The sequence below is a fragment of the Pleurodeles waltl genome, chromosome 5 (assembly GCF_031143425.1).
Source record: "Pleurodeles waltl isolate 20211129_DDA chromosome 5, aPleWal1.hap1.20221129, whole genome shotgun sequence".
Classification (NCBI taxonomy): domain Eukaryota; kingdom Metazoa; phylum Chordata; class Amphibia; order Caudata; family Salamandridae; genus Pleurodeles; species Pleurodeles waltl.
In genome coordinates this window covers 975852757-976429472 of record NC_090444.1, presented here as the reverse complement: position 1 = coordinate 976429472, position 576716 = coordinate 975852757, and the positions used below count along the sequence as shown (strand labels likewise).

At 45.0% G+C, this 576716-nt stretch overlaps 1 protein-coding gene across 1 annotated transcript; it reads right to left on the bottom strand.

Moving 5' to 3' along the window:
- Positions 1-338142: 338142 nt before the first annotated feature.
- LTV1 (LTV1 ribosome biogenesis factor) lies at positions 338143-576278 on the bottom strand. Its single transcript, XM_069235129.1, has 11 exons — positions 576121-576278; positions 556260-556391; positions 530971-531159; positions 529578-529665; positions 526476-526620; positions 525958-526204; positions 484333-484460; positions 426722-426864; positions 411283-411335; positions 371204-371398; positions 338143-339410 (listed from the first exon to the last, which is right to left on the bottom strand). Exons 1-11 carry the CDS (start codon positions 576121-576123, stop codon positions 339297-339299), a joined length of 1437 nt encoding a protein of 478 aa, XP_069091230.1. The 5' UTR covers positions 576124-576278; the 3' UTR covers positions 338143-339296.
- Positions 576279-576716: the final 438 nt, after the last annotated feature.

Below are 576716 nucleotides of genomic sequence, written 5' to 3'. Positions count from 1 at the left end.
TAGTTTAAAATACATCTCTTCTTTAATCCTATTCCATACCCCAGTGTGACTAAAAGGTAAACCCCAGAACAGCCACAGGCCAGGTCAGTAAACATCTCGCTCAGAGATGCCACTACTTTAATACCTCCAAATCCTGCCATGATATGGTGGATTATCATTTCCTAGAGCTAATACTGACCTTGAGTGTGCTGCCTGGGCCTGTAAGATACCAATTACAAACACCTGTCAACTGTTAAGCTGAATCTATATTTATAATTGTCCTTAAAACACATCCATGTTATGGGCCTGATTATGAGTTTGGCGGTCCTGTGACCGCCATGTTGTCAGTGGAGTCCGACCGCCAACAGTCTGAAGGAGCTGACCATTGTATTAGGAGTTTGGCAGTAGCACAAACAGATGACCGCCAGCGGTCTGCTAGCACCGCTAGGCTGCACAGACCGCCACAGTAACAAGAAAGCATAAACAGGCCGTTGGAGACAGTGTTTCCGCCAGACCAATTGTGAGGTTGCACACCACCAGTGTGACCGTGGCGGTCCAACCACCATATACAAGCTGGCAGAAACAGACAGTATAAAGAGGACACTCACCTGCGGGAAGCTTTACACATCCGGGGCCGCCATGGAGCCATTCACAAACATGCCACTGATGCTGCTCGTCGAACGACCATGAAATCAACATCAACGTGGACTCCCTCAACTGTAAGTACACACACTTACCTGTATAAAACCTTTAAAAACAGCTTGTAGTGCTGGAACATACGTCATGAGGGGGTACGCCATGGGTAGCAGGCAAATGTCTCATACAACACAACACTCACTGACATACATCAACACGGACACGTACACACACACAATACGCACACTTTGGCCAGCACACTCGCACTGCTCTGCAACACTACACAAAAACACATGGCCACACAGCCCAGAAACAGGGACACTGAAGGGGTCACAACATTGTCACACACAGCAACAACAACACACCTATAGCATAAATACAATTACAGCTCACACAACCACATTCCACACTGGCCAGGGACTGCTCACACATACAACACACATACCTATTGATGTGGCATGCAACACAAACAACACCACCAGTAAACATCCCTGTAATAGATACACACTTCACAGCCCAATCGCAGCACAAAGGCATGCTTAAAACAGAAAGACAGAAATACACCAAGAACAATATAACAACTAAACCCACACAATTGGGACGGGGCTATCTGGGACACACAGGAAAGGAAACTGCACTGGGACATATACCACTTTGACCATGACCCTCAAATAACATGTCCACAGGAAATGGCTCTACATGAGTCTCAGGAACAAACAATACCAAAACCAATTGTCATGCACATCTAAACAATGGGGAAGGGAAAGTCAACAAAGCACATACAACTCCCACTGCATGGGTCATACCTCTACAGGAACCATTTGCAAGGGACACACACCTAAATGGACACATGCAAAGGCATATGCAAACACAGCTAGCACAATTCAACACACTCCATGTCTGCACACACACAACTGAATATGACACACATCTCATGAATACATAAGCCAGATCAGAGGGACAAGTCTCACACCATACATGCTCACGTTGGACATCACAATATGAAATACTTTCCATACCAAACAGTGTCATTACACCACCATTGCGTTCACACAAACATACATATTCACACAACATATACCTTTCTCCTGGGGGACAACAGCACTGCACACAAACTCACATACTGCTAACAAGAGCAACTGGAGCAGCAAGCAGGCTCTAACACACAACCAAAGTCACTCAGGGACAACAGAAAGCTAGAAAAGGAATTGCAGGACAAAAGTGTACCCAAACCAAAACAACTTTGGGATTTATTAATAAGAAATAGTAATATTGTCTAAAGGCTATTGGCCAGTCCATGAATCTTTTGCCAATAATGGCACATTGATGTGCCACAACATGACTCCTGACTACCATGTAACCTACACAGGAAGGAGCATCATGAGGGCAGGGAGGTACCTCAGGGATTATCGAGGGGGGATTAGATTTGGGGGGGTTTGAGCTGTGGAGGGTAGTCTTCTTCTTGGGAGGGGTGGGCTTATTTGGGGGGGAGGAATGGCTACTTGCGGGGGGCAGGGGAGGCCGTGGAGGTGGAAGGGATGGACTGGGAGCTGGATAGGATCCTTTTGGGTGTAGTTTGGGGGAGGGAGAACGCGGGTAAGGCCAAGTTCACACAGGAAAAAATGTTTGGAAACACAGTGACGTTATCAGAATGGGAGCAGGATTTGGAGGGGAGGGAGTGGTTAGTGGCTGTGAAGTTGTGGATGTCTTGAGTGTGTGCTTATGCAAGTTATGCATGTGTGTGGTGGGTATCTGTTGGGTGGGTGGGTGAGTGAGGGTGTTTATGTGTCCTAGGCTTAGGGGGGTGGAGGTGCTGGGGGATGCCGTGGTGGGTGGGTGTCTGTTGGGATGGTGACTGCAGGTATGGTGGATGTAGGTGTGTCAGTTGTTGTGATGTTTGAGGATGTGGTGCTTGTGGTAGATGTCTAAGGGTCTGCTGGGATGGTGTCTACAGGTAGGATGGGTGTGATAGCTGTGTAAGTGACTGTTGGAGTGGTGTCTGTAGGTAGGGTTGATGTCATGTGTGTGATGCTTGGGGTGGTGGGGGTGTCAGGGCCAGTTGTGAGTGTTACTATGTCTCTGGGTGGCTGTTGTTTGTTTGCATGCTGGTGTGTCTTGTGGTGTTTGTGTGCACTATGTTTGTCTGTGAGGTGGATGCATGAGGATCTATTTGTGTGCTTTGGGTAGGTAGGGGAAGGGGGATTTGGATTGGGAAGAGGAAGGTGGAGGGGGGACGGAAGCTGGGGGGTGACTGGCTGCTGTCAGTGTGGAGGCCAGAGCCTGAAAGCATCTTTGTAGGCCAGACATTGCACCATGAATGCCTTCCAGGAATGCATTAGTCTGTTGTAGCTGACTTGCCAATCCCTGGATGTCATTCACAATGGCAGTCTAACCCACAGAGATAATTCTCAGGAGGTCAATAGCCTCCTCTCTGAGGGCAGCAGGGGTAACAGGGGCTAGGGCAGAGGTGCCTGCGGCAAAGGAGATACTCCCCCTCTTGGGTGAGCAGGCATGGCCAACTGGGTGGTGAGCAACAGGGAGGCGGTGAGAGAAAGGGGGGTAGCGGACAAGGATGGTACTGGGGGTGGTCTCCGATGGGTCTGCCACCACTAGGGAGTGGCCACTGGAGGAGGAATCCGATGAGGAGGATGTCTATCCTGTCTGCTCCCATGGCACTCCCCTCACCCTCCAGGCCTTTGGGTCCCTCTGTGTTGGTGGTTTCTTGACCCGAGGTCCCATGGCCAGATGCTTCCCCACTCGGCTGTGCCCCAACTCCTTCGCCTGCCTGTTCTGATACTGCAAAAAGAATGAGAAATGGGGTCATAATATATAAATGATAACACCTCAATCACACTCTGGTTGACAAATAATACCATCATGTCAAGTAGGCTCCATAAAATTATGTCACCAAAGTGGCACTTTCATGTGCCATACCATATGCATGCATGCCATCTAGACTTACCAAAGCTTACCACAGGCTAATCAGGATATCAGACAACTACAAGTGCATGCCTGAAGTCTTGCAACCACAATGACCTTACAACTAGGTGACCTCTCCATCCTCACAGCTGTACCACATTCAGCAGACCTCAGTTCACTTGTAGCCAACAATGCAATCCCTTGGTAAAGTAGCTTCCCATAATTCACATACAAGATTATGCACATTCATGATGCACCAGCAATTTGAGTTGATGCCAATGAAATCCAGCTATCACAGATAAAAAAGTGAAACATCCTAGAGTAGTTGACATGGGAATACCCATGTCACAGTGGACACATTTCAACAATGTACAGCTCAAAAAGTAACACCTGTCACAATAGAGTCAAGAAGGTAGTATCAATGTCACTCTGAAAGGCCTCATATGTGTCATTGAAAGGAACAACATTGACGTCAGGTCCAATATGTAAGGGAGAGATGTCTCCAGAATACATGCAACAATGAATCAGTCAGCCCCAGCATAGTCACCACTAATGTCTGGCACCCATTACAATGACTTTATCTGAGTGTGTCTGTTGGAGTGGTGTCTGTAGGTAGGCTTGATGTCATGTGTGTGATGCTTGGGGTGGTGGGATGTGTCAGGGCCAGTTGTGAGTGTTACTATGTCTCTGGGTGGATGTTGTTTGTTTGCATGCTGGTGTGTCTTGTGGTGTTTGTGTGCACTATGTTTGTCTGTGAGGTGGATGCATGAGGATCTGTTTGTGTGCTTTGGGTAGGTAGGGGAAGGGGGATTTGGATTGGGAAGAGGAAGGTGGAGGGGGGACGGAAGTTGGGGGGTGACTGGCTGCTGTCAGTGTGGAGGCCAGAGCCTGAAAACATCTTTGTAGGCCAGACATTGCACCATGAATGCCTTCCAGGAATGCATTAGTCTGTTGTAGCTGACTTGCCAATCCCTGGATGTCATTCACAATGGCAGTCTAACCCACAGAGATAATTCTCAGGAGGTCAATAGCCTCCTCTCTGAGGGCAGCAGGGGTAACAGGGGCTAGGGCGGAGGTGCCTGCGGCAAAGGAGATACCCCCCCTCTTGGGTGAGCAGGCATGGCCAAATGGGTGGTGAGCAACAGGGAGGCGGTGAGAGAAAGGGGGGTAGCGGACAAGGATGGTACTGGGGATGGTTTCCAATGGGTCTGTCACCACTAGGGAGTGGCCACTGGACGAGGAATCCGATGAGGAGGATGTCTATCCTGTCTGCTCCCATGGCACTCCCCTCGCCCTCCAGGCCTTTGGGTCCCTCTTTGTTGGTGGTTTCTTGACCCGAGGTCCTATGGCCAGATGCTTCCCCACTCGGCTGTGCCCCAACTCCTTCGCCTGCCTGTTCTGATACTGCAAAAACAATGAGAAATTAGGTCATAATATATAAATGATAACACCTCAATCACACTCTGGTTGACAAACAATACCATCATGTCAAGTAGGCTCCATAAAATTATGTCACCAAAGTGGCACTTTCATGTGCCATACCATATGCATGCATGCCATCTAGACTTACCAAAGCTTACCACAGGCTAATCAGGATATCAGACAACTACAAGTGCATGCCTGAAGTCTTACAAGCACAATGACCTTACAACTAGGTGACCTCTCCATCCTCACAGCTGTACCACATTCAGCAGACCTCAGTTCACTTGTAGCCAACAATGCAATCCCTTGGTAAAGTAACTTCCCATAATTCACATACAAGATTATGCACACTTATGATGCACCAGCAATTTGAGTTGATGCCAATGGAATCCAGCTATCACAGATAAAAAAGTGAAACATCCTGGAGTAGTTGACATGGGAATACCCATGTCACAGTGGACACATTTCAACAATGTACAGCTCAAAAAGTAACACCTGTCACAATAGAGTCAAGAAGGTAGTATTAATGTCACTCTGAAAGGCCTCATATGTGTCATTGAAAGGAACAACATTGACGTCAGGTCCAATATGTAAGGGAGAGATGTCTCCAGAATACATGCAACAATGAATCAGTCAGCCCCAGGATAGTCACCACTAATGTCTGGCACCCATTACAATGACTTCATCTGAGTGTGTCTGTTGGAGTGGTGTCTGTAGGTAGGCTTGATGTCATGTGTGTGATGCTTGGGGTGGTGGGGGTGTCAGGGCCAGTTGTGAGTGTTACTATGCCTCTGGGTGGATGTTGTTTGTTTGCATGCTGGTGTGTCTTGTGGTGTTTGTGTGCACTATGTTTGTCTGTGAGGTGGATGCATGAGGATCTGTTTGTGTGCTTTGGGTAGGCAGGGGAAGGGGGATTTGGATTGGGAAGAGGAAGGTGGAGGGGGGACGGAAGCTAGGGGGTGACTGGCTGCTGTCAGTGTGGAGGCCACAGCCTGAAAACATCTTTGTAGGCCAGACATTACACCATGAATGCCTTCCAGGAATGCATTAGTCTGTTGTAGCTGACTTGCCAATCCCTGGATGTCATTCACAATGGCAGTCTAACCCATGAGTGAGTGAGTGTGTCTGTGGTACACATCTGTACCTTGCATGTTGGAGACACACAGAATGTGCAAGAAAAATAGAAGGACCCCAACCTGTTGTCCAATGAGAAGCAACGTCACTGTCCACATGTAAGACATGCCAACCCAGGTATCTGTCTGTGGATGAAGGCCTGAACCCAAAAACATGTGATGTCAACATTACTGCAAGTCACTCCATGATGCAAGATAACAGTCAGGGAACAATCCTCAATCAGTCAACATGTGCAGTGCATTTTTCCACAAGATGCCACATCAAGGGCAAAGATGAACACAGAGTATTTCCACAATCTGGGCCCAAATGTCACGTCCCACATTGCTATTGCAGTCCTACATGACAAATGGCATACTATCAACACATGAAGATATCTGTCAGACAATGCTGACACATTATGCTATGCCACTAACAATTTTCCAATGCACATGTATGTGAGGGAATACAAACATCATCCCATCAACATGGGTAGAACATGCATGAAATTGCAGATTAGGAATGTTTCCTAAAGAGAAAAGGACACATGCTGACATGTAGACACAAGGAATGCTGGCTACAGTCATGAGACATAATTCTTCTCAATGGACATTCCCCTCTTACCAAGGGGAAGTAGTTTACTATATCTGCAAACTATTAACCATGTAAGCCATGTCACATGTATGCTGGGCACAAAAACATCAAAGACTGCAGTGAGGTACCAGCACACATCATACACGCTAGAAAACTTGTTTCTGGGTGACAGATGTCTACAGACACATGACAGAAGACAGTGATCTATAACCCACTTACCTTTTGTCTGAGACTTTCAAGGGAAGTGATCTGTCGGTTAGAAACTACACCCACTACAAAATCAAAAAATACGTGAAAGATCACTGTACCCAGCCATTTGTGGTCCCTTCAGAGAAAGTTATTTGAGGATTCCCCCTAGGTCTGTACCAGATCCCAGGTTTAGATGGCAAGGTAGACCAGTTTGATACACATGATTGAACACAAACACTCTCCTATCTACTGTATGACACATGACTCATCGCTAATTGCCAGGAGGAGCAGTCAGTACCCCACTCAATCACCTCACAAGGGGACAGGCAGAAATTTGCTGTCTACTCACCCCTTTGTGGATGCTCTCCTGCCCTCAAAAACCGACCTACCTCTCGGTAGGCCACCGCCAGAATGCAGGCCACTGGTAGGTCATTGTCTGGCGGGGACCCCGTCCACATTGAAAGGACAGCCCAAGCTGTGCCTCCACGAACTTCTAGACTCAGCGTCTCAGGTCCTCCCAACTCTTTCCACAGTGGGCGCTCTGCTGGCTGTGGACCCCCAGGGTCCGCACCTTCTTGGCAATGGCTATCCAAATCCCTTTCTTCTGATGGGCGTTGACCTACATGGATGCAAAAGAAAAGACAAGAAATTATGTCTATAAGTCCCATCCAAAATGGCTGAGACATATACATGTCAGAACACAAAGCTCTGAACATTCTTTTTTTGCCCAAACTGCCCAAGTGTACCACATACCAGCCACTTAGTACAGGGACATGATTACAAACACTTCCCAATCTACAGACAAATCCACCACCCTGCTCAGGAACCCCCACTGACTAGGCAGCCAGCTGACATCTGGTGGTACATGCTCTAGCAATCTGACTGAGAGCTGACGAACCATGGGACACATCACACCTCTGTGGCTTCTGAATGGTACACTCCCTAGGCATGAATGCATTAATACACTCTCCCTCTATGAGAATAATTCCCTGCATACAGTTCCTACAGGCTACTGCCAGAGTACAAACTCAAACATTACGCGTGGGTAATGATGAAGGGACTGACATGGTGAGAATAGAAGGTGTCCAACCTCTCCGTGTGTGGGCTTGTGAACTGACAAATGCATTCTCATGACACTTCAGGGGGTGGGGTTCTGTATCATGTACATGTGCCACGGAACATGCTTCTGGACATATATATCCATCCTACAGAGAAGTAATCCAACAAATAAAGGCGTGCATTGTCCAATATCGGCTTTGTTACCAAACCAATGAGTCACATATCAGGATTCATCAGACTGTCTGCACTATGGGATATCATTTATGCAATAAGCCTGCACAGGACAAATATGACCTGTGTGATGCTGATCACATGAGACACACCTGACACATACAACATGCATACACAGCTCATGCTGGCATAAAAATAAATGTGGTCTCACATCGACAACATCCATGTGTCAAGTGATGGATGGGGATGGCTGTAATGTCACCAGACCTAGTTTTGTGCATCCAACATAAGGTACAACAGAGTACACTCAAAACAGACACACACATTAAAGTCTAAGAACCCAACATCTGGTACTGAACATAGTTACATGAACATTGACTCTCCCATTGATGCCACGCCGACTCCACCTCTTGGCCTTGACTTTTCATTCTGGCACTCATGGGCACATCCTAGCCAGGGGGAAAAATATGGTGAAGTACAGTGAAAAAAGTGGACACGAGGTACTTACCTGCTCTTCTGGTGCACCATAGAGCTGTTCCTCCAGGGGACTTTCTCCACTAGCTTCTCCAGGTCCTCTACCACCTCTTGGAAGTGGGAAGATTGCTCCCAGAGGCGGTATACAGCAGCTCAGGTCTTGGAGATCTTGCTGGCAGCAGTGTCAGGAGCCAAGTGAGAAATTTTTCAGAACATGGCAGTCATGTCCACCACGTACGAGGCTGTCACCGCCTGCAGACACAGCCATTGACCTGCAACCGCCACTGGCAACAATGTTAGACCATGGCTGTGTCCGTTACAGTTGCAACTGCCTACCGCCATTAGGACTTCCGCCGAAGGCCACGGGTGGTTCATAATGTCCAGTGGAGTAGGTCAGATACCCGCCATTTTAGAGCCATGAAATGTGTTATATGGCTAAGAAAAATGTGTCACGATTTCCGAAAATGTCGTTAATACAAATGATAAGTTCTTGTACTGTCCTGTAATGTGGGTCCCTGAGTTGGACACCATTTTTGTACATTGCTTGGCACATGTAGCAACTTGGTTTGTGGCACAGCCCCAATCCGCGACCCCCCGATAATTTAAGTCTTGGGACTTCAAGTCACAGTTCAAGTGACAAGTATCATGCAGAAATACTTGCTGTCCAGATAGATGATGAGTACACATTTGTGGCAAAGCAAGGGTGAAACATGTTGACTCTGTGTCATTTGCAGTAGTGATGTGCACTGTGTATCATGTACTGAACTGATGACATCCCTTGTCACAGTTTGTCATTGACATGCCTAATGTATGTCGCAAATGATACATTGAGTGATGGCTAAACGTATTAATTGTCCTACATGGGTACCCAGAAAGGAAAAAATCAGACATCCTCCTGTCTACCATCCACTGCCAGACCTTCAGACCATTGAAGAAAGACACATTATCCAGATCTACTGTTTGAATTGGCAGACAATTGTAGATCTCTGTCGTCAGATGGAATCAGATCTGATGCCTGCCATTTATCACCCAAATAGCATACCACCCATTACACAAGTAAGTCATGGCAGTGTTGCACTTCCTGGCCAAAGGTTCCTTCCAAAATACAGTGGCCCTATATACTGGGACACCCCAGACTATGTTCAGTCTTTTATTGATGGATGTACTTTCAGTAATGTTAAAACACCTGGACAACTACATCTGGTTTCCTCAATGTGTGGATTTCGCACACGTGAAGGCTGAGTTCTATGGTTTGGCACACATTCCACATGTTGTGGGAGCCATTGATATTACACATGTTGCCTTGGTTCCACTGCATGGCAATGCACAAGTCTATCGTAACATGAAGAACTTCCATTTTATCAATGTCCAAGTTGTTTGTCCGGCAGACCTCTACATTTCACAGGCCTGTGCCGTTATCTGGGTTCAGTCCGTGATGCTTTCATCATGCGGAACAGCGCAATTTCACAGCTAATGTCAGAACTGTACCCAGAGAAGGACTGGCTGGTTGGTGAGTTACATATGTCCTGTTTGTTTGTATGCAATGTCTACAGCAATAATTCAGATGAGAGGGACTCATAGTTGCACATATGTCCCATTCCATTGCAGGGGACTCCGCATACTCAAAACGCCCATGGTTGATGACGCCAGTGAGGAACCCAGCTACGCCAGAGGAAGTTCGCTTCTTCTATGCCCATGGAAGAACAGGGTTTGTCGTGGAGCGGGCTTTTGGGCTCCTGAAAGCCAGATTTAGGTGGCTGGAAAAGACAGATGGACTCCTCTTCTACTCATCCGAAAAAGTATGTAAGATCATGGTGGCCTGCAGTATGTTCCACAACATTGCCCTAAGGAGAGATGTCCCATATATTCCAGATGAGGGGGAGCTGGCAGTACCACCGGGTGAGAATCCAGAAATGCCAAGGGAGGGTGACAGTAACGAAGAGGCAGTTGGAGATTTACGGGCAGAACTCATCACTCACTACTTCACTTGAGTATAAGTATGTAATGTTATGTGATCATTGTGACTGTATGGGGAACTGTAGGGGTCAGGATATGTTGAGAAGGGTATTTGTTTCCAATTGACAGGGGATATAAAGCTCTACAGTATACAGCCAAGGTTTGCTTGCTAAGTCAGACTTTGAAATGTTGCTACCTTGATGGTCTGCTTTTTTGTGCCAGTCTCAATGAAATGTGAGTGGATCTAGTGAAGTTTGAAATGAGGTTTGGGTCATATGTATGATTTTTCATGCCTATAGTCCTTGTTTTGTGTTAAATCCAGGTGTCTTCACCATGCCATCATCATGTGGGCATTTGAGAATTGTGACATTGGGAGGTAGCCAGGTAGGTAGTTCGACATATGAAGTGGACATGGATTGATCTAGGTAATGTTCATCACAGATATGGAGTGTATGAGTCCTGTACCAAAGCAGCTTGGATAGTGGGTGGATGGAATTCTGAAGTGCATAATACATTAGTTTGATGTGTTGAGTTGGTCCAATTGTCTCATGTGTGTGATCATATGGGGTTGAGATATGTTGTCATCCAGTGCAATCCATACGTTCTCCCTTCACATTATGTTGATAATGATTCTTTATGAACTTTGTGTAGCTCTCAATGTGTTTCCTTATTGCAGGCAACAGTGCCTTTGCCACATCACTGACATAGGCTTGTGTCATGCCAACAGATGCTTGTGCATTGTTATAGTATGGACCTATGATCAGGAACTGTTGTACTACCCTCTGTCTGTGCCATGGCGTATGTTAAGTTGACTGACATGGTTTTGGTATGTGATGAGGCTCTAACTAGTGACAAGATGCACTCATTTATTAGCCTATTGAATGGGACAAGGTCTGACAAAGCCCTTTCTTCTCTGGTCTGCGGGACAGTACCTTTGTGATATCTAGCCTGACTCAAGGTGGTTGTGCCATTCCTGGCTATGGCAGTCCAGACATTTTAACAGCATATATGCTAGGCTGTGCAATAAAATGTTTGGTGTGACCAGATACTTGTGTCACTGTGTTGCTAATTCTCCTCAGCATGACAGTACCTGAGACATTTCCCTTCTTTCATTACCATCTTATTTCTTCCTCAAGTGCATCACATGGGTTTACAATTCAACTTTTTGAAATGTTGAAAAAATGGTAGTGAAGGGATCAGTCATGGTGGATGAAATCAATTAGTCAGTAGTTATTAAATTAGTAGATGCAACAACATTTGAAGTCCACTGTCCCACTACCATGGAAAATGGAAAGTGGTTAAAGAACAGTCAACAGAGAGAATCTGTGGAACACAAAGGAGTTCCTTCAGGAAGGGGTCACTTGCTGGCAGTGGTTGATGTCTTGCCATCTGCCGCTCCTGGAGTCTTGGGTGGACATCCCCATTTGCGGGGGGATCTGCAGCTACAGAGGCAGGGGTGTCTGAGGCAGGTGGTTGCCCAGACAGGGCCTCCCTTCCAGGGGCTGGTACAGATGTTGAAGGGGCTGGTGTTGCTTGGCCAAAGGAAAGAGTGTGGTGTTGCTCACGGTCCCTGATCAGGATACTACTGATCTCCCTGAACAGCCCTTTTAGGGAGGCCAGGACGGTGTTGGTGGTATTCCACTTTTCCAGAGACTCACAATGGAAGTCCCTCGGCAGCTGCTTCATCTCCCGGAGTTCCACAAGCACCTGTTCCATCATACCTTGGGACTGGTAGTAGGCTCCCAAGACTTGGCTGATGGTGTCCTGGCCAGGACTATCCCCAGGAGCCTCATGCTTCTGGTCTACACCATACTTCCCATGCACCCTACAACCACAGGCTTGTGTCCTTGGCACAGCTTGCCCCCTTCCATCGTTCCAGGACCATCATTTTTGGAGGTGTTTTGCTGTGACTGAGGATCCCGGACTGGGGGGTACAAGATGGTTGTCACAGTCCTCGGGACACAGGTTTGGGGGTGACTAGCTGACTCAGATGTTAAAGCAATGGGGCTAGGAGGAGTTGACATGGTCATGGTGAGGCTCACTGGTGTCGTCTGACCAGGTTGCCCTGATGGGCCAGAATCGTCCTCAACGTCCAGATGTGTCACAGTGCCCTTTCCTCAGGATCTGCACGATGCTGAACAAAAGGCCCACCTCCCGGCGTCACCAACTCAGAAAGCTATTATAGCACAGAGTTATGATGAAGCCAGGCGGAGGGAAGGGAATTAGAGTAGGGAACTGTAGGGAGAGAGATCTGAAAAGAAAAGGTTATAACAAATAAGCATATACTCATTCATAACAGTATAACTCACCAATAGACTCTTGAATACAGGCATCTCTGTGATATCAGATTGAGACCCTTTATGAATTGGGCGTAGCCCCTTCTTTGAATCATGGAACAAGAACAAACTGCAACCTCTGAACCTAGAGATGGCAAGAGCCTTGGACTATGGACATACTCTGAATATCAATCATGTAACTACTATGCATTCATAAACATAAACGTTTGATCTCTGCCTAGAAATTCTCAAAGACTTAAATATGTATCTCACATATTCTCAAAGACTTAAATATGTATCTCACATATTATGCTTCCAAAATAAAAACAATGAAACTATAGTTTGCTTATCTCCGAAACGTTTTCACATTTACTACCTAGGCCTGAAAGTTTTACTCATTGAACTTGTAGTGCTTTGTTTGTTGTGCAGAAGCACCTTGCTTGTTATACATGAAGCGCTTTGTTCAATATGCCAGAGAGTGCTTTTAATTGCTTTGTCTGAAGCGCTACGCTCGTTATGCTAAGGGGCGCTTTACTCATGTGACCTGAAGAGTTTTGATTGCCATGCCAACGGTGCTTTACTCATGTGGACTGAAGCTCTTTGATTGTCGTACCAAGGGCGCTTTACTCATGTGGACTGAAGTGCTTTGATTGCCGTGCCAAGGTTGCTTTACTCATGTGGACTGAAGCTCTTTGATTGCCGTGCCAAGGTCGCTTAACTCATGTGGACTGAAGTGCTTTGATTGTGTGCCCCGGGCACTTTACTCATGTGAACTGAAGCACTTTGATTGCCGTTCCATGGGCGCTTTACTCATGTGAACTGAAGCGCTTTGATTGCCGTGCCTAGGGCGTTTTACTCATGTGGACTGAAGCGCTTTGATTGCAGTGCCAAGGGCGCTTTACAAGTGTGGCCTGAAACGCTTTGCTCGTTGTGCTAAGGGGCGCTTTACTCATGTGATCCAAAGCGCTTTGATCGTCGCGCCAAGGCCACTTTACTCTTTGAACTGAGAATGCTTTGCTCGTTGTGCTAAGGGACGCTTTACTTTTGGAAGTAACAACTCCCTTCAAGATTGGGCTCATCAAGACCTTACCGCAACGAGTACGACCTACTCGTATCTGAATTTACCATGAAAACAAGGATACTCCGAGTTACTGGCGATCTGCCATGCAGGAAATCTGCTCTTCTTCAGACAAACCCCCACGAGGTCTGACTGCATCAAAGTCTTCAAAATAGTGAGCAATGTGCTTGGGTGTGGCTGGGCTCTATAGGCCTGCCACACCCCAAGATGGTCGCTGCCTCTAGAAACCTGGAAATTTGAGTCCCTTCATAGAATAGCACTGATAAGTGCATCTTGTCCACCAATGTCCTGACCCTGCAGCTACATGAGCTTTACCACAGGACAGGCGAAGCTGATGACCACTTCTAGAACAAGAGGGGATGACAAGTGGTGCGCATGAAGCGCCGCAAATACGCACAGCAGAGTTTCGGGCCGGACTTGGCCACGCACAGCCTTATTCCTGACATTACATCCCTCTCCCAAGCGCGGTCCAGGACCTGGCTTATCAGGATGGAGAAGATTGAAGCGTTGCACCGAACGTGGTGCATGGACATGTCTTGCAGGTTCTCATGAGTCGTTTTCCAGTCCATATCCCTTCCAGGATACTAAGTACCAAAGGGGAGATCCACGATATCTGGAGTCTAAGATAGATCGCACCTCATACTCCCAATGACCTTGGACTAATACAGGAGCAGGTTGTGTGACAATTCAGGGCGAAGCAGGTTTAAGAAGTGAAGTGTGAAACACCAGATGAATTTTCAAGGATGGTGGCAATTTTAGTTTATATTTTACAGGGTTCACTTGTCGTAGAACTTCAAAGGGCCCTATGAATTTTGGATGAAACATATTTTTATTTTTGAATTCAAAGTTTTTCGTGGATAACCAAACTCTATCTTTGTCTGTATACTGAGGACCAGGCTGGTGTTTCTTGTCATACTACATTTTATATTTTGTCTTTGCTTGGTGCAGATTTGTTTGCAATTGTGAATGTACTTTTTTCATGTGTGTTAACATGGCCATGACTGCTGGAGTGGTTTGAGTAGAAGCAGGTAGCGTAACTGGCAAAATATGCAGATGACGCCCATATAAACCATAGAAAGGAGTTGAGTTTATTGAAGAGTGATGAGAGTTGTTATAGGCCAGTTCTGCAAGCCACAAGAGATACAGCCAGGTTTTAGGAGACTTTGTTTCATAACATCGTAAGTATTGCTTTAGAGTTTGGTTTAGTCACTCTGTTTGACCATCCGTTTGTGGATGATAACTAGTGGATAAAGTCGAATCAATTCGTAAAGCCTTGCACCATTGCTGCCAAAAACGTGCAGAAAATTGTGTTTGTCTATTAGAGAGGATGATCCTTGGAAGTCCATGAAGGCGAACAATCTTTTCTAAGATGATAGTTGCTAAGGTGTCAGAGGTTGGGAGACCTTTACATGCAATAAAATGAGCATATTTGGTGAGACTATCCACCACCACTAAAATAGTTGTAAATTGCTTTACTTGAGGAAGACCAGTAATAAAATCAATAGAGATATGTTCCCATGGATGATTGGGAATTGGTAGAGGTATCAATAGTCCTTTAGACTTGCTATGTTCGCTTTTGCATCTTGCACATACTTCACATGATTGTAGCATTTGCTTTAAGTCATGAACAAATGTAGGCCACCAAAAATACCTTTTCATGAGTTCTAGTGTTTTTTGAGGACCTGGATGACCTGCCAGAGGATGACTATGCAACCAATGAAAAGCTGTCTCTCTTAACTCCTCAGTAGGCAGGAATACTCGGGATTCATGTAGAGGTAGGCCTTGTTGAATGGACCTTTTGGTGTCTTGTTTTAACCACTCTTGCCACTTTGTGATGTGAAAATTATTACGAATGAGATCAAAGAACTTCTCAGCTGCTATTAAACACAACACTTTTGAAGGCGTTATAATAGGCATGGGTTTTTGTTCAGTATGTGTGATCGAAGAATCTTGTCTAGATAATGCGTCGGCCTTACGATTATCTACTCTTGGTCTAAAAGTCACTATAAAATCAAATTCTGCAAAGAAAAGCATCCATCTCAGTTGCCTGGGAGTTAGTAGTCTGGCAGACCTCATAAATTGTAAGTTTCTATGGTCAGAGTATACAGTTATGGTGTGTTTTGCTCCCAATTGATAATGTCTCCATTCTTTGAAAGCATTGCAAATTGCTAATAATTCTTTTTCTGCTATGGTGTAATTCTGTTCTGCTTCATTCAGTTTTCTTGACACATATGCTATGGGGTGCAACTGTCCAGTTTCTCGGTGACATTGGGATAGGATGGCCCCAACAGTGACATTGGATGCATCGGCTTCCACAATGAATGGTTCCTCCACATTGGGATGAGCTAGAATGGGTGCTGAAGTAAAGGCCTTTTTTAAGTCATGAAATGCTTCCTCTGTCTCTTGGGACCAGTTGAATACAGCCTTTTTCCTTAGCAATTTGGAAATTGGTGCTACCTTTTGGGAGAAGTGATGGATGAAGCGTTGATAAAAATTAGCAAAACCCAAAAAACATTGGATATCACGTACTGATTTTGGTGTGGGCCATCAAGATACAGCTTGAATTTTTCTTTCAGTCATTTGCATGCTGTCAGGTGTTAAAATGACTCCCACAAATTCAACTTCTTTGGTATGGAATTCGCATTAACTTAATTTGCAAAACAAATGATGGTCTTGAAGAGTTTGTAATACATCTTTTACATGTTCTTCATGTATTTCTTCAGAGTTTGAATAAATCAATGTATCGTCAATATAAACGATGACAAAGATGTCTAGGTATTCTCTCAGAACATTGTTTAGAAAGTATTGGTACGCTGCTGGGGCATTACAGAGACCGAACACCATCACTAGATACTCAAAGAGACCATAACGAGTCTTAAAAGCCGGTTTCCACTCATCTCCTTTTCGAAATCGAACTAGGTGATAAGCACCTCGTAAGTCAAGTTTGGTGTAAATAACAGCGGATTTTACCTGGTCTATCAAGACTGGTATGAGAGGTTGTGGATATTTATTTTTAACAGTGATCTTGTTTATCGCTCTAAAGTCAATACAAGGTCTCAATTCGCCAGTAGCTTTGGGGACGAAAAACAGCGGAGAAGCCACTGGAGATCGTGATGGCCGAAGTAGCTCATTGGCTAAGCATTGATCACGGTATTCTCGTAGGACTTGATTTTGTTTCTCTGATAATGCAGAGATTCTACAATTTGGTACATTGGCGCTGGGTACAAGGTCGGTCTAACAGTTGTATGGAATGTGAGGTGGTAAGGAGCTTGCTTTCTTTTCACAGAAAACATCAGTATATTCTGAATACTGTGGTGGAAGATCAATTTCTTTCTCGACTGTGGTAGCAATAGAGTGCTGAAGATTTCCTTCTTTGTCTCGTCTTGGTTGAAGACTTTTTTTACACAAGAGGAAGAAGAAAAACACACAACCTGGTTGCGCCAGTCTATGCATGGATTGTGTAACATTAACCACGGCATTCCTAAGATAAAACCATATTGGGATGCTTAGATTATATCGAAGTAAATTATCTCACAGTGGTTCTGATTTTCATCATCTTTGCAAATCATTAGTATTCGTGAGGTTTGTTTAGTAACATCCTAAATCCTGCCAATTCACTACCATTAACTGCATAAACAACTTCAGGAACCTTTTTCTTGACACTGGGTATATGCAAGTCTAGTGCAGTTTGTTGGTCCACAAAATTTCCTGTTGCCCCTGAATCTATTAGGACTTGTACATTATGTATTTTTCCCTGTACAGTCAGTTGTACTAAAATTCAAAAATGTTTGACATAATGATTTGTGCAAGAACACACTGAAGGGATTGTCAATTTGCCTAAGAGGTCCCATTAGTTTTTTCTTGGGCACTTTAGTTTTCCTGTGAATTTTCCAAAGCAATCGCTATCTTTTTCTTTGTCACAAATGTTGGATAAATTTTACCTTTGGGTTTCTTTTTACATTCTTTTACGAAACTGCCCTTTTTCCACAATACAGACACTGTCCATTTCTTCGTCGCATGCCGTTCTCCTCTTTGGTCAATGATGGGCGAACAGTTGCGATATCCATTGGTTCTATAATAGGATCTGAGGACAACTGAAGGTGTCTGGACCTTTCCATTCGCCAGTTGGGTTTTTTCCCATTTTTTCCTTACTCCTTTTCTCTCTGAGAGTCTATGATCTATCCTCAGGGTTAGATTCATTATATCAGTACAAGTTGCTGGTTGCGGTTCAACTTGGAGGCCAATTCGTCTTTCAGTTCGTCTTTTAGACCTTGATAAAATACTGCTGAACTTTTTTCCTCTGGCCAAGCGGTTTCCACTTCTAACCGGTTGAAGTGTGACAAATACGTTATCAAGTCTTTCTTTCCTTGGCGTAATTCTAGTAACTCTTTATCTGCAGACATAGTTATAGCGTGCCTGTCAAATACCTTTACAAATTCTTCTATAAAATGACACCAATTTTACAAAAGGGGACCATCTAATAGGACTAATGGCACTGCCAAGTAGCTGCATCACCATTCAGATATGATATAAGGAATGCAATTCTAGATTGTGCGTTCGAAAAGGCACTGGGACGACACGTAAAATGTAAATCCACCTGTGTGAGAAAATTTTTAACCTTATTGGGGTCCCCTGAAAACCTTTCTGGTGCAGCTAGAATAATCTGTGTCGGCACGTTCACAGCTATGTTATTAGGTGTGGAAAGCGTAGGAAAAGACTCAGATTCAGAACCATCCACCTTACTCTGTAACTGGGTAACTTTATTAACTAAATCAGCCGAAACATTTTTTGAGTCTGTCAAATCCCTTTGCATTTGAGTGACTGCTTGCATAAGGGTGTCTAAGGTGGCCATTTTGCACAGCTCATGTACAGACCAAGAGGAAAGTATAAACTTGTGGACCCACTATTCTGTCACAGTGCCCTTTCCTCGGGATCTGCACGTTGCTGAGTAAAAGGCCCACCTCCCGGCATCACCAACTCAGAAAGCTATTATAGCACACAGTTATAATGAAGCCAGGCGGGGGGAAGGGAATTAGGGTAGGGAACTGCGGGGAGAGAGATCTGAAAAGAAAAGGTTAGAACAAATATGCATATAATCATTCATAACAGTATAACTCACCAATAGGCTCTTGAATAAAAGCGTCTCCGTGATATCAGATTGAGACCCTTTATGAATTGGGGGTAGCCCCTTCTTTGAATCATGGAACAAGAACAAACTGCAACCTCTGAACCTAGAGATGGCAAGAGCCTTGGACTATGGACGTACTCTGATTATCAATCATGTAACTACTATGCATTCATAAACATAAACGTTTGATCTCAGCCTAGAAATTCTCAAAGACTTAAATATGTATCTCACATATTCTCAAAGACTTAAATATGTATCTCACATATTATGCTTCCAAAAAAAAATCAATGAAACTATAGTTTGCTTATCTCCGAAGCGTTTTCACATTTACTACCTAGGCCTGAAAGTTTTACTCATTGAACTTGAAGCGCTCTGTTCACTGTGCAGAAGCGCCTTGCTTGTTATACATGAAGCGCTTTGTTCAATATAGCGCTTTTACTTGCTTTGTCTGAAGCGCTACGCTCGTTATGCTAAGTGGCGCTTTACTCATTTGGCCTGAAGAGCTTTGATTGCCATGCCAAGGGCGCTTTACTCATGTGGACTGAAGTGCTTTGATTGCCGTGCCAAGGTAGCTTTACTCATATGGACTGAAGTGCTTTGTTTGCCGTGCCAAGGACGCTTTACTCATGTGGACTAAAGCGCTTTGATTGCCATGCCAAAGGCGCTTTACTCATGTGGACTGAAGTGCTTAAATTGCCATGCCAAGGGCGCTTTACTTATGTGGACTGAAGCGCTTTGATTGCCGTGCCCCGGGCACTTTACTCATGTGAACTAAAGCGCTTTGATTGCTGTGCCAAGTGCGCTTTACTCATGTGAAATGAAGCGCTTTGATTGCCGTGCCCAAGGGCGCTTTACAAGTGTGGCCTGAAACGCTTTGCTCGTTGTGCTAAGGGGCGCTTTACTCATGTGATCCGAAGCGCCAAGGCCGCTTTACTCTTTGAGCTGAGAACGCTTTGCTTGTTGTGCTAAGAGGCGCTTTACTTTTGGAAGTAACAACTCCCTTCAAGATTGGGCTCATCAAGACCTTACCACTACGAGTATGACCTACTCATATCTGAATTCACCATGGAAACAAGGATACTCCGAGTTACTGTCAATCTGCCATGCAGGAAATCTGCTCTTCTTCAGAGGAACCCCCACGAGGTCTGACTGCATCGAAGTCTTCAAAATGGTGAGCAATGTGCTTGGGTGTGGCTGGGCTTTATAGGCCTGCCACACCCCAAAATGGCCGCTGCCTCTAGAAACCTGGGAACTGTAGTCCCTTCATAGAATAGCACTGATAAGTGCATCTTGTCCACCAATGTCCTGACCCTGCAGCTACATGATCTTTACCAAAGGGCAGGCGACGCTGATGACCAGTTCTAGAACAAGAGGGGATGACAAGTGGTGCGCATGAAGCGCCGCAAATACGCGCAGCGGAGTTTCGGGCGGGACCTGGACCGCGCACAGCCTTATTCCTGAGATTATGTCCAGGAGTAGTGTCCTCACAGAGAGCTTCATCAATGGGGGTAGTGGCAGTCTCTTCAGTGAGTTCATTATTCGCAGTGGCAGCTAGACCTGTTGATGTGAGAGATACAATGTTAAAGGTTGTATTGTGGCATCTACCTCCAATAGTTAACAGTGACGTTTGGCTAAGGCCATGTACATACTGAATTTGCAGATTTCCGTTATGTGACAGGTACACATGCTATCAGTTGTATTGGCATGACATCTGCGTAACACACCAATTCCATTTCAGTCAATTAGATTCAGAATACCTGAGTTTACTAGCACTTGGAAAGATGGCCATAGACTCATTTATTGCCAGCAGTGCAGGCTAAACAGTGGCTGGGCAGGATGTGGTTTAGTTCATTATAAGGTCTAATTGACTGGTATGCAGGCAGACCCAGAACCTTGATGTATATGTGATAGTTGTCATCATGTGTTCGTTGCATTGTGAATGTGTCTGCTGCCAATACCATTCATATGATGCATCTTGGGGCCTTTGAGCTGTCTCAATTGTTTTTGCACACAGGTTGAGCTGTCCTTCCTGTCCACAATATTTTCATCTTGGCATATCTGCTCAACATGGATCTAGATGTCAACCACATCACAGAGCGTACCATGATCTGTATCTTGGTCCCTCTCAGGTGGGTAAGCTTCATTTGTGAGTTCCCAGACAGATGCACAATTTCATACGAACAGTGGCCTGGTTATTGGAGTTACAGGGACTGGCCCACCTGGGAGCTACAGTCATGTTACTCCAAGTACTACACACAGTATAAAGATGTCATCCTCTCAGCTGAGTACATTTAAAAGACTGAGTAGAGGGAGAAGGGTTATTGGAGCAGAGGACACTGTGCTGAGTGAGTGGAGTGAGAGCAGCAGTGCCTCCTGGCCTTAGCATTCCTGTCAGAGACTGTCCTACCCACCCGGTATACAGCTGCCATCCTCTCAGGTGAGTACAGTTCAAAGGCTGAGTAGAGGGAGAAGGTTCATTGGAGCGCGCAGAGGACACTGTGGTGGCTGAGTGGAGTGAGAGTAGCAGTGATTCCTGGCCTTAGGCTTCTTGTCAGTGTATCCACACAGTATACAGATGGCATCCTCTCAGGTGAGTACATTCCAATGTGGAGGTAACAATCAAGGTAATTTCGAGTAAGATACATTGTTCATGTTTTTGTAACGGTAGAACAGTGTTTGCTGGGAATTGTAGTGCTGTCATTCCTTGTACTACACACTGTTGTTGTTGCCCAAGGTGAGTCTAGTTCACATGTTGGAGGCCAGACAGGTGTCTCTGGGCTGGTGGACACTGGGCTGTTGAGTGGTTTGAAAGTGAGGTTGACAAAAGGCTGAACAGTGAGTATGCATGACAATACAATTTGCTGAGATTTTATTGTTGTAACTTACCCGAATCCACTCTGCCAGGTATTCCTGTCAAGCCCTCAGGATGCAGGATAGCCAAGACCTTCTCCTCCCAGGATGTGAGTTGTATGGGAGGAGGTGGAGGCCCACTGCCAGTGTTCTGGACATTCCGCTGGTGCCTGGATGCCATGGCATGGACCTTCTCCCTGAGGCCGGCCCACCTCTTCCTGATGTCATCCCTTGTTCATGGGGTGGGGCCTACAGCATTCACTCTCGACTGTCCTTTGCCACATTTCCATTTTCCTGGTGATAGTAGTGTGCTGGACCGGGGCACCAAAGAGATGTGTCTCTACTCTAATGATTTCATTCATCATGACTCTTAACTCATCTTCAGTGAAACAGAGATTTTTCTGGGGAAACATGGTGGTGATAATACAAATTTGGTAGGTGGTGGGAACTAAACAGGTGATTGGGAGTAAATGGAGTGGTGTGGTGCAAATGGATGTGATAGGGGTGTGTTGAGGGTGTGGGATATGTGCTTAGTTTAGGTTTGTGGGGTGCCTATTCTATGGTTTTATCTTTTTTGATCAAGCACTCTGGCTACAATGTTTGGCGTTGTGGAAGCAAAGGATTGTGGTGTGTTTTATAGTGTGTTTTACAGGTGTGTCGGGTGTGGCAATGAGTCAGCGGTGTTGTTTTCAAATCCATCCAATGTGCTGTTGTGTTTTACTTTGTTGACTGCCAATCACGGTGGTTCGGTCCGCCATGAATGACTGCCACTGGGACTTTGTACTTGTAATAAGTTCAGTGGTTGGTTGACGGGCTGTCGGTGCTGGTGCTTGGACTACCTATTTCCTGACCTCCAAAGTACAGGCAGTGTTGGATTTTTTGCTGGCTTATGTCGGTCCTGCCTGTGTAACTCGTAATACGAAGGTCTGTATGACCCCCAACATCGCAGTCTTTTGGCGGCTGCCACTACGGCAGTCTGGCGGTCCGACCACCAAACTCGTAATGAGCCCCTTGGTATGTGTTGTCAAATGTGCTTAAATATATTAACCATTTGACCAAACCCTCCTGGATGGTGTTTTTTAGATACTATCAAGGTCTGACCAATGTAACAACCTCAATGGGCTAGGCAAAACTTACTTCTCTACCTTATTATTTTTTCTTTACATTTTATCAGGTTTATCAACCATTATTGACCAATGTGCAGAATTAAAACATACCATTGCCCAAATCTTTTCTCATATAGGGGCATATTTATACTCTGTTTGCACCGAATTAGTGTCATTTATTTTTACTCTAATTCGGTGCAAAACTAACTCCATATTTATACTTTGGTGCTAGACCCCTCTAGCACCAAATTTATGGAGTTAAAGTCATTTTTTGAAAGTGGAGACCTACTTTGCCTTAATGAGATGCAAGGTAGGCGTTCCCGTGCAAAAAATGACTCTATGGCCTTAACGCCATATTTAGGGGCATATTTATACTCTGCGGCATATTTATACTCTGTTTGCACCGAATTAGTGTCATTTTTTTTAACTCTAATTCGGTGCAAAACTAACTCCATATTTATACTTTGGTGCTAGACCCATCTAGCACCAAGGCCCTGATTTAAACTTTTTTTGCACTGCATTAACGTCATTTTATGACACAAAAGTGGCGCAAACGTACAAAATATTGGCCCTGATTTATACTTTTTGCTGCAAAACTGCACTAACTCAGTTTTGCACCAAAAAGTTTAGCACCGGCTTGCACCATTTCTGTGCACCAGCCGGGCACCATATTTATGGAATGGTGCAAGCCGGTGCAAAGGGTAGGCTAGAGTTTAAAAAAATGACTTTAGTCGGGTGGGGCTGGCAGTATAGAAGAAGAGGGTTTAGTACCAAAAAATGGCTTTAGGCAGGTTAGAGTAAAAAAAAATGACTCTAACCAGATTAGCGTCATTTTATGGTGCTAAACCTACCATGCCACATGACTCCTGCCTTAGAAAAGGCAGGAGTCATGCCCACCACCCCAGTAGCCAGCACAGAGGACACGGGTCCCCTGGGCATGACCGTTGCACCCGGTGCCATGTATGGGGGCCCATTTCAGGGCCCCCTATGGCACTTTCAAAAATAAAATGCACTTACCTGTACTTACCTGGGATGCGGTCCCCCATCATCGCAGTCCCTCTAGTGTGGGTGGGGGTGCCCCTAGGGCCTAGGGAGGGCACCTCTGGGCTTATTCCATGGTGTTCCACCATGGAAATAGGGCCACAGGTCCCCTAACACCTGCCCTGACCCAGGTCTTAAAAAATGGGGCAAAGCAAGCTTTGCCCCATTTTTTGACCCCTCCTCCCTCCCTTGCACCATTTTTACATGGGGGTATAAATATGGTGTTTAGGCCATAGAGTCATTTTTTTGCACGGGAACGCCTACCTTGCATCTCATTAAGGCAAGGTAGGTTTCCACTTCCAAAAAATGACTTTAACTCCATAAATGTGGTGCTAGACGGGTCTAGCACCAAAGTATAAATATGGAGTTAGTTTTGCACTGAATTAGAGAAAACAAAAATGACGCTAATTCAGTGCAAACAGAGTATAAATATGCCCCTTAGAGTAAAAAAATGATGATAATCTGGTCAGAATCATTTATTTTGACTCAAAACTGCCTAAAGTCATTTTTTTTTAAGCTAGCCTACCCTTTGAACCGGCTTGCACCATTCCATAAATATGGTGCCCAGCTGGTGCTAAAAAATGGTGCAAGCCGGTGCAAAACTTTTTGGGGCAAAACTGCCTTAGTGCAGTTTTGCACCAAAAAGTATAAATAAGGCCCATAACGTCCTTGAAGAAGAACCCTAAAACAACTATAAAAAATATTTACATTCTAAAGTTCTGACCAATATTACTCAGACATTGCATGTAAATAAACTTGATTTTCAACTAACTGTCCTAAAAATTCCATCAGTGTTCAGAGTGTGGCAGCACAAGGCACCACACTAAATGCCTCCTTCAGTCACGTCTTGAATAAAGTGCCATTTACATCAGGCCAAAGGGGTACTTCAGATATTCCAGGAAGTAACCTTGCACAAGGTAAGACCTTGCACAAAGGTGTTTTGCATTTGCAAAGCCTGTGATTCACAAAGTCACAGGGTTTGCAACTGCAAATTACTATTTTACTCTTTACAAAAGCCATTTTATGAGTCAAGAAAGTCTTTCTTACTTATGAAAGGGGTTTCAAAATCATATCCAAATCACAAAAATAAGAAAGTATTAAAGAGGCACCCCGCTGCCTATCTGCAATTCGTAGGGTGATATATCAATGGATTATCACCACAACTGCATTTGCAAACCATTAATCAAATGCAGACTCCTCAGAGAGAGTTGTACTCATTTGTAAGCTGTCCCCATGGGCAGCTTCCCCTCTGGGAATCATGCCAGCTATCTTGAAGGAAGAAGAAGTGATCTTCCCAAAAAAGAAATGTTATTTTAAAAGCAAAATTGCTTCCTTTAATAGGCATCAACTGCTTTTTAAAAAAATGTTTCATGTTTCAGAATGCAAATGCAGAGATGCAGGTTTGCTATCCCTTGTTGACTTCTATCCTGCATATAGAACCCATCACAAGGGGTCGCAAACTGCAACATGTCTAATTAATATTAGGGTGTTATGTGACACCCTGCAAATGTTCAACTTGCAATGTGCCATATTCATGTATAGGTCACATTGCAAATTGCATTCTCATTTACAACCTAGTCAGTGTGCAAATTGCACATCCCTGGCTTACAAACGAAAATGCTACCCAAGACCCATAGTAACTTCAGCATTGACAATAATGTGTTGTATGAGGTCATTTGTAGAGTTAAGTGTCTCAATTCACACAGGGAACATTATTCCTTCTTAAGTAATCTTGCAATGTGTAATATTTGGCATAAAGCCATTTCCCAGCCTAAGAACACTATTCATGATAAGCTGTACGCCGCTCTATGGAACAACGATGTGGGTCTAGATTTTGTTACTTGGATATTAGAAACTACTGTCAACCCCATAATGGATAAAATGGTGGATAAATCATTTACTGTCAATTGATGTATGGTTTGTTACAGTTTTCGAGCTCCATGGCCCCTAGGACCTATAAAAATATGTATAGGTGTGCCGGAGTAAGGATTCTTGTGTCTCAGTCATCGAGTATAGTCATTAAATAATCCCACCATTGGTCATAATGACCTTTTTTAGTTGACAAGGAGAGAGGATAAGGACCATTCATTTACATCAGATACCATAAACAGTGAAGTACAATTGGAGCTACATGAGAATCGATAAAGAGATTTGGTGACAATGTAAAGGGTTTGTTATCAAATTAATGTATTAATTTAGTAAGCAATAAATGTAGTCATCATTGTTGCAAATTCAAATAATCCATTAGTCAATATTTCAAGATAAGATAATACCACATTAGTAAGAATTATTCAAAAGAATAGAGAAAATGCAGCAAGTGTGTTCAATAAAGGAAAATCCCTACTTTTAAATATTTATTTTTGCATAAAAGGCAATTATCTTCAATAAGCAAAGGAAGGTGTCAGTCACAGAATCCCAAATGAAGGACTCTGATGAGTGACTAAAAAATACATAGGCATGAAGCCTCAGCACTTAAGCAATGGAAATTAGCAAAAGCAGGAAAGTGTTCTCAGCTCTAAGTCAGCAGTCAGCTCTAAGGACTGCTTTCTAAGTTCTGAAGCAAGCTCTCTGTACCTAGTCTCTGGGTTAAAAAGGGAAGCTCTCTGAAAGAAGCAGGGCTCTCTAATCTACAGAACACACACTAATATAATCCTACCAAAATATCAATAGCAACAAATCCTAAATTCCCTTTCCCACCAACCAATTAGTTTCGAGCAAACTCTGGAAGCAGGTAAACTCATCAGTTTCTCACGTCTTTTTTTTTAGCTATAGAACCGTGACCTTGGTTTGTTACTTTAATCAAATCTTGTGGTTCAGACAGTTCTTCCCATGAGTCGCATTTCCTGCCATCTCCTCTCCTCCTGGTGAGGACCTGACTCCCAGTTGTCTAATGCATAACAATTGCTTATTCACTAGCTATCAGAAAGCTTCTGGAAAATTACAGCATCTGCAGTGGAAAGAGAAAAACATCTCATGCAAACAACAGTTTGAACGTGAAAACAGGCCTCTTGTCCCTAACGTGTAAAGTCGACATTTAATATGGTACTGGTATTTAAGCTAACTGAAGTCAATACATTATGTTAATTAATGTGTGCTTTTAATGTCTAAATATGACTACCCACCACACATTTGGCATTATTTATGTTTTGTTTTTTATTCAACATTGAAGTTTTGCACTTTTCGGTCAAATGCTTTTAATTTGCAAAATGCGGAAATTCCCTCTACCTGGCGTTTGGCCCAGTAGCTTCCCATGCCTGGTTCACAAATCATCAAGCACTGAGCAGTGTAAAAAATGATGAAACAATGATTTTGGATAGCTGAAGCCTTCATGTAAAAGTACAAGTATCCGTGTGCCAAGTTGATCAGAAAAGATATGTCTACAAAATCCATTCCTGTCCCTTCCTGGGCAAAAAATGCATGTGTTGACTATTTTCATATGTTGTCTATGTTCAGATCTTTTATAGGCACCATGGGGTTGCACAGGATTCACAGTAGAAATCTCAAACAGAAAGAAGACATGCAGGACTTTTTTACACCCCATAACCATTATCCTCTCATCAGTATTTAAGTATTATGTTTTTTACTTCAAGTCATTTCGATGACCTGAGAATTGCCTACCAAGAGGGCTATTAGGTTCACCAGGTAAGCTTTTTGCTAAAAATCTTTGTGTAAGTAATCCCTTTATAGCATTTGTGCATTTAAAAAAAGGTTTGGAACTGAGCAAAAGACTATTTCAGTGTGTAATCCAAAATGACCCATGCAAATGGCTTAGGGGATGAGGTCCATAGACTCTATACTAACAATCATACCACATACACCAAAACTCTTGAAAGCTGTAAATCTGGGTCAAAGATTTCGTTTCTAGTATACTTCAGTTAAGATGACATATTCAGTTTGAGCAATTGCCTAAACTGGAACCATCATGAAAATACAATATATTTCCCATTTAATAACAAAAGCCAAAGAACTGTCTGATAAAATAACATTATACCTTAAAATAAGTTGGGAATGAGGGTTTCACTGGTGATGAAATAGGGTGCATCAGACTAAAACGTGAGTAATCGTGATTAGTTATGCATTTTACAAAAATTAAAGAAACACATTGACCAGAGGCTTTAGACAGCAAAAAAGAACTTCAAAGATGCCCCGTTCAAGACACTAAGCAAACATACCTCAAAAAACGAATAAAGCTAAATATGAATTGAATTCTTTTTGCTCCGAAAACACTGTGTTTGCACATAAAGAACAAATCAGGAACGTCACACCTCTGAACATGAACGAGAACTGGGCCCGATGTATAAACCCAGTTAACTGTGATTCAGAAATTGCGCAAATGAGTATATCACAATTTCTGGATCAAAGATGAATATTTACTAGTCACCCTCTTTATCAAAGAGCTATTCCTAAGTGGTCCCAATCTTTAAATATTAATTTCAAATTTGCAATTTGATATTCCTTGCTAATTGCAAATTAGGAGTTGCAACTTGTGAACATTTCAGCGACCGATAACAAACACTGTATTTGAGCCATAAAAATCAAAATAACATCTAGTCAGGAGCCACAGAAGGAATTTGGAAGAAAATGAAAATGTCAAATCAGAGACCAAGAATGGGAAATCCTTGTGGATGAGTGAATGGTAGAATTGAAAATGTTTTTGGAAAGGCCTTACCCACCAATCCAGAGGCTACATAGTAACATATTTGTAGGCTTATTCAAGGATGTATAAATACTGTAGGAGTTACCAGTAGGAGCGTAGAGGAAATCAAGAAGTATTTGATTGATGTTAGGTCCAAGGACAAGGAGAGAATTGTGACCTGGAGGCAGAAGGCATGAGCAACAAGTAGTGGTCCCGGAGGTGGTAACAGAAGTATTAACAATAAATATGTCATCTACAATACCAAGTACGCCAGGTGCGTTTACAGTAAATGTATTTATTTTAAATGTGAAATGTACAAAAGTCAGTAAAGTTTCATGATAACATATTTCAAAAAGTAACCAAAAATATATGAAGCTACACACAAACTCCCAGGGTTAATGTAGTCCTCATAGAATGAGGGTTTTCTTCTTAATCAAATATAACAAATAACGTATCTAAAAGGGAAAATTAAATGCCATCATTGCTACAATCAATGCATACTACATTTAAGATTTTTTTTTTTAGGATGTTTTTTATTGAGTCACATACAAGAACATTAACTTAACATTGCCAAAGCAGAGCTATGCAGTTGTGGGTATATATGAATAAAGAATATTTTTTTTACTTATAAATGCATATTAAACATGTAAATGAACTAGGCATATATGGCAATATAGTATCAAAGACTCCAAATTTGAATGAAGAAAGAAGAAAGAGGAAGGGAGAGGGAGAAGAGCTATGGGTATAGAGAAGGGAATCAAGTGTTAGACATGTGGAGAAAAAGATAATAGACAATAGTTACAGGAATATACGATAAAATAAGTATATATAAGAAGAAAAAAAGGAAATATTTTGACATTTTAGTAAGGAGGAGAAAAATCTATTTCCTTCACAGTGCATGAGAAATAGTTGCTTAATGGCAACCATAGCTGATGATGTTTATAGAAAGTTTCTGTTTAATCAAGCTTGTAGCTGTCAAGTCAATGATGATAACATACAGAATTCCAAACCTTAGTGAAAGTAATGTTCTATGAAGATTTCCAGTTAGAAGTAATCATAGAAATTGCAACAGAAAGCAAGAGGTCCACCAGTTTTCCAAGATGCTTGAATGAACCCCAAATTCGTATATGTCACCCAAAAGCAGTAATTCATATGACATTAGTAAGGAGATCTGAGGTAATTTAAAATGCGAGACCATATTGAGGACCAAAAAGTAGATAGGGATGGACAAGAAAAAAACATGTGAAAGTCAGAACCCTGCTGAGTATGGCAGTGCCAACAGTTGCCATTTTGTGTAAGTTTGAGTTTGTAAAGGCGTACAGGAATGTAGAAAAGTCTATTATAAAAAAATATATGGTCTGCATGAGGCTTGCAGTGCGTGTAGTGGAATGTATCTTATACCATATTCTATCCCATCAAAAAGTTGGCCAAACAAAACCAAGATCTGATTCCCACAATGTCTCAATAGGTCTTTTGAATCTAGGTGGAACAGACATTCTTAAAAGTTTATAGGTACCAGCTGCCTAGGGATAATTAGATGTTACGATCGGCTGTGGAGATGATGCAAGAGAAGAATGAGTATGAGATATAAGTTTATTGAGGGGCTCTTGGACCAGAGTAGAGAGATTGAAATATTGGGATTTCCGACAAATAGGGAGATTATAAATTGCTGAGAGAGTAGTAAAAGGGATGAGACAGTCTTTATGATATAATTGGGAAATGAGAAGACTACCTTCAGTCATTCAAGCCTTCCAACACAAGGTTTTACCTTGTTTCCAAAGAACTGATTGATAGGGGTACGATGTGAAATAAAAAAAGGTTTCAGTAAGTTGACTGAATGGGAGATAGTGCTGGGCAACCAGAATTTGGGGGGTAAGACATAAATATAATGTGTTTATGGGAAAAGGGAGAAATAAAAGTTTCTTCCAAAGAGAATCATAGCTTTTGAGGTGCATCATTGAGATTAGATAAATAGGATTGCATGTGCTTAATGCCAAAAGCTTTGTGATAAGTTAAAAAGTGAAGAAAATTAACTCCACCTTGTACTTTAGAAAGTTTTAATTTCGAGAGAGAGATTCGGGGTTTACCTGCTACAGGAACTTGGATAGAATTTTATCAGTTGAACTAAAAAAAATGTTTAGGTATCTTAATAGGAAGCATCATAAGGAAGAAGTTAACGATAGGGAGAAATATCATCTTAATTGTGTCCAAGCAGCCCTACCACAAGAGATATAACGGAGACCATTTGTGTGTGAGGTCTACAAGCATTGCAGATAAGATTTCTTAATTAGGTCAACCTGCATCAAGGAATACAGAGCTAGTTTAATGAGCATTAAGTGTGTAAGACCACTGTTTTGTTTCTATTACGTTTATAGCCAGATACATCAGAATCTACGTTAAGCTCATGCAGGAATGCAGGAAAAGAAGTGCCAGTGTGAGACATAAACAAAAGAAGATCATCAGCATGTGCCATAAATTTGATGTGTGTATTATTAATTTTAAAACCTGTAAATTGTTCAGACGTTTTTAATTGGTATAGAAAAGGTTCGAGAACCAAAATAAATAGTAAAGGAGATAATGGGAATCCCTAACGAGTACCCCTTTTAAGAGGGAAAAAAGGAAATCAGATACCATTTGTTATAACCGAAGAACATGGTGAGGAATAAAGAATGGATTTAAAATGTCAGAATTTATTACCTAATCCATGCCATTCCACTGCCTTTGACAAGAAACCCCAGTAAACCGTATTGAAGGCCTTTTTCCGCATCCAATGATAAAGCTGCCAGGAAAATCTCAAGTCTAGAAGCCTTGTTAATAATATTTGAAAAAGTACAAGAATTATCTGCTACATTTCTATTAGGGATGAATCCAGATTGATGATAATCAATAAGATCAGGCATATATGGGAGTAAACGGGGAGCTAAATCTTTGGCATGGAGTTTACAATCTGTATTAATTAAAGATATGGCTTGATAATTTTTACACTCAGTCACATCCCAATCTTTTTTGGGAATAAGACAAATCATGGCCTCCAAAAATGAGCAAGATGGAGAAACTGACTTTATAAATTGATTAAGTAATTGAAAGAGTCTGGGGAAGAGAGACTTAGCAAACTGAATAAAGAATTTGGGCCTGGAGCCTTACCCTTGGAGAGAGATTGTAAAACTGTACATAGTTCTGTAAGTTGTAGGGGTTGGTCTAAAGGTGAGAGGTCAATCTGCAATGGGTCACTTGGTTTGAGATTAGAGAAATATTGGCTGATAGATTCAACTGATGGTGTGTGTTCTGGAATGTATAGGTGCTTATAGTAAGAAGCGAAACACAATGCTATATCTGTACCTCTAAGGTGTTTAACACTATTGTTATCTGTGATAGATTTAACAGTTGTTTTTTCTTTTCTTTGTTTCAAATATTGAGTTAGAAGAGAACCAGTTTTATTATTACCATTATAATATCTGCCATTTATTTTCAGGAGGGTGCCGCATGCTTGTTCAGTGGTATAATGGTTAAACTCCGTTTTAGCTGAGACTAGTGCTTCAAGATGTGATTTTTTACTAGTTTTTGAGTATAGTAATCATGTTCAAGGGACTTTATATTTTTAATGATAGAAGCCAAGTTTTGTTGTGCAGACTTTTTTTTGAGTGAACGTAACTTATGATGAAACCCCTCAAAGCTGCTTTGAATGCATCCCACACAAAGTGAAATGATAGTTGATCACTATCGTTGATGTGGAAGTATTCTTCTATAAACTTATTGTAGGAAGCGGTAAAAGTAGCATCTGAAAGTAGAGAGTTATTAAACCTCCATGAAGATGTTTTAGAATTATTAAGAAAAAGATCAGGGTCAGTGATCACAGGTGCGTGATCTGAAATCAAAATGGCACTGATTTTAGAACTGACCATATGTTGCAATAAGCCTCTACTCAGAAAGATATAACCAAGCCTAGAATGGGAATGTCGGGTAGGAGAATAAAAAGAGTATTCCAAGAGGACGGGATTGTATATTCTCCAGGAATCAGAGAGAGAATGCTGTAAAATAAAGTTTTTGAAAGCTTTGTGGGAGGCATGTGGAATGAAAAGTGACGTTGAATGTCTGTCCAAAAATGGATCAAGAATTTGGTTGCAATCACCACCTATTAGTACATTGTTTAAAGAATGTTCAGAGACAATATGTGAAAGATTCTTCTAAAAATTCGGATCTGGATGTGTGGGGATATATAAATTAAGGATAGTAAGAGAAATGTTGTCAATTGTAAGTGTAACGAGTACACAGCAGCCTTCTGTATCTTGATGTTGGATAGTATACTTACACTGTTTTTGTTTGTGGTGGAAGGGGAGTAGAAAATGTCACTCACCCATTGTGTTTTTTAGCTTAATTGCCCTCAGAGTCGTTGAGGTGAGTGGTGAGATAAGACATGCTGACGTTTAATGGGTTGTTTAAGCCCCTTAACATTCCAAGTAACAGTTCTTAGTTGCATAACAAGAAATAATAATAAACAACTGCTGTTACACAGAAATAACTAGGCATATCAATTTTGCAAAAGCAAAGACATGGGTAAGAAACAGGATAGTAAAGACAAAGAAACGGAGGAATATGAATGGATGTGGCAATACAGGGACCAAAGTCCACGAAAGCTAAAGAAGACAAGAGGTTAAGTGAATACCCCAAAAGGCAAGAGTGGCTTTAGCACAAGGAAAGTGGTATTAGGTATTAAAACATATGAAGGCGAGATTAATTGAGGAAAAAACACATTGTATAAACAAAAAACATACCATTTAGGGGTCCAAATAACGTAATGACTACAGTAAAGGAGTGTGACATGAAGAACAATAAAGAACAAAACGTACCAGTGGAGCGTGTAGGGGAACAATTTCGATTGTGAGAAAGGGATACGGTTGGGAAAGGTACATGAGGATTGCACGACGAACAGTATCTTTAAAAAAAGAATAAGAATACGCAGAGTAGGGAAACCATGGATACACATACTAGACATAACCATTATTATTAAACTGTCAAAAAAAAGAAAGGGCATTAAAGACAAATTAAATTATATCTTCAAGTATTGCAGATGCTCCTAGTTCAATTGCTTCTGTTTTGTGTTGGTTAATAAAAGTTTGTAGTGCCGAAAGTTCCTCGAACAAGTAAGATTTGTCCTTAAGTGTAATTTTGAAAAGGCATGGCTGAAGAAGACCGTATCAAATATTCAAGGATTTGAGTTGAGGACATAAGTCCAGAAACTGTTTACACGATGCAGCTGTAGCAGGAAAGAAGTCTTGTGTGAAGAACACCTTATTACCTGACCATTGCAAAGGGCCCATCTTTTTGGCATCCGAGAGTATTTGCATCAAGTCGGTAAATTGAAGAAAGAGAATAATAATGCTTCTAGGACGTGCACGAGGGCCAGTTGAAGTCTGTGAGCCTAAATGATGTGCCCATTGGATAGAGAGGGGAGAGGTAGAAGGCAAGCAAATAATTGAAGGTATTCCTGTTTGAAGGAATGCAATCATGTTAGAGCCTTCTAAACTTTCTGGAGTCCCAAAAAGGTGAAGATTATTTCTCCTAGTTCTCTTTTCTTCATTTTCGGTAAGCCTTTTAAGTTGAGCTATGTCCTTAGAGATATGAGGATTGTCAGTGTTGCTATCTTCAAGGTTACTGACTCTCTGTTCCAGAGTACAAATTTGTTGTTTGTGTTGGGATCATTGCTCCTCAATGCATTGCAAAGAAGCATTAGTGTCTATCATAAATGGTTTTAATGGATGTAATTCTTCCATGGCATCATCTAGAGTAAGATGTGTAGGTGATTTCGAGGGAGAATCAAGGTATTTTTTTGGGGACTTGACCGAGGAGGTGTTAGATGATTTTTTTGCAATTATGCCAGCAGCATGAGAGGAAGAGGAGATATCTTTTAAAAAGCCTTTAGCGCTATCCATTATTAAAGCTGATAGTAGAGAAGATTTAATTATATGCATGCGAACCACTCAAAGAGGATAATTAGACTTGGAGGAAGAGGACAACTGGCAGCTAGTCTCAAACTTGTGTGTTGTCTCCATAAAAGCCAGCAGCAATTTGGCAATAGGAAGCCAGCAACGTGAGGCGTGATGAAATCATATTACAATGAGAAGCTGCTGTATCCAACAACAGAGAAGAAATAATAATAATAAATAAATAAATAAAAAATCCTAAATTATTCTCTCAGAACAGGCATAGCAGAATACCACCGGAGCAAAGCACTTTACTGCACATAGTCAAACAATTGGTGACTAGTTTTAAGGGAACGTTCTGAAGAGAAAAAATCCCTTCAGTTAAAGGAAACCATTTACCGTGTTATGAAAAGCAATTTGAAATATCTTCTTGATAACAAGAGCTGCCAGTGAATACTGAAAGTTGAAGACCTCAGCTAAATGTGTTTGAAGAGAAGGTAAGAAGTTAAGCTGGCTGTATGAAGGTAATAAATATTTAATTGCAGCGGAAATTAGATTTGTAGAATGACATCCAAGCAAGCAATTAAAAGTCAAATATAAAACATCTCTGTGAAAGTTTAGGTTTGTACAGAGGCTTATGAAGTGGAATGCAAATGACGCAGATACAAAATTACCTCAGGCCCTCATAGTGACAGGAGTGTGTGTCACACTGAGGTCTCTGAAATGACTTCAAAAATCCATGTGTCTGTAAGGTACAGGCATATTTATGCAGCGGCAAAGCTTCAGTGCTCAAATTAATAATTTAGATGTGAAAACACCTCGTTCCTTCTAGGAAGTGCTGAAGCCTCACGGAGCTCTGAAGAGCAGCAGCCATCTTGCGTGACGTTCAGCCACGCCCCAACATCTAAGCTTTAACTCTTACCTGTCTGACAACTGAACATGTTGTTTTTCATGAGGATATTGATACAATATCACATCATAATTGGTCCGCCATAATGAACTGACGGTACACATGCAATCAGCCCTAATAGAGGCATCTACCCAGACAACCAGGCCCAGACTGAAGGAGAACCATCAGAGCAGGATGACATCACTAAATATGGTAGGTGATTCCAAAGCAATCCAGCAGTAGGAGAAGAAGCCATTTTTCAAACTATTAAACCAGGGCAGAAATCCACTGCACAATAAAATGTCAACTACCTCTCACTCAACACAACAAAAGTATGGAGAAAGGCCTAGACATCAGCATTAGGCAAACAGGACACACTATCTAGGCATGATGTTACCGAGTTACCCTTAGGCACTCCTACTGCTTCATAGTTCCATAGTCTTGAGAAATCTATGTGCATGATTCCAATGCAACAGAATAGGAAGCCGTTTAAGCTCAGTAAAAGGTCAGGGAATTAAACGAAAGCCTTGTATAAGGGACATGAAATCATCAGATCAGGAATGTTCAAACTAACTACAGAAGTGACAGACCTGTGCCGAGTCATTGCTGCCTACTCAGGAAAGGCTGGTATCTGCAACAACTGTGCTAATGCACAGCAAATATGCAAGTTGAAATCATTTTTCACAATGGCAATGTAGTCAGATGCCTATGCTAAGGACAAAAACAGAAAGAAATGCAGACACCAAATGCAGCTAATAGGTCAAACACAGTCCCGGCAGAGAGTGAAAGGTCTCAAATGCTACTGTGTCTGTGATAGCTTAACCAGGCACTACAAGTGCTAGCAGAACCCTAAACGAAGAATGGCCGGCTAGTGAAACTCAACACTCCACAGAAAGAACAACTCTTACTAGAGTAAGAAGCAAGTAATCAAAAACATGGTTTACAATGATATTACTAAGTCATGTTTTAAAATACACATCTATTTTTGAGTTGGTGATAGTGAATCAATCTAGTGGGCTTCATGCTGCATTTAAATTTGTGTTAGTCTTAACAAATAATGAATCAATATATTGAAATACACTTTAATGCACTAACAAATTGTGATTTTACATTTATGTTTCTGTTGCATGTAAGTCAAAAAAACCTATTTCTTATGTCAGCCCTCCAAGCACTCCATTATGAAGCTCTTGATGCATCTTGTCTTTGGCATTGGACATATTCAATGTAACCATCATCCTCATCTGATCCATCATTTTTTATTTCACTTGACAATGCTTTCCTCATTGCTATGTTGTACACGGTGGCACACATGGCTATGATTTTACATCGTCTCTGGCTTCAAGGGCACCCTAACATTTGTAGAAACAATGACATCTGCATTTCATTAATCAGAATGCCATTTCAATGCTGCTCCAGTTAAATAATGATACATCTAACCCTCTGGGCTGCATTATTGTTTCCGACTGTGGCTCGGTCTTGGAACAACGGGACAAATGAATAGACTTGGTGATCAAGGATTTTGTTCTTTAACCAAAACTTACATTAGAGGCAGTATGGCTCTAATTGGTCAAGTAGAGGACATGAACGTTGATTTTGACACAGATGTCCTGGTGGGACTAGATATCGACTCACACAAACATTCTACAGTGTGAGGGTATTGAAATTATCCAAATAATATTGGAATCAAGACCATGACCTACAAACATCCCCACCAATTTCATTTTTGAACTCTTGGATATTGCTCTTATGCAGAATTATTTTCTGTATTTGGACACATTTTAACTCCAAAGGAAGGGAAAAGCTATGGGTGCTTGTTTTGCACCTAACTTTGCCATTCTTTATGTTGAAGATTTTGAGACCACCCAAAGGTTGACACCCAATAATTCTTTCCATAGCAACATTTGGTTATGGAAAATATGTATTGATTATATTTTACTGATTATAAGGGGAGATGTTGAAACTCTAGCCGACTTTGTAAACTGACTGAATACTACCCATCCACATTTGACCTTTACATTTGAAGCAAGATCCAACAACTTGCCATTCCTTGACCTGATGGAAAAATTGGCATATCTTTAAATCACAAACTGCCTGAGAGAAATACCTTAATACTAAATACTTGTAGCCATCCATGAGGCTTGTGAGATGGCCTATCCTATGGCCAATTGCTACATATTCATAGAAATTGCAAATGGTGTAAAGACTTTTTCCATGAAACTACCATTTTGGCTGAGAAACTATTGGCTAGGGGCTACCGGAGACGCCTAATTTCAAAATCTTTGAAGCATGCACGGTATTGCCCTCAGGACTCATCCCCAAAGAACAAACACCAAATAAACATATTCCTTTTGTGACTACCTATTGTTCATCTAGTAATAAAGTGAGCAAAATAATCAAGAAAAATTGTAATATTCTCCGACTTAATAATGTATTCTCTGATCTTCTGCTCTTTTCATACAACAGAGGACATATGGGGTCATTATGACCCCGGCGGTCGGCGGTAATATGGAGGAAAGTACTGCCAACAGGCTGGCGGTACTTTCCTCCATATTATGACATTGGCTGTTTGGCTAAAGCCAAAACGTCAATGTACCACACCGACCGCCGCGGCGGTAACAGCCACCGGGCTCGAGACTTCAATCTCCAGCCCCGGCAGTCGTCACTTGCCAGCCTCCGGGAATATGACCCTGTCTACCGCCATGGTTTTCGTGGCACCCGTACCGCCACGAAAACCAGGGTGGTAGGCAATATCAGTGACAGGGAATCCCTTCCCTGTCACTGATAGGGGTCTTCCCCACCATCCTCCCCCTCCACAGGTTTCCCCCACACACCCCTCTCCTCTCCAGAACCCCCTTCATACACGCCCCTCCCTTCATACACGCATACACACACCCATTCCCACATTCATCCATGCATGCATACATGCATTCACACACACATTCACACACCATTACATACATACATGCAGACACGCATTCACACAACTCAACATACACGCACTCACACACCCAAACATGCATACACATACAACATGCAACACACACCTGCATACACACACGCACAGACATACACACACACCCCTCACACACACACACAACACCCCCCCCAGCCCTCTCCCCTGTCGGAGCACCCACTTACCTGTGTCAAGGGGGTCCTCTGGCAGGAGACGGAACGGGGCGCTGCTGCCCGCAGCAGCGTCCGCCAGCAGAACACCGTCATGCTGTATTAATTCTCATAAAACGGCCGGTGGCGGTCTATTGGCGTGGCGCTGCTACTGGCAGCAACGCCACCTTACTGCCATCCGCTGCCATGGCCACAGCCGGATTTCCGAAATCCTTCTGGCGGAAATCCGGCTATGGTTATATTATGGCAGACGGTTGGAAGCCACAGCGACTGACTTTTGGCGGCTGTCGCCGCAGCGGTAGGCGGTTTTTACCGCCAATGTTATAATGAGGGGCATAATCCAGGTGACCATTTGGTGCATGCTATGACCTGGATCCCTTAAGGCATGTCTAATCAGCAATTGATCACCACTAGTTGACAGTTGCCCCTGTTATTGGGCCAATACAAATGCCAAAATTGTTCAGTTTGTGCACAAACAGCGATCATAGTACAATACATTTTTCTCTCAGACAATTCTGAGCAGGTCCATCAACCAAAATATATACCACTGTAAGCTGAGGGCCAGATCATTGTCGGAGGGATCACAGATCCAGCCAGACCTGAAATTGAATGACTAATAAGTTTGCCAAAGTTTGAACAATATCAAGTGTCACTACACATGAAGTTTACGATTCAATTGAGGGTCAACATACAAAATATCTATTATTATAGCATGCATATTTATAAGGAACAAATATTACATCAGCAAAACATTGCCTAGAATGTAAATGAAATCAACAAACCTGGATTGATGCTTGGCGGAGGAGGTGGAGGGAGAGGACGGCCCTCACGCATGGCTTTAGTTGCTTCTTTGGCTGCTCTGAGGGCTGTGATCAGATCTATATGCAGTTGCTTCCAATTTGATTTCCTTTCAACATACTGCATATGAAAGCCACATACACATTAAATTATTCAAAATTATACTCTTTTTACAAAAGGTATCCCTACATGTTTTACCACAACTCAAATTCTAGAGACTCTGATGAAGATATTATAAACTCTATACAAATGTTTAAGCAACGTTGTGTAACATGATGCGGCTATATAATTAATCTGCTAATTTAGTCATTGAAAATTAATATTAGAAAACTGATAAAAAGTACCAAGATCAAAAAATATTCCATGAGAGTGCTTCTCTGTTCTTACGGGTCTGGGGATGACAGAAGAACAATAAGAGAAGACAGCTACAGGGTAGAGGGACTGGATGTTGGCAGGATAGGCCATCCAAGAAGGTCGGGGGCTGTGCATCGCCCCACTTGCACTTTGAAGACACTACCACTACACATGCACAAAGATCTCCACACCAGTGTATTGTGCCCCTGTTGTGCCCCCACACACCCTGGGATGAGGGCAGGGAGGTAGGAAATTCCAAACAGTTCTGTAGGGGACAACTCCAGGCGTTTCTTCCACTTCAAAGCTAACACCTGGTATAAAACCAGGACTCTCAGACCCACTCTTTAGTTCACTTCTGGATCTGCGGAAGGAATCTCAGAGTCTGCCTCGCTGCCTGTGTCCTGCTGTGTACTTCAGAGGACTACTCTGCTGCTCACTGAAGAGTGCCTTGTGCCTTATGAGGACTGCCCTGCTGCTTGAGAAACTACTTTCCCGCTTGAACCCAAGACTTCCAGAGTGACTCCAAGGGCAAGTTGTCTGGCTTCCTGATCAGTGACTGAACTGACTGAAATGCTCCAACCATCCTGACCCCACAACTGGACCCAGACTGAGTGCTTCCTGACCCTCCAAGTGGTGCCCCTCCAGTCCTGGGCCCTTGAAAGTAGTGCTAAAGGTGCCCATATAGCCCAAATCTAAAACTTGGAACATCTAAAATGTTCTGCTAAAATGTGCTCAAAGAACTGAGAGGAGACTAGGACCTACCTGCTCACCAATCCGCTCAGGTGCATTACCAGTCGGCCTGACTTTTCAGACACTCTCATTACATTCTTGTCCTCAGCAGCAAATCCTCTTCAGCGGCTCCTCACAGAAGGCATGTGAGGCCTTGTGAAGCCCTCACCAGCTACAGACTGCAGCTTTTCCCTATTGAGATTATTAACTTCCATAAAAGAGACTAAGGGGCATATTTTGTAAGCCCCTAGAACCATCTTGCACCACATTAGCATCCTTTTTTTTTTTACGCTAATGTGGCCCAACGAGGCCAAAATCCTGGTGCCACGTTTACAAAGTGGCCCAATGCATGCATTGCGCCACTTTGTAACCCTTTGCGCTCTATTATGCCTGCGCCAGGCATAATGTATGCAAAGGCGGCATTCCTCCGTTAAAGGGGGGCGAAAAAATGGCACATTTTTTTACTGCACTTGTAACGCCTGCTAAGAGCATTATTTATAATGGGCCCCTATGTACTCTGCTGGAGTAGTGCCAATATTTTGGTGCTACTCCTGCAGAGTACATCAATAGTGCCATGAAAAATGACGCAATTGCCCCCTTCCCTGTGCCATGGTGTGCCGAATTTTGAATACGGCGCAGACATGGTGGCGGCAGGAGTGGTAAAGAGTGCAAAAAAAGTGGCGCTGCAACAGTGCAGCGTCACTTTTCTTAAATGTGCCCCGAATGTCTGAATGTAGAAATATTCACCCTCACTTCGTCCAGTGGATTCACAATGACAACGCCTCCTCCTCGGGCTTCGCTGGCTGCCTTCTCCACCGACTTTACCTTCTCAGACATTTTTCTTCAAAATGAGAAAGTAAAAAGAGACCGGGCCCAAATCTACTTTGTGTATCCTCCATCACAGAAGGCCATAACTTTCGACTTTGCCCCAGTCTCGCAGAACTAGATGTCCTGCGGTTGGCACTTTGATCTTTTAGGTGCTATTTTTCACTTCACACTTTTAAAAATTCATAACTCCAGTTCTACTGATTGGATTTTTGTTCTTTAGGTGTCAAGTAATGTAATCTATTACTCTAAATTGGTGCAACATTTTTCTTGTTGTGTTCTCACTTCACTACTATTTAAGTAGTGCATGAATTCTTCACTCTTTGCCTCCAAGTTAAGCCTGACTGCTTTTAGTGCCAAGCTACCAGAGGTTAATTACAGGTTAAGTTACTGACTTTTTGTGGCTCGCCCATATAGGGATTTTGGCTGTTGCTTGAGAAGGTGTCACCCACCTCCCCACCCAATAAACCAGTTTCTCACACTTGCACTTTAAAATACCCATATGTCCAAAAGGTAACTGCAGACAAGCTCCTTTGCTCTTTTTACAAAAGGAAAAGGAGTACAATAGCCACCAATAGAGCAAAGGGCATAACTCAAGAACAAGAAGGGATAGGAACATTGCACTCCTACTGGTTCACGATACTGAAAAAGAACATAAACTGAAAGAATTATAATTCTGTGAAAATTCATTATTCATTGTTTAATTGAGCCATTGCCCGGATGCTGGTTCAGACAAGCTGACCATTGTGTGATCATGCTGTTGACAAGCTACATTTAAAAGTGCATGTGAATCTGAATTTGCAAATTAACTGCTTTTAAATCGAACGATTTCAGCACCTGCGTTTATAGTACCCGGCATTTTAAAAGGCCCTTCTTTTTCATTTTAATGCCAACGCCAATTCTGTTCGTTTTAAACTTAATATTTGGTTGGTGTGGCTTTGCTATAATTGTGGACGGCCGCAGTCCATTTTCAACTTGTCCTTTAGTGAGGGTGGGAGGAGCGGATTTGAGACTTTCCGGTTGCTGCTCTAGCCGCCATCTTTAGCCTAGTCTAGTTGTTTGGAGCCAGGGGAAGTCCCCACATTATTCCCATCAACTAAGTGCATGGACGCAGTTTCAGACAACCTGCCCGTTGTCTGATCAAACTGTTGACAAACTACATTAAAAAGTGTATGTGAATCTGAATTTGCAAATCAACTGCTTTTTATTGACACGTTTAAAGAGCCTGTTTTTAAGGGACTCGTCATTTTAAAACAACTGTCTTTTTAATTTTTATGCCAAAGGCATTTCTGTTGTTTTAAACTTGATATTTGGCCTGTGGGGCTTTGCTATAACTCTGTGTGTGTGTTGGGCGGGCGGGCAGTCCATTTTGCACTGGCACTTTAATTTAGGGCGGAAGGAACAGGTTTGATACTTTCCTGTTGCCGCTCTGACCCCCATCGTGAGCCAGGCAGTGGTCTAGTTCTTTGGGGCCAGTGGACATACCCACATTATTTAAAATGAGCCGGTGCGCGGGTGCACAGCAGGTGTGGCAAATGCATGGTTAAGTCACACCCGTATGCACCAGTCTGCTCTCGGCCCGCACTCAGCATGCTGTCCAATTTCATACAACTGTGGGCCGGCATATAGTCTATTCCTTTCCGAAACTCCGTACTTTAAGGTCTGGGATGTTATGTAATGTTATGTGTTCTAAGTCTGGAATTATTTTAGCACCTGTTCGTAGTTTGAGTTCTTGCTCCATGCTAGGACCTGATAGGCTGCACACTTGTAGTCACATGCCTTATCGACTCTCAAGGAAACATGGGAATATGTTAGGGATTGGGTAGTGCTTGGTAATGTGCGCTCCCTTCATAAAAATGCCTTGCATATCTATGATTTACTCGGTGGTAATCAACTATATATTCTTTTTCTGTTTAAACATGGGGATCTGACAGTTCTGCTCCTGACATCACATTAGCTATCCCGGAGGGATACTCTATAGTATATTGTGACAGAATAGGAAAAAGAGGTGGCGCCATAGCGGTTTTATTAATTTTGAATGTAGGGTTGAACATGGCCCCAAGGTTGAAGGATCAGTCCCACTCCACCCATAAAAATTGGGCCAAAGTCTGTAGTGCAGAGTTTAGTTCCTCTACCGAGGAGTGTATCCCGCCCATGAGTGGTGACATCAAGTCTGATTCTCTGGTGGCTAATGCTTGGCTGTTAAGGACGGCTAATATTGTTGCTCCCATCAAGAAGAAATCTGTTTTTTCCAAGAGCAGGCTATATCCTGCACCTTCAATTAACAATGAGCTTAAGGAACTGCATAAGCCGTGTAAAAAATTGGAAAAAGGCTGGAGGAATAATTACCTGCCTCAAAAAAAGGAACTATACAAAGAGTGCAAATTAATTATCATCGATCAATCAAGAGGGCACAAACAGACTTCTTTGCCATCCAAATTGCTACATTTGGCAATAGATTGAGTGACATCTTGAAGATTGTCAAGAAATATACCCACCCTGATGCTCTGCCACAGCCGCTATATGCAGCCCCTAAGTTGTGTGCAAAGATATCTGACTTTTTTGACAGCAAAATTAAAGACATTGTAGATGCGCGCAACACAGGCACCCTTGGCGCTAGTGGGTCAGCTGATTTGAAGGAGACCCCTTTAAAGACGTCCTGCTCTTCGCAGCAGTTTGCTCCCATTTTACTGGACAAAGCCCATATTAAATTCTATAGTAAATAGCTCCACCCAGTCTGCAATAGTACCTAGCTGCTGGAAACAGACCAAGCTGATTTCGCTATTGAAAAATCCATCTGCTGACAAATCAATTTTGGCAAACTTCAGACCTATTTCCTAGCTACCGGCTTCAGTAAGATACTGGAGAAGCTGATCAATCACTAATTATCTGGCTATTTAGAACATTTCCAGTTGCTGCATCCTTCTCAATTGGGCTTTTGCCTTGGCTTTAACACTGAATCCAACTTGGGGAGGTCACAGACACCATTGAGCTGGCAGTGAATCAGGGGAAACAGGTGGCACTGCTACTTTTAGATCTATCTGTAGCTTTCGACTCAGTATCTCACCCTGTTCCCTTGCAGTGTCTAGAAAATATTGGCATTAGCGAAGCCCTGTTAACTAGGTCGCAATTATTTCTGCAAGGGTGGCTCCTCTGCTATGGTGGAGAAGCGTCACCCTCCCACTCCCCGCCAGCAACAGCAGCTGCAAAACTTTTACTATAAATTGACAATAAACTACATTTATGATTGTTTCATAGTAAAATGGGCAGGCCATGGGCTTTGACGAGGTGAAGGGGGAGTGCACAGCACTCCCCCTCTGGGCATGTATGTTTGGCCGGCTGTCTAGGGCCAGCCAAACACACGTGCACTGGGCTCTCCCCATCCCAGCAGCGCAGGCATTGTGTTGCAGGGTTGGAGAGAGCATGCAGAGACTTCCACTCTGCCTCAGAGAGCCCTGGCTGGGTGCTCCGTCCACTCCTAATGCTGCTTTCATTCTGCCAGCAGCATGAAAGCAGCATTAGGATTGGAGGCAAGGCAGGCTGGGAGCCTGTGCCTGCAGTCGACGAGTGGATTAGAGCGGTGAGGCGAAGCGTGGCGCAAAAAGTAAGTTTTATTTTTTATAATTCATTTTTTTCTCGTCGTGACCCCCCCCACCTATCCGCCATGCGCCACTCTAACCCTTTTCCCTCCTGCGAGCCGCCACTGCCCTTATGTCTTGGATCCTAAACCCCTAGGATTTGATGTCCCACAGGGTTCTGCCCTGAGTCCAATGTTGTTTAATATATATGGCACTTTTGGCTGTACTAGTAGAATCCTTCAGTGTGCACATTGTCTCCTACGTCAATGACACTAAGATTCTTCTCACTTAGATAGAAACATAATAAATGCTTTTAGCATGCTCAAGGCTTGCCTACTGGCGGTATTCCAGTGGGTGCGCTTCAGCAATTTATAATACAATGCAAACAAAATGAAAATATTGTTATTCGGCCTACCCCCACCCATCTGGGATGTTGAATGCTGACCTGGTTTTGTTACGCCCCTGCCTGCTCCAGCCACCATTGCACATAATTAGGGGTGAAGTTAGACAATCTAGCCTCTTTTAATCCACAGGTTGCTAGAGTTTGTGAGATAATGTTTTGGATTTATGAAATTTCAAAAGAAAATTCTCTATTTACTTCTGCTGAAACATCAGAAAATGGTAATATATGCCTTCATCACCTCTCGGCTTGACTACGTCAACTCGCTGTATTGGGTTTTACCAGCTTATCAACTCAGGAGACTGGCTGGTACAGAATACTGCTGTCCTGCTTCTGTTGAAACTCCAGAGAGGTGACCACATTCATCCTCATTTGCAGGTGCTGCACTAGCTACCTATCAAGGAACGAATGCAGTTCAAGGGGCTCATGTTGGCTCACAGGGCCTATTATCGAATGGGTATGCGGTACCTGGCCAACAGGATTAGCCCATATCAGCTGTCAAGAACCCTTCGATCAACTGACGCTATGATGGCGGTGGTCCCGCAAATAAAAAGGAAGACTTGGGGAGGCACTTCCTTCTCCTTTCTTGCCACCAGGGACTGAAATATTCTTCCTTTTCATCTTCAGGCTACATCATTCAAACAGAATCTAAGACCTGGCTTTTAAAATTAGCATATCAATAACTGGATCAGCATGATAATCAGTGAATCTGTCAGCACGGGACAGTTATTAAGTAACTGAGCGCTATATTAATCCTGTGACTAATTGATTGATTGAAAACAGAAGTTGAAAATGCTTTGTGATTCAGGTCAGAAAATGCAGGCGAAATGCCCATGTAAGCATGAATTAAGAAACATCCACTGACCTTGTGACCAGCAAGGTATGGTCTGGCACTCTGTAGGCTCTGTGTAGGACGGTGGAGGGCCCAGATCGTCGGCAACAGAATACAAAGGCACACATGCTGAGGCTAGGCTGACAGCCGCACTGACCATAGCAGGCATCTATGAGGCCGCTCTTCAGCACGATCTCACAAGTGACATTGTTGGTTGCGTAGCGGTTACCGTGCGTGGCACAAGCACCGCGCTCCTGATGCAGAGAATGTGCCCGCCACCAGCATGAGTACAAGGATGAGATCCTCTTTGTCCAGAGTGCATACGAACACTCCTCATTGCCAGTGCTATGCTGGCGGCTCCAGGGTGTGGTGGAGCACCAATCAACTGAGGAGGAGTCATGATCGGCAGGGGACAAAGGCCTAGAAAAAAGGCACACTAGAGACAGGGGAGGGCTGGGCCATGGAGCATGTAGTCTTCCCTGACCCCGCCTGGCTGCCCTGATATTTATTGACATGGGCCCACGTGGTACAAGGGTCTGCTCCACCAGACCCACAGAGCAGGTAATACATTTGAGACACCCCTCTACATCATGGGTGTGTTGCACTAACATGTCCTACCAGTTACATCACTGGTAGGACATTACATTCCTGCTGTCACAGCCCTCCTCTGCTGTGGCCGTGAGCACACTGTTCCCCAGACGAGCACCTACTCTGGGTCTTCAAAGGGCCACACAAGCTTCCAGGCTTCCACTGGCACCTTGATCTTCTGGCTTGCAGTTCTCACAGGCTCTCTGCTTCTCAGACCCCAGCAAGAACCACAATCTGCAACCAAGGTGAGTCCTGGTCCACAACCCTGGGCCTGGCTCACGCAATCAGGCCTCAGTACAGAGAGTCAGAGGGCAGCACAGAAGGCAACGGGTGATGCAATGCAACCACCGGAAGATGAAGGAGCAAAATGAACAGGATGGTGTTTTGCCAAGATGGTATTTACCACTATGGAGGCAAAAGTATTCAGTACAGGAGAGCAAGCCACATCAGCCTCCAGGACAACTGCCTCCACTCTCAACCAAATGACATTGGATACCAGAGGTGAATGGTAAACAAGGGAGAGAGGAGTGCTGTGGTGTCATGGTATAAGGTAGCTGAACACCTATTTTGACTACTCTGCATGTTTTCCACCAGATCAATACTAGATCAAAAGTATTAGTCTCACGTCTCTGTGAGTTCAGAGACGGTGTTTGAATTCAGTCTTGCAATTCTCTTTCATACCTGGTCTTTTTCTATACTTATATAGAAAGCACCTATAAATGTCTTTACATCAAGCAAAAAAGTTCCTTCGTCATTTCCTCTCCCAAAACAAATGAATAGGTTCCACCGCCCAGGTCACTGTCTCTATATTAGTGTTCTTGACTCTTGGAAAGTTAGAGCATGGCAAAGTTAATTTCTGAAATCAATTAAGGAAACTGAAGCCACCAGGAAGAATAGTAAGGAGTCTAGGAAGAGAAAGTACATCTAGAAGAGAAAATGCCCTTTAAATTGTTTGATAGAACAGAATCAGAACAAATGATTTGAGAGGGAAGAAACTGAAACATTTCACGATTCGGTGAACGCATTTTTGAATAACAGTTTAAAGGTATTTAAGTTGTCTCTCACTTCCATTATTCAACACAACGTTTTCTTTAATGTATGTTATACTTTTGCCTGAGACCTTATGGTTTTTCAAGTTCACTGCTGGGTCACTTAAGGGAAAGATACATTTTCCTTTCGGCTGTTTTCTACTTCGCGTGCTGGGGCCCTCTAATCCTTCAGTTTGAAGGTGGTACTTACTTTTTTGGGGTGTTGCATTGTTTCTGTGCTAAACGGTAATTTATTTTTGGAACTTGGCTTTAATGCGACTACATTCACCCGGGGGCTGCAGAGGAGGAGAGGAGGAGGCAGTGATGTGGCACCAAGGGCAGGAGCCCTTTAAATTTTGACCAGCGCTCCCGCCTCGCGGGATGCGCCTTCTTTCACCCGGGGGCTGCAGAGGAGGAGAGGAGGAGGCAGTGACGTGGCACCAAGGGCAGGAGCCCTTTAAATTTTTAACAGCGCTCGCGGGACGCGCCTTCTTTCACCCGGGGGCTGCAGAGGAGGAGAGGAGGAGGCAGTGACGTGGCACCAAGGGCAGGAGCCCTTTAAATTTTGACCAGCGCTCCCGCCTCGCGGGACACGCCTTCTTTCACCCGGGGGCTGGAGAGGAGGAGGCAGTAACGTGGCACCAAGGGCAGGAGCCCTTTAAATTTTGACCAGCGCTCCTGCCTCGCGGGACGCGCGCGGGCCCGTCCTGTGCCCGTCGGAGACTGGAGGAGGCTGGGCTGGGACCCCCCCTTTCATCTGTACTGCGGTAGCAGTAGGTTTGCTAGTGTCTGGTTAGTGCTTGGTGGGATCGCAGTCCCAGGTTTCCTTGTTCTCCTCCTACACCTGGGAGAACCTTGCGGGCGGGGCCATTATTGCCCAACTTCTTTTTGTTTTCGTGCTTGGGGTCCCCAGGCCTTGGCCCGGACACGCTGTAGTGAAACTATGGGGAAGCGCAAGGCAGACGATGTCCCTGCGCCACCCTCTGGTGCCAAAAAACACAAGAAATGAGCTGGTCGGAAAATTGACGTCCCTCCTAAGCCCATTAGGAATCAGTTTCAAGCTATTGACTCCTTGTTCGAAGAAGTAGAGGCAATATTGAGGAGTCCATCCATTACTGCTCCTTCTATCCCGGGTAATTCGACTATTAGGAAGATTCCGGATCTATTCATCAAGAAACTCCGGTCACCTCCTTTGTCTGTGGAAGTAGACATCCATCCCCCTCCTAGACTTGAGGCTGTCATTTCCTCACCGTCAATGAGGCCTACTTCAAGTGTTGATGTTGCAGAATGTAACCAACTTAGGGACTCTTTGCATTAGGGCTCCAAGTCTGTAGTTTCTAGTGATATTCTCTGTTCCAATAGATTTCAACTCCTATCCACTTCTAGTAAGAGCCCAGGTAGTTCTCCGCCCTTAATTTCTGTGGAACCTGATACAGAGGAATTGGTCTGGCAGGCTAAATGCAAGATGTCACTGGAACTGGAAATTGTTTCCCAGAAGCTGGACAACCTAAAATCTTTGGTAACGGTTATCCTGGACAAAATTTCTGGACTATCTGAGACGAATGTATTGTGTAATTGTAAATTGCCTAGCATGAATGACCACCCTCCTGAGCTGATTGGAGGGCCTAACGTGCTAGCCACTTTAGATACTGGGGACAATTAAGTTTCTTACCCCAAACGTTTAAACCAGGGGGCTAAGTCCATGAGTATGGCTATAAATAAAAAGGGGAGCTGCCTCTCCCTATCCGATGGCAACCCCATCGACCCCGGTCGCATGTTTATTCCCGCTCCAACAAATAACGATCTACGTCCTTCCTGTATAAATCCCCTGTCTATGGGAGTCATGGTTGGGAAGGGTGCACGGGTGCTCGCAAGTCCACCCAGAGTTTTATGCCCAGGTCAATTCAAAGTCACTCAGGCGACAGTTCCAAAGGGGAGACACGATCAGAGTAGGAAGGATGCATACATCTATATGACAGGGGTCCCCAGGCTATCTGCTGGGCAGAGAGAGTCTCATGATTCTCTCATTAATAAAGTTGTCTACTGGTTTCACACCCAGAGGAAATGCCTGTCTGTTATCCATTCTGACATTTGGGAGGCACGTAGATATGCTCAACCAGACTCAGATTTAGATTACATTTCAATCCTCTTTTTTGATACCTCCATGGTTGATAACCTTTTGGCCTTCAACCTACGGACTTGTTGTCTGATATCTGTTAGAAATATTGGAATTGGCCTCTGTATGCATTCTCCAGGGGGGAGTTACGAAGGACTAATAGATCTTCCAATACTCATGAGGGAAAGGCCTTGGGTCCACTTAATAGCAATCGATCAGTCTTGACCTAGATCCGCTCCCCCCCGGTTATCTGACTTAGATTGACTAAACAATGTCTCTCCCTTAGCGTCTCCCACTTTGGTTGTTATGCCTCATAGAGGCACACGATCTAGGGCTCTGAACTCTACCATATCCTTGAGAGCTAGACCCACACCTGTGCCCTTTGTACTTAATATTTTATCTTGGAATGTGGCTGGAATAAGGAAAAAGTTGGGAGATCCTGGTTGGGTTAACTTCATCTCCAAGCAAGACTTATGCATTTTTCAGGAAACCTGGGCGGAAGAGTTAATATATGTTGAGGGGTTTACAACTTATTTTGTCGCAGCCCAGCCTGCCTCTGGAGGCTTTGGTAGGCCTATGGGTGGGCTCATGATTTTAGTAAACAAGAAATTGCAATGCGGCCATTCCGTATTTCCCCTCAACTCATCAGATCTCATGGGTGTCAGAGTTATATTCCACCCTGGTTTCACAGTGATCTTGGTCAACGTGTAGGCGAGGTTTGTCCCTTCCAACATGAAATCAAGGGTACTTGCCCAGCTAGTAGAGCATATGGAATCCTTGCATCCTTCTAACCATTTGGTGATAGGGGGTGATATTAACTGCTCTTTTGTTTCCCAGAACCTCGTAGGAGATTTAACAACTGAAGAAGACGACTCCTGGGGTATCCCCCAAGCGAAGGATGATTCTCCTAGCACTGGTTCTTGTGCCGCTATACAGATGGCTTCCCTCTCCCTACGCCATGGACTCAGGGAATGTAATGGTCGGACCAGATCTGATTTAAATCGTGCCCCCACTTTTAAGCGGGGGTGCTCTTTTAGTACTATTGATTTTTTTTTTTTGACATTAGGCTTTGGTCTCATATTCTGGATATGAAGGTTGAATTTCGTTACGACAGTGATCATTACCCTCTATGCCTTACTCTATTCAATAAAGCCTTCGGGAGAACTCAACACCTAGGGATCACTGACGTCCCGATCCCTTCCCTAAATTCCAGGCTAACCCGTGTTAGTTGGCCAAAAGTTATATCTAACCCATTTTTGGTCAAACAAATTTATTCTTTTTTCTTACAGTCGTTCTCTGGTCTTGAAAATCAAGAGGTCGATAGTCTTCCAATCACGAAAATTCATGTTGAATTGATAAATTTTCTACAGAACTTTTTTTACAAAGAAACCCCTGTGAGACATGCTCCAGATGTTATCCGATCTAGGGAACAACAATGATTGCGACCTTGCTAGGCTCAATCTCAAATTGGCCCTCCGCAAGCACTCACAGGAGGAGATCAGGACCGCTAGAGTCAGCTATACTAAGGCCCTGAACCTAGCGAAGAAAAACTGGGAATTTGAGATCTGGCAGAAGCTGCTGGAGGCAGTCGAAAATCGAGACGAGGGCTCTTTTTGGAGGCTGTTGACTCACAGGCAAAGAGAGGGTTGTACTACTCTTAATTTTCATATCCAACCTGAAAGATGGGTGGCTCATTTTTCCGAGATTTATGCGTCATCTGCGCAACAGCATCCTGAGGCCTATACGGGTGACAAATGCAGACCTCTTATTGAGGGTCCCATGGAGGGCATTGTTTTTACAATGGCTGAAACCACAGTAGCTATTAATTCCTTGAAACCAGCTAAGGACCCTGGTCCCGACAAGATACCGGGGGACCTGTTCAAGTCTGAACCCGTTATCTGGGCGTGGTACATTAATACCTTATCCAATGCTATTGCAGCAGGTAGCCCCATTCCGAACTCGTGGCTCGGAGCCGAAATGATCCCTATCCATAAAAAAGGAGATGTGGGACTGCCTGCCAATTATCGCCCAATTAGCCCCATTGATAATCTTCAAAAGATTTTTTCTAAGCAAGTCCTAGATAGGCTAACTGACTGGGTCCAAGCTAACCAAGTCCTATCACCCCTCCAGGCTGGGTTTCGATCAAAAATCAGCACTATGGACCAAGTTTTTAGATTCTTTTTGTTACTCTGGAAATATGTTACCCTGGCCAAACAAAGTTCGTATGTTGTTTTTGTTGACCTTAAGTCTGCGTTCGATCTTGTTCCCAGGCAGAAATTGTGGGAAGTTCTAAAGAAAATTGGCGTCCCAATGAACCTGGTGCATCTAATTCAAAGATTACACAAGAATACCTATGCTCAAGTAAGGTGGGGCAGCCAGGGGGAACTTACTGATCGTATTAATATCAGGCGGGGAGTACGCCTGGGCTGCGTCCTGACACCTACTCTCTTCTCGTTGTTTATCAATGAAGTAGTGAAAGTTGTAACTGACTGCCAAAACGATGCCCCTTCCTTGAATAACTCAAAAGTTCCAATTCTCTTATTTGCTGATGACTCTCTCTTGATCTCTAAAACACCTATGGGTCTTCAGGTTCTCCTGGATAGGTTTAGTGTGTTTTGTGCAGACCATGGATTGGAACTTAACTCTAGTAAAACAAAACTCATGATCTTTGGTCCTGGCAGCTCTAAACAATGTAACATCTTGCATAATGGGGTTCCCTTGAGCAATGTATGCTCTATTGATTATCTAGGGGTGATAATCAGCAATGATATGAACTGGCAGGCCCAGCTAGGGAAGAGTTTAGCCCTCCTAGCACATAGGTCAGGGGCAGTTCTGCGCTTTCAAATGTCTAATATTGAGAAAGTTGTTTCTCCAGCTATTAAAATTTATCTAGCTAAGGCTCAGAGTGCCGCGGTTTACGGTGCTGAGGTCTGGGGTTGCTCTAAATCGAGCAAGCTATCTGTGGGGGAAAATAGCTTTGCAAGATCACTCGTGGCATGTCCTCGTAGCACGCCCCTGGTCCCAATGTTTTTGGACCGAGGGTTCCCTCGCATCTCTGATGTAATAGCTTTAAGGCCTTTAATTTTTTGGGTTCGTATCTGGACTACCCCTGAATTAGTCACCTACAAGGAATCCTTGCAAGATTTACTGGACAGACCAAACGTATTTTCTACCACTTGGTTTAAGCATATCTCAGAATGGTTCCACACCTTGGGACTTAGTCATTTTTGGAGCCAGCCCAGTAGTTTAAGGAGGGCCCATAAGGACCATCTGAAATCTGTTTACTGGTCCCATGTTAGGGAGAAACATCTGTCTTGCACCTCACATGGCAGGTTGACGTCTCTTTTTCTCGATTACAAGTGGTTTCCCCACTTCGAACCCTTCCTGGACTTAATTACCGATCAACTAAGCAAAAGTTTGTATGTTTGTTTTAGGTATGGAAGTCTCCCTTTGAAGTCCTTTTCTAGCTCATGGAGCTCCACCCTGCCATCTGACAAATGCCCTTGCTGTAATGTTTCTGTGGAAACTGTAGTGCACTTTATGTTCATTTGTCCTGCCTATGGGATGGCTCGGCGGAAATGGCTTCGTCCCGCCTGTAGGAACATGGGGCTAAGAACGTGTAGAGATGCTCTTAGGTTGATGTTGAGAGATTGTTCCATTCCCCTAACTTGTGCGGTCAGCAAGTTCCTTGCGTCCGCTTGGTACACACGCACATTTTTTTTTAAAAGAAAAAGGTTTATAGTGATTTGATTTTAACTGATCCTTGATTTTACCTTACTTAACTCAAATTGTTTTATTCACTGATTTTTTTTTATAAATCATTGATGAGGAAGTTTAAAGCAGTCAATAAATGGAACTTTGACTCTTGCTCCTCACTTATAGGACGGGACGCATATGTGAGGTTTTATTGTAATCTTTCTTGCAGACTCCTCATCTTATAGCATTTTTATCTTATTTTTATTATCTACCTTTTAGTCTTGTTGTTACATATTTATTATGCAAAGATCATGATTTCACTGTTGTAAGTTATTGCTTTGATGGTTATTTAGACCGAATAAAGCTTGTGTGACAGACTACATGTTTTTGTTTAATGGTAATTCAAAAAGCTGAAAAGCTGAAGAGAAGCAAAATATGTTGACTGTATAGCATACTTACATTATCCAGGGAATCTTATATAGTGCTAACTAAAGAAATGGAAGCCCCTCAGATCCTCTACCTGCCTAGCATACTCGCCTAGTTCGAGAGCTATATGTAGTTGTGCTAAATATAGTGGCAAGATGTTTTTTCTTACGGGAAAGCATGTGAAGAATTCAACGACAGTAGCACAAACTGACACATTACAAATTATCTAGTACTCTTACATTCTGGTTCTTTACCTTTAATATTATAGATACCCTTCTACCTAGTGGTGGGACCAAAAAGTGTTTGTAGTACAGCGTGTATTGCACATTCATGCATGTGTGATATTTCTACTTCCAAACTCCTCACCAGTAACCTATTAATGCCAAACCGTGGGTCAGAACCTAATACCTAAACCAAACCTATTATCAAAGGTACAAATATTACATTATAGGGGCTTATTTGTAGCAAACACAGTTGCGCCACAAGAGGCCTCTTGGCACTACTGGCGGATCATGGATATTCATTGTTACCCAGCTCCCTGGTAGGAGGGTTATGGATTGGACTAGCTGTCTGTATGCCAGCGAGGCGACTTTTTCCCTACTTCTCTCTGGTGGACCTGGCTGCCATCTGGTCATGTACCCAAAGGTGTTTATAGTTCTTTTTTGCATCCTCTCGAGCAGTGGCATAAGGTCAGGGCCAGTTACTGGTATGGATGAGCTGGGCCCAGGCCCGAGGCATTTGCAGTTTTAGGGTCATACATGTAGCTCATCCCTTGTGCTGGAAAACACTTGTATTCCAGGGCACGAGTCCAGGTCATTATCTCTGGAGTGCAGGCTGTATATAAAATCTTTTTTTGTCAGCCTTCCTCTGATTACCCCTTCCTTCTCCCCTCGCCCCCTCCCATGGACTCTCACCTCCAGTGTAACAGCTGAATAGGTGAGTAAGACGAGGGGAAAGGGGCAAACGTGTGTTAACAGGCTTGTCACTGGTCTGAGGTATTTACCCAGGGCATTATCTGTTGTAAATCTTGTGGGCTTTTAATCACGCTCACCTCACGCCCATCACTTTCGCTCTTTCATGGTCTTGCCTTTCACAAATCCTTTGTTATCATTGGTAAATGCTTTACGTTGGTCCATCCTTGGAGAGGTTTTGTTACCGCCTTGGCCATCGACCCTGTTACATGGATAATTGTAGATTGACGATATGTTTGACTGATCAATCTTCTATTTCCTTTTGTGTGTCTTCTTCGCACGCATGCTCATGGCGGTCATGGCACTTTGAATTGGCTTGCTTATGTCAACTGTTTTACTTTTCATTTTCAATTTATGTAGCAAGAAAAGTCCAGTTAGGAATTTACACCACCAATAGCTCTAACTCGAGCAAATGTGAGACCCATTGCATTGCAAATGCTTGTTTTTGTAACTCCATAATTTTAGTCAGAGCATAAGTGATTTATTGTTTGTCTCCTCTTCATCACATGCACTGTTTTTGTTAATAAATAAAGAGTGTTACAGTGTTTATGGGGATTATGAGTGGAATGCTGCTGCCCTTAATATCGTCCGTGTTTGACTTTGGTCACTTTTTCCATTTCAATTAGCCGGAAGCAGTGGTGGTTCGCCATAAGGGGCGGAGGAGCATTACCTGCCTTGCTGCTGGCACACAAAGCATGAAAAATAAAATTATTTTATTACCAACTTATTTTCTACTCTGTCAGATCGAGACAAGTGTCAGGGCGGGTGTGGCCAATGGACTATTGGTGTTCATTGGCAGCAGGGAGAAGTGACCACTTCAGTTTGAAGTGCGCATGTTTGTTTGGCTGGCTGTTTTGTGACAGCCAGCTGGACATGTGCACTTCAAACCTCTCCAACACGAGCTGTCTTAAACAGCTGGGTGGAGAGCAGGCACAGTCCTCTACTGCCTGTAGGAGCACTGAGACAACTCACTACAGCCAATCCTGGTGCTTCTTTCATGCTGCTTAACATTAACAGCATGAGAGGAGCATCTGGACTGGTTAAAGCAGGGAGTTGTCTGTGGGACCTCACGCTGGGAGCCACGGACCGGAGACCATCGAAGATGTGCTGCAGGCTGCTAATGGGTAAGTATTTTTTTTTTTTATACAAAGTTGTTAGGTATGTAATGTAATGAACTGATGCTCACGTTAAGCTCTCATGTACCTTTGGGTCGAGTTTGCATAGCGTGCTATAAAAATAAAATCTGCTTCTATAGTGCATACTTTGAATGCTCAGTGCCCCACCATTTTCATGTGTCATTAACCACTACTACCGGGAAGCTAGTAACTGCACTGATGACAATATTACATTTTGATGGTACAGAATAATAATACTTTTCAGTGCTGAACTTAGACTCAGATCACACCAGAGTCCAGGCACCCTTTCATGGGATAAAATCAGATGTAGCCCCTCCCACTTGCTACCTGTCAGTCATACTGCTGTATGGTCTGATGCGGAGATTGTGTTAGAGTGTTTGTGGGCTCATGATTGCAGTGCTGCTGCCGTAGATTGATGCTGTGTTTAACTTTGAGCATTTTTTAACTTTAATTGTACTTGGTAGCCAGTGACTCTTGTGATGACAAAATTGCACACTGAGGGGTTCATAATAATAAACCTACTCAGTGGTGAAGTATGACCCGGATTGCACCAAAGTCCAGGTTGCATGTCATTGGACCATTCAAGACATAGCCCTGCACACAGCCTACCCATAGTCCTCATTGCTGTGTGGGAGGACCCGTAGAATCCAACTTGCGAGTACGCAAGGTAATCACATGGTAAATGAACTGCGTGTGTTTTCCGCCAGTGTCTGTCTTTTAAGATAATGCTGCTGCAACACAGCTAGGGTAAGAGGCACTTGTCTGGTTACACGTGAACACATGTTCACACACATATGCAGACCGCACATGTGAGACTACTAATGTGCACAGCCCAGTGACTGTACAATGGTAGCCTGGAGCAGAGGGAGACTCTGTAAAGTTGGATGTTGACCTGGCATAGGCGTTAAGGGCATTGGGGTTTACTGGTTTATCTACAGTGTCACTGTATTGTACACAGTGGGAGAAATCTACCTTAAAATTCAGCTTCCCATAGGCCTATAAAGTCAAGTACGGTATCAAACTAGGCTGAAATATGTGTGCCAAATTTCAATACACAAGTCCCAAGAATCTACATGTACAGCTTATTGGTTGTACAAAATTGTTATACTTCTCTGGCTCAGCTCAGGATCAGATTCCAGGACTCGGTCACCCTCCTGGGCCAAGTTAATTACTGTATTCCCCAGCAGAGGGAACCAAGCCTCCACACACAAAAGGAGTAATTAGCAGTGCTTCACTCAGTTCCTGAGGAGGAAGGAGTGGGGAAAAAATCTGCATCCATTAATTACCTGTCACACTGTACCAGGGCTGGGATAGCCCAGGCCCACCCAACAGAAGAGGAAGCCCAGACATCTTGAGCCAAGACAGAGGAGGGAGTGGGGCTACCCTTTGGCATTTTGATGGGAAAGTCCCTGGCAGTGATGTCATATAGGGGCGTAGCTGAATTCCCCAGAGGAGATATGCACAGAGAGCACTTAACAGCACCATCTTGCATTGTCCCCTCATGCTGTGCAGAATGGTTGGGACAGGGGAGGGGTTGTGATATAGAACCCTAAGATTGGCCAGGAGTCTAGAACTTTTCACACCCATTCACGGCAACACCATTGAAAGCTGAAATGATAAGCCCCTGGTGCCCTAATGAACTTTCCTTACAGCTGACCCCAGGACCCGAGGGCCTCACCAGGACTAGTGAGGCTGGTTCCCTCTCAAACCCTAAGGTCCATTTGGGGGAAGAACTGGACTTCAGTTCCCCAGCTGGAAGAGAGGAGCACCAGAGTAAAAAAAAAGAATGAAAACCTGGCAAAGGGAGCCCGGTGCAACCAGCTCCCTGCAAAGTGTGCCACTTCAGAGGCCAGAAGGCCTGCTGCAAAGGTTCCCAGTGGCTTGGCTGCTCCATCAGAAGTGAAATAAGCCCAGGATTGTGTAACCCAGCCCAGAAGGGCTGGAGATTTCCTTTGTACAAAGATTTGACTTTTGACCCCTCTGCCGGAAAGTGTGGGGCTCCACAGCACGTTCAGAAACTACCCCTGGAGTCGACCAGGGCCCTGGGATTTGTGCAAGATTGATTAATTATTTATGCTATGAGATAGATGTGCAAGGGCCACCCTCCCCAGAGTTCTGCAAAGCACTGGCACTGCATGCTCTGTGCCCACACATGCACAGAAGTGGCTTGGCACCCCATCCCTCGGCCCTTACAAGGTACCAAAAGTAGAGCACCATCGCAACCCCCCCCCACACACACAAACACACACAATAGTGGAAAAAGGTCTGGTACATCATCCCCGGGCTCCTGACAAGTGAACAGGAAGTGGGTGTGAATTTGCACTCCCCACCATGGCAGTGGCCTCGTCCCCCACTCCCTAGTGGGCCGTGTCTGAAGGAGAAGGGGGGCAGTGCCCAGTAGTCAAAAGAGCCAGCTGGGCACTGCATGACTGCACCCAAGAAGTAAGTATCGGGTCTGCCAGGTAGGTACTGTGCAGCGTAGCTCTCATGAACCAAGCGGGAGGGCCGCTAATCAAATATTCATAGCTCCAGGACTGGGAGCACCCCAAAATCCCCTGCATGGGCACATTTTCCTAAGATTTTCCTTCTTGTAGTGACCCCACGGTGGCAGGGATTTGATGACCCCTTGGCAAAGCTAATAAACTTGCCTTATATGTTCTTGTGATGACCCTTTGACAGAAGCAATAGACCTGGTTCATTTAATGTGATTCCCTTTGCATTGTGTTGTTCTAGATGGTATAGGTGAGGGGTACTGTGATTTTAAGAGTCATAACCTAGTAGCAGTCAAATGTGATTTCAGAATGTCATCACAGGCATTTCCATCTGCCTGATGTATATATCTGTACATTAGTGCATAGTATTTAGTAGTGTGTGTATACAAAATGCACTTTCCTTTGTCAAAGAAAAAGCACTGACTGCCGAACCATTTATTGAATGTAAATATATTCTGTGCCAGCAAATGATGATTAGTAGCCCACACCACCTCCGCTGAGCAAACCTTGACTGCTGTGCTTTGCCATCATGAGAGAGTCAAGCGCTAAAATGGGGTACTTGGTTCCCATTAAGAAGAAATTGTGGACCTATTACTTGTGCAGTCCTCACATACTGCACAACAAATAATCCAATGTCTTAGAGTCACAATCCACAGTTTGGGAAACACTGCTGTAGCCAATATGGTTGAAATGTGTGTTAAAGTGTCTGCCAAATTGATTGTAATGTAATTACATTTCATTCATACGACGAGCAGCCACTGTATAGTTATCATTTAGAGGTAGGTGAAGCACCAGGCCCAGCTGCAGCAGTAACCTTTGACCGGCAGACCTTCAGACATCCTGTTTGGTGACTGGCAACAAAAGTCTGCTGGTCCCAAAACTGAAACTTATGGAAATGATCCCCCTGTGCTGGGAGAAAATTTGTGTCAGGTCATGTTTTTCAGAAACAAGTCCTTGCTTCTGTTTTTTCCCCCTCAAAAACAAGATGATTTCTGATCTGGTTTCAAAACAGCATGGCATCCACCAGGCAACCTTCTCTGCCTTCAGAACAACAGTCCCATCTGCAGTTACTAAAAACTCTGTGAACTACACGTAAAGCAAACAAGGATCTAAAAATATTGCAGAAAGATCACCACCATGAGAGCAGAGACCATAGTCTCCACCAAACTGGTGAACAGGCAGGCCACCTGCCAAACGCTAAATAACCTCCAAAGTTGTTTTGAGAATTAATATACTCAAGTACCTTAACCTGAGTTATAGACCTGAGCCGCAGGCAAGAGCCAGGGGTGTAACTTGGTTGTGAATATTAAGAAGATGTGAGTTTTAACTTTTCCAACACCCATGCTGGCAAATTGCATTAAAATACGTTTTAAGAGAAGCAGGGCAAAAGCAGAGTTTAAGCAGCAGTGGAAAAGTACTGGAGCACAGATTTTAAATGGTACTTAAAACATAATGGGGGTCATTCCGACCCTGGTGGTCTTTCGCGAATGACGGAAGCACCGCCAACAGGCTGGCGGTGCTTCCTTGCCCATTCTGTACCGCCGCGGTCAGAAAACCGGGGCCGGCGGTTTCCCGCCGGTTTACCCCCGGCTGGGCGCCGCCCGCCGGGGTCAGAATGACCCCCAATATCTTTTAAATTAACCAAAATGTTTTTACGACCTTCATAACAGAGATGACAGAGTGTGTGTATGTTTGTGTGTGTGTGAAATCCGACAGACTTCTCACCGTATTTGACTGAAAACACCTGTACCCAAATAGTTCTTATAGAATAGATTAATTAGGGGGGTGCAACACCCTACACACCCCCTCTGAAGCTACATCCCTGTGAGATCCTATAACAAGGGAGAGGGCCTTTAACAACCACCATAGCTCTAGACAGAAGGGCTATAAGGCTATTGGAACATTCCACCTACTAAGGTTAGAATGTTCTAAATGAAAAAGGGAGAACCATGAAGACAAACATTGGAATGTTGGAGCTCCTGGGTTATATCAGCCAATATAAGCCCTGAGCTACCCCATTGTCTCCAAAGAGTTCCCAACATTCCAGTGTTCTACTCCACATTTAATATCAACAACTGTTTCATGTTGTCACATTTGTTATTCCGTTTTCATCAATGCTACAAGGGTTCTTAGATGAGCCATGGAGATAAAGATTTGTGAGATGGATGTACCCTTACCTCTGGAGATAGGAAAACTAACCAATCATACAAACCAACTTCTTGAGGCTTTGGGTAGCAGACCGGGGGAAATAGCAAACACAGATTCCATTTTATGTGGTGCAAACAGGCAGGGCGATTGCACCAGAAAATTTCAGGTTACACTCAGCAAGATGGAAAGCAGCTATCCTAAACAAAATTTGTGTGCTGGACATAAGGGGAGCAGCTTCGTGTCCTTCTTTGCACCCATTCACCCCATGACATTACCAAGCACCTGATATGTAAGCTTATGGCAGAAACGGAAAGACAATCTTGCACCATTTTCTTGTGTAATACCCTTTCTCAGCTACTCATTCATAATACTGAAATGCAACAGGTTATTAGTTTTTACTGAGACCATTAGATATTTTGAACATTGGCACAGCACAAAAAATAAATCAATCCAAAACTAAAACGCTCTAGCTCCCAAAGCAGATCTGGTATTGAGGTGTGCTGTGGGAATACAATTGAAATCTTTAGTTATGTGATCAGTGTTAACATTGAGTAATCTCTTTTATTTCATGAATGAACGCAATCAATATATAAAAGGAATTCGCCTTGTGTGGACTTCTTGTTACGGTTCCAAGGTTAAACACACCGTTAAAAAGTAAGATTATGGTCGAGCCTTAGACTAGAAAAAATAATTATACAAATATATGTCACACGGATCCCTCGTGGTTTATTGGTGTGTTTGTGAGAAAAGCACATTTGGGTTAATAATATGACAACATGAATTGATTTGCAGGGTAGAATGGTGGTAGTTATTATTACCTTTGTCGTTGTCTTTATTGGCAAGTCCCGTGTTCGTTGTTTCTTTGAATTGAATACAGGGCGCCTTTTGCTGAAGAGTTTTTTGCATATAGGTTCATGTCTTAACTGGAAAGCAACGAGAAAATGTTTCTATTGCAAGGAAAGCAAAAGTATTTCTAGATCATAACCTCGTCAAAGCAATTAAAATGTGATCAATAGGTTCTAGATTGTAATTGGTGCAAAGGGCATTTTCCAGAAAAAAAGGTGCTGGACAGCAGACTGAAGTAAAATTCAGGTGTAAAGCAAAGGTAAAGAAGAACGATGAAAAAGGGATCTGTAAAGCTCAAGGAGTGCAAGAACTACTGCAGAAATTATCTCGACAAAAAGTACAGGAAACATGCTGAAACGAAAGGACATCGGAACCGTGACATGAAACCGATATAGGAGCAGATCACCTCAACCAGCTACCGCACAGGGCCTAATTTAGAGCCACGTGCTAAATCTGTGGTAATACCTATGAGGAGGTAATTACACTACCATAGTATTGTCACTTTCATGTTTTCCACCCATGAGTAGGTATTATCTTGCTCAAATACTATTTCCTCAAGTTTATCACATTTATTTTTGTAGTTGCAACAATTTTGTTTATGCTGTGATGAAGTATTACCTATTGTAAAGCATTAATACTTCATTTTAGCTGCAGAAATAATACACTCCTATACGAATCCTTTAAATACAATACATTTGCCGCAATCCAGTTACTTCACATTCTCTGCACTTTTCAGGTACTTTAAGTGGGTGCTAAAATGGTGGAGCTCTCACAAATAACAGCACAACATATGTAGCAGCTTTCCATGGCAAACACAATATTCTGTCTTAATATATCTTCTTCCCCTGTCTCTCACCCACCTTCAGCTGCACACACACACAAACGCACACACACACAGACACACACATTTCATACCATTGACCGTAATGAAGAGTGTATTTACTACTGTAACTGCATATGCGCTTTGATAGTAGGGCAAGCTATTAAGCAGACCTAGGCAAATATACCTGCACCTCTGGTTTTTTGATGCACTCACTCAAAAGCACCTCAACACACTATGGGGATCTGTCCTCAAAACGCACCGGTCATCACACAAAAAGTGTTTGCCTGGTTTAGTCAGTGTTTATCCATGCTATGAGGACCGATCTGCTCACAGAGTGGGATTATGCATGACTCTACACACAAACATGCAACCACACACACACACACACACACACAGATACACACATTTACACCCTCAAACACACATGATCAAAGGGTAAATATTAACCCTAGTAAATAATCTTTAAGAACAGATTTGAATATGTACCTCATGTCTTACCTCATATACTCACCCAAGATCACATACTTCTTCCCAGCCTTGACTGCCAGGCCTGGTACCATTTACAAGGATAAAAAAAAGATTCTTCATACAAACAATATCCACTAGACTCAATAGTACTCCGCCCTAGGGTGCTGTACAAATTCGATTGCACCTAAAGCCGATAGCAACATGGAGCTTGTATTAGGCCAAAGCGAAGAACAGAGTCCATGACCTTTTTTGATAGCCTCAGAATTCATGTGATTTTTTATTTATTTCAAAGGTAAGGTTGTTTTACTACTGTGCCCAATGGTTGAATTTTAGAGATGCTTCTAAAATATACATTAACTTATAGTATAGAAAGCAACCATACAATGATAACTAATTATCAGAGAAACAAAACAGTTAATTTAGTCCATAAATGTTAAACATACATAACTAAGTACACAGGTAGGGGAGATATAAAAACAATCCTTTATTTTCAGAAAATAATGGAAAGAATTGACATATACAAATAACGGAGGTTATCAAATTCATTTGCTATTTCACCTCCCGAATGTAAAGTCTCCAGAATTTTCAGTCATACAAAAGACCTTATCATTCAGATATGTTGAATGCACCTCCACTAACTTACCAAGTGGGAACACTTCCAACATTAGGGGATACAACTTTGCTTATTATAGGAGCCCCTAGATGTCTGGAGATGCCGCCTGATGTCTAAACAGTCACACACCATTGTCAACACATTGCCCCATCTGCTGTACAAAAAGGAAGAATATGCAATACTATTTTCCAAACTTCAGAGTAGAATTTGCTAAACTTGGGGCACCTCTTTTGCCACCCTAGTTTTTGGGTGGAATTTGGTAAAGAGGGGTCGACTCTTGTTACTTACTAAACCAATTTAAGTCAGGTTCACCAGTTCAGGCGCCCGCAAGCAGAAGAAACTGTCTCAGTAGAATGCTGATTACATAGTTACCTGAACCATCACCAGCATTCCTCTTAAAGTGCGAGTAGAACCCTATGTGCACCAGCTGACATATCACTCTATAAACAGGAATGTTCAAGATTCAACAATGATGTCTAGATGTAGGTTAATCGTGGTAAGTGTCTTGCTCTATGTATGTGGAGTTTGTAAAATACGATCCTAGCCAAAAGGCAGCATAGCACTGTACAGGGGTTCTTCCAGTGTATGTCTAGGACCTTTCAGAATATGCCACACGTCTTTTAGATGCCCATATCTTGACCCAGAGGATCAGTGGTTTCGATCCAATTTATTGGGCTATTAACTAATTCCTAAGTTCTAAACATACTGAAAAATAGTGAACTTTATGAAGTTTACATAGTTATTGAAGGAAAAATAAATTGTCAACAGCAAGCTTGACTCAGGCCACCTGCCCCAAAAAGGACTTCTGCTGAATTATATGTGAAGCCCAACTTCACATATAATTCATTCTGAACACTTTCCTTTGATTGGGAAAATGTAGATAACAGGGATGTTGCACAACTGAAGGACGACTTGGAAACTTTGGAACTATGCCAACATGTTTAAGGCCCTACCCATGTAGAGGCCCACATGATGGATTTAATGTTATATAATTCTAGCAACTTAAAGGTCAACACCCTGGTCCCTTTCACATGGACCAATCGTCATCTTATATATTTTGAGGTCTGGCTAGAGTCCTGTGCTCAAGCTCTCCCTCCAAATGCTCTTCAAACATTTTGCCCATGAAATGAGTAACAGAGGATAAGCTTCAGGAAGTTCTATGGCTAATTAAGGAGGTAGACATAGCTATTTTGGTATTACATATAAATTATAACAACTATTTAACTGAGGCCAACTAAGCCTAGTTCCTCACAAATCTCTGATAACTGTGCAAACAACTCCCCAGGTGAAATGGTACTCAGATAATTTAAGAAGGGTCAAGAAGGGCTATAAAAGACTGGATCGTGACTGGATGCAGCCTAATACATTGCAGTATAAAATGGCATTCCCCTCATTCAGGTGTCACATCGGCATACTTTCACAATAAAATCATAAGAACTTATCAGAACTTTGATATCCAGTTTCACCCCCTGAGTCCATCTCTCATTCTTAAGTCTATATTTCCTCCAGTGTCAGGAGGCTTTAGGGGGGGTTGGAGAAATCCAGATACTAGAGGTTATAATTCTGATCTCCTCCATTCATTCAGGCTTCCCGGACAATCCTTGCCAGCTCATGAGGTTTCTTCATTTCCTTCTCTGTTTCCTCCTGTTTTGAAGGACAGGCTTAATGTCTTACTAAATATGGCCAAGGACATGTGTACCTGGAAATGGGCCAATGTACTCCCCATACTTAACAAGCCCTCTGCAGATATCATGTATCCCACTAATTATTGCCCTATCTCCCATTTGACCTATCCTGACAAATTACAGGAAAAAAACTGTTAATAAACTGCTGTCTCATTTCCTGCATTTCAACAATGTTTTGGACTTCTCTCAATCAGGATTTAGGGCAGGACACAAGAAGGAGACAACCCTGTTTACCATATGAAACAGGATTAGGACCAGTGTGGATAAGGGCCACCCAGTTGCCCCCATCTTGCTGGATCAATCTGTGGCCTTTGACGTGGTTTAGCATGCAGGCTTGGGCAATAGTCTCCACGATATCAGCATTGATTATCCCATTCTCTGGCTCTGACCTGGTTCTCTGATTTACTGGCAGAACGAACTCAAGCTATCTACCTACCTCCTTTCAAATATATCAGACACCTGTGGAGTGCCACAATGGTCTTGTTTGAACAACACTCTTTTTAATATCTATGTGGCACCTCTGGCCAAGAGTGTAAGGTAATTTGGATTTCATATGCTATTCTGAATCAAGCTGAGGGGTTACATTCAGCTTGTAATACCGATTGAGGACAATCATGAAGTCACTAGACAAAGATTCATTGATTGCATACACAAGTGGTTTCAGTGGATGCACCAGAACTGTCTCCAACTTAACAGTGAAAAACCTGATATAGTGCTTTTTGGCAGGGCAAAGGAGGACAGCAGACTGGTGGTCTGACGAACTAGGTTCTTCTCCCACACTGAAAAAGGTAGCTATGAATCTCGACATTCAGATTGATGATACCATCAGCATGAAAAATCAGGTAGATGTGCTCTATGGTTCCTGCTATTGAATTCTTTGTGAGCTGAAAAAAAATATTTAAATGGTTTCCCCTGCAATCTCGCAAAACGATAACGAAGGGTCTTGTAACCAGACAACTAGGACAATGCACTTTATGTAGCCATAAATGAGGCTCTGCTATCCCGCTTGCATATTGTGTAGAATACAGCAGCCAGACTAGTTTGTCATTATTTACCATGTACCACCCCAGGGCTGCTCTTTGAAACTCTCCATTGGCTTCACATGAGGAAGCACAGTGTGTTGAAACTGTTCAGCCACCCTCGCCACGCTCTAGATGGTTTGGTTGTCATTATCTTCAAACACAGATGAGCTTCTATCACCCTGCCATAAAGCTGCATTCTTCGGACTTGGCCTTAGACACCCACGAAGGTATATATCATGCAAGAAGTGGGGCTGTTCTTTTTCATATCTTGTCCAGTATCATTGGAACAAGTTACTGTTAAATATGTGTTCTTGTAAGAGCATGTCCATTTTCAAGAAAAAAGCTTAAACCCTGGCTTTTCTGAAGTGTGTGTCATTCTTCCTTGCTTACTAAGAGTATTGCTTCCACCTAGCACCAGGATGCTCTTTTGGGAGTGAATAGTCGTGCAATTCTGTTTACGGATCATGCCGAAATGCCATTGAACGCAAGAATGGAAGCCTGCGAGGGACAGCAGTCTTCCACTCCTGCATTCAGAATCTCAAAATGCCACTTTGTGCCGTCTTTGCCTGTTAAAATCTGAGATGATGTGAAGGACAAAGAGGTAGCATGCAGCAGTCCTCGGACCACTGCATGATGTCTCAAAATCTGCAGCCCCAATCACAAAGTGGAAGATTTTTCTCATAGGTAGCGTCTCGAGTGCCAATATCCAATCAGTAGTTTGCAGTCACAACCTCAACAGTAAACCTTTGTTACATTTCATTGTGAATCATTAGTAAGGGGGGTGCCTACCTCAGGACAGCTTTTTCCAATTATTAGTGAAAGGTCACAAAGTGTACATTACAACATTTGCAAATCCCAGTGTGCCCTAAATATATTGCAGCACTGGATTATAAAGGCATAATTACAACAAGCTGTTAGTGTCATCTATCAGTTAGATACTCAAATGAAAAAAATGAGGATATTCTTTGAAGAGTAACTTGTTCAAGAGTCATAGTAGATCTGAATAATATATGAAGTGCTATATACTTTATTTTAAATTTATTATCAGGACCCTTGTACATTGAATTCTGCAAACAACTAAAATATATAGGTGTCATTGACAAAACGGAGGGTAGTCATAAATTCACCTCCTAAGATTAACATAGTGGACATTCAGAAAGGAAGCCCACTAATAAAATGAAAAGTAGGGGCCAAGACTACAACCTTTGTTAACTATCCTAAGATGGTTTAAATTGCATATTTTCTGTCCACCTGCGTCCCACCTAATAATAGAGAGATTATTTGTACAGATTAATTTAATAACTAAGAAGATTCAGAAGCACTACTAACGCCCTGAGAACATCCTATAGTTTTATCCCAAGGATGCTGTTGAATATGCATTCCAAGTTGACAACAGCAATGTGCACGGGAATAAGTATGTTGTTGCAAAAGGCCTAATTGACTGTACAATGGTTTTGGTGGAAACCAGCCTGGGTCTATGATATAGCCTAAGAGGGGTTGACTGAGACTTCTAAACTTTGTAGAAGTAACTTGTAATAAATCAGCACTGAGTCAATCAGGCTTATTGGCTTTTCTCAGTCCCTTCTCATGTAGATAGCAAAATATATCCTGGGACCACAGCATTTTCATCTGGTAATCTAAGGCATGGATTTTTTAGACAGAGTTTGTATAAATCAATGGGGATTCTGTCTAGGCCAGGGCCCTTGCCCCCTTTCTAGGAGTCAATTGTGAGGATAACTTCTTCCCCTGAAAAAAGTAGGTGGACCAGGTTGTTCTGATTATTAATTACTGGGCAGCAAGCCTCTTCCATTTTTGGTTCAGGAGAATTGGCAACTAAAGGGTATTTGTAAAACAAAGTAAAATGTTGGTACCTTAAACTTCTGGAATGAGATTCTCAAAGCTATTTTAGACATCTTTATTTCCTAAGGAGACAATACACCAAAATGAATAACCATCCTGACTGCTAAGTATAGGTTCAAGAAATTCCAAGTGTTTTGCTTCTACAGACTTGGTGAGGTCAATGAATTCTTTGTATGACTTTCACTCACATTTGATTTTGTTATCTTTTGCCTCTTTTGATCTGAGACACAAGCTCTGACTTTCTTTATCGTACCAGATTTGCCTTGTCAGTAATGAGCATGGGTTTCCCTCGTGATACAATGAAAGAAGGTGAAAGAATGAACTTTGACTGGTATCCACAGGAGTGAAAGCAAATCCCGGCTATATTTGGCTATTTCTTGTGGTGAAATCTGGTGTTACCTGTCTTTGACTTTCTTCCCCGAATACACTTCAAAGATATGCTAAGAATACTCAACCTGCGACCTCTAGGGCCAAGGCATAAAAACAACATTATTGCCATTCTGTGGGCACGAGATAATACCTTGGTTCTGAGGTTCCAGGGACAGCAGGCAATTATTTGTTAGAAGGATTATTCAAAAGCATATAGAGACTTCATTACAAGTCTGGCAGTCACTACCGCTACATTACAACTCTAGTGATCGGGCCACCAGGGAATCGCCAGCTTCTCCAGGATCAGAGATCCTGGCAGGCAAGCAGAGCTGCCCTGGGGATTACAACCTCATTCTCTGCTAGCCTTTTAAGGGCAGTAGCACCTCCATGAAAAGGCTGATGCCTGGCAGAGAACGGGTGCAGGGGGCCCAAGGGAGGCCCCTGCACTGCCCATGCACTTGGCATTACGAGTCTAAGACAATGCTGTAGCCTGTTTCCCGCTAGGCTGGCAGGCGGGCGGAAACTGAGGTTTCTGCCCGCCAGCCTAGAAGGAAACTTTTAATGGAGCCGGCAGGGAGGTAGTTTGTGTGCGGTAACCTCCCTGTCGGAAGTTCGGCGAACGGTAAAAACTGTGCGCCAAGCTCGTAATGACCGCCATAGTCTGACACTGGGTGTGGAAAAGCACTTGTGCTTCAGACCATTCACTACTGGGTTAGTTTGTTTGCTCCGCCTGATTGGCTAGACGTTTAAAATCCAGATCCCTTTCAATTGCACACCCTTTTAATTAAAAAAACAATATCTCTAAGAATCTCTGTATTGAGTGCTGGTAAAGAAAAGAAACTTTAGCCAGTTGTATTTGGTTTGGTTTAATTGATTGACAAGAGAGAATCAATAGCTGTTGAACAAGTACTTGGTATTTTCACTAACCTCTTGGATGTGTGGTGGGAGAAACAGATACATATTTGACCTGTGCTGTATTGTAAATAGAGTTTTTTTCCAAGTGAGGAAGTCAAGAAAGTGTTATACGGGCAAAATACATTAATCAATATTCAATTTTAAATATTAAGAGAAAAGGTGATTACAGTCCAACAAGTCGTATGCCTTTAGAAAATAAATAGAACACAAAATATTGATCCTTTAAGAGTGCAACCACTCTATCAGAGGGTGAAAATGTAGTGCAATCTGTAAGATTACAAACAGATTTAGTAACACCAACTCTAAAATTGGAATCAAATTATCATGGTCTGGCCTACTTTAAGGGTAAACAGAGGAGTGTTTCACAAATCCAAGATTTACAGAGATGTCCTATACACACAAAAAGATAATGCAACAGATGCTCCCAAGAAGCTGATTTTGCTATCAAGACAGTATTATGGAAGCAATTAAGCTCTGTTGTTTTAAGATTTTTCAATTTTCTATTAGCCTATTAAATTGGGCATTGTATTACCTAATACAAAACTGACCCTATAAGTAGGTTTAAAGGCCAATGAGACTGAATAACTGAATAGCCCCACAATGTGGGTATTTCAATAATTTTCAGTGACTATTATTAGGGGTGCCTTGCTTATAGTCCATTGCTATTGGCACATGAAACATAAACATTGGCTTTCTAGGGAGATATTTGATGAAATTATTACAATGTTGCTTCAATTTACATTTCATTGTACCCTCTATTTTCGTCTAGAGGGAGGAATATTCTGAAGATTAATTATGGCACACAGCATTTTTATCTCCCTGACCTCTTTATTAAACCAAAGTAATGAACACAAAATCTTGTTTTGCCCAGCAATTTAATAGAAGAAAGTGATGTCACAATACAAGATCATGGATTTTGAAATTGTTTCGGTAGTTTTACCCAAACTAAAGTTATTTATATTAGCAGTATGTGGGGTTAAAGTCAGACAATATTCCGCAGGTAGTGGCGGTTTAGTTAACTCGTTTACTTTGGGGTTACTTTACTGTACTAATCAAGGTTCATGCTAGATAGTAAATAGTTTATTGACATTCCAGTCTAACACAGTCTGGTCTTTGAGTAGAGCCTTCTATTGAGGTAGTGTAGCTGAACAAATATTGACTTAACCATGGCTGACACAGTTAGAGTTAGTACAGCGTCCATTGCTATGCCTAGATTCTGTACAAATGGAAACAGCATTGCAGTGGAACTTAGGCTGCAAAGTTGAAAGCTAGGCAGCAAAGATGCCACAGGTTTTGAGGGGCCAAGAGTCTTTTTTGTTAGCTATTAAGCTACAGATGATTGGAATTCTTGGTATTCAACTAATGGAATGGGGTGTCTAAGCAGTTGTGCAAATTTAAAGAAGCTTTGGTATCTCCCTCTTTAAATCTAGCAATTATTTGGGTGTTGCCTCTTAAAGATAGAATTGTTTACCAAAAGACTTGAATCAAATGAGCCAAATGAGCTAAATATAAGAATATATAATGCAATAGCTCACATGTTCACCCCCCAAAAAGGAATGGGTGGCTTGTAAGCACATCTTAGTTCAGTCTTACCTATTCAGAAGGCATGTGTACATTGCAACTGACGGACACGTGTTGATAGCTCAGAGTCTGAGAACCAGATGGAGAAAACACTATGGCCAAGTAGGCTATTCCTGGGGTGGTGAAATTGTTAGCAAGAGCCTTCTGTCCTAGGTGGGATTAACAAGTACCAGCCAAAAGGCCACAGGGACAAACATGCATTTGCAATACAATGGGTCTTGCATTTACTTGAGTTAGAGCTATTGGTGTTGTAAATTCATAACTGGACTTTTCTTGCCACATAAATTGGTCAGCCCTGCCTCATAATCTGGTCTTTTCCTGCCGCATAATTCTAGTGGCCCTGCATATAATTACATCACTTCCATTTACCTGCTTCCTCTATCTGCAGCCAAAAATAAAAACGTTGCCATTTAGCATCCTAATTGAAATCAGCCATGCCAATTCCAATAGAATACCGCTTTCACCACCGCACCATCAGAGTTGCTGGCTGGCTAACACAATCCCCCCAAAAAAGTCACAAGACAGACACAAAGGAGTAACAAGAGAAATAAACTAGAAGGGTCAGCCAAACATTTCAAGAGTGTTCAAATAGTCATAGTGTAATAAGGATGTTAATTTGGCCTGAATCATGGTCATAGTTACAAAAAGGAGCGATTAATAAAACAAATACAATTATCTTATAAACACAATAAAAAGCTTTATCAGAAATACACTTTTGGTATTAGACTGTGATGCTCAGAACAGCCCCTAAAGGACACCACAGAAAAATAGTATTTGTAAGAAACATGGTCATGTAACCATATAGTTAGGCCAGAGGGGGCATAACCACATGAAAACAGAATGGCAGAAAGTAATGCAATGCAGTCATAGATTTAGCCCCTAGAGGGTGTAATGCGTTACACATTTTCAGAGCTTGAAGGCCTACTAGAATATTATTACAAACTACTTTCAGCTATAAAACTAAAGTTTCAGCCATTAGAGAGCTTAAAAAGACACAGAATGGCAGGACTGACCTAATGTAGTGACCCACAGATGACCTAAACAGAAAGAGTGTGAATGTTTTGGTGATGGCCCCATTGTCCTTGGACCACCACAGGCTGAGTAATGGGTACAAATGTTTTGAAAAAGGAATGCCCTGCAAAGCATTATGGGACGAGTTTCCAAGTGCAGCGAATATGGCAGTATCTTAACTGTAATGTGCAGAACAGCCCCTAGAGGACACCATAATAAAAATAGCATTTGTAAGAAACATGGTCATGTAACCATTTTGTCAGCCCCTAGAGGGCATAACTACATGAAAACAGAATGGCAGAAAATAAAGCAGGGTAATCAAAGATTTAGGGGCATATTTATACTCATCTGCGCCAAATATGGGTCAAAAATTTTGACGCACATTCGGCGCAAACCTTGCCCCATATTTAAACTTTGACGCCCGCGGATGTCAAAATCCCGCCGTGTGCGTCATTTTCTGGATGCGGGAAACCGCCTTGCGTTAATGATATGCAAGGTAGGCGTTCCTGTCCAAAAAATGACACAAACAACTGTGCGGTGTATTTATGTTACCGCGCAAAAATCCTGCACGGCCGGGAGGCGGAGTCGGAAAATGACGCACAGGCCGGTTTGCGTCAAAAATTAACGCCTAGGTCAGGGCAGGCGTTAAAATGGGGCAAACACACCTGTATTTAATTAAACCACACAGAAGCAACAGCAGAGCCGCAAAAGGAAGACATGGAGGTGCTTCTCATCCAGCGTGCACGCAGACGCAGAGCACAAGAACAGCAACAGCAGCTTCCACAACACCAGCAGGGACCCCAAAGGCAACGAAGAAGGCAGGAGAGGATATTCTGCACCAGGACAACCCTTCATGGCCTCAGGGAACATGACATCATTCAGTGGTACAGGTTGAACTGGCAAGCCATTCAGCAGCTGCTGCGCAACATTGAGCTACCGTTGGCACCCAGCTTGCAGACACCCCGCACCATCCCACCAGAAACCAAGCTGCTAGCAGACCTACACATGTCGGCAAGTGGCTCCTTTCAAACCACTGGCGCCCTGGTTGCTGGGATCTCACAGCGATCATTCTCTGCCTTCCTGCCCAAGGTACTGGATGCCATCAACACACTCACAACCCGCCACATCTGCTTCCCAAACACAAAGCAGAAGCAGCAGGAGACCAAACAGGGGTTTTACCTCATTAATGGATTTCCACACGTCCTTGGTGCCATTGACTGCACACATGTACGCCTTGTGCAACCTGCTGCAACTGAACATCTATACTGCAACAGGAAGCACACACACTCTATCAATGTGCAAGCCATTGTGGATCACCAGGGACTGATCACCAACATCGTGGCAAAGTATCCTGGGAGTGTACATGATTCATTCATCTTCCGTCACTGTACCATCAATCAACACTTCCAGGATGGATGATATGGCAATGGACTACTTGTTGGTAAGTACAGAAACCTACTTATATACACACTGCACAGCAACCCTCTAGGACAAACAACACATACACCACAACAGTGACGTGAACAGGAACACACTGAGGTTGTGACACCGCTAGGCATGTTTGATATCCTCACCCAATGGGAGACACACCTAGGGACAAAGTACTGTTCCAAATAAAAACTGCTGCCACTCCACAGACACAAGGGGAAAATGTAAGACAACACAATGACAAACACATGGTGCCAACTGGCATGACATCTGTGAAGATAAAACTCCAATAACACATCAATAACACCCAAACAAACACCCTTCCAGCGAATACGTACTGTGTAAAGGGTGTAAGGGGTGTGGAATGTAATTTGTTGCAGGTCAAACACCGTGACTCACATAACATTATGATGACTACAATAAAGGTCACATGCAATCATTGAGGCCATTCCAATATCTCACACCACTCCTGCTCTCACATTGCCCACTACCAAGAGGCAAGTGGACTGTGCCAAGAACACATCTTGATGCTACTATATGGAAGGTGCACATTCTAACACTTACGCATTGTGACAAATTAACACACACACAACAGATGTACTGCCATACGGGCCTTCTGAAACTCAAACCGACAACCTCACAACCAAGTTAGCCAGCTGAACTAGACCATGTGCAGTAGTCTAGGTAGACGTTACAACCTGAGTGAACTTGCCAATGGCAGAGAAATAGGTCTGCAGTGACCTTGTCACACATGAGAAATTAGTGTACAGTCAAATGTTAAGATGTCAATGATCACAACGTATGGAGAAGTTTGGCTACTTGTCACCTTGCAAAATGTAAGTATCTCACTGATGTTTAAATTAATCCATTGCATAAGTCTAAAGGTATGGGATGTCCAGGGTATATAGATGCAAACGCGTTACCACCACTGTCAAATAGAATCTGTGTATGGAACTATCAACTCACCCCCAGTTAAGACATAGGGACACCTGTATCACAAGTCACAATGCTAGGGAGCACACACTGTACTGCAACTCCCAAAATATAATGCTGACAACCGGTCAGCAGCCAAACACTCGTTCAGCCAAGGAAACAACCCAATGCTGATGGTACATCCTAGAAGCCTAGGAATCAACACAATAGCACAAAAGAGTCACAGACAACACAAGACAACTACTGCCATGCAAGGTGATATTAATGGGGCAAGCTACATCAACATGATCTCAATCGTTTTCTCTTTCAGCTGATCAGGGGTCTGGGATCGAGCCATGGATTATGACACCATTTGGCAACCCAAGCACTGCAGCAGAGCGTGCCTACAATGAGGCACATAGGAGGACACGCACCATAGTCAAGAGGACCTTTGGCATCCTGAAGTCGAGATTCAGGTGCCTTGACATCACTGGTGGCAGCCTCCTACCCTCACCAGAAATGGTCTGCAAGATCATTTTAACGTGTGCCATCCTGCACAACATTTGTGTACGAAGAAACATTCCCCTATTAGAACCCGAGCCACAAATGCCTGAAGAGGAGGAAGAGGAGAATGCTGGCCATCAACATGAGGGGGACAAACCAAACACAGCTGGAGGATTGCGAAGGCACCAACATATTGTCAACAGTTTCTTTTGAATCAACTCACCATCAACACTGTATCAACATATGTAAATAAACACCTATAATAATTACTATATCATGGTCTGGGTAATCATTTTTGCTCACCTTTATCTCTAACTATCAGAATAAGAGTGTAGCCTCATGGAGCATTGCTGATATACCGATCAGGACACAGAAATTTCCAAAGCAATTGTGATGCGTATTATTCAACAGTCACATTCACACACACTGTAAATGACATATATCCTGTACATTTCACCTTTGAAGGGCAATAGCAGAGGACCACACCTATTTCACACATACATGTTTGCAACATGATTCATTGCAGCATATGGCACACAACTAAGACACCATCAGTCAATGATGGAACAAAATGCATCATACATGAGGCAGGGGATGTGCAATTGCAACAGTAACATTAATGTATGGCCACACCCTTGACAGCAGTAAATGTTACATCACCTATCTTTGCAAGGGCCATGTGTGACTAGAATTCCATATAAGCAGAACATAGAGAGCACAAGTGCCACACCTATGACAAGCATTGCGCACATGACATTCCATGTACATGTCAGCCCATGTCCTAAGTCCTGACACACCCATGTTCCCGGTCTCACCCCACCCGTCTTAAGAGGTCCCTGGAATGGTAATATGTGTACCCAGATATTCCCTTCTCTACACACACGGACCTAGACGTAACTGTGACAACATAGACCCCTAAAAATATACAAGATTAACATTGTCCCACACACATGAACCAGACACCTCTGTGCAATTGATCACTTGAAATATGTGGCCACGTGCTGCTTGGTCTTCTGGTCCGCCACTGCCACAGGAGAGTTGCGGCTCTGTCATATGACCACAACTGTGGCGTTATATTACAAATGTGGTTCACCTTTGGCTCTCCGTGTCAGTAACACGGTATCCACTTAGTCTGTACATGTGCCTGACTCATGGTGGGTTCACCCACAAGTGCCTAGGAAGCAGTATCCAAAATTCCAGGACATGTGATGGCCAAGTTTTGGACCATTGACATGAACAAGCGTCTGCTCTCTATCCGGTGCATGCTTTGTCATTTGTGGTGTTTACGTTACCCAAAAACTAGAAAATGCACACAGCAGATGTTGCTACATGTATGACTTACACATGTCCTCTCTCATTTCCACACTGACTTGCATCTGAGGGTTGGACACATTGACTCCACATTCATACAAGCATATTTGCAATAATGCATCTTGTGATGCTCACACAGTGGGTCAACAACAATATTAGTAGCCAATGCACACACACTGAGCCATAGGCATTGAGGTATTGTACTTATGTGCCTCACCTTGCTATCCTCTCCTGACACCAAACATGCCCAATTTGTGCAATACATATATGTAGGCCACACGTTTGGCCAACTATTGCGTCAGTCAAGAGTGAAAATCCTGTACATGAAGTAGCGGATCATGGTCCGCAGTAGTATGATGTGTCACATGTGCCCATGCACCGTCATGACCAAAGTGGGTGCAATCAGCCTATCTCAGTATTGTCACAACTGTAGTATTATATTAAAATAGTAAAATTACCCCAACCCAGTTAATGCCCCAACCCAGTTACCTGTGGTGTGTGTGCTGAGCCAAACACATGTCTAGCTTTCCTAAGCTTCCTGGGTGTCCTTGTTGTTAGAAATTATTAGTTGTTAGTCCACCCCCCCCCTCAGACACAGGCATAGGTTTGTGAATAGTGTACCTAGGACTGATGATACAAGTTTGGTACACAGACATGTAAATCAGTGAATCACTTGTCTGAACCTAGTATACACACTCATGTTTAGCACATGCTTACTATACTGGCAAGTCCATTTACAACTCGCAGATTATGTGGCCCTAGATTTCCATCCCGTACAATGACATTTGTGGCCCTGGCAGTGGTGGAGGATGATTGTTAGCTGACAACTGGCAGAACAATGATGCCAAATCATGGCTGTTGTTACCCATCTTGTAGGGTTTGGATGTGGCCTGTTTGATAGGACCTTTGTAGGCTGGCTTGCCATGTACTTCCTCAGGGACAATCAAGGATCTGTATGATGATATGAGCTTTTACAAGTACAATAGATGTATTGTCTGATTTACTTCTTGTGCCATTTCACACAATGCAGTATCTAATGATAGATTTTCTATTTGTCTTAACAGCTGCAAATATGACTCCCATCCAGGTCAGGGAGTTTCAACGGCGGGCAATGAGGTACCAACACATACTTCAAGTCGAGTCCAGGTACCGCAACATGGCCCGCAGATATCGCTATGAACGAGCCTCTGTAGCCTGGAGGGCATTTGCACAAGGCGGGCCTTCTTTGCCTACCACAACCACCACCAGCACCACCACCACTACCACCCAGGTGGCACCACCAGCAGCTGGGACTGTTGCGGGACCATCCACAGCAACTGCTCCTGGCCCAAGCACAGCACCACCTGCAGGGCAGCCCACAGCCATGGACACAACACGGGCCCATACTTCCTTGGCTGGCACCCAGACCACCCCTGCTGCAGCCATTGACCCTGCTGCTTTTGGACAAATGGAACGGAAATTGGACCGTGTCCTTAGGAATTTGAGCAGACTGCGGCAGGAGGTGCGACAGGTCAACCGGCGGGTGCTTTCCATCAAGAGAACCCTCCGGAGGGCCAACCTGCAGACTATGAGACGGACATGATTCCCTCCCCTCACTCATCTTTCCTGGTTCCTATACTTTGTGGGTTTAGGGGGCTTAGTGTTAGGTTAGTATAGGCTTTTAGTTTAGTTAGTGTTAGTGGGTGGGGGGTAGGGGGTCCTGAATATTTCTACTGTTTATTTTTAAGTGTGTTGGGAGGCAATGATGGGTTTCTTGTGTTTAAAAAAAAATATATATATATATATATTTATATATAAAAAAAAAAATATATATATATATTTGTTTAGTATAAGATAGTATGTGTTTAGGTTAGTATCTGTCGTCCTCCATGTGCCCCATCTCATAAGGGGGGTTGGTGGCTGATGTGTAGAACGTTTTGTTAAATGTGATAAGTAAGTTTAGCTTAGGTTAGTTAGGGACAGTTGTGGAGAATGAGTAGTTAGAGTAGATTAGGGTAGGTAAGGCTTTTCCCTGAGTTTTCAATTCTGTTTTTACTGTTTACTAAATACGTAGGTAACCATTTACAGTATGTGTCACATGCTTGTAGATCAGGGCCTTGGCATGAGTGTACAGTGTTTCTTTTGTATTACATTTTGTGTCCTATGCTGCAAAGAAATCACAACTGAGATGCCCAAAGCTACTTAGCTAGGATTCGGCCATTCATTGCAACCACCAATCACAGTTACTATGGATCCCAAAGTGTTTTTTTTCTTAATGTAAGTTTTCAATGTCACATACTGTGCTTCCAGATTTAGGATTGGGGACACTGTGTTATGTCTGACTGTAGTCTCATGTCCAAGGAAACCATTATAACGTGAGTGGTAGTATGCTCTCTTGTAGTATAGTGTACATAACTCACAGAGATCATTTGTTACACTGTTCAACATGATTACTTATTTGGATGTAAACTCATACACCTCCATTCATGCAGTTTGGTGAGTGTTCGCTTATATTTGTGGGCAATGTTACATATGTTAATTTTGCATTGAAGCAACATTTTGAAGGCACTATTTTCTGGTTTTGACATCTCTTGAGGAAGCGTTAATCTAGCCAACACAGCATTATGGTGTATAGTTTCTCTTTTCCTCAGAAATTACCCTCAGGAAGGGCAGAGTATGGTAGAATCCAGGCCACTGTGGATAGTTATCAGCCCACATTATTTCAGGACAGTTGTAATGACAATCTATGCTATTTGACAGGAGGCAAAATTCAGTGATCTACTGCATGGTTGATGTGTTACATTACACAGAGACAAAGTGGCTGTAGTGCTATATGTACATTGTCCATGATTGTGAGTCCATTATAGTGACATCTTCCATTGTGATCCTACACAAGTGCAAAAGGACATGTCATTGGACATGCTGGGGTGAAGTGTCAGACAGTGCAGAGGGACAGGACTAGCCAATGAGTTAGTGAGAGACAATCACTGGGCAGGCTGACAAGATAGACAGTGGTTTGCAGAACAGTGCTTGAGTACAGTTGTTGCAAGACTGGCATGTTACAAAGCACAGTACCTTGGTAATAGGTGGCCATGTGGCTGGGACTAGTGCTTCCGGGTACTTTTACGTGTGAAGGTGATCTGTTCATGGTCTTCATATTCTGATGTGTGTGTTGCCTCCTCTGCCCTTGGTGGTGGTGGTTGTGAAGGAGCAACACACACCTCAGTGGGTGTAGACGTGGAGTCAGACATCCCGGTAGCTGCTACCTGTGTGGGTCTTAAGGGCAGTACAGCTGCAAGGTAGATCTCCTGGTTCTTAAGAATAGCAGCCACACCACGATGGTAGGCAGCCAGGTCAGCCCTGAGGGGTTCAATGTTGCATTTGTGCATGCGTTGACAGGATTGCTGTTGTAGGTGTTGGGTCAACTGTATTACAGCTGTGCTGATTTCCTTCAGCCTATTTTCTATTTCCTACAAGATAGTTGTTCGCCCTTGCATAGCTGCTGCCTGTTCTTCAGTTTACATCATGCACGAACGCACCCCTTCTAGGCTGGCTGCCATAGTTTGCATCCCCACCCGCACCTCCTTGGCCAGCTCCCGCTGTACTCCGACTACAGTTCTCTCAAAGCTGGTGCCGGTGTCGTCAAAGTCCTCAGCTGTATTGGAGCTGGCAGGTCGTACAATTGGGGTGGTGGGTGGATCCTCTGCGATGGCTGCTGTATCTGTGCTCCTCCTTGTGTCTGAAGGTGGGGTCTGGAGGGTTCCAAGGACCTCTTGGAGGGTCTGGTGGCTGATGTTTTTCAGCTTGTCATCCATGTCATCAGGGTAGTCCTGGACAGGCATATCCGCAGGAGATCCATCGTCCTCTGCAATGAAATACGGTACAATTAGTGTGTCTGTGTTGTGGCATTTGTCATGTGACATGCCTGCCTTGTGATGCTTTTCACATTGTGATCTTGGTTCCTGTTCATTGCTCCAGTCTTTCAGATGGGCATTCTCCCAGGCCTATGCCCCACCTGCATGTCACATGTATTGTGGTCAGTTTGTGGACTTGTCAGCATCATCTCCTCAGGTTGTTGGTTCTGGCCAAATAGTGAATAGCCACCTTCTTGTCCTACTCAACCCTCCCTCTACTTCCATTCTCATGGTGAGGCTTTTCAGTGGCTAGGGGTGCTCTGATGGCACTAGCAGCAGACTTAACAATCTGGACCTTCCCCAGTCTCTGATCTTTCACATCCCCCTATATGTAGTTGAAATGTAGCGTATACTATGTATAGCATTGTTATGGCACGATACGGATGTCAGCATTGGTAATATGTACTGCTGATGTTGGGGAATGTGTGGCACATTGGATTGCCCTGATAGTCGTAGCAGTGTCCTATTTCCTCCTCTGACTGTGCAGGTATAGTTCAGTGACCAGTTACATGTGTCCTCCCACTCAATGCTGTTGTCTGAGCAGTATGACATTTGGGATGTTGCATTTTGACCCAGGCACAGGATGGACCCTGACATATGCAGCTTGGGTGTGACATTAGTGCTATGTACCTCCTAATGTGGATGACATTGGCTGATGTTTGCGGCAACTATGGGCATTCACATTTGCCAGGACTGGACATTTGTCTTGTTTCAGGGCATTGTTAACGTTGTCATCCTAAACTCTCTAATTTGGGTGTGTATGATCCATGGGGACGTTACTGCCATTGGCTACTTGACCAGCACACACAGCAGAGGTGGTAGTGGCAACTGTTGTCAATGTTACATTCCAGTTGTCGGTATGGCTAGAGGTTGTTAATTGGGCCCTAGTTAATGTAGGGAGTATCGTGGCTGACGTGTGACGGGATGTCAGTTTGACGTTGTGCGCTTCCCTCCTGGCGTGGCTTTACCTTTGCAACATCATTGGCATGGCAGCATACCCCCATGGAAAGGTTGTTGGTGTTGTGTAATGGTGTGCCCCAGGGTTTCTCAGAACGGGCCATGCCCCCGTGCCGTGCCCCTTTACCCATGCCACTCCATGTATATGATGACTTACATGCATTGTGTTGTAGGTATTCCCCCCCGGTTGCAGATAACATTAGTGCATTTTAATTCCCCATGCAAATTACCCCGCATGTGCTTTGTCTCCTGGTAGTCTGCGCTGTCCTATCCTTGAATCCCTGTGACGATCTCCTCAGGGATGACGGCTGCCACCATCTCCTCCATGTGGTCCAGGGCCTCCTGTGGTGCTGGACTCCCACCTCCAGTCTGCAGTGCTGCCTTCCTGTTCCTGGCCATCTTTTTCTTGGTCCTGCGCTTGAAGTTATGCCAGAGTTTCTTGCACTCGATGACTGTTCTGCGTACTTCTAACCACACTGTTAATCTTGTCAACAATTTGTTGCCATATTGCCTCTCTCCTACTGATTGGCAACTTTGAGGTGACAAACAGTTGGTGCTGGTGTTCTGTCACCTCTTTAACCAGAATTTCCTGCTCCTCTGCACTGAAGCAACACTTTCTTTTCTTCTTCTCTCTGTCGTGGGTCTTGTGTGGGTCCTCCTGGCTGGTTCCTGGTCTGTTGTCATCTTCCTGGGGTCTGTACAGGTATCTGGGATCCATTTTGGCTCTCCTCTGCACAAATGGCTGTGTTTGCGGCGAGTTTTGATGCTATTGCGTCAAAAAACGCTGCATATCTGGTTTGCGGTGTCGTAAATCGGCTCTCAGTCATTTCCGCCGCGTTAACGTCATTTTCCTTTACGACATGACGCTGTGGTGTGCGTCAAAGAAAAGGACTCACACCTGTGGTTTGCACTGCTGTGCGTCAAAGTATAAATTTGACGCCCGCTCGGCGCACAGAAATGGCATTAGCCGGCGGTAATATTTTTGACGCAAAACTGCGTTGGCGCAGTTTTGCGTCAAAAAGTATAAATATGGGCCTTAGATCCTAAAGAGCAGAGTGCCTTACACATTTTCAGGCCTAGCAGGCCTACTGCAATACTATTACAAACAAGGTCGTTAGGACACAAACTACTCTCAGCAATAAAACAAAAGTTCCAGCCATGAGAACACTTAAAAGGACACAGAATGGTAGGAGGGGTTATTACTTTGGGGTCACCACTAACATAAAGAGTGTTGTGCTGAACATTTTGGTGGCGGTCCTATTGCTCTGAGTTATGGGCAAAACTGTTTTGAAAAAGAATGCTTGCAAAAGCATTATGGGTCGAGTTTCCAGTGTGGAGTGAACATTGTAGTATCAGCTCCTCTGCTGTGATGGGAGAGCCGATTTGAGCATTTCTGTGTTATTTACCTAAAGCATTTATCAAGTACAACTGTTTTTGTGAAGGCTATGGAGAGTGAAGGGGAGAGCCAAAAGAAATGACTCTGATTAGGTAACAGTGTGAACAATGTGATTAACGCTTCAATATTGCTGATGGAGTTAGCGATGTTCTGCTGTTCGAGCTGTGAGTGCCATGGCCACCATGGTGCATGAAGGGGTGAGACAAAAGAAAAAAGTAGTTCGCCCACACTGAAGTATGTCAGCAATTGTGCAATAATCCATGTAACAGGGTCAGTCTGCAAGGCGGTAACAAAACCGCCTCAAGGTGGGACAAAAGTAAAGCGTTTACCAATGACATGAAGGGATTTTTGAAAAGCAAGCCCACAAACGAGTGGAAGTGATGGGCATGGTTAAAAGCCCACAGGTAGATAACAGGTTGAAAAGCGCTTGCGCACTCGACCTAAAAGGTGTTAGGTTGCAAAGATCAAATAGCACTTGTTCCGTTACAGTCACATCTGGTACATTTCCTAAGACCCAAAAGAAAACTGACTTTTCTGGATTAAAAGGAAAACTGTCAGTTGCAGCTCACTCCTTTCTTACTGAGTTATGCTTGTTTATACAACAAAATTAGAAGTCAAACAAGAACCTATCAGAGTTTCTCTTATCTGCAGGTTGTACAGAGAGCTTCACTTCGAACCTCGAAATCAGTGGAATTTTACCTTATTTGATTATTTATTATTCACTATTCATCTACAAATCATGAGTATCAGACTGATTGTAATTATGGTAAACACTAAGCTATTATTATATACATTAGAGTGAATATAACATAAATAATCAGGTATTCTAAAGTCCAACCATAGCTATCTAACAGCATTGTTGTATTAGTCTGTTCATAAGTATACACCAAGTCATATAGGCTCCCCATGTACTTTATTGTGCCGCTAGGCCTGAGGTCAAATCTCTGTGCTTCAGAATCCCTCCAGCAATCAATCTGTGCGACCCCAGCCCTACATGGATATTGTACACTCCTTTCTTAAGCATGCTGCTCTTTGGAGCAATTGGAAATATGCTCATGCTAGGCTCCTGTTTTGCTACACTGTTTTGCTACACAGGACAGAATACTTCTTGCTCAAGATATAGGAAGCACACTGAAGCTTAACACTACTTTTTCCCTTCTTTCTAAAAGACGGTACTTGCTAGGACATCTCTCCTTGAAGCCATATTTCAGCTGTTATGTTCATGAAAGAACATAGGAAAACAGAATTCTTCCTTTTCTGGCCTATTAACTCAAATCTCAGAAAATATTACAATTGAGCATACATGTTATTAGCTACACAATTTTAACAGCTCTTAGTAGAAAACAACAAGTAGGCCCGCCTTCTGGTCCCTGGGCTTTCACCACGCACCCAAGTGCATTTAATGCACAGTGTCCATGCTAGCATACAGCCAGGCCTGCATTGTGCGCAGCATTAAAACTACTTATCAGAGCCATGCCATGCCCATCAACGGTAGACACCACATCAAAAGGGAGTGAGTCATCTATGAATTTCTTGAAGTCTTCCATTAATCTGCATCCTTGGCACAATGAATAGGAGGTTATACCTCCTTTTCAGCAAGTCTGAAAATTAATGTATGTGTTGATGTCATGTGACATAGGTGTGCTAACAATGGCAGCAGCATTCCAGTCTAGGGAAGGGTCATTTCACAACAGTAGGTCCCAATGGCAGGGCCCCATGCTAACGGCCCTTTGTGGTTCTTGATATGGGGTTGAGCAGATTGGAAGGAATCAGGGTAGTTTACTTCCTTCCTTTCAGGTCATACTGAATCATGGTGTCATTCCAATCCATTCTGACAGACCTTTACTGAAGTCAAAAGGCAAACTGACATTTTGGTCTCTAGGGTCACGTTCTTAGCCACTCTTGCAAAATTTGAGGGACTCAGACATTTTCAAGTACATCTTCTTTGAACAGTCCATTACCATGATGAAAAATGAATATGGAGCACTGGGAAGGAGCACATCTCTCTGTCTCAGGTGAGAGGAAGTTTTCATGCCTTTGGTCTCTTTTCCTATCAAAGTCTTGTATCTTGCTGGCCGCTGGATAGTTTAACAGATTTCACTCAATCAATGTGATAAACTTAACGGTCTCTTCTCTGGTTGATTGCAAGGTATGCAGATCAAAAAGAGAATGACTGGCACAGTTAGAGGTAAGGTCAAAGGAAACCTCCACTTCCAGCAAGTGCGTGAGGTTTAACAGCTCTCACTCGCTGGAACTGGAGTGGTTGCACTGACTTAGTGGGAGATGTCAAAGCTCCAACCAAGTCACAGCAAACAGCTATGTCCCAGAGGTGGCCACACCAGGACATATTAGGAGTCGCCCCTGGGGGGCAGTCCCCTGGGTCATTACTGGTTCCTCGAGCGGGCCATGCTCCAACATTTGTAATTTACCCCAGGGAGGTGGTGGACCCCAGGGCTGGGGGTCCACAACGGACCCCCTTTCTTATCTTTTTATCAGCCCCGGGGAGGTGACAGTCCCCGGGGCTGTGGGGGGCCGTGCAGGACCCCTGTGTTAATTTAATCTTTTGCCCCAGGGGGTAGTGGTCTCCTGGACTGTGGGGGGGGGGCACACAGGCCCCGTCTCAATTTAATCTTTTTCCCAGGGAGGTGGCAGTTCCCAGGGCTCTGAGGGAGGCCATACAGGCCTTCCCAATATGAAATTATTGTTTCGCGCAGAGGAGGTGGTGATCCTTGGAGCACAGGGGGCACGTGTCCCCACATATTTGTCTGTGATTGCCCAAGGTAGGTGGCGGTCCCCAGTGCTCATACAAGCCCTAGGAGGAGGGACCCCTGCACCATCTTCCTTTTCAAACACCTATTGCCTCCGGGACCTGGCCTACCCAGGGTCAAAATGAAAGAAAAGGGCAGGAGACCACCCTTTAAAAAAAAAAAACTGAGGATCCATCTGCAAATTGTTCCGAGATGTTTTTAAGAAAATGCTTTTTAGCCCTAGAGGGGTCCGTGGGGAGCACTAGACCAAGGCTAGGGGCTCAGGGTGACCCTACTCTGGCCCCTTTTCCCTTTTTTTATCTATTTTGCTTGACTCGGATGAAGCTGAGTCCCAAGATGCCTGCCAACACTTCTTTGTTGAAGCGTTGGCAGCCAATCAGATATCAGCAAAGGGACAGTTGAATCCACAAATTTGCCACATGCAGAGATATCTATACGTTTTAATCTCTAATTACTCCAATACTACAGAACGGAGTTACACCAAATCACAATAAGCACTCTGGACCAAGAGCTGTGTTAAAAAAAAAATGAAAAATCCCATTGACGGAGAATGGGTAAAAAAGTGTTTTGGGATACCCTTTTTTCTCAGCCAAAGCTTAAGGGATCAGCCAAAACGTTTAACCCAGTAGCACACCCAACTGAAGTATAACTTTTGAAAATTTCTTACAGATTCGTCAAACGGCACCAAAGATATTGGCAAAAAAAAATGCTCTGTCTATAGAAAAATGGTGACCACCAGTAGGTAACATGTACATATATTATATATAACTATATGTATAGGGATTTACAACGCTCCCGGTTCAACGCAGGTACCATTACAATGCATAACCTTTACCATGCATGCTTTTACAATGACTATACCATTACCACACATGCTTTTACATCAAATTTAATTGTACAGGCATGAATGGTAAAGGCATATGCATGGTGAATGTTTTGCTTGTCAAGGTACGTTTTTTGCAGGTAAATATTAAGGGCCAAATTTACAAGGCCCTAGCGCCTCCTGGAGGCACACTAGAGTCATTTTTTTAGTGCTAAAGTGTCTCAAGGAGGCACTTTTTGCCGCACCATATTTACAAAGAGGTCGAAATGCATGCATTGCGCCAGCTTGCGACCCCTTGCGCCACTTTATGCCTGCGTCAGGCATAATGTATGCAAGGGGGGCTGTTCGGCGTTAGGAGGCCCGCAAAAATGGTGCAGTGAAATCTACAAGATTTCACTGCGCCATTTTTGGTGTAATTTTTAATGCCTGCTCAAAGCAAGCGCTAAAGTGCCACACCCATTTTAATCATTATGCTGCACTAGTGTCAAAATTTATGACGTTAGTGCAGTAAAGAACCACAATAGCGTCAACAATTTTGATGCTGTTGGCCTCACGTGCGCCATGGTGTGCCGTATTGCAAATACGGCACACCCATGGTGTTGTTAGGTGTGGCAGGGGTGATGCAAGAAAACTGGTGCACCAGCGCTGATGGGCCAGTTTCTTGTAAATATGCCCCAAACTTTTTTATGTGTATATATAAAAAATGTATACTTTTTTTTAAAGGTTTTGGGTTGCTATCGGTTTTTGGGTGGCAAGGGATTTTATTAGGGTTTAGGGTGGATATGGCTTTTTGAGTGGCAAGGATAATTTTAGGGTTTAGGGTGGGTATGGGTTTTTATGTGGCAGGGGTAATTTTAGAGTTTAGGGTGAGTATGGGTGGAGAGGTTGTGGGGATTTAAGGTAATATATATATATATATGTATAATAATACACACACATACACACGCACATTCTTCTGTATTAATGCATGTGTAAATATATAAAAAATACACACATGTATGTGTGTGTGTGAATATATATATATATATATATATATATATATATATATATATATATACAAAAAAAGTGTTTGTACCTACCTGTACATTTTTTGAAAGCATTTCCCTTTACCATGTATGTCTTTACCATATAACTGTAAGGATGTTACAGGAAAATATAAACCTTTTGAATATATATGGAAAGTGTTTATGTTTACCTGTAAAATACTTATATTTACTGGTGAAACCTTTACCACGCACATGCCTTTACCATTCATGCTTTTACAACAAACGTTTCCTAAGCAGAAGCCCATACAGAGTGTGCCAGAAATCAAAAAACTAGGAACAGTGCATCAGAGGGTTGTGCCGGGGATTTGCGATTGTACGTTGCCTTAATAGTTAGATTGGCTTTCTGATAAGCTGCCAACCTCTTCCAGTTTTTCTTCTAGCTGTTACTAAACACAACTATGATGTCTAAGTAGAAGGTGCAAAATGTTCCTTTGCCTACTAGCACCTGTTTCAAAAGCCTCCTGAAGGTGGCTTGGACGTTATTTATCACAAACTGTATAGCATTGGAAAATAGAGTCTTTGGGGCATACAGGACACCTTCTCTTCTTCTCCATGACTTCAGGGATGACAGTAATTTGCCAAATTGAAAGTGCTCAGGAAATGTGCAAAATCCTAGATGTCCACAAGCTTTTAAACTTGAGAAAAGGAATCTGCAATGATTGTTTTGTTGTGTTGATACCCCAAATATCAAGTCAGCTAACTGACTCATCGACTTTAGAAGTGTACAGCCACCCTCATGTCTAAAGTCCCACACACTTCTGCATTTTTAGCAGTCTTTTATTGTTAGAAATGGCGTCTTTGGTTGGCAGTTAGGTTACTCCCTGTCCAAGCAAGGACCCTCACTCTAGTCAGGGTAAGTCTCACACAATCCAAATTATCCTGTGCCCACCCTCTGGTAGCTTGGCACTGAGCAATCAGGCTTAACTTAGAAGGCAATGTGTAAAGTATTTGTGCAATAAATCATACAATACCACAATATAACACCACAAAAATACACCACACAGGGTTTAGAAAAATATATAAAATATTTCTGGATAAATGCAGGTCAAAACGATTAAAGATGAAATAAGCAAATGTAGAGATATCAATGAAAGTGATATCAAGTGTCTTAGAGTTGAAATATTAGTGTAAAAGCAATAAAATGTGGCTTAAGTTCTCCTAGAAACAACAAGTGTCTCTTGCAGGGCAAAGTACCTGGTTTGCGCTGAAAAATCCTCGCAAGGGGCCGCAAAGGAGGAGATGCGTGGAAAACGGTGAGTGTGCATCGGTTTCGCCCCTTCGCACACGGACTTGTGTAGTTATTTTCCACACGGGGAAGACCTTGTGTCGATTTCCTGCACGCGGAGTTGGATCCTCTTCGGGTTGCGGGGTTTTCAGACACCCTGGGGATGGTGCGTGGAATGCTGGGCTTGCGGAGCGAAGACACAGGGGCTGCGTCGAATCTGGTAGGTGATGTGTGGAATTTTCTTCTGCATGGCAGGCGCTGCGGCGATTCCTCTCAGGAAGTCGGGTGGCGTCGTTCTGAGTCAGCTTGCGTCTATCCAGTAGGTCTGGGCGTCAAAGTTCCGGTCGCATCGCTGGCGCTGCATCGATCTTCTGTCGCAAAGTCGGGCTGCATCGTTCCTGACTCGGCGTGCAGTGAATTTTTCACCGCGAGCAGGCTGTGCGTCATTCTTGGCAGGCAGTGCGTCGAATTTTCCCTGCACTGGGATTTCAGCTGCAGGAGAGAAGTCTTTTTTGGTCCTGAGACTTCGGGGAACAGGAGGCAAGCTCTATCCAAGCCCTTGGAGAGCACTTCTGCAGCAAAACAAGAGTGCAGCAAGACAGCAGGATAACAGCAAGGCAGCAGTCCACTTCATAAAGCAGTCAGGTGAGTCCTTTAGGCAGCCAGGCAGTTCTTCTTGTCAGGGTGCAGGTTCTGGTGCAGGTTTCTTCTCCAGGAAGTGTCTGAGGTGGTAGGGCAGAGGCCCTGTTTTTATACCCAAATGTGCCTTTGAAGTGGGGGAGACTTCAAAGAGTGGCTTAGAAGTGCACCAGGTCCCCTTTCAGTTCAATCCTGTCTGCCAGGGTCCTAGCAGGGGGTGTGACAGTCCTTTGTGTGAGAGCAGGCCCTCCACCCTTCCAGCCCAGGAAGACCCATTCAAAATGCAGATGTATGCAAGTGAGGCTGAGTATCCTGTGTTTGGGATGTGTCTGAGTGAATGCACAAGGAACTAAACCCAGCCAGACGTGAATTGTAAGGCACAGAAAGATTTAAGTGCAGAGAAATGTTCACTTTCTAAAAGTGGCATTTCTAAAATAGTAATATTAAATCCAACTTCACCAGTCAGCAGGATTTTGTATTACCATTCTGGCCATACTAAATATGACCTTACTACTCCTTTCAGATCATCAGCTACCACTCAAACAATGTATGAGGGCAGCCCCAATGTTAGCCTATGAAGGGAGCAGGCCTCACAGTAGTGTAAAAATGAATTTAGGAGTTTTACAGTACCAGGACATGTAAACTACATAGGTACATGTCCTGCCTTTTACCTACACTGCACCCTCCCCCAGGGGTTATCTAGGACACACCTTAGGGATGGCTTATATGTAGAAAAAGGGGTGTTTTAGGCTTGGCAAGTACTTTTAAATGCCAAGTCGGATTGGCAGTGAAACTGCACACACAGGCCTTGCAATGGCAGGCCTGAGACAAGGTTAAGGGGCTACTGAAGTGGGTGGCACAATCAGTGCTGCAGGCCCACTAGTAGCTTTTAATCTATAGGCCCTAGGCACATATAGTGCACTCTACTAGGGACATATAAGTAAATTAAATAGCCAAATTGGGTGTGATCCAATGTTACCATGTTTAAAGGGAGAGTGCATATGCACTTTAGCACTGTAAAGTGCACAGAGTCTCAAAACCAGCAAAAACAGTATCTCAAAAGTGGAGGGAGGCAGGCAAAAAGTTAGGGGTGACCACCCCAAGGCTGTCAGGTCTAACATCCATCATCACTGACACCCAGTAAATTATGCTCTTTACAGGTTGACTCTCTCTTGTGTCTAAATCATGGGCATAGACCAGAGTCAACAAGGTGGACAGGTTGAACAAGCAGACAATGTGCCCAGTACTCCTTTACATTCTGCTTTCTATGCAGGTGTCAGTGTTGAGTTGAATCATACTCTCTTTACTAAATTGTCTTTCTATGGTTCACGCAGTAGGTTAAGACGGGGCTCACTCTCTTCTTCAACCTTGTCAGTAATTCGGAATAGTGCTGCTGCTTCTTCCCTCCAGACAGGACTTCAGCTGATTTCTGTGACATATACAGCGGTGCTCCTTGTGCCACCAATCACAACCAAATAGTTTATATAACTTATTTCCTTCATCACTGCAATGTGGACTACATTCTTTGTTCTCTAGAATCCAATGACTACATGATTAACGAATCAGCACCTCCTCATCCTCTTGGTGCCCTTACTCAGTAACACCTGCTTCTGGTCCTGACACTCTGGAGCTCTGCTCAAAAAAGGTTGTTTTCCACTTTGAACATGATCTGGCCCTTCTTTCTGAAGCATAGTACAGAGCAAACTATGGGCCTTATTTAGAGTTTGATGGGTGAGATACTCCGTCGAACTTTTGTGGATAGCCTGTGCGCTGTATTACAAGTATAATAGGCTATAATAGACTTCTAGTAGGGTAAATTGGATATTCACCACATTGGTGATGGAGTATTGCACCCGCAAAACTCCAAATAAGGCTCTATATCATGAGTTTGGAGCCCACCTTTTCTCCATCAAAATGAGTGAACTACTAATGGAATGGCCATGCAAGAGTTTGAATTGGCTGAAATTCTCTTTCCTCTGTGGATCGTCGCAATATGTGAACAACAAACATGGGCTTACGTCGTCCGACTTTCTCCTCATTAGTTCTTCTAAAGCAGCCAACATGCTTTTCCACATCATATAGGACCATTTAAAAGAAACAGTGACCTATGTTTGGTACAAAGTGAAGAAACTATGATGTAGCAAACAAAGCTCCCACATGGCCCTTACATAGAAGGGACTGTTTTAAGTTTTATTGAATGTTTAACCTGTCCTCCTCCTTGACCCCAGAGCAACTGAGGGACTGTCGCCAGGTGTTGGGACACTTTGCCTCTTTATTTTCCTTGATCCCAGCGGTCACTCATTTGTGTACACATGACATGGACACTGGGGGCATTTCTCCTGTAAAACATCAAGTTTACAGAGTGACTGACAAGGTCAGGTCTAACATCAAGGATGAGGTGTCCAAGATGTTAGCATTAGGTTTTTTTGAGTATTCCAGTAGCCCTTGGGCCAGTCCTGTGGTTCTGGTCTTAAACGCTGCTGCTCCTGGTGCCGCTCCAGAACTCAGGTTCTATTTGGATTACCGTGGACTCAATGCGGTCACTAAGACTGACGCACACCCCATCCCCCGAGCTGATGATCTCATTGACCAGTTAGGGGCTGCCAAATATCTAAGTATTTTTGATCTGACCTCTGGATATTGTCAGATTGCTCTGACTGAGGGGGCTAAGGAAAGGTCTGCATTTTCAACCCCAGATGGGCACTACCAGTTTAGGGTGATGCCCTTTAGGATGAAGAATGCCTCTGCCACCTTTCAGAGGCTGGTTAACCAGGTGTTGGCTGGACTGGATGATTTCAGTGCAGCCTACCTGGATGACATTGCTGTGTTCAGGTCCACTTGGGAGAAAGACTTGCAGCACCTCTGCAAAGTGTTGGAGGCCCTGCAGAAGGCAGGCCTCACTATTAAGGCAAGCAAGTTCCAAATAGGTCAATGTTCTGTGGTGTACTTGTGACATCAGGTGGGCAGTGGCCAGGTTACATCCCGACAACCAAAGATTGACACCATTCTGGCTTTGGAATCCCCCAAGACCCAGACTGAGGTGAGAGCCTTTTTAGGTCCCACAGGCTATTATAGGAGGTTTGTCAAGGGGTACAGCACTATTGTTGCTCCCTTGACTGAGTTACCTTCTAAGAAACAGACAAAGAAGGTGATCTGGACTGAGTCTTGCCAGACAGCTTTTGACGCCCTGAAGGCAGCCATGTGTATGGCACCCGTGCTGAAGGCACCTGACTTCTCTAAAGAGTTTGTCATGCAGACTGATGATTCAGAGCATGGAGTAGGAGCAGTGTTATCACAGCTAAAGGAAGAGGGCCTAGATCAACCTGTAGCCTTCATTAGTAGGCGGTTACTTTCCAGGACACGTAGGTGGAGTGCAATTGAGCGTGAAGCTTTTACTTTGGCCTGGGTGCTAAGACCCTACTTGTTTGGGACTCACTTACAGCTGCAGACCGACCACAGGCCCCTCAGATGGCTAACGGAGATGAGGGGTGAGAATCCCAAACTGTTGAGGTGGTCCATTTCCCTACAGGGGATGGACTTCACGGTGGAACACCGCCCTGGAACAGAACATGCCAATGCTGATGGTCTGTCCATATTCCTCCCCCTTAGTGAAGAGAACTCAGATGAGGTTGGGTATTTCTCCCCACTTTCAGCTGGGGGGGACACATGTTAGACCTGGCATCCTTGGCCTGGTCTTCCCTAACCCTTTGCCTTTGCTTCCCAGGTTGTTGACTGTATGCCAGACTCTGTTTTTGTTACTTTAGGCACCTTACCACTGCTGACCAGTGCTAAAGTGCAAGTGCTCCCTATGTGAAATTGTAAGTGTAATTGGCTTTTCCCTGATTGGCATATTTGATTTACTAGTAAGTCCCAAGTAAAGCACACTAGAGGTGCCCAGGGCCTGTAAATTGAATGCTACTATTCGGCCTGCAGCACTGGTTGTGCCACACACATAAGTAGCCCTGTAAACATGGCTCCGACCTGCCACTGCAGTGTTTACGTGTGCAGTTTTAAACTGCCAATTCGGCCTGGCAAGTGTGTCCACTTGCTAGGCCCAAACCTTCCCTTTTCATACATGTAAGGCACCCCTAAGGTAGGCCTGAGGTAGCCCCAAGGGCAGGGTGCAGTGTATGTTAAAGGTGGGACATGTACTGATGTGTTTTACATGTCCTAACAGTGAAATACTGCCAAATTCGGTTTTCTCTGTTTCAAGGCGTACCTCTTCCATAGGTTAACACAGGGGCTACCTTTAAATAATTGTTAAGTATAGTTTCGCATGGGCTCTCACTATCCTAAATGAGACTACTAGATTTCTAGGCAGCAGGATCGATAAAGGTGTGGGGGACTGAGTCTGACCCACGTGTAAGGAACTCTGTCACCCTAAATCCGGTTTTTGCTCCGGCTAACTAGCAGTGCCTCATTTCTCCCACGGGGAAGAAATGATTGGGCAGCCGAGCGCATGACATCTTTGGAACTTCTCAGGGAAGTCGTGCTCACTCAGATCCAAACCAACTCTCTCATTTAAAATATGATCTCATATACAAATGACAAGGACAGTATAAGTTTTATATAATGTTTTAATAAAAACAACTGTATTTTAGATAATAAGGCGTGAGCCGCAATAACCAGAACAATACAACATAGTAGGATTGAAATAGTCACCAGGAGAGTAAAACATAAGAACAAAGCTATCATGGTGCCTAACAGTTTCTACTCTCCCTCTGCTTGTTCTATTTAGAGCACAGCATGTTAAGCTTCTAGCTTGCCTTTCCGAATCACTGGGGACACATCAGCCCTCATACCTGAGCAAAGGCCTGTGATCTGGTTCAGCATCTGCAACGAGGCAGTCAGCGTCTAGTTGTGGTTCCCTGGTCGGAATCTCCCTCTTGCGTGTATTGGGACAAGGAAGTGATTTTATAACTAACATGTCATCGTGATCACAAAATGTCCCTACGCAGGAATGCCAAATCTAAACTCCTACCACGTCTATCGGCAATGTACCAGACTGTATCCTTGACTGAAGCACAGAGTGAATATGTTATGGAGAACTCCAGTGCTGAAGTAGGCAAAACAGTGTGATATGAATAAAAAACAACACCGTAGAACTGGCTATTTGAAAAATAACAGTACGAAGCCTAATAAAAAGCATTTAGAGCAAAGTGCACAGAGTCTCTAAGCTGTCAGCAAATTAATAAAATACATTCAGGGCAAAGTGCACAAAGGCCTAAAGCCTGAAGCTAATGCGCAAAGGATACGTAAAACTAACCACACTACAATAGTTTCCCTTTAGGAGCAGATGAAAATTTGGAGTTTGGTGTCTCTGAACTCACACTTTAAAAATACATCTTTTGGTAAAGTTGTTTTTTATAATTTCAGTTTGAAAATGCCACTTTTAAAAAGTGGGTGTTTTCTTGCTTATACCATTCTGTGACTGTTTGTGGATTCCCTCTAGGTCAGACTGACATTTGTACTGTTTGTGAATCCCCTCTAGACAGTGAGATAAATGGAGCTGGGGTGTAGCCTGCTGGAGTGGACGGAGGAGTGGTCACTTACACCTGAATGGGCTGTGCCTGCTCTCACAGAATGCAGACTTCAACCCCCTGGTGTGTGTATCTGGACCCTGGCCTGGGCAAGGCAGGATCCTGTAAACAACAGAGACTTTTCTTAGAAATTTGCCTACTTCAAAGGCAGAAAGGGGTATAAGTAGTGGACCCAAAACCCCAGCCTTTAGATTACTTCTGGAATCAAGAAGAACCTCTGCCAAGGAGAAGAGCTGAAGCGCTGGAGGAGGAGTACTGTCCCTTTGCCGGTGACTGTCCTTTGCTGGGTTGGCCTGCAGTTGATGCTTCTGCTTGAAAGAGGACAGAGACTGGACTTTGTGGTATATTCCTGCTTGTGAAGAATCTCCAAGGGCTTGGATTGAGCTTGCCTCCTGTTTTGAAGTCTGAGGGCCATCAAAGGCTTCCTCTGCCAGCACCTGGACTCTCTGCTGAGACTCCTGCCCTGCCAAATGGTGCCCCATCCTGTTCCTGGGCCCTTGAAAGGTGAAGTTGGCAGAACAAGGACGGAAATCCATACACAGAACACCATGCAGGGAAATTTTCACCGCACCACCTGCAACGCTTCTGAAAAACAACGAGCCACCTGCTTCGTGGCTAAAATCAATGCTCCACCTGCATCGCGGCTGGGAGACCGATGCATTGCGTCTGGAGAAAGACACAACACCCGCTTGCGGCTGCTGATAACAACATAAACCACACGCAGCGCGGTTTTCTAACATCGTGTGACTGGCTTTCTCACACATTGCTGCTGGGCGTCATAGTCATCGTGAACCTGCGTGGATCCGAGGTGCACCGTCCAGAAATCGTTGCATCGCTCTCTTGCGAGGGAGAAAAATGACACATCTCCGACTCGACCAGAAAAGAAAAACGTGCACGGCCTCACTTGCGAGTAAGGAATCGATGCATCACTGACTTTTCCGATGCATGTTTGCCCGTGCGGCTTTATTTTTTAAGCAAACCAGGTACTCTGTGTAAAATCAATGTTTCCATTGTTTTCTATGGAGTAAGACTCTTATTCTTTTGAAAGTTCATATCTTGACTTGTGTATGTTGGATTTTTGTAGTTTTGGTCTTGTTTGATTTAGATAAATATTGCCTACTTTTCTATACTGATGTGGTGTCCATTTTGTAGTGTTTTCACTGTATTACTGTGTGTGTTGGTACAAATACTTTGTAGATTGCTTCTGGGTTAAGCCTTTCTGCACGTGTCATGCTGCCAAAGGGGTGAGTTGGGGTTAACCTGGTGTGTTTCTCCTTTGCCCTGACTAGAATGTGGGTCCTTGCTTGGACAGGGGGTATTCTGACTGCCAACCAAAGACCCAATTTCCAACAATGATCTTCCCAGACTTCACATGGGAGATCCAGCGGCAGAGGGCCTCGTTTATGGACACTAAAAAGCACCTCAGGGTGCTGGGAATATCATATGCTATGCTCTTTCCTGCCAGACTTCGGGTGACATGTGAAAGTACAGCTCACTTCTTTACCTCCCCCGCCTACTTCTATTCTGGGACTGGATTGACAGCCGTCTGAAAACAAAGGGAGAATCATCAACTGCTGTCAAGGGAGAATCCCAAAGATCACCAAAGAAGAGACCGAGGAACAGCACCAGAATTGCACCGTTGTACTCTCAGGCACTAAATGAACAGCAGAGGGCGGTGGAGGTAGTGGGAGCCATTAGCCACACCAGCTCTGCTCCCTACTCTGAGATGGGTGAGGAAGACGTAGGAGACACTGACTTCGACCATGCATCAATCTCCTCACGCAGCTCAGGGGACTCGATACTGCTGGTTACCCCCGGCACTTCTGATGAGATCATTTAAATGATGGGTTGTTGCAGTGATTGCATGTGGTCCAGAACAGATACAAGAATGCCTGATGAATGCGTGGGTCTTGATAACGTAGGATAGAAGGGCTAGTTGTGAGCTCTGTTATCCTGTCTGGACTGTGTGAGAGTGTGAGTGATGCTTGCATGCAAGTTGGATGTTAGAATGGATGTCTCTTCTTGTCTTGGGGCTCAAGAGTTGGGCTGTAATGTTTTGTATGTTGGGGGTTTCTAGTTGGTATACCTTTGTCTGACTACCCGGTTACCCTCTTGGGTTGTCCTGGACCCCTGTCTACTTAGCATAGCACTGTCACTGCATGGGTTGTGGCTTAGACTTGGGGGGTTATTCTAACTTTGGAGGAGTGTTAATCCGTCCCAAAAGTGACGGTAAAGTGACGGATATACCACCAGCCGTATTACGAGTTCCATAGGATATAATGGACTCGTAATACGGCTGGTGGTTAATCTGTCACTTTTCCGTCACTTTTGGGACGGATTAACACCTCCTCCAAAGTTAGAATAACCCCCATAGTTACTCCCTATGGCATCCTCCCTAACCCACAACCTCATTAGTTGAAAAGTCAGGAGTCTAAACAGCATGACCAAACAGTATAAGTTCTACACATACTTACAAATAAGGGGAGCACATATAGACTCACTGCAGCAGAAAGAAAGGCCATATGGAAGAGATGGTTGGGCCAGGTATATGGAAACTCATACTCAGCTTTTGTCAGAGGCATCCTTATTTGGATCCGCCCTGCTGTGCCATTTCAAATGCTGACGGCATTGAACGATCCCGGGAGGAGATACGTGATAGTGTCAGGCCACCTAGTGGGCGGGATTTGACATTAGCAGGAGGTGAGAAGAGGGCAAGAGTCGATTAATACGGCCAAAGCATGGGACCACCTAATAGATTGCCTGGAAGGACTTAATTCAGACACCTCCAAACATTCCTCAATCCCAATGGAAGGCCTTAAAGAGGTGCAGCTAAACCGTTGTCCTCGCTATACAATACAGGCGGCGTATGGCACTATGTGGACAGGGATCACAGTTAAGGTTGGGGCTTAGAGAGAAAGAATGTGCTGATTAATGAATGTTGGCATGGGGCATGCACAGGGTGAGCACAGTGGGGGGGTTCTTGGGTTAGAATGGAGCAGTCTACAATAACTATTTCATGACGTGCCTTGGGCTTATGCTCTTCACCATTTTCATTGTCATTCTAGGATTACTGCTGCAGAATGTAAGCATGATACTATAATGTCGTCCTGCATAGAACCAAGTAAGCCGTTTGTGTCGTTGAAAGACTCAATAAAATTTGTTAGCAAAAGTAAACGGAACCGCCCAAGTTGCCACCTGACAAATTTCCTGCACAGATGCCTTCTGAAGTTCTGCCATGGAGCCTGACATGCCCCCTGTAGATTTCTCCTGGATCCCCAGAGGAGAAGACATACCAAACTGTTTGTATACCAAAAGAATCACAGATCTGATCGACCTGCTTGTGGTCTGAGTACAAAGTTTACCACCTTTACAAACAGACCAAAATTCACAAACGAGGAGGACACTGTGAGCGCCTTTCATAGTAGTGTCTATGTCTGTGTCAGTTTTTCTCACTGTTTTCATTTCATTAAGAGGTTGTAACTTGTTCATTTTTTGGATTGGGATCTTAACTATAGTGTCTTTACCCATAGAAGTACTTTTTGAATGGGTGCAAATTAACTTTTTTGGAATTCACAAACATTGGCAGTAGTAGACTTGGAAATTTCAGCCAGTCTCAAATTTGCAGGCAACTACTAGCAATGAAACACCCAAAAGATGATGAGATGAATGCTTGCGTAATTCTTACCAGTGGCAATCACTCAGGGTAGCATTCCAACCCAATGTTTTTCACCACCTGTTCCACTCTAGACAGAGGCCCATCTAATGCAAATCAGTACTGACCCGGTGAATCATGGAAACAGTTATCCCGAATCTTGGTCATTTCACCCCTCCACCCTGCAGCCCATTGTCTTTTTTGTTGGGAAATTTGAGATTCACACACACCGAATCTCACTGACTAATCTACGCCCCTATTGCAGGGTACATGTTTGTTGCCGCACTGGCACAGTTTCTATGAGAAAAGATTGTTTTTGAATATGGAACTCAGAAAGGTGGCAAAGGCTAGACATTCCGTCTTTGACACTGAGAGTCTGTTGCTGCCTCTCATTTTCTGTCACCGCCTGTCAATCAAAGTTGTTCCAATTCATTCTTTGTCATTCTCATTCTGCTTTGCTGCCCTTCTCCTTGGTTGTTGCTATTCTCGTATCCTGCTGCTGGCCATCTGCTTCCCCAGATCCTGACTCATTCTTTTAACCTGCCCAGTCTCTTTTGCACACTCTGCTATAAAGTGCTTGGTAGTTGCATAGGAAGAACCTAGACAAAGGCACCAGAGTAACATAGGACAAAGCAAAACTGAAAGTACCAGAAAGTAAAGAATAAAACCAGGACTGAAAGAACTACTGGCACTAGGAGCAAATGTTGGCTTTTAAGACCCCATAGCTTTTCATGCTGGCCGTTTCAAGCCCATGCTTATGTAGTATCAGCAAAAATATGGTAATCAGTGGTTGACTGTGTCATATATGCCACTACTGTGGCATTTTAAAGGCATTTGTCAGTTGATGACATAGTAGTGTTCATAATTTTCAAAACCTTACATATTTGAAGTGACTGTTGTTTTTTAGGTCTGGCTTGAAAGCTCCACTAAACATTGCCCTATTGTTCCAAATTCTTTAAAATCTACTTAAAGTCAGTTTTGGATTTTCCCAGACTAATATTTTTTTCTCATCTCTAGCCTTTGGCTGTTTACTGTATCATTGCACCCTGTAGTGTGCTTGTATTTCAAGGCTCTGCAGACTATTTTACATGCCAGAATTACTTTGAATCATAGCATGCTGAATTATTTATTTAATGGATGTACAGTAATCTTCAGCTACTATAGAGGCTCTTCCTCTTCCACTGATCTCATGAGTCCTGAAGAAATTGAGGCGAGATCTAGGACAGCTGATTTTGGTAGACCCAGGATGCACTGAAAAAGTCTGGTACTTCAAACTCCTGAGCCTGAGCGTCTGCCCTCAACTTCCAGTTCCTCTGTGGAAGGATCTGCTGTGCTAGCTGCAAAGCAGAGAACTAGACTAACCTCTTCGATCTATACCTTCAAACTTGAAGATTAAGCAGAACCAGCTGAGAAGTTTCAACATTTAATGGTAAGGAATAAATGTAACTGTAGCTGCTGCCGTCTTTCCACCACATTGGTATATTCAGGCTGTCGGACTTGATAATGAAAAGAAGCATGTTGACCTCATACAGGTAAAGTTATCTGATGATCTTTTATTTGTGTCACTTTTAACCTGCAAGTCTTTGCAGTTATCACAGTTGAAAATTACCTATTGACCCTATCTGGCTTTTGTTTGCCTGATCAGCCCTCATTATTTAACTTGCCTGTAGTGGTGCATTGCCTAATAGGATGTTCAGATATGTTTTCACATGCTCCCTATATTACGCCACAGGAGGATCGTAATCAGGGCCTACCCTTAAAGATGTGGGTTCCCTTTGGTTCTTTTCAAAGCTCTAGCAACTATTGACTTTGTTCTCATTAAAATCACTTTCCTCACATTGTATCCGTGAGCTTCTGGCTTTATCAGTTCATCCTCTCTGTACTGCATTTTCCACTGACAAGATGGTACTTTGTACTTGTTCATCTTTTCACCTGATAATCATGCCAGCTTTTCATATTGGGCAGTACATCACGGACTCTGTGATCTATTGCCCCCTCATCCATTTAAAGAGGAGAAAATTAAACCCCCATCATTACCTTGGCTTCAATATCAATAGGACTAAGGAGTTCCATTTTGCAGATTAGCTATTTAGATGTTTCACTTGTGTGAATGGATTTTCTTATGGATCAAAATGTGCTATGCCTTGGCCAAAAGGAACATTCATCGGCCATTAGGGCTCATTCCACCAAGGTGAACGTTGCAACTACAGCCCTAGCTCAGAATGTCCGTGTTCTGGACATTTACCAGGAAGCTATGTGGGGATCTATTCATACTTTCAACAAATACTACTTTATTGATCTGTAAATCCACAGCAAGCACCATTTTGCACCTCTGTTCCTGCAGGTTTTAAGTCCACTCCGCAGACCACCTCTTTGAAGGGGCAATGCTTTCGTACTGATTCATAAGTTGAGGAATCTCCAGTTAGAGGAATCCATTAGAAGAACAATTTTCTAGTCTTCGGTAATGCAGTTTGAGGTGCATAATCTAATTAACTGCAAATACCTCACACCCATCCACCTCTAAATTCTGTGAGAGAGGAGTTAGCAAGATTCCAAAATAGTTTTTGAACACTAGCAATACAAATTCAATCCTGTCAGCAATGCTCAGTGGGAAATACTGGGAAATAAACAGATGTCCGTGCACAGTGGTGGCACCTTAATACGACTCTGTGTCATCATGTCAGGAGCCAGGATGACATCGTGACAGAGCTCAATAGTGCCACCAGCTAGTGCACAGGAGTTGTTACACGAGATTTTGGATCCTTTCTGACAAACTGGGTGATTCACAAGGTGAGAAATCTGCAGTTACAGTTTCCACCAGAAAGAGTGTTACCAAAGGTAAGTATTGTATTCTTTTATAAACTAGATATTCCTGATTGACGTATTAGAGTTATTCATTTTGTGAAGGATATGTTTTAGCCCACACCCCAAATAATGTGCAATGAAAATAAGGTACAGAGAAAAAAACTGGAGTCTCAGCTAAAAATGTTTTAAGAGCTTTGTTCCGAAATGAAAGGATGACAGACTAGAACGATCACGTTTTTGAATAAATGTTTAATTCTCGCGACATATATTTGCTATATATCCCTGCTCTTAATAAGACGAGAGCCGACAAATCTTTTAACCTTGAAAACATTATTCAAAAATCGGCGATTGTTTCCCCAAACATTGGCTATTAAATGACTTAATTTATTGTAATGGAAGCCAGTGCTTTCAGAAATAGGAGTCATAGAAATGGAAGAGTAAACAAAATTGCTATTAGAGAATGTTCAGTCCTGTGTGCAAACCATTATGTTAGTTAGAAACAAAATATATATATATATATATATATATATATATATATATATATATATATATATATAGCGGTTGTTCTTAGGTTTCATAATGGGAAACATATGTATTGCGCTTGTTCTTAGATTTCATATAACTAAAACACACCCGTATGTTCCATTTTTTACCATGATAAATAGATTTGAAAAAAAGTATTTCATATTACCAGAGCATCTAGCGTAAACTTCCTACCACAGATCCCACATGGCTGCAAAGTCTGATTCACACCTATAATAAATGTGAAATAAAATCACAATTACACCAAATACTTGAAAAAAACAATCACAGGGGAAGGGAGAAGGGGGCACGTAACTGTGAATAACAGAATAGTCACTAATTCAGGGCCTTTCACTCTCATAATGTACTACGAGCATTTCTGATGTTGGCATACTACTAAAAACACAGCTATTAATAGTGATATGACAAGCCACTTACCAAAGATTTCAGCACATATTTTAGAAGTGAATAAAGTTATGTGCTCTTCCACTTAGTTAGTCGTACCGGATATTAAATAATTTAGATGTGTCTTCGACATATAAAATCCCTTTGGAGATATTCGAAAAATAAACCATGGGGGGCAGGATATACTATTCCTATCCACAAACCAGCGATGTGCAATTTGCAAACCAATCGGTTTCCGAATAAAAATGCAGTTTTCAATGCAATGTATTAGCAGATCACCTGACAAATTCCCCCTTCACATGGGGTCTCATAACGACTTGCCTAATACATTTAGCCAGAATGCAATTGGCAACAGCCAATGATTGACTGAAAATGAAGGGATGCAGGGACAGCAGACCTCTGTCCCAATAAAGGACAGAGGTCTGCTGTCCCTGCATCTCTTCAAGTGCTTTCCCGAATTGGAAATATATATATTTTTAAAAAAGCAGCCCATGTTCATTAAATGGATAAGTGCAACTTTAAAATTAAAATAAAGTCTCCCGGGGCGTGGCTTCGGGCGTCAAGATGGCGGTCGCACTCTGAGAGTGCCCCGGACCCCTCCGTCATCCGCCCGAATATGCCGTGATCTGAAGGGTTAATGGTTCCATCTCGAGTGACCCAGTGGATTCCCTTCCCCTTGGGCTGCAAACTGAGGTGAAAAATCAGATCAGAACGGCCCCCATAGTCGCCTCGTATCCTGTCGAATTTAAAACAAAATGGCGGCCGGACTCGAGTTGACTCAGCGAGGCTGGGACCCGGAGCCCCGGGCGGGTCCATCCGGACCGGGGCCCCGCTGGGGCTGGCAGAGAGAGGAGAAGTGAGTTGGTGCTCCTGAAGCGGGTGCTGAAAGGGACCGGTATTATCGCCGGCTGGGGCGCGTGCTACCGCGCCCCCGCCGAAAAAGAAAAAGCGGTGTGACTGCGGCCGCCAGCAGAGGAGAAGCGGCATCCACGGAGAGGGGAACACGTCCCGCTGAGCGAGGGCCGCGCCGCACTGGTCTGGGGACATAGCACTCGATGACCCCGAAGGAGTCCGGGGCGTATGCGGAGCCGAGGGGGCGCCCGGATACGGCAGGATTGCGCTGCGGAACTGGCGGAGGCCCAGCGGCACACAGAAACGGGCCCATTCTTCATGTGCGGACGGGAGACGTGCCAATTCCAGTAAGATGAGGGGAGGGGAGAAATGAGGAGCCGGACGACCCAGGAAATTCCCCCGATACATTGTCCCTGTGGGCCATCTCCTCAACTCCCTTGAAGATTAAAAACAGGATAGAAATCAGGCGAAGGAAGGAGTGACTCCCTGATCCCTAGCACGTGCACAAGGCTGCATTGTAAACAGCGACTACTCACCGGCCCCGGGGAGAGGCACCAACAACTGCAAAAGGAGTAGGCCCTTCGCGGAGACACTGAAGATAGGTGGCTCCGAGGGCTGGCCCCCGCGTGCTGGGGTCCCCCTGGATCCCGGGGGACCGCGACGGTGCGGAAGAGAGGGGCCCTGATTGGATGGCCCCGCGGCGCTTGGGCGTCCCCCTCTCATCTTGAGTTGGCCCGGCTAATGGGGGAGACTGACTCTGATCTGCCAAACCCTATTTTAAAACAACACCCGCCTGGCCCATCCTGCGCCGTTTGGGGCCCGCTGGTCCGAGGGGGTTCCTCTTGGACCCTGGGCACGAGGAGCTTCATGAATGTTTGAAACTCAAAAGGGAACTTCGTACTAGATAAAACAATCTGTCCCCTCCTCGAGTAATAAGATGGGACGGGACAAGCCGAACAAACAACCCCCTGCCTCCCAGCAAAAGATTGACCAGTTCACAGCGCCTGCGGGACCGCGGAGAGACGGAGACACACCTAGTGAAGGTCCTGCTCCTGACGGAGTGAGCGCCATCCTCCAGGCGATTCAATCATCGCAGACCGCCGTGGAGACCAAGATCGGAGAGGTCCGGGAGGACATGGGATTAATCAGGCAGGATCTCAGAAATGCCGTGGGCCGTATTACTGAGGTAGAAAATCGAGTCTCTCAAACAGAAGACGAGCCAATCTCAGAGCCAAAGTGACCCAACTCCAAACCCGAACTAACGATTTGCACCGCCGTGCAGAAGATGCAGAAAATCGGTCGAGACGCAACAACCTGCGCTTTGTTGGATTCCCAGAGGGCGTGGAGGAGGATAAACCTTCCGACTTCCTGAAACAGTGGATCAAAACCTGGATCCCAGATCAAACCCTCTCACCTTGGTTTGCGATTGAACGTGCCCACAGGGCCCTTGCACCACGCCCGCCACCGGGCGGCCCCAGGCGCCCCATGATTGCACGCTTCCTTAATTTCAAGGACCAAGACAATATCCTTAAGCAAGCCAGGTGTGCCGAGAACCTTCAGTGGGAGAATCATAAGATCTTAATATTCCCTGACTACACCCGTGAAGTACAGAACCGCCGCCGTTCCTATGAGCATGTCAAACAAAAACTTAGGGCAATGCAACTCTCTTACATGCTACTATTCCCCGCCAGACTCAAGGTCATAATGGCCAGAAAGACCTACTTCTTCGAGTCCCCGGAGGAAGCATGGGGCTGGCTGACTGAAGAGGGCATCGGGGCTCGACGGGGCCCCCGGGGCCCGGTGGACGGCCCCTCCCAAAGGGAGCCCCCTCCGCTGGGGGGGCCCCTGAGAAGCAGGCGACAAACTCGATCCAGAAGGGGCAGACGTAAGGACTCGGACGCCACCGCGATCGGTGGGACGCCCTCGGGCTCTGGTGTGCGGGAGGGGGGGCCATTGGCGGGTCGCCGGGACCTCGGGACACGGCTCGAGCTGCGGACGACACCGATCTGAGCCAGTCTCCGGTGCTCGGCTGAGGCAGGACCAGCGAACTTTGAAGGAACATGAGCATGCGACAGAGGCGCCGCCCTGGACATGCGCCCAGGGGAGGTGACACCACAGACGGCTCTACATCTCCTTAACACACTACTGTGTGAATTACTTAAATGCCATTAACTGCATTTGATCCTACTAAAGGGAGGGGTCCACCACTCCACTCCAATAGCAGTCCATCTGGCTGCTTGGTTCCAGTTGGGTAATGGGGCGACAGATGCTTCCGGGGTGGGAGTATGGGGTGGGGGGTGGTTTGGGGGTAAAGAGTTTGACCCGGGATTAGATAGTAATGTGTTGATAAGTTCACCTTGTTATTTTAATATTTCACTGTTGCAACTGAAACGGTCATCCCAAGAATCACAGACAGGCACCCAGCAAAAGATAGTACTCACGCAGCCCACGATTGGCCCTTACTGACTCAGGTCATCTCATGGAACGTAAATGGCCTGTTAGATAAAATCAAGAGATCCGCTGTATTCAGCACCCTCCGCAGATACTCCCCCACTGTGGTCCTACTGCAAGAGACCCACCTTCTAGGAACTAGATGCCCCATGCTTACACGTCTACCATGCTGGCTTCTCCAGAGGTTCAAGAGGGGTAGCCATCCTGCTCCACCGTTCCCTATCAATGGTAATTACGGCCACGCAATTGGACCCACAGGGCAGATTTGTAGTGGTCACAGGAATACTCCACGGATCACCACTAAACCTGGTGTGCATATACGCCCCTCCAGCTGGGCTTGACGCCTTCTTAACTTCTCTCCGTCAGGTAATTGCTGGGCTCCCCCAGGGATCCACATTAATAGGAGGGGATTTCAACGCCGTTCTCGAGCTTAGCCTTGACGTATCAGGCGAGATTACTACTAGTAGATCCAACCGAGCGTCGAGCCTCACGGGCTGGGCCGAAAGTTTGGGTCTTTGCGACATATGGAGAACCTGGCACCCTAGGGAACACCAATACACACACACATCGGCCGCCCACCCGACACAATCCAGAATTGACCTTGTATTTATGCCCGCCCTTGACGTCTCCAGAGTCACAGGAGCGGAAATACTACCGTGTGGAGTCTCCGACCACGCCCCAGTGAGGGTTCGACTGGGAGGGGTCTTAATGCATGGTGCCTGCAAGATAATGACTACACCCTTGAGGTCAGGAATCACCTGACTCTCTACTTTGAAAAGAACCTGGGTTCAGTCCGATCCCCTGGCACACTTTGGGCTGCGTGTAAGGCCACACTGAGAGGGCACGCTAAACACCTTCTTTGTGTCCGCGAACGCGCCCGCAACTCGCAACTTTCTGCTCTAGAGGCTAAGGCGCTAAACCTGGAGCGACAGTATGGATACTCTAAATCAGCCTTCACTCTGAGGCACCTTACCATCGTGAGAGATGAAATCAAACACTTAGTGTTAGAATCAGCTAAACATATGTGGAGGGCCTCAGCTGCCCGAGTATATGGATGGGGAGACAAGAATGGGAAACTCTTACATTGGCTGGCTACTTGCCCTCTAGCCAATAGAGTCATTCCCGAAATCATGGATGACTCAGGCTCCCTTGCTAAGACTCCTACTGAAATCGCACAAAGCTTTGCCTTGTACTACGCTCGCCTATATGCAGAACACCCTTGGCCCAGTCCGGAGAAAGAGTCTCCTCTCCTAAACAAAATAACCCTTCCCAGAGTCTCCCCAGAGACAAGGAATAGATTAGATGAAGCCCTCACTCTCCCTGAGATCACTAACGCAATCGCATGCCTGGCATCGGGCAAAACCCCAGGACCGGATGGGTTCCCGGCAGAGTTGTACACCAAATGTGGCGACATCCTAACCCCCCACCTGTTTGAAATGTACATAGAAGCTGAAAAACAAGGTCGCTTCCCTGATGGGATTGACCAGGCCACTATTGTGGTAATCCCTAAGACGCAACCCCCGTCAAAATACTGCTCGGCGTACCGGCCCATTTCTCTCCTGAATATGGAGATCAAAGTACTGTCTTCGATCCTGGCAGCTAGACTGAAAGAAGTCATGCCCTCACTGGTACACCCTGACCAGTGTGGCTTTATGCCCACCCGTTGCAAAAGGCACTGTATTAGACGGCTGCACTTGGCCCTAGCACATCGCGGGACCCTATCACATAATCCCTTAGCATTACTCCTACTCGATTTTGAGAAAGCCTTTGATACAGTGGATTGGTCTTACCTGGACCAGGTTCTGCAAAGAAATGGGCTTGGGACTAAATTCCGTGGACTGGTGAAACTGCTTTATGCCAATCCGACGGCCCGAGTACAGGTGAGCGGTGTGGTCTCTGATCTGTTCCCCATCAGCCGTGGCACCCGACAGGGATGCCCTCTATCCCCCCTGCTCTTTGCCTTAATGATTGAACCACTGGCGATATTGTTACGCGGGGATCCCCTGATTGAGGGTTGGTCCTGGCCCACATGCACAGAGGATCGAGTGGCACTTTACGCGGACGACGTCTTGTTATACATCTCCAACCCAGCCACAAGTGGCCCCTGCGTTCTATACATACTGAACCTCTTCGCGGAGGCCTCCGGACTGATCCTAAATCATAGTAAATCATTGCTGGTTCCTCTTCACCGCTCTCGAGACTGTGTGGATTGGCAACATACTATCCCAGTGAAAAGAAATAGCTTTAAATACCTAGGAATATATATCTCGCTACTCCCTGAATTAACCTGGGAGGGGAACACCACTTTCATACCACTTCATATTTGTGATTCGAAAAGGGTTGCACAGCCCTTTCTGACTCATAACATTTTTTTTACATTGAACAAAGTCCATTTGTGGTGGCAAACCTGTGATTTTGCAAACTGTAGGAAAGACTTTCTACTTTCCCTAGGTGTGCTATGTAGCTAACATAGCAATTGCTTGAGCGAGAGAGAGAATGAAGTTTAGACTTTGTGCCATATAATTTATACTGGTATTCTCTGTATTCCTTGGTCTGGCACCTATGTCCCAATGCATACCAGTGCACTTGCCTGACAATAGTATCAAACTAAATGTTTCAAAACCCCTCTATGCTTTTGCAAAATCTTAAAGGTATTTAGGCCCATATTTATACTTTTTGACGCAAAACTGCGCTAACGCAGTTTTGCGTCACAAAAATTAGCGCCGGCTAACGCCATTCTGAAGCACCATGCGGGCACCGTATTTATCGAATGACGTTAGCCGGCGTTAGCCGGCGGCGCCGTCTGGTGTGCGTTAAAAAAAACGACGTACACCAGGCAGCGCCGGCGTAGGGGGATATGGGGCTTGGGCGTCAAGAAATGGGGCAAGTCAGGTTGAGGCAATTTTTTCGCCTCAACCCGATTTGCGCCATTTTGTATCACTCCCAACCCCCATAGAAATGACTCCTGTCTTAGCAAAGACAGGAGTCATGCCCCCTTGCCCAATGGCCATGCCCAGGGGACTTCTGTCCCCTGGGCATGGTCATTGGGCATAGTGGCATGTAGGGGGGCACAAATCAGGCCCCCCTATGCCACAAAAAAAAACACTTACCTGAACTTACCTTAATGTCCTTGGGATGGGTCCCTCCAGCCTTGGGTGTCCTCCTGGGGTGGGCAAGGGTGACAGGGGGGGTCCCTGGGGGCATGGGAGGGCACCTCTGGGCTCCTTCCGAGCCCACAGGTCCCTTAACGCCTGCCTTTTGCAGGCGCTAAAAAACGGCGCAAAAGCGGCCGTACGTCATTTTTTTTGACCTGCCCACTCCCGGGCGTGAATTTTGCCCGGGAGTATAAATCCGACGTACATGCCTCGGAGTCGATTTTTTAGACGGGAACGCCTACCTTGCATATAATTAACGCAAAGTAGGTGTCCACGCAAAAAAATGACGCTAACTCCATGGACTTTGGCGCTAGACGCGTCTGACGCCAAAGTATAAATATGGAGTTAGTTTTGCGTCGGAATTGCGTAAAAAAAACGACGCAATTCCGGCGCAAACGGAGTATAAATATGCCCCTTAACTTCTTTGAAAGCAGCAGCATGCAAATTATATGTCTTTCTTTGGGAACTGTTAAATTAGTGCACGCTCTTTAGAAACTAAGGCTTATTTTACGTTTTGGCGAGGAAACAATACTTTATAGTTGTTTATTTATTAAATCCCTACAAGATGCATAGACATATAAAGATGATAAAGGCCATAAAGTAATAAAGCAGATAAAGACCAAGAGTCCCGACTAGAGAGCCCATTCCCTGAATGACTACATCTTGTCCATACATGGCTCAAGCTTTCAGTAATGTTGTTCCAATGTTTATTTGCATAGATATTTAGCAACGTGTTCAGTTCAAATACTCATAGTTTCATCTGGTCCATTCCTGCCTCCTTATGTCACATGGCCTCAAGTCATAACTTTTCCATGTCACTATTTTCGTTCCAAAAAACAGTTATAAAAGTGTTACGCTCTTTAACTTCAGCTTCTTCAGGGAGGCTCTATTGTAATTTATTTACTGCCCCTTGCATTAAAACAAGTTGTACTGTTACTCTCGAGCCTCCAGTTTACTGCTCCCTTCATGTAGTCTGTGTTCTAGGGGTACATTTCGAGTAAAATTACAACCTCCCACACTTTTACAGTATAAATATTTGTTAGTAAAAAGCCAGATGTAAACCACAACACACAGCAAACCTCATTACTTGCTCAGATCTGCCATCCATCTTATTTACTAATCATCAGGATCTGCTAAGTTTTGCTATCCATCACTGAGCAATCGTCAAGTTTTCCACCCATCACTTGGTCTTTTTCAAGGCATGATCAGATTTGTAATTGCTCTGGGTTGACTATAGAGACTTAAGTAAGTGAGAAACAACCGGAGGTGAGAACTGACAAAGCTCACTCCTCCATCTCTACTCATGGGTTTGTCTGCCCTCAGCCTCAATGCTGTTTTTTAACATATGAAACACTATATGGGCATCGTCCCTAAAGCATTCCTTCACTCAGAAGAAGTGATTTATCAAAAGAAAGGCCAATGAATCAATAGGACTAAAGCACTCCATTCTCCAACTCTTTTTGAATTTTCTTGGCAAATGGACTAAGGGTTAAGTGGACTTAGTGTGTGGTACCCTATGTGTCTACGTATGTGTTTGCAAGTTGTGTATGTGAGCTTTTTCATGCAAGGGTACAGAAAGAGATCTTGATATGGCCTGATGGTTAGTGCATTCACTCTGGACACTGCATCAAAGAACTACAGAATGGCTGCTTGTTTTCAAGCTTTGCTGTCTGCAGCACATACACATGTCTATGTGCACTAAAAATCTTCCTAAAGTCACAAGATGTAGCTGAAGTGTTACTGCTACCTTTGAGGTCACTGTGGCCATCAACATGTGACCACATATGCATTACATTTTGTGAAGTTCTAACAAGTAAATTGTAAAGTGGTGCACTGACAATCTATATTAGAGTGCATTCACTGTAGAATAGTGATATAATGTGATGTGGTATATCCTTCAAACTTTATGTATGATAATTTAATTCCATTGATGTGTTTCCTAATAATGTCAATTAATAGTTTTCACTGAAACGATAATGAATTTTTAAAAAGAAAATGTTTTAAATGTCACATGTTAATGTTGAAGTGTACTTTTCCGTTCTAGTTACTGAAATGTATTATAAAGTCATTTCACTTTGCAATTTAATGTGACATAAATTTTGACAAAGCTTGTTAATGATGAATTTATAAGGGGAGTGGCCTAGCAACATGGCCTATGGCTCCCGGTCATCCAGTCTCCAAAATCCCCCTAATCCTACATTGATCCTGAAGGGAGGTAATTTTTCTGTACTTACAGACAAGGCACATTTAATATCCCATAAATGTAGCTGCCTTTCATGTTCAGAGTCAGGAGTGGGAAAGAAAGTGGGAAGAATCACCTCCTGAGACAAGTGAAATTTAGAATGAATTTTAGAAAGAAAGGGGGGGATCAGGCTTTAGAACTACTGCATCCTCCAGAAACCTTAAAAATGGAGGGCTACACAATAGAGCCAAAAACACCCCTAAAATAACTGCATATGTGATTGCCACAAGAAAATAAATCTTGAAAGAAAGAAACTTCAGAATAAGTCTTTTTCCAAGAAGTCTTTGATCTCACCCTTTGTTTCCTTTAAAGAAGGTAAGTTTCTTTATCCTGTCATCTTCCAAATCCATTTCCTACACTTCTTTGGGGATGGAGAACAAAATCTTCCAGAAGAATCAGAAGCCAAAGAGGAGGAGGAAGAAACAGGAGGAGGAAGAAACATGTCTCCTCTTCTGAGCATGCTTTCCCATCTTAATAAGCAGCATATACTTGCTACCACAACAATAACTGTTGTCCGTGACAACAACAGCTTAAATACTGATTTCCTGCATAAGGAGCCTACATGCAAGCATTGAGCCTTGCTCGCGCATGTAGAAACACTGCAGAAGGACCGCGATAAACAGCAGTTCCACTCTACATAAATCATTTTCATGCTGAGCCCATCATGTGCAGAAAAATGACACTGCTGTCATAGAGCCCAACAATGGCTTTTAATCCTTACAAGGTGTTTATGTGATTAATAAAAATATTTGCTGGTTATTTTTGTTCTTCTCTGTTTTGTTGTTTACTTATGATTTAGTTGTGTGAGGTTTATTATTGTTTTATATTAAAGTATCCCCCCAAGGGGTAACTTTGTTGATTATTTGTCAAGGCTATGGCAGCACTAGAAGACTGAAACCTTGAGGATTGTTAGAAGTGGCCTCCTGCCCCGTCTTACCTGCTTGTTCAAATCAAAAGGGGTTTACCTACTACTACTCCCTGAATTGCATTGGATGCCCTTCACATATAACTGCTACCCATTATGTTTGGTGTACTAACTAGCTATCTCCTAAATCAATATGGGCAGACTGAGATCAGTGAAACTGGAGCCAGCAACTCCGGCAGCAGTAACTTATCCGTAGCAGTGTAAGACAATAAATCAATTGATCTGGTATCTGACCCACAACTGGCTGAGGATGAAGATAAGCTCAACTCTGACCTTCAAGTTCTGCAGAAGTCTAGAATGGCTGTGGAGTGTAAGCTCAACACTATGGCCATAGAGGATGATCTTTTAAGAGTTGAGCTGCGAAAACTGGGCAACCAAGTTGGTGATTCAGAGAATAATCTTGCTGCAGTTGAACCTGGAGACACAGATATTCAGAAACAGATGCAATACCTAAAGGGACATGTTAAATTCATGGAATACAGAGCGAAACCTGTAGAGGGGCTCTCTAGTTGAAACAACATTCATATTGTAGGCCTCCCAGAAATACCTGAGGGCTTCCGCGTAGAAGTATTTTTGGACCATTGTCTTTACAAGACAGTGAACAATACGGATGTAGGAGGCTGGCCTGGCTTGTAGTGGGTACCAAGGGGTACTTACACTCTGTACCAGGTCCAGTTATCCCTTATTAGTGTAGAAGAGGTGTTTCTAGCAGCTTAGGCTGATAGAAGGTAGCTATAGCAGAGCAGCTTAGGCTGAACTAGGAGACATGCAAAGCCCCTGCTATACCACTGGTGTCATGTGCACAATATCATAAGAAAACACAATACAAAGATATACTAAAAATAAAGGTACTTTATTTTTATGACAATATGCCAAAAGTATCTCAGTGAGTACCCTCAGTATGAGGATGAGAAATATACACAAGATATAGGTATACAACCCAAAATTATGCAGATAATAGCAAAAGGAAGTAATGCAAGCAATGTATAGTCACAGTAGATTGCAATAGGAGCACATAGGTATAGGGCCAACACAGACCATATACTCCAAAAGTGGAATGCGAACCACAAATGGACCCCAAACCTATGTGAGCTTGTAGAGGGTTGCTGGGACTGTAAGAAAACAGTGAGGGTTAGAAAAATAGCCCACCCCAAGACCCTGAAAAGTAGGTGTAAAGTGCACCTATATTCCCCAGAGAGCACAGAAGTCCTGATAGGGGAATTCTGCAAGGAAGACCAACACCAGCAATGCAACCAAAGTGGATTTCCAGACGAGAGTACCTGTGGAACAAGGGGACCAAGTCCAAGAGTCGTGACAAAGTCGAGATTGGGCAGATGCCCAGGAAATGCCAGCTGAGGGTGCAAAGAAGCTGCCACTGGATTGTAGAAGCTGTGGATTCTGCAAGAACGAAGAGGGCTAGAAAGTTCCCCTTTGGAGGATGGATGTCCCACGTCGTGAAGAAGCTTGCAGAGGTATTCCCACGCAGAAAGACCGCAAACAAGCCTTGCTAACTGCCAGGGTCGCGGTTAGGGTTTTTGGATGCTGCTGTGGCCCAGGAGGGACCAGGATGTCGCCACTTGGATGAGGAGACAGAGGGGGCGCTCAGCAAGTCAGAGAGCCCTCACAGAAGCAGGCAGCACCAGCAGAAGTACCGGAACAGGCACTTAAAAGAGGAGTGAACCGGAGCTCACCCGAAGACACAAAAGGGAGTCCCACGACGCCGGAGGACAACTCAGGAGGTTGTGCACTGCAGGTTAGAGTGTCGGGGACCCAGGCTTTGCTGTGCACGAAGGAAATCCTGGAAGAGTGCACAGGAGCCGGAGCAGCTGCAAATCACGCGGTACCCAGCAATGCAGTCTAGCGTGGGGAGGCAAGGACTTACCTCCACCAAACTTGGACTGAAGAGTCACTGGACTGTGGGAGTCACTTGGACAGAGTTGCTGAGTTCCAGGGACCACGCTCGTTGTGCTGAGAGGGGACCCAGAGGACAGGTGATGCAGTCTTTTGTTGCCTGCGGTTGCAGGGGGAAGATTCCGTCGACCCACAGGAGATTTCTTCAGAGCTCCTGGTGCAAGAAGGAGGCAGGCTACCCCCAGAGCATGCACTACCAGGAAACAGTCCAGAAGGCGGCAGGAGAAGCGATAAAAAGTTGCAGTAGTCATCTTTGCTACTTTGTTGCGGTTTTGCAGGCGTCCTGAGCAGTCAGCGGTCGATCCTTTGGCAGAAGGTGAAGAGAGAGATGCAGAGGAACTCGGATGAGCACTTGCATTCGTTATCTAAAGAATTCCCCAAAGCAGAGACCCTAAATAGCCAGAAAAGGAGGTTTGGCTACCTAGGAAGGAGGATAGGCTAGCAACACAGGTAAGAGCCTATCAGAAGGAGTCTCTGACGTCACCTGCTGGCACTGGCCACTCAGAGCAGTCCAGTGTGCCAGCAGCACCTCTGTTTCCAAGATGGCAGAGGTCTGGAGCACACTAGAGGAGCTCGGGGCACCTCCCCTGGGAGGTGCAGGTCAGGGGAGTGTTCACTCCCCTTTCCTTTGTCCAGTTTCGCGCCAGAGCAGGGCTGGGGGATCCCTGAACCGGTGTAGACTGGCTTATGCAGAGATGGGCACCATCTGTGCCCATCAAAGCATTTCCAGAGGCTGGGGGAGGCTACTCCTCCCCAGCCCTGACACCTTTTTCCAAAGGGAGAGGGTGTAACACCCTCTCTCTGAGGACGTCCTTTGTTCTGCCTTCCTGGGCCAGGCCTGGCTGGACCCCAGGAGGGCAGAAACCTGTCTGAGGGGTTGGCAGCAGAAGCAGCTGCAGTGAAACCCCGGGAAAGGTAGTTTGGCAGTACCCGGGTCTGTGCTAGAGACTCGGGGGATCATGGAATTGTCTCGACAATGCCAGAATGGCACTGGGGTGACAATTCCATGATCTTAGACATGTTACATGGCCATGTTCGGAGTTACCATTGTGAAGCTGTACATAGGTAGTGACCTATGTACAGTGCACGCGTGTAATGGTGTCCCCGCACTCACAAAGTCTGGGGAATTTGCCCTGAACGATGTGGGGGCACCTTGGCTAGTGCCAGGGTGCCCACACACTAAGGGGGTCATTCTGACTCCGGCCGGCGGCGGAAGCCGCCGGCCTGGCTGGGACCGCCAGAATACCGCTGCGCGGTCAAAAGACCGCCGCGGGTATTCTGAGTTTCCCGCTGGGCTGGCGGGCGACCGCCAGAAGGCCGCCCGCCAGCCCAGCGGGAAACACCCTTCCATGAGGATGCCGGCTCCGAATGGAGCCGGCGAAGTGGAAGGGGTGCGACGGGTGCAGTTGCACCCGTCGCGATTTTCAGTGTCTGCATGGCAGACACTGAAAATCTTGGTGGGGCCCTGTTACGGGGGCCCCTGCAGTGTCCATGCCATTGGCATGGGCACTGCAGGGGCCCCCAGGGGCCGCACAACACCCCCTACCGCCATCCTCTGCCTGGTGGCCAAAACCGCCAGGAACAGGATGGCGGTATGGGGGTCGGAATCCCCATGGCGGCGCAGCAAGCTGCGCCGCCATGGAGGATTCCCCAGGGCAGCGGAAAACCGGCGGTACACCGCCGGTTTTCCGTTTCTGACCGCGGCTGTACCGCCGCGGTCAGAATGCCCAAGGGAGCACCGCCAGCCTGTTGGCGGTGCTCCTGCGGTCGTTGGCCCTGGCGGATTTTACCACCAGGGTCAGAATGACCCCCTAAGTAACTTAACACCCAACCTTCACCAGGTGGAGGTTAGACATATAGGTGACTTATAAGTTACTTAAGTGCAGTGGTAAATGGCTGTGAAATAACGTGGATGTTATTTCACTCAGGCTGCAGTGGCAGGCCTGTGTAAGAATTGTCAGAGCTCCCTATGGGTGGCAGAAGAAATGCTGCAGCCCATAGGGATCTCCTGGAACCCCAATACCCTGGGTACCTCAGTACCATATATTAGGGAATTATAAGGGTGTTCCAGTATGCCAATATGAATTGGTGAAATTGGTCACTAGCCTGTTAGTGACAATTTGTAAAGAAGAGAGAGCATAACCACTGAGGTTCTGGTTAGCAGAGCCTCAGTGAGACAGTTAGGCATCACACAGGGAACACATACATATAGGCCACAAACTTATGAGCACTGGGGTCCTGGCTAGCAGGGTCCCAGTGGCACATAACAACTATACTGAAAACATAGGGGTTTCACTATGAGCACTGGGCCCTGGCTAGCAGGATCCCAGTGAGACAGTGAAAACACCCTGACATACACTCACAAACAGGCCAAAAGTGGGGGTAACAGGGCTAGAAAGAGGCTACTTTCTCACAACGGATGTGTCTAACTTTTATTTTTTTAGTGACCCAATAGGGCCCCACTACTCCCCCACCTCTGGGGCACAGTCCAAGACTAATCGTAGCTAGACTTCTTAAGTATATAGACTGTCACCTCACCTTGCAACTCTGCAGACAAATGAGCCTTATACAATTTAAGTACACAACAGTGCTCCTTTTCCCAGACTACCTAGCTGCAAAAAAAGCAAAAAGATTCCTAAAACAACACGGTATCAAATATATGCTGCTCTATACCTCAAAACCTAAGATGCTAGGAGATCGCACAGTGCACTTCTTCACAGATTTTAAGGCAGCATGTCGACAAAAGATCAACCAATAGACCAGGATCTGTCTTAATGCAAAAGGGAATGCTGTCAACTGGGGAGTAAGAAATTCTGTAAACTATTTGGTCGACCATCAGAGGCACCGATTGCAGGAGGCAAACGTGACTTTATCCCAGCTAGAACACATCTGTGATGCTCAGATCACCAGAAGAATTGGAGATCAAATCTATAGGTCCTAAGTCTGAGAGTAATAAAGCAACAATAAGCACAGCAGATGATCCCTAAGTCTTCCTGATGTCTGCAGAAGAAAATCTGTAAAGTTGCAGGGTTTGACCTCCTCCGTTTCCCTTTAATTTTTGTTAATATCAGAATAGAAGTGAACACTTGCCAGCCATCCCTGACTATCTGTGCTGGTAATAGCATCCAATAGTGCCCATTGATCTAAGGGTAAAGTAAAATCCGATGGGAGACGTTGGACCTGGCCCTTTTTGCAGGGTCATCCCTAAACGTTTTGCCTCCTTCCTCCTATTTTGTTCAGTACAGTTTTTGTTGGCTTTAGGACTCCGGGCACTTTACCACTGCTAACCAGTGCTAAGGTGCATATGCTCTCTGTGTAAATTGTACTGTTGATTGGTTTATCCATGATAGGTGTATTTCATTTACTAGTAAAGTGCACTAGAGGTGCCCAGGGCCTGTAATCAAATGCTACTAGTGGGTCTGCAGCACTGGTTGTGCCATCCACATGAGTAGCCCTGTAAACATGCCTCAGACCTGCCACTGCAGTGTGTGTGTGTGCAGTATTGTACTGCCAATTCGACCTGGAAAGTGTACCCACTTGCCAGGCCCAAACCTTCCCTTTTTATACATGTAAGGCACCCCTAAGGTAGGCCCTAGGTAGTCCCATGGGCAGGGTGCAGTGTATGTTAAAGCTGGTTCAAGTACTGATGTGTTTTACATGTCCTAACAGTTAAATGCTGCCAAATTCAGTTTTCACTGTTGCAAGGCCTATCTCTCTCATAGGTTAACATAGGTTAACAATTTAAAAATACACCTGTTAGTGAAGTTGTTTTTTAGATTTTTAGTTGGAAAATGCCACTTTTAGAAAGTAGGCATTTTCTTGCTTAAACCATTCTGTGACTCTGCCTATTTGTGGATTCCATGTCTGGGTGGACTGACAGTTGGGCTGTTTGTGAATCTCCTCTAGACAGTGATACACAGGGAGCTGGGGTGTAGCAGGCACATCCTGATGAGCCATCTGGGCTAGAGTGAAGGGAGGAGTGGTCACTTACACCTGAATGGGCTGTGCCTGCCCTCACACAATGCAGTCTCCAACCCCCTGGTGTGTGTCTGGGGCCTGGACTTTACTTTCCTTTGAGGTTTGTCTACTTCAAAGGCAGAAAGGAGTATAAGTAGTGGACCCAAAACCCCAGACTTTGGATTTCTTCAAGATTACTTCTGGAATCAAGAGGAACCTCTGCCAAGGAGAAGAGCTGGAGGAGGAGTACTGCCACTTTGCTTGTGACTGTGCTTTTCTGGGTTGGCCTGCAGTTGCTGCTTCTGCCTGAAAGAGGACAAAGACTGGACTTTGTTGAGCATTCCTGCTCGAGAAGAATCTACAAGGGCTTGAACGGAGCTTGCTTCCTGTTTTGAAGTCTCAGGGCCATCAAAGACTTCTTCTGCCAGCACCTGGACTCTCTGCTGAGTCTCCTGCCCTGCCAAGTGGTGCCCAATCCAGTCCCTGGGCCATTGAAAGGTGAAGTTGGCAGAACAAGGACTTAAATCCACACACAGAACACCATGCAGGGAAATTTTCGACGCACAACCATCGCTCTCATGTGGGGGAGAAAAACAACACATCACCTACCCGACTGGAGAAGAAATGATGCACGGCCTCACTTGCAAGTAAGGAATCAACTCATTACTGACTTTTCTGACGCATGCTTGCCCGTGCAGCTTTATTTTTGACACAAACCAGGTACTTTGTGTGAAATCAACATTTCCATTGTTCTCTATAGAGTGAGACTTTTTTTACTTAAAAAATTCATATCTTGACTTGTGTATGTTGGATTTTGTTTGTTTTGGTCTTGTTTGATTTAAATAAATATTATCTATTTTCTAAACTGGTGTGGTGTCAATTTTGTAGTGGTATCACTGCATCACTATGTGTGTTGGTACAAATACTTTACACATTGCTTCTGAGTTAAGCCTTTCTGCTCGTGCCAAGCTACCAAGGGGGAGAGTGGGGGTTAACCATGTGTGATTCACCATTGTCTTGACTAGAGTGAGGGTCCTTGCTTGGACAGGGGATAACTTGACTGCCAACCAAAGACTCTATTTCTAACAGGAGAAGTGAATGCTGCTGAAGTCTATGAAAACCGAGAACCTCCATGTTCTTCCCCTTTCATTCAGTTGCTTATAGGAGCAATAGGTTTAATCAGGTAAGGTTGATAACTATGTTCGGTGGAGATATATTGGTCTCTGTTCTGAGTGAGAATATTTCTCTTTGACCTGGACCCTCATCTGCAATACAGCATTGCCCCTTACAAAAGACAGGGCAGCAAAGGCATGGCATTATTCATAATTGAATATCCAGACATCAGCAACATGCCAGGGGAAAACGTGCATATTCTGAGACTTGGGGCAGTGGTTGGTGCAGACTTATATAAGTATATAACATAGAGAATAGCATATGGCCTCACTCCAGAACAGGCACATACATACTCTTTATGTAGAATGTAATAGGGTTGGCTAGTCATTTAATGTGTTATAAAATGTAGGCGTATATCAGACGCAGAGGAGTGCAGTTAGAATTCTGGCAGGAAATGAAATAGTAGGGGTAGAAGTAGAGAAACTGTGGAAAAGCTGGAGAGGCCAAACTAATGTAGAAAATATTTTGACATGCTAAAGGGTTTCTTATTTGGGTAAAACCATAATGGCTTTCGATGACTCTTAGTGAATGAATAGTCAACCTGCAAGCTATGTAAATACTTAAAAATGGAAGGGTAAATTGAGAATTAGTTTTATTAGCCTCCATATATGCACCAAATGTTACGCATGTAAATTTGTTTTATGATTTATTGACAAAATTCCCATATGACCTAAAGGTGCCAGCAATCTGTGGGAGCAAATCCATCCGTATTGTGGACATGCCAATGGATAAATCATTCCAACCCTTCCCAGGACAGGTACTTCAAAGACAGCTGAAGAATTCACACAGTGGACAATAATCTGCAATCATAGAGATGTCTGAAGGCACGTCCATCCTTTTCATAGAAAATATCCCTTTCATTTCCTAAGAAACCACCTCTTCACTAGACTGGACATGTTTTTTGCATCAGCCCATTTAACAGGTTGATTAGTAATTTTGAATACCTTGGGATGTTAATATCAGATCACTCCACATTTTGCTTTCCATCTCTAGGTGAAGGAATCTAACCTGTATCCCAACCTGGCGACTACAACCTTCCACTTTGCAGGACTAGACCAACAAATATGATGTTCGAGGCACATCATTTCTAAGGAACTCCTTAATGTGTGGGTTAGGCATCTGGGTAGCTTTCAATGTTTTTTTAATGGATGTGCATTACAACAGTTGTGACTATGGGATGTACTTCAAGAATACCTACTGGCTAAGGTAGTTACCTGATTTAGAGATAAGAGTGGCTTTACACATTAGAAAGTAATACACTGTCAGTGGCACTGGAGAGGTAGAGGTGCTTAGATAAACTTGGTGACTATTTGGCCTATCTAACCAAAAGCAACTGGTAGATAGGGAGTGACTGATGCAAGATGAAAATGGTAAAATATGCTATGTGCAGATGAATTTTATTGCACTTTTCTATGATCACTGCTCTTATTTCGACTATGCACTTCCAACAGCGAACACTACACAAATCAACTCTTGTATGAAAGCTATCCTGCTCAAGGTACTTATTCCAGCTGAAGGACCACTTAGAGGCACCTGTCACCCAGTTCAAGATTGTGAGTGTGATCAAGCTCATGTCCAGTAACAAAAAAACAGAAGCAGATGGTTTACTGTCCCAATTCTAAATAACATTGCAAGATATAGTAGTGCCCCAGGTGTTTGATATGTACAACTCCACACTTGAAAGGTGCTCCCTTCCCCCATTGAATAGGGAAGCATTCATTGTGGCTTCCTCTAAACATGACCATGATTTCCAGGACACATCGCCTTCATTACAAAATACTGGGTAAAATGCTGGCTAGTAGACTGAGATGAGGATACTGCATCTTCAGAGTAGAGGGGCTTCCTCACTCACAGTAGGACCTCCTGTATCTTACATCAACCTTTCCACATCATAGATGAATTGCCTGATTCAGAATGGTAAGCTGCAGTGACTTTGATATTCAAAGGGTTTTGATACAATGGCCTGGGATTTGTGGTCCTTTTTGGGGCACGGAATTGTTTCTGTGCCCTAGAAAGGAGTCAGACAAAGAAGGCATATATCCAAATAGTGTCTGGCACTAGGCTGAGGCACAGGGCTCCCTCTTTTACAATGTTCCAAATGGAGAGAGAAACATTGTGAGAAGAAGGAGCTATGTGTCCAGGCCCTAAAGAAACTCCAAACAGCATCTGGGTCTTGCACTGGCACAAAATGGTGTTCCTCTTTGCCGAAAGGAGTCAGATACTGTTTGGATTTTAATAAACCTAAGAAAAAAAAATCACACAACATCCGGCTCCTTGCTGGGGTGCATTATTGTTGTCTGTGCTGCAGAGAGGAGTAAAAGACGATTTTTTCTCAGGTTAAGAAAAAATCAAAACAGCATTTTACCTCTTTATGGGACACAGACACACAGCATCTTTTGGAAGGGGAAGGACTAGGTGTAGTCCGTGCCCCTCCCATTTAATCCTCCTCCACGTTTTCCTTTCTTCTTTTGCTGGAATGGGAGGGGCAGTGGGAGCAGTTTGGCTGCTCCACCCAACCTCTATCCACCTCCTTTCCTTCTCAACTCCAGAAAAACTGGATCATGCATGTGGGCAAAGCTAGGAAGGAGCAGGTGGCAGTGAAGCCTACCTTAGCACCCACCATAGCACCGCCCACTGGCTCAGTCACGAAGAGGACTAGGAGGGCCAAGGAAATCCCTCCCTGTTCTTCCATTTGTGTGTGGCGTCACAAGCGAGATCCCACGCATATTAATGAGGCATGCAGGCGGTGAACACCAGCCTGCTTCACTCAGGCGTTTGCCAGTGCCCATAAGGGACTGGGCACTGGCATACTACCTCTCAGCAACACTAAAAGGTTATCCTCCTCGGGAGGACAAAAATAAAAAACAGGCTCCACCCCTTTAAAAAAAAATATATACATTAAAAGGGGGTTCATGGTACTTGTGTGTGTACGTATTTATATAACTCACAATGGCTGTAAAACTGTTAATACATCACGACTGGCAGTTGAGAAGGCCTAACCTGTTCTGGAAATACCCTGAATGGGAACGACCGTTTTAGAATACCCACCTCGGCATGCATAATAAATCATGTTTGCTTTTATGTCTATTTTGATTACCATATATTAGGTGGGTACAAACAAGATATTTGACTGTTCATTTCCTCCAGACGGTTAAATATGTACTCTACGAAACACAAATTTCATTAAGGCACACATTGCAGCCACAGAAAAGGGGCTCGGAAGGGTCAATTGTTTTAGATGATTTTTCAGCCCTCGCTTCCCAGTAGTGCCATGTTGCTCAGCTAAATATGAACATGGAGGCCATCTTGCAGTGGCATTCTACAGACTCTACAACTTTTTTTTTGTTTTTTACCCAAATGACCCTTATTTGTATAATCAGTTCGTGACAGAGTTGCCACCTGGCCAGTATTTTACCACTGTAACCAGTATTTCCATGTCAAGGACTATAAAAAGATTCGAAAAATTAGTCAAAGCAAGTGTTTTTGCTCCTTTTAAATATATATGTAAAACAGCAAATTTAAGGTAAAATCACTTAAAATTATTTTAGATCTCTCTAAATGATTTGTCTGTGCTACTAAAAGTCAACAGATGCAGAATTATCAGGTTAAAAATGAATGCAGAGGATTTTACATAAGTTCTGTTGGAGCATATATTTTAGTAATGCTTTTAGTGACCCAGACATCAGCAGAAGGTTTCATGATTAACAGCTTAAGTTAGAAAAGCTGCACTGACACCTATTTTAAAGGTGCTCATGTTTTCATTTGTTGTGGTCACTATTGTGCTTACTGGATTTAACAATGTGCTAATGAGATTTAAATAATGTCAGAGTATATTTTAGACTCTAGATTAATTGCTAGTATGAAAACCAATTTGATTTTTTAATGTTTAATATGTGATTTCTGAGTTTAAATACACGTACGCATAAAAATAAATGCACTTCTCTGTCATATTTAACATGATTCCTTAACAAGGTTTCAATTCTTAATGAAATGTTTTACATAGTCTGATGATATATCATTAATGCTCAGTGTTCAAGTTTGCATAGTATGGTCCTCATTACAACTTTGGCTGTCACGGTACTGCCATGCCGGCGGTGGCAGTCATACCATTGCCAGGCTGGGGGACAGACTGCCAAATAACGACCCTGGCGGTGATACTACCGCAACACAGCCAGTAGCCGACCAGCATCGCCAGTGCGGTATGACCGCCAATGACGGCGATAGCCATCTCTAGGACGGCGGAAAGCACAGTAGCACCCACCCACTAATGAGTCAGCAGACTGCCACTATTTCCAGGGCAGTACAACACCACAAAAAGCTGGCAGAAGCGAACTGAAAGATGGAGACACTTCCAGGGATACAGACGAGTCAGCGGACGTCATGGAACATGCACTACAAGTCTTCCCAGCACTATTCTACGGCATCCTCCTACAGGACCAGCAATACCGACGATGACACCATCGGTAAGTACAGCCGCCTAGCACACAATGTAGGAAACCCTTCCCAAAACATCGACCAAGGACCCCCTTCCAAACCAAAGCCAAAGGAGCTCCCATCTCAAACCGCACATGCCACACAAACACCGGGCATGGACTGCAACGCTGACACACGCGATACAACACTCGACCCAAAAACACACACACATTCACAGAGACACACACACACCAGAGACACGCACAGCCAACACACACACCACGCCCAACACACACGTCACACACACACCTAGGCGAAAAACATCACAACAGAACCTCACATACACCCACCCACAGCATTCCCTCTCAATAGGCAACAAACCGTAACGCTGGCACCCTAATCCTGTAACAGACAGGGCCAGCAAGCCAAACAAAATCTCAACACAACCTGCATAGAATAGAAAACATTCAACACACAATTCTGAACGTACAGATATCCATGCAAAGGGAACATATGCACATCACGGACGCACAACACACTCATACCTCCAAACATACTTTATAATACTCAACCACACAAATGCCACAACCAAGCATACACAAACATATCAATCCATATCCATACCAATATTTACACTGCCCAAGTCATGCTAAGTAAACAGCTTCCAGATACATTTGTACATCAACCACGTACTGCGAAAGGCACAACAAATGTTTCAAATTGACACTAACATGATCTGTTGGGTAGTTGTAATTGGAAAGGACACAGGTTGAACTATATACAAAAGGGGCCCATAGGCCCGTCCAAATTGTCCACAGGCACACGCACACAGTGCCAGGCAATTGCCCCAACTTGACTCCTGACAGCCTCATGGCCTCCACAGGCTAGGGACATCAATGGGCCAGGCAAGCATCTCAGGGGTCAGTGGGTGGGGGTGGTGGCAGAGCTTTAGGTTTGGGAGGGGGATTTTTTGGCCTTGGTTTGGGAGGGGGGTCCTTGGTTGATGTTTTCGGGGGGGTTCCTTGGCCTCTTTTTTGGTAGGGGGTCTTTGGCCTTTGTTTTGGTTGGGGGTGGGTGGACAAATGTTGTTTTGGACTGAGGAGGGGGCTGTTTGGAATCAGCCACAGGTCCAGGGGGAGGTTTTTTGGGTTGGGGGAGAGGCATGGGAAACAGAAGAGAAGTCATGGGAGGACTTGGAGATGGAGGGACTGGATGTGGGGAGGTAACCATGATGGCGAGGGGCAACACAGGGTGGGACAGGATCAGGGAACAGATCAAGGTGGGCAAGAAAAAGCTTTTTGGGAAATCGAGGTATGGGCTGGAACACAGGTCTGGGAGTGGTGGTAGAGGGAGTGCTTGTAGGACGTGTAGGTGTGCTGGATATGGATGCAGGTGTATGCATAGTGTGCATTTGTGAGGTGGAAGAATGTTGGGTGTCTGAGTGTGAGCATTTATGTGTTTTGGGAGGAGCGGGAAGAGAGGATGGGAGAGGACAAACAGGTTGTGTGAATGTATATTGGGGTAATGTCTGCAAGGAAGGTGGGTGTGCTGCATGTGGTCGTGATGGTGGTTGTGGTGAGTGCGGATGTGGTGTATGGGGTGCATGTCTGAGTGTCTGCTGTTGTGGTGACTGGGCAAAATAGAAGTTGTGGCAGGATCTGGGAGTGAGGATGCAGTGCTGGCAGGTGTGAGTGATGATGTGATTGTAAGGCAGGAGGTTGTGGGGGAGACAGGGGAGGCAGTGGCTTTTGTTGTGTCTGTTGTAAATGGCTGTGGTGCATCTTGTGGCACCTGTGTGTGTCTTTGCATCGATTGTCTGTTGCTTTGGGTGATAAGCTATTTGAATGTGTGGGTTGGATGGGTGAGGGATCTGGGATTGGGCACAGGTAGCTGGAGGGTGGACTGAAGTAGTAGGGACACTAGCTGCCGTCAATGAAGAGGCCAGAGCCTGAAACTATCTCTGTAGGCCAGCCAAGGCACAGTGAATGCCTTCCAGATAGGCATTGGTCTGTTGCATCTCAGATGCCAGGCCCTGGATGGCATTCAGGATGGTGAACTGCCCCACAGAGATGGATCTCAGGAGGTCAATAGCCTCCGCATTGAGCGCACCATGGATGACAGGGGCAGGGGCAGAGGTGCATGCCTCTATGAATCTAAATTAGAGCTATGCTTAGGGAATCCCTGAGGAAAAGCCTTGCAATGTGATGCCCACCTGTGTATGTCCTCACAGAACCAACGTTTCATGTTCTGAACTTTCCCCTAGTCCAAACCCAGATAGTACAACTTTACACATGCCTGGCATCCTTAGGTACATACACTACAAATCTAACATACCTACACACCTTTTACACAAATATCCTAGCTATATTCACTATCATATGTACACTAGACACCTACCTTTGCCCATCACACTTATCCTTTGCATTCAGAGAGAAATAACACATGAACTACACTCTGTTACTCACCGCTTTGTGGCTGCTGTGTTGCCCCCAAGCGCCTACCCAACTCCGGGTACGCCACCACCAGTATATGGCCTATTAGGGGAGTCAGGGTCCGACGGGGACCCCTTCCTCGCTGGGAGGCCGTCCCCAACTGGGCCTCTGCAATCTTCTAGGCCCACCGTCTCAGGTCCTTTCACCGCTTCCTGCAGTAGTTGCTTTGCCTGCTATGGACCCCCAGGGTCCGCACTTCCTTGGCAATGGCTTTCCACATGGATTTTTTCTGATGGGCACTGACCTGGATGGGAGACACAGTAAGAAGGGAACAGTCATGTAGACACATTATGCAGAAATATGATGGGACCACAAACAGTATACGCACACTTCCATCCACGACAAGACACATACACTTCCAATTCCAGCATGCATGTCCAATGCATCACCCTCCACAGGGTGTGCTGCATACACATATTATCATCCACACACAACCATGTTGCTACAAATACACCAATATGCAACATACCTGCTGTTCTGGAGCCCCATACAGCTTTGTGTACAGGGGTAGGACCCCATCCACAAGGTTCTGGAGCTCTTTCTGTGTGAAGGCCGGGGCCCTCTCCCCTGTTAAATGCACCATTGTGGCTTTCAGGAGCAGGACACAGCAGCACACACAGTGGAGGTCTGGTTGGCTGGAGAGTCAGGAGTCAAGTGAGAAAGGCTGTAGAAAATGGCGGTCACATCCGCGGCGGTCTGCACAGTCACCGCCGGCGGCCATCATCATTGGACCCCCTTCCCCATAGACAACAATTTTAATCAATGAGGAGTTGCACAGCGGTTTCGACCACCTACCTCCATGACGACATACGCCGGCGGAATGAGCTCACTGTAATATTCCTCTGCATGCAGGACAGGCGGCAGCCATTTTACACATCTATTGTACAGTTCACAGTAACACATATCGGTCACAGCTCGTAGAGCCAATGTACATGCCAAGCAGAAATGGTGGTGAACAATGTCTCATATCTAGTCAGTTGTACCTTCAGAGTAATGAGGAATATGTTGCTGACTCATGAACAGCCTGATTGTGTAGTAGGTAATAGGGTGACTGTACATTAATAATGCCTGACACCAGACCACACTAATATATGGTGTATGCACGCCAGATGACTTCAGTGGTTTGTCATATTGTTGGAGCAGTCTGTCATCAAATATCCAGGTCTGATTCAGGAACCTGTTTTCAGGTGTGATGCATATTGGCGATATATTGTCACAATATGGGACTAGTGAAGTGTAATCGTGCTCACACATGTGTTGTTTTCTAAACCTAGATACCGACCACTGTGGAGGCTGAGACATGCATCTGTGTACTGGCCCCTGGTTGACCTTGCCACCATGGAAGACAGACTCATCATACTCACCTATTGTCTCAACCGTGCAACTATCATGGAACTGTGTAGCCAGTTGGAGTCAGAACTGCTGCCAGCTATACGACAACCTACAGCCATTCCTCACACTGTGCAGGTGCTAACCATCCTCCACTTTTTGGCAACTGGCTCTTTCCAAGGGACTGTGGGATTGGCAGCGGGTATGTCTCAACCTATAGTCCGTAATGTGTTGAGGAAAGTCTTGTCTGCCTTGCTGAAACATGTTGACAGACAAATAAAATGTCCCCTTCCTGAAGCTATCCCCCATGTGAAGGCTGACTTCTATGTAATGGGGCATATCCCTTGTATAATAGGGACCATAGATGGTACCCATATTGCATTGGTACCACCCATGGACGACGAGCAAGTGTATAGGAATAGGAAGAGATATCATTCTATTAATGTGCAGATGGTCTGTCTAGCACACCTATATATCTCATAGGTGACAGCTAAGTTTCCTGGCTCTATACATGATTCCCACATCCTCAGGAACAGCAGTGTCTGACATATGATGACGCACCTACAGAGGGAGAGAGGCTTCCTCGTTATGAGTATGATGAGTGTGTGTACAATCACTGTCACCACAGCAAGCCTACACTTTCCACTCTGTACATAGCAGAATTGTGATAGAGGTTTCCACTATCCACAGGCAATTCAGGGTACCCTAATCTGTCCTGGCTACTAACACCGGTGAGGAATCTAAGGACCGGGGAGGAGAATCTGTACAATGAGGCTCATGGGAGGACGAGAAGGGTAACTGAGCGGACATTCGGTCTTCTGAAGGCGAGGTTCCGGTGTTTGCACATGTCTGGAGGTTCCATGCTCTACTCACCTCAGAAGGTGTGCCAGATTGTCATGGCATGCTGCACAATTTGGCACTAAGGAGACATGTGCCATGGCTGGAAGTGTAGGGTGTAGAGGACGTACTGGTAGCAGTAGAGGGAGATGGGGACAAGAATGAAGTTGTCACAAGAACTCAGATCAACCAGGAATACTTCCAGTGACATTCTGGTAGGTTTCTATCTCATTATACCACTTATCATGCTGAACTACAGTATGGGTGTTATTTGAAATCTATCAGTGATGTGAGGAGTGTCATGTCTGAGTTAGGTAGAGCAGTACAGTGTACCTGATAGGTAGGTATTAATGGGCTGACGTACTACTGCCATTGCTATTGTCAGTCTGTATGAATTAATTTCACTGACTATCCAAATCCCTTATGTGCTAGATTTTATATGAATAATTTGGAAGAGACAATGGAATGTACCTTCTTCACTGCTGTCCTCATACATCACTTCATGATACAGTTTATCCCAATTTAATTTCTCTTTTTTGTCATACTATCATTGGAGAATAGCACACTGATAATTGTGATATATAGCATTTCACTTATGTGTCATGTCTCCAAGACAGGAATCGTGTGTTGTGTTCAGTATTGATCATTAAAAATCCTCTTTGTGTTGTTGTTACTAGGGATGCTAGATGACACTATTTCAGGTGCATGTGGCATTGCTTTGATATGGTGATCTATCATAATAGATTGTTTGTTGACACCTTTACACAGGAGAACTGTCGCTAGATGCTGAGTTCCCTTTCCTCTCCTCTACCTGTGGACCCAGAGATGTGTTGATATTGACACTGTGCATCTGACACCGAGCTTCATGGTCAAGGGCTTCACAGATTTAACCTTTTGTACAACACTTGAACACTTCACAACATCATTGTTTGTTCATTGTCACATATTGAACACACATAACCAACTGTTGTGTTAAAGTATATTTATTGTGATTCCAATAGGATGGGTTGGTGCTAAAGAGTGGGACAATGTTGCAGGAAATCATGAGGTTATTAGTCTAAGCATTCGTTAGCACAGCTCCAGTTTCCAGGAGTGATAGGTAGTGGAGATATGGCAGTAGTCAGTCTCCAAGGTGTCTCTGTGTCACACAAGGGAGATAGTTCCAGAGTGCCTCATTTTCTGGCAGTAGGGTTGGTCTTGGCTTCAGTCCCTGCATGATGTCTGGGTCTGCGTCCACGTTTGCGTGGGGATTCCTCATCTACCGGGGGAGGGTCACCTGTGGTTTGTGAGACTTCAGTCAGGGCCACCATCTCAGTAGCTGCAGCAGATGTAGATGGCTGCTCAGGACTGTGGCTACTGGTAGGGGCCTGGTGGTGGGTGGAGGGCTCACGCAGTACAGATATTAATTCTGGCATGAACCCTTTGATGAAGGCCATGGTGGCATTGTGCTCCTGCTGCACGGCATCCTTGTGGTACTGGGTTTGCAGCCTCTGGTGTTCCCAAAACATGGTGACTATCTGGCCCATCTTGTCCTGGGATTGGTGGAATGCTCCCAGGACTTGTCCAATGGCCTCTTGAGCAAGTGGCTCCCTGGGTTGCCCCACCCTTTGCCCCACAGATGCCCTCCCACTGGCCCTAGCCCCCTGTGCCTGTGTCTCCCGCACAGTGTGCCCACTTCCACTAACACAAGGACCTTTATCGTCTTGAGTGGTGGGTGCTGACTCAGGCCCCTGTACAGGTGGGCACACCATTAATTGATGTGGTCTGGGGTCACTGGTTTGGGGGTATGGGGCGACTGCTGTTGTGGCTGCTACAGGAGTGGGGGGCTCTATCATGGCCTGGGTGAGGATAGTGGAGGGAGACTGCCCAGAGGTGCTGGATGAGCCAGAGAGGTCATCCAGACCCAGACATCCTGTGTCGCTGTCATCACTGAGGTCTTCCTCTGGTGGAGGACTGGGTGTTCGTGACACCTGATGATGGGTGACATTATCGGTGATACATGTGGATGACAGGGATTGTTATTGACATCTACCTCATCCGTTTGACATTGGGTACTAAGTGAGTGCTATTTTACATGCTGCAGTCTGAAGGGCCACCTAGTTGAGGGGGGTGTGCATTGTTAGGTTGATAAAGAGTGATACATTGTGGGATTCGTAGTGCTTCATACTGAACAAGCATTAGGTGAATTTGTGAGTGCAGACGTTTGGATTGTTGTTAGTGGGGTTGGATGGGAATGCAGGGGATGGGGACGCAGGCAATACAGGTATCCTGACTACAAGATGATTGTAAGTGACTTACCAGTCTTCAATCCTCCAGGGGTTCCACTGAGACCCTCAGGATGCAGTATTGCCAAGACCTTCTCCCATGATGTCAGCTTGAGGGGAGGAGGGGGGCCCACCGCCAGTCTTCATAATCGCAATTTGGTGCCTGGATGCCATGGATCTGACCTTCCCCCTCTGGTTGTTCCACATCTTCCGTATGTCGTACCTTGTGCGCGGATGCCTTCCCACTGAGTTCACATTGTCGATGACCCACTGCCACATCTCCATCTTCCTGGCTATGGATGTCTGCTGGATCTGTGCACCGAATAGCTGTGGCTCTACCCTGATGATTCGCCCACCACTGTCCGCAACTCATCTTCTGTGAAACGGGGGTGCCTTTGTGGGGACATGGTGATGGTGAGGTGTGTGGTTGTGTGTAAATGTGTAATATGCAGAGTGATACGTGAGGGGTGTGTAGGTGGTTGTGTTGTGTGTGTGCAGTGCGTACAATTGAGTTGCTGTCAAATGTCTCCTAATTATTTGTAGTACCAAAGGGTTGTGGGTTGTGTGGGTGTGTGTTTTATGGTGGTGTTTTGGGGGGGTGATGTGTGTATGTGTGTCAGGTGTGGGGTTATTCGAATGTGCCAATGTGGTGTGGTGTTGTTGTGGAGGTTCCTTTTTGACCGCAGCCACCATTGGCTAACCGCTGCACTCCGACCCCTGTGCTGATTTGTGGGTCATGTTCTGGTGGGCAGTCTGTTTTTTGCATGGCAGTGTGGCCGGTGCTACTGCCTCTCTCCTGCCGACGTTCAGCCTGGCGGTGTGGGATTTTTGTGAGTCATATTAGGGCGGGCGGATTACCGCGGCAGCAGTGGTATTGTGGCAGCTGCTGGCACAGCGGTATTCGAAAAATACCGCCAAAGTCGTGATGAGGGGCTGTGTGTGTTTTATTAACAAATATATTAATGCATTATATTTCTTGTGTTAGCATATCTAGGCCTGCAGAACTCGTATTTGCAGTCATGTAAAAGTTATGAATAATTGTTTTTTCTAGTGTGAAATGTTTCTCTAGGTTCTGTTCTCATGAGATGCTTTGCAAGTAGTAATAGGTTCTTTGTTCAATTATACAGAGACTTGTAGTTAAATAACATTGGTTCCAGAACATTTAGGCCTGTGGACATAACATGGAATCAATTGTTTCAACTAACACATATTCACATGGGACTGAGACAAAGTCCATTGTACACCCTGAGAAGAAACTGGATTGATCAAGTGAAGTAAATTGTAATTGACTGTTTAGATTCACACAGAAAGAGGATATGATCCCAACCCAAACCTGAGAAAATCACGAACTATTTCAACCTGACATTTTATTGAATTTTGAATGAATGATGCCTGTTTTTGTGTGATGTGAGGCCACTGAACTGACAAATCGGAGCCTTTTGTGTTGTTTACTATAAGGATGAGGCTTGTAAGTTTCAGTCAGTCTTTCCTTGGCTCTTGACCCTGCTCTTCTCTGTGCAGCTCGTGTTCTGTACTCTCCTGATGGTACTTGTAACAGACTTTGTTGCTGATCTGATGCTTTGCAGATGAAGAATCCTTGAATGCTGACCCTAGAAGAGGTGTATCCCCCTGCTGATTGTCATTTCCCTTGGCATGTTTTCCTTTTTTAGAATAGAAGCTAGCATGTTGACACTCACTCTTTTTATTTTCCTAGTTAGTGATCTATAGCTCTAGATGTATTCTTTCCAATTTAGTTTTGTCTTCTTTTATTTTGCCTGCATGTGTTAGCCTGTCCCCACACATGCATGTCTTAATTTGGTTAGCCATTGGGATAACCTATGACCAACCCGAATTTTATTAATTTGATTTGACAAATACTAAAACAGTCTGATCTGAGATATTTTTCTGTGGCTCAAGTAATTTCCTTAATAATATGTATTATTCTTCTTGAATGCTTAATTGTGTGATGTTAATTAGATAAAATTTGTTTTGTCATTTTGGACAGCCAATGGTGTTAATTGATCTTTATAATTTGATGTTGCGCACATTCTTCAATACATTAGCTTTGTGATTATAAAATAAAGCTTTGAAACTTTTCATTGATTGGAGTCTCCTTCCATAGCTACATTGGTCACGGTGTCTAAATTGTTAAGTGGTGTTAATGTAAATTTGTGTATGGTTCACCACACTCTTTTGGGGTCAAAAGGTCTGTCGACCTCAGTGATGTGATTGATTCCTATGAAGGATGTAAAACACTTTAACAGTTTGGTAATAGAGGATGATTTTGTCTCATAAGAGGGGTAACCATATTTTTTGTTCAGTGCCGGGGGGAGAGTTTTGAGAACAGATTGACGGTTACGTCCCATAATAGGGGTAACCATATTTTTGAAAAAATAAGTACACTGTTCCAAAAAGAGGAAAACACAGGTCTCTCAGGCATCCCTAAAAATACGAGCAAAAGCCCTCAGACATCTGTGCGATGTCATGCTTCATCATTGGGCTTGCTCCACGTCAGACCGGCGCTGCAATGTCTGACGGGCCCCTCGGAGGGGCTCTTTGCCAGAGATCTTTTAGTCTGTGCCAAAGTATGGAAAATAGAAGTAAATTTAAACCTATGTGTCATGGAAGAGAAAAAAAAGAAAAAAGCTGGAGTGCAACAATGAAAGATACATTTGACTCTGTCTCCAACTCAAAAAACTGATTTTATTTAAGCAAGAGAGGAGTTGGTCAAGGTTAAAAAAACAGTCTAGAGTAAATAGGAAATAATGAACCCACAGTCCACATAAAAAAGGGGAAAAAAGAAATTTTCTTTGTCCGCTACAGCAAGTCAACATGTTTCGCGCCTTATCAAGTCCTCACGGATCACTTGCCGCTTCATCAGGACTACGTATAATACCCTTCTTCAAAGCTTAAAGTTTAAATTGCACTTAGTGTGTGTCTGATAAACAAACAACAATGAGTGAAAGTTACTCACATCAGTCGTTTATCTAATAGATAAAAACTGAGAGAAACCTGTGAACACAAAATAAACATGCCAAATAATTAAAAATTCATTCATACAGTTGATGTAGACATCTGAAGGTGACGTGGCATTCAGGGTTAGTGTGTTGCCATGCTGAGTGGTAAAGTAGAAGACAGGTAAGTAATGCTTACCCTCCTTAACTAGGGACAGGGCTTCATGGGAAAGTGCGATTCTATGGATTGTCATTGTTTTTCTAAAAATAGAAAATACTATAAAGTAAAAAACTCAAAGTAAAAGGTCTTTTCATATCCCTAATGGGTGTTATTCCCACCATGCAATACGCAATATGAAGTGTTGACAATTCAATCAATATTAGGTAATCATCATATCTTTAGGGACCACCACTTGGAAAGAATATGAGTTGGTCAAAAGTAGTAATAGCTGTAGTAAAATCAAAGTATCTCATTTTACCAAACAGGAAGATTACTTCAATGAAAATAAAGACGTCTGGTATCTACAACTTCATAATCGAGACGGTGCCCCCATATGTTGACCGCACAGTCATTTTATGGTGTAGTCAGATTAATGTGGCTAGAATCATAAATGTATATTCAAACAAGACTAAACCGAAGCAATAGGGTGAGTACTCAACTTGCTCACTTGAAGCCATCTGTACTCACACTGAAACGGCAGTCCATCACCGGGGACCTACCCTGGAGTCGCATTCCTGAAAAGTAGAAGGTAAACGCGGCTCCCAGGTCAAATACCGAGGTCAGGGTGCGGGCCTCTAATCGGAATCAAGGATCACTCATGTATGTACCCGCCCTTCTTTGAAAAGTACTTCAAAACGAAGAAGGACACTGTTCTTTGCTCGTAAGCTAAGGTGAAATCAAAAGTGAAAAAGGACAAATTATGTATAATCCATAACCGGTAACGAAGGCTGACTAGTGTCAGTGTCCGCCCTTTAATGGGAATACTAGAAAAAGAAAAAGGGCACTATTCTTCACTAGTACACTCAATCGAAGTGAAAAGAAGGAATAGACAAATTTTTACATAAACCACAGAGGGTAACTGACTTCTGAAAAGACAGATAGATAGAAAAATATATATATACACCATTGCGATCAGAATAATGTAGGGAAACAATACAGGTATCATAACAAAGTAATTATCTGTGAATGACAAAGTGTGTAATTAACATGAGTCTCATATGCTCATATAGAAATTCAACTCATTATCAAAGGTCATCTAGAGATAGTATAAAGGAAAAAAGTGTAAAAATTGCCTAGGTCAAAACTGTCTCAAACAGGCTCTCTAACCTTGCCGAACATAATCACATGAAAGAATATTTGACCCAGCAGAAAAATTTCTAACTTACAAAAGAATATTACTAAGTTCAGTAAAGAAAAGGTTTACTCATACATAAAAGGTGATTATGAGGCCGGCACTGGATCACAGTCCTCAGATGAATCAGGCTCCTCTTATACAAAAACTCGCAAATTCAGCAGTAGTTCCTCTTCAGGAGCAAAAGTCACAGTCGGAAGTGTAGCTGTACAGCTTTCAAAGCCTTTGATCCCTACCCATAGTGCAAAAATGAAGGCCCAGATGTATGTGGGCCTAGTGTCACTCCAATGCCACATTAGCATGATCTTTTACGCTAATGTGGTGTTGGAAGCCCAAAAACGCTGCACCACTTTGTAACCTCTTCTGCCACATTATGCCTGCACCAGGCATAATTATTTCAAGAGGGCTTTCAGGCGCTGGGGGGCTGAATAAATGGCACAAAGAAATCAATGAGATTTCTTTGTGTCATTTTCATCTGCATTTTTTAAAAAGAGGCCCCGTTGTGTTCAATGGGCCTCTGGGTACTTTGCAGCATCATAATTTTTGACACTAATCCTGCAAAGCACCGAACTAGCGTAAACAATTATGACGCTAGTCCACCTGACTACCGCGAAAAAGTGCAAACATGGTGGCATTGGGGGGGCGGTAAGGGGTGCAAGAAAAGTGGCTAGGGGCAGCGCCACTTTTCATAAACTTGCACAGACTTTTTTCAAAGCTCTAAGAAGTGCACTGAGAGGAGATGTGTTTATTCCAGGTAGAAAGGGTGAACAGGTAGCACCCGAAAGAACACCAGCATACAACGTGTCAGAGGCAAAAAAAGTTTCAGCATTTTTTTGGGTTAAACAATGGTGCAAGATCACTGAAAAGGAAGGTTCATTAGTTTTTCCTCGTTACGGAACTTTTAACTTGAGAATTTTAGAAAATTTGAGGAGCGTTTTGTGCAAACTAAAGCCTCCTCCAAGACCCACACAATTTGAAGGTCTTGCTATTTGGGAACTTTTTGCAAGGCATAAAGAAATGGCATAATTTGAGAGTAGAATGAAGAAAGCAGATAACTCATTAGCGGAAGCTAGATGGGATGCAGAACAGAAAATGTGGAGAGCTGAGATATTAGACGGAGTCGGAATGTCTCCAGCTATCACAGTGGATGATGATGGGAATACAAAATCTAAGACAAGAAAGAAGCAGACAGCCAATGTAGAACAGACAGAAAATAAGGGTAAAAAGATAGCCACATATGAAAGTGATTCAGAGGATGAGTTCATAAAACAGCTTTTAATGAATCGGCCCCCACCGTGTCATTCAGTTGAGGGAGCAGTGCAGAATACTACCCCAAATGTGGCAACTGCTCCAGCTACACAGAGCTCGATTTAGATAGTTCCAATTACACCTGCAAATTCAGTGACACAAGTACCGTAGTTTTTCCGCCAGTTCCAACTGTTAATACAGCACAATATATTAAAAGCCCATTTATGAATCAGGTAGTGTCAAGCCATCATGTGACTACAACTGTGCAGAATTTAAATCAGAATCAGACTATGGCTTTGTATACACCAGTACAGAAAGTGTTAAATCCTACCTGAGTCCAACAGGGTAAATGTTTAACAGGTCAAAGTGCTCAAATGCAAATTCTATGGAATCAGAAAAATATGACAGGACCCAATGCATTAACAGTTCCCGTGACTATATGTCCAGTAGTCCCTTTGTATGCTTTAGGCAACCCTGGAAATAATACCCAGTCCATGAATGTTTCAGCAGTTTGTGAAACCTCAGTATCTGCATGGATGTCACCAATTGGTATGCAGATATCAGCATATTCAAACAATTAGGAAATGAAGAGAATAGTTTCTTGTGTCCCAACTTTGACTGCTACACAAATTGCAGATCCAAACCAGATGTTAAATAAATCAGGACTAGTTTTTGATGCACTATGTCCTCAGAGAACTTCCTTGCATGCCCACACCAGATCAGATTACGAATGTACATTGCAGTTCCTCAAAAACTATGCCACAGAGAGATAGTATTAGTTAGTGAGATTTTCTAGCCCAGTAGTTGACTGGGTGGTTAAGCAATCTGAGCCTAAAGGGAGCATCAGGTATAACAAATGGTAACATTAAAACAGAAGAGAAACCAGAAAAAGACAGAACAGTGAATGTGTCCAGATTAAAATTAGAATTAAATGAATTGATTATGGGAATGCTTGAGATGGAGCGATTGGAAACATAAACAGAGGACGAATTGTGCTTCATGTGCAAAGATGTTACACAACGTGCAAGACTGACTTATGAGAAGTTAGCAGAATTAGCTGGGAAAAATGAAGTAGATTTAGGAAAATCCAAACCCTTAAGAAGAAGTTACAGATTAGAATTCAGTACCAAAGACATAGCAAACATGAGTTCGCCCAGAATGAGAATGCACATAAAGGAATTAATTACATACATACACACACATGGGGTGCATTAGACAAATGTGAAGGCAGATGGGCAAATAAAAGAGATCAAAAGAAAGGAAAGCAGAATTTGTCTCCAGCTGGATCAAATCAAGCTGATGATAATGTAAGAATGTTGCTAATGAGGGAAATTCCAGGTGGAGGATATGTACACGTCCCATTGAGCAGAAGTGATATATTGTCACTCACCAATTATTTCCTGAGATTGAGAGAGAAGCCAGTAGATTGGTACAAGCAGACAGAGAGGTTAATGAAGCTTTCATAATGCCTGTGGGAAGATTTGAACACATTGTTTGACATTGTGGTTCCAGTTGATTTGTGGGTTGAGTGCAAGTGAAATGTTGATTAGCCAAATCATAAACCGCAGAGAGATCCAGTAACAGGTGCACTGTCTGAAGAGGTGATGATAGGGTATTATGAAGTGATTTAATTTCTGAGGAACAAAGTTTTCCCGGAAGATGTTGATTGGCAATGATTGACAGGACAGCAAGGAAACAATAGAGTCGATTCATGCCTATAATGAAAGATTGTGGCAAGCGTTCAAACAGCACAGTGGTTCTGAAACCTTTGAGCTGAAAGACATGAGTCATTTTTTATTTTGATTTGTGAAAGGATTGAAGCCCATGGTTAGTACAATGATTAAGCAGCATTTGTTTTGTAGGCGGAACAAGCCCATAGATGAGGAACTGTAGTGACAAAACTGAGTTGAAGCAGAAAAAGCTGAAGGAGAAATTGATGGTGATGAAAATAAAATCTGCTCAGACAGGAAATCAGAGCCCGCAGATGATGATGAACCCTAGTGGAATGCAAGGTGTGAAACAGCAGGTTAACAACGTGCTGCAGTTTAGAGATAGAGGATGTTGTGTTTGGATAGGTCTGAGTGGTAATGTGATTAATGTGCAGTCAATGAAAAAAATGCAGCCATGTCATGCATGCAGCAACTTTGGACACTGGAGACAAAGGGGGTCATTCCGACCCTGGCGGTCCATGACCGCCAGGGCCGGGGACCGCGGAAGCACCGCCAACAGGCTGGCGGTGCTTCCAGGGCCATTCTGACCGCGGCGGTAAAGCCGCGGTCAGAAAAGGGCAACCGGCGGTTTCCCGCCGGTTTACCGCTGGCCCAAGGAATCTGCCATGGCGGCGCTGCTTGCAGCACCACCATGGGGATTCCGACCCCCTTCCCGCCATCCTGGTCCTGGCGGTAAATACCTGGGGGCCCCTGCACTGCCCATGCCAGTGGCATGGGCAGTGCAGGGGCCCCCCTCACAGGGCCCCATAATGATTTTCAGTGTCTGCAAAGCAGACACCGAAAATCGCGACGGGTGCCACTGCACCCGTTGCACACCAGCAACTCCGCCGGCTCCATTCGGAGCCGGCTTCATCGTTGCTGGGGCTTTCCCGCTGGGCCGGCGGGCGGCCTTTTGGCAGTCGCCCGCCGGCCCAGCGAGAAAGCCAGAATGGTCATTCGGCGGTAACCGCATGGCGGGCGGCTACCGCCGCCCCTGCCGCAGTTGGAATGACCGCCAAAGTGTCCCTATAATAATGTAAATAATTTAGTGCCAAATGGCAGTTTTGCTCAGACTGTTGGCAGTGATCAAGTTCAAATTCAAGGAATTCAAAGGCGCTGAGTCTAAAATGTAGCTATTCCTACAGGATTACAGCAGACGCAGGTCCCACAGCAGACGCAGGTCCCTCAGCAAATGCAAGTTCCACAAGCCCAGATGACACAGCAGCAAGTGATGGTTCCTCAGGTTCCGCAGAAATACCAAATGTGCCTTTGTCAGGAAAAATACTTGAGGTGGTAAGAATAGCAAATCAATAGTTAACTAGCCCAATTACAGAACAAAGCCCTGTCAAAATAGGGTTATTTGGGGACCAGCACCAATTTGTGGTTTGAGATTCAAGTCCTGTGAGTTTGTTAGGTCGTGATCTATTGTCTAAGCCAAATTGTTCTATTAGCTGCACTCCCAATGGGATAGCCGTTCAGATAAATAGAGACAAAGGAATGCCCTGCATAATTGAAGAAATGTACCCTTTCATTTCATTGTTCCCAATGATGATAGTTAATGATTCACACAAGGAGTTCCAAGGGACAGTTAGGGCGAACTTTGGGATTTTTCAGGAAAAGAGATACGGCTCATAAGAGTAGTTGAGCCAGTTACAATCACAGTGAAGCCAAATGCAGTGTTTCCAAGGATACCGCCTTATAACATGACTCCAGAAGTGATTGCAGGAATAACTCCTGTAATTGAAAATTTCATTGAACAAGGTGTTCCAAAGGAGATCATGGGAAGCGTATGTAATTCCCCAATTTTAGGATTGTGGAAGCCCAGTGGAAAATATTCCATAGTTCAGGATTTGAGAAAAGTGAACAAGATTTTTGTTTCACTTTGTCCTGTGGTACAGACTCCAGCAGTGATTTTATTCCAGATTCCTTGTGAAGCATAATGGTTTATGGTCTTTGATTTGTGCCAAGCATTTTTCTCCATTGCACTCCATGAGGGCAGCCAATTTTTATTTGCTTTTAAATTCGGAAATCGTGTTTTTTTATGGTGTCATATGCCTCAAGGGTATACGAAGGCACCTTCAATTTTTAATCAGATTTAAAAAAAGAATTTGGAGTCCCTCAAAATGCCTTTTCATTCAGTTTTGGTGCAGTACATTGATGATTTGATGGTTGCATCAAACACACGTGAAGCCTGTAGGAGAGATATGATTGCCCTGTTAAACCACTTAGGAGAAAATGGGCATAAAGTTTCCCCAGCAATGTTGCGGTATTGTCAACAAGAATGAAAATACGTAGGTTGTCGCATTGAGACGGCTGCAAGGAAGGTGTCCCAAGAGAGCATTTCAGTAATCATGCAGATGAACTTACCAGTAACGCAGAGATGTCAGAATGTTTTTCGGAATGGTTGGCTACTGCCCCCAGTGGATTCCAAATGTTTCTCTTTTGTCCAAATCTTTACTGAAATTGACACACAAGGATGTGTCTAATCTGGTACCATTTGAGCCCCAGCTGTGGGAATGCCTGATTAGAACAAATGTTTTTCTTTGTTTTGAGCGATGATTGTGGTCTTTCTGCTTTGACGCAGTTACATGGAGGTGCCAATAGGCCTGTGGCATATTTTTCAGCCACACTTGATCCTGTAGCTGTAGCTGCTGCATTGCCTGGCTGTTTAAACGTTGTGTGAGCCGTGTCGCTATCATTCAGTGTAAAACCATTGTTGTGGGTCTTCCCCTGAACACTTTTGTGCCCCATTCTGTTGAAGTCCTTTTAACCCGAACAAAGACCCAGTACTTAACAAATTCTCGTTTGACCCATTATGAACAAGTTATTTTGGGATCCACAAATGTTAATATTATAAGGTGTAATACTTTAAATCCACTTTAAATCCAGCAACACTTTTACCAATTACTGATGAAAAGGTAAATGATCGCAAAGATGAAGTGGAGCATGACTGTGTCAATGAGACTGAATTGTGCACCAAACCAAGACCTGATATTCAAGATACCCACTAGATGTAAATGACTATGTCATGTTCGTTGATGGCTCCTGTGTAAGAGACAATGATGGAACTCTGAGATCTGGTTATGCAGCTTGCACAGTCTCAGGGCGATAGAAGCTTCATGGCTTCAAGTAGTCTCTTCTGCCCAAGTAGCTGAATTGGTTGCTGTTACTAGTGCATGGGGTGCTTCTGAACAGCTTAAAGGCACCATTTGTACTGATAACTAGCATGTTTTTGGTGTAGTTTATGACTTTGGACAGTTATGGTCCCAGAGAGGTGTTATGACCTCTTCTGGATCACCTATCTGAAACAGTGACAGGGTTTACCAACTACTGAAAGCATTAGAGTTACCTGTGAAAATTGTAGTTGTTAAATGTGCAGGATTTCAAAAGTCAAATGAGTACATCTCGTTAGGCAATGCCTATGCTGTCCAAGTGGCACTCTATTGTGCTCTCCATGGCACATCTTTTAATGAGGAATGGAGCAATGGAAGATGGCACCAGTGAGAAAAATCAAAACTTATTTATGACAGCAATTGATAGTCCAAGTCAAAGTGCCAGAAGTAGAACAAAGGGGTTGGAGCAGAGCAGGTTGTGTTCAAATAGATGAGAATGATGTTTGGGGTTCCAGTGAGGGAAAAGCAGTTTTGCCCAATAGTTTGTTGACTCAGATGGCAAAATATTACCATGGACAGGCTCATATAAGCAGAGACGCAAGGATCAGAACTTTCAAACAAACATGGTACAATTCCTGATTCAGATTGGTTGCAGAAGCAGTGTGTGTAAAATATGCAACACGTCAACAAATGAATGTAGGGAAATGTACTGTGGTTAACTTGAGCCACATAGATAGATCAGGGGGTCCTTCAACAGAATGCAACTTGATTTCATTGAAATGCCTGTGTGCAATGGTTGAGATATGTTTTGGTGGTGGTGTGTATATTTTCATATTGGGTCGAGGCTTACCCAACTCGCAGGAATGATAGCCTCACAGTTACAAAGCTGTTTTTGAAGGAATTTATACCTTGATTCGGCTTTCTGACTTCTCTGGAATCAGATTGAGGAACTCATTTCAATAATGAGATTATAAAATTGTTGTTTGTGGTGAAGAAGAGGTTGAGAGCACATTACACCGATGCTAGGAGATTCACATACATAACAAGTTCCCCTGTATGTGGATGAGAGATTATTACACACTGACAGTTTTAAGAGAGACTTGTCTTCTAATGTATATTACAGGCTATTGTATGAATACATTGAGACTATGAAGGTGTGTGATTGTTAGGTTTGTATGCAAATCCCTTCATCAGTTCAGGAAGGAATCACGTATCACAGCTTGCCACTTACATATGGAATTTCTTGCAGTCTGCTACTAAAACGGCTGTATAACCAGGAGCATACATAGTACATCTATTCTTACTATGATCTTGAGTTTTCTTTCGTGCCTATAAATCGAACTTGAGTAGTCTTGCTAAAGTGAAAAACATTGACATCATGGAAGGTTTCTTTGAAACAACCCTTATTTTTGGAACTGCACATGCACACATAAACAATTTAACTTTCTTTCTTACACCAGAAGAAAAGGAGTTCATTGGACAAGTAGATGACGAAAGAAAAGCAATGAAAACCAAAATAGTAAAAGGAGTAAATTTACACATTACAGGCATTGATACACAATGACACTTAGCTTCAGATTGATAACAAGTAGGGAAATTATGTACATGAAGACCAAAATCAAAAACAGACACACATTTTGTAGGTATTAGTGAATATAGACATGTATTTTTGGTTAAGAGTATTTGGACTTTTATGCTGAATGGACAAGATCCCGCCATATCAGGTGTTTATTTCATTTGTGGAAAAATGCTTCTACAAACTGATGAAAGGATGGTATGGTACATGTTACCTGGGAGTGGTATTTCTGAAAATGTATTATGTGGACAATTTTGACAATCCAGTCCGGAAAGAGAAACCAAATTCCAGAGTTAAGAGAGGAACTGGTGCAGCAGATATTACAGGTGATATATTTGGTGCTATCATTCCATCTGTTGGTGTGATCTTGAATGATAGCAAGATTAGAAAGTTGTCAACCATAGTAGATAAAATGTCTACTGATTATGTTGGAGCTATGCTTTTAATTGATACAGAGATAGTTTCTGTGAGATCAATCTTTTGCAAACTCTTCTTGCGTTAGCGGAAGTGCCATAGGCCCTAATGCAAGTGGGAACAAATTTCCCTCAGCCTCCACACACTCCACTGTTTGCTAATAGAACATGGATTGGCAAAGCCAAAAGGCCTTGCCTTTGAAACTATTGCCTCTGGCATTTACTTTTGTTCCTGCTGTACAGCATGGCCATGGTCGACTTTGGCAATGATTTCTAGCCCTACTGTTTAGCAGCACGACAAGAAATAATTGTAGAAACAAACATTGGAATCATTGGGCAGTAATGCACATTCAATTTTAAAAAGTGTAGAGTTGATTTATGAATTGTGGAGTGGAATTATGTGGTGTAGAATTTTATGATGTGGAGTCGATTTATGTGGCATAGAGTGAAATTATGTGATGTGGAACTGTTTTGCATGATATGCAATTGTGTGATGTGGAGTGGAATTGAGACGCACAGCATTGTGGGGCATGGAGTGCAATTGTGTGGCACGGAATGCAGTTGTGTGGAATTGAATTATGTGCCGATGAGTGGAATTATGTGGCATGGTGTGGAATTAGTTGGCATTGTGTGGAGTGGAATTATGTGGTGTGACGTGGAATTGTGTGGTGTGACATGGAATTGTGTGGCGTGGCATGTAATTGTGTAACAAGAAACTGTGTTGCTATGAGTGGGGTGGGATTATGTGGCGTTGAGTGGAATTAGGTGGCATGAAGTGGAGTGGAAATATGTGTTGTGAAATTATGTTGCATAGAGTGGAATTATGTGGAATTGTGTTGTGTGTTGTAGAATTGTGCGGCATGGTATTGTGTGGCATGGAATTGTGCGGCATGGCATGGAATTGTGTGGTATTGAGTAGAGTCAAATTATGTGGCGTGAATTGAAGTAGAATTCTGTTGAATGGAGTGGAATTATATGGCATGGAGTGTAGTGGCTTTATGTGGGGAGGAGTGGAATTATGTAGCAAGGAGTGAAATTATGTGGCATGGAGTGGAATTATGTGACATTAAGTGGAATTATGTGGCATGTGTAACATGGAATTGTTTGGCGAGTAGTGTAATTGTGTGCTGTAGTAGGAAATTGTGAGACATGGCATTGTGTGACATGGAGTGGAATTATGTGGCATATAGTGCAACTGTGTGGCATGCAGTGCAATTGTGTGGAGTTGTATTATGTGCCGTAGAGTGGAATTATGTGGCGTGGAGTGGAATTAGGTGGCATTGTGTGGAATTAGGTGGTGTGGATCAGAATTACGTGGTGTGGAGAGGATTAATGTGGTGTGGCATGAAATTGTGTGGTGTGGCCTGGAGTTGTGGTGTATGGGATTGTGTTGCGATGAGTGGAGTGGAATTATATGATATGAAATCAAATTATGTGGCGTGTGGTGGAATTAAGGGGCATTAAAAGAAGTGGAAATATATGGAGTGGAATTATGTGGTATGGACTGGAATTATGTGTCATGCAATGGAGTGAAATTGTGTTGAGTGATATTGTGTGGCATGGACTTATGTAGTGTGGAATTGGGTGGCATGGAATGCCGTGGAGTGGAATGGTGTGGAATGGAGTTGTGTGCAGGTTGAAAAACAGGAAACAAAGAACAAAGGGATGGCTTTGAAAACACTGGGGAATTAAGAAAAGGATGAAGACAATAAAAGTAAGTAGTTAAACATCACATGGTGAAAAGAAGAGTCTTTCTGTGTAAAGAAACCATATTTGTGACAGTGACTAGAGGAATGATCTGAAGTTAAAGAGTCCGCAATGGAATGTGGCTTCAACATCTTGGAAGCACAGACAGTAGCACGTGCTGTGTGAAATATGCTTGTGTGTCCTAAGTAAATGAAAAAAGGCATGGGTTATAATAAAAATATACTAGATGCTACAAATGAGAGGATAGGAAAACAAAAATGTTTATGCTTTCAAAATATGTGCATTGTAAATAAAGCTGTGGAAGTAAATTGTTTTTAAAATAGAGTAACATGTTGCATTTTACGTCAAAGTGTTAGCGCAAGTACCTTTCTTACAATTGGGTATCAGTTGGAGAAATGAGAAATGAGTCACACAATCAGTTGAAAGTGTGGGTGCTAATGTTTAAAGTAAGGATGGGGAGGGGTGGTCACCCAGGGCAGGAACATGGAAAAGTGGTGGTCGGGAGGCGGAGAAGAAATAGTGCCTGAATACCAGCATGAGTAGCAGACGCACTCTAATTAAAATGAATCAATCTGTGCTTGGTCCATGCACCACACAGAGAAAAGGAAATGACAACTGCCGTGTGCTGGCCACCTTCAAAGCAGCAAAGAAGAGTGGCAATGAAGTCAAGGAATGGTATGCAATGAGCAAGTTGCAAGCCTGTTGTATAGATTAGCACGAAGAAACCTAAAAACAACAATATTTGAGGTGCACCTCCTGCACTATTGATAAATACACCCGTGTACAGGAATCCCTTAAAGCAAATCTGCTTAAAGGAACATTTTAATCTCAACTGTGAATAAATCCGTATTGTAAGGTGGCCCTGAAATCAATAATGACATATAACAATTGATCGTTTTCTAGTTTTAATAGCATATTGTTCCCGGTTGTTTTTGATATTTTATCAATTTGGATGTCAAGTCAGAGGCTTAGTTAGTCACTTTACTTTTTTTTTTAAATAACAAAAATATATTCACTAATGATAATTATTTCTTCACTTACTGAGTGGCTGTAGCAAGTCTCCATGCAAGTTTCTGAGTTTAAGTTCCTACTGAAGTACATTGGAGATTGGATTCTGAAACACAACTAAGCAGGTGAAAGGACACCCTGGACTAAGGAGGTAGGTAATTAAAGTCTTTAGAATTTGAAGAAACTCATCACAAACGAAAGATAAAAACAGACCTCATTTTACATAGGTGACTTGAGCAAAGTCTAACAAGTTGCTGTTGTTTGTGTGCATGTTACATCAGTTGATGAGGATGGGTTTGCAAAGATTTTGAGCCAGATATACTAACATTTGACGCAACACTTAGAAAGAAGAAATAACAGAGAAATCAACATATTTCTCCTTGTTAAGCCTCTGTTGAGATGGCGTAGCATTTGGATGTATTCCTAGGTTTACTAGTACCCTTAGTAAGACTGTGAATATGCCAAAATCCATGGGTGGATGCGTGGGAACTACCCATGGGACGACTTCCCAAAGCAGAGTAATACAAAGCAGTGATGTGCACTGCCTTGCGTTACTCTGAATTTGCTAAGCCATGCAGAGCCACGCAGGGTGGCTTTGCATGGCTGTCGTGGGTCCATTTTAGTCTCTTAGGCACAGTGATAGCTTAGTTTAGACTTGAGGCAGGTGCCCTTTAACACAGTTCTTATCCTCGGTATTTCTGTATTCAATTATATTCATTTTGTTATTGCTTCTTTTAGTGGCAAACTTTTAATTTCATTATCAGCTGCTATTCTGCAAAAGCAACATTATCAGTGCTATGAACAACTTACTTTGCATCATATTGTTTCCTCTGAATTACAAGAACAGAATGCGAGAATAATATTTTGTATTGCCAGCCCCAAGACTGCGTAAACAGAGCAACACTTAGGTACATACCCACATCAGGCTTCTGTGCCTGAACATAAACATGTCCCCAATAAAAAAATCTTGGAGGACAAAGGGCATTTGAAGGGGGTTCCAGTCAGAATTCATCCATGCTGCATGACGGTTTTAGGTACGCCTAAGCCTTTGTGTGTCCACGAATCCTGTTCTGGAGACTGGCAGCCTGACCTTGTACCACCATAACGGGGGTGGGGTTTGCTTCTCATGGGCACTGTATTTAGGGGCTAGAGATTAGGTTTTTAGATAGGTATTGTATACTCATGTTATGACAATATGTTGGGGTTGTTTATATTCATATATCTAATTGTCACAATCCTGATTTTGTTATTTATCATTATTCTGAAAATTGAGGCTCATGTATGTTATCATAGATTGCAGTATTTTCAATAAATGTATTTAAAACTCTCCTGCATCTCTTTACTTGCCTATGTGTGTGTAAGAGACTTGTATTTGAAGAAAAAAAGGGTAAGGCTTGTTTCACCATGATTTTCACTGAAGGTTTTTTTCAGAGTTCCATGCAAGGCTGCCACAAATAACCTCTACTGTTTGGGTTTGTATGAGATGTTGATAGAGAGCCGGGAGGGTTAGGCCGACAGCTGCCAACTGGTGTGGGAGTGGCTCAGTCGCCTACAGTGCAGAGGTGCTGCTGCCCCAAATCTAGCAGTCTCACTGGAGTATGAGAGTTCTTATGACACCGCTTAGTAAATATCACTTAAGCCCTGGCGTTGCCTTGCATCGCCTTGCGTGACGCAATGGCAATGCAAGGGGTTGGTAAATCTGGACCTTTGTCTATGGTGATTCACATTATACTTGTTACGCAAAGTGCCAGAGACTACGCTAGAACACCACATCCAGTAGTTTAAATTTCATTCTGGCAACAATCCTATCACTGGAGCATGAGAACAACATGAACAAACAGCACAGAAGCGGTGGTTGTTCACATCACATGCAAGATTGTGCACTAGAAAGTGCAGCCTTGTGTCCAAAATGAATACTAGAATTCATTTTGCAAAAAGAAATAACACAAAATGCTGAATAGAATTTCACATAACACAGTGTAAATTTGTTATGGGGGCATTCTGCACAATTTCCACAAAGGAAATTTTGCAAATTTCACAATCCTAGGGATTTTTATTTTGGTAGTGAAAAAAGAAAGACATTTGTTACTTTTAGAAACTGATACCGGTGGTGAGGAGTTATCTGGTGAGCAAGGACTTGTGTGAGTATATTTGTGAGGGGAACCAGTAGGGTTAGGTGGGATGTAGATTTGCTGCTGACTTAGATTAGATTTAGGGCCTCATTTACAAGAAACTGATACATCAGCCCGATGCATCAGATTTCTTGCGCTGCCCAACGATTCCATAACGACGCCATGGATGCACTGCATTTACTATACAGAGCTTCATGGCGCACGTTTTCACAGATGCATTAGAAATTGTGATACATCTGTGGTGCTAAACTGATGAGTTGCTGGACTAGCGTAAATAAAATACACTACTCCAGCAATGTGAGGAGGCCCCCATTGTAAAAAGCCCTGCGTCATTTTTACACCTGCTCTGGGAAGGCTGTAACATTTTGATGCAGTGAAGTCGCAGAATGATGCAGTGAAATGTTGTAATTTTCAGTGCATCAGTTCTGCGGGCTTTTTGCCTGGGACCGCCTACCTTGCATACATTTTACCTGCCACAGGTATAATGTGGCACAAGGGTTTACAAACTAATGCATTGGGCCCAATGCACCAGTTTGTAAATTTGGAGCAGTGAAAGCACTGCTTAGCACCACCGCTGCATCAATAAAAAAATGGTGCAACAATGGCGCAAGGGCCTTGTAAATGAGGTTTGAAGGAGAATGAGTGATTTAGAATTGTGGCAGGTCTTTTCAGAATAATGAAGATGTCTTGTAAGTGTGAAGACGAATTATTAACCAAGGTGGCTTCATTTGGACCAGAGGTATTTTAGCTTCAGAAATTAGTTATTGACATCAAGGACAGCTATATTGTAATCATTCAGAGTCATTTCAATATCAGGGAAGGCATGAAGGTTATTGAATTTAGATGATGGAATGCCTTGGATGGTGGATTCTTCAACTCTCTTCCTGAAGTATATTCATGTTTTGACAATCCTTACTTTGAGGACAGAAGCCTGATTATCAGTCACCATAAGATAGGTTACAGGGAAGTGGCTTAACCAGTCAACTTCAAAAGGAGGGAGAGTTGGTGTAGCTTGTGAAATGGAAGATGGTTCCCATTCTTACGCTGTGACGCGGCTGCAGGTTGTTGGCAGTTAACTAAGTTCTGGGGTATGGTAATTTCAGCTTTGAATTTTTTTTTTTCAAGAAGACACAGCAAAATGAAAATGCTCCAAATTATATAATGAATGGTGAATCACAAACCAAGGTTATACCTTCAACCAAAGACTAAACCATTTCTACTTATGCGTTTTCCAAAAGGTAGGTCCGCCTAAAGTCATAAAACACAGCATTCCATGCATGGATTTAGACAGGAAGGAGGTTAGTTCGTGAACAGAAGTCCATATTGAGTCCCAAAATGTTCACTTGTTCATAAAGTATCACCATCCCCACTCCTTGAACAGAAGCACCAACACACCCTGCTTCAAATGTGTCAACCCAATGTGAATGTTTTTGCTTCAATTTTAATTCCTTCCAAACGTCTTAGTGCCTCTTCCAAAGTGAAAATATACCTTTTTCCATTGTAATCCACATTGAGTTTCACAGTGCAGAAAATCATGATTTAGCCTCCAGCATGTTAAGATCTTTTTTTGACGGCCAATGTTTCTCTCTTTCAAGCCAGCGTGTCCAGGTATGACACAGGGAACATCAAGATGCAGCGATTCCTGCCGCAAATTGCCTTCAGTTGTACTGCCACTGCTGGGAATGCTTCTCACTGATTTGTTAATTTCAATACAACCATTACTGCACCACCTGCTTGTTCTCTAAGTCTCCGCCTGCTGGTTCTCTAAGTCTCCGCCTGCTGGTTCTCTAACTCTCCGCCTGCTGGTTCTCTAAGTCTCCGCCTGCTGGTTCTCTAAGTCTGACTTGTCTCGAGGGGACCGTGCAACAGGAGGATCACGCTGTGGCCGGACTCTTCATCTGTTGACAGCTTGATGAAAATGATCACAAACGTTTACCTTTGCATCCAATTGCAGTATGCACTACTGCACAATTCTTATGATTCTCAGTATGGTCTCAATATGTGACTTCAGACTAAGATGGCCACCCCATTTCCAAACAGGTTTAGGACCAGTCTTCGAATTTCATGGCAAGACCAGAGGCTACCATTATGCATTAATCTTTTAATGCTACTCCATACAGCTGCACTTGAAAGTACATTAAATCATAAAAAATATCAAGAATGAAGCCACAGCATCACATAAAAGGTCCATGCACAGAATAATTGACCTCTTTTGAATGCTGCTCCTTCATAAGATACGTAATACTTTACTCAACTCCTTGTATTATACTGTCTTAACCTATATTTGCTTATCTTTAGTAATTACCTATTTTTTCTCGTTTCCAATTTATGCAATTCCTTTTCCCATTATATAACCATCCTTGTATGACATGTTTCATTATATTTGCCTCTTAATTACATTATAATTTCAATAGCCTTTGATTTCCCATAACCCCCTCACTTGCGGCCTCCACCCCCTACAGCGAACTTGATTTCTGACCTCCACAGTGCGTTTGGCCTGACATGCTCGGCCTCCCACGTCGATTTCAGACTCGGAAGCATGTCTGAAGCAGCGCTGAAGCGGACTCTCTGAAGCAGCTCCCTTCGGCATTCCAGATGTTCTCAGACTACTGGCACAGAATAGCAGCTGTACTGTCGCTTAAGCGCAGCTCTCTCTCTCCAATTGTGTGAAACTCACTCCGCTAACACGGACGCGCCATCTACATTTCAGTATGTGCGTGCGTGCAACTTTTGTGTTCCAGCAAGACTGCGGCCCTTTTACTTTGGGCCCAAGCCCTCTTTCAAATACAGTTCATATGCTGGTGCATTCCGAGATGCTGTATCGTCACGACTGACAGTTGACTGTTACAGTATCTCTTCGGTCAGCTGTTGCATCTATCGCCTTATCAATAAGAATTATATTTCTAAGGAGTATTTTGAGCAATTGTAAAGCTATTTTATGCACTTTCACGTAAATTAATTTTCTTCACTATCCAAGTGCTGATTAATGAACGATTTTAACCAATAAGCTATTGGTCACATTCAAATCTTTCTGGGGATATTATATTATAATATTATAATACTTGTGACACTATAAAACAAATGAATAAATACAAATGTCTTTGGAACTCGCTTGTGAAATTCTGGCCCATATTTATACTTTTTGACGCTAAACTGCGCTAACGCAGTTTTGCGTCAAAAAATTTACCGCCGTCTAACGCCATTCTGAAGCGCCATGCGGGCGCCGTATTTATGGAATGGCGTTAGCCGGCGCTAGCAGACCGGCGCTGCCTGGTGTGCGTGGAAAAAAACCACGTAGACCAGGCAGCGCCGGCGTAAGGTGAAAATGGCGTTAGGGCGTCTTAAAATGGGGCAAGTCAGGTTGAGGCAAAAAAATCGCCTCAACCCGATTTGCACCATTTTTTTCGATGCCCAGACGCCATTTAAATGACTCCTGTCTTAGTAAAGACAGGAGTCATGCCCCCTTGCCCAATGGCCATGCCCAGGGGACTTATGTCCCCTGGGCATGGCCATTGGGCATAGTGGCATGTAGGGGGGCACAAATAAGGCCCCCCTATGCCACCAAAAAAAATTACAAAATATAAAAAATTATACTTACCTGAACTTACCTGAATGTCCCTGGGGTGGGTCCCTCCATCCTTGGGTGTCCTCCTGGGGTAGGCAGGGGTGGCAGGGGGGGTCCCTGGGGGCAGGGGAGGGCACCTGTGGGCTCATTTTGAGGCCACAGGCCCCTTAACGCCTACCCTGACCCAGGCGTTAAAAAGTGGTGCAAATGCGGGGTTTTTTGACCCGCCAACTCCCGGGCGTGATTTTTGCCCGGGAGTATAAATACGACGCATTTGCGTCGCCGTCATTTTTTTAGACGGGAACGCCTTCCTTGCATCTCATTAACGCAAGGAAGGCGTTCACGCAAATAAATTACGCTATTTGCCCATACTTTGGCGCTAGACGCGTCTAACGCCAAAGTATAAATATGGCGTTAGTTTTGCGCCGAATTTGCGTCGAAAAAAACGACGCTAATTCGGCGCAAACGGAGTATAAATACGGGCCTCTATGTTTTCTTCCTGCCACAGAGGGTCTCTTGTAAGACATAGATGGAAGGGAATACCGACTAGTACAGACAGGGACTTTGAACCTTCTTGCATGGAAGGTATCAGGCAATCTTCTGAATTGTCAGGCCTTCGGATCTCCTCGAAGAGTCTTGGGCCCCAGGAATTCGATACAAATATAAAGCGATCTGGAAGATCTGGATACATTGGTGCTTGGAAAGGGACTAGGATCCCGTGGAGGCTCCTATAGTTGAGGTGTTTAACTTCCTGGAAATTCAGGGCCATATTTATACTCTGGTTGCGCCGAATTTGCGTCGTTTTTTTCGACGCAAATTCGACGCAGAACTAACGCCAACTAACGCCATATTTATACTCTGGCGTTAGACGCTTCGGGCGCCAAAGTGCCCGGAGTGTGCGTCATTTTTTAGCGTGAACCCCTTCCTTGCGTTAATGATATGCAAGGGAGGCGTTCCCGTCTTAAAAAATGACTCCCAGGCCTTTACGTGGTATTTATACTCCCGGGCAAAAGAGACGCCCGGGAGTGGGCGTGGCCAAAAACGGCGCATTTGCGCCGCTTTTTAACGCCTGGGTCAGGGATGGCGTTAAGGGACAAGTGGGCTCAAAATGAGCCCAGAGTGCCCTCCCCTGCCCCCAGGGACCCCCCCTGCCACCCTTGCCCACCCCAGGAGGACACCCAAGGACGGAGGGACCCATCCCATGGACATTAAGGTAAGTTCAGGTAAGTATTTTTTTTTTTTTTTTTTGTGGCATAGGGGGGCCTGATTTGTGCCCCCCTACATGCCACTATGCCCAATGACCATGCCCAGGGGACAGAAGTCCCCTGGGCATGGCCATTGGGCAAGGGGGCATGACTCCTATCTTTACAATGATAGGAGTCATGTTGATGGGGGATGGGCGTCGAAAAAAAATGGCGCAAGTCGGGTTACGACGATTTTTTCGACGTAACCTGACTTGCCCCATTTTAAGACGCCCATACGCCATTTTCCCCCTACGCCGGCGCTGTCTGGTGTACGTGGTTTTTTTCCACGCAAACCAAGCAGCGCCGGTCTGCTTGCGCCGGCTAACGCCATTCCATAAATACGGCGCCCGCATGGCGCTTCAGAATGGCGTTAGACGGCGCAAATTTTTTTTACGCTAAACTGCGTTAGCGCAGTTTAGCGTCAAAAAGTATAAATATGGGCCTCAGTTTGATAAGGGTCTAAGCTATAGGACTATTAATTGTTAAAGATCTTCTATTTCTACTGGTTATAGTATGGTAACAGTAGGAGTGTAGGGAAGAATGTTTTGGTTTGTCGTGTTCTTAAGAGCATTAGACTAAGAAGACCCCCCAGACCGAGATACCAGACCTTATGGGATGTGAACCTGATTCTTACCTTATTTTCTGGCAGCTAGGTAATAGACATTTAGGGCCGTATTTATACTTTTTGACGCAAAACTGCGCTAACGCAGTTTTGCGTCAAAAAAATTAGCGCCGGCTAACGCCATTCTGAAGCGCCATGCGGGCGCCGTATTTATTGAATGGCGTTAGCCGGCGCAAGCAGACCGGCGCTGCCTGGTGTGCGCGAGAAAAACCACGTACACCAGGCAGCGCCGGCGTAGGGGGAAAATGGCGCATGGGCGTCTTAAAATGGGGCAAGTCAGGTTACGTCGAAAAAATCATCGTAACCCGACTTGCGCCATTTATTTTCGACGCCCATCCCCCATCAACATGACTCCTATCATTGTAAAGATAGGAGTCATGCCCCCTTGCCCAATGGCCATGCCCAGGGGACTTCTGTCCCCTGGGCATGGTCATTGGGCATAGTGGCATGTAGGGGGGCACAAATCAGGCCCCCCTATGCCACAAAAAAAAAAAAAAAAAATACTTACCTGAACTTACCTTAATGTCCATGGGATGGGTCCCTCCGTCCTTGGGTGTCCTCCTGGGGTGGGCAAGGGTGGCAGGGGGGGTCCCTGGGGGCAGGGGAGGGCACTCTGGGCTCATTTTGAGCCCACTTGTCCCTTAACGCCATCCCTGACCCAGGCGTTAAAAAGCGGCGCAAATGCGCCGTTTTTGGCCACGCCCACTCCCGGGCGTCATTTTTGCCCGGGAGTATAAATACCACGTAAAGGCCTGGGAGTCATTTTTTAAGACGGGAACGCCTCCCTTGCATATCATTAACGCAAGGAAGGGGTTCACGCTAAAAAATGACGCACATTCCGGGAACTTTGGCGCTAGACGCGTCTAGCGCCAAAGTATAAATATGGCGTTAGTTTTGCGTCGAATTTGCGTCGAAAAAAACGACGCAAATTCGGCGCAACCAGAGTATAAATATGCCCCTTAGAAACAAAGAAACTCACCACAAAACCTGCACATTTACTATGTTTAATTTCTTGCATAGAGTTTCAGATTTCAATGCTTTGGAGGTGAGTAACAGACTTTATGACCCCTTCGGGGTCACCTTTGATATTACCAGAAGAACAAAGACAATGCCTGATACTATTTTTTATCCAAGTTTTGATACTTGCAAAAAATTGCGTTTTGTTGATTGCATGAGGGAATATGATTCCCATATGATTTAATTTTGGCCTGATGGTTTTAATCAATTTCTAATCTCCTCTATTAAACCCTTTCATGCAGTTTCCACAGCAACAATTGTTAGGAGGGTGAAATGTATTATGCATCAAGCTGATGTTGACTTACAAAAATTCTGTGCACATTCGTTGGGATGTGCTATGGCCAGCCAAACATTATGGGAGGCTGGAAGATTTGAGGACATTATGAAAGCAGCCGATTGGTCTAATGCTTCTACTTTTGCTAAACACTATTGTAAACCTATTGAACACATGTCGAATGTTGTTTTATAAGGCTACCAACATTCATACAGGTAGGCTCCGGTCTTGTAATGAAATAGCGATTCTCAAAAGTTTTAATGTCAAGTGAATCTGAATTTCATTAAAAACACTGAAGCTAACATTATGCCTCCCTCTCCTCCCAGTTGATATGTTTTAAAATTTAAAAGAGATAAGAAAGTAAAAGAAATATGGTTAAAATGAAAGGAAATTAAAAAAAGAATAAATAATTATTCATAACTGCTTTGAGTTTCAATAAGTAATACAAATGCTTCTAAGGGTATTATTTGTTTATGATACACCTTTTTGTTTGTATTGGTCTAACAATTTTTTCTTTCAGACAATTCGCAGTAATGTGATTCTTCTGATTGACTACGTTTCCGGTATTGGTGGTTTCCTGTGTTCCTTCTTATCCAAAGAGGAGTTCAAGTTTTGTTTATCAAGTCGCGCATTTCAAAGAGGACAATTGTTCTATGCATGGACATTTTATGTGTTGCTATGGCTTCATTCTAGATTGTATTTTTTATGATGTAAGGTACTTTCAAGTGCTGCTGTGTGGAGTACATTGAAAGATTAATCCGTAATGTTAGCCTCCCGGTCTTTAATGAAATTCAGATTCTCTTGACATCAAAACTTTGAGAATTGCTATTCTAGTGTCCAGTCTGTAGATCATTCACAATTTCACACATATGCTAGTGTGCAATAGAAATACAGCCCTACATGAACCCCCTACTTTTCCATAGAATCTGTGTAGTCTGTCATGAATGGACCACCTGAATTCCCACCATGGCATGCAGAGTATGTTAGTGGTGCATGGGAAATGGTGCACCCTTAGTCTGAGCCTCATGTGTGTAATATGTGTATAGCTCTAAGGTAATATGGTGCTCCATAATGGTTAGTGGTAGCCAAAGTTAGTGTCTCCCCTTCCTGCCTATAACCTGCCCTGCTTCCCTTTTTCCTCCCACACTGCAGAAATGATTGAATAGCCAAGTGTATGTGTAGGATCATAATACCCTGCCTTAAAATCCATGTCGTCTTTCATCTGAACAGTGCTTTATACGTGGTCTGTTGCTTATCAATGGCAGTACTATTTTTACCATGTGGTTACCATCCCTATGAGTAGCACACACTACTAATCATTGAAGACCACTGATTGGAAGATGTAGGGTACAGGCATTCTTATCTGCACCACATCGGGAAGACTGCCTGCTGGCTCTGCCTGTATAAATCCATGTAGTGTGTCCTAACTAGGCCTCTGATTTCCCCAACTGGACATGATGTGTGCAAGTGGTGCTTGCTTATATACAGGTGACCAACCCATGTGGATGCAGCCCTAACTTTACAGGTTTCTCCACCGGGTTTAGTGGTATTCAGAGCTGCTTTTCTCTATCTTTTTGTTTTCCCCACTGCTCCTTTTGCCCTTTACTGTAGGGACTACTTTGAGGGACAATGCATGAGTCTAGGTGGAAATAACATCAAATTAAATGGAGAGGTTTAGTGGTATTCAGAGCTGCTTTTCTCTATCTTTTTGTTTTCCCCACTGCTCCTTTTGCCCTTTACTGTAGGGACTACTTTGAGGGACAATGCATGAGTCTAGGTGGAAATAACATCAAATTAAATGGAACAGTAAGATTATTTTATGATTACATCCTCTTGGCCAGCAGGACAACCTGTGGACTGAAAGAAGCAATACCAGAACCCATATTATTGACAACGGGATGGATAAAACTGTATCATTCGTCACATGTGAAGGAAATCAGCCTCTTCTGAGTGGTCACCCCAGATTTTATGCTTTTTTATGCATCCTGTTTTTGCTGCATTTAGAACAGTTTGCACAGTTATCCCTGTTAAACAGGGATAAAGTGCCTGTGCTCCCCCTTTAAACTTGGTTAAATTGGCTTATTCCTGATTGGCACATTTATCTTGCCAATATGTTCCTTGTATATGGGCAGAAAATGCACCCAGGGCCTGGAATTTGAATGTCAGCTGTAGACTGCAGTTCCTAATGTGCCATCCAAAGAGTGAGCCTACAAAACACTGCTTCAGGTCTACCATTGTGGCCAGTGTAAAACCTTCCCTGCAACCTGTCAAATAACCCTTTTTAGGACAGGCATGGACCTCCTTTTAAATATTAATAAGCCACCCCTTAGTAGGCCTTTAGCCAGAAAGGTGGAGTGCATGGCATTTAAAAGTTGGGTATGTAGAAAATCAATGTCACCAAACCCCTACAGTGACAAGGCCCCAAAACCTATTTCAATGTGGTGGGCCTGGCTGTTTTATGTAGAATACCAGACTTTAACCAGAGATTAAAATATTTATATTGCTGTCTCAGGTTTGGTGTGAGCTACGAAAATAGCAAAACCACTATGTTTAGTAGCTATTAAAGATACAATTCAACTGTGAGGTCAAATGTAAATAAGTATTAATAAAAAGTCACTTTTAAAGAGTTACCTTTAGTCTACCCGATACTCCTGGAGTCTAGTTTGGATTCTCTCCAGCAGTTGCCCAGCCTATACTTGGCCTTTATTAAGGTGTGGAATTCCTTCTAGGTGCCAGACAATAGACAACTTTGCTTGACAGGTCCACCTGAATGGATAGGGATGACTCCTCTGATCTCAGGTGAACATTCAGGGTGGAGACCTCTGTATCTCATTTAGCACAACAATGTCAAATCCTCTGTATCTCCTGTCTGGTTGCTGTTTTATCTAACCAGACGTCTGTGTCATTTTCTTTGCTGTTATGTCCAGGGCCTGCTTCAAACTGGATTTTTGTGTTATTTTATGTTAATTTCAAAGCAAAGGACTCACCCAGGAGGGTTAGATGTGTGGGTACACTAGTAATTCCCATAATACACTTCACTACACACTCCCTGCTCTCAGAGCCCACGTTTAGTATGGCAAATACTTTGGTCATCTTCGAACTGCCCTGACACATTGCAGTTCGGGCCTGTTTGCAGTAAGGCAAACAGGAACTACTGAGTAAGTAATTAGGCCAGGGCCTAGAACCTTTCACCATATTGGTTAGGGAGTGCTCAGGAGACAACCCCACCTACTGGCTAGTGCCAACCATAAATGTGGCACTCCCAGAGACCCTTTGTCAGGCGTGCAAACCTGAATATGCTCCAGAACTCACATCTGGCATTTAGTAAAGTGTGCCCCTGAAGCAAATCACCTGCCCTTGCATGGGACAATGATTTTTGTTGCCTTTGAGAAATGTTTACTTGAGCCACTGATTGTTTTAGAACTTGTGTAGGAATCTGGGGTGCGTGTCAACTTGTTGTCCGAGCTTGTGGCATCCTCATGACTCAGGCTGGGTTTGGTTAGGTACAGCAGCCTCATGACTCAGACTGGGTGTGGCCATGTGACTCAGACTGGGTGTGGCCAGGTGCTGCAGGTATTTCAAGTCACACCAGTCTTGGTGTGATTGCTTGTTGTTAGAGGTCTTCAGATGCAGAGTGGGATTCTCTGCTCCTCTACGCTTGTTCCTGGATCATCTATTCCATAGCCCAGCATCGCAGAAGCTGATCCTAGAAAAGAAGAGATCAAGAATATTAGCGTCATAAAAGGTGGTAATACGCTGCATGTGCTTGAAAGGCTTCTTACTGGTTACCTTTGACAGTTGATTGCCGGATGCTCAGATGGGCAGCGCACACTAGAGGGCATCTTGTCAGTGTCCTTGGTTACTTGAATACTTGCTGCATGCCTAATATTAACACTCATTGTTGTTAGCGTGCAATGACAGTACAGATTGGAGGGCATGTTGGACAATTGTTATTTTAACTATGTACTAAGAATATGTTTGTTATAGTTGAGTTTTATATAGCATTTTTGTGATACTAACCATTGCTTATGATAAGAAACACTCAGTGCTTGGCACACGCTAGTTTCAAAACGTGAATCAAAGGTCTGTTTTTTCCATGTTCAATTGTCACTGTGATGTACGAGTGATGACACCAATTACATTCAATGAGTGAGCTTTGGTATATTAACCATATGCTATCAGTGTGGTTAAAACACTGAACTGTGTTCTTTCCGATACTAACACTCTGCGCTGATCAATACCTGAATATTTGAGAAATGTAAATACTTAAGAATTGATTTTCATTCTTTAGCGCCTGTTATATGTCTATGACTGTGAGTGTGACTGTGTTTTAGAAAGTCTCATCAAGGCCCAATGAGCAAGACATACACTGAATTTCTGGAACACTCTAGGTAGGTCTTCTAGTGGGACCACGTGGGACATGGGAACAAGGTGGGAATACATGTTGATAACATAGATAATATAGAAGATAAACATTATATCTGATTGCAGGTTCCATACTGTTTCTTGAAGCTCCCTAGAGAGAGGGGAGAGCCATCAAAAGCAGGAAAGGGGACACTGACAGGTACACCTAGTTTGTGGGAATTGACGAAGATTAGTTTTAGAATATTGGTTACATGAAGAGTGTTTTTTGAGTAATGTTAAATTCATCATAGGAGATATCTGTGCTTCGTAGACCACCTCTAGCCATCCTGATTCTGCCAGGCGACGTCCGTGTTTCTCTCTCTCTCTCATCCATCCTCTTTTCACTGGAATGTTCCTGTGCCATACAGGTACAAGTAAATGAGAGGCATGGAACGTCTAGGTGGAGTTGGGAACAAGCAACTTGGATCAGCATTGTGTCTCCGTGGGACGAATAGGTTAGTGCTTGACACCCTTCGCAGAACACTTTCTGGTCCTGCAGAAAGTCAGGAGAGGACTGGGCTTTTTGTATGGGAACAGAGTGGAGCCCTGAAGTCCCGTTCTGCACTGGGACTTGGAATCTTTTTAGCAAGAAATCTCCAGAGCTCCAGAACGCCATTGGGGCCAAATCTCTTCAGATAACCAGCTACTGATTCCAAGGCAGCAGCCATAATTTCAATGGAGTCTCACTCTGGGAGGATTTTTCTTCTGAAGAAGTGACAATGTCTCATTCTGCGTTGGGGCTTAAAAGAAATGTTAACATTTTTCTTCAAGAAAGTAACAAAGGCCCTTTCTGGAAGTGGAAATTAGAAACTTTTTTCAAACTTTCCCAAATCCAGGATTTCACCAGGACTAATCCACTTGATGTATTCGACCCACACTGCATTGCGTTTGGCCTTAAATCATGCCTAGGTCCAAGTCCACCGCTTTTTCCTGTTCCATAAAAATGTATATCTCCTGTTCCCCTTATTGGACTTTGGTCCTTTTCTGTGATTTTGTTTATTTAATTTTACTCTATTTTTATAATTGGTTTAGAATGTTTAGTGCATGGTGTTTTTACTTTATTTCTGTTTTTGTACTGCAGAAATATTTTACACATTGGCATAACTTAAACATGTTTGCTCTGTGCCATAGCTTACAGTGGGTTGAGCTCAGGTTAATTTAGTGACTTTGAGGGTTCATCTTTATAATAAGTGCTATTATTCCCTAAGGTAGTCTGTCACCCACCACAAATAATTATCCACTTCCTTACACTGTCCTTCTAAAGAAGCCAATGCACATCAACATCATTTGATTTGTGCAATTGTTGCCTGGTTCCTAAATCACACCCAGGCAGCTGGTGGACATGGAGCTGTGGCACATCTGAAGGAAATTAACCTCCAACTGATTTGCTCCCTCTAAAAAGTGTGGGGCAATCTTAGATTTAAGAAGGTAGATCGTAGAAGGGCACCTTTGTCTTAGCCAGTGTTCATCTTTGTAAGAAATTGGGTTATTGGTTGAAGGGGTGGAAGCCCCACTCAAGCAACAACCACAGTACTGTATATGCCAGGGTGAACCACAAGATACACTAAATTAACCTGTGCTTAACCCTCTGGTAGCTTGGCACAAAAGCAGTCAAGCTTAACTTAGAAACAATGTGTAAAGTATTAATGCAGCATACAAACAGTAACCAGAGAGATTGAATTTTAGAAACATAGGTATAAATAGCGCTAAAAGGTGCAAAGCACCAACTGTAGCTATCTGATCTCATGAGACTGAGACAAATTTACAAGTTTAGGCCGACCACGACACAGTGCAGAACAGAGTTCGGCCCGCTGAGATTTGTACCTTGTGTCCTCAGTGTGAGGTTTGCGGGCATTGCTTTGTGAGACTTTGCATTTCTCTATGTCAATTGCAATTAAGCTTTGCGGCAAAGCCTTGGGGGCTTCCCATCACTCTGCGTCAGTAACGATGAACCTCTCAGCTGTGCAGCAAGGCTTTGGAGTGCTTCATATCACTTCATGTCGAATTTGATGGAAGGGATTTTCTCCAATGCCAGCCAAGTCCAGGGCCTGGGAGGCACCTATTGGGGATCAGAACTCACTCCAGCAGCAGGGCTCAGGCAGGTCCAATTGCAGGTCCAGCAGGTCCAGTTGTAGCAGGTCAGCTGGAGAGTTGCAGGGAAACTTCTGAAGCTTGTGTTCCTGTAGCTCACACGGATGTCAGCTAACTGACCCTTTGAGTCACTCTAGGTAGCCTAGGATGAGGGCATGCAGGTCCAGTCTTTTTTCTCAGACAGCAAAGTAGTCCTTCAAGCTGCGGGGCAATCTTCTAGCAGCAGGACAGCCCTTCTTCTGTAACTTCCACTGGTCCAGGAGTGTTCTGATGAGTGGCTCTGGAGGTCCAGTATTGATATGGGGTACCAGCCTTTGTGTGTGTGTGTGGGCGGGGTGCTGGGGGGAGACTAGTTCTACAAAGTTCTTTCGCTTCCCCTAGTCAGAGCTCCAAGATGTCTGGGGTAAAAAAGGCAGGACAGGCCTGGTGTCAGGGGCATTTGTGTGTGCTGGAGACAAAACCCTTTGAAGTGTAAGAGGGGCAGGGCACAGCTTTGCACCAGTCATCCTGTCAGGAAGGCCCCCTCCCAGCTACATATAGGTCCTATTTTTCACTGTCTGTGCCCAATACACGTTATTGATAGGGGAGCCAGTGGCAGGCTCATGCACCAGGAATTTTCTAGTAAGCCTAAAAAAGAGTGGGCATGAGAATATTTTTGATATTACAATCTAAAAGCACACTTTACCATTAAAGAGGAATTTACATTACATTTAATTTGAGTATAAACAGCATATGTTCATCAGATCCTCATCCAAAGTTAGCACTTAATAATTGAAATAAGGTAACCCAGTTGGAAAGACAGGCATACAGTAGTGAAAAATGACTTTAGGAGTTTTTCACTACGAGGACATGTAAAACTTAAACACACATATCCTGCTTTTTAAATATCATGCACCCTGTCCTCTGAGTGCTTTGCCTATCTTAGGGCTGACTGAACCGAAGGCAAAACTTTGGAGGTGGCCCCGCAAAAAGGGTCAGGTCCAACAACCTGTTATTCGAAAAGTTCTGTACACATGTGTAGAGGAAGGATTAAACCAGAGGCATAATGCTTGGCTGCCTACCCTAGAGACTATAAAACATTCATGAGAAGTGTGCACTCCTGCAACCTAAGGAGGACATTGAGATAAACTGCTTTGTACATGAAGAATCTTACATGCCTTAAATTAGAACCATAGCTCAGCGACACAGGGCACTGCCATTCGTAAGGACTTGGGGCCAGATGTAGAAAGCGTTTTGCATGGTGCAAACAGCGAATTTCGCTGTTTGCACCATGCAAAACGCACATTGCAATGCTCATTCCCATTTTGCGAGTCGGTAACCAGGTTACCGACTCGCAAAATGGGAATGCGACTCGCAAATAGGAAGGGGTGTTCCCCTTCCTATTTGCGATTTGCATCGCGATGTAGAATTGCTTTGTGATCGCGAACGCGGTCGCAAAGCAATTTGCAGTTAGCACCCATTTGAAATGGGTGCTAACCCATTCACATGGGACCCCTTCCCCTTTGTGAATGGCTCTGAAAAAATGAAACAAAAACGTTTCATGCTTTATTAACAAGCAGTCACAGACATGGTGGTCTGCTGTCTCCAGCAGGCCACCATCCCTGTGAGTGCTGCGAATCGGAAGGGGGTCGCAAATTGCGACCCACCTCATTAATATTAATGAGGTGGGTCTTTGCGACCCCCTTCCGATGCGCAGATGCTGTCAGGGACACCATCCAGCATCCGGGTTTGCGACTCACAATTTGCGAGTCACCCAGACTCGCAATTTGCTAGTCGCAAACCCTTTTTTTCGTGCATCTAGCCCCTAGATACTAAAAAAGGAAGCCTTCAACCCATATCCAGCTTGAGCTACGATCCTTCTATCCATATCATTAACTCCAGCATAAGAGCCTGCATGCCTCTTTACCAATAGCTACATGTGTGAGCTGTGTCTTGGCACTTGGTGCTGACCATAGGAGAATCAACCATATCAAATCCCCAAGCAGAACAGGCAGCGAGCTGCCGCACTCATAGTTCTCTGTGACAGCATCTGTGAGTTAGACCAACCACAGCATGAGGGCACTTGTGCCTCAGCACCACTGCTTTGAATGGAAATATAGACGTGCAGGTAGCCACTCTTTATAGTACCTGTTTGCTCCTGAGAAGTGGCAGTCTCCTCATATTAAATGTATTACAGCAGTGCTGAGAAGTGCAGGTACTCGCCCTCTTAAATTAAAGAAGTGCAAGTACTCAGTACCGGAGAGCACCTGCCCAATTAAAGCACGCTCTGCACCCTTAGCTACACGTGTGATCATAGGAACATAAACAGTAAGCACGAGAGACTAAGGCCCATATTTATACTTTTTGACGCAAAACTGCGCTAACGCAGTTTTGCGCCAAAATAATTAGCGCCGGCTAACGCCATTCTGAAGCGCCATGCGGGCGCCGTATTTATTGAATGGCGTTAGCCGGCGTTAGCCGACCGGCGCTGCCAGGTGTGCGTGAAAAAAAACGACGTACACCAGGCAGCGCCGCGTAGGGAAAAATGGCGTTTGGGCGTCCCAAAATGGGGCAAGTCAGGCTGAGGCAAAAAAATCGTCTTAACCCGATTTGCGCCATTTTTTTTGGGCGCCCAGACGCCATTAACATGACTCCTGTCTTAGCAAAGACAGGAGTCATGCCCCCTTGCCCAATGGCCATGCCCAGGTGACTTATGTCCCCTGGGCATGGTCATTGGGCATAGTGGCATGTAGGGGGGCACAAATCAGGCCCCCCTATGCCACAAAAAAAAATTAAAAAAAATACTTACCACAACTTACCTTTTCTTCCCTGGGATGGGTCCCTCCATCCTTGGGTGTCCTCCTGGGGTGGGCAAGGGTGGCAGGGGGTGTCCCTGGGGGCAGGGGAGGGCACCTCTGGGCTCATTCTGAGCCCACAGGTCCCTTAACGCCTGCCCTGACCCAGGCGTTAAAAAGAGGCGCAAATGCGGGTTTTTTTGCCCCGCCCACTCCCGGGCGTGATTTTTGCCCGGGAGTATAAATACCACGCACATGCCTGGGAGTCATTTTTTAAGACTGGAATGCCTACCTTGCATCTCATTAACGCAAGGAAGGTGTTCACGCAAAAAAATGACGCTAACTCCATGAACTTTGGCGCTAGACGCGTCTAACGCCAAAGTATAAATATGGAGTTAGTTTTGCGTCGAATTTGCGTCGAAAAAAACGACGCAAATTCGTCGCAAACGGAGTATAAATATGCCCCTATGTGCCACTGCACTCTGAGCTGACTGTGAGAGCACCTACAAGAGACACCAGCAGCCAGCATGATGGCCTTTGTGCCAATTACAGGGTTTTAGAGCAGCATCAACCACCATTTTAAGGGCCCTTTCACCTCTGCATTCGTCAATGCCAAAATGTAAGCAACATCAGTTGGTATTTGGAGGGCCTGTGTGTCATGTCCTGAACTTAATCTTGCTCTAGGGAGCGTCTGCAAGTGAACTGGACCTGGGCTTCCTTCTATGAGTGATGCAGAACCACACAAGACTTCTTAAAGTTACAAGGCATATTTTCTTAAAGTAAAATAAAACAATATTTTTCTAAAAATGATTATATGACGATTATATTTTATGGGAGTGATACGTGTACTAGCTGAACTCGGTGTTACAACCTATTCTAATGTAAACATGAATAACATACATTAAAAAAATGCCTAACTGCTCTGGAATCCAAAAGCCCCAGACAACTGTCCTTGTAGAATGCTTCTGGTCTAATATCACAAGAGCTTTAAAGGAAAAAGAAATATACTGTGCATTCCTCTTCCTTGGGCCATATTGGCTCCAGCATATCACCTTGCAGACTGAACCAAAGAGTTTTTGGCAACATAGCAAAAGATGTGTACCTACAAATCTACAGTGACAACCTTGAAGCTGCATTACAGAGGAAGGGAACACACTTTTGAATGATTGCCCCCCTTCAGAAGTTTTGGAACAACTTTAGCTCTGAGTAACAAGTTGGCTGGAGCTCAACTTCCAATATTTCTGAATATTAGTCAGCCACTTTGGCTTATTCAGAATTCCTATTTTGAACCTGGAAGAGCTCTGTACACCTATGCAGAGAAAGGCTGAAAACAAAGGCTGGAAACTTTATCTGTCTCCTCTGAAGGAATAGGGGACAAACTGCAGGACTAAGGAAAATACCTTGTTGCTACTTCAATCTGAAGATAGATTTTTCTATAGAGCACAGCTACTAGAAAGAGTGTCCCAGCACTTTAGGCAACTGGAGACAGAAAAGAAACAAGGAATCTTATAATCACTAACGTTTGAATTCAAATGTTTTCAGCTCTTTCTTAAATTTTGTTTCCTCTGTAATGGATCTCAGATTCCACTGCAATTGATTCATCATACTGGATGCTTTGACAGTAAAGGAGGAGCCTACTGTTCATTGTTTTTAAATCAGGGAGCCATGTTTAAACCAGCATTACTGGAAAGCAGGGACCTCCCTGGTCTTTATACTTGGATCCTCTTATTTAGGTACATAGGCCCTTTCTTATGAAGAGCTTGATGCGTCAATGTCAATGCGTTGTACATTATGCATTGTCGAATTGGTAGCAGTGCAATCTCCCATATAATGAAGATACCGATGTGTACTTGGGTATTTTATAAAGTAGGCAGAGCACCATATCCTGCATTACTTATAAACGCTTGACCAGATATTCAGGAAGACCCAAGTGCAGAACGTTGACATAGTTTATACTAGACAGTATCAATGCCCTAACCACTGTGACTTGTGCATCATGCAGAAGAAAGTTAAGAAACTTCTTCAGCATGTGACAAACCCAAAAGCATGACTTCACAACTGCTGACACCTGTGCACTGAATGACAATTGAGAGTCAAACATAACACCCAGATTTCTGGCCACTACCATTGAAGGGGGCAATGGGGGAATGCCGTTGGGCCATGCTCCTGCCCATCCTGGAAGGGGAGTCAGCTCGAACTGTAGGAGTTCTGCTTTGTCTGGGTTGCACTGCAATGTATTGGCTCCCAGCCATTCAAGCAGCACTACCAAGCAACGTGCAAATGCATCTTTTGTATTTGCAGAATCCCCATCATACGTGAGCAGGAGCAGCCTGTCATTCGCATATGAAATGACATTGATGTCAAAGGATTCAACCTAATATGCGAAGGGGGTCATATAAATGTTGAGGTGTGTGGGACTTACGGAGGTGCCCTGCAGCAGGGAAAAAAATGGCGGGGAAGGAAGGGTAGAGCAAAAAGCCTAAAAAGGCCTCCCCACATTACCTGGAGGCCTCATTGGAAACAGGATAGTATCTCCTTTCCAATGAGACCTTCCTTAAACAGTTTCCTGGCAGTGGATCACAGGCGCGCCAGTTCCACAATCAGGAATTCCACTGGACCACAAGGGATACTGATTACTGAGTCAACTCTTGTGGTGCACAGGTTTATTTCCTGTTGCACACATCTCACATGCACATACCCACTCCCCCCCACTGATTTAGAACAATACTTTTGCCTTCTACTTCGGACAGTGTTTTAGAAGGATGGTTTTAGCTAGAAGCAGAGTTGGTGTCTTGGTGGATGACTGCTCCTTAGACCCTAACTCAGGTTATGGAGGACAGCTCTGAGGCAGGGTCAAAGATTGAGACAGCTGATACTGAGACAGCATCTGAGGGAGAGGAAAATGGAGCAAACTCTGGAAGTGATTTTTCAGTTGGTGGAGTTCCATTCGACGACTCATCTTCCAGCGATTCTAAGGGGCATGATAATGGCAGTCATGATGTTCCTTAGCAAGCACAGTCTATGTAGCAGAGCAACCGTAGAAGATTAGCACAAAGAGCAAGAAGGTGTGGCAGCAAGCACAAACAGAGTGCTGTCTTGGCAGTCTCTCAATTTTGTGCAGCCCCCTTCCGCCTTTCACAGCTGACGATGTATGTAAAGTTGATTCGGCCAATTTTTTGCCAATTGACTATGTGTATCTCTTTTTGATAATGACGAACAATTTCTGAGGGAGCATGGATGCACTCTCGCGACTCATTCCAGGGCACACTAGGGGACGCCCACTTCACTTGAGGAGTTGAAGATATTTTTGGGCCTTACTCTCAAAATGGGGTTAGTACACAAACCAACCTTGCAGCCCTATTGGTTTACTCGCACAGTTTGGGGAACACCCACCTTCGCACAGTAGATAAGCAGAAATCATTTTTTGCTATTGCGGCTTATGCTGCATTTCAATGACAATTCTGCTGTATTGCCCTATGACCAACCAGACCATGACAGGTTGTTCAAAATTCAATCTATCATGAAAATAATTTCTGCCCGGTTTACAAATATTTATACTCCTGGAAAGAATATAGCCATTGATCAGTCCTTGATCTTGTACAAAGGGAGGCTGCTGTTCAGGCTGTACATTGCAAGAAAAAAAGCTTGCTATGGTATCAAGTTGTACATGCTGTGTGGGAGCTCTACTGGCTATCTGTACAGCTTGAGAGTGTTAAACAGGGAAGGATTCCACTCTAAACCCTGTAGGTTGCCCTCCCACACTAGGAGTCACAGGTAAGATTGTATGGGTGCTTGTCCAGTCACTCCTTCACATAGGTTATTACCTTTAAGTGGACAATTTCTATACAGGAGTAGAGCTGTTCAGTAAGCTGTACAAAGCTGGCACTGTGGCATGCAGTACAGTTCATTGTCATCGCAAAGGATTCCTGCGGAAGCTTGCTTGTAAGACGCTCCAGGAATCCCAGAGCACTGCGTTGTGTTCCAACAAACTGCTCGCAAACAGGTTCTCCGATAGCCATGATGTGTACGTGCTCTCTACAACTCATGGTGAGAGCTCTTCCCCATCACGGTTTGGGTTCAGATGGCCAAAATTCACAAGGCCACCTTTATACTTGATTACAACACGTACATGGGCAGAGTGGATAAGAACAACCAGGTTCTTCAGCCATACAATGCAAATCATAAAACTCGCAATTGGTATAAGAAACAGTTTATGCACCTGATCCAGATGGCAACAAACATTGTGTATGTTGTTTATCATCAGAACACCACGGAAGACTCATGTTTTTCCTTGGCTTTCAGTTGACCATCACTGAAAGTCTTACTGCTACAGAAGCAGCAGCCTCCACTTCAGAAGCTCTGGAGGACGTTGCAAGGCTGCAGGATTGACACTTTGCTGATTGCATTCCTGAAACAGCTAAAAAGACTCAACCATGTTGCAGTTTGAGGAGTCTGCTCTAAGCCACGAAAGTAGCAGGAGAGTTGTGTTTACTGTCCCCAGTGCCCATCTGAGCCAGCCCTGTGTTTCCCTACTTGCTTCATGTTGCACCATACAAAAGTAAAGTAGAGGGAAAATGACTGAGGTGGAGCTGCCGTTAGGTAAAGCTTTCAATGGCTGTGCATGGATACCTACCTTCCATGGCCCACTACTTCACTAAGCAAGCAGCTGTATAATTTCCGTTCCTCTACTTGAAGAAATTATGGACTTGCTTATGGTCAGCCTGACACCTTTACCAGCCGTCAGAATGTGGTAAGTGTTCTGTTCACTGATTGACAAGTGCTTTATGGGCCCCACACTGCACATAATGGTGGATGGAACAGAAGCCAGGTTGTCATGGAGTACCGTGTGTCGCAGAATTGTAAAATCTTGACTGGATTTTGAAGCGCTTTTTAGGGACCTTATGTATACCACACGTGGACCACCCTCATTGCCCACGAGAACCAGAGTAAGTTTAGTAAGTCAAACAAATATCCAGTGGGTCTCATTCACAAACACTTCTACTTGCTTTGAAAGTGTGCAAACACAATTAGTAACTTCCATCATAATCAATGCCATTGAAAAAAGTTACAGAACACAGAGTTTCTTGCATCATGATGATTTTCACATTTTAGTATCAGGGTAATATATATTTCAGTATGTATCAAAAGTACTGCAGACAACGCAGTATTCAAACAATGAACTAATATATATATGCAACAACATAGAGCAAGACTCTGAATAGATCCCAAGGTTGCATAGGATTTTATATCAAACAAACATAAGTGAAGGTCTAGTCTGTTCATATATGTCATCTCCTGGTGAATCATAACATATTTTGAAAGCAACTTAGAGAGAGTATGTCAATGTTTAAACCTAAAGTTAGTCTTCAGGTCTCATCAGAACAAAAGTCGTCTGACTAAAGTTCCCTAGAAACAGTGGAATCTTGGGACCTTGAATAAGACATCCTGTAAGCAATACGTACAAGGATGCTTCAAGTCAGAGTCTATAATGTATATCAGGTCGCTCGGTTAGTCAGACAGTTCCAACAGGATCTAGTCAGGAGAAGTACACCTTTCCATTGTATGGGGAAAGTGGTCACACCTCACATGCAGGAGTACTCCTAGACAAAGCCAACAATGCAAAATGGGCCTCTCGATTGCTTAGATGGTCATGTAGAGGTAAATGGATTACTCGGGAAAAGCACCCCTTTGCTTTGTGTCATGCCACCAACGTGATTGCAGATCATAATGTGGAAACAATCATCATACAAGATATTGTTCCCTGTATCCTTTTTCAATTACATTGGTTATGATACGTGTTACTAACAGAGTTTCCACACTTCCAAAGCAAAAGTAGAAGTGTTGGTGAATGACTCCCACAGGACATTTGTTTGGCTTATTAATTTATGAAACTTAGGCAGTATGCTCCAGCGTGTTTGTCTTACTTTCAAAGATATATATGCTCACTCAATTTGAGGAATGTAGGCCTCAGAGGCATTCTCGGACACCCCCAACTTGCATGTCTTCCTGAGCCTTATGTGACTGTCATGGGAGACATTAGCAAAGGTTCACTAACCATGCGTTTGGTAACATTCAGAATGGAGGCGGTTACTAAACAGGTAGTAAAAATGTAGTGAAATTGTTTTTTCATTTGTGAAGGTTGTGGATGCATCAACTGTCAATGTGTCTGGACGTATGTGTTTACAGAGAAGGCTTCTCCATTGAGAAGCTTGTGAGGTACTGGTAGCTCTCCAGCTACTGATAAGTAGCTCTCCTATGTGGAGCCTCATCAACTAAATTAGAAGTTTGTGCTTGGTTAATTTAATATATGTATTCCAAAATTGAAAAGCATTTATTTGAGACAAAAATGTGTATATTTTCAGCACTCATAAGCTCACGTGTGGAGACAAATGGATGCATCTCCAAAATATATTTAAAGCTAACCTTTGAGTGAGAAATCAAAAGGTGTTGGTGAGATTTATTAATTGTGGTAACTTGGAGCCTGGGCCATTGCACCTATGCCTGTTATGTACTACACACATAGAGGTATTCTACCTTGACAAAGCATGTTTACATTACTGCTGGCAACGTGCCTGATAAATTGAAGTGATGTCTGCGGGTAATTGTTGCATTTGGTAGCCACTGATGTAATTTTATCTGATGTGGTAACTACTACATCTCTTATAATATCAGTGGCTCAGTAGTATTTTCATAGTTGGAGACCCAGGTTATAGAAGTTTGTTTGTGGTGTGTTTGTGTGCAACTTGGTTGATGACAGGTTGAGAGGTTGGCTTGAAAGGCGATTCCATCCTGTGGCATATGAATGTGATGGGACCTTGCAGGGTGGCGGTGTATTGATGTGAGTGCACTGATCTGTAGGATTGGGCTCATGGCCAGCGTAATGAAAGTCTTGTGTGTGGTGCATGAATGGTGTGTGAGTGGACCATAAAATGGGTGGTGCCTTGATGTGGCTTCATGGCTCACCTTCAGTAGTCTTGGTTTCAGAATTCAGATACTTTGATAAGTATTTGTGCTTTGAAGCTAGCTTTTCTGGATATGCTAAAACCAACCAATGTAAGTGGTGGATTCGCTTTTAAAAACATAGTACTAGATTTATACCTGTGGTGGTAAGGATACTCAGTTGCATTGGCAACAGAATACCTTATTGTGAAGATAACTGTCTGGCCACCCAATGTTATTGCGGATGGACCATTGGTGTAACTGTGGGGAAGACTACTCTATCTCTGGCATGCTTGTACCCCTGTCATGTCCCAAATGAGTAAGGGCCATCTGTGGCGGCCCTCTATGTCTGCCCACCTAATCTAGGTGTACAGAATGCAGGTCAGTCTTCACTGCGTATGACCACTTGGAAAACCATGGTGTTAAAGGACAGTGATATCTGTCTAATGCCCCCCTTGCCATGGGAGATAACTCTTATGGTGTGAAGGGAACTTTCTTTATCAAAAAGAAAATCTGGCTTCTGGATTTTGTTTTTTAAAATGAAAAAAATGGCTGCATCATGTTGACGAAGTAGTACGTCAAACGTAAAAAGGCATTGACAGGAACAGCCATTTCACCGGCTCCTGTCAATGTTTTTGAATTGACAGCCAGCTTGGCCCCGCTTGTGCTGATAAAAACACTGCCCCACTTGTGTGGCTTGGCCTAGTGCCTGCAACAGAAATGGGTCAAACTAAGGTCAATAGGAATCCCCTGGGGAAGGCTTCTATTGACCTTAGTTTGAGGCATTTGTATATTGACACAAGTAGGGTAACACTGGATGGTAAGAATTTTGTAGATTGCTGTGGATTTCAGAAGTTTCAATCACAGAAATGTAAGGACAAAAATATTTTCAGGCAAAGTTTGAAGTTTTTCAGAGCACTGTGAGTAAGAAAACCTTGTGCGATTCATGCAAGACACACCACTGTGGGCTCCCCGGGTTTTCTAGTTTAAAAAAAATGTCTGTGGTTCATGGGTTTGCAGGGGTTGCACCACATCATGGCCCCAAGTACAACAGCTACTCCAATTCCTCATCTCTCAACATAGCACTTTAGTGCATTTTGTATTGTGGCCTCTTGGACAACCTATACAAGTAGGGCACGGTTCTTATTGGGAAACCTGTGGGAACACAGAGTGGTAGGAAATTTGCCACTCCCCACAGGTTCCAGAATTTTACATCACAGAAATATTAGGAAAATGTGTTTTTGGTCAAAGTTTGAGGTGTGAAAGGGATTCAGGATGAACAAAACTGATGAGAGTCATGCAAGTCACCCCACCCTGTATACCCCTAGGTGCCTAGTTGCAAAAAATGTACAGCTACCCATATTGGGAAAAGGGGTCCGTTTTCAGCGGAATAATGTGATGCATCCATTCTGTGCTTTGTCTATTTCCTGTAGCAGGCATAGGGCTTACCCACACAAGCGAGGTACTGTTTTTATCAGAAGACTTATAGAAGTGTAGAATAGTAGAACGTTTGTTATTACCAATTGGATTTTGCTGCATTTGTGACTTAAATGTAAGCCAGTGTATAAGAAAGAAGACATTTTTAAAAATTACCCTCTAAATCATATGCTAGTACAGATACCGACAAGTTAAGCGACGTACAAACGACCAGTGCTCCTAAACTGCATATCTTGTGCTAATTTAAAAATACATAGGTTTCTTTGATACCCATTATACACTCTACTTATTTCACCATATCAATTGGTCTATACTCGGTGCTCAATGAAAAACCATTGTACAGTGCAGCCCAGTTGTTGACCCTGGGTACCTTGGGTTCATAGAGAACCTACAAACCGTATATATTCCCCCAATCAGAAGGGTCTAGAGGATACAATTGTATATTGCTTTTGTTACTCAGTCATTCTGACAAAAAGTTACAGATGAAAACATTGTCACAAATGGTTGTTTTTTTCCTACTCATTTTCAATATTTTAATATTTCAGTAGTTATTTGGGTATGTTATGTTTCTGGTGAGTAGAAACATAACACACCCATTTGGGTGCTTGCAGCACCGTGGAATCTGAAATATATTGGTGACCATACCTTTTTTTTTACTGACAATCATTGACCTATCGTGTGCCATTTACAGATTTGAAGCCCTGATGAGGTTCTCATAGAACGAAATGCATTGGCTGCAGTCTACAAATGGGATGTGTGATCTATGACTGCACACAAGATTGTGCTTTGGAAATTCTTCTGGCAATAAAAGAAATCTCAAAACATCATGGACTGAAAGAGCAGTTCATTTAAAAGGAGTACATTTGACAACAGTTTTTGTTTCCTATATTTGTGTTATTCGGACATTTAACTTTGTGAGTGCTGTATCTCTATTGAGTCACTACAGCAATATTTTCACAAGGTTTGCGAGGCTGACCGTGAGCTTCACAAGCTTTAAAGAACTGGACTGACAATTAGCTTAAAATACAGAATTTTGATTTTCTGACTTTCTCGCTTGTCATTAATATTTTTTTTCATTTAGGTTTTACAGTATTCCCGATAAGCCATGAACAAATTCTCACAATGAGCACTGTAAATGAATTGCAATGAAAGCCCAAAGAAAAACGCAAGCTAAACGTGAGGGAAAGGAACATCAGAGGGAAAGCAGTGGACCTGGTAAAAATCTGAAGTGGGAGTTAACTAGAAATGCCAGTGTCTAAGATTAATACATGTACAGCAACTGTAAATTTCGAACACCAAACAGGTAGTATGTTAGGTATTTACTTGAAAATAATATATGTTCAATAATGTGTCGCTAGTCTGTGCATGTATATTCCAAAATTGTAAATGGGATTTCACATGTTATTTTAGAATCAGCTTGTCATGCTGATTAAATGGCTGTTTTAATGCGCTGCCTTACCATCTATTTGATATATTTTGTAACTATATAGTGTGTTTTACACAGATCCATCAATAGCTGATTTGTTGTAAGGTCCAACCAGGCCACTTTATAATACATGTATTTTGAACATTTAAAGTGACAGAATGAACTTTGTTTGGAAGGATGTTGTCAAGAAAACTGAGTCTGAGGAGAGACTTGAGAGGAAGTAGACATTTGTTAGAGCTAGAAGCAGACATGGAGGTCGGCACTACATGCTTTGGAGAAATTATTCACTGCTGACGAGTAAGGTGAGAGCACACCAATCAGCAACTGTGCCTAGGCACAGGAAAGTTGCCGAGAGGCTTATCCCCACTAACAAAATAGAAAAAAGAAAACTGCAGACAGGGATCTACATGAGAGGATTTTATGTGGTGCAGGAGACTTCCTCCTTAAAAAGCAATGAGATGGGTATTCTGTTAATAAGCTTCTACTCCGGAACTTTTTAAGGTATTTTAGCAAGAGGCTGTGGAAACAGCAAAAAGCTGCTGAGGTGCACGCTCATAAAAGTCACGCTGACGGTGTACTGAGAAAGAGAAAGTATTAACACTAGGGTATATTTACTAAGATTGTATGCCATGTTTACGTCACAAAAGTGATGCAAATCAACACAAAATCTTTTTTTACCTATTTACTTTCCAGTGAAAAACTTGTTCTGTGCTGGAAAGTACCCTAAAAGTAACGCACAACAGCACAAAGCACTGCTTTGAGTTGCTTAGCGCCAAGGGGGCATTACATGGGTGGTACATGGGCGTTCCCATGCAATCACCCATGCTTTGTGACACTAAGCCCTATCTACTAACATTAGAAGACAGGTTTTAACGGAAAAAATTAACACCGCTGAAAAGCAGGTGTTAAAAGAAGAAATGTTTTCCTTTCTCCTTTCTTTTCCAACTTTGCATGTGTGTTGCAGTGTGCAGCACACATACAATGTGGGAAGAGTTTTAAATTGTGTCTATGCACAGTATTTTATACTGGAACAGTACCCTTCCAGTACAAAACCTATGCTAGAGTCACGCACAGACCCTAGCACTATGGGTCTAAGGTGTGTGCGTGGCTCTTGGCATCTAAAATCAGCGCTGGTGCTAGGGAGAGGGGAAAAGAGAGCTATATTTCTGTAAATATGGCGTTCTCCTGCTCCCTCCTTCTCACACAGCCCAGATATTTTGCCTGCGGCGCGGGAATCTGGTAAATCTGGGCCATGTGTCTAACTGAGGTAAGGCATCCTCATTCTTTTACTGCATTCAAAACCCAAAGAATGTCTGTGGTTTTGAACTTTTGAGCTGGCAGTGGGGACAGAATGATTTTATCTGAGCCCATATTATAAACATTAGCTGTCCAAAAGATATCTTTAAATGACAGCAATGATAGGTCGCAATGTTTTACTAGGCCTATTAAAAAAAAAAATGCTGCTTTTCATGTCGAAATTACCTAAGAATCATTACTTACACTTGATGACGCAGAAAAAGAAGGTCCGACATGTATTCATACATATCGTGTAATCAAAACATATAATGTAGTGTGATTTTAGTAAAGAAAATAATGTACAAGGGAAATTACATGTAGTATAATAGCTTCCAGATTTTATGGTCAAAAGGACATTCATTATTTCTACACTAATTACGATGTTACTTTTGCATATGTCCCCATAATAGGGCACCTAAGTAAAATAGCTAGAGATTGGTATGCCAAATTAATGAGGGAATTCTTCGAACCGATGTCACCTTTTCACACAGCTCACGCACATAGAGAGAACCTTACATGCTTGCTTTCACCAGTAGAAATAGAATTTTTAGACCGCACCGATGATAGGAAGAATGAAATGAAGGAGAAATTAGAGAGGGAATTACACGAAAGAACATCTGTAGATAATTATGCTTTTGCTGCAATAAAGACACAAGGGAAAATAGCTTTAGATACATTGCACGTAGGAAGATTTTGTATATATAGAGCTGAATCATATTATGACACAGTTTTTGTGGGAACGAGTGAATGCAAACATACATATGCATTTAAACCTAAGTGGACGTTCATGCTGAATGGACAAGACCCAGTGATTCCAGGGGTATATTATATTTGTGGACTTAACGCCTATTATCGTCTTCCTAAAGGATGGTATGGGAGATGTTATTTGGGAATAGTGTTCCCAAAGGTTTACCAACTAGACGACTTAAAGAAATTTCCAAGGCTGTCTGAATCACATCATGTTCAGAAAAGGGAGACAGCTTCTGGTGTGGTAGGAGATATATTTGGAGCATTGATTCCTTCAGTAGGAGTCATATTGAATTCAATCAAAATACGAAAGTTGTCTACTATTGTGGATAACATGCTGACAAAGTTTTCAGGAGCTATAATCCTGATGGATGCTGAACTTGCTGCAGAAAGAGCTATGACTCTTCAAAATCGGCTTGCCTTAGACATTCTTTTAGCAAAGGATGGCGGCGTTTGCAAAATGCTTGGTACACGTCACTGTTGTACATCTATACCAGACAGCAGTGGAAAAATTAGAACGATGCTTACAAATTTAACTAAAGAAAGTGTAGATTTAAAGGAATTGAAAGAACCCGGAGTTTGGGAGAAAGTTGGAAAAGGATTTGCTTCTGTGTGAAATTGGCTCAGCAACGTTTGGAACGGATTGTTACTAAAAATAGTAAAGGGAATAATAATAATATTAATTTGTCTATTAGGTTCTTGGGGAACATGGAAAGCTTTCAAAATGTTAAAAGCAAGGAACAAGAGAAAAAGAGAAGAGAAAATAGAGAACAAAATGGTGGAATTATATAGAGAAAAGTCAAAAGGGACTAAAAGAAAAAGGGAATTGACTGAAGTGCAAAATTACTATACAGAATTTTAATGGAATAAAATTTGTGGATAGATTTGATGACATAATTAGTCATCAGAGGAGGGATTGATGACGCAGAAAAAGAAGGTCCGACATGTATTCATACATATCGTGTAATCAAAACATATAATGTGGTGTGATTTTAGTAAAGAAAATAATGTACGAGGGAAATTGTGCCCTCGGGGTAGTTTGCCATCATTGTAAACGAGCTTTATTAATCATGAAGTATTGAAAATGTAGTAATCCGTCATAATCGCAAATGTATGCCATGATTTCTTGTTTGAAAACTGTTTTGCTTAGCTTAAATTTAGTACAGGCTTTGGCCTAGTTGCCTGGTTTCAAATTCTAACTGTGTGGTTTTTCCTTGAACTAATGAAACATATATTCTTGCTTGAAGTTGTATTTTTCCAGTAGAGCTGACTGGTACACTTATCTCCAAGGTTTCGTACTAGGCCGGTTTCATCCCCTTTGATACAAGGTCAGTCTTTGCAGGTGCGGACAATGAAGGTACAGATAGTAAAATAATTGGCAAACCATGTTACAATTTGTGTTCCAAGGCTCCAAGGACAGTGTATGCATAAATGAGCGCTAGTAAAAGACAATTTTGATTGGACAATTTGAAGCCAACCTATGAACCCTCCAATGGAAGACCCTGCAGAATTTGGAATGTTTCTTACTTAAACCCACCGGAAAAAGAAAAGTCAGCCATTTTCCTCGATGCCAGTTTGAAGCCTGATGCCAGACTCCATTTTAGACGACACCCTGATGCCCTTTTCTCTATCTGAGAGAAAGAGACTTTAAGAATTCTCACCCTAGAGACTGTAACTTCGATTTGCCCCGTCTTGCCCATGCAGTAACTTTGCCCCATTCTCCTTGCCGCTGCAAGGAAGCTTGCCCTTAACTTTGCCCCTTTGAAACTTGCCCCATGCTGATCAACCGGTACCTGAAGGACGAAGACTTTTCTTGAATGCTGATTGTATTTGGAAAATATGAAAGGATAAATGTATTATGCATTGTGTTTTTCCTTTTAGGTACCAACTGCTAATTTTGATAGGGTCCTAGTTAGAAGTTTTCCAAATTTGTGTTGACTAAATTCGTTTTGCATGAAGCCCCACATGCCGATGCTAATTAGAGGTTAGTCGAGGTATTCATTCAATGTACCATGCTAAATTGAAATCTTGTTATGCTGACCAATGTATGCAATTAGTCAAATACAGTTAGTCATATTGGTGATTTGCATTGCGATAACAGAGTGTATCATTATTCAGATTTTACGTAGATTGCGTTTCTTCTGCCGTTATGGACAGCTAGTAATGATCATATACATATATCAATTGGTTTTGAGACATATATATATCGTGCTAGCTTTGTTAATATAGGGAAATAAATTCACTAACTTTTAATAAACTGGTGTGGTTATTCATGACTGAAAGGTCATGGTGCGCCGAAATACCAACTGTTATTGATTTCTGATGTGCTATATTGATCTATTAATTGAGTATTGATTACCGACTACAATAGTTATTGATTATTGATCTGTGTGACTCGACTATTTTAGGATGAGGAGAGCCCGACTCGGTTAAAAGATTCACCGACCTCCAACGTGTCCAGGTACAGGAAATTTATAAGGGCGGGACGCGTTATCAGTAGATGGTAGCAGAGGATGGTTTAGCCCTTTGGGACCCCATCCGAACAATAGACAGAGTCAAGTTAGAATTTTCTTTGATAAAACAAGTTGGAGAGATGATGATGCCCTAAGTCCCCAATGAATTTCCCGGAATCTCGGAGCTTGCGAATGAGGAACATGGAGGTATGAGAATGGTTTCGGCGTTTCTAGTGACGGTATGAGTGAAGTTAGGGTTTCGCGCTTGCACAGCTTATCGCCGCAGATTAATTGAGAAGTTTGTGAGGATTTTAGGGGAGTTAAAAGATATTAGAGGAGTGTTACTCCAAAGGTGTGAGAGTAGGGAAGTCGTCGAACTTCACGTGTGTGTAGCGCTTTGAGCAGAAAAAATTGTCCACGTGGTTGTTGATGTTGAGACGGGCCCTGCGAGGTCAAGAGACTCCGGAGTATGTTGAAAAGTGTATGTAACACTTGTTTGATGTTGTGATCTGGTCAGGTTTAATAGGTTGATCGGGCGTGGTCAACAAGTCGGTATGAATGTTGCGGAGTTAAAGAAAACTTCGACTTGAGATATGACGAATTCTAAAGTGCACTAGAATAGTTCATTGATCAGTTGAGAGTAAAGTTTGCGGGTCAAATTTTGCTTGCGAAAGTGGGAAACCGAGAAAGATGGAATAACTGCCGAGGCTAGTGAAAAATCCCTAAGGTTTCTGAAGCGATTGTATTACCTTTCCTGTAGTAAACCGACAGATCTGTTTTATTCTTTTGGTTAAGTGCTTGCGTTATATTGCAGAAATTAGTTTATGAGTGAAGCCGAATGAAAAGAGGACAAGCCGCCGGACTTTGTCAGCCGCAGTGTGTGAGTGTGACGTCACTAGGAGCCGCGCTGGGATAGGTCGGTTGGTGAGAAGGGTCGCGCACGGATTGGACGCAGTCCGTGAATCGCAATTGGAAGGGGAAAGGCAAGCGAAGAGTATTCCGGGAATTAAAGTCACTTATTGATTACATATTTTAGAAAAACAAAAGACGGAAAGATGAAATTTTTCAAAGCATTTAAGAGTGCCATGAGGGGAGATGTCTATATTAAAGCAAATGTAGGAGAAGAAACACCGCCTGAGGGTACACCAGCTTACATTGTCATTGAAGAAAAGGGTGTAGCGCCATGTCTATGGTTGAAACAATGGTGCAAATTAACAGAGAAACATGGAAGTGTAGCGTTCCCTATCCACGGGTCGTTTAATCTAAGAGTTTTAGAAAATCTGAGATTTGCGCTATACGATATGAAAGTACCTCCAAGACCAGCACAGTTTGAGGCACTAGCAATTTGGGAGCTAATAGCTAGAAACCAACAACAAAAGAAATTTGAGACAAGAATAAGAAAAGTAGAAAAGACACTAGCGGATGCTAGATGGGACAGCACACAAAAGGTTTGGAGATCAGACGTATTGCAGGGGATTAAATTGTTTCCAGCGATTACTGATGAAGCGGAGACGGAAGGAAGGAAAGCCACCTATAAGACAAACAGGAGTCAGTCCAGAGAGAGAGAGAACAATAGAAACTCAAAAAGGGGAGACGAGTCAGATGATGAAGAGTTCATTATACAATTGCTGAATGATCGCCCACCACCATATGTGGAAAGCGAAAAAGGCTCAAGCATTAGTACTGCCCCTCCAGAACAAATACAGGGTAATGTAACACCAAATTTGAGAATATCTCAGAGGCCGAGCAGCTCCGGCATGCCTTTCTCACCACAAATACCACAGATTCAGAGAATATACCCAGACGTGCCGACATTAAAACCTGCTGATAACTATCATCCACAGGTTCAAAGGCACTGTTGTGATGAGCATAACATGGGAATGACTTCTGATTCAATGGTGCAGGGAGGACAAAACTATCAGAGACCGACATTGATTCAAGCTGAATCAACACAGTTCTCGATGCCCCAAAAGCAGACACAAGAATTGCGAGTAATAGAAAGCCAGTTAGGTATGCCAGCAATGATGAACCACAATTTGGGGATTAACATGCCACAGAATTCGGGGAACAGACAGAATCCAGACGCAATATCTCTACCTATCACTGTAGGTCCACCAGTACCACTGTACATAGAGGCAAATTCAAGCACAAGCGACCAAGGGTTAATGATACAGAATGGGACAGGGAGAAGATGCATAGAAACCACTCCAGAGACAACTCCGATAGCGGCACTGCCAAATGGATCTGGGTCCTTGTCGGAATTTAGTCCAATTCCAATTTGTGCTCCGTCAACCGTGGTAAGGTCACATCCACCACTATTAGTACCGTTAACCTCACAGACTGAAACATTGCAGAAACCGTCAGTGGCAGTTGATGTAACTGCTACACTGATGGGACTGAACGCGCAACAGTTAACACAATGGTTCAACAGCCTGAACTCCCCACAGAGTGCATCTAGCGGGAAGGGAGAAGAATACCTGAATAAAATAAGGTTGGGTATGGAGGCAGATGAACTGGTAGAGGGAACAATGGGTTTGAACAGATTAGAATCATACACAGAGGAAGAACTAAGATACATGTGCCCTAGGATTACAAGAGAAGTGAGCAACATACATAAGAAGTTACAAGAAATTGCAGACAGAAACGAGATCGATATAGGTAAGACTAAACACCTGAGCAGAAGTTACAGGTTAGACTTTGAGACAAAAGATTTTGAACACATGAGATCCGCAGGGATGAAAACACACCTTAAGGAGATACTGCAGAGTGCACAGGTCTGGAGATGTTTAGACAAGTGGGAAAGTAGATGGGTTAAGAAAAAGGACAAAAAGAAAGAAAATACTCTAGAGCGGAATGAGAAAAAACAACAGATTGACAATCTGATAACTATGTTACCAATGAGAGAGACAGCAGGGGGAAAACTTGTACATGTACCATGGCACAGGTGCGATATTCAATCCTTTACGGATGACTTTCCCAAATTGAGAGAGAAGCCGATTGAATGGTATCAACAAACAGATAGGTTTGTGAAACTCGCGAAGTGTCTCTGGGAAGACCTGAATACTTTATTTGAAATTGTGGTTCCGGCAGATTTGTGGGAAGATTGTAAAAGGGCTGTAGGTTGGCCGACGAATGAACCAGAGAGAGATAGGGACACAGGTGCGCCATCACCTACGGTAATGAGTTTGTACCACAAGGTGATCGAGCACTTGAAAACCAAGGTTGCGTCGAAAAATGTGGATTGGCAAAGGATTGACAGGACCGCCCAAGAGGTTAAAGAATCTATACACGCGTATTATGAGAGATTGTTGAAAGCGTTTAAAAATTACAGTGGCACGGAAACGATTGAGCCAAAGGACATGCTCCATTTTGTGTTCAGGTTTGTGGAAGGGCTGAGACCCGAAATTAGCCAGATGATTAAATCGCATTTGATTTGTTGGCAGTCAAAGTCGATCGATGAAGTGTTGAATTATGCGAAATACTACAGTGATGAGATTGAGACCAAACAGAAAAGATTGAAAGAAAAGGTGATGGTGATGCAGCTCAGAGCAGCTCAGACAGGTTTACAAGGTTTGCAAGGTTTTCAACAACAGATGCCGCAGCAGCAGCAGCAGGGAAATGCTATGTTTCAGCCGCAGATGAGAGGCAGAGGCCGAGGAGGTTTTGTGAATAATGGTCCTGATTTGAATACCATTATGATTCCAAATGGTATACAGGCAATGAAGAAGGTGATGCCATGTCACACGTGCGGAATTGTCGGGCATTGGAAACGGGAGTGCCCAATGATGGTGCAGGAAGGTGTAGGTCAGCAAAACAATGATGTCAATGCATTCCAGACTATGAGAGGACAAAAATTGAGAGGTCCGAACCCAAATTTTCAAAACAATATAAACCAGATGCAGGGTTTACAACCCATGCAACCGCAACAGGTGCAGATGCCTCGTGTACAAATTACACAATTGCAGCCAATGCAGCAGCAGTTTCCTATGGTACCTAATCAGCAAATGGAAATACCCTTAGCACCAATGAATCAGCAGCAAGCAATGCTTCCTCAACAGGTCACGGGTCAGGGAATGAGTCAAAATGACACAGTACACCAATTCTCACTACACAGCGAGAATGGAATAAACGATGTATGGGAGAGTGAAGGTTCAGATGAGGAGGGAAATTGTGTGCTTGCAGCATCCTTGAAAGTTGATCAAAAGGGTCCGTATGTGGAGGGAAGAGTTATGGGTCTTCGCGTCTCATTCTTGGTTGACACAGGAGCTACACGTTCCACTGTTAGGAGCATTGAAGTGCCAAATTTGCCACTTTCAGGGAGAACAGTTCAAGTAGTGGGAGTAGCAAACAGGTACCTGACGAACCCAATCACAGATCCAGTACAAGTCAGAATTGGTAACTATCAAGGGACGCATAATTTTGTGGTATGTGACTCAAGCCCGATATCACTGTTAGGGAGAGACCTATTGTGCAAATTGGGATGTTCGATTATGTGTTCGAACGATGGAATTAGAATTCAGACGAGCAGTGATGGGAAGAAGAGGACAGTGTAGAAGGGGATGAGATGGAGACTGTCGATGAAGAGTATCCCCTGATTACCCTTTATCCGATGATCACTGAAGCAGATATTCCTGCTGAGTTACAGGAAACAGTCGGAAAAGAAGTGTGGGATATGACAGGAAAAGAGGTGGGATTGGTGAAAGGAGTGGAACCAGTGAAAGTGACTGTAAAACCCAATGTAACCTTTCCCCAGACCCCACAGTACCATATGGCACAAGACACCCTCATGAAAGTTGCCCAACTCATTGATGAGTTTGTAAAACAGGGAGTATTGAAAGAACTGTTAAGCAGTCCATGTAATTCACCAATTATGGGACTAATAAAGCCAAGTGGAAAGGTCCGAATTGTGCAGGACTTGAGGAAAATAAATGACATAATAATAAAATGTTGTCCTGTAGTACCAAATCCAGCTGTAATAATGTTTCAAGTCCCTTGCGATGCTGAGTGGTTCTCAGTCATCGACTTGTCACAAGCATTCTTTTCTGTGCCTCTTCATGAGGACAGCCAATTTCTCTTTTGTTTCAAATTTTTAGACAGAGTTTACAGTTGGTGTCGAATTCCTCAAGGGTTTTCGGAGTCACCGTCAATTTTCAATCAGATTCTAAAGAAAGACTTGGAAGCGCTGGAATTGCCATTCGAGTCAACCCTAGTACAGTATATTGACGACTTACTGATTGCATCCAAGACAGAAAGTGACTGCACAGCCGACACCATTGCCCTATTGAACCATTTGGGAAGGAATGGACACAAGGTGTCTCCTTCAAAATTACAGTTCTGTCAGAAGAAAGTGAAATATTTGGGTCACCAAATAGAGAAAGGGTCAAGGAGAATAATGAAGGAAAGAATAACAAGTGTACTTCAAATGAGTCCCCCAAAGACGAGGAGGGAGGTGAGGACGTTTTTGGGAATGGTGAGCTACTGTCGCCAGTGGATCCCCAACTTCTCCACTCTAGCAAAACCTTTACTGAAATTGACCCAGAAGGATGCATTGGATGAAATTGAGCTGAAAGGAGATGAAATGGATGCTTTTATTGAATTGAAAGAATGCATGTGCAGGGCTCCAGCTTTAGGTATGCCTGACTACACAAAGCCTTTCACATTGTTTTGTCATGAACGTGATGCATGTTCCTTGTCTGTCTTGACCCAAGCCCATGGTGGCGTAAACAGACCAGTAGCATATTTTTCAGCTACTTTGGATCCGGTCGCAGCAGCACTGCCAGGGTGTTTGCGCGCCGTAGCCGCAGTTGGTATCAGCCTCACTCAGAGTGAAGGAATAGTGATGGGACACCCTTTAACAGTCATGGTCCCTCACTCAGTCGAGATACTTTTGACACATTCCCGAACACAGCACATGACTGGTGCTAGACTCACAAGGTACGGAACAATAATTCTGGGATCACCTAATGTGCAGCTGAAAAGGTGCACTACGTTGAATCCAGCAACCTTGTTTCCCAGTGAAAATGCCGAAATTGAGAACGCTGAAGACATCGAGCACGACTGTCTTCAAGTGACTGAATTTTGCACCAAACCAAGACCTGATATCAAAGATACCCGATTGGAAGAAAATGATCAAGTCATTTTTGTTGATGGTTCATGTTTGAGAGATGCCCTGGGAATATTAAAAGCAGGATATGCTGTATGCACTGTAACAGGTGTTCTGGAAGCATCTTGGCTTCAAGGAGTTTACTCTGCACAGGTAGCAGAATTGGTAGCCCTTACTAGAGCTTGCCAACTCTCTGCATTAATGAAGGTTACCATTTACACTGACAGCCAGTACGGGTTTGGAATAGTGCATGATTTCGGACAATTGTGGTCACAGAGAGGCTTCATGACCTCTTCAGGATCACCAGTGAAAAATGGTGAAAGAATAAGAGAATTGTTACATGCCATCCAATTAACAGGAGAAGTAGCAGTGGTAAAATGCAGTGCACACTCGAAGGGACAAGACTATGTTTCTCTGGGAAATGGATATGCGGATCAAGTCGCAAGGTTTTGCGCATTGAACTGTATATTGCTTAGGGATGAATGGAATTTGATAAGTGAACCAGAACTCGAACCAAGCGAAATATTTGCTCTAAAGGTGGTAGATACGATGGACGAATTGAAATCCTTACAGAATGATGTCAGTGAGGATGAGAAACTCTCGTGGACCAAATCACAATGTGTAAAGAGACTAGATGAATTATGGGTTTCGAGTGAAGGGAAATTCGTTCTTCCAAACAGCCTTTTGACACAGATAGCCATATTTTACCATGGACAAGCTCATCTTGGGAGGGATGCCATGATTAGGTTGTTTAAAACTGATTGGTTTAACCCCAAATTCCGTCAAGTTGCTGAAGCAGTTTGCCACCGTTGCGTCATTTGCCAACAGATGAACGCAGGGAAGGGAACCGTAGTAAATTTGAGCCACATTGGAAGAGCAGGGGGTCCATTCAGTAGGATGCAAATGGACTTCATTGAGATGCCTGTGCATGGAGGCTTGAAGTATGTGTTGGTGGTTGTGTGCATTTTTAGTCACTGGATTGAAGCATACCCTACACGCAGAAATGACAGTCTCACAGTTGCAAAACTACTCTTGAAAGAGCTAATACCACGTTTTGGATTCCCGATCTCTTTAGAATCAGATAGGGGAAGTCACTTCAATAATGAAGTAATAAAATTGCTTTGTGCAGCACTGAACATTGAGCAAAAGCTGCATTGTAGCTACCGCCCTGAAGCATCAGGTCTAGTGGAGCAAATGAATGGCACATTGAAATCAAGAATGGTGAAAATATGGCCATCAACAAACTTGAAATGGCCTGACGCATTGCCTTTGGTACTAATGTCAATGAGAAACACTCCTGACAGAAAGACTGGACTGTCCCCACACGAGATTCTCATGGGCAGAGCTATGAGACTTCCAGCAGTTCCTGCAAATGCGCTTTTGAATATTACAGATGATATGGTGTTAGACTACTGCAAAGGTCTAGCTGATGTGGTTCGCTCTTTCTCTCACCAGGTGGAGGCAACCACCTTGCCACCGATCCAAGGTCTAGGACACGCCCTGAATGCAGGTGACTGGGTCGTGATAAAGAAGCACGTGAGGAAGTCGTGTTTGGAACCCCGTTGGAAAGGACCTTTTCAAGTGATTTTGACGACTACCACCGCTGTGAAGTGTGCGGGAGTTCCCAACTGGATTCACGCCAGTCACACAAAGAGGGTATTGTGTCCCACAGACGAGGAAGTTGAAGCGCTGAAGTTGCCAGTACCTGATAACAAAGTACCAAGCGCTGAGACAGAGCGAAAAAGAACTAGAAGCGAACAGGCAGAAATAGAGGAGGGAGAAATATTCTCTGAGGACGAAGCAACTGATTCACTTGGGAAAGACCAAGGAGGAGCCTCAGAAAGCGACGAAGCAGCTGAAGGTAACAAAGAGCCTGAAGCAGCTGAAAGTGACAAAGAGCCTGAAGAAAGTAACGGTGACAAAGGGCTCGAAACAGGTGAAGAAGCAGGAGAGCCTGATCAGAGGAGGGCTTTCCCAGAAGCAGACGATACAGAAAAAGAAAAGGAAAACCTGATTGACTCCCCAGAAGGAGGGGACAAGGCAGAACAGAACGAAACTGCTCAAACTCCTTCAGAAGAGACTGCAGGTCCATCAAGTGGACCCAGTGCGAAAAGGAGACCAAGCATATCGCCAGTAAAATTAAGAACTAGAGAAACGTTGAATGACAGTGAAGGGCCAAGAGTGAAAGAGAAAAGAAAGGAAGTGTCTGTCGTAGTACCAACACCAAGTGAAGAAAAGGACTTGGCCAAAGAGGAAAGTACCAGTGAGAAAGAATCAAAGAGAGATGCAAAATTGAAAAGAAAAAGGATACCGAGCAGGAGGTATTCCGGTCCGGAGTGGGCATACGTAGCCAATAACGATTGGTCAGACGAATTCGTATCCCTCAGTCTTGAGAACGAAGAGGCAGAACTTCATTTTGGAAATAAAAACTTTATGGACTCTGTTGATTGAAAACATTGATCACCTGATTGACTTTTCAACCGGCTAAGACATTGCTAACTTGATTGACTTTGAAACCGATTTTGAGACAACGCTGCTAATCGATAAGAGACTAAGCTGCTAAAGAAAACTGTGTGAACATTGAACTCGTTCAGCTTTGTAAATACCTGCAAATACGCTTTGATAAAGTGTCTTCAACTTTCTGATTCTATACAGATCATGACTAGCTTTACTACACAGGGGCGTAAGATGAAGTGTTGTAAATACATGTGTATAGGTCTAATAACCGCATGCGTACTAATCATTGTAGCAATAGTTCTTGGAATGCATGGTAAAAATGAGAGTGAGACGAATGATGCTTCTACTTCTAAACCTATTTTCGTTACTGAACTAACAGCTCTGAAGAGACTCGAGCAAGACGAGAGACACTTGCATGATAAGAAGGAACTTTCATCTAACGTTTTCTATCGCTTACTGAGTGAGTATGTTGAGACCATGGATGCGAAAGATTGTTATGTGTGTACACAAATACCTACCTCAGTAGTGGAAGGGGTAACGTATCACAGCATGCCTCTTACATATGGAATTACATGTAGTATAATAGCTTCCAGATTTTATGGTCAAAAGGACATTCATTATTTCTACACTAATTACGATGTTACTTTTGCATATGTCCCCATAATAGGGCACCTAAGTAAAATAGCTAGAGATTGGTATGCCAAATTAATGAGGGAATTCTTCGAACCGATGTCACCTTTTCACACAGCTCACGCACATAGAGAGAACCTTACATGCTTGCTTTCACCAGTAGAAATAGAATTTTTAGACCGCACCGATGATAGGAAGAATGAAATGAAGGAGAAATTAGAGAGGGAATTACACGAAAGAACATCTGTAGATAATTATGCTTTTGCTGCAATAAAGACACAAGGGAAAATAGCTTTAGATACATTGCACGTAGGAAGATTTTGTATATATAGAGCTGAATCATATTATGACACAGTTTTTGTGGGAACGAGTGAATGCAAACATACATATGCATTTAAACCTAAGTGGACGTTCATGCTGAATGGACAAGACCCAGTGATTCCAGGGGTATATTATATTTGTGGACTTAACGCCTATTATCGTCTTCCTAAAGGATGGTATGGGAGATGTTATTTGGGAATAGTGTTCCCAAAGGTTTACCAACTAGACGACTTAAAGAAATTTCCAAGGCTGTCTGAATCACATCATGTTCAGAAAAGGGAGACAGCTTCTGGTGTGGTAGGAGATATATTTGGAGCATTGATTCCTTCAGTAGGAGTCATATTGAATTCAATCAAAATACGAAAGTTGTCTACTATTGTGGATAACATGCTGACAAAGTTTTCAGGAGCTATAATCCTGATGGATGCTGAACTTGCTGCAGAAAGAGCTATGACTCTTCAAAATCGGCTTGCCTTAGACATTCTTTTAGCAAAGGATGGCGGCGTTTGCAAAATGCTTGGTACACGTCACTGTTGTACATCTATACCAGACAGCAGTGGAAAAATTAGAACGATGCTTACAAATTTAACTAAAGAAAGTGTAGATTTAAAGGAATTGAAAGAACCCGGAGTTTGGGAGAAAGTTGGAAAAGGATTTGCTTCTGTGTGAAATTGGCTCAGCAACGTTTGGAACGGATTGTTACTAAAAATAGTAAAGGGAATAATAATAATATTAATTTGTCTATTAGGTTCTTGGGGAACATGGAAAGCTTTCAAAATGTTAAAAGCAAGGAACAAGAGAAAAAGAGAAGAGAAAATAGAGAACAAAATGGTGGAATTATATAGAGAAAAGTCAAAAGGGACTAAAAGAAAAAGGGAATTGACTGAAGTGCAAAATTACTATACAGAATTTTAATGGAATAAAATTTGTGGATAGATTTGATGACATAATTAGTCATCAGAGGAGGGATTGATGACGCAGAAAAAGAAGGTCCGACATGTATTCATACATATCGTGTAATCAAAACATATAATGTGGTGTGATTTTAGTAAAGAAAATAATGTACGAGGGAAATTGTGCCCTCGGGGTAGTTCGCCATCATTGTAAACGAGCTTTATTAATCATGAAGTATTGAAAATGTAGTAATCCGTCATAATCGCAAATGTATGCCATGATTTCTTGTTTGAAAACTGTTTTGCTTCGCTTAAATTTAGTACAGGCTTTGGCCTAGGTGCCTGGTTTCAAATTCTAACTGCGTGGTTTTTCCTTGAACTAATGAAACATATATTCTTGCTTGAAGTTGTATTTTTCCAGTAGAGCTGACTGGTACACTTATCTCCAAGGTTTCGTACTAGGCCGGTTTCATCCCCTTTGATACAAGGTCAGTCTTTGCAGGTGCGGACAATGAAGGTACAGATAGTAAAATAATTGGCAAACCATGTTACAATTTGTGTTCCAAGGCTCCAAGGACAGTGTATGCATAAATGAGCGCTATTAAAAGACAATTTTGATTGGACAATTTGAAGCCAACCTATGAACCCTCCAATGGAAGACCCTGCAGAATTTGGAATGTTTCTTACTTAAACCCACCGGACAAAGAGAAGTCAGCCATTTTCCTCGATGCCAGTTTGAAGCCTGATGCCAGACTCCATTTTAGACGACACCCTGATGCCCTTTTCTCTATCTGAGAGAAAGAGACTTTAAGAATTCTCACCCTAGAGACTTTAACTTCGATTTGCCCCGTCTTGCCCATGCAGTAACTTTGCCCCATTCTCCTTGCCGCTGCAAGGAAGCTTGCCCTTAACTTTGCCCCTTTGAAACTTGCCCCATGCTGATCAACCGGTACCTGAAGGACGAAGACTTTTCTTGAATGCTGATTGTATTTGGTAAATATGAAAGGATAAATGTATTATGATTGTGTTTTTCCTTTTAGGTACCAACTGCTAATTTTGATAGGGTCCTAGTTAGAAGTTTTCCAAATTTGTGTTGACTAAATTCATTTTGCATGAAGCCCCACATGCCGATGCTAATTAGAGGTTAGTCGAGGTATTCATTCAATGTACCATGCTAAATTGAAATCTTGTTATGCTGACCAATGTATGCAATTAGTCAAATACAGTTAGTCATATTGGTGATTTGCATTGCGATAACAGAGTGTATCATTATTCAGATTTTACGTAGATTGCGTTTCTTCCGCCGTTATGGACAGCTAGTAATGTTCATATACATATATCAATTGGTTTTGAGACATATATATATCGTGCTAGCTTTGTTAATATAGGGAAATAAATTCACTAACTTTTAATAAACTGGTGTGGTTATTCATGACTGAAAGGTCATGGTGCGCCGAAATACCAACTGTTATTGATTTCTGATGTGCTATATTGATCTATTAATTGAGTATTGATTACCGACTACAGTAGTTATTGATTATTGATCTGAGTGACTCGACTATTTTAGGATGAGGAGAGCCCGACTCGGTTAAAAGATTCACCGACCTCCAACGTGTCCAGGTACAGGAAATTTATAAGGGCGGGACGCGTTATCACACTTGAGACTGAACATGGGGCAGGGTTGTGAACACTAAACTCTTATTGAACAAACTGATTAGTTTATTTATAGATGCACACTTGAAATATTTATGGTAAAGTCATATAATAAAGAATCTGTTTATTTAAGGGAAGGTATACAAAGGCGCATAGGTTTTATATGTCCTAGGGTATTTATAGTTAATCTCTAATTACATAAGTTTTAAAATATGCATGACTAAGCATGCATAATTCAGTAATGTTTGTATATTAATCATAGTTTTGTGCACTTCATGTACTTTTTCCATTTTGTGTGTTACATGAGAAAGGCTTTCCCTGCCTGTTCAGCCCTTACGCATGAGTAGAGTAGCCCTTAGAAGTGAGTAGAAATGGGTAGAGTTCTGTCACTTGTGTTACAGATCGTATTTATTCCTGTTACTATTTGATAATGTTTGAAATACTGCATATTTTTTCCTGAATGCTGCAGGAAAACTTTGGGTCGACTTAGCTTTGTGAAATCAAGTAAGAGAGTTCAACCCCACTCGTTATTGTACGCACAGCACTTTTGCCCTCATTATGACCCTGGCGGACGGTGGTATTTTGGAGAAAGGTACTGCCAACAGGCTGACGGTACCTCTCCACAAAATATGACATTGGCGGTTTGGCTCAAGCCAAACCGCCAATGTACCACACCGTCTGCCAGGGCGGTAACAGCCGCATGGCTGGAGACTTCAGTCTCCAGCCAGGCGGCTTTCACTGTCCCACCTGCGGGATTATGACCCCTCCCACCACCATAGTTTTGTGGCTTTCTTACTGCCACAAAAACCATGGCGGTAGGAACTATCAGTGCCAGAGAATTCCTTCCCTGACACTGATAAGGGTCTCCCCCTCCACAGAGTCCTCTCCCACCCCCCCAAGACATACACGCACATTCATGCATCAACATACACAAGCATACACACACTCATACCCACATTCACCCACGCATGCATACATACATTCACACACACATCCACACACACCGACATGCATACAAGCACCCACGCATTCACACAACACAACATACACGCACACTCACAACCACGCATGCACATACGAATTCCACATGCCACACACCTGCATGCACGCACCTTAACCCCCTCCCCTGTCAGAGAACCCAACTTACCTGTTTGCAGGGGGTCCTCCAGCAGGAGACGGACGTGGCGCTGCTGCCAGCAGCAGCGTTCGCCAGCAGAACACCGCCAGGCCGTATCATGTGTCATGATACGGTCTGCAACGGTCTACTGGCGTGGTGCTGCTGCTGACAGCAGTGCCACCTTACTGCCGTCCGCCGTCATGGCTGAAGCCGGAATTCCGCTAGCCTTCTGGCGGAATTCCGGCTACGGTCATAATGTGGCGGACAGTAGGTAGCCGCGGTAACGGTGTTTTGGCAGCCATCGCGGCGGCGGTAGGTGGTCATTACCGCCAATGACATAATGAGGGCCTTTATCTTTGCTGCTGCAATCTAAAAACAGGGGAAAGCCTTACAGCCTCATTACAAGGCTGGTGGTCTTGAGACCACCCGCCTTGCAGTGGCAGTCGGACCACCGCCGCACTCCAGGTGGTACCACTGCCACATTACGACCCTGGCGGTAGGACCACCATCCCCGCCAGGAACACGGTTATCAATGGGCTGACGGCAGTCTGAGTCGTGCTCAGTCACAACAGTGCTGAGTTCAGCACCACCATGTTAATCACAAGTACAGTTTCCGCCAGCCTTTTCATGGCTGGGACCCTGCCATGAAAAGGCTGGCGGAAACACAGAGCTGGGGGCCACAGGGGGACCCCTGCACTGCCCAAGACAAAGTCGTGGACGGTGCAGGGGCCCTCCTACACAGCACCCTCAGAACGCTACGGCAGAAAGTGCGCATTCCGAGAGTGCTGGGGGCATGGAGCCAAGGCCAATGCTGCAGCACGGTTTCCACTGGACTGAATGGCGAAAACCTCCAATTTCAGAAGTTTAAGCCAGTCAGCCCAGTAGAAACCTTGTAATAGGGCCGGGGGAGACCACGAGCTCCGCGGCGGTCTCCTCTCCAAGGGTCTGGCGGTCCAGGTTTTGGACTGCCAGACTCGTAATGAGGCCCTTAGTCCAGGTAGGAAGTAGTTAGTTAGAGATAAAAAACAATGCCAAGCAAAAAGATGTGACTTGAATCTTCTGCAGGTCACTTACCTGATGTTTCATTTAATGAGTAGGGCCTGGAAAACACAGTACCTATGATGCTGCCATCAATAAAGACCCTTAATACTGGAGGGTAGGTGTAGACCACACTCTCTGGAAAATACAAATCGTAAGAGAGTCATCACCCCTAGACGCTGGTGGAAGGAGTATGTGGATGACCTACTGCTGTAGAGAAAAGTTAGTGGAGCCAGTGGGCCACAAATGGTTAGTAGGTGACATACATAAGAGCACAAGCATGTTACGAACAGTTCAGTTGAAGAAAGGGCAGGGGTGTTCTTGCAGCAGCCACCCAATGAGAATACTTACCATACAAAGACCTGTTTCACCAAAAAAATATTCAAATAATGAAACATGCAGAAATAGACTACAAGACATATGGTAACCCTATATACAAATACCTAATAAGAGATGAGGTGAAAGCCATTAATTTAATTAAGTTAATTCATAGGCAAGCAAAACAATAAAATTAAGTTAGATTCCAGGTCTAAAGTTCTGCACCAGGTCTATGTTTAGCCTTCAGGTCTGAACTTAGACTTCAGGTCTAACTTAGACTTCAGGTCTAAAGTCAGACCTCAGGTCTAAAGTTAGACTTCAGGTCCAACATAGTCATCAGGTCGAGCATAGACTTCAGGTCTAAACTTTGAATTCATGTCTAAATTTACCCCTGTGAATCGAACCCCATAGTTATGCTCTTTTTACCTTCTTTGGACAGTACATATGGGGCATATACATTTCTCATGACAATGCCTCAACCAAGCAATATTTAATAACTGCTATGATATAAAGAGCTTACTTTCCAGGCATGTATGTTTGAGAAATTAAGAATTTATTAAATAACAAGGAGTAAAAAGTCAAAACTGAATAAAATATTGCAGTCAGCTTTAGATTTAAGAATGTGGTCATTCTAAAATAAAATAAAATAAATACATTAAATAAAAGGGATGTTTAGAACAGTCAGAGATACAGCAAAGGATAGATATTTTTTTTTAAAGTCCTCGAAGCGCCAAAGGTACCTTTACATGGATTTTACCCACACATGTCCCACAATTAATGTTTGTTGATGAATTCTACTCTGACACAAAGCAATTGCACACTGACTTGTTTGAGCACATTTTAATGTCTTCTTCTTCTCACTATAACATCCAGTTTTCTTGGCACTTCTGTGGCTTAGATTGTAATTGTAACTGTATTTATATAGCACTTAATACCCCTGATGAGGCATCAAATCACTTTTCGGCGAGCAGCATGCTACTGCAGAACCCAAAAGGATTAGTGGTAGATAAGTATAGGGAAATATGAGTACAGTATTAGTATTAGTATTAGTATGAGTTGATTTGAGCGGAGGATATGTGAGCTTGTTAGTAGGTTTGAATAGAATAATGGAGGGATGGAGAAGGGAAGAAACCAGAAGTGTTAATTGGTAGTTTATAGTAATAGGGTGAGGCTTGGAATGAGTAAAGGAGAGATGGAGGATGGTGGAGTCTGTGGAAATGAATTAGGGAGATCATAGTAGTAGAAGGGATTTTGGATGAGTCAAAGGTGAGATAAGTGAGGGAGAATATACATGGGTTGTTTGGGGGATCATAGTACTAAACTGAGGTTCTAGGTGAGTCAGAACCGGTAGAGGAGGGAACAGCTTAGGCAGGGTTATTTTGGAGATCATAGTAATAGAATGGGTTTGGGATGAGTCCGAGTGAGGATGGACGATAGATTGATAGAGGTAAAGTGTGATGGGGAAACAGAGTAAAGCTTAGGAGAGAGATTTTTTTTTAATATAATTTTTTCTCTTGCACAGTAGGACTAAAGTAATACATAAATAGGTACGTAAATACATAGTAAGGGAATATATGTGTAAGGAATATAATAATGGATAAAACATTTTGAGATTTGAAGTTGTCTTCCGAAGACAAGATAGTTATTTGTGGATCTTATATTTGGGGGTAATGAATTCCATAGTTTGGAAGAATGTATCACCTATAGACTTTTTCTGGTATGGTGATGTTTTAAGGTGTTAAGGCCAATCTTGAGCGGAGGTGTCTTTGTTGAATGTATTTGATGATTTTATTCCTAATAAAAAGCAGTTCTGTTACATGTATTGCTTTGTGGGTGATACAAAGCAGCTTGAAGGTGGATCTTCTGGCAATCGGTAACCAATGTAGTGCCTTCAAGGCAGGGGAGATGTAGGCTTGAGGCTTTACATGTAGTAGTTGTCTGGAAGTCAAGTTTTGAATGTGTTGTTGTTTTTTCATAGTTAATAGAGATCATCCGTGGTAGAGGGCATTGGCATAATTTAGTTTAGATAGTAAAAGGAAGATAGTAGCCTGGGCCTTGAGTGGAAATCCGAGGTGGAGGAAGATGCGTCGTAGAGTTTTCAAGGTGATGAAGCTTGATCATGCTAACTTGTCCACTTGGGCATTCATTGTTAACTTGGAGTCCATGGTAATTCCAAGGTTTTTAACTTCCTTAGATAGTTAAGGAGGTGGTCCCAGATTGTCAGGCCAGACGCAGAGTGGGTCATAATTTTTCCAGTTGCCACATGTGAGTATTTCCATTTTGGAAGCACGCGGTTTGAGGTGGCTCTAAGTCATCCACTGATCAACGAATCTGAGGCAACTGAAGATTTGTGAGTTTGCAATGTCTTTGGAGGCATTCCAATTTAAGGAGTATTTATGTGTCATCTGCATAGTTGTAGCATGTGAGTTTTTGATCAATTCTGGTAGTGACGTCATGTAGATGTTGAAAAGCACATGTGAGGTAATTAATCCTTGAGGGACCCCTGCTTTTGTGAAATAGGGTTTGGACGAGAAAGGGGGAGAACAGATGACATTTGTTTTGTTTTGAAGGTAGGATGTGATCCAGTAGAGAACACAGTATGCCGGCTTTGTGGAGTCTTTGAATTAGGGTGTCATGGTCAACAGTGGAAAAGGCAGCTGAGAGGTCCAAGACAAGCATTGCAGTTAACTGTGTTTTTAAGATCATCCCAGATTGCGATGAGTGCATATTTAGTGCCTCTTCCTGAGTGGAATCCAATTTGGTAGCCTGAAAGTATGGAGTTATATTCAATGAACTTGAGGGAATACTGCTCTCTCTATCTGTTTGCCCAGGAAAGGTCCATTTGTAATCAGTCTGTAGTTGGTGGTGTCCTGTGGGTCCAGGTTTGTTTTCTTTAACAGCGGGCATATATATGCCTTTTTAAGGTCTTCAGGAAAGATTCAAGAACTATTGATGATTTTTTTACAGGTGTGGCAGCAGAAGTAGATAAAAGAATGTTCTTGAAGATGTGTGCTGGACAAGGGTCGGAAGGGCTGCTGAAAGACCTGCTTGCTTTGACCAAATCCATAAATTCACTTTGTAATATTAGTTTGAAGGAGTGCAAATGCTGGGTTGGATTGCTCTTGGAAGGGATTTTAGGAAACGGGTTGGTGCTGGTGATTTTCCTTTGTTTTAAATAGGAGTCCAATGTGTTTGCCTTAGTTGTGCAATGATTTGCCAGATTTTCTGTGAATTCTTGAATAATGGGATGAGTTCCTTCCATGCATTTAGGCTTTTGAAATTCATTGAGAATTTTATCAAATTCTTTATTAGCAGATTTAGCATTTTGAATTCTGTCTGAGTAATACCTTTTTTTAGGTTTTTTGATTGATGATTTGTATATTCTGTTAAGTTTCTATAAATCACGTTTGTCTTGACTGTTGTTTGTTTTGAGCCAGGTTTGCGGCAGCCTTCTGATTAGTTATTTTATCTTTTTACATTCTGTATTTCTCCAAGGTGTTGGTCTTCTTTTGTTCTGTTTAGTTTTTTCAATGGTATTAGGATATTGAAAGCTTCCTCTAGCCACCCATAAAGTTTTGGAACAGAATTTATTGTGTCTAGATCTGTGTTTGCTGTTAATTGTGTTTTTAAGTCTTCAAAATTGAGTTTGTTCCATGGTCGATAGTTGAAAGTATGTAAGGTGGTCTTGGGTGTGTTGGTTTGTAATGTTTGATGTTGGAAAGTTACCAAATGGTTGTCTGATTATGTGACTGACGTGATGCTTTGAACGGTAACTAGTTCTGGGTTTGCGAAAATGACATCTAGGGTGTAAACACTGGTGTATGTGGGATTGTGTACAATCTGCTGTAAGTTTAATGTGACTAGGCCAGTGGTGATAGTTTTTGGATGTGGCAAATTGGGTTTGTCAAACCAAATGTTGAGGTCCCCAAGAATGCAGAGGTTGGAGTATAATGTTATAAGGTTTGAAAATGTGTCTGGGAATGTTAAATTGTTAGGCGGAGGTCTGTAAAGGAGAAGAAAGTCACAGGAGGAAGTTGGTGTCAGGTTGCATCTGGTGATGAGGACCTCACAACCTTGTATGGAAATGTTTTCTGTTCTGCTGAGATTTCTTGCTTGTTTGAACATAATAGCTAGTACACTTCCTCTTTTGCTAATATGGGTTTGTGTGGTGGTTTGATAGCCTGGAAGAATGGCTTCATATAACACTGAGTCCATGTCATCTCCCAACCATGATTCTGTTATGAATAGTAAGTCAGGTTGTGCGTCAGTGAGCAGGTCGTAGATGTGGTGCTTGTTTTTTTAGACTGATTGAGCATTTATGAGAAGGCAGTCCAGAAAATGTTTTTTGGTGGTGGTGTCACTTTATTTTGGAGAAGAGTGAGCAGTATATTTTGAGCTTGTAGCAGGTGTGGTATTAGTTGTGATAACTGTATGAGGGTCACAATAGTGTTGTTTTTCTATATTGTGTTCCTCATCCAGCAGGCTTAGTAGGTATTTTGTTGGGTCTGTGTGTGTTGGTGGTGGGCTTGGTGGCTGAGAGTAACATGATGAGTTTAGTTCTTTTTGTAGAGAACCTTGGGCCAGATGTAGGAAACGATTTGCGAGTCGCAAACGGCAAAAATGGCCGTTTGCGAGTCGCAAATGTGAGTTTCCTATGCAGAAATGCATTTTGCGAGTCGGGACCGACTCGCAAAATGCATTTCCGACTCGCAAATAGGAAGGGGTGTTCCCTTCCTCTTTGCGACTCGCAGTGGGATGCAATTCCAGTCGCAGTTACCATCCACTTGAAGTGGATGGTAACCCACTCGCAAACGGGAAGGGGTCCCCATGGGACCCCTTCCCCTTTGTGACTGGACCCCATATTATTTTTTCAGGGCAGGTAGTGGTCCAAGGGACCACTCCCTGCTCTGAAAAAATACCGAAACTAAAGGTTTCGTTTTTTTTTTTTAAGTGCAGCTCGTTTTCCTTTAAGGAAAACGGGCTACACTTAAAAAAAAAAAAAACTGCTTTATTTAAAGCAGTCACGAACACGGAGGTCTGCTGACTACAGCAGGCCTCCATGTTTGCGAGTGCCTTGACTCGCTATGGGGCCGCAATTTGCGATCCACCTCATGAATATTCATGAGGTGGGTCATTGCAACCCCATAGCAAGTCGCAGTCGGTGTCTGAGACACCGTACTGCATACCAATTTGCGAGTTGCAAATTGCGAGTCGCATGGACTCGCACTTTGCAACTCGCAAATATTTTATTTGCTATATCTGGCCCCTTGTTGTGTAATAGACTAGGGATGCAAAGTTGTTAAGGGTGGCATGTTGTTTGTTTGCGTCTGTTTAGGGTGGAAGGAATATGGGTTAGGGGTGGTGGAGGAGCATGTGGATCATAATCTAAGGCTCTAAATTGTGCAATGAATGAGAGGCAGGTGAAAGAATGCTGCTGTGTTGGGCTGTATGTGGTAGATGTTTGTGAAGAGTGAGGATTTTGAAGTAAGGATTGGCCAGCATTCGTATAATTTGTATAGTCATAAGGGTGGGAGTGGGTGTGATGGGAAGTATTATGAAAGTTTGTGTTATTTTGATGTGGTGATGTGGTTGGTTTGTTTGGTTTTTGTTGAGTAGTGAGAAGAGATGTTGATGTAGTGGTTTCCTGTGAAGGATTTGCATGTGAGTTACTGCTGGTGAGTGGTGTTTGAATAGTACAGGGGGTGGTGATGTGTTATGAAAAGAGTGTCTGAGGTTTGTAGGAGGGTATGGACAAGAGTTAAGAGTGTTTGTGCTAGATCTGATAACTGGAAGAGATAATATGTGTGGTGGAGTGGAGTGTAAGGATTGTATGGTTGTGTCTAATTGTTAAAAAGATGAGGAGGGTGTTGGTGGATGTTGTGATTAAGGCTGAGTATAGGTGTTGTCTTGATAAAAAGGGGTCTGGTAAGAGCAAATAGAGGATAGTGCTGGTGTTTTGTATGAACAGGGAGTTTGTGTGTGGGTGGATGACAGTTATGTAGAATGTGGCTTTGTGTTGCGTGGGTGATGTGTGGATGTGTTAGTGGTAATGGGCAGAGTTGTGTTTGGTGTAAGTATGAAGGTGTCTTAATGGAGTTGTGGTGGATATGTGTATCGGTGTGGTATGTGGGGTTTTATGGTGGTCATTGAGACATTGAAATCTGTATGAGGTTTGTTTGTGGTGCATGAGTTGGATGCCTTTGCTGATATTTTGTCTGGATGTTGGAGGAAGTGGAGGATTTAAGGTAGGTGCTAGAAAATGGGAAATTGGGTAGCATTTCTGGCCCTAGGCCCGTCCCAGACCAAACAGCCAACTGCCCTTGTCCTCTCCACCCTTAGCCTTGACGCCCAGGCTGCAACGCCCTGAGCCCTAGGCTTAAATAGCCCTATTGGCCAATCAAGCCCTAGCCTCAATCAGAATCCTAACCCTACACCCAAGAGCCAATAGGAGACCTGGCTCTTTTAACCAATCACAACCCTGACAGCAAATCACAACAGGAACCCTAGAAACCTTTAACCCAATAAGAACCCTAGCCTTAGTACCAAGCACAAACCTAACCCTGACAGCCAATCACAACAGGAACCCTAGAAACTTTAGCCAATGAGAACCCTAGCCCTAGTACCAAGCACAACCCTAGCCCTGACAGCCAATCACAACAGGAAGCCTAGAAACTTTAGACCAATAAGAACCTTAGCCCCATTACCATGCACAATCCCAACCCTGATAGCCAATCACAACAGGAACCCTGTAAACTTTAGACCAATAAGAACCCTAGCCCCAGTACCAAGCACAACCACAGCCCTGACAGTCAATCACAACAGGAACCCTAGAAACTTTAGACCAATGAGAACCCAGGCCCTAGAACCAATCAGAAAACAAACCGTAACCCTTAAGCCAATAGAAATACTAACCCCAACAAACAATCGCAAAAACATATGCTACAGCCAATAGAAACTCATATAAGGGCCAAGATACCTTAAGCCCAAGCCCCTGTGGAAGGGAGGAGGGAGGTGCTCCTCTATTCAGAATCTCCTTGAATATAGAAAGGCAGAATCCACACTTCCAAGTTAGCACAGTCTACTTTTCAGGTAAGGGACAGATTAGAAAGCACTGAAATACTGCTTGTCGCACACTCAAATATATGGCTTTTTCAAGGCAAAAACAAGTAGTGCACACACTTTCCAAACACAGTTTAAATCACGGAACTGATTAAGCAGTCTCCTAAACACAGTCTAGTTAGTCACTGAGGTGTATGTAGTCTTGTGTAGAAAAGGGGAAAAGGTTTGAGGCAGTCTTTGTGAAAAACAAGGAGGGAAATTTCAAACAGTCACGGGTGAAAAAAACAGCAGTTTAAAAGCACTACGTTTGCTGAAACACAGAAAGCCTAATATATATAGTAGGCATGGGTAGGAAAATACACTTTTTGACAACAATACACAGAAAGTCTGGGCTCTTACTAGTTCTCCTAAGACTCGGGCTTACTAGACTGTATTAGGGCGCAGGTTAGGCTGGGCTCACAAAATGGAGGTGGCTGTCTTGGGGTTCCCTCCACAACCTTACAGGCCCACTGCAGGTGTGAGGGGAGGGCTCAGGTTGCCTGGGAGCTAGGGAGCCGATCACCAGGCCCAAACCCCTGTGGAAGAGAGGGGGAGGTGCTCCTCTATTCAGAATCTCCTTGGATACCGTCAGGCTCACTTCACCATTGATACAGAACGTAAAGTTCACCATGAGATATTAGACCTAACGACACATGAACTACGCTCAACCGGTGACAAGAATGGCGAACAGCCAGACACCAGGAACTGAGGTTGCTTGGAATTGGGCTTCAATAAACATGAGGTTGGGGGAAAAAGTACCCTTGCTTCTTCTGTCATAAAAGTGGGAGAGTGGTTGACTTTAATAATTAAATATGTCATGGGCTTTAAGATATATGTGAATGCGACTGGAGACAAGATCTCATGTTTGTGCATGGCTGTAGGAGTGTGATGTCAATCATAAAGCTCCTGAATGAATCTTGGCAGCTGGTATGCATAATGAAAGGATGGACATTACTGCTTCTTTGATTGACTGGAGGGGTGTGTGGTGGGTGGCTAGGTCTGGCTTGATAGTGCTTGCAGGAGACTAGCTGACTGTATGCATTTTTTCTTTATCCTTCCTATTACAACTGACTAAAGTGAGGATTCAGAGGGACTTGTGTGTGAGGGATCACTGCAATGTAGGTGCTGTTTTAATTCACTTGAGAAGTGGCAGAACTTTATTTTTAATTAGAACAATGTAATGTTAAAACAATGGAGCAGTAGTGGCCTACATAAATTGGTACCACTGCTCTCAAAATTAAAATGCCCTAATGCACAGACTCTGACTCTTTCTTACCCCTGCCTCTCCAAAATATATGTATTGGCAGGGGAAAGAGAAAGGCTTAACCTGCACAGCAGGGCATGAAGGAACCCCGTTTCCCACTGGAGCCTCGGAAGGAGGGAGTGGGGGAAAGCTGTTCAGCTACTAGGTCTCTCTAGCTTGGCTGAACGATGAAAAGCAGGTTAGCAAAGCCCAGGGAGTACCAGGGCTGTCTTCAGCCTTCTTTCAGAAATATTGCTGTGAATGTTCAACAGCTTACAGCTCCGAGATGTATTTGTGTGTTTTAGTTAGGACATTCTGCCCTCAATGGGTGGAATGTTCTAACAGCCTTACAGCCTGCTGTAGTGGGCTATAATGGTCTGTAATGGCTTGCTCCCTTGTTAAAGGCCTTTGCCTTTGGAGCTTGCCTTTAACGCTGGAGTGGGAGTTTAATGGCCAGTATAACCCGCTACGGCGGGCTATAATGCCATAGTAACATGGTACTGGGCTAGCCTTGTGCATGTATAATGGCACATATATGTTTCTTCCCCATTCCTCATGCCAACCGTGGCATTAATTAGTACCTGCTGTTTCAATATAAAATAATTATATCTTTAGTAATTCGAGTATTTGTTTGGTGTGCACTTGTTTGTGTTTTGTTTGCTAATTACTGTTTTAATGTTTGAAATTTAAATCATACAAAGTGCTTGGAGGTCCCTGACTTCCAGTAGTGATTCAGTTGGAGTCCTCAGGAGTCAAAAGGTTGGGAACCACTGATGTACAGCATGTCTAAAGCTTGTTTTGCGGATCTACTATTTGCAAGTTCTATGGGCAAAGTAACTGCATGTGAAGTTATTATTAGGAACCTTACAGTGGCAATCTCACATTTCATTAATCAAGGCACAATTCTAGGAAATTCAAAGGGTTCTCTGGGAAATTCAGCCAACGGCAACTCAAGAAATGATTTCTTACCTGATGGGTAAGGAAGAAATAGAATATATATATTTATTTATCACGGCAATCAAACAAACTATACATCCTAAACTGATTGATTCATTCCAATATAGCATTTGTAATTATAGAAGGAAGCAAGCTTCGATTTCTCTTGGTTCATCTTTATCAAATTAAGTTAATTGTATTAAACAAAATCCACTGCAACCTCATATTTCCTGAGTAGTCCTTGAAAATATTTAACCAGAAAAGAGCTCTTTAATTTTCACTCTTGGCCAACTGAAGAGGGAAACTCACTGTAGACTGGTGCTGATTCTTTCATAATTATATGGATCAAAAACAAAGGGCCAGATATACTAACTTTTAATGCAATACAAAGCTGTGTGAGAAGGAGGGATCAGAAGAGTGTCATGTCTAATTGGATAAGTTGTTTTTTTCATTTCTCTCTGTGCTGACTTATATTAAACTGCTAGGTTATGTAAATTTGACACAAATTGTCATTAAGTCTTTCCCAAAGCACCACTCTCCTAATTTCCAGTTAAAGGAGATATACTTCTTTGCAAACTGGATGATCTCGGTCTTTGACAAGTTAACCATTGACTTATTCCTCATGCAACTTGCCAGCAAAGAAGCAAGCTGCATCTGAATCCATATAGGTGTCCTGTAGTAAAAAGCGGTCATCTGCATCTGCATTTGCGTTTGGGGTTGGACTCTCTGAATTGCTCCAAGGCCTTTGACAAACCACACAGTAAATATTTGATGAGTAGTACTCAGGCCAGGGAGGAAGCCTGCATGATCCAATTGATTTAGGTTCAATTGTTTAACCTTATCTTCAGAACACTGCAAGAGATCTCTCCAGAAAAATTGGAAGCCAAATCTAGTAAGGATGACTAAGGGCCTGATTTAGAACTCTGCGGACATGTTACTCTGTCACAACGGTGATGGATATCCCGTTCGATGAAATCTAAATCCCATTATGTACTCTGGGATTTAGATTTCGGCGGACAGAATGTCAGTCACTGTTGTGAAGGATTAACCTGTTCACCGAGTTCTAAATCAGAGCATGAGTAACTTACCCTAGGTAATGCTCTTTCTGGTGGCTATTTCATCCAACCTCCTCCGGACATGACAACAAGGACCTACATATAGGAGACACCCCTGCGAACAATGGGTGACATGGATAAAGAGGGCTAATCACCAAGTGTGGTGGTTGTATTGTCCATCAGCATCTGGATTGAAGTGTCCTCACTGGAAAACAGAAAGGCCTTGAGTGCCAGTTAGAGGTGAAGCACCTTGAGTGGACCTATATGTTGATTTATATTCGATTGATATGATGATGCTAATCCCCTGGAGACTAGAGGCCTCTGATCTTCATATCATCCAGGTGTCCTGCAGAACCACTTAATGTTGCATCCTTTACAACTGTGACTTTCGGAGGGGGTGAAGATAATGGTATGCACCGGGTAAAATGGCATCCATCATCCACCACTGGGGCCTTCAGTCACCTTATCTGATACACAGATCTTATCAAAAAGTTTTCTCAATGTTGGTCCCACTGCAAACGAAGGTTCAGTTTAATGACCCACATGTGTCACCAAGCGTGAGGTACCAGCAGGATGCATGGCGCTAAAAGACCAAGGGGCATATTTATACTCTGTTTGCGCCGAATGTGCGTAAAAATTTTTGACGCACAATCAGCGCAAACGTTGCCCCATATTTAAACCCTGACGCCCGAGGCCGCGCACGAGAAAAATCCGCAGTGTGCGCCATTTTCTGGATGCGGCAACCCACCCTGCGTTAATGACATGCAGGGTAGGCGTTCCCGTCCAAAAAACGACGCACACAGCCGTGCGCCGTATTTATGCTTCCGGGGAAAAAGGACTCCCGGCCGGTAGGCGGAGCAAAAAAATGACGCAAAGCCCGATGTGCGTCAAAATTTAACGCCTGGGTCAGGGCAGGCGTTAAAATGGGGCAAACACACCTGTATTTAATCAGAACACACAGAACAAACAGCAGAGCAGCAGAGCAGCAGAGCAGCAGAGCAGCAACAGGGAGACATGGAGGTGATTTTTCTTCAGCGTGCACGTAGACGCAGAGCCCTGCAGCAACAACAGCAGCCACAACAACAACAGCAGGGACCCCAAAGACAGCGCAGAAGGCAGGAGAGGATATTCCGCCCAAGAACAACCTTGCATGGCCTCAGGGAACACAACATCATCCAGAGGTACCGGTTGAACTGGCAGGCCATTCAGCAGCTGCTGAGAAATATTGAACAGCAGTTGGCCCCCACTTTGGTGACACCCCGCACCATCCCAACAGAAACAAAGCTGCTTGCCGTACTTCACCTGCTGGCAAGTGGCTCGTTTCAGACAACTGGTGCCCTGGTTGGTGGAATATCACAACCATCATTCTCTGCATTCCTGCCAAAAGTACTGGATGCCATCATTCGCCTGACACCCCGCCACATCTGCTTCCCTAACACACTGCAGAAGCAGCAGGAAACTAAACAGGGGTTCTACGCCATCAGTGGCTTCCCACACGTCCTTGGTGCAATCGACTGCACACACGTACGCCTTGTGCCACCTGCTGCAATAGAACACCTCTACCACAACAGGAAGCACACACATTCAATCAACGTGCAGGCCATAGTCGATCACCAAGGACTGATCAGCAACATCGTGGCTAAATATCCTGGGAGTGTACATGACGCATTTATCTTCCGTCACAGCACCATCAACCAACACTTCCAGGATGGACGGTATGGCAATGGACTACTTGTTGGTAAGGACAAAAATCAAACTCATATACACACTGCACAGAAACCCTCTAGGACAAACAATACATACACCACATTAGCAACACCTAGCCAGGAACACACTGAGGTCCTCACATCACTAGCCATGTGTCATAAGTCACCATTGAACCTGTCGCACATTGGAATCTACTCCACAGCTTAATGTGAAGACATTAATGAGTGTGGTTGCCTAAATGTCACCTTGCAAATTGGAAGTGTCACAATAACCTGTACATTAACACATTGCATAAGTCTTAAGGTATGGGATGTCCAGGGTACTTTCATATGAACGTCTTAACTACACTTAGATGTTTTAACTCTGCATGGAACTATCATCTCACCCCCAGTGAAGACACACGGACACGTGTATCACAAGTCACAATGCAAGGGAGGGCACACTGTTATGAAAATCAAAATACAGAGTGCTGACAAACGGTTAGCTAACAAACACTTGCTCAGCCAAGGAAAAAACTCAATGCAAAACTTTTACCCTACAAGTATAGGTTGTCACATTAGTACACAAAAGAGTCACAGACAACACAAGACAACTACTGCCATCAAAGGTCTGTACCAGAGTGCTTTCTACATGTAATTGATCCCATTCTGTGTTTCTATTTCAGCTGATCAGGGGTATGGCATCCAGCCTTGGCTAATGACACCATTTGGGAACCCCACTACTGCTGCAGAGCGGGCATACAATGACGCCCATAAGAGGACACGCAGCATTGTTGAGCGGACCTTTGGGATCCTAAAGTCAAGGTTCCGCTGCCTTGACATCACAGGCAGTAGCCTACTCTATTCCCCAGAGATGGTCTGTAGGATCATACTCACTTGTGCCATATTGCACAACATTTGTGTAAAAAGGAACATTCCCCTCCTTGAACCAGACCCAGACATGCCTGAAGATGACAAAGAGGAGGATGCTGGCCTGCAACAGGAGGGGGAACAACCAAACACGGCAGCAGGAGTGCGTAGGCGCCAACAGCTTGTAAATAAAATCTTTTCATAATTTCTTAAATCAACACTTGTTGCACAATTGTAAATAAACACAGATAACAAACACCACATCATGCTTTGGCCTATTCATTTCTGCCCACCTTTACTTCGAAATTGTTGAAGAAGAATGTCGTCTCATTGAGCAATAATGACATAACACTCATCAAACAAAAAATATACACCACAAATGTCTGCACAGAGGGTAGGATGTTACATGATACATTACCATCTACAGAGGCCAACAGGAGTACAAATGTGGCAGTGACACATGCCTGATCCAGACACCTGAGACAGTCTCTCACTCAGCCCAAAAATGTAGATTATTTGAAAGTCTCATTACACGTGTTCAGTGACAGGGTGGGACCATCCATGTGTATGTGACCATGTCCTCAATGGCTTCTCTCAATTTTTGATATAAACAATACCCAATTGAAACAACATTAGCTGCCACTAACTCATGAGGAGACCTTGAAGTTACAGTGACAACATACACCCAGACAGGTGATAGTGGATCCACATTCGCACACACATATAAACATATGTCATCCAATCAACCAAATATTTGCAAGCAGCCCATCACAGTAGTGTCCCAGTTCGAACCTAGCAAGAAGAATGTAACATGCCACTAAACCAGGTAATGCATAAAGGGCCACATACATCAACAACCTATTTGTCATCAGCACATGAGGAACGCTGAGATTTAGCAAATATAGTCAGTGCAAAATGGTATGTCAGATTGCTCCAAATAATCAATAGGGCAAACGTCAAATGGGCTAATGAGATGAATGAATTGCTAACAGTGATTCATACCCTATGGCCTTCCATTAGCCTGCTGCTGCAGGTTTTGCATAACAGAATAAATGAAAGCCATGGATAAATTAGCAAATCTGGAAGGGCAAACCCTAGGGTGCTGGGGGCCTAAGTCCACCTCTACCGCCCCGCAAATATACAAGAATCATGTACTTGTGAACTAAACACATGCATAAGGCGCATGTGTGGCCTACATGTCAAAAGTCAAACATAAATCAGATACACAAAATTATAATAGGACATGGTTAGCCCCATAAAAAGTGTAAGTGACTATTGCACTCCCTGTTTGGACTATATATAAATGCATTACCATGATAAATGTGGACACATTTTTGAGAAGGAATACATCATGGTATCCCATTCATCATTTCAAAATAGCCATCAGCAATTACCCAAAATATGTGTACAAATATGGTTAATACATTTTTTGAGGTATCATAAATATTACAGTGTGAATGCCTTCTATACATCCAATAAGGGACATGTGTCCTAGCTAACCACAAATGTGTATCACATAGCACTGTTTGGTCATGACAAAGTTCCTTCCTCAACTTTAAAAAATGAAGACATAATTAAAAAATGCGTCAAATTTCCACGCATACAGCATGGGCGTCATAATTTTTTCACGTACAGGAGTGCACAGAATGCAGAGTCAAAAAATATGAAATGAAAAATAATAAATTAATAAGGTACATGACATGTCCACCATAATGTCCATGTAGCGTCAAATTTCCACGCATACAGCATGGGCGTCATAATTTTTTCACGTACAGGAGTGCACAGAATGCAGAGTCAAAAGATATGAAATGAAAAATAATAAATTAATAAGGTACATGACATGTCCACCATAATGTCCATGTAGCGTCAAATTTCCACGCATACAGCATGGGCGTCATAATTTTTTCACGTACAGGAGTGCACAGAATGCAGAGTCAAAAAATATGAAATGAAAAATAATAAATTAATAAGGTACATGACATGTCCACCATAATGTCCATGTAGCGTCAAATTTCCACGCATACAGCATGGACGTCATAATTTTTTCACGTACAGGATTGCAAAGAATGCAGAGTCAAATATAAATTTTCATATATGTTTCTCATATTTGCCAGGAAATTATAATTCTACACTAGAACTGTAAACTCAGCCTCACAATAATGTAAGGGAACAATGAAGAAATTACTTTTGACTCTGCATTATGTGCAATGTTATGCGTCAAAAAATATGACGCACAATCTGTATGCATGAAAATATGACGCATAACGGGAAAATAAAAACGGCGGCCATTTTATGCAGGAAGTGATGTAATAGGATATCCTGTTTACAAAATCTGTACTGTGAGTTAACTTTCACTTTCACTTTGCAGTCTCAGATTTATCTAGACTGTGTGGTTGTGTGAAAAGTGTAGTCCTGTGTTTAACTGCTTTTGTGTCCTGTGTACCTTGTATTTTGTGTTTTTGTGATCATAGTCTTGTTGTCTAATATTGCCTTAGTCTGTTTAGTATACTTTTGTCCAATCCTGTTTTTGTTTGTATTGTCTGTGGGAGTCTGTTCTGGGTAGTTTAACTTTGGGGTTAGTTGGGCTATTTTTCTTAAGTTTTATTTTTCCTTCACTACTCTACCTTTCCCCATTTCCCACTTTTACTTGTTTGTCTCATTTTTCACCTTTCAATTTGTTAATATGTCTGGTAGGCCTCGGCTTGGCAGGATGGGTGAGGAGGAATTGGGGGGATTCATTTGGCTTGTTTGCCATTTCCTCCCACTCATGCTGGAGGCTGGGGGCCGTGTGATACAGGGGTATCACACAGAGGCACGTAAAGTCCGGTGGGGGAAGGTGCGCCATCACCTGGTCCGGGTCTACGGTAGCATTAGGAATGAGCATCAACTAAAGCACCGCTGGGCTGATCTCATATCCAGGGAGCAGGACCTGCTGGACCACCTGGGAATCAGGATTGGTGGCCATGTTGGTGAGTACAAATCAATTACATGTGAATAATTGAAATCTGTGTGGGGACATGTGATGACTGTTACCCAATCTGCTAGATAAGTAGCTGACTGTGTGTAATGCTAGGGAAACCTAATGTGTATTTGTTGCACAATGTGTAGGAAGACCAATGCTAGCAGTCAGATGGCTCATGTTTTCAACACATACCGGATGCCTGTAGCTGTATGTAATGTAGTGTTGCCTTTGTGTCAGACAAGCGACACGTTAATGCCTCTATTTGAACTCTACAGGTCATATTGGCCAGTGAGAAAGTTATGTTGAAACAACATACCTACATATGTAGACGCCATAGCTAGACAGAAAATTGTAAACCCATGATGATGCTATAAATGTGTGGTGCCTTCACGTCACATGAAGTTAGCTATGTTATCCACACATATGTCACATGTGTGTCTGGTTGCTGTGTGTTGAAAATGTCCACATAGCCTGTTTGAGTTTGAGGGGTCATGCAGTCCTCAAGTAACCAGCTTTTGGATGTCTCTCTGGGATGCACATGATGAGATGAATGCAAGCCATTATTGTTGGGGCATACTAATGGAGGTGTATCTTTGACAACACATGACTGTCCTGGCCACTGCATGTGTGTAGTAGGGTGTGTAACTGTAGCAGGAGACTCATCCAATGTTAATGTTGATTAAAAAATCATCCATGCAGTATGAGCATGTGGGAAAGTGTATCATTACCATGTCATATTCACACAGTGTCATAGTAACTGCAATTATTTGTCAGTGCACGGAGTACATTCTTCCTTTCATGCTTTACAGGTGGACCAGCACCGTACACCGTGGGAGAGGTGGCACATTTTGAGGACCCCGATACCTACAGTGAGTGTGGCCTGAGTGCTATTTTTATTGTTTGCTAGTGATGCATGATGGACTACTGTGTGTTCAACAGAATTCATGATTTGATGCGCTGCCCGTTCATTGGCATTGTTGCTTTAGTGGGAGTTCAAATATCACTTCTGTTTCTGTAGACCAATACTTAGCCATCTCTCAGATTTAGGGGCTGTGGGTCATTCCAGTCGGCCCGCTATGGGGAATGGGATGAGTCATGTGGAATACACTGGTTAATGTAAGAGTTGCTCTGGGACTTGGCTTGAACTGAGTCTGCATATCAGACTGACATTCTCCCAGATAGCTTTGGCAAATGGCTTGTATGAAATATGCAGCTTCCTAGTTGAGGATGCACTGTGTACACTGTAGGTTGGATCTTCCGGGGGCATGTACTTCCACAAGTTGAACTAGAAGTGTGTGTGACTAGAGTGCAATGGCCTAGGTGTTCAGTCGACTCATGATCATGGGTGTTCTTGCTCCTCTGTGTGTGTTGTAAAACATGCCTCACTGACAGTATGTGATGTTGGCCTGAGTCAGAGCATTTTGACATGTGTGGACCTTGGATATGACAATGTTTGGCTGACTCCAACGTGTTGCTAGCCCTTCATTGGTGTTGTGTGTGGAGGCAAATACTTGTTGACCTTTCTATACACTCCTGGGTGTGCATTGAACCTGGGATTGTTGGTTTTTCTTCCCACTCCACCCTCAAAGACTGCCATGTGATTGGGAATAGGGTACCTAAGACTGTAGCAACCAGTATGTTACAGGTACTTGTGACCTTTTGCAACTTTGTGTAGAACCTAGGGCCAGATGTAGCAAACAGTTTTCAAGTCGCAAACGGCGAAAATCGCCAATTGCGAGTCTCAAACGTGTGTTTGCTATGCAGAAATGCATTTTGCGAGTCGGAACCGACTCGCAAAATGCATTTCCGACTCGCAAATAGGAAGGGGTGTTCCCTTCCTATTTGCGACTCGCAGTGGTATGCAATTCCATCTGCGACCGAGTACGCGGTCGCAAATGGAGTCGCAGTTACCATCCACTTGAAGTGGATGGTAACCCACTCGCAAACTGGAAGGGGTCCCCATAGGACCCCTTCCCCTTTGTGAGTGGACCCAAAAATATTTTTTCTGACCAGGCAGTGGTCCAAGGGACCACTACCTGCCCTGAAAAAATCCGAAACTAAAGGTTTCGGTGTTTTTTTCGAAGTGCAGCTCGTTTTCCTTTAAGGAAAACGGGCTACACTGGGAAAAAAAAAAAACTGCTTTATTTAAAAGCAGTCACGGACATGGAGGTCTGCTGTTCCCAGCAGGCCTCCATCCCTGTGAGTGCCCATAGTCGCTATGGGGGCGCAAATTGGGACCCACCTCATTAATATTAATGAGGTGGGTCTTTGCGACCCCATAGAGACTCGCAGACGGTGTCTGAGACACCGTTCTGCATAGCAAATTGCGAGTTGCAATTTGCGAGTCGCTCGGACTCGCAAATTGCAAGTCGCAATTTGCCGTCTTCCTACATCTAGCCCCTAGTGTACACATTCGGTTATGGCCCATGGGTTCAATATTTGCAAACAACCAATTACAAATGGCATTGAGTGAGGGTTGTGATAGTTATCACATAGAGTGACATATGTAGTGAAGTCAGTATGCGGAAGAGGTTCAGCCATAATGTCAGCTGCATTTGGCATTATTTGGATGAGAAGTTTATGCTGATGTCATCCATCATGTAGAGACATGGATATGCTAGGTGTGAGATGGCCTTATGTATTCAGGCTTCACATGTACTTCCTCTGAGACTTTAAATAAACTATGTTGTGACAATTGCTGTAACAAATACAGTACAAGTAATGTACAAATAACCCATTGTGCTATTCCACCCAATGCAATTCCCATGGTAAATATTTGCCATATCTCTTCACAGCTGCAAACATGAGTGCCGCAGATAGACACCAATTTGAGAGGCGTGCCATGCGATACCGGCACATCCTGCAGGTGCAGTCGGGGTACAGGAGGATGGCCCGAAAATACCAATCAGATCGGGCCTCCGGGGCATGGTGGGCCTCACCACAGGGTGGCCCTACTTTGCCCACAACAGCCACCACCACCACATCCACCAGGTCTCCCCAAGTGGCCCCAGCAACGTCGGGCACAGTTGACCCAGGCTCCTCATCAAGACCTGGACCCAGCCATGTTCAACAACCAGGACAGTCCAGTGGGCATTCAACTGCTGGCACAAGTTCCACCTCGGCCGGCACACAGACTGCATCAACCCCTCCTGTGGACCCAGCCGCATTCCTGGCATTGAGCCGTAAATTGGACAAGGTGTTTAAAAAGGTGGACAAGCTAAGCCAGGATGTGGCATATATAAAAAAAAGGGTTCGTTCCATCAGGCGGACCCTACGGAGGGCCAACCTCTAGGACATTTGCCATGTTTAACTTTTACCCCTCCCCTCTCTCCTCTTTCCTATTTTGTACTGATAGTTGGGTTTTGGGGATTAGAATTAGGTTAGTATAGGTAGTTAGCTTAGTTAGTGTTAGGGAAAAGGGTGGGGGGTACTTATTCTTTCTATCTTTATTTTTTGTGTGGGTGGGTGGGGGTCAATGTTGGGATTCCTGTTTGTTGAAAAAAAAAAAATATATATATATATATAAAAAAAAGTAAATACAAAAAATTATATGATTGTTTAGGATAGTATAGTACGTGGGTAGGTTAGTAAGTGTTGTCCTGCATGTGTCCTGTCTCATAATGGTGGGTGGGGGGTTGATGTTTAGATCGTTTAGTTATACGTGTAGAGTAAGTTTAGCTTAGGTTAGTTAGGGACAGTTGTGGGTTAGTAGTAGTCAGGTTAGATTAGTGTAGGTATTACTTTTCCCTTAGTTGCCTCTTGTGTGAATAAATAGTAATAAATATATAGTTAACCCTTTACATGATGCGTTAGGTGCTACTTTATCATGGCCTTGACATCAGTGTAGGTGAATGTTTTTGTATGTCATTAGTGTCCTATGCTAGCCATCCCCAGAAAATGAAGGTTTAACATGCCAGCTACCCGTGTGATAACTTGGTAAGTATCCACCATTTGGGAGACCCACCATTGGTAGTTTGCATCGATCACCAAGGTTTTGTGTTGGTGAGTATGTATTCTACTTCACAAAGTGTGCTTCCAGACTTGTTATTGTGGGTAATTTCATAGGTCGGACTGCAGTGTGATGTTCAGGGAGATCTTTGTAGATGAGGTGTTCTTAACACTCTTGTCTTGTTGCCTTCATTGCTGACCTACATCATGTGTGTACTAATTCTGCATGACTTTCCTTCATGGAAGTATACTCAGAAAGGGTGATTGATGCAGTGCTATTTCTTTATGTTTGCTTACATTTTGCAGCATAATTTCTTGTTTTAGTATTGCATGGTGCCTACATATCTCAGCCACCATTAGTTGACTAGAATTGCTATAGATGGTGCATCATTCTGTCCAGCACAGCATGATTGTGTGTGGTTAGTCCCTTCATCAGTTATTCTCCTCAGTATGGTAAGGCTATGATGCAATCCTGGCCACTGCACAGATGTATCAGACTACATGATGTCAGGACAGTTGTATTGACAAGCTACATGGTTACCACACAGGCACTTTGGAGTTATGTACTGCACAGTTGAAGTGTGAAATAACACAGAGACATAATAGGTGTGCAAGTGCTATTTATTTATAGGTGCTGTAGTGCAAAATGTCCATTGTCCATGTTTGCTGAGTCCGTTCTGGTGCATTCTTACATGGTGATCCTACAGAAGGGGTGTGGATGAGGCTCCTGACATGCTGGGGTGATGTCACAGACAGTGCAGAGGGACAGGAATTGGCAAATAGTAGGAGAGAGACATTCACTGGCAATGCTGACAAGTCATACAGTGGATTGCAGAACAGTCATTGAGTGTAGTTGTAGTGAGACTGGCATTTGACAAAACGTAGGACCTTGGTCAAAGTAGGCCATGGTGCAGGGACTAGTGCTTCTGGGTACTCTTCCGTGAGAATGTGATCTGTTCCATGTCTTCTTCTTCTGATGTGTGTGTTGCCTGGTTTGTCCTTGTTGTTGTTGGTTGTGAAGGGGCAACACACACCTCAGTGTTAGAAGACGTGGAGGCAGACATCCCGGGGGCTGCTCCCTGTGGAGTTATTAAGGGCAGTACTGCAGCAAGGAGGGCCTGCTGGTTTTTCAGAATAGCAGCCACATCACGATGGTAGGCAGCCAGGTCGGCCCTGAGGGGTTCAATGTTGTATTTGTGCACACGTTGACTGAATTGCAGTTGTAGGTGTTGTGTCAACTGGATGACAGCTGTGCTGATTTCCTTCAGTGTTTTGGCAAGTTCCTGCAAGAGAGATGTTCGGGCTTGCATAGCAGCTGCCTGATCTGCAAATGACGTCATGCACGAACGCACCCCCTCAAGGCTGGCTGCCATGTTTTGCATCCCCACCCGCACCTCCTTGGCCAGCTCCCGCTGTACCCCAACTACAGTTCTTTCAAAGCTGGTGCCAGTGTCGTCAGAGTCATCAGCTGTGTTGGAGCTGGCAGGTCTTACAATTGGGGTGGTGGGTGGTTCTTCTGTGATGGCTGCTTCTTCTGTGCTCCTCCTTGTGACTGAAGGTGGGGTCTGGAGGGTTTCAAGGACCTTTTGGATGGTCTCCTGGGAAATAGTTATGGGCTCGTCATCCATGTCATCAGGGACAGGCATATCGGCAGGAGATCCATGTTCCTCTGCAATGAAACAGGGTACAATTAGTGTGTCTGTGTTGTGACAATTTTGCCATAACATGCAAGCCTTTGGATGACTTAACTTTGTGCTCTGGTTTGGTATTGGTATCTGCTGTCCTTCATATGGGCATTGTTATAGGCCTATGGCCCACCTGTGTGTCACATGTATGATATAGAGTTATCAGACTTGTCTGCCTAATTGCCTCTAGGTGTTGCTTTGTACCAATTTGGGAATAGCCATCTTTTTGTCCTACTCGTCCCTCCGTGTATATCTATTCTTATGGAGAGACATTTTGTTGCGTGGCCTCGCATTATCCTACATGAGATTACTGGATTTCTAGGCAGCAGGATAGCTAATGGTGTGGGGGACTGAGTCTGACCCACTTGTAAATAACTCTGTCACCCTAATTCTTTTTTTTTGCTCTGGCTAACTAGCAGTGCCTCATGTCTCCCACGGCAAAGAAATGATTAGACAGCCGAGCGCATGACATCTTTGGAACTTCTCAGGGAAGTCGTGGTCACTCAGATCCAAACCAATTCTCTCTTTTCCAGTATGATCTCATATACAAATGACAAAGACAGTATTTATTTTATATGATGATAAAACAACTGACTTTTAGATAATTAGGTGTGAGCCACAATAACCCAAACAATACAACATGGTAGAATTGAAATAGTCACCAGGAGTGTAAAACATTTGAACAAAGCAATCATGGTGCCTAACTGTTTCTACTCTCCCTCTGCTTGTTCTATTTAGAGCACAGCATGTTAAGCTTTGAGCTTGCCTGTCTGAATCACTGGGGAGACATCAGCCCTCATATCTGAGCAATGGCCTGTGATCTGGTTCTGCATCTGCATCAAGGCAGGCAGCGTCTAGTTGTGGTTCTCGGTTCGGAAACTCCCTCTTGAGTGTATTGGGACAAGGAAGTGATTTTATAACTAACATGTCATCGTGATGACAAAGTGTCCCTACGCAGGAATGCCAAATCTGAACTCCTACCACGTCTATCGGCAATGTACCAGACTGTATCCTTGACTGGAGCACAGAGTGAATATGTTATGGAGAACTCCAGTGCTGAAGTAGGCAAAACAGTGTGATATGAATAAATAACAACACCGTAGAACTGGCTATTTGCAAAATAACTGATACGAAGCCTAATAAAAAGCATTTAGTGCAAAGTGCACAGAGGCTCTAAGCTGTCAGCAAATGAATAAAAGTACATTCAGGGCAAAGTGCACAAAGGCATAAAGCCTGAAGCTAATGCGCAAAGTATACATAAAACTTACCACACTACACTTTGACTGGCTGTGGGAGTTGTGAATGCCCTGGCAGCACACTTGCCTCTCAGGACCTGCCCCAAACACTTTTCATTCACATTGACCTAAATGTACATGTTATGTGGCATATCCTATGCATGGCAATGTTAGGATGTGGTATGGATGTAAACATTGTTGATGTTTCCAGATGATGTTGGGTAATGTGTGTTTAATTGGATTGCCCTGTTTATCGTATCAAAGTCCTATTTGGTTCTCACACTGTGCAGGTGTGTTTCAGTGACCAGTTGCATGTGTCCCCTCCTCAATGTTGTTGTCTGAGCAGTATGACATTAGTGATGTTGCCTTGTTAGCCAGGCACGTGAGGGACCCTGACGTATGCAGCATGTGTGTGTCCTTAGTGCTGTGTGGCTCCTATTGCTGTTTACTTTGGCTGATGTATGTGTCAAGTATGGGCATTGGCATTTGAGTGTACTGGTGCCTTTGTCTTATTTCTCTAAATAGTTGCAGATGTCATCCTCACCCCCTAATTTAGGTATGTATGTTCCATGGGGAGGTTCCTGCCATTTGCTACTATAGCTGCACAGAGATCAGAGGTGTTATTGTCAACTGTTGTCGCAGTTACATTGCAGTTGTTGTTTTGGCTACTGGATTACTGATAGGGACCTAGTTGATGTAGGATACATTTTGACTGATGAGTGCCTGGATGTAAGTTTGACGTAGTGGCCTTCCCACCTGTCGCTGCTTTCCCTTGGCTCCATTGTTGTAATTACAGGATGGCCCCATGGGACTGTTGTTGGTGCTGTATTTTGTCGTGCCCCAGCTTCAGTCTGTGCTGGCCATGCCCCCTTGCCGTGCCCCTTTACCCATGCCACTTCATATATATGCTGACTTACATGCATTGTGTAGTAGGTATTCCCCCCCCCGGTTGCAGTTATCATTATTGCATTATAATTCCCCATGCGACTTACCCTGCATGTGCGTTGTGTCGTGGTAGTCTGCGCTGTCCTGTACTTGAATCCCTGTGACGATCTCCTCAGGGATGACAGCTGCGACCATCTCCTCCATGTGGTCCAGGGCCTCCTGGTGTGCTGGACTCCCCCCTCCAGTCTGCAGTGCTGCCTTCCTGTTCCTGGCCATTTTTTCTTTTGTCCTACGTTTGCAGTCATGCCAGCGTTTCTTACACTCGGTGACTGTTCTGCATTCTTCAGCCACACTGTTGATCTTGTCCACAATTTTTTGCCATATGGCCTCTCTCCTACTGATTGGCAATTTAGAGGTGATGAACAATTGGTGCTGGTGTTCCGTCACCTCTTTAACCAGGATTTCCTGCTCCTCTGCACTGAAGCGACACTTTCTTTTTTTTCAAAAAATGTCCTGGTTCCTGTATGGATCATCCTGGCTGGTTCCTGGTCTGCTGTCATCTTCCTGGGGTCTGTTGTGGCATCTGGGATCCATTTTGGCTCTCCTCTGCTGAAAGGGCAGTGTTCGCGGGTAAGTTTGACGCTATTGCGTAAAAAAAAACAGCGCTTTCCGGGTTGCGCTGTCGTAAATCGACCCACAGTCATTTGCGTCGCGTTAACGTTGGTTTCCTTTACGACTTGACGCGCTGTGTGCGTCACGAAATAATGACTCCCACCTGTTGGTTGCGCCGCTGTGCGTCAAAGTATAAATTTGACGCCCGCACGGCGCATTGAAATGGCATTAGCCGGCGTTACAGCTTTGCGTCAAAAAGTATAAATATGGCCCCAAGTATCCAATTTAGAAGCCAGCGATGCAGGTCTTTTTTTAATTCCATCTTGTACTTTTTTGGCACAAGGAACTTGTTTAGACCCACTCTATGGAGGTTCAGACCTTCACCGCTCATTATCATCATTTGTAGGCTGGATGGCCTCAACAGTTTTAAATTCAAACTTTTTATAGCCTACAAGAGAATGGGTTCAAATATTTTGTGACTATTTCATTTGTACATACAGGAAACACAGGGGCACTCTCCTACTTTTAGCTTCAGCTTAAGTACCAAACAATGTGGATGCATGGGGCAGCCTACCTTAATCCTCATCTTTCTCCTTGATTTAAAGGATTTAACATAACACGCTGAACGATTAATACCTACAGGTCCTCAATAAATAGTATATTTTTAGTACAGAAAATAAATGGCCTTTTAATTATTAATATTCTCGACCAGAGGGTATTCTTAATTCCCATCCCGTGTCGGACAAGAACCCAGGTTCTTTAATATTTAGCTTTAACATCAAGCACTAAGATCTGCAACGCAGGAGCATGGCATATGGAGGATGGTTGTACACTGCATAAGTACCTCCTAGATCCATTGTCTGCTTCAAAAGGTCACATACATTGTACAATGGCGCCACCCTGTGCCTATTTGAGTTGATGACAAGCACATATTACAATGCAAGCTATTCGTTTTGATGCTGCCAATTCCTGTTTGCATTTGTTGCAAGAGTTTATAGTGGTGAGACTGTTCGTTTGATAAAAAAAAAAATAAAGACATTAAAATTCCTTGCCCTTGAAATGCGGTTTGCATGAACAGTTTTGCATCAACAAAGTAAGAAGACATTATCCACCTCTCTCTGGGCAAAATTTGCGCTCATCTAACAGGGGCTCACAGCCAATTGGGACATTTGCAGAGGCAATTTAGCATTTAAGGGAACATTTTTGTCCGGCTTGGTTAGGCCATTCTTCTCCACCCTGGTCATATGCTCCAGGTGCTCACTATTGTGCAACAAGATGTTATAAGTATTTGGGGATTTGGAAGAGGAATAAAGTAAAAACCTAGTTGTTGAGGGCACATCCAATAGCGGGTTCCCTAAAAAACAAAAAACTTATTTATTTTACTTTTTGCTACACCTTCTCCGAAAGCCAGGGGAATAATAAATTCAGAGGAGGGTCTGTTTCTTTTTACAAAAATCCCAATTGAAATTACCATTGACACATTCAAATGTATAACACCAACTATCTCCCGCAAAGGGGCAATTAGACCACAACGTTTTGCTTTACTGGTGTTTCTTCATTTTATTCGGATGCGTGCAGTGCTTGTTAATTTGTGCTTGTTGTTTCCGGTGCTGAGCACCGGCACTTATTTTTGAGGGCCGGGGCTTATTCTTCTGCTTCAGGCATTTGCTGCGAGCAAAAGATACATATGGGAAAGACGGAGGAAGAGAAACACGAAAAAGTGTCACAATGGGAGAAAGCAGAAAACTGCAAGAGTGAGCTGAAGGGGCAAGGAGTGGCTTTATATGGATTGAAGAGGCCCGAGATGGCTCCAGGATTACGCCGTCTCAGTATTCTATGTTCAAACATTTAATTGCGGCAGCCGCGTGCTTAAGAGTAGGGCTTTGGGCACCGGCACCTTTTTATTTACAAATTAAGCACTGGATGCGTGAATGTCATTTAGGGGTCGCCATGGGTCACAGCTGTGACCACGGCTTGCGCTTTGTAATTATTTGAACGTCATTTTCGACCCCTACCCTCAAATGTGACAAAGGCTGTCTAGTAGCTTTTAGCATTGTTCTATATTTTGTGGCAGTAAATACTCAAGTTCAAAGAAATGTGTAATGCTTCCTTGGTGTATCATGTCAACATCCTAATTAGAATACAGATATACCTAAAATAGACTCTTATTTGTATTAGTAACTGCTCTGTTATTATAATACTTGTGGATAGATTACGGGGCTTTTAACATCAGGGTCAAAGGACAAATGACATATTTTGCTATGATGGCATTGAGGTCACATGATGTGTGATGCCACTTACTCTACAAAATACACAAGAAAGTACGGGGTTCTCTAAAGAGGGCGTCGAGGGTACCAGCGTAGCCCTGGGTTGTATATGCTCCTATTTGGAAGGTTAATGTCAGTGAACTGTCAGTAAGTAACTGCAGAGTGCATGCGCGGGGAGAGACACCGGGGGGAGTTCCTTTTACAGACTAGGTGGTCTCACACACTATATAGTGTCATGCTTCATCATTTGACCACCTAGACCCACCCAGGTAGGACAGTGCCACCTGGGCGGACTCAACCTCACTGTTAAAAGAACAGGAGGGAGTGCGTAAATAAACTTGTTTCTGGAAAGATCGGGATCCAGCTAATCTAGTGAAAAAATTAAAAACACCTAAGCAGACACCTGTGTCTGATAGCACTCCAATGGCTGTTCAACCTATCAACTGTCCCTGCAGACCGTTTGCATAACATTTGACCTTAATATCCAATAGTGAGTAAGTCATAGCTAGATGGCTTGAAGGCAAAGGCCTTCTGATGCATTCTCAAACTGAGAACGTTTTTAAGCAGTCCTAGTTCCTTTATGTAACATGATCTGCTTTAAAAAAAAAAACAAAGGGATGTGGTTCTGCATGTTCTTTCAGGTCACCGTCCCTGTGCTTGTAGCCAACCACGATGTTCAATTAGCAACTTGCCTAAATAAAATTTATCGCGTTGGTCGTTCTGCAAATCCCTGCCACTCGTGGTTTTGTGATGCAACTTAGTAGTATATAGTGGTATCGCAAAATTAGATACTACCTAGCCACTATTTGCACCAGTCTTTTATAAAATCTAAGCTCAGATGTTTAGGCTAGCATACTGAAAGGAGTGGCGGCTCCTCTGCTGTGGCGGAGGAGTGTCACCCCCGCCAGCAGAAAGCGCTGCAAATCCTTTAACAACGAAAGGATAATAAACTAAGTTTATTACCCTTTCATTGCTAAAGCGGGGGGGGTGGCATTGGGGATGATGAGCACTGAGGGGAGTGCACAGTGCACTCCCCTCAGTATGCATGTAAGTTTGGCTGGCCGTCTCGGGCCAGCCGAACACACATGCACTCTGTGCTCTCTCCAGCCCAGCACTGTGTTGCCGGGCTGGAGAGAGAAGGCACAGGCTCCCAGAATGGACATGTAATAGGGACATATTGCTCATGCAGCTATGCCCTCACCTGTGATATAGTGCACCCTGCCTTAGGGCTGTAAGGCCTGCTAGAGGGGTGCCTTACCAATGCCCATGTCGACTTTGCCTTTTCCTCCCCACGAGCACACACAAGCTGCAAGGGCAGTGTATGTGTGCTGGGTGAGGGGTTCCCTACGGTGGCATAATACATGCTGCAGCCCTTGGGGATCTTCCCTGACCACGGGGTTCTTGGTACCAGGGGTACCATTTACAAGGGACTTAACTGTGGGCCAGGGTTGTGCCGATTGTGGAAACAAAGGTACAGATTTTGGGAAAGAACACTGGTGCTGGGGCCTGGTTAGCAGGAGCCCAGTACACTGGCCAAAATTTGCATCAACACCAGGCAAAAAGTGGGGGTGACACCATGCCAACAGTGGCACTTTCCGACAGCCCTCCAAAAACAAAAATATATTTAAAAAAAAAAAAAGATCGGGGAGAAGCGGGAAGCAAAATTGTAGCGGATGGGACACAGGGCAAAAGTAAAACCCACAAAGCGGCGAGTTAAATGGGAAACATTGCAGGTTGAGCAACAGAGGAGTTACATTTTAAAAAATGACAAAACGTCAAGAGGGATGGAGAGAGAACCAATGATCAAGTTTGGGGGCAGGGCAACAAAGATCACACTGGGTTGTTAAATGGATAACAATACCTGCAGAAAGAATAAAAAACACATGCTCTCACATGGAGTGCAAGCAAGAAAACACATATATTTCCATAGAGTACTAAAGGCAAAAGAAAAAAAGTAGTTCCCTGAATGTGAGTAGTAGAAGGTTATAAAAGTATCCAACCAAAAGTAAAGTAAAGACGTTATGCTCCAGGGGAGGGTGTTTGGACAAAATATCGGCAAAAAAAATATTGAGTTAGACAAATATTGAGTTTTTTATATTGTGGCACTAAAATATTGTGATGCAGAAATATCATTAACATTAAAATCGAGTTTTAGATAACTTATATAGTTTGCAATAATATCTGTGTCCTTAATATTGTTTTCAATAATATAGTTGTAAAAAATATTGTTCTTTAATTATCTTTATGGGTTTTACTCATATTTTAAATGCTTATGTTAAATATTGTTTGTATAGTTGTTGTTATTATTTTTAAATATAGTTTGAAATTTTAAGTTAATTATTTTTTTTATGTAATTGTTAATAGATATATTTAGGGACTAAGTACGTTTGTGACGGAGTGTCCCACCTGCCAAAGCCGTAATGAGGCCCAGAATGGGGAAAAGGTTTTTGGGAACCCCCCTTAATTTCGGCCCCCATTTCATAGATCACCCCAAAACGTTCAAGACTGCAGTTGAACTAACCAAAGTATGTGTTTTGAAAATTTCATGAAGATTCATCAAACAGCGCCAAAGTTATTGGTAAAACAAAAAATACTCGGACTATGGAAAAAAGGTCCTAACTATAACTACCTAGTGGCGACCCACTAGGTTTTATATATATATATATATATATATATATATGGTCATCTTTTTTATTTGAATTATTTTGGTAAGTTATTTAGGCCCGTATTTATACTTTTTTTGCGCCGCATTTGCGTCGTTTTTTGACGCAAAAACGGCGCAAACTTGCAAAATGCCATTATATTTTGTAGGTTTGCGCCGTTTTGCGCCAAAAAGCGGCACAAATGCGGCGCTAAAAAAAGTATAAATACGGGCCTTAATGTTTATTTCGGTTTTATCACATTTTTTATACTTTATATATTTATTTATATATATAAATACACATATATGTTTTATACTAATAAATTGAAAAAATACGAAAAAATTCATATATAAACGCACATAAATATATATATATATATATATATATATATTTGTGTGTATGTTCATAGTAGTAAATATTTATTTTTAATAATAAATGTTTCTTACATTTATTAAATATACATAATATTAATGATATGTATTAAAATATGTAACATTTACTGTCTATTTAATGAAAAACTGTATTTTTGTCTTATTTTGTTGGTGTGGATCGATATTTTTTTCCAATATTCAAATATTAATGTATTTTACATTATATGTGAATGGAAACAATATTTGTGTCAACTATATTTTTGACAGGGGAGGAAAAGCCACAAGAAGAGGAAAGTCATTGACTAAGATGAAAGCAAATTAGATTTATGGGATGGGAAGCAACGGTGGAGATGAGTGGAGTGGGAGCATTTGCAAGAAATATGAACAAGTAAGTAAACAGGGTACGGGGCAGGGTGGAGGAACAATGAACAAGCAAAGTGTGGAAGTTGTGGGGTGATAGTCAAGAGTTGGGAGAGAGGAGAGAAAGGGATACACAACTAATAAGCAGTGGCGGCTGGCAGCTTTAGCAGGGAGGGGGCGGGCGGGAAGCACGCACACACACACACACACACTCATTCTTTCACACACAGACACGTACGCACATCCATTAACAACACTCATGCCATTCAAACATGCACGCACGCACCAAACATTCATTTTAAAACATCACACACACACTCATTCTTTCACACACGCATGCACGCACATCCATTAACACTCATAACATTCAAACATGCACGCTCGCACCAAACATTCAATTTAAAAGATGATACACACTCATTCTTTCACACACACACGCACGCACGCACATCCATTAACAACACTCATAAGACTCAAACATGCACGTGCGCACCAAACATTCAATTTAAAACATCACACACACACACTTACCTTCAGCCTCCAGGTCCCAGGAGGGTTGGGACTGCTGCCTTCCCTCATTGGCTGACCTTAGGTCAGCCAATGAGGGAAGGCAGCAGTCCCAGCCTCGTCACAGAGTGGGATGGGGTCAGTGAGACTGCTGACCCCACCCCACTCTGTGACGAGGTGTAACTGATTGACACTCGCCCTGGGCGCTTCAGCGCTTAAACCTGAAGCACCCAGGGCGAGTGTCAATGGGTGACGCTTTCCTCGTCACCCAGGGGAGGGCCTTGAGGCACCTTTGCTGAGCCGAGGAGGTCAAGCCCATAGGAGCTGTGACCTCCTCAGCCCAGCAAAGTTCAGATCAGGCAGCCAGGAGTCTGCGCAAATCGTGCATGGCTCGCTCCTGGCTGTCTGAGCTGAAAATGAAGAGTGTCTGTCAGGCTGGCCTTTGCTCAGCCTGACAGACACTCTTCATGAGGGGCAAAAGGTGGGGGGGCGTGGCCACTCTGCCCTAAAGGACGGGCCGCCACTGCTAATAAGTAGTTGTCTCACATCAGCAGTGGAATGTTGATACAAATCATCCCATCAGAAGCAAAGTAAAGAAAAAATACACCAGGAGCAGGAAAATACAAGAAAAAAAAGGAAATGCATTGACTAAAGTGTAGTGACCGAAAGTTAACTCTATATTTTGCATTTCAGACAAAAGGTCTTCGACAACAGAGCCTTAAAAATGGAAGGAAAAAGGAAAACAAATGAAGATGGTGGGGGAATGAAGGGGGAAATAAAAAAGACAGAAAATAAATAGAATAAGAGGAGGAAAAAATGGGCCACAGTAGAGGGAAAACTAAGGGTTTGATTTAGCTGACGATGTTCCGCCTGCTGTATTTAGATGTATTGTGGCTGAGCCGAAGAGCGCCACAACGGAGAGTCCTTCCTACCTGACAGGCAGGTGGGGTCCTGCCGACAGTAATCAGATGTTTGAGCTGTGCAGGCGGTGTCATACCAGCAGATTGCTGATAGAGGGAGCCTGTTGTTAGACCCAATGGACAATGGACAATGGCAGTGGCTATGGAATACAGGTAAGTCACACACACTCTACCTTAGCCACATGTGTCCTCCTGCACAACACACAACACACCATATGCAGACTATCATCCATTGCCTTTCCAACACCACACAACCCATACATACTGAACAGACCCATTGACACACATCCATGACACAACATACTCACACTATTGACACTGCACCCACACATGACACAACCACAACAACTAACACAACTACACACTCAGCTACAAAACCACACTCCCACAAGGCACAACTACACACATCACGACAACGTCCATCACACAACACTCACCTGAATGTTGTACACAGCAACACAACATACACAACAACATTGATCCCACATGCAAGTGACACACAAACAGACACAACCACATCACCCACTCCATCTCCCTCCACCTCAACCAGCCAGTCCAGTCTCACACACACACATATGCATACTGACTCACATGCACAACAGGTAGCACAACCTTACCAGTGCAGGTCTCCTTGCAATGTGCACACATGGACATCGTTGACAAGTGTGATTGTACTGTCTTTGTGGTGTCACCATTCATTTGGCAATGAATAATGACACCATAAAGACGTGTGTGTCCCCATCCATGTCTGACCCAGTCATGTTCCCAACATATGCATGTCAGTAATTTTAAACAAATACTGTGACGTATATGCCTGAAGTGGCCCCGACCTTACGTGCAGTGACCACCCAACCGACCCTGGCAATGCGGTATCCCTACCTTCACGGGGGAGAGGGTTGTGTTTTCTCCATGGGTCAGTGGCAACAGTGACAGTAGGTCTTGTCCAGTCTTGTCCAGTTGAAAACAAAGTGGAATCGGGAGAAAAGGTACATTTTTACCTCATTTCGCCCCCAATGCGCCAACTCAAGTATGGAGGTCGGACCACCACTTTTTGCTTGGCGGGAAGGCACATCCAAATTTGCACAGCAGGAAAGATGGCGGGGTCCTACCATCAGCCACTTTTCCCTATAGTGCTATCAATGAGGGAGCTCATCTATGGGACCACCAACATCTTAAGCTGGCTGCCAGACCGTCATGGCAGTGAACGAGTATTCAGTAAAAAAACTGATGGCAGGACCGTTACCACCAACATCTAAATCAGGCCCAAAGTGTTTATGTCACATGTACAAGCAATTTGAAGAGAATCTCTCAAAGACTAAACCATTAATTTATCAAATGTGCTTACCCTGCGGTGGACGAGTCACTGGCATACTTTTTGCACGAGACATCATGTATCAGTCTGGTCACATATCTGCATTTATGGAAGCAAGAGTATGCCTATTAGTGACACTTAGAACTAGGATGTCCAGCGATTGTGCTGCATTTTAGCAGATTACACACAGTCTATCAGCAGTAATCTTAGTTAAAGCTCACAGAGTCAGAAGCATATTAGATACCAGTCCCCAATCCCTAGAGAAATTAGGCAAGAGTAAGGTCCTCATTATAAGTTTGGTGGTCCTCGGACTGCCAAACTTGTGGTGGTGGTCGGACTGCCTCAATCCTGGTGGTCCGACTGCCAGATTATGATTCTGGCTGTCAGACTGCCAGGAGACCGCCACCTCTGCCGGAATCAGACATCTCGACCGGTTGGCGGCAGTCTAAGTTTGGCACCACTGTGCTGATCTCGACTTTTCTTTCCGCCAGTCCTTCCGTGGCGGGGTCCCCTCCATGAACGGGCTGGTGAAAAAGCAGAGTCGGGGCCACAGGGGTGCCCCTGCACTGCCCACGACATCGATGTGTGCAGTGCAAGGGCTCCCCCTTTCAGCACCCTTGGAATGTGCACTGTCTCCTATGGCAGGGTGCTGTGTGTGACGGCATTGGCCTTGGTTACATGAGGGAGCTGAGGCCAGTGCTGCCACATTGTTTCCACCGGGGCTGACCAGCGAAAATGTCATAATACAACATTTCTGTGAGTCATCCCAGTGGAAACATCGTAATACGGTGGTGGTGAGGCTGCCAGCATGGTGCCCACCTCATCACCACCGTATTGGAGTTGTGGCAGTTGAACCGCCCAACTTATAATCAGGCCCTAAGACTGAAAAAGCATTGGTAAGCCAGTAGGTCTCTCCAATTATACCGATTGCTTTTGCCAATGTTTTTTAGTCCTGCTGTCCAGCCTCACAGCTACAGTGCGGCATGGCTAAAAAAAAAATTAGATGAGACTGCAGCAGTATAATTTCATAGGTGCACAAATGCATTCAGCACATATACACGGATCTCAAATTCCAGCGATCTGTATACTGTGATTGCTCTTTCAGGCATTAATCCTATAAAACATATGCATGGTATGGTCTGCTACCTGACTTTTCTCTTTGGTTAGACATAAGCAAAATGCAGAACTGTCCACCTGACTGACTGTTCAATGAACCCTCAATCCCCAAGCAGCCATGTGAACATTGTTCCACATAAAATGTGTAATAATATTTGTTTTTTTTTTTTTTTTTTGTAAAGCAACTCTTTGTTCAGAAGGTTTTGTGGAGTTAACTAGAAAAGGCAAGTGAATGGGTGAAAGGCATCAGTGCTGATAATTTTGCAGTTACTTCCTAAAATGTGTTTTGCCCTTAATCGGCAGAGGCAGAAAACTCAGGAAATCTGCATGTGGGACACGAAAGCTTCAAACAATGTGTCAATCAATTTTTATTTACTAAGGGAATGGCCAGAAACAAAGTAAGTCAAGATCTCTTCAATTTTGGTAGCACATGATTTATTTTGATCTGCAGGAAGTTTTTCCCTCTTATAGTTTCAGTAAGATTCCTGGGGTGAAACAAACAACTAACACTTTATATGTAAGATGAGTTGGATCATTAAAAGAAGACCATGACCTCCGACTTGAAGAATTAAGCAGTGACAGTCAAACAAAAACCTGACCAGAGCGCAGATCTGTCTCCAGATACAACAGTTACCACATTAAATCAATCCCCGTCTTATATACTTGTTAAATACTGCTCACGTGTATTACACGAGTAAAGTTGGGTATCACTGAGCCATCCTTGAGAAGGAATGTGCACACTACAAATTGTTACATTACTTTATGTTACGATACGTCATATGTTATGTTACGTTATGTTTGTGTTATGGTGTTTTTAACAGACAGGGCTTTGCTATGGGGGCATCTGTACTTGCTCTTCGAGACTCAAGGGGGTGCTCACAAACATATGCAGCTCAGGCCAGCAAATCATCCACGACAAAAAGTACAGTCTAACCTGAACAGCTAGTCTGTTCTGAATAAAGAAGCAACCCCATCCGCCTGAACTGGAATGCAAGTAATTACTATTGTCTGAGAATAAATCAAACATTCTATAACTTTTTTGCTTTCCTTAACCACATCAGTCCTCAATCAGATGCCATATATGTGACAGGTATGCCCAGTCGTGTGTACTCAAAGTGCACTTCATTAATGAAGCCCAACAAGTATTCCCTTGCAGACAGGAGGTCACCCGGCAGCTGTGGCTTTACTGCCTTATTGAGGTAAAGCCAAGACAAATTTGCATATGGTTGGAGGTTGTCTACAGGGTCATGGTTTAGCAAACAGAAAACCTATTGTTTGGAGTGTAACCTAAAGTAATTACCAGTAACTCAGATTAATTCAAGCATTTCATGTATCACTTTTTTGTTTCAATGAGTCACCCCACGTACCATAAGTAAGCCCCAATTTGGGTACTGTGCTCACTGTATCATAGAATTTAAGCTGCACCTCACTAAGTCCCGACAAGGCTGAAAATGTCTGCATTTGCCTGTGTGCTGCTCATCATGCCAAAGGACTCAAGCTACAACTCGTTATTGAGTCTCAACAGTGGTGATAACACCTGGGGTGCCTTTGGTCTTTAATACATGTCACGTGGTCAAGAAGTTTGGTCCCTTGGTCCCTACTATGGATGGGCCAAGACTGATTTTCAAATGGATGATTCCTGTGTGCCACCCACATGAGTAGCCCTGTAAACATGGCCCAGACCTGCCACTGCTGTATCTGTATTCACAGTTTTAAACTGCCAATTTGGCCTGACAAGTGTACCCACTTGCCAGGCCCAAACATTCCCTTTTTTTACATGTAAGGCACCCCTAAGGTAGGCCCTAGGTAGCCCCATGGGCAGGGTGCAGTGTATGTTAAAGGTCGGACATGTACTGATGTGTTTTACATGTCCTAACAGAGAAACACTGCCAAATTTGTTTTTCACTGTTGCAAGGCCCATCTCTCTCATAGGTTAACATGGGTACTGCCTTTAAATGCAGTGCAGTTTCCCTTTGGGAGCAGACAGAGATAGGAGTTTGGGGTCCCTGAACTCACAATTTAAAAATACATATTTTAGTAAAGTTGGTTTTTAAATTGTCTGTTTGAAAATGCCACTTTAGAAAGGAGCATATTCTTGCTTAAACCATTCTGTGACTCTGTCTGCTTGTGTATTCCCTGTCTAGATCAGACTGGCAGTTGGGCTGTTTGTGAATCTCAACTAGACAATGACACAATGGGAGCCAGGGTTTAGCCTGTATATCCTCATGGGCCATTTGGGCTAGAGTGGAGGGAGGATTGGTCACTTACACCTGAAAGAACTGTGCCTGCCCTTACACAATGCAGTCTCCAACTCCCTGGTGTGTGTCTGGGGCCAGGCCTCGGCAAGGCAGGATCTTGTGAACAACAGAGACTTTTCTTTGAAGTTTGCCTACTTCAAAGGCAGAAAGGGGTATAACTAGTGTACCCAAAACCCCAGATTTTCAGATTATTTCTGAATTCAAGAGGAGCCTCTGCCAAGGAGAAGAGATGAAGAGCTGGAAGAGGAGTACTGCTCTTTTGCCTGTGACTGTGCTTTGCTGGGTTGGCCTGCACTTGCTGCTTCTACCTGAAAGAGGACAACGACTGGTCTTTGTGGTATATTCCTGCTTATGAAGTGTCTACAAGGCTTGGACTGAGCATTCCTCCTGTTTTGAAGTCTCAAGGGCCATCAAAGACTTTCTCTGCCATCACCTGGGCTCTCTGCTGAGACTCCTACCCTGCCAAGTGGTGCCCTATCCAGTCACTGGGCCCTTGAAAGGTGAAGCTGGTAGAACAAGGGCTGTAATCCATACAAAGGAAGCCGTGCGGGGAACATTTTGATGCACCACCTGCAACGCGGCTTCAAAAACAAAGTACGACCCACTACGTGGCTGAAAATGACTCACCACCTGCATCGGGGCTGAGGAATCGACGCATCACCTGCATCACTGCTGTAGAAATGATGCAACACTCGCTTGTGGCTGTTAAACTCGACGCAAACCCCTCGCAGCATGGTTGTCCATCACCGTGGGGCCGAATTTCGCAAGCATCATCGATGGGCGCCAAAATCGACGTGAACATGCACAGACCTGAGGTGCCCTGTCCAGAAATTGACGCATCTATCCCTTGGGGGAGAGAAAAACTATGTATCACTGACTTTTTCATTGCACCCCTGCCCGTGCGGCTTTATTTTTTACGGAAACAAGATATTTTGTGGAACAACACAGTTTCCATGGTTTCTATGGAATAAGAATCTATTATTTTAAAAATTCCTATGTTGACTTGTGTGTGTTGTATTTTTGTCATTTTGGTCTTGTTTGGTTTAGATAAATGTTGCCTATTTTTCTAAACTGGTACGGTGTACATTTTGTAGTCTTTTCACTGTATTAATGTGCATGTTGGTACAAATACTTTACATATTGCCACTGAGATAAGCCTGACTGCTTGTCCCCAGCTACCAAGTGGGTGAACAGGGGTTATCTAAGTGTGTATCTCCATTGTCCATCTAGAGTGAGGGTCCCTGCTTGGACAGAGTGCAAACTGACTTCGAACCACAGACCCCATTTCTAACAAAAAACCTTTTAGCCTTTTTCTGAAATAGAACTCAGATATTGAGAGATACTAGATGTTAGACCTGTCAGCCCATAGGGTGGTAGTCCCCCAGACATTTTGCCTTCCCGCCTCTTTTTTTTGCTGATCTCGTTTTTCCTGTCCTAAGGTGTCTGCACAATTCACCATACTAATCAGTGCTAAAGTGCTAGTGCTCTTGCACTAATACGTTGTAGACCTGGCTTACACCCAACTGGCATATTTAATTTACTTGCAAGTCCCTTGTAAAGTGAAACTACCTGTGCTTAGGGCCTATAAATGAAATGCTACTAGTGGGCTTGCAGCACTGATTGTGCAACCCACTTAAGTGGGCCTTTATACATGTCTCAGGTCTGCCATTGCAGCTTGTGTGTACAGTCTTAAACTGTCAATTCAACCTGGCAAAAGAAACCTTTTACATGTCCTGATAGTGAAAAATTAAAATCCTATATTTGTTTTTCACTACTGCAAGGCCTACCTCTACATTCAATAGGCTGTAACTTCCAACCTGGAACAGGTAACCAGTTCATGTTAGGTGCCTTTGGAATTGTAATGAACAATCCTATTTAAGGGGAAAGTTGGGTTTTAAATTACAATTTTGAAAATGCTACTTTCGGAAAGACAGTATTTTCCTGCCTTGATCATTTAGAGCCTGCAGCCTGTCCCTAGGTCACATTACTGGGTGTAGCTGACAGTTGGGCTTTGTGTATTCCTGCTAGACCGTCACATACACTAGAAAGATTAGGTGTGCCTGGATGGGCCATCACTGGCAGGATTACACTTGAATAGGATGTGTCCTGCCTCCACACAAAGGGCTGGATACCCCCTGTAGATAGTCTGGAGCCAGGGTAGGGGAGGTCGCAAACCTGTGAACTTCGGAGGGAAACCTCTAGAACCATTTCTCACTTCAAAGGAGGCACCAGGTATAAATATTGGACAAAAGACATCAAATGTTCAGTATACTTCTGGACCTGTGGACTCTGCCAGGAAGAAGGACTGCTGTGCTGCTGAAAGGACTGCAACAGTGCTGGATTGCTGCTCTGAAGGACTGCTGCCCTGCTGCGCTGAGCTGCTGCCAGCTTCCCTCTTACCTGGGTGTGAAGGACTGGACCTGCATCTTTTGAACACAGGACCCCAGAGTGACTCCATGGGGTTGTTGGCTGGTTCCTGATTACAGCCTCAAGTACAGAAGGCTCCAACTACCTTGAACCCAGCACCTGAGCTTTGCCATCTGTGAGTGCTACACTGCCAAGAGGTGTCATCTAGTTACTGGATCTTTGGAAGTGGGCCTGATGGTGCTCTGCCAGCCCACTTGTGGATCCACCAGAACCTACATATCTCCTCTTCTGGGCAGTGTAACCTCAAGCAGAAATGAAGCATCACCTCTGCTCCGTTGACTTTCCCAATACAAAGACTTCGCATCACAGCCTCGCAGCTCCATTGGACCCCCGACTGCTGGACGCATCCCTGACGCAGGCCCTTGCATTGCAAGCCTCTTGTCAACGGGATCCTCAATGACGACGAAGGCAGAACCTCACATTGCAGCCTCACAGGTACACAGAACTGACGCATGGCCTCAGCTGAGCAACACATTCTCAAAGCCAGACTTCGCATCACCCCTCATCAATGGGCCCCTTGATGATGATGTTGGACCTCACATCATAGTCTTGCAGCCCCTCTGACGCATCAGCTCAGCTGGACAACTCAACCTTGACGCAGGACTCCGCAACTGTCCGTAACCAGGATTTAAGGTACTCTTGTTCAGCTTGTCTAACTGGGTCCCTGTAGCTGGCCCGTGCTTCATTGTGGGCAGCCTGAACGTGTGACTTTGTCCTGGTCTAGCACAACCAGAAATGCACTCACAGTTGGCGCTCTGTGCTTTTTGGCACAATTTTCACTTAAATCTTGAAAATTGCAATTCTATGGTTCTACAGATTGGATTTTTGTTGAATTGTTCTTGTTTTATTTATTAAAATATACTGTTTTCTAATCTGATATTGGACCCCCATTGTGGTGTGTTTTCATTACTCACACTATCGGCAGATGACCAGACCAAGTATGCCCCCATGAAAGCAATCCCTGTCGCCAAATTTGGGCAGACCTGCGAGAAATACCACCATAGGTTCAGGGACATCACAAACTCCCAAACCAGTCTTGGGTAGATTTATTGGATTGCTTTAGTAAGTCACTGAATGACTGAGTGAGAGGCAGCAAAGTTAGTGATTATGATGGGCTGTATTACCTGGTTCTGAGGGAGCACATGCTCAATATTTGTTTTACAGAGCTGCACCAGCACCTCGTGGATAGTAAGCTGACTGATCCCTGGAAGTTTGCTGTGGAGGCGGACTTCTGGGTCAGTACCAGGGTGTCCAAGAAAGGGACAAAGGGGGGAACACCCAAAATTGTGGTCAGGGTTGCCACCAGAGGAAGGAGGAGGGAGAGAAAAATAAAAAGGAGTTCTCAAAAAGCCCCCAAAACAATTCACAGGGGAAAGGAATCCATCCCCACTCTAGCCACCAGAAAAAAGGCTTCACAGAAAAAAATACTAGTAAGTTTGTCTTAAGTTTTACAAGTGCTACCAGTGTGGGCACATCAAGGGAGATGCTAAGTACTCCAACAGGGCACAAGTGTAGCACTTGGGGAGGAGATGGTCCCAATCATTGTGGGGGGGCTTGCATGCCGGTCAATACTTCCTGGTTTAGACAGTGGGTTACCATCAATGGGCAGAGGGTGGAGGCTCTGAGAGACACAGGGGCTAGTTTGACTACTGTAAGGTTTCATATGGTGCCCTCAGAGCAGGTGATACCCGATACATTTCACCAGATTGTCATAGCAGACAACTGGTAAAGTCACTACTCTGTGACTCTCGTTCCCTTTGAGTGAGGGGCGCTTCAGGTTCGATTAAAGTAGCTGTAAGCCCTGCCATGCCTGTGGACTGTTTGCTAGAAAATGACTTGGAGCACACTGCCTGGAAGGAAGTGGAGCTCAGGTCACATTTGGAAATGTTGGGGTTGCCAGAGTGGGTCTTCGTGACCACTCGGTCCTTTGCTGCCAGAGGAAAGAGTCAGGAGAGCCTGGAGCCTGGAAGAATGGCTCAGGCAGCTGCAAAGAAAAGGAAAGCGAGGAGGTGTGGGAAACCAGCCTCTGAAGCTTCTACGGTACTGGTGGATAGGGCGCCAGAGGATGCGGTGCAGGAGCCAATCGGTGAGGACATTGCCTCCTTAGGTGACCTGCCTGACCTTGCTGGGTGGAAAGCTGAAGGGGGCCCAGTAGAGAGGAGTTCAGCAAAGTGCAGAAAGTGTGCCTGATCCTAGAGGGGCTAAGGCAGCAGTCCGACACCCAGGCTGCTGGTGACACCTCTGGAGAGCACAGTGTTTAGTAGAAGAACAACCTCCTTTGCAATGAGCCTGATGCGATTGTGCATAGGGCAGCGCATGTGCTGGTGGTCCGCCAATGTGACAGAGCCTTCCTACTGGCTCTGGTTCACGAGATACCCTTGGCAGGACATCTAGGGCAGGGTAAGACCTTTGACAGGCTTGTCACCTACTTTTATTGGCCCTGGATAAGGACAGCCTTAGGTGCTTTCTGTAGCACTTGTCTCACCTGCCAAGGCAGTGGTAAGACAGGGAAGAAGCTCAAGGTTCCCTTGTCTCCCAATCTTGTTGTTGACACCCCCTTGGAGAGGGTGGGCATCGGCATTGTTGGGCCCTTGGATCTCAAAACTGCCTTGGGAAACAGGTCTATCCTGGTTTTGGTGGACCATGCCACAGGGTACCCAGGGGCAATTCTTCTGAGGACCATAACTGCACCTGAATTGGCTAGGGCCTTGATAAGGATTTTTACGTGATTTGGTTTCTCAAAGGAAGTGGTGTCAGACAGGGGCACCAACTTCATTTCTGCATACATGAATTTCATAGAATGTGGGGTAACCTACAAGTTCTCCACACCTCAGCACCCCCAAACTAATGGGCTTGTTGAGATGTTCAACAAGAACCTTAGGGGCATGATTATGAGCCTACCGGAGCCCATGAGGCGGAAGTGGGATGTCCTCTTGCCCTGCCTACTCTTTGCATACGGGGAAGTACCGCAGAAAGGAATAGGGTCCAGCCCTTTTGAACTCCTCTATGATCACCCTGTAAAGGGACCTCTCTGTTTGGTTAAGGAGGGATGGGAGCAAGCTCCTAAGAATCCCCCTCAGGACGTGTAGGAGGCTGGCCTGGTTTGTAGTGGGTACCTTGGGTACTTATACCTTACACCAGGTCCAGTTATCCCTTATTAGTGAAATGTAGTAGTGTTCTAGCAGCTTAGGCTGATCGAGGTAGCTATTGCAGAGCAGCTTAGGCTGAACTAGGAGTCATGCAAAGCTCCTGCAATGCCACTTATAGTCACACAGTACTTATGCACAAGTAAAGACAATACTCAGTGTTACCAAAAATAAAGGTGGTTTATTTGGGTGACACAGTACCAAAAATATCTTAGAGGCAATACTCCTTCTGGAGGTAAGTATTATACACAATAAATACACTAGACATCAAAATAAGGTAAGTAATAAGTAATTAAACGTATGATAGTGCAAACAACAGGAAATACTATAGAATGCAATGGGAGAAAACAGGTCTAGGAGCAACACTACTCATATACTAAGAAAGTGGAATGCAAATCATGAATTTCCCCCTAGACAAGTCTAGTGTGTGCAGAATCGCTGGGAGAGTAAGAATACAGTAAAAGTAAGTAAATTACCCCACCCCAGAGCCCAGAAAAGCAGGAGTAAAGTACTGCAAGTTTCCTTAGGACACACTACAAGTCGTGTTCAGAGTTATTGCAAGAAACAACCAAGACTGCAAACAACAAATGGTGGATTCCTGGACCTGCAGACCTGCAAAGGAAGGAGACCAAGTCTAGAAGTCGAAAGAAGTTCCAGGAAGGACAGGAGCCCCTGCCAACCCAGAAGAGGGTGCAAAAGAAGAGGCCCGGTTGGACGAAGACTGCAGAAATGCACCCAAGGAAGATGTCAGTGGGTTCCAGCATGATGCACTGGATGTCCCACATCGTGAAGATAGATGCAGGCGAGTTTTGGCGCTGGAACAACAACAAACCTTGGTTCTGGCAAAGTCACATTGTGCGTCAAGTTGGTGCTATCTGGACCCAAGGGGGACCTGGGGGCCTCCACTATGTGTGTGGAGGAAGAGGGGGCTCTCAGCACTTCAGAGAGCCCTCACAACACCAGATAGCACCCACGGGAGTCCCAGGACACGGGGACAAGGGAGGTGCAAAATGCAGTTGGTGCAGCACTACAAAGGAAGGTCCCACACCACCGGAGAACAACTCAACGAGTTGAGCATCGCAGGACAGAGTGCTGGGGACCTGAGCCAGGCTGTGCATGAAGGAAGTTTGCAAATAGTGCACAGAGGCCTCAGGAGGTAAAGAAGACGCGGTGCACAGGGGTACTGTCATTCTGGGGGAAGGCAAGGTCTTACCTCCTCCAAATTGGGACAGCAGGACCTCAGGACAGTCTGTGTCGATGGGGTCCACCCTCTGTGTTCCAAGGAGCATGCTCGTCACCAGGAAAGGAGTCCAAGAGAACCGGTTGTTGACTTAGAAGGTGCCTGCGTGAGTACAGAAGTGACTGTCACTTCACAGGAGAAATATTCGGTCCTTCTGGTGCAGGGTGAAGACAGGGAGCCCCCAGAGTGTGCACACTGTGGAAACTGTTGCAGTTGCTGTCTGGAGCTGAAGTTGCAGAGGAAAAGTAGCCCTTCTGGATACTTTGTTGCTGTTACAGCGGTTCCTGGAGCAGTCTGCGGTTGATCCGAGGTCAGAGGATGAAGTAGTAGTTGCAGAGGCTTCCTGCTGGAAACTTGCAAGTAGAATCTGAAGAGAACCCACAGGAGAGACCCTAAATAGCCCTGAGAGGGGGATTGGCTACCTTAACAGGTAATTACCTATCAGGAGGGGTCTCTGATGTCACCTGCTGGCACTGGCCACTCAGAGGCTTCCAGAGTGCCCCCACACCTTGTAAAGCAAGATGACTGAAGTCTGGGACACAGTGGAGGAGCTCTGGGCACCACCCCTAGGGTGGTGATGGACAGGGGAGTGGTCACTCCCCTTTCCTTTGTCCATTTTCGCACCAGAGCATGGACTGGGGGTACCTGTACTGGTGTAGACTGGCTTATGCAAGGAGGGCACCATCTGTGCCCTTCAAAGCATTTCCAGAGGCAGGGGGAGGCTACCCCTCACCAGCCTGTTACACCTATTTCCAAAGGGAGAGGGTGTAACATCCTCCTCCCAAAGGAAATGCTTTGTTCTGCCTTCCTGGGACTGAGCTGCTCAGGCCCCAGGAGGGCAGAACCCTCTCTGTGAGGTGGCAGCAGCTGCAGCTGCATTGCAGGCCTCAGAGAGCTGGTTTGGCAGTACTGGGGTCCATAGTGGAATCCCCAGGATGCATGGAATTGGCTCCCCAATACCAGATTTGGAATGGGGGGACAATTCCATGATCTTAGACACCTTACATGGCCATGTTCGGAGTTACCACTGTGAAGCTACATATAGGTATTGACCTATATGTAGTGCACGCATGTAATGGCGTCCCCGCAAACACAAGGTCCCGGGAAGTGCAAGGGTGCCCTCACACTTAGTAACTTTGCACCTAACCTTCAGCAAGTGAAGATTAGACATATATGTGACTTATAAGTTACCTAAGTGCAGTGAAAATGGCTGTGAAATAGTGTGTGCACTATTTCACGCAGGCTGCAGTGGCAGCCCTGTGAAAGGGTTTGAGGTCCTTATGGGTGGCAAAAGAAATGCTGAAGCCCATAAGGATCTCCTGGCACCCCAATGCCTTGGGTACCTAGGTACCATATCCTAGGGACTTCTAAGGGGGGTCCAGTGTGCCAATTGAAATTGGTAAATGAAGTCACTAGCCTATAGTGACAAATTTAAAAGCAGAGAGAGCATAAGCACTGAGGATCTGGTTAGCAGAGCCTCAGTGACACAGTCAAACACTATACACAACACACACATTAGGCCATAAACTATGAGCACTGGGGTCCTGACCAGCAGGATCCCAGTGAGACAGGCAAAAACATACTGACATACAGGTAAAAATGGTGGTAACATGCAAAGAAAGATGGTACTTTCCTACACAACCCCCCCCCCCTTCAAACGAGGGACAATACGGCTAACCTTGCCCAGATGAGTCTTCATTGTCTATGTGGAAATATCTGGAGAGTCCATCTGCATTGGAGTGAGTACTTCCAGGTCTATGTTCCACTGTAAAGTCCGTACCCTGTAGGGAAAGGGACCACTTCAACAATTTAGGGTTTTCACCTTTCACTTGTTTAAGCCATAAAAGAGGTTTGTGGTCTGTTTGAACAATGAAGTGAGTCCCAAACAAGTAGGGTCTCAGCTTCTTCAAGGCCCAGACTACAGCAAAGGCCTCCCTCTCTTTGGCAGACCAACTCTTTTTTCTAGGGATCAACCTCCTGATAATGAAAGCAACAGGTTGATTCTGGCCCTCTGAGTTAAGTTGTGATAGTACAGCCCCTACCCCTAATTCAGAAGCATCTGTTTGGACATTTATTTTTTTAGAGTAGTTTGGGCTCCTCAAGACAGGTGCAGAGCACATAGCCTGCTTTAGCTCCTCAAAAGCTTTCTGACAGCTAGCTGTCCATAATACCTTTTTAGGCATCTTCTTGCTGGTGAGGTCATTAAGAGGGGCAGCAATGGAGCCATAATTCTTAATGAACCTCCTGTAATACCCAGTGAGACCTAAGAAGGCTCTGACCTGGGTCTGTGTAGTAGAGGGAGCCCAGTCCACAATGGTCTGAATTTTCCCCTGTTGTGGTTCAATCTGTTCTCCACCTACCAGGTGGCCCAGGTATACCACTTTTTACCTTGCCCTATGTGGCACTTTGAAGCCTTGATAGTTAGGCCTGCCTTTTGCAGGGCCTCCAAAACTTTCCATAGGTGGACCAGGTGGTCATCCAAGGTGGAAGTAAATACAGCAATATCATCAAAGTATGCTGCACTGAAAGCTTCCAAACCTTGGAGGATTGGATTCACCAACCTCTGAAAAGTGGCAGGTGTATTTTTCAAACCAAAGGGCATAATAGTAAATTGATAATGCCCTCCTATGGTAGAAAATGCAGTTTTTGCTTTAGCATCCTCTGACAATTTGACCTGTCAATACCCTGCAGTCTAATCAAAGGTGCTCAGATACTTGGCAGATTCCAGTGTATATATTAGTTCATCTTCCCTGTGTATAGGGTGAGCATCTGTTTTGGTTAATGTATTAAGACCCCTATAGTCCACACAAAACCGTTTTTCTCTCTTTCCATCTTTGCTATGCGGTTTGGGGACAAGCACCACTGGGCTGGCCCAGGGGCTATCAGAAGCTTCAATAACTCCTAGATCCAACATTTTCCAACCTCTGTTTTGATGCAATCTCTGACATGGTCAGGTTGCCTGTAAACTTTACTTTTGACAGGTAAACTGTCTCCAGTGTCAATTGTATGTTCACACCAAATAGTTGTACCAGGTGTGAGTCACAAGAGTTCAGAAAACTGCCCTAGGAGATTTTTACAGTCTTCCTTCTGCTCAGTAGTAAGGCAGTCTGCAAGAACCATCCTTCTACTAAGCCGTCAGCTTCAGTGTTTGAGAAGAGGTCAGGGAGAGGGTCACTATTTTCCTCCTGCCCCTCATCTGTAGCCATGAGCATGGTTAAGTCAGCCCTGTCACAGTAAGGTTTCAGGTGATTGACATGAAGCACCCTAAGGGGACTTCTGGCAGTGCCCAGGTCAGGTGTACCAGATAGGTGACCTAATCTTTCTTTTCCACAATGAGATGGGGTCCACTCCATTTGTCATGGAAAGCTCTTGGGGCCACAGGCTCCGATACCCACACCTTCTGTCCTGGGTAGTACTCTGTCAGGACAGCCTTTTGGTCATGCCATTGCTTTTGGAGCTCTTGGCTGGCCTGAAGGTTTTTAGTGGCCTTTTTCATGTACTCAGCCATTCTAGATCTGAGGCCAAGCATATTGGGGGTGATTCCAACTCTGGCGGGCGGCGGCCATTTGGCCGCCATGCGGGCAAATTTCCGCGGTCCCCATTCCAACATTCCCGCTGGGCCGGCCGGCGGGCGCTAACCAAGTTAGCGCCCGCCGGCCCAGCAGGAATGAGGCCTCAACACAGGAGCTGGCTCCGAATGGAGCCGGCGGTGTTGCGGCGGTGCGACGGGTGCAGTTGCACCCGTCTCGCTTTTCACTGTCTGCTAGGCAGACAGTGAAAAGCTGGCCGGGGCCCTGTTAGGGGGCCCCTGCACTGCCCATGCCACTGGCATGCCCCAGGGGCCCCAGGACACCCCTTACTGCCAGCCTCTTCCTGGCGGTGAAAACCGTCAGAAACAGGTTGGGGGTACGGGGGTCGGATTCTCCCAGCCAGGGCAAAAACGGCGGAATACCGCCGGCCCCGGCAGGGCAACCGCGGCTTTACCGCCGCGGTCAGAATGCCATTTGAAGCACCGCCAGCCTGTTGGCGGTGCTTCCGTCATTCGTGACTCTGGCGGTCCAAGACCGCCAGGGTCAGAATGACCCCCATAGTCCACAATGTCTTGCTTTGGAGGTTTTAAAGGTTGTTCCCAACACTCCTTAACCAGAGCAAGGGGACCCCTAAAAGGGTGGCCAAATAGGAGTTCAAAGAGGCTGTAGCCCACTCCTTTTTGGGGTACCTCCCTGTAGGCGAAAAGGAGGCATGGCAAGAGGACATCCCATCTCCCTCTGAGTTTTTCAGAGAGGCCTATGATCATGCCTTTGAGAGTTTTATTAAACCTCTCAACCAATCCATTAGTTTGTGGATGATAAGGGGTGGTGAACTTGTAGGTACCACCACACTCCTTCCACATTGCCTTGAGGTTTGCAGACATGAAGTTACTACTTCTGTCTGATACAATCTCCTCAGGGAAATCCACCCTGGAAAAGATTCCCAGGAGGGCTTTTGCCACTGCAGGTGCTGTAGAGGTCCTTAAGGGGATGTCTTCTGGATACCTTGTGGTATAGTCCACCACCACAAGGATGAATCTATTGCCAGAAGCTGTAGGAGGGTCAAGGGGGCCAACAATGTCAACCCCTACCCTTTCTAAGGGCACCCCAACCATTGGCAGTAGGATTAAGGGGGCCTTTGGGGTGCCACCATTCTTGCCACTGGCTTGGCAGGTAACACAGGAGCGACAAAACGCCTTTGTGTCTTCTGACAAATGGGGCCAGTGAAAATGTGGAACAAGTCTGTCCCATGTTTTACTCTGGCCTAAATGCCAAGCCAAGGGAATGTCATGAGCTAGAGTTAGGAGGAATTCCCTGTACTGAAGGGGGATGACACTACCATCTCCAGCATCTTGGAGTCCTCCTCCTTGATACTGTCCCTCACCTTGTCAAACAGTTTGTAGATTTTGATTTTGACAGGGGGCTGTCACCAGTGTGAATATCATTGGTACATAAGTGTGTAAACCTAAGGGTGAGGGAGAACAGAGAGGTGACCTGTCCCAATAGCTGGCCACAGTCCATCTGGTCAGAGTAGGGGAGAGGATGACACCCTCTACTGATCCATCTTTTTCCTTAGATGACAGGATATCAGGGATGTTCAACGAGACCCTTAAGGGCATGATTATGAGCCTACCGGAGCCCATGAGGCGGAGGTGGGATGTCCCTTTGCTCTGCCTACTCTTTGCATACGGGGAAGTACCGCAGAAAGGAATAAGGTGCAGCCCCTTTGAACACCTCTATGGTCACCCTGTAAAGGGACGTCTCAGTTTGGTTAAGGAGGGATGGAAGCAAGCTCCTAAGAATCCCCCTCAGGATGTGGTTTGCTACATGCTAGCTTTCTGCAACCAAATGCAGAAGTTCCTAAAGAAGGCGTCCGAGAACTTACAGGCTAGCCAGGAGCTGATGAAGCAATGTCATGTCCACAAGGCCACTGTGGTCAACTTACAGCCTGGATAGAAGGTATAGGTGCTGGAGCTAGTTGAGTCCAGGGCCTTCTATGATTGTTTGGACAGGGCCCTTGGAGGTGATTGAGAGGAAGGGGAGGACGCCTACCTTGTGACCTCAAGACCACCAGAAACCCACAAATGGTCATCCACCTCAATCACCTCAATCGCCTGAAGCTCCACTGTGAGAGGCCTGAGATCACAATGTTGTTGGTGATGAATGGTGGAGTAGAGGAGGAGAGTGAACCTTTCCCTGATCTCCTGTCATCTAAGATAGATCAGTAGAGGATATCAACCTCTCCCCTACTCTGACCAGAGAGCGGCAGATGGACTGTCGCCAGCTACTGGGACAGGGTACCTCTCTGTTCTCCCTCACCCCTGGGTTTACACACTTGTGTACCCATGATATTCACACTGGGGACAGCCCTCCCTGTCAAAATCAAAATCTGCAAACTGTCTGACAAGGTGAGGGACAGTATCAAAGAGGAGGACTCCACAATGCTGGAGATGGGAGTGTCTGAGCACTCCAGTGGTCCCTGGTCCAGCCCAGTGGTGCTGGTTCCAAAGGCTGCCCCACCAGGCACCACACCAGAACTCTGGATCTGAGTGGACTACATGGTGCTCAATTAAGTTACAAAGACTGATGCTCACCTCATCCCCCGAGCTGATGAGCTCATTGATGGGATGCCAAGCTCCTGAGTACTTTTGATTTGACTTCAGGGTATTGGCAAATTGCCCTAACTGAGGGGGACTAAGGAAAGGTAATCATTTTCCAATTCAGCGTAATGCCCCTTGGCCTGATTAATGCCTCTTCTAGGTTCCAGCGGCTGGTGAACCAGAATTTGGCTAGAATGGAGTCATTCAGAACTGCTTTCCTGGATAACATAAGTGTCTTCAGTAGCAGTTGGGAGGACCACCTGTTTCACCTCTAGGAGTGCTTTGCACTCTGCAACAGGTAGGCCTGACTAACAAGGTCAGTAAGTGCCAGAGAGGGCAGGGGTCTGTGGTGCATTTGGGACACCTGGTGGGCGGTGGTAAGGTGCGCCCCTCTAGGCCAAGATAGAAACCATCATGGCTTGGGAGCCCCCTCAAAACGTTGACTGAAGTGAGGGACTTCATGGGCCTCACTGGTTACTACAGGAGGTTTGTCAAGAGGTATGGCACCATTGTTGCCCCCTTGACTGAGCTGGCTTTGAGGAAACAGCCAAGGAAGGTGATCTGGTCAGAGGCCTGTCGGAATGCCTTTGACTCCCTCAAATAGGCCACGTGTACAGCCCCTGTCCTCAATGCCCCTGACTTTTCCAAGGAATTTATCATGCAAACTGATGCCTCAGAGCATGGCATAAGGTCTATATTGTCATAGTTAAATGAGGAGGGCCTAGACCAGCCTGTAGCCCTCATCAGTAGGAGGTTACTTCCACGGGAACAGAGGAGGAATATTTTGAGAGAGAAGCCTTTGCTGCGGTTTGGGCACTGAAGATGCTGAGGCCATACCTGTTTGGGATTCCCTTCCAGATTCAGAAAGACCACAGGCCCCTTAGATGGGTGCAGATAAGGGGTGAGAATCCCAAATTGTTGAGGTGGTTCATCTCACTACAGGAAATGGACTTTATGGCAGTACACCATCGTGGGTCAGACCACCCCAGTGCTGATGGTCTCTCCACTATTTTCCAACTTAGTGATGATAACTCCCAGGAGGTTCAATAGTTCTCCAAATTTCAGCTGGGTGGGGACACATGTTAGATGTGTCAGAGTTAGGGTGGTCTTATGCCAAACCTCTTGGCTTCACCCCTCTTATCTGATCTTGTTTTTTCAGGCCTTAGGACCCAGCAGCTTTTCACCACTGCTTACCAGTGCTAAAGTGTTTGTGCTCTCTCCCTAAAACATGGTAGAATTGGCGTACACCCAATTGGCATATTTCATTTACTTGAAAGTCTCTAGTAGTGCTGCTAACTGTGCCCACGGTCTGTAAATTAATTGCTACAGTGGGCCTGACAAACATGTCTCAGATCTGCCATTGCAGCCTGTGTGTGTCTAGCAAAAGAAACCTTTTGACAGGCCCAAACCTTCCTTTTTAATACATATAAATCCCCCCTAGGGTAGGCTTTGAACAGCCCAGAGGGTAGGGTGCAGTGTATTTTAAAATTAGGACATGTACGTTTTAGTTTTACATGTCCTAGTACTGTAAAAAACTCTTAAATTTGTTTTTCACTACTGCAAGGCCTACCAATCCCATAGGATAACATTAGAGTTGCCTTATTGCATTTAATAAGCTGTAACTTGGGAACAGGAAAGCGGTTTGTAGGAAGCTGGCTCTGTATATATTATATCAAAATGAGATATAGTGTGCACAGAGTCCAGGGGTTCCCTGGAGGCTTAACAGAGGCCAAAGCAGATAATACTAATGCTCTCTTTTGTGGTATTGTAGTCAAGGAGTTAGGCTTATCAGAGGGTAGTGCAAAGCATTTGTTGTACACACAAGGCAATAAATGAAATACACACTCAATGACTAACTCCATGCCAATTGTTTTTAAATAGCAAAAATATATTTTGTTACTTTATTTCTAGAACCACAAGATTCAGTTTGCATGTAAGTACATTTGCAAGTAACTATCCAAAATATGCATCAATACTACTTTGTTTCAATTTGGCAAGTTAAATGGTTTTCAAGAAAATAGCGAATATCTGTTTTAAAAGTTGACAGTGCAATTTTCAGAAACAGTTCTGGGGAGAAGAAAAGCTAGTACAGTTTTGAGGTAAGTACAAGACCAAAAGTTCCAGTCTCTGGGGGTTAGGATGTCCACATGTTGGGGTTCAAGTTAACCCCAAACACCCACCACCAGCAACACTGGGTTGGCTGGGTTCAGTGGTCAAAGTTGAGATAGATTTTGAATGGGCTCCTTTGGAGACTTGAGGCACTCGGAATCAGGTCTGCTTGCAGGTAAGTACCCACGTCTTCAGCGGGCAGACATGGGGATTTAGGTGAGCACTGGTGGGGAGGTGGGGGGTGGCTACAAGTAAGCACCAAACACACAGCCTCAGCGGCACAAGGGCGGCCAGGTGCTGGGTGCAAAATCAGAGTCAGGCTCCCAATGCTTTTTAGAAAGGGGAACCCGTTGATCCCAAGATGCTGCAGGCTAGGTCCACTGGGTTGGTTCCGGAAAACCACAGGCTGAACAAGGAGGAGGGCTTCCTGCTGAACATTGCTGGACCAGTGGTCGGATTTCCCAAAGCCAGGGGGCTGCGGGTGCAGGAGTAGTTTTAGACATCGGGAATCTTCATCCGGTTCTCTCGCAGTCCTCCTGATTTTGGCTGCAGCGTTGTTGTGTTGGACAGGAGAGGTCAACCCAGGGTGGACACTAGGTCAGAATCTCCTGGGGACCAGCACTAGTTGGTTGGACCACCTGGACACGGGCCATGGGCATTGGGTGCAAAGTGGGCAGGACTCGCAGATCCAGGATGGTTCTAGAGTCCTTGGCTGGAGTTTCTTTCTGGATAGGGCAGCTGCCCATGGGCGATCTAGGTCCTCTGAGTTACAGGCAGTTCTCTTGAGGCTTTTAAGAGGTCACTGGTCGTGCAGGATGCGTCGCCTTTTTGTAACAGGACTTCAGAAGCTCGAGACAGGAGTGTACGCTGGGGCCAAGTCAGTTGGTGTCTTCAGTCTTTTCTGCTGGGGGTCAGATTAGCAGTCTTTCTTCTTTCTTCTTGTCTTCTTCTTGAGGTCACCAGGAATCTGATGAGCTAGGTTCAGGAGAGCCCTTAAATCCTGGATTTAGGGGCATTACAGGGGTCAGAGGGCAGTAGCCAGTAGCTACTGTCCCTGAGGGTGACTACACCCTTCCGGTGTCCACTACCTTTGGGGAGGAGGACACAGACCTAACCCTATTGGTTCCCGTCCTCCAAACCAAGATGGAGGATTTTGCAAGCAGGGGGTCACTTCAGCTTTGGACACCTTAGGGGTGGTCCTAGCTGAAGTGGACACTCATCCTTGTTTTCCCTAATTTTCCCACTGGACTTGCAGCCAAAAGTGGGGCTTTGTCTGGGGCGTGGGCATCTCTACTAGCTGGAGTGCCCTGGGGCACTGTAAACAGGGGCCTGAGTCTTTGAGGCTCATGGCCAGGTGTTACAGTTCCTGCAGGGGGAGGAGTCAAGCACCTCCACCCAGTGCAGGCTTTGTTTCTGGCCACAGAGAGCACAAAGGCTCTTACCCCATGTGGTCAGAAACTTGTTTGGAAGTGGCAGGCTAGCACAGACCGGTCAGTCCTGCACTAGAAGTTTGGCTAAAATACAAGGGGCATCTCTAAGATGACCCCTGGGTGCATTGTTCAATAAATCCGACACTGGCACCAGTGTGGGTTTATTGTGTGGAGAAGTTTGATACCACAGGAAAAGGCCTCCTTCTCAATGGCACTCCAAAGCTGCTCCCTGGGGAGTAACCTCCTGCTAACAAGAGCAACAGGCTTGTCATGGCTATCATCATTAGTTTGGGACAGAACTGCTTCTATCCCACGTTCCGAGGCATCTCTCTGTACAATGAACTGCTTAGGATAATCTGGAGCCTTGTGAAATGGTGCTGAGTACATTGCCTCCTTTAGGGTGCCAAAGGCCTTTTGACAGTCAAGAGTCCAGTTTATTTTTCTGGGCATTTTCTTTGAGGTCAGTTCTGTGAGAGGGGTCACAATGGATCCATATCCGTTCACAAATCTCCTATAGTAACCAGTCAAGCCAAGGAATGCCCTGTCTTGAGTCTGGGATTTTAGAGCTTTCTAGTCTAGAATTGCCTGGATCTTGGGCTGTAAGGGTTGCACCTGGGCTCCACCTACAAGGTGGCCTAAGTATATAACAGTGCCTTGCCCTACTTGGCACTTTGATGCCTTAATAGTGAGGCCTGCTGGTTGCAGAGCCTGCAAAACCTTCTCCAGGTGGACTAGGGGATCCTGCCAGGAGGAGCTAAAGACAGCAATATCAGCCAGCTATGCTGCACTAAATGACTCCAAACCATCAAGGACTTCATTCACCAACCTTTGGAAGGTGGTGGGGCATTCTGTAAGCCAAAGGGCATAACAGTAAACTGGTAATGCCCATCGGGTGTAGAGAATGTTGTCTCATCTTTTACTCCAGGTGTCATTCTGATTTGCCAGTACCCTGCAGTTAAGACAAAGGTATGGAAGAATTTAGCTGCACCCAATTTGTCTATACCTTCATCTGTTCTTGGTATAAGGAGAGCTTCTGTCTTTGTGACAGAGTTGAGACCTCTGTAGTCCACACAAAACCTCATCTCTCTCTTCCCATCCTTGGAATGAGGTTTGGGGACCAAAACCACTGGGCTAGCCCAGGGGCTGTCAGAGGGTTCAATATCCCCTAAATCCAGCATCTTGTGGACATCCACTTTGATGATCTCTTTGACTTCATCAGACTGTCTACAGAGTTTTGTTTTGACAGGTAAACTGTCTCCTGTGTCCACATCATGGGTACACTGGTGGGTCTGTACAGGGGTCAAAGAGAAGAGCCCAGCAAACTGCTGTAGGACTTACCATCAGTGAGCTTGCTGTTGTGCAGTGAGGGTGTCTGAGTAGACAGCTCCATCAACTGACCCATCTTTAGGGCAATGAGAGAGGAGGTCAGGGAGAGGTTCACTCTCTGCTTCTTGCTCCTCATCAGTAACCATCATCATGTTTACATCTGCCCTGTCACAATAGAATTTTGGATGGTTTACATGGATCACCCTCTTGGGTGTCCTGCCTAGGTCTACCAAGTAGGCGACCTCACTCTTCTTTTCCATGATAGGGTAAGGGCCACTCCATCTGTCCTAAAGTGCCCTGGGAGCCACAGGCTCCAGAACCCATACCTTCTGCCCTGCTTTGAATTCTACCAGTGCAGCCTTTTGGTCATACCACTGCTTTTTGAGCTGTTTGCTGGCCTCAAGGTTTTTGGGTGCCTTTTCCATGTAATCAGCCATCCTTGAGCGGAGGCCAAGCACATAGTCTACCTCCTCTTGTTTAGGCTCATGGAGAGGTAATTCCCTCCCTTCTTTTACAAGTGCAAGTGGTCCCTGTAGGAGGCTGGCCTGGCTTATAGTGGGTACCTGATGGTACTTACACCTTGTGCCAGGTCCTGTTATCCCTTATTAGTAGATTAGTAGTGTTCAAGCAGCTTAGGCTAATAGGTGTAGCTATAGGAGAGCAGCTTAGGCTGAACTAGGAGACATGCAAAGCTCCTACTATACCACTTATGTCATATAGCACTATATCACAAGAAACACAATACTCAGAGTTACTAAAAATAAAGGTACTTTATTTTAGTGACAATGTGCCAAAAATATCTCAGAGGATATACTCCCTTAGGAGGTAAGTAAAATATACACAATATACACACAAACCAAAATCAGGTAAGTAAACAGTGAGAAAAGTAGTGGAAACACTGTAGAATACAATAGGATGCAATAGGATACAATAAGCCTAGGGGCAACACAAACCATATACTCCAAAAGTGGAATGCGAACTACGAATGGATCCCAGGCCTAATGTAGAGTGCAGAGGGTCGTTGGGAGTGTAAGAAAACACTAGGGGTGTCCAAGATACCCCACCCCAAGACCCTGAAAAGTAGGAGTAAAGTTACCCTACGACCCCAGAAACACACTAAAGTCGTGATAGGGGATTCTGCAAAGGCAAAGGCAACAACTGACTGCAAAGCACTGAAGACGGATTCCTGGACCTGAGGGCCTGTAAAGGAAGGGGACCAAGTTCAAGAGTCACGCAAGTGTCCAGGGGGGCAGGAGCCCCCTAAACCCCGGATGAAGGTGCAAAAGGGCTGTCTCTGGGTAGAAGAAGCTGAAGATTCTGCAACAACGGAAGATGCCAGGAACTTCTCCTTTGCACAGAAGATGTCCCACGGTGTGCTGGAGGTTGCAGAGTTGTTTCCACGCAGAAAGACTGCAAACAAGCCTTGCTAGCTGCAAGAGTCACAGTTGAAGAAAATGGGTGCTGCCCGGGCCCAGGAAGGACCAGGAAATCGCCCCTTGGAGGAGGAGACAGAGGGGGCACTCAGCAGTACAGAGAGCCCATGCAGAAGCAGGCAGCACCTGCAGAAGCACTTGAACAGGCATTCAAGATATCTGAGCACAGTGGTCATCTCAACACTACAAAGGAGGGTCCCATGAAGCCAGTGGTCAACTCAGTGAGTTGAGCAATGCAGGACGGAGTGCTGGGGACCTTGGCTATGCTGTGCGCGAAGGATTCCTTGCAAAAGTGCACAGAAGCCCTAGCAGATGCAGATCACACAGTACACAGGATTACTGTCTGGCTTGGGGAGGCAAGGACTTACCTCCACCAAATTTGGACAGAAGGACCACTGGACTGTCAGGGTCACTTGGAACCAGCTCCTGTGTTCCAGGGACCACGCTCGTCAAGATGAGAGGGGACCCAGAGGATCGGTGATGCAGAAGTTCGGTGCCTGCGTTAGCAGGGGGAAGATTCCGTCGACCCACGGGAGATTTCTTCTTGGCTTCCAGTGCAGGGTGAAGGCAGACAGCCCTCAGAGCATGCACCACCACGAAACAGTTGAGAAAGCCAGCAGGATTGGGCGCTACAATGTTGCTGGTAGTCGTCTTGCTACTTTGTTGCGGTTTTGCAGGCGTCCTGGAGCAGTCAGCGGTCGATGCTTGGCAGAAGTCGAAGAGGGAGATGCAGAGGAACTCTGGTGAGTGCTTGCATTCGTTATCTGAAGAGAAACCCACAGGAGAGACCCTAAATAGCCCTCAGAGGAGGATTGGCCACCTAACCAGGTAAGCACTTAACAGGAGGGGTCTCTGACATCACCTGCTGGCACTGGCCACTCAGAGGCCTCCATTGTGTCCTCACACCTCTGCATTCAAGATGGCAGAGGTCTAGGACACACTGGAGGAGCTCTGGGCACCACCCCTGGAGTGATGATGGACAGGGGAGTGGTCACTCCCCTTTCCTTTGTCCAGTTTCTCGCCAGAGCAGGGGCTGGGGGATCCCTGAACCGGTGTAGACTGACTTATGCAAGGAGGGTACCATCTGTGCCCTTCAAAGCATTTCCAGAGGCTGGGGGAGGCTACTCCTCCCCAGCCCTTAACACCTATTTCCAAAGGGAGAGGGTGTAACACCCTCTCTCAGAGGAAATCCTTTATTCTGCCCTCCTGGGAATGGGCTGCCCAGACCCCAGGAGGGCAGAAGCCTGTCTGTGGGTTGGCAGCAGGGGTAGCTGCAGTGAAAACCCCAGAGAGCTAGTTTGGCAGTACCCGGGGTCCATGCTGGAGCCCCAGGGATACATGGGATTGGCACCCCAATACAAGATTTGGCATGGGGGGACAATTCCATGATCTTAGACATGTTACATGGCCATGTTCGGAATTACCATTGTGAAGCTACGTATAGGTCTTGACCTATATATAGTGCACGCGTGTAATGGTGTCCCCGCACTCACAATGTCCGGGGAAATTGCCCTGAACAATGTGGGGGCACCTTGGCTAGAGCCAGGATGCCCTCACCCATAGTAACTTTGCACCTAACCTTCACTAAGTGAGGGTTAGACATATAGGTGACTTATAAGTTACTTAAGTGCAGTGAAAAATGGCTGTGAAATAATGTGGACGTTATTTCACTCAGGCTGCAGTGGCAGTCCTGTGTAAGAATTGTCTGAGCTCCCTATGGGTGGTAAAAGAAATGCTGCAGCCCATAGGGATCTCCTGGAACCCCAATACCCTGGGTACCTAGGTACCATATACTAGGGAATTATAAGGGTGTTCCAGTGTGCCAATCAGAATTGGTAAAAATGGTCACTAGCCTGCAGTGACAATTCTAAAAGCAGAGAGAGCATAAACACTGAGGTTCTGGTTAGCAGAGCCTCAGTGATACAGTTAGGCACCACACAGGGAACACATATAGGCCACAAACTATGAGCACTGTGGTCCTGGCTAGCAGGATCCAAGTGACACAGGCAAAAACAAACTGGCACACAAGTAAAAATGGGGGTAACATGCCAGGCAAGATGGTACTTTCCTACAGTCCCCTAACAGGGTGGCCCAACAGACGTTCAAAGACAGAAAACCCTACTCCCTTCTGAGGTACCTTTCTGTAGCCGAAAATCAAGCATGGCAGGAGGACATCCCATCTCCTTTTGAGTTTTTCAGGGAGGAACACGATCATGCCCTTCAATGTCTTGTTGAATCTCTCAACAAGTCCATTGGTTTATGGATGGTATCGTGTGGTGAACTTATAAGTCACCCCACACTCATTCCACATGTGTTTTAGATAAGCTGACATAAATAAAGTTTGTACCTCTGTCAGAAACCACCACCTTAGGAAACCCTACTCTGGTAAAAAATACTAATCAGGGCTTTGGCTACTGCAGGAGCTGTAGTAGCCCTAAGGGGGATTGCCTCGGGATATCTGGTAGCATGATCCACTACTACCAGTATGTATTGATTTCCTGAGGCTATGGGTGGCTGAAGTGGGCCCACAATGTCCACACCAACCCTTTCAAAGGGAACCCCCACCACAGGAAGTAGAATGAGGGGAGCCTTTGGGTAGCCACCTGCCTTACCACTTGCTTGACAGGTGTCACAGGAGTTACAAAACTCCTTCACCTTCTGAGACATATTGGGCCAGTAGAAATGGCTGACAAGCCTATTCCATGTTTTTGTCCGTCTCAGATGCCGAGCTTGGGGATGTCATGGGCCAAAGTTAGGATAAACTCCCTAAACTGCTGAGGCACTACCACTCTCCTGGTTGCACCAGGTTTTGGGTCTCTGGCCTCAGTGTAAAGGAGCCCATCTTCCCAATAGACCCTGTGGGAGCCACTAGCATCTCCCTTTTCCTGTGCAGCTGCTTGTTGCCTCAGGCCTTCAAGAGTGGGACAAGTCTTTTGTCCCTGGCACAGCTGTTTCCTTGAGGGTCCTCCTGAACCCAAGAGCTCTACCTGATAAGGATCTAGCTCCATGGAATCAGTTCCCTCAGGGAATAAGACATCTTCCTGGGAAGAGAGGTCTTGTTTCTTTTGTTATTCATAGGCTGGTCCCCCAGGCCCCTTACCTTTTCTCTTGAAAGGTTGGGTCATTATTCCAGGCTCCAACACATCTTTTCCACCCTGTGCTCAGCTTTGTGCTCTTGTTTTTACACATACCACCGTAGGGATTCCAAGTATGGCTGCATGTGTTTTAAGTTCTACGTCAGCCGAAGCTGGAGACTCCAGATTATTCCCTAGCAAGCATTCCACTGGGATTGCAGAAGAGACCACTACCTGTTTGGGCCGATAACCCCTCCCCATTCTAAGGTCACCATGGGCATGGGATTGACCTTAGTTACATTGTCAGCATTGGTAACTGGATAAGTTTATCCAGCCAAATACTGTCCTGAGGAAAACTGTTTTTCTGTCACCATGGTGACACTGGCACCTATATCCCTCAGGGCTTCTACATTTGTCGCATTAATCAAGAGGTGCTGTCTGTATTTCTGCATATTAAGGGGCCAGACAGCAAGAGTAGCAATATCTACCCCACCCTCAGAGACTCAAGTAGCTTCAGTGTGAGCCCTGATTTACTCTGGGCACAATGTTGATCCCACCTGGAGACTGGCTATACCAGTACTAACTGGAGCAGTGCTAGGGGGATTCTTTTAGGGAACAGGCCAAGAATCCAGTTTGGTGTTCATGCTGTTTATAGTTGAAACACCTGGCTTTTTTGGGATCAAAGATTTTACCCTTGTACCCATGTGAGGATTGTGAAGAGGCTTGGGCCCACCCTCCTGTGCTGGTTTTTGTGGCCCTTGAAAATACACTTTACTTTTATTCTTTAGTGTCTCACCACCCTTCCCCTTGGGAGGCTTTATAACCCCTTTCTTTTGGTCAGCTCCAGTGGAAGTTTTAGTCACCCATGTCTTGATCCAGTGGTCTGCCTTCTTTCCCAATTCTTGAGATGAAATTGGGCCTAGGTCTCCCAGATAGTGATGCAAATTGTCATTAAAGCAGTTTCTTAAAAGATGTCTGTCAGAAACAAATTATAAAGCCCATCATAGTCATGCACTCCACTGGCAGTTATCCAACCATCTAGTGTTTTCACTGAGAAGTCTACAAAATCAACCCAACACTGGCTTGAGGATTTATGAGCCCCCCCCTGAATGTAATTCTATACTCCTCAGTGGTGAATCCAAAGCCCTCAATCATGGTAGCCTTCATGTGGTCATAGGATTCAGCATCTGCGCCAATTAGTGTGTAGAGCCTATGCCTAAACTTACCAGTAAACAGTTCCCAAAGGAGTGCTCCTCAATGAGACTTGGTTAGTTTTCTGGTTGCACAAACTCTCTCAAAAGCTGTGAACCACTTGGTGATGTCATCACCTTCTCCATAGTTAGAGACAATCTCTTTGGGGATTTTTAGGCCATCAGAATACTCTCTGACCCTATTTAAATTTCTGCCACCATTAATGGGTGCTAAGCCCATTTCTGTTCTCTCCCCCTCTATAGCTAGGAGCTGTTGCTCCTTAGCTAATCTTTTGTCCATCCTTGCTAAAGGAGGTCCTCTTCATGGAGGCGTCCCAATGTTCCCAGAGGACCTGGACTCCCCTGTGGAAGATCCAGGTACTGTGAGCACTATCCTGGGAGATAGGGCCCTTGGGGCCATGTTCTTCCTAGTTAGGTGGGGAGTCCATCCTCCTCATCTCTAACATCTTCCCTATCTAAGGAGAGGTCTTCCTGCTCAGCAGTGTGGTCCCTTGTATACTCTGCTAAGAACTCCTGGAGCTTGACCTTGGTACGGTTGGACCCTGTTTTAATCTTTTTCAGTGTGCAGAGGGACCTTAACTCTGCCATCCTTAGATGGAGGTAAGGGGTGAGGTTGAGCTCTACAACCATGTCCTCTGAGCTGCTCATTATGTTACTAAAGTTTCGGATTACTTTTTAGGAACTAGAACCTACTTCTACTACTTACCCCTAATTAGAGTAATTTTTAAATCTAGAAAATAAATGCTAGCAGTACTTTAAAAAATTTAGAAAAATTTGCCGAATTCAAAAATCTGTTACTAAAGGCAAGTTTGGAATTTAGTCATGTGATCAGGTATTGGCTGAGTAGTCCAGCAAATGCAAAGCCATAGATCCCACCGCTGATCCACCAGTGTAGGAAGCTGGCTCTGTATATACTATATCAAAATGAGATATAGGCCCTCGTTACAACCCTGGCGGTTGGTGTAAAAGTGGCGGTAATACCGCCAACAGGCTGGCGGTAATTACTGCCAAATTATGACCATGGCGGTGAGAACTCAGATAGACAGCCACTTTACCACACCGACCACCGGGCAGAAGTCAATGTCCCGCCCACCATATTACAACCACACAATCCGCTGTATCAATGACATCAAAAGCCTGGCAGAAGCACTGCACAGAAAGGAAAGGACTCACCATTGGAGACACAGGGAACAACCACGCCACCATGGAGCCTGAACTGCATGTCTTCCCCATGATCTTCTACGTCCTGCTCCACCACGAACACCAACGACGGCGAAGACGACGATGGTGAGTACAGCCGCCTAGCACACAGGGGAGGGGGGGGAGGAAAAAGAGAGTGACACACACGCACCACACACACCCCACCCCAACACCATACACACAATCAGCTGCAGTAATAAAACATATTTACCCGTACCTCGGATGAATAATGCAAGGACAACAGGAATTTGCTAAAGTGAGTGTAATAAGATCAACACAGTATAAATAAGAAATATGCAATGTAGCAGATATATACAATTGTACAGTTCAAGAGACACTGCCCAGTCCTCAGTGTGCGTGGACCACAGGCTAAAGTTCAAGTCCCACTTGTCACCTGCATCAACACAGAGAGAACACTGCAGGGGCATCACTTGGAAAATAGGCAGGCACCTCAGGGGGACAGGGGATGGGGGGGCACCTCAGCCAGGAGATGGAACAAGGACACTGGTTCTGGAGGGGGCAACATGCCCTGTGCTTGGTCCTGAGGAGTGCAAGGCCACAGTCTCTCGAGTGGGTGACTTGCCCACACGATCTGGAGGGGGCATCATGCCCTGTGCTCTTGATCCTGGTGAGGCTGGGGTTGGTGGGTGTCTTACCCACTGGTTCTGGAGGGGGCATCGTGCCCTGTGCTCTTGATCCTGGGGAGGCTGGAGTTGGTGGGTGTCTTACCCACTGGTTCTGGAGGGGGCATTGTGCCCTGTGCTCTTGATCCTGGGGAGTGTAAGGTCACAGTCTCTCAGGTGGGTGTCATACCCAATGGATTTGCAGAGGGCAGGCCGCACAGCAGCCCTGGGAGGCAGGACTACATACCGTCCGCCGGCAGTGACGGCTGCTCAGTTGTGGTGGTTGTGCTGCTGCTGCTGGTGGGGGGAGGCTCTAGCCCATCCCCTGCAGCCTCGGATAGAGGCCCACTGGTGGTCGTGGTGCTGCTGCTGCTGGGGGGGAGGCTCCAGCCCATCCCCTGCAGCCTCGGACGGCTGCCCACTGGTGGTGGTGGTGCTGCTGTTGCTGCTGCTGGTGGGGGGGAGGTTCCAGTCCATCCCCTGCAGCCTCAGATGGCTGCACAACAATGGTTGGTGGTGGGGGCTCCGTCACAGTCCCTGCCCAAGGCCCCTTGTCCCTCCTGTCTGCTGGTGCTGGCTCCTTGCTCTTCCTGCCAGCAGCTGGGGCAGACTCCTTGCCCTTCCTGCCTGCAGCTGGGGCAGGCTCCCTGCCCTTCCTGGCAGCAGCTGGGCCAGGCTCCTTGTTCTTCTGGAAGCAGCTGGGGCAGGCTCCTTGCTCTTCCGGGCAGCAGCTGGGCAGGCTCCTTGCTCTTCCGGGCAGCAGCTGGGGCAGGCTCCTTCACCCTCAAGACATGTGCCCTGCATCCTTTCCCACCAAGAGTGGGTGTGGTGACTACTGGGCCCGTAGACTGGCTGGCTGAGGTGCTTGGCTGGGTTTTGGCCACCCTGGTCAGACGTGCAGGATGGGGGAGGGCCAGGGAGTGGGTCAGTGGTCGATAGGAAAGGTTTTTTAGGGACATTGGGGCGGGAAGAGGGAGAAGGTTTGGGGGTGGAGGAAGAGGGAGTAGTTGCAGGAGGTGTCTGCTGATTTTGGGTGCAGGTGCATGGGCTGGATGCTGTTGTGAGGTGGATGGATGTTGGGTGTCTGAGTGCTTGCGTTTGTGTACTTTGGGGGGACAGACACAGCGGGAGAGGACACAGGGGACGTGTGCATGGCTGTTGTAGAGGTGTCTGCAAGTGAGGTGTGTGTTCTGCTAGGTATGGTGATGATGCTGGTAGTGGATGAGGATGTAGTGCATGCAGGTGTGAGTATAGAAAGAACTGAGAGGGAGGTGGAGGAGGAGGAGGAAGGGGGCAGTGGAAATAGTGGATGTTGGTATGTCTGCATCTGGATGGTGTTTGTGTGAGTGCCTGTGGGATGATGTGTGGTGCTTGTGTTTGCCTGTGCCACTCTTGTGTGTTGTCTTGTGTGCATCGTCTTCTGCCTGTGTGCTTGGGATAGGTTGGGTTTGAGGGGAATGTGATTGAGAAGAAGAAGTTGGAGGGGGGAGGGTGGAAACAGGGACAATGGCTGCCATCAAAGAGGAGGCCAGAGCCTGGATCGATCTCTGTTGGGCCACCAAGCCAGTGTGAATGCCCTCCAGAAATGTATTAGTCTGTTGCATCTGGGCTGCCAGCCCCTGGATGGCATTCACAATAGTTGACTGCCCTACTTAGATTGATCTCAGGAGGTCAATAGCCTCCTCACTCAGGGCAGCAGGGCTCACTGGGACAGGGCCTGAGGTGCCTGGGGCTAAGGAGATGCCCACACAACTCACTGAGGGGCTGCTGGGAGGGCAGTGCTGGTACAGGGGGTGGCTATACCTGTAGCTGGGGTGGCCACAGAGGTGTCCGCCACAACCAGGGAGCTTCCATCGGAGGAGGTATCTGTGTCTGAAATGTTCCCTCCAGTCTCCGCCGTGGTGCTCCCCTCGCCCTCCGTCCCACTGGTGCCCTCACCGTCAGTGGACTCTGCCTTTTGGGCCATATGGGATGCAGCTCCCTCCGTCACCGGTGCCTCTGCTCCTCTGCCAGATGATGCTAATGCACATACGGACATGAAGACAAAACAAAAAGGGGGGAGAGAAAAAGGATACACTTGGTCAATGTCTGCACCAATACCACAGTTGGCGTATACAGCACAATCACACACAGGGAACAGCCCTACGCACTATGCATTGCACTACTAGTGACATTGCTAGCCACCAAGGCTTGGGGAGGGGCACACACCACCAAATGCAGCACACCTGGGACCCACGCAGCCCTGACCAGTTGTGGATGCCTACGAGCTAGGTGGCAGGATTATCCCTTCAGGACCCTTGCCACCAGGGGACCTACTCTGCAACGTCAGGCCTGGCCTAGGGGCACCCACTGACACACATCCCCTACCCGGATACCACCCTACCGTGCGTAAGTTTTAATGATGGGTACTGTACTCATCCCCTTGTGGCTGCTGTGATGCCCTCATGCTCCCATCCAGCTCAGGATAGGCCGCGCCAGTATGCAGGCAATCCGGGGGGTCAGGGTACGACGGACACCCCTTCCTAGTTGGGAGGCCATCCCCAGCTGGGCCTCCACCGTCTTCCGTGCCCAGCATCTCAGGTCCACCCACCGTTTCCAATAGTGGGTGCTCCGCCTGCCGTAGACCCCCAGGGTCTGCACTTCCTTGGAGATGGCACGCCATATACCCTTCTTTTGATGGGCACTAATTTGCAGAGGAAATACACAAAGGAAAATAGTATCAGTCAGACAGTCCTGCCTGTTACACATATGACCCACCATACCCCTTCACATCACCATTAACACACACATGGCCCAGCACACAACCAATACGCCTCCCAGAGGACATCCACCCACCCCCCCTACATGAGGGCTTCATACACACCACTACATGCATTCATGCCATATGCATCGTGCCCACAGTGTACTCACCTGTTGGTCTGGAGGCCCATACAGCAGTCCGTACTAGGGTAGGACCCCATTCACCAGTCGCTCCAACTCCACCGAGGTGAAGGCAGGGGCCGTTTCCTCAGTAACACGGGCCATGGTAGGTTCCAGACACAGGTCACAGCAGCACATGCAGTGTAGGTCCTCTCCTGTTGAAGGTCAGGTAGCAAGAGAGTGATCAGATAGAAAATGGCAGTCACATCCGCAGCGGTACATACTGTCACTGCCGGCGTACATCACCATTGGCCACTGAACCCCATAGGGCCCAATGTTAACCAATGAGGAGTTGCATGGCGGTTCCCGACAGCCTCCCACAATGGTGCACAACGTCAACGGAATTACCTCACTTCCAACTGTTCCTGCACACAGGACAGGCGGACGCCATTTCAGGGGGTGGGGGGCAGGCCCTAGATGATAACTGCGTCACTGTTAACATTTGGACATACAGGACAATTCTCACTGCCCCATTACAAATTGTCATCATGCATTGTACTGTTGTACCCCCATTGTTCAGTGTGTGACTGGCTCTTCACTCTTTTGTCCCTTATATTGCTACCGCTGCGGACGAACAGGAGATGGAGACATACCCCGTGTACAGACCACTGGTGGACTTGACAACAATGGAGGACAGGCACATCATCCTCACCTATAGACTTGACATGGCCACAATCCCAGAGCTGTGTGCCCAGATCCCCCCTCTTGTGCAAGTCCTATCAGTTCTCCATTTCTTGGCAACTGGTTCTTTCCAAGTGACAGTGGGCTTGGCAGCAGGAATGTCACAGCCAATGTTCTCAATAGTGCTGACTAGAGTGTTGTCTTCCCTGATTAAACACATGTGCAGCTACATTGTTTTCCCCCAGGTGGAGGATTTGGCCACAGTGAAGGCTGACTTCTATGCAATGGGACATATCCCCAACATAATTGGGGCGATTGATGGAACACATATTGCATTTGTCCCCCCCCCGTCAAAATGAACAGGTGTTCAGAAATCGTAAGTTTCCACTCCATGAATGTACAGATGGTGTGCTTGGCGGACAAGTACATCTCCCATGTCAATGCTAAGTATCCGAGGTCAGTGCATGATGCCTTTATCATGAGGAATGGCAGCATCCCAAATGTGATGGGCCAACTACATAGGCACAGAGTGTGGCTAATAGGTGAGCCCTGGTTCCCACCCAGTATATGTTGGTGTATGGGTATGGTGTGAGTCATAGGGGATAGTGTGTGGCTAAATGTTGTCCCTCAATACCTGCAGGTGACTCTGGTTACCCCAAACTATCTTGGCTGCTGACCCCTGTGAAGAATGCCAGGACAAGGGCAGAAGAACGTTACAATGAGGCACATGGGCGAACCAGAAGGATAATAGAAAGAACCTTTGGCCTCCTGAAGGCCAGGTTTCAGTGCCTCCATCTAACAGGTGGATCCCTGTGCTACTCACACCAAGAAAGTCTGCCAAATAATAATGGCATGCTGCATGTTGCACAACCTTGCCCTGAGACACCATGTGCCTTTTCTGCAGGATGAGGAGGCTGGAGATGGCCGTGTGGCAGCAGTGGACCCTGTGGACAGTGAGGATGAGGAGGCAGAGGATGAGGATAACAGAACAGCAGTGATAAGACAATACTTCCAATGACACACAGGTAAGACAGTGTTACTTCACATTTCATTGTCATTATTTTGAAATTCTTTGGCACTGGCATACTGTTATTTCCCACTTCTATTTTACAGATGTTGGCGCCCCACTATAGCTCCTGGTGTGATCACTGCACCCAACTACAGGTCTTTCCTGTGTGCTCATTTACTGTACAGTTGAATAGCAATCTTTGTACCTGGTTAAACATACGCATACTTGAAAAATGTGACAGACTCTATACTTGTCTTTTTTCCAAGGTTGTTTATTAAAGTGCTAAGAAAAAGAGGGGCAAGTGTAATGGGATGGAGTGATGATGGAGGAAAGTTCAGGGTATTGTTCCAGCCCATTTGTGTAGCACAGATGCATTGTCCAATGGAACATAGGAAGGGGAGCAATGGCAGTTCAAGGTGGACAAGGTGACTGAGTGGGACACAAGGGTGACAATCAGGAGAGTCTCATTTCCTGGCGGGGTCTTGACAATAGTCTCTGGCTTCTGCCTGGATTGCAGGGAACATCTGTGGGGTGGTTCATCTTCTGCAGGGTGAGGGGTGCTGGTGGCCTGTGAGTCCTGTGGCGGGGCCTCCTGGCCACTAGCAGCAGTGTAGGTGGAAGGCAGTTCAGATGTCTGGCTAGTGGCAGGGGCCTGCTGTTGTGAGACTGCCTCCCTCATAATGTTGCCCATCTCTGCCAGCACCCCTGCTATGGAGACCAGGGTGTTGTTGATGGCCTGCAAGTCCTCCCTGATCCCCCGGTACTGTCCCTCCTGCAGCCGCCTGTTCTCCTGCACATTGTCCAGGATCTGGCCCATTGTATCCTGGGAATGTTGGTATGCTCCCAGGATCTCTGCAAGTGCCTCCTGGAGAGTCAGTTCCCTGGGCCTGTCCTCCCCCTGGTGCACAGAAGTCCTCCCAGTTTCCCTGTTGTCCTGTGCCCGTGTCCCCTGAACTGTGTGCCCACTGCCACCGACCCCAGGTCCCTAATTGTCTTGGGTATGAGGTGTGGCCTGGGGTCCCTGTAGAGGTGGACACACTGCTGATTGACGTGTCCTGGGGACATGGGAATGGGTACGCTGGGTGGGTGCTGTGGTGGTGTTTCCAGATGGGGGAGGCTCTGTGGTGGTGGTGTGTGACTGGGCTTGAGTAACTGACAGTCCAGAGGTCCCTGAGGGCTAGGTAGGTCATTCAGATCCAGGCACCCAGAGTTGTTGTCATCACTGTGGGCCTATTTAGATGGGGGATTGGATATTGCTGGCACCTCCTCTCTAGTGACATTGGCTGGGATACCTGTGGGGATGTAAATGATGTGTGATTGTTTCTGTGTGTGACATATTGTGCAACGGTGGGTTGCCCTCTTTGGTTGTATTTGCTGTGGCAGCTTTAACTTGTGTATGTTGGGATGTGGTGGGCTAGCTGATTCTCTCTAGTGTGCATGCTTTGGTGATAGGTGTCCATGCAGGGCTGTGAGTGGTGTCCATGCATTAGTAGTGCATGCAGGGCTTGGCATTGGAATGAGTGGGATGTGATGGTGTGGTGTGTGGGAGGTGGTGGAGTGATGGGAGTGAGGGTGAGGGTGGGGGTATGTGATGGCATGCAAGTTGGCGGGTGATAGTAGTAGAGAGTTGACTTACCAGAGTCCAGTCCTCCTCCTACTCCGGCCAGGCCCTCAGGATGCATGATTGCCAAGACTTGCTCCTCCCATGCTAGTTGTGGGGGAGGATGTGGGGGTCCACCGCCAGTCCTCTGTACAGCGAGTTGGTGTCTTGCTGCAATGGAGCACACCTTTCCCCGTAGGTCATTCCACCTCTTCCTGATGTCACCCCTGGTTCTTGGGTGCTGTCCCACTGCGTTGACCCTGTCCACGATCCTCCGCCATAGCTCCATCTTCCTAGCAATCGATATCTGCTGCACCTGTGCTCCAAATAGCTGAGGATATACCCTGAATGATTTCCTCCACTATGACCCTTAGCTCCTCCTCTGAGAATCGGGGGTGTCTTTGTGGTGCCATGGGTGTTGCGTGAGGTGTGTAGGTGAGGGTGTGAAGGGTAATGTGTTGGGGTGTGTGATGTGGGGTACGTGAGTGCTGTATAGGTGTGAATAGTGTGTGTACCTCACGAGCAGTGTCCACAAGTGTTCAAAGAGAAACCTCTAGAATCTTCTCCCACTTCAAAGGAGACACCAGGTATAAATATAGGACTTCAAACACAAACATTTCAGTAGACTTCTGCACCTGTGGACTCTGCCAGGATGAACGACTGCTGTCCTGCTGAAAGAACTGTCACTCTGCTGGACTGCAGCCCTGCTGCCTGCTGCCCTCTTCCCTGGGTGGGAAGGACTGGCACTGCATCTGTTGAACACAGGGCCCCAGAGTGACTCCAAGAATGTAGTTTACTGGCCTTCTGACTAGGGACTCAGGGACAGAAAGCTCCAACAATCTTAAACCCAGGACCTGGTCGCTGCCATCTGTGTCCTACCCTGCCAGGAGGTGCCACCTCAGTACTGGACCCTTGGAAGTGGGCCTGAAGGGGCTCTGTCAGCCCATCTGTGGATCCAGGAGAACTAACGCATCTCCCCTGATGTGCAACCTCAACAGAAACAATGCACCACCTCTGCTGCGGAGACTTTACCAAGGAAGAACTTTGCATCACAGCCTTGCAGCTCCATTGGAACTGCTGCTGTACAACACATCCCTGATGCAGGCAATTGCATTCCAAGTATTATTGATGGGATTGCCAATGATGATGCTGGTCCTCGCATCGCAGCCTCCCAGCTCCTTGGAACCGAGGCATTGCCTCAACTACGTGACGCATCTACAAACCCGGACTTCTCTTCAGAAGCCCTCTACGATAGGATCCTTGATGATGGCTCAGGGGCTACCACTGCATGATTATCCTAGACACAGGCCTTGCATCGTAAGCCTCTCGTCAACGAGGCCCTCAACTACAATGCAGCCAGAACCTCACACCCAACATTGCAGCTCCTCGGAACCGATGAATCGCCTCGGCTGCACGATGCATCCTCAATGACAGATTGTACATCGCAAGCCCTTGTCATTGGGATCTTTGACGATGATGCGGGGCCTCACATTGCAGCTTCTCAGAACTGATACATCACCTCGGCTGCACAACAGATCCTTGATGAGGGACTCTGCACCTGTCCTCAACCAGGACTTAAGGTGCTCGCGTTCAGTGGGACTAACTGGGTCCCGGTGGCTGGCCCGTGCTCCATCGTGGTCAACCTAAACTTCCGACGTTTTTCCGTCTAGCGCAACCAGATACCCACAGTTTGTGCTTTGTGGTTTTTGGTGCTATTTTCCCTCAAATCTTTAAAACTGCATATATCCAAATCAAATGACTGGATTTTTGCCATTTTATTCATGTTTTATTTATGAAAATCTTCTCTATTTTTCTAAGTTGGTTTGGGACCCCTTTTGTGGTGTGTTTTCATTTTATTGATGTTTGAAGTGTAGCACAAGTACTTTACACATGACTGCTCTGTGCAAAGCTACCAGAGAATTGAATACAGGTTAATTTTGGGTTTGCTTGTGACTTTACCCTGACAAGAATTGTGGTTGCTGTCTCAGTAGGATTTTACCCCCTCAACCAGTACCCCAACCTTTTACACCAGTTAACTATTACTTTGCTGATTTCGTTCAACCAAATTTTAAGGAGAGTGGTGACTCTTATCACAGATAAAAGGGTCAGGAACCAAATCGCCAGAGGTAAATTTTAGGCTGATCTAAAATACTGGGGTGCATTATAATATTGAGGTTCGGCTCCCACAACAACAATGAATAACACAACAGACTGACATGTAAGAGTCATTACAGTGGCAGCGATCAATTCAAGCATTCCATCCATTACTAAAAACTACTGTTGAACTAGCTAGCTGGATGTCTTGATGGCTATGATGAAAAGGAGTCCATAACAAAGAAGGACTGGGATTTGGTCGGTCCAGTGTACACTCTCCCAAATCTAAATCGTTAATACATTAAGGTACACTGTACCCGTAGTATCTAAACCTTACAACTCACTGGGAGAAGGAAAAGGACACCAAAAGCAATTAGTTGATAGTAGGAAGTGCCCTCACCCACCATTAGGTGGCAGGCGTCATCATCGGCTCTGTTCCTCATCAGGCTGGCGCTGCAATGCCCGACGAGCCCCTTGAGTGGGCTCATTGCCAGAGATCTTTTAGATATGTGCTGCAGTGGTACTGTAACAGATCCTATCCCAGTACATAGTGAAGTGAAAGATTGAGAAAGAAAGTGAACATTAAAATTGGCTATAAATAAAATAGCAGTGTCTTTTAATGCAATTATTGGTACCTATGCAAGGGTTAAAAACAAGGGGGTAGATTGCTGGGATTAACGTTCCTAACTTCTCCTAAGTGTAATACTGTGTGCCTAACTATAAACACTACAGTGTAAAGGTTGAAACGTTTCACACCTTATAAGACCAAAAGCTTCAGGTGGAGTTTTATCAGGACCACAATTATGTAACCTAATTCTCACTAGAAGAGAGTAAAAGAAGTTTTCCCAAAAACGAAAGTAACTCAAACTAGAGTCTGTAATTCTGTATGGGTTGACCCTCCTACAGTAAGTACAGGGCCCGTTGGGTTATTGTGGATACTGCAGCTACTGCAAATTTGCATGTGATGGCTGTGATCATACAACCTACCCATAGTCCGCGAAACATCACATATTAAAAACATTTGAAATAAAACTGTACAAAAAATCTTCAAAAAATAATATTTGTGACTGACAAAAAATTAATGTGCAAAAAATCTTCAGATGAAATATTAATAGACAAAACAATTGGTCTTCATCACCAGACACATCTACTTAATACACCAGTAGGTTTCAATGTATCCTTTTAAAAATGTATTAAAAACAACCAGTGCATTGGAGATTATGACGTTAATATGACCATTTAGGTGGTACCACCTTCCTCAGGACCAAATGTGTATCACTTGATAATGGAAAATTCACATGATATCTACAAAACAATAATCAAAAGAAAATATACTGTTTTTAACCAGAAAAAAGAGGAATCTAACATTGAACTTGCTCCACGGATTGCAATACCGGAGATTGTTACCGCTTTCCCTACTGAGAATAGTGTTTTTTCCATAAATTGGGTGAGTACATTGTTAAGGAGCTTTTCACCAAAAAAATCAAGGTCTGCTGGATTAAGGGCAAAATAGAGATGCTTTGGGTGATTGTCATTGCCAGCAGCAAAGATCGGCAGAAAGGGGTGGTTTTAGAGTACTTGGACTCAAAATAGCAGTCCTGATTACCTATCACCAAGAAAGCATTGGTTAGGGAATGTATAAGGTTTACAAAGTGGGGCTATGTACTAGGCAAGCCTTTGTATTGCTGTTCTCTCTATTCTGTTTTTCCTTACTGTCTCACAACCTACCTCTTTTGGGGTGGGTATTTCATAGATTTATTTCAGAGTTTCATGGCAGAGATGGTTCAGATTGAAGAATGGAGACTTAGAATAGTTCTATAAATTGGAGAGGTGTGTTAATTTTAGTGGTATTAATTTTTTGGGGGTACACCACTTGAAACTTATGCTTAACTGTCTTCAATACGGAAATCTCAAAGGAAAATAAGCCTTATTTGCCGTAGATCTGACCTTCATTACACAGATGGGGCAGGTTACAGAATTTACCCTTACACCCAGGCATGCAAGTAAACCAAAGAAATTAACTTTCGGCACCTATCAGAGAAGTAGACCAGAAACTGAGCTTCTAACTGGTCAATTGTAGATCCCACCCCCCCACCCCCAGTCATAAATTTGAGCTCTTTACGTTTCTGGAAGAGGTTCCGGCAGATGTGCTCCTCCTTACAGAGACCTGACTGAAGGAAGAGTCAACACCAGTTATAATGGTGATTCTTCTTGAAGAGTACAAGAATGTCCTATCCGATCGACAAAATAAACTAGGTGGTGGTTTTGCCATCATTTTCATGAAAGAATTAAAAGGAATACTCTCCACTATTTCCATCCTGTGATGTGAAAACCTTGCTTTTTCACTAGAATTTTCTCATACATTCAAGCTTTCAGGAATATTCGTGTATCGCCCACCTAGACCCTCATCCCAGTTTTAAAAAAACACTTCCCGATATAATGGCAGAACAATGCTTGCCGAAGGCTAATTTTATATTTCTGCGGGGTCTCAACTTACATTTCAAAGATACTAGCTGTACAAATGCAAAAAACTTAACACAGGACCTGGCGGCCATTCAACTCACTCAAAGAGTGATCCTACACACACACAAGAAAGGCCATCTTCTTGACCTTATAGTTTCAAATATTCCTGATCTGAGATCAGCAACCCCTTTCCTTTTATGCTGGTCAGATCATTATATGATTCCATTCTACCTAGATAGGGTTGGAAACAAAAATATTTGCATCCATCAGCCCCGCCACAGTCAAAGCTGGTCTAAACTAGATAGTGACAGCTGGGAATGGGCCCTTTTTAGCTTCACTCCCAATTTGAAAGGAGAGATATCAGAAATTTATTCCACATTTGGAGACTGGATAGAACACTCCTTTGAGCAGCTAATTCTTCTGAAAACACAGAAAATTGCTGCTCTCAAGCCTGTGCTTCATGGTTTACAAACAATACCATCATCCTAAAAAAGGAATGTAAGAGAAAAGAAAGAATGTGGAGAAAACATTATGATACAGTGAGTAAACAAGTATATAGGATCACAGTGAAAAAATATCATTATGTGATTAGGAAGGTGAAAGTCGCCTTCCTCAGTACCAAGATTGACAAAGCTGCCAAATCTGCAAAGGAGCATTTCAAAATAGTTAATTCTTTTGTGAAACCAACTACAGCACAATCTGGTTTGACAGTCTCTGAGGTTAGATGCAATATGTTAGAAGAATACTTTATGGAAAAGTTAATAAAATCTGGGTCTCCTTGCCTAAGGGTATGGATCCAAGTGCTGCCGCAAGGGAAATCTAAAGCAAGCCCATAGTCTTCCCGAATATTAGTTCCGAAAATATTGAAAGCATTCCCACCTTAATTAAATCGGGACCCTCGCTGGACACCGCCCACCCCCGAGTTTACTCATGAAAGATGGAAAGTCCATCTTCCAGTTTTTAGCGACTTTGCTTAACCACTCTCTAGAAAGTGGTATAGTGCCCCCCCCCCCGCCTGGAAACACGCTATGATGTAACCACTTTAGAAGAAACCATTCTTAGACTCCACTTTAGCTGAAACAAAGAGACCGATTTCCCTGTTCCCAGCTGTCAGCAAAAATGTGGAGAAATGTATTAATAAGAACCTCCCCTCATTTTTGGAGAAACAAGACATTTTTCACCCCACTCAAACTGGTTTCAGAGCAGGTAACAGCATGGAAACAGCCTTATTAGCTGTAACAGAGCTTAAAAGGATTTTGGATGGAGGCAGCTCACCGGCCATTATATTTCTGGACTTAAGTGACACTTTCAATACTGTAGTCCATCCAATACTTATCAAAAGATTTGAAGAAGTAGGAATTCTGGATATAGTTCTTAAATGGTTTGCCTCATTCCTAAGTAACAGGAGCTTCCAAGTTTGCGAGGAAACCTACTGTTCAGACTCTCAGGCTTTGGAATATGGATTACCACAGGGATCGTCATTAAGCCCCACCATGTTTAGGCCCATATTTATACTTTTTGACGCTAAACTGCGCTAACGCAGTTTAGCGTCAAAAAATTTTGCGCCGTCTAACGCCATTCTGAAGCGCCATGCGGGCGCCGTATTTATGGAATGCCGTTAGCCGGCGCAAGCAGACCGGCGCTGCCTGGTGTGCGTGGAAAAAAACCACGTAGACCAGGCAGCGCCGGCGTTGGGCAAAAATGACGTTAGGGCGTCTTAAAATGGGGCAAGTCAGGTTGAGGCAAAAAAATCGTCTTAACCCGACTTGCGCCATTTTTTAACGACGCCCATCCCCCATCAACATGACTCCTATCATTGTAAAGATAGGAGTCATGCCCCCTTGCCCAATGGCCATGCCCAGGGGACTTCTGTCCCCTGGGCATGGTCATTGGGCATAGTGGCATGTAGGGGGGCACAAATCAGGCCCCCCTATGCCAAAAAAAATTATTAAAAAAAAAAAAAACATACTTACCTGAACTTACCTGAATGTCCCTGGGGTGGGTCCCTCCAGCCTTGGGTGTCCTCCTGGGGTGGGCAAGGGTGGCAGGGGGGGTCCCTGGGGGCAGGGGAGGGCACTCTGGGCTCATTTTGAGCCCACTTGTCCCTTAACGCCATGCCTGACCCAGGCGTTAAAAAGCGGCGCAAATGCGCCGTTTTTAGCCACGCCCACTCCCGGGCGTCTCTTTTGCCCGGGAGTATAAATACCACGTAAAGGCCTGGGAGTCATTTTTTAAGACGGGAACGCCTCCCTTGCATATCATTAACGCAAGGAAGGGGTTCACGCTAAAAAATGACGCACATTCCGGGAACTTTGGCGCTAGACGCCTCTAACGCCATAGTATAAATATGGCGTTAGTTGGCGTTAGTTTAGCGGCGAATTTGCGTCGAAAAAAACGACGCAAATTCGGCGCAACCAGAGTATAAATACGGCCCTTAATGTCTATGTTCGACCATTGGCAGTTATAACAGAGTATGGATTCTCAATGGTGTCATATGCAGATGATACACAAATCATGATCTCAATAACTCCAGAAACTGCAGTACTCTCCTTTCAACTAGTGCTTGTCTAAGTGAAGTTACTAACTGGATGTCGAGTAGCATTTTGACATTTAATGGCGATAAAACAGAGGTCTTGGTACTCAGCAACAATCCATCTTGCATGACAGAACTAAGCTGGCCAAACTGTCTAGGAGACCTCCCTTCTCGAAAAACTGAAATAAAAAGCCTTTGCTTCTGAATTGATAGCAATCTGACCATGGAGATTCGGGTGAAAGAAGCTAGCAGCTTATTGTTTTGGCATACTTTGGAATTTGAGGAAGGTTCCGGGTTGGTTTCCTCCTGCTACACGTAGAAAAGTAGTTCAGGGCCCAGTGTTGTCCTGCATTGACTATGGCAATTCAGTCTATCTGGGTAGTCCAATGTATATGCTTAAGCAACTTCAAGTAGTCTAGAATGCTGCAGCGTGCATTCTACTAAAAATACCAAAACACCGTTCTGTTGCTTCGTCTCTTGTGTCCATCCACTGGCTGCCAGTACCCAAGAGAATTCAATTCAAATACCTCTGCCTAACCCATCGGGCTATGCATAATAAGAGTCCCCCTCTACTACAGCGGCTTCAAAGCCCCTACAATCCTAAAAGATCTCTATGGTCCTACCGAACAGATGCTTTTCACTGTACCTTAGATTAAGAAAGCTAAAAGTGGCGGATGATCATTTGCGTATCTGGCCTCAAAACTTTGGAACACCCTGCCATTGCCTCTGAGAATGATAACGGAAGAGCTCAATTTTACAAAACATTTCAAGAGCCACTTATTTGAGTAATTTGCTTATCTACTAGGCACTGTGCAACGGACATGACATTTAGTGCTGGGTGGCCCGATGGGTAGCCATGCACTTTATAATGGCAAAAAAAACATTGATCAATTCAGATCAAGCTGAGTATATCTGGGCCTAAAGCAACATGCAGCTGGGAAGGTTCTGGGGTGGCGCCCAGTCAATCAGCATATAACTTTAGTATCTTTTGGGTCTCTGACTTCCTCTGCATATGTAAACTGGTAAATAATGACATAGGTCAGAAGTCTACCCTCTTTTTCAGTATCCATTCTGGTTACCCTCAGACTTGAGGTGCGCCTTACATAATGTTGCACATCAAGTTTTAAAAAATTTACATTGCTATTTGGGACAAACAGTCAATCACCGACGTCTCAAAACCTTTCCAAGCTTTAATTTTTGCAGTACTCTTTCTGTACTCAAGGCCATCAAGGAGCAGGAAGCCAAACTATAGATGGAGGAATAATGGAAGAAACAGGGCTGTTCTCACTCCAGGGCACTCTCCTCAGGTCAGTCAGTCAAAATACAAAGCTTGAAAGGGGAAATATAAGCAGCACTGCAAGTGGAATTCCTCTTCCCCTTGGCAATCATATGCTCATGCCAAAGTCCAGTAGTCAGTGTCCTCGTACCCCACTCTCGGCTTCATTCTCATCTTCCAAAACTTGAGAAAATGCAGCCCGTGTTTCCTGGGCAATCAATGGATCTGCAGCAAATCAATGCCTTCAGAGAGGTCATGCTGTAAATATTCAAGAAAAGTACCTCTTCCTATGGAGCGCATTCGGGGTCCATGGAGTCAACAAGACCTTGAACTGTACTTCCACTGGCAGCTCCAGGCCTGGAGCTTGATAGCTCCTGTTAGACTACTTGTGGTCTGGCATCACCACTGGCTTACACACCCATGCTGAAAGCCTTGTCAGTGCCCAATGCCCCTCGCTCAGCTGCATCAGTCCCAACTCTGATGGTGCCGCATGTGAAGCCTGCCCCTTCTTGTGCCACGGTTCACTCTCTGTCATGCTACGCTATTACAACAATGCAACCTTTCTTTGCCAATGAGCCCCTTAAGGGCCCTTATCCGTACAGAAGAAAGCCATATTTGGGTCAGGTGAGATCCTATCCAAATGCTACAGTATGTGCCTCACAACGCATATAATTAGCAACAGATGGATATTCTTCTCCCACTCATTATACAGACTCAGGTGTCTAATTAGAACCGCAAAATAGCAGTGATCTGAACACCCCTCCGAATCCATCCTAGAATGGACCTAAGGCTCTCTTAGAGAGCAGAGTACTTCCTTTGCACCTATGACTTGCAGGGCTGTGGAAGCTTCCTAACAGATGATACAAAAGAGAATTTGCTAAGAGAGATCCTGCAGTCAAGACATTTTCTTCAGCGCTTCTACACTTGTTTAATGTTGCCCTCATGGACCCCATTCTAGTGATTTGGTCCAAACCATTTTCTGCCCAAGGGACGCAGACTGGCTAGTGAGGATCCTACATTCTTAATGAAACTTCCTTCACTAGAAAGACTGATGGTGAAGCATTTTTGTGTACACTCAATCCTAATGCCTTTCCTTCTATTCCCCTGCAGAAGAAGCCTAAGCAAATTGATGCCAAGGGCAAAAAGCCTGAGGCAGTTTGCCATAGCACTCCTTAAATGCTTTCTGTTTCCTAGCCTATGGCTGTCACACCCTTTGAGAGATGAAACAGGAAGTTTCCAAACTAGACATGATATTCAAGATACAGCCAAGCATATCTTAAACTAGATTGGTCTCAAAAGATTAGGTTGTCTTGGATATGAAAACAGAGTGATCATTCATAGACATTAATAAATGTGCTCCTTGGAATGTTCCAGAGACATCCAGGTTACACCTATTGAAATGCCATTTGATGACATTCCACTTTTTGGTGGCAAGTGATTCCCTTTTAGAGATATTCAAGCAGAGGCATCCTACGGCTCACTCTCTATGCTTTGCCTTTCCCATGTGCCAGTCTTACAAACAGTATCATAAACTCTGCGGCTACTACCAGGGTCTTCTCTTCCATCAATGGCAACCATAGCAGGCCATTCTATAAGCCATGGAAAACTTTTGGTGCCTCGAGGGCAGGGTTCGTGTGAAAGGCTGAGGTCAATCCTAGCAGCAATCTTCATCTTCCGCCTCGCCTAGAAAGACAGCAAAATTACTTTAGCTGGCTTTTGAATGAATGTGTGTGCCTAGTGGGGAGGTACACTTACCTGCTTTTGAACTACTGTTTCAACATCACTTCAGACCAATATGTCCCATAGATTGAACGTGTCCTTCCATTTCAAGCATTCCTCCCCAAATTTCCCTTATTTACCCAGCAACTTCCATAAACCACTCCTGGATCTTGTCCAGGCATTTGTTGATTTAGCTCACCAACAGAGCAATCAAGCAGATGTCCAAAGCAGAAACTGTCCAGAATGTGATACTCTGACTAATTTCTAGTTTCCAAGATGGCAGGGGTCTATGACCGATCCTGAATTTGAGGGTGCTGAACTCCTTAATAATGTGAAATTGAAGCTGTTATCCCATGCTCAGGTTCTGCTAGCCAAAGCTCAATGGGACTGGATGATGTCCTTAGATTTACAGAACATATATTTCTATGTACTAATTCTGTAGTTCCACAGGAAGTATCTGTACTTTGTAGTGTAATTCAATCACTGCCAGCTTGTGGTTCTTCCTTGGCCCTTCTGGTCATTTTCGCATGTCAGAGATAGACCTCATTCTCGTACCGTTGTGACTGGCTATTGAAGACAGACTGGTAATTACTGGTGTCAGACCACCTTCAGAACCCAGAGTCACTATTGTCTGATTTGGGTTTCTCAGTCAATGGAGTACAGTCACAACTCCAGCATATGCAGAGATTGCCCTTCATGTGGGCAATTATGGACACATTTGCTTTGAGAGTCCACCCTTTCAGCAAGTCTGGGATATTCAGGCTATGATCCTGATGTTTAAAACAAAAGACCTTCTTCCAGTGTTACTAGTTTTGTGGCACTAAACCAATAATTTTCTAGCATCTTGAGAGTCCCAGTTACCCAATGAAATATGGGTGTTGCATAGTGGAAACTACATCTTCTATGGGCTCAGCACTGAGTGTGTCTTTCAGGTAAGATCTGCATTTCCGAGGCAGCTTCTAAAGATATGAGGTGGCAGATGTCGGACAGCATTGTGACTTGTGGCACACCATTCTGCCCTCCCTCCTCCAGTTGTCATTTCAGTGACTTATGCATCATTCCTAGGCTGAAGAGTGCACTTGGATGAAACATGGAGATTTGGGGTCTTTGGTCTCCGGTGGAGCAGCGTTGCCATAGAAACTTCCCAGAACTGCTTGCAATTCATCTAGTCCTGAAGGCGTTTCTGCAATCAGTTAAGGGCAAGGCATTACAAGTTCTCAATTACAACACTGTGCTACTGCGACAAACACCGCAAAGTGGGCTCGCACGTTCTCTATCCAGAGGCTCTGAGACTGTGACAATAACTAGAGAGGAGCAAGATTTCACAGTTGGCAAGATACCTGGCTGTTCCATCAATGTAAGGGGAGACAAGTTTTGACAGCGTTATCTCATGTACCACAAGTAGTGTCTATGCAGAGGTGTCCCCAAGTGGTCATCTTCACAACTCAGAAAATGCACACTGTCCCATTTTTTGCAGACTGGAGTTTCTAACTCTGCAAGGCATGCTCCACCTTGGGTGGGATTATGGACTCCTTCATGCACTCCCACTGTTCCCCCTGATGCCACGCTTTCTGTTGAAGTTGAGGTGGTATAAAGCAGAAATTATTCTCTTAGCCTCAACTTGAGATTCAAGGGTTTGACTTCAACTATCTGACCCGCGCTCATCATTTACTTTTTAGCGAAGATCTGCTTTCCCAACAACAGAGCAGAGTGCTGCACTCGAACCTCCACTATGGTGTAGGTGATGTTATTCTGGCTGTGCTATACACAATAGAAGCATTGCATACGTTTCAGTAAGCATTACAGACCTCCACCATGAAAGCCCACTCATATTGTTAGGCCTATCCTATATCTGTACCAATCTTGCAGAGTCCATCCTAGACAGGCTACCAGTGCACAGATACCGGGATGCACATGATGGTAGCCCCACACGTGCAGCCCACACATGTCTCTCACACGTTCACATGCAACCAGCCCAGTGGCTCCTACTGTAGCTGCATAGCAGTGGCTTTATCAGAAAAGGTGGACACCGGTGCTTAGCGTCCTCAGTCTAAATATCATGAATTTATTGTGAGTGGGAGTCAGGTTGGGAGAATCACTCACAGTAAAAGTCCAAAAACCGGGTAGTCAAACGCAAAAATTCCTGTTAGACTAAATGGGTGGAACACATTTGCTAGGGTTGTGCAGTGTTTTTAGTGCTGCATTGCCATATTGTGTTGTTGTGTTGTATTGTGGCTGTATTAATATGGTGGCTGTGTTGTGTTTTGTTGCTGTACCTCAAACACAGTCTGTCTGTAGAGTGGAGTTATGCACTGTTAGAAATTGGGTCTCTAGTTGGTAGGGGTATGCACCCTGTCCAATTAGGAATCACAATCCTAGTCAAAGTTAGTCAGATACACAACCTGCCTCTGATAGCTTGGCACAGAGCAGTCAGGCTTCACTTACGAGGCAATGTGTAAAGTATTTGTGCAACACTTAAATTACAGTAACACAGTGAGAAACACCACAAAAAGACTCCAGTTTAGAAGAATGGAGAATACATATCTGGAAAAGCAAAGACCAAAACGACAAAAATCCAATCAGTAGAGGTCGAGATATGATTTTTTTAAGGTTAAATGTGAAATAGTGCTTAGAAGTCACTAGCGGTCAAAAAGTTACTTAAGCTCACGAGGGATCGGTGCAAATCCAAAATCCAGGCTGACCATGATGGAGGGTAGATCGGCTACAGGACCCAGACAGGTCCTGCTGGAGCCTTTATCAATGTTGAGAATCCACTGTGTCTCCGCTGAGCCTCACAAAGGGGGTCCCACATCATTGTCCAACTCCATTGAACTGAACGGCAATGCGTTAACATCGAGCCGGGCTGAGCTCAGTCATTGAGCCAAGTAAAATGTGGATCGAATGTCCGACGGCATCGAGCTGAGCCAAGCGTCATGTGATGTCGTCGAGCAGCTGCTGCGTCAATGTAGAAAAGGAGATGAAACAGTTCCGATCGCCGCAAAGTCCCCAATGCATCGACGTCGAAAGGAAGAAGTCTGCTAAAACCCACTTCTGAGGCCCAGGACTGGAGTGGACACCTCAGGAAAGGGTAGGACTCACAGATGCCAGAGTCCGGCAGCACCAGGAGAGTTGCAAGCAGTCTTTGATGCCCCTGGGACTGCAGAAGAACAGGGGGTAAGCCAGCAAGTCCTTGGAGATACTCTGGGTCAGCAAGATGGTTTCAGTCCTTGTCCTCAGCAGGGCAGAGATGGCAACAGGACAGCTCAGCAATGCAGAGAAGCAGTTTCCTGGAACATTTAACCCAGGCAGAGTGGCAGTTCTTACACTGCAGCAGTCTTTACTCCAGCAGAGTTCTTCCTAAGTCCAGTAGTGATCTGATTTGGTGGCGTCAGAGAACGAGTACTTACACCCAAATGTGCTTTTCCAGTGGGGGTGACTTCAAAGCAGCACATTGAAGTGCACAGGTCCCAATTTCATCCTAACCCTGTCTCCAGACTATCAGTAGGGGGTAATCAGCCCTTTGTGTGGGGACAGGCACTTCCTTATTGAAGAGTAAGCCCTTCCCATCCTCCCTGCCCAGGAAGACCCATCAGTACGAAGATGAATGCAAATGCAGTTGAATTCTGGGTATCTGGAGGGAATGCACAAATGTAGCTGTCACCCAGACCAGACATGTATTGGAGGACAGGCTGTCAGGCACACAGAACAGGGAGAGCAGAGAAATGGCCACTTTCTAAAAGTGCCATTTCTAAAATAGTAATAATAAATCCGACTTTACGATTAAAGAGGATTTATCATTACCATTCCAGTGATAAGAAAAATGATTCAGCTACCCCTTTCTGATCAGGATTTACAGCTTAAAAGTATATTATGGAACTCCCAATGTTGGCCTATGCAAGGAACAGACCTCACAGTAATGAAAAATGACTTTGGGAGTTTTTCATTACCAGGACATGTAAAATTTAAAAGTACATGTCCTGTCTTTTACTGACATAGCATCCTGCCCTATGGGCTACCTAGGGCCTAACTTAGGGGTGAGGTATGTGTAATAAAAGGGACGTTTATGGCTTGGCAAGAGGTTTTAAATACAAAGTCAAATTAGCAGTAAAACTGCACATACAGGTTCCAAAATGGTAGGCCTGAGATATGCTAACAGGGCTACTTCAGTGGGTGGCACAATCAGTGCTGGGGGTCTACTAGGAGCATTTCATTCACAGGCCTGGGGTATACGGTGTACCACTTTAGAAGGGACTTACAAGTAAATTAAATATGCCAATTGTGGATACACCAGTGTTACCATGATTAGGGGTGAAGCACATGCACTTTAGCAATGGTTAGCAGTCGTAAAGCGCTCAGAGTCCTAAGTCGAACAAAAAGATACAGAAAAAAACAGGAGGTGAAAGGCAAAAAGTCTGAGGTAAGACCACCCTAAGGATGCCAGGTCTAACATATGTAGTATGAGGGTTATCGTGGGTTAGGGGTGGTAGGAGTAAGTTGGTGATGTGGCTTGGTAGTGCTGTGAAGAGAGGGGATGAAGTGGTGGTGGGTGCAATTTGTTTGTGGGAGGTGATAACACAATGGTGTCTAGATGGGGTGGTCATGAGGTGGAGGCAGGCAGTAGCCTAGCATAGTGATGGAGTTTGGATACTTGGTGGATGTGGGTGGTACTGTGAATCTGTCCTATGGCAGCACAGTGGTGGGATGACAGAGCAGTGGTACTGTGGTGGTGATGGGTGACTCCTTATTTCTCTGAGGTGGTTTAGTCATGAGGGATGGTACCTACATCTTAGGGTTTTTTGTCTGCGACATCAAATTTGTTATGTGGTGCTATGGGGGAAGGGTTGTGAATTGGAGTGCAAGTTAGTTGGGATGTTGTATATTGATAGTGGTAAAGGTGAACTGGATATGGTAGCAGGGCTGAAACTTCAGTGGCACAAGGTGGTAGTGCTGTTATTTGTGGTGGCTGGCATCTGATGCTAGTGGGTGGTGGTGTGCTTCTTTCAGGAAGCAGTGTAAGGGTCGGAGTGGAATTGTAGGAGTGGCATCTGGCAGGGTCAGGGTACAGGGTGGGAGAGGCAGTAGCATTGTATTTCTGCAGTGATGAAGGATGTGGGTGCAGGGGAAAGGTGGGGCTGTGTTGCTGTTGGAGTGAAGAGCAGGTATGTGGGTGTTGAGGTGAGAGTATGGTCTGGTAGAATAATTGTGACTGGTGGCAGTGTGATAACTTGGAATGCTAATGCAGTGCTAGGCTGGTAACACCCTTGTGTGGTTGTTAATTATGTGATGGAGAGTGGTAGTACAATAGTAAGGGGGTTGAGGATAGAGTGGTGCTGCTGTGGAACTTTGCTGGTGGTATGATAGTGTAGTTTTGTAACGGTGTTTTTGCTATATTGTTGTGATGTTTTAGCCTGCTGCTCATGTGATTGATGTTGGGCTGGGGTACTGCAACTCAGTGCATGGTAATGTGAGTGTTTGGGTGTACTAATCCGTTTTTTTATGCCACAGCCATTGAAACACAAAAACATAAAAATACAACTTAGCTGTTAGACAGGGAGAGGTACGTATTTTTCAGTCAGCCAAGAAACAGCCATTTGATACAACAATATCAAGAAAGTGGTAAGACAAATGTAAATGCACGAGTAGAAGGGAGGCGGTTTCCACACATTAAGCAAACTTATATCTGCAAGGGACACGTCAGCAATGAAGATACTTGCGCATTTAAGAAAGGCCTAGAATAATAAACATCATACCTTCACATCTTGAAATGTTCCTGAGTACACAATGTATGAATCAATTCTATAATTCAGAATGAGAGTTAAACACAAATCAAGACACCACACAGGAATTTGAAATTGGTAAATGAGCTGTTCTGTTCATTAGTAAGCAACGCAGTGCTTAATTTCAGCTTGTGGTTTTCGGTGCGAGCACCGGCACTTATTTTTGAGGGCCGGTACTTATTTTTCTGCCTCGAGCATTTACTGTGAGCAAAAGACACATGGGAAAGTCGGAGGAAGAGAAAAACGAAAAAGCGTCACAAAGGGGGAAAGCTGCAAGCTTCAAGAGTGAGCCGAAGGTGCAGAGAGAGCCTGTAAATGGATTAAAGAGGCCCAAAATGTCTTTAGGAATACACTCCCTCAGTATTCCTTGCTCACACATTTAATTGTAGCTGCCGTGTGTTTCAAGGGAGAGCTTTGGGCAGGGGTGACTCCTCCGTTAGGGAGGAGGAGCGTCGCCACCCCCCACCCCCCACCAGCAGCTTATTATGTTTATTATCCTCTCGTTGTGAAAGGGACGGGGCATCTGGGGTGAGGAGCTGTGAGGTGGAGTGCTTTTCACTCCCCCCTCACTGCACATGTATGTTTGGCCGGCCGATTCGGGCCGGCCAAACACACTTGCGTGGTAGACTCTCTCTTGTCGGGCTGGAGAGAGCCTGCACAGGCTCCCAGTCTGCATAGAAGTGCCCAGCCAGGGCACTCCCAGCCAATCCTGATACTGCTTTGAGCAGAGTCAGGATTGGCCGCAGGGCAGGCTGGGAGCCTGTGCCTGCGTGCAGCCAGCAGGGAAGAGCAGCACGGCGCGGGAGCGCGTCGAAAAGGTAAGTGTTTTTTTTGTTTTTTTTTTATTTAATTTAATTAAATTTTAAGGCCCATCCACCCACAGCAGCCACCCACACCACCCCCGTGCACCGCACCTGCCACGCTCCTTTTGAGCGAAGCGGGCTGCGACTGCCTTTGGGCACAAGCACCTTTTTATTTATAAATTAAGTACTGAGGCAATGGGCGGCTCCCTTTCCATGAAATGCTTTGTGAACAGTGCGAGCGCGTGGACTGGGAAGCTAAGGAAGCTGATGACTGGGCATATTCAGGAGGCCAAGACCAGAAAGATAAAAATGTGACATAAACAAAATGAAGCGAATCTATGCTGAAATTCTGCCTCGCTGGAGAACAAATCAGCGAGACTATTGGGCACCTGAAGGAATTTCTCTCACCACATCTGTGCACGGATGCCCAACCCTTGGCAGTGGCCTCAGGTATAGTCTTAGGTCGAGCGTAGCGTTCAATGTGTTGCATAATTTTAAGTATACTTATAATAATATGTGTTAAAGCAAATTCAAGTGATTTCTTTTGTTGGTTCCAGTGTCCTTTAAAAAACCTTGCTTGCTAGGGGTCAGTTCTGCCTCTTTGTCTTGCCTTTTTCTCTTTGGGAGAAGCACAAAGTACTGTAGAATTACGCTATGTCCTGTTTATCTCTTCTGTAAGGGACTTTTTTTTTAGTATTTACCTGTTTGTCTTACACGGTGGGTGTGTGTTCAGTCCCTCCTACCCACAAGCTCCCTCTGTAAACACATCAGAGGGGGGCTTTTCCAGGGCCAGTTCGCCCTCCCCTCTTTCGCTTATTTTCAGTCTGTGTGGCAAGAAAAGTCCAGTCAGTAATTTACAACGCTAAGAGCTCTAACTCGAGCGAACACCAGACCGTTGCATTCCAAATGCTTGTTTAACTAGTTGCTTTATTTCATGGGTTGGGGACGGGGTAGTCGACCATATTTTCATGTCTAAAATCATTTAATCTATGGCATACATTTCAATATGGAAATGAATGTAGTACTGGTCTAGATCTCGATATGTATCTGTTACTCTCTAGAAGAAAGGAAGAACGTTGTCGTAGCAGGGCTTGGAACTGATTGTTTGCTTCAATCAAACACATTAATGACAAATGCATGAACTGATGCCCGTTTAATTACAAATGAAATAAAACTGCACCTGTTCACGCGCCGAAGAGGAAGTTCAGAAGTGTTTTGGCAATTTAGAAACAGAGAGGACCATCCAGCTCATCTAACCAGGAACAAATGAAAAGAACATTTGATCAGATCCCCGAGCAAGACAATTCTACTCGCCAGAACAATGAAGTAAAAGCTCAAGGAAACAAGGTAAGTATAAAGTGAACAAGCTAAGTAACGTGATACATATATCTATCACATTAGCTAACCACGTAATCACACTACACAACTACTATATCACTCGCATACAACACACCGCTCACAGATAAATTAAATGTTTTCAAAGCAAACACAAAACTGCATCGAAAATGTTCTATATATGACAACCTCAGAATACGCGAAAGGTCATAGATGCGAAGCAGGGTTGCTACCTGGCGAGTATTTTGTCGCATAGCTGACACTTGGTTTAGAAGACTAGTGCACATCGGCAAAATCAGGTATTTCCCCCTTTGAAATATAAACTGATCAAAACAAATGAAGGAAACCATTACTTCGAGGGAAACTTAGAGCTGTCTAGACTGTACCTAAATGATTATTTAAGAAGAGGAAGCATTACCTTTGCTAAAATATGAGACAGCGTCATTTATCACAATAGTTTTTTCAAGTATCACCTCCTCCTGGTCGTTTCAAATACTGAAAGCTTGAACAAATGACCTGTATTTTTCTCCGAGAAAGGTAGCAACCTTAAAACCGGCCTTCCCTTTCTTCAATGGTCAGAATCTAAACAAGGCATCTCTGAGCTCTAACCCTGCGGAACGAGGGATTAGTCCGGAAAATAAAAAGTAACCACAAAAGACACACACAAATAATATACAACAGGCATTCCATCAAACACATACACAAATGATAACACATCTTATTAAGCAAACACAAAAAAATAATTTTAATAGGAAGGTTGGAGTTTTTCTAAATTCAATTGAAGCCACAAATCGTCCATACTACATTCAATTTGATGCACCCACACTGCTCCCACGAATCAATCTGATGATACCAATTTAACTTTTAGCCTCAAATTTTTAATTCATTGACATTTAAAGTACATTTTAAAATTTTCAATTGTACATTTAGCCACCTGATTTATATACACTTAATTAGTCTGTTAATATTAGTTAATTTTCTAAGCAGTCGCATACCCCCTGAGGAGGCTTTGTGGACTCCCAGGTGTCCCTGGACCACAGGATGAGAACCACTGGGCCATACCATAGCAGGAGCCAGACTCTGGCCTGACAATCGCCACCTCATTTCTTTGTATGACTGGTTTACTGAATAGGTGTGCTTACCTTCAAAATTCATACATCATGAAAATTATTCACCTGTTTCCGATGTTTTCATTGGGGTTGAAGTGAGACGCATCTTTCCAAATACAGCGTACACCAAACTCCCCTTTAAAGTACCTTTCAGGGAGCATTGGAGAAACAGATCTTAAGTTACACATGGGCATTTATCCATTATCCACTGGAGTGCTGCAGTCTAGTCAGTGACCTTGGCAACCGGCAAATAATGAACAATAGAGTGTTGTGACAGCATAGTCCTGTACAGAGGAAAAATGGAGGAAGCAAGATAAGCTCCAATGTACTACTGTCAGCTTACAAAATAGTCACAATTTTTGCACAGCAATTGGTTTGTGACAAACAAAATGTTACTGAGTTGTGATGATCTTGTACTCTGTCAGAGGGTAAAAAGTGACATTTGGTAGAATTTGCAAAAATTCTCTGGCATTCATATTAATGAAGCAGAATTTCCTTGGTGAACCATACCAAATGTATACAGATGGATGCATGCTTGCAAGGGACAACATATGTCTATTTCTATATGGCATTTACACAATGCTGGCATTGCAACTCCTGCCCATGAAGGGTACAGGGGCTTTAACTGAACAAATATGGCAACAGTTGTGTCCATCTTTTGGTGAAACTTGAACACTTTCCAATTCCTTTAATTATATTTTTCAAAATTCACTTTTCATGTCCTTCCCCAAAATCCAATTCCAATCTCTATTCTAACTATTTTTTAGATTCTCAGCTACGTGTCCAATTCATTTCGAGGTTTAAAACCCCTTCATCATAAGAAATTACACTAGAATTGTAAACATAGTTGTAAGCTTGGAATTAAATATAAACAAAACAATCCATACAGCAGCTCATCATTTTAGTAGTTCATATCCCAAAACGTAACTTTAAAAGCAATCTTAATAATAATAAAATAATGCTCAACTCAGATGAGTTTACGTTAGCTCGACTAGAACTCAAACAGCTTGCATTGCCATTCATTCACATTTACAGAAAGAAAGTGCATTTTTATTTTATTAAAAAGCATTCTCCAACTGCATATGTTTTTTGTGTGCTTTTCCATTTCAGAAAATCAGCAAAATAGAAGAATAGTTTGTGGTGATTTTTATTTTATAAAAAATCATTTTATTAATGTGTGCTCCTCTGAGGAAGCCATGCTCGGGATGGCCCTATTCGTGTAACATACAAAGTCCTGTGCTCAAGTATTTTCTAGGGACCATTTATTAGCTGAACTGACTATTGTATTTCTGTTATTATATAAATGTCCCATAATTTCCTTCATTTCCTCTGCATACCTCTTTATTATACTGTAGTAAAGTAGGTGTTTACTAGATGTAACTTATTTGATATATCTCTGTATTTGAATAATGATTGGTGTATGTCAATGTAATGTCTGCAATCCAGCCCTATTATGTTATGTCAGACCATACAGAGTGTATGGTTTCTCTGTCTAAAGTCATATAAAAGATGATGGTTTTGGGAGATGTGCCAGAGGTTTTTGCACCTGCTTAGAGAGCGGACTCTATGTTAATCTGTCTTTTGATTTATAGTTGGATTTTCTTTATTTCCTAGCTGTGTACACTCTGTCAGTCCTCTTGAGGAATTATACTTTGGTTCTGTCTGCTACTTGCTTTACAAATGACCTTATCCTAATTGTCTTGCAATATTTGATGTCAACTTATTATGATTGCTGATTTGCATGTGATTTTACTTAAGACTTTTTACCTTCTGTAATGAACTCAATTTTGAATAAACTCTTATACTTTTGACTTGAACTCTTGTCTTCTGAGTTTTCATTTATTGGCATTGGACTTAGTTTCAAGAAGCCCCAGTCACTCCTGATCCTACGTTTTGACCCTCTTGTTTTAATTAGAGTGTCAACCTTTCTTTGGAAATCAGTTCAATGACTCCCTCAAACATGCCCGAATGAACTTTAGATTTTCACATGCTGGCCTTGTGGCCAACAGCCCTTTAGAACAGGGTCTACATTGCTAGCCTACAACATGACCAAATCCTTTAGTGCAGCTCAATTTAGAGATTATTCACAATATTGTGACAGGATCAGGATCCTCAGGATCAGTACTCTACAACGCCTACGTTCTGGCAGCACCAACTCTGGATTCAGTAGCCAGAGGTTTGGAGCACCAGGACGAAGGGAAGGGTTTGGGGAGATTACTGCGGGCAGGAAAATCTGGAGCAAGATGTAGGGCAAAGGTGAGTAACTGAACCTAGATAATGAAACACTTATTAGTATTAACTCTGTACATACAGCAATATACCATGTATAGCTTATCTTGCCTGTGAATATGAAGTGACAATGGACTATGACTATGAATTCAGTTCTGGTGCAGGTTAATGTCTTTTGTTTGCTGCCATATCTATGAGTCTATCTGAGAGTGCTTAGAAGTACCAGCAATGTAGTTTCACCCAAAAGATTTGTAGCACTCCAGAGGTAAGAAGGTCAAAACCACCAATCCAAACAATGTTACTTTTAGAATTCCAAGGTCCAACAGAGTAATGCATGTTGTTCATAGTTCATAACATATACTATCACTTAGCTACAGTGCATGAAAATACAGCATTGTATGTACCATTCACATTGTTCGTACACCAAGGTATTTATCAGCGCTCCACACCAGTGCATGAGAATACAGCTCGTATGTGCTATTTACATTGTTTATAGTCCATGACATTTACCAGGACTTAACTCCAGCACCTGGGAATACAGTTTACATGCACTAAGCCAACATACGCACAATACCGTTCATGGCAAGCAAAGTCAATACAGTTTGTTATGTACCAAGCCAAAGAAAATGCACCAGGAGATCCAACCCCATGTAGCCATTGGTCCGTACACTACTTTTGGCAATGACTAGGCGCTCATCTGTTTCCTGAAAGCTGCAATATAAATTAAACTTCCAGAGCCCAAAGGAAGGCTGGCATTGGGAGATCCTACAAACTTCTCTTCAGCCAGATGCGCTGATTAAGAGTAACCAGATCAGGGTGTGGTTTCTATTCTAGAGAGCCAAGATGGCACCTGCGGTTGACTTCTCGCTGGATCTCTCTAGAACGTTCCAAATGTGGAAGTACTGCCGCAATAACCAGTGAGTGACAGTGGGCACTCTTGAATATAAGAAATATACACTTTTAATTCACAATAAAGACATAACTTTCAGAAACGCAGGGATGCACCATATTTACTACAATGCCGCGCACTGCTGTGTTTGACTAGCGCTGGCATGAAAATTAGCTGCCTAGCGCCAACGCAGGCACCCTTGCACCATGGTGCAAGGATGCCTGCTTTGCAAGGAATGATTGTTTATGTGCGGGAAACTGTCCCTTCATGCGCATAAACAATCATAAATGGTGTTTTGCTCTCTCTATGTGTGCTGCAGAATACAGCGCACAGAGAAAAAGCAAAAATAAGGCCCAGGGCCTCACTTACAGGGGCATTGCACCACTGGAATGTCACTTTTTCCGACGTTCCAGTGGTGCAATGCCCTGCTCCATATTTACAAAGCAGCTGGATGCTGCCTTGTAAATACGGCCCCTTTTAAACGAATCACTTTGAGTGAAAGGGGTGTGCAATAGGGTGTTGCTGTGAGCGTTCCACAGCAACACCCATTGCATTTGGACACTGCCCTAGATTTACAACAAATTGTAAACCTGAGGCAGTGCCAAAACCTAACGCCACCTCATGGGTGGCGTTAGAGTGGCACAACGAGGAGAAATACTCATTTTCGTTTTTTCTATGTGTGCTGCAAAACGCCATGTTGCAATTTTGCACAAAAACCTGTACTTAGGGTTAGTGAACCATTCAATGTGGTAGCACACCACTTTTCAAGCCCTAGACTTTCTGTTACCAAATCATTTTTTTCAGATACCAAACTTCAATTGAAGCGTAAACTGAAGTCTAAAGCCTGCAAATCCCAGAACGCAATTTCAAGGCATTATATGTTGTGCCTTATTTGGCAACTTAACCTCTACTATAGTAAAAACAGCCCTGTAAAGGCCTACATTAAATAAAAAATAAATATCTACAGACACCCACTGAGCTCGTAACCATGAGGAATCAATAAACTGCCGAGTGGCTGAACACCATGCAGCACCCCTAGAGAAGCACTTAATCAAAATGGTAAAAGCAAAACTACAAGTCCCAAAATGCAGTGTTCCTGGCTAAAAAAAATGGTACTGGGTAAATAGAAAAATATTTTAATTTGTTATCCCACATAGCATATTTTCCGTACAAGGAAACTACATGATAGGATTAGCAAAAGAGAGTTCCGAGCTGCCTGCAGCCTGAAATACCAATGTTTTCCTGGATATCTATTTTCTACATTACCTTTGCATTCTGTTTTCAAAAATAGAAACTTCTGAAAACAACTGACTGATGTAGAAAGGAAAATATATACGCCCTTCTCCTGCTGTTTCTGCTTGAGACTGCAGTGTATGGTTAATGGGAGTGTTCTTTTTATACGTCTCAGCCATTACTATTGGTGTGAGGAATGGAGCAGCTCCGGGAACTCACGAATGCTGTGTTTAAAATGAGTTGCAACACTGCATCGGCATCTTGTGACTGTAAGCAAATCACTTCATCTTCCCATGCCTAAAATTCAAAATAAAAATAAAAACTAACCTTCAGTAATGTAGTCTTTGGAATCGTACACTGTAAAACAGCAAAACATCAAGAAAAGGAGCCCAGGTGTGCCATGCCCCCAAAGAAAATGAATGTACACAGAGTTGCAGTTATACCAGCTGCCTCCACATCTTTCCTGAGTAGAACAAGGAGGTTCTGTTTGCAGTGAGTTAGCGCTTACTGCTGGCCTCCTGAAACAGATGGTATTTGCACTGGGTGAGCAAGGAGGAGGGATTCACGTAAGAGAGATAAAGATGTCTGTTTAGTTCTAGGTCCACTAATCCTAGTGCTGTCTGTTTACGTGTGTATTGAGAATATGGACTTTTAGAGAATTAAAGGAACTGAGTCAAACAAGGTTGTAAGTTTGCCAGATCCATCAGGGTTTCAGACCCGCTAGCAATTAAAACAAGCCACTCATAAAAATTAAGTGATTGTCCACAATTATAGGATGTTTATCAGTTCCAAAGTCAGCAGCTTTTCAGTAAAGAAACTTCAAAGCGGCTTATTCAGAAAAACAAAGCTAAGTGATTGCACACTAAACACAAGACAGTTGCTAAAACAGAATACAGAATCAAATGTCATCAGAATCAGCACGTGTTGTTAAACAACCCAAAAAAACTACAAAGTGGGAACTTCAGAAAAACACAAAATGAAGCGATCACACACTAAACATAGTTATTAAGACAGAATACCTAATACAATACCGTATATCGTCGAACAAGATTCCAAAAATAGTACGACAAAACTAGCAGAAATGCATACAAGAGAAATAATACATGCAACCGGGTCAGTCACTATGGGTGTGAACAACACACAGAAAGGACGGACACATCGGAATAATTTACCACAGAAAGGGAAGGAATTTTGAAAGACACACAGACGAACAAATCCAAAGCTAGAGGAGTGCTGAAAGTCCACAGATGAGATACAACATGTCTCTAAGACAGTGCATGCGTGCTGCCTAGGCTTGACTTACTGTGGTGTAATGCAGTGGGGTCTGGGAAAGTCGCTTGAGTTGTAAGAGATTGGCTGTGTGGAAGCCTAAAAAATGACAATACTGCTGGGAAAATGGTTATGATAGAGACGCAATACCTGCTTTAAAAACTTTTTGGAGGCATCCATATTTGCCTATTTGCACAAGGTCAGAAATAGCAGGGAGGAAGGTGCTGGGATTTAGATTTGCAGATGATTCCAAAATCACTCAGCTCTCAGGGAAAGTATGCTATGATATGAATTTGGGATTATGAGGTGATGGCATAATACACACTGTGATATGTCTTTGAACTCCTAACCTAAAAAGGGGTTTCTCCCGGGCACCCAATGCCAGTTCCAACAATGTTTAGTTGAATAGCAAAAGTGATTCTCACGCCACAGAATACTGCTGCCAGGCTTCAGTTAGGATTTTGGAACTCGACCCCGAAATTGGGACGGACAATTTGAGTGCCTTTGGTACCTTCTGTACTATAACTGAAATTGAACAGACCTCCCCAGAAGAAAGTTTAGAAGGGTAGGAAAGCTCACCTTTTGGAGATGTGTCAAGACTGCCAGCATTTCGGAGGTCTAATTAAAGAACAGTTTTGACGAGATAAGGAGAAAGGAGTTTACCAACATCCAAATACTCATCCTCCATGTACCATTAATCTCTGCTATGCATACCTAAGGCATCAAAATATGACAGAGGAACTCCTTCATTTGCACAAATCTCTGATCTTTGGACGCACTCTTCTAGGGGCTGGTCCTCAATTGAGGCTAGCGCTTTTTCGTCTGCCACTCAAACAATGTGTGCAAACTTCCAGGGACAAGGAGACCCTGAGAATAGCTCTGCAAGCCACATTGAAGGCATTATCATAATCAGTGCAGAGGCAAATGGGTCAGCATCTTAGTAATCAAAGGCTTCCTGTGGGGCAGAACCAAGGCTGGAGCCCATGTGAGTAAAGAGTCAATTGACTCAAAGCCATCAGTCACTAAACACACAGGATCGGGCCCAGACTCAGGGATTGGCTCAAATGGCAGCAGAGCAGTTCTGTGTATTGTCAACATAGCCTGCGATAAAAGCCTTAGTCTGTGAGAGGTTAGAAGAGTGAGCTTTTGTTAGACTTGGCATCATTGGCATGGTCTTCCCTAACTTTTTGCCTCTGCTTCCCAGGTTGTTTCTGTGTTCTGGACTCTGCTTTTGCTGTTTTTGTTTGCTCTGGAGACTTTACCACTGCTGACCAGTGCTAATGTGTAAGTGATCCCTATATAAATTTTATGTGTACATTAGCCTAATCAATGATTGGCATATTTGATTTACTAGTAAGTCCCTAGTACAGTGCACTAGAAGTGCCCAGGGCCTGTAAATCAAATGCTACTAGTGGGCCTGCAGCACTGATTGTGCCAGCCACATTAGTAGCCCTGTAAACATGGCTCAGATCTGCCACTGTAGTGTCAGTGAGTGCTGTTTTAAACTGCCAATTTGACTTGGCAAGTGTGCCCACTTGCCAGGCCTAAACCTTCCCTTTTTATACATGTAAGGCACCCCTAAAGCACCCCTAGGTAGCCCCCTGTTCAGGGTGCAGTGTATTTCAAAGGTGGGACATGTACGTATGTGTTTTACATGTCCTGACAGTGAAATACTGCCAAATGCGGTTTTCACTGGTGCAGGGCCTATCTCTCTCATAGGTTAACATGGGGGCTGTCTTTAAATAATATTAAAGCACCCGATTCCCTTTGGAAGCAGGTAGACATGTGGAGTTTGGGGTCTATGAACTCACAATTTAAAAATACATCTTTAAGTGAAGTTGGTTTTTAGATCGTGTGTTTGAAAATGTCACTTTTAGAAAGTAAGCAATTTCTTGCTTAAATCATTCTGTGACTCTGACTGTTTGTGGATTCCCTGTCTGGGTCAGTTTGACAGTTGGGCTGTTTGCATCTCTCCTCTAGACAGTGACACAAAGGGAGCTGGGGTGTAGCCTGCATATCCGGATGGGCCATCTGGGCTGAGGGGAGGGGAGGAGAGGAGTGGTCACTTATACCTGAAAGGGCTTTGCCTGCCTTCATACAATGCAGTCTTCAACCCCCTGGCGTGTTTCTGGGGCCTGGCCTGGGCAAGGCAGGATCTTGAAAACAACAGAGACTTCTCTTTGAAGTAGGCCTACTTCAAAGCCAGAAAGGGGTATAAGAAGAGCACCCAAATCCCCTGAAAAGCAGATTACTTCTGGAACCAAGAGGAACCTCTGCCAAGGAGAAGAGCTGGAGAAGCTGGAGGAGGAGTACTGCCCCTTTGCCTGTGACTGTGCTGTGCTGGGCTGGCCTGCAGTAGCTGCTTCTGCCTGAGAGAAGACAAAGACTGACTTTTGTGTGACTTCCCACTGGTGAAGAATCTCCAAGGGCTTCAACTGAGCTTGCCTCCTGTTGTTGAAGTCTCAGGGACATCATAGACTTCTCTCTGCCAGCACTTGAGTCCTACCTGCAAAGTCGTGCCCTAACCTGTCCCTGGGCCCTTGAAATGTGCCTGCTCATGGAAAAGGACAGAAATCCACGCAAAGACCGCAGTGCGGGGAAACTTTCTAAGAACCACCCGCCTCGCAGCTGCTAAACAATGCACCGCCTGCCTCGCGGCTAAAATCGACACTCCACCTGCATCGTGGCTGGGAGATCAACGCAATGCGGCTGAAGAAACGAAGCGCAACACCCGCAGTGGCTGCTGTTAACAAAGCAAACCTCCACGCAGCGCGCTTTCTTGACATCGTGTGACCAGATTTCAACGCAACATCGCTGGGCGCGGGAAATCAACGCAAAGCCTGCCCGGACCCGAGGTGCCCATGCGGGATCGCATCGCTCTCTTGCGGAAGAGGAGAAACGACGCACGCCGACCCGACCGGAAGAGGAAAGACGCATGTTCTTGCTTGCAAGTGAGAAATCGACGCATCGCTGGCCTTTTCCGACACACGCTTGCCCATGCGGCTTTATTTTGACGCTACCTAGGTACTTTTGTATGCTAACAATGTTCTCACTGTTTTCTAAAGGATTTGACACTTTTTTGCTCTTTAAATTCATAACTTGACATATATATGTTGGATTTTTGTCATTTTGTTCTTGTTTTGTTTAGATAAATATTATCTATTTTTTTAAACGTAGGTTGTGTCCTTTTGTAGTGTTTTTACTGTGTTACTGTGTGTGTGGGTACAAATACTTTACACATTGCTTCTGAAGTTAAGCCTGCCTGCTCGTGCCAAGCTACAAAGGGGTGAGCGGGGGTTAACTGAATGCGATTCTCCTTTACCCTGACTAGAGTGAGGGTCCTTGCTTGGACAGGGGGTAACCTGACTGCCAACCAAAGACCCCATTTCTAACAGCAGGACATTCTGGTTTAGGTGTCTTAAGGACCAAGGTTGGCTCCAAAGAAAACAAGGATAGGTCTTTGCTGGAAATATCACGAGTGCCTTCACCCAACTTTCTGCTGTGGCTTAGACGCCCCAAGAACACATTTCATAGCCCACCAACCAAGTCAACGTTTTCCTCCAATCTATTGTAGACTTGTTTAGTGGGTGTACAGAAATAACTGGGAATACATCGTTCTATATTTTGCAATGCCTGACCTGTGGTGCTCTGCCCCCTTTCTTTCACTTTACTCCTGATTCACATTTCCCCCCACAACTCTTTTGATTCCAAATTACCTCCATCTTTCTTCCTCTCTTTCATCTTCCTACCTGCTTCACCAGTCTGTTATTGTTTCAATACTTTTGAATGGATCTTTTAATTTCCCATAGAATCATCCCCTATGACATCATCTCTTCAACCCCTCTCCCACTCCTGTCTGCCCAGCCACAACTCCCTCCACTCTTCAGACTCCTTCCCATGCAGACCACCCTTTGATTTAAACCCATTGTGGCAAACCTTTAGTACCTCCAAAACCGCCTCCTTACCCCCTCAACCTCCTGGCCTCTGCTTCCCTGCTCATCTTCAGCAAAACAACACTAAATGTTCACCTCCCTTGTTGCAACCACCTCCAAGCATTTCATCCTCCTTCTTCTGAAATCTCTGTAGCTACCCTCTTCCCACCTACCATCTGTTTCACTCATACCCTTTCCACTCTGCAGAAATCTCCTCTTGCACCCCCTCACATTCCACTTTCCATGCCTTTTAAATTCTCCATATCTTGATCCTCTTTTATCCTTTACATAGAGAGTAGGTGTCCAGCCCTAGCTCTCCACCTACCTCTATTGGCCCTCGTCCAATCCTAGGATCCACGTTCTTCCAGGCCCTCTCTCCTCTTCTGCATTCTCCCCTCTCAGCAACCCCCAGCCCACTTGACACACAACACCAGCTTTCCACCACCAGCTCGCGTGCACCCTCCTTATCACTAGCTCACTCAGAAAACACTCCACCGAGGTATGGGATGTTATCAAGATTCTCACACCGACATCGTCTTCCTAACCAAGACTTGGCTCAACTCCGCTTCAGGTCCTGACATCGCCAACGCCATGCCAGCAAGATACACGTTCACACACTGCAACCGTATCAACAAGCCAGGTGGAGGAATCAATATCATACACAGAGACTCCCTCAAATGCACCACCACCATGGGTGACCCTTCCCAGCAATGGAATACCTCAACTTTAAAATCCGAAATGGCGGGAAAATCCACCTCTACCATCCACCTTCTGCAACCTCATCACTGATTTCATCGCCTCCCCTCACCATCGTCTTGAAGGACAACCTGTTCTTAGGCGATCTCAATTTCCACCTTGATGGCATAACCGATCCTAACTCTGCCAACCTCCTCTGCAGCCTGAACAACATTGACCTCACCCAACTCTTACACGACCCCACGCACATTGCAGGACACACTCTCAACCCCATATTCACCTCGAGCAACTCCGTTACATACAGCCACACCACCAAACTCATATAGACGTACCACTAAAAAGTCCACGTCATCATCATGACCCACATGGCCTCCCCCTGATGCAACCCAACGCTGCAGGTTGCAGCTAGAACAAGGCCTCGGAGACCGAATGGACCAACACCCTTGCCCTCAACCCACTCAAACACCATCAGAAAGTGAACCAGTACATCAGGAGCTTTAACACCTGGATCACTGACTGCGCTGATGCTGTCACCCCCATTAAGTACAAGAAACATAGAAGATCCACCAAGCAAGCCAGTTGGTATGCAGAGGACCTTAGGACAGCCAATCGGAATTGCAAGCACCTTGAGAGAAAGTGGCGCACCAACAAAAACCCAATTGACAGACCCCCCTACAAATCAGAACTCAAACTATATCACTGCCAACTATGGGAGGTGAAAAAAAAGCCCATCAAAGCTAACCCAACAACATTGAGAAGCTCTTCTGCATAGTCGAGGAATTCACCAGACCCGCAAATGCAACAGGCAACATCTCTCCCTCTCAGGACCTATGTGACAGCTTTGTAGATATCTTCCATGAAAAAAATTATCAAATTTACAGACCCCAACTCAAGGCTGAAGATTTTTTTCAATGGCCATATCTCCACACACACAACCATCTCAAGGCTAACCTGGTACCACCTTACCAATCAGGGCACTATCATCATCATGAAATCCATCCACTCAGGAGCCCCATCCGACTTGTGTCGCTACCACATCTTCAAACTAGGAGCATCCAGGATCGGCTTTGAACTTTCCACCCTACTCAACACCTTTCTGACACCTTCCCAGAAGGCTGGAAGCACGCAGAAATCAAACCGCTGCTGAAGGAACTTTCAGCGCTCCCCAATGAACCCAGCAACTACAGTCCCAGCTCCCTTTGGCTCACTATACAAATCTTAATCATCATTCCCTGATACTCTCCGCACCATCTCCTTCCTTATCAGGCAGTGCTTCGCACTTAGGGAGACCACCCCCTTCCAGGACATTACAGACACTTTTTCTAGTCATGAACCTTAGTGTGTTCACCTAATGTGTTCTGGGTGTTATAGTGACGTTTCACTTCCACTGAATTAAATAAACTAACACACCAAAAAACAATAATTTGTAGGTGAAATGTTAAGGACTGGAGACAGTGTTCACAATTATTTGGAGTGGTGTGGTCACTCTATGCGCACTCAGGCTCCCTTTGGGCCGCCTACGAACCTTATCTTCCTACCCTCATTTCTTACCTGACATCCTGTAACAACCAACACATATCTGCCCTTCCCTCTCCCATCCACTATCTTATAGACTGTGGACATTTTTTTGTGAGTCAACACAGCAATCAAGGGTCACTGACCTCAAACTGGGACAAGGACAGCCTATTAATTCTGGGGGCCTGGAGCTTATCTACTATTGCACCCAAAATTGATTACCAAGTATATTCGTTTAGCACTTTACCCTCAGGGTAGGAAGGCAGAGCAGCCCTAAGAGAACAGGTTATTCAAGGATAATAGAACTGCTTAACTATCTTCCTGTACTCTTCTCCGTTTAACCTTTCTGTCTGTTCTCCATTTACTTTCCTTCTTCCCTCTTTTCCTATGGACCTTGGACCCAATGTTCGCCAGCCTCGCTAGTCGCCATCCTAGGTAATACAGCCCATCTCTGGTTGTCACCTTTCTAAGGGGAATAATAGATATATGTTCTAGTTTTAAGATTCAGAAAGTGTTTTCATAAAAAGTTATGCAAAGTTATCTATATGATTTAAAAATGCAAGCCGTGCTTTTATGTTCTTTAATAATCGTTTAGGATTAGGTAATTTGAAGTGATTTCTACTTACATTTAGGCTCAGATTTACTAACCTTAATGCAATAAAATGTTGTGGAAATCTGCAACAGCAAAGAAGCATGCATTGCCGGATTCACTAGGAACTGATTTTCCACTTGCCATAGACCATGAAGTGTAAATCCACTAAAATCAACAAATGACATTGAATCCATGTGTAGGAAAGCATTCTTCCTTTCATTTTAAATTTAAAATCATCTGACAAACAAAAAGCCCAGTAATTCTACTTAGATAGTGCATGCACTAAAGAAGTAGCTTTAAGCCAACTGTTTTATTTTTCTATGCATGCTTTTGGCTCAGAAGAATGAACCCAACAACACTCTTCCACAAAATAATATTGCCAGAAAGGCAGGCACAGCCAATCTGCTATCTCTTGACACATACAATGTTCTTTCAGAGTAAGAGTTCCATAAACTTGTAGAGACCAGCAAACCTCTGGGTTTCAGTCAGTCCCTGCCTGCCCTTCCAAATATTTTTAACGATATCCTCCTCACAACCCATACTGGGGAAGTAGCTATAACCTTGCAAAGATAAATCAATGCAGCAAGGAAGTATCCATCGGCGCTCATTACCAACATCATGCCATGTTTTAAAAGGAAAAATTTTGGCTCATCCAATCCATGAAAGCACAAACTAATTTCCAGGGGCTCTTTTTTTTAGCAGCTTTTAGCCAACGCTTCAATTTCACGGAGGAAAGCAACCCATGGTCAGATCAGCAGAGTGGGTTCAGACCCGACAGAAGCATAGAATCTATTAACATATCCATATGGGACAACCTAAGACTCACTGTTGAATGAAACAGTGCAGCACCCTGCTATTCTTGGATCTATCTGCAGCTTCCAACACTGTCCGCCACAGAATGCAACATATTGGCGAATGCCACAATGCACTGCCTCCTCTCTCAATGACAGACAAACCCTGGTGTTCCTGCCGCCTTTCAGAAGACCCCTGTACGTCAAAACATAAAGACTACCTCTATGCCACAGATGTGTGGATTTTTAACAACCACCTAAAACTCTGCAGTGCATAAGCATAGATCTTTATCTCTGGACAGTGTCACAAGTTCCAGTCTATAAATGACACGCCCAAAACCTTGATGCCACACCAGCCATGGCAAGAGATAGAGGAACTTGGCACTAACCATGGACTCAGACCTATCACTTATCCCATATTTCAATGGAATCATAAGAACATGTTCCACGCTTAGATACATTTTCTCATACTTTAGGTATCAACAAAAGCATCTGGCTATCAAATATGCTGACAGCCTGTTCCTTGGGGCCTCCTGCTTCCTAATATACAAATGACAACAAATCGAGAACGCCTTGGTAAGGCTTCATTTGCACCTGCACCCAAGGGAACACATGACGCAAACCTTGTAAACCTTTGGTTACATCTAGACAGGTGATCAATGTTTAAAACATTCTGAATTTCAAGTGTAAATATAAGGGTCCTTTCTCTTTAGAGGTCCTGTAAATGATGCATACAGTACACATAAAACAAGTCACTACTCCCCGGGGTAGAACCTCAGATTATTTTACCCCCATAAAAACAGAAATTCATAGCCGGCACCACGTTTTCAGTCCAAGCAGAAAAACCTTGGAACGTCTTGCCATACAAAATACGGAGAATCCAGAAGCACAAGAAATGTAAAGAAGAGGTCACAAAACCTTTAGATAGCCTCTAAACTGGTCTAGGAAAACGGGCATACATTGAATCTGCCACCAGCCGAAGCATGGCACACTGCAACCAACACTGGCCGAAAACGTGATGACAAATGCAGCTAAACTATCTGTTCCAGAGGCACCCATTCTTCTCCAACTACAAATTATCTAAAATAACTTGCCACTTCAAATGAACAATCTCAGTGCTGCCCCTATGACTGGATGTAATCAGCCGATCCACTGTAACTATCCACTCAGTAATAACTGAAGAGGCATGCTATTTCTAAAGAGACTGTCTATATACTGCTGTCTACTGGATGCTTTCAGCAGAGTCCACACCTACCCATATTTGCTAACAATTATCATCTTATAGTTCAGAGTCTATTCTACTAGCATGGCTACGCTGCTTTACATATAGGGAGTGGTGCTGTGTAACGTGATGGCAGTGTGAGTTGCTAGATGCTTTGTGCTCTGTGTACTGAGGGGACATTTGTTTACTGATCTGGTGGAGACATGTTACATGTTTGGACAGTATGTATCCTCAAATGACAAATGTACGTTACATACTTCGGGGAAATGCGGAAAGAATGTTAGCAATGTGTTTACATCCTACTTTGGACTCTGGTACCATAGTATTGTCTGGAGTCTGTAACTTGATGGATAACTGTGTAAGGCTTAGGTCTGTTGCATGCATAACAGAAGTGCAAAACTAACCTGAACCAGTCCTGTCAACCTCATTGATGTGTTGTTCCTGACACAAGAGTACTCACATGGCATAGAGAACAGCCCAGTCTTCAAAAATCACACGAGAAAACATTCTATTCAATATCGGACCTGTTCATGCCATAAATTATAGTTTTCTTTGATTACAGCGATTGACCTCTTTCAGAGGGAATAATTGTTTGAGTTGTCTTTTTCCATTATATTTACTCTGTTAAGGATTCGGGGAATTTGCATAAAAATCTTGTTATTTCAAAATAATACGTTTAATAGCAGTATTATGTAGCTATGTTGATTGACTTTTTGACAAAAACCTTGAATTTCTCAGGATTAAATACAGCCAGAATCCACAGAAGCAAAACTTGCCCCACAGTCCTCTTCAAACAAGTTGCTGAGGTGGATGTGGTGAGGGATATGTAAAGGAACCTGATAGATTAATACATCTGTTGTAAACCAATTGAACCAGCTTTCTCTCTTTGAAACAGGGTTTGAATCCCTTTCAGTTGCGTAATAGTAAAACGTGCCATGAATCCACTACGCTGGTCCAAAAAGCACTATGTGAAAGCTATTGAGATCTGACTTCAATAACTCTAATTCAACAGTAGCAGGCTGAGCTCAACTCTGTCCTCAGGAACAAATGTTCTAGGTCTGCCTGGTTAACATAAATAGTAAAATAAAAACGCATGTCGGCTGATGAATTTTCTTCTAAGATTTCTTTTAAGGCTTCTTGGTCGAAACCTCGGTGGCTGTTCCGAACAACAAGCACCCGAGCAGAGGGCTTCAAACGGGCGTGCGCACCTGGCAGGGTGCTTTGAGGTATTAGAGCGCTTTATTGTTTTGGCAGGTAAGGGCTTGCGAAAAGGGCCTAACAATGGAGGCGGTCTTATGAGGCAGTTCGTCTGTCCTCTCCTTTTTATGTTTTTTTTCTGTAATTTGTGACTTTCTGCTATAAACATCATGCTTCAGGGCGCCACGTCTACACTTTGTTTTGAGAGGATAAGGCACAATTTTGGATCCTAATCATTACTGATTTGTCCATATTGGTCAGCACCCTTTTGAATATTGAATATGAGCCTCACAAGGGGTGGAAGCTGTTTAACAGGATATTGTTGGTGCTCTCCAACCTTGATTTTTACATATAATCAACAGTGGGCATCTGATTGCGCAACGTAAACTGTAGGTGGGATCCATAAATCTCAACAAAACCAATGTGTGGCTAAACCTTCATTTTTTGTTGGCCAACCAGTGCACTAATCTGACTAGGCACGTGATGCTTCATAATTTTTTATTTCTTTACTTTCAGAGAAATAAAAACCTGGTGAAGAGGAGTTTTTCTTGGAACATACGTTTTTAGTTACAGTTGACTGTAGGCATCACTGGTGGTTATTTATCTGAGTGTTTTCACACAGAAAAACCTAATCTGGTCTTCTCTTTTTTGGGCCAGGGAACCACTGTATGCTTTCTACCCTCCGCCTCACATTTTTATTGAATGACTGCTTGTATGTTTGAAATGAAGCCTGTTTATCTTAATGCTTAGTTGTGCTATGGAACAAGTATGAGGCAGCAAGATCCAATGTGACATTTGCACATTAAGTACATACTCCAGTACACATTTTTGTGTAAAGACAACCCGTAAAAGGTAAACCACGTATAGTGTGTGATTTGATAGTAGTCACACATTTTATGCATAGGACTATCACCAAATAGTTCTCTTGTCCCGTGGTTTTTCCTGGTTTCATTTGGCGCTAGGATTTCAATAAAAGCCGGGCCATGTTATTTTAGTTTTTTGCAGAATGCAGCACACATATAAAGAGGAACACTCCCCCTTAAAATAATGGCAATACTAAATATTTAGGGGCATATTTATACTCCGTCTGCGCCGATTGTGCGTCAAAACTTTTGACACACATTCAGCGCAAACGTTGCCCCGTATTTAAACTTTGACGCCCGAGCCCGCGGATGACAAAATTCCGCCGTGTGCGTCATTTTTTGGATGCGGCAACCCGCCCTGCGTTAATCATATGCAAGGTAGGCGTTCCCGTCCAAAAAATGGCTTAAATGGCCGTGCGTCGTATTTATGCTTTCGTGCAAAAATGACGCACGGCCGGGAGGCAGAGCCGGAAAGTGACGCACAGCCCGATTTGCGTCAAAAATTAACGCCTGGGTCAGGGCAGACGTTAAAATGGGGCAAACACACCTGTATTTAAACAGAACACACAGAACAAACAGCAGAGCAGCAGAGAAGCAACAGGGAGCCATGGCGGTGATTCTAATCCAGTGTGCACGCAGACGCAGAGCCCAGCAGCAACAACAGCAGCTACAACAACACCAGCAGGGACCCCATAGGCAGCGCAGAAGGCAGGAGAGGATATTCCGCCCCAGAACCACCCTTTAGGGCCTCAGGGAACACAACATCATCCAGAGGTACCGGTTGAACTGGCAGGCCATTCAGCAGCTGCTGCGCAACATTGAACCGCAGTTGGCCCCCACTTTGCTGACACCCCGCACCATCCCAACAGTAACCAAGCTGCTTGCCGTACTTCATATGCTGGCAAGTGGCTCTTTCCAAACAACTGGTGCCCTGGTTGGCGGAATATCACAACCATGATTCTCCGCCTTTTTGCCCAAAGTACTGGATGCCATCATTGGACTGACACCCCGCCACATCTGCTTCCCTAACACACTGCAGAAGCAGCAGGAAACAAAACAGGGTTCTGTCTCATCAGTGGCTTCCCACACGTCCTTGGTGCAATCGACTGCACAGATGTACGCCTTGTGCCACCTGCTGCAACTGAACACCTCTACCGCAACAGGAAGCACACACATTCCATCAACGTGCAGGCCATAGTCGATCACCAGGGATTGATCACCAACATCGTGGCTAAATATCTTGGGAGTGTACATGACTCATACATCTTCCGTCACTGCACCATCAATGAACACTTCCAGGATGGACGGTATGGCAATGGACTACTTGTTGGTAAGTACAAAAACCTACTTATATACACACTGGACAGCAACCCTCTAGGACACACAACACGTACACCACAACAGCAACATGTGAACAGGAACATACTGAGGTCGTGACATCGCTAGCCATGTTTGTTAGGTCACCATTGAACCTGTCACACATTGGAAATTACTGTACAGCCTAATGTTAAGACGTCAAAGATCACAACGTGTGGAGTGGGTTGCCCAAATGTCACATTGCAAAATGTAAGTGTCCCAATGACCTTTATATTAATCCATTGCCTAAGTCTAAAGGTATGGGATGTCCAGGGTACATTGATATGAACGTGTTAACAACACTGTCAATTTTAACTGTGTATGGAACTATCATCTCACCCCCAGTGAAGACACACGGACACCTGTATCACAAGTCACAATGTTAGGGAGGGCACACTGTACTGCAAATCCCAAAACATACTGCTGACAAACGGTTAGCAGACAAACACTTGTTCAGCCAAGGAAACAACACAATGCAGATGGTACATCCTACAAGCCTAGGATGCTACATTATTACACAAAAGAGTCACAGACAACACAAGACAACTACTGCCATGAAAGGTCATTTCAATAGTGCCAGCTACATCAACATGATCCCAATCATTTTCTCTTGCAGTTGATCAGGGGTATGGCATCCAGCCATGGATTATGGCACCATTTGGCAACCCAAGTACTGCTGCAGAGCGTGCCTACAACGACGCACATAGGAGGACACGCAGCATTGTCGAGAGGACCTTTGGCATCCTCAAGTCAAGGTTCCGGTGCCTCGACATCACTGGTGGTAGCCTCCTATATTCCCCGGAGATGGTCTGTAGGATCAACCTAACATGTGCAATATTGCACAACATTTGCATCAAAAGGAACATTCCCCTCCTGGAACCAGAGCCACACATGCCTGAAGAGGAGGATGCTGGCCTGCAACATGAGGGGGAACTACAGAACACGGCCGCTGGTATACGCAGGCGGCAACAGATCGTCAACAATTTCTTTTGAATATGATCACCTTCACCACTTTAGTTAACAAATTTAAATAAACACCTATTATAATCACCATATAATGGTCTGGCTATTCCTTTTTGCACACCTTCATCTCTACTTATCAGAATAAGAGTGTTGCCTCATGGAGCATTGCTGATATACTGAGTAGGACACTGAACACCCCAGAGCTAATGTGATGCCTAACGCACAATGGTCACATACACACATACACTGTTAATGACATATATCATGTACATTTCTCCTTTGAAGGCCAATAGCAGAGGACCACAACTATTTCACACATACATGTTGAAATCAAGGTCCAACACAGCATATGGCACACAACTAAGACACCATCACTCAATAAGTGGAAAACAAGCCTCATTCATGAGGCAGTCAATGTGCTTTGGCAACAGTAACAGGATTGCCTGACCAGACCCTTGACAGCAGTAAGTCCAACTGCATCCAATATTTGCAAGGACTATCTGTGACCAGAGTCCCATAGAAGCAGAACATAGACAGCACAAGTGCCACACATATGAGCAGCATTGCACACATGACATTCCATGTACATGTCAGCCCATTTCCTAACTCCTGACACACCCATGCACCTGGTCACAACCCACCTGTCGGAAGAGGTCCCTGGAATACTAAGATGTGTACCCTGATATTCCCTCCTCTACACACACAGACCAACATTAGCAATCCAGTGTGCTACAATCTTTCCTATGGTATGCCATTGTCATAGAACATCTGACTGCATGGACGTCAGGTTAATTTATACACTGTCTTCTAGTTTCAAAACCCTGTTAGCACCTGTAGATTGCTTCCCATGTGAAAATGTCTGTTGGCCCTTAGAATGCAAGTCTCACCTACAGGACTGGTGAGAAACAGATGCAGCCCACACCTGTGATCACCTCCATGCACACCACCCATTTCAAAAAGCACTGCCCCTGCTGATGCCTGGAACAGCATAGGAGTTGCCATTATGTCAAATACATCGTTAAGCATTGATACTAATTAAGCCGTGTAACACAGCCACTGGGTTCATTTGTCACCTTCAAAAACACAGGACATACACAGTTTGACATGCCAGCTCTCTAGTTTGTCCTCCAAACAGTCTTAGTCAGACCACTGATTATGTAACTTGTCAAGTAGCTGGATCCTGAATCACCTTGCATTCTCTCAGCCTGACTGGCAACTGTCTGTGCGTCACACTAAAGTATCCCTGTGTCTACATATGTACCACACTTGCGTTAGCAAACCTCTCATTCATCAGGGGGTATTGGGCATGGGCTTCTTCAATGCATACACAAATACATTGTATAGCATCATCTGCCTTTTAACTGTACCATTTGAGTTACATCCTCTTGGAAAAGCAAAATTCATGGCCCATCCCTTGTCTGGGTTGCATTTATGCATGAATGACAAAGTGTGACAGTGTCCCAGGGCCGTAGGCAGGGATTGGGTACGGGGCTTTCAGCACAACCAGCAACCTCTGATAATGTCCATGAAAAATACACAAATGTCAGGAACATGACAGTTCACACACAGAATCACAGTGCTCACAGCATAGTGATGGGACGTGTGTGGTTAATAGCTTCGAGAATAATCAGCACAGAGGCTATGATGGTCCCAGATGCAGTGGGAATTGCAGAGGCTAACCTGGGTACAAATGTTGTAAAGACACCTGCTGGAACATGAACAAGCGTCTGCCATCCATCTGGTGCATGCTATGTCACATGTGGTGTCTACGTAACCCTAAATCTTGGAAGTTCACTTTACAGGTGTTGTTACATGTATGACTAACACATGCCCTCTCTCATTTCCACAATGACTTGCATCTAAGGATTGGATACATGGACGTCACATTCCTACAAGCATATGTACAAATATGCTTCATGTGATACACACACACTTGGTCAACAAATACATTAGTTGCCAAAGTACACACTTTGAGCCAAAGGCATTTAGGTATTGTACATATGTGCGTCACATTGCTATCCTCTCCTTATGGCAAACATGCACAATTTCTGCAACACATATATGTAGGCCACACTTATGACCAACTATTGCGTCAGCCAACCGTAAAAATACTGTGAAGGGAGTAGCGGATCATGGTCCGCTGCAGCATGATGTCACACATGTGAACATACACCATCAACACCATAGTGTCTTCAATCAGCCTATCTCTGATGTGTCCCAAATGTAACATAACAAAAAAACAAGAAAAATTGCCCAAAACCAGTTAATGCACTGTAATTTTGACGTTCCTAGCGTTATGCGTCATTTTTTGTCTACCAAAACTGTATTTGCGTCATTTTTTATATTTGTACAAGCCATGTACTATTATGTGGATGCAGGCTAATTTTCACTTCTGTGCGTCAAAAAAAATTACGCAAATACAGTTTTGGTAAACAAAAAATTACGCATAACGTGAAAAAGGCGGGACTTTTCATACAGGAAGTGATGTAATAGGATATCCTGTTTACAGATCATGTACAGTGGGTGTACTTTCACTTTCACTTTACAGTCTATGATCCTTCTAGACTGTGTGGCTGTGTAGAGAGTGTTGTCCTGAGATTTTGTGCTTTTTTGTCCTGTGTGCTATCTGTAAAGTCCATTTGTGAAATAAATATTGTTGCTGTATACTGTACTACTGTGTTTTGTCTACATTTGTCCATTTATCCTGTGTTTTTGTTGTTTGTGGGAGTCTGTTGTAGGTAGTGTTAGTTTGGGGATAGTTGGACTCTTTTAGTGGTTAAGTTTACTTTTCATCTGTATTTGTACCCCTACTTTCCCCTTTTTCCCCTTTCTATTTCTTTTACCCCTAATCCCTTTCACTTCTCAAGTATGTCTGGTAGGCCACATCTTGGCAGGATGGGGGAAGGGGAGTTGGAGGGGTTCATCTGTCTTGTGTGCCATTTCTTGCAGCTCATGATCCAGGCAGGGGGCAGGGTGATACAGGGGTATCCAACAGAGGCGCGCAGAATCCGGTGGGAAAAGGTGCTGCATCACCTGCAGCGAGTGTATGCCAGACAGAGGAGTGACCACCAGCTGAAGCACCGGTGGGCTGACCCCATCACCAGGGAGCAGGATCTCTTGGACCACCTGGGAAGCATGATTGGTGGCACTGTTGGTGAGTACGAATCATGTTAATGTGCACGATTAAATGCTCTGTAGTGACATAAGGGGATTAGTACAATGTCTGCCAGCTAACTTGCTGACTGTGTGTAATGCTGGGGAAACATAAAGGGATAATTGATGCACTATGGCAAGGATCACATTTGCTAGCTGTCAGGTAGCACGTGCTCAGCAAACTTACAGGTTACTTTTCCATGAAGGAAATTGGTGCGGCCTTTTTTCAGAAAAGCAAACAAAATAGGAGCCAATCATGTCTATATAGGGTACTATTGACAGAGAAGTACAGATGTACCAACATTTAGGCCAACTTTGTTGACGCAATTGCTAGACTGACTTTAGAATCACTACATGATGCAGAAAATGAGTGCTGCCTTCACGTCAATTGATAATAGCAAAGTTGCTCAGACATATGTCTCATTTGAGTCTGGTGAGTTTGGAAGGAAAGCATTCACGGAAGTACTATGAATGTGTGGGATTATTGCGTTACTTGATCTTTTTGGATACATGTCAGATCTGGATTTGAAAACATCGTGAAAAGGTGTAAGTTGCCCTCAGCTAACATCTTAGAATGTTTGTTGGAGTTAGTTGTGCCACATTCCAAATATGGATGGCAGTCCAAGTGTATGCACATGGCTTCACATCTCCATGGTTGGTGCAAATCACCATAGCTGGGACACATCAATTGAATAAACTGTAACAACAGGATGGCTTACAAAAGTCCTTGCCCCTCCCTCTGTACATTGTACCTATGTGTCATTAATGTGTCATGGCCACAAGGCATGTTTGACTGGTAATGCAGTCCTCAAGTAACCAGGCTTTGGATGTCTCTCTTAGATGCACATGATGAGACTATTACAGTCCATATTTTTTTCTGGTCACCAATTACGGGGCATGTTTGCAACCACATGAAAGTTTGGGCCAATGTATGTGTGCAGATATGTGTGTAACTGTCACAGGAGACCCATGCTATGTACAAGTTGGCCGTGATATATCAGATGCAGTACCATCATGTCTGAATGGCTGCCATTTCCTTATTCAGCCTACACATTGTATATGTTTATGAAATTGTTGCTCTGTGCACAGATTTTGAGCACATTTCTTCCTTCCATACCTTACAGGTGGACCGGCACCCTACACTGTGGGAGAGGTGGCGACATTTGAGGACCCCAACCACTCCAGTAAGTGTTGATATGTCTGTTATGTGTTGTGTTTGCTGGTTATGGACTCGTGTGAGTTGAACGTATAGCAAGGTGTGATGCGTTGGGCAAGCTTTTCTCTTGTTCCACGAGTGGGAATTCAGTTTTTCACATGTTTTGAGTTGGCCAATGCGTATCCAATGGTATCATGTAGGGATTGTAGGCCATTCCTGTAGGCCCCACTGTGAGTACATGGGTTAGTCATGTGGATGACACTTGTATCACCAAGAGTCGCACTGGAAGTCAGCTCCAATTTGGTCAGCCTGTCAGACCCGCTTTCTCCAAGATTGGTACGGCAAATTGCTTTCCAATAGACATCTGCTTCCCTATTTACCTACATAATTATGAAACAGTAGGTAGAACCTCCTAGCAGCATGTACTTCCACATGTAGTGCTACAAGTATGTGGAACTTGAGTGCAATGGCCTAGGTGTGCATGCAATTCATGATCATGGGTGTTCTAGCAACTATGTGTCTGATGTAAGTCAGGCCTCACTGGAAGTATATGTTATGTACCAAGTTCTGCATTTCCTGACATGTGTGGCCCTATGATTGCTCTAGGGTTTGCTGACTCCTAATTGTTGATAGACCTTACCTGTGGGGTGTCTGTAGAGACAAACATGTGTGGAGTTTTCTATACACTCCTCGGTGTACATGTTGTTGGCAAATTATAGTTGTTTATCCACCCCCCCACCCTCAAACACGGGCATGGGTTTGTGAATGGGGTACCTAGTACTGATGCTACCAGTATGTTACACATACATGTGAATAAGTGACGGTTTGGTTGCAACCTAGTATACACACTCAGGTTTGGCACTTGGTTCTATACTGGCAAGTCCAGTTACAACTTGCAGACCATGTGGCTTTAGTTTTGCTTTCCGCACACTGACATTTGTAGCCCAGGTCTTGGCGGAGGATATGCAGCATGATTCTTATCTGATAACTGGCAGAACTCAGATTGCAAGTCAAAGCCAGTTGTTACCCATCTTGTAGGTTATGGATGTGCTATGTGTGATGTGACCTTTGTAGGCTGGCCTGCCATGTATTTCCTCAGGGACATTCAATGATCTGTATTGTGATATGAGCTGTTACAAGTACAGTAGATATATTGTCTGATTAACTTCTTGTGCTATTTCACACAATGCAGTTACTAATGAAGAATATCTGCATTTGTCTTCACAGCTGCTAACATGACTCCAGACCAGGTCCGTGAATTTCAGCGCTGGGCCATGAGATACCAGCACATCCTGCTGGTGGAGTCGGGGTTCCGGAGGATGGCCCGGCGATATCGCCATGAACGGGCCTCCGGGGCATGGAGAGCCTTCCCACAGGGTGGGCCTACTTTGCCCACCACAGCCACCACCAGCACAACCACTAATCTGAGCCAGGTGGCCCCACCCACAGCTGGGACTGTTGGTCCGACATCTGCTGGACTTCCAGGCCCCAGCATTGCCACCGGTGCAGGACAGCCCACTAGATCTGGCACCACACCCACACAGACCTCCTCCACCGGTACCCAGACTGCCACAGCTCCATCTGTTGACCCTGCAGCCTTCAACCAAATGGAACGTAAGATGGACAAAGTGCTGCGCAAGTTGAGCCACCTGAGCCGGGATGTGCGCCACATTAACCGGTGTGTTAAGTCTATTAAGAGGACCCTCCGGAGGGCCAACCTCTAGACATTTTTAGATGGACATGATTCCCTCCCCTCCCTCCTCTTTCCTTGTTCTTATAGTTAGTGGGCTTAGGGGGCTTAGTGTTAGGTTAGTATAGGCTGTTAGTTTAGTTAGTGTTAGTGGGTGGGGGGTCCACAATCTTTATATATGTACTTCTTAAGTGTGTGTGTGGGTGGATGGGGGGCTATGTTGGGGTTCTTGTGTGTTTAAAAAAAATACATAAAAAAAAAATATATATATATATTTGTATAGGATAGTATAGTATGTGTTGTCCCCCATGTGTCCCGTCTCATAAGGGGGATGGGGGGTAGATGTTTAGAACGTTGCGTTACATGTGATAAGTAAGTGTAGCTTAGGTTAGTTAGGGACAGTTGTGGGTAATGAATAGTCAGGGTAGATTAGGGTAGGTAAGATTTTTCCCTCAGTTTCCTCATCTGTGATTAGCATTTAATAAATATTTGGTTAACCCTTAATAGCATGTGTTGAATGGTACTTGATCGTGGGTTTGGATTCAGTGTACATCAATTTTGTAATATAACATCTGTGTCCTATGCTACAAACAAATCCCAACTGAGCTGTGCGATTGGCAGCTAGCCCAGAGCTACCTTGCAAAGTGTCGACCCTTCGTTGCAACCACCAATCACATTAATATGGATGATAATGCATTTCTGTTGATAAGTGTGTTTTCAAAGTCTCAAACAGTGCTTCCAGACTTGGTATTGGGGAAACAGTTTTAGGTCTGACTGCAGTGTGATGATCATGGACACCCTTATAAGATGAGTTCTCATTGGCAATCTTGTATTCTTGTCTTCATGACTCTCATACATCATTTTTGACACAGTTCAGCATGATTACCTATTTGTATGTTAACTCAGACACCTTCATTTATGCAGTTTTTGTAGTGTTTGCTTAGATTAGTGTGCCATGTTATTTGTGTTATTTTTGCATGTTGACAACATTTTGCGGCCACTATTTGATGACTTAGTTATCCCCTGAGGAAGCATTCTTCTGTCCAACACAGCATGATGGTGTATGGTTTCTCACTTCATCAGATTTGTCCCTCAGGATGGGCAGAGTATGATGCAATCATGGGCACTGTGCAGATTTCTCTGACTACATATTATCAGGACAGTTGTATTGACAAGCTACGTAATTTGACAGTAGGCACATTTCAGTTATCTACTGCACAGTTGATATGTCACATTAGCCAGAGACAGATTTGTTGTGTAAGTGCTATTTATTGAAAAGTGCTGTAGTGCTATCTGTACATTGTCCATGATTGTGAGTCCATTAAAGTGACATCTTACATTGTGATCCTACACAAGAGGTTAAGGAAATGCTTTTGACATGCTGGGGTTGATGTTTCAGACAGTGCAGAGGGACAGAATTTGCCAATGAGTAGGAGAGAGACAATCACTGGGCTGGGTGACAAGATATACAGTGGTTTGCAGAACAGTGCGTGAGTAAAGTTGTTGCAAGACTGGCAAGTTACAAAGCGCAGGACCTTGGTAAATGTGGGCCATGTGGCAGGGACTAGTGCTTCCGGGTCATTTTCCTTGTGAATGTGATCTGTTCCATGTCTTCTTCTTCTGATGTGTGTGTTGCCTCCTCTGTCCTTGTTGTTGGTTGTGAAGGGGCAACACACACCTCAGTGTTAGAAGACGTGGAGTCAGACATCCCGGTCGCTGCTTCCTGTGAAGGTCTTAAGGGCAGTACTGCAGCAAGGAGGGTCTGCTGGTTCTTGAGAATAGCAGCCACATCACGATGGTAGGCAGCCAGGTCGGCCCTGAGGGGGTCATGATTGCATTTGTGCATGAAGTGGAAGGTTTGGGGTGCGAGGTGTTGTGGCAACTCCCTTACTGCAGTGGTGAATTCCTTGACAGTTTCTTGTAGTCCTTGCAGGATGGATGTTAGGGCTTGCATAGCTGCTGCCTGATCTGCAAATGACATCATGCACGAACGCACCTCCTCAAGGCTGGCTGCCATAGTTTGCATCCCCACCCGCACCTCCTTGGCCAGCTCCCGCTGTACTCCAACTACAGTTCTCTCACAGCTGGTGCCAGTGTCGTCTGAGTCCTCAGCTGTATTGGAGCTGGCAGGTCTTACAATTGGGGTGGTTGGTGGATCCTCTGCGATGGCTGCTTGTTCTGTGCTCCTCCTTGTGACTGAAGGTGGGGTCTGGAGGGTTTCAAGGACCTTTTGGATAGTCTCCTGGGGAATGTTTATCGGCTCGTCATCCATGTCATCAGGGAAATCTGGGACAGGAATATCCGCAGGAGATCCATCTTCCTCTGCAATGAAACAGGGTACAATTAGTGTGTCTGTGTTGTGGCAATTTTGATGTGACGTGCCTGCCTTTTGATGAATTCACTTTGTGATCTTGTTCTGTGTTAATTTCTCCAGTCCTTCAGATGGGCATTCTTCCAGGCCTATGGCCCACCTGCTTGTCACATGTATGTTATTGAGTTATCAGACTTGTCAGCCTCATCGCCTCTAGGTGTTGGTTTATGCCAAATAGAGAATTGCCACCTTCTTTTCCTACTCAACCCTCCGTCTACATCCATTCTCATGGTGAGACCTTTCACTGGCTGTGGGTGTACTGATGGCCCTGGCAGCACATTTAACAATCTGGACCTGCCCCAATCTCTGATCTTTCACATCCACTTAAATTTAATTGACATGTGGCATATCCTATGCATGGCAATGTTATGATCTGATATGGATGTTGACATTGGTAATGTGTCCTGCTGATGTTGGGGAATGTGTGTTACATTGGATTGCCCTGATAATCGTATCAGTGTCCTATTTCCTCCTCTGACTGTGCAGGTGTATTTCAGTGACCAGTTACATGTGTCACCCCCCTCAATGCTGTTGTCTGAGCAGTATGACATTTGGGATGTTGCATTGTTACCCAGGCACAGGATGGACCCGGACATATGCAGCATGGGTGTGTCCTTAGTGCTGTGTAGCTCCTATTGTTGTTTACATTGGCTGATGTTTGCGACAACTATGGGCATTGACATTTGACAGTACTGGGGCCTTTGTCTTGTTTCTGGGGATTGTTGAAGTTGTCATCCTCACCCCCCTAATTTAGGTGTGAATGATCCATGGGGAGGTTACTGCCATTGGCTACTTGAGCTGCACACAGAGCAGAGGTGGTAGTGGCAACTGTTGTCGCAGTTACATTCCAGTTGTCGGTATGGCTAGAGGTTGTTAAGGTGGCTGACGTGTGCCGGGATGTCAGTTTGATGTTGTGGCCCTCCCTCCTGGCGGGGCTTTCCCTTTGCTCCATCGTTGGCATGACAGCATGCCCCCATGGGACTGTTGTTGGTGTTGTGTAATGGTGTGCCCCAGGTCTTCCCATGCCCCCCTGCCGTGCCCCTTTCCCCATGCCACTCCACGTATAAGATGACTTCCATGCATTTTGTGGTCTTTATCCCCCCCTGCTCACAGTTGACATTATTGCATTAAAATTCCCCATGCGACTTACCCTGCATGTGCGTTGTCTCCTGGTAGTCTTCACTGTCCTGACCTTGAATCGCTGTGACGATCTCCTCAGGGATGACAGCTGCGACCTCCTCCTCCATGTGGTTCAGGGCCTCCTGGTGTGCTAGACTCCCCCCTCCAGTCTGCAGTGCTGCCTTCCTGTTCCTGGCCATCTTTTCCTTGGTCCTGCGCTTGCAGTCATGCCAGCGTTTCTTGCACTCGATGACAGTTCTGCGTACTTCTGCCACACTGTTAATCTTGTCGACAATTTGTTGCCATATAGCCTCTCTCCTACTGATTGGCAACTTTGAGGTGACAAACAGTTGGTGCTGGTGTTCCGTCACCTCTTTAACCAGAATTTCCTGCTCCTCTGCACTAAAGCGACACTTTCTTTTCTTCTTAAAAGTGTCCTGGTTCTTGTGTGGGTCCTCCTGGCTGGTTCCTGGTCTGCTGTCATCTTCCTAGGGTCTGTAGTGGCATCTGGGATCCATTTTTGCTCTCCTCTGGTGAAATGGCGGTGTTCGTGGGTTTTTTGACGCTATTGCGTCAAAAAACAGCGCATATCCGGTTTGCGGGGTCGTAAATCGACCCACAGTCATTTCCACCGCGTTAACATCGTTTTGCTTTACGACTTGACGCTGCGGTGTGCGTCAAAAATAATGACTCCCACCTGTGGTTTGCGCCGCCGTGCGTCAAAGTATAAATATGACGCCCGCACGGCGTACCAAAATGGCGTTAGCCGGCGATAATATTTTTTACGCAAAACTGCGCCGGCGCAGTTTTGCGTCACAAAGTATAAATATGGGCCTTAATATGATCCACATGTAAAGTAGGCCTGGTCCCAACTGAGATAGAGCTGAGCAATCCACGTCTTTGTGCTCTAGAGCTCTGCCCCATGGTGAAAGCTGAAAAGAGCAGAGGCGCTTCAAGACAAGGCTACAACTGTGCAGTTTCTTGTCTTGAGGACTCCTTAGGGAGATTCCCAGAGCCCACACCTTCTCCATTCCTCCTGGTGGAAGCTGAAAAAAAATAGCAGATCAGTTCCAGTTGAGCATCTAGGAAGTTGCTAGGAGAGTTGTGTACTAGAACCTCACTTAACAAAACAAGCATTGGCAAAGTCAATCAGTCTGATGTTTGTCTGAAAGTGCCTCCATGCTTTCACCTATGCAGTCACTCATCCATTTGTCCATGCACCCCGTCCCTCATAAACCTATTCATAAACCCATTGACCAAAAGTCAATAATAAGAAATTTTCAGGACTAAGCCAAGCAAAGTGGCTTTGCTGATAGACTGTAAGGGGTGTTGGAGAGCTTCAGGCACAGTGAGAGTGATGAGATGTGAGAGTTGTGTTGATATTGTGTGACTTCTAGTCTGTAAGTGGTGCAACAGTGCTTCAGGTTGTAAATGCTAGTTTGTGAGAGGTGCAGGGTGTTATCAGTAGTCTGTGACCCCTAGCATGTGAGTGCTTACCATAGTATGTCAGTGCTGCTTTTTGGGGGTTGCAAGAGTGCTGTTAGTAGAGTGTGACTACTCTGTGAGAGGTATGAGAGCACAGACTATAACTGCTAGTTTGTGAGGCATATGAGTGTTTGCAGTAGTGTGCGACTGGTTGTGAGGGGCTTAAGAATGCTGTAAATAGTGCAAAACTGCAAGTCCGTGAATGGTGTATGAGTGAAGAGTGCTTTAGGCACTGTGTGACTACCCTTTTATGTTGGGTGTGTGAGAGTGCTATCTGTAGTGTTAGACTGGTTTTAATTATTTTCTTCTGTACTCTTCTAACCATACAGTATAGAGGGAGGTCAATCAACAAACACAAGGGAAAGGCATTTATGACAAGATTCAATAATTGTCATAATTGACTCACTTATTTCTATTTATTGGTGCGGAGAGGAAATGTAACTCTTAATGCCAACAGAGGAATGAGTTAATGAATGAAGTGTTACACGTCAAAAAACTTTATTTGCATAGTAAACAGCCCAAGAATTCAACGGAAACAAAAACATTAGCCCACTTAATGGCCTTGGTGCAGTCAAATCAGCTTAGGTTAATGAAAGGAGTAGGCGTCGATGCGCCACTGAAAGCTTAAACCAGACTCATGCCACATGCCTGGGACATGTCCTCTTGGTCCCTTGAGGCTGAAGAGACTAACTTTAAAGGAAAGGCAAAATAGTGATCTTTGACTGAAAAAGGGTGAGACATAGAGATATCCATTTAGTGGCAGAACTGCACAATGTGAAACCAAAAAACCTGCGATAAATCCAGTCTTCTCCACTTTCCCAAATAGTGGGATCTTAGACAAACACGTATTTCACCAAGCCTCCTCTTCTCCTCATTCTCATATGACAGCACCTTCGAACGTGAGCTTAGAAATTATAAAAACCTTCTGCGTTAAATAGACTATAATGTTCCATATATTAGAACCTATGCCACATATTAGGTGCATATACAACTGACTTTCCTCTTAGTTCACTAAGTAAATTGTCGCCTTGTCGGGGGGCATGAATGATTCTAAATTCTTATATAAAAGCTATTGCTTTTAATAAATGCATTTGACTGCAGTGATATAATATAGAAAGGTGAAACACTTCCACTTGTTAAAGAAATACACACTTTTCAAATTCTGAAGAGACTTTATCATATATAATATGTTTGTTGCATGATTTACATGACAAATATGTTCATAGCTCAGCTTGTGCAGGGGCTGCTAGTGCCAGAGCCGACCCTTGGCTCAGTACTGCTAGCGCGCCTGACCTTAATAAGTAAACTTACAAGGGGGGGCGCAAATAGGTGGATGAACCTTTTGACTCGCAATTAAGGTGTTCTTACCATAGCTCCAGCACATACTCAATAATCAACACAAAATAATCAATAATCATCAGTAATCAATAACATCAATAATCAATTGAGTCAGTAATTGTCACGCACCATGACCTTTCAGTCATGAATAACCACACCTCTAGTAAAAGTTTAGAATATTTATTTCCCTATATTAACAACGCTAAGATCATTTAGATTAATCTCAAAATCAAATGAAACAAAAACAGAAACAATACTGGTTGTCCAAAGCAGCAGAAGAAACGCTATCGAATTAAGCTTGAACTACAACACATTCTAGAGTTATGGTACAAATCAATGGCAAAGTCAGCTGCTTAAATGAAATGAAGTACATGGTTGAGCAGAGAAATCCATCAAACATTAGTCTCTGTTATCTGAATAAAGAATCCTTAACTAACGTCAGATTAGCATCAGCATGTTGGGCTTCATGCAAAACAATTTAGTGACACACATTTGGAAAACATCTAACTATGGTAGAGCCATAGACAAAACAGCGCAGTTGGTACCTAGAAAGAAAAAGCAACTATGCATGGTAATCACAGTTAGAATATACCTATCCTCAGGGTGGATGAGCAAACCAGAATCAGTCTTCGTCCTCAGGACATCAGTTTGATCAGCAAGGCATCAGGCTTCAGCGTTAGAAATTAAAAGGGCAAAGTCATTTAAGTATTAAAGTTAGGCACGTCTCTAGTAAAGATGCATAGGAAAGTAATAACTTTCGGTCAGGAAGAATAAGGGCAATCGCTGTCTTCTCTCAGAAGGAGCAAGAATGTCAGAATGAATCTCTTCTCTCCCTACAGGGGAGCCCTCCCAGCTGACTGATTCCTGACATCTACATGTTTCCCTTCTCTTCGTTGCTTGATTTTGCTTGTGTGAAAGTGTCATTCATAGTCGTTGAAATGTCACTCATTATACTGAAATTATGAAAACGTCACACATAGCGATCTGAAACCTTGGCAGCATCTGTAAAATATTTTGTGCTTTTAAAAAAAATAAAAAGCTTGCTAGAGCACAGAGAACATTGAAAGAGAGGCAAACAAATGTATTTTAAGGATGCTAGCAGATGAACAACATGAAAAAAAATGTAGGCAACTCTATTCACAGTGGTGCATGCAGAAGACACAGTATCAGAAAAACAAGTACCTGTTGATGAATAAGTGCTTAGGAGTAAGCTTAAGTGTGCACTGCAGGTGAGGTACAAAGGGGTGGGGCACAGTCCTGATTCACAGTGCTGTTGAACGACAAAAGGTAAAAACTTCTTGCCAAAGGCAGAGGAGGAAAGAAGGAGCAGGACTTAGACCCAACAGCAGCTGAAAGAATAGACGATGAAGGGCACACCAGTACTATTGCATTTGCATCTATATATTGCTTATTGTTAGACCTGGCAGCTCTTGCCGTATTTTCCCCTGTCTTTTTGCTTCTGACCTCCTGTTTTTGATCCTGTGCTGAATTTTGTTTTTTTTACTAGTTTTAGGACTTGAGGCACTCTACCACTGCTGACCAGTGCTAGAGTGCAAGTGTTCCCTGTCTAAATTGTATTGGTGATTGGTTCCACGATTGGCATATTTGATTTAATAGTAAGACCCTAGCATAGTGCACCAGGCATGCCCAGGGCCTGTAAATCAAATGCTACTAGTGGGCCTGCAGCACTGATTATGCCACCCATCAGTAACCCTTTAAACATGACTCAGGCCTGCCTTTGCAGTGTCTGTGAGTGCAGTTTTAAACTGCCATTTCGACCTGGCAGGTGCATCCACTTGCCAGGCCTGAACCTTCCCTTTTATTACCTGTAAGTTACCACTAAGGTAGGCCCAAGGCAATCTGTAGGCAGGGTCCAGTGTATTTAAAAGGTAGGACATGTACTGGTGTTTTGTACATGTCCTGATAGTGTAATACTACTAATATTGTTTTTCACTATTGCAAGGCCTATCTCTCCTGCGGGGTAACCTGTGGATTGCCTTGAAATATATTTTAAGTGTAATTCCCCATCGGGAGCAGATAGAGATTTAGAGTTTGGGGTCTCTGAACTCACAATTTTAAAATACATCTTTTGGTGAAGTTTTTTGATTTGTAAGTTTAAAAATACCACTTTTAGAAAGTGGGCATTTGCTTGCTTATGCACTCTGTGCCTCTGCCTGTCTGTAAAATACACATCTGGGTTGGCTGACAGTTGGGCTCTTGTGCATTCACTCTAGACAGTCACACATAGGGAGCTGGGGTGTGCCTTTCATATCCTCATGGGCCATCACCAGGCTGATGGGTCTTCCTGAGCTAGACTGGTGGGAGGAGTTGTCACTGACACCAGAATAGGGCTGTGCCTGTCCTCACACAAAGCAGTCTCCAACCCCTGTAGTGTCGGGAACCATAACAGGGAAAGGAAGGGTCTTGTGCACTACAAAGACTCTTCTTTGAAGTTTGCCTACTTCAAAGACAGAAATGGGTAGAATTACTGGTCCACTGACAGCATATGGTCAGAACACTTCTGGACTGCGGACATTCTGCCAGGAAGAAGAGCTGGATGCTGTAGGAGGGACTGCCACTCTGCCTGTTGCTTTGTTGTGTTGGCCTGCTGCCTCGCTCCTGGGAGTGAAAGGACTGGACTTTGCTTTCTACATCCTGCTTTCCAAGGTTTTTTAAGGGCTTGAACTGAGCTTGGCTCCTGTTAAGAAGTCTCAGGGCCATCAAAGACTTCATCTGCCAGCACCTGGGCTCTCGCTGTGAGTCCTGACTTCCACAGCGACTTCAGAACCAGTGCCGCTCCCTAACCCAGTGGCGATGCCTGCGCCAGAGCCATAGTCCCAGCTTAATGAACTACCTCAACCTACAACGCAGGTCCCGCCGCCACTGCTGTGCCTCCGAAGTCCTGCCACAGAGTGAGTCCAGAGTGCTGTTTCACTGACATCCGTGACACCCGACTCCAGCGTAGCACCTGTGGCCCTGTGGTGTAATTGTGACACCGCAAATTCGGCTCCTTGCATCTTGACCTGCTGGATTCATCAACCCTGCCTTGTCGTAAGTGACCAACGCCTCGCCACCAACACTGTATCACCTCCCCTGCAACCACAAGGAACCAACACCTCGTCTCCCCTGCCTAGCAGTAAGGAGCCAACGCCTCGCCTCCCCAGTGGCAGTAAGGAACTGACGATGCACCGGCTCTTGCAACGCCTCCCCTCCCTGACACCCTGCAACATCTTTGTTTCCTCATCTTTTTCCAAGATACTGTAACTGAGTCTATACGACTCCCTTGCGGTGGGACCTGGACCGCAGGAAGCGACTCCATCAAGCTGTTTTGATAGCCACAGTTGAAGCTTTTGTGTTTGTGAAGATGTACTACATTTAATCTTTGAAAATGTGTATCTTTACTTGGGTATGGTGGATGTGTGTCATTTTGGTATTGTTTTACTGAGATAAATATTGGCTAATTTTCTAAACTGGTGTGGAGTACTTTTGTAGTGTTTTCACTGTTACTGTGTGTCGGTGTACACATAATTCACACACTGACTCTGCGGTAAGCCGGACTGCTCGTGCCAAGCTACCAAGGAGGTGAGCAGGGGTTATCTTAGCTGTGTGACTCCCTTACCCTGAATAGAATGAGGGTTCTTACTTGGACAGGGTACAAACCACTGTCAACTAGAGACACCATCTCTAACACTGGTGATCAGCAGGGAGGACAGGACTTGCATTTGTACTTTACATACAGTGATTGGTGTACACTACTTCCATATCGCAGACCATTACAAGACCACATACTGTTTTTCTTTTTGGTCTTCTTGCCTTCTTGAAACTTTGCAACTTCTGAGTCTTCGTTCTCAATCATGTCTCACTCTGGGGAGTCATCAGCAGTTGTTGCAGGTTTGGTGTTTGAGCAGGAGAGGTTGGAAACATATACGGTGCCTCAGCTAAAAAAGTTCTGCAAGGAGCTCAAATTTTTTTTTTAATTCCTCACTAGGAAGGAGGACATGAAAAATGTGCTGAGGGCCTGGTTGGTAGCCAGGGAGGCTGGTGAGTACACAGAGGAGGGGAGTGATCATGTGGACATGGAAGAACAGAGCCTGCAGGGTGATGCTGTGGATAATCAGGATCTGCCTGGGATAAAGGCTCCTTCCAGGGCAAGTAGCAGTGTTTCTTTAAGAGGTCTGTCCCCAGAGGAGCTGGAGAACAGGAGGGAGGATAGCAAGCACCAAATGGAGCTGTAAAAGCTCAAGATGGAACATGAAAGGGACCCCCAATTGGAACTAGCTAGGCTCCAAAAAGCGGCAGAGAAATTAAAAAAATTGCCTTGGAAGAGAGAAAAATGACTTAGCTCAAGAGCTGAGCTTGAAGGAGCTGAACTTAAAAAAGCAGGCCCCACACAGATGGTGGCAGCAGTTCAACAGTGCAACCTGAAGGAAAGATACATATACTCAAGGATGTGGTGAAGGATTTTTTTGTGGGGAATGACATAGAGCAGTGGTTTAGGGGTTATAAAGTGGCACTGAGAATAAACAGGGTCCTGAGAGAGATTTTTTTGGGGGGCAGGCCTATGGAAGTACTTCTCTGTAGAGGGGAGCGACACCTTGTTGGCATTAGATCCAGAAGATCGGATGAGATATCCCGCCATGAAAGAAGCCTTAACCAGAAGGTATGGTCTCATCCCAGAAACCTTCACAGTAAGGTTTAGGGAGAGTACTAAACTTGGTTCTCAAACTGGGTTTAGTATGTTGACTCCTTTTGCAGGCACTGGATGGTTGGGTGAAGGGAAACAAGGTAACAGACTATAAGGGGCTGTGCAATCTGATTGCATGGGAGCACTTGTCTAGTAGTTATTTTCCAGAGCTGCACCAGCACTTGATTGTCAGCAGGCTTACTGGCCCCAGGAACCTTGCCAAGGAGGGGGACTGCTGGCTCAGCACCAGGATACAAAGGAAGTTGTATGAGGGAGACTCAGCCAAGGGTGGGCAGGTCCCCAGCAGAAGAAGGAATGGGGTGGGACAGAGATAAAACTAAGGAGCTCTCTAAAGGACCCCAAAATAGTTCCCAGGGTAAGGATTCCCAACCCCCTGTTGAAAAGAAGAGTTGGTTCCCTTCAGGAAAGCCAGCAGGGAAGGAACCCCTAAAGTGTTTCACCTGTAATCAGGAAGTACATTTCAAGGGGAGCCCAAAGCAGGAATAGCCCCCAACCGGTGGGCAGTCACTAGAGGTGGCAAGTGTAGAGCTTAGAGAGGAGTTGGCCCCAGTTAGTGGTGGGGAGCCAGCTGAGTTAACCTTAGCCTCCCTGGGTGAGGTGGTCCAGAGTTCCCTCATGCCTGACAACACTAAGAAGTACAGGCAGTGGGTGACCATCAATGGGAGGTGGGTGGAGGCTTTGAGAGACACAGGGGCCAGCATGACAACTGTCCGCTGATATCTGGTGTTTGAGGAGAGGGCAGTCCCTAATGTGGTCCACCAGGTTACAGCAGTAGACAAATGTGAGCTTCAATGTTTGTAGCTCAAGTTCTTTAAGGGTAGCTGTGAGTTCATCCATGCCTGTTGACTGTCTGCTAGGGAAGGACCTGGAGCATACCACCTGGAAGGCGGTGGAGCTCAGATCACACTTAGAAATGTTAGGATTACCAGGGCGGGTGTGACCACACAGTCCATGGCCGCCAGAGAGAGTGATCAGAAGGACCTGGAGCCTGAAACAGGTGCCTGCCAGGTGGAGGAGGGGAAAGGGGCACAGGAAACCTTCTCCTGAGACTCCTACGGTCCAGGAGGAGACTGAACCTGAGGGGGATGCCCCAGAACCTACAGGGGAAGAAGGGGCCAGACCAGGGGACATACCTGAGCTGATACATTGGCAGCAGGAAGGAGACTCCACCAGAGAGGAGTTCTGTGCAGTGCAAAAAGACTGTCCCACTCTTGAGGGTCTTCAGAAACAGGCCGAGACCCAGGCATCTGGTGACGCCTCTGGATCTCACCTCATTTACTGGGAGAATGATTTCCTGTATAGTGAGCCTAAGGTTGCTGAGCCTGGGACTGCTGCGTGATCGTGGTACCCCTGTGTGTCAAAGCCTTCCTACTGGGTCTGGCTCATGATGTGCCATTGGCAGGTCATTTAGGGCAGGACAAGACTTTTGACAGGCTTGTAACCCACTTCTATTGTCCTCAAATGAGGAATGCCTCAGATGCGTTCCGCAGGACCTGTCAGACCTGCCAGGCGAGTGGCAAATCTGGGAAGAGGTGCAAGGTCCTCTTTAACAGTTTCCTGTCATAAGACCCCTTTTGAGTGGGTGGGCATTGACATTGTGTGGCCTCTAGATCCCAAGAAAGTCATGGGCAACAGGTTTATCCTGGTCTTGGAGGACGATGCCATCTGGTAACCGGAAGCTATCCCTCTGAGGACAGTGACAGTGCCCATCGTGAACAGGGCACTTATGGGGCTCTTCCCCACTGTGGGTTTCCCAAGGAGGTGTATCTGATCAGGGTAGCAATTTCATGTGTTTGTACATAAAAGCCATGTGGAAGTCGTGTGGTGTTACCTACAAGTTCACCACGCCTTACCACCCCCAAAGCAATGGGTTGATTGAAAGGTGCAATCAAACCCTGAAAGGAATGACTATGTGTCTCTCAGAAGCCATGATGATTATGTGTCTCTCAGAAGCCATGAGGCGTAAGTGGGATATACTGTTATTATGCCTGTTGTTTGCCTACAGGGAGGTACCACAGAAGGGGTTTCACTTCAGCTCTTTTGAGCTTCTATATGGGCACCCTGTGAGAAGGCCTAGCAGTTTGACGATGAAGGGCTGAAAGCAAGCTTCTAAGAAGCTACCCCAGGATGTATTCAGTTACATGCTGGCCTTCAGGAACCAGCCAGCCAGCTTCCGGAAACTCGCCCATGGAAATCTGGAAACTAGCCAGGACGACATGAAATGCTGGTATGACAGGAATACCACTCTGGTTGAGTTTCAGCCTGGCCAGAAAGTGTGGGTGATGGCCCCGGTAGAGCCCCGTGCTCTAGAAGAAAGCTACTATGGGACATTTGAGGTGAAAGAACCCAAGAGTAATGTCACCTATCTGGTGGATATGCAGACTCTTAGGAAACCTTTGAGGGTCCTGCACGTGACCCGCTTCAAGCCGCACTTTGAGAGGTCTGAGTTGACCATGCTCTTGATCACGGGTGATGGAGTGGAAGAGGAGTGTGAACATCTCCCCTACTTTTACCCTAAAACAGCAGAAGGAACCGTCACCAGTTACTGGGGCAGTTTGCCTCTATGTTCTCGCTCATCCCTGGAGTCACCCAATGGTGTACCCACGATATTGACACTGGGGACAGCCTGCCTGTTAAGCACAAGTCCTACATCTTGACTGATAGAGTGAGGAACAGGATCAAAGAGACCGTCTCAAAGACGCTGGAGTTAGGGTTGATTCAGCACTCCAACAGTCCTTGGTCCAGCCCAGTGGTTTTGGTCCCCAAGGCTGCTCCACCCAGAGTCACCCTGAACCGAGGTTCTGTGTTGACTACAGTGGGCTCAATGCCATCACCAAGGCTGATGCACATCCCATTCCCCGAGCTGATGGGCTCATTGACCAGTTGGGAGCTGCCAAGTTCCTCAGCACGTTTGATCCGACGTCTGGGTACTAGCAGATTGCCTTGAGCGAGGGGGCAAAAGAGAGGTCTTCATTCTCAATGCCAGATAGGCATTATCAGTTTTGTGTTATGCTCTTTGGGTTGAAGAATGCCCCTTTCACATTCCACAGGCTGGTCAACCAGGTCCTGGCTGGGTTGGAGAACTTCAGTTCTGCCTACCTAGACAACACTGCCGTCTTCAGCTCTAGCTGAGAGGACCACTTGCACTACCTCCAGGAATTGTTGAGGGCCCCGCAGTGCAAGAGGAGAGTGAACCTCTCCTTGACCTCCTGTCTTCCAAAGAGCAGGATGGGTCAGTAGAAGGTGTGAACATCTCCCCTACTCTTACCCTAAAACAGCAGAGTGACCGTCACCAGTTACTGGGACAGTCTGCCTCCATGTTCTCGCTCATCCCTGGAGTCTCCCAATGGTGTACCCACAATACTGACATTGGGGAAAGCCTGCCTGTTAAGCACAAGTCTTACAGCTTCACAGGATCAAAGAGGCCGCCTCTAAGATGCTGGAGTTAGGGGTGATTCAGCACTCCAACAGTCTATGGTCTAGCCCAGTGGTTCTGGTCCCTAAAGCTGCTCCACCCAGTGTCACCCCTCCTAAACCGAGGTTCTGTGTTGACTACAGTGGGCTCAATGCTATCACCAAGACTGATGCACATCCCATCCCTCAAGCTGATGAGCTCATTGACCGGTTGGGAGCTGCCAAGTTCCTCAGCACGTTTGATCCAACGTCTGGGTACTAGCAGACTGCTTTGAGCGAGGAGGCAAAAGAGAGGTCTGCATTCTCAATGCCAGATAGGCATTATCAGTTTCGTATTATGCCGTTTGGGTTGAAGAACGCCCCTGTTACATTCCAGAGGCTGGTCAGCTAGGTCCTGGCTGGGTTGGAGAACTTCAGTTCTGCCTACCTAGACAACACTGCCATCTTCAGCTCTAGCTGGGAGGACCACTTGCACTACCTCTAGGAAATGTTGAGGGCCCTGCAGTGCTGGCCTCATTATCAAGGCCAGTAAGTGCCAGATACGCCAGGGGTGGGTGGTGTACTTGAGACACCAGGTTGGAAGCAGTCAGGTGGCACCTCGATAGCTCAGGATTGGCACCCCCAAGACCCAGACAGAGGCAAGAGCCTTTTGAGTTCTCACCGGGTATTACAGAAGATTTGTCACGGGATAGGGCACCATTGTTGCCCCCTTGACAGAGCTGACTTCCAAGAAGCAGCCACATCAGGTAATCCGGACAGAGGCGTGCCAGACCACTTTTCATGCTCTGAAGGAGGCCATGTGCACAGCACCCGTTCTCAAGGCTCCTGACTTTTCTAAAGAATTTGTGGTGCAGACAGATGCCTCAGAGGATGGTGTGTGAGTTGTGGTCTCACAGTTAAGTGAAGAGGGCCTAGATCAATCTGTAGCCTTAATTAGTAGGAGGTTACTCCCCAGGGAACAGAGGTGGAGGGGAATAGAAGGGGAAGCTTTTGCTATGGTCTGGGCACAGACGAAACTAAGACCCTACTTGTTTGGGACTTACTTCCATTTTAGACAGACTACAGGCCCCTCAGATGGTTAATTCAGAAGAGGGGTGAGAATCCTGAACTGTTGAGGTGGTCCATCTCCCTACACAGAATGGGCTTTATGGTGGAAGACCGCCCTGGAACAGAACACGCCAATGCTGATGGTCTTTCCAGGTTCGCCCGCCTTTGAGATGAGAACTCCCTAAAGGCTGGGTAGCTCTCCCCATTTTCAGCTGGGGTTGAAACATGTTAGACCTGGCATCTCTTGGTGTGGTTTCCCTGTCTTTTCGCTTCTGACCTCCTGTTTTTGATCCTGTGCTGAATTTCATTTTTGCTGGTTTTAGGACTCTGGCCACTCTACCACTGCTGACCAGTGCTAGAGTGCAAGTGCCCCCTGTCTAAATTGTATTGGTGATTGGTTTATCCATGGTTGGCATAGCTGATTTACTAATAAGTGCACCCACTTGCAAGGCCCAAACCTTCCCTTTTATTATCTGTACGTCACCCCTAAGGTGGGCCCATGGCAGCCCGAGGGCAGGGTGCAGTGTATCTAAAAGGTAGGACATATACTGGTGTGTTTTACATATCCTGATAGTGAAAGACTGCTAATTTTGTTTTTCACTACTGCAAGGTCTATCTCTCTCATAGGATAAATGGGGATTGTCTTGAAATATCTCTTAAGCGTAACTCCCCATTGGGACCAGATAGAGATATGGGGTTTGGGGTCTCTGAACTCACAATGTGAAAATCCATCTTTTGGTGAAGTTGGTTTTTGAATTGTAAGTTTGAAAATGCCACTTTTAGAAAGTAGGCATTTCTTGCTTAACCATTCTGTGGCACTGTCTGCTCGTAGAATACACTTCTGTGTTGGGTGACATATGGGCTCTTGTGCATTTACTCTAGACAGTCACACAAAGGGAGCTGAGGAGTGCCTTGCATATCTCAATGGGCCATCACCAGGCTGATGGGCCTTCCTGAGCTAGAGTGGTAGGAGGGGTTGTCACCTGAATAGGGTTGTACCTATCCTCACATAAATCTATCTCCAACCTCGTGTCGTCTGTCGGAACCATGGCAGGGTCTTGGCATTACAAAGACTCTTCTTTTAAGTTTCTCTACTTCAAAGACAGAAAAGGGTATACGTTCTGGACCATTGACACTATAAGGTCAGAACACTTCTCAACTGAGGACATTCTGCCAGGAAGAAGAGCTGGATACTGTAGGAGGGACTGCCACATTGACTGTTGCTTTGTTGTGCTGGCCTGCTGCTTGCTGCTTCTGTCCTGGGAGTGAAAGGACTGAGCTTCACTTTCTGCATCAAGCTGTTTTGATAGCCCCAGTTTACACTATTGTGTTTCTCAGCACTATGCTACATTCAGTCTTTGAAAATGTGTATCTTTACTTGGGTATGTTGGATTTTTGTCATTTTGGTCTTGTTTGAGTAAGATAAATATTGGCTATTTGTCTAAAGTGGTGTGGAGTCCTTTTGTAGTGTTTTCACCGAGTTACTGTGTGTGTGCACAACTACTTTACACATTGCCGCTGAGATAAGTCAGACTGCTCGTGCCAAGCTACCATGGGGTGAGCAGGGGATATCTTAGCTGTGTGATTCCCTTACTCTAAGTAGAGTGAGGGTCTCTACTTGGACAGGGTACAAACTACTGCCAACTAGAGACCCCATCTCTAACACTTATAGTGGACTCCAACCCTGGGAATCTCTCAAAGGAGTGCTCAAGACCTGAACTGCACAGTTTCAGCACTACAGTGCTCTATATGGAAGACGAAGTGCACACCAGTAGTATTGTAATTGCATTTATATAGTATGTACCACCCCTGACGAGGCCTTGAAGCACAGTACGTTGTTCTGGAATCCAAGATTAGTGGTTAGTCGGTGTAATTGCTTACTATTGGTTAGTGGGATTATCCTTGTGTGTACAAGCAACCCATTCCATGCATTCAATCCAGATTCTTTGTGGTAGATTAAAGTCAGAGGCAGATGTGATTGTTGGTAAAAAGGGGGATAAGTGAGTCCTGGCAAATGTTTGGTGGGGTTAATAGATGAATTAGAGATTGCAGGGTATCACTTTCTTAAAAAAGGAGAGGTTGTGATCTTTAAAATGAGTTGTTGGCTATTTGACCATATACATTAAAAGACATTAAGACAAACAGAGATGTGAGTGAAAGCTGTTTTCAGAGCGAAGAGGCATGCAGAGGATAGAAAGGTGGAGAGGGCCATTTAAAAGGAAAAAGATGTGACCACCAGATGTTTTAAGTAAAGATCAGATATCATGCTGGATTTTAGGATGTAAATGGGAAGCAGAGATAACGTGCAATTCGAGTATGGAATACTGTAGAAAGAAACACTATTATTCCCATGTGAAGATAGTGCTATATTAGGTACTTTGATAGGTGATAGAATAATGCGAACAGTCTGTCCACTGTTATGTTACCAGAAGGCCACCACTTCAGCAAGGAGAGCTGGTCCGCTCAGGGGATGGAAGGGTAAAGTAATGTCTGGATGAAAACATTGAAAAGAGATTCTGCAAATGCTGGTGCAGAGATCTACTGATGTTTGGTGCACAATATTAATTATAAAGCACAATATTAATTATAAAGCACAATCGGGTTCATTTAGGACACCTCTAATTTGGCATGGCACAAGATGGATAGGGAGGACAGCAGCTCTGCTAGACTGGTTCCTGTAGGTGGACATCTAGAAACTGATGAGAGGATGCTCCTTTTAGAAACTCAAAGAAGACTAGTAGGAGCAGCTGGATAAAGTTCCTGAAGCACTGCCCTTCCATAGATGGTAGGGGGTGAGGTGTGGCACTGCAGGTTCCTTAATTGAGGCCCAGACTGTTGTCTTTCTTGATCACAATTTTAATTTTGCTGGTCACAGGAAAGTTCTAAAACATCATACATCCTTGTGCCTCTGTAGTGGGCTCTTCAGGCTGCAGACTACTCTGCTTTGAGGAGCATTACTACACAAAGGCTGTGCGAAGAGGAGCTCGGAAAGGATATTGGAAAGGAGAACCAACTTAAAGAGGTTCTCAATTAGTAGCTTAAATGCTACTGTAGATGCTACAATGGGGAACTCAGTACACTTAGCACAAGGCACAATTTTCTCAACGGTTCAAACAGTATAAACAGAGCCAAAAAGCAATTTCAATCATCAATTCAATAGTGTCTTCTAAAAACGTGTTTATATACTGCACTGACAATGTAGTGACAACACCAAGCGGATTTTACATCTCGTAGACAAGACCAAGCGTTCTCATAGAGAACATATGCTTCTGGGTGTTGACGTTGAGAAGGCGTTTGTCTGCGTCAATTGGTCATATCTCCTGGCCACCTCAGAACATTTTGGCCTCTGCCCTAGATTCAGAGCCTGGATCCGGAGTAGTTATAGTCACCCAACTGCCTCAGTGTGAGTTGATGGCTTGATATCACCCCCTTTTCACATTCGACAGGGGACGCGACATACAAAGTTACTTACCTTCGGTAACAATATATCTGGTAGAGACATATCCTAGTTGCAGATTCCTTAACCTTTTGAATTCCCCCAGGCGTCAGACTGGATCCGGAGACTTTTTCTTTGAGCACTACCTCTGCACGCCGTCAGGTGGTATCGTGCTCGCAGTGATGACATCGCGGTCATATGTGGGCGCCACCCCAGCGTGCTGACGTCAGTTTCTTTTCACGACTTTCCACGCCAGAAACCATGAAGAACACTGATAGTGGTGTGCCAAAACTAGGGCCCTTTAAGGAAAGTTCCTGCCCCTAAAAATCAGTTCGTAGAGTGGGGAGGATGAGCGGGTCAGTAAGGAATCTGCAACTAGAATATGTCTCTACCAGATATATCATTACTGAAGGTAAGTAACTTGTACATCTGATAGCGACTTATAGTTGTAGATTCCTTACCTTTTGAATAGATACCCGAGCAATACCATCCCCAGAGGTGGGCTGTGAACCAAGGTCACACCAGTAAGTCCTGTAGGACCAAACAGCCAAAGTAGCCGTCCCTACGGACCTGACTGTCCAGGCAGTAGGGCTTGGTGAACGTGTGCAGAGATGTCCATGTGGCTGTCTGACAGATAGCCAGGACTGGAACGCCTCGTGCTAAAGCTGTGGTAGCTGCAGTTGCTCTAGTTGAGTGAGCTCGCAAACCCTCAGGGGGTTGCTTCTTTGACAAAGCGTAGCACATTTTGATGCATAGGAGGACCCACCGTGAAATGTTTTTCTTTTTCCATCCCCACATATACCACAAAGAGTTGATCGTCCCCCTGGAAGTCTTTAGTACGATCAAGATAGAACACCAATGCTCTTTTTGGGTCCAGGCGGTGGAGTCTCTCCTCCTCATGTGAGGGATGTGGGGATGGATAAAAAGTAGGCAAGGTGATGGACTGACCTACATGTAAGGGTGTTACCACTTTAGGGAAAAAAGAAGCCCTAGTGCGGAGTACCACTTTATCAGGATGTACTGCCAGAAAAGGTGGTTTAGATGACAGTGCTTGGAGTTCACTTACCCTGCGAGCAGAGGTAATGGCAACCAAGAAGGCAGTCTTGATGGTTAGGAGCCGTAAAGGACAACTATGAAGCGGCTCAAATGGAGTGCACATCAGATATGTGAGGACTAAATTTAAATCCCATTGGGACAAGATAAATGGGATAGGTGGGAAGAAATGTATGAGGCATTTGAGAAACCTCCCTACAATGGGAGATTTGAATAAAGAAGGTTGGTCAGGTAGTCTCAGGACGGCAGAGATAGCTGAAAGATAGCCCTTGAGGGTGCCCAAGGCAGAGCCCTGTTGGACAAGAGAGAGAACAAAGAGCAGAACTTCAGAAAGCGGTGCAGAGAGAGGATCAACAGATTTGTCGATACACCATGCCACATATTTTTTCCGACAGGCGTATACCGTTCTGGTGGAGGGACGCCTGGCTGCCAAGATGACGTTACAGACTTCAGGTGGAAAGTCAAAAGCCATCAACCGCTTAATCTCCATGCAAGAAGGCGGAGAGTGGACAGGTTCGGGTGGATGACCGTCCTCTGCTGCTGCGGCAGAAGATCCTCCCGAATGGGCAGTCTGTTCGGAGGAGCTATGGACATGCTCAAGAGCTTGGGATACCAGACTCTTTGTGCCCAGTCCGGAGCCACCAGAATAACTTGGGCCCGGTCTTGCCTGATCTTCTTCAGAACTCTGGGCAGAAGCGGTACAGGCAGAAAGGCATACAGAAGGCCTGAGCTCCACTCAAGACGAAAGGCGTAGCCAAGCAAGTGCCACCTTGGAAACTCCAATGCGCAAAACAGCTGACATTGCGCGCTCTCTACGAAGGCAAAGAGATCTAACCGAGGCTCTCCCCACTGCTGAAAGACCTTGTGTCACCTCCAGATGGAGAAGCCATTCCTGATCGACTATGCATCGACTGCTGAGTTCATCTGCTCCGGCGTTCAAGGAGCCCGCCAGATGTTGAACCATAAGGGAAATGTCCTGATGTTCCAGCCAAGTCCAGAGATGAAGGGCCTCTTGACAAAGAGTTCACAACCCCACTCCGCCTGGTTTGTTGCAGTACCACATGTGTCAGGAATCCCCAACTGGCCTCCTGCGTTATCTGTCAGCATCCCCAGATATTAGGGTGAAATCATATCTCCGGTCTTGGTTAAACCTCCATGCTCCTAAGTAAACATAATGTGCTGTGTTACACAATTGGTTTTTAACAATGCTTGTTTTACAAATGCTTGTTTGCTAATGTGAGCAGGTGTAGACATGTGCTTCTAATTGGGTGTGGTGTAGACTTGTGCTTCTAATTGGGTGTGGTGACTCATCCACATGTGGAAACTCAACTGCTTTCCTGATTGGCTATAAATAGCAGAGTGAAGCATGCCTCCCTGCTTGGCTTTGTTTTGCTTCCTGATCTCAGCATCTGATTTGGCAGTCCAGCCCCTGCTGTCATCCTCGTATTCAGGACTTTTGAGGCAATTCTTTTCTTCGTTCCTGTACCAGCTGACACCAGGCATTCCTCCACCACTCCGGAAAAGACTGCAGCTAAGTGACTTGTATTCTCCAGGGAGTTTGTTCTATGAGCACCGCACTTTCCTAGAATAGCTGGTGTATTTCAGACCTCGTATTTTGGGGCAGAGTGCTTATCTTGAAGGGACAAATGCATTTCTGAACATTCTACATTATTATTATTGTAGTTACTTGCCTAAATGTGCTTCAGGAAATCTGCTTGAGCTCAAATACTACAAAAAGTGACGGTGCAATTTTAAAAGAGCATTTACGTGACTTTTCTTTCTCGAATAGCATAACTCTTGGATTTAAATTGTGTCATTCATGCCTGTTTCAGGTTTGAGGAATTGGCTTTTGAAGGGTTTTTCTCACACACACAATGAAACCAAACTGTGCCACTCTAACTGTTTAAACCCAGAGTGGACATTTGTATTTCTTGGATTGTTTTTGTTCCTTTTAATTTAATCCTATGCATGCAGGAAAGTTATACGTGTTATAATTAATGCCCTTGTTTGTCTTTCTTGTGCATGATAAGTGCAACCACAGTCCTAATTGTAGTGTGCAACAGTGAATCTCTGTGAAGCCAGCCCTAGTGTCGCAGTACTTATTGTTGTGGTACTCCGTTTGGGTTTTTAGTAATGCAGTGTTTGTAATTGTGTCAGCAGTTATTATTACCCAAGAAAAGTGCTGGAGCATCTGGGTGTTCTTCTACCACTCCCGTGCCCATATCAGAAAGAGAGATTCAGTTTCAAGGAAGTTGAGTGAACTAACTCTACTATCACTCAGTCAACAATGACCTGAGGACCCCCCCCCCCAAAAGATACAGGGTACCTGGCTGGACCGGCAAGACGTGACAGTGTTTTGTCTCTCCTCCTCCACTCCCCCTTTCCTTTTGGGACACCTGCAGGGGTTTCTGTGTCCACCAGGAAGTGCAGAGAGGTGTTACAGGAGGTCGGGGAGGCATACCATCACCCCTGCAGACATCCTGCTTTTCAGGTGAGTGGCCCCGTCTCGACAACATGGCGGTGGTGTTGTCCGTGAACACTTGCACTGCTTTCCATTTGAGAGAGGGAAAAAATGCTTTCAATGCTAGTTGAATTGCACAGAGCTCCAATAGATTGATATGAAGCCCGGATTCCGCCAGAGACCAGAGGCCTCTGATCTCCGCCTCTCCCACGTGGCCGCCTCATCCCAGGAGTGACGCATCTGTCACTACTGTGAGGCCTGGTTGGGGAAAGGAGAGGGATCTGCCCTTGACCCAATCCTGATTCGCTAGCCACCACAGAAGATCTTTCACAGCTTCTTCTGAGATCTGGACTTTGTCAGAGAGTCTCCTCTAATGCTGCGCCCACTGGAACTTCAGGTCCCACTGCAGAGCCCACATATCCCATCTGGCCTTATGAACCAGCAGGATGCAGGAATCCATGAGGCCCAGCAGCCTCAGAGTCATTCTCACCGAAATCCAGGACAGAGGCTGAAACATCAGTATCATAGCCTGAATATCCTGGACTCGCTTTTCAGGAGGATAAGCCCAAAACTGCACTGTGTCCAGAACAGCTCCTATGAAAGGGAGCGTCTGAGAAGGAGTCAGGTGCGACTTCGGCATGTTTATAGTGAACCCCAGCAAATGCAAGAGGTTCACTGTAGTCTGGAGGTGGGAGATGACTTTCTGGGGCATATCTGCCTTCAACAGTCAGTCGTCAAGGTAGGGGAAGACTGGGACCCCTAACCTGTGCAGATAAGCTGCAACCGCTACCATCACCTTCGTGAACACCGAGGGGCGCTGGTAAGGCCAAAAGGGAGCACAGTGAACTGAAAGTTCTCTTGGCCTACCACGAATCTTAGGTAACGTCTGTGGGCCGGCAAGACAGGGATGTGGAAGTATGTGTCCTGCAAGTCCAATGATACCATCCAGTCTCCCGTGTCCAGGGCAGATAAGACCTGAGCTAATGTCAGCATCTTGAAATTCTCCTTCTTGAGGAAGAGATTGAGGGACAGAAGATCTAAGATAGGACGAAGGCCCTTGTCCTTCTTTGACACCGGAAAGTAGTGAGAATAACAACCACGACCTTACTTATGACGCAGGGACCCTCTCTATAGCTCCTTTGGCCAAAAGAGCTTTGACTTCCTCGCGCAGAAGTGCCATGTGATCCTCCGATATGAGGTCGAATGAAGGTGGCATGGCTGGAGAAGACTCGAAAGGGAGGGAGTAGCCCTTCCGGACAATCTGGAGGACCCACCTGTCCGTGGTAATGGATTTCCAGTGGGGCATATGATGGCGAATCCTGCCTCCAACTGGTTCCAGGTGTTTCAACAGACTAAGAAGGTTTGGAGACAGAGGGGGTGGGGGTGGACAGGGCGAACCGCTGGCTCCCTAATCCCCGAGATCTAGGATCCCGCTGACGGGGAGGAGCTCTACAGCATACACAGGTCGATGACTCACTGGAAAAGGACGCTCTTGGGTGTCCCTTCCAATGCTACGAAAGGGGCGAGAGGCGGACTGGTGGGGTCTAAGGGCAGGTGCGAGGCCAATGGCTTGGGAATCCTTAAAGTGCTTGAGCGCTGAGTCCGCCTTGTCTCCGAAGAGACTGGTGCCATCAAAGGGCACATCCATCAACGTTTGCTGGACATCCCCTGAGAAGCCAGATGTTCTCAGCCAGGCGTGACGTCTTAGTGCCACTGTCGATGCAACCGATCTGCCTAGAGAGTCAGTTGTATCCAGTCCACAGCAAATGATGAACTTGGCTGCATCTCTCCCATCTGCGAGTGCTTGGGGGAGGTTAGTCCAGGTCTCCTCCGGGACTGTAGACAGCACCTGCGCGACCGTATCACAGAGAGTATGGGAATAACGGCCCAAAAGGCATGCAGTGTTCACCAACCGAAGCGGTAGACTGGCAGAAGAAAACAGTTTCTTCCCCAAACTATCCAGTATTTTTTATTCCCTATTTGGAGAGGCGTAGGGAATGCGCCAGAGGAAGAAGAAGAAGAGGAAGCCTGGATGACAAGGCTCTCAGGCATGGGGTGATGGGTGAGGAATTTTGAGTATGTTGGCGCAGGCCGATGGCGGGCAATTGTCCTATTCACAGGAGCCCCTGTGCTGGGTCTGGACCAGTACCCAAAAGGACATCCGACAGTGCCTCATTAAAGGGGAGAAGGGGTTCTAATGTGGAAGACCCCGGCTGAAGCACGTTGGTTAGGATATTAGACCTAACTTCCACAGAAGGTAGCTCAAGGTCAAAAACCTCAGCCACACTTCTCACCACCATGGGGAATGTGGCGCCCTCCTCTGTAGCCACGGTAGGGAGAGAGAGCATACCAGTGTTTGGGAGGCGTCTAGACCACTGGCATCACCCAAATCCTGCACCCAGTCCATTTGGGGATCAAGCTGGTATTCTAAAGGGTCCAGCGTCCCCTCTAAACTCTCCCTGTATCAATACCCATAAGTTTAAGGGTCTGGATCAACCCTGGGCCCAGGAGAGCCCATACAGAACGGAATCGGCATTGAGCGACGTTGTTCAGGCTCTGGGTCATTGGGTACGAGAACAGGATCGACGTCGATTGAGGGCCCAACTGACGTGGGGAGCGTCAACGTCTGACCCCGACGCCGGAGAAGGTCATAGTGGCACGACCGGCGTTGGGACGGATCAGAGATTGGATCCAAAGGAGCCCTCCGGGGTCGTGCCCGAAGCTGATGACTTCGAACCCGAGGGGGCACTCACCGACCCACCTGTACCCAAGGGCACCAAAGGTGTGTCGGTCTGCCCAAAAATTAGGCGAATTGCCTCATAAAACTCTTTCAGCTGGGCAGGGGTGGCTCCGGCTCCTGGGAAGTCGGGGAAGCGCGGGGCGGACCAAGATGGAGGCTCAGAGGACCGAGGCCTAGAGCGTCGATGCGCTTCCCGTGCTGCATCATCCGAGCAGCGCGGTGAAGTCAAAGAAAGCTTGTTCTTATTCGACCTCTTTTCTTATGACCCGAATGTCCTTATGACTTTGAGGACAAAGAGTGGTGGTGACTCCGCGGCTGGTCTTGAGACCTTCCTCTCGAACGAGACCGTGAGCACCGCGGAGTCGAGTGTCGGGCCGCCATTAGCTTTAGGGACCACTCCCTCAAAGCTTTCGGGTTCATGGCCAGACACTCAGAGCACGACTTCGGGTCGTGATGGCGCTCCAAGCACCAAAGACACACTAGGTGCGGTTACGTCACTGACATCATTCGGTGACAGGAGTCGCAGGGCTTAAAACCGGTCTTGCTGGACATCCCTTGACGCATCCACAACCTCATCAAAAATTGTTTGACAAAAATGTCATCATAGCTTTTCTCCCGATCTGCGCGTAGGCTGGTGTGGAAAGAAAAGAACTGACATCAGCGCGCCAGGGTGGTGCCTATATAAGACTGCGATGTCATCACGGCAAGCACGACGCCACTGACACTTGCAGAGTCGACCGACGCCACCTGACGGCGCGCAGAGGTACTGCTTGAAGAAAAAGTCTCCGGATCCAGTCTGACACCTGGGGGAATTCAAAAGGTAAGGAAACGGCAACTAGAAGTCTCTATCAGATAGGGGTGTTCACTCTCACCCATGTTTGTTCTCTACATGTAGCCCTTTGCCCAATGGGTGTGCGACAGTCCTGTCATAACAGGTGCTGTATTTGGCGGGGAAGAGCATACACTAGTACTATACGCAGATGATGTAATAGTTGCACTGGAGAGCCCACAAAAGGCCCTCTCCTTTTTTTAATAGGGAGATAGAGGCTTTTGGAAACATGTCAGGTTTTTACATCAACATCTAGAAATCCCAAGCTCTCAATCTGTCACTTCCCTCAGAAACAGTGTCGCTCCTAGAGCGCCAATACCCGTTTCAGTGGCAACCTCTCTCCCTTCCGTACCTAAGAATACAGCTTGCCCCGACAGTCTCGGAGTTGTCGGTGTTGAACTACCAGACTCTTCCACAAAGCATTCGGAGGGACCTAACGCAATGGAAACTCTACCCAATCTCTTGGCTGGGAAGAATAGTGGCAATAAAAATGTCTGTGTTCCCTAAGATTCTCTTCTTATTCCAGGCTCCACCGATCGATCCTCCATCTGGCCTGCTCCAAACACTACAAGGTGAAATTATTTGCTTTATCTGGGCCAGGAGGAAACCGTGTTCGCGCCGAGCCTTGGCTTACCAATCCCCGCTGGTGGGACCTTGGTAACATAGTGCAATATTACAGAGCAGTTCAACTCCGCTACCTAGTAGAGGGGTCCAGGGGGAATCTGATAAACGCTGGTTGTTGATGGATCGAGCCATAGCAGGGAACTCCCTCTGGAAAATTACCTTTTGCCGCAGTGACGCGGACCCTGAGGTTTGTACTCCTAACTGGTTACCCACACAACCTTGAAGGTTTGGGACCACATAGTGCAATAGGGGACCACCCTTTCCACTCTTTTCTCCCCTGTTACCCCTATAGTCGGGAATCCAGACTTTACGCCGGGCATAGAAAATGGCACTTTCCGTCACTGGCTAGGCACGGATTGTCGCTCTACCAGACACTTACATGATGAAGTGGGTCGATCCCCTTTGAGAGCCTGAAGACAGACCACGACCTCTTCGAGATGGAGAGGTTGCAGTATCTACAAATACCACACTGGGTGACACACCCCACTGTGCAGGTGGGGGGCTCAAAGACCCCTTATTGAATGCGAGAAGTGGCTGCTGTTGAAGGATGCAGACAAACTCCTTATTTCGAATATTTACGCTTTATACAATGCTCGATCCAACACCCCGGTCACCAAGTCAGGTGTGGTGGTAGGAGGAATTGGGTGGGACACTGACGATTAAAGAATAGGAGGAAGTATATTACAGAGCACACCACACAGCATGCAACATAGCCAGTGAAGAGACTGCCACAAAAATTGCTACCTATTGGTATCTTACCCCTGTGCACTTACATTAGAGCAACCCCACATGGAGTGCTGAATAATGGAGACAGTGTGACGCACCTGGAACATTGGTACACCTGCTATGGGATTGCCCAAAGCTTACCTCCTATTGGGAGGAAATCTTGAATGACTTTGATACCCATCTTCAGACCCAGCTCCTACGATTTCCCGCCTATGTAATTCTGGGACTTCCCAACCCCCTGACATTCCCACTCAAGTCCCTTAGAGGATGGAAAATTGGACTGGCACTGGGGGATGCTCTAAAAAAAAAAAACAATATTGATTTCTGGGGCTCCCCTACACTTCTAAGACATTTGGGTTGACTGAGTAGATTAGGACATGTCTTAGGCATGGAGAAACTTTATTTGGTGCTCTCAGCTCATGGTGACTCCTTTAGAGAGCTGTGGAGTCCACACCTGCCTCTTCTAATTGGGGAATTCCGGGAATTAACCTGTTCCAAATATCTGAGACTTATCAGCCGTAGAAGACCCCAGAGATTAACACAGAAGGAAAGGGATGTAATTCTGTCCGTGGTCCAGACGCTCGTTAATGTGCCTATATATAGATGTAGCTGGAGGTGGTATTCCTGTTTCATTGGTTTTGAAAGATCACTTTAAGAGGGTGCTGTATCGCCCACTTGGTTTGTGTTCTTTTCCATTGACACATCTTCTATAAACGCTAATAAAGAGATGTGAACCATAAAAACAAGTTCATGATTTTCCTCTTTTTCAAAGCTCAAAACAACTTGTGCATTTGTAGTGTTTAGTGAGTTCTTATAAGTTTCGGTGAAAGCAGAACGGAAGCATATGGCGTGAGGAAAAACCCCAGGTACTGACTGCTTCTCGATTGAGTTCTATGCCTCCTTCGTAGAACAGTAGGCACCTAAATTAGTGGAAATGTACAATAAGGCCAAGATGTTAAAGGTCCTTCTGCCCACCACCAGAGAGGCTCTAATGGTATCGCTGCTAAAATCTGGGAAACCGCCTCACGACATGAAGGCCTATCACCCTCTATCCATCCTGAACACAGACTACAAAATTCATAGTAGAATACTTGCCACCAGACTACTACACTATGGGCCATATGTACGAACACTTTTTCCCATAGACACAGAATGGGAAAAAACCTTTGCTACATCTGGCCCTTTATGCCTCGGCTGATATATACAGATCAATTGGGCTTTATTCCGGGCCGCAACACAGCGCTGAACATCCTTTGACTGCTGCCGTTACTGGAAAAAAGCTCCAGCCACAGTTCCACATGCTACAATATTATCAGTAGATATCTAAAAAGCTTTTGACAGCCTGGAATGGAATTACTTGGCTCAGGTGATTACGTGTTTCTAACTGGGTACTGGGTTCCTAAATTGGGTCCAGCTACTTTATGCTGCCTCGGGCGCTAGAGGGACTGGCAAACATATATCGTTAATCTATGAAATAGACGTGGCACCCGCCAGGAGTGCCCTCTCTTAACGTTACTGTTCGCTCTAGCGATGGAACTCATTGTGCTCCAAGCCTGTTTGGACGGTGATTATCAGGGCCCGAAGGTGTTGTCTGAATGTCAACATATTGCGCTTTACGCGGATGACCATTTGTTGTTCCTCGTGGACAGTAGGGAGGACCCCTCCAGGGGCCCAGCAGTTGCTGAAAACATTCAGTTACTTATCAGGCCTTAGGGTTAACTGGACGAAAACCAGCCTGTTCCTGGTTAGCCGGGGAACACCCCCTCCTGTAGAGTTGGACTGTTTGTACTGGGAGCCACATTACATATGTGGGGGGTGAGAATTTATCACACCCCCTTTGATGTAATATAGGGCAACATCGGACGGGTGATTGGTTCCCTGAGGCAGAGCATGGACTTTTAGAGCATTCTCCCATTATCAGTGATGGGGAGGGTGGCACTGTTAAAAATGGTTATGCTACCTCGACTCCTCTATTATTTCACTGCATTGGCAATAAAAATCACTTTGGCCCTTTTCAGGGAAATAGACTCGCTGACTCTTATCATTTATCTGGGGAGCAGGCCGCAATTGTGTGGCATTTTCCATGTTGCAGCGACCTACTGCTTTGAGTGGGCTAGCAGCATCGAATTTTGAAGCCTACTATATAGCAGCACAGCTGCTATACCCCCACACAATGGGTGAGAAGCCCCCAGAACGGGCCTAGTGACAGGCAACTCGGAACACCGGTTGGGTCTCACCTAATTCGTCTCCTTTTGGAGATGAGGGATCGGCGGCAATGAGCATGAGGTGGTGGCGTATTGCTGGCGCAGATGCCTACTAGAAACCAGAACCAAGCACTCATTCTTCTGAGCTCTCACTTAATTATTTAACGGTCCTCCTACACAGTAATGATTGCCAAGGACTATACCAACTCAGGGAGGCAGGAGTACACACAGTGGGGGATTTGTTCAGGGATGGTGTGTTACTCCCCTACAATGAATTACAGTCAGAGTTTGATTTACACCCTCAGCACTTCCTGATACACGGGGCCCTAGTGCCCACTATATGGCAACATTGGGGGGGCGGACAGGACAGAACCACCCACACACACTAGCTGCACATGCATAGCTACAGCAGCGAGCATGCTGAAGGCAGTTGCGTGCCTCTACCGTAGGATAAATAACGACTCCCTATAGCCCCTAGCTAACATACGCCAGAAATGGGAAGCGGATATCGGCAAATCCTATACATCTGAAAGATGGGACATAGTGCTGTAGAGAATACCTAAAATATCGTGCAATGCCAGATTCAAATTAATAAACTTTTATATTTCACACAGAGCTTACTTAACCCCTCATAGGTTGAACAGAATGCTTACGGTGACTAAGATTAAATGTCCAAAATGTGATCAAGTGGGAGCAGATTTCCTTCCTATGTTTTGGAGTTGCCCTCAACTTCACCGCTATTGGCAGGGTGTTGTGGACTCCCTCTCAACATTGGTTGAGAGAAAGGTGTCTAGAGACCCCACCCATTGTCTCTTAAGTGACTTCCCTCACACCATGAAGACTAAAATATCCAGTGAATTCACGGATCTGGGCTTCAGACTGGCCAAGAGGGAGATTACCCATAATTGGAAATCATCTTGGGGTCCCCAGGTACTAACATGGTGCAAGGAACTCCTAAAATGGGCAGATTAGGAAGGAGAAACGTTAACCTTGGAGGCTGTCCAAAATGGTTGTCCCGCAGATGGGGCAACGAGCATGGACGACGCTAGTGGAGAAACTCAGACAAATGGTCTCTCGCCCTACAAACTCTCCCATCTACATAGGGAAGGGAGCAAAAGTTGCGGGAGATCACTCAGACCGGGGTTCGTCATTCAATGGATGAATTAGCAAATCAGAGGAGGAGGCTAGATAAACAGAAGCATGTTGTTGATACGCACTGCACAAGAGGGAGGAGGGGTTCTGAGTTGAATTGGGGAGGGTTTAGGTGTGCTGGGTTCACCTGGGATGGACAATTGGATTGTATACTGTTATTGATAACTGAAATCAGACTACTGTGCATTGAATGGCCTATTGGTTCTCACGGTGTTTTATTTCTACATACCAATAAAATCTGTATTAAAAAAAAAAAAAAAAAATTACATCAAACCAGCAGAACCCAACCAAAAACCCAAGGAAACTCTCAAAGGAGTTAATAATGACACCGCAAGGCTGCAAGCGGAAGGGGTTGTCGCCTGGTCTGGTTTACTATGGCGAAACCACAAGCAGCGAGACACCCAACCACGGACCTAACAGTAGATCTGGAACTTGCAATAAACTTCTCTGGCACTTCTGTTTTGCCGTAGTGTTGCTTACCTGTTGAATCAGAGACCTCTGCAGCATCTTAATGGCTCTGAAGTCAGAGTGACCACTGGGCTACTGAGGGTTGTGCTCCATCTTGCCTCTCCCCTGCTTGGAGCTCCATGCAACACCGAACTCGAGTTTACTGCACACCCTTATCCCTGATTTTACTGCCCACGCTCCACTACCTACTTGTGATACAAGTGATAACATGGTCTGCTCCACGGATCGGGTCTTGATTCCCAGCCCAGAGTCCATGGTGAAGCCCGAGGAGGAAGACAAGGACATCCCGCTGCTGCAGAGAGAGGTGACCTTGATGTCGGTGCTCCCCCGATGATGAAACTGGGACAGCAACAATTTGAGCAGGGGAGTCAAAATTACAACCGAAGCTGTCTGTTCATACAGATAAACGATTGTTTATTACAAGATGTAGGCTTTATTAACATGGCAGAAAACGTAGGTGTGATGTAGAAGTCATTGTGATGGGATACTTTTAGGCAGGCCAAAGAGAAAGCCGCCTTAGTGACCCATGATGTATATAAAAGTTTTTAATGCATCAATGACATCATCTTACTTTGTTTTTAGGAGCCTGAAAAGTTTTGCTGGAGCCCTGCAAGTTTGTACAGTAAACATTAGGGCAAACAGGCAGTAAAATGTGGCCAATACCAGTCTGTGGAATGGATGGACCTCTAGCATGGTCATGCACACCAGCAATGCGAATGGACTGCATAGATGTGAAATACCTATGCCTGTCTGTAGTTCTAAGACTTCATGTTCAAAATACCATCCTCCCTTTGCTAATGTTTGATGGCTTCCAGCGATACTTTTTGCCACTGAAGGATTCATTTGCTATAAATACCTTCAATTGTTTGCAACAGCTGTAACCAGTTCTCTACAACATGAACATAAAACATCTGTTTATTAAGAAAGCCCCAAATCCTCTAGATGCTGCGCAAACATGATTGGTTTACGCACTTAGGGACATCAGTTGCCAAAAAGATTTATATCCTTCAAGATTTTTTACTCAGACATTGTGCCCCACTGTGGCTATGTACTAAAAACTGTTAAGTGGAGCTTTGAGTCAAAAGTGGACATGCCTGAAAAGTCACTGGACTATATGTGTGTGTGCAGCAATAAATAATTCAATTCAATTTATTTTAATCATGAGATGGAAGAAATAAACAAACACAACAGCTTGAAAGATCACAGTTTGCCAGTATGTATGGATTGTTCTTTGAAAAAAATCAAGAGGCGTGGTAACCCTTTCTACAAACATTCATAGCAAACACCAAAGCACTCCAGACACATACGTCCGGTAAAGATTGATCCGTGCCAAAGGATGCTCCAATTACTTACCTATTTTTCTATTCCTCCGAAGACAATTCCTTCTGGTTATGATCCTTTCATCCAATACTGACGAGGAAGAGGACAAACGGGGGTGATAATAACTAGAACAGGGGTCTTCAAACTTTTTGTAGTGAGAGCTACTTCTGATCAGTGAAAATCTATGTGAGCTACTGAAGGCTAAACAACTAGCACATTGTTACCAGATACTCCCATGCCCAGCTTCATTGACCTTAAGCCTAATGTCCAAAGAGCTGAATACTATGGTTTGAACAAAATACTTTAACTAGGGGCATTATGACAGGGCTGTCATGTGTCTCTTTTAGAATGTACGAACATGTGTGCATATAAAAGGGATATATTTGCATAGGTGACTCAGAGCCTGTGTCGTATGTACTTGCAACACAGGACATACATTTCACCATATGTTGCACCGTTCCACGTATAACACAAACATACAATCCTTTTTATTTTAAATGGGAGAAATTTAAAGTGCAGAAAAATGTTCTGCAAATTGTTCATAATAAGGAACAGTTTTCTGCACCTTAAATTTCTTTCATTTAGACAAATGGCTGTGCGTTTCAGTTATACTTATGGCAAAGTGTCTACTGGCCACTGGGAGCAAGAGGCCAGCTGCTTGTAAATGCCACACTTTGAAATGGGAGAAAATTCATATGAGAATTAACTTAACCATTAAGGTAACCTTTCATTTTAATTTTCTCCCATTTAAAAGCATTAAGAAACATATTTTTTTTATCACAGCTCCAATATTGAGTTGGCAAGGACTTTTAAGTTAAACACCTGAGTGCTTCAGTTGTTCACCTGTGCCCAAGCCCCAGAATAGGTCATAAATCAGACAGCACTGCTCCATTATCAGGTGCTGCTATCTGGTGCCAGATGATAATAATGTAAAATGAACTCACAAGAAACCGAGCCTATAGATAAAGTGGGCCGCTAAAGTGCCCAATGTTATATGCTGTAGCAGGTGGGAGAACAGTGAAAATGACACAACGGACCAATGCATGAAGAGAACGTGCTGGAAGCCACTATATGAAAGTAGATTATAAAACATTTTAGAAAAATCAAATCATCTTGGCTAACGCCAGACATAAAATGGGCTCTCAAGAAAATGTTAATATATTGTGGGACTGCCTACGGGGATACTTGATTTCTTCCTCGGCCATCCCCCATCACGACTTGCACTGTTCTCCCGATTATTGTTAGATGCCCTGTTTTAAGGTCCAGTGTGAGACATGAGTTCTAACGTCGTATGAAGTCTGAGTTTTTTTGCTTTACTTTAATGCTTAGGTACAGTACTGGCCACCTGGAATATTACACAGTACAGAGACTACGCACAAGATATCAAATTATTTAAAAAACTGTTATATCTCAACCTATCTTGGAAATTGATTTTTATGAAACTATTATTTGATTTTAGCTAGGGATTTTGTTAAAGAAATTATATATTTTATTGTTCAGATTTGATTAAATAGATTACGTTGTACATGACATTATTATCACGTTAAAGATTGAATTCCTTGATTAACTCAGCCTTCCAGTACTTGAGTTTTACCAAAACAAGCCAAATACAAAAAAAACGGTATTCTACTTAGAAACAAAATGAAAATTCATATTAATCAGTCCTCTCCCACAAATAACGGCCTTAATTAGAGGTTGGAGTCAAACGTAAAAACGGTAGAAAATGTTTGTCTGTTTTCGGAATTTGTGCTCAAGGTAAGTTGAGCACGAATTATTATTTTTTAAATTGCTATTCGATTTACAAAATAGTGTTCAAAACGGAAGAAGAAAGAAGTAGAACAATTATTCCACCCGTATTACCGTTTAACAGTGCAAAACATTAGTTCAGGTGGTAAACTCTGGTACAAACCGGGCTGCAGGCCCTCCAACTACCTGGAGTTGACGCCAAACCTTGCTTTGTGAATGTTTCTTGAGTACTTCAAGGAGAACTTTGGCTCCCACTTGCAGCAGCACTGTGAAACATCAGTAGGAACAGATCTGGTGGTACTTCTGCACCTCCTGTCTGCGAATTTGATACGAGTATGTAACAGGGTACAAGACTGGCCCTAATGCTAGCAAAGTCCAAAGTTATCTTAGTGGTGAATCAGGTTCTTCTAATACTACAAGAACTCCAATGGCATGACCAGCACACAGTGGTGGGACTGCAAACTCTTTCACACACAATAATTCTGCATGTATGTCCAAAACTGTTTCAGACCCAACTGGTTGATCGGTAAGGGTGTGGCTCAAGAAGACAACAGTTGGTACTGATAAAGCGAGTCTAATAATCTAAGATGACCGTGGCCGATTCTCTACCATCTGAAACAGCGGATCGACTACCTGTCAGAAAAGAGGGGAAAAGAAGACATTGTGTACTGCAACACATAAGTTGCAGTAAATATGTTGCGTACTGCAAAGGAGGGCATTAATGTTGCTATTAAAAATTTAAAAGAAAACGGACTTCCATACAAACCACACAGCCAAGAAATTATAAGCATGGCAGAAATCAGATGTTTTTTTTCACTACAACACAGAGAACATCAACTGAATAATAATCGAGACAAAGTTGTGTATACATGGAGTACAACAGTGATTTTATTATTCGTTGTTTGAAAATGAAGGCGTAAATTCAATCGCCATTATAGGTTTATGGGGCGATTTTGACAAGGCAGTGAAATACCCAGGAGACGCCACAGAGCACAGACTTTCTTCATTAGCGGTCCGGACAACGATTAAACTGTTTGATGAAGGTACGAACGAGAATGTAAAACAAAATCGTGAACCTGCAACGAACATCGCTCATATCAGTTAGACATATGTTGCCCGTAACAGACCGCTGTGGGAAGCACGTGGAAGAAAGCGTTCTATCAAATATTTAACATTTTCTCTCATTTCTTAAACATATAATAGCCTGTAACCTCCCCATATATTAAGCCCAAGTTCACAACGATGGTGTTATTGCACTGGGTCATCATTCTGTTTTAGTCAGTGGCAAAGGCAGCTTTACTCATTCCATTTTCTGGCCACAGTGGCTAATGGGAAATACAGAAACACATTTCTCCATAGCGCGTGTAGAGTCCAGACACTTTCCTCTTCATACGTTTGTGCGTCCGCAGTAAACACAGATTTGATGCACGGTTGTACAGCAATCCGTTTGAATAAAATGAATACCAGGTTATGCTATCTTCCCAATTTATACATGTATGTAACACCGTGGACACGGATTTTAGACACAAAAAAATGTGATCCTGTCAAAATGTTTCATTCTCTTACGTGACAATCTGCTTTTTAAAAATATTTTCTGAAATTTAGCTCAATAGATATTTTTAAGCACACAAATTAAATTGACAAAATATTTATATTTGCCAGCAAATTTGCACTCTGGTCCAGTGACATCCCATGTTTGATGGAGAATTAATTTAAAAATCCTATTTTATTCCTGAACTTTCTAAAGATAAGCAGGATGTACTCATGACAACGTCTTTGTAAACTCAAATAAACATTATACATATTTTACACTTGTTAGCTGAGCCGGATCCAGGATTGTTTGTTACAATGAGAAGTATAAATCTGAAGCAAGTCTGAAAAGATCACTTCTTAGAAGTAATTTAAGGTTCATGTTGCTTTCTTGTGCCTTTAAAACATCCATATCTTCTGTTCTGGATTCTAGAGCGGCAGAAACACAAAGACATGAGGTAAAATGTCCACCACAAGCAACTGTTAGGATAGCTTGAGACCTTGGATGTTCCGTCGCAGGTTCAGCTGCTCCTTCTCCTGTCGTGTCTTCTCTACCTTGAAGGCTTCTCTATTGGCTTTCTTCTCCAGTCGGCGTTCCTGTAAAGCCAAAGTATTAAATATTCATATTGCTGTATTAACGTGTTTTTAGACATTGACAAAAAGAACGTAGCCGATTACCCTTACCTTCACCCCTAGTACACACAAAGACGGTTGAGAATAGGCAACAAGATAGTGGCAACATCCAATTAAAATACTTAGAGGGTGGTAGTCCAACGTCACAACTATTGCGCACACCTCCTCCCCTCTTAATTTATGCTGGTGGTTGGTACTGGTGCCTCTTTCCCAGGCTTGAGACTCTTTAGTTCCTTTCTCTGGAACCTGACACATCACTCGGGCCAAATAGGCTCATGACCGCGCCAGCCAGCAACAAATATCCGGGACAGGCTGGCCAGGGGAAGGCAGCAGGAAGAAAGTTCTGAAGCAGGAAAGGGTGTAGGTACATGTTGACTAAGCAACTAAGCAACTGTGTTCCGCTATGTTCTTGTTTACAGGGATGCCCCAGATGTCTTGCTCTCTGGTGTGGGTGGGGGGGATGTTGTTTTAGTGTTATGTTTCAGTTGATGAAAACGTGTTGCTCTGTATGCTTGCAACGTCAGATCACATGCCCTACCTTTCTTTGTATAGGACACACAGCGATACACTACTCCTCTGACTTGCGACCACATTCATGAACCTGAATAAGGTGCTCAACCTCAAGGAATTATTTTGGAATATACGTGGGATTAACAATCCACAGAAAAGGGAAGCAAATCCTGTGTTATCTAAACCGGCATAGCATAGGGCTAGCCCTCCTCCAAGAAACGCACATATCCCTAGCACAGATCCCCCCCTTCGCCAAGGCCTGGGGAACCCATTGATATTTCTCATGCTATAGCTCGTACTCCCAGGGCACATGCATTCTCATACACAAGACTATTCCTTTTACCCTTCATGCTAATCACTCTGATCCTGAGGGCCGCTATGCTGGCCACACTTGCAGATGAGTGCGTTTTGCTTCTCAACATCTATGCTCCCAATGTTGACGATCCCGTTTTTTGCCAATAGATCGTGGACCTCCTGGAAAAGCTTGATGCAGATCATGTGATCCTGGGGGGCGACCTCAACATGCCACAATGTTTACATACTGACTCTACCAGCTCACAACCTAGTGATAAACCTCAGGCTGGGAGCACTCTGTCACATTATTGACACCTAAGGGCTGCAAGATGTTTGGCGCGCCTGTCATCTGTCCAATCCGAGATTCACGTTCTATTTCGCCATCACTCTGTGTGGCTGGATTATTGGTTCCTTTCAGAGCACACCTAAATGTGGGTGTCGGAGATAGCAGTCCTCCCCGGAATACTGTCCAGCCATAGCCCCATCCTGCTTACATTACAAATACCATATGAGTGTGGCCTGGTGCAGCCCTGGCAGTTCTCTGGGGAGGCCCTCCGAGACCCGGAGTTTCGGGGTGAGGTCCTTTACTCAATAAAGGAATACTTTGCAATGAATACCGGTACAGTAGCCACAAAGGCCATGCTGTGGGAGGCCTATAAAGCCCTTATACATGGGGTATGCATCTCTAAGCGTACTAATGTCCTTCCTGACATCCGCACTCAGTTGCAGTGTGTCGAGAATAAGCTCCGAGATATTGATAATCCCTCTGCTGCAGACGGGAGCCCCCTGACTGCATCAGCGCTCCCTACTATTGACGGAATTCCGCAACCTTACTAAAAGGGAGCTTGCATATTTGGGGAAGAATGCTAAAGCCCGCAGATATCTTGAGGGGGGAATGTTTTGGCCGAACCCTTGCACAACTGCTGCCTCCTACCCGACTCCCTAACTACATTCCCGAACTGAGGGCGGAGGACAGGAGATGCAATGTGGATGGACCCGGCGTCCTAGCGCTAATATACACAACTTTATACATCTTGTACACCGGAAGACCCTTCTGCGCCTTCTTCGTATCTGGACAGGATTGCTCCCTGTTCAGTTACTCCCTATTCTCTGGGTATACTTGACTTTTCTTATGCTAGGGGAGGGATGGTTGAAAAGGAAACCCCTTAAAGCAATCAAAATGCTCATTAGGCCCTTAACAACACTCCAAAGGAAATTTACACTACTCCTCTCCATTCGCATAAATAGGTGGAGGTGCATGAGTACCGATAGGGTCTTCTGTAGAAGGTTCTCTTCCTCCCCACATCACACCCATGGGATACTTCCCCATGCAACTTCTCACAACAAGTGGAGAAGTGTGGCACAATGGTTAGAGCGGCAGACCCTGAAGCAGAGATCTGGCTCAAGACCAGGGTTCAAGTCCCGCTTCGGCAGGTTTTGGGCTCAATTCCCTTGGACCAGATAATTCTCGCCTCGGTGCCTAATCTAATTAATGGGTCCCACTCTACAACTCTGGGCAATAGCTTGCTTAATCTCCACAATGGCCCCAACAGCGCTTGGATGCCTGGCTTCACCCTGGGGGTGCCCAGGAGTGGGCGCCTCACAGGGAAAAGCCAGGAGGGGTTCCATAGCGGTATGAGTACAGCGCCTTGAGACCCTAACGGGTGAGTAGTGCGCTATACAAGAGCAAAGTTTACGTTTACAACACACTACAGGGTACTCCCACCCCCGCCACTAATGCAACTCCACACAACAAGGTACTTCACTTGCCATCTTTATATACCACACAGTACTTTCGGCATACAACCTCTAGTAAGATGGTGTTATTCTTCTCCAATTTCACATAGCATGCAGTACTCCCCTATACAGCCTCTAGCGACAAGGTACTACTCGTTCCCCATTTCATACCAACGCACAATAGTACAACAGTCTTGCCTGATGCAACAGGGTACTACTATTCCACTCATCCGCAACACTTAAACATGCCCAACCAGCATGCATCTACATAACTACTGTCCTCTTCTCAAAATCTGCTAACCAGACTCCATCACGCCAAAACATATGGAGTCAAAAGTAAATGCTCACACTATACTCTCAACACAACATACAGGAAGTAAGTTCCCTTCCTGTCTTGCAACACGGAGCATTCATATCACCAGATCCTTCATCAAATACGGAAGTTCACACAACATGAAACCTACAAGAAAACGTACAAACCACTTGCATGCTCTGTCAATGAGATGTGTATGGCACATATCAATACTCAAAAATCACAAACTAAAAACTTTTCCTTGAGCTTAAGAACCCCACATTTAATGAGAACCAAGACACATTTATAACAGAAGCAAAATACATAATTTGAACATTCTGAACGCTAGATACCTTCTTAAATAAGATACCTGGATATCCATTCTTTCCCAATTAAATAAAGAAGTGTCATTGAAATCTTTTCGGAACATTAGCATACAGTTTAACATTTGACAAATGCCAGGCAAACACTCTTTAAATCTCAGGAAAAGGCCTCAAACAACCAGTCTTATTTCTAAATCCATGTCCTTAAAAACAGTCCAATTCTTTTTCTTCTTTGCTGAAAGCTCAAAGACCTAAACAGGCCCAGTACTTCAGCACTGGGTCACAGTACCATGGCTCTTCAAGATCATACTAAAAGGTACAATCACCCACCTGAGGTGCTCACTCCAAGAAAGCAGGATGAGCAAAGGTCTCAGATGCCATCAATTTGTCTAAGTGAATTACAACATCTCTTCACTGCAATCCGATGCTCCACTCGCTGCACTCTAGGCAGCATCATCACCCTCTGGACAGACCGTGCTGGGCACCTTTCGTAAAACCTTCACAGCAGACGTATGCCATCACAGCTGTTTATTCTCAGTGAGGGCATTGAAACCAGCAGTGAGCATGCTACTTCAGTGGTCTCAGGGTCTGTGCATTGCTTCGTGTTGATGTCATGCCAGTAGAAAAGGATGACACTCGCTTAAGTAACAGGTGCTTCCCTCCACACACTGTCCTGCTCTGAGAGTATAGTATATAAAAACGAACCACTACAAGCAGGGAACCTGCAAGTGCCGGAATTAACACAACACAACATAAGCACAGCAGCCATTCTCCATCAAAGTCTTGCACCAGTCTTAAAAAAGCGATAAAGCGCTACTTTAGCAACTGTCCTGTTTATCCAGATCACAAACCCTGCAAAGTTATTAATATCCTAAAAATCGAAATCTCTCTAAATAGTCTATGCTCTAGTGGCTTCACTTAGTTTAAGTAACGTCATGTCCTCCTCACTGCGTTCCTCCTGGACAATAAGAAAATTAGTTACTTACCTGTAACTTCAGTTCTCCGGCATTGATATCTTTCATATAGTCACATGCTTGAATCTTTCCCAGTTGTCGAAGTGGGAGTCCAAGTGTACCATAACAGCAGTTTGTATCATTACCACAGGCGGCCCAAATGGCAATGAACAGTCACTCTAATAACTTACATATGTTCATTTAAAAAAAGAACCAAACTTGAACTATGACGAATCAGGCGACAGCACCCTCTAGAACACTCCCAAGAGCGGTTGAATCCCTGTTTTTCAAGCGCAAGTGTAATAATTTTAAAGGAGCCATAAGGGGGAGCCTCTCACGGGAGGAGGGTGGGTCACACGTGAATCTATGAAAGATTCCTATACTGGAGAACTGAAGTCAGAAGTAACTCATTTTCTTCTCCAGCATTGGATCTTTCATAGATTCACATGCTTGAAACAGTATAGCAAGCAGTTATTATAAGTATGCTTCTGAGGCAATATAAAACACTTTGAGGACGGTGGGTAAGAAATCAATACCATATATCCACATCGCCTAAAATTAATGTTCCAGATATGGAAAACCAGTCATGCAGATTAAAATAACATGACACTGAACTATATTACTATAATAATAACCACATGAGTAGAGGCTCATCTTATTGGAACAGATGACGTAACACTGCCTGTCCTATAGCTGCATTACCATGGTGTGCCAATTATAGGTAGTAGTGCTGCATGAATGTATGGGTGCTCTTACATATTGCGGCACAGCAAATCTTCTCTAATGGTACTCCTGCAAACCGAGCAGTCGAAGTGGATACTGCCCTTGTTGAGTGTGCTTTGGCTTCGGCTGTCAGTGGTTTACCCGCCTTTGAAAGGCAAAACTGGATGGCAGCAGAAATGCATCTAGCAATTGTGGCTTTTGCAACTGAAGCACCTTGTTGAGTTTGACCAGATGATACTAAAAGTTGTTCAAACTTACGTATTTGCTGAGTACAATGCAAACAGAATTTGATGCACATTTTGACATCCGGAGTATGGAGAGACTGCTCAGCCAGAGCAGCCGGATCCGGGCAAAAAGAGCACAGTATTGTGGCCTCATTAAGATGAAATTGAGATGGAACTTTGGTTATGTATCTTAGGTTTGTCCTGAGAAAAACAATTATCAATGAAATGCAGAAATGGTTCCTGTGTTGTAAAAGCCTGTATTTCACGGACTCTCGCAGCGGAGGTGAGAGCTAACAGTAACACCACCTTCCAAGGCAGGAACATTAGGTATACCTTGTGAATGGGTTTGAATGGTGGTTTCATTAACTGGGAGAGAACTAATTGAGATGCGATTCTGGAGGAGGAGCTCGATCCGCAGGGAAAGCTCTGAATAATCCTTTCAATGAACATCTAATACTAATACTGTTCGTCTTCCTCCTCAATATCATTGTCCTCTTGGCATTTAACAAACAACTGGAATGGACTGTGAGCAGGCCCAAAGGGTCAATCGTCCTCTGACTCCCGTATGTCCAGCAAATGGGATGAAGGAAAAGGTGAAACTTTACCTGGGGACGTTAGCGCTGGAGTCAATGTCCTAGTAGCCACCTTTAATATCTTAGACGGGACCGTCGTCGACATCATAGCTGGCACTGGAGTTGCTGCCACCAAATTAATGTTGTTTCGCTGTTGATGAGGCCTTTCGTGGTACTGTCGTTGATGGTGGTGTCATCAACGATGCTCCCGTTGACGGCGTAGTCGTTGACAGAACTGTCAACAATAGGTGAATTCTCATCGACGATATGGGAGTGTCGACGGCCCTAGTCCTGGTTGTTCCCTTGGACGGTGTTTTTGAAGAAGTTTTTGATGATTCTCTGAGATGGAGTGGTGGGCTGAGAGGAGGCCTTCTAAGTGGAGATGTGTGTTTTTTCTCCTTTTTCAGAGAAACCTTATGGTATGTTTTCAAGGCCTTTCTACTCTCCTCAGATGTCCCCTGATCAGAGGGCCTTGCCCTGTTTTGTGACATCTCGGAGGTGTCCCTGTTCTCATCAGAAGTGGTAACTTTCTGGGTTTTAGACTTCTGTAGCCACAGAAGTAACCTCCCCTCTCTGTCCTCCAAAGTCTTCAAAGGAAAAATTCTACATACCTTACAATTCTTTACCTGATGATTGGGATAAAGACATTCTTTATGTGGGTCAGCCACATGAAGTCGCTTTCTTTCATAGGACTTGCAAGATCTGAAGAGTCCTTTCCTGGAAGTATCAGACAGTGAGCTGAATTCTTAATTTGAAATAAGTAAAAAAACTAAGCAGAGTTCAGGGAGACTCTTCATTTAACATGTGGTAGAAAATCTGAGGGATTAAGCCTCTCGTGGGAGTGCTCTAGGGGATGTTGTCACCTGATTGATCATAGTTTAAGTTTGGTCCTTTTTTAAAAAGGAAATACATAAGGTATTAGAGTGACTGTTCCTTGCCATTAGGGCCTATGACAATGCATACATACTGCTATGTTATGGTACCCCGCACTTCAACAACAGGGAATGATTCAAGCATGTGAATCTATGAAAGATCTAATATTGGGGAACAATGCTGACACTGTTTATCAGTATTTTCTCTGCCAGAAATGCCCCCAAAGGCCATAACTGTCTTGCCGATTTCCATGCAGGTCCTTTAAAAACTTGTTGCCAAAGTGACATAGCTAGGAAGTAAGTTCTTTATTTCATGTTGAGCCTCTAGGTTACAGTAACAGCTGGCAGGTCCTGTCAGTGCTCGATCATTCCTCTAATTGTCCCTAACTCTACTCCACACCACACATCAACATTATTCATTCGCAGCATTCCAGAGGGATGCTCTGACATACAAGAAAAGGGGACACCAATTAAGAAAAACAATCCAAGCCTTAAAAACCTCAAAAATAGAACAAGAGCTCAAGATGGCTACAATCAGTTCAGAAGTAATACTCATAAGCACAGAACTAAAAACCACGTGCAAGAGCATGGAGATGCTAAGAGACTGGCCTGAAGGATGCAACAACAGAAGTGAAACAACTCAAGAACACCATGCACAGTTAGTTATCCAGTAGACTGACTCTTCAGCAAAGCACTGAAAATAACAAATGTCAATCTGGGCATTACAAAATGTTTTACTGAGCTATCAGAATGAGCAGAATGGCCTACCATAAACTATTTATTGAACCCTGGCTGTAAACTGTGCTTAAGCCCAAGAGCCTGTCTGTTCTTTCAGTGGAACGGGTGTGTAGGAAGTTGGCTCTGTATGTGCTATTTCAAAGTAAGGAATAGCATGCACAGAGTCCAAGGGTTCCCCTTAGAGGTAAAATAGTGGTACAAATAGATAATACTAATGCTCTATTTTGTGGTAGTGTGGTCGAGCAGTAGGCTTATCCAAGGAGTAGTGTTAAGCATTTGTTGTACATACACATAGACAATAAATGAGGTACACACACTCAGAGACAAATCCAGCCAATAGGTTTTGTTATAGAAAAATATCTTTTCTTAGTTTATTTTAAGAACCACAGGTTCAAATTCTACATGTAATATCTCATTCGAAAGGTATTGCAGGTAAGTACTTTAGGAACTTCAAATCATCAAAATTGCATGTATACTTTTCAAGTTATTCCCAAATAGCTGTTTTAAAAGTGGACACTTAGTGCAATTTTCACAGTTCCTAGGGGAGGTAAGTATTTGTTAGGTTAACCAGGTAAGTAAGACACTTACAGGGCTCAGTTCTTGGTCCAAGGTAGCCCACCGTTGGGGGTTCAGAGCAACCCCAAAGTCACCACACCAGCAGCTCAGGGCCGGTCAGGTGCAGAGTTCAAAGTGGTGCCCAAAACACATAGGCTAGAATGGAGAGAAGGGGGTGCCCCGGTTCCGGTCTGCTTGCAGGTAAGTACCCGCGTCTTCGGAGGGCAGACCAGGGGGGTTTTGTAGGGCACCGGGGGGGGACACAAGCCCACACAGAAATTGTACCCTCAGCGGCGCGGGGGCGGCCGGGTGCAGTGTAGAAACAAGCGTCGGGTTCGCAATGTTAGTCTATGAGAGATCTCGGGATCTCTTCAGCGCTGCAGGCAGGCAAGGGGGGGATTCCTCGGGGAAACCTCCACTTGGACAAGGGAGAGGGACTCCTGGGGGTCACTTCTCCAGTGAAAGTCCGGTCCTTCAGGTCCTGGGGGCTGCGGGTGCAGGGTCTCTCCCAGGCGTCGGGACTTTAGGTTCAAAGAGTCGCGGTCAGGGGAAGCCTCGGGATTCCCTCTGCAGGCGGCGCTGTGGGGGCTCAGGGGGGACAGGTTTTGGTACTCACAGTATCAGAGTAGTCCTGGGGTCCCTCCTGAGGTGTCGGATCTCCACCAGCCGAGTCGGGGTCGCCGGGTGCAGTGTTGCAAGTCTCACGCTTCTTGCGGGGAGCTTGCAGGGTTCTTTAAAGCTGCTGGAAACAAAGTTGCAGCTTTTCTTGGAGCAGGTCCGCTGTCCTCGGGAGTTTCTTGTCTTTTCGAAGCAGGGGCAGTCCTCAGAGGATGTCGAGGTCGCTGGTCCCTTTGGAAGGCGTCGCTGGAGCAGGATCTTTGGAAGGCAGGAGACAGGCCGGTGAGTTTCTGGAGCCAAGGCAGTTGTCGTCTTCTGGTCTTCCTCTGCAGGGGTTTTTCAGCTAGGCAGTCCTTCTTCTTGTAGTTGCAGGAATCTAATTTTCTAGGGTTCAGGGTAGCCCTTAAATACTAAATTTAAGGGCGTGTTTAGGTCTGGGGGGTTAGTAGCCAATGGCTACTAGCCCTGAGGGTGGGTACACCCTCTTTGTGCCTCCTCCCAAGGGGAGGGGGTCACAATCCTAACCCTATTGGGGGAATCCTCCATCTGCAAGATGGAGGATTTCTAAAAGTTAGAGTCACTTCAGCTCAGGACACCTTAGGGGCTGTCCTGACTGGCCAGTGACTCCTCCTTGTTTTTCTCATTATCTTCTCCGGCCTTGCCGCCAAAAGTGGGGCCTGGCCGGAGGGGGCGGGCAACTCCACTAGCTGGAGTGTCCTGCTGGGTTGGCACAAAGGAGGTGAGCCTTTGAGGCTCACCGCCAGGTGTGACAATTCCTGCCTGGGGGAGGTGTTAGCATCTCCACCCAGTGCAGGCTTTGTTACTGGCCTCAGAGTGACAAAGGCACTCTCCCCATGGGGCCAGCAACATGTCTCGGTTTGTGGCAGGCTGCTAAAACTAGTCAGCCTACACAGATAGTCGGTTAAGTTTCAGGGGGCACCTCTAAGGTGCCCTCTGTGGTGTATTTTACAATAAAATGTACACTGGCATCAGTGTGCATTTATTGTGCTGAGAAGTTTGATACCAAACTTCCCAGTTTTCAGTGTAGCCATTATGGTGCTGTGGAGTTCGTGTTTGACAAACTCCCAGACCATATACTCTTATGGCTACCCTGCACTTACAATGTCTAAGGTTTTGTTTAGACACTGTAGGGGTACCATGCTCATGCACTGGTACCCTCACCTATGGTATAGTGCACCCTGCCTTAGGGCTGTAAGGCCTGCTAGAGGGGTGTCTTACCTATACTGCATAGGCAGTGAGAGGCTGGCATGGCACCCTGAGGGGAGTGCCATGTCGACTTACTCGTTTTGTCCTCACTAGCACACACAAGCTGGCAAGCAGTGTGTCTGTGCTGAGTGAGAGGTCTCCAGGGTGGCATAAGACATGCTGCAGCCCTTAGAGACCTTCCTTGGCATCAGGGCCCTTGGTACTAGAAGTACCAGTTACAAGGGACTTATCTGGATGCCAGGGTCTGCCAATTGTGGATACAAAAGTACAGGTTAGGGAAAGAACACTGGTGCTGGGGCCTGGTTAGCAGGCCTCAGCACACTTTCAATTGTAAACATAGCATCAGCAAAGGCAAAAAGTCAGGGGGCAACCATGCCAAGGAGGCATTTCCTTACACAACCCCCCCCCAAACGAAAGAGGATGAGACTAACCTTTCCCAAGAGAGTCTTCATTTTCTAAGTGGAAGAACCTGGAAAGGCCATCTGCATTGGCATGGGCAGTCCCAGGTCTGTGTTCCACTATAAAGTCCATTCCCTGTAGGGAGATGGACCACCTCAACAGTTTAGGATTTTCACCTTTCATTTGCATCAGCCATTTGAGAGGTCTGTGGTCAGTTTGAACTAGGAAGTGAGTCCCAAAGAGGTATGGTCTCAGCTTCTTCAGGGACCAAACCACAGCAAAGGCCTCCCTCTCAATGGCACTCCAACGCTGCTCCCTGGGGAGTAACCTCCTGCTAATGAAAGCAACAGGCTGGTCAAGGCCATCATCATTTGTTTGGGACAAAACTGCCCCTATCCCATGTTCAGAGGCATCAGTCTGCACAATGAACTGCTTAGAATAATCTGGAGCTTTTAGAACTGGTGCTGAGCACATTGCTTGTTTCAGGGTGTCAAAGGCCTGTTGGCATTCCACAGTCCAGTTCACTTTCTTGGGCATTTTCTTGGAGGTGAGTTCAGTGAGGGCTGTCACAATGGATCCATATCCCTTCACAAACCTCCTGTAATACCCAGTCAAGCCAAGGAATGCCCTGACTTGAGTCTGGGTTTTTGGAGCTACCCAGTCCAGAATAGTCTGGATCTTGGGTTGGAGTGGCTGAACTTGGCCTCCACCTACAAGGTGGCCCAAGTAAACCACAGTTCCCTGCCCTATCTGGCATTTGGATGCCTTGATAGAGAGGCCTGCAGATTGCAGAGCCTTCAAAACCTTCTTCAGGTGGACCAGGTGATCCTGCCAGGTGGAGCTAAAGACAGCAATATCATCAAGATAAGCTGTGCTAAAGGACTCCAAGCCAGCAAGGACTTGATTCACCAACCTTTGGAAGGTGGCAGGGGCATTCTTTAAACCAAAGGGCATAACAGTAAACTGATAATGCCCATCAGGTGTGGAGAATGCTGTTTTCTCTTTTGCTCCAGGTGCCATTTTTATTTGCCAGTACCCTGCTGTCAAGTCAAAGGTACTTAAGAATTTGGCAGCACCTAATTTGTCTATGAGCTCATCAGCTCTTGGAATTGGATGAGCATCTGTCTTGGTGACAGAATTGAGCCCTCTGTAGTCCACACAAAACCTCATCTCTTTCTTTCCATCTTTGGTGTGAGGTTTGGGGACTAAGACCACTGGGCTAGCCCAGGGGCTGTCAGAGCGCTCAATTACTCCCAATTCCAGCATCTTGTGGACTTCCACCTTGATGCTTTCCTTAACATGGTCAGATTGTCTAAAGATTTTGTTCTTGACAGGCATGCTGTCTCCTGTGTCCACATCATGGGTACACAGGTGTGTCTGACCAGGGGTTAAGGAGAAGAGTTCAGGAAACTGTTGTAGGACTCTCCTACAATCAGCTTGCTGTTGGCCAGAGAGGGTGTCTGAGTAGATCACTCCATCTACTGTGCCATCTTTTGGGTCTGATGACAGAAGATCAGGGAGAGGTTCACTCTCTGCCTCCTGATCCTCATCTGTTACCATCAACAGATTCACATCAGCCCTGTCATGGAAGAGCTTAAGGCGGTTCACATGGATCACCCTCTTGGGGCTCCTGCTTGTGCCCAGGTCCACCAGGTAGGTGACCTGACTCTTCCTTTCTAGCACTGGGTAAGGGCCACTCCATTTGTCCTGGAGTGCCCTGGGAGCCACAGGCTCCAGAACCCAGACTTTCTGCCCTGGTTGGAACTCAACCAGTGCAGCCTTTTGGTCATACCAAAACTTCTGGAGCTGTTGGCTGGCCTCAAGGTTTTTGGTTGCCTTTTCCATGTACTCTGCCATTCTAGAGCGAAGGCCAAGTACATAGTCCACTATGTCCTGTTTAGGCTCATGGAGAGGTCTCTCCCAGCCTTCTTTAACAAGGGCAAGTGGTCCCGTTACAGGATGACCAAACAGAAGTTCAAAGGGTGAGAATCCTACTCCCTTCTGTGGCACCTCTCTGTAAGCGAAAAGCAGACATGGCAAGAGGACATCCCATCTCCTTTTGAGTTTTTCTGGGAGCCCCATGATCATGCCTTTTAATGTCTTGTTGAATCTCTCAACCAAGCCATTAGTTTGTGGATGGTATGGTGTAGTGAATTTATAAGTCACTCCACACTCATTCCACATGTGCTTTAGGTATGCTGACATGAAGTTGGTACCTCTGTCAGACACCACCTCCTTAGGGAAACCCACTCTGGTAAAGATACCAATGAGGGCCTTGGCTACTGCAGGGGCAGTAGTCGACCTAAGGGGAATAGCTTCAGGATACCTGGTAGCATGATCCACTACTACCAGGATATACATATTTACTGAGGCTGTGGGAGGTTCTAGTGGACCAACTATGTCCACACCCACTCTTTCAAAGGGAACCCCCACCACTGGAAGTGGAATGAGGGGGGCCTTTGGATGCCCACCTGTCTTACCACTGGCTTGACAGGTGGGGCAGGAGAGGCAAAACTCCTTAACCATGTTGGACATATTGGGCCAGTAGAAGTGGTTGACTAACCTCTCCCACGTCTTGGTTTGTCCCAAATGTCCAGCAAGGGGAATGTCATGGGCCAATGTTAGGATGAACTCTCTGAACAGCTGAGGCACTACCACTCTCCTAGTGGCACCAGGTTTGGGGTCTCTGGCCTCAGTGTACAGGAGTCCATCTTCCCAATAGACCCTATGGGTTCCAGTTTTCTTGCCCTTGGGACTCTTCAGCAGCTTGCTGCCTAAGGCCTTCAAGAGAGGGACAGGTTTCTTGTCCCTTACACAGCTCCTCCCTTGAGGGTCCCCCTGGGCCTAAGAGCTCAACCTGGTAAGGTTCAAGCTCCAAAGGCTCAGTTCCCTCAGAGGGCAGAACTTCTTCCTGAGAAGAGAGGTTCCCTTTCTTTTGCTGTGTTGTAGTTGGTCTCCCAACTGACTTTCCTGTTCTCTTGGTAGGCTGGGCCATTTTTCCAGACTCCAGCTCTACTTTTTCACCCTGTGCCTTGCATTGTGCTCTTGTTTTCACACACACCAGTTCAGGGATACCCAGCATTGCTGCATGGGTTTTTAGTTCTACCTCAGCCCATGCTGAGGACTCCAGGTCATTTCCAAGCAGACAGTCCACTGGGATATTTGAGGAGACCACCACCTGTTTCAGGCCATTGACCCCTCCCCATTCTAAAGTAACCATTGCCATGGGATGTACTTTTCTCTGATTGTCAGCGTTGGTGACTGTGTAAGTTTTTCCAGTCAGGTATTGGCCAGGGGAAACCAGTTTCTCTGTCACCATGGTGACACTGGCACCTGTATCCCTCAGGCCCTCTATTCTAGTCCCATTAATTAAGAGTTGCTGTCTGTATTTTTGCATGTTAGGCGGCCAGACAGCTAGTGTGGCTAAATCCACCCCACCCTCAGAAACTAGAGTAGCTTCAGTGTGGACCCTGATTTGCTCTGGGCACACTGTTGATCCCACTTGGAGACTAGCCATACCAGTGTTACCTGGATGGGAGTTTGGAGTGGAACCTTTCTTGGGACAGGCCTTGTCTCCAGTTTGGTGTCCATGCTGTTTACAGCTATGACACCAGGCCTTTTTGGGATCAAAGTTTTTACCCTTGTACCCATTGTTTTGTGAAGAGGCTCTGGGCCCACCCTCCTGTGCAGGTTTTTGGGGGCCTGTAGAAGACTCTTTACTATTTTTAGTTTTGGTTGTCTCATCACCCTTCCCCTGGGGAGTCTTTGTGACCCCTTTCTTTTGGTCACCCCCTGTTGAAGTCTTGGACACCCTTGTCTTGACCCAATGGTCCGCCTTCTTTCCCAATTCTTGGGGAGAAATTGGTCCTAGGTCTACCAGATGCTGATGCAGTTTATCATTGAAACAATTACTTAACAGGTGTTCTTTCACAAATAAATTGTACAGCCCATCATAATTACTTACACCACTGCCTTGAATCCAACCATCTAGTGTTTTCACTGAGTAGTCAACAAAGTCAACCCAGGTCTGGCTCGAGGATTTTTGAGCCCCCCTGAACCTAATCCTGTACTCCTCAGTGGAGAATCCAAAGCCCTCAATCAGGGTACCCTTCATGAGGTCATAAGATTCTGCATCTTTTCCAGAGAGTGTGAGGAGTCTATCCCTACACTTTCCTGTGAACATTTCCCAAAGGAGAGCACCCCAGTGAGATCTGTTCACTTTTCTGGTTACACAAGCCCTCTCAAAAGCTGTGAACCATTTGGTGATGTCATCACCATCTTCATATTTAGTTACAATCCCTTTGGGGATTTTCAACATGTCAGGAGAATCTCTGACCCTATTTATGTTGCTGCCACCATTGATGGGTCCTAGGCCCATCTCTTGTCTTTCCCTCTCTATGGCTAGGATCTGTCTTTCCAAAGCCAATCTTTTGGCCATCCTGGCTAACTGGATGTCCTCTTCACTGGGGCTATCCTCAGTGATTTCAGAGGTGTTGGTCTCTCCTGTGAGGGAACCAGCATCTCTGACTATTATTTTTGGAGTCAGGGTTTGAGGGACCCTGTTCTCCCTAGATAGGATTGGTAGGGGGGAATTTTCCTCCAAGTCACTATCCTCTTCCTCTGAGTTGCCACCCTCAGAGGGGTTGGCCTTTTCAAACTCTGCCAAAAGCTCCTGGAGCTGTATTTTGGTAGGTTTGGGGCCCATAGTTATTTTCTTTATTTTACAGAGTGACCTTAGCTCCCTCATCTTAAGATGGAGGTAAGGTGTGGTGTCGAGTTCCACCACAGTCACATCTGTGCTAGACATTTTGCTTCTAAAAGTTGGAATACTTTTTAAGAATCTACAACTGGTTCTAGAATCTAATTCAAACTTTTACAAACTTTTAAACTCTAAAAGAAATGCTAAACAGGATCTAACACAAGGCCCTAGCAGGTCTTTTAAGAATTTAGAAAACTTTTCAAATTGCAAAAATCAATTTCTAATGACAATTTTGGAATTTGTCGTGTGATCAGGTATTGGCTGAGTAGTCCAGCAAATGCAAAGTCTTGTACCCCACCGCTGATCCACCAATGTAGGAAGTTGGCTCTGTATCTGCTATTTCAAAGTAAGGAATAGCATGCACAGAGTCCAAGGGTTCCCCTTAGAGGTAAAATAGTGGTACAAATAGATAATACTAATGCTCTATTTTGTGGTAGTGTGGTCGAGCAGTAGGCTTATCCAAGGAGTAGTGTTAAGCATTTGTTGTACATACACATAGACAATAAATGAGGTACACACACTCAGAGACAAATCCAGCCAATAGGTTTTGTTATAGAAAAATATCTTTTCTTAGTTTATTTTAAGAACCACAGGTTCAAATTCTACATGTAATATCTCATTCGAAAGGTATTGCAGGTAAGTACTTTAGGAACTTCAAATCATCAAAATTGCATGTATACTTTTCAAGTTATTCCCAAATAGCTGTTTTAAAAGTGGACACAGTGCAATTTTCACAGTTCCTAGGGGAGGTAAGTATTTGTTAGGTTAACCAGGTAAGTAAGACACTTACAGGGCTCAGTTCTTGGTCCAAGGTAGCCCACCGTTGGGGGTTCAGAGCAACCCCAAAGTCACCACACCAGCAGCTCAGGGCCGGTCAGGTGCAGAGTTCAAAGTGGTGCCCAAAACACATAGGCTAGAATGGAGAGAAGGGGGTGCCCCGGTTCCGGTCTGCTTGCAGGTAAGTACCCGCGTCTTCGGAGGGCAGACCAGGGGGGTTTTGTAGGGCACCGGGGGGGGACACAAGCCCACACAGAAATTGTACCCTCAGCGGCGCGGGGGCGGCCGGGTGCAGTGTAGAAACAAGCGTCGGGTTCGCAATGTTAGTCTATGAGAGATCTCGGGATCTCTTCAGCGCTGCAGGCAGGCAAGGGGGGGATTCCTCGGGGAAACCTCCACTTGGACAAGGGAGAGGGACTCCTGGGGGTCACTTCTCCAGTGAAAGTCCGGTCCTTCAGGTCCTGGGGGCTGCGGGTGCAGGGTCTCTCCCAGGCGTCGGGACTTTAGGTTCAAAGAGTCGCGGTCAGGGGAAGCCTCGGGATTCCCTCTGCAGGCGGCGCTGTGGGGGCTCAGGGGGGACAGGTTTTGGTACTCACAGTATCAGAGTAGTCCTGGGGTCCCTCCTGAGGTGTCGGATCTCCACCAGCCGAGTCGGGGTCGCCCCGGGTGCAGTGTTGCAAGTCTCACGCTTCTTGCGGGGAGCTTGCAGGGTTCTTTAAAGCTGCTGGAAACAAAGTTGCAGCTTTTCTTGGAGCAGGTCCGCTGTCCTCGGGAGTTTCTTGTCTTTTCGAAGCAGGGGCAGTCCTCAGAGGATGTCGAGGTCGCTGGTCCCTTTGGAAGGCGTCGCTGGAGCAGGATCTTTGGAAGGCAGGAGACAGGCCGGTGAGTTTCTGGAGCCAAGGCAGTTGTCGTCTTCTGGTCTTCCTCTGCAGGGGTTTTTCAGCTAGGCAGTCCTTCTTCTTGTAGTTGCAGGAATCTAATTTTCTAGGGTTCAGGGTAGCCCTTAAATACTAAATTTAAGGGTGTGTTTAGGTCTGGGGGGTTAGTAGCCAATGGCTACTAGCCCTGAGGGTGGGTACACCCTCTTTGTGCCTCCTCCCAAGGGGAGGGGGTCACAATCCTAACCCTATTGGGGGAATCCTCCATCTGCAAGATGGAGGATTTCTAAAAGTTAGAGTCACTTCAGCTCAGGACACCTTAGGGGCTGTCCTGACTGGCCAGTGACTCCTCCTTGTTTTTCTCATTATCTTCTCCGGCCTTGCCGCCAAAAGTGGGGCCTGGCCGGAGGGGGCGGGCAACTCCACTAGCTGGAGTGTCCTGCTGGGTTGGCACAAAGGAGGTGAGCCTTTGAGGCTCACCGCCAGGTGTGACAATTCCTGCCTGGGGGAGGTGTTAGCATCTCCACCCAGTGCAGGCTTTGTTACTGGCCTCAGAGTGACAAAGGCACTCTCCCCATGGGGCCAGCAACATGTCTCGGTTTGTGGCAGGCTGCTAAAACTAGTCAGCCTACACAGATAGTCGGTTAAGTTTCAGGGGGCACCTCTAAGGTGCCCTCTGTGGTGTATTTTACAATAAAATGTACACTGGCATCAGTGTGCATTTATTGTGCTGAGAAGTTTGATACCAAACTTCCCAGTTTTCAGTGTAGCCATTATGGTGCTGTGGAGTTCGTGTTTGACAAACTCCCAGACCATATACTCTTATGGCTACCCTGCACTTACAATGTCTAAGGTTTTGTTTAGACACTGTAGGGGTACCATGCTCATGCACTGGTACCCTCACCTATGGTATAGTGCACCCTGCCTTAGGGCTGTAAGGCCTGCTAGAGGGGTGTCTTACCTATACTGCATAGGCAGTGAGAGGCTGGCATGGCACCCTGAGGGGAGTGCCATGTCGACTTACTCGTTTTGTCCTCACTAGCACACACAAGCTGGCAAGCAGTGTGTCTGTGCTGAGTGAGAGGTCTCCAGGGTGGCATAAGACATGCTGCAGCCCTTAGAGACCTTCCTTGGCATCAGGGCCCTTGGTACTAGAAGTACCAGTTACAAGGGACTTATCTGGATGCCAGGGTCTGCCAATTGTGGATACAAAAGTACAGGTTAGGGAAAGAACACTGGTGCTGGGGCCTGGTTAGCAGGCCTCAGCACACTTTCAATTGTAAACATAGCATCAGCAAAGGCAAAAAGTCAGGGGGCAACCATGCCAAGGAGGCATTTCCTTACAGGGTGCACAGGGAATCAGTCCCTTCCAGGGACACCAAAGAGGGCCATTGATCCCAGAAAAAATATTGGGCAAAAAAATGACTATATTGGAGAAATAAAACCTCTGTGGCTTACCAGAGTCTGAACAGGATCGTAGGTGCTGGAGATTCAACATGGCAGAGGCATCTGGTTGTAAATCGGGAAGGATACAGATATCTTTTATGTAATGGGGCAAAAATTTCCAACAAAGCATTAATGAACCAGGAAATAAAGTGTGCTTCTGGCGTGGTTGAGTAGAAGGGACTCAGAAAGTAGATGGATCTCAGGAAGGCAAGATGCATAGAGAAAATGTAAGAATGGAGATAGCTGAAGCACTTGCAGACTATTACAGAGAGTTTTATGACGCTACTTGGGTTCAACCAAGAGACGAAGTGAGGGCCTTTGTAGTAGATCTTCCAATGCTAAATCTCCGTGAGGCTGAAAAACAATACTTAGAAGGGGAAATCACAGAAGAATAAGTTAAGGCAGTGCTCTCAAAGTTTCAGTCTGGAAAAGCATCCAACCACATGGTTTTCCAGCAGAGTTGCGTAGGAAACAATAAGCCAAAATTGCCCCTTATCTCACAAACATATTTAATGGTATGGTGGGGAGGAGGAGAGGAGAAATTACTTCAAAAAAAGACTTAAGATTGGTCCCAATATCCTTGACACACAAGGGAGGGCAGTTAAGGGATAGTTGTGAACCGTTTCACTCAATCTCACTGTCAAATTCTGGAACCAAGATTCTCATCAAAGTTTTGGTGAAACTACAGTTAGGTTAAGTGTTAGATGTGATTGGAATACTACTAGATCTGGATCACTCTGGATCTGCCTAGTAGGACCACCAGATTAAATCTTAAAGTATTAAATAATTAACTCAACACTAAGTGTTAAACTGAAAAAAAAGATGGGCATAGCCCTGAGGATGGTTGTCTGGACTGAACTGTTGTATAGAGACACTAGGGGCATAGTCAGTGTGAATAGGGTACTGTCTGCACCTTGTCTCTTAAAGAGAGGAACCAGGCAGGGATGGCTGAGGTCTCTAATACATTTTCCTTCAATTTCAGAACCATTGGTTTGATGGATATGGAAAGATGTGTTAGTCATCAGAACTATTCATCTGGCTTAATTGATTCCCAGAATAGGAAGACATTAAATTGCTCTATGCAAATGGTGTTCTGCTACACATGGCAAATCCAGACAATACAATCGAACCACTATTGCAGGTCTTGTGAACATATGGACAAATCTCTGGTTTCAAAATAATTTGGGAAATCTGTTCTATACCTGGTAAATGCCTTGCAACCTGCCGGGCAGACAGAAATGTCCATAATAATAAAGCACATGGGATTCAAATCTACTGAGAGTTTGACACATTCTGTGCTAGACTCACATGTGAGCATTTCAGGAAGGAAATATAGAGCTGTAGCCATTTTCTGTTGTTTCTGCTTGGGAAAGGAGCATTAGTTAAGATGGTAGAACGTACTATATATATATATATATATATATATATATATATATATATATATATATATATATATATATATATATATATATATATACACACACACAAATATACATATATAAAACTATATATATTGAAAATGTCACTTACCCAGTGTACATCTGTTCGTGGCATCAGTCGCAGTAGATTTGCATGTTCTGCAATAGCTCGCCATCTGGTGTTGGGCCGGAGTGTTACAAGTTGTTTTTCTTCGAAGAAGTCTTTCGAGTCACGGGACCGAGTGACTCCTCCTTTTGTCTCCATTGCGCATGGGCGTCGACTCCATCTTCGATTGTTTTTCCCCGCAGAGGGTGAGGTAGGAGTTGAATTGTAGTAATAGTGCCCATGCAATGGAGTGACTAAGTATGCACTTATTTAAGGTTGAGATGATACATATATAAATAATTGAAGGTAACTTCCAAACTGCTACAGGCTCCCGGGGAGGCGGGTGGGCACATGCGAATCTACTGCGACTGATGCCACGAACAGATGTACACTGGGTAAGTGACATTTTCAGTTCGATGGCATCTGTCGCTGTAGATACGCATGTTCTGCAATAGACTAGTAAGCAGTTATTTCCCCAAAAGCGGTGGATCAGCCTGTAGGAGTGGAAGTAGTCTGAAATAATGTCCTTAATACAGCTTGACCTACTGTGGCTTGTTGTGCGGATAACACGTCTACACAGTAGTGCTTGGTGAATGTGTGAGGCGTAGACCATGTGGCTGCCTTACATATTTCTTGCATTGGGATGTTTCCTAGAAAGGCCATGGTAGCACCTTTCTTTCTGGTTGAGTGTGCCCTTGGTGTAATGGGCAGCTGTCGTTTAGCTTTAAGGTAGCAGATTTGGATGCATTTAACTATCCATCTGGCTATACCTTGTTTTGAAATTGGGTTTCCTGCATGAGGTTTTTGAAATGCAATAAAGAGTTGTTTAGTCTTTCTGATGTTCTTTGTTCTGTCAATGTAATACATTAATGCTCTTTTGACATCTAATGTATGTAGTGCCCTTTCAGCTACGGTATCTGGCTGTGGAAAGAACACCGGAAGTTCCACTGTTTGATTTAGATGGAACGGTGAAATAACCTTTGGCAAAAATTTAGGATTGGTCCTTAGGACGACTTTATTTTTGTGTAGTTGTATAAAAGGTTCCTGTATAGTAAACGCCTGAATCTCGCTTACTCTTCTCAGGGAAGTAATGGCGATGAGAAATGCCACCTTCCAGGTTAGGAACTGTATGTCGCAGGAGTGCATGGGTTCAAAAGGTGGACCCATAAGTCTAGTTAGGACAACATTTAGGTTCCATGAAGGAACAGGTAGTGTTCTTGGTGGTATAATTCTCCTAAGGCCCTCCATGAATGCTTTAATGACTGGTATTTTATATAGGGAAGTTGAATAGGTAGTCTGCAGGTATGCAGATATTGCTGCAAGGTGAATCTTAATGGAAGAGAAAGCTAGGTTAGATTTTTGTAAGTGAAGCAAGTAACCCACTACATGTTCTGGAGTTGTGTGTAATGGTTGTATTTGATTAATATGGCAGTAGCAAACAAACCTCTTCCATTTACTTGCATAGCAGTGCCTGGTGGATGGCCTTCTTGCTTGTTTTATGACTTCCATACATTCTTGGGTAAGTTGTAAGTGCCCGAATTCTAGGATTTCAGGAGCCAGATTGCTAGATTCAGCGATGCTGGATCTGGGTGTCTGATCTTTTGGTTGTGCTGTGTCAACAGATCTGGCCTGTTGGGCAATTTGATGCAGGGTACCACTGATAGGTCTAGCAGCGTTGTGTACCAGGGTTGCCTTGCCCAAGTTGGTGCTATCAATATGAGTTTGAGTTTGCTTTGACTGAGTTTGTTTACCAGGTAAGGAAGGAGAGGGAGAGGAGGAAAAGCGTAAGCAAATATCCCTGACCAGTTCATCCATAGGGCATTGCCTTGGGATTGTTTGTGTGGGTATCTGGATGCGAAGTTTTGGCATTTTGCGTTCTCCCTTGTCGCAAACAAGTCTATCTGAGGTGTTCCCCAGAGTTTGAAATAAGTGTTCAGTATTTGGGGGTGAATTTCCCATTCGTGGACCTGTTGGTGATCTCGAGAGAGATTGTCTGCGAGTTGATTTTGTATCCCTGGTATAAACTGTGCAATTAGGCGAATTTGGTTGTGAATTGCCCAATGCCAAATTTTTTTGTGCTAACAGGCTTAACTGCGTGGAGTGCGTCCCTCCCTGCTTGTTTAGATAATACATTGTTGTCATGTTGTCTGTTTTGACGAGAATGTATTTGTGAACTATTATTGGTTGGAAAGCTTTTAGTGCTTGAAAAACTGCAAGAAGTTCTAGGTGATTGATATGCAGTTTTGTTTGATGTACGTTCCATTGTCCTTGTATGCTGTGTTGATCGAGGTGTGCTCCCCACCCTGTCATGGAAGCATCTGTTGTTATTACGTATTGTGGCACTGGGTCTTGGAAAGGCCGCCCCTTGTTTAAATTTATGTTGTTCCACCACAGAAGCGAGAGGTAAGTTTGGCGGTCTATTAACACCAGATCTAGAAGGTGACCCTGTGCTTGAGACCACTGTGATGCTAGGCATTGTTGTAAGGGCCTCATGTGCAGTCTTGCGTTTGGGACAATGGCTATGCATGATGACATCATGCCTAGGAGTTGTAATACCATCTTTGCTTGTATTTTTTGTGTTGGATACATGCGTTGTATGATGGTGTTGAAATTTTGAATTCTTTGTGGACTTGGAGTGGCTACTCCTTTTGATGTGTCTATTATGGCTCCCAGGTATTGTTGTACCTTGCGTGGCAGAATTTTTGATTTTGTGAAATTGACGGTGAACCCTAGTTTGAAGAGGGTTTGTATGATATGATTTGTGTGATTTGAGCACTCTATTAACGAATGGGCCTTGATTAGCCAGTCGTCTAGATATGGGAACACATGTATTTGCTGCCTTCTGATGTGTGCAGCGACTACCGCTAGACATTTGGTAAAGACTCTTGGTGCGGTTGTTAATCCGAAAGGCAGTACCTTGAATTGGTAATGTATTCCTTTGAATACAAACCTTAGGTATTTCCTGTGCGATGGGTGTATTGGTATATGGAAATAAGCATCCTTGAGGTCTAAAGTTGCCATGTAGTCGTGCAGCTTTAGCAATGGCAATACTTCTTGTAGTGTGACCATGTGGAAGTGGTCTGATTTGATGAAAGTGTTGACTACTCTGAGGTCTAGGATTGGTCTCAGTGTTTTGTCCTTCTTTGGTATCAGAAAGTACAGTGAGTAAACTCCTGTGTTTATTTGTGTGTTTGGCACTAATTCGATTGCATTCTTTTGCAATAGTGCCTGCACTTCTATCTCTAGGAGATTGGAATGGTGTGTTGTTAAATTTTGTGCTTTTGGTGGTATGTTTGGAGGGAACTGTAGAAATTCTATGCAGTAACCATGTTGGATAATTGCTAGAACCCAAGTGTCTGTAGTGATTTTCTCCCATGCTGTGTAATAATGACCTATTCGTCCCCCCACTGGTGTTGTGTGGAGGGGGTGAGTGACATGTGAGTCACTGTTTAGTAGTAGGGGTTTTGGGGCTTTGGAATCTTCCTCTATTTCTAGGGAATTGCCCTCCTCTATATTGTCCCCGAAAACCTCCTCTATACTGTCCTTGGTAACTGGACGGTGTGGCTTGTGAGGTGCTGGCTTGTGTGCTTTGACCCCGAAACCCCCCTCGAAAGGGCGTTTTACGGAATGAGCTGTAATTCCCTCTGCTCTGCGGGGAGTAGAGTGCGCCCATGGCTTTGGCAGTGTCCGTATCTTTTTTGAGTTTCTCAATCGCTGTGTCCACTTCTGGACCGAACAGTTCTTTTTCATTAAAAGGCATATTGAGAACTGCTTGTTGAATCTCTGGTTTAAATCCAGACGTTCGGAGCCATGCATGCCTTCTGATAGTTACAGATGTATTAATTGTCCGTGCAGCTGTATCTGCAGCGTCCATGGAAGAGCGGATCTGGTTGTTGGAGATGGCCTGTCCCTCCTCAACCACTTGTTTTGCCCTATTTTGGAAGTCTTTGGGCAGATGTTCAATGAGATGTTGCATCTCGTCCCAGTGGGCTCTGTCATAGCGCGCAAGTAGTGCCTGGGAGTTCGCGATGCGCCACTGGTTTGCAGCTTGTGCTGCGACTCGTTTACCAGCTGCATCAAACTTGCGGCTTTCTTTATCTGGGGGTGGTGCATCTCCAGATGTGTGAGAGTTGGCCCTTTTCCTAGCTGCTCCTACAACAACAGAGTCTGGTGGCAGCTGTGTTGTGATGAAAGCCGGGTCCGTAGGAGGCGGCTTATACTTTTTTTCCACCCTTGGTGTGATTGCCCTACTTTTGACCGGGTCCTTAAATATGTCTTTTGCGTGCCGGAGCATACCAGGGAGCATAGGCAGGCTTTGGTAGGAGCTGTGGGTGGAGGAGAGTGTGTTGAACAAGAAATCATCCTCGACCTGTTCTGAGTGGAGGCTTACGTTGTGAAATTGTGCTGCTCTAGCCACCACCTGAGAGTACGCGGTGCTGTCTTCTGGTGGAGATGGTTTTGTAGGGTATGCCTCTGGGCTGTTATCTGACACTGGGGCGTCGTATAGGTCCCATGCGTCCTGGTCTTGGTCACCCTGGCTCATGGTGGTGTGAGCTGGGGAGTGTGATGGCGTTTGTGCTGGTGAAACGTTAATCACGGGCGGAGGAGAGGGTGGTGGTGTAACTCTTTTCACCACTTTTGGTTGTGGTGCTTGTTCCGTCTGGAACTCCAACCTTCTCTTTCTCCTAATGGGGGGAAGGGTGCTTATTTTTCCTGTCCCCTGCTGAATGAAGATACGCTTTTGCGTATGGTCCGCATCAGTTGCTTGTAGCTCTTCCTCAAACCTATGCTTCTGCATTTGGGAGGTTAGCGAGTGCTCTTCTGTATAAGAGCCTGAAGCTGGGTCGCTTGCAGTTTGTTTCGGCATGGAAACTTTGTCTGCGTGTTTTTTCGGCTCCGAGGTGACTTTTTTTCTTTTCGGGGCCGAAACCTCTCGGCGTCGATCTGTTTCGGTGCCGCTGTCTCGGCGTCGAGCCGTGTCCACACCGGCATCTCGGTGTCGAGGCTTGTCTCCAGCACTTTCTCGGTCCCGAGAAGGCTGCGTGCCGGTGTCTCGACCGGAGTCGGACGATCTCGGCACCGTTTGGGCCTTTTTCGGTGCCGACGGTCGGTCACCGATTTTATGGGTTGAGCCATGGCCTGGTGGCAGTGGCGTCCCCTGGGCCTTGTAAATGTTTCTTTGTGTGGTTTTCGACGTCTTACTCACGGTTTGTGTATCGTCGAATCCTTCGGAGTCTGAGTCTTGGATCGAGAAGGTACCTTCCTCTTCCTGTTCCTCGAACTCCCGTCGGGCTGTCGGTGCGGACGCCATTTGAAGTCTTCTGGCTCGACGGTCTCGGAGTGTTTTTCGGGACCGGAACGCACGACAGGCCTCGCAGGTGTCTTCGCTGTGCTCAGGTGACAGGCACAGGTTGCAGACCAAGTGTTGGTCTGTGTAGGGGTATTTATTGTGGCATTTGGGGCAGAAACGGAAAGGGGTCCGTTCCATCGGCGTTCCTCAGCACGCGGTCGGGCCGACCAGGCCCCGACGGAGGATCGAAAAACTACCCCGAAGGGCACCGGAGCTCTTCGATCTTCGATGCGGTGTTGAATGTAAGTACGCCGATCCCGAACGCAACAATACCGACGAAAATCTTCCGAAATTAACTATTTTTTCTGTTCCGAAACTCGGAGCGACAGGAACACGTCCGAACCCGATGGCGGAAAAAAAACAATCGAAGATGGAGTCGACGCCCATGCGCAATGGAGACAAAAGGAGGAGTCACTCGGTCCCGTGACTCGAAAGACTTCTTCGAAGAAAAACAACTTGTAACACTCCGGCCCAACACCAGATGGCGAGCTATTGCAGAACATGCGTATCTACAGCGACAGATGCCATCGAACATATATATATATATATATATATATATATATATATATATATATATATATATATATATATATATATATATATATATATGGAAAATGTCACTTACCCAGTGTACATCTGTTCGTGGCATGATACGCTGCAGATTCACATGCTTTGCACATCCCGCCATCTAGTGTTGGGCTCGGAGTGTTACAAGTGGTTTTTCTTCGAAGAAGTCTTTTCGAGTCACGAGATCGAGGGACTCCTCCCCTTTCGGCTCCATTGCGCATGGGCGTCGACTCCATCTTAGATAGTTTTCCCCGCAGAGGGTGAGGTAGGAGTTGTGTATTATAGTAATAGTGCCCATGCAATGGAGTAAAAATGTATGTACATAATGTGGTTTAAAGCGATATATTTACAAATTTACAAATGTTCAAGATCAACTTCAAACGGCTACAGGCTCCCGGGGAGGCGGGTGGGCGCATGTGAATCTGCAGCGTATCATGCCACGAACAGATGTACACTGGGTAAGTGACATTTTCCGTTCGATGGCATGTGTAGCTGCAGATTCACATGCTTTACATAGACTAGTAAGCAGTTATCGCCCCAAAAGTGGTGGCTCAGCCTGTAGGAGTTGGAGTTGTTTGAAATAAAGTTCGTAGCACTGCTTGTCTTACTGTGGCTTGTTGTGTTGTTAACACATCCACACAGTAATGCTTTGTGAACGTATGAGGCGTAGACCATGTGGCAGCCTTACATATTTCATTCATTGGAATATTTCCTAGAAAGGCCATGGTAGCACCTTTCTTCCTAGTTGAGTGTGCCTTTGGTGTGATAGGCAGTTCTCTTTTTGCTTTGAGATAACAGGTTTGAATGCATTTAACTATCCATCTGGCAATGCCTTGTTTGGATATTGGATTTCCTGTATGAGGTTTTTGGAAAGCAACAAATAGTTGTTTTGTTTTTCGAATATGTTTTGTTCTGTCAATGTAGTACATTAATGCTCTCTTGATGTCTAATGTATGTAGTGCTCTTTCAGCTACAGAATCTGGTTCAGGAAAGAACACTGGTAGTTCTACTGTTTGATTTAAGTGGAACGGTGATATGACCTTTGGTAGGAACTTTGGATTTGTTCGTAAGACTACTTTATTCTTGTGTATCTGAATAAAGGTTTCTTGTATGGTAAATGCCTGTATTTCACTTACTCTTCTTAGAGATGTGATGGCAATTAGAAATGCTACTTTCCACGTTAAATATTGTATCTCACATGAGTGCATGGGTTCAAACGGTGGACCCATGAGCCTTGTTAAGACAATGTTGAGGTTCCACGAAGGAACTGGTGGTGTTCTTGGTGGGATAATTCTTTTCAGTCCCTCCATAAAAGCCTTTATGACTGGTATCCTAAATAGTGAAGTTGAATGCGTAATTTGCAGATAAGCTGAAATTGCTGTGAGATGTATTTTAATGGATGAGAAAGCTAGCTTTGACTTTTGTAAGTGCAGTAGGTAGCTGACGATTTCTTTAGCCGATGCGTGTAAGGGTTGAATTTGTGTATTATGGCAGTAATAAACAAATCTTTTCCACTTATTTGCATAGCAATGTCTTGTAGTTGGTTTTCTAGCTTGTTTTATGACCTCCATACATTCCTGTGTAAGGTCTAGAGGTCCGAATTCTAAGACTTCAGGAGCCAAATTGCTAGATTCAGCGATGCTGGATTTGGGTGTCTGATCTGTTGTTTGTGTTGAGTTAACAGATCTGGTCTGTTCGGTAGTTTGACATGAGGCACTACTGAAAAGTCTAGTAGTGTTGTGTACCAAGGTTGTCTTGCCCAAGTTGGTGCTATTAGTATGAGTTTGAGTTTGTTTTGACTTAATTTGTTTACTAGATATGGAAGGAGTGGGAGAGGGGGAAAAGCGTATGCAAATATCCCTGACCAACTCATCCATAACGCATTGCCCTGAGACTGATCCTGTGGGTACCTGGATGCGAAGGTTTGGCATTTTGCGTTTTCTTTTGTTGCAAATAGATCTATTTGTGGTGTTCCCCATCTTTGGAAGTAAGTGTTTAGTATTTGGGGTTGAATCTCCCATTCGTGGATCTGTTGGTGATCCCGAGAGAGATTGTCTGCTAACTGGTTCTGAATTCCTGGAATGAACTGCGCTATTAGGCGAATGTGGTTGTGAATCGCCCAATGCCAAATTTTTTGTGCTAGGAGACACAACTGTGTTGAGTGTGTACCTCCCGGTTTGTTCAGATAATACATCGTTGTCATGTTGTCTGTTTTGACTAGAATGTGTTTGTGGATTATTATAGGTTGAAAAGCTTTCAACGCTAGAAATACTGCCAGTAATTCTAAGTGATTTATGTGAAACTGTCTCTGTTGAGTGTCCCATTGTCCTTGGATGCTGAGTTGGTTGAGGTGTGCTCCCCACCCTATCATGGAGGCATCCGTTGTTATTACGTATTGAGGCACTGGGTCTTGGAAAGGCCGCCCTTTGTTTAAATTTATAGTGTTCCACCATTGAAGCGAGGTGTATGTTTGGTGGTCTATCAACACTAGATCTTGAAGTTGACCCTGTGCCTGTGACCATTGTGATGCTAGGCACTGTTGTAAGGGCCGCATGTGCAATCTTGCGTTTGGGACAATGGCTATGCATGAGGACATCATGCCTAGTAGTTTCATCACTATTTTGACTTGTATCTTTTGTTTTGGGTGCATGGCCTTTATTACATTGTGAAATGCCTGTACCCTTTGTGGACTTGGAGTGGCAATCCCTTTTGTTGTGTTGATTGTCGCTCCTAAGTATTGTTGTATTTGACACGGCTGAAGGTGTGACTTGTTGTAGTTGAGTGAGAAACCTAGTTTGTGAAGGGTTTCTATGACATACTTTGTGTGTTGTGAGCATCGTTCCTGCGTGTTGGTTTTTATTAGCCAATCGTCTAGGTACGGGAACACATGTATTTGCTGTCTTCTGATATGAGCAGCCACTACTGCCAGGCATTTTGTAAAAACTCTTGGCGCAGTTGTTATCCCAAATGGCAACACTTTGAATTGGTAAGGTACCCCTTGGAATACAAACCTTAAGTACTTTCTGTGTGAAGGATGTATCGGTATATGGAAGTACGCATCCTTTAGGTCTAGTGTTGTCATGTAGTCTTGTTGTTTGAGCAATGGGATTACGTCCTGCAGTGTCACCATGTGAAAGTGATCTGATTTGATGTAGATATTTAATGTTCTGAGATCTAATATAGGTCTTAGAGTTTTGTCTTTTTGGGGTATGAAAAATACAGTGAGAAAACTCCTCTTCCTCTTTGATGAATTGGTACCAACTCTATTGCATCTTTTTGCAACAATGCTTGAACTTCTAGTTGTAGAAGATCTATGTGTTGTTTTGACATGTTGTGTGTTTTCGGTGGGACATTTGGAGGGAATTCTAGAAATTCTATGCAATAACCATGCTGGATAATGGCTAGGACCCACGTGTCTGTTGTTATTTCCTCCCAGTTTTTGTAGAACTTGGTTAGTCTCCCCCCCACTGGTGTTATGTGTTGGGGATTTGTGACATGTAAGTCACTGTTTATTTTGTGGAGTTTTGGGACTTTGGAACTTCCCTCTACTCTTTGGGAACTGTCCCCCTCTATATTGTCCCCGAAAAGTTCCCCGCTGGTATTGGCTCTGATAAGTGGGCCTTGTTTGTGAGGTTGTGGGTTCAGTGCTTTGTCCTCGAACCCCCTCCCCCCCCCCCCCCCCCCTCGAAACTGTGATTTTCGAAATGTGCCTCTGCTCTGTGGGGAGTAGAGTGCGCCCATGGCTTTGGCCGTATCAGTGTCTTTTTTCAGTTTTTCGATAGCAGTGTCCACCTCCGGCCCAAACAACTGCTGTCCGTTAAATGGCATATTCAGCACGGCTTGTTGTATTTCCGGCTTGAATCCAGATGTACGCAGCCATGCATGTCTCCGTATTGTTACTGCTGTATTGACAATCCTAGCAGCTGTGCCTGCTGCATCCATTGCTGACCGTATCTGATTGTTCGAGATACTCTGTCCTTCCTCCACCACTTGTTGCGCTCGTTTTTGGAACTCCTTGGGCAAATGTTCTATAAAATGTTGCATTTCGTCCCAATGAGCCCTGTCATATCTTGCCAACAATGCCTGTGAATTGGCAATGCGCCATTGGTTGGCTGCTTGTGCCGCCACTCTTTTCCCAGCCGCGTCGAACTTACGACTCTCTTTGTCTGGAGGTGGTGCATCTCCAGAGGTGTGTGAGTTCGCCCTCTTGCGTGCTGCACCTACTACCACTGAGTCTGGTGTTAACTGTTGTGTGATGTACACAGGGTCTGTTGGTGGCGGTTTATATTTTTTCTCCACCCTTGGAGTTATGGCCCTTCCTTTGACAGGCTCTTCAAACACTTGTTTGGAGTGTTTTAGCATTCCAGGTAGCATGGGGAGGCTCTGGTACTGGCTATGTGTGGACGACAGTGTGTTAAATAAAAAGTCGTCTTCAATTGGCTCTGCATGCAGGCTGACATTATGAAACGCCGCTGCTCTTGACACCACCTGTGTGCATGCGGTAGAGTCCTCAGGTGGTGACGGTCTAGCTGGATAACAGTCGGGACTGTTATCTGACACTGGTGCATCATAAAGATCCCACGCGTCTGGATCATCCTGACTCATCCCTGTATGAGTTGGGGACTGCATCATTGGTGGAGTGGCTACCGGTGATGGTTGTGGTGAGCGTTGTGGAGATGGTGGTGGGGTTACTTGTCTTGCCACTTTTGCCTGTGGCTGCTTGTCTTTTTCTTGGAATCCAAGTTTCCGTTTCATTCTTTTTGGAGGGAGAGTACTGATCTTCCCTGTCTCCTTTTGAATGTGGAGCCTTCTTTGTGTGTAATCTGGCTCCATTGTCTCTAGCTCCTGTCCAAATTTATGTGTTTGCATTTGTGAGGACAGGCCTTGTTCCTCTGTGTAGGAACTTGTTTTCGGTTCCGAGGCCGGATGTTTCGGTACTGAAACCTTTTCGGCTGCCTTTTTCGGTTCCAACGACACTTTTTTGCTCTTCGGCGTAGTGATCTCTCGGTGCCGACTTGCTTCGGTCCCGCTCTCTCGGTACCGAGATTGCTCTGACCCGGTGTCGAGTCTGCTCTGTGCCGGTATCTCGACCGGAGTCGGATGACTTCGACACATGCATGCCCTTTTTCGGTGCCGATGCTCGGTCACCTATTTTTCGGGTTAAGCCATGGCCTGCCGGCGGTGGTGTCCCCTGGGCCTTTGTGGTCTTTGCGTGAGTTTTGTGTTTCGACGTCTTACTCACGGTTTTCGGCGTCTGTTCAGGATCGACCTCTTCTGAGTCCGAATCCTCGATGGAGAAGGCTTCCTCTTCTTCCTCCATGTGTTTTTGTCCTGTTGGCCCAGACGCCATCTGTAGTCTTCTTGCTCTTCGGTCCCTTAAGGTCTTTCTGGACCGAAACGCTCGACAGGCCTCACAAGTATTCTCCTTGTGTTCTGGAGACAAACACAAATTACAGACCAGATGCTGATCTGTATAAGGATCCTTGTTGTGACATTCGGGGAAGAAGCGGAATGGGGTCCGTTCCATTAGCCTTGAAGACGCACGTGCTCGGGCCGACCAGGCCCCGCCGCGGAAATCGAAAACCCCGAAGGGCCGCCGGAGCTCTTCAAAATTCGGTCTCAATCTGTTGTAACCAACCCGATACCGAACGTAAACAATACAGTCGAATTTTCCGAGATTTTCACTAACTTTCCGAACCGAAACGCGGAGCGAAAAGGAACACGTCCGAACCCAATGGCGGAAAGAAAACAATCTAAGATGGAGTCGACGCCCATGCGCAATGGAGCCGAAAGGGGAGGAATCCCTCAATCTCGTGACTCAAAAAGACTTCTGTCAATTACATAAATCTCTAGGCAACAATGTCATACGCTCTAGAAAGCTTAAGATTTGGTGGGAGAGAAAGATGAGGGAGAAATGTATTAAACTCACTGCGGGAGATGTTGGCCTACCCGAGAGGTTTTAGATCAATTAAATTAAAATTATACACCGGGTGTACTACTAAACATTCAGGCTAGATCCTTTGGGTACGTTGCGTCATCAGAAGATTTAGACAGTGTGGACAGGATAACACATTTTACCATGAATTGTAGTCAGGTTCTGGGAACAAATACGGAGGACAACGCATGACCTAGCTAACACCCCACTGAAGCAACTGCCTCAGTTGACTACACCGGGTGCACAGGGAGAGATGTACAAAGTTTGAAACTCAATCCAAGGATCTACTGAATTAAATTCTTGGGATGTGCAGCTAGTGCTTGCTTATTACATATAATTAAGGTGGCTGAAGAAAAGTACATTATAATGGTATTTGCGGTGGTGGGGTGGGAAGTTATTGTTTATACTCAAAATAAATATTCAAAAAAAGAAAGTAAAAAAAATATATACTGAGTTTTCACAGAGCTAAAATATAAAAGCTCACCTTTCGTTCATTTTTTATGGCTTGTTTCCGGACTTTACGTTCCTCCTTGGTTTCAGCTTTGTCACGTGGTTGTGTTGATGCCCGGGGTAAGTCACTGTCATTGATCAACTGCATACGTTCAACTTGTTTTGCTGTCAGACCCCTTTGTGGAAGAACATCTAAGGGTATTCCTGTCTTAACAGACACTTTGACTGCCTATAGAAACAGGAACAGTGATTTAATATAGGGAATACAGTCGACATTGCAATACTGCTATTACAGTTTTATAAACATGATTATGTACTTTCATAAGTAACAATTTAAACAATCAAGTGTTGTTCAACAATATTTAATACAATGGCTTAAAATGTTTGCTAAAAGGAATAACTACATTCTATTCCATCTGTCCATACATACCAAATTATCAACAAAAACAGGTTAAGCACTTAAACAATACACAAGTATGCCTACTCTGGAATTCCACACATGGTTTGTTTATAGGTCCTCTCACAAACAATTGTCCATAAGTAAATGAAAATCTTGGAAGTCATTTCTGTTTAATACAAAATGTACTTGTGCATCTTCACTGTTCATATGGTAAACACTAACGCAAATGCTAGGGACTGCTTAATCATTCCAATCACACACTTCAAGCAATAATTAGTCCTCAGTCATTTCCATTAGATGTGGAGGAATGAGTCATCCAGGCAAAAGAATCTCCAGAGTTAAGTGATTCCATGAGTGGATATGCTGCCAATTTTATGCAGAGTAAAGTAAAAGCCAACTTATTCCATATCTCCAGTTATTTTCAGTTGGATACCTCCACAAACTGCTGTAGTTCTTGATGAACTGTTCAAGAAGATTGCATAGGCAAATTAGGAACCACTTCATCTCACCCTTTGTATGCAAAATCCTCACAATCTGGTGGGTAGCCTGGAAGCACCCAGCTTTATTTCTCTCCCCCGTGCCCATTGTCTCAGGTGAAGAGATCTAAATCGATCAACCACACTCAAGCTAAAACTTCATGAACATTTTCATTTCCCTTGGAAAACATCTTCATGATTCACCCACAATGACTACTACTGACCAATGGATAAAAGCAGTTGCCCAGTCGCACTATCCCATTCTCCTGACAATCATTTCTGGCATAGGAGGTATATTTTCGATAGGGTAGTTTCACACCATACGTCCCTTACTAGGTTCCCTGCATGACTGTTTAGCAAATTGCTCATAAGCAGAGCCCTACGCTCACCTGGAGATAGGCACTTACATTAAAAAAGAAGACCATTTTGGGTGGACCCTATCAACCTTTTTTTCTGGCTATGACATGACCTATGGCTGAAGGCATCTGAATGACCTTTATAACAGAGTTGAAAATACATATTCTGTGCAGACATGTCCCGGAGCAAGGTGCCTGGTGTTAGATTTGGAGAAAGCCTTTGGCTCCTTGGAATGGCCCTTCTTATTTGCGGTACTGCGCTGGCTAGGTTTTGGCCCAGGCTTTCTAAGACTAGTGAAACTGCTAACAGTTGAGGGTTAAGACGGGGGCAGCCATCTCAGAGCCAATAGTGGTGGGCAGGGGAACACCGCAGGGATGCCTCCTCTCACCATTGCTTTTCTCCCTCGTGACAGTACTCCTGGCAGCTCTGCTGCGCCACTTGTGGGTGGGGAGGATGGGGGGCAGGCCTGGGATGTTCCGCTGGGAGATGGCAGCCATGTTGTGTCCCTCTATGCGAAAGATCTCCTTCTATATTTCAAATACATCTCGAATATCCCTGTGGAGGTTGCAGATCTGTTGCAGCATTTTGCCACTTTGTCAGGGCTACGGGTCAACTGGGGCAAGTCCTGTCTTTTTCCTTTCATCCCTGACTGGCCAGACCCCAGCCTCGTTTTTTCAGGGGTGCTAATTCCCTGGCGAACCAGGACTATTTGTTACCTGGGAGTCAATGTCTATCACACAATGAAAGATATACACCGCGGAAACCTTAAAAAGGCAGTGACGTCTATCAGTGTCCAAATGAATTTCTGGCAGACGCTGCCACTGTCAGTGATAGGACGTGTCGCACTCCTAAAGATGGTTTTCCAACCCCAGCTGCTTTATCACTTCTCTAATTTGCCTCTATGGATCCGACTAGGTTCTTCAGGAAGCTACAGTCTAGGATCAGAGAGTTAATTTGGAATAAAAACCGGTATAGAGTAGCACTGAATAAAATGTACTCGTCACAGGAAAAGGGTGGCCTGGCGGTACCTAACATGGAACAATACTACATGGCCTCCCACTTACAATGGGTGGCCAGGTGGCTTTCTGGACTCCAGCCTTCAGACACAGCAACGCTGGCTCCATCTTGGACGTTAGCAGCGATATTGCACACGTTCCACCCCAACGCACGCCCTAGGGCACCAGACTCGATTCTAGTAAAGGTGGCACATTGCTGTTACTGCAGGAGCTTGTGCATCACGAAGACACTTAACTCCATACGTACCTGCCTTGGCTCTCCTGGGCACACCGTGCAGCACACGACCTTGCTGGAGTTGGAACCTTGGCACGCTGCAGGGCTATGCACACTGGAAGATTTATAGGCTGAGGGTGGGTTAACCCCATCTGCTACACTGGAGGAGGAAACGGTTCTACCACTGGGGCTGTTCTTGTTGTATAACTCACTAGTGGTGTCACTGTGCCAGTGCTGGGGAGACATTCCTGTTGAACTGCTGGCACATCGCCTGGTACAATACATGAACGTCATGAGTCAGGGTAAGCATTTGATACGTTGGCTTTCGGAGGCACTGCAAATTCACACAATGCACACTTGTGCTGCGTTGCGAGCTGCTTGGGAGAGTGACATGTTCAGACCATGCACAGACAAGGAATGGGAAGGGACCTCGAGTGGCAACATTTACATCCCGTGAAATGCACGGTTTCAATTGATTCAATTCTACTTATTCCACAGGGCATTTGTCACGCCGGCAAAAATCAATCTGTATTTTCACCGGGTGGACGCGGCATGTCCCTGCTGCACCTTAGAGGCAGCAGATTTGTTACATATGCTATGGTCTTGTCCCTCATTAGGTCCTTACTGGGAAGGGGTGTCAGAGCAGCTCTCGATCTATAGAGCACACCAGCAGCTGACCACGTGGGTAGCATGTATACTGGGCCTTTTCCCTAGAGCCAAGAAACACAGGACATCCATGAGGTTCTTGGATCTGGGCCTCCTAAAGGCTAAACGCCTCATTACCAAAAGATGGAAGTCTGCAGAACCTCCCCGGGTAGTAGCATGGCAACGATCACTCATGGTGTGGGCGGAAGCAGAGGGAGTGGCACTGCGGAGGAAGGACAGCTTGGTTCTGCGTAAGGTTCCCCTAGCCTCTAGCTGGGATGCAATGCTGTTGGAGTTGAGGGCTCAAGAGGGAGGGCTGATGGCAGAAAGACAGGTTGGCTGACTGTGGTAACCTAGTGCAATCCCCATCGGAGGACAGAACTGGGTGGGGAGGGACGCCTAGTGTTCCAAAGCAAGCAGAGACCTGGAGAGTGGTGTTGCTGCGTTGTGAACTGTTGGATGGAAGCCAACGCAAGGGTGCGGGCGGCAGGCGGGGGGAGGGGCGGTGGGGAATCCGATTCCAGACTAAGTTCATGTTTTGTTGTTACATATTTGTATAAATGAAATACGTTGAATCTTACTTGACTCCATGTATGATGCATGGCGTCCACTTGTTGGGCAAGGATGTAGGATGTGATTACCTCCAGAGCTGAAGAAGCCCCACAGGATGGAATTGGAGACTATTGTACAGTCCTAGCAGACTTCACTGTGATGTCAATAATGCATAATTTCTGGGCGCTAACCCAAATTTCATTATCATCTAATATACTGATGTGTGTAATATGCTAAGTATTTTGTACTACCGAATCCTCTCACTATGATGGTTGAATATGCTCTGTAAATATATCTCTCTGTATTGGGAAAAATAAATAAAAAGATTCAAGCAAAATAAACAAAAATAGAATTGAAAATATATAGCATAGTCACACTGCGCTATTCTGTTCCAAATGTCATCATTTCTGAGGCACCTTGTACATTTCTTTCTCCAGTGGCTTTTTTTCTTTCGTCCCACGGTGAGGTTTTTTTCTTCAGAATATTTATAAAGCAAAGACCAAGCCCTAAAGTGCAGCAGACTGCTGTATACAGCAACAGGATTTGTAGCCAACGTATGAGGATTTAGACACAAATTATACTTACAATGCTAAGGACAGTAAGTTAATGCAAACAGAGAATGCATCGGAAACAAAGGAAGAAACAAGCATTTGCAATGCAATAGGTCTCGCATTTTCTTGAGTTAGAGCTATTGGCGCTGTAAATGCATAACAATACTTTTCTTACCACATAAATTGGTCAACCCAGCAACATAATTTGGTCCTCTCTGCCACATAATTCCAGTGGCCCTGAATATATTTGCAGCAAAAAAGTGAAAATATTGCAATTTAGCATTCTAATTTAAATCTGCCATGCTAATTAGAATAGAATACCACTTTCACCGGACCACCATCTGAGTTGCTGGCTGACTAACAGAAACGTTGGGGGAAGGCTAGGAGTAGAATGATGAAAAAGGATGTGCGAAGAGGCGGACTCGTAATAGGAGGTAGTGGTACTGTATTCCTGGATATTCTTTGTTTTGTGCCAGACAAGCAGTATACAAGATACACCATGTCAGTACCCTTGTCAGGATGAAGAGGTTGAAATCCCCTTTCTCGGATGGGATGCTCTTTTATAACACTGTAAAAGCGCAGGGCACAAGCACCCTCAAAGTGTGGAACACAAATGAACACACAGTCAGCGCTTCACTTAATTAACTTTGCTATGCTGTTTGGGCTCTGTGGCTGGCTCAGCAGAAGTGTAAAGTCTGAGAACTGTTCTAACCACCAGAAACCATGTACTGCCCTGCCAGGAGGCCCGTGGACATGTGTTACTCTTTCAGCTAGGTCAGTCTCCCCAGTAAAGTAGTTTCATTGCAGAACCTGTAGTTTTGCTTTCCATATGAGAGGGCCTACATGTCCCAGCATGCACAGTGGTGTCGACTAGAAAGGCAGGAATGTCAACAGATCATGTTATTTCACCTTTAAATTGCCGACAATACCATATGTATAATCATTCATTCCAAAGCATGCGCATCCCTTTTACTTTATTTTGCTTCCCCCCACCGTCTACCAGTGCCAGACATTTCCCACAGCTGTTTGTACATGGAAGGAACAGATAAAAAGGGGGGTGGGAGTGCATGCCAAAATGGCATCCTCTTTCTCTGGCCTAGTTTCCCTTCCTCTGCCCTGAAAGTTTGTAAAAGAGAACACTATTGTTTACAAAGTGGGTGAGAAACGGATTATACAACAGCTAATGTGTGAGTATGCAAACCAGGTAGCCAGAGAGACAGACACGCAGGCTTGTCACTGTGCATTATATTCCTGAAGTGTGATGGATACCAGAGCTTCCAGAAAATGCCACTGTGCTGTGTTTGAAGGACGTCTGTATATAAACTGCCTGGCTCTACCTTACTGAATAAAAATAAAAATAGACATGCAAAACATAATGGGGACAGGACCAATGTTCCCTCTAATTTTTTTCCACTGGGTGCGGCAGTATAAGGTCTCTGTGCGCTGCAGCCAAGGATATGTGCACCAAGAAATTGACCATTCACGCAAGCGCAGCGCATTACTACCAAGATCATTGGCATTTGCCTCTCCATAGCTTTGTTTTACCACGAAAGCAAAAAAGGCAGGGCATTAGAAGTTAAAAAGAAGAAAATAGCATCTCATTCATGTCAGGAGCAGCGGAGGGGCACAGATTAAGTTGAATCAATCAGTGCTCGGTACCTGCTCCACACAGAGGAATGGAAATGATGCTTGGCTTCCAGTGACGAATTACAAGACTGTAGAGAAGAGTGCCACGCAAGCCAACAAATAGTAAGTGACAGGCAGACTCCAAGCCCTTTACTGTACACAACAGAGTCTCCCAAGCAAGACGCAGGCACTAGCACTTGCAGTCACAGCAAGCAACAGAAAGGTGACAAGAACGGCCTTCCACTGCGCCTCTTCATGTGGCAGTGCGTTTTAGTAACATTTGAACAGTTGAGCTATAAACAATGTATTTTGGTTGCAGATTTTTTGTTATGTGGCAAATCTATAATTATACAAAAATGCAGCGGCTACACAATTGCATAATTTTAGTTGCCCTGAGTATAGTGCATCTTACAAACTGAAGTCACAGCGGGGGCTCAACAAACAGACAAAATTAAGGCGTAGTTTGCTTAGTCTGTAGTTATAGAAGTGCAAACTTCTCTAAGAAAATATCTAAAAATGTAATAGCCAAAAGCATCTTTCCATCCCAAACTGTAAGCCCCTTATGTTTATTGCCCTTTATTTATAGTCTTTAAATCATACGGTCCAAGCATTGAGGGTGCCAGAGTCTTTAAGAAAGAAAATAATTGCTGTGCCATCTTAACAACTGTGCACAAGTTGTTACAAGCAGAAGGGGTAAAACACAACCAGGGAAATAAAGCATGAGTGACATTGTTAGAATGTCATCATCACCATCTCCTTATGGTGACTTTTCCAGATTGGGATAGCGGAAGTGAAAAAAAAATAAAAGAAGTGGGGGGGCTAAGCAAGTGGGGCAGTATACAAGTGACATCATGGCGAATGACATCACAGCTTGTTGTTTCCGGTGCTGAAAGGGATTTTATCACACGTTTGTGTTAGCACTGCACTAAGAGCAAGAGCCAATACATAAGATTAAGGGCACGTAAGCCAATAATACATTATGTTTTTTCGTGTGCACAAATTATACATCAACTTTTTGCAACCAGTATCTGATTTTGTAAACTAACCCACATACTATTAGGTTAAAGTGCAAAAGCACAAATTTGCACGGCAGAAGAGCTGCCTAATGAATACTAAGAAGACGCGTCGCAATTCATGATCCTCAGGGACAGCTGGCCACCATCCTGATGTTTGCACTTTCAAATGCATTCCCATAAAGAAGATGGCACTGATTTAAAGAGTAACGTTTTACTTGTTGTTTCCGGTGCAGAGAACCAGTACTTATTTTTGAGGGCTGATGCTTATTTTTCTTACTCAAGCATTTACTGCGAGTAAAAGACACATATGGGAAAGACGGAGGAAGAGAAAAACAAAAAAGTGTCACACAGGAAGAAAGCAGAAAGCTGCAAGAGTGAGCTGAAGGGCTAGGGAGCGGCTTTAAATGGATTGAAGAGGCCCGAGATGGCTTCCGGGTTATGCTGCCTTAATATTCCGTGTTTGCCCTTTTAATTGCAGCAGCCTCGTGTTTAAAAAGAGGGCTTTGGGCACCGGCATCTTTTTTTTTATTTAAGAAACATTTTACTTGTTGTTTCCTATTTTTGAGGGCTGATGCTTATTTTTCTGCCTCGAGCATTTACTGTGAGTAAAAGACACACATGGGAAAGACAGAGGAAGAGAAAAACAAACAAGCATTTGCAATGCAATGGGTCTCACGTTTGTCCCTAACTGGACTTGTCTTACCACATGAAATGAAAATCAAAAGTAAAACAGTTGACAGAAACGAGCCGATTCAAAGTGCCACGGCCACCATGAGCACAAGAATTCTTGGCTCCCTGCGTGAATGTCTAGAAAGGTTTGCGGCTGAGATGAAAGGCAAACTGAAACCAGAGGAGGGTCATCACACGCTGTAACAAGAGGAAAAGTGATGTAGTGTGATGGCCAACAGAAATGTTCACTTAGTTAAATTGCTTGGGGAGGGAACTCAGCACACAAAAGGAGGGACATTTCACAAAATGCACTAATAAAAATGAAGCATTTAAGATAAGCACCACAAAGAATGACTAGCAAGTGTGGGCATGGTTAAAAGCCCACAGAGAGATTACAACAGGCTAGATCGCTTACCCTACACCGAAGTAAGTGAGTGGGAGACGCTATAGTTGTTAGCAGTTCATATCCTATAGCGCTTCTATTAAATGTGCGGCAGTGTGCTATTTTCCATCTGTAGTTGTTATTCTTCAGCCACTGAATGTTTTAATAAAAGAGCGTGATCTTTTTAAGTTGGGTTGAACTATGTTGTAAGTGTGTGTGCATACCCTTATGTGTATGTGTGTGCATGCATGCACATGTGCACCCTGGAGTTTTATCCTGTGTTTCCCTAACTGCATGGCTGTAGAAGTAAACATAAATCTATACCAAACTGAGAGGAATACGGGCTCCCACAAATAGTGTAAACTGCATATGAAGCTAAGAATTATTACCCTCAAGTTGTGCTGCTTGCTCAGAAAAGCCTGCCTGAAGATCATAGCTGTCAAGAAAGCTTGCAAATAAATGATTACGTGAGCATTGGAGAAGAATTATTACATTTTGAGAAGGAGAGTACCTCAAAATACAGGTAATACTTTCAATTGGAGAGTACCGGCACTTATCAGAAACAAGCAGGTACTCTGATAGAGAGTGTCTGCACTTCTATTTTTCCATTTCAAGCATTGTGTGTATATGTGTGTATATATATGTATATATATATATATATATATATTTTTTTTTTTTTTAGAACTTTTCCGACTCGAACTATCAGAGCGAAAAGAAACACATCCGAACCCGATGGCGCAAAGAAAACAATGTAACATGGAGTCAATGCTCATGCGCAATGGAGCAGAAGAGGAGGAGTCACTCGATCACGTGACTCGAAAACACTTCTTCGAAGAAAAACAACTTCTAACACTCCGAGCACAACACTAGATGGCAGAATATGCATAGCATGTGTATCTGCAGCTACACATGCCATCGAACTTATATATGGAAAATGTCACTTACCCAGTGTACATCTGTTCGTGGCATTAGTCGCTGCAGATTCACATGCTGTGCACAGTCCGCCATCTGGTGTTGGGCTCGGAGTGTTACAAGTTGTTTTTCTTCGAAGAAGTTTTTTCGAGTCACGAGACCGAGGGACCCCTCCCATTTCGACTCCATTGCGCATGGGCGTCGACTCCATCTTAGATTGTTTTGCCCGCAGAGGGTGAGGTAGGAGTTGTGTATGCTAGTAATAGTGCCCATGCAATGGAGTGAATGCGTATGTACATAATAAAGTTTTAAGTAATATATTTACAAATGCACAAATGTTTAAGATCTACTTCTAAACGGCTACAGGCTCCCGGGGAGGCGGGTGGGCGCATGTGAATCTGCAGCGACTAATGCCACGAACAGATGTACACTGGGTAAGTGACATTTTCCGTTCGATGGCATGTGTAGCTGCAGATACACATGCTGTGCATAGACTAGTAAGCAGTTATCTCCCCAAAAGCGGTGGTTCAGCCTGTAGGAGTTGAAGTAGTTTGAAATATTGTTCTTAATACAGCTTGACCTGCTGTTGCTTGTTGTGCAGTTAGCACATCTGTTGCTGCCTTACATATTTCGTTCATTGGAATATTTCCTAGAAAGGCCATGGTAGCACCTTTCTTTCTGGTTGAGTGTGCCTTTGGTGTAATAGGCAGTTCTCTTTTAGCTTTAAGATAGCAGGTTTGAATGCACCTAACTATCCATCTAGCAATGCCTTGTTTTGAAATTGGATTTCCTGTATGAGGTTTTTGAAAGGCGACAAATAATTGTTTTGTCTTTCGAATTAGTTTTGTTCTGTCAATGTAGTACATTAGTGCTCTTTTGATGTCTAATGTATGTAGTGCTCTTTCGGCTACAGAATCTGGTTGTGGGAAGAACACTGGTAATTCTACCGTTTGATTTAGGTGGAACGGTGAAATTACTTTTGGTAAAAATTTAGGATTGGTCCGTAGAACAACTCTATTTTTGTGTATTTGAATAAATGGTTCTTGAATGGTAAATGCTTGAATCTCACTCACTCTTCTTAGAGATGCGATGGCAATTAAAAATGCAACTTTCCACGTTAAGTATTGCATTTCACAAGAGTGCATGGGCTCAAAAGGTGGTCCCATGAGTCGTTTTAGGACAATGTTGAGGTTCCATGAAGGAACTGGTGGTGTTCTTGGTGGAATAATTCTCTTTAGGCCTTCCATAAACGCCTTTATGACTGGTATCCTAAACAATGAAATTGAGTGCGTAATTTGTAGGTAAGCAGAAATTGCCGTAAGATGTATTTTAATGGAAGAGAAAGCTAGGTTCGATTTTTGCAAATGTAGTAAGTATCCTACGATTTCTTTTGCAGATGCGTGTAAAGGTTGAATTTGATTATTATGGCAGTAATAAACAAATCTTTTCCACTTATTTGCATAGCAGTGTCTAGTGGTAGGTTTTCTAGCTTGTGTTATGACCTCCATACATTCCTGTGTGAGGTCTAAGTGCCTGAATTCTAGGATTTCAGGAGCCAAATTGCTAGATTCAACGATGCTGGATTTGGATGTCTGATCTGTTGTTTGTGTTGTGTTAACAGATCTGGTCTGTTGGGTAGTTTGACATGAGGTACTACTGAAAGGTCTAGTAGTGTTCTGTACCAAGGTTGCCTTGCCCATGTTGGTGCTATTAGTATGAGTTTGAGTTTGTTTTGACTCAACCTGTTTACTAGATATGGAAGGAGAGGGAGAGGTGGAAAAGCGTAGGCAAATATCCCTGACCAGTTCATCCATAGAGCATTGCCTTGGGATTGATCTTGTGGGTACCTGGATGCGAAGTTTTGGCATTTTGAGTTTTCTTTTGTTGCAAATAGATCTATTTGAGGTGTTCCCCAAATTTGAAAGTAATTGTTTAGTATTTGGGGGTGAATTTCCCATTCGTGGGTTTGTTGGTGATCTCGAGAGAGATTGTCTGCCAACTGGTTCTGAATCCCTGGAATAAATTGTGCTATTAGGCGAATGTGGTTGTGAATCGCCCAATGCCATATTTTTTGTGTTAGGAGGCACAACTGTGTCGAGTGTGTCCCTCCTTGTTTGTTTAGATAATACATTGTTGTCATGTTTTCTGTTTTGACAAGAATGTATTTTTGGGTTATTATGGGTTGAAATGCTTTCAGCGCTAGAAATACTGCTAACAGTTCTAAGTGATTTATGTGAAACTGCCTCTGATGTATGTCCCATTGTCCTTGGATGCTGTGTTGATTGAGGTGTGCGCCCCACCCTGTCATGGAAGCATCCGTCGTTATGACGTATTGTGGCACTGGGTCTTGGAAAGGCCGCCCTCGGTTTAAATTTGTACTGTTCCACCATAGAAGCGAGATGTATGTTTGGCGGTCTATCAACACCAGATCTAGAAGTTGACTCTGTGCTTGTGACCATTGTGATGCTAGGCACTGTTGTAAGGGCCGCATGTGCAATCTTGCGTTTGGGACAATGGCTATGCATGAAGACATCATGCCTAGGAGTTTCATTACCATTTTGACTTGTATCTTTTGTGTTGGATACATGGCCTGTATTACCTTGTGAAATGTTTGAACCCTTTGTGGACTTGGAGTGGCAATCCCTTTTGCTGTGTTGATTGTCGCTCCTAAGTATTGCTGTGTTTGACACGGCAAAAGGTGTGACTTTGCGTAGTTGATGGAGAAACCTAGCCTGTGAAGGGTCTGTATGACGTAGTTTGTGTGCTGTGAACATTGTCTTAGCGTGTTGGTTTTGATTAACCAGTCGTCTAAGTACGGGAACACATGTATTTGCTGCCTTCTGATATGTGCAGCTACTACTGCCAGGCATCTTGTAAAAACTCTTGGCGCAGTTGTTATTCCGAATGGCAACACTTTGAATTGGTAATGTATTCCTTGGAATACGAACCTTAGGTATTTCCTGTGTGAAGGATGTATTGGTATATGGAAATACGCATCTTTTAGATCTAATGTTGTCATGTAGTCTTGCTGTTTGAGCAGTGGGATTACGTCTTGTAAGGTGACTGTAGGAAGTTGGCTCTGTATGTGCTATTTCAAAGTAAGGAATAGCATGCACAGAGTCCAAGGGTTCCCCTTAGAGGTAAAATAGTGGTAAAAAGAGATAATACTAATGCTCTATTTTGTGGTAGTGTGGTCGAGCAGTAGGCTTATCCAAGGAGTAGTGTTAAGCATTTGTTGTACATACACATAGACAATAAATGAGGTACACACACTCAGAGACAAATTCAGCCAATAGGTTTTGTATAGAAAAATATCTTTTCTTAGTTTATTTTAAGAACCACAGGTTCAAATTTGACATGTAATATCTTGTTTGAAAGGTATTGCAGGTAAGTACATTAGGAACTTTGAATCATTTCAATTGCATGTATACTTTTCAAGTTATTCACAAATAGCTATTTTAAAAGTGGACACACTGCAATTTTCACAGTTCCTGGGGGAGGTAAGTTTTTGTTAGTTTTACCAGGTAAGTACGACACTTACAGGGTTCAGTTCTTGGTCCAAGGTAGCCCACCGTTGGGGGTTCAGAGCAACCCCAAAGTTACCACACCAGCAGCTCAGGGTCGGTCAGGTGCAGAGTTCAAAGTGGTGCCCAAAACGCATAGGCTTCAATGGAGAGAAGGGGGTGCCCCGGTTCCAGTCTGCCAGCAGGTAAGTACCCGCGTCTTCGGAGGGCAGACTAGGGGGGTTTTGTAGGGCACCGGGGGGGACACAAGCCCACACAGAAATTTCACCCTCAGCGGCGCGGGGGCGGCCGGGTGCAGTGTTAGAACAAGCGTCGGGTTCGCAATGGAAGTCAATGAGAGATCAAGGGATCTCTTCAGCGCTGCAGGCAGGAAAGGGGGGGCTTCCTCGGGGAAACCTCCACTTGGGCAAGGGAGAGGGACTCCTGGGGGTCACTTCTGCAGTGAAAGTCCGGTCCTTCAGGTCCTGGGGGCTGCGGGTGCAGGGTCTTTTCCAGGCGTCGGGACTTAGGTTTCAGAGAGTCGCGGTCAGGGGAAGCCTCGGGATTCCCTCTGCAGGCGGCGCTGTGGGGGCTCAGGGGGGACAGGTTTTGGTACTCACAGTCGTAGAGTAGTCCGGGGGTCCTCCCTGAGGTGTTGGTTCTCCACCAGCCGAGTCGGGGTCGCCGGGTGCAGTGTTGCAAGTCTCACGCTTCTTGCGGGGAGATTGCAGGGTTCTTTAAAGCTGCTCCTTTGGATAAAGTTGCAGTCTTTTTGGAGCAGGTCCGCTGTCCTCGGGAGTTTCTTGTCGTCGTCGAAGCAGGGCAGTCCTCAGAGGATTCAGAGGTCGCTGGTCCCTTTGGAAGGCGTCGCTGGAGCAGAGTTCTTTGGAAGGCAGGAGACAGGCCGGTGAGTTTCTGGAGCCAAGGCAGTTGTTGTCTTCTGGTCTTCCTCTGCAGGGGTTTTCAGCTAAGGAGGGACCGGGAGATTCATGGTCCAGTGTACTGTCTCCCAATGACGTCTAACAAATACAACAAAGTACACTGTTCCAAAAATTCAACATTAGAAAGAGGAGGACCTTAATCCATAGAAGTCAGAGCCCTCAAGCATCACAATGGATGTCTGGTATCATCATCGGGACAGACTCCTCGCTAGGCCGGTGCTGAAATGCCTAACGGGCTCCCCGTGGGGGGCTCTTAGCCGTATTGCCGGTGGAATTAAGTATAGGTACTTATGCAATAATGGAGAGAGAATAATAAAATTGGTTATCCATCTAGTTTATTATAATCATAAATTTTAATCAGTTATGCAAAGATGGAGACCAAGGTTAAAAACAAAGGGAGAGACCAAGGTGAGAAATAATGCTCACGTGCTCTCAATCTTTAAGACAAGAGGAACTAACTATTGTTGTCCTACTTGTTAGAAGGTCTACATGTTTCGCGTCTGTTGGCCCGACAGGGTCCACTGACGCTTCCTCAGGACCAAAAGTAACAAAAACTTCTCCAACAAAAATTAATATACCCTACACGGGAAAAGGATAATAGAACAGTCACTTACTTTAGTGCGTCTGTTTAAGTCAAAAAAGGTCGCCCTACAAATAGAATCAATCATAAAGAATATAAACATAAATAAAGATAATACATCAAACTTGGTGAATAAAGTGATATAGTGCACCACTCGTGTCAAGACAAATAAAAGAATTGAGCTTACCATCCCTAATTTTAGGAGAGAGCTCCTTAGGATCGCTAGTCAGAACCTGGAACTGACGTTCTAAACAGTGGTAGTCATAAATAGCAGAAATAATCAATTAGACATTAGTTGAGAAAACATGTCGATGACGGATTCACATGTAAGTATTAAATAAGTCCATCAACAGAGTGGATTCAACAACAAAAAGGCATTCATAATACAACTGTCGTAGGATGTTACATTGTATGTTCAAAGGACCATTGAATAAGTGGGAAGTATCCCTTAATTCAAAAACACGTTTAAAACGGCGAAATGGCCGAAAAAATCATTCAATTGATTAGTAGTGGTAAGGAATTGATAACCCCAAACGTCTAGCTCAATTTGCCAAGTAATGGAAATTGCCAGTGTGCGTTCGCTTATCTTTTCGGACAAATCATGTAACAGCAATGTTATCTAAACGCTGCCCTATTCAGCCAAAATGGCTGCATCTAAGAGTCTTAGCAATGGTATAGCGTAAAATCGGATCGTAAGTGAACTGTTATTAGTCTGATTCGTAAGCAATCACTAGGGGATATATTCCTGTGAACGGCTTTTACCGTTAAGTGGCGTCGTAGCCGCTCGTAATGTAAGGTGGAAGTAACAAGTTATGTTACAAAGAGACGAGCGGAAAAACGAGCGGAAAATGCTCGCGACAGGACCTACTCACGTGTGTGCGTCGTTATTAGGTATTAGTCCTACCCTTCTGACTGCGTCCTGGAAAACGGCATGTCCCGTCCGGGCAGCTCTTATCTAGCAGCGCGAGGCTATGCGCGTCTGGGAAGGGTAAAGGAAAGTGAGGAAGGACTAATCAGTGTTGCTAGTGTAAACACTGAAAACATTTCGCCGTTTTAAACGTGTTTTTGAATTAAGGGATACTTCCCACTTATTCAATGGTCCTTAGAACATACAATGTAACATCCTACGACAGTTGTATTATGAATGCCTTTTTGTTGTTGAATCCACTCTGTTGATGGACTTATTTAATACTTACATGTGAATCCGTCATCGACATGTTTTCTCAACTAATGTCTAATTGATTATTTCTGCTATTTATGACTACCACTGTTTAGAACGTCAGTTCCAGGTTCTGACTAGCGATCCTAAGGAGCTCTCTCCTAAAATTAGGGATGGTAAGCTCAATTCTTTTATTTGTCTTGACACGAGTGGTGCACTATATCACTTTATTCACCAAGTTTGATGTATTATCTTTATTTATGTTTATATTCTTTATGATTGATTCTATTTGTAGGGCGACCTTTTTTGACTTAAACAGACGCACTAAAGTAAGTGACTGTTCTATTATCCTTTTCCCGTGTAGGGTATATTAATTTTTGTTGGAGAAGTTTTAGTTACTTTTGGTCCTGAGGAAGCGTCAGTGGACCCTGTCGGGCCAACAGACGCGAAACATGTAGACCTTCTAACAAGTAGGACAACAATAGTTAGTTCCTCTTGTCTTAAAGATTGAGAGCACGTGAGCATTATTTCTCACCTTGGTCTCTCCCTTTGTTTTTAACCTTGGTCTCCATCTTTGCATAACTGATTAAAATTTATGATTATAATAAACTAGATGGATAACCAATTTTATTATTCTCTCTCCATTATTGCATAAGTACCTATACTTAATTCCACCGGCAATACGGCTAAGAGCCCCCCACGGGGAGCCCGTTAGGCATTGCAGCACCGGCCTAGCGAGGAGTCTGTCCCGATGATGATACCAGACATCCATTGTGATGCTTGAGGGCTCTAACTTCTATGGATTAAGGTCCTCCTCTTTCTAATGTTGAATTTTTGGAACAGTGTACTTTGTTGTATTTGTTAGACGTCATTGGGAGACAGTACACTGGACCATGAATCTCCCGGTCCCTCCTTTGTGATTTCCGTTGATGTACAGCAGTTTTGCTGTGGGACCTCATAGAAGCTTCTTATTAAGAGTCTAATCAAGAATCTTCTTTAATTACGTCACCCAACCCTGTAGAGATCCCTACTATGGAAGACTTCCAGGGTTTGAGCTATGATGACGATATGGTGTCGGCCATTTTACAGACACCTTCTATTCTTGACAACGATGGATCCGCCCCCTCTGGTAGTCTCAAGGAGGATTGGAACAAACTCTCCTCCTTGAAACGAGAATTGATAAAAACAGTCATGCATGGGACCATCATGACTGAATATTTACGTGCAAATATAGCACCAAATGGCCTACTAGTCTCTAATATACCCAGGATTTTCTTGCAAGATCTTGCGTTCAGGAAAGACTGGGCGCAGATCGCATGGAAGTGTACTAGGGACTGGCTGGTCCTTATCATTAACACTTCCAAACGTATCGCTGACTCTATTACAGTACAAATCAACATGATCGAAAACACCCTGAAGACTACCATCTCTTTGACTACATTTAAGAGTCGTCTTGCCAAAATAACTGCTGAGTTGAATACAACTAAAGAGTTTCTAACTCAGCAAAAGATCACCAAACTTCAGAAAGATATTGTGAGATTTAGCCGGGAAAAAGTCTACCCCTATATTAAGGAGGACTATGAAATGGATACCCAATCTCGTTCTTCTGATGGGTCAACCTCCCCTTATAACAAACCTCGTAAATTCAGCAGTGGCTCATCATCTGATGGTTGGAGTACTGATGAAAATACTCCACAATCCTTTTACAATTACCCGAATTACCCTGTTAGCCATCCGATGCCATGGCAACATCCCTACCCCTTTTTCCAGCCTCGCCCTATGTTACCATTTGTACCTTTTTTAGGCCGCGGCCGGGGCAGAGGAAGAGGCAGAAGAAGAGGAAGGGGCAGACGAGTACAGTGGTCTCTGGAAGAACCACAAATGGTGACCAGGAGCCAAACAAAAAATCCGGTACCGAGAACTTAGTTGTCAATTTATCCAACAGACAACTTACACCGGATGAATCTAATGTCCTCAACAGAGGCCTTGGCTTTGTACCAACTCCGAACGAAGATTTTTTTCGGTTACATGCAGAATTAGCACAGTTGTTTCGGAAAATCCGTCTACATGTTTTTTTTAAAGATAAACCGGCTGAATCATTAACACCAGATTCGGGCCTCAAAAAACCTTCTACTTTTGTACCACCATCAGCTATGATGCCCAGTGAAATACTGACTTTTGAGAAGGCTGTCTTAGCGGACATTTCACACTTACGTCCCAAGCAACCCTTTGTTAATATCCCCAAAAGAGAAAAACAAGCTTTACAACTTTTATCATCTGATGCAGACATTGTGATAAAACAAGCTGACAAAGGGGGCGCCATTGTTGTCATGAATACAACTGATTACAGATCTGAGTGTTGCCGTCTCCTCAGTGACACCACTTACTACACTAAGATTACTGGTGATCCGACCAGGAGGTTACAAATGCAGATTAGATGTCTGCTGGAAGAAGCTAGGAATAACTCTTGGATTTCGCCCAAAGAAGCAGAATTCCTAGACACAAAAGATCCTATAATCCCATATTTCTACTGCCTACCAAAAATTCATAAAGGAGTACTTCCTCCTCCAGGCCGGCCGATAGTGTCAGGGATAGGCTCGGTTCTCGAACCCCTATCAATCTTTTGTGACCATTTCCTACAGCCCCTGGTTAAACACTCTTCCACCTACTTACAGGACACTAAAGATGTCCTTAACTTGATTGACTCCATTAACAACTCTGGTAGTGTACAAGGCATCATCACTTTAGATGTGGAAGCACTCTACACAAATATCCCCCAAGAGGCTACCCTAGAGGTGGTGGAATCGGCTCTTTTAAATGATGCCATGCCCATAACTACACCTATATCTTTCATTATGCAATGTGCGACGTTAGCCTTGACCGAAAACTACTTCAAATTTGAAGAACAATTTTTTCACCAGATACGAGGCACATCGATGGGGAGTACATTTGCGCCTAGCTTAGCATGCTTATACATGTTTGACTTTGAGAAAAAATACATCTTGCCTCCTTCGAATCCTTTTCATAATGAAATCAAATTATGGAAACGCTATATAGACGATATTTTGGTCATATGGCAAGGACCTCTGACTAGAGTAGATCCATTCACCACTTGGGTTAACTCCTTAGACCCCTTTCTGAAATTCACATCCACTGCATCATCGATCCAGTTACCCTTTTTAGATTTGATGATTTCAATCAATGAGAATGGCAGACTAGTGACCAGTACATATCACAAACCCACTGATCGAAACAGCTTGTTATTGTATGAAAGCCATCACCCAAAGGCTCTCAGAGACAATCTTCCTGTAGGTCAGTTTCTACGCTTAAGAAGAAACTGTAGTACCCTCCGAGACTTTGACCAACAAGCTAGTACTTTACAAGAAAAATTGTGTGATCGCCACTATCCATCAAAAATTGTGAACATAGCTCGTAAAAGAGCAAAAAATAATCCGAGAGAATGGCTTTTATCGACAAAAGATAAAGTACCACAGTCTAGGATTACTTGTGTTTCCACTTTCACTCCGTTATCCAACGATATTAAAAAATTGATTAATAGGCGATGGCCAATATTAGAGAGCGGAGGTATCAGGATATCAAAACCTCTTTTTGCCTTCAAACGCACCTCTAATATTAAAGATATAGTGATACACACACGCCCCCGGGATGTGCCTGTAAAGCACACACAACGAACCTTATGGGATCTCCCCCCAATCGAAGGACACTATCCCTGTGGTAATTGCAACGTATGCACACTAACCAGACAAATAAAATCACTGGATCTAGACCCTATAGGGATTTGGCATCTGAAAAAACACACAAATTGTAACTCAAAGAACTGTATATACATGATAACATGCCCTTGTGGACTACGTTATGTCGGGATGACAACACGCCCAGTAAAAATCAGAATTAACGAACACAGGAGCAACATTAGATGCCATAGACTGACCACGAAATTATCAACACACTTTATAGACACTCCCCATACTCCAGATGAACTATGGTGGGTGATATTGGAAGCCCCCTTAGTGAGACCTAATGACACAAAATACCTCTTCAGATTGGAACAACGTTGGATTTTTAGATTAGGCACTTCTATACGGGGACTGAACGATGACATACCCTGGACTACACTCTCGTTGTAATCAGTAATTTCAAGACTTTTTTAGTACTATTAAATGTGGTTTGCCGACAAGCAGTCAGGCTCCTCACTTTCCTTTCCATATGACCTTTTTGTAAAGATCACTATAGCCTTTTGATATGCATATTTTCAAATGCCTACCGAATCAGCGGACTGAGTATACATTTTTTTCACTTTTTTTCACTGTTTTCGCGTTACTTTTAATATATCACATCATACTTTTTGGTTTGGACGACTCCCTCTCTCCACAAATGTGGAGTGAAGTCTGTTTTCAGTGTTTACACTAGCAACACTGATTAGTCCTTCCTCACTTTCCTTTACCCTTCCCAGACGCGCATAGCCTCGCGCTGCTAGATAAGAGCTGCCCGGACGGGACATGCCGTTTTCCAGGACGCAGTCAGAAGGGTAGGACTAATACCTAATAACGACCCACACACGTGAGTAGGTCCTGTCGCGAGCATTTTCCGCTCGTTTTTCCGCTCGTCTCTTTGTAACATAACTTGTTACTTCCACCTTACATTACGAGCGGCTACGACGCCACTTAACGGTAAAAGCCGTTCACAGGAATATATCCCCTAGTGATTGCTTACGAATCAGACTAATAACAGTTCACTTACGATCCGATTTTACGCTATACCATTGCTAAGACTCTTAGATGCAGCCATTTTGGCTGAATAGGGCAGCGTTTAGATAACATTGCTCTTACATGATTTGTCCGAAAAGATAAGCGAACGCACACTGGCAATTTCCATTACTTGGCAAATTGAGCTAGACGTTTGGGGTTATCAATTCCTTACCACTACTAATCAATTGAATGATTTTTTCGGCCATTTCGCCGTTTTAAACGTGTTTTTGAATTAAGGGATACTTCCCACTTATTCAATGGTCCTTTGAACATACAATGTAACATCCTACGACAGTTGTATTATGAATGCCTTTTTGTTGTTGAATCCACTCTGTTGATGGACTTATTTAATACTTACATGTGAATCCGTCATCGACATGTTTTCTCAACTAATGTCTAATTGATTATTTCTGCTATTTATGACTACCACTGTTTAGAACGTCAGTTCCAGGTTCTGACTAGCGATCCTAAGGAGCTCTCTCCTAAAATTAGGGATGGTAAGCTCAATTCTTTTATTTGTCTTGACACGAGTGGTGCACTATATCACTTTATTCACCAAGTTTGATGTATTATCTTTATTTATGTTTATATTCTTTATGATTGATTCTATTTGTAGGGCGACCTTTTTTGACTTAAACAGACGCACTAAAGTAAGTGACTGTTCTATTATCCTTTTCCCGTGTAGGGTATATTAATTTTTGTTGGAGAAGTTTTTGTTACTTTTGGTCCTGAGGAAGCGTCAGTGGACCCTGTCGGGCCAACAGACGCGAAACATGTAGACCTTCTAACAAGTAGGACAACAATAGTTAGTTCCTCTTGTCTTAAAGATTGAGAGCACGTGAGCATTATTTCTCACCTTGGTCTCTCCCTTTGTTTTTAACCTTGGTCTCCATCTTTGCATAACTGATTAAAATTTATGATTATAATAAACTAGATGGATAACCAATTTTATTATTCTCTCTCCATTATTGCATAAGTACCTATACTTAATTCCACCGGCAATACGGCTAAGAGCCCCCCACGGGGAGCCCGTTAGGCATTGCAGCACCGGCCTAGCGAGGAGTCTGTCCCGATGATGATACCAGACATCCATTGTGATGCTTGAGGGCTCTGACTTCTATGGATTAAGGTCCTCCTCTTTCTAATGTTGAATTTTTGGAACAGTGTACTTTGTTGTATTTGTTAGGGGTTTTCAGCTAGGCAGTCCTTCTTCTTGTTGTTGCAGGAATCTAGTTTCTAGGTTCAGGGAGAGCCCTTAAATACTAAATTTAAGGGCGTGTTTAGGTCTGGGGGGTTAGTAGCCAATGGCTACTAGCCCTGAGGGTGGGTACACCCTCTTTGTGCCTCCTCCCAAGGGGAGGGGGTCACATCCCTAATCCTATTGGGGGAATCCTCCATCTGCAAGATGGAGGATTTCTAAAAGTTAGAGTCACCTCAGCTCAGGACACCTTAGGGGCTGTCCTGACTGGCCAGTGACTCCTCCTTGTTATTCTAATTATTTTCTCCGGCCTTGCCGCCAAAAGTGGGGGCCGGGGCCGGAGGGGGCGGGCAACTCCACTAGCTGGAGTGTCCTGCGGTGCTGTGACAAAGGGGTGAGCCTTTGAGGCTCACCGCCAGGTGTTACAGCTCCTGCCTGGGGGAGGTGTTAGCATCTCCACCCAGTGCAGGCTTTGTTACTGGCCTCAGAGTGACAAAGGCACTCTCCCCATGGGGCCAGCAACATGTCTCGGTTGTGGCAGGCTGCTGGAACCAGTCAGCCTACACAGATAGTCGGTTAAGGTTTCAGGGGGCACCTCTAAGGTGCCCTCTGGGGTGTATTTTACAATAAAATGTACACTGGCATCAGTGTGCATTTATTGTGCTGAGAAGTTTGATACCAAACTTCCCAGTTTTCAGTGTAGCCATTATGGTGCTGTGGAGTTCGTGTTTGACAGACTCCCAGACCATATACTCTTATGGCTACCCTGCACTTACAATGTCTAAGGTTTTGCTTAGACACTGTAGGGGCACAGTGCTCATGCACTGGTACCCTCACCTATGGTATAGTGCACCCTGCCTTAGGGCTGTAAGGCCTGCTAGAGGGGTGTCTTACCTATACTGCATAGGCAGTGAGAGGCTGGCATGGCACCCTGAGGGGAGTGCCATGTCGACTTACTCATTTTGTTCTCACTAGCACACACAAGCTGGTAGGCAGTGTGTCTGTGCTGGGTGAGGGGTCTCTAGGGTGGCATAATACATGCTGCAGCCCTTAGAGACCTTCCCTGGCATCAGGGCCCTTGGTACCAGAGGTACCAGTTACAAGGGACTTATCTGGGTGCCAGGGTGTGCCAATTGTGGAATCAAAAGTACAGGTTAGGGAAAGAACACTGGTGCTGGGGCCTGGTTAGCAGGCCTCAGCACACTTTCAATTCAAAACATAGCATCAGAAAAGGCAAAAAGTCAGGGGGTAACCATGCCAAGGAGGCATTTCCTTACAGTGACCATGTGAAAGTGGTCTGATTTGATGTAGGTATTTAGTGTTCTACGATCTAGTATTGGTCTCAGAGTTTTGTCCTTTTTGGGTATTAGAAAGTACAGTGAGTAAACTCCTGTGTTTTTCTGTTGAATTGGAACTAATTGTATTGCGTCCTTTTGTAGCAATGCTTGAACTTCTAGTCCTAGAAGATCTATATGTTGTTTTGACATATTGTGTGTTTTCGGTGGGACGTTTGGAGGGAATTGGCGAAATTCTATGCAATAACCATGCTGGATAATTGCTAAGACCCAAGTGTCTGTTGTTATTTCCTCCCAAAGTTTGTAAAATTGGCTTAGTCTTCCCCCCACAGGTGTTATGTGATGGGGGTGTGTGACTTGTGAGTCACTGCTTATTTTGAGGGGTTTTGGGGCCTTGGAATTTTCCTCTATTTTTTGGGAATTGGCCCCCTCTAAATTGTCCCCGAAAACCTCCCCTTTGATATTGACCCTGGTAGGTAGGCCTTGTTTGTGAGGTTGTGGTTTCTGTGGGTTGACCTCGAAACCCTCCCCTAAAAGGTGTTTTCTGAAATGTGCCTCTGCTCTGCGTGGAGTAGAGTGCGCCCATGGCTTTGGCTGTATCGGTGTCCTTTTTGAGTTTTTCGATGGCAGTGTCTACCTCCGGCCCAAACAATTGCTGTTCATTAAACGGCATATTGAGCACAGCCTGCTGGATTTCCGGTTTGAACCCAGAAGTGCGCAGCCATGCGTGCCTTCGTATTGTGACTGCAGTGTTTATTGTCCTTGCAGCTGTATCTGCTGCATCCATGGAAGACCGTATCTGATTATTTGAGATACTTTGTCCCTCTTCCACCACCTGTTGCGCTCTTTTTTGGAACTCCTTGGGTAAGTGTTCGATGAAATGTTGCATTTCATCCCAGTGAGCCCTGTCGTATCTTGCCAAAAGTGCTTGTGAATTGGCAATACGCCACTGATTTGCTGCTTGTGCTGCAACCCTTTTTCCCGCAGCATCAAATTTGCAGCTCTCCTTGTCTGGAGGTGGTGCGTCGCCTGAGGTATGAGAGTTGGCTCTCTTACGAGCTGCCCCCACAACTACTGAGTCCGGTGTTAGTTGTGTTGTGATATATATTGGATCTGTGGTCGGTGGCTTATATTTTTTCTCCACCCTTGGAGTTATGGCTCTGCCTTTAACTGGATCCTGAAAAATTTGTTTTGAATGTCTTAGCATTCCTGGGAGCATGGGAAGGCATCGATACTGGCTATGGGTGGAGGATAGGGTGTTAAAGAGAAAGTCATCCTCAATGGGTTCCGAATGTAAGGAGACATTGTGAAATTCGTCTGCCCTTGCGACCACCTGTGTATAGGATGTACTGTCCTCAGGTGGTGACGGTTTTGTAGGATAAGAGTCTGGGCTATTGTCAGACACTGGAGCATCGTAGAGGTCCCATGCATCGGGATCATCCCGACTCATTGTGGTATGAGCTGGTGAGTGCATCAGTGGTGGAGTTGTTGCTGGTGATGCATGTATTGATGGTGGTGGAGACGGTGGTGGGGTTGTTTTCCTTGCCACCTTTGCTTGTGGTTGCTTGTCCTTTTGTTGAAAGGCAAGTTTCCTTTTTATTTTGATTGGGGGAAGAGTGGTTATCTTCCCTGTGTCCTCATGAATATGAAGCCTTCTTTGCTTGTAGTCAGGCTCTACCGCTTGAAGCTCCTCTCCAAATCTGTGTAATTGGGAGGTTAATCGTTGTTCCTCTGTATAGGAACTAGTTTTCGGCTCCGAGGTTGGCTGTTTCGGAACCGAAACCTTTTCGGAAGTCTTTTTAGGCTCCGAAGAAACCTTCTTTGTTTTCGGCGTGGTGTCTCGGTGCCGAAATTCTTCGGTGCCGCTGTCTCTGTGCCGAAGTTTCTCGGAGCCGCTGTCTCGGCTCCGAGGTTGCTGTGTGGCGGTATCTCGACCGGAGTCGGATGACTTCGACACTAGCATGCCCTTTTTCGGTGCCTTGGATGGGTCACCTAGTTTTCGGGTTAAGCCATGGCCTGTTGGCGGTGGCGTCCCCTGGGCTTTTGTAGACTTCTCGTGAGTCTTGATTTTCGACGTCTTACTCACGGTTTGGTGTGTTTCTTCGGCGTCGAGTTCTTCAGAATCCGACTCGCGGATGGAGAAAGCTTCTTCTTCCTCCTCGAAGCGTTCTTGACCTGTCGGCGTGGATGCCATTTGCAGTCTCCTGGCTCTTCGGTCTCTCAGCGTCTTCCTCGACCGAAACGCTCGACAGGCTTCACAAGTATCCTCCTTGTGCTCGGGGGACAAGCACAAGTTACAGACCAGATGGTGATCCGTATACGGATACTTGTGATGGCATTTTGGGCAGAAACGGAATGGGGTCCGTTCCATGAGCCTTGAAGTCGCACGTGGCCGGGCCGACCAGGCCCCGACGGGGGATCGAAAAAACCCCGAAGGGCCACCGGAGATCTTCAGAATTCGGTGTCGATTTGTTCTAACTAACCCGATACCGAAAGCAAACAATACCGACGTTTTTTTCCGAGATTCTAACTAACTTTCCGACCCGAAACACGGAGCGAAAAGGAACACGTCCGAACCCGATGGCGGAAAAAAACCAATCTAAGATGGAGTCGACGCCCATGCGCAATGGACTCGAAATGGGAGGAGTCCCTTGGTCTCGTGACTCGAAAAGACTTCTTCGAAGAAAAACAACTTGTAACACTCCGAGCCCAACACCAGATGGCGGACTTTGCACAGCATGTGTATCTGCAGCTACACATGCCATCGAACATATATATATATATACACATATACACACATATAGTCATCGAATTCATTAGATCAACCAATGATATCTCATATAACATGAAGCAATTCCCCCAAGTCACTGCATCAAATGTACACAACCATTACTCGAATCACCGGGTTGAGAAGAATTTCACATGAGTCTTGTGGTTTAAGGTGTGTCCACTGCTAGGTAACATACTTGATTAATTGCCTTTACAAATGCACAGTGTACCCCCTGAAAGTTCAGGTTTTGAAACCACTGTAGGAACAGAAAACAACAATGTAGACAAATGCACGCATCTGGTCAAGATCTAACAATTAGGGAGAAAATGTCACTGTCACTTTGGAAAGAAATTAGGGGTGTGAAAATTAACAATTTCAACTTAAAGCTGTGCTCGATGCAAACATGGTTGTCCTGAAAGAGCAAAAAGCTGCAGCTCGAATAACCAGTGCCCTTCATAAATCGTTCCACACCCATTATCGGACATCAGTTTGACAGATAGGAGTTCCCTAAAAAAGTATTTTAAATGAGACAACTGAAAGCCGTGGTGAGCTCTTCTGGATCTCTATTGTGTTAGCACATTTCTGGGTAGTTAATCTCTTAATCGCACCCCTTTAGGAATTGGGCATGAAAGCTGTGCAGGGTTAATTTAAACAACTGGCTTTGTTTATAACCATGTCCTCTTAAGACCAAATTTTACCCAGAAGTTTTCAATGGAGTTTAAACGTTTTTGCCCCATTAATAGGATACAGTAGAAGTAAGACATCTCCTGCTTGGTGTTTGTGTCAGGACAGTCCCTGACATCTGCTCAGACATAATACTGCCTCACCTGAAGTGACAACTGTCGCTGCTACATTGTGGCATGCAATACATGAGAGCAGAAACAGACAGTCTCAGTAGCAGGCACTGGAACCTTGATGCCTGGAGCGGCGGTGCATGCTGTGCAGGTACCTCTGTACGGGACCAGCACTGACCTGCATGTGGAAAGAGAAGGCAGCGGGTGTATCTGAGCGGAGCAATACCAGGCGAGGTGCACTCTCGTGGAAGGAGCACCTCTAGCTCTGGCTGTAGTCACTACAGCACCCAGGTCAGCGCCAGCTCAATCCCATTTCTAAACTTCCTATGCCTGCAGCGCAAGCTGCTCTGAAACACACACCACTCAGTTCAATTCGAGGTACTAGGCTGTGCCTTGCTCTGTGCTGGTGTCTAGGGGTGGAGACAATGTAGACCCATTATTTACCTCTCTATCACTTCCAAGGCCCGAGATGGCTTCAGTATAACTGCCTTAGTATTCTGCTTGTCCTGCGCTGCTGCAAAGGCAGGCAGTGAAAAGTGCGCGCTTTGTAAACTTGTGTGCGCAGTGGGAAAAGACACTGTGCGCGCGAACACCTTAAAAGGAACATTGGACAGGACACTACGTGGCCTATGCTCTCACCAGATGTAGCTAACCTGTATGTTGGTGAATAGGAGAGGAAATACATCCATAACGAAATTGCTTCATTTTATGAAATGTGACACATTGGTCTAGGTAGATCGATGATGTGTTTTTATTTGGAGAGGGGAAACAGGAAAAACTCAGAGTTTTGCCTATGGCTTAATTTATGTGACAAATTCAAAAAGAACAAGTGATGGACGGAATGCTGAACATTGTCAAACATTCACCCCCAGTACAGAGATCTGGGTCTAAATCCATCGTTTTTTTGCTGCCCATGCCATTCCAGTTTAGACCCAGCCATATGCAAATCAGTGTTTGCATTGTCAGCACTCCGTCCATCATCCTTTTGTGTTGCTTAATTTATGTGACCCCAATCTAAAATTAATATTAATATTTATCCATTTTCAATGGACCAGCACTGTGGTACTTTGCACTGAATATCAGGTAGGTATGTTTCTTTTACCACATCTATTTTGAAGAGTGGAATGCTAACTGAATTTTTGCCCCTAAATGAGTTCTTCTGTGTTTATTCGGAGTGTAATATTTCCCGCACGATATTCTATTGAGTGCTGGTAGGCTGTGTGTTTTACCCTTTGTGTAACAGCACCGAATGTTTGTATTTTTTTCTCACTAAAGGCTGATTGAGAGGTTAGTATATATATATATATATATATATATATATATATATATATATATTTTTACGTAATTGTTTGTATTGAATCCTAAATTATTTGGAGCTTGTGGTATTATACATCAGTACATTGTCAACATGTTTCGGGGAAGGGAGCACATTTTGGGTGCATTATATCTACTTTTTAAATTCTTAGGTGCAAATATCTGTACATTCTATTAGCTTGACTTACCCTGTCTTATTGCAGTGGTATTGGTATATACTTTGTTTCTATCAGTTTATGTATACAGAGCCACGTTGAATATGTGTTGCATTTATTTATATTTAGACTTTGGGGTCCTGCTCCCTTCATTTTTAAAAGGTCAGTGTAAGGAAATGCCTCCTTGGCATGTTACCCCCTGACTTTTTGCCTTTGCTGATGCTATGTTTTGAATTGAAAGTGTGCTGAGGCCTGCTAACCAGGCCCCAGCACCAGTGTTCTTTCCCTAACCTGTACTTTTGATTCCACAATTGGCACACCCTGGCATCCAGATAAGTCCCTTGTAACTGGTACCTCTGGTACCAAGGGCCCTGATGCCAAGGAAGGTCTCTAAGGGCTGCAGCATGTCTTATGCCACCCTGGAGACCCCTCACTCAGCACAGACACACTGCTTGCCAGCTTGTGTGTGCTGGTGAGAACAAAACGAGTAAGTCGACATGGCACTCCCCTCAGGGTGCCATGCCAGCCTCTCACTGCCTATGCAGGTATAGATAAGTCACCCCTCTAGTAGGCCTTACAGCCCTAAGGCCGGGTGCACTATACCATAGGTGAGGGCACCAGTGCATGAGCACTGTGCCCCTACAGTGTCTAAGCAATACCTTAGACATTGTAAGTGCAGGGTAGCCATAAGAGTATATGGTCTGGGAGTCTGTTTTACACGAACTCCACAGCACCATAATGGCTACACTGAAAACTGGGAAGTTTGGTATCAAACTTCTCAGCACAATAAATGCACACTGATGCCAGTGTACATTTTATTGTAAAATACACCCCAGAGGGCACCTTAGAGGTGCCCCCTGAAACCTTAACCGACTATCTGTGTAGGCTGACTAGTTCCAGCAGCCTGCCACAACCGAGACATGTTGCTGGCCCCATGGGGAGAGTGCCTTTGTCACTCTGAGGCCAGTAACAAAGCCTGCACTGGGTGGAGATGCTAACACCTCCCCCAGGCAGGAGCTGTCACACCTGGCGTGTGAGCCTCAAAGGCTCACCCCTTTGTGCCAGCACCGCAGGACACTCCAGCTAGTGGAGTTGCCCGCCCCCTCCGGCCACGGCCCCCACTTTTGGCGGCAAGGCCGGAGAATATAATGAGAAAAACAAGGAGGAGTCACTGGCCAGTCAGGACAGCCCCTAAGGTGTCCTGAGCTGAAGTGACTCTAACTTTTAGAAATCCTCCTTCTTGCAGATGGAGGATTCCCCAATAGGATTAGGGATGTGACCCCCTCCCCTTGGGAGGAGGCACAAAGAGGGTGTACCCACCCTCAGGACTAGTAGCCATTGGCTACTAATCCCCCAGACCTAAACACGCCCTTAAATTTAGTATTTAAGGGCTCCCCTGAACCTAAGAATTTAGATTCCTGCAACTACAAGAAGAAGGACTGCTAAGCTGAAAAACCCCTGCAGAGGAAGACCAGAAGACACCAACTGCCTTGGCCCCAGACTTACCGGCCTGTCTCCTGCCTTCCAAAGAAACCTGCTCCAGCGACGCTTTCCAAGGGAGCAGCGACCTCTGAATCCTCTGAGGACTGCCCTGCTTCGAAAAAGACAAGAAACTCCCGAGGACAGCGGCACTGCTCCAAAAGAACTGCAACTTTGTTACAAGGAGCAGATTTAAAGACCCCTGCAACTCCCCGCAAGAAGCGTGAGACTTGCAACACTGCACCCGGCGACCCCGACTCGACTGGTGGAGAACAACCAACTCAGGGAGGACCCTCCGGCGACTCTACGACTGTGAGTAACCAAAGTTGTCCCCCCTGAGCCCCCACAGCGACGCCTGCAGAGGGAATCCCCAGGCTCCCCCTGACCGCGACTGTCTGAACTCCATTTCCCGACGGCTGGAAAAGACCCTGCACCCGCAGCCCCCAGCCCCTAAAGAAACGGAACTTCTGTGCAGGAGTGACCCCAAGGAGGCCCTCTCCCTTGCCTAGGTGGTGGCTACCCCGAGGAGCCCCCCCCTTGCCTGCCTGCACCGCTGAAGAGACCCCTTGGTCTCCCATTGAAAACTGAAGGAAACCCGACGCTTGTTTGCACACTGCACCCGGCCGCCCCCGCGCTGCTGAGGGTGTACTTTCTGTGCTAGCTTGTGTCCCCCCCGGTGCCCTACAAAACCCCCCTGGTCTGCCCTCCGAAGACGCGGGTACTTACCTGCTGGCAGACTGGAACCGGGGCACCCCCTTCTCTCCATTGAAGCCTATGTGTTTTGGGCACCTCTTTGACCTTTGCACCTGACCGGCCCTGAGCTGCTGGTGTGATAACTTTGGGGTCGCTCTGAACCCCCAACGGTGGGCTACCTTGGACCAAAAACTGAAACCTGTAAGTGACTTACTTACCTGTGAAAATTAACAATAACTTACCTCCCCCAGGAACTGTGAAAATTGCACTAAGTGTCCACTTTTAAAACAGCTTATTGTGTTTTATGTAAAAAGTATACATGCTAAAGTAATGATTCAAAGTTCCTAGAGTACTTACCTGCAATACCTTTCAAATGAGATATTACATGTAAAATTTGAACCTGTGGTTCTTAAAATAAACTAAGAAAAGATATTGTTCTATAACAAAACCTATTGGCTGGATTTGTCTCTGAGTGTGTGTACCTCATTTATTGTCTATGTGTATGTACAACAAATGCTTAACACTACTCCTTGGATAAGCCTACTGCTCGACCACACTACCACAAAATAGAGCATTAGTATTATCTCTTTTTACCACTATTTTACCTCTAAGGGGAACCCTTGGACTCTGTGCATGCTATTCCTTACTTTGAAATAGCACATACAGAGCCAACTTCCTACAGTCAGGCCCTGAGGAAGGTGGTTCCCGCATGTTTGCAGTATTCCACCAAAACACGGGTCGGCCACAACACCGAGTTGTGGTACCAACACTGGACTGTGCTTATATTTTCCATCACCTCTGCATATACGGCGCCAACACTGAGTTGTGGTACCAACATTGGACTGTACTCATAACTTACATCACCCCTGGATACTCTTTAGTGATCTTTGATCTAATATAGCAGAAGTGAGGCCAATATTCCTATATGGTGGATTTGATGTAAAATTGCATTATTCATGGAATGTGATTTGATTTACCTCTAAAACGTCATTCGTTGTTGTATCTACAGTCCTGTGTCATTGTATAGTAATATTTTTTTAATTGGTATGTGTTTGAGAGTGCATGTTGGTATGTGTTTGAGAGTGCATGTTGGTATGTCAGTTGTTTGTCTTACTGTGATGGGAAGCAGGTGATACCCTAGAATAATGAAGGATGAATGTAGACTGATTAAGTTAGAGTTTCATGTAGAATATGTTTATATTAGGAGATTAGATATGATTTTTTGGTAGTAACATATATTATTTTGATAAATTATTGAGCTCTGACTCTATATATGTATTTGTCATCACCTTTGTTTACTTTGGTTATTGTTCTTGAGGAGTTGAAGTAACTTACTCTTTATGTAATGTCACCAGATGGCTCAAAACTGTCAGAGGTTCAACTGCGAATATCCAAAAGTAAACACAAAGGCCTTGTTTTGATGTTTATCTGGAGCCCGCCACGCACATCTTCCTCCCCAGTACACATCCATCAGTGGTTACTTGTGGAATCATTCAGAACTCACTTCAATTTCTACTACATTTGAAGAAATGCCCAGTATGGAAAATAGCTTGCTTTAATGCACCTAAATGCCAGAGTCTTGGCGGTCGCACAATGACTAGTAAGGACTGAAATATCCCCAAGTGCAGTGGATGTTTCAGGCATACTGCAAAGCACAACACCTCCTAAACCTTTTGGACTCACTCTGTGTGACATGAAACCACGAGTATCTGTGACTGCCTTCCAGTCTCAGTATGTTTTACAGTTATTTAAAAAAAAAAAAAAAAAAAAACTGACAAGGTTTTTGTCACTGAATGGCTCGTCAAAGATCTGCCTGTGTTTTTTTTGGTTTGCATTCCGTGACTTGTAGCCTCAACTGAATGTAAAAACATTATGCAAAACATTAAGTACCAGAATGCAAAGAGTAAAATCAGGCCAGGGCAGGCTACGACATGCGATCTCTGAAAACTAAGTCACCCTGCGAAAAACTAAAACTAGGAAATTCACTTGTTGGTGACCTTTATGTACTCTATATGTGTTAAATGACACATATTCACACTTCAAAAATACACAGCGCAATACATGTGCAACACTGCTTTCTTCTGCAAATGGAGGCGCGGCAAAGCAGGAGAAACTCTACGGGGAGAGGGCACTGGTAAACTGCAAGGGGCACTAAAAATAGGGAGCATCCCTCCCAAGTGGAGCTAATATTTCTAGTGGGGTAGACAGAGTAACCGTAGATTTGTCTGGCAAGTCCTCGAATTTAGAGCAGTGTTAAATGTGCACAATAAGACAGCTTTGTCCCCTAGTCCTTGAAACAATACCAACCCCTTGCAGAATACTACAACACAAACGTCTCATGCTGAAGCACACCACTGCAGCGTCAAACATCTCCGAACATCCAAAGTCCACGCATGTGCCTTAGTTAAACAATTACACACGAGAGTCCCTGGAAGTGCATATGCTGCAATCAAAATCCCAGAAAAAAGTTAACACACATAACAACGAGACTCAAATGCCTTCTCGGATGAAATACAGATACTAGATTCATCACAACCATGCAAGTTCCCATTTTCCCAGTGTTGTGCAGTTTACTTTTAGCATGGCAGGGTGCACACGATCCACTTCTCTCTCTCTCTCTCCAGGCTACAATAGCAGGAAGTCCCCTCACCGTGCTGCAGGAATGGGTTAATCCAGCCAAACACTGCACAATCCCGCAAGCATGTGTGTTCCAGAGGTGGCCTCGAAGTGCTCCAAAACTGAAACAAGCAGAGGGCACTTCACCGGCTCAGATGGGGCTAAATTGTCGACGGCAACACAGCGTGTGCAAGTACGCACCAAATTCCTGCTGCTGATAAAAAGACACCCCGCGATGGACAGTGTAAACAGATTCTTCTCAGGGGGGTGAGAGATCGAGAGGGAGTGAGGGACGAAAGGAGGCTGCACAAGTACTGGCCACACTGCAGAAAAAAACAAACATTTAATGCCATAACCGAACAAAAGGTAGATCGTAAACTAAATAAACAAGCGACAGCAGAAGGAGGGTGATTGTGGGACAGGAAAAGAAATGTAATAAGGAAATAATTTACATACACAGCGTGTTTGCTTCAGAACGTCAACAAACACAACATTACTTGAACATGAGCTAAGGCAATAGAAAAAAGCAGTGCGCCGAAAGTATCTTAAATGGCCAGAAGTGAACTGAAAAATGTAACAGGGACAGTCTCCATGGGAGGGAGCAACACATCAAAAGGAGGGACAAAGGGCAAAGATTCCCCAATAAAAAGCAAGGAATTTCTAAAGACGCACAAGTGAACAAATGATAAGTGGTGGGTGTGGTAAGTGCCCATCGATCTAAACCAACATGTCCTGAAGAGACAGCGAATGCGCTGCCTAAATGAGACCTAAAAAGAATAAGGTGGTGGAGGGAAGGGATACAATCTAGGACGCTGTAAAGAGTAGGATTTTGAGACTGCACCAATGAAGAAGCAAGTCGCAGATGAGAAAGGAAGTTAGTCATAAGCATTGGTTCATACACAGAGAAAGCATGTCCCTATGTGCAGTCTTAGAGAGGACTGAGAATTCTGACCATGTGCCTTTGAAGCACATGCAGCTACCAGGGAACCAAGCATGCAGCAGCATGTCCACTTGAGAAGAAAAGTAAGATTTGTAAAGTTAACCAAACAAAACTCTTGCCGTGAATGTAAGACATTGCACCTGCTCAACACTAGTTAAGTATTTAGCTCTGAACCATACTTAACTGTAAATGGATGCAGGATCTCATCCTGCTTATTTGGAAAGGGCAAATTGTCAATAGCTGTTGAACGGTCCTTATTACGTGGCTAGAACAAACATTATTTTAGTAAGCTTAAACCTTTAAATGTGTACTCATCCTTTTCAGGAAGTCAAAACGCTGCCAGGACAATGTTTTTTTTAGCTCAATTTAAGTGCTATCGGTGCAGAGCATACTACCCTAAACCATCTATATGAGTAAGTCTTGACTGCATCACAACACACCTAATAGTGAAAAAAAATACTTTCAAGTATTTCCTGTCACGAAGTCTCCCAAAAACCAACAACTAAAAAGACAACAATTGTACACAAATACAAAAATAGATATCTCTTAAAACCCTTGAGAAATGCAGAATACATAATAGCCGTAAAGCAAGAGGTAAATGGTTAGAGGTGAGGAGCAGCTACTAAGCTGATTTTCCATTACACATGTATTCCTTGCCCTCTGGGCACCGCTAGAAGAGAAATGCCACCTGAATGGAAGGTGTCGATAGGTAATATAAGATCCTATTCTAAAACGAAGGCATTGGGGTATGATTCATAAAAGGCCTGAAGAACTGCAGTGTCTTAAATGTGTTGTGCGACAGGAAGCCAGTGGAGGTTGTGACAAACCTCAGCCACATGATTACGTTTCCTACCCGGAGACTAAAAGCCATATTCTGAATGACTAGAACCTTTTCATGCGACCTGCAAGTAAACTCACATTAATACGCATAATCCTACATAGACAAAATGCTAGCCAACATCACTGGGGCATGAAGGTGCTGCAGAAGAAAAAATTATAATTTTCTACCGCTCCTCCCCCTCATCGCTGACTGCCTGGCACACACTTTACAGAGATTGAGTAGAGATTGAGCATTAGCAGCCACCCCGGGAGAGAGGTACTTTGCAGGGAGGCACAGCTCGGACACTGTGAAGAGGCGGGGCTCTCCCTTCATCCATCCAAATATATCCTGTGGTGAACGAGGGTTGGGCCTCCACTAGAGACCCCAGCGACCACAGGGGAAAATCGCTGGATAGAAGGAGAGGTGCTGTGACTGAGGCACCCCAGTAATCGGGACAGGTGCAATGAGAGCTTGAAATACCCGTGACACTCGGCCATGGTCAAGGGAAAGACACCCAAATCATCGCAGGCCAACGGTTTGGACAGATATGCAGTGAGGATGTCCGCCTCTGGGGGACAGCAAGGGGGCCAGAGGGGCAGAGGGCCAGACAACAACCTGGTACAGAGCAATGAACCTTCTCTATGCCCCATTATGGCGGCCATCCAGAATATCCGAGGCTCAATTTCACCCATTGAACCGAAACTGGACGTGGGAACGCTCAAGGTCAATCTGTTAAGGTCAGGTTTTGGCAAAACTGCTGAGAAAATGGTGGAGACTCATATTGAGGGGCTACTGTCGACCGCAAAGCAGATGGAGGTGCCGGTTCGGTCCCTCACAAAACAAAGATCATGAGGGCAGGGCCATACGGAACAATATTCGAATAGCCGGTGGGCATGGAATGCCCTAGCGTGGACCTCTTCATCGAGGATCTTGTCTTCAGCAAAATACAACCATCGAGATTGTCAAACTTCTTCACAGTTGGGCGGGCACACAGGATGCCAGGCCTGCCCCCTAAACCAAGAGCCCCACCATGTATGATCATTGACAGAATCTTGAATTATAGAGACAGGGATGCAATATTGCAGGTGGCTAGGTCCCATGGGGACTTGCTGGTGAACAATACTACGATCTGCCTTTTTCCTGGCTTCACCCTTCAAGTGCAGCATCAAAGAAAGAGCTTTGATGAAGTTAAAAAAAAAAAAAGCACTGTGTGCCAAGGAGGTGAAATACATGATGCTCTTTCCTGCAAAGATGTGGGTGGTAGCAGATGGGAAGATATGGTACTTTGTGTTGCATGGGACTGGCTCAAGGTATGGAGGATAGCAAGATGAGAAAATAACATCCTAGCTGGTCGAAAAGGAAGGTGGAAGTCCTTGCCAGGTATCCTGCCAGGTAAGCGCTAGATAAAAACACACTTCGCTGGTCCGTGAGGGGTGATTCCTGGGGGTCCTCTGACTTTGCCACAGATTCCACTATGACTGTGCGCTCTAGGGGGCTGCCTCCAGAAATGGATACAGAACAAGCAGATATGCCTGGGACTCATGGACCTGAGATTAAAGGTGGATTTGGTAGTCTCCCTGACTTTTTTTGGTGGTGGTTGTGGTGGGGGGAGGGGGACGTGACAAATATTAGAAGTCTTAATATTAATTTCTCATTGAGCAGGCAATGGATCACCCTCAATACATAATGTTTGGTTTGGGGTGACAGGCGCTCTGCAAGTTGGAAGGGGGTGGGGGGCTTATAGGTCTTGACTCACTCAGCAGGACAGCGGGGTGGGGGGAGTTTGTTGGAATAATTTTTGCTTATTGATATGTTTTTCTGTTAGTATATTCTTAAGGTAAGAGGGGCGCTATGTGGCATTGTCTAGCACTTGGGAGGGCACAGCACTGAACCTTTGCTCTTCGTATGTCCCACCGCAACTCCATGGTACTATTCTTCCAGAGGTGGGAGATCTGCTGGTGGGTTTCCCTCCGAGCACTCTGGCATTGGGAGGGGGGGGGGGGGGGACAACAGGAATTCACTGACGGATGTGGTGCTAGATAGGTCCGGACTGCTAGATGGAGGAAAAGGAGAGGGGCTGCTACCCCACTTTGCGAGAGCCTTTGGTCTTGTTAACTTATGGCGAAAAAGAAATCCTCAAATGTGCCACTATACATACTATTCAGCTGCATATGGGTGTTTCTCTCGCATAGATTATATCTTTACCCAGTGTCACCAGGCCTTGTGGTTTGGGACTGTGCCCATCATCCTAGGGGATTCTGTGACCACTCCCAAGGTGACGTCCTGCTATGGGGTCCTTCCTGAGACTTCAAGCTACCACCTTGATTGGATGCTTGGAGTTTGAGAGGTAGGGATGTTCAGGACAAACTTAGGGAAGGAGCGGAACTCTGTTTTAAGGAAAACCTGGGTTTGGTTCCCTCTCTGGGCATTGTATGGGAGGCCTTCAAGTCAGTTATAAGGGGACAGAAACAGGCCCTAATAGGCACACAAAAGAAAGAAACTCATTAGGAATGCCCTGCCATACAGGGGGATATAGCTTGCCTGAAGGCGGCAGCCAGGGATTAAGGGATGCCAGCGGATCACCACAGACTACAGTTGCACCAGCAGGATCTTAGAGAGCAGGCAGAGAATCAAGCTCGCAAATACGCAACCGCGAAGCAGCATAGATTGCATGATGTGGGTGAGAAGGCTAGTAAATTACTGGGCTGGATGGAACGGAGGTACAGGGAATGCTCTTGGGTTCTCAGTGTTAACTCAGGGGCTGGAGCACTGCAGAGTGCGGCGACTGCCAAAACATTTGTAACATATTATGAGGGCCTAAATGCCTCCAACACAAGAATGACTAGGAAAGACTGTGCCAACTTTCTGAAGGACATTAGTTTATGGCAGCTCACTGATGAAGAAAGGGACACTCTTGAGGCAGACCTAACAGACAAGGAATTGTTGGTGGCCCTACGAGGCTACAATCGGGTAAAGCTCTGGGCCCTAACGGACTCCGTCAAGACTTTGGCCTGAGAGAGACCGAACACTTTAGATATCTCAGGCTGGGCAACGCACTCAGGAGACATAATACAGAGGGTAAGCTATTGCCTTAATTTTCCCCGTTGAAAGACAGGGTACTCACAGAGCTAATTCCTGAAAAAAGGGATTTTGGTGATTTACAAGGAATTGGTCAACAAGGCACCTGACCTACTGGAGGGGTCTGGGGAGACATGGTCAGCAGACCTGGGTGCTCTAAAAGATGAGGAGTGGGATGAGGCATTACGGGAGCCCCTGTAGGTTGCAATAAGAGCACGCTTTCGACTGGAGCAACTTCGATTACTCCACAGAGCATACTATGCTCTGACCCTTCTGCATAAAATAGAGGGATCTTAATTGCCACTGTGCCTAAGGGGCTTTTCTGAAGAGGGCACATTCTTTCATACAGTATGAGGATGCCCCCTAATACAGGAATACTGATCCAAACTAATTTAGGTCCCAGGTTGTGGCGTTAGATTTACCCATGGAGGCGAAGGTATTACTTTTGAGGGTTCAGGGGGATGTCCAATGGCCAAGGTATCAGAGAATCTGGTTGAAACTGGCCATGGGAATCGCAAAGCAAAATATAGCGAAAACCTGGGACAATCGAGAGGTTCCTGGAGTGATGGACTGGGGAAGGTATGGGGGGCACAGATGGCCTACAGAGGCTCAGAACTGTTTGAAACACAAAGGACGCACGGGAGGGGATGGGCAATGGACAGGCCTTACCTGGTTTACATGTATAACCTGTTGGCCGGACAAGCCCCACTGTGACCAGCTGGCATGTTACTGAGTGGTGAAAATGTAATGTATGCACCAAATTGTACCATTATGATTTTGTACCCTCTTTGTTCAATAAAAAGAATTTACAAAAGAAAAAAAAAGAGACTGACTGTGTCTTCTTTTGATCCACAAACTTTCAATTAAACAGGGAAATAACGCTTTAGCTCTCCACAACAGTTGATTATGTGGATCAGCATATGACCTCAAGAAAGCATCACAGGAACAAATTGCGAGTGAGTGCATGGCCACTACTAACATCCACAAGTCGTGGAGATATTATGCATTGTCTGTCTCACTTTGGAACTATAACTTTGACAGGGCCCCTGAAAGAAATCAGTGTCTTTGACTCTCATTTCTGGTGTTATCTGGGGAAAGAAAACTACCTATGTTTAATGTGTGGACAAAGTATTTAAACCATCAAATGTAAAACAAAAACAAAAAAATCCTGAAGTGGGTACCCATGGGCTCATCCCTGTGATATTTACTCGTAGCTCCTCGCCTTTACTCCATATTCACTGTATATCTCACAGTAATCATGTAGTTCCCTATTCAATATCAACAGTGAATGGTGGCTCCTATGTGGAAAATGTTCTGGGCTGTAAAAGTGTTGATGAGCAAGTTATGGGAATTAAGAAAGTTTGGAGCAATGTGAAGTTCAAAAGAAGGTGGTATAGGTGCAATGACTGCCTGCTTTCCATTTTCTCGGTTTCACCGGACAACTTTCACCTATATGATCACCTGTATTTTCTTGGTATGTCTTTCCTTCAGACTGGTCCTTGGCACTGCTTTGCTTTCTTGCATGTTTCATTGTGTTTTGCCTATTGAATGAGTCTTGATGAACCTTGAAATTCATTGTCCCAAATTATGTTGACTGCATTTGCTCAGCTTTCCATATCTTTAAACCGGTCATCAATGAGGTGCTACTTGTTCCAACAAAAAGGAGCTTAGACGGTTATCAGCAACCCTCCTTGTTGATATGCTTGTTGAGGAGACAGCTCTTCTTTGAGAAGACGGCAAGGAAGTCATGAAAGCTCTTGCAGATGGAGTTACAAGCTTGTCAATCGATCCATATGAGGGACAATGAAGAAGCAAAAAATAATGATAAGACTTGATGCGTCAGACCAAACATGCAACGTTGCACTAGGCCTGGGTGAAATTTTACTTACGCCAATGTAATTTGCGTAATTTCATATTACACTTGTTACACAAAATTCCCACGATTACCCCATTACGCCACTTCACGTAATTATGTGTCATTTGCAGTAAACATTTACAGTGAACACATATGAACAACAGAACGTGGGCAGCTATTGTTTATTTTTCTTTGCACTATTTTTTTAGGGCAACATGTGTTCTTGAGTCAAAAATTGATGCACGTTTTTAGCCCGAAATCCCAGGGAGCATTTCAGGCTAAAATACAGTGATAAATTACACATTCGCATTTTACATAATTACGCATAATTAGGTGGACATTTTTCATAATTACACAAATTCCACTCACCCTTACTGTGCAATAAAAACACCATTTGCACATCAATGAGACGCAGTAACAAAGAATAGTGGTCCTCACTATTGCTAGTATTTTTCTAATCTTGGGAGAATAAGGAAAGAAGTGCCCAGGGAAGGTGTCCTGTATAGGAAGCATCCTGCTCCCCTATCGTTTTCGATTAGGGGGATGTGGAATGAGGAGGTGGGCAGAGGAGGCGCTTAGATGTCTGATTGTGTGATAAACCTAAACAAATTTAGACAGGGAACTAGGAGCACAACCATGAACAGATTTGTGAACAATGCACATAGTGTTCAATGGAGATCTCATTTTGGTAGGTAGTAAGGGAAGTGAACTTGAGTAGAAGCTGATTTGGTCTTTATGTTAGAAGCTACAAATGAGTTTTAATTATTTTTAATTTGTCAATAAAGTTCCTGGAAGGCAGATCAAGAAGTTGTTGTAATTCATGTGGGATAGCACAACTGAAAGCACTAGAGCACACATTTAGGGAAATTGGTGAAAGGAAGGATGCGCAGAAGATGACAAATGGTGAAATGCGATTTGAATAATGGAGTTCATGGAAGGAGAGAAAGTCAGATCACTGCAAAAGGATACACCCAGATTGCGAATGTACTGGACTAGCTTAGGTAGTGGAACTATAGCTACGCTAATGGTGTAAGTCGAAAAATGTGAAGGCCAGAAAAAGGTTAAAATTGTGGAGGTCAGAAAAAAACTATGTTAAAAATGGGGAGGTAGGTAATAAAGATGCATGAAAAATTCAACATAAAATTAAAATGCTAATTAATTCATAAGCATATAATGGCTTCCATACAAATGCATTCATGTTCTTTTTCTCAACCCATATATGATGATTAAACTACATGAAAGTTGAGCACAGATTTAAGTGATTATGTTATGCCAATCAGGTGATTTAAAATGTGCTTCTACTTTCCATCACATGAAAAGAATAAAGTGCAGGTTTACCTTTGGTGGCTCTTTGATCAGTTGAGGATGGTTGTACAAATTAGAATAGGTACCTATGTAAACGAAAAAAAATGAAGCAACTTCCATGAATCTGTCAAGTTATTCTTAAAGGAGAATCATCACAACGTTTTTACTGCGACACTACATTTTTAATTGTGCTATTTGCAATAAAAGGGCAATTTGACTGTCTGGTTCGAAAACAAAACGTTGCTTAGGAGCCAACACCCAAGATCAGAAGTATGCAAACAAAAAGAAAATAGAGAAAAACTACAAATATCAAGTTCAAAATACAAAACTGTAAGGCTGTACTATCTGCTAACTGATTTTCTGTATGGTTGCTGCATCGTGCAGATATAAGAAACACCAGATTTAAAACTGTTCCATTTGGTATAAAGTTCGAAAAAAATAAGTATAAAAGGGAGGAGTAGTGAGCAGTGGATTTCAGGCAGCACAAAAGGTTTCTCTATAATTGTCATTGTCAGTCATGGACATATTTAAGATGTTCATAAACAGTTCAGCATCTTGAGAAATGAAGGGCAAGTTACTTACTTTCGGTAATGCCCTATCTGGAAGAGACTCTAGTTGCAGATTCCTTACCTTAGCATATTCTCAAGGTGTCAGACTGAAACCAGGCGTTTCATGCAGTATGCCTCCATGCCAGTAGGTGGTGTCATTCAGCTCCATGTTGTCGCATTGTCTGCACCGGAATTCACCCCTGAAGTGTCTATATAGGTGCCACTCGACGCGGACATCAGTTAATTTATGCAACTCTCCACACCAGGAGCGGGGAGCCACAATGAATATTGACAACTGGTGTGAATTTCTTACGCCCTTAGGGTGATCCTCACACTGTAATCAGTTCACAGAGCAGGGAGGATATCAGAGTCAGTAAGGAATCTGAGGCTAGATAGAGTCTTTTTGAGATGAGGCACTACCAGAGGTAAGTAACTCGATCATCTGATAGAGACTTCTAGCTGCAGATTCCTTACCTTAAAATTGATACCCAACCAGTGGGTTCCTGGAGGTGGGGCTGCAAAATTGATTTAAACCAGGTAGTCCTGTGGGCAAAGGGCCTGTCACAATGGACCTGACTGTCGACGCAGTAGTATTTGGTAAACACATGCAGAGATGCACATGTTGCTCCCCGACAGATGTACAGTACAAGGACTCCACAAGCTAATGCAGTGTTTTCGGGTGGAATGAGCCAGAAAGTCTTTAGGGGACTGCTTCTTGGCCAGTGCATAATAGATCTTTATGCAGAGTACTATCCGGTAGTTTATACAGAGAGGATATCTATCCAGACAGGGAAAAAAAAATGGTTTCAACATAACGAACGCCCAGTACTAACCAAAGCACAGGTGACTGCCTTAGACAAAGATTTCCAAAGAAGAAGTTTGAAATCATATCACAAACCAAGGAACCCTTGGCCTTCCAGTTGAGTTGAACAAAACTTTAATACATGTCCTGGTCCAAACCCTGAAAGCTTTGTTTAATAAGACATGCCAGCATGGAGAAAAGGTCCCACCCTCTTTGTGAGAGGTCACAATTGTGATGATCTTGAAACCAACTAAAGACTCCACCTGCGCTCAATCGTATCAGCCAATTTCCCTGCTAAGTTCAGATAATAATAGATCTTTGTCAGTGTTCTGGCAAGCAGAATAGCAGGAGTGATTACAGCAATTATACACCCAGACCAGATAGGGTTTACTCATTCAAATCATTCATAGCTTAGCAGATATCACTCTAGTAAATCTGTGGAAGGTAAGCAAAAAGATGAACAAGCTTTTGCAGAAATGGAATATCCTTCCTTTAATTTCCAGGAGAGTGAATTTGGTGAAAATTATTATTTTGCCTAAAATTACATTTGTTTGATACCATACTGCTCACCTTCTCAAAAAAGGATACAAGTAAGATTGAGGTCAGAGTAAACAGCTTTATTTGGGCACCAAAGGGTATCAGACTTTCCTGGAAGAAACATAGGAGGAAGCTCCTGGCAGGGGGGTTAACATTGCCCGATTTTCAGAACTATTGCCATGTTTTCAGCTCACAAATATCAGTTTGTTAGTAAATGAGCCAGACATTTCAATAAAGGATAGATTTTATACCACTATGCAAGAAGGAACGGGATGCTGTCATTTCTTGTATAAATTTAGGGACCCCAAATATTTCAAGAGTGTCAGATTAAAATTCCTTGTTGCAGCTTTAAAGAGCTTCAAATTCCATATTCTGCAAGTTTTGCACCAATTTGGGACACCCCTGGGACGCCAAAATGTTTGGATGATGCATTGAGCTTGCCTTTGAAACAGAGAGGTTTAAATTATTTGGGTGTGAGATGGTGTAAGATTAATTAGTTGGTCCCAAATGACATTGCTCACTGGGGGTAGGTCTTGAGGTTTAAATACTACGAGCTGCACTCACAGGTGCGGATGGAGGCGGAGGAAAGAACTTTCATACGGCATGTTGAACACCAAGCGATTTGGGAAAAGTATAAGGCAAGATTCCCCTCCTGCCCGAAATGTGAATCACAGCAAGCGAATGATCTATATATGGTTAAGGAATGTTCTGTAGTGTCATCATATTGGAACACTGTGAGTAAACTATAAGCGAAATAGCCGGGCATCGAGGAAAGGTAAGCCCACTAGTTGGTGTTTTTGGTATGGATCCCCAGACTGACTTCGCTGAGCATGCTATTAAGGGGAGGCTTATCTTTTAATTAGTTTTGCTCGTAAGGCGTGAGATATGCAGGAAATGGAAGTCTTCAGATCCTCCATCTATTGAGGACTTGTTTAAAAATATTAACTGTGTTTCTCAAATAGATATTGCATGTGATCCACATAGCGACGGGAGGGTCCTGAAACCTTATGTGGAAAGTCAACATGCCCAAGGATTACCTTTAAAAAGACGTTTTGCTAAATTGGAGGTGTCGGTCAGCAATCATGGGGTGTCGGTTTCCTCTCCTCTTGTGAGGAACAGCATTCAGAGAAAGGAACAGTGCAAAGTGACTGTGAGGACCAAAAAAAATAAGGGACATCTTCTATAGCATTCAACTTAGGATTTCTGCTCCCTGCTAATCGTGTGTGGTTGTGCGTTATGCACTGCCACGCTCCATTCCATTTACAGGTCTCTACATTACCAATACCTAGATTTAGAACAAACAAAATGTACCAAAAGGCTTTTTTTGTCGATGTGAGTTAATAACTGGAAAGGAAGTAGGTGTAATTGGGTCAGCAGGAAAGCAACTCTATCCTACTCATAAATCTTAGCTCTCCATTTATAATGTAAGTTGCACAGTAAAGAGAGTAGAAAAGGAGGCATCGTCCAGCAGCAAGCCTTAATCAAATAGGTGTTTCACAGCCTGCTGCATTCGGGAGGAATTGTCAAGAGCATAATGTCTACATGCCAACCAGCATCATTGCCATCAACAAATACAAAGTGTTAGTCTACAGATCATACAACGTTCAGTCAAGATGGAATGAGAGGCATTGAGGTTGTACAGCATTTCCTCAGCAGAGGAAACCTATAGGCATGGATAAAAACTATGGGAAAAAAAGTTGTGATGGCGAGTAGAGATTATGTTTTACAGACAACTAATTTTGCAGGTTCCTGTACAAGTCTAGTGTTAAATCCCAACCAATCACTGTACCGGTTAGAGGGGAACGAGGGGAAGTAGGCCAGTCAAATGGCAATTGATGATGAAAAACGATTCCTCACATTTGTTCTTTAAAAGCTCCAATGAAAGGTAATTTTGACATTTATCGCCCTGTAAGTTCAATTCACTTAAATGTCTGGAGAAAGACATCATATTGTGCACTAGCATGAGTGGCTACCTGTTCTGTGACAAGGCCCAACAGCAGAACCGTAGCCATTTAGCCATTTACCCTTACACTGTACTGTGAAAGATGTCTTCCTGGCAGCCACAATAACACCCAGATCCGCTGAGAAAAGGCTTACGGGGTAACTAGGATTTCACGTTCCGTGTTGGGTGGAGGGGTGAAGGATTCTCATTACATTTACAAACGGTCTCTCCTCTGTGCGAGACTGATCTGTTCCCTCTGAAGAAGATAGTGTTTTTGAGAACCAAACCTGGCAAAGCCAAGAAGTAGCCTCGGGCATGGCTAACCATCCAAGTGCTGCTTTTATTTTCTGAGGAACTTTGGGATCAAGAATCATCAGAGGAAGGGTATATATAAACTTCCTAAGGGGCTGAGCATCTGGTAATCTACCACAAATGTAGGATAACTGCTCATCCAAGAGGAGAATTGCTCACAATTGGACTTTCTATATTGTGCCAAGTGCAGATGACTGGTACCCTCGGATCCAAAAGATTCAAGAATTCCTAGCACAGTTTCAACTCTGGCAGTGAAAGAGCCTGCTAAGACTGCTTGCATTTGTATAGGCTATATGCCTTGAGCTGTTGTCCCACTGACAGGGTCTACTGACTTTCAGCAGAGAAGGTGGTGATAGTGCATGCCCCCTTGCCTTTGAATGTAAAAGGATTGTACTGAGACCCACTACTAGCAGGAAGGGGCCAAGATAAAACATCTAGCTTTAATTAATTTATGTGGAGGGGTGTACTGACATCCCACGAATCACTGACGGATCACTAAACTGATGTATTGGTTATGAGTGCTATTCCCCGCAACGATAAGAGTAAGAGCATCCCTGAAAAAGCTAGCTTCATTGTCCGATCATCTTATGATTAATGTGAAAAAAATGAAGACAAGAACAGGACTGGACTCTATTGGCTGTCTAGGAACTCGCCCTGGTACTCTGCCAGTTGGAGCTGCAGAGAACACATTATGCTTGGTATAGAAGACTATCCCATAGGACGAAATCTGTATTATGAAAAGCTATTCTTAGTGGCGGATGCCTCCTACGTCCTCCAGGAGAAGGAAGGCATTTGTGGGTCCTGTGTCCACATTACCTATAAAATATTCCTCCTTAAAGCATGAACCATGGAACCCAAGCATAAAAAGGGTTCTGAGGACCACAGACAAACTGGACTCAATCAGCTACACTGCAAAGCCCTTACTAAGCAAACACCCAGCTGAGCAGCAGGGTACTTCAAGAAGCCACATAAAGTAATCCACATGAGCTAAGATCTCAGTGAAGTCCAAGTGGGTTGCATTTGATCCAAAGGACAGCATATTCTACTTACAGTGTTTATTTCCCACTGTGAAGCAAAGCTACCTTCTGTGCTCCTCTGGGAAAAGTAAGTATCCTACAGGTACAGTAATCACAACTAGTCATTGTCTGGATGGCTGCCCGTAACCAGAGTCAAATTTCACACCTTGACTATCTGCTGCAGAGGTTAAGAGGTTGAGATCATATTGTTGCGGAAGAGCTGCACGTAGCTAGTGTAATAAGCTATACCCCTCTATGATGGCATGGCCGACTATTCTGCCTGCATGGCTGACTACTGTGCCCAAAAGAAGGTGCTTCTAAACCACTGACATAAGTTCCTCAGATCTCTAACAAGATAAAGGAGGCCTTGATTAAACGAACTAGGAAAACTGTATAAACTACTCACACAACCAGAGCGCCCAACCATCAACTGTGAGTCTATTCCAATGAGTAACTTTCATTGAGTCCTATGGACAGGCCTGGTCTTTCCCCTAAAGTGCATTCTCTTGGAAAAGGAGGCAAATTCGGAGCAAAATGTCTTGCTCACTCATGTTCATGGCAGCAGCAGTAATGGCAACTGCATATTGGAAGATCAGCAGTGTCTGCTTAGCTGTTCTCAGTCGAGGGTGAGCATAACCACAGATCTTCAAGGGCAGAGTTAGGGAGCAAGGGTTGAACTTGTACCAGAGGTGTAGCTCATATGTTACCAAGACAACCCTGTGTTCTGGAATAAGAGAGTTGGAAGAATTTATTGTTGTAGAAAATCAACAATTTGTCCCTTTGTCCGGAGGAGAGGACAATTAAAAAACAAGCAATGCACAATCAGTGGAATGCCCAATCATTGCTATTACATTCAGAAAAGAAGTGGAGTCTATTTACTCACAGGGCACAACTAAACAAGCTCAACTCAAAAAGGGGGGCATCGGTCTCATTTTAGCAAGGCAAAAGGGGAATACATGTGTGTTAGATCTACCAATGTGGCAGGTGCTGCTTGTCTGGTTGGGCACAACTTTCTTTGTTGACTGCAGCCTAGCAACAACAGTATTTCAAGGGAAACATTAAGGGAGAGCTGGAGAATGAATTTGTGGGCCCTTGGGGTTTGTTTCAAACAGTACTGGCAGCAGCACAAGCACTCCATTTCTGATCTGGATTCCTGCCAGGTACATCAGGAGGGCAGGGCTCAAAGCTGCTGGGCCTTCATAGTTCTAGAAATTAATCTGGGAACGTTATAATTGATCATGGTAGTCTACCATGTTCTTTCCAGGTCAAAGCAGCAAAGGAGATCTTTAACGCTGTAGTCCTAAACATTATCCAATCATTTCACTGTGCTGAAGTTCAGAGCTTCGCTGAAGTAAAAGGTGAACACATACTCTAGGCCAGCTTATATTACAGTGTGGCTTTAGGTGCCAGCCCAACTTGCCACTCAGATGCCTACAATTGAGAAGTTGGAGGGATACTCGAAATATTAGAGCAAAAGGAATTCAAACTCATGGCAATGAGGCATCCTGTAATACCTGAAGCACCTAAGAATGCATGATGATGGTACATACAGCACAATATTTGCATGAGATATGAATTCACTCGAAACAGACCAAATCCAATCCTTGAGAGGTGCGCCTCTTTAGGGCATAGCGTGTTACCACCTTCGTAGCTCTTAAGAATAGTGGCTCAAAACGCAGTCTACCTCCAGGTAGAGTTGAACTTGGAAGCACCATATCTTTTGCCCACATTTTCTTTGTGTTCTATCTACTTGACTGAGACCTTAGAGTTCAACTCTAAGTTATTAAGGCATCAAACGTGGTTTGGCAAAATGTTTTACATATATTTAAGGACCCCACTGCCATACCTCTTTGTGAATCTTAAATATGTCATTTGCTGCTGCCTCTCTTTTCTATGTTAATGTTGCATATTGTTATACCACCCAGGAGATGTGATCGTGTAATTTCTGAATAATGGAACTGTTTAACCTTTCCTGAGACTTCTTTAGTGTTGACCACAGCCATTCTTATTTGATAGTCCCATGACATGGTTTTGGATGTCTGATTATGGATTAATATTGCCAAATCGTTGCAGAAGGAAAGGATTCTTACCTGTAACTCCTGTTCGCTTGTAGGGGAATTTGCATTATAAGTTATAAGCACCGAATAGTCCAACCCACGTGCAGTGACCCCGAAGCAGTTCTTTAAGATATCTTCTTAAGTGGAGATTTTTCACCTTTCTTCAGGAAGGCCTGTAACAACACTTAAGAAAGAGATAGATAATGCAGCCTATATATCTAGGCTACAATGGCCAAATTCTTCATCATTAAGTCAAAAAACGGCCAATACCTAAAATGAGCATAATTTAAGATGTTTTGGAAACAGTATAAATCCCCTTCACAAACCCCTTTTTATGACCGACATGAGGGAGAGCAGGACAGAGTAGCCTCATAGGTTACCATCATATGGCTAAAACAGAAGCTGTGCCTTTAAGAACCCACAGACCACCAGTATCCCATCTTGCCCAGATGGTGGCAGTCGATTTTTTTGAAGGAGCTATGGGACATATAAAGACTGAAGGATACCTCGTGTCCATTCCACTGGGGAGGAGGGAAGGTTGCTTATGACTGATCATGGAAATTCCCCTACGGGAGAATAGGAGTTACAGGTAAGAAACTACTCCTTCTCTTGTAAGGGATTTCCATGTATAGTAATAAGCAAAGAATACAGTAGCAAGCGCACCCCCACATATCGCAGCGTAGAAGACAGATGGTCACTATAAGCACTTTAAGGTAGTTTAAGCAAACAGACTTCTGAGGGAAGCCTGCCCTACATGAGCATCTGCTCTAGCATCAGAGTCTATGAAGTAGTGCTTGGTGAAAGTATCTACTGATTTCCAGGTAGCTGCTTTGCAAATTTCTGGAATCAAGATATTGCGCAGTAAAGCAGCAATAGCTGCTTTCCCCTTAGTAGAGTGTCTCTTGGGTTTAGCTGTTAGTGATTTATTAGCTTTTTGGTAGCACAACAAAATACATGAAACTATCCATCTTGAGATGGATTGATTGGAGGTGGCTAATCCAGCGCGGACAAGACAACAGTTAAGAACCAATTGGTCCGTTTGGCAGCTATATCTCGTCTTTTCAAGCTAAAGTTTCAGAACCCTCCTAACATCTAGTGAATGGAGAGATCTTTCTGCTGGAGTAGGGGGGTTCTGCAAGAATGTAGGCAATGAGATATTCTGGTTTACATGGAAGTACAACACTACCTTAAGAAGGAATTTCTGGTGAGTCCTCATAACCACTTTGCTAGAATGAAAGAGTGCTTGGTTCATGAGAACAGAGTGCTTGTATCTTGCTAACCAGGCGAGCTGATGTTGTTCCTACCAGGAAAGCTGCATTCCGCGTAAAGTGTTGTAGGTATGTTATTTGGATGGCCTCAAAGGGTTCCAGCATAAGGCAAGAAAGCACTACATTGAATTTCCAGGGAGGAGAGGCACGCCTAATGGAAGGCAAAACCTTCCTCCGCCCCTCTAAGAAGTCCTTTATGACAGATTTGGAGAAAAAAAAAAAGGTTTGTGATGGACATTTCCAGTAAGCAGTAAGAGCTGTCAGATGAACCTTTGTAAAAGAGAATTGCAAGCCAGATTTAGCCAAGTGTAGAAAGCATGGTCGAATCACATTCTCTTGGCAAGTAGTCAGGTCCACGTTCTTAGAGGAACACCAGACACAAAATCTCTTCGATTTGGAGGCGTAAGTAGGATCGAGTGGAAAGCCGCTTAGCCTCCTTAAGGATTTCCTTGCAGTCTTGTGGCAAGTTCAAGTGTCCATACAGCACTGGCTCAAAAGCCATGGCGCCATATTCAAGGAGGAGAGTTTGGGGTTGAATCATCTGTCCTCCGAATTTTGTTGATAGGTCTGGCCTGCATGGCAGTTTGAGATGTAAACGCTGTGATCGGTGAAGAGGGTCCGGGAACCACCATTGCCATGGCCACTCTGAAGCAATTAGGATTATTTTGACTTTGGAGTGGAACAGTTTAATCAGGACTGCTGTTATCAGTGGAAAGGTGTAAAGAAATCTGCCTAACCAGTCGATCCACAGGCCATTACCCAGTGTCTCTGGATGGTAATACGTAGAGGCGAAGTCACAGCATTTTCTGTTTTCCGCTGTGGCAAAGACGTCGATAGAAGGGGTGACCTACAAGAGGAAGATACTTTGAACGACTTCTTATGCAAGACCCACTCGTGATTTTCGTTGAGAGATCTGCTTAAAGCATCTGCTTGAACATTCTGGGTGCCTAGGAGGCGGGTTGTTGTTACCCTCAGGTTCCTGGCCAAAAGCCATTTCCAAATTGTCTGGGCCTCTAGTGACAAGGCTTTGGACCTGGTGCCCCCTTGCTTGTTCAGGTGGTACATGGTAGTTGTATTGTCCGTTTCAACAAGCAGGGTGTCGGTGGTGAATGATGGGTGAAAGGCCTTGAGTGCCAGATGAACTACGTAGAGCTCGAGGAGATTGATATGTCATCTCTCATTCTCTCTCAGAGCATGATCCTTGAATCTGGAGGTGACCCAAGTAGGTTGCCCATCTGAGCAATGATACATCCGTGACAATGGTTTGAGAAGAGACCTGTTGGTGAAATGGCATCCTTTGGAGGAGATTGCTTGGGGAACACCCCCACTTGAGGGATAGTATTGCATGTAAGGAGAGTGTGATCTTGTCCTCCCAGCTGCCCATCAGCTGGTCCCACTGGTTCTCTAGATGCTCTTGGAGAGGCCGCATGTAGAGGCAGACATTGGGAGTGAGAAAGATACAGGAGGCCATCGAGCTGAGATGAGATTGCTCTTGCTGTTGGATGAGGCACCTTCCTGAGTCCGACATTTCTGAAGGATCGATAGGCACCTTTCCTCCGAAGAACACACTTTTGCATGAATAGTGCCGATGGAGGGCACTAAGTAATGCAACATCTGGACTGGTGTGCACGTGGACTTGTAGTTGATATGAAGATCCAACCGATGAAGGAGCTTGCAAGGCCAACTGCAGTTGGGCTTCATGAGAAGTGGATGCCTTTATGAGCAAGTCGTCTAAACAGGGGTAGACGAAGATTCAGTGTTTTCGTAGATGGGCTGCCACCACAGCCATGCACTAGGAGAATCCTCTGGGTGTTGACATTAGGCCAGATGGTAGTACTGTGTACAGGCAATAGTCGTGCCCCACAAGAAAGCTGAGAAATTTCCAATGCTTCCTGGTGATGGGAATGTGGAAGTGGACAACGTGAAGGTAGATGGAGCAAAGCCAATATCCCTGATGAAGTTGGGGATATTTCTGATGTAAAGCCAGCATCCTGAACTGCTCTTTCCGAATCCACTTGTTGGCGACTTTGAAATCAAGAGTGGGTCTGAATTTGTGTTTGTCTTTGTTTGGTACTAGGAAATACCTGAAGTAAATGCCTGTCGCCTTTGACTGTGGGGGGACGGCTTCCACCACTTTATTTTTTGTAACAGGATGTTGACTTCTGTCCTGAGTGAGTCGAGATGGAAAGTGGACGGCTTTGGTGGAACAGACGGTGGTGGGGTGGTAAACCAGAGAGTACCCATTCTTCACAATGTTCGGCACCCAGGCGAGCATCTGTTGTGATGCATTGCCACTCTTCCAGGCAATATGTAAGACTTCAACCCACCAGAGTGGATAACAGAGGGGAGGGGGGAGGGGGGGGGAGGGGAAGGGGAAGGGGGGGACTCGTGGTTTTGTGTTTGATGTTTGTTTACCACCTGGGGTGGGTTGTTGGGCAGAGCATCCTCTTGTCTGCTTGTGCTGTGGTTTTAGTAGGATCTCAGGTGTTGTTGTTAAGATCTACTTGTAAGTCAATGAGGGGTTTGAACCCTCTGCGAAAAAATCCAACATTGGTAGGGTCAAAACATTTTGCGCTGTTCCCTGGGTTTCTCCAGACCCACAGTTTTTATCGTGTCCATTTCAGTTTTCATTCTTGCTATCTCATCGTCAGCATGGCTGGCAAATAGTGTAAAACCTGGGAATGGCAAATTTTTAAAGCAGTATAGCGCTTCCGGTTTCAGAGATACTGGCCAGAGCCAAGCATGCCTCTGCAAGGTGACTCCATGAGAGTAGCCATGTGCAGCAAGGAGGTGAAAAGGATGATGGAGAGGTGTGGAATGTACTCTTTTGGCAGCCAAAATAACAACAGAGTTGGGTGGAGGATCAATAGAAATAAATAATGGCTCTTGATCCAGAAGCCGGTATTTCTTTTGAAAACGGGAAGGAGCAGGCTTAGCCATGGCTGGAGTTGGGAATTAATCTATGCCCGGTTCGAGGAGACCCGGGACCAGTGGAAGCAATGGCCTTGAAGCAGTACATCTCAAAGATTGCCGATGTGGACAGTGTGGGTATAATGAGTTTTGAAGGCCTTTGGACTATCACCTCTCGAGAGATAGTAATGTCATCTACCGGAGAGACACGGTTGAGAGTTCGATAAAATTGGTGAATAGTCTCTTGTAGAAGAAAAGGAATGATTGTTATGGTGGTATCAGAGGAGGCGAAGCAGGCAGGGGAGGTGAAGATGGAGGAGGAAATGGTAAAACAACCAGAGAGCATGAGTCAGATGAAGAATAAATGATTCTCCTCATCGTTGACAGACTCCTTGACGTTGACCTTTCGCCTCAATGTTCAGCCCTCAACATTGACTGTCCACGCTGTCTCGCCGGGGAACCGGCACTCCTCGATGTTGGTGATGTACCAATGGCACATAATTCATCAATGTCGATTGATGATGTGTCGATGGTGAGCGTAGTCGGTTCCTCAACATTGAACCAGCCCTTGATGGCATAAAAGTAGTTGCCATACTTTGCCTCAACATCGACCGGTACCGATGTCTTCTTTGGCTTGGAACAAGCTTCTCAGGCCTTCCACGTCCACTGGAAGCTGAGGGAAGTGTCCTGGTGGAAGACTGACCTTCCCCTCGCTCTGAAGACCCACTGGTAGGCTGCGTTTGCTGGCAACGTCTCTTCTCTTCCTTGAAGGAGAATCTTCTCTCTGTCGCACAGAGTGCACCTGGAAAACTTCCTCCAGGTGTCAGGAAGATAGGCAGATTATACAGACCTCATGAGGGTCTGTTTTGGCCTTTTTCTTGCCACAGCGAGGACATTTATCAAACAATGAAGGCATTCTATTGGACAAAATTCCTCCATATTCTGTAAAAAAATAACAGAAAAGGCAGGAAAAGCAAAAAACAGCAAGTAAAGGTGCAGTCACCAATTTCTGACAAAAATATTTTGAGGGGGAAAATAAAAAGCTATAAAAAGGTCGAGCTCAATGCTTCAGTGTCCCATCAGCAGGAGCCATAAAAAAAGAACTGAAGCAACTGCTGGGCTTGATGGGATACTGGTGGTCTCTGGGTTCTTAAAGGCACAGCTTCTATTTTAGCCGTATAATGACAGCCTATGAGGCTACTCTGCCCTGCTCTCCCTCATTCCTGTCATAAAAAGGAGTCTGTGAAAGAGATTTATACTGTTTCCATATCATCTTAAATTATGCTCATTTTATGTGCTAGCTTTTTTTTTTTACTTCATGATGAAGAATTTGGCTATCGTAGCCTGCATGTATAGGCTGCATTATGTGTTTCCTTCTTGACTGTCTTTAACGGCCTTCCTGAAGAAAGGCGAAAATTCTCCACTTAAGAAGATATCTTAAATAACTGCTCCGGGGTCCCCGCATGTGGGCGGGACTATTTAGTGCTCATGATCATACATGGAAATCCCCTAAGAATGTTTCAGTTTCACTCAGCGGTTGCTGCAGTGAGTTCCCAATTCTACCATTAAGAGCTTAATCATCAGTGTACAACTGTACATGAATTTCAATGTCGTCGATTTTGGGGATGTCCTGTGCTGCTTCTCTGAGTACATCCAGGGGATTATTAACATACAGATTGAATGGCATAGGGGATAACAGACATCCTTTGTTTTATTCTTGGGTGCTTTTCTGAAACCTCCCGATGGTTTTCTGGATTTTTAATAACCAATTTGAGTAGACGAGGAGCAGTTCAGCTCCGTATTTTAACGCAAAAGGTAAGTATTCATGCTCAACGTTCTTAACTTTGATCAGTGAACTTCTCTTTAGAAAAGATGGAAGGTCTGGGAAAAGTCTAAGAGAGCAGAATAAGTAGGAGCCTCATTCCCAGTAGCATGTTTATCAATCACCAATTGTAAAATAAATGAGTTGCCTACAGTGGCTCCCCACGTAAATGTACCCTTTAACAGATAAAGAACTCCTTCCTCCTCCACCCATATGCTGACTTCCTTCTGTACGATTCTATTGAAAATCTTCTCTTCCATATCCATGAAGCTTTTGGGAGAATACAATTGTGTGTCACTTGTATTTTTTTTAAAGCGGTACGATAATGTTGTTCTTCTTTAAGGGAGTGCTAGTAGAAGCTATTTTCTCTTTGTGGCATATTCTTTATCAAAGCAGGTGACTGGGGGTTGCCCCATCTATCTTTGGGTGCTGGGAGCATCTTGGCTCCCTGGACTTCCACTGGTTTCATTCCTAAACTAATATACTATAGTCTCCTTGACTGTGTTGGTTGTGGCCAGTTTTTCCTCACTGGGCCACCAGGGACTTCAAATAGTCCTTACTTTAAGGCTGGCAGTCTCCTGCCCAGCGAACCATTCAATTAAGTCTACCCTTCTGACTTCAGCCCACCTGAGGTTTGTTATAATTTCTGATTTTAGCAGTACCTACTTGTATGTCTTCCACTTTATTTGATTGGTTCCATAGCATCAAAGCTGTCTAAGGCTTGGTGGTCGCTTTCTACTCTTCAGGTTGTTTTTGAGTTACCATGTGGGACCGATGCTCCATAGGAAACAGAATATAATCAATTATTGATATAGAATTCCCCATACTATAGGAGAGAGTGGTGATCACTGGGCCAAGACCTATATTCAAAACAGAGGTCATTCAAAGCTTAAAGCAGAATTATTCCAGGACTCTTCTTTTTCTATCCTGTGCTGACAAGCCATGATGTAATCAATATCTTGACCTCCTCACTCCCCTATCTAGGTGTTGAAATCACCCATTATCATGATACTGTTCAGGGGCCACAGTTTACCCAGTTTCAAGACAGAGTTTCAGCCCTTCAAGGAATATTTTTAGCCCCACTTATTTAGAAAATTGAGCATGTTTATTAGTCAATATCAGTCTTCTGCCATCTGCAATTAGATCTAGAGTTTACTGTCCCTTGTGTTCTGTTCCAATCAGCCTGTAAGATCTACAAAATGTTACTGTACATCTTATTTGTAATCTCCTGAGTTCCACCACATTTTTTTTTTTTTTTTAAAGAGGCGAGTGTTTTCTAGGCTTGGAACCCTTAGACTTTCCCCATGCAGTGTACAACCAGGTTTCTTGCAGGCAGATGATTATTTTGAATATTCCCAGGTCTGGATTTCTGTTTCATTGTACCTGTTCCTTTCACACTCCAAGAGGTGACTAGAAGCTGATATCTTTATCTACTATTCATGAGGCCTACTCACGAAGGATCTGTGCTCATATCTGTCCTTTTCTCCTCTGATTTAAGCCTGCAATGGGGAGATTTGAGCTTTTTATTGTGGACTTTCCTTTGATCTATCTCCTCCTTGTGATGGATTAATCCTTTAATCCACATTGCTCGAATATGCTGAAAGAATCTTAGTGTTTGTCTGGCTCAGATTCCTCCATCAGAGAATATTCCTTGCTTATAATCACAGGTCATGCTGCCCATAAACATGTACATACATTTATTCGAAAAGCTATTTCACAGGTACCGAGAGGCACCAATACAACACATAGATCCTGAACAAGTGGGATACACACAGATGATATACAGAACGATTTACTATGCAAGTTGGTTACCTGTTCCTGTAAAATGTTAAAGTAGTGTACAAGGTAACAATTAGACATGATAAAACAAAGTGGGTCATGAGTTTAAATAGAAAAAAACTGAAATTAACAACCTGTGGCCTGGAAAAAAACATTTATCAGACTATAAACATTTCTTATGTGGTGGTTTCTTATCAGGTAATATCTAATTGAAAGTTGGTAAGTAGACAAATAATTACAGATAGCTTTTAGGCTGAAAAAGCACAACCGAACTACAGAGATGCTCTCATTAAAATCACAAGGATCACTTTAGAGAGATATTAGCCCTGACATTTCTTAAATTAAATGCAGTTATAGCTCACCATTATTTGTTCAACTACTTCACTCCTAGGGAGGGAGTCCAAACACAAGCCACAGCATAACAACAAAATGTATTTTATTTTAACAACTTCAAGTAACACAAAATACTTCAGACTTACTTAAAATAGATTCACAGTCCCATTTTTCTCCTGGTTCCTCAATAACTAATGTTTCCATTTCTTCATTTTCTTCAGAGGAATCATCTTCCTGTGGAAGTGCATCAAGACCATCTCTGGGCTCTAGATCCTCAAGTTTTACACAACTTTAGGGAAAGAACAAGAACATACAACTCTGAGGGGTTATGCAGTCTGTTAGACATACATGTTCTAATTTCTGCAACTAATCAACAATAGTTTTGCTCTTGTCTGACCAACTTTATCTTCTGTAAAAGAAAGGACTTTGAACCAGGGTTACCAAGGGGCTAGTGGATATACCTAAAAGAAATGTATTTTTATAGTACTGCACTCAGCCCGATAAAATGTTTTCAATTACTTACAATATGGCATAAACAAACTGTAGCATGTGTGTTGAAACAAAAACAGAAAACCGGATAATCCAAGCAAGGAAAGGCCAAACAACATGTTCTCTTGGAGAGTGTAAGGAAATGCCTCCTTGGCATGGTTGCCCCCTGACTTTTTGCCTTTGCTGATGCTATGTTTACAATTGAAAGTGTGCTGAGGCCTGCTAACCAGGCCCCAGCACCAGTGTTCTTTCCCTAACCTGTACTTTTGTATCCACAATTGGCAGACCCTGGCATCCAGATAAGTCCCTTGTAACTGGTACTTCTGGTACCAAGGGCCCTGATGCCAAGGAAGGTCTCTAAGGGCTGCAGCATGTCTTATGCCACCCTGGAGACCTCTCACTCAGCACAGACACACTGCTTGCAGCTTGTGTGTGCTAGTGAGGACAAAACGAGTAAGTCGACATGGCACTCCCCTCAGGGTGCCATGCCAGCCTCTCACTGCCTATGCAGTATAGGTAAGACACCCCTCTAGCAGGCCTTACAGCCCTAAGGCAGGGTGCACTATACCATAGGTGAGGGTACCAGTGCATGAGCATGGTACCCCTACAGTGTCTAAACAAAACCTTAGACATTGTAAGTGCAGGGTAGCCATAAGAGTATATGGTCTGGGAGTCTGTCAAACACGAACTCCACAGCACCATAATGGCTACACTGAAAACTGGGAAGTTTGGTATCAAACTTCTCAGCACAATAAATGCACACTGATGCCAGTGTACATTTTATTGCAAAATACACCCCAGAGGGCACCTTAGAGGTGCCCCCTGAAACTTAACCGACTGTCTGTGTAGGCTGACTAGTTCCAGCAGCCTGCCACACTAGAGACATGTTGCTGGCCCCATGGGGAGAGTGCCTTTGTCACTCTGAGGCCAGTAACAAAGCCTGCACTGGGTGGAGATGCTAACACCTCCCCCAGGCAGGAGCTGTAACACCTGGCGGTGAGCCTCAAAGGCTCACCCCTTTGTCACAGCCCAGCAGGGCACTCCAGCTTAGTGGAGTTGCCCGCCCCCTCCGGCCACGGCCCCACTTTTGGCGGCAAGGCTGGAGGGAACAAAGAAAGCAACAAGGAGGAGTCACTGGCCAGTCAGGACAGCCCCTAAGGTGTCCTGAGCTGAAGTGACTCTAACTTTTAGAAATCCTCCATCTTGCAGATGGAGGATTCCCCCAATAGGGGTAGGATTGTGACCCCCTCCCCTTGGGAGGAGGCACAAAGAGGGTGTACCCACCCTCAGGGCTAGTAGCCATTGGCTACTAACCCCCCAGACCTAAACACGCCCTTAAATTTAGTATTTAAGGGCTACCCTGAACCCTAGAAAATTAGATTCCTGCAACTACAAGAAGAAGGACTGCCTAGCTGAAAACCCCTGCAGAGGAAGACCAGAAGACGACAACTGCCTTGGCTCCAGAAACTCACCGGCCTGTCTCCTGCCTTCCAAAGATCCTGCTCCAGCGACGCCTTCCAAAGGGACCAGCGACCTCGACATCCTCTGAGGACTGCCCCTGCTTCGAAAAGACAAGAAACTCCCGAGGACAGCGGACCTGCTCCAAGAAAGGCTGCAACTTTGTTTCCAGCAGCCTTGAAAGAACCCTGCAAGCTCCCCGCAAGAAGCGTGAGACTTGCAACACTGCACCCGGCGACCCCGACTCGGCTGGTGGAGATCCAACACCTCAGGAGGGACCCCAGGACTACTCTGATACTGTGAGTACCAAAACCTGTCCCCCCTGAGCCCCCACAGCGCCGCCTGCAGAGGGAATCCCGAGGCTTCCCCTGACCGCGACTCTTTGAATCCTAAGTCCCGACGCCTGGGAGAGACCCTGCACCCGCAGCCCCCAGGACCTGAAGGACCGGACTCTCACTGGAGAAGTGACCCCCAGGAGTCCCTCTCCCTTGCCCAAGTGGAGGTTTCCCCGAGGAACCCCCCCCTTGCCTGCCTGCAGCGCTGAAGAGATCCCGAGATCTCTCATAGACTAACATTGCGAACCCGACGCTTGTTTCTACACTGCACCCGGCCGCCCCCGCGCTGCTGAGGGTGAAATTCCTGTGTGGGCTTGTGTCCCCCCCGGTGCCCTACAAAACCCCCCTGGTCTGCCCTCCGAAGACGCGGGTACTTACCTGCTGGCAGACTGGAACCGGGGCACCCCCTTCTCCATTGAAGCCTATGTGTTTTGGGCACCACTTTGAACTCTGCACCTGACCGGCCCTGAGCTGCTGGTGTGGTGACTTTGGGGTTGCTCTGAACCCCCAACGGTGGGCTACCTTGGACCAAGAACTGAACCCTGTAAGTGTCTTACTTACCTGGTAAAACTAACAAAAACTTACCTCCCCCAGGAACTGTGAAAATTGCACTAAGTGTCCACTTTTAAAGTAGCTATTTGTCAATAACTTGAAAAGTATACATGCAATTGAAATGATTCAAAGTTCCTAAAGTACTTACCTGCAATACCTTTCAAACAAGATATTACATGTTAAATTTGAACCTATACAAAACCTATTGGCTGGATTTGTCTCTGAGTGTGTGTACCTCATTTATTGTCTAGGTGTATGTACAACAAATGCTTAACACTACTCCTTGGATAAGCCTACTGCTCGACCACACTACCACAAAATAGAGCATTAGTATTATCTATTTTTACCACTATTTTACCTCTAAGGGGAACCCTTGGACTCTGTGCATGCTATTCCTTACTTTGAAATAGCACATACAGAGCCAACTTCCTACATTGGTGGATCAGCGGTGGGGTACAAGACTTTGCATTTGCTGGACTACTCAGCCAATACCTGATCACACGACAAATTCCAAAATTGTCATTAGAAATTGATTTTTGCAATTTGAAAAGTTTTCTAAATTCTTAAAAGACCTGCTAGGGCCTTGTGTTAGATCCTGTTTAGCATTTCTTTTAGAGTTTAAAAGTTTGTAAAAGTTTGAATTAGATTCTAGAACCAGTTGTAGATTCTTAAAAAGTATTCCAACTTTTAGAAGCAAAATGTCTAGCACAGATGTGACTGTGGTGGAACTCGACACCACACCTTACCTCCATCTTAAGATGAGGGAGCTAAGGTCACTCTGTAAAATAAAGAAAATAACAATGGGCCCCAAACCTACCAAAATACAGCTCCAGGAGCTTTTGGCAGAGTTTGAAAAGGCCAACCCCTCTGAGGGTGGCAACTCAGAGGAAGAGGATAGTGACTTGGAGGAAAATTCCCCCCTACCAGTCCTATCTAGGGAGAACAGGGTCCCTCAAACCCTGACTCCAAAAATAATAGTCAGAGATGCTGGTTCCCTCACAGGAGAGACCAACACCTCTGAAATCACTGAGGATAACCCCAGTGAAGAGGACATCCAGTTAGCCAGGATGGCCAAAAGATTGGCTTTGGAAAGACAGATCCTAGCCATAGAGAGGGAAAGACAAGAGATGGGCCTAGGACCCATCAATGGTGGCAGCAACATAAATAGGGTCAGAGATTCTCCTGACATGTTGAAAATCCCTAAAGGGATTGTAACTAAATATGAAGATGGTGATGACATCACCAAATGGTTCACAGCTTTTGAGAGGGCTTGTGTAACCAGAAAAGTGAACAGATCTCACTGGGGTGCTCTCCTTTGGGAAATGTTCACAGGAAAGTGTAGGGATAGACTCCTCACACTCTCTGGACAAGATGCAGAATCTTATGACCTCATGAAGGGTACCCTGATTGAGGGCTTTGGATTCTCCACTGAGGAGTATAGGATTAGATTCAGGGGGGCTCAAAAATCCTCGAGCCAGACCTGGGTTGACTTTGTAGACTACTCAGTGAAAACACTAGATGGTTGGATTCAAGGCAGTGGTGTAAGTAATTATGATGGGCTGTACAATTTATTTGTGAAAGAACACCTATTGAGTAATTGTTTCAATGATAAACTGCATCAGCATCTGGTAGACCTAGGACCAATTTCTCCCCAAGAATTGGGAAAGAAGGCGGACCATTGGGTCAAGACAAGTGTAAGGAAATGCCTCCTTGGCATGGTTGCCCCCTGACTTTTTGCCTTTGCTGATGCTATGTTTACAATTGAAAGTGTGCTGAGGCCTGCTAACCAGGCCCCAGCACCAGTGTTCTTTCCCTAACCTGTACTTTTGTATCCACAATTGGCAGACCCTGGCATCCAGATAAGTCCCTTGTAACTGGTACTTCTAGTACCAAGGGCCCTGATGCCAAGGAAGGTCTCTAAGGGCTGCAGCATGTCTTATGCCACCCTGGAGACCTCTCACTCAGCACAGACACACTGCTTGCCAGCTTGTGTGTGCTAGTGAGAACAAAAACGAGTAAGTCGACATGGCACTCCCCTCAGGGTGCCATGCCAGCCTCTCACTGCCTATGCAGTATAGGTAAGACACCCCTCTAGCAGGCCTTACAGCCCTAAGGCAGGGTGCACTATACCATAGGTGAGGGTACCAGTGCATGAGCATGGTACCCCTACAGTGTCTAACCAAAACCTTAGACATTGTAAGTGCAGGGTAGCCATAAGAGTATATGGTCTGGGAGTCTGTCAAACACGAACTCCACAGCACCATAATGGCTACACTGAAAACTGGGAAGTTTGGTATCAAACTTCTCAGCACAATAAATGCACACTGATGCCAGTGTACATTTTATTGTAAAATACACCCCAGAGGGCACCTTAGAGGTGCCCCCTGAAACTTAACCGACTATCTGTGTAGGCTGACTAGTTTTAGCAGCCTGCCACAAACCGAGACATGTTGCTGGCCCCATGGGGAGAGTGCCTTTGTCACTCTGAGGCCAGTAACAAAGCCTGCACTGGGTGGAGATGCTAACACCTCTCCCAGGCAGGAATTGTCACACCTGGCGGTGAGCCTCAAAGGCTCACCTCCTTTGTGCCAACCCAGCAGGACACTCCAGCTAGTGGAGTTGCCCGCCCCCTCCGGCCCGGCCCCCACTTTTGGCGGCAAGGCCGGAGAAAATAATGAGAATAACAAGGAGGAGTCACTGGCCAGTCAGGACAGCCCCTAAGGTGTCCTGAGCTGAGGTGACTCTAACTTTTAGAAATCCTCCATCTTGCAGATGGAGGATTCCCCCAATAGGGTTAGGCTTGTGACCCCCTCCCCTTGGGAGGAGGCACAAAGAGGGTGTACCCACCCTCAGGGCTAGTAGCCATTGGCTACTAACCCCCCAGACCTAAAACACGCCCTTAAATTTAGTATTTAAGGGCTACCCTGAACCCTAGAAAATTAGATTCCTGCAACTACAAGAAGAAGGACTGCCCAGCTGAAAACCCCTGCAGCGGAAGACCAGAAGACGACAACTGCCTTGGCTCCAGAAACTCACCGGCCTGTCTCCTGCCTTCCAAAGATCCTGCTCCAGCGACGCCTTCCAAAGGGACCAGCGACCTCGACATCCTCTGAGGACTGCCCCTGCTTCGAAAAGACAAGAAACTCCCGAGGACAGCGGACCTGCTCCAAGAAAAGCTGCAACTTTGTTTCCAGCAGCTTTAAAGAACCCTGCAAGCTCCCCGCAAGAAGCGTGAGACTTGCAACACTGCACCCGGCGACCCCGACTCGGCTGGTGGCGATCCAACACCTCAGGAGGGACCCCAGGACTACTCTAAGACTGTGAGTACAAAAACCTGTCCCCCCTGAGCCCCCACAGCGCCGCCTGCAGAGGGAATCCCGAGGCTTCCCCTGACCGCGACTCTTTGAACCTAAAGTCCCGACGCCTGGGAGAGACCCTGCACCCGCAGCCCCCAGGACCTGAAGGACCGGACTTTCACTGGAGGAGCGACCCCCAGGAGTCCCTCTCCCTTGCCCAAGTGGAGGTTTCCCCGAGGAATCCCCCCCTTGCCTGCCTGCAGCGCTGAAGAGATCCTGAGATCTCTCATAGACTAACATTGCGAACCCGACGCTGGTTTCTACACTGCACCCGGCCGCCCCCGCGCTGCTGAGGGTGAAATTTCTGTGTGGACTTGTGTCCCCCCCGGTGCCCTACACAACCCCCCTGGTCTGCCCTCCGAAGACGCGGGTACTTACCTGCAAGCAGACCGGAACCGGGGCACCCCCTTCTCTCCATTCTAGCCTATGTGTTTTGGGCACCACTTTGGACTCTGCACCTGACCGGCCCTGAGCTGCTGGTGTGGTGACTTTGGGGTTGCTCTGAACCCCCAACGGTGGGCTACCTTGGACCAAGAACTAAGCCCTGTAAGTGTCTTACTTACCTGGTTAACCTAACAAATACTTACCTCCCCTAGGAACTGTGAAAATTGCACTAAGTGTCCACTTTTAAAACAGCTATTTGTGAATAACTTGAAAAGTATACATGCAATTTTGATGATTTGAAGTTCCTAAAGTACTTACCTGCAATACCTTTCGAATGAGATATTACATGTAGAATTTGAACCTGTGGTTCTTAAAATAAACTAAGAAACGATATTTTTCTATACAAAAACCTATTGGCTGGATTTGTCTCTGAGTGTGTGTACCTCATTTATTGTCTATGTGTATGTACAACAAATGCTTAACACTACTCCTTGGATAAGCCTACTGCTCGACCACACTACCACAAAATAGAGCATTAGTATTATCTATTTTTACCACTATTTTACCTCTAAGGGGAACCCTTGGACTCTGTGCATGCTATTCCTTACTTTGAAATAGCACATACAGAGCCAACTTCCTACATTGGTGGATCAGCGGTGGGGTACAAGACTTTGCATTTGCTGGACTACTCAGCCAATACCTGATCACACGACAAATTCCAAAATTGTCATTAGAAATTGATTTTTGCAATTTGAAAAGTTTTCTAAATTCTTAAAAGACCTGCTAGGGCCTTGTGTTAGATCCTGTTTAGCATTTCTTTTAGAGTTTAAAAGTTTGTAAAAGTTTGAATTAGAACCTAGAACTAGTTGTAGATTCTTAAAAAGTATTCCAACTTTTAGAAGCAAAATGTCTAGCACAGATGTGACTGTGGTGGAACTCGACACCACACCTTACCTCCATCTTAAGATGAGGGAGCTAAGGTCACTCTGTAAAATAAAGAAAATAACAATGGGCCCCAAACCTACCAAAATACAGCTCCAGGAGCTTTTGGCAGAGTTTGAAAAGGCCAACCCCTCTGAGGGTGGCAACTCAGAGGAAGAGGATAGTGACTTGGAGGACAATTCCCCCCTACCAGTCCTATCTAGGGAGAACAGGGTCCCTCAAACCCTGACTCCTAAAATAATAGTCAGAGATGCTGGTTCCCTCACAGGAGAGACCAACACCTCTGAAATCACTGAGGATAACCCCAGTGAAGAGGACATCCAGTTAGCCAGGATGGCCAAAAGGTTGGCTTTGGAAAGACAGATCCTAGCCATAGAGAGGGAAAGACAAGAGATGGGCCTAGGACCCATCAATGGTGGCAGCAACATAAATAGGGTCAGAGATTCTCCTGACATGTTGAAAATCCCCAAAGGGATTGTAACTAAATATGAAGAGGGTGATGACATCACCAAATGGTTCACAGCTTTTGAGAGGGCTTGTGTAACCAGAAAAGTGAACAGATCTCACTGGGGTGCTCTCCTTTGGGAAATGTTCACTGGAAAGTGTAGGGATAGACTCCTCACACTCTCTGGAAAAGATGCAGAATCTTATGACCTCATGAAGGGTACCCTGATTGAGGGCTTTGGATTCTCCACTGAGGAGTACAGGATTAGGTTCAGGGGGGCTCAAAAATCCTCGAGCCAGACCTGGGTTGACTTTGTTGACTACTCAGTGAAAACACTAGATGGTTGGATTCAAGGCAGTGGTGTAAGTAATTATGATGGGCTGTACAATTTATTTGTGAAAGAACACCTGTTAAGTAATTGTTTCAATGATAAACTGCATCAGCATCTGGTAGACCTAGGACCAATTTCTCCCCAAGAATTGGGAAAGAAGGCGGACCATTGGGTCAAGACAAGGGTGTCCAAGACTTCAACAGGGGGTGACCAAAAGAAAGGGGTCACAAAGACTCCCCAGGGGAAGGGTGATGAGACAACCAAAACTAAAAATAGTAAAGAGTCTTCTACAGGCCCCCAAAAACCTGCACAGGAGGGTGGGCCCAGAGCCTCTTCACAAAACAATGGGTACAAGGGTAAAAACTTTGATCCCAAAAAGGCCTGGTGTCATAGCTGTAAACAGCATGGACACCAAACTGGAGACAAGGCCTGTCCCAAGAAAGGTTCCACTCCAAACTCCCATCCAGGTAACACTGGTATGGCTAGTCTCCAAGTGGGATCAACAGTGTGCCCAGAGCAAATCAGGGTCCACACTGAAGCTACTCTAGTTTCTGAGGGTGGGGTGGATTTAGCCACACTAGCTGTCTGGCCGCCTAACATGCAAAAATACAGACAGCAACTCTTAATTAATGGGACTAGAATAGAGGGCCTGAGGGATACAGGTGCCAGTGTCCCCATGGTGACAGAGAAACTGGTTTCCCCTGGCCAATACCTGACTGGAAAAACTTACACAGTCACCAACGCTGACAATCAGAGAAAAGTACATCCCATGGCAATGGTTACTTTAGAATGGGGAGGGGTCAATGGCCTGAAACAGGTGGTGGTCTCCTCAAATATCCCAGTGGACTGTCTGCTTGGAAATGACCTGGAGTCCTCAGCATGGGCTGAGGTAGAGCTAAAAACCCATGCAGCAATGCTGGGTATCCCTGAACTGGTGTGTGTGAAAACAAGAGCACAATGCAAGGCACAGGGTGAACAAGTAGAGCTGGAGTCTGGAAGAATGGCCCAGCCTACCAAGAGAACAGGAAAGTCAGTTGGGAAACCAACTGCAATACAGCAAAAGAAAGGGAACCTCTCTTCTCAGGAAGAAGTTCTGCCCTCTGAGGGAACTGAGCCTTTGGAGCTTGAACCTTATCAGGTTGAGCTCTTAGGCCCAGGGGGACCCTCAAGGGAGGAGCTGTGTAAGGGACAAGAAACCTGTCCCTCTCTTGAAGGCCTTAGGCAGCAAGCTGCTGAAGAGTCCAAAGGCAAGAAAAATGGAACGCATAGGGTCTATTGGGAAGATGGACTCCTGTACACTGAGGCCAGAGACCCCAAACCTGGTGCCACTAGGAGAGTGGTAGTGCCCCAGCTGTTCAGGAAGTTCATCCTAACATTGGCCCATGACATTCCCCTTGCTGGACATTTGGGACAAACCAAGACGTGGGAGAGGTTAGTCAACCACTTCTACTGGCCCAATATGTCCAACATGGTTAAGGAGTTTTGCCTCTCCTGCCCCACCTGTCAAGCCAGTGGTAAGACAGGTGGGCATCCAAAGGCCCCCCTCATTCCACTTCCAGTGGTGGGGGTTCCCTTTGAAAGAGTGGGTGTGGACATAGTTGGCCCACTAGAACCTCCCACAGCCTCAGGAAATATGTATATCCTGGTAGTAGTGGATCATGCTACCAGGTATCCTGAAGCTATTCCCCTTAGGTCGACTACTGCCCCTGCAGTAGCCAAGGCCCTCATTGGTATCTTTACCAGAGTGGGTTTCCCTAAGGAGGTGGTGTCTGACAGAGGTACCAACTTCATGTCAGCATACCTAAAGCACATGTGGAATGAGTGTGGGGTGACTTATAAATTCACTACACCATACCATCCACAAACTAATGGCTTAGTTGAGAGATTCAACAAGACATTAAAGGGCATGATCATGGGGCTCCCAGAAAAACTCAAAAGGAGATGGGATGTCCTCTTGCCATGCCTGCTTTTCGCTTACAGAGAGGTGCCACAGAAGGGAGTAGGATTCTCACCCTTTGAACTTCTGTTTGGTCATCCTGTAAGGGGACCACTTGCCCTTGTTAAAGAAGGCTGGGAGAGACCTCTCCATGAGCCTAAACAGGACATAGTGGACTATGTACTTGGCCTTCGCTCTAGAATGGCAGAGTACATGGAAAAGGCAACCAAAAACCTTGAGGCCAGCCAACAGCTCCAGAAGTTTTGGTATGACCAAAAGGCTGCACTGGTTGAGTTCCAACCAGGGCAGAAAGTCTGGGTTCTGGAGCCTGTGGCTCCCAGGGCACTCCAGGACAAATGGAGTGGCCCTTACCCAGTACTAGAGAGGAAGAGTCAGGTCACCTACTTGGTGGACCTGGGCACAAGCAGGAGCCCCAAGAGGGTGATCCATGTAAACCGCCTTAAGCTCTTCCACGACAGGGCTGATGTCAATCTGTTGATGGTAACAGATGAGGATCAGGAGGCAGAGAGTGAACCTCTCCCTGATCTTCTGTCATCAGACCCAAAAGATGGTACAGTAGATGGAGTGATCTACTCAGACACCCTCTCTGGCCAACAGCAAGCTGATTGTAGGAGAGTCCTACAACAGTTTCCTGAACTCTTCTCCTTAACCCCTGGTCAGACACACCTGTGTACCCATGATGTGGACACAGGAGACAGCATGCCTGTCAAGAACAAAATCTTTAGACAGTCTGACCATGTTAAGGAAAGCATCAAGGTGGAAGTCCACAAGATGCTGGAATTGGGAGTAATTGAGCGCTCTGACAGCCCCTGGGCTAGCCCAGTGGTCTTAGTCCCCAAACCTCACACCAAAGATGGAAAGAAAGAGATGAGGTTTTGTGTGGACTACAGAGGGCTCAATTCTGTCACCAAGACAGATGCCCATCCAATTCCAAGAGCTGATGAGCTCATTGATAAATTAGGTGCTGCCAACTTTCTAAGTACCTTTGACTTGACAGCAGGGTACTGGCAAATAAGAATGGCACCTGGAGCAAAAGAAAAGACAGCATTCTCCACACCTGATGGGCATTATCAGTTTACTGTTATGCCCTTTGGTTTAAAGAATGCCCCTGCCACCTTCCAAAGGTTGGTGAATCAAGTCCTTGCTGGCTTGGAGTCCTTTAGCACAGCTTATCTTGATGATATTGCTGTCTTTAGCTCCACCTGGCAGGATCACCTGGTCCACCTGAGGAAGGTTTTGAAGGCTCTGCAATCTGCAGGCCTCTCTATCAAGGCATCCAAATGCCAGATAGGGCAGGGAACTGTGGTTTACTTGGGCCACCTTGTAGGTGGAGGCCAAGTTCAGCCACTCCAACCCAAGATCCAGACTATTCTGGACTGGGTAGCTCCAAAAACCCAGACTCAAGTCAGGGCATTCCTTGGCTTGACTGGGTATTACAGGAGGTTTGTGAAGGGATATGGATCCATTGTGACAGCCCTCACTGAACTCACCTCCAAGAAAATGCCCAAGAAAGTAAACTGGACTGTGGAATGCCAACAGGCCTTTGACACCCTGAAACAGGCAATGTGCTCAGCACCAGTTCTAAAAGCTCCAGATTATTCTAAGCAGTTCATTGTGCAGACTGATGCCTCTGAACATGGGATAGGGGCAGTTTTGTCCCAAACAAATGATGATGGCCTTGACCAGCCTGTTGCTTTCATTAGCAGGAGGTTACTCCCCAGGGAGCAGCGTTGGAGTGCCATTGAGAGGGAGGCCTTTGCTGTGGTTTGGTCCCTGAAGAAGCTGAGACCATACCTCTTTGGGACTCACTTCCTAGTTCAAACTGACCACAGACCTCTCAAATGGCTGATGCAAATGAAAGGTGAAAATCCTAAACTGTTGAGGTGGTCCATCTCCCTACAGGGAATGGACTTTATAGTGGAACACAGATCTGGGACTGCCCATGCCAATGCAGATGGCCTTTCCAGGTTCTTCCACTTAGAAAATGAAGACTCTCTTGGGAAAGGTTAGTCTCATCCTCTTTCGTTTGGGGGGGGGTTGTGTAAGGAAATGCCTCCTTGGCATGGTTGCCCCCTGACTTTTTGCCTTTGCTGATGCTATGTTTACAATTGAAAGTGTGCTGAGGCCTGCTAACCAGGCCCCAGCACCAGTGTTCTTTCCCTAACCTGTACTTTTGTATCCACAATTGGCAGACCCTGGCATCCAGATAAGTCCCTTGTAACTGGTACTTCTAGTACCAAGGGCCCTGATGCCAAGGAAGGTCTCTAAGGGCTGCAGCATGTCTTATGCCACCCTGGAGACCTCTCACTCAGCACAGACACACTGCTTGCCAGCTTGTGTGTGCTAGTGAGAACAAAAACGAGTAAGTCGACATGGCACTCCCCTCAGGGTGCCATGCCAGCCTCTCACTGCCTATGCAGTATAGGTAAGACACCCCTCTAGCAGGCCTTACAGCCCTAAGGCAGGGTGCACTATACCATAGGTGAGGGTACCAGTGCATGAGCATGGTACCCCTACAGTGTCTAACCAAAACCTTAGACATTGTAAGTGCAGGGTAGCCATAAGAGTATATGGTCTGGGAGTCTGTCAAACACGAACTCCACAGCACCATAATGGCTACACTGAAAACTGGGAAGTTTGGTATCAAACTTCTCAGCACAATAAATGCACACTGATGCCAGTGTACATTTTATTGTAAAATACACCCCAGAGGGCACCTTAGAGGTGCCCCCTGAAACTTAACCGACTATCTGTGTAGGCTGACTAGTTTTAGCAGCCTGCCACAAACCGAGACATGTTGCTGGCCCCATGGGGAGAGTGCCTTTGTCACTCTAAGGCCAGTAACAAAGCCTGCACTGGGTGGAGATGCTAACACCTCTCCCAGGCAGGAATTGTCACACCTGGCGGTGAGCCTCAAAGGCTCACCTCCTTTGTGCCAACCCAGCAGGACACTCCAGCTAGTGGAGTTGCCCGCCCCCTCCGGCCCGGCCCCCACTTTTGGCGGCAAGGCCGGAGAAAATAATGAGAATAACAAGGAGGAGTCACTGGCCAGTCAGGACAGCCCCTAAGGTGTCCTGAGCTGAGGTGACTCTAACTTTTAGAAATCCTCCATCTTGCAGATGGAGGATTCCCCCAATAGGGTTAGGCTTGTGACCCCCTCCCCTTGGGAGGAGGCACAAAGAGGGTGTACCCACCCTCAGGGCTAGTAGCCATTGGCTACTAACCCCCCAGACCTAAAACACGCCCTTAAATTTAGTATTTAAGGGCTACCCTGAACCCTAGAAAATTAGATTCCTGCAACTACAAGAAGAAGGACTGCCCAGCTGAAAACCCCTGCAGCGGAAGACCAGAAGACGACAACTGCCTTGGCTCCAGAAACTCACCGGCCTGTCTCCTGCCTTCCAAAGATCCTGCTCCAGCGACGCCTTCCAAAGGGACCAGCGACCTCGACATCCTCTGAGGACTGCCCCTGCTTCGAAAAGACAAGAAACTCCCGAGGACAGCGGACCTGCTCCAAGAAAAGCTGCAACTTTGTTTCCAGCAGCTTTAAAGAACCCTGCAAGCTCCCCGCAAGAAGCGTGAGACTTGCAACACTGCACCCGGCGACCCCGACTCGGCTGGTGGCGATCCAACACCTCAGGAGGGACCCCAGGACTACTCTAAGACTGTGAGTACAAAAACCTGTCCCCCCTGAGCCCCCACAGCGCCGCCTGCAGAGGGAATCCCGAGGCTTCCCCTGACCGCGACTCTTTGAACCTAAAGTCCCGACGCCTGGGAGAGACCCTGCACCCGCAGCCCCCAGGACCTGAAGGACCGGACTTTCACTGGAGGAGCGACCCCCAGGAGTCCCTCTCCCTTGCCCAAGTGGAGGTTTCCCCGAGGAATCCCCCCCTTGCCTGCCTGCAGCGCTGAAGAGATCCCGAGATCTCTCATAGACTAACATTGCGAACCCGACGCTGGTTTCTACACTGCACCCGGCCGCCCCGCGCTGCTGAGGGTGAAATTTCTGTGTGGACTTGTGTCCCCCCCGGTGCCCTACACAACCCCCCTGGTCTGCCCTCCGAAGACGCGGGTACTTACCTGCAAGCAGACCGGAACCGGGGCACCCCCTTCTCTCCATTCTAGCCTATGTGTTTTGGGCACCACTTTGGACTCTGCACCTGACCGGGCCTGAGCTGCTGGTGTGGTGACTTTGGGGTTGCTCTGAACCCCCAACGGTGGGCTACCTTGGACCAAGAACTAAGCCCTGTAAGTGTCTTACTTACCTGGTTAACCTAACAAATACTTACCTCCCCTAGGAACTGTGAAAATTGCACTAAGTGTCCACTTTTAAAACAGCTATTTGTGAATAACTTGAAAAGTATACATGCAATTTTGATGATTTGAAGTTCCTAAAGTACTTACCTGCAATACCTTTCGAATGAGATATTACATGTAGAATTTGAACCTGTGGTTCTTAAAATAAACTAAGAAACGATATTTTTCTATACAAAAACCTATTGGCTGGATTTGTCTCTGAGTGTGTGTACCTCATTTATTGTCTATGTGTATGTACAACAAATGCTTAACACTACTCCTTGGATAAGCCTACTGCTCGACCACACTACCACAAAATAGAGCATTAGTATTATCTATTTTTACCACTATTTTACCTCTAAGGGGAACCCTTGGACTCTGTGCATGCTATTCCTTACTTTGAAATAGCACATACAGAGCCAACTTCCTACAACAAGGGTGTCCAAGACTTCAACAGGGGGTGACCAAAAGAAAGGGGTCACAAAGACTCCCCAGGGGAAGGGTGATGAGACAACCAAAACTAAAAATAGTAAAGAGTCTTCTACAGGCCCCCAAAAACCTGCACAGGAGGGTGGGCACAGAGCCTCTTCACAAAACAATGGGTACAAGGGTAAAAACTTTGATCCCAAAAAGGCCTGGTGTCATAGCTGTAAACAGCATGGACACTAAACTGGAGACAAGGCCTGTCCCAAGAAAGGTTCCACTCCAAACTCCCATCCAGGTAACACTGGTATGGCTAGTCTCCAAGTGGGATCAACAGTGTGCCCAGAGCAAATCAGGGTCCACACTGAAGCTACTCTAGTTTCTGAGGGTGGGGTGGATTTAGCCACACTAGCTGTCTGGCCGCCTAACATGCAAAAATACAGACAGCAACTCTTAATTAATGGGACTAGAATAGAGGGCCTGAGGGATACAGGTGCCAGTGTCACCATGGTGACAGAGAAACTGGTTTCCCCTGGCCAATACCTGACTGGAAAAACTTACACAGTCACCAACGCTGACAATCAGAGAAAAGTACATCCCATGGCAATGGTTACTTTAGAATGGGGAGGGGTCAATGGCCTGAAACAGGTGGTGGTCTCCTCAAATATCCCAGTGGACTGTCTGCTTGGAAATGACCTGGAGTCCTCAGCATGGGCTGAGGTAGAACTAAAAACCCATGCAGCAATGCTGGGTATCCCTGAACTGGTGTGTGTGAAAACAAGAGCACAATGCAAGGCACAGGGTGAACAAGTAGAGCTGGAGTCTGGAAGAATGGCCCAGCCTACCAAGAGGAAAGGAAAGTCAGTTGGGAAACCAACTGCAACACAGCAAAAGAAAGGGAACCTCTCTTCTCAGGAAGAAGTTCTGCCCTCTGAGGGAACTGAGCCTTTGGAGCTTGAACCTTATCAGGTTGAGCTCTTAGGCCCAGGGGGACCCTCAAGGGAGGAGCTGTGTAAAGGACAAGAAACCTGTCCCTCTCTTGAAGGCCTTAGGCAGCAAGCTGCTGAAGAGTCCAAGGGCAAGAAAAATGGAACACATAGGGTCTATTGGGAAGATGGACTCCTGTACACTGAGGCCAGAGACCCCAAACCTGGTGCCACTAGGAGAGTGGTAGTGCCTCAGCTGTTCAGAGAGTTCATCCTAACATTGGCCCATGACATTCCCCTTGCTGGACATTTGGGACAAACCAAGACGTGGGAGAGGCTAGTCAACCACTTCTACTGGCCCAATATGTCCAACATGGTTAAGGAGTTTTGCCTCTCCTGCCCCACCTGTCAAGCCAGTGGTAAGACAGGTGGGCACCCAAAGGCCCCCCTCATTCCACTTCCAGTGGTGGGGGTCCCCTTTGAAAGAGTGGGTGTGGACATAGTTGGTCCACTGGAACCTCCCACAGCCTCAGGAAATATGTACATCCTAGTAGTAGTGGATCATGCTACTAGGTATCCTGAAGCTATTCCCCTTAGGTCGACTACTGCCCCTGCAGTAGCCAAGGCCCTCATTGGTATCTTTACCAGAGTGGGTTTCCCTAAGGAGGTGGTGTCTGACAGAGGTACCAACTTCATGTCAGCATACCTAAAACACATGTGGAATGAGTGTGGAGTGACTTACAAATTCACTACACCATACCATCCACAAACTAATGGCTTAGTTGAGAGATTCAACAAGACATTAAAAGGCATGATCATGGGGCTCCCAGAAAAGCTCAAAAGGAGATGGGATGTCCTCTTGCCATGTCTGCTTTTCGCTTACAGAGAGGTGCCACAGAAGGGAGTAGGATTCTCACCCTTTGAACTTCTGTTTGGTCATCCTGTAAGGGGACCACTTGCTCTTGTTAAAGAAGGCTGGGAGAGACCTCTTCATGAGCCTAAACAAGACATAGTGGACTATGTACTTGGCCTTCGCTCTAGAATGGCAGAGTACATGGAAAAGGCAACCAAAAACCTTGAGGCCAGCCAACAGCTCCAGAAGTTTTGGTATGACCAAAAGGCTGCACTGGTTGAGTTCCAACTAGGGCAGAAAGTCTGGGTTCTGGAGCCAGTGGCTCCCAGGGCACTCCAGGACAAATGGAGTGGCCCTTACCCAGTGCTAGAAAGGAAGAGTCAGGTCACCTACCTGGTGGACCTGGGCACAAGCAGGAGCCCCAAGAGGGTGATCCATGTGAACCGCCTTAAGCTCTTCCATGACAGGGCTGATGTGAATCTGTTGATGGTAACAGATGAGGATCAGGAGGCAGAGAGTGAACCTCTCCCTGATCTTCTGTCATCAGACCCAAAAGATGGCACAGTAGATGGAGTGATCTACTCAGACACCCTCTCTGGCCAACAGCAAGCTGATTGTAGGAGAGTCCTACAACAGTTTCCTGAACTCTTCTCCTTAACCCCTGGTCAGACACACCTGTGTACCCATGATGTGGACACAGGAGACAGCATGCCTGTCAAAAACAAAATCTTTAGACAGTCTGACCATGTTAAGGAAAGCATCAAGGTGGAAGTCCACAAGATGCTAGAATTGGGAGTAATTGAGCGCTCTGACAGCCCCTGGGCTAGCCCAGTGGTCTTAGTCCCCAAACCTCACACCAAAGATGGAAAGAAAGAGATGAGGTTTTGTGTGGACTACAGAGGGCTCAATTCTGTCACCAAGACAGATGCTCATCCAATTCCAAGAGCTGATGAGCTCATAGATAAATTAGGTGCTGCCAAATTCTTAAGTACCTTTGACTTGACAGCAGGGTACTGGCAAATAAAAATGGCACCTGGAGCAAAAGAGAAAACAGCATTCTCCACACCTGATGGGCATTATCAGTTTACTGTTATGCCCTTTGGTTTAAAGAATGCCCCTGCAACCTTCCAAAGGTTGGTGAATCAAGTCCTTGCTGGCTTGGAGTCCTTTAGCACAGCTTATCTTGATGATATTGCTGTCTTTAGCTCCACCTGGCAGGATCACCTGGTCCACCTGAAGAAGGTTTTGAAGGCTCTGCAATCTGCAGGCCTCTCTATCAAGGCATCCAAATGCCAGATAGGGCAGGGAACTGTGGTTTACTTGGGCCACCTTGTAGGTGGAGGCCAAGTTCAGCCACTCCAACCCAAGATCCAGACTATTCTGGACTGGGTAGCTCCAAAAACCCAGACTCAAGTCAGGGCATTCCTTGGCTTGACTGGGTATTACAGGAGGTTTGTGAAGGGATATGGATCCATTGTGACAGCCCTCACTGAACTCACCTCCAAGAAAATGCCCAAGAAAGTGAACTGGACTGTGGAATGCCAACAGGCCTTTGACACCCTGAAACAAGCAATGTGCTCAGCACCAGTTCTAAAAGCTCCAGATTATTCTAAGCAGTTCATTGTGCAGACTGATGCCTCTGAACATGGGATAGGGGCAGTTTTGTCCCAAACAAATGATGATGGCCTTGACCAGCCTGTTGCTTTCATTAGCAGGAGGTTACTCCCCAGGGAGCAGCGTTGGAGTGCCATTGAGAGGGAGGCCTTTGCTGTGGTTTGGTCCCTGAAGAAGCTGAGACCATACCTCTTTGGGACTCACTTCCTAGTTCAAACTGACCACAGACCTCTCAAATGGCTGATGCAAATGAAAGGTGAAAATCCTAAACTGTTGAGGTGGTCCATCTCCCTACAGGGAATGGACTTTATAGTGGAACACAGACCTGGGACTGCCCATGCCAATGCAGATGGCCTTTCCAGGTTCTTCCACTTAGAAAATGAAGACTCTCTTGGGAAAGGTTAGTCTCATCCTCTTTCGTTTGGGGGGGGGGTTGTGTAAGGAAATGCCTCCTTGGCATGGTTGCCCCCTGACTTTTTGCCTTTGCTGATGCTATGTTTACAATTGAAAGTGTGCTGAGGCCTGCTAACCAGGCCCCAGCACCAGTGTTCTTTCCCTAACCTGTACTTTTGTATCCACAATTGGCAGACCCTGGCATCCAGATAAGTCCCTTGTAACTGGTACTTCTGGTACCAAGGGCCCTGATGCCAAGGAAGGTCTCTAAGGGCTGCAGCATGTCTTATGCCACCCTGGAGACCTCTCACTCAGCACAGACACACTGCTTGCAGCTTGTGTGTGCTAGTGAGGACAAAACGAGTAAGTCGACATGGCACTCCCCTCAGGGTGCCATGCCAGCCTCTCACTGCCTATGCAGTATAGGTAAGACACCCCTCTAGCAGGCCTTACAGTCCTAAGGCAGGGTGCACTATACCATAGGTGAGGGTACCAGTGCATGAGCATGGTACCCCTACAGTGTCTAAACAAAACCTTAGACATTGTAAGTGCAGGGTAGCCATAAGAGTATATGGTCTGGGAGTCTGTCAAACACGAACTCCACAGCACCATAATGGCTACACTGAAAACTGGGAAGTTTGGTATCAAACTTCTCAGCACAATAAATGCACACTGTAGGAAGTTGGCTCTGTATGTGCTATTTCCAAGTAAGGAATAGCATGCACAGAGTCCAAGGGTTCCCCTTAGAGGTAAAATAGTGGTAAAAATAGATAATACTAATGCTCTATTTTGTGGTAGTGTGGTCGAGCAGTAGGCTTATCCAAGGAGTAGTGTTAAGCATTTGTTGTACATACACATAGACAATAAATGAGGTACACACACTCAGAGACAAATCCAGCCAATAGGTTTTTATATAGAAAAATATCTTTTCTTAGTTTATTTTAAGAACCACAGGTTCAAATTTTACATGTAATATCTCATTCGAAAAGGTATTGCAGGTAAGTACTTTAGGAACTTCAAATCATAAAAATTGCATGTATACTTTTCAAGTTATTCACAAATAGCTGTTTTAAAAGTGGACACAGTGCAATTTTCACAGTTCCTGGGGGGGGTAAGTTTTGGTTAGTTTTACCAGGTAAGTAGGACACTTACAGGGTTCAGTTCTTGGTCCAAGGTAGCCCACCGTTGGGGGTTCAGAGCAACCCCAAAGTCACCACACCAGCAGCTCAGGGCCGGTCAGGTGCAGAGTTCAAAGTGGTGCCCAAAACACATAGGCTAGAATGGAGAAGGGGGTGCCCCGGTTCCGGTCTGCTTGCAGGTAAGTACCCGCGTCTTCGGAGGGCAGACCAGGGGGGTTTTGTAGGGCACCGGGGGGGACACAGGTCCACACAGAAATTTCACCCTCAGCGGCGCGGGGGCGGCCGGGTGCAGTGTAGAAACAAGCGTCGGGTTCGCAATGTTAGTCTATGAGAGATCTCGGGATCTCTTCAGCGCTGCAGGCAGGCAAGGGGGGGATTCCTCGGGGAAACCTCCACTTGGGCAAGGGAGAGGGACTCCTGGGGGTCACTTCTCCAGTGAAAGTCCGGTCCTTCAGGTCCTGGGGGCTGCGGGTGCAGGGTCTCTCCCAGGCGTCGGGACTTTAGGTTCAAAGAGTCGCGGTCAGGGGAAGCCTCGGGATTCCCTCTGCAGGCGGCGCTGTGGGGGCTCAGGGGGGACAGGTTTTGGTACTCACAGTATCAGAGTAGTCCTGGGGTCCCTCCTGAGGTGTTGGATCTCCACCAGCCGAGTCGGGGTCGCCGGGTGCAGTGTTGCAAGTCTCACGCTTCTTGCGGGGAGCTTGCAGGGTTCTTTAAAGCTGCTGGAAACAAAGTTGCAGCTTTTCTTGGAGCAGGTCCGCTGTCCTCGGGAGTTTCTTGTCTTTTCGAAGCAGGGGCAGTCCTCAGAGGATGTCGAGGTCGCTGGTCCCTTTGGAAGGCGTCGCTGGAGCAGGATCTTTGGAAGGCAGGAGACAGGCCGGTGAGTTTCTGGAGCCAAGGCAGTTGTCGTCTTCTGGTCTTCCTCTGCAGGGGTTTTCAGCTAGGCAGTCCTTCTTCTTGTAGTTGCAGGAATCTAATTTTCTAGGGTTCAGGGTAGCCCTTAAATACTAAATTTAAGGGCGTGTTTAGGTCTGGGGGGTTAGTAGCCAATGGCTACTAGCCCTGAGGGTGGGTACACCCTCTTTGTGCCTCCTCCCAAGGGGAGGGGGTCACAATCCTAACCCTATTGGGGGAATCCTCCATCTGCAAGATGGAGGATTTCTAAAAGTTAGAGTCACCTCAGCTCAGGACACCTTAGGGGCTGTCCTGACTGGCCAGTGACTCCTCCTTGTTATTCTCATTATTTTCTCCGGCCTTGCCGCCAAAAGTGGGGCCTGGCCGGAGGGGGCGGGCAACTCCACTAGCTGGAGTGTCCTGCTGGGTTGGCACAAAGGAGGTGAGCCTTTGAGGCTCACCGCCAGGTGTGACAATTCCTGCCTGGGAGAGGTGTTAGCATCTCCACCCAGTGCAGGCTTTGTTACTGGCCTCAGAGTGACAAAGGCACTCTCCCCATGGGGCCAGCAACATGTCTCGGTTTGTTGCAGGCTGCTAAAACTAGTCAGCCTACACAGATAGTCGGTTAAGTTTCAGGGGGCACCTCTAAGGTGCCCTCTGTGGTGTATTTTACAATAAAATGTACACTGGCATCAGTGTGCATTTATTGTGCTGAGAAGTTTGATACCAAACTTCCCAGTTTTCAGTGTAGCCATTATGGTGTTGTGGAGTTCGTGTAAAACAGACTCCCAGACCATATACTCTTATGGCTACCCTGCACTTACAATGTCTAAGGTTTTGCTTAGACACTGTAGGGGCACAGTGCTCATGCACTGGTACCCTCACCTATGGTATAGTGCACCCTGCCTTAGGGCTGTAAGGCCTGCTAGAGGGGTGTCTTACCTATACTGCATAGGCAGTGAGAGGCTGGCATGGCACCCTGAGGGGAGTGCCATGTCGACTTACTCATTTGGTTCTCACTAGCACACACAGGCTTGTAAGCAGTGTGTCTGTGCTGAGTGAGGGGTCTCTAGGGTGGCATAAGACATGCTGCAGCCCTTAGAGACCTTTCTTGGCATCAGGGCCCTTGGTACTAGAAGTACCAGTTACAAGGGACTTATCTGAATGCCAGGGTGTGCCAATTGTGGATACAATGGTACATTTTAGGTGAAGGAACACTGGTGCTGGGGCCTGGTTAGCAGGGTCCCAGCACACTTCTCAGTCAAGTCAGCATCAGTATCAGGCAAAAAGTGGGGGGTAACTGCAACAGGGAGCCATTTCTTTACACAAGCCCCCCCCAGCCCACAGGCCAGGAGACTCAGCCCAAGCTGGGAGAGTCTTCCTAGTCTGTCAGGCGAGGAAGAGTAGGAGAAATAGGCTGGTTAGTTGCAGGGCCTACTCTGCCTTACATCCTTCTGTTCAGGTCATTCCCTTTGGGGAACTGACCTACTTCCACAGTGATAGGACCTAGTCTGAATTGCCTCTTGTCTGCCTCTTCAATGTCTCCACCCATTCTTTCTATTTTGGTCTTAGAGGTATCCACCTCTGCTAACCTTATCTTGGCCAGGGTTACCCCTAGCTTACCCAGAGAGGTTACCCAGAGCTGGAGTAACCCCACCATGACCAATAGGGTCAGGGGGCCTAACTTGTTATTTGGCATGGGGTCAGACCACCATGCTAAGGATAGTGCAGCCATAAAGGCTAACACCCAGCAGAGGCCACTGACAGCTGTCAGTGCCCAGAACCACACCTTTAGCTCTTCACCTAAAAGGGAAGGGGCTAAGTTACAGGCCTCTTTGGGTTCAGGTTGCCTGTCTGCTGTATTAGAGTGGGGGGTTACCACATCTTGTAGTAAACACCCTTCTTCCACTCTTTCTTCTGTTAGCTGAGGAGCCACCCACTCAGGTTTAACAGTTGCCTGACTAGCCAGGACTTCTTGTGGGTCAGGTTGGACTTTATCAGGGCCATTTTTGGAGTTCTCCCCTACTGGAGCAGAATCTCCCTGGCTTGCTGTAACCTTGGCTAAAGGTTGTCCACCCCTCCTACTCTGTTTTCTTTTCTTCTTCTTCTGGGGCCTGCTTGCATTTACTGCAGAGGCAGGATTTCCAGAAGCCTTGGGAGAGGACTGGCACTGGACCAGTTCCTCTCTTGGGCTCTGACTAACCTCTGGGTAGTCATTTCCAAGGAGACAATCAAGGGGGAGGTCTGTACTGACTACTACCCTTCTCCAGCTAAGAGTGCCACCCACTTCTATGGGCACTAAAGCCACAGGCCTCTTAGTGACCCTGTCTAGGCTAACTCTTACCCTGGCAGTCTCACCTGGGATGTACTGGTTTGAGAGCACCAGCCTGTCATGCACAATAGTGTGACTGGCACAAGTGTCTCTCAGGGCAGTGGTTGGGATTCCATTCACCAGTAGGTGGTGGAAGTGTCTACTTCCCTCTGGAATCTCCAACTCACCTGTTGGGCCCTGTTTCCAGTTGAAGGCTATGAAGACCTCCTCATCTGAGGAGTCATCTCCCATGGCTACACTGGTTACCCCTGGAATTTTGTTCTGGGGTTTGTTTTTGGGACAAGAAGTGTCCTTGGTGTGGTGCCCAGACTGTTTACAGTTGTGGCACCATGCCTTAGTGGCATCCCAGTTCTTACCCTGGTACCCACCTTTGTTTTGGGTTGTGTCTTGGGGCCCACCCACCTGTTCTGGTTTTTGGGGGCCTACAGAGGACTCTTTTTCTTTGTTTCTAGTGTCACCCACTTTCTCCTGGGGAGTTTTTGTAACCCCTTTCTTTTGGTCACCCCCAGTGGAAGTTTTGGTTACCCTAGTCTTGACCCAGTGGTCTGCCTTCTTTCCCAATTCTCGGGGAGAAATTGGACCTAGGTCTACCAGATACTGATGCAACTTTTCATTGAAGCAGTTACTTAGAATGTGTTCTTTCATAAACAAATTATAAAGCCCAACATAGTCACACACTTCATTTCCAGTTAACCAACCATCTAGTGTTTTTACTGAGTAGTCTACAAAATCAACCCAGGTCTGGCTCGAGGATTTTTGAGCCCCCCTGAATCTAATTCTATACTCCTCAGTGGAGAATCCAAAGCCCTCAATCAGGGTACCCTTCATGAGGTCATAAGATTCTGCATCTTTTCCAGAGAGTGTGAGGAGTCTATCCCTACACTTTCCAGTGAACATTTCCCAAAGGAGAGCACCCCAGTGAGATCTGTTTACTGTTCTGGTTACACAAGCCCTCTCAAAAGCTGTGAACCATTTGGTGATGTCATCACCATCTTCATATTTTGTTACAATCCCTTTGGGGATTTTTAGGATGTCAGGAGAATCTCTGACCCTATTTAAGTTGCTGCCACCATCGATGGGACCTAGGCCCATCTCTTTTCTTTCCCTTTCTATGGCTAGGAGCTGCTTTTCCAAAGCCAATCTTTTGACCATCCTGGCTAACAGGGGGTCATCTTCACTGGAGTTATCCTCAGTGATTTCAGAGGTGTTGGTCTCTCCTGTGAGGGAACCAGCATCTCTGACTATTATTTTTGGAGTCAGGGTTTGAGGGACCCTGTTCTCCCTAGATAGGACTGGTAGGGGGGAATTTTCCTCCAAGTCACTATCCTCTTCCTCTGAGTTGCTACCCTCAGAGGGGTTGGCCTTTTCAAACTCTGCCAAAAGCTCCTGGAGCTGTATTTTGGTAGGTTTGGGGCCCATTGTTATTTTCTTTATTTTACAGAGTGACCTTAGCTCCCTCATCTTAAGATGGAGGTAAGGTGTGGTGTCGAGTTCCACCACAGTCACATCTGTGCTAGACATTTTGCTTCTAAAAGTTGGAATACTTTTTAAGAATCTACAACTGGTTCTAGAATCTAATTGAAACTTTTACAAACTTTTAAACTCTAAAAGAAATGCTAAACAGGATCTAACACAAGGCCCTAGCAGGTCTTTTAAGAATTTAGAAAACTTTTCAAATTGCAAAAATCAATTTCTAATGACAATTTTGGAATTTGTCGTGTGATCAGGTATTGGCTGAGTAGTCCAGCAAATGCAAAGTCTTGTACCCCACCGCTGATCCACCAATGTAGGAAGTTGGCTCTGTATGTGCTATTTCAAAGTAAGGAATAGCATGCACAGAGTCCAAGGGTTCCCCTTAGAGGTAAAATAGTGGTAAAAATAGATAATACTAATGCTCTATTTTGTGGTAGTGTGGTCGAGCAGTAGGCTTATCCAAGGAGTAGTGTTAAGCATTTGTTGTACATACACATAGACAATAAATGAGGTACACACACTCAGAGACAAATCCAGCCAATAGGTTTTTATATAGAAAAATATCTTTTCTTAGTTTATTTTAAGAACCACAGGTTCAAATTTTACATGTAATATCTCATTCGAAAAGGTATTGCAGGTAAGTACTTTAGGAACTTCAAATCATAAAAATTGCATGTATACTTTTCAAGTTATTCACAAATAGCTGTTTTAAAAGTGGACACTTAGTGCAATTTTCACAGTTCCTGGGGGGGGGTAAGTTTTGGTTAGTTTTACCAGGTAAGTAGGACACTTACAGGGTTCAGTTCTTGGTCCAAGGTAGCCCACCGTTGGGGGTTCAGAGCAACCCCAAAGTCACCACACCAGCAGCTCAGGGCCGGTCAGGTGCAGAGTTCAAAGTGGTGCCCAAAACACATAGGCTAGAATGGAGAGAAGGGGGTGCCCCGGTTCCGGTCTGCTTGCAGGTAAGTACCCGCGTCTTCGGAGGGCAGACCAGGGGGGTTTTGTAGGGCACCGGGGGGGACACAGGTCCACACAGAAATTTCACCCTCAGCGGCGCGGGGGCGGCCGGGTGCAGTGTAGAAACAAGCGTCGGGTTCGCAATGTTAGTCTATGAGAGATCTCGGGATCTCTTCAGCGCTGCAGGCAGGCAAGGGGGGGATTCCTCGGGGAAACCTCCACTTGGGCAAGGGAGAGGGACTCCTGGGGGTCACTTCTCCAGTGAAAGTCCGGTCCTTCAGGTCCTGGGGGCTGCGGGTGCAGGGTCTCTCCCAGGCGTCGGGACTTTAGGTTCAAAGAGTCGCGGTCAGGGGAAGCCTCGGGATTCCCTCTGCAGGCGGCGCTGTGGGGGCTCAGGGGGGACAGGTTTTGGTACTCACAGTATCAGAGTAGTCCTGGGGTCCCTCCTGAGGTGTTGGATCTCCACCAGCCGAGTCGGGGTCGCCGGGTGCAGTGTTGCAAGTCTCACGCTTCTTGCGGGGAGCTTGCAGGGTTCTTTAAAGCTGCTGGAAACAAAGTTGCAGCTTTTCTTGGAGCAGGTCCGCTGTCCTCTGGAGTTTCTTGTCTTTTCGAAGCAGGGGCAGTCCTCAGAGGATGTCGAGGTCGCTGGTCCCTTTGGAAGGCGTCGCTGGAGCAGGATCTTTGGAAGGCAGGAGACAGGCCGGTGAGTTTCTGGAGCCAAGGCAGTTGTCGTCTTCTGGTCTTCCTCTGCAGGGGTTTTCAGCTAGGCAGTCCTTCTTCTTGTAGTTGCAGGAATCTAATTTTCTAGGGTTCAGGGTAGCCCTTAAATACTAAATTTAAGGGCGTGTTTAGGTCTGGGGGGTTAGTAGCCAATGGCTACTAGCCCTGAGGGTGGGTACACCCTCTTTGTGCCTCCTCCCAAGGGGAGGGGGTCACAATCCTAACCCTATTGGGGGAATCCTCCATCTGCAAGATGGAGGATTTCTAAAAGTTAGAGTCACCTCAGCTCAGGACACCTTAGGGGCTGTCCTGACTGGCCAGTGACTCCTCCTTGTTATTCTCATTATTTTCTCCGGCCTTGCCGCCAAAAGTGGGGCCTGGCCGGAGGGGGCGGGCAACTCCACTAGCTGGAGTGTCCTGCTGGGTTGGCACAAAGGAGGTGAGCCTTTGAGGCTCACCGCCAGGTGTGACAATTCCTGCCTGGGAGAGGTGTTAGCATCTCCACCCAGTGCAGGCTTTGTTACTGGCCTCAGAGTGACAAAGGCACTCTCCCCATGGGGCCAGCAACATGTCTCGGTTTGTTGCAGGCTGCTAAAACTAGTCAGCCTACACAGATAGTCGGTTAAGTTTCAGGGGGCACCTCTAAGGTGCCCTCTGTGGTGTATTTTACAATAAAATGTACACTGGCATCAGTGTGCATTTATTGTGCTGAGAAGTTTGATACCAAACTTCCCAGTTTTCAGTGTAGCCATTATGGTGTTGTGGAGTTCGTGTAAAACAGACTCCCAGACCATATACTCTTATGGCTACCCTGCACTTACAATGTCTAAGGTTTTGCTTAGACACTGTAGGGGCACAGTGCTCATGCACTGGTACCCTCACCTATGGTATAGTGCACCCTGCCTTAGGGCTGTAAGGCCTGCTAGAGGGGTGTCTTACCTATACTGCATAGGCAGTGAGAGGCTGGCATGGCACCCTGAGGGGAGTGCCATGTCGACTTACTCATTTGGTTCTCACTAGCACACACAGGCTTGTAAGCAGTGTGTCTGTGCTGAGTGAGGGGTCTCTAGGGTGGCATAAGACATGCTGCAGCCCTTAGAGACCTTTCTTGGCATCAGGGCCCTTGGTACTAGAAGTACCAGTTACAAGGGACTTATCTGAATGCCAGGGTGTGCCAATTGTGGATACAATGGTACATTTTAGGTGAAGGAACACTGGTGCTGGGGCCTGGTTAGCAGGGTCCCAGCACACTTCTCAGTCAAGTCAGCATCAGTATCAGGCAAAAAGTGGGGGGTAACTGCAACAGGGAGCCATTTCTTTACACACACTGATGCCAGTGTACATTTTATTTCAAAATACACCCCAGAGGGCACCTTAGAGGTGCCCCCTGAAACTTAACCGACTGTCTGTGTAGGCTGACTAGTTCCAGCAGCCTGCCACACTAGAGACATGTTGCTGGCCCCATGGGGAGAGTGCCTTTGTCACTCTGAGGCCAGTAACAAAGCCTGCACTGGGTGGAGATGCTAACACCTCCCCCAGGCAGGAGCTGTAACACCTGGCGGTGAGCCTCAAAGGCTCACCCCTTTGTCACAGCCCAGCAGGGCACTCCAGCTTAGTGGAGTTGCCCGCCCCCTCCGGCCACGGCCCCACTTTTGGCGGCAAGGCTGGAGGGAACAAAGAAAGCAACAAGGAGGAGTCACTGGCCAGTCAGGACAGCCCCTAAGGTGTCCTGAGCTGAAGTGACTCTAACTTTTAGAAATCCTCCATCTTGCAGATGGAGGATTCCCCCAATAGGGGTAGGATTGTGACCCCCTCCCCTTGGGAGGAGGCACAAAGAGGGTGTACCCACCCTCAGGGCTAGTAGCCATTGGCTACTAACCCCCCAGACCTAAACACGCCCTTAAATTTAGTATTTAAGGGCTACCCTGAACCCTAGAAAATTAGATTCCTGCAACTACAAGAAGAAGGACTGCCTAGCTGAAAACCCCTGCAGAGGAAGACCAGAAGACGACAACTGCCTTGGCTCCAGAAACTCACCGGCCTGTCTCCTGCCTTCCAAAGATCCTGCTCCAGCGACGCCTTCCAAAGGGACCAGCGACCTCGACATCCTCTGAGGACTGCCCCTGCTTCGAAAAGACAAGAAACTCCCGAGGACAGCGGACCTGCTCCAAGAAAGGCTGCAACTTTGTTTCCAGCAGCCTTGAAAGAACCCTGCAAGCTCCCCGCAAGAAGCGTGAGACTTGCAACACTGCACCCGGCGACCCCGACTCGGCTGGTGGAGATCCAACACCTCAGGAGGGACCCCAGGACTACTCTGATACTGTGAGTACCAAAACCTGTCCCCCCTGAGCCCCCACAGCGCCGCCTGCAGAGGGAATCCCGAGGCTTCCCCTGACCGCGACTCTTTGAATCCTAAGTCCCGACGCCTGGGAGAGACCCTGCACCCGCAGCCCCCAGGACCTGAAGGACCGGACTCTCACTGGAGAAGTGACCCCCAGGAGTCCCTCTCCCTTGCCCAAGTGGAGGTTTCTCCGAGGAACCCCCCCCTTGGCTGCCTGCAGCGCTGAAGAGATCCCGAGATCTCTCATAGACTAACATTGCGAACCCGACGCTTGTTTCTACACTGCACCCGGCCGCCCCCGCGCTGCTGAGGGTGAAATTCCTGTGTGGGCTTGTGTCCCCCCCGGTGCCCTACAAAACCCCCCTGGTGTGCCCTCCGAAGACGCGGGTACTTACCTGCTGGCAGACTGGAACCGGGGCACCCCCTTCTCCATTGAAGCCTATGTGTTTTGGGCACCACTTTGAACTCTGCACCTGACCGGCCCTGAGCTGCTGGTGTGGTGACTTTGGGGTTGCTCTGAACCCCCAACGGTGGGCTACCTTGGACCAAGAACTGAACCCTGTAAGTGTCTTACTTACCTGGTAAAACTAACAAAAACTTACCTCCCCCAGGAACTGTGAAAATTGCACTAAGTGTCCACTTTTAAAGTAGCTATTTGTCAATAACTTGAAAAGTATACATGCAATTGAAATGATTCAAAGTTCCTAAAGTACTTACCTGCAATACCTTTCAAACAAGATATTACATGTTAAATTTGAACCTATACAAAACCTATTGGCTGGATTTGTCTCTGAGTGTGTGTACCTCATTTATTGTCTAGGTGTATGTACAACAAATGCTTAACACTACTCCTTGGATAAGCCTACTGCTCGACCACACTACCACAAAATAGAGCATTAGTATTATCTATTTTTACCACTATTTTACCTCTAAGGGGAACCCTTGGACTCTGTGCATGCTATTCCTTACTTTGAAATAGCACATACAGAGCCAACTTCCTACATTGGTGGATCAGCGGTGGGGTACAAGACTTTGCATTTGCTGGACTACTCAGCCAATACCTGATCACACGACAAATTCCAAAATTGTCATTAGAAATTGATTTTTGCAATTTGAAAAGTTTTCTAAATTCTTAAAAGACCTGCTAGGGCCTTGTGTTAGATCCTGTTTAGCATTTCTTTTAGAGTTTAAAAGTTTGTAAAAGTTTGAATTAGATTCTAGAACCAGTTGTAGATTCTTAAAAAGTATTCCAACTTTTAGAAGCAAAATGTCTAGCACAGATGTGACTGTGGTGGAACTCGACACCACACCTTACCTCCATCTTAAGATGAGGGAGCTAAGGTCACTCTGTAAAATAAAGAAAATAACAATGGGCCCCAAACCTACCAAAATACAGCTCCAGGAGCTTTTGGCAGAGTTTGAAAAGGCCAACCCCTCTGAGGGTGGCAACTCAGAGGAAGAGGATAGTGACTTGGAGGAAAATTCCCCCCTACCAGTCCTATCTAGGGAGAACAGGGTCCCTCAAACCCTGACTCCAAAAATAATAGTCAGAGATGCTGGTTCCCTCACAGGAGAGACCAACACCTCTGAAATCACTGAGGATAACCCCAGTGAAGAGGACATCCAGTTAGCCAGGATGGCCAAAAGATTGGCTTTGGAAAGACAGATCCTAGCCATAGAGAGGGAAAGACAAGAGATGGGCCTAGGACCCATCAATGGTGGCAGCAACATAAATAGGGTCAGAGATTCTCCTGACATGTTGAAAATCCCTAAAGGGATTGTAACTAAATATGAAGATGGTGATGACATCACCAAATGGTTCACAGCTTTTGAGAGGGCTTGTGTAACCAGAAAAGTGAACAGATCTCACTGGGGTGCTCTCCTTTGGGAAATGTTCACTGGAAAGTGTAGGGATAGACTCCTCACACTCTCTGGACAAGATGCAGAATCTTATGACCTCATGAAGGGTACCCTGATTGAGGGCTTTGGATTCTCCACTGAGGAGTATAGGATTAGATTCAGGGGGGCTCAAAAATCCTCGAGCCAGACCTGGGTTGACTTTGTAGACTACTCAGTGAAAACACTAGATGGTTGGATTCAAGGCAGTGGTGTAAGTAATTATGATGGGCTGTACAATTTATTTGTGAAAGAACACCTATTGAGTAATTGTTTCAATGATAAACTGCATCAGCATCTGGTAGACCTAGGACCAATTTCTCCCCAAGAATTGGGAAAGAAGGCGGACCATTGGGTCAAGACAAGGGTGTCCAAGACTTCAACAGGGGGTGACCAAAAGAAAGGGGTCACAAAGACTCCCCAGGGGAAGGGTGATGAGACAACCAAAACTAAAAATAGTAAAGAGTCTTCTACAGGCCCCCAAAAACCTGCACAGGAGGGTGGGCACAGAGCCTCTTCACAAAACAATGGGTACAAGGGTAAAAACTTTGATCCCAAAAAGGCCTGGTGTCATAGCTGTAAACAGCATGGACACCAAACTGGAGACAAGGCCTGTCCCAAGAAAGGTTCCACTCCAAACTCCCATCCAGGTAACACTGGTATGGCTAGTCTCCAAGTGGGATCAACAGTGTGCCCAGAGCAAATCAGGGTCCACACTGAAGCTACTCTAGTTTCTGAGGGTGGGGTGGATTTAGCCACACTAGCTGTCTGGCCGCCTAACATGCAAAAATACAGACAGCAACTCTTAATTAATGGGACTAGAATAGAGGGCCTGAGGGATACAGGTGCCAGTGTCACCATGGTGACAGAGAAACTGGTTTCCCCTGGCCAATACCTGACTGGAAAAACTTACACAGTCACCAACGCTGACAATCAGAGAAAAGTACATCCCATGGCAATGGTTACTTTAGAATGGGGAGGGGTCAATGGCCTGAAACAGGTGGTGGTCTCCTCAAATATCCCAGTGGACTGTCTGCTTGGAAATGACCTGGAGTCCTCAGCATGGGCTGAGGTAGAACTAAAAACCCATGCAGCAATGCTGGGTATCCCTGAACTGGTGTGTGTGAAAACAAGAGCACAATGCAAGGCACAGGGTGAACAAGTAGAGCTGGAGTCTGGAAGAATGGCCCAGCCTACCAAGAGGAAAGGAAAGTCAGTTGGGAAACCAACTGCAACACAGCAAAAGAAAGGGAACCTCTCTTCTCAGGAAGAAGTTCTGCCCTCTGAGGGAACTGAGCCTTTGGAGCTTGAACCTTATCAGGTTGAGCTCTTAGGCCCAGGGGGACCCTCAAGGGAGGAGCTGTGTAAAGGACAAGAAACCTGTCCCTCTCTTGAAGGCCTTAGGCAGCAAGCTGCTGAAGAGTCCAAGGGCAAGAAAAATGGAACACATAGGGTCTATTGGGAAGATGGACTCCTGTACACTGAGGCCAGAGACCCCAAACCTGGTGCCACTAGGAGAGTGGTAGTGCCTCAGCTGTTCAGAGAGTTCATCCTAACATTGGCCCATGACATTCCCCTTGCTGGACATTTGGGACAAACCAAGACGTGGGAGAGGCTAGTCAACCACTTCTACTGGCCCAATATGTCCAACATGGTTAAGGAGTTTTGCCTCTCCTGCCCCACCTGTCAAGCCAGTGGTAAGACAGGTGGGCACCCAAAGGCCCCCCTCATTCCACTTCCAGTGGTGGGGGTCCCCTTTGAAAGAGTGGGTGTGGACATAGTTGGTCCACTGGAACCTCCCACAGCCTCAGGAAATATGTACATCCTAGTAGTAGTGGATCATGCTACTAGGTATCCTGAAGCTATTCCCCTTAGGTCGACTACTGCCCCTGCAGTAGCCAAGGCCCTCATTGGTATCTTTACCAGAGTGGGTTTCCCTAAGGAGGTGGTGTCTGACAGAGGTACCAACTTCATGTCAGCATACCTAAAACACATGTGGAATGAGTGTGGAGTGACTTACAAATTCACTACACCATACCATCCACAAACTAATGGCTTAGTTGAGAGATTCAACAAGACATTAAAAGGCATGATCATGGGGCTCCCAGAAAAGCTCAAAAGGAGATGGGATGTCCTCTTGCCATGTCTGCTTTTCGCTTACAGAGAGGTGCCACAGAAGGGAGTAGGATTCTCACCCTTTGAACTTCTGTTTGGTCATCCTGTAAGGGGACCACTTGCTCTTGTTAAAGAAGGCTGGGAGAGACCTCTTCATGAGCCTAAACAAGACATAGTGGACTATGTACTTGGCCTTCGCTCTAGAATGGCAGAGTACATGGAAAAGGCAACCAAAAACCTTGAGGCCAGCCAACAGCTCCAGAAGTTTTGGTATGACCAAAAGGCTGCACTGGTTGAGTTCCAACTAGGGCAGAAAGTCTGGGTTCTGGAGCAAGTGGCTCCCAGGGCACTCCAGGACAAATGGAGTGGCCCTTACCCAGTGCTAGAAAGGAAGAGTCAGGTCACCTACCTGGTGGACCTGGGCACAAGCAGGAGCCCCAAGAGGGTGATCCATGTGAACCGCCTTAAGCTCTTCCATGACAGGGCTGATGTGAATCTGTTGATGGTAACAGATGAGGATCAGGAGGCAGAGAGTGAACCTCTCCCTGATCTTCTGTCATCAGACCCAAAAGATGGCACAGTAGATGGAGTGATCTACTCAGACACCCTCTCTGGCCAACAGCAAGCTGATTGTAGGAGAGTCCTACAACAGTTTCCTGAACTCTTCTCCTTAACCCCTGGTCAGACACACCTGTGTACCCATGATGTGGACACAGGAGACAGCATGCCTGTCAAAAACAAAATCTTTAGACAGTCTGACCATGTTAAGGAAAGCATCAAGGTGGAAGTCCACAAGATGCTAGAATTGGGAGTAATTGAGCGCTCTGACAGCCCCTGGGCTAGCCCAGTGGTCTTAGTCCCCAAACCTCACACCAAAGATGGAAAGAAAGAGATGAGGTTTTGTGTGGACTACAGAGGGCTCAATTCTGTCACCAAGACAGATGCTCATCCAATTCCAAGAGCTGATGAGCTCATAGGTAAATTAGGTGCTGCCAAATTCTTAAGTACCTTTGACTTGACAGCAGGGTACTGGCAAATAAAAATGGCACCTGGAGCAAAAGAGAAAACAGCATTCTCCACACCTGATGGGCATTATCAGTTTACTGTTATGCCCTTTGGTTTAAAGAATGCCCCTGCAACCTTCCAAAGGTTGGTGAATCAAGTCCTTGCTGGCTTGGAGTCCTTTAGCACAGCTTATCTTGATGATATTGCTGTCTTTAGCTCCACCTGGCAGGATCACCTGGTCCACCTGAATAAGGTTTTGAAGGCTCTGCAATCTGCAGGCCTCTCTATCAAGGCATCCAAATGCCAGATAGGGCAGGGAACTGTGGTTTACTTGGGCCACCTTGTAGGTGGAGGCCAAGTTCAGCCACTCCAACCCAAGATCCAGACTATTCTGGACTGGGTAGCTCCAAAAACCCAGACTCAAGTCAGGGCATTCCTTGGCTTGACTGGGTATTACAGGAGGTTTGTGAAGGGATATGGATCCATTGTGACAGCCCTCACTGAACTCACCTCCAAGAAAATGCCCAAGAAAGTGAACTGGACTGTGGAATGCCAACAGGCCTTTGACACCCTGAAACAAGCAATGTGCTCAGCACCAGTTCTAAAAGCTCCAGATTATTCTAAGCAGTTCATTGTGCAGACTGATGCCTCTGAACATGGGATAGGGGCAGTTTTGTCCCAAACAAATGATGATGGCCTTGACCAGCCTGTTGCTTTCATTAGCAGGAGGTTACTCCCCAGGGAGCAGCGTTGGAGTGCCATTGAGAGGGAGGCCTTTGCTGTGGTTTGGTCCCTGAAGAAGCTGAGACCATACCTCTTTGGGACTCACTTCCTAGTTCAAACTGACCACAGACCTCTCAAATGGCTGATGCAAATGAAAGGTGAAAATCCTAAACTGTTGAGGTGGTCCATCTCCCTACAGGGAATGGACTTTATAGTGGAACACAGACCTGGGACTGCCCATGCCAATGCAGATGGCCTTTCCAGGTTCTTCCACTTAGAAAATGAAGACTCTCTTGGGAAAGGTTAGTCTCATCCTCTTTCGTTTGGGGGGGGGGTTGTGTAAGGAAATGCCTCCTTGGCATGGTTGCCCCCTGACTTTTTGCCTTTGCTGATGCTATGTTTACAATTGAAAGTGTGCTGAGGCCTGCTAACCAGGCCCCAGCACCAGTGTTCTTTCCCTAACCTGTACTTTTGTATCCACAATTGGCAGACCCTGGCATCCAGATAAGTCCCTTGTAACTGGTACTTCTGGTACCAAGGGCCCTGATGCCAAGGAAGGTCTCTAAGGGCTGCAGCATGTCTTATGCCACCCTGGAGACCTCTCACTCAGCACAGACACACTGCTTGCAGCTTGTGTGTGCTAGTGAGGACAAAACGAGTAAGTCGACATGGCACTCCCCTCAGGGTGCCATGCCAGCCTCTCACTGCCTATGCAGTATAGGTAAGACACCCCTCTAGCAGGCCTTACAGTCCTAAGGCAGGGTGCACTATACCATAGGTGAGGGTACCAGTGCATGAGCATGGTACCCCTACAGTGTCTAAACAAAACCTTAGACATTGTACGTGCAGGGTAGCCATAAGAGTATATGGTCTGGGAGTCTGTCAAACACGAACTCCACAGCACCATAATGGCTACACTGAAAACTGGGAAGTTTGGTATCAAACTTCTCAGCACAATAAATGCACACTGATGCCAGTGTACATTTTATTGCAAAATACACCCCAGAGGGCACCTTAGAGGTGCCCCCTGAAACTTAACCGACTGTCTGTGTAGGCTGACTAGTTCCAGCAGCCTGCCACACTAGAGACATGTTGCTGGCCCCATGGGGAGAGTGCCTTTGTCACTCTGAGGCCAGTAACAAAGCCTGCACTGGGTGGAGATGCTAACACCTCCCCCAGGCAGGAGCTGTAACACCTGGCGGTGAGCCTCAAAGGCTCACCCCTTTGTCACAGCCCAGCAGGGCACTCCAGCTTAGTGGAGTTGCCCGCCCCCTCCGGCCACGGCCCCACTTTTGGCGGCAAGGCTGGAGGGAACAAAGAAAGCAACAAGGAGGAGTCACTGGCCAGTCAGGACAGCCCCTAAGGTGTCCTGAGCTGAAGTGACTCTAACTTTTAGAAATCCTCCATCTTGCAGATGGAGGATTCCCCCAATAGGGGTAGGATTGTGACCCCCTCCCCTTGGGAGGAGGCACAAAGAGGGTGTACCCACCCTCAGGGCTAGTAGCCATTGGCTACTAACCCCCCAGACCTAAACACGCCCTTAAATTTAGTATTTAAGGGCTACCCTGAACCCTAGAAAATTAGATTCCTGCAACTACAAGAAGAAGGACTGCCTAGCTGAAAACCCCTGCAGAGGAAGACCAGAAGACGACAACTGCCTTGGCTCCAGAAACTCACCGGCCTGTCTCCTGCCTTCCAAAGATCCTGCTCCAGCGACGCCTTCCAAAGGGACCAGCGACCTCGACATCCTCTGAGGACTGCCCCTGCTTCGAAAAGACAAGAAACTCCCGAGGACAGCGGACCTGCTCCAAGAAAGGCTGCAACTTTGTTTCCAGCAGCCTTGAAAGAACCCTGCAAGCTCCCCGCAAGAAGCGTGAGACTTGCAACACTGCACCTGGCGACCCCGACTCGGCTGGTGGAGATCCAACACCTCAGGAGGGACCCCAGGACTACTCTGATACTGTGAGTACCAAAACCTGTCCCCCCTGAGCCCCCACAGCGCCGCCTGCAGAGGGAATCCCGAGGCTTCCCCTGACCGCGACTCTTTGAATCCTAAGTCCCGACGCCTGGGAGAGACCCTGCACCCGCAGCCCCCAGGACCTGAAGGACCGGACTCTCACTGGAGAAGTGACCCCCAGGAGTCCCTCTCCCTTGCCCAAGTGGAGGTTTCCCCGAGGAACCCCCCCCTTGCCTGCCTGCAGCGCTGAAGAGATCCCGAGATCTCTCATAGACTAACATTGCGAACCCGACGCTTGTTTCTACACTGCACCCGGCCGCCCCCGCGCTGCTGAGGGTGAAATTCCTGTGTGGGCTTGTGTCCCCCCCGGTGCCCTACAAAACCCCCCTGGTCTGCCCTCCGAAGACGCGGGTACTTACCTGCTGGCAGACTGGAACCGGGGCACCCCCTTCTCCATTGAAGCCTATGTGTTTTGGGCACCACTTTGAACTCTGCACCTGACCGGCCCTGAGCTGCTGGTGTGGTGACTTTGGGGTTGCTCTGAACCCCCAACGGTGGGCTACCTTGGACCAAGAACTGAACCCTGTAAGTGTCTTACTTACCTGGTAAAACTAACAAAAACTTACCTCCTCCAGGAACTGTGAAAATTGCACTAAGTGTCCACTTTTAAAGTAGCTATTTGTCAATAACTTGAAAAGTATACATGCAATTGAAATGATTCAAAGTTCCTAAAGTACTTACCTGCAATACCTTTCAAACAAGATATTACATGTTAAATTTGAACCTATACAAAACCTATTGGCTGGATTTGTCTCTGAGTGTGTGTACCTCATTTATTGTCTAGGTGTATGTACAACAAATGCTTAACACTACTCCTTGGATAAGCCTACTGCTCGACCACACTACCACAAAATAGAGCATTAGTATTATCTATTTTTACCACTATTTTACCTCTAAGGGGAACCCTTGGACTCTGTGCATGCTATTCCTTACTTTGAAATAGCACATACAGAGCCAACTTCCTACAGAGAGCCTCTTAAACTGAGGAATATTTGCTAACCAATTGGTCAGGATTTCAATACTCTGGCCAGTGTATTTGGGATGTTTTCCTTTATAACATTTGGATAATATATATATTTTCTCCAGAAAACAGACTTATTCAAGAACCTAAGGGCACTAGAACAATAGCCAACTGGAGACACAAATCACTGGGAGAACTCTATAGAGCACAGAGGATAATAAACACTTGAATGAGTGCAGAGCCACAGAAGATGACGGAGTGCTGAAAAGAAAAGCACATCCCTGCAACCCTTACTAGCTGGAGCCTACAGATCAATCAACCAGGGAGCTCTGCATTTAAGCATTACTGCAGTCTAAGTACAATGAGATGAATGCACAGATTAATATTTAAGATTACGGATGATGTAGAAGGATTCAACTGTGTGAGTATGTGTTATGGTTCAGTAGAAACACACTCAGCAAAGGAATATGATGGTTTATACTGCTACCTGACCTGCAGGATCTGATGAAGCTGCAGTAAAACTTTACATGTGGGATGGGGTGTACTCATTGGTGGCTTGGCTTGCAGAGTTCTGTGAAAGGATTGCCAAGGACTTGTCTATTGGTGTAATGGAACATCCATCTCAAGCTAGGCAACAGGGATGAAAATAAGTTACTTACCTGTAACTGTAATTCTCCAGTATTGGAATCTTTCATAGATTCACATGCTTGAATCATTCCCCGTCGTCGAGATGGGAGTCCCGGTACAATTTTCATAAGTAATGTTAAAACATATTGAAGAGAAAAAGGCCCTAGGCCTCTTCAATTTCATAGTCTATCAGAGTCATTTTGTGAAAAGGGCCAAACCTGATCCTCCACCAATCAGGCGACAGCACCCTTCAGAGCCTCCTGAAGGAAGCTCTAGCACCTCAGATTTTCCAAGCACAAGTGCTTATATTATGTTGAATATATGTATAAATAAAAAGAAAGAGGTGAAGTGAGCTTCTCCGGGGAGGCGGGTGGGTCGCATGTGAATCTATGAAAGATTCCAATACTGGAGAACTACAGTTACAGGTAAGTAACTTATTTTCTTACTCCAGTATTGGAGCTTTCATAGATTCACATGCTTGAATCAGAGTAGAAAGCAATAACTATGCACATTGTAAAATGACAACATGTTTAATAAACAAATTATCTTAAACGACAAACCCTTCTTATCATCATGCATAAATTGATGAAGTATATGAGTGTACTGACATATGTCTCTACAGGGAGTGCAGAATTATTAGGCAAATGAGTATTTTGACCACATCATCCTCTTTATGCATGTTGTCTTACTCCAAGCTGTATAGGCTCGAAAGCCTACTACCAATTAAGCATATTAGGTGATGTGCATCTCTGTAATGAGAAGGGGTGTGGTCTAATGACATCAACCCCTATATCAGGTGTAAGGAAATGCCTCCTTGGCATGGTTGCCCCCTGACTTTTTGCCTTTGCTGATGCTATGTTTACAATTGAAAGTGTGCTGAGGCCTGCTAACCAGGCCCCAGCACCAGTGTTCTTTCCCTAACCTGTACTTTTGTATCCACAATTGGCAGACCCTGGCATCCAGATAAGTCCCTTGTAACCGGTACTTCTAGTACCAAGGGCCCTGATGCCAAGGAAGGTCTCTAAGGGCTGCAGCATTTCTTATGCCACCCTGGAGACCTCTCACTCAGCACAGACACACTGCTTGCCAGCTTGTGTGTGCTAGTGAGAACAAAACGAGTAAGTCGACATGGCACTCCCCTCAGGGTGCCATGCCAGCCTCTCACTGCCTATGCAGTATAGGTAAGACACCCCTCTAGCAGGCCTTACAGCCCTAAGGCAGGGTGCACTATACCATAGGTGAGGGTACCAGTGCATGAGCATGGTACCCCTACAGTGTCTAACCAAAACCTTAGACATTGTAAGTGCAGGGTAGCCATAAGAGTATATGGTCTGGGAGTTTGTCAAACACGAACTCCACAGCACCATAATGGCTACACTGAAAACTGGGAAGTTTGGTATCAAACTTCTCAGCACAATAAATGCACACTGATGCCAGTGTACATTTTATTGTAAAATACACCCCAGAGGGCACCTTAGAGGTGCCCCCTGAAACTTAACCGACTATCTGTGTAGGCTGACTAGTTTTAGCAGCCTGCCACAAACCGAGACATGTTGCTGGCCCCATGGGGAGAGTGCCTTTGTCACTCTGAGGCCAGTAACAAAGCCTGCACTGGGTGGAGATGCTAACACCTCCCCCAGGCAGGAATTGTCACACCTGGCGGTGAGCCTCAAAGGCTCACCTCCTTTGTGCCAACCCAGCAGGACACTCCAGCTAGTGGAGTTGCCCGCCCCCTCCGGCCAGGCCCCACTTTTGGCGGCAAGGCCGGAGAAAATAATGAGAATAACAAGGAGGAGTCACTGGCCAGTCAGGACAGCCCCTAAGGTGTCCTGAACTGAGGTGACTCTAACTTTTAGAAATCCTCCATCTTGCAGATGGAGGATTCCCCCAATAGGGTTAGGATTGTGACCCCCTCCCCTTGGGAGGAGGCACAAAGAGGGTGTACCCACCCTCAGGGCTAGTAGCCATTGGCTACTAACCCCCCAGACCTAAACACGCCCTTAAATTTAGTATTTAAGGGCTACCCTGAACCCTAGAAAATTAGATTCCTGCAACTACAAGAAGAAGGACTGCCTAGCTGAAAACCCCTGCAGCGGAAGACCAGAAGACGACAACTGCCTTGGCTCCAGAAACTCACCGGCCTGTCTCCTGCCTTCCAAAGATCCTGCTCCAGCGACGCCTTCCAAAGGGACCAGCGACCTCGACATCCTCTGAGGACTGCCCCTGCTTCGAAAAGACAAGAAACTCCCGAGGGCAGCGGACCTGCTCCAAGAAAAGCTGCAACTTTGTTTCCAGCAGCTTTAAAGAACCCTGCAAGCTCCCCGCAAGAAGCGTGAGACTTGCAACACTGCACCCGGCGACCCCGACTCGACTGGTGGAGATCCGACACCTCAGGAGGGACCCCAGGACTACTCTGATACTGTGAGTACCAAAACCTGTCCCCCCTGAGCCCCCACAGCGCCGCCTGCAGAGGGAATCCCGAGGCTTCCCCTGACCGCGACTCTTTGAACCTAAAGTCCCGACGCCTGGGAGAGACCCTGCACCCGCAGCCCCCAGGACCTGAAGGACCGGACTTTCACTGGAGAAGTGACCCCCAGGAGTCCCTCTCCCTTGCCCAAGTGGAGGTTTCCCCGAGGAACCCCCCCCTTGCCTGCCTGCAGCGCTGAGGAGACCCCGAGATCTCTCATAGACTAACACTGCGAACCCGACGCCTGTTTCGACACTGCACCCGGCCGCCCCCGCGCTGCTGAGGGTGAAATTTCTGTGTGGACTTGTGTCCCCCCCGGTGCCCTACAAAACCCCCCTGGTCTGCCCTCCGAAGACGCGGGTACTTACCTGCAATACCTTTCGAATGAGATATTACATGTAAAATTTGAACCTGTGGTTCTTAAAATAAACTAAGAAAAGATATTTTTCTATAACAAAACCTATTGGCTGGATTTGTCTCTGAGTGTGTGTACCTCATTTATTGTCTATGTGTATGTACAACAAATGCTTAACACTACTCCTTGGATAAGCCTACTGCTCGACCACACTACCACAAAATAGAGCATTAGTATTATCTATTTTTACCACTATTTTACCTCTAAGGGGAACCCTTGGACTCTGTACATGCTATTCCTTACTTTGAAATAGCACATACAGAGCCAACTTCCTACATCAGGTGTGCATAATTATTAGGCAACTTCCTTTCCTTTGGCAAAATGGGTCAAAAGAAGGACTTGACAGGCACAGAAAAGTCAAAAATAGTGAGATATCTTGCAGAGGGATGCAGCACTCTTAAAATTGCAAAGCTTCTGAAGCGTGATCATCGAACAATCAAGCGTTTCATTCAAAATAGTCAACAGGGTCGCAAGAAGCGTGTGGAAAAACCAAGGCGCAAAATAACTGCCCATGAACTGAGAAAAGTCAAGCGTGCAGCTGCCACGATGCCACTTGCCACCAGTTTGGCCATATTTCAGATCTGCAACATCACTGGAGTGCCCAAAAGCACAAGGTGTGCAATATTCAGAGACATGGCCAAGGTAAGAAAGGCTGAAAGACGACCACCACTGAACAAGACACACAAGCTGAAACGTCAAGACTGGGCCAAGAAATATCTCAAGACTGATTTTTCTAAGGTTCTATGGACTGATGAAATGAGAGTGAGTCTTGATGGGCCAGATGGATGGGCCCGTGGCTGGATTGGTAAAGGGCAGAGAGCTCCAGTCCGACTCAGACGCCAGCAAGGTGGAGGTGGAGTACTGGTTTGGGCTGGTATCATCAAAGATGAGCTTGTGGGGCCTTTTCGGGTTGAGGATGGAGTCAAGCTCAACTCCCAGTCCTACTGCCAGTTCCTGGCAGACACCTTCTTCAAGCAGTGGTACAGGAAGAAGTCTGCATCCTTCAAGAAAAACATGGTTTTCATGCAGGACAATGCTCCATCACACGCGTCCAAGTACTCCACAGCGTGGCTGGCAAGAAAGGGTATAAAAGAAGGAAATCTAATGACATGGCCTCCTTGTTCACCTGATCTGAACCCCATTGAGAACCTGTGGTCCATCATCAAATGTGAGATTTACAAGGAGGGAAAACAGTACACCTCTCTGAACAGTGTCTGGGAGGCTGTGGTTGCTGCTGCACGCAATGTTGATGGTGAACAGATCAAAACACTGACAGAATCCATGGATGGCAGGCTTTTGAGTGTCCTTGCAAAGAAAGGTGGCTATATTGGTCACTGATTTGTTTTTGTTTTGTTTTTGAATGTCAGAAATGTATATTTGTGAATGTTGAGATGTTATATTGGTTTCACTGGTAATAATAAATAATTGAAATGGGTATATATTTTTTTTTGTTAAGTTGCCTAATAATTATGCACAGTAATAGTCACCTGCACACACAGATATCCCCCTAACATAGCTAAAACTAAAAACAAACTAAAAACTACTTCCAAAAATATTCAGCTTTGATATTAATGAGTTTTTTGGGTTCATTGAGAACATGGTTGTTGTTCAATAATAAAATTAATCCTCAAAAATACAACTTGCCTAATAATTCTGCACTCCCTGTATATATATATATATATATATATATATTTGAATAAGAAACAAGTAATAAAACATCATAAGACACTACTGTAACATGATCAATGTCTGAAAACCTGCTTACTTATGGGATTATGATAGCGCTCTCTTATCTTTAGATGCATTATTTTTTTTTTTTTTTTCAATGTGCATACCTGTTCTAGGATGGAGGGATGTAGGAGAAATGGCTCACCTTCACCTGAAGAGATTCCTGAGAACCGCCTGGCCCACTGCCACCTCTCCATGCGAGAGGGACTCCAAGCAATAGTGCTTAGTGAAGGTATGACAGCTCTTCCATGTTGCTGCCCTACATATGTCTTGTAGTGGCACTCCGGCAAACAGTGCCGCTGACGATGAGACTTTTCTCGTCGAGTGAGCATGCACAGACTGCAAAGGTTTGCCCGCTGCCTGATGGCAGAAGCGAATAACAGAGGCGATCCATCTAGAAATACTCTGCTTGGATAGCGGGCACCCCTTCCTAGGAGCACTGTACGCCACAAATAGCTGATTAGAGCGCCGAAAAGCTTTAGTCCTGTCCAAATAAAATTGAACGCATCTTTTCACGTCTAGAGAGTGTAATGCTCTCTCCGCTGGAGTAGATGGATGAGGGAAAAAAGACTTGAAGACCAAAGGTTCGTTCATGTGAAAGTCTGACGGAACCTTTGGAATAAAATGCGGGTTAGTGCGCATTAGTAGTCTATCTTGTTTAAGCTGCAGGAATGGCTCTTGGATGGACAGCGCTTGCACCTCACTGACCCGCCTAGCTGATGTAAGAGCTATCAATAGGGCAACCTTCCACGACAAGTATTTGAGGGAAGCACAGTGGATCGGTTCAAATGGATGCTTCATCAGTTTTGCCAGAACAATATTCAAATTCCACGAAGGAGGTGGGGGTCTGAAAGGAGGGTAAACCCTGAACAGCTCCTTCAGAAATCTCTTAATGAGCCGAGAAGAGCGAGGGTGTGTCATCTGAACATCTGAATGCAGCTATGGCTGCTACATGAACTTTAATGGACGAGTGTGCTAGGCCTGAGCGAGCTAACTCTAAGAGATACGGCAATATCTCTTCTGGTGGTGAAAGTAGAGGGTCGATTTGACGCTGATGACACCAGGCACAGAATCTTTTCCATTTACCCTGATACGCCTTGTTAGTGCTATCCGCTCTGGCCTTTGACAAAATATCCCTGCTGTCCTGCGGGATGTTCAAATGCGCAAATTCTCTGTGGTGAGGAGCCATGCTGATAACCGCATTGACTGCAGATGAGGGTGCCGAACTTGGCCGTTGTTCATTGTTAGTAAATGAGGTAACGGCTCCAGTGGAATATGAGGTTTGACTGACCGAATGAGGAGCTCTGCGAACCAATGTTGGCGCGGCCAGTACGGGGCTATCAGTATGAGAGTGCACGGTTCTGTTTTCATCTTCGTGAGGACCCTTGGGATCGACGGAATGGGAGGAAAGGCGTAAGCAAAGATGTCTGACCAAACTACGAAAACGCATTCCCCCAAGATCCCTTTTGGTGATGCCAACTTGCGAAGAACTGGCATTTGCCGTTGTCCTTCTTCGCAAACAGATCCACTGTTGGTGTTCCCCACTGGGAAAAAATCTGGGTCAGTACCATCTGGTCTAGTTCCCACTCGTGACAGTCCGATTTGTGCCTGCTGAGTGCATCTGCTGCCTTGTTGTTTATTCCCGGCAAGTGTACCGCCGATAGTGTGATGCCTTGCTGCGAGGCCCAGTTCCAGATCGCTTGGGCTTCCCTGGAGAGGGTGAGAGATCTTGTACCTCCTTGTTTGTTGAGATAGTGCATCGTAGTGGTGTTGTCCGTTCTTATCACCACTCGCGATCCAGAGATTCTTGGGAGAAACGCTTGTAAGGCGAGGTGCACTGCCCTGAGTTCTAGCCAATTGATATGTATTGATGCCAGATGAGTTGGCCATTTGCCACTTATTTTCAGGTCCTGTAATACTGCGCCCCAGCCTTCCAGTGAGGCATCTGTTGTTATGGTCCACGGGGCTGGCTGTTGAAGAAACGAGAGACCGATTGATAGATGATGCTTTTGAGACCACCACTTGAGGGTTTTGATCATTATCGGAGTTATTTGTATCCGGTCTTCGAAAGTGCCTGATACTTGGAGCCATTGACGGTTTAGCTGCTCCTGCAAGGGGCGCATCTTTAGCCGACACAGAGGGATCAGAGGTATGCATGAAGACATCATGCCCAATAGTGATTTGAAGAGACGGACTGTAACCTTTCGTCTTTTGTGTATGAAACTCCCTAGGGTTAGTAACCTTCGTTGTCTCTCTAACGTGGGACATGCCATGCCGGATTCCGTGTTCAGTTTTGCTCCCAGAAAAGTAATATTGCGTACTGGTAGAGGGTTGGACTTCTCCCAGTTGATTGTGAATCCGAGATTGGTTAGTAAGGAAACGCACCTTCTTGTTGACTTGTGTGCTCCTGCGTAAGTCTTCGTCTTTATTAACCAGTCGTCTAAGTATGGAAAGACCTGGCGCTTTCTTCTCCTGAGAAAGGCTGCCACTGGTGCTAGGCATTTGGTAAATATTCTTGGGGCTGATTTGAGCCCGAAGGGAAGGACGCGATATTGATAATGGCTCCCGGCTATGGTAAATCTCAAATACTTTCTGTGGGCAGGGTGGATTGGTATGTGGAAGTATGCGTCTTTGAGGTCTAGCGATGACATAAAATCTCTTTGATTGAGACGCAGAAGGACGTCTTGCAGGCTGATCATTCGAAACAATTGCTTTTTTAGGTATACATTCAGTTGCCTTAAATCGAGGATCGGCCTCCAATCCTTCCACTTTTTTCGAATGATGAAGAACCTGGAATAAAATCCTGTCCCTTGTTGAGCCCGAGGCACCTTCTTTATAGCTCCCTTGAGAAGGAGCTTGTAGACCTCTTCTTTGAGTTGTTGAGGATATCTTGAAGGAGTCCTGCGGGGAGGGTTGGAGGGAGGTATCTGGACAAATTCTAAAGTATGGCCCCGTTCCACTAATTGTAGGACCCACTTGTCTGATGTAATGGTTTAATAAGGAAATTCTCCCGCCCAGGGTGACAGGAGGAGGACTGAGCGTAGCCGGCGCCTCGACAACATCAGGTTCTACGAGCTGAATCTTTGGCGGGGCGGGTTGAACGTCCACGGCCTGCCGTTCTACTATAGGCTGGTTGAGTCGGTTGCCTTTGGGAGTAGTATGGCCGATATTGTTGTGAAGATTATGGATAGGAAGAGTATCTCTGTTGTTGATATCCCCCTCTGTAAGAGGGCTGGCCACGCCCCCTAGGACGAAAGGACGATCTTCGATATTGCAGGGTCCCTAATGACCTTGCCGTGTCCGTTTTAATTGACTGTAGGGCTTCGTCCACATGGTTCCCAAATAGCGCTTGGCCATTAAAGGGTAAGTCTAGGATTTTATTCTGGACTTCTGGACGAAATGAGGTGGCTTTGAGCCAGCCCTGTCTTCTTAATACAGCAGCACCTGCAAGCTGTCTGAAAGCAGTGGTCGCTATATCCATTGCACAGTCTATAAGCTCTGCAGACGTGCGTTGACCCTCTTGTACAGTCTTATTTGCCTCTGATTTTACATCTTCTGGCAGTTGATTAATAAAAGGTGCAATATCCGCCCAAAGCTGTCTGTTGTATCGAGACAAAATAGCCCAGGAGTTGGCAGCTCTAAGCACTAGGCTGGCCATAGACGAAAATCTTTTCCCTATGTTATCTAGCCTCCTACCCTCCTTATTTGGGGGCGGGGAAATCGGAGCAGAAGGATTTTTTGATCTTCTTTGAGCCGCTTGAGCTACTACTGAATCTGGAGGAGGATGTCCTGTCAAGCATGTTGGTGCATCATCAGGAGCTTTGTATTTCTTATCCAGACGTGGTAAAACTGCTGTGACTGATGCCAGATTAGTCATGACTTTAAGGCCTTCTTCCCACAGGTAGTTTACCATCGGGATAGAGCGTACAGACTTCTGGAAGGGCTCTTTAAAATCATAAAGGAAACAATCTGTTTGCTTCGTAGGTAGCGGTAAAGCAAAACGCTTGGCTGCCCTCTCTAGGAGATTGTGAAAACCTCCAATGTCTTCAGGTGGGGACTCCACCTTCGAATGAGAAGGAGAAGATGGAGCAGGAATAATATACTCGTCCCACTCTGAGTGAGTATCTATGAGCTCTCCTTCCTCCTGATCTCCTTCTGAAATGTCAGTGTCTTGGGGAATTGTCATGTCCGGGGTGGCCACATCTGTGAGATGCAAAGACGTTGGTCTTTGATGTGGAGTAGAAAGACCAGAAATGGGCGATGGAGGAGGCTGTTCTCCTTGTGGAGAAAACCTTCTGTTGTAATCCACTAACATCGCTCTAAGGCCAGTAAGCAGGTCGGAAGGAATATACGTTCCCTGTTGATACTGCTGATGCTCCAAGCAAGCCTGTGGATCATAAGCTTCCTCATATTCCTCCTCTTCCTGGTATTTTACATTCAATTCAGAGGGGCTGTGGGCTGTTCCAAAAGGCCCATCTTCAACTGAATCTTCATCTCCCTCCAAAAGATGTACTGGTACCAGGGAGGATACCTTACTAGGTGAAGTGTGGGTTGGAGTTAATTTTTCTGTTCTTTCTTGATGTTTTTCCCTCGTCGACGGTGTCGTCGACGACGTGTAAATTGACTTTGTCGTAGACAGTGCCGTCGACGCTGGACGCACCGTTATTTTAATAGCAAAAAGCTTCGCCGACGAGTCTACCGTCAACGAAGTCATCGACGACGGTAGGGCTGACACTGACATCAGCGCCGTCGACGATGACGAGGTGTAGACGGTCGTCGACGCTGATGTCGTCGTTGCAGTTCTCGTCGACGGTGGTGTACCTGTTCTCGTCGACGATGTCGCCGACGGAGCCGTTGACGATGGAAAACCTGAAGTAGCTGTTGTCGTCGGCAATGCGCCCACCGACGGTGCCGTCGACGGGGAATCCGTCGACGAGGCCTTTTTTCCAGTCACAGAGGATGGCTTTTTGAAAGGCCCAGATGGTGGAACAGATGAGGATTTCCTGTGCCTCTCAGAACTGGAAGAATGTTTTTTCCCCTCTTTACTTGAGAGTTTAGTTGGGGAAGAAGATGGGCTGCGACCCTTATAAGACCCTAAAGCAGTCTTTTTGAGGGCTTTCCTTGAGATTTGTGAGGGAGATCTAGAGCGTGATCTTGCCCTTTTAGTTGATCTCTTGGATGTTGATGATTCCTCACTCTCAGAATCAGAAACTGGATCCTTCCTATGCTTCAGTTTCTGCAGCCATATTAATAAGCTGCCTTCTCTATCCTTTAAGGTCTTAGAAGAAAAAGTACGGCAAATCTTACAGTCCTTGGCTGAATGATCTGGGTACAGGCAGTAAATGCAGTCATGATGAGGATCTTCAGAATGAAGTCTTTTCTTCCCACAAGTCTTGCAGTCTCTAAAGAGACTTTTCTTTTCCTTGTCAGACATAGTTGAAAAATAGCTGACAAATCCAAATATGTGAGTTTCTCTGAGAGAAAAAGAGCTGAATAAAGGTGTGAAAACAGAGCAGAGCTCTGAGGAGACTCCCTAGCATGACGTGCGGTAGAAAATCTGAGGTGCTAGAGCTTCTCTCAGGAGGTTCTGAAGAGTGCTGTCGCCTGATTGGTGGAGGATCAGGTTTGGTCCTTTTCACAAAATGACTGATAGACTATGAAATTGAAGAGGCCTAGGGCCTTTTTCTCTTCAATATGTTTTAACATTACTTATGAAAATTGTACCGGGACTCCCATCTCGACAACGGGGAATGATTCAAGCATGTGAATCTATGAAAGTTCCAATACTGGAGTAACGCTTTTGCCTGAGTCTCAACTCAGTTTCTAACAATAGTGTTCAGGGGACATGAGCCTAGCAGAAACAGTCTAGGTGAAGGCGGAGAGTCTATACTGTTGATTGGAGTTAAAATTTTAGAATCTCCATTTGGGGGCTCCAAGCCTGGTACCCAACTCCAGAGCTGCAGCAGTATGGGTACGCTACTTTGGCATCAAAAGCAATAGGGGATTTCTATAGGAACTAAAGGTCTGCATCCATCAGACATGAGATCCATCCTTTCACGTTCTCTTTAACTCATTCAGGACCACTGCCAGTAGTTGGAACGCGGATTTTGAAGTTCAGCATTTATCCCGATTCTGCCTTCTCTGATCTTGGAGTATCCAGCACAAGTCATGCTCCACAGAGCTTTAAAATATGCTTTTAATTGAAACCTTGTGTCCTGGGTATCTGCCCTTGTGGGAAGGGATGTTTGGGTTTATGAAGGTCACATAAGAGAGACTGGTGCTAGGGTTATTGGCAGTGCTTAATTTATAAAAGAATGAGTGCCCGTGCCTAAAGCTATTTTCAGAAGGCTGATGCCAGTGATATTAAGTGTTGGTGTTAAGTGTTGGTGTGTGAATGTGCACTCTTGAATCCACCTCATGACACTAATTCACCACCAGAAACACCCTGCCTCATTATTACACTTAATGTTTCTGCCTTCTCCCTTTGCGTTTTTCCATTCCATTTCTTACGCCATTTTTATCATGTGTTTGTTTTTCTGTCTTTGTATGTTTGACAAAGAAAAATAAGTGGTGTTCTTAAAAAAAAAGTGCTGGTGGGGCCCCACCGGAAACCACTGGTTCAAATTAAACACTTGTCGTGGGTGTTGGCACCCTCCCCAACATTTTAGTATGGAAAAGGAGTGAGGAAAATGCCCTTTTTGCAGGATCACCCCCATCTTTTAGTAAACTTAGTGCTGGTTTACTGACTCTGCAAAATGGGGCACTGCCATTCAGAGCCCAGAGTGTGTGCTCTGACCTCTACAAATGTGTACAGTTGGCTAATCCCTGATGGATATATGTAGCTTACCTGTACGTCCCTAGTATATGGTACTCGGTGTACCCAGGGCTTGTAAGTTAGATGTCACTAGTGGACTTCAACACTAAAGTGAGAGGTGAAAACATGACTCTAGACCTGCCACAGCAGGCTAGCTGTGCAGTTTTAAAGCTGCAAATCTAACCCATTAAAGTAAAGCCTAAATCTTCCTTTTTAATATGGGTAAGCCATCCCTAAGGTTGGCCATATGTGCCGATAGGGCAGGATGCATGGTATTTAAAATGTTGGGAATTTATTCTTGAGTTTTACATGTCCTGAAGTGAAAAAAAATTCACTGTAGTCCTAAGGCTAGCGCTCCCAAGAAAATCACTAAGTTAACATTTTATAATCTATAATTTATAACTTCAGTTTGGGAATAACTAAGACCATGGTCTAACCTCTCAATTTAACAGTAAATTAAAATCCAAACTGATGGTTAAGTCGGATTTAAAATTACTATTTTTAAAATGCCACTTTTAGAAAGGTGCCATTTTCCTGCCTGAGCCTCTAGTAGCCCATTCTCACCCAGCAGCCTGCCGAGAGGTATTAATTGCTCTCAGGATAGGGAACAAAAGGGCCTAGTCTGGGCCGAGGCATGACCATCTCTTTACTGGACAGCCTGGGTGCACGTGGCCACCAACTGTACAAGCTTAAAAGGGGCAGTTTCTCTCACAGGCAGATGTGCCCCAAACCCATGCCTCCCCTGCCATTGTATAAGAGCCAGAGTGGCACAAAGCTCAGTGGAGGGAAAACCTGTTCTAGAAATGGGTGTACAAGAGGAATTGCTCAATAAACTGTGTGCCCATCACTCTAATTCAGGGAAGAAGGGTTCTTACATCTTGGATTTGGGCAGCGGGATGCACTGTGCGATTAGTGTCAAAGCCCCAGGAAGTAATATTAAAGTGTGTAGTGTAGCCCCTGGAAACATTTTTCCTATTGGGCAGTGAGTCTCCCCCACTCCACAAGCTAGTGCTAAAGTTGCTACCCCGGCAAACCTTCTTCAGAACACTGATGGACCTGTGGAAGATAGGACTGCACCTGATGAACCAATGAACTGGAACTCAGAAGTTTTACCTTTGGAGAGAGACTGAAAAAGCTGGACCTGCTACCACTTGAACCCAATACAGAACAGAGAGCTCCAAGGACAAGTTGGCTAGTCGTCTGTTAAGCTACAGAGAAGGGCTACTGGAATTACATCATTCTGCTACTGTAGCGATTTTCACATAATTAAGGATTTGCCATATTTGTCACATAATCTGCAGATTCGAACAAAAAGATAATAGTTTCTAGGTCATACGGATCAAAAGTTTTTAAAAAATATGGCAACTCCGGTTCGTGCACACCGGCAGGTTTTTCGCAAAGGTTGACTGGTCAACTTTAGCCGTTTACTGCTGTATTTTGGTGCACTAAATTAGTATTAAGGTGAACTCTTTTCCCAGACACAGTTACCAGGTGTAAAAATGACAAAATATGAATTAATGCTGTCAACAAAATGTGCACATTATGCGGCATAATTTGCCTTTTCTTGTTGCATAATGTAGTCAACCCTTCCACACAGTTTGGTCCTCTTCTGCTGCATAATTCCAGTGGCCCTGGCTACATGGTACAAAAAAAAACAAGAAACCCACCTTCCCAAAGAGCTCAGTTGCCCCGTTCCAAATGGACTTGTCCCGGACCATGCGGGTGGCTTCCACTGGAGTGAGCCTTGACTCCCAAATGGTGTCCCTATGTTCCTGAGGGCCTTGGTGAAGTGTCAGAATGTAGGAGGTGTCAAAGTTTACTCCTCCACTGCTTATCTCTAAAACCTGCCAAGTCACTCAGATGAAGGTGTGTTGCTGCTGGGGCAAAGATTCAAGTTGCTCCCTGTAGGAAGTTGGCTCTGTATGTGCTATTTCAAAGTAAGGAATAGCATGCACAGAGTCCAAGGGTTCCCCTTAGAGGTAAAATAGTGGTAAAAAGAGATAATACTAATGCTCTATTTTGTGGTAGTGTGGTCGAGCAGTAGGCTTATCCAAGGAGTAGTGTTAAGCATTTGTTGTACATACACATAGACAATAAATGAGGAACACACACTCAGAGACAAATCCAGCCAATAGGTTTTGTTATAGAAAAATATCTTTTCTTAGTTTATTTTAAGAACCACAGGTTCAAATTTAACATGTAATAGCTTGTTTGAAAGGTATTGCAGGTAAGTACATTAGGAACTTTGAATAATTTCAATTGCATGTATACTTTTCAAGTTATTCACAAATAGCTACTTTAAAAGTGGACACAGTGCAATTTTCACAGTTCCTGGGGGAGGTAAGTTTTTGTTAGTTTTACCAGGTAAGTAAGACACTTACAGGGTTCAGTTCTTGGTCCAAGGTAGCCCACCGTTGGGGGTTCAGAGCAACCCCAAAGTCACCACACCAGCAGCTCAGGGCCGGTCAGGTGCAGAGTTCAAAGTGGTGCCCAAAACGCATAGGCTATAATGGAGAGAAGGGGGTGCCCCGGTTCCGGTCTGCTTGCAGGTAAGTACCCGCGTCTTCGGAGGGCAGACCAGGGGGGTTTTGTAGGGCACCGGGGGGGACACAAGCCCACACAGAAATTTCACCCTCAGCAGCGCGGGGGCGGCCGGGTGCAGTGTAGAAACAAGCGTCGGGTTTGCAATGTTAGTCAATGAGAGATCAAGGGATCTCTTCAGCGCTGCAGGCAGGCAAGGGGGGGCTTCCTCGGGGAAACCTCCACTTGGGCAAGGGAGAGGGACTCCTGGGGGTCACTTCTGCAGTGAAAGTCCGGTCCTTCAGGTCCTGGGGGCTGCGGGTGCAGGGTCTTTTCCAGGCGTCGGGACTTAGGTTTCAGAGAGTCGCGGTCAGGGGAAGCCTCGGGATTCCCTCTGCAGGCGGCGCTGTGGGGGCTCAGGGGGGACAGGTTTTGGTACTCACAGTCGTAGAGTAGTCCGGGGGTCCTCCCTGAGGTGTTGGTTCTCCACTAGCCGAGTCGGGGTCGCCGGGTGCAGTGTTGCAAGTCTCACGCTTCTTGCGGGGAGATTGCAGGGGTCTTTAAAGCTGCTCCTTGAAACAAAGTTGCAGTCTTTTGGAGCAGGTCCGCTGTCCTCGGGAGTTTCTTGTCTTTTTCGAAGCAGGGCAGTCCTCAGAGGATTCAGAGGTCGCTGGTCCCTTGGAAGGCGTCGCTGGAGCAGAGTTCTTTGGAAGGCAGGAGACAGGCCGGTGAGTTTCTGGAGCCAAGGCAGTTGTCGTCTTCTGGTCTTCCTCTGCAGGGGTTTTCAGCTAGGCAGTCCTTCTTCTTGTAGTTTGCAGGAATCTAATTTTCTAGGGTTCAGGGTAGCCCTTAAATACTAAATTTAAGGGCGTGTTTAGGTCTGGGGGGTTAGTAGCCAATGGCTACTAGCCCTGAGGGTGGGTACACCCTCTTTGTGCCTCCTCCCAAGGGGAGGGGGTCACAATCCTAACCCTATTGGGGGAATCCTCCATCTGCAAGATGGAGGATTTCTAAAAGTTAGAGTCACCTCAGCTCAGGACACCTTAGGGGCTGTCCTGACTGGCCAGTGACTCCTCCTTGTTGCTTTCTTTGTTCCCTCCAGCCTTGCCGCCAAAAGTGGGGGCCGTGGCCGGAGGGGGCGGGCAACTCCACTAAGCTGGAGTGCCCTGCTGGGCTGTGACAAAGGGGTGAGCCTTTGAGGCTCACCGCCAGGTGTTACAGCTCCTGCCTGGGGGAGGTGTTAGCATCTCCACCCAGTGCAGGCTTTGTTACTGGCCTCAGAGTGACAAAGGCACTCTCCCCATGGGGCCAGCAACATGTCTCTAGTGTGGCAGGCTGCTGGAACCAGTCAGCCTACACAGATAGTTGGTTAAGTTTCAGGGGGCACCTCTAAGGTGCCCTCTGTGGTGTATTTTACAATAAAATGTACACTGGCATCAGTGTGCATTTATTGTGCTGAGAAGTTTGATACCAAACTTCCCAGTTTTCAGTGTAGCCATTATGGTGCTGTGGAGTTCGTGTAAAACAGACTCCCAGACCATATACTCTTATGGCTACCCTGCACTTACAATGTCTAAGGTTTTGCTTAGACACTGTAGGGGCACACTGCTCATGCACTGGTACCCTCACCTATGGTATAGTGCACCCTGCCTTAGGGCTGTAAGGCCTGCTAGAGGGGTGTCTTACCTATACTGCATAGGCAGTGAGAGGCTGGCATGGCACCCTGAGGGGAGTGCCATGTCGACTTACTCATTTTGTTCTCACTAGCACACACAGGCTTGTAAGCAGTGTGTCTGGGCTGAGTGAGGGGTCTCTAGGGTGGCATAATACATGCTGCAGCCCTTAGAGACCTTCCCTGGCATCAGGGCCCTTGGTACCAGAGGTACCAGTTACAAGGGACTTATCTGGATGCCAGGGTGTGCCAATTGTGGGATCAATGGTACATTTTAGGTGAAAGAACACTGGTGCTGGGGCCTGGTTAGCAGGGTCCCAGCACACTTCTCAGTCAAGTCAGCATCAGTATCAGGCAAAAAGTGGGGGGTAACTGCAACAGGAAGCCATTTCTTTACACTCCCCATCTGAGCTTTCCTTTAGTAGCAAATCTGCTTCAGTGGGATGTTATGGAGAGGCTTTCCAGCCTTGTGAAGCCCTATTCAGCTACAGCTTGCAGTCTTACCCCTTTGGAGGAATCAGAGTTCCAAAAAAGTAACTAAATATGAAGGTAGAAATCTTTACTGGGCAAAGACACCAAAAGTATCCAACTGACAAGGAATCTTTGTTGGGTGTGAATTTAGAACTTTTTCCGCTTGGAGTTTTCCAGCGGAAAGTCAACAGCTTTATTAGGACTTCGACGGCTATCTGGCCTAGGGAACCCACCTTGACCACCATTTGCTTCCTTGTCCCACGGAGGATCTTCAAATTCCACTTCAGAGACTATGTCAGAAGGCAAAACTAACTAGGTTGAAATAGATTTCTGCATCTGACCTGTGCTCCATTGTGTCAGTCTTAACTTTTAACTTGGACCTAGTCTAGCACAACCAGTGCTAGAAAACTAAAGAATGTCTAAACATTATCTCTCTGGTTCCCTTTAGCAGATTTTTGTCATTTTGGTCCATTTAAAGATAAAACTACTATTTTTTATAAATCTTAACAGGATTGTTATTGTGATGTGTTTTTGACTTATTACCTGTTTTGTTAATGATAAATGCTTTACACTGGTTTTGACTTTGGTCTGACTGCTCTGTGCCACAGTGTGCCACAGCTACCCAGGACTGAGCTAAAGTTTAAATTAAAGTAACCCAACTGAACCGGATACAGAAGAGTGACATTATTACTTGGTGAATTCTCACAACTACTCCAACTAATAATCCAGTTTTATCAAAATATTGGTTAACTTTTTTTGTGTTATTTTTGTGGTTATGGCTGCAGGATGCCCTTAGGGCACTATGGATGTCAGAAGAGAATAGTCTGTCACATCTCAGAGCCACTGCTGTGGGTGCCTGGTGCTCACCATATTTCATCCTACTGGATTTTGAGATAATGCTGTTGGACTCCATGTTTCTCTATTGTCAGGAGGGTGAGGGCTCCTGTTGCAGTCAGCACAAAAAAATATCACCTCCAGGGGGACGACAGCAGAATGGCAGGTATCTTCAGCGGTTGCAGAAACATTGGCGGACGAGTAAATACTTGTGTCAAAACAAAGAGCTAAGATGGCAAAAATAAGGCAAGAGTGGATAGTGTGTGTAGTGAGCAATTAGTCACCCAGTAGAGCATCAAGACTGGTGACTAACCCAGAGGAGATGGGTAGCCAAGGGTTAGGTGATGACCTGCTTCTTATATACTATGGCTTTGTGGTCTAACTTAGGAAGGGCAGGTCTGTTGGATGCATGCCTGCTAGAGGTCACTGAGGCAATGGAGGTTAGTACAAGAGCTGCAGGTTTCAGTAGTCACATATCAACCATGATCCAGTGGTCTATAACTGATTGTGTGGGCCTGATGCTCTAGTGTATGCTGGAGCCTGACATCACAACAACTCAATTTCATTAAAATACACACTTGTGCAACCTGCTCTCTGTAGCTCTCCCCTGTGGTGGCATTTCTAGTGCTATACCCCATGATACCTCCCAAGACGTTATTTCCTTCTTTGTTACATCATTTGTTACATATTGTTATCGATGTTCAAGAATGGGAAGCCAGCCTTTAACCCCCCCCGCACTGAATTTGAACGTGTTTCAATTCCAGCTCTTTTCTTATTTTGCCAGACATTCTATCTCACCCCTTAAAACCCTCCAGCTATGTTGATCACACCTCAAATTTGCCCTTTCAGACATTCACCCCTAGAATGGAACACAATCTCAGTGTCCTTGCAATAAGCAGAGGAGTGCTGCATTTAAGATCAATGGTCCCAAAGCAGGAGAGATAAGCCCGAGGAGATAACATCTTGAAGTGCTGACACAGGTGGCGCTACATTATACCCATCTCCTTTTGCACTAGGGGTCTCTCTCTTTCCATTGACTGTTTCCCGTCTCTCTCCCTAAACCCTAAATCATTTCCAGGGGCCTCTGGCCTGTATGGCACTCATAGTAAGTGAGCTCCAACAGACGTGCACTCCACTAACTAGTCACACATCTGGACTTGTCCCCAACGGTTTTTCTTGCCTCTGTTTCCTTGCACTATTTTCCAATAGCAAAAAGAGGGAGACAGGTTGTAGCAGGAATCAAAGACCATTTGAATGGAAATTCAAAAAGGGCGAGAGGGCAAACTGACATTTGTTCGGGCTAGAAAGAAGAACGGCTCAAACTAGGACTACAAAAGTTAACTGAACTAAAGCAACAGCACCATGCTGGGAGAGTGGTGGGTCTGAGTGAGTCTCCTGCCCAGGTCAGTTTTTAAATGGATATGTTCTCAAATTGGATAGAACACATGCCTATTAGGAGCAACATTTTCTTTCTTTTTAAACATAATACAGACAGTCAAAAATAACACAATGAATTTATATTTATAGCAATTTTTTTTGTATTAAGAAATGGAAAGCATAAAATTGTTCTTCTAGTTTAGGCTGTGGAAAATGGATCCTGCCACTTTAAGGACTACAGTACACTGCCCTACTCCATCATGTTTGGCAAGAAGTTGGACTGTGTATTTTCTTTAGCTCTCTGAGCAAGGATTCAGAACACTGCAGCCTTCAATGGAGTTTGCGTTTCCCTTCTTTGCATTTGATTGACACCTTAAGGACTCCTATGTTTTTCAACCATTTTTAAGCTGGTCATACTTTTATGTACCATTTCTATTAAGCAGCATCTCCTGCTTGTTCCTTCTCTCATTCCTCCTTCCTGCTCTTTAAACAAGTGAGCCTCTCCCAATATCAAGACGGGAAACAGAGAAAGACTGTAATTGTTTCCATGGTCTGCATTACTGACTTTCACACTATTGTGAATAGTGGCTTTTGTCAAGAGATATCATAAATGAGACGGAGGGGTCAACATGAGGTTTGTCTTCAGGTCAGGAAAGGTTTAAAGTGAGCATGAGGAAGAAAAACGACAGAAAAACAATGAAAAAGAAATAAACTATAAACGGAACTAATGGTATACAGATGTAAGAAGAGAGGTTGGGAGTCAGAAGAAAACCACATATAAGGTTTCTTGGAAGATTGGATGGAAATGCCTCACTTAATGAAACACGACATACTGCAGAGGTGCATTTTACACACTACAAATCTGGGAAAACCTGCTTCTAAGAACCGGTCTTTCAGTTTGCCTCAAATAGGTGTGGGGGTGCTCAGAAGCACAAATAAAAGGCCCAAATGGCTCCTCAAAATGTTTTCTTTGCTGCTGTCTCAACATTACAGAGAAGGGTTTAGTCTTTAATGGTCATAGGAAAGAAAGGAGCTTAAAGAGGTACTTGGGTGGGGGATTAGGAGTACTCAGCCAAAATGTTGACTTGCCCAGGTAGCATCATCTTTGGAGTTTTTAAAATTTTAAAGCATCTAACGAGGCAGTTTCTGGCCCTACTACTCAAAAGCTGCGGTTTCCACAATCTGTTAAAAGGAGCATGAGGTGAAAAAAAAGAATTTGCTGTATTCTATATTTTGTTGCAAAATATATCCTATATATTTCATTTGGATACATTTGGGTGCCTTAGTCTCTCTTGGGAAAATCAGAGTGGAAATCAAGGGGGAAAACAGGCTTTCATGAAGTATAATCAATAGCTTTTTTCTGAAATGTAAGCCTGCGATTCATTCACATTTGGTGCTGCTCTATAACCAAATGCTCCAAACAACAGAATCCCATTCTCATTTTCCCATCCTGGTATATCATCCTTACAAAACAAATAAATAAAAAGTAACAACAACAGTTTACATACTCTTTTGCCTTTTGTTTGTAGTAATCAGCTATGACCTCCTGCAATCGTGAACTCTCAGACTGAATAAATCCTTCCAATTCAACGTTATCAAGTGCTCCGATCTCGTCTTCATCAAATTGCTCATAGAACTGAAAAGTACAAAAATATATATTTTAAACGCAATCTGCTAGAATGTGTAGCATATTATAAATGAACTAGATTACAACATTTTGGCAACTAAACTACTCCATAAATGTTCAGACACCTAGGTTAATAAATTATTTTCATTACTAAGAGGAACAGTATAAGAAACACAGCCGCATTATCAGTGGCACAGTTAGAACATCAACGACCGTGACAAGAAAAAGGGGATCATCTGCCGTCCAGACTTCCATATCCTTAACTTTCAGTTCTCTTAACTTCCAGCATGTAGGAGTGCACACTTGATAAGCGTTAAAGAATACACAGCTAATCTGCCTAGGAGACTAAAAATAAAAATGTGTCACGTTTAAGCGCTTGTATGCCCCTTGCTAGAAAACCTAACCAGTGGAAGACACTCCGTTAAGATGGAGTTGTAGTAATGGAAGATCATTTTGAACAGGAAATCTTTCAAGATGTTGGCTGAAATTAAAGTAATGATGTATGCACCCTTGGATAACAGTGCATACATTCTTACTTTAAATTCAGCCAACACCTGGAAAGATGACAAACCGGACAAGACTGGACAAACGCAGCAGTGGTGGTTATGGGCAATGACTTCACAAGTTAAGCATTGCTGTGAAGCATTTGTTCGCGGTCAGGTGTTGGCTGAATTATTTTGTACAAAGGCCAAAAGGCTGCCTTGCGCATTATATCGATGAGAAGATTCCTTTGGAAAGCTGCAGAAGCTGCCTTACCTCTTACAAACGGACAAAGAATGAGGAATCCCTGGCATGTGGGGAAAAAAAAGAAGATTTGGTTTGGATAAATTATGTGAAAAATAAGGTATGAAGGCTTAAGCATGAAGTGACCCAATTATCAAAAAAGAGCTCAACAAAGGGGTTCAGTAAGCCTTAGTAGCAAAGGCATTAAGCTTATGGAAAGTTCAACCAATGCTTTTGCCTGCTATAAATATTTAAAACAAAGTTTACCTATAATTATTAACAACAGTCTGACCCTGGCCATTTATATGAAGACGGAATTTCATAATAAAACTGAGATCGCTACTTATACTGGATGAGGGGACATGTGTGGCTGAGTGTACTTATACAGATTCTGATATGGGTTATACAAAGGATTAGAGGATCCATAGTTTAAGAACTAAAAAATGTTTGTGCAAGTAATTCATTTTATTCCATTAGTGATTTATTGTTAAAAACGATCACTATGGACTTGGAATGGATTGCCTTTTGAAGTAGCAGCATTTGGGGGTATTAACATTTGCTAAAAAAAAAAACTAAAAAAACCCGGACCAACTGGCCCAATTATAGACCAGTTTATTTGTTGCCTATCCTTTCTAAGATACTGGCGGAAGATGTTAATGCCAAGCTTACCTCATTTATGGAAGCCCTACATCCTTCCAATCAGGCCTCAGAGCCAGGCACAGCACAGAAACGGCCCTTACAGGAGTCAAAGAACATCTAAGGTGGCTCCTTGATATAGGCGTCACTGATTCTATTAGATCTCAGTGCGGCCTTCAATACTGTGTCCCATGATATTCTTGCTGGAAGACTGACTCAACTGGGTCTCGAAGGTACGACGCTTATATGGCTCACCTACTTCTTGACGGATCTTACTATTGAGGTCTTCTTGACAAATGTAGTGTCTGGATCATGCTCACTTACTTCAGGAGTTCCGGAAGGATTAGCCCTTAGACCTATGCTTTTTAACAGTTACGTCTGCCCTTTGATGGATCTGGTGGAAAGCTGTGGTCTCACACTGATTTCATATGCAGACAACACCCAGATCATCTCTTCTCTGTCATCCGGATGGGAAGTCAACTCAGAAGATCTGAACTCCTGCCATGGTCTGGTTTCCACCTGGACGAATACCAACTCTCTTAAATTAAACGGTGACAAGACCGAGGTAATAGTACTGGTTGAGAATCCCCAGCTCTCTGGGCCTTAATACTTGCCTGCTACACAGGAAGTGATTCCTGAACTTACCAATATGGTGAAGATCCCCGGCTTCTGGCTTGGCTCCACCCTGTCCATGAAGACACAGGCCGCTAAAGTAGACTTCACATGCTTCGCCACTATAAAAGGCTTAAAAAGAGCTTGTGGATACTTCCTTTTCTGCTCAAAGGACAGTTATCCAAGCCATGCTTCTATCAAGGTCAGATTATGGCAACGTCCTGCACTTGGGGGCAGATAAGGCTGTGATAGGATGCCTCCAGGTAGGTCAAAACTCTGCCGCCAGACTTCTGTATCATCACCCCAAACACTCCTCTGCATCCGGCCTCCTCCACAATCTTCACTGGCTCACAGTAAAGAAGTGAATCAATTTCAAAGCACTTTGCTTTATGCACAAAATCAGCTCACGATCTCAATACCTGCAAAAACTGGTGGTTCCTTACCACCCCCGAACCATGCATGAGCTCCAGCACCCAATTCCTTTTTACAATCTCCATAGTCAGATGTACCCTGATGGGTGGCTGCTCCTTTTCCTTTCTGGGTCCTAGGTTATGGAATGTCCTCCCCGAGTCTCTGAGATGCTGCGCTTCCTTATCTTCCTTATGTAAGGAATTGAAAACCTGGTTATTTGAGCTCTCACTACTAAGTTTTCCTACTTGCCCTGTAAGTGCTGGGAAAACCCTGGCGGTAGCTACGCAATATATAAAATTAAAATAATATAATAATATGGGGGTACACAAGACCGACACGTAAAGGGTGCTTTGGGGTCACACCTATGAGGTTCATTGTCATATCTGACAAAGAACCTGGACGAACTCAAAATTATGTGCACATTTCATCACAACTCTATCTTCCCAAGGAAGAGTGGGGTCTGACAAAAAAGCTGAAGAGAATAATAATAATCGGGTTCATGTGGAAGACAAATGGTACTTTCAAAATAATGGAAAGATCAAATAATTTCAGTACCATTTTATGCCAAACCAAAGTGATAACAAATAAAAAGGCTGTTTAAAATTGAACTTGTCATTTTCAGGAGATCGCCGCCATGGAATAACATTAAAATCTCTGAGAACAGGTGCTGCTCTATCTTAAAGATATCCGGCATTGTCACTTGGCAAAGAATATGGTTGGATGTGTAACGTGATGGTCAGTCCTGTGAAAAGGACTCCATCCAATCTCTCAGAAAGTTCGAGGGTGAAAGACATTTATTTTTCCCAGGCAAAACAGCCCAATAGATGTAACAAAGATGCTTGCTTTTGTACAGCAATCTGCTCATATTTCACGAGGCCATCAGAATGATCCAAATGATATGTACCCAAATTTACTTACCTAAGAGCTCCATGGATCAACAGATTACATCCAGCAATGAAGAGGAAGGGTGTGCAAATAATCCTTAAATTTGTGGCAGGATGCTGCAAGATTCTACCTTGGGCCAACGAAAAGACCTGAAGCTAAAATCTATGCTAGCTGTCTGGTGCTAAGCGGGATTATGCTGCAAGGTCTACTCTGTTTGAGTCTGTCCATAATCGACCCAGAAAATTCTAACCAACTTGTAACACACAATTCACATATTGTAAGTTGACTTTCCACAAAGGTTTTTTGCATGAGCACCTAAATGTCAGAGAGCCTTGCGTACAAGCCTGATAGATTGTGAAGAACTGAATCGCTCTGACATGCTGATTCTAGGGATAAATGAGAAGATATCATCCAGCTAAAGGTCCCGGGCTAGCAGTCAGCACAGAATGGAGGTGTACCTTCTTTATTCATGTAAACAACCGTCATGTTGTTGGTAATGAAAGAGGTGGAAAACAGCCCTGGGAAATGAGCACAGCATTCTGCAAAGGTTCCACCAATTTTAGGGATGAGAACAATTCCTCATGCAGTGTCTAACTTGACTCTGAAGATCAGGTATCTTAGACATGACTAAGACTAGTAGGCTTACAAAAGTGCACTAAGTAGAAGACATCAGGTTGTTGTCAGTATTTGCCTACGCAATTAGATAACAAAGGGTGTGGGAGTGAAATTGTAGCTATTCAAAATGTATAGGGAAGAACAAATAAATGAAATGAGGCTCAGTTTAAAATGCAAAAAAGGGAATGTAAAATGTGTCAAAAAGTAGGCTTTCTGCTAAGTCGGAATTTGTAAAGAGGGACTGTGAGTGGAAGAATGTTAACAGAGACATCAGTCCTTCAGTTCAGCATTGAGAAGATTCTTTCAAAGATCCTTCCTCAGCTTTCTGGAGCTTCACATTTCTTCCCGTTGGCCACTGTGGTCAAAGGAAATGTAACATTAAGTGTCACAGGTCAGGCACAGATTGTGCAGGGGCTGAGTTAAAAATAACACTTCGTCTGTTAATGGTCTTAGAAGGAATGAGCATGTCTTTCTTGACAACACAAGAAGCAGCCAATGTTTGCAAGACATTGCAAATCATCCATGGTTTATCCACTAAGATAAATGGCAGCACTTTATCTTGAATGTTGACCCACACCACAAATAGGACATTACCAATAACAATTCCAGACTGTAATGTGCACGTAGGCTTCCAGGATAGATGACTAGTTAAATCAGTGGTGCAATAAGAGGCTGCAGTTTCGAAGCTGTTCTCTTTAAGACTTTTACATACTTTATGAATAAAAAACAAATCAAGCGAGCAGATAGGTAGTGCACCCTCCGAGTGTAAAAATGTAACTATTGATTCACGGTAGCCTTAGTAACCTATGCCCCAACATAACACGCATTGCAGCACTGCCAGGGAACCAAAGACCTTAGGTGAAGCAAAGAAAATGGGCCCATGACCCTTAAAAGGTAGTAAAAGACCGCTGTACTTGGGGTGCAGTGGGTCTGCCACACACCTGGCCAGTGTTTCTCCTGCATCGTTAATAGCTACGCCTCTTGCTGTGCAGCTATAGCTGAGACAGTTTATATTTAAGCTTCAATATGCAGAAGAATTTCAAAAACTAGTCCACCAGTTTTACTCCCATGGTTTCCAGGGAAGATATGATTTGATAGAAATCCAGGATTACTAACTTTTTTTGAATCCCCAAAACACTGTGGTGGCGATAAAAGCAAGAATGGAAACCAGGAGGACAGTTTAACGATATCCACCACATAACCAAATAGTTTTTCTAGAAATGCTTGGCCTACTTGCAGATTACTCAGCCAGAGTTGGTAGCGCCATGCAAACAAATGGGCTGATCTGCAGGAACTACACCACACATTATGGGGGACCATGCTGAAGAGGGCTGGTGCAATTGAAATTTCCCTCGAAGAACAGAACCCCAACAGATAACTGTATGTATATTATCTTGTCACTGCGTAGTTCTAGTTAGAACCATGTTTCCATGGGAAACTGATTTTTTAGTTTACAAATAACTTAGGCACAGTTTGACAAAACTTTTCCAAAGTAAAATGTCTCATACACCACCCCTAGTCCTTCCTAGAAAGTTTTAGGGTTATCCGTCAAGCAGAGGCCAGGGACAAAACATGTTTCCCATGCAATTTTCAATAGGAAAATTAAATGCAGCTACAGTCAAAACACCAAGTATGGTCGAAATCTAGATTTTGACCCAGAAAGCATGCTGTTTGTAATTTGGTGTACATCAGTTCAGTAGATTTTGAGAAAATACGGTTCAAAATGTACTTATATACAGTGACATGGTTCCACTGCATCTGCAAGCTCAAGCATAGCTGTGACTGCCTGGCTGCAACCTGAGGGAAAAGTTGCGGCTGCCATCTTAAGACCTGGAGACTCAGTGCCCGAGTCCTACAAAAGAAAAGAAAATAACATAAGGGCAGAGTAGTGGTACCCTCCTCACCCTCTGGACCTTATTTTTAAATGCTTTTTGGTGGGTTCCATGGATCCGTGGCTCCACCACAAGCCCCAGCCCAGCTCCTTGGAGCGTCACAGTGGACCCACGGCTCAACACAATTTAAAAAAAGGGTGGGGTTGGGCAACCAATGCCACTCTATGCACAGCCAAAGCCTGTGCGTGGTGGGGGTTGGGCACCAGCCAATGCCAAACCATGAACTGTGATGGACATCTTACTTTTTTTTTAATTTTTTTTTTTTAATTTAAACCATTTTAGAAACGAGTACATTAATGTCCCAACCAGGAGATAGGTTACTCCCTTGTGAAAATAATTTATGCGGGCAATTTAAATAGACCCCCCCCCCGCCTCCCAAAAGGAAATTGTTATAACCGGAAAGAAAAGCAAGAGGTTTTCTGGTAGAGACGATCAAGTTGCAGTTTCCTCCCCTTTTGAATATTCCCAAGGCATCAGACTGGATCTGGAAACTTTTCCATAGTCTATGTGCCATTAAGGTGGTGCCATATGGCTCCACCCTGATGCCGTTCCGCTCCAGAAGTGATGTGTGAAGCCTATACAGGCGCAACACCTGCGTGCGGACATCAGTTTTCTTTCGAGACTGTCTGCACCTCCAGACATGGAGCACCAAAAGCTAACTTAGACCAGTGCTGAGAACCAAGCCATGTTATTGTGATAGCAGGTCCTCCCGGAAAGGCAGCCTGATAGGAGGATATATGCTCAAGTGCAGGAGTTCTGGAAACTAAAATCTCTGTGCCAAATCCGAAACCACTCGGGTGATTTGGCCCAGTCTGACCTGATCTTCCGGACAACTAAGCAGGAGTGCTATCAGTAGAGAGACATACAGGAGTCCCAAGTTCCACTCGTGGTGGAACACGTCTCCGAGTAAGAGACACCTTGGAAACTTCAAGGCACAGAAGTGCGGACATTGAGCTTTCTCTGCAGTGGCGAACATATTTAGCCAAAATTCTACCCATTTGCAGAAGCAAGTTTGCACCACTTCTTTGTGTAAATGCCACTTGGGATCTGTTAGTCGGCGACTGCAGAGTTCATCCACCCTGGCATTTAAGTGAGCCCACGGAAGGATGATACTGTGGTTTTCCAGCCATTTCCAGAGGCACAAGGAGTCCTGGTCAGGGTCCATGACCCTGCCCCTACCCTGTTTTTTTGCAGTACCACATGAAAGTGGTGTTTGTCCGTGAACACCTGTACCAGTCTTCTCTTGAGGGATGGCAAGTAGGCTTTTAACACCAAGAGGATGGTCCTCAGCTCTGATATGGAGCAGATACTCCATCGGAGACCAGAGGCCTTGATCTCTACCTCTCCCAGATGACCACCCAAGCCCAGAAGCAATCCATCGGTCACCACTGTGCGCATTGGGTAGGGAAGGAAGAGCGGTCTGCCACTGACCCAATCGCGGTCCAGTAGCCACCAGTGCAGATCTTTTGCAGTCTCCTCTGTAATCCAAAAGTCTCTGGAGAGGTACTTTTGATTCAGGGCCCACTGGGACTTCAGATCACACTGCAGAGCTCACATATGCCACCTGGTGTGCTCAACCAGCAGGATGCAGAAGGCCATCAGTTCCAACAGCACCTTAGTCAACCTCACTGAAATCCAGGACAGAGGCTGAAAGTTCAGGATAACAGCCTGACTGTGCTGGACTTTCTTTCCTGGGTTAAGGTCACAAAACCGCACCATGTCCAGAATAGCTGAGGAGGCGGCAGGTGTGACTTTGGCAAATTGACGTTGACAGTGAACCCCAAAGATGACAGGAGGTTCTTTGTAGTCTAAAGATGTCGGACAATTGCATGCCATTGAGGCAGTGAAAGACTGGCATCCCTAACCTCCAAAGGTGTGCTACTGCCACTCCTATCACTTTCATGGACACCCGGGGGCACAGGTGAGACAAAACAGGAACACTGAGCATTGAAAATACTCCTCTCCCACCACGAACTGCAGGTAACACCGAAGGGTCGGCAGGATAGGAATATGGAAATACGCATCCTGCAGATCCAATGCCACCATCCAGTCTCCTGGGCCACAGTGAGCATTTCCTATTTCTCCTTGCAAAAGGTGGCAGATCTAGATTAGGCTGAAGACCTGCGCCCTTCTTGGGCACTAGAAAATAGAGGGAATAACAACCACGCCCTACTTCTGGCACCTGGTACTTTCTCAACAGCCTCTTTGGCCAGAAGGGCTTGCACCTCCTTCCGCAAAATGGAGAGACCATCCTCTGTCAGTCGCTGGAGTAAAGGTGAGAAGTGCGGTGTGAAAGAAAGGAAGGGTAAGGTGCTGCCTTTGCAAACTATTCCACTTGTCTGATGTAACTGCTTGCCCATCTGGATAGAATTGGTGGAATCTGGGCAGCAGTGACCCTAAAAGGGTACACTAAAGAGGTATGGCAGGTGGGGTGGCACTGGTCTCAGCAGAAGAATTACCTTGGCCATGGGGGTGGTGGGCACCACTGCCTCTCCAGCAAAACTGCTGGGGATGGACAGGATGGCAATGGGGAAAGCCTCAACCGAAGCTACAAAAGGAATGCTGAAACTGCTGCTGGTAATGTGCTGCAGAAAGGAGCAGAGATTGAGTGGTAGCCTTGCTTTCCTTGAAATGTTTGAGGCCAGAATCAGCCTGGTCTCTAAAGAATCGGATTCCACCGAACGGCATGTCCATCTGGGAGGAATGGATGGTGCCCCAGAATCCAGTCGATTGCAGCCACACATGGCAACAAATGTCAAAGCATGGCAATGAATTGCAATGGAATGTTAACTTGCTCGCATCACAAGCATCCTGAAAGGCCTGTGATAAAACAGGCAAAGTTCTTCAGGAACACCTGGGACAACTTGGGCCACGGAGTCCCAGATGGCAAGAGGATAGAGGTCCAGCAAACAGGAGGCATTAATGGACCACAGGGCCAAACTGGCTGAGGAGAATAAGTGTTTTTCAAAAGTCTCCACTCTCCGATTCCCTATCAGGGGTAATGGTAGGGGAAAAGGTTGGGGTTGGCCTGACTATTGGAGGCTTGCACCACAAGAGTCTCTGTAAAGGGGTGCTACAAAAAAAGGATGAGTCGTCTGAAGTAGGACAGTCACACCTGGCAATCCGCAGTTAACAGGTGGCCCGGTACAAGGTTTAGCCTACACCCCAACAGGGAATTCATCAAGGCCTCATTAAAGGGGAGGAAAGACTTAGAAGCAATCTAGCTAGGCTGCAGGACCTCCGTCAGAACGTTTGTTTTCACCTCCATGATGGTGAGGTGGTGGTCGACCTACGCATGGCAACGGTTTAGGATGCAAATTCTACCGTGGCCAAGCCAGGAGGAAAGGAGAGGGATGACTCTCGGGGAAATAGCATCTTGCAAGACCGCATACCAACTGTCTTCGGCATAGGGCCGAGCAAACTCATCACCCTAGTCAAAATCTTTATCAGAGTTCCAAAAAGAGATTGTAAAGAATGTTGTTTGCCTTGCGGTAAGGCGGGTGCAGAAACCTGGGTCAGATTCGATTGTGATGTCGCTCAAAGTCAGACTGGTTTCAAATCTGGGTCAGAGAGGACAATCAAGGCCACCTCTTCGGGCGGCAAAGTCAACATTAGTGTTGACATACCCAGACCCCGAGCGGGTATGGGAACCAGAGCAGTGTCAGTTCTGAAGCAGAGGGTGGAAATGTCTCAGTGGAGCATGCTGCCACCAAGGGTTAACCCCACCTTTGGTAATCTAGACTGAAGGCCTCTCAACTCTGCCATGGCCAGAAGGCACACTAGAGGGAGTCGGTAAAGATGGTAAGAGCTGAGCAAAACTCTTCGATCTGGGGGTGAGTGGCTAAAGGCCCCGTAAACTCGGCTTGTAATGGAACCAGCTGCGGAACTGGCTCTGAAGTTGGCCGACTTAAGAAGCGGGACTGTTGATACCATTCACACAACTTGTCAGGAGAGTGGGAAGGGAGCGAAGAAGCGGATGTCAATTTCAACTTCTTATGTTTTTAGCTCTTACCTGAGGATTTGGAGTGTGATGAAGACCATCTCAAGAGCAGCTCCGTCCACTTCACACATCACTTCCAGAGCAGAACTGCGTCAGTACAGAGCTGCACAGTACTACCTTCCACCATGCAAAGGTACTATGGAAACATTTCTGTGTCCAGTTCCACTTCACAACAACATTAGACTTTCTGTTTGTAGCTCTGCATGCTCTCCTTCAAAAGACTCAACTGCCTCTACAGAAGCAAGCCTAACTCATTGACATAAGGTAATGATGGTGAATCATATTGTTTGCCTTGGAAAGCGGATCTAGCAACCTCATGTGAACAGTTTTCGCAGGCAGAAAAAAAAAATAGATCTCTGCTGAGTTGACTACCCTGGTGCAATTAAAATAATTCAGGGCACAAAGTTTCTGGATCACACTGACAAATGCAGCAATTTATATCCAAAACACTGAAAAATGCATTAGTCTACAAGTAGCAATAGACAATCCATCTACTCAAGGTATTGGTTGGAAAAATTAAACAAGGAAGTGAATGGATGAGCTGACAGTTCAATATTGGCAACAATCACTGGTAGAGTCAATGAGTCACCTTTATCATGCAAATGGCAAACTATTAGCTTTGTTGGTAGAGCACTGTTTAAAAAGTATAAAATACAATTTCATATACTAGAGGAAAGCAAACACATATCTTAAAGCTTAACAAACCTGTCCACCGAGTTCAATATTACATTTTTTTTATAAATAGCATGATTTACTTTTTTAATGTAATTCATTCAGGATCAAAGAAGAGTTAGAACCTAAAAGAAAATACCTGTTGGCCGGACTTGTGCATTCCTTCAAAAAGTAAAACTTGCCACAGAGTCCAAATTATCATGATGTGCCTGAAGGCCTCCTGCCGCCCTTTGACCACCTCCACAAAATGGTGTGGGAAGTTCGATACTACCATTGCACCCACGTCCCAAAAAGTGTGGGTGTATCTCCCTGATAGCCTATCAGCATTGAGGGAACCAAAGGCTAAGCTACAAGCTGAAATGACCTTTCCCCCACCACCGCTTTCAATTTCTTAGACTGTCTGGTAATGCTGTTGCAAATGTTTAAGAGTTCTGCTTAATGCAGGAGGAAGGCTGCACCACTGCATTGTTCAAAGAGGGATGCACAGAAGGAAAACCTGGGGCTCCACATGTGGACCTTTAGCTTCTGGCAACCAGCTGATTCACCCCCAAAACAAAAGCAACCCTTTAAGTCGTGCCATGACAAAAATATGCCTATAGGTGTGCTGGACTGAGGAACAGCAGAGCACGCAAAGAGGTAGGTATTTGAGGGAGGAAGCAACACATATGAGAGAGAGAAAAAGAATACACATGAACATTCATGGAGTGCTGAATGAAAAACAAATGCGAGCAGTGGAGGAATACAAGTCACCTAATCAAAAGGAAGATAAAGAAGTTATACGCCAGGGGAAGGACAAACACTAGATGAGGAAGGAAAGACATGACATAAAAAGCAAATAAATGTGAGTGACAAGAAAGACAACCAATGGCGAGTAGTTTAATGGGACAAAGACCACTATATGTTTTTGGTATAGTCGACAAGAGGTCTTTTGATTACAGATGGCTAAAATCTGTCTATAGGAGAAAGCTAAAAAAGAAAAAAGAAAAAAAAAAAAAAAAAAAAAAACAGAGGCCAGCCTTAAACAGGCAGAGATAACACAAAGCAAAGTTTTCATATCAGCTTTTTATAGCAATGATAGAGTGTTGGTGTAGAAGGGAGAGGTTTAGGCTAGAGGTTTGTCTTGAAGCTGTTCAGGGTAATCATGTTCACTGAGCACAAAAGCAGTAATTAAGTGCTTTGGTTGCATGAAAGCTGAGGGTGTTGGGAGTTGTAGTTCAAAATCCTGAATATCTTGCAAATGTTTGCTAGGTGTCAGTGGAGTGCAGTAGCTGGGTAAGTGATAACAGTAGCAAGAATAATATCACCATCGAAGCGCACCTCAAAAACCTCCATCACTTCACTTATTTCAGCTCCATCTTCATCTTTTTAGGTTCATCTTTGATCTCTTACAAGACATCCCAAACCATGCATGTCCATTAAATGGTTAATTAATGCTGTGGAGCACTGGACAAAGTTAAGAGATCTTTAGCCATACATTGCAGCTGCATACACATGGCATAATGGACTGTGTCGCTGTCTCTCACTTACTTCACTTATTTTTTCTTCAAGAAGGCATTCTGGGATTTTGTTAATGTAGATTTTTAGTTCCGATACCTTCATCTTATTGAGACATTTAAACAAAGTACTTAACAATCTAGAGCCCGATGGGCAAATACAGGGAGTGCAGAATTATTAGGCAAGTTGTATTTTTGAGGATTAATTTTATTATTGAACAACAACCATGTTCTCAATGAACCCAAAAAACTCATTAATATCAAAGCTGAATATTTTTGGAAGTAGTTTTTAGTTTGTTTTTAGTTTTAGCTATGTTAGGGGGATATCTGTGTGTGCAGGTGACTATTACTGTGCATAATTATTAGGCAACTTAACAAAAAAAAATATATACCCATTTCAATTATTTATTATTACCAGTGAAACCAATATAACATCTCAACATTCACAAATATACATTTCTGACATTCAAAAACAAAACAAAAACAAATCTGTGACCAATATAGCCACCTTTCTTTGCAAGGACACTCAAAAGCCTGCCATCCATGGATTCTGTCAGTGTTTTGATCTGTTCACCATCAACATTGCGTGCAGCAGCAACCACAGCCTCCCAGACACTGTTCAGAGAGGTGTACTGATTTCCCTCCTTGTAAATCTCACATTTGATGATGGACCACAGGTTCTCAATGGGGTTCAGATCAGGTGAACAAGGAGGCCATGCCATTAGATTTCCTTCTTTTATACCCTTTCTTGCCAGCCATGCTGTGGAGTACTTGGACGCGTGTGATGGAGCATTGTCCTGCATGAAAATCATGTTTTTCTTGAAGGATGCAGACTTCTTCCTGTACCACTGCTTGAAGAAGGTGTCTTCCAGGAACTGGCAGTAGGACTGGGAGTTGAGCTTGACTCCATCCTCAACCCGAAAAGGCCCCACAAGCTCATCTTTGATGATACCAGCCCAAACCAGTACTCCACCTCCACCTTGCTGGCGTCTGAGTCGGACTGGAGCTCTCTGCCCTTTACCAATCCAGCCACGGGCCCATCCATCTGGCCCATCAAGACTCACTCTCATTTCATCAGTCCATAAAATCTTAGAAAAATCAGTCTTGATATATTTCTTGGCCCAGTCTTGACGTTTCAGCTTGTGTGTCTTGTTCAGTGGTGGTCGTCTTTCAGCCTTTCTTACCTTGGCCATGTCTCTGAGTATTGCACACCTTGTGCTTTTGGGCACTCCAGTGATGTTGCAGCTCTGAAATATGGCCAAACTGGTGGCAAGTGGCATCGTGGCAGCTGCACGCTTGACTTTTCTCAGTTCATGGGCAGTTATTTTGCGCCTTGGTTTTTCCACACGCTTCTTGCGACCCTGTTGACTATTTTGAATGAAACGCTTGATTGTTCGATGATCACGCTTCAGAAGCTTTGCAATTTTAAGAGTGCTGCATCCCTCTGCAAGATATCTCACTATTTTTGACTTTTCTGAGCCTGTCAAGTCCTTCTTTTGACCCATTTTGCCAAAGGAAAGGAAGTTGCCTAATAATTATGCACACCTGATATAGGGTGTTGATGTCATTAGACCACACCCCTTCTCATTACAGAGATGCACATCACCTAATATGCTTAATTGGTAGTAGGCTTTCGAGCCTATACAGCTTGGAGTCAGACAACATGCATAAAGAGGATGATGTGGTCAAAATACTCATTTGCCTAATAATTCTGCACTCCCTGTATGCACATTTTAACTGTTAAGATGCTATTTTTTTATAGAGCAAACTGTAGTTAGAGCGTTACTATTCAAATTTCACCTGCAAGTTGTATCACAAACAGAGGCTGTCTATGGAGGTATTCTTTAATACTGTACATGCTAAGGTGCAGACCCATTACCCTTCTCAGGTCTTTGTGCCAATACCATGACTAACGACCTTTTAATCATAAATGTTTTGCTCAAATGTTTCCAGGAAGTCAGAGCATCTAGGAGTTGTCCGGGCACTTTTCTTCATTAGAAGCAAATATAACCCCAAACGTATGCTGTAAGGAAATGCCTCCTTGGCATGGTTACCCCCTGACTTTTTGCCTTTGCTGATGCTATGTTTTGAATGGAAAGTGTGCTGAGGCCTGCTAACCAGGCCCCAGAACCAGTGTTCTTTCCCTAACCTGTACTTTTGATTCCACAATTGGCACACCCTGGCATCCAGGTAAGACCCTTGTAACTGGTACCCCTGGTACCAAGGGCCCTGATGCCAGGGAAGGTCTCTAAGGGCTGCAGCATATCTTATGCCACCCTGGGGACCCCTCACTCAGCACAGACACACTGCTTGCCAGCTTGTGTGTGCTGGTGAGAACAAAACGAGTAAGTCGACATGGCACTCCCTCAGGGTGCCATGCCAACCTCACACTGCCTATGCAGTATCGATAAGTCACCCCTCTAGTAGGCCTTACAGCCCTAAGGCAGGGTGCACTATACCATAGGTGAGGGCACCAGTGCATGAGCACTGTGCCCCTACAGTGTCTAAACCAAACCTTAGACATTGTAAGTGCAGGGTAGCCATAAGAGTATATGGTCTGGGAGTCTGTCAAACACGGACTCCACAGCACCATAATGGCTACACTGAAAACTGGGAAGTTTGGTATCAAACTTCTCAGCACAATAAATGCACACTGATGCCAGTGTACATTTTATTGTAAAATACACCCCAGAGGGCACCTTAGAGGTGCCCCCTGAAACCTTATCCAACTACCCGTGTAGGCTGACTGGTTCTAGCAGCCTGCCACACTCGAGACATGTTGCTGGCCACATGGGGAGAGTGCCTTTGTCACTCTGTGGCCTGTAACAAAGCCTGCACTGGGTGGAGATGCTATCACCTCCCCCAGGCAGGAGCTGTAACACCTGGCAGTGAGCCTCAAAGGCTTACCCCCTTTGTTCCAGCACCGCAGGGCACTCCAGCTAGTGGAGTTGCCCGCCCCCTCCCGCCACGGACCCACTTTTGGCGGCAAGGCCGGAGGAGATAATGAGAATAACAAGGAGGAGTCACTGGCCAGTCAGAACAGCCCCTAAGGTGTCCTGAGCTGAAGTGACTCTAACTTTTAGCAATCCTCCATCTTGCAGATGGAGGATTCCCCCAATAGGGATAGGAATGTGACCCCCTCCCCTTGGGAGGAGGCACAAAGAGGGTGTACCCACCCTCAGGGCTAGTAGCCATTGGCTACTAACCCCCCAGACCTAAACACGCCCTTAAATTTAGTATTTAAGGGCTCCCCTGAACCTAAGAATTTAGATTCCTGCAACTTACCGAAGAAGAAGGCTGCTGAGCTGATAACCCCTGCAGAAGAAGAAAGAAGACACCAACTGCTTTGGCCCCAGTCCTACCGGCCTGTCTCCTGCCTTCTAAAGAAACCTGCTCCAGCGACGCTTTCTCAAGGACCAGCGACCCCTGAATCCTCAGAGGACTGCCCTGCTTCAAGAGGAACAAGAAACTCCAGAGGACAGCGGACCTGCTCCAAAAAGACTGCAACTTTGTTACAGAGGAGCAGATTTAAAGACCCCTGCAATCCCCGCAAGAAGCGTGAGACTTGCAACACTGCACCCGGCGACCCCGACTCGACTGGTGGAGAAACAACACCTCAGGGAGGACCCTCCGGCGACTCCGAGACTGTGAGTAACCAAAGTTGTCCCCCCTGAGCCCCCACAGCGACGCCTGCAGAGGGAATCCCGAGGCTCCCCCTGACCGCGACTGCCTGACTCTAAAATCCAGACGGCTGGAAAAGACCCTGCACCCGCAGCCCCCAGCACCTGAAGGATCGGAACTTCAGTGCAGGAGTGACCCCCAGGAGGCCCTCTCCCTTGCCCAGGTGGTGGCTACCCCGAGGAGCCCCCCCCCTTGCCTGCCTGCACCGCTGAAAAGACCCCTTGGTCTCCCATTGATTTACATTGCGAACCCGACGCTTGTTTGCACACTGCACCCGGCCGCCCCCGCGCTGCTGAGGGTGTACTTTCTGTGTGGACTTGTGTCCCCCCCCGGTGCCCTACAAAACCCCTCTGGTCTGCCCTCCGAAGACGCGGGTACTTACCTGCTGGCAGACTGGAACCGGGGCACCCCCTTCTCTCCATTGAAGCCTATGCGTTTTGGGCACCACTTTGAACTCTGCACCTGACCGGCCCTGAGCTGCTGGTGTGGTGACTTTGGGGTTGCTCTGAACCCCCAACGGTGGGCTACCTTGGACCCCAATCTTAACCTCGTAGGTGGTTTACTTACCTGCAAAAACTAACATTACTTTACCTCCCCCAGGAACTGTGAAAATTGCACTGTGTCCACTTTTAAAACAGCTTATTGTGTTTTATGAAAAAAGTATATATGCTACTGTAATTATTCAAAGTTCCTAAAGTACTTACCTGCAATACCTTTCAAATGAGATATTACATGTAGAATTTGAACCTGTGGTTCTTAAAATAAACTAAGAAAATATATTTTTCGAGAACAAAACCTATTGGCCTGGATTGGTCTCTGAGTGTGTGCTCCTCATTTATTGCCTGTGTGTATGTACAACAAATGCTTAACACTACTCCTTTGATAAGCCTACTGCTCGACCACACTACCACAAAATAGAGCATTAGTATTATCTCTTTTTGCCACTATCTTACCTCTAAGGGGAACCCTTGGACTCTGTGCATACTATTCCTTACTTTGAAATAGTGCATACAGAGCCAACTTCCTACATTGGTGGATCAGCGGTGGGGTACAAGACTTTGCATTTGCTGGACTACTCAGCCAATACCTGATCACACAACAAATTCCCAAAATTGTCATTGGAAATTGATTTTTGCAATTTGAACTATTTTTCTAAATTCTTAAAAGACCTGCTAGGGCCTTGTGTTAGATCCTGTTTAGCATTTCTTTTAGAGTTTAAAAGTTTTGTGAAAGTTTGAATTAGATTCTAGAACTAGTTTTTAGATTCTTTAAAAGTATTCCAACTTTTAGAAGCATAATGTCTAGTACAGATGTGAATGTGGTGGAACTCGACACCACACCTTACCTCCATCTTAAGATGAGGGAGCTAAGGTCACTCTGTAAAATAAAGAAAATAACAATGGGCCCCAGACCTTCCAAACTACAGCTCCAGGAGCTGTTGGCAGAGTTTGAAAAGGCCAACCCCTCTAAGGATGGTGTTGGACTTTTGCTTATGCAGGGTCATCCCCAGACTTTTTTGCCTCCTGCCTCCTATATTTTTCTGACATGTTGCTGTTGGCTTTTCAACTCTGAGCACTTTACCACTGCTAACCAGTGCTAAAGTGCATATGCTCTCCTGTTTAAATTGTATGTAAGTGGTTTATCCATGATTGGCATATTTGATTTACTAGTAAGTCCCTAGTAAGGTGCACTAGAGGTGCCAGGGCCTGTAAATCAAATGCTACTAGTGGGCCTGCAGCACTGGTTGTGCCACCCACATAAGTAGCTCTGTAATCATGTCTCAGACCTGCCACTGCAGTGTCTGTATGTGTAATTTTACACTGTAAATTTGACTTGGCAAGTGTACCCACTTGCCAGGCCTAAACCTTCCCTTTCCTTACATGTAAGGCACCCCTAAGGTAGGCCCTAGGTAGCCCCAAGGGCAGGGTGCAGTGTATGGATAAGGTAGGACATATAGTAATGTGGTTTATATGTCCTGACAGTGAAATACTGCCAATTTCGTTTTCACTGTTGCAAGGTCTGTCTCTCTCTCATAGGATAATATGGGGGCTACCTTTAAAGATGATTAAAGTGTAGATTCCCCTAGAGAGTAGATGGACATGTGGAGTTTGGGATCCCTGAACTCACAATTTAAAAATACATCTTTTAGTAAAGTTGATTTTAAGATTGTGAGTTTGGAAATGCCACTTTTAGAAAGTGAGCATTTTCTTGCTTAAACCATTCTGTGACTCTGCCTTGTTTGTGGATTCCCTGTCTGGGTCAGTTTGACAGTTGGGTTGTTTTTCACCTCACACCAGACAGTGACACAAAGGGAGCTGGGGTGTGATCTGCATTTCCTGATTAGCCATCTCTGCTAGGAGGGAGGGGTGGAGTGGTCACTCTCATCTGAAAGGACTGTGCCTGCCTCTGACAATGCTGTCTCCAGCCCCCTGGTGTGTGTCTGAGGCCTTGCCTGGGCAAGGCAGGATTTCACAAGAAGGTGTGAGTCCCCTTTGAAGGAAGGTGACTTCAAAGACTAAAATGGGTATAAGAAGGGCACCCAAACTTACAAACTTTAGAAACACTTCTGGAATCAAGAGGAACCTCTGCCTGGAGAAGAGCTGATCGCTGAGGAACAAGTGCTGCCCTGCCTGTGACTGTGCTTTGTGGAGCTTTCCTGCAGTGCTGCTTCTGCCTGAGTAAGAGGGCAAAGACTGGACTTTGTGTGCCTTCCATCTTGAAGAAGAAATCTCCAAGGGCTTGATGTAGAGCTTGCCTCCTGTTGTTGAAGTCTCAGGGATAGCAAAGACTTCTTCCTGCCAGCACCTGGAGTCTCTGGAGAGACCCCTACTCTGCTCTGTGGTGCCCTTCCAGTTCCTGGGACCCTGAAAGGAGAGGCTGGCAGCCTAAGGACAAAAATACACGCACCGAGCGCCGTGCGGAGAAAAGATCGACGCGAATCCGATCGCGGCTGAGAAAACGACGCGACGCCGGCTCCGCAGCTGAGAAACGACGCCGCAGGAAACGCGACCGGAGAATCGACGCCCGGAGCAGGAGAAACGACGCGCAGCATCGCTGACGAAGGCTGAGAGATCGCAACCTGCGCCGCGGGACTTTCGGACCGTCGCATGGCTGGCTTTTTCGACGCGCATCGCCGTGCCGAGCTGTTTTCGACGCATATAACCGTGCAGGGTTATTTTCGACGCACACCGCCCGTGCGGGGTTATTTTTTTGACGCAAACCAGGTACATTTACACGCTAGCAGCGCTAGTGTGTTGTTACAACTACCTAAAGACTCTTTTTATTTTAAACCTTTAAAAAATCATAACTTGACTCGTGTATGTTGGATTTTTGTCGTTTTGGTCTTGTTTTGTCTAGATAAATATTTCCTATTTTTCTAAACTGGTGTTGTGTCATTTTGTAGTGTTTTCATTAAGTTACTGTGTGTGTTGGTACAAATACTTTACGCCCAGCACTCTGAGGTTAAGCCTACTGCTCTGCCAAGCTACCAAGGGGGTAAGCAGGGGTTAGCTGAGGGTGATTCTCTTTTATCCTAACTAGAGTGAGGGTCCTTGCTTGAACAGGGGGTAACCTGACTGTCAACCAAAGACCCCATTTCTAACAGATGGCAACACAGAGGATGATGATAGTGACTTGGAGGGAGATTCCCCCCTACCAGTCCTATTTAGGGAGAACAGGGCCTCTCAAGCCCTGACTCCAAACATCATAGTCAGAGATGCTGCTTCCCTCACAGGAGGGACCAACATCTCTGAAATCACTGAGGATAACTCCAGTGAAGAGGACATCCAGTTAGCCAGGATGGCCAAAAGATTGGCTTTGGAAAAACAGATCCTAGCCATAGAAAGGGAAAGACAAGAGATGGGCCTAGGACCCATCAATGGTGGCAGCAACATAACTAGGGTCAGAGATTCTCCTGACATGTTGAAAATCCCTAAAGGGATTGTAACTAAATATGAAGATGGTGATGACATCACCAAATGGTTCACAGCTTTTGAGAGGGCTTGTGTAACCAGAAAAGTGAACAAATCTCACTGGGGTGCTCTCCTTTGGGAAATGTTCACAGGGAAGTGTAGGGATAGACTCCTCACACTCTCTGGAAAAGATGCAGAATCTTATGACCTCATGAACGGTGCCCTGATTGAGGGCTTTGGATTCTCCACTGAGGAGTATAGGATTAGATTCAGGGGGGCTCAAAAATCCTCGAGCCACACCTGGGTTGACTTTGTAGACTACTCAGTAAAAACACTAGATGGTTGGATTCAAGGCAGTGGTGTAAGTAATTATGATGTGCTGTACAATTTATTTGTGAAAGAACACCTATTAAGTAATTGTTTCAATGATAAACTGCATCAGCATCTGGTAGACCTAGGACCAATTTCTCCCCAAGAATTGGGAAAGAAGGCAGACCATTGGGTCAAGACTAGGGTGTCCAAGACTTCCACAGGGGGTGACCAAAAGAAAGGGGTCACAAAACCTCCCCAGGGGAAGGGTGGTGAGACAGCCAAAAACAAAAATAGTAAAGAGTCTTCTACAGGCCCCCAAAAACCTGCACAGGAGGGTGGGCCCAGAGCCTCTTCACAAAACAATTTTGGGTACAAGGGTAAAAACTTTGATCCCAAAAAGGCCTGGTGTCGTAGCTGTAATCAGCCTGGACACCAAACTGGAGACGAGGCCTGTCCCCAGAAAAATACCACTTCTAACTCCACTCCAGCTAAAACTGGAATGGCCAGTCTCCAAGTGGGATCAACAGTGTGCCCAGAGCAAATCAGGTGTCACACTGAAGCTACATTAGTCTCGGAGGGTGGGGTGGATTTAGCCACACTGGCTGCCTGGCCTCCTAACATGCAAAAATACAGGCAGCAGCTCTTAATTAATGGGACAAGTGTAGAAGGCCTGAGGGATACAGGTGCCAGTGTCACCATGGTGACAGAGAAACTGGTTTCCCCTGGTCAATACCTGACTGGACAAACTTATCCAGTCACCAACGCTGACAATCAGACTAAAGTACATCCCATGGCTATGGTAACTTTAGAGTGGGGAGGGGTCAATGGCCTGAAACAGATGGTGGTCTCCTCAAATATCCCAGTAGACTGTTTGCTTGGAAATGACTTGGAGTCCTCAGCATGGGCTGAGGTAGAACTAAAAACCCACGCAGCCATGCTGGGTATCCCTGAACTGGTGTGTGTCAAGACAAGGGCACAGTGCAAGGCTCAGGGTGAAACAGTAGAGCTGGAGTCTGGAAAAAGGGCCCAGCCTACCAAGAGAAAAGGAAAGCCAGCTTGGAAACCAGCTGCAACACAACACCAAAAAGAGAACCTCTCTTCTCAGGAAGAAGTTCTGCCCTCTGAGGGAACTGAGCCTATGGAGTTAGAACCTTATCAGGTTGAGCTCTTAGGCCCAGGGGGACCCTCAAGGGAGCAGTTGTGTAAGGGGCAAGAAACCTGTCCCTCTCTTGAAGGCCTTAGGCAGCAAGCTGCTGAAGAGTCCAATGGCAAGAAAACTGGAACACATAGGGTCTATTGGGAAGATGGGCTCCTGTACACTGAGGCACGAGATCCCAAACCTGGTGCCACTAGGAGAGTGGTAGTGCCTCAGGAGTTCAGAGAGTTCATTCTGACCTTAGCCCATGATATTCCCCTTGCTGGGCATTTGGGACAAACCAAGACGTGGGAGAGACTAGACAACCACTTCTATTGGCCCAATATGTCCCAGAAAGTTAAGGAGTTTTGTGTCTCCTGTACCACCTGTCAAGCCAGTGGTAAGACAGGTGGACATCCAAAGGCCCCCCTCATTCCACTTCCAGTGGTGGGGGTCCCCTTTGAAAGAGTGGGTGTGGACATAGTGGGTCCACTTGAACCTCCCACAGCCTCAGGAAATATGTACATCCTAGTAGTAGTGGATCATGCTACTAGGTATCCTGAAGCTATTCCCCTTAGGTCGACTACTGCCCCTGCAGTAGCCAAGGCCCTCATTGGTATCTTTACCAGAGTGGGCTTCCCTAAGGAGGTGGTGTCTGACAGAGGTACCAACTTCATGTCAGCATACCTGAAACATATGTGGAATGAGTGTGGAGTGACTTATAAATTCACTACACCCTATCATCCACAAACTAATGGCCTTGTTGAGAGATTCAACAAGACATTAAAGGGCATGATCATGGGGCTCCCAGAAAAACTCAAAAGGAGATGGGATGTCCTCCTGCCATGTCTGCTCTTCGCTTACAGAGAGGTGCCTCAGAAGGGAGTAGGATTCTCACCCTTTGAACTTCTGTGTGGCCACCCTGTAAGGGGACCACTAGCTCTTGTGAAAGAAGGCTGGGAGGGACCTCTTCATGAGCCTAAACAAGACATAGTGGACTATGTACTTAGCCTTCGCTCAAGGATGGCAGAGTACATGGAAAAGGCAAGCAAAAACCTTTGGGCCAGCCAACAGCTCCAGAAGTTTTGGTATGACCAAAAGGCTGCACTGGTTGAATTTCAACCAGGGCAGAAAGTCTGGGTTTTGGAGCCTGTGGCTCCCAGGGCACTTCAGGACAAATGGAGTGGCCCTTACCCAGTGCTAGAGAGGAAGAGTCAGGTCACCTACCTGGTGGACCTGGGCACAAGCAGGAGCCCCAAGAGGGTGATCCATGTGAACCGCCTTAAGCTCTTCCATGACACGGCTGATGTAAATCTGTTAATGGTAACAGATGAGGATCAGGAAGCTGAGAGTGAACCTCTCCCTGATCTTCTGTCATCAAACCCTATTGATGGCTCAGTAGATGGAGCGATCTATTCAGACACCCTCTCTGGCCAACAGCAATCTGACTGTAGGAAAGTCCTGCAGCAGTTTGCTGAGCTCTTTTCCCTAACCCCTGGTCAGACACACCTGTGTACCCATGATGTGGACACAGGAGACAGCATGCCTGTCAAAAACAAAATATTCAGACAGTCTGATCAAGTTAAGGAAAGCATCAAGGTGGAAGTCCACAAGATGCTGGAATTGGGAGTAATCGAGCACCCTGACAGCCCCTGGGCTAGCCCAGTGGTCTTAGTCCCCAAACCTCACACCAAAGATGGAAAGAGAGAGATGAGGTTTTGTGTGGACTACAGAGGACTTAATTCTGTCACCAAGACAGATGCCCATCCCATTCCTAGAGCTGATGAGCTGATAGACAAATTAAGTGCTGCCAAATTCTTAAGTACCTTTGACTTAACAGCAGGGTACTGGCAAATCAAAATGGCACCTGGAGCAAAACAAAAGACAGCATTCTCCACACCTGATGGGCATTATCAGTTCACTGTTATGCCCTTTGGTTTAAAGAATGCCCCTGCCACCTTCCAAAGGTTGGTGAATCAAGTCCTTGCTGGCTTGGAGTCCTTTAGTGCAGCTTATCTGGACGATATTGCTGTCTTTAGATCCAACTGGCAGGATCACCTGGTCCACCTGAAGAAGGTTTTGAAGGCTCTGCAATCTGCAGGCCTCTCTATCAAGGCATCCAAATGCCAGATAGGGCAGGGAACTGTGGTTTACTTGGGACACCTTGTAGGTGGAGGCCAAGTTCAGCCACTCCAGCCCAAGATCCAGACTATTCTGGACTGGGCAGCTCCAAAAACCCAGACTCAAGTCAGGGCATTCCTTGGCTTGACTGGGTACTATAAGAGGTTTGTGAAGGGATATGGATCCATTGTGACAGCCCTCACAGAACTCACCTCCAAGAAAATGCCCAAGAAAGTAAACTGGACTGTAGAATGCCAACAGGCCTTTGACACCCTGAGACAAGCAATGTGCACAGCACCAGTTCTAAAAGCTCCAGATTACTCCAAGCAGTTCATTGTGCAGACTGATGCCTCTGAACATGGGATAGGGGCAGTTTTGTCCCAAACAAATGATGATGGCCTTGACCAGCCTGTTGCTTTCATTAGCAGGAGGTTACTCCCCAGGGAGCAGCGTTGGAGTGCCATTGAGAGGGAGGCCTTTGCTGTGGTTTGGTCCCTGAAGAAGCTGAGACCATACCTCTTTGGTACTCACTTCCTAGTTAAGACTGACCACAGACCTCTCAGATGGCTGATGCAAATGAAAGGTGAAAATCCAAAACTGTTGAGGTGGTCCATCTCCCTACAGGGAATGGACTTTATAGTGGAACACAGACCTGGGACTGCCCATGCCAATGCAGATGGCCTTTCCAGGTTCTTCCACTTAGAAAATGAAGACTCTCTTGGGAAAGGTTAGTCTCATCCTCTTTCGTTTGGGGGGCGGGGGGGTTGTGTAAGGAAATGCCTCCTTGGCATGGTTACCCCCTGACTTTTTGCCTTTGCTGATGCTATGTTTTGAATGGAAAGTGTGCTGAGGCCTGCTAACCAGGCCCCAGCACCAGTGTTCTTTCCCCAACCTGTACTTTTGATTCCACAATTGGCACACCCTGGCATCCAGGTAAGACCCTTGTAACTGGTACCCCTGGTACCAAGGGCCCTGATGCCAGGGAAGGTCTCTAAGGACTGCAGCATATCTTATGCCACCCTGGGGACCCCTCACTCAGCACAGACACACTGCTTGCCAGCTTGTGTGTGCTGGTGAGAACAAAACGAGTAAGTCGACATGGCACTCCCTCAGGGTGCCATGCCAACCTCACACTGCCTATGCAGTATAGATAAGTCACCCCTCTAGTAGGCCTTACAGCCCTAAGGCAGGGTGCACTATACCATAGGTGAGGGCACCAGTGCATGAGCACTGTGCCCCTACAGTGTCTAAACCAAACCTTAGACATTGTAAGTGCAGGGTAGCCATAAGAGTATATGGTCTGGGAGTCTGTCAAACACGGACTCCACAGCACCATAATGGCTACACTGAAAACTGGGAAGTTTGGTATCAAACTTCTCAGCACAATAAATGCACACTGATGCCAGTGTACATTTTATTGTAAAATACACCCCAAAGGGCACCTTAGAGGTGCCCCCTGAAACCTTATCCAACTACCCGTGTAGGCTGACTGGTTCTAGCAGCCTGCCACACTCGAGACATGTTGCTGGCCACATGGGGAGAGTGCCTTTGTCACTCTGTGGCCTGTAACAAATCCTGCACTGGGTGGAGATGCTATCACCTCCCCCAGGCAGGAGCTGTAACACCTGGCGGTGAGCCTCAAAGGCTTACCCCCTTTGTTCCAGCACCGCAGGGCACTCCAGCTAGTGGAGTTGCCCGCCCCCTCCGGCCACGGCCCCACTTTTGGCGGCAAGGCCGGAGGAGATAATGAGAATAACAAGGAGGAGTCACTGGCCAGTCAGAACAGCCCCTAAGGTGTCCTGAGCTGAAGTGACTCTAACTTTTAGCAATCCTCCATCTTGCAGATGGAGGATTCCCCCAATAGGGATATGAATGTGACCCCCTCCCCTTGGGAGGAGGCACAAAGAGGGTGTACCCACCCTCAGGGCTAGTAGCTATTGGGTACTAACCCCCCAGACCTAAACACGCCCTTAAATTTAGTATTTAAGGGCTCCCCTGAACCTAAGAATTTAGATTCCTGCAACTTACCGAAGAAGAAGACTGCTGAGCTGAAAACCCCTGTAGAAGAAGAAAGAAGACACCAACTGCTTTGGCCCCAGTCCTACCGGCCTGTCTCCTGCCTTCTAAAGAAACCTGCTCCAGCGACGCTTTCTCAAGGACCAGCGACCCCTGAATCCTCAGAGGACTGCCCTGCTTCAAGAGGAACAAGAAACTCCCGAGGACAGCGGACCTGCTCCAAAAAGACTGCAACTTTGTTACAGAGGAGCAGATTTAAAGACCCCTGCAATCCCCGCAAGAAGCGTGAGACTTGCAACACTGCACCCGGCGACCCCGACTCGACTGGTGGAGAAACACCTCCTCAGGGAGGACCCTCCGGCGACTCAGAGACTGTGAGTAACCAAAGTTGTCCCCCCTGAGCCCCCACAGCGACGCCTGCAGAGGGAATCCCGAGGCTCCCCCTGACCGCGACTGCCTGACTCTAAAATCCCGACGGCTGGAAAAGACCCTACACCCGCAGCCCCCAGCACCTGAAGGATCGGAACTTCAGTGCAGGAGTGACCCCCAGGAGGCCCTCTCCCTTGCCCAGGTGGTGGCTACCCCGAGGAGCCCCCCCCTTGCCTGCCTGCACCGCTGAAGAGACCCCTTGGTCTCCCATTGATTTACATTGCGAACCCGACGCTTGTTTGCACACTGCACCCGGCCGCCCCCGCGCTGCTGAGGGTGTACTTTCTGTGTGGACTTGTGTCCCCCCCGGTGCCCTACAAAACCCCCCTGGTCTGCCCTCCGAAGACGCGGGTACTTACCTGCTGGCAGACTGGAACCGGGGCACCCCCTTCTCTCCAATGAAGCCTATGCGTTTTGGGCACCACTTTGAACTCTGCACCTGACCGGCCCTGAGCTGCTGGTGTGGTGACTTTGGGGTTGCTCTGAACCCCCAACGGTGGGCTACCTTGGACCCCAATCTTAACCTCGTAGGTGGTTTACTTACCTGCAAAAACTAACATTACTTTACCTCCCCCAGGAACAGTGAAAATTGCACTGTGTCCACTTTTAAAACAGCTTATTGTGTTTTATGAAAAAAGTATATATGCTACTGTAATTATTCAAAGTTCCTAAAGTACTTACCTGCAATACCTTTCAAATGAGATATTACATGTAGAATTTGAACCTGTGGTTCTTAAAATAAACTAAGAAAATATATTTTTCTATAACAAAACCTATTGGCCTGGATTTGTCTCCGAGTGTGTGCTCCTCATTTATTGCCTGTGTGTATGTACAACAAATGCTTAACACTACTCCTTTGATATGCCTACTGCTCGACCACACTACCACAAAATAGAGCATTCGTATTATCTCTTTTTGCCACTATCTTACCTCTAAGGGGAACCCTTGGACTCTGTGCATACTATTCCTTACTTTGAAATAGTGCATACAGAGCCAACTTCCTACATATGTATAAATAAAAAACACAAAAGAAATGAATGACCACATCCTTTTTCCTTTCGAAGGAGTGAGAAAGAGTAAGTGCGACCAGAAGTGTTCTCCTGCTGCTGACAAGGTGCTTAATAAGTGATTACAAAGTCACCTGCATCTTTTAAGATGTTATAAATTACTTTTTAATATCAAGCATTGGTAAAGTCAATAGGTTTCACCTTTGAAAAGCATTAGCAGATTTTCTGGCTTTGGCAGTGTTGGACAGGCAAAGAGTCCAAGCATTAACAAAGCCAATATATCTTGCCTACGAGAGAGCTATGGGCTTTGTCAATGTCTTTTAGTGCCAAGTGACGGAAGGTAAGAAAACAAGCATTTGCAATGCAACGGGTCTCACGTTTGCCCATGTTAGAGCTGATAGGTTTGTAAACTCCTAACCCGACTTTTCACCTATGGGCAAAAGTGCATATATGTACGTAACCCCAAAAAGTGCAATTAACTATGTAAAGCGCTCGACTTCTGCCAAGCGAAATCGCGCTAGTAAATTAGAGAAAAAGTAGTCCACGAGCCGGAGAGAAAACAGCGAGCCTGGCATGTTTTCTGTACTTGGTCGATGCGCTCGAGGAGGGCTAGCCACCGGAAAAGGCATGATGTATACATGCCTTCGACTAATGAAAGCAAGCAGATTTTATTAGGCAAGCCCACGAACCAATCAAAAACACTGACGTGACGTCGACAGGTCTCCGTGCCCTTTTCTAAACACTAAAGCGCCTCGCTGCGATACGCATGCACGAGCGCATGCAACGCAGGCTCGACCCTAAAAAGGGCTACAGCATGTCCAGCACTAGCCTGGTTATAGCACTTTTTTATTGTTGGCAAGAGGGACATATCTTGGAGTGAGAGAGACCGAGTAAGTAGGGGTGTGGGGTTAAACAAAGTGCTATGACGTGGCCAGGGAGGTCTGCACCATTGTGCTTTTTTTGTTAGGGCAAATGGGTGCATCATAACGTTCCTCTTTTAAAGCAAGTGGGTGGGTGGCATCACAATCCAGTGGGAGGTGGCATGCACAACAGAGAGGCCTGGGTGGCACAAGCTACAAGAAGGACAGCAAGATGGGGCAAACACTAAAAATGACAGCAGTGGAAGGCAAACAGTGGGGAAAAATGTGCGATGCTAAACCACATCAGCAACAAACAAAAAATAATAATAATAACACGTGATGAATGTTGCACATGAATGTTTGAACTTATCCATGCTTACACATCATGATAGCCATTTTGCCTTTTGGCCCCCAGTATTATGACAGTTAAGTCATGTCACAGCAGCCATTACTGTTTTTTTTTTTTAATTACCATTCAAAGATGGCAGATTACCATCCTAAACTGGAAAATTTAAACAGAATTTAATAATGGGGACATGAATGTGAAATTAGAAGAACAAACAAATAAAATTGTAACAAAAAAGAAAAAAAACACTCAACAGGGAGGTGGACAAGAGCAACAGAGAAGCAGGGCGGTGAGGGGAGCAAGTCAATGCCACTAACAAGAGGTGGTGAGGAGGTAGGGGTACAACAGAGGACCCAGGAGGTAGGTGGGTGGGCACATACAAAAAAGGTAAAGCCGGACATAGAGAGAAATAGGAAGCTGCAGACAAGCGAGGGAGTAACATGGAGAGGTGGGGATGTGAAAGAAGCAGCACACTGGGAAAACAGGGGGTAGAAAGAGAGAGGGTCACTTTTACGGCCTGGACGCCCACAGCAAAGGGCAGACACAGGCAAAGGCTTTGCTTGTTTAGGACAGGAAGAGCCTTGGGCCAGGACCCCAGCACCAATGAAACTTTCAAATGCCCATACTGCCAATCCTCACAATCACACAGAGAACTAGAAGATACCAAACAGACAATGCATAGACTGAACTTCATACACATCCTGCTACCACACCCTCACACCACACAACACAAATGACAACTAATGCTCATTTACACTACCTCTACAGTTCTCCACAAACTGGACATAGCAAACCTTATAATCTACTAGAAGCATGATGACTTCATCACAGGAACAATCTTCATACTCCACATCCTCACACATCCTAGACACACATACCATCTACAGACCTCCCAGGCAGAGCAAGGAGTCCATTAATGAATTCTCAAATCTTGTTTTCACTTTTCCATCCAAAGGCCCATACTATCCTGTATACCTCTAGTCTGGACCAACCACCACGCTATCCCTATTTCCCTGCAAAAAACCAAGGTCAACTTAAAAGAGAAGACAAAACCTTCAGACCCTTCTAAGACTTCTCCATCGACAACCTGATGCCATAACTCCTCTCTTCTCCTCTCAACTTCACATCAGACGCCAACACCTTTCTCAAAAACTTCTATCCTTAAAAGAAAAACATATATGGAAAATGTCACTTACCCAGTGTACATCTGTTCGTGGCATGAGACGCTGCAGATTCACATGCTGTGCATTATCCTGCCATCTGGTGTTGGGCTCGGAGTGTTACAAGTTGTTTTTCTTCAAAGAAGTCTTTTCGAGTCACAAGACCGAGGGACTCATCCCTTTCAGCTCCATTGCGCATGGGCGTCGACTCCATCTTAGATTGTTTTCCCCGCAGAGGGTGAGGTAGGAGTTGTGTATATAGTAAAATTGCCCATGCAATGGAGTGAGTATGTATGTACATAATGTGTATAAAGAATAGTATATATTTACAAATTTACAAGTTTCATCAACTTATAACGGCTACAGGCTGCCGGGGAGGCGGGAGGGCGCATGTGAATCTGCAGCGTCTCATGCCACGAACAGATGTACACTGGGTAAGTGACATTTTCCGTTCGATGGCATGTGTAGCTGCAAATACACATGCTATGCATAGACTAGTAAGCAGTTATCTCCCCAAAAGCGGTGGCTTAGCCTGTAGGAGTTGAAGTTGTCTGAAATAATGTTCGTAATACAGCCTGTCCTACTGTGGCTTGTTGTGTTGTTAACACATCTACACAGTAATGTTTTGTGAACGTATGAGGCGTAGACCATGTGGCTGCCTTAGAGATTTCTGTCATAGGTATATTTCCTAGAAAGGCCATTGTGGCGCCTTTCTTCCTAGTGGAGTGCGCCTTTTGCGTAATAGGCAGATCTCTTTTTGCTTTAATATAGCAGGTCTGAATACATTTCACTATCCATCTGGCAATGCCTTGTTTGGATATTGGATTTCCTGCATGAGGTTTTTGGAAGGCTACAAACAATTGTTTTGTCTTGCGAAATTGTTTTGTTCTATCAATGTAATACATTAGTGCTCTTTTGATGTCTAATGTATGTAAGGCTCTTTCGGCTACTGAGTCTGGTTGTGGAAAAAAGACTGGGAGTTCCACTTTTTGGTTTAGGTGGAACGGTGATTTAACTTTTGGTAAGAACTTTGGATTTGTACGGAGCACCACTTTATGTTTATGTATTTGTATAAAGGGTTCTTGTATAGTGAATGCTTGTATTTCGCTTACCCTTCTAAGAGATGTGATGGCTACTAGGAAGGCTACTTTCCAGGTTAAGTATTGCATGTCACAAGAGTGCATGGGTTCAAATGGTGGACCCATGAGTCGTGTTAATACAATATTAAGGTTCCACGAGGGAACTGGTGGTGTTCTTGGGGGTATGATTCTTTTTAAACCCTCCATAAATGCTTTGATGACTGGGATTCTAAAGAGTGATGTTGAATGTGTAATCTGCAGGTAGGCAGATATTGCTGTGAGATGTATTTTGATAGAAGAAAATGCTAGTTTTGATTTTTGTAAGTGTAATAAATAGCCTACAATATTTTTTGCAGAAGCATGTAGTGGTTGAATTTGATTATTATGGCAGTAATAAACAAATATTTTCCATTTGTTTGCGTAACAATGTCTTGTAGTAGGTTTTCTAGCTTGTTTAATGACCTCCATACATTCTTGTGTAAGGTCTAAAATGTCCAAATTCTAAGACTTCAGGAGCCAGATTGCTAGATTGAGCGATGCTGGATTCGGGTGTCTGATCTGTTGTTTGTGTTGAGTTAACAGATCTGGTCTGTTTGGTAGTTTGATATGAGGTACTACCGACAGGTCCAGTAGTGTTGTATACCATGGCTGACGGGCCCAGGTTGGTGCTATTAATATTAGTTTGAGTTTGTTTTGACTCGATTTGTTTATTAGATAAGGAAGGAGTGGGAGAGGGGGGAAAAGCGTAAGCAAATATCCCTGACCAAGTCATCCATAACGCATTGCCCTTGGACTGAGGGTGTGGATACCTGGACGCAAAGTTTTGGCATTTTGCGTTTTCTTTTGTTGCAAATAGGTCTATTGGTGGTGTTCCCCAGCTTTGAAAGTAAGTTTGTAGTATCTGGGGATGAATTTCCCATTTGTGTGTTTGTTGGTGATCTCGACTGAGATTGTCGGCTAACTGGTTTTGAATCCCTGGGATGTACTGAGCTATTAGGCAAATGTGATTGTGAATCGCCCAATGCCAAATCTTTTGTGCTAAGAGACACAGTTGTGATGAGTGTGTCCCTCCTTGTTTGTTTAGGTAATGCATTGTTGTCATGTTGTCTGTTTTGACAAGAATGTGTTTGTGGGCTATTAACGGTTGAAATGCTTTCAATGCTAGAAACACTGCTAACAGCTCTAAATGATTTATATGCAGTTGCCTTTGTTGAACGTCCCATTGTCCCTGTATACTGTGCTGGTTGAGGTGTGCTCCCCACCCTGTCATGGAAGCATCTGTTGTGATCACGTATTGAGGCACTAGGTCTTGGAATGGCCGCCCTTGGTTTAAATTTATAGGATTCCACCATTGAAGCGAGGAGTGTGTTTGACGGTCTACCAACACTAGATCTTGAAGTTGACCCTGTGCTTGTGTCCATTGTGTTGCTAGGCATTGTTGTAAGGGACACATCTGTAGTCTTGCGTTTGGGACAATGGCTATGCATGAAGACATCATACCTAGGAGTTTCATTACAAACCTCACTTGATAGTGTTGGTTTGGGTGCATGTTTAGTATTACATTTTGGAAGGCTTGTACCCTTTGTGGACTTTGAGTGGCAATCCCTTTTTTTGTGTTGATTGTTGCTCCTAAGTATTGTTGTATTTGACACGGATGTAGATGTGATTGTTGGTAGTTTATAGAGAACCCTAGTTTGTGAAGGGTTTCTATGACGTAGTTTGTGTGTAGAAGACACTATTGCTGAGTGCTGGTTTTTATTATCCAATCGTCTAAGTAAGGGAATACGTGCACGTGCTGTCTCCTGATGTGAGCAGCTACTACTGCAAGACATTTGTGAATACCCTTGGGGCTGTTGTTATGCCGAACAGTAACACTTTGAATTGGTAATGCACGCCTTGGATTACGAACCTCAAGTATTTCCTGTGGGAAGGATGTATGGGTATGTGGAAATAAGCATCTTTGAGATCTAATGTTGACATGTAGTCCTGTTGTTTGAGCAAGGGAATCACGTCTTCAAGGGTCACCATGTGAAAGTGATCTGATCTGATGTAAAGATTTAGTGTTCTGAGGTCTAATACGGGTCTCAGTATTTGTCCTTTTTTGGAATTAGGAAATACAGGGAGTAAACACCTGTTCCTTTTTGATGGTTGGGTACTAGTTCTATTGCTTCGTTTTGCAACAATGCTTGGACTTCTAGTTGCAACAGATCTAAGTGTTGTTTGGACATGTTGTGTGCTCTTGGAGGCACATCTGGTGGTAAATGTAGGAATTCTATGCAATAGCCATGTTGGATAATGGCTAGGACCCACGCGTCCGTAGTTATGTGTTCACAGTTGTGGTAATAATGTGTGAGTCTCCCCCCCACTGGTGTTGTGTGGTGGGGGTTTTTGACGTTGAAGTCACTGTTTGGTTTGTGGGGTTTTTGGGCTCTGGAATTTCCCTCTTGTTTTAGGGAACTGTCCACCCTTATATTGTCCTCGAAAACCTCCTCTCTGATATTGGCCCGGATATGTGGGTCTGACTTGTGAGATGGAGGGCTCTGTGGTTTGGGCCCGAAACCCCCCTCTAAAGTGTGGCTTCCTAAAAGTGCCTCTGCTCTGTGGGGAGTAGAGCGCGCCCATGGCCTTGGCCGTGTCCGTGTCCGTGTCTTTCTTCAGTTTTTCTATCGCTGTATCCACCTCCGGCCCAAACAATTGTTGTTCGTTAAAAGGCATATTCAGCAAAGCCTGCTAGATTTCTGGCTTAAATCAGGAGGTCCGTAGCCATGCGTGTCTTCGAATGGTTACCGCCGTGTTTACTGTCCTGGCCGCCGTATCTGCTGAGTCCGTAGCCGACCTTATTTGGTTGTTGGAGATAGTTTGGCCCTTCTCGACAACCTGTTGGTCACATTTCTGGAACTCCTTGGGAAGGTGTTGAATGAGAAGTTGCATTTCATTCCAATGTGCCCTGTCGTATCTTGCCAGTAGAGCTTGAGAATTGGCAATTCGCCATTGATTGGCTGCCTGTGCGGCCACCCTCTTGCATCGAATTTCCGACTTTCTTTGTCGGGCGGTGGTGCGTCTCCAGAAGTTTGTGAGTTTGCCCTTTTTCGGGCTGCTCCTACTACCACTGAATCAGGAGTTAACTGTTGTGTGATGTACACAGGGTCCGTAGGGGGAGGTTTATATTTCTTCTCCACCCTAGGTGTGATGGCTCTGCTTTTGACTGGGTCCTGCAACACCTGTTTGGCGTGTTTTAACATGCCTGGTAACATTGGCAAACTTTGGTATTGGCTGTACGTAGATGTCAGGGTGTTGAACAAGAAGTCATCTTCTATGGGCTCTGCATGCAATGCTACATTATGAAAAGTAGCTGCCCCAGAAACCAACTGCATGTAAGTAGTACTGTCCTCAGGTGGTGATGGCCTTGCCGGGAAGCAATCAGGACTATTATCTGAGACCGGTGCATCATACAAATTCCATGCATCCGGGTCATCTTGGCTCATCCCCGTGTGCGTTGGAGGTGTTGCTACTGGGTACAGATGTGGCGAGTGTGCTGGCGATTGCTGTGGCGAAAACTGTGGTGGTGTTTTTTCTTTAGCCACTTTTGCTTTTGGCTGCATTTCCGCCTCTTGGAATGCGAGCTTCCGCTTCATCTTTATTGGAGGAAGAGTTCTGATTTTCCCCGTGTTTTTTTGTATATGGAGCCTCCTCTGGGTATGGTCTGGCTCTCCCATGCCCAGTTCTAGTTCAAATCTGTGGCCTTGTAATTGTGTGGAAAGGCCTTGTTCGTCAGTATAGGAGCTGTGTTTCGGCTCCGAGGCTGCATGTTTCTGCACCTAAATCTTTTCGGCAGTCTTTTTCGGCTCCGAGGAAACCTTTTTGGCTTTCGGGGTGCCGAACTCTCGGTGCCGAGTCTGGTCGGAGCCGGTATCTCGACCTGAGTCGGATGTCTTCGGCTGCAGGGAGGCCTTTTTCGGTGCCGATGTTTGGTCACCGTGTTTTCGGGTTAAGCCATGGCAGTGAGTTTTTGTCGGGGCTGGTTTACTCACGGTTTGCTGCGTCTTCGGCTGCTCGCTCTCGGACTCGTCCGAGTCCGAATCTCTAATAGAGAATCTCTCCTCTTCTTCGACGTCGGTGTGACCGGCCGGTGTCGTCGCCATCCGAAGTCTTCGAGCTCTTCGATCCCGCAGTGTTTTCTTGGATCGAAATGCCCGACAGGCCTCGCAAGTATCTTCTTTGTGTTCGGGGGACAAACACAGATTACAGACCAAGTGTTGGTCTGTATAAGGATACTTTGCGTGGCAGTTGGGGCAGAAGCGGAAGGGGGTCTGGTCCATGAGGTTTGAAGATGGATGCGGTCGGCCGACCAGGCCCCGCCGAGGAGTGGAAGCCCCGAAGGGCTGCCAGAGCTCTTCTTTCTTCGGTGTCGATGTGCTAGCACTAACCCGGTACCGAGCGCAAACAATACCGTCAAATTTTCCGATGGATAACTATCATTTCCGAACCGAAATACAGAGCGAAGAGGAACACGTCCGAACCCGAAGGCGGAAAGAAAACAATCTAAGATGGAGTCGACGCCCATGCGCAATGGAGCCGAAAGGGAGGAGTCCCTCGGTCTCGAGACTCGAAAAGACTTCTACGAAGAAACACAACTTTTAACACTCCGAGCCCAACACTAGATGGCAGGATAATGCACAGCATGTGTATCTGCAGCTACACATGCCATCGAACATATAGAAAATGTCACTTACCCAGTGTACATCTGTTCGTGGCATTAGTCGCTGCAATGTGCCAAATGTGCCTCTGCCCTGCGGGGAATGGCTTTAGCTGTGTCAGTGTCTTTCTTTAATTTTTCAATTGCAGTGTCCACTTCTGGTCCAAACAATTGTTGTTCATTGAACGGCATATTGAGCACTGCCTGTTGTATCTCAGGTTTGAAGCCGGATGTGCGCAGCCATGCGTGCCTCCTTATCGTTACAGAGGTATTTATAGTTCTTGCAGCTGTATCTGCTGCATCCATAGAAGAACGGATTTGGTTGTTGGATATGTTTTGTCCCTCTTCAACCACCTGTTTTGCCCGTTTTTGGAATTCTTTGGGGAGGTGCTCGATGAGATGCTGCATCTCGTCCCAATGGGCTCTGTCATATCGCGCTAGGAGTGCCTGCGAGTTGGCGATGCGCCACTGATTTGCAGCTTGTACTGCAACCCTTTTCCCGGCTGCATCAAACTTTCGGCTCTCCTTGTCTGGAGGTGGTGCATCGCCTGATGTGTGCGAGTTGGCTCTTTTACGAGCTGCTCCTACGACAACAGAATCTGGTGTCAGTTGTGATGTAATAAAAGCAGGGTCTGTGGGTGGTGCCTTGTATTTCTTCTCCACCCTTGGGGTTATTGCTCTGCTTTTAACTGGCTCCTTAAAGATTTGTTTAGCGTGCCTTAGCATTCCCGGGAGCATGGGAAGGCTTTGATAATTGCTATGGGTGGAGGACAGGGTGTTAAAAAGGAAGTCATCCTCGATAGTCTCTGAATGTAGCGATACGTTATGAAACTCTGCTGCCCTAGCTACCACCTGAGCATACACTGTACTGTCCTCAGGTGGTGAGGGCTTAGTGGGGTACGACTCAGGGCTATTGTCCGATACTGGGGCGTCATAGAGATCCCATGCGTCCTGGTCATCTTGGCTCATGGTGGTATGAGCTCGTGATTGTGACGGAGTCTGTGCCGGTGATATATGAGTTGCCGGTGGTGGAGAGGGTGGTGGAGTTACCTTCTTCACCACTTTTGCCTGTGGTGTTTTTTCTTGTTGTTGGAAATCTAGTTTCCTTTTTCTTCTGATTGGGGGAAGGGTGCTGATTTTCCCTGTACCACTTTGTATAAAGATCCACTTTTGCGTGTGATCTACAGCTGTTGTATGTAATTCCTCCTCAAATCTGTGTTTTTGAAGTTGGGAGGACAGTGATTGTTCCTCTGAGTAGGAACTGGCTTTCGGTTCGGTTGCTGGGCGTTTTGGCACCGAAACCGTGTCTTTTGTTGTTTTCGGCTCCGAAGAGATTTTCCTCTTTTTCGGTGTCGTACCTTCTTGGCGTCGACCATCTTCGGTGCCGCTATCTCTGTGCCGAGCAGCTTCGGTGCCGCTGTCTCGGTGTCGACCCTTTTCTGCGGCAGTTTCTCGGTCCCGAGATTGCTGCGTGCCTGTGTCTCGACCTGAGTCGGACGAACTTGGCACCAGCTCGCCCTTTTTCGGTGCCGATGGACGGTCACCTACTTTATGGGTTAAGCCATGGCCTGTCGGCAGTGGCGTCCCCTGGGCTTTGTCTGTTTTTCTGTGTGATGCTTGTTTCGACGTCTTACTCACGGTTTCTTCGACGTCGAATTCTTCGGAATCCGATTCGTGGATGGAGAATGTTTCTTCTTCTCCCTCTTCCTCGAACCGTTGTCCTGTCGGCGTGGGCGCCATCTGCAACCTTCTGGCTCTTCGGTCTCGGAGCGTTTTTCTCGACCGAAACGCTCGACAGGCCTCACACGTTTCTTCTTTGTGCTCGGGTGACAGGCACAAGTTACAGACCAAATGTTGGTCTGTATAGGGATATTTACTGTGGCATTTAGGACAGAATCGGAACGGGGTCCGTTCCATCAGTCTCGATGTTGCACGCGGTCGGGCCGACCAGGCCCCGACGGGGGATCGAAATTACCCCGAAGGGCTACCGGAGCTCTTCAAGATTCGGTGTTGATTCTAATCTAACCCGATACCGAACGAAACAATACCGACGAATTTTCCGTTGATTCTGACTAACTTTCCGACCCGAAACACGGAGCGAAAAGGAACACGTCCGAACCCGATGGCGGAAAAAAAACAATCTAACATGGAGTCGACGCCCATGCGCAATGGAACCAAAGTAGGAGGAGTCCCTCGGTCTCGTGACTCGAAAAGACTTCTTCGAAGAAAAACAACTTGTAACACTCCGACCCAACACCAGACGGCGGACTATGCACAGCATGTGTATCTGCAGCTACACATGCCACTGAATATATATATATATATATATATATATATATATATATATATATATATATATATATATATATAAACATCTGCACTCCAACTAAACCATGCAAGTGCAAACCAAAACCTTCAACATCCTCGTACTCTGAAGATCCTGCTGACAGTAAGAGTTCAATTTGCAAACAGGAAAGATGAAAAAAGCAGACCTCATGATAATCATAAGTCACTTAAGTCCCATTGCACAAGAGGCAGAGAGCTCTTCATATCAGCCAAAGAAAACTACAAAACCAAGAGAAAGCAGAACACTTTTCTAGACAACTGAGCCTTGCATCAACCCTTCCTGGCCCTCCTTATCCCACATTCCACAGACAAATGAGACACCATCAACTTATTCTTCAGTGAACAAACACAGAATATCCAAAAAGCACATCAAAAACACCAAGACTGCTTCTCCTCTTACACACGCTCCTGCAAGTTGAATGTTGGAGTGCTCATGCTTCAAAGTCCTATCTCCCACATATCTCATCAATCTACTCAATCTGGAAACCAACTTCCCGTAGAGATTGCTTGCCCCCATACTTCATCAAAGGTCTCTCCCAGGAAGCTCTATCACCCCTACTCACTATTCTAAAAGCCTCCCTCACTCAAGGCTTCGTCCCAGAAACTCTTGAGACCAGATCTTCCCACTTACTCACGTAGCCTTCATCGGCAAGATCATCAAAAAAGCAGTCTATGCTCAACTTCATGATCACATAATTTGCTAACATCCCTTGGATGACTAACAATCTGACTTCAGATTGCACTGCAGCATAGAGACTGCACCCTTACACATCGGAGACAATGGTCTGTGACCACAAATGAAGGTAACCCCAGACTCCTAATATTAACCTCTCAGCTGCCTTTGAAACAGTTTACCATTTCATCCTCAATCATATTCTAGATTCACCTGCAATATCCTACGCGAATTCGCCTCCTAGCTTTCCAATAGAAACCAGTTCATAACCATGGGCACCAACAGGTCCCAAAAGATCCCTATCACCTGCAAAGTCTCTCGGGCTTCCATATTCTCTCCCTTGTAATTTTCAACCGCTACTTGGAGCTTGTTAGAGCTCTACTCACAGATAGCAGCATCACAATTCAGAAATAAGGAAAAAACACAACTCTTCTTCACAGTCTCCTCTACTCAAGACATCTAATGCCTCAGACACTGCCTACACCTCATGGAGACCGGGACGCCCTGTGCATACCCGAAGCTTAACCCGACTAAGACAGAATTCCTGTTATTTGCCAAGAATAACAAGCATGAAATAGTAGAAACCTGCCTGGAAATAATGAACCCTGATGGCTCGTACCCCAACTTTCACCGAATGCCAAGTCACTTTGGATTCACCCTGGATATTATCCTCACCCACAATGAACACACTGCTAAAAACAAAGACTGCCTGGTACCAGCTAAATGAAGCGAAACTCTTTCTTTCAGAAAGCGTCAGAACTGCTGTTCAACTCCCTGTGCTCATGCATCTGAATGGTGATAACGTCCTTCACCATGGCCTCCCAGATTTTTCAAAAGCCCATAACCCCTCCACCTTAAAAGCCTCCCACATTCCATAGGAGGTCTCATTTAGAAACATGATCATATAAAGCCAGTTCTTGATTGAATTCATTTCAAACCATGTTGCATCATTATCGCGACCACCTAACTCTGCAGTCAAGCTCACAATTTCTGACAGCTCTCAGCACACCAACAGTCAGGGCACCATCAGATTGGAAAATAATAACTGCACAAATGAAAAACACAAGGCAGCAAGCCTCTTCTATTTAAGAACCCAGGATCTGAAACAACATCCCTGTATCCATCAGGACCTCCCCAAAGCTGCTCCAACTTAGGAAACAGTTGAAGACATATGAATTTAAAGAAACACTGCATTGCAGTGCAGTAACAGTACACCTCTGCAGCCAGAATCCATCCTCATGTGCCATCACTCACAGACTGTATGATTGCCTTTGATCCTGTACAGTGCTCTGCTGCCTTTTGGTTAGGTGTGCTCTATACAAATATCACGTACATATATACATACATACTGAGAAGAAAAAAAACACATGCACTCCAAACAGCAAAATATTCCCTGAATGTAAGCAATGGAAGGATACAAATCATCCAGTCAAAGCATAGTAAAAAAAAACAACAAAAAAAACAGCTAAGCTGCAGACAAGGAACAAACAAAAGAAGAGGAAGGAAGGAAGTACAGTGAATAGGAAGCAAGCGTATGAGAGGGACAAGAAGCCAACCAGTGATTCAAGATAGGCTGATTTAAACTCCCATATTAAGTGTTAGTATTGTACTCAAAAGGTCTTTCATCAGCGAGGAGTAGAAAGTGGTCAATTTTTTTATCATCCCATGCATTACTTGTTTCACAAAATTCAAAGCAGTCACCTTATGAAGTTTTACCAACCACTACTCACCTGTAACTTGCATGCTCTCACTATGCACCACTCCTGGATCTAGCAGGGTCCGCCTTTCCTCTCCGTCAGCTAATTAACCACCATTTTAATGCCGTCTCCATTTTGAAGTAGAAAGAGATAATATCTGCAACAAACTCATCTTCAATTTGTGGTCACTGTAGTCAAATGACCTTAAATTACTCTGAATCCTCTTGATGTTCATATTTTCCCTCAAATTTTGAAGACGAAGCCACAGAGGGTGATGGGTAGGTCGATTTAGAGGCAAATGGCATAGACACGGAGGTATTCTCCTTGGACAGTAAGTAGGGTTGAAATCCAGCCAAGCTCTTCTCTTTGGCAGATGGCACGCTCGGACGAGGGAGAAGGGCTAGGGCGATTGTCTTGTTCATCTCAACACTATGAAACTTACCTCTTTTCACTGTAAAGTCAAAATTGTCCTTGCCTCACCCGGGTGAGCCTTGGTTTGTATGCCACCCTTCCCAGGACCTTTTTTTGCTTTGACCACAAAAATGTGGCTTTTTGCAAGGGCTCAATGAGGGTGTGTTATCAACTGGAAAAAAGCTGCCATCACGTTCAGCAGACCACTTCCATTTTGCTGCCTTGTATGTTTTTTACATCTTTCACGAGGAGTGGCGATGTCTCCATGAAGCTCTGATTTTTATTTTGTTATTCTTATGGAGTGCGCCCCACGTCCTTGAACTCCAGCATTTCTTCCCTGCGATGTGCTTTTATGTTTCTCTTCAAGCGACTGCTGCCTGTATCAGATAAACCAAAGCATGATGCAGGTGGGGAAAAGTACAGCAGCATAGTGTTATCGCCAATAAGACCTCACACTGACAGGATGTAAGCAATTATTTTAAACCTTTTGCCCCAGTGTTCTCCTTACCAGAGGAAGCTGATGTTATTTTCACTTTTAAAGGAAACACTGTATTTCTTGTCAACATAATTGTTCTTTTATATAGTTAGAGTTGTTTTTTTAAATTGCTGCACATTGTGTATTGCTCATTCTGATCTAAAGGCAATTGTGCATAAGTCACCATTGGCATTGTTTGAATACTTATGACAGCAAACATGGCAACCTTAAATGATGTGCTCCACTGTGCAAACTTTGAAAATACTGACAGGAAAATAAATACTTTACCATAATTAAACCAGCAGCCTACCAATGTGCACCCCCAGATTATTCATTTTATTTCAACCACATCCCTGAAACTTTTAGACGAAAAGAATACTACAACTGTCTGCAGAAACTGGAGAATATGGGCAGCTGATTTCCACACCTGAATGCAACGATAAACAAAAGAAAAATCTAAAAATGAGGGTTGCTTTAGATGTGGCTCTGGATAACACTGCAATGAGTTTAATTACAGAGTCTCCATAAAAAGGCCCATCTCTGTGTTCAATCTCTTAATGGGAGGAGTATGAAAATATATGAAACTTCAATAAATGTATGCCACATAATCTGTATAGTTCAGAACAGCCTTAGAACTGAACAAAGATTACCTAAAGTACTATATTAAATAGAAATTATAAGAAATCGAGCACGGAGAACAAGGGTCACACTTTTGTGTGCTAACGTTTTCTGGAAGGTCTAAGATATGGTTTGGTTCCCCTTTGGCTCTAAAGGATGAAATGAAATTGGAATCAAGACTACTTGTGTGAGTTGTGGTAGGTGAATTACATTGTTGTGAACTTAACTTTAACATGCTTTCCATAAAATTCTCTGAAAACCAAAATGTGTATAAAAACAAGAAAAAGCTCATGACCAAGATCGTGTTCACTCTGAAGACTTAATAAAGTGAAAGGACACCTTTAATCGATCACCGCCTGTTAAGTCCTGAAAGGTTATTTTACATACATACATACCAGGATCCTCTAAGATATTCTAAATGACTACATCCTTTTAAAAAAGGATTAGTTTTGTATTCTCTGTAGATCAATCAGCTAATATAGATGACCAAAGATCACATTTATTAACTCTATCCGGCATTCAGAGACAGATGTTGTACATTCTTTTTTAAGGGACTTACCATACTCAAGAATGTGCAAAAAAAACAGCTCTCACCTTCTCAAATCTCTCATCTAGTAGGGTCAGCTGCTCATTCCTTTTCATGACAGATGAGGTAATAGAGTACTCTGTAAAGCGGCTCCTGGTTTCCTCTTGTAAAAACAGAAACTCCTTTGGTGGGCCATTGGCAGGGTCCCCTTCTTCTGACAAAGAGCCATCAGAGTCAAAATCTTCTTCGCTAGTGCTGCCCTCCTCATCATCTTCCATGTCCTCCCATCCATCCTCATCATCCCCAAAACAAGCCCTGCCAATAAATATAAACCAGTTATTTGAAGATTATGTCACTCCATGGCTCAATTGTCATACAAACAATAAGGATGGGTAAATTTCTTCATGCTCTCAAGGTTCACCTGACCAGCTACATTAAACAAAATCCAGTGTGGTCATACTTCAAACTGAAAAGCAGAGAACTGGAGAGGCCTAAGATAAATGACCTGAAAAATCAAGAGGTAAATCCTAAAGGCTAAACAGACTACTCAGGCCTAAACGTTTTTAATACTGGAAGTATGACACACCTGCCACCACCTTCACCCTGCTCTCCTTCTACAAGGTCATTCGCCTTGATAACAAAGTCATCCTCAAGTTCATTTTCTGGATCATCAAAGTCAAAGTCGTCATCGAGTGCTGCAACAATGTCTGGGTCCATGTCGAGCCGGGGACCTAAATGACAGAAAATGGCAAATCGCACAAAAGAGTATCAACACCTTGTGCAGAAGCATGTAAGTTAACCAATGAATTACAAGTTCCAAGGTCAAGTAATGTCAAAAAGATGCAATTTCGCAAGAGATATAAATAAATTAAGCAAGCATTGGCAATGCCAGCAGGTCAAGCTTATATTTGAATGGGTCTCTTCAGTCGGGAAGATCAGGCACTCAAAAAGACCTCATACGTACTCAGCCATTCATCTTTGCACTTGTACATCCATCCACCTTCTCACTTATTCTTGAATTCACATACTTACCCATTCACACAAAAAAAAAAAAAAGAACACACACACACACACACACACACAAACTCAACAAGCGCATGCAAAGTGATTTAAAAGTACGCTAGTAGAAAAAAGAAAACAAATGCCACTGCTTATAGTTGGTGCACAGATACAATAAAATGAATATTGAAGAGGGCGGCTGTTCTGCACATAGGGTATTGTTGGTTTAAGGTTTCATTTTGTCTGCCATTTTTGTACCAAACAAAATGACCACATTTTATGACTGTTGCCCAAACATACATCTGTAACACAGGTACTTACACAAGAACTTCATTTCTTATTTTTGCAGATATTATTTTATTCCTTTGGCTCAACATGGATCACATGATCATAGAACACTTACTTTACATTTACCTAATGTGAGGATATTAACCCACTGTCACATTGTTAATTCCAGCATATTCATACATGACTGATCCTAGTTCATAGGGATTTATTGCTCCAAAGTTTCAGGTAGGTTGACGTTAAGGAATACTGAGCCCTATTTTACTCTACTACGTTCTCACTCCGGGTGTAAGATTGTTTTCTCTTACTTGGGTTATGGTTTCTTGTATCTATACACACCCATGGCATGTCTCTTATGAGAATTTACTTTAATACTATTATTATCTTCCTTGCAAATAAGGAACAATTGGCACTTTTTAAACATATGCATGGTGCAAAACATCACTTCGTATTATTTTCTTTTGCTTTGCATGGTACTTTGTCATGTCCTTACATTTCAACTGTATCCATCTTTTCGTAGCCTTGAAAAAGTCACTTTGTGATGAAGTACGTGTTGGCTGTTATTGTATTTGACTGACTATGGGCTGTTACTGTATGTACTGCTAGTACATGGAGTACATGGATGGAACCATGGAAAAAGGAATGTGGTTACAATAGTTCTATAAGAATGAAGTAAGTTGTAAAGAACTTCCATTGACACAAATAAACCTATGAGGTTACAAGGATAGGGAAAAAAGATTTCGCTTCAATCTTATTTGCCTCAAAGACTGTTCTTATATTACCATATATTCAGTGAATTACCTAAGTTGCTTTATATACTTGTGCTTGAGTGCTGTAGTATTTACTAAATACTTGTATGTTGTGTATTCTTGTGATACGGACATTCTTTGTCTTGAGGTAGAGTAAGGCAATTGGGCCACATAGCACCACCATATACTCCCCTATCTCAATATTCAGATACTTGTGGGAAGTGCGTTTTTGAACTATTACTACCAATTTTATGGACTGTCAAGTATAATGCCTCATTTGGTGGTCTAGTGATTGGTTATAGTGAAATGTTTAAACAATTTGAAATGAGGATAAATTATCAATTAAAGATTTAATTTAGTCATTAAAAACAACACTTTTTAACTGATAAGTGACAGAAAGGCTGAACTATTTATCTGAATTCACAAAATACGCAAATTCATGTTGGCAACTAATTTAAAGAGTCTTGGTGTTTCACTTGCAACATAGATGTCTACCCTGTAAGCCTTAGAAGTTATCAGCAGTTGTGACAAGTCTGTCATAACCGTGTGCCACTGTTCCTCTTGACAGCATTTGAAAAGAATTTTGGCAGTTTAGTTATGCCTGGCTGTAGGTGGTTTCCATATATGTCAGTGCAGTACTTTTTCGATCTTTCAGGGTGGCTTTTAAGATATCTGCTGGATGAGGATATGCTGCCATAATAGGGCAGCACCAGAGCCTTAGAGGGGGGTTGTGTTTAAATGGGTTGTGGAGACTGGGATCTGGACTCCTGGATATAGCCTGCAAGAGAGGGAAGGGTGTCTATGTGCACCAGAGAAGGCAGAGAATTGCATAACAAATATAATTGTTGACAAGCTGCTAACTCTAATACTAGTGTAAGTGCTACAAAGGGTTCCCAGTGTAGAAGGTTGAAGGTATGAGTTTGTATTGGCATATGAATAAATAGTTTGTTCTCCATAAACTTAAAGGCTTTAGTTGTACTGGTTTACTGTAGGACCCATGCTAATTTAAACATCTTACTAAATAAGGCAGCAAAACTGCAGTCCTGCATGTCCATAATATAAAGTGGATTAGGACGTTTGCTGTTTATATTTAATGAACATTAATTGTTAATGTTATTTTATTGATCTGTACCTATGTATTTTATATTTATGGCAAAGACTGGCTGGCACATTTCACAATAAATTATCAGGATACCAGAGCACCAAATGGTCCCAGATTTCCACAGGGCTAGGATGCCCTCTCCTTGGACCCGTCTTTCTATTGCAAAAATTATGCAATATTACCAGATCACAGAAAAAGAAGGGGAGAGGGTGTTCCTCAAATGCCAATCTGAACCTGGCAGAGAAGAGGCATATCTACCCACGCGTGAATACAAATTACCCGGCCTTTAATGAAGTAATTTAAGTGTTATCTTTGGACAGGCCTTTACTTTCCAAATTCACAGTGCACTGTGTCATATACTGCCCGTGCTTTTGAAAGAGGTGCTGTAAGGCACTAGCAATAAATGTTGTCATGTTAAACAATGTTTACCTGTGACTGAGGCTGAACCTGGCACACACATAAAATATACTTTATTATAGTTACTCTTTGCACTCAACGACACATGGTGTAACATTTACAATGAACACTTTATTACAATTAGGAAAATAAGTACCTGATATTGGAGCTGCTTTATTCAACAAGCCCACATTTTCCTCAAACTCTGATGCAAACACTGAAGAAGGCAAATTAATTGAAGGAGCCTGGAAAAAGATACATTTCTCAGACACAAATTTCAACTGGAAACAGTCATTACATTAATTACTGATCTATTCAAAGTGACATCTCAAACATCTCTAAGTGTGGTATAGCTCAAAGTCTCGGCAACGGCCTGCTTCACTCCCAATGTGATTTGGCAACAAACATCATTGATTTTATTGAAGGAGATACTAGTTAATGAGAATCAAACCCCTACAACACAGATTCAATCTGGGATAATTTTCATCCTATAGAAGTTAAGAAGAAGATCTAAACTACAACTTCCATATTTCAAAATATAGCACAGAAGGCCCCTCATTGCTGTTAAAGTATTCCTAAACAGTTACACTCAGCCACACCTTCTAATGGCTGGTCTTCTAAAGAGAGTCCGGCTCACGACCAAAATCTATCTATCTTTGTTTTTCTTATAACCGATTTTTCATTAATGATGTATATGTTACTGGTCAGGACCTCTTAAATCTGCCAATTGCCAGCTAAGGTTTAATAGAATACAAAAGTCATAAGCAACAGTAAATAGTGGAGGATTCATTATACCGAATTTCCACTAAAACAATCTTTGCTTCAGCAGTAACTCTGGGAAATTAGTTACTTGCAGAATGATGCAGTTGAGTGCCAGTAAGTAGAGCTTTAGAAGTCCCTGGCGTTACTTATAAAGGGCGAAAGAGAGCACCCTGGAATCAGGCATCCTCACAAATGTGGATACGTAAATGGCTATAACAGGAAATGGGCCATCTGCACAAAAAATCATTCCTGTAATCCTAAGGGACCTTCTTTTGTTACAGTGAATGTAAGCATTACCCTAGTTCTTCTCTGTGTCCCTTGAATTACCCTAGTGCTTCTCTGTGTCCCTTGCAAAGACAGAGGGAGGAAAGGAAGATGTCTCTCCTATGTCCTGGACTCTGCTCTAAGGAGCCATTTCCCTTTGTCCATAATTATATTCCAAGTTTGGTCTTTAGGATGGGGCTGCCGGCCTACTTTGTAGCCTGTCTGCCTTACTGTTGTATCATTCTTTGCCTTAATATTGTTTTAGCCTTTATAAATCCCCAACTGGTCAAGCTCGAATGTGTAATTAATGGTCAATGTACATGGTACAAAGTTTGTTACATGTATTTCATCGTGGTAAATACATTTGCAAACCTAAAAGAAAAACAAAAAGGGGTTTGACTATTACAGGTGCTTTGCATCCTAGCTGTGCCATGCCACCCAGGCAAATAACTTGACTCAATAGTGCACCCAGAAGAGCATGACCACACAGATTTTATATTCAATAATACATAAGAGAAGCCTACCGGGATCTGAACAACCTCCTCTTCCACCTCTCCGCTCTCAGTCAAGATTATCCGACTCTGGGGACGAGGCTCGCCAGATGGTACCAATTCCAGGGGACCAGCCTCCTTGAGATGCTGCAGGTAATCATACTCGTCATCAAAGAAGACACCATACTTCCTTTGCTCCTCTTGCCTCTTCTTGGCTTCAGCCTTGTGATGCAGAGAAAGATTTGTTTCAAAACAAATATACAGCAAATTAAGCACTGTTCATGTTAAGACACCTTTCAAATGCATTCCTTCTTAATATTTAATGCTTTCTAACACCCTTCTACAGTGACCGCCTAAATATTTTTCAACCTTGAAATGTAGCATCTTAATCATTTATGTATTGAGGTTCAGTATTTTTTCCTAACGCACATCATAAACGATCATCTCCAAGTGTTTAGGGGAACTGAAGTTGTGGGTTTAGTACTTGTGAAAGACGATGGTCAGACATGTAAGAAAGTTGTTCACTCACCACACATTGAAATTAGCTACATGTCTGATACGAGTGCCAAATACATTTTGAATATGTTTTTGCAACAAACAGTATATGAAAAGCCACACATAAATAAAAAAGCAATGTAGAAAATGTCCAGTTCCTCCTAATTTATGAAGCAACTATTGTCTTTTAAGCAAGAGCTTACCAAACTGATGACTGATCTCAATAATTAAGGCCTAGCAGTGAAATCACCAATAAAGGGTTTGTAGACATGTAGCATAGAGGAATCTCCTGAAGCAAAATCAATTCATGGAATCAGCTATGAAATTGCAAGAAAGGACCTGGAGGAATGCTTTTAAGGTGTGTTCAAAGGACTCCTATACGTAGCAGACGATTCAAAGCTGAACCTTGAAACAATACTAATTGTTTATTCTCAGCCTAGCAAAACAAAAAAATAAGTCTACTAGACACTACCTAGTTTGCATTCCTTTCAGATCAAAGAGGAGATTCAGGAGATAGGAAGGAAAAGATCTGTCATCACCAATCGTGGTGACAATAATTATATTCCATGATATATCACAAGCTACTCTGGCAAGAAGAGGTATGTTGAAAAAATAGTACAGTCCAGCTGATAAAAGAAAAAGGTCCCTAAAGATCAATGTTTTTTGCCCATTCTTTGTACATAGAAATGCCAGTTTCACCCAGTACTACAAAGACAACCAACAAGCAAACTATTTGGCTGAGATGCTCCTGCATCACAATCTCTGGAGCATATTGTCCCTGGCCCTAGGTAAAGTCAGAAGGCTGCTAGAAATGCAGAAATATTGGGGGTACACAGAGGATGTGGTAAAGCAAGGAGCCCAAAGAAAATATAGAACAAAGAAAGGGACATTTGAAGATAACAAATTTACATTACCTAAACATGATGGCATCTCTCAAACCGGGGTGCTCTGTAGGTCATTGAGCTCCCCAGAGTGAATTCGTTTTTGTTTTAATAGATTCTGTGGATGTATTTTTAACCCCTTCGCTGCCAGGCCTTTTCCCCATCTGTGCCGTGCCTTTTTGGGCTATTTGGGGCAGTTCGCGCTTAGGCCCTCATAACTTTTTGTTCACATAAGCTACCCACGCCAAATTTGCGTCCTTTTTTTCCAACATCCTAGGGATTCTAGAGGTACTCAGACTTTGTGGGTTCCCCAGAAGGAGGTCAAGAAATTAGCCAAAATACAGTGAAAATTTCTTTTTTTTAAAAAAAAAATGGGAAGAAGAGGCTGCAGAAGAAGGCTTGTGGTTTTTCCCTTAAAATGGCATCCACAAAGGGTTTGCGGTGCTAAAATCACCAGCTTCCCAGCTTTCAGGAACAGGCAGACTTGAATCAGAAAACCCAATTTTTCAACACAATTTTGCCATTTTACTGGGACATACCCCATTTTTACGATTTTTTGTGCTTTCAGCCTCCTTCCAGTCAGTGACAGAAATGGGCATGAAACCAATGCTGGATCCCAGAAACCGAAACAGTTCTGAAAAGCGGACAAAATTCTGAATTCAGCAAGGGGTAATTTGTGTAGATCCTACAAGGGTTTCCGACAGAAAATAACTGGAAAAAATAAATTATTGAAATTGAGGTGAAAAAATCTGCAATTTTTCTCTACGTTTTACTCTGTAGCTTTTTCCTGCAATGTCAGATTTTTTAAAGCCATATACCGTTACGTCTGCTGGACTCTTCTGGTTGCGGGGATATATAGGGCTTGTAGGTTCATCAAGAACTCTAGGTACCCAGAGCCAATAAATGAGCTGCACCTTGCAATGGGTTTTTATTCTATACCGGGTATACAGCAATTCATTTGCTGAAATATAAAGAGTAAAAAATAGCTATCAAGAAAACCTTTGTATTTCCAAAATGGGCACAAGATAAGGTGTTGAGGAGCAGTGGTTATTTGCACATCTCTGAATTCCGGGGTGCCCATACTAGCATGTGAATTACAGGGCATTTCTTAAATAGACGTCTTTTTTACACACTCTCTTATATTTGGAAGGAAAAAATGTAGAGAAAGACAAGGGGCAATAACACTTGTTTTGCTATTCTAAGTTCCCCCAAGTCTCCCGATAAAAATGATACCTCACTTGTGTGGGTAGGCCTAGCGCCCGCGACAGGAAATGCCCCAAAACACAACGTGGACACATCCCATTTTTTGACAGAAAACAGAGGCGTTTTTTGCAAAGTGCCTACCTGTAGATTTTGGTCCCTAGCTCAGCCGGCACCTAGGGAAACCTACCAAACCTGTGCATCTTTTAAAACTAGAGACCTAGGGGAATCCAATATGGGGTGACTTGTGGGGCTCTGACCAGGTTCTGTTACCCAGAATCCTTTGCAAACCTCAATATTTGGCTAAAAAAAAAACACATGTTCCTCACATTTCTGTGGCAGAAAGTTCTTGAATCTGAGAGGAGCCACAAATTTCCTTTCACCCAGCGTTCCCCCAAGTCTCCCGATAAAAATGGTACCTCACTTGTGTGGGTAGGCCTGGCGCCCACGAAAGGAAATGGCCCAAAACACAACGTGGACGCATCCCAATTTTTTTTTTACAGAAAACAGAGGTGTTTTTTGCAAAGTGCCTACCTGTAGATTTTGGCCTTTAGCTCAGCCGGCACCTAGGGAAACCTACCAAACCTGTGCATTTTTGAAAACTAGAGACCTAGGGGAATCCAAGATGGGGTGACTTGTGGGGGCTCTGACCAGGTTCTGTTACCCAGAATCCTTTGCAAACCTCAAAATTTGGCCAAAAAAAAACACTTTTTCCTCACATTTCGGTGACAGAAAGTTCTGGAATCTGAGAGGAGCCACAAATGTCCTTCCACCCAGCGTTCCCCCATGTCTCCCGATAAAAATGATACCTCACTTGTGTGGGTGGGCCTAGCGCCCACAAAAGGAAATGGCCCAAAACACAACATGGACACATCACATTTTTTCACAGAAAACAGAGGTGTTTTTTTGCAAAGTGTCTACCTGTGGATTTTGGCCCCTAGCTCAGCCGGCCCCAGGGGGGGCAGAAATGGCCTAAAATAAATTTGCCCTCCCCCCCCCCCCCCAACGGGGAGCGACCCTTGCCTACGGGGTCGCACCCCTTGCGTGACGGCGCAAAAAAAAAAAAAAGATCCCTAGTGGTTTCTGCCCCCCTTGGGGGCAGGTTCACCTAAAAATCGGCCGATTTGCCCCCAAGGGGGGCAGAAATGGTCTAAATACAATTTGCCCCTCCAGGGGAGCGATCCTTGCCTAAGGGGTCGCTCCCCATCTCTAAAAAAAACAAAAAAAAAACACCACACAAAAAAAAAACAATTAGCCCTGACGCCTAGAGGTTTCTGCCCCGCTTGGGGGCAGATCGGCCTAATACCAATAGGCCGATCTGCCCCCTGGCGGGGCAGAAATGGCCTAAAATAAATGTGACCCCCATCCCCCCTAAATGGAGCGACCCTTGCCTACAAGGTCGCTCCCCTTGCGTGACAGCGCAAAAAAAATGATCCCTGGTGCCTAGCGTTTCCTGCGCCCCCTTGGGAGCAGATTGACCTATAATTGGCCGATCTGCCCCCAAAGCGGGCAGAAATGGCCTAAATACAATTTGCCCCTCCAGGGGAGCGACCCCTGCCTAAGGGGTCGCTCCCCATCTCTAAAAAAAACAACAACAAAAAAAAAATTAACCCTGGTGCCTAGAGGTTCTGCCCCCCCGGGGGCAGAAATGGCCTAAAATAGATGTGCCCCCGACCCCCACCAGGGAGCGACCCTTGCCTACGGGGTCGCTCCCCTTGCCTGACGGCGCAAAAAAAAAGATCCCTGGTGCCTAATGGTTTCTGCCCCCCAGAGCAGGCAGAAACGGCCTAAATACAATTTGCCCCTCCAGGGGAGAGACCCTTGCCTAAGAGGTCGCTCCCCATCTGTATAAAAACAACAACAACAAAAATCCCCGGTGCCTAGTGGTTTCTGCCCCCCTTGGGGGCAGATCGGCCTAATTAAAATAGGCTGATCTGCCCCCCTGGGGGGCAGAAATGGCCTAAAATAAATTTGCCCCCCAGGGGAACGACCCTTGCCTAAGGGGTCACTCCCCTTACGTGAAATTCACGAACAAAAAAAAACTCCCTGGTGTCTAGTGGTTTCTGCCCCCCTTGGGGGCAGATTGGCCTCATAAAAATAGGCCAATCTGCCCCCAAAGGGGGCAGAAATGGCCTAAATATAATTTGCCCCCTATGGGAGCAACCCTTGCCCGAGGTGTCGCTCCCTTATTTCATTTACAAAAATAAAAAAAAGACATCCCTGGTATCTAGTGGGTGTTTGGACAGCCGGATTGCTTTCAATCTGGCTGCCAAAACGCAGAGAGAGACTTCAAAAGGGAAGGAAATACATTTCCTTCCCTTTGAAGCCTCTCTCGGCCTCCCCCATGTGATCGGAAGAGAAATGCAAAGCATTTCTCTTCCGATCGATGGGGGAGGCTCTGTGATTGGCAGCGCGCGTGTGCGCGCTGACGTCACAGGGGGTGGGGTTGGGGGGTCGGGGGTGGAAGGGGAAGCGCTTTCCCTTTCATCCCTGACTTGGGGGGGTGGGGGGGAACCCCACAGAGGGAGCGCTAGCGCTCCCTCTGGGCTGGGTGCCCAGGACGTAATGGTTACGCCCTTGGCACAGCAGCACTGTGCCGCAGGACGTAACCATTACGTCCGCGGCACAGAACTGGTTAAGTACTGCTTTGAGCAACATATTCTCAATTGAAAATTGAAATGTTCTTAATTACGTTTGATTAATAATGTACTGGTTTTAATTTATTCCAGTTAGGGGGGGTCTCATTTCAGCACAGTTTTGAGGCGGTGCGAGGGAAACATGCCCTCTTCTCCAGGGTGCAGTAACATGTTTTCCTATTTGGAAGGGCCAAGGGCCAGGTTTTGTGCGTCACATGGATAGTTCACTTGAAATTGTACTTTAAGAGAATGGTGGGGGCATGTGTGGAATGGAGACAACTTATCAGAGGACAAAAACATGCAGGCTTACTACTTTTAGAGTAATACTATAGGGCCAGTTCAAGTAGCAGCAGATATTTGAATGGTCCTTCAGTTTATAACACTGCCTGTTCCTTATGACAAAGAAGAGTGGAGCAGAGAAGACCAAACTGATTCAACTCCTCATATGGTGGCTGTTTAAAAGAGATATAGAGTTTATTGTACTGAAAGAAACATTACTTGGATGTGCACACTTCTAGGGGTTAGGAGACTCTTTAGAATATTTTCACCCTGAATTTCAGGGATTAACCTCTCAAATAAAGCCCTGAGCAATGCAGAAAGATTAAATGCTCTGGATGTAGATACTAGTTTACACCAGGAACATGCATGTGAAAGGGTAATAATAAATTGAGATCTAGGGTGTTCCTAATACAATTGCTCTCCGTGTTCACCTCCAAATCAAGGGGGCATCATTTCTTACAATTTTAAAATGTGCTTTCATTTGGGAAAAAATACAAGAGATGAACAGGGATAAATAATCGATTTAAGAGGCAATCTCATCTCTCTGTAGCCTCACAAGAAAGAGCAGGAAGATTTTACAGAGATTATTCTGCAGCTGGATTTGGCATAAGCAGGCTTCTCCTAGAAAGGGATTAATGATGAGGTGGGAATCTAAATTTTACTTTAAGCCCAATTAGAGAAAGATCTATTCAAACTGTTTATTTATCATGCTCTGCTGCCACTACCTGGATTAGGTTTATGACTGGTTTAGCGCAAGCTGAAGTGTGGAGACACTGCACCAATACTAGAAAGAATACTTATGTTTTACTTCAATAATTATAGAGAGCACTAGACTACTTCCTTACTAGCAATGACTTAAAAAGTAGAATTTGACCAGCTGCTGTCGTTGATAACCTTAGCTCAGATCATGCCACTGTCCTCATGACATAGCGATATCCCCTGTTATTCTGATATCCCAGGGGCCTTAAAAACTTAAAATGACCAGACAACACTATGTGCTTCCAAATAATATTTGCACATTTCAGAATGATTCAGAAATTTCTTACTAAACAATTTCATGAGGGCTTATGAGCTACAATCTGAATGCCCCCAAAACTAAAATAAGAGGTCAAGTGTTGGAATGTAACTAAGTACTGTTGAAAGCAGGTGATTTGGGAAGTGTGTAAATTAAAGAGTTGTACAAGGTCATTGACTCTAAAAAAAATATACTATCATTTGTGAAATGCTACTGGGGTAAATTACAGTATGTGTTTATTAAAAATGCTTCTGCTCCACATGAGGATAGTTAGAATACAGAAAGGCAGATGGACTACTACCATAAACCTTGGCCCAATCAACAGAATTAAATACAATCTGGAATTGGTCTATGTAAAGAAATGGCTCCCTGTTGCAGTTACTCCCCACTTTTTGCCTGATACTGATGCTGACTTGACTGAGAAGTGTGCTGGGACCCTGCTAACCAGGCCCCAGCACCAGTGTTCTTTCACCTAAAATGTACCATTGTTTCCACGATTGGCACAACCCTGGCACCTAGGTAAGTCCCTTGTAACTGGTACCCCTGGTACCAAGGGCCCTGATGCCAGGGAAGGTCTGTAAGGGCTGCATGTCTTATGCCACCCTAGGGACCCCTCACTCAGCACAGACACACTGCTTGCCAGCTTGTGTGTGCTGGTGGGGAGAAAATGACTAAGTCGACATGGCACTCCCCTCAGGGTGCCATGCCAACCTCACACTGCTTGTGGCATAGGTAAGTCACCCCTCTAGCAGGCCTTACAGCCCTAAGGCAGGGTGCACTATACCACAGGTGAGGGCATATGTGCATGAGCACTATGCCCCTACAGTGTCTAAGCAAAACCTTAGACATTGTAAGTGCAGGGTAGCCATAAGAGTATATGGTCTGGGAGTCTGTAAAAAACGAACTCCACAGCTCCATAATGGCTACACTGAATACTGGGAAGTTTGGTACCAAACTTCTCAGAATAATAAACCCACACTGATGCCACTGTTGGATTTATTAAAACAATGCACACAGAGGGCATCATAGAGATGCCCCCTGTATTTTACCCAATTGTTCAGTGCAGGACTGACTGGTCTGTGCCAGCCTGCTGCTGAGAGATGAGTTTCTGACCCCATGCGGTGAAAGCCTTGTGCTCTCTGAGGACAGAAACAAAGCCTGCTCTGGGTGGAGGGGCTTCACACCCCCCCCCCTGCAGGAACTGTAACACCTAGCAGTGAGCTTCAAAGGCTCAAGCTTCGTGTTACCATGCCCCAGGGCACTCCAACTAGTGGAGATGCCCGCCCCCTGGACCCAGCCCCCACTTTTGGCGGCAAGTCCAGGAGAGATAATGAGAAAAACAAGGAGGAGTCACTGGCCAGTCAGGACAGCCCCTAAGGTGTCCTGAGCTGAGGTGACTCTGACTTTTAGAAATCCTCCATCTTGTAGAAGGAGGATTCCCCCAATAGGAATAGGCATGTGCCCCCCTCCCCTCAGGGAGGAGGCACAAAGAGGGTATACCCACCATCAAGGATAGTAGCCATTGGCTACTAACCCCCAAGACCTAAACAAGCCCTTAAATTTTGTATTTAAGGGCTCCCCTGAACCTAGGAACTCAGATTCCTGCAACCTAAGAAGAAGAGGACTGCTAAGCGGAAAAACCCTGCAGAGAATACGGAGACACCAACTGCTTTGGCCCCAGCTCTACCGGCCTGTCTCCCCACTTCTAAAGACACTGCTCCAGCAACGCTTTCCCCAGGGACCAGCGACCTCTGAATCCTCAGAGGACTGCCCTGCTCTAGAAGGACCAAGAAACTCCAGAGGACAGCGGCTCCGTTTACCCAAGACTGCAACTTTGTTTCAAAGGAGCAACTTCAAGACAACTGCGTTTCCCGCCGGAAGAGTGAGACTTGCTACTCTGCACCCGACACCCCCGGCTCGACTTGTGGAGAAACAACACTTCAGGGAGGACTCCCCGGCGACTACGAGACTGTGAGTAACCAGAGTTGCCCCCCCCCCCCCTGAGCCCCCACAGCGACACCTGCAGAGGGAATCCCAAGGCTCCCCCTGACCGCGACTGCCTGCTTCCCAGATCTCGACGCCTGGTAAAGACTCTGCACCCGCAGCCCCCAGGACCTGAAAGATCGGAACTCCAGTGCAGGAGTGACCCCCAGGAGGCCCTCTCCCTTGCCCAGGTGGTGGCTACCCTGAGGAGCCCCCCCCCCCTTGCCTGCATCGCTGAAGAGATCCCTTGGTCTCCCACTGATTTCCATTGGAAACCCAACGTGTGTTTGTACACTGCACCCGGCCGCCCCGTGCTGCTGAGGGTGTACTTTCTGTGCTAACTTGTGTCCCCCCCGGTGCCTGACAAAACCCCCCTGGTCTGCCCTCCGAAGACACGGGTACTTACCTGCTGGCAGACTTGAACCGGGGCACCCCCTTCTCCATTGAAGCCTATGTGTTTTGGGCACCACTTTGACCTCTGCACCTGACCGGCCCTGAGCTGCTGGTGTGGTAACTTTGGGGTTGCTCTGAACCCCCAACGGTGGGCTACCTTGGACCCAAACTTGAACCCCGTAGGTGGTTTACTTACCTGCAAAGAACGAACAAACTCTTACTCCCCCTAGGAACTGTGAAAATTGCACTAAGTGTCTAGTTTTAAAATAGCTATATGTGATTTATTTGAAAAGTATATATGCTATTTTGATTATTCAAAGTTCCTAAAGTACCTACCTGCAATACCTTTCATTTGAAGTATTACATGTAAAATTTGAACCTGTGGTTCTTAAAATAAACTAAGAAAATATATTTTTCTATACAAAAACCTATTGGCCTAGAATGGTCTCTGAGTGCGTGTTCCTCATTTATTGCTTGTGTGTGTACAACAAATGCTTAACACTACTCCTTTGATAAGCCTACTGCTCGACCACACTACACAAAATAGAGCATTAGTATTATCTCTTTTTGCCACTATCTTACCTCTAAGGGGAACCCTTGGACTCTGTGCATACTATTCCTTACTTTGAAATAGTGCATACAGAGCCAACTTCCTACATTGGTGGTTCAGCGGTGGGGTACAAGACTTTGCATTTGCTGGACTACTCAGCCAATACCTGATCACACGACAAATTCCAAAAATTGTCATTAGAAATTGATTTTTGCAATTTGAACTATTTTTCTAAATTCTTAAAAGTCCTGCTAGGGCCTTGTGTTAGTTCCTGTTAGCATTTCTTTTAGAGTTTAAAAGTTTTGTGAAAGTTTGAATTAGATTCTAGAACTAGTCTTAGATTCTTAAAAAGTATTCCAACTTTTAGAAACATAATGCCTGGTGCAGATGTGAATGTGGAGGAACTCGACCTCACACCTTACCTCCATCTTAAGATGAAGGAGCTAAGGTCACTCTGCAAAATAAAGAAAATCACAATTGGCTTAAGACCCTCCAAACAACAGCTCCAGGAGCTTTTGGCAGAGTTTGAAAAAGCCAACCTGTAGGAAGTTGGCTCTGTATGCAACCCCCCCCCAAACGAAAGAGGATGAGACTAACCTTTCCCAAGAGAGTCTTCATTTTCTAAGTGGAAGAACCTGGAAAGGCCATCTGCATTGGCATGGGCAGTCCCAGGTCTGTGTTCCACTATAAAGTCCATTCCCTGTAGGGAGATGGACCACCTCAACAGTTTAGGATTTTCACCTTTCATTTGCATCAGCCATTTGAGAGGTCTGTGGTCAGTTTGAACTAGGAAGTGAGTCCCAAAGAGGTATGGTCTCAGCTTCTTCAGGGACCAAACCACAGCAAAGGCCTCCCTCTCAATGGCACTCCAACGCTGCTCCCTGGGGAGTAACCTCCTGCTAATGAAAGCAACAGGCTGGTCAAGGCCATCATCATTTGTTTGGGACAAAACTGCCCCTATCCCATGTTCAGAGGCATCAGTCTGCACAATGAACTGCTTAGAATAATCTGGAGCTTTGAGAACTGGTGCTGAGCACATTGCCTGTTTCAGGGTGTCAAAGGCCTGTTGGCATTCCACAGTCCAGTTTACTTTCTTGGGCATTTTCTTGGAGGTGAGTTCAGTGAGGGCTGTCACAATGGATCCATATCCCTTCACAAACCTCCTGTAATACCCAGTCAAGCCAAGGAATGCCCTGACTTGAGTCTGGGTTTTTGGAGCTACCCAGTCCAGAATAGTCTGGATCTTGGGTTGGAGTGGCTGAACTTGGCCTCCACCTACAAGGTGGCCCAAGTAAACCACAGTTCCCTGCCCTATCTGGCATTTGGATGCCTTGATAGAGAGGCCTGCAGATTGCAGAGCCTTCAAAACCTTCCTCAGGTGGACCAGGTGATCCTGCCAGGTGGAGCTAAAGACAGCAATATCATCAAGATAAGCTGTGCTAAAGGACTCCAAGCCAGCAAGGACTTGATTCACCAACCTTTGGAAGGTGGCAGGGGCATTCTTTAAACCAAAGGGCATAACAGTAAACTGATAATGCCCATCAGGTGTGGAGAATGCTGTCTTTTCTTTTGCTCCAGGTGCCATTTTTATTTGCCAGTACCCTGCTGTCAAGTCAAAGGTACTTAGAAATTTGGCAGCACCTAATTTATCAATGAGCTCATCAGCTCTTGGAATTGGATGGGCATCTGTCTTGGTGACAGAATTGAGCCCTCTGTAGTCCACACAAAACCTCATCTCTTTCTTTCCATCTTTGGTGTGAGGTTTGGGGACTAAGACCACTGGGCTAGCCCAGGGGCTGTCAGAGCGCTCAATTACTCCCAATTCCAGCATCTTGTGGACTTCCACCTTGATGCTTTCCTTAACATGGTCAGACTGTCTAAAGATTTTGTTCTTGACAGGCATGCTGTCTCCTGTGTCCACATCATGGGTACACAGGTGTGTCTGACCAGGGGTTAAGGAGAAGAGTTCAGGAAACTGTTGTAGGACTCTCCTACAATCAGCTTGCTGTTGGCCAGAGAGGGTGTCTGAGTAGATCACTCCATCTACTGTACCATCTTTTGGGTCTGATGACAGAAGATCAGGGAGAGGTTCACTCTCTGCCTCCTGATCCTCATCTGTTACCATCAACAGATTGACATCAGCCCTGTCGTGGAAGAGCTTAAGGCGGTTTAGATGGATCACCCTCTTGGGGCTCCTGCTTGTGCCCAGGTCCACCAAGTAGGTGACCTGACTCTTCCTCTCTAGTACTGGGTAAGGGCCACTCCATTTGTCCTGGAGTGCCCTGGGAGCCACAGGCTCCAGAACCCAGACTTTCTGCCCTGGTTGGAACTCAACCAGTGCAGCCTTTTGGTCATACCAAAACTTCTGGAGCTGTTGGCTGGCCTCAAGGTTTTTGGTTGCCTTTTCCATGTACTCTGCCATTCTAGAGCGAAGGCCAAGTACATAGTCCACTATGTCTTGTTTAGGCTCATGGAGAGGTCTCTCCCAGCCTTCTTTAACAAGGGCAAGTGGTCCCCTTACAGGATGACCAAACAGAAGTTCAAAGGGTGAGAATCCTACTCCCTTCTGTGGCACCTCTCTGTAAGCGAAAAGCAGACATGGCAAGAGGACATCCCATCTCCTTTTGAGCTTTTCTGGGAGCCCCATGATCATGCCTTTTAATGTCTTGTTGAATCTCTCAACCAAGCCATTAGTTTGTGGATGGTATGGTGTAGTGAATTTATAAGTCACTCCACACTCATTCCACATGTGCTTTAGGTATGCTGACATGAAGTTGGTACCTCTGTCAGACACCACCTCCTTAGGGAAACCCACTCTGGTAAAGATACCAATGAGGGCCTTGGCTACTGCAGGGGCAGTAGTCGACCTAAGGGGAATAGCTTCAGGATACCTGGTAGCATGATCCACTACTACCAGGATATACATATTTCCTGAGGCTGTGGGAGGTTCCAGTGGACCAACTATGTCCACACCCACTCTTTCAAAGGGAACCCCCACCACTGGAAGTGGAATGAGGGGGGCCTTTGAATGCCCACCTGTCTTACCACTGGCTTGACAGGTGGGGCAGGAGAGGCAAAACTCCTTAACCATGTTGGACATATTGGGCCAGTAGAAGTGGTTGACTAACCTCTCCCACGTCTTGGTTTGTCCCAAATGTCCAGCAAGGGGAATGTCATGGGCCAATGTTAGGATGAACTCTCTGAACAGCTGAGGCACTACCACTCTCCTAGTGGCACCAGGTTTGGGGTCTCTGGCCTCAGTGTACAGGAGTCCATCTTCCCAATAGACCCTATGCGTTCCATTTTTCTTGCCTTTGGACTCTTCAGCAGCTTGCTGCCTAAGGCCTTCAAGAGAGGGACAGGTTTCTTGTCCCTTACACAGCTCCTCCCTGGAGGGTCCCCCTGGGCCTAAGAGCTCAACCTGGTAAGGTTCAAGCTCCAAAGGCTCAGTTCCCTCAGAGGGCAGAACTTCTTCCTGAGAAGAGAGGTTCCCTTTCTTTTGCTGTGTTGCAGTTGGTTTCCCAACTGACTTTCCTGTTCTCTTGGTAGGCTGGGCCATTTTTCCAGACTCCAGCTCTACTTTTTCACCCTGTGCCTTGCATTGTGCTCTTGTTTTCACACACACCAGTTCAGGGATACCCAGCATTGCTGCATGGGTTTTTAGTTCTACCTCAGCCCATGCTGAGGACTCCAGGTCATTTCCAAGCAGACAGTCCACTGGGATATTTGAGGAGACCACCACCTGTTTCAGGCCATTGACCCCTCCCCATTCTAAAGTAACCATTGCCATGGGATGTACTTTTCTCTGATTGTCAGCGTTGGTGACTGTGTAAGTTTTTCCAGTCAGGTATTGGCCAGGGGAAACCAGTTTCTCTGTCACCATGGTGACACTGGCACCTGTATCCCTCAGGCCCTCTATTCTAGTCCCATTAATTAAGAGTTGCTGTCTGTATTTTTGCATGTTAGGCGGCCAGACAGCTAGTGTGGCTAAATCCACCCCACCCTCAGAAACTAGAGTAGCTTCAGTGTGGACCCTGATTTGCTCTGGGCACACTGTTGATCCCACTTGGAGACTAGCCATACCAGTGTTACCTGGATGGGAGTTTGGAGTGGAACCTTTCTTGGGACAGGCCTTGTCTCCAGTTTGGTGTCCATGCTGTTTACAGCTATGACACCAGGCCTTTTTGGGATCAAAGTTTTTACCCTTGTACCCATTGTTTTGTGAAGAGGCTCTGGGCCCACCCTCCTGTGCAGGTTTTTGGGGGCCTGTAGAAGACTCTTTACTATTTTTAGTTTTGGTTGTCTCATCACCCTTCTGCTGGGGGGTCTTTGTGACCCCTTTCTTTTGGTCACCCCCTGTTGAAGTCTTGGACACCCTTGTCTTGACCCAATGGTCCGCCTTCTTTCCCAATTCTTGGGGAGAAATTGGTCCTAGGTCTACCAGATGCTGATGCAGTTTATCATTGAAACAATTACTTAACAGGTGTTCTTTCACAAATAAATTGTACAGCCCATCATAATTACTTACACCACTGCCTTGAATCCAACCATCTAGTGTTTTCACTGAGTAGTCAACAAAGTCAACCCAGGTCTGGCTCGAGGATTTTTGAGCCCCCCTGAACCTAATCCTGTACTCCTCAGTGGAGAATCCAAAGCCCTCAATCAGGGTACCCTTCATGAGGTCATAAGATTCTGCATCTTGTCCAGAGAGTGTGAGGAGTCTATCCCTACACTTTCCTGTGAACATTTCCCAAAGGAGAGCACCCCAGTGAGATCTGTTCACTTTTCTGGTTACACAAGCCCTCTCAAAAGCTGTGAACCATTTGGTGATGTCATCACCATCTTCATATTTAGTTACAATCCCTTTGGGGATTTTCAACATGTCAGGAGAATCTCTGACCCTATTTATGTTGCTGCCACCATTGATGGGTCCTAGGCCCATCTCTTGTCTTTCCCTTTCTATGGCTAGGATCTGTCTTTCCAAAGCCAATCTTTTGGCCATCCTGGCTAACTGGATGTCCTCTTCACTGGGGCTATCCTCAGTGATTTCAGAGGTGTTGGTCTCTCCTGTGAGGGAACCAGCATCTCTGACTATTATTTTAGGAGTCAGGGTTTGAGGGACCCTGTTCTCCCTAGATAGGACTGGTAGGGGGGAATTGTCCTCCAAGTCACTATCCTCTTCCTCTGAGTTGCCACCCTCAGAGGGGTTGGCCTTTTCAAACTCTGCCAAAAGCTCCTGGAGCTGTATTTTGGTAGGTTTGGGGCCCATTGTTATTTTCTTTAGTTTACAGAGTGACCTTAGCTCTCTCATCTGTAGATGGAGGTAAGGTGTGGTGTCGAGTTCCACCACATTCACATCTGTGCTAGACATTATGCTTCTAAAAGTTGGAATACTTTTTAAGAAACTAAAACTGATTCTAGAATCTAATTCAAACTTTTAACAAACTTTTAAACTCTAAAAGAAATGCTAAACAGGATCTAACACAAGGCCCTAGCAGGTCTTTTAAGAATTTAGAAAACTTTTCAAATTGCAAAAATGAATTTCTAATGACAATTTTGGAATTTGTCGTGTGATCAGGTATTGGCTGAGTAGTCCAGCAAATGCAAAGTCTTGTACCCCACCGCTGATCCACCAATGTAGGAAGTTGGCTCTGTATGTGCTATTTCAAAGTAAGGAATAGCATGCACAGAGTCCAAGGGTTCCCCTTAGAGGTAAAATAGTGGTAAAAATAGATAATACTAATGCTCTATTTTGTGGTAGTGTGGTCGAGCAGTAGGCTTATCCAAGGAGTAGTGTTAAGCATTTGTTGTACATACACATAGACAATAAATGAGGTACACACACTCGGAGACAAATCCAGCCAATAGGTTTTTATATAGAAAAATATCTTTCCTTAGTTTATTTTAAGAACCACAGGTTCAAATTCTACATGTAATATCTCATTCGAAAGGTATTGCAGGTAAGTACTTTAGGAACTTCAAATCATCAAAATTGCATGTATACTTTTCAAGTTATTCACAAATAGCTGTTTTAAAAGTGGACACTTAGTGCAATTTTCACAGTTCCTAGGGGAGGTAAGTATTTGTTAGGTTAACCAGGTAAGTAAGACACTTACAGGGCTTAGTTCTTGGTCCAAGGTAGCCCACCGTTGGGGGTTCAGAGCAACCCCAAAGTCACCACACCAGCAGCTCAGGGCCGGTCAGGTGCAGAGTTCAAAGTGGTGCCCAAAACACATAGGCTAGAATGGAGAGAAGGGGGTGCCCCGGTTCCGGTCTGCTTGCAGGTAAGTACCCGCGTCTTCGGAGGGCAGACCAGGGGGGTTTTGTAGGGCACCGGGGGGGACACAAGCCCACACAGAAATTTCACCCTCAGCAGCGCGGGGGCGGCCGGGTGCAGTGTAGAAACAAGCGTCGGGTTCGTAATGGAAGTCAATGGGAGATCTAGGGATCCCTTCAGCGCTGCAGGCAGGCAAGGGGGGGGTTCCTCGGGGAAACCTCCACTTGGTCAAGGGAGAGGGACTCCTGGGGGTCACTCCTCCAGTGAAAGTCCGGTCCTTCAGGTCCTGGGGGCTGCGGGTGCAGGGTCTCTCCCAGGTGTCGGGACTTAGGATTCAAAGAGTCGCGGTCAGGGGAAGCCTCGGGATTCCCTCTGCAGGCGGCGCTGTGGGGGCTCAGGGGGGACAGGTTTTTGTACTCACAGTCTTAGAGTAGTCCTGGGGTCCCTCCTGAGGTGTTGGATCGCCACCAGCCGAGTCGGGGTCGCCGGGTGCAGTGTTGCAAGTCTCACGCTTCTTGCGGGGAGCTTGCAGGGTTCTTTAAAGCTGCTGGAAACAAAGTTGCAGCTTTTCTTGGAGCAGGTCCGCTGTCCTCGGGAGTTTCTTGTCTTTTCGAAGTAGGGGCAGTCCTCAGAGGATGTCGAGGTCGCTGGTCCCTTTGGAAGGCGTCGCTGGAGCAGGATCTTTGGAAGGCAGGAGACAGGCCGGTGAGTTTCTGGAGCCAAGGCAGTTGTCGTCTTCTGGTCTTCCTCTGCAGGGGTTTTCAGCTAGGCAGTCCTTCTTCTTGTAGTTGCAGGAATCTAATCTTCTAGGGTTCAGGGTAGCCCTTAAATACTAAATTTAAGGGCGTGTTTAGGTCTGGGGGGTTAGTAGCCAATGGCTACTAGCCCTGAGGGTGGGTACACCCTCTTTCTGCCTCCTCCCAAGGGGAGGGGGTCACAATCCTAACCCTATTGGGGGAATCCTCCATCTGCAAGATGGAGGATTTCTAAAAGTTAGAGTCACCTCAGCTCAGGACACCTTAGGGGCTGTCCTGACTGGCCAGTGACTCCTCCTTGTTATTCTCATTATTTTCTCCGGCCTTGCCGCCAAAAGTGGGGCCTGGCCGGAGGGGGCGGGCAACTCCACTAGCTGGAGTGTCCTGCTGGGTTGGCACAAAGGAGGTGAGCCTTTGAGGCTCACCGCCAGGTGTGACAATTCCTGCCTGGGAGAGGTGTTAGCATCTCCACCCAGTGCAGGCTTTGTTACTGGCCTCAGAGTGACAAAGGCACTCTCCCCATGGGGCCAGCAACATGTCTCGGTTTGTGGCAGGCTGCTACAACTAGTCAGCCTACACAGATAGTCGGTTAAGTTTCAGGGGGCACCTCTAAGGTGCCCTCTGTGGTGTATTTTACAATAAAATGTACACTGGCATCAGTGTGCATTTATTGTGCTGAGAAGTTTGATACCAAATTTCCCAGTTTTCAGTGTAGCCATTATGGTGCTGTGGAGTTCGTGTTTGACAGACTCCCAGACCATATACTCTTATGGCTACCCTGCACTTACAATGTCTAAGGTTTTGTTTAGACACTGTAGGGGTACCATGCTCATGCACTGGTACCCTCACCTATGGTATAGTGCACCCTGCCTTAGGGCTGTAAGGCCTGCTAGAGGGGTGTCTTACCTATACTGCATAGGCAGTGAGAGGCTGGCATGGCACCCTGAGGGGAGTGCCATGTCGACTTACTCGTTTTGTCCTCACTAGCACACACAAGCTGGCAAGCAGTGTGTCTGTGCTGAGTGAGAGGTCTCCAGGGTGGCATAAGACATGCTGCAGCCCTTAGAGACCTTCCTTGGCATCAGGGCCCTTGGTACTAGAAGTACCAGTTACAAGGGACTTATCTGGATGCCAGGGTCTGCCAATTGTGGATACAAAAGTACAGGTTAGGGAAAGAACACTGGTGCTGGGGCCTGGTTAGCAGGCCTCAGCACACTTTCAATTGTAAACATAGCATCAGCAAAGGCAAAAAGTCAGGGGGCAACCATGCCAAGGAGGCATTTCCTTACACAACCCCTCTGAGGATGACAACCCAGAGGATGATGTTGGTGACATGGAGGAGAATTCCCACCTTCCTGTCCTAACTAGGGAACCCAGGGACCCTCAATCCCTGATTCCAACTGTGATAGTCAGAGATGCTGCTTCCCTCACAGGAGGGGCCAGCACCTCTGAAATCACTGAGGATAGCCTCAGTGAAGAGGACATCCAGTTAGCCAGAATGGCCAAAAGATTGGCTTTGGAAAGACAGATCCTAGCCATAGAAAGGGAAAGACAAGAGATGGGCCTAGGTCCCATCAATGGTGGCAGCAACATAAATAGGGTCAGAGATTCTCCTGACATGTTGAAAATCCCTAAAGGGATTGTGACTAAATATGAAGATGGTGATGACATCACCAAATGGTTCACAGCTTTTGAGAGGGCTTGTGTAACCAGAAAAGTAAGCAAATCTCACTGGGGTGCTCTCCTTTGGGAAATGTTCACTGGAAAGTGTAGGGATAGACTCCTCACACTCTCAGGAAAAGATGCAGAATCTTGTGACCTCATGAAGGGAACCCTGATTGAGGGCTTTGGATTCTCCACTGAGGAGTATAGAATTAGATTCAGGGAGGCTCAAAAAACCTCGAGCCAGACCTGGGTTAATTTTGTGGACTACTCAGTGAAAACACTGGATGGTTGGGTAAATGGAAATGAAGTGCATGACTATGTTGGGCTTTATAATTTGTTTATGAAAGAACACATTTTAAGTAACTGCTTCAATGAAAAGTTGCATCAGTATCTGGTAGACCTAGGTCCAATTTCTCCCCAAGAATTGGGAAAGAAGGCAGACCACTGGGTCAAGACTAGGGTAACCAAACCTTCCACTGGGGGTGACCAAAAGAAAGGGGTTACAAAGCCTCCCCAGGAGAAAGTGGGTGACATTAGAAATAAAGAAAAAGAGTCCTCTGTAGGCCCCCAAAAACCAGACCAGGAGGGTGGGCCCTGAGACACAACCCAAAACAAAGGTGGGTACCAGGGTAAGAACTGGGATGCCACTAAGGCATGGTGCCAAAACTGTAGACAGACAGGGCACCACACCAAGGACACTTCTTGTCCCAAAAACAAACCCCCTAGCAAAATCCCAGGGGTGACCAGTGTAGCCATTGGGGATGACTCCTCAGATGAGGAGGTCTTCATAGCCTTCAACTGGAAAAAGGGCCCAACAGGTGAGTTGGAGATTCCAGAGGGAAGTAGACACTTCCACCACCTACTGGTGAATGGGATCCCAGCCACTGCCCTGAGAGACACTTGTGCCAGTCACACTATTGTGCATGACAGGCTGGTGTTCTCAAACCAGTACATCCCAGGTGAGACGGCCAGAGTAAGAGTTAGCCCAGACAGGGTCACTGATAGGCCTGTGGCTTTTGTGCCCATAGAAGTGGGTGGGACTTTTAGCTGGAGAAGGGTGGTAGTCAGTACAGACCTCCCCCTTGATTGTCTCCTTGGAAATGACTACCCAGAGGTTAGTCAGAGCCCAAGAGAGGAACTGGTCCAGTGCCAGTCCTCTCCCAAGGATTCTGGAGGTGCTGCCTCTGCAGTAACTGCAAGCAGGCCCCAGAAGAAAAAGAAAAGAAAAGGAACTCCACAAGTGGCACTGATAAAGTCCAACCTGACCCACAAGAAGTCCTGGCTAGTCAGGCAACTGTTAAGCCCGAGTGGGTGGCTCCTCAGCTAACAGAAGAAAGAGTGGAAGAAGGGTGTTTACTACAAGATGTGGTAACCCCCCACTCTAATACAGCAGACAGGCACCCTGAACCCAAAAAAGCCTGTAACTTAGCCCCTTCCCTTGTAGGTGAAGGGCTAAAGGTGTGGTTCTGGGCACTGAGAGCTGTCAGTGGCCTCTGCTGGGTGTTAGCCTGTATGGCTGCACTATCCTTAGCATGGTGGTCAGACCCCTTGCCAAATAGCAAGTTAGGCCCCCTGACCCTGTTGGTCATGGTGGGGTTACTCCAGCTCTGGGTAATCTCTTTGGGTAAGCTAGGGGTGACCCTGACTAAAATAAGATTAGCAGAGGTGGATACCTCTAACCCCAAAATAGAGAGAATGGGTGAAGACATTAAAAGCACAGACAAGAGGCAGTTCAGATTAGGTCCTATCACTGTGGAAGTGGGTCAGTTCCCCAGAGGGAATGACCTGAACAGGAGGATGTAAGGTAGAGTAGGCCCTGCAACAAACCAGCCTATTTCCTCTACTCTTCCTCGCCTGACAGACTAGGAAGACTCTCCCAGCTTTGGCCGAGTCTCCTGGCCTGTGGGGGGCTTGTGTAAAGAAATGGCTCCCTGTTGCAATTACCCCCCACTTTTTGCCTGATACTGATGCGGACTTGACTGAGAAGTGTGCCTGGACCCTGCTAACCAGGCCCCAGCACCAGTGTTCTTTCACCTAAAATGTACCATTGTTTCCACAATTGGCACAACCCTGGCACCTAGGTAAGTCCCTTGTAACTGGTACCCCTGGTACCAAGGGCCCTGATGCCAGGGAAGGTCTCTAAGGGCTGCATGTCTTATGCCACCCTAGGGACCCCTCACTCAGCACAGACACACTGCTTGCCAGCTTGTGTGTGCTGGTGGGGAGAAAATGACTAAGTCGACATGGCACTCACCTCAGGGTGCCATGCCAACCTCACACTGCTTGCGGCATAGGTAAGTCACCCCTCTAGCAGGCCTTACAGCCCTAAGGCAGGGTGCACTATACCACAGGTGAGGGCATATGTGCATGAGCACTATGCCCCTACAGTGTCTAAGCAAAACCTTAGACATTGTAAGTGCAGGGTAGCCATAAGAGTATATGGTCTGGGAGTCTGTCAAAAACGAACTCCACAGCTCCATAATGGCTACACTGAATACTGGGAAGTTTGGTACCAAACTTCTCAGAATAATAAACCCACACTGATGCCAGTGTTGGATTTATTAAAAAATGCACACAGAGGGCATCATAGAGATGCCCCCTGTATTTTACCCAATTGTTCAGTGCAGGACTGACTGGTCTGTGCCAGCCTGCTGCTGAGAGACGAGTTTCTGACCCCATGCGGTGAGAGCCTTGTGCTCTCTGAGGACAGAAACAAAGCCTGCTCTGGGTGGAGGTGCTTCACACCTCCTCCCTGCAGGAACTGTAACACCTAGCAGTGAGCTTCAAAGGCTCAAGCTTCCTGTTACAATGCCCCAGGGCACTCCAGCTAGTGGAGATGCCCGCCCCCTGGACCCAGCCCCCACTTTTGGCGGCAATTCCAGGAGAGATAATGAGAAAAACAAGGAGGGGTCACTGGCCAGTCAGGACAGCCCCTAAGGTGTCCTGAGCTGAGGTGACTCTGACTTTTAGAAATCCTCCATCTTGTAGAAGGAGGATTCCCCCAATAGGAATAGGGATGTGCCCCCCTTCCCTCAGGGAGAAGGCACAAATAGGGTGTACCCACCCTCAAGGATAGTAGCCATTGGCTACTAACCCCCCAGACCTAAACACGCCCTTAAATTTAGTATTTAAGGGCTCCCCTGAACCTAGGAACTCAGATTCCTGCAACCTAAGAAGAAGAGGACTGCTAAGCTGAAAAGCCCTGCAGAGAAGACGGAGACACCAACTGCTTTGGCCCCAGCTCTACCGGCCTGTCTCCCCACTTCTAAAGACACTGCTCCAGCGACGCTTTCCCCAGGGATCAGCGACCTCTGAATCCTCAGAGGACTGCCCTGCTCTAGAAGAACCAAGAAACTCCCGAGGACAGCGACTCTGTTCACCCAAGACTGCAACTTTGTTTCAAAGGAGCAACTTCAAGACAACTGCGTTTCCCACCGGAAGCGTGAGACTTGCTACTCTGCACCCGACGCCCCCGGCTCGACTTGTGGAGAAACAACACTTCAGGGAGGACTCCCCGGCGACTACGAGACTGTGAGTAACCAGAGTTGCCCCCCCCCGAGCCCCCACAGCGACACCTGCAGAGGGAATCCCGAGGCTCCCCCTGACCGCGACTGCCTGCTTCCCAGATCTCGACGCCTGGTAAAGACTCTGCACCCGCAGCCCCCAGGACCTGAAAGATCGGAACTCCAGTGCAGGAGTGACCCCCAGGAGGCCCTCTCCCTTGCCCAGGTGGTGGCTACCCCGAGGAGCACCCCCCCCTTGCCTGCATCGCTGAAGAGATCCCTTGGTCTCCCATTGATTTCCATTGGAAACCTGACGTGTGTTTGCACACTGCACCCGGCCGCCCCCGTGCTGCTGAGGGTGTACTTTCTGTGCTAACTTGTGTCCCCCCCGGTGCCTGACAAAACCCCCCTGGTCTGCCCTCCGAAGACGCGGGTACTTACCTGCTGGCAGACTTGAACCGGGGCACCCCCTTCTCCATTGAAGCCTATGCGTTTTGGGCACCACTTTGACCTCTGCACCTGACCGGCCCGGAGCTGCTGGTGTGGTAACTTTGGGGTTGCTCTGAACCCCCAACGGTGGGCTACCTTGGACCCAAACTTGAACCCCGTAGGTGGTTTACTTACCTGCAAAGAACTAACAAACTCTTACTCCCCCTAGGAACTGTGAAAATTGCACTAAGTGCCTAGTTTTAAAATAGCTATATGTGATTTATTTGAAAAGTATATATGCTATTTTGATTATTCAAAGTTCCTAAAGTACCTACCTGCAATACCTTTCATTTGAAGTATTACATGTAAAATTTGAACCTGTGGTTCTTAAAATAAACTAAGAAAAGATATTTTTCTATACAAAAACCTATTGGCCTGGAATTGTCTCTGAGTGTGTGTTCCTCATTTATTGCTTGTGTGTGTACAACAAATGCTTAACACTACTCCTTTGATAAGCCTACTGCTCGACCACACTACCACAAAATAGAGCATTAGTATTATCTCTTTTTGCCACTATCTTACCTCTAAGGGGAACCCTTGGACTCTGTGCATACTATTCCTTACTTTGAAATAGTGAATACAGAGCCAACTTCCAACAGTCTATGAAACAGATCATGAGATTTCACAAGTCTTTAACGAGTACACTTTTCTGTTCAGCAGATTAATCCTAGGTTCAGAGTTACAAGAGCAATAGTCAAAAGAGGCAGTGTTGCTAGAGAGTAAGGATGATGCAGTAAGTAGGATATCAGATCTCTGTGGAGAAGGTGGGACAGGCCATTTTCTCTACATAAGCAGAAATGTTCCTACACCTGAAATATTGTTCTACAATGGTTTAACAATCCTTCAATTTTAAATCAGCACTCCTGTGAAAGGTTTATCTGATTTGTACAGAATGGCACAGTCACCAGTTTGATGACTGAATCTACTCTTACCCTCATTACAAAGCTAGAAAAATATCCTCTCTATTGTAAAACTCATCTACCCAGCGTCATAGTTATGTGTGATGTCATTACTACACAAAAGTGTAATTTATCTATTTCTAAAAGTTGCACGGTGAGGCTTAATTAAAAAGAAGCAAGCTGGTGACCATGTTCAGATGATCTTGAAAGCAACACTGAAACGGCCAGCAGAGAAAATCTTTCTTCTCACCTTCGATGCTGAAAAAGTTTTTGCTCAGGTGGATTGGGGGTAATTTTCTTAGGTGCATGTAAAGGTAGAGCTGGGTCCAGCTTTTAAAGAATTTGCACTGGAGAATTCCGACCATCCATGATCTAAACAATGTGCTTCATTACCACAACTACATCACCAATTAAGCTATCTAAAGGCATGTTTCACGTGCCCCTATTGGTATCCACCCTTTCCATGTAGCCACTCGTACTCAAGAGTCATTAAAGTACTGGCTTAAACGGCTTATAGCCTAACAGCACACACTAGAATATATAACTTTTTGTAGATGGCATCTGGTTATTCAATAAAATAAAAGGCTCTTTCAACAAACCCTGATTAGGACATAGGACTGTTTAAAGACATTTAACATTTGTAAGAAAAGATTGAAAACTCGGCAGTCTCATGGGGTTTGAATCAGTCAGTGTCGTATTCAGTGACTGTCAACATGTCTAGCAAACATCTGCAAATGTTTATCTATTCTATGCACAGGGTGGCTGAATAACATTGATAACAAGCAGTCCATTTTGATAAACTGATGATTTTTCACTCCCGATTTCATAGATCGTTGATTGTACAAGAATTATATGAAACATGTTTTTCACAATACGCCCAAAATATCTGTGGTATAAAATATATGACATGTCTAACTTTCTCATACATTCTCCCACGTTGTTTAGCTCAGACAAAAAATGACCATGAGAAAATCTGTTAAAATTCAGTTTTTGTTAATAGTTTACAGGAATACCTGCAGAAGATATCAGTCACCTTTTGGTGAAGAGAATAAGTTTAACAACTAAGTTAGGCACCATTTCGGAAAGCCGATATTAACATAACCTTCTTTAATTACCTCCTATGATTAGGCATGGCAAATACCTGTTGATGATACTACAGCCAATTTTCTTTAAAGGAAAACAGAGTCTGTTTACAAAAAGATTTTGAAGCAGTTAAATGTTTCTATAAGGGGGAGTCAGTGGTTCCTAGGACAACTTGCTACACCCAACAATTTTTTTATAACGTTCACTAAGCAGAAGGGCTCACAAGAACGCTTTTTATCTTCTATATATAGATTATTCTAGATGCTGGCAGTCGGTAAAAGTTAAATGTTCAGCGACCTGCTTTTGGTTGCAATACAAAAGCGATTTATAAGGCCCATCCTTTTCAAATCGCTGTTTGGAATGGACGTCTCAAACATGCCCCTTCCACATATCGATGTTATCCCCTTCTGAGCCAATTTTGTGATTCGGTCATCTGTAATTGAAACACAAAAGGGGCTGAGTATTGAGGTTGCAAACTCCGAATCAGAGTGTTTGCAAACACAAAAATGCATTGTACATCTGGCCCAATATCACAGTAATAACATTTTAGTAAATTTATTTTCATAACTAAAACCTCAAAGGTGAGCTTGCTCAATAAATAACTGCAATAAAAAAAAGGAGGCTACAAACACCCTATTCCTCAACTGAAAGGTTATGAAAATAAATGTAAAGTAGACTTTTAGATTTTTTTGTGGTGTTAAATTACGAAGGGCATACTGTATGACGAAACAGACAGAACAATACTGTGCGAGCCCTGTCCAGTCCTCTCTGGCAAAAGAAAATGGAAGCAAGTAGGCTGGTAAAGGAGCAAGAAAAGTTGAAGTGAGAAGAGAGAGAAAAGAAAGGAAAAATAGTTATTGCCGCCAGCCCATCTACAGCCCTTTATGAGGCAGCCAAATACGCCATGTGATCAAGATTTTAGAAAACAGACATGCCGGCAATTTTCCAAAATTTAAGACATCCATTAGGTAGGATTCTGGAACTCTGGAATGTCGTGGAAAAATAAATAAATAAATTAAAAAAAAATCAGTGGAGACAGGTTTGTGGAAAGAGTCTCTTCAGACAAGGGGTCTACAAAAACAATTTTATCAGAAAAGGTTTATAATCATATCTGGTCATGGAAGGAATATTATATTTTAAAATATTGGGCTCTCTGGATTATATGGCTATACACTGCCCCACTCACATCAGAATCTCTCTTTTGATAGTTAGAACACACCTTTTCTGTTGGCAACAGGACTCTCTGAGGCGCAGTTTCATCAGCAGCCAGTGGATCTCTCTGACTCCTGTGTACTAGGTGGAAAGTTACAGCCTTCTTCTTCTCTATGAATGGCTTCTTCCGGCGATGAGGCTTTAAGAGACAAAACGGCTAGTTACATTTTCTGATATACAGTATTCATGTACAATCAATGTAAAAAATCCAGTGAAAGCAACACATTATGTCCACAAACCTAGAGCATTTGCATTTCGAAGTAAATAAATATTTTATGTCTATCTTTATGGGCGAGCACAAGGTGCTCCGTCCCATGCTGTTATCTCTCTTTGGGCTTCTAACCACGCCCATGTCACGTCAGTCACTTTTATTGGTTTGTGGGCTTGCGTTTTAAAATCCACTTGCTTTAATTTGTGAAAGGCATGCACACATCATGCCTTTTCCGGTGTTTAGCCCACCTACACAGCACCGGTAAACTACTGAAACCATTTAAGGCTCGATGTTTTCAGCATGGTTTCCGGACTACCTTATCTTTTTATTTTCCACGCAGCATAATCGCGCTGTGGTTTACATAGTGCAATTGCGCTCGGTTTGTCTGTTTTCAATTTCAGCGCGATGGCGCTGCATTTTTCATAGAGCGATCGCGCTGTTTTTTCCCCTGTAATGTGTGTAGCAAAAAAAGTCTGGTTATGAGTTTACAACGCTGATAGCTCTAACTCGAGCAAATGAGAGACCCGTTGCATTGCAAATGCTTGTTTTAACTCAATGTCTGTACAACGTTGAGGTATCCAGGCACAGAGGACAGATACCATTTAAATTGTCACACGAAAACAATAACCAATATAATTTTGTGTGAGGAAAGGATTTGAAAATGACATGTTTAAAAAATCTAAAATATAATGCAAAAACATAAACCAGCGCTCCTTAAATACTCTGTCTTTTCTAATTTTCCCTAAAAGCACCATGATGTAGTTTTGGTTCAGTTCGTAAGTGCCACTTAGGAGGTCCATGACTTATCATGTCCCACCCCCAATGCACAGAAGAGGCCCAAAACACAAGTATAATCAAAATGCTTGATCAACACTACTTAATTATGGATGCTACTACAATTGTTCGGTTTGAGCAGTGCTCCATTCTTTAGGTACCTCAAGGATTTATGAAAGCACTAATCCGGTCCAGTGGTCAAGAATAGTATGTGCAAGCATCACTAATCATTCTTGCATTCAATATGTTCAATTTAAGTGTACTCAAGGCTTTGCCCAAGACATATGCCTAAGACACTAAGGGCCTCATTACGACCCTGGCGTCCGGCGGTAAGCTGGTGGTAACTCCGCCAACAGGCTGGCGGTGTTCCGTCAGCTATTATGACCATGGCGCAATAGCCACGGCCATACCCCCGGCCCCTCCACTATACCACTGGGCTTTCGCCTGGCGATCATAATCCCCAGGGATTATGAGTCCCCATCCGCCAGCCTGGCCACAGCGGTAAACACCACCATGGAAAGGTTGGCGGTAAGGGGGACTTGGGGTGCCCCTGGGGGCCCCTGCACTTGGCATGGGCAGTGCAGGGGCACCCAGGCATAGCCCCATCGTGCATTTCACTGCCCGAAATGCGTGACAGGTGCTACTGCACCCGCTGCACATCAGCTTTGCCGCTGCCGGCTCTATTACGAGCCGGCAGAAATGTTGATGTGACTTTTCCGCTGGGCCAGCGGACGGTAACACCGTTACCATCTGCTGGCCCAGCGGAAAAGTTGAAATAGGGAGCCAGAAATACTGCCAGCACTGCCAGTATTCTGGCGCCCGCTTCCTCGGTGGTCTTGTGGGAAGACCACTGAGGTTGTAATGAGGGCCTAAGGCATATGAAGCTGCCTGTGCAAAGGGCATGTCATGCCCTCCAGAAAGCAGTTTTCCTTTTAGAAGAGGCTCGGAAACATTTGCATCTATGTGGCACACTGCTGCAAGGGAAAAGCTCATCAAAAAACAAAAATGTGATCCTGTGGAGTAGTCTCCACAATTCATAAACACTGGCTAAAAGCATCCCCTTCATATATTTTAATTAGATAAAACATTCTAATTTATGAAGAAACAGGATAGACAATCACTGGTTCACCATAAAAATGAAATACAGAAAGGGCCAAGAAGCAGGAACAGCAAAACAAGCATCATTAAGAATACTCAGCATTGACAGTATCTAATACATATTCAAGCTGCTGGATATGAACATGCAATAAAATATATTTTACTCAAGGGTTCAGTAAACAGATGTGAAACACCACCTGAAAATTTGGTTTGGTTCGCTGATGCTTGAGAGAAGAGGCTCTACAATTTCCTTTAAAACAGTGTACTGTATAAAAAGAAGCAGGCCGATCTACCTCCACATCTTTGAAATATCTGGGCTATGGTTGACAACTGAACATTAAGGGCCATATGTAGCAAAAGGTTTTACCCATTCTATGTCTATGGGAAAATGTTTTCGTACATATGGCCCTTAAACTCTTGCCTGTATCTGTAAACACTTTTCTTGTCTAAAATGATACTAGATAGCTGAATTGTGAAATAATTTATAAAAGGACGGAGAGGGAGCATGTTAGAGGAGAACTCCAAGAACAGATGACAACAGAGATAGTGGTGGCCCAACAAAGCAATCAAATGCTTGAAAGGAAATCAAACCAATTAAGAAAAAATAAGTGAAAACCCTTCTGATTGACAATCTTTTATCAAACCGATTCCTTTGTAAGCAGTTGTGAAATGTATAAGGTGGCTCTAAAATACCCAAATGCAAGCCTAAGCTAGCATTGATGTGCCCGGGTACGAATTTAACAGAATCTTTCAAATGCAAGTCTACTAGCACAGTAGGCACTGCAATGTATACAAGAGAAGAAGGAGCATGCAGCTACACTCAAAGTCACTGGAGCAGGGACTGAACCAGTGCAGTCATTGAATGCTTCCAGGGTGATGATGTGACTAGGATCTGTTTGACCTACTTCAATGTCTAGGAAGTTATTTCTTTCCTTTTCCTGGAATTTCGATGAACAGAATGTTACACCATTGCACCACCAGCTCCTCTCAAGATTCAGTACTGCTACCGCGTTGTAGGTAAGACTTTTGTAGTCTACCCCTACACCATACAGCTTCTTAGCCTAGAACAGGTCAATTCCCATTTACTTTCCTAACTACTTTTTAAACATTATAGAGCATTTTCCTCCACATAATGTATGTTGCCTTCCCTCTACATTGTGTTCTATCATTGCTACACTTGTCAAAATATTTTAGTGATTTGGAAGTTCAAATCCTTCATTACAACTACAAACGTACAGGATGCAAACTACTGGGCATGTTCCACTGCTTCTTACATTCCATTGATGGAATACACTTGTCCAGATTAAACAATTATGAAGTTGATATTAGAAATGTAAATTCCCTACTTTTCGTTTATTTTTGGCAGCTGATGGGAAGCTTTTCATTTCTCCAAATACACCTTTCCTTACATTTCGAATTCCAGACCACTTAGTTACATTGCAAAGAAAATGTTATAAATGTTCTTGAAACTATTTTGTCCAGAACTTTGACAAAAAAAGCACAGCATCAAAGCCACAAGCTACCTCAATGATGGAAAAGAATTGTGTCATGTATCTGGACAGAAGAAAGCAAAGACAGGTTTGTGGCAAAGAAATTATATGCCTTCATGAGAATTGTCAAGGCGTAGGGAGGATATATTTCCTTTATAACTATGAAATGGTTAGTAGTCTTGGTACACTGAGTTTGATCTCATAGTACAATTGCGTGTTTTTGCTGAATAGTTGCAGTGACTGCTTTACTAAAGTGATTCCTTAAGCCTGCCTTAAAATCAAGTGTTCCTTGTCTGTTTTATTTCCATGTATGTGCCTAAACACATTCAACTTTTGGTTGCAATACACGGTAACCCCCTTGACCTACATCTCTATCCAAAAAGGTCTGTGAAATTGTCTCCAACTGTCTTCAATTTGATAAGAAACTTCCCTCAATGGAAAGGACAATGCAAGACTCCCTACATATCCTAAAGAAGACGAAAATGACAATGTTCTCTGCAGTGACTACTGACAGACCTACAAACTTCCTCTAGTACGGAGGTATTCAAACGGATTTGCAGCATCTGAGGTGGGGGTCGGGTTCATGGCAACATCTGCATGGGAGTGAAAACTTCCTTAGTAGCTACATCAATTGGCCATAAATAAGATCAAGGCAGATAAAGGAAATGGAGCAGTGCAGAGTGCTGTTGAACATAAGCAGTTAGGAAGAACAACCTTGTTTGTTTAGAGTGTCCAAGGTGAGTTGGGTGGAGGGAGTGGAGAGGATGGCCAAACAGGACTTGCATGATCTCACATACTGAGCAGCTGGGTGCCCTGACTTTAGGGAGCTTCGATCCAATGGCACAGAAAAGGAAAAAGTGTAAGGGCTAAACTTCCGGCACAGAGGCAGAAGGAGAGTCCACTCAACTGTTTTTTTTTTTTAAGTAATACATTGACAGCCTACTAGCAATGCTCTGAGTAAAGTCCCAAGGAAAAAGGGAGGCGCAGAGGCTCTTATTTAACAATACCTACTACTTAGCAGTTATAAAATCAGAAGGGTGGGGTGTAGTGGTATATATAAAAGGATTTATTTAGCAGCAGAGGTACAGCGTGCTAGGAGCCTCAAGCAATACTCCAGTGGAAGGGAATGAGGTGCATAGGCTATTTCTTTTTAAATAACATTTGGGAATGACAGTGACTGGAGAAACTAGAACTCCAAATAGTCCGAGTACTTCTCTATAGCAATTGTAATTTTTTTTTTTTTTCTTTAATGAGGGGAAAAACATTTCACATCACCATCAGATTTGGTGTACTTCCTCGCCTCTTCCTTGCCACTTTGAAAATTAATCTACTCGTAAACCTGACATGAGTACATTTTCAAACGTATTTAGGGTGGAAAACTACCTTCAAAAATGTTTCTAATAGCCACAAACTCTGTGGGTGTTCCTTACATTTTTCAGGTGGGCCAACCATGGAAACGTGTGCAGGCCTGCCTCTATCAACAGGCTACTTTCCATTAAAAATCTTACCACAATGGAGGAAATACTGGGACACCAAACCCCATTTACAATGGCATAATCCTAGCATCCCTGATTACATGAATCAGAAATGAGATTTTGCCTTTAATTACCAGAATTTGTGCACCAAGTTCCCTCTAAGTGTGCAAATGTCAGTATAAATCGACCCCATTGAAACAGATTAAATCTATAAAAATGCAAGGTACCTACCACATAAAGGTGAGGATGAAGGGATGGTATTGCTTGTTCAAGCACCGCGTTCTAATCTTAGTAATTTTGAATGAGATGAGCCAAAATGATGGTGGCTCTGTTTGGTGTCATCACTGACCTCTATATACTTGAGGACTAACTTTCACCTTCTAAAAAACTGATGTTGTCAGAGGTGGGTACACACTGAGTATGTATGATAATTCAGAAACTGAAGCTCTTTCATGTGATGACGACATGTCTTTAATTGAAAGGGTTAAGAAAGAAATGACTTGAGACATTGCTACACAAGAAAAAGTCTGTTAAAGTCTTTTTTTTTTTTATTCTTTTTTTTTTAAACTTATTGGAAGAAAGCTATTGTCCTTTAGTAATGAAAACTATTATTTGTTTGTGCTTAGCTCTGCACACACGGAAGGAAATGAGCTCTGTTCCACAGCACTAATTCATTTATGTAAATCTGATAAGATTTTAATAACTTTGATGAGAAAATTTTTGTAATAGCATTGTAGTGTTCCTTATATTTTTGTAGTATGTATTGTACTTGTCGTCAGTAGTCTACGTTGGTGAATTCAGAGGTATTCGGAGGATTTTTTTTTATTTGCCATCAGGACAAATACAGCAGTGTTGCTGTTTTGTGTGGTCAGGTAAAAGAAGTTGACGTAAAGTGAGTCCATTTTATGTAGGCCTGACTACTTCTTGGATAATTGAGGTTGCCATCTTCTCAATCTTATCAATGGAGGTCGCCATCTTCACTGATTTATGCAGAATCATGGTCATGTCTGCCACTTGATGCAAATGTCGCCTGAACCTTATCTTTCTGATAACTGTGAATTATTTGAATAATGACATAGAAGTAACACCTGATGCCATAGAAGTAACACCGGATGCCACATTTGGTTGGGTCAAATGTCTACTTTTTACCATGTCAAGGTTGAATAAGAACAAATACAAGCGTATAGCCGAAATAGTGTAGTCTGAATTAATGTCCTTTTCCCTTGTATGTTCAATAGGAAACGTCTTGGGTGCACACCTTGATGCAATTAATCTATGTCAGACATTCCTAAACGTATGTCAGAAATTCCAATTTCTGATAAGATTTCGTAGATCAGGACTGGCACTCAACCACTTGTCAGGAGAGGTCTTTCGTCCAGACTACTGTACAAGATTCCGTCACAGATGGTCTAACCTACGGCCAGCACACTTCGTAGATGCTGCAACTCGCCTGAAGCCGATAAAGACAAGCGCCCAGAGGAAGACTGATACTGCAGCGTGTGTTAGCCCGTCACAGGGAACACGATCTTCACACCTCCAATGATAAAGACAGCCTTTGCTGTCAACAAGGTATGCAGCACGTCTCTTCGACTGAAGAAAGTTTAGACTGCAAGTTGCCCTGCCTTCCATGCCCTGAGTGTAGCGCATAGAAGTAGACATTAGGGTGTCAGGTTCTAAAATCATTTTAACCAGGTTAGAAATGTTCATTGTATCCTCATTGTTTATAATGTGCCTTCTTGCTGTTATAATATTCTGTGCAGCTGTTTTAGACGTACTGAGAAACTGACTATTCCTGTAGTAATAAATACGTTTTACTTAAACGTGTTCACTCTTCTTAGCAGTGTGCATGTGTGATGCTACTGTGAATAATGAAATAAGGTTTTTTAATGTTACTACAGTGCCCTTGATCCCTCTACAGGATTTCTAGTAACCTAAAAGCAATAACTATTTCAACAATACACTGATTTGTGTTCTGCTGGGCTTCAATTACCCATCTTTCACATTCATCGCTGGTGCACTGAACCAAGCTCACCCCCAAGTCACCTGTGGGTGGGAAGGTAAAGCTTGTAGAACCACGCCAAAGTTGTAGTTTATGCAATAAAGGGCTTTATGTCACTGCTTTTGTAGTCATGCGCCACTCCACTCCTCACAATTTCATAATGACCTGGTATGTTTTCCTGCACAGGAGACTCATTTAATGAGTCCTTTTACAGGTTCTCCAAGAGACTTTGGAGCAGGTTGCATCCAACTGAGCTCCTGCTGCAGGAGATGGCCTTTTTAACATGGGTGACTACCTTCTTTATCTCCTGGCTGCAGCTGGCAATATCTGATTGATACTCGTGAAGTACAGGCCTTTTTAACTGCACCTTTGGTTGGGAAGGATGCCTAGGGTAAATCTATGTAGTCAGTCAGGACTACGAGCTCTCCTATGTTAACAAGATGTCCAGCTTGTCAATATTCATTAGGAAGAGGTGGGGGAAATGCCAAATATCCCCTTAGAAACTATAAAAATATTTAATCAACTCATTTATATCTGACACACAAGAGATAGAATAAAAAATTATAGACAAATAGGAAGCGGAAGCTCTGTCCTGTGCTGTGTTGTGCTGTGGGCATGGCAAAGAGACGCGAGGTGAGGGGCATGAGGAATGCAAGCCACTTGCAGTGAAGCGGTGTTGCCTGCCCAGAGTCTGGTTCTTTTTGGCTCAGAAGCGGCAGGAGGAAAGGAGAAGAGGTGTGGTCCATACGACCGTTTGCACAGAGGCAGTGAGGCTCTGCCAAACAGTATGACCTGACAGCCTTAGGGTGGTCATTTCCAACTTTTTGCCTTTCTCCCTCCACTTTTATGACACTTTTTTTTGCTGGTTTTAGGACTCTGCGCACTTTACCACTGCTAACCAGTGCTAAAGTGCATATGCTCTATCCTTTAAACATGGTAACATTGGTTCATCTCCAATTTGCATATTTGATTTACTAGTAAAGTGCACTACATTTGCCATGGGCCTGTAAATGAAATACTACTAGTGGGCCTGCAGCGCTGATTGTGCCACCCACCTAGGTAGCCCTTAACCATGTCTCAGGCCAACCATTGCAAGGCCTGTGTGTGCAGTTTCACTGCCACTTCGACTTGGCATTTGAAAGTACTTGCCAATCCTTAAAATCCCCTTTTTCTACATCTAAGTCACCCCTAAGGAAGGCCTTAGGTAACCCATAGGGCAGGGTGCTACGTAAGTAAAAGGCAGGACATGTACACATGTGTTTTATATGTCCGGGCAGTGAATTTGTTTTCCACTACTGTGAGACCTGCCCCTTTCATAGACTAGCATTGGATCTGCCCTCATATTCTTTTTTGAGTGGTAGATTCTGATCTGAAAGGGGAAGCCATGTCATATTTAGTATGACCAGAATGGTAATAGAAAATCCTGCTTATTGGTGAGGTTGGATTTCATATTACTTTTTTGGAAAAGTCACTTTTAGAAAGTGAGAATTTCTCTGCACGTAAAAAAACATTTGTGCCTTACAGCCTGTCTCCAATCAATGTCTGGGATGGGGTGGTGGACAGCTCCCTTGTGCATTTCACCCAGACAAACACAGGACACTCAGTCACACTTGCACTCACCTGCATATTGAATGGGTCTTCCTGGGCTGAAAGGGTGGAGGGCCTGCCACATTTCAAAGGCTAGTGACCTGCCCTCACACATTGGACGGTCAAACCCCCTTCTGGGACTCTGGCAGACAGGACTGCACTGAAGGGGGAACTTGTGCACTTTAAAACCACTCTTTGAAGTCTCCACCCATTTCAAAGGCTTTATTAGGTATTTAAACTGGGTCTCTGTCCCCACCAACTCAGACGCTTCTGGACCTATACCTGCACCCTGTCAAGAGGAGCTGCCTGGCTGTCCAGGACTCAATCTGGAGTGCTTTGCTGAGAAGGACTGCTACCCTGTTGTTGCCCTGCTGCCCTCTGACTTTGCTGAGGACTTTGCCTTCCCCAAAAGTGCTCTCCAAGGGCTTGGATTGAGTGTATCTCCTGTTTTCTGAAGTCTCAGGGACAAAAATATTTCAACTCTTCAAGAAACTCCTTGTGCATCAAAAATCGACACCACACCTGCCAAAAACGACGCAAAGCTTGTCTTGCGACCAAGAAATTGATGCACAGTCGACCAGAACGACGCAGCCCGACTTCCCTAGTGGAAATTCGACACAGCACCTGCCTTGCAATGGAAAAATCAGACGCATTGCCTATCAGATTGACAACGCCCCGAGCCTTTGGCCAGCGTGTCAAGGATTTTCACGCATCATCCCTGGGCGGCAAAATATCCCAGCAACGCAGTGAAGAACCAAGACTGCATGCCGAAAAATAACGCAAACCCCTTGCAGTGTGGAAAGAAACGACGCATCGTCTGTGCCACGTTGGAGAATTCGATGCGCCACCTTATCTTTTATGCATCTCCTTCTCTGCTGTCTCCGTGCGTCGCTATTTTTTACGCATACCAGGTAGTGTGTGTAAAAAAGAGACAACTGTTTATTTCTAAGGATTAAGACTCTTTTAAACCTTCTAAAAGTGTTATTTCAACTTCTGTTTATTGGATCTTTGTCATTTTTACCTTATTTTATTCAGATAAATATCTATTTTTCTAAACCTGTGTGGTGTATTTTTATGGTGTTTTCACTGTTTTACTGTATGATTTATTGCACAAATACTTTACACACTGCCTTCTAAGTTAAGCCTGACTGCTCAGTGCCAAGCTACCAGAGGGTGGGCACAGGATAATTTGGATTGTGTGTGACTAGGACTGTGGTCCCTACTTCAACAAGGATGTATACCTCTGCCAACTAAAGACCCCATTTCCAACAGTGACCTTATGCACGGTAAGCTTGTGGCAGTGTGGCGAGGGTGGAGTAGGGTTCATGCAACCTGTTGCCCATTTGCCACAGTCCGAGACAAGCTAGCCTGACTCTTAGCCTCCCTTATTTCCTGTTTTGCTGCTCCGTAGCTTTGGGAGCACCTTCGGAGGCTGGCACAGAGGTCTACAAGCAGACAATTGCCAGGTGCAAGAAGATGGTTGCCTTGGCCAACTGCCATGCTACACCTACCGAGTGTGCGACTTGCGGCTGGAGCACATATTGGACTGCTCCTCTTGAACTCCTACATTTATTTATCTCGCCACCTGATTTCAGTGCAACTGCCCCCAGGCCTTTGGGCCAGAGACTGATTAACTTTTCCAAGCTATGGTGGCACAATTGGTGTGGTAGTGGATGGTAGAGGATAAACTAAGGAGGCTGATGAGTATGTTGTTTGCCCTTCGTTACGGGGGGGCCTCGCCAGGGGGTTAAGCGTGGGGCCACCAAAGCGTCCGGGCCAGGTTTTGGGGTGGTTTGTGGCCCGCACACCCCTAGATAACATGCCCACCTTTTTAACCATTTCAGTCAACAATTAAGTACCTGGAAACAAACCACCTGGAAAGAATAATGAGGCTACTGTCTATTCCATCACCACAAATGTGTCCCAATAATTAGGTCCAGCTCAGAGAGATTCAATTGTGTGAATAACTCCAGCAGGTTTAATAACATAAGTATAGGTGGAGAGAAATCAAAACGACTGCAAAGAAATTGCAATCCGGGTGCCCGTTTATGTCAGGGGCCTGTACTAAAACCAAATCTAATCCTTTGAGGAATAGGGCACCTCACATCAATGAGCTAAAAGGCAATAATCAGATTTTCTCTTTCTTGGGTAAAGAGAAAACGATTCAAGATGATTTGGATGACTTCACAAAACCTTTCTTGGACAAAGTGTTGATAATCTCTCTGTGCAGTCTCCACCTCTATGTACCCCTGCTGGGGAATCTGTAGTAATAACACAAGAGGAAATGCCCTGCCCATTGAAAGAGGATTTTTTAAGCTTCCGGACCTAGACCCAGACATTAGTTGCAAGTGCAGGTCGCAAGATAAGGATAATAATCCACAAACGCCTTTTATGCCTTCACTGACAACTGGCCTGCAACTCTTTAGTAGCACGCCCTCAGAGCACTCCTTGGCAAATCAAGACTTGGAATTAATTAGCAATCGGTCATGTAATCTTCCAGGCCATAAGGCACAGGTCTCTGATCCTCTGTTAACCTAGAGAGAATTCTATCCTCTATATTATTAGAATAATTTGTAGTGGGGTCTGATTATGTTCAAGACACAGTTACCACGATACTGAAGATACTAATAGTACTAAAGCAGATATGGAAAAGGTAATATAAGATAAATGGAGATTGATGAGCCAAAAAGCTTTTATGGGTGCAAATCCAGAAGATGACACTAATGTTCTGATTCCACGGGTCTCAAGTTTTTATTTCTGCTCATAGGGAGCAAAGCCTCAAGCATGTGGGGATATTCCCAAAAAAGACTCCAAGGTACAAACTACTCTTTCAATAAGATACATTTTGACCCCTGTTCTGTAACATGTGGTTCCACTGTAAAATCTTCAAACTCGGAATGTGAAGTTTCTTCTATTTTCGAGACTAAATCCATGTCAGAGTTAAGTGCAGCTGCTGCCAGGGTTAAGTGTGGCTGCTTCAACTGGGAATACACAATCTAAGTGCAGGGGCAACATTAAAAAAAAAAAAAGAGAGAGGAAAGAAAAGACCTAACCAGCGAATTACAGAAAAAGGCTCTAAAAATGTTTGTTTTAGAGATGGGGTGAACTCCTCCCAACAGAGTGAGGGACCCATCGAAGGTCACCAACTCAAACTTCGATAGCCCCTATAGAAAGGATCAATCCTGAAACAGCAGTGGTGTCCCCTCCATTTCACCAATTATATACCCTTCTTCACTCATTCTGGTGGATGCTCCATTTGTGTACACATGGAAGGCGAAAGGATCTTTGACATCATCAGATCAATGAGATAATCTTTTTTACTTCTTTAATGTTAATTCCCTCATGCTAGACTTTAGCCCCCCTTTTTTATTTAAATTTAATCCAGAATTGTGCATCATTACTTGCATATTTCTGACATATTAGGAACTTGAATTTAATCCAAAGCAGTGACACTTCACTGGTTTCCCTGTCGTATATTGAGCCAGGCACTAAATCAAGGGTAACTTTCCACTCTAAAATTGTTGCGAATATGGTACTCCAAAAGAGTGAATGCTTACAATCCAAAGGTATCAATGTGTTCCACACTTTTGAGGGAGAAAATGGGCAGGACATAAAAATGGGGGCACTGTCAGTCTTAGTCCCTTAATGGGGGGTTCTCTGGTTGATCCAAAGGGGCTGAAAGTTCATATAGGAATGAATAGAAGACGTGTGACTATTGGGCAATCTGTTAACGCTTGTGTTGATTGTGTTCTTGATGAAATCATAAAATGGAATTGGTTGGCAGGTGTCACCTCCTGCAATGCAATATCATAATTAGCAATTAATTAAAAGTGGTCTCCTTTAATGCAGCAGGAATAAAGAAAAGTAAAGAGAAGTTGCAATTCTTAAGTGATCTAAACGCTGATATGATCATCTGCCTCCAGGAGACCTGGTGCAAAGGGAAGCTTCAGTATGATGGTTTCTTTACTATATATTGTAAAGCACCCCGTTCTAGGAAGGACCATGCAAAAGGGGTGTTAGCGATTCATCTGACCAATAAGATTAACTGGGAATGTGTGAGGTATAGGGAGCCCCACAAACCTCTTTTTAGCAGTAACATCGCTCCCTAATGAAGGGGAGAATGTGTCAGCGCAAATCTCAGTGGTAAATGCTTATATTGTCCCCAATCCTTCACATAACAAGCTTGTGCACAATGTTTTCATATTTATTTTTAAAAATGAGATAAAGAGCAGGCTTCTCACGTAATTTTGCTAGGAGACAAACTGCAAAATCTCCAATCATGCTTTTAATCCATTTCGTAAGCAGAAAAAGAGGAAGCTTTGTGTATTATCCCCCACCCCCAAAAACTAGAACTGATAAGAGAGGAAAGATCTTCCTCAACCAACTGAGAAGTAATGATTGATGAATAGTGAATGGGAGATTGCCAACCAATTCCACCCTGCACAGAATATCCATAAATCTCCGATGAGGGAGGCTATCTTGGACTTCCTGGTCCTACTTGTTAGGCAATTTGAAAATAGTTGATTCTAATTATAGTGAGCATCAGCTTTTGGTTTTTACTCTAGAGGTAAATAAATTTCCTGTTAGTTCCTCGAAATTTGATGGGGCTTCCCTCAAAATGTAATAAAAAAATAAAATAAAAGAATTCAAGAAGAACCAGGTGGGACCCCAGAATGATAACTGTCTTAAAGGGTAAATTGGAAGATGCAGTTGACCTCTCAAAAGTCCAGATTGTTGATGTTCTTCATTTCTTTAATCTGTTCATGAAGCAGATTGTAACAAATTCCGCTCGAAGATCCTTCAAGGTCTCTATAAAGCCAACTCCTCTTTTCGTTTTCCAATCGAATAGGGAAATAGATGGTTTGGTCAGGAAATAATTTATTTTGGATTCGACTGAGAGAAATAATTGCCGGTCTAATGAAAAGATGTAGAAACCGCTTAATGGCATGCTTAAAAAAGCAAGCTTGTGATCCTTTATGGATAGACTTAAGAGAGGCCACCTCCAAAGGGCAGATGAGAAATTTCTGGGAAATAGTTGCAAAAGGGTGTGGGACAAGGATCTACTCCCTCCCCAATTGTGTAAGATAGCTGGATCAACTCATCTCCATTTTACATGCAGCAAATGGTGAGTAAGAAAGGCTTCCCGGTTTGGAATCCATTACATCAACCCATAATCCTCCAGCTTTAAAAGAAATTGAGTTGGCCATTTTAGGAATGCGCTTTTCTGCTATGATGAGACTGGAAAAAGTACCAATTTCCTTATTGAAAAAGGAAGCTACCCTTAGGGCCACATTATTGTTTCCAGTCTTTAAAATTTGCTATGAGAACAGGAAAGTGCCCCACTTTTGGACCTGAAGCATTATTATCCCTCTATCTAAAAAGGGAGTGTAGGAGGCTGCCCTGGTTTGTAGTGGGTATCTTGGGAACTTACACCTCATACCAGGTCCAGTTATCCCTTATTAGTGGATGTAGTAGTGTTCTAGCAGCTTAGGCTGATAGAGGTAGCTGTAGCAGAGCAGCTAAGGCTGAACTAGAAGACATGCAAAGCTCATGCAAAATCACCTATAGTTACACGGTACTTATACACAAGTAAAGAAAATACTCAGTGTTACCAAAAATAAAGGTATTCATTTGGGTGACCCAGTACCAAAAATATCTTAGAGACAACAATCCTTCTGGGGGTAAGTATTACACACAACATATACACTAGACACCAAAATTAGACAAGTAAATAGTCATAGAACAATGCAAACAATAGGAAATGCTATAGAATGCAATGGGAGAAAATACGTCTAGGGGCAACACAAACCAAATACTAAGAAAGTGGAATGCGAATCACGAATTTCTCCCCCTAAACAAGTGTAGTGTGTGCAGAATCGCTGGGAGAGTACGAATACAGTAAAGGTAAGTAAATTACCCCACCCCAGAGCCCAAAAAAGCAGAAGTAAAGTACAGCAAGTTTCCTTAAGACACACTACACCTTGTTTTGGGGATTTTACAGCAGCCAACCAAGTCTACAAAGAACAACTGCTGGATTATTGGACCTGAAGACCTGCAAAGGAAGGGGACCAAGTCCAGAAGTCGAAAGACATTCCAGGAAGGACAGGAGCCCCTGCCAACCCAGAAGAGGGTGCTAAAGAAGAGTCCCTGGTTAGACAAAGACTGCAGGAATGCACCCTAGGAAGATAACACCAGGTTCCTGCGTGATGCAAAAGATGTCCCACGGCGTGAAGATCGTGGAAGACGAGATTTCGTGTTGGAAGTCGCCAACAAGTCTTGGCTACGACAAAAGTGTGTTTTGCGTCAAAATGGCACTGGATGAACCCAGGAGGGACCTGGGGGCCTCAACTCTGTGTGAGGAGGAAGAGGGGGCTCTCTGCACTTTAGAGAGCCCTCAGGATGCCAGCCAACACCCCCAAGAGTCGCAAGATCCTGGTTCAAAGGAGGTGCAAAACGCGGTTGATGCAGCACAACAAAAGAAGGTCCCACGCCGCGGGAAAAAACTCAGCAAGTTGAGCGTTGCAGGATGGAGTGCTGGGGACCTGGGCCAGGTTGTGCACAAAGGAATTTTGCAAAGAGTGCACAGAGGCTCCAGGAGGCGAAGAAGACGCAGTACACAGGGGTACCATCGCTCTCAGGGAAGGCAAGGTCTTACCTCCTCCAAATTGCATCAGCAGGACCTCAGGACAGTCTATGTTGATGATGTCCACCCTCTGTGTCCTTAGGAGCACACTCGTCGCTGTGAGAGGAGTCCCAGGGTACCAGTCGTCGTCTTGGAAAGTGCCTGCTTGGAGCTGGGGAGTGACTGTCACTCCACGGGAGATTTATTTGGTCCTTCTGGTGCGGGATGAAGACAGGGCGTGCACCCCGAGGAAACTGTTGCAGCTGCTGACTTGGAGATGAGGTTGCTGAAGAAAAGTGTCTCTTGTAGACACTTTGTTAGAGTTACAGCATTTCTTGGAGCAGGCTGCAGCTGATCCAAGGTCAGAAGAGTCCGAAGTTGTTGCAGAGGATTCCTAAAGGAAACTTGCAAGCAGAATCTGAAGAGAACCCACAGGAGAGACCCTAAATAGACCTGAGAGGGGGATTGGCTGAGGTGGGGTGTCTGACGTCACCAGCTTGCACTGGCACTCAGAGCGCTCCAGAGTGCCCCGACACCTTGCAAAGCAAAACGGCTGAAGTCTGGGACACACTGGAGGCGCTCTGGGCACCACCCCTGGGGTGGTGATGGACAGGGGAGTGGTCATTCCCCTTTCCTTTGTCCAGTTTTGCGCCAGAACAGGGGACAAGGGGTTCCTGAACCGGTGTAGACTGGTTAATGCAAGAAGGGCACCATCTGTGCCCTTCAAAGCATTCCCAGAGGCTGGTGGAGGCTACCCTCCCCAGCCTGTAACACGTATTTCCAAAAGGAGAGGGTGTAACACCCTGCTCTCAGAGGAAATGCTTTGTTCTGCCTTTCTGTGACTGGGCTGCCCAGACCCCAGGAGGGCAGAACCCTCTCTGCGAGGTGGCAGCAGCTGTAGCTGCAGTGCAAGCCTCAGAGAGTTGGTTTGGCAGTACTGGGGGTCCCTAGTGGAGCCCCCAGGATGCATGGAATTGGCTCCCCAATACCAGATTTGGAATGGGGGGACAATTCCATGATCTTAGACATGTTACATGGCCATATTCGGAGTTACCATTGTGAAGCTACATATAGGTATTGACCTATATGTAGTGCACGTGTGTAATAGCGTCCCCGCACTCACAAAGTCCGGGGAAATGGCCCTGAACTATGTGGGGGCACCTCTGCTAGTGCAAAGGTGCCCTCACACTTAGTAACTCTGGACCTAACCTTCAGCAAGTAAGTGAAGGTTAGACATATAGGTGACTTATAAGTTACTTAAGTGCAGTGAAAATGGCTGTGAAATAGTGTGTGCACTATTTCACGCAGGCTGCAATGGCAGTCCTGTGTAAGGGTTTGTCTGAGCTCCCTAGGGGTGGCAAAAGAAATGCAGCAGCCCATATGGATCTCCTGGAACCCCAATGCCCTGGGAGCCTAGGTACCATATAGTAGGGACTTATAAGGGGGGTCCATTATGTCAATTGAAATTGGTAAATGAAATCACTGACCTTCAGTGACAAATTTTAAAGCAGAGAGAGCATAAGCACTGAGGTTCTGGTTAGAAGAGCCTCAGTGACACAGGCACTAAACGGGCATACACATTAGGCCACAAACTATGAGCACTGGGGTCCTGGCTAGCAGGATCCCAGTGAGACAGGCAAAACATACTTACATATAGGTTTTTATGTAAGAGCACTGGAGTCCTGGCTAGCAGGATCCCAGTGACACAGTAAAAACACACTGACACACCCTCACAAACAGGCCAAAAGTGGGGGTAACCATACTAGAAAGAGGCTACTTTCTCACAGGGAGACCGTAATCTTTCATTAAATTATCGCCAGATTGCTGTATTAGAAGCTATATTAGAAACAGTCTTTTACAAATGTTCATTGGCACAGTTAAACTCCTGGGCAGAGGATGATAAAATTATAACATTTGAGCAGACTGGTTTTAGGAAAAAAGGAGCCCTAGACAATATTACTGCTCTACAACTAATTAATAAGAAATATGTGTCCATTAGTGGTGGGGTGATATATGCCACATTTATAGATTTTTCCACAGCTTTTGAGAAAGATCGAGCAGTGCTACGGAAAATGCTGTTGGATCTAGGTATGCCAGGTACCTTATTGCATCTAAATATTGCCCTTAATTCAACCACTTGGCGCAAGTCATTATTAAGCCGGATGTGTGGCCTCAAGGGAAATCTCAAAAAAGAAAGGCATAAAACAAAGGTACATCCTAGCCCCGCTGCTCTTCTCTTTACATATTTTGGATGTATCTGCCTCTCTATCACAAAGTACGCATTTATCACAGATTACTGGGGGACAACTAGTCTCATGTCTCCTGTATGCGGATGGCATAGTTATCTTGGATCTTACCCCTGAGGATCTCAATAATCGGCTGGAGTTATTGCAACAGTTTCTAAAGATTAACATCTCTAAGAGCAAAATACTCTGCTTCCATGGCAAGAATAAAAACCAAATATGCTAACTTTCCATGGCACCTGGGTGTCCAAAAATTGGAAGTGGTGAAGACCTATCCCTTACTACGGAAAATAACATGGAGTAATTTGAGTGACAGTGATCACATTTTAAATACCATGTGTAAAACCTAGTCTCGGGCCAAGGGTTTGGGTGCACTTTATGAGAATACAGGTAGAAGACATTTTCCCACCTCTTAGCGGTTTATCGGGATAAAATCCCTGCTAGCCTCCTCCATGCAGTGGAGCTCATAGATATTGCCAAATGGGGATTTTTAAAATAAAATTGAAGGACAGATATTGACTCACCTTCTCTAATACCCGTTATAAGTGGCATCATTAAGGCTGAATACAGGAATAAAATGTGCTTATGTCCAAGGCTTGGTGTGGGTTGTTCGATGGGTGGCTTCTCTTGAGAGCAGTGAAGGGGGCACACTAAGGCACTACATGAGAAAGGAAATCCTTGTAGATAAGAAATATCAGACTCTAGTCTATTGGAATTTTAAGTATACTACATCCCAATTTGGGCTGAAGCCAAGCTTGGTACTTTAGCTCTCTGCCTCCCCCATTAAAAGCCTGTTTAAAACAAGCCCAACCGTAAGCTTTCACTTGGACAGCGAGGTCGGTGTTAAAAAAAGGGGCATACCAAAAGATAAAAGATACCATTTTAATGAATAAAGTACAACCTTATGTAAATTCATCATGCACCATGAGAGTGAGACTATTTTGGATCTTGTGGTGGTTGGATATGCTATCTTTAAATTGTTTAACATTTAAATGGTAAGTAACCTCTGAAGCATGCACTTTTGGCCAGAATGGGATCCAAGATCGGATTCCTGTTATTCGTCTGCCCCGTTCTTTTATTGTATCGCCATAAATGGTTGAGGCCTATTTTTCCCCAAACTGTCTGGACGATCCTCCTCAGAAGCTTTACGGCTATGATGCCCCTAATAAATCGTTCTGCTAATGAGTTTTTAACTTTTTAAACATTTTATTGATTTTGTTATGAACCTTAGGCCAACTATCTGAATGTGTGTATGCCTTAGTGAATTTCATGAATTTTAAGGTTTTATATAAATAGTATATATCAGCGGTTCCCAACCCGTGGTCCGGGGACCCCTGGGGGTCCACGAAGCCTCCTCAGGGGTTCAGGGACTGCTTAGAAAATTTAGTAACATATAAGGTCCCCAGCTTTTAGTAATGACTCAATGGGGGGAAGGGTCCCCCGGATTCCAATATTGATTCAGTGGGGGGCCCGCATTCCAGTAATGATAAAGTGGGGGCCCACAGAAGTCAAAAGGTTGGGAACCACTGGTATACATTTGTATGAATTTTATTTTATGTGGAGTCCCGAAACACGAATAAAATAAACTTGAAAACTAGAATCAAAAAGCATAAATTACTAAACTAATAAATATTGTTCCATAACTAAGTAAAACATAATATATTCACACAATGAACTATCAGTATAAAATTACAGGTGAGAAAATATTTGTCCACTCTAAATTATACAGAACGATCGACCATCAAACAATTAAAGCAACTCCTGCACGACGGTGAGCTGACAGCTATTGTTTTGTACTTTTTGCAGTGATTAGCTATGATGCGATGGTAGACATAGTGGCCACCAGACTAAGCTAAGCCGGGGTATCACTAATGGCTGTAAGGGTTACACAATATCAACAGATGGAGGCAGAGCAATGTAACACGTAAAATACAGACATGTGGGTGGAATCGCTTAAGGTAGGTGGGCCATTGATGTGCGTTATGGGCAGCAGACGTGTCACTGGCAAATAATTAACAGTTGTAACTTTCAGATTTGTAAAAACTAATCGAAAAGTACACTCACGCCTCTCATATATTAAGTATGAAACAATTCTGATGTTTTTAAGAGATCAATCTCTCCAGAATCAAAAGAAAGCATTTAAATGTCTGAGAGTGCGTAGAGAGCCTATGCATATTGAGAAACCTTTAAATGTAAACCACTAAGAACAAAGGATAACGGGGATCTCACTTCACACAACCAAAACTACGCCCACTGGAACGGGGAAAGTATATAAGTCCATGGAATGAGACAACTGTAAGGACCACATGACTTCAGATACGATCTCAAGAGTGCGTGGAGGGGTTAGGGCTTCGCAAAAAAAATCTCACCATGTTGCTATATGATACAAGTGGTCACGCGCAGCTCGCTAATTCGTCACGTAGACCAGGGTCAAGCAGATAAGTATATGTACTGTTCCCTCGCCAAAACACAGCTCTCACAACTTCCACTCCACGAGTGTTTTCAGCTGCCAGGCGCCGCCATGATGGGACATACCACCTGTGACAGGTCGACAGATGTTATCGAGTCTCTTTAGATAATTGAAACTCGGAGTGTACATAGCTGGCATGGTAAACTATTAAATAAACGTAGAGACGTAATGAAAAAAATATTTTCTTCGCTCTTGATGCGAAATCACGATACACAGATTAATGTCACCCCTGCACCGAAATGGTTTGAGCCATACATCAATTACAGTGCGCAACAGTAAGCATCCCGGCTAGCGAATGGGTGAGCAGAAACAGCTTTTCCTCCCACGCACATTGAGCGTTGGTGGTGTCAGGGTTCAAAGAGCTAGCGCGTTAACCTCGTAAGTGCAGTGATCAAAGTGAGACGGCCAAGAACGACGCCATGTTGGTGGAAGAGTAGTAGATAGACTCCCAGCATTTTATAGGCAATAATAGTCTGTGGGGTGGAGATGCAATCT

Excerpts from the sequence above, each read along its gene's own strand:
- LTV1 (XM_069235129.1), bottom strand. Across the intron at positions 526,621-529,577 it reads TAAAGCAGCTCCAATATCAG|GTCCCCGGCTCGACATGGAC; the intron begins GTACTTATTTTC and ends TCTGTCATTTAG. Across the intron at positions 371,399-411,282 it reads TGATCAAAGAGCCACCAAAG|GCAGTCAAAGTGTCTGTTAA; the intron begins GTAAACCTGCAC and ends CTGTTTCTATAG.